This window comes from Ochotona curzoniae, unplaced genomic scaffold (genome assembly GCF_017591425.1).
Source record: "Ochotona curzoniae isolate NIBS_2020 unplaced genomic scaffold, NIBS_Ocur_1.0 contig_2754, whole genome shotgun sequence".
Taxonomy (NCBI): domain Eukaryota; kingdom Metazoa; phylum Chordata; class Mammalia; order Lagomorpha; family Ochotonidae; genus Ochotona; species Ochotona curzoniae.
The window spans coordinates 17,916,237-18,492,952 of NW_024465582.1; the positions used below are offsets into that span (position 1 = coordinate 17,916,237).

Below are 576,716 nucleotides of genomic sequence, written 5' to 3' on the forward strand. Positions count from 1 at the left end.
ATAAGGCCTTTTTATTTCTCTTCAGTTACGATCTCTTTAGGAAGTGAAGTGTAAATAGTCATTTCTTAATTTCTCTTACAATTATGCATCACGCCAACAAGTTCTTTGGATTATTTATTTTTAAAAAACGTTTTCTCTATTTTTTTAACTTAAGTGGAAAAAACAAAAACAAAAATTCCTTCTATTCCTACGGAAGAGTCTGGTGGCTCTAACTCAGAGCTGAGCATCCAACCCCGACCCCGCGCCCCACTGTTCACCTGCTAGCAGCCCAGAATCCCTCCAGGCAGATCCAGAAGGAACCATGATCTTCAATCTTCTAAATTCTGCTATAGAATGGGACCCACAATCATGCTAGCAAAGAATTAACAACTAAAATGGGGTCGAGAACTCCCTGGCCACCCAATGAGTGGGCACTGAAGGCAAATATGAACCAATCAGGACAGTGGCTCTTCTCTGGTTTGTTTAGGCCTGAAGGATCCTAAGGCCTCTTTCCCCTAAGTTTTATTCTTGCCCTTAGGATACCAAAGTGGGTCTTGAATTATCTTTGGTTGCTTGCCACTGTTTTTTAAATTCACATTTATGTATTCTTTCTTATTTAAAAGGCAGAGACAAAGGCCAAGACGGATATATTCCCCCTACTCGTCCATACTCTAAATGTCCACAAAAGCCAGGGCTGGGCCAGGCGAGAGCCAGACCCTGATACTCAAGCCAGGTCTCCCATATGGGTGGCAGGGACCCAAGCCCTTCATTTTCTGCTGCATCTCATGTGTACATTAGCAGGAAGCTGGCTCAGGAGCACAGCTGGGACTTACACTCAGATACAGGATGTGGGTATCCTATGCAGCATCTTGAACACTGTACCCAGCACCCCCTTAGGTAGTTCCTACCTTGAGCTGTCTCTGCATTTCCCCACGCCATCACATGGTGACTCCTGCTTGATGCTGGAAGTAGATCCTGTGCCATGTCTGTGTCTGCATCATTCCTCCTTTGCGAGTTCCTTTGCTATCCCTCTCTTATAGTGGCTGTGCACGGTTCCTTCACTGTGGCAACTGCTGCTGTTTCCCTAAGGCAGGGGGGAGAAGTGAGGACTTCCCTTCCAACAACAAGCTCACAGGCTCTGGGGTGGGCATTTGGTACAATCGTTAGGATTGCTTGGGACACCTGAATTCCCTGTCAGACTGTGTGGATTCTAGCTCCTGATTCCAGCTTCCTGCTAATGTGCACACTGGGAGGCAGCTGATGATCCTATCCACATGGGAGATCCAGATGGAGTTCCAGGCTCCTGGCTCCAGCCCTGGTCCAAACCTGGCTGTTGTGCACATTCGAAAACTAAATCTGCAGGTAGAAGATCTCTCTCGGTCTCTGTCTCTTTCTTCTCTTGTTTCTCTGCCTTTCAAAAACGAAGGTCTCTGACTCTCTCTCCTCCCCACACAAACAGTAAGCTAGACGTCTTTGCAGCTTTCCTTGTTTTTTTCTACAGTCTGAATTACTACCTCCCCCTGGTGTCATCACACAGTGCACTCCTCATTTACTCTGCTGGCCTTCCAGTAGGAGCATCTAGCCCTTCTTCCCTGTAAGTCTTCATTACTGTTTCTTCCAGGAATGCACATGACTCTCAGAAAATAGAAACACACACATCCTGCTCCGAGTCACGACCATTCTACTGTCAGGTGTGTGGAGTAATTCCTCACTTCCATTTATGACTCTTGATCTATACCAGAAATGTTATTATTGTGATGTAGTCCTATCTGCCCAACCTTCCGCTACAATTGTTGCTTGTGTCCTTCCAAACTTCATGTTGGAACTGAATGCCCATTGCAACGGTATTAACAGGGAGGGTCTTTAGAAGGCAGGAGCCTAACACCCTAAGCAAAATCCCTTGTGCAATTCCAGTCCGTGGCTCTATCATCAGTGGGAAGTAGAGAAAGTCTGGCAGTGGGGAATGATTCCCCATTCTCAAGGGCCAGAGACGTTCCAGCTGGCTGCTTGTGAAAGAAACAGAGGGAAGTTAGAAATTCTGGGACTCACAAACGGTGATGCTGCCTGGCAAAAAAGAAAAATGAGTGGGATCAGTAACCATATAAATGCACTGAAGGGAAGTCTCTGGGCCCCTTTTGCCCTTTGTGCCTTGCACTTGGTGAACACACAGTGTTCTAAGTATCACCATGGAAACAGTGATCGGGACCCTCACCAGAACTTAATCTGCCAGCACCTTGACCTTGATTCCTATTGCAAGGAAATGAATGTCTGTCCTTTACAACCAGTCTCAGGTCATTTGTCTTGATGGTATGAGCAGAGTGAGACACTTCCCTTTCTGAACTTGAGCTGCGTCCAGCATGGTCCGTAGCTGAGCTGGTAATGCCAGCTGACATAGCAACTAATGCCTACACTCATCAAGGAGTCACCATGCTGAAGTCCCCACTTCCCCTTTGGGGTCCACAGCAGACCTCTCTTTACAGCTACATGCCCTGCATTAAGACCTTGCTGAAATGCTAGCAACCACAACCCAGCTTTCCTGAGAGTGTCCAACCTGATCCCTGTCTGGTTTTTCCTGACTTGCTGCCACCCAGAGGCCTGGGTACTGACAAATCAGAAAAGAAGCAATGTTCCAAAACACCATGCTAAATACACACACACACACACACACACACACACACACACACCATGCTGTGTGTGACAGCAGCCAGCAGTATCTTTGACTTTTATGAATTGGTGGAAGCTGCCTAATTAGGAACATATAAAAACCAGAAGAGACTCAAGAACAAAAGGAAATAATACCAGTTTCAAATAACACTTAGAGTTTACACAAATCCTCCATACTTCTGAAAACATTTTCTGGGTGCCTTAACATTCACTCTTTGATTGCTTTCAACTTTTATCATGGCCATTAACATCCAACACAGAGAAAGCAGTATGCTGAATCCTTATGACTTTCAAATCCAGCCTCAATGACTGTCAATTCACACTCCATCCTATTTCACCTACAACATAAATATTTCTGTATCACCCTTACTGAATTCTTTTGAAATCCAATGTATCATATACTTTCACCTACTAATATATATAAAAAATAAATAAGAAGAAAAGAAGGTTCTAAAACAAACTTGCATCTAAGAACATTTGAAATAATTCCTTAAAGTCAGGAAGTATCCACATATGGGTTCAAATGTCCCCCACTTGCTTCAGGAAATTGTATAGTTGCTTTGTTGAAATTGGGATCCAAAGATTCCACTCATTGTGTTTTCCTGATGTGTCTCAAGGCTGGTCATACACAGTTTCTTCCATTCTGGTTTTTGCCTTTGCACTTCACTGAAGTCATCCTGCTGTTTATTCTGCAGTTTCCCACTGTCTGGATTTAGCTGGAATTTCATCTTGACGCTGTTGTAGAAGTTGCTCCTCAGTCCTCTTATTTCCTGTAAACTGGAAAGTTTTAATCTAGGGCTATGATCTAATTCAGTTTCCACTTGTTGAGCACACTTTGTAGATGGTGCTGTTTGCTTTCTGCAGCAGTTACACAGTATGGCTATGTCTTCTTTTGTGTTAGCACTCATTCTTTTTAAAGATAAAAATGACATTTATTTATTTTTACTTTATTTGAAATGCACTTTATTTGAAATTCTGGTTCACTCCCAAAATTCTGCAGTGGTCATGGCTGGGCCAGGTTGAAGCCAGGATTCCAAGGTCTCCCACATGGAGAGCAGGGACCCAAAGTACTTGGGCCATCACTTATTGCCTCCCAAGGTGCATATTAGCAGGAAGCTGGCTCCAAAGCAGATGAGCCAGGACTGGGAACAGGCATTGTGATGTGGGACATTGGTGTTTTAAGCAGGAACTTGACTGCTATACCAAGTACCCCTTGTCATTTATTCATAAAAACTACATACACACAGTATATTTTCCTCAGATAGTGTCATAACAAATGTTAAACCTTCATTAAAATATTCATGAAAACATTTTTATTATTATCATCATCCCCTTTTATTACCATTAGTCACATAACATTCAAAATTCCCATCAAGTACGCTAACATGCCATTTCTTCTGCCACTGGCTGGTATCTTGCCCCGATCATTTTTACCTCTTGACCGTCCCGACTTCTCCAACAAACAGAACACGAAGGTCTTAGCAATGCACCATGCATTTCACTGTCTTTGTTTTATGTAATTTTCCTCTGCCTGTCTCATCAGGATTTATTTCCTAGCTGATTAAGCTCACTTTTTCTTTCTCATTTAATTTTTGCCTGAAGAATTTCACAGTTTGTGGGCATGTTTCTTTTCTCAGCTGCAGATCTCCATGGGTCTACAAATAGGACAACTGATTCCACGCCCTGTGGATTTGCTCCCATCTCTCACATGGTTCCTTTCTTGGTCTCCTGCACAGTCACCCTTCCCTCCGCCCATTCCTGTCCAATCACATGACTGCTGCCCAGGGCTTTATCCATGAGCTTCTCCTCTCAGCCAAAGCAGAAGGATCTCATCTCCCTCCTTGGTTTTGAGTAGCAGTACAGTGTGATGACTGTCAGACCTGTCAGCTACGGGAATGCATATTGAACTATGTGCTAGGAATCACTCCCGGGCACGGTCCTTCAACAGATTCAGAACAACAGAATCCGTCACCTCTCATTTCTGGCCTGCCACTCACCCAGCTGCCATTGAGTCCCAGTCTCTGAGCGTTATACCATTATCAATTTCAGTCATCAACTGGGCAGGTTGGCTCCTTCTTCCTCTTTCTTCAGGTCTGGTCAGTTTCCATTGACACTGACCTTCTCCTAGTCAGACTTTCTCATCTTGGTCCCCTTTTCATTTCCATCACCTCGTGATTATCCATCCTGTCTTCTGGCTTCTGAAATTATTCCTCCTCCAGCTGTCCTTCACACTGCTGCCAGAAAGATCTTGGGCTGTCACAGTCCACAATGCCCAGAACTCACAACAACCTCCATCTGTGAATACCAATCTCTAAATCCTTTGCTTTTCCTTTTCTTGCCACAGTGGGCCCTTGGCCTTTCCTTGCCTGGTAGACCCAAGTTCTTCACATTTCTTCCATCAGAACTTGCCTTACTGGCAATGAAACCTCCCACCCTAATCCCAGTTGGAAGTGTCATCATCTTAGCATGTTCAAGATTTCTTTTATCTCATTCCTCCATATCCTTCAATCCTACAGCTATTTGCTCTGTGAGGCCAGTCCTGCCCCACAGGATCAGCTTTCATATCTGGGCCTCTCCCTTCCCACTCCTACCCGAATGCCTCGTTCTGAGATCCTGACTCAATGGAAATCCTTATCCTCTATCCATTCCTGAGCTGTCTTCCCAACAGATAGGAGAATGAGTCCTCTGCTCACAGTCAAATAAATCGCTTTACTCCAGATCAAACCTGGCTCCCCCATCAGGACATACGTGCCATCATTGCCTTTAATTACAGTTGCTTTATTGCACCCATAAAACCATAAAAATGTTTCAGTCCACACACTATGCAAACAGTGGGCTGCAGTCAGCCATAGCTTATAAAGATAAAAAAAAAAAAAAAGAACTGCTTTCAGAGTTATTTGGTGAAGCAGGTTTGGCAAGGTTCACCTGTGCTTTTCTTTTCTTACCTTCTTCCTCAGCATCCCTCTCTTACCTTGGCTTTGCCCAGTTGCTTTCCCATCACGCCTCCTCTTCCGTTTGGATTCTAATGAGGTGTTCTTTCATTTTCTTTAAATCTGCTCCTGCCTCAGGCCTCCTGGTGGGCAGTGGTGTGACTTGTCCCGGGTCTCTTCACTGCAGACTTTGTGGGCTCCATGGGCCATCATGGCATCTGCAAGGGCAGCACAACACGAATGTCTAGTGTGTGGTTCTGGGTGTCTGTGTTGGAACGTTTTTTCCCCTTTCTGGCTTTGCGATTCTGGGCAAGGTCTTTAATATCTCTGACTTCATTTTCTCATGTGTAAAGCATGTATTTCAGCTCATAACGAAAGCTCCTGTTGGTGCTCATGGTTCTCCCTGGGCTTCAGTAGGATTAGGGAGCACAGGTCTTTCCCCCATTCTTGCAAATTGCCAGACTTCTTATTCATCCCCTTCCCTACCACTTCGTAAATAGGTGTGTGTGTGTGTGAGAGAGAGAGAGAGAGAGTGTACATGTATGTACACAGGGATGAGAGGTGTTTCCGACAGTGAAAAATCATAGTAGATTGCTTACCTAGCCTGCCTTACCTTAAACCATGTTAACAATAGTCCCAGAGGCTTGTGAGGTTTGCGGGGGTGGGCTGCATTTTATACTTCTGAAGTTCCCAGGGACATTTTTGGAACTTGTGCCAGTTTAGTAAGATCTCTTGAGATAGCAGGAGGCCACTTTAATTCTCATGAGTTGGAGGATGGGAACAGATGGGGAGCAATCTTCTATAAAATGTCAAAAGACTTCATGGGAGGCCCCAGAGTCTACGGAGGTCTGTGGCCACTGAAGACTGCAGTTCCCTCCAGCTGGCCTGTGGGTTAGAGACAAGACCAAAACTAGGGCTAGCCAGGGGCAGGTCTTAGCCAACTCTGCACAATAACAGCTAAACGCCTACCTTCATGATCCCTGAGAACAGCACCTTGAAGTACAGAACCCTTCATTGCACCCTGGGGCTGAGACAATGCTTGCCTGCCTGGTTACACAGGTGCATGCCCCAGCCCTGGCTGGAAAGGAGCAGAGACTGCCGGCTTTGCTACTTCTCAGTTCAAGTTCTGCCTGATTTACTGACTCTCAAGCATGGAGGAGCCGCTGAATGGGAACATTATCCCCTTTTCAATGAATAAATAAATACAAAGAAAATAAACAGGCCTTGCTGGCTCAGAGGACTCCCTGTGAGATTCCGGAATGCACATTCCCCACCTGCAGTTCACGGTCAGGAGCGCAGGCCTGAGAGAAGTAGAGATGGTTGCTTTATACACCATCTGCTTTGTGTCAAGTTAGCTGGGGTGGCCCGCAGGGTCACCAAGGCTACTAAGAAGCTGTCAGTGACCAGTGGAGGAAAAAATATACCCAAACCCTCACATATATTCAAGGACGAGAATGTGTGAGCTGCATGTGGGATATGTAGACTCAGCATCATTGAATCCCCAAATGTTTTTATAGGGGTTGGAAGCAAAAAAAAAAAAATTACCAAAAACTCCCCACAGGCACAAACAAAGCCACAGTGTGCTCCCACTTAGCGCCAGCCTGCTCCTTTACAGTTAGGCTGCGAGCTGGGCAGTGCAAGGCACTTCCTATAAACAGGCTAGCAGAGATCGCCTTACCTTCCTGCTCCTCTCCTCCCCTCTGCAAAATCAGAGAGCCAGACAATGGCTTAACCTTTTGCGTTAATTAACATTTTGGCTCCCTTTTGCAAGGCAAGAGCCAAAACTGAGTGATAAATACATTTGGGTCATCAGAAGCCCTGAAGAAAATCTTCCAAGCAGGTAACGGGCTGCTCAGACACACCCCCATCTGCAAGCTGAATCTTGGGGGGTGTAAACTGAGGCTGGGGCAGGCCTAGCAAGCCCCAAACCAGAGGGTCACCCTTTTGGACCACAGTGTTGTAAGATGTAAGATGGCCAGAATGCTAATCCAGAGCCGAACCATGGACAGAGGATTGCAAGCAAAACTCTCTCACTCCATCCTTCCTGTTTTTGCGTCTTTTCTGCTAACTCCCAAACTGCAGTTATCCTAAGCCTTCTCCACTTGCTCACCCGACCAAAGGCCCACGGTGTCCCCTCACCTTGCAACTCAAGATGACGCAGCTCTTGCTTGAGATCACCTCGTAGTGTGGTTGGTTGTCTCATTGGTCGTTTACATCTTCCTGTGAAGAAAAAGACGGGCTTGAAATTTCCATTCTTGCCTTCCTGCCAAGGTCCATGAAAGCAACTACTTAATAGGATGTCTCACAGATCTGCCACAGCCTAGAGCAAATCCAGAGACAAACAAATTGAACACCTCTGTACAAGGTTAGCTGTGCACATGCTCTCCCCACCACAAGGACAAGCCTGGATCTCACGGTGCCTCTGGCTTTCCTGCTGCCACCTGCCTGTACCATCTCTCACATTCCTGTGCCCTGGGTCTCTGCATTCCTTGATGCACTGGATTCACAGGCTCTACCAGGTGCCAGGACTCTGAGAGGACTTCGCTAGATCCTCAGCAACTCCACAGCCCTCCGTGGTACTTAACTCTTGCTGACTTCAAAAGAGGTTCTTGATGATCATTGTGTTTGTTGGCTGGGTATGTATATATGTTGTTTGCTTTAGAAAATTCTACGGTGGGGCCCAGCGCGGTGGCCTAGCAGCTAAAGTCCTCACCTTGAACGCGCCGGGATCCCATATGGGGGCCAGTTCTAATCCCGGCGGCCCCACTTCCCATCCAGCTTCCTGCTTGTGGCCTGGGAAAGCAATCGAGGACAGCCCAAGTCTTTGGGACCCTGCACCAGCTTGGGATACCTGGAAGAGGTTCCTGGTTCCCGGCTTTGGATCGGCGCAGCACCAGCCGTTGCGCTCACTTGGGGAGTGAATCAACAGATGGAAGAGCTTCCTCTCTGTCTCTCCTCTTCTGACTTTGTAATAAAAATAAATAAATTAAAAAAAAAAAAAAAGGATAAGAAAATTCTACGGTAAAGGGTCAGGGTCATCATTCCACAGCATGCACGAGGATCAACTGGATGCTATTTAAACACACTCTCCTCAACTCCATGGAAATGTTAAGGGAGTATTCGTCTGGAGTTGGATTGAGGAATCGGGGTTGGAGGCCTGGGCTTTGAGAAAGTCATTCTGGTGCTGTCCCTTGTAGATCCGTCTCAGACTGCCCCTGTGTCTTCCCTGATGACAGGCGGAGCTAAGCTTGGGGAAAGCAGCTACCCTTCCAAGATTTCTCAGTGATGGATTTCATCGATGTACAATGCTAATGTAAGCTGGTCCTCTAGGCCAGCCCAGCTTCTACAACACAGTCAAGCGTCTTCACCTGGGCCCTGAAACATCAAATGACCTCCACAAAGCACACCAGGAAAACCCCTCAAATTCCCAGCTAATTGACAGAGATTCCAGAGACAGGCAGTGAATACTTCGGTCTTCAATGTGGAGAAACAAGCAAGAACAATAGTTGGGCTCTCCGCCCATCCGGCAAATATCAGCTGACCTGGATTCTCTGCAAACTTTTCAGAAAACATGGATCCTAGCAGAGAAGGAAGCAGAAGGACAGCAGGTCTTGAGGCCAATCCTTTTGCCTTTCCAATTACAGGTAATCATGAGAACGAAATTCTTCTAGAATAAAATTCAAAGCCTAAAACAGAACACGTTATGATACTTGGAGATAGACCTCTCAGATGTTTTGAGTTAATTTGACGAGAGTTGAAAGAATTTTCACACTTGGAAAAATATTAAGGTTCATTTTTGGCTCCCAATCAGCTGAAATCCAGCTCTGTTTTCAACCGCTAATGAATCTGGCATGAACACCATTTCTCTGTGATTTTTGGAAGACTAAAATACACAGGGGTAGAAACCAATGTAATAACAGATTTCAGAATCACAGAATGCAGGAATTAAAACAATGCTTGACATTACCTAGACCAGTCCCAACTTGTAAAGCTGAGGAAGCGGAGGCTTTGTCCTATACTTGTACCCAAAACGCAACAATAAAGTCTCCAGCCCTTCAAGGCTACTTCATTCCAGATGTGTGATTTAAGCAAAAATACAAATGCACTAGACATAGGACAATATAATTCAGTGGGGCCAGATGTTCTGTGAATGAAAAGTGTTTACAGAACGTAAGATGCTGCAGAAATAACGTTAGATAAGGAGAGAGATAAGGCACGGGTTCAATGTCCGGTCTTAGCCATGTAGAAACCTCAAGACCTAGAGCGAGCTGTGACTCTGAGCTTTCCCGTCTTCAGCTGCAAACGTCAGAGATGATGACATGGGTTGTTTCAAGAACGAAGTGAAGCAATGTATGTGAAAGTATGTGACGCGTTCCCTCGGTGATAAAGCACGCATGGAGATTGCATCCAGATGGTTTGCCGCAGGGAAATCTTCATAGCCTAATGCTTTGGTTCCTTCTGCCTGACCACCAAAATCCAAATCATGATTCTTTTTGGCCTCTTTGTCTTCTCTGGTTCCAAACTCTCTCAGAAAACATCCCTCAACCAACTGACCCCCATTTCCAATCTGACTTAGAAGGGCAGATGTACGGGATGCTACATCTAGTTCTATCTCCCAGCCCCTACACAGTTCCCACGCCGACCACAGCTCCTTGGATGTTTGTCCAACAGTGCTGAAGGGGACAGAAGAGAATGAACGAAGCTGAGTTGAATCTAGTTCTACAAAAGTGAATTCAGCCCAATCTCTGATCTACTATTGGGGAAGATCAATTGAGAGGATCTCAGCTAATGAGGTATAGATAAGAAATGTGAGTTTGACCTATTGCCAGAGAAAAAGGATTTCCTTCAGAAAGAAAGGAAACAAACGGGCTGTATCCAAGTCTATTGTTTCCTACTTTTCCTAGTAGAAAATGGTACTCTTACATCCGAGAGGACGGGCATGGATCTTCTACATGGGTGCGGGATGCTGACTCACCAGAAAAGAAAAATCACCTCTGCAAATTCTCTACATGGACAGATTACTATTTCTCTCTGGTGGCCAAGTTTTCTTAAGGACCTTGATTAGAAGACTCTTTGCGAAGGAGACAATAACATGGAACAACTGTTTTTTCTGGTTTGCTTTTATGGTCCAGTCTAGAAATTGTGGCGCTTGCCATGTTTCTCTCTGGGAGTCTAGGCCGACTCTCCCACAAGGAGGTTCTTGCTTTCACACCACTGTGACACAAACAGGGCTCAGCAAACCCGTCAGTGGCAAATACAAAACACCAGCTATGTCTGAACCACAGACAGTACAAAAAACATAAACAATGGTTTTTCAGCTCTGAGGCCAGACTGTGTTCACCAGATATCCTAGTGGAGCCTCTTCTGAGTTCTCACATCTTGGCCTGTGGGGTCCATTTCCTCACCTTTTGGAGTACTTGGAATGTTCTGGAATGTCGTGGGATGACCTGCACGCTGGCAACTCTCTTGGCCTCTTTAGGATAAAACCCTTCTCTTTCCTAAAATAGCAATCTCAACACTCTCTCCCAACCTCCCACCTTCACCCACAGAGAGGCAGACTAAACCCTGTTGGAAAACAAATTAGTTCACATTTTTTTATTTTACCCAGAAGACAACCGTGAGTCACCAGCAGATTGGAGAAGAATGACACAGGAAGAAGATGTTTTGGGTGACTGTGGGGCCATATAGCACTTCCCAATAACCATGGATATTTTTACAGAATGTCAAGTTTATAAATTACTTTTCATAGGCACTGTCTTACTGGAATGCAAGTCATTGTGATGCAAGGAGAATGCTCCTCTCATTTTACAGATAGAGAAACTGAGTCTTTCTTAACACAGTCAGATGTACAGAAAGGAGAGACAGAGAGGAAGCTCTTCCATCCAATAATTTATTCCCCAAGTGGCTACAACTGCTAGAGCTGTGCCAATCTGAAGCTAGGAGCCTGGAGCCTCTTCCCAGTATCCCACGCGACTGCAGGGTCCCAAAACTCTGGGCCGTCCTTGACTGTATTCCCAGGCCAGAAGCAGGGAGCTGGATGGGAAGCAGGGTGCCGGGATTAGAACCAGTGCCCATATGGGATCTTGGCGCGTTCAAGGCGAAGACTTTAGCCGCTAGGCTACTGCTCTGGCCCGAAACTGAATCTTGAAGACATATGTTCGGATCCAGTGCTCATCTCCTCTGCCTGGCTCAGCTGTTAGGAAGGTCAGACCCTGAGCCCTTCGAGTGAGGCAGGGATGAGACGTTCCCTGCCTGGCTTCCTCCAGCTCAGACTGCCCGACTGGAGCCCCAGCAAGCACGTTTGTGAGCAGCGTGGCCTTTCTATGTGAGTTACAAGCTCAGCCTGCGCCTTGCTTTTCTCACCTGTGACGACGTGCTCTCCCTAGAGTGCTGAGATTTGCATGAGGAACGCCTTTCAAACGTTACCCTGGGCTAAGTCAGACTTCATTACGCAGAGCCTATTGTTACGGTTATTTCCTCTGATTTTACACATGAGAGAAGAATGCTCATAAAGGTTTGGTGGGAATGTGGCTCAGACTGGATTCTAAGTAGGACTCCAAAGAATTTACTTTGTTGCTACTCTTTACTGCCCCACTCCCTGCTTGTTTTCTTCCCCTTGGACATTTTCTCCTTGGTAGGTGGCCCATGGTCCCTTCACAGTTTCTGATCCTAGGCTATTGGCATAAGAATTTTTCGAAGATCTCTATATGAACTAAATTGTAATTTTTGGAGGTGAAACCAAGGAATGTGCATTTGCACGTGAGTAACCCAAGTGACTGTCTTGTACCCTGACTGAAGTCAAGAGCTGCTGACTCAGTTCAACCATGCTGGCAGCTGTCCCTGTCCTGGCCCGTCCATTCCACTCCACCTCCCCGGTCACCCAGGGAGCATTATCCCACAGCTACCGGCTGCATATTCGCCTTCCTACATGTCCCCATGTTTCCTATTTCATGAGTGGAAACACAGCTGATGCCAGTTCACAGTACAACTCTTCATCATTCCAATGCACTTTGAACAACGGCATATGAAATCTACGGTTTATTTTGTTTCAGAGACAGGCAGGCTTAATCCGATCTGGGAGTGAATAGAGAGTAGAAGGAGAGGCCGGCCATGAGTTGGACAATACTTGTACCATGTAGGAGGCCTAGGGCCCATCAAGCACAAAGATTCAATGATCACATACCTAGTATAATCTGAAATTCTATCAGTATCCAATCTACAAAAATAAGATAACAAGGAGCAGAACAACAGTAAACAGAAGAGTAGAAACAAATTAGCCTGGGGGTTAATATTTTCTCTTTACTCAAATGCACAGCAGGTTCCTTCCTGTGAGAGGGAAGGCAGGTATCATTTACCATTTGTTTTACTTAATCAAGCTCTGCAAATATTCGTCCACGGCCTCTGACACCATGAGTCCACTAAAAACCCTTTGACACATGCCCTTAGAGGCTCTTAAGATCCAATCTCCGTATGTAACCCCAAGGCAAACATTTCTGCTTTTCTTATCATGATTTTTAGTTTGCCCAAATTTCTTCATAAATTGAACTTAATCCCTGATTATGTAAACAGTTAAAGATATCCTAATTCCTGAGAGGATATCAAAAATCTGTTTTGAGTGGGGAAAGGAGCTGAGGAGGTGGAGCAGAAGGGAAGCAAAACAGGTTTTAATTATTAAACAGCCAGAAGATTTTTAAAATCACATACCATTGGGCACTTTCCCTCTCCATGGTGTTTTATCACCATTACAGGAAAGCCAGGAGTCTCACCACGGCAAGCCTGTAGAACTATGTTCTGTCTCTTGGAAAGTAGTAAGAGTTTAAGAACACGCTCCCTATAGATGACCCGGAGAGCAATGTAGTTGCCTTAGCTAGTACATTCACTTAATGCCACTTCTTGTCTTGCAAGCTGGATTTGGAACTGCTGAACGAAAGACAATATTAAATACATGCAAACAAGAAGAAAATGTGCCAAACAGTTCAGAATCCTGGCGATACTTTTATAATTGGACAGAAAAATCACTCTCTGCTTTATTTTGCTTGCTGGAGTTTGATATGCAGAGAAGTTGAGAGACTGCATGGCAATGGAGAGGTAAGGTAACAAAAATAAAGTTGCGGATGACCACACCCTCTGTCTCAGCCTGTTTTTCCATCGTAGTAACAGAATCTCCGAGGCTCGGTGACTGATAAAGAGGTTGATTTAACTCACCGTTGGAGACCAAGAGTCCAAGATCAGGGGCCATACCTGGTGGCCTATGCTGAGGGCAGTGTGGTTGAATTACAACATGGCCGATGGCATCATGCTGAAATCACATCAGAGGAATGAGGAGCATGTGTGGAAAATGAGGGTGGGTGGGTAGGTTCACTCTTTCCTAACAACCTGCTCTTGTGGAAACGAACACAGTCCTGCAAAAAAAATGACAGCAATCCCTTCCAAAGTGGTGCTCCTAATTTAATCAACTCTTAAAGGATCTCTTCAATGCCATTCCAATGGGCACCAAGCTCCCTGCTCATGAACCTGTTAGCTATATGCTCAAATCATATCCAAGCCATAGCATTCTTTAGAAGAGAGTGGGTTTGGTACAGCAATGATATGCCCTTGTCATCATAAAAATTCGGGAGCAGGTTTGAACGGAACATCAGTTTGTTGTCACCTACTGATTGGGAGGAGTTCTGACTTATGGCTTGGAAATTCAGCTGTGGCAACTGTAGGTGCTCTCTTCGTGTCCCTCAAATCCCAGCTGGGCACAGCCCAGGAGAGTCATGTCCCCTCGAGTGCCTATTAGTGCTGAGGACTTTCTAGAGGCCAGAGGCCTCTTGTGCAAATATCATCTAGTCTAACTTTCTCACCTTTCAGAGGAGTAAACGGAGGCCCAGGGCTTTAGAACTATGATGCTACATTAAGCTGGTTTTTAGGCAGAAGAATTTAGGCCCGCTGAGTCTTGTTTCAGGTCTCCTCACATTGTTCCTTTAGTATTCATTAAGGAATATAGAAGATGTCAAGTGCATTTTCTAAAGTCTTTCTAATTTTAAAATGGAGAGCAAGTGGAGAATGGTGCAAAAGGAGGCCACAGCTAATGGGCAAGGGACAACGTGGTTGGCAGTCTGGCTCTGCAATGGGACCTAACTAGGATCAGTAACTTTGTTGTTGGGTGGACTCTGGGAGTTGGCCTGATCCCGTGGAGCCTCAGCCATGGTTTTAAGACAGAGATGATGGAAATGCCTAAAGGAGCTAATGCATAGGTCCTGGCACAAACAGAATACTTAATAAGTGTTGGCTATTATTTTCACTGCAGTGCAGACATCCAAAACCTGGAACAGGCTGCCAAGAAGCCAGCCCTGAGGGGCTTGTCCTCCAGCCAGACTTCCTCCCTGGCAGCTTGCATTTCCCCTGTGCTGCCCAAACACTCCCCCCCCATCCTGCAGATAAGAGGCAATCATGATGGTTTTAATATTCATCGCCCCGCACAGACTCTTCCAGCAGGATGGTGCTGACTAGAAGTGAGGTTGCAAAAGACATGGATCAAAAATAATGGTGAGGAAACGAGAATGGGAAGGCAAGGGAGGCATGTCCTGAGATTCCTTTCATCTGCTCTCACAATGATGGATCATGTGATGAAGGCTTAACAAAGACAGAGAATGTGAAATCCAGTCACCAACACCTCATTCCCCTAGAGAACTCATGCTGGTAGCAAAATAAATGTCCGTCACCCTTGCCTCCCGCGTCACCATAACTTACTAGCCAAATTTAGTTTTCTTTCCCCCTAAACCACCAAGTGGGTGTCCTGTGAATGCTGGTAAAATGGCATTCTCATCACTGACTCTCTGACAATGCAAGCTAATGCTCTTTAAAGAGTACCCCAATTGCACAAGGAAAGCCCAACTTCTGTCAGGATCAATGTCACGGGGGCTATTTGGATCCTGTTCTGAGTCTCAGACAATCAGCTGCACGGTCCTCTGTGCTTCCGAACCAGAACGCCCTCTGCTCCAAGCACGTGGGAAAGCACAACAGGCTCTCTGTTCATTCTACAGCTGCAGTGTTCTTTCACATCTCCACCATTGTCCCTGTGAAATTTGTGCCTAACAGGACCATACTATACAATTTCTCCAGATAACATTTGTTTGGCCGAGTGTTTGTCTGATACTGGACACCACCCAGCAGCTGAAGCCCCGGATGCTGGCGTAGGAGGTTCTGACACAGCATTTGAAACCCCAGAGCACAGCGGATCTGCATCCCTGCTTGCAGAGAATTCATTATCTCCAGGATTCTTTCTTTCCTTCTGGATCACTACAGCTGACCCACCAGAGATAAGAACAAACAGAATGGTCTCTGTCTTTCCCCAGACAGCTGCCTCGGCATACACTTTCCACTTAAAGCTTTTAAGTATTTGACACAGACATCCATGAACACCCTAGTGGACTGTTAGGGTTTGGTTTAATCCCCGAAGAAAACTGGCATTAAAATAACCCTTTTCCCAGCAATAATAATCTCATTTATGATAAATTATTCTATTCTCGGTACCTTTGAGACACATGAGAGCTTTTATGTAATAAAGAAGCCATTTATTCCCGAATATTTTAATGCACGTTTCCATATTTTTCTCATTTTTTTAATGCAGGGGCCATGGACAGGATTGTAAGAGCATGTCTTTTAAAAGCAAATTTACAGCAAATGTTCCAGGGAAATGGATGGCAGCATGCATCACTACGGAGCTACGCCGCTGAGAGGAGCAGCAAGGAGATGTTCTAATTCCCATTTATGAGCATAAAGGAGTAACCTCTACAGAGAAAGGCAATGTTAGCGAGTAAACTGACAAGCTACAGGAGACCTGGCTCCAACGGAGGCCCCATCTTTTGAGTTCTTTGACATTCCTAGTTCTTGCTGTGTCTCTAGGGTCACATAGGAGATACGCGTTGCACAGCACGAGGGAGACACAGGCTGGAGAAGTCCAGTGGGAGACGGGCGGGGAAAACACAGCAATTCTGGGCCTGTTGTGCTAACTGCAAAGAGAGATAACTTTAAAACAACAAAGAAGCAAGGTGTGGATAGAATGGCTCTTGACCAAAGTGTGACTGCTTTGGTTTTTCTAGACTCCTATTTTCAGAGCTGCTTATTTGCAAGGATGCTTTGTATCTAAAAAGCTATCAGAACAACAGCTCTTACTGGGAAGCTGGAAACTGGGCTTGGGAGAGGAGGAAGCTTCAGAATCAAAATCCACTGCCCCTATCCCCAGGAATGCATGTATGCATTTACTCAAAGGTTAAAACAAAATAAATTATCTGTAAGGATGGGAAATAATAGCAAGAGACTATTACAATTTTTCATTGAAACCAGCAACTGATGACCCTGGTGATTATCTTAAACATCAGCCAGCCTTTTCTTCAGCCATTGTCTCCAACTGCCTTCTGGGAAATTACTGGTGAAAAGCACTGCTTTGAGCTCCCTGTCACACTTTGTTAATGGTATAACACGGTTGTGGTTCCTTTTAGAACCCTATTTCAAAATCTGGGAGCACAGCAGCATATCCAACTTATGAGGAACTTCGTAGAATTTTCCCAACTCTCAAGCAACAGCCTGTGTTTCTGCAGAAGTTCTTTACGGAAATCCTGAATGTTCTTTGAATCATTTCTGGTTTGGAAGCACAGAAGACATGCTGCTGATAGTCCAATCAGTGCTTTATATTTCCGTTAGCTGGAGTTAATGAATCCAAGGCTGGAATGAATTGAAAGAGGGCACAGTCCCCTTCCAGAGTGAGACCTCTTAGAACAAGGGCGACTCTTGAGCACCGAGCACATCTGTAGCATCGAGAGCATCTCTTAAGTTATTCAACACAGCCTACCTTACCAACTTTCAGCATAACTATTCCAATACAAATGACCCCAGACTCTAACCTGGAACTCTGATATGGGAAGTGAGTGTCCCACACAGCAGCTAAAACAAAGGCCCTGTCATCTGAAACTTGGCTCCAATCTGAAGACCAAGGCTTAGCTATGCAAAATGAGTGTACTCAACAACTTCTCCATCAATACCTTCAGCAATTATGACTATGGGCTTACAGTGAGCAGTGACAATTTCAAGAGCGGGTACAATGAACTGGTCATTAGACATCTTTTCACTCAAAAGAACATAGGCATCCTGAAATTCAAATTTCTCATCCTTTGAGAGGCAACAGCCTTCATGCCTCCCATAAGTTCTAATTCATTATTCAATGTTTTCTATCCTTTCTTGTGAAGACACTTTTATTAGTGTCTTTTTTTCACAAGAAAATTGGTAAGCTAGAAAATTGGTAGGATATTTGTATAGGTCTATGAGGGGCCGATTTCTCAGGGGAAGTGGTTCACATGGTCATGGTGGTATGGCTGTCTCACCTCAAGTCATCAGTGAAATGGAGACCGTGGACGGAGGTAGCAGCTCAAATCTAAGAACCTGGAGAAGGCGAGGTTGGAACCTCAGAGATGGAAAGCGTGAGTGCTGGCCCACGGGCTGCTGGCTTAAGTCCTGAAGCTCGAAGATCAGTGATTGATGCCCAAGCCAGGAGTCCATAAAGTCGAATCTCCCAGAGCCAGAGACCAATTCCCCTCCTGCACTGAGTCTATCCGCATTCCCGCCAATCCATACTGCCACCGCATCCCCAGCCAATCCATGCTTCCGCCATGTCCCCAGCCAATCCATGCTGCCACCACATCCCCAGCTGATCCATGCTGCCTGCCCACATCAAAGCAGGAACCTCCCACCTAGTTCATCCAGACTCACGTGCTAACCTTAACTGGAAACCCCCTCACAGGCATGCCCACATAATGCTTTTCTAGAGCTCTAGGTCTCTCTCTTAATCCAATCAATCTGACGTCACAGAATTAAGCATCACAACACCCAGTCTTCTAACCACCTTTCTCACTACATCTCAAAGGATGTTGCCCATCTCCTTGTTACCATAGGCAAGTAGCTTAGCAACCTGATTCATTTCTTTGGAGGCCATCCCAGGCATAGACTATTTCTCAAGCTCAGTGATTATAGCTTTAACAGCTAACATCACCTGTGCTGGACCAGCACCTTGGCTGATCTTCTCAAAGCCCTCCTTGGAATTGAGGCTGATAGCCCGGTCCAGTCACAACGGTGGTGCAACCCCAGCTTCTTTAATTGTGCCACTGGCAACATCTTCAACAAATTTAGCCCCAATATTCTCATATTTATCCCTTAATGTCAACGGGCTTTGCAACAGTCACAGCATATTTTGTTATTCTGGAACATCCCCAGCTCTTTTAATAGTCACTGTTCTTACCTTGGATAACATTATAAGAGCCATACCATTGACCAAAAGCGGTACACCTTGAAACATTAAAGCTCAGCAATCTGCCTCAACTTTGATGTCTTGGGCATAAGTTGAGGTGAGTTGTGGGGCCTTGGGCACTGACCTCGTCTGGAGAAGGACTGAGTTGTCACAGCATTTGTCTGGGGTAGAGGCCAAATGTACACACAGGCAGGCAAGTTGTGTCCGCAGTAAGTGAGGGACATTTCTTTGAGTCTGCAACGTTGTATATGTACTAGGCTCTTCATTTTAGGAGGATTTCTCTAGGCAATTCTGATTATACTTCCTGATTAAGAGCCACTGCATGATTATGAAGCTTTATCTCAATCACATATGCTTCCCAGAGATAAGAAGAACGTGTGCTTGACATGAACAGCACTGCTGGGACAAGAATCTATCTCTTCATAGATATCTTACTAACATTCCTTAGATAAAATGCTCTGTGTATTTTATGAACATTATTATTCCCCTTTATAAGAAAGTAAATGTCGGGCCTGGCATGGTAGCTTAGTAGTTAAAGTCACCACCTTGCATCCACCAGGACCCCATATGGGCACTGGATAGTATCCAGTCTGCTCTACTTCCCATTCAGCTCCCTGCTTGTTGCCTGGGAAAGAAGTTGAGGACAGCCCAAAACCCTGGAACCCTGCCCCTACGTGGGAGACACGGAACAAGCTTCTAGCTCCTAGCTTTGGATCAGCTCAGCTCCGGCCAGTGCGGCCATTTGGGGAGTGAACCAGTGGATGGTAGATCTTTCTGTCTCTCCTCTCTGTAACTCTGACTTTCCAATAAAAATAAATAACTCTTTCAAGAAAGAAAGAAAGTAAATGTCAGGATGTCTGGCTACAGTAACACCTTGGGTAAACTTTAAAAGATCTGAGTGAAGATGCTATACAGCAGAGAGCTAGCTTCAGTTCTGGAAAGATAAGCTACTTTGATCTTCAGGATGTTATGTAACTATGACTGGCATCTATGTCTCTTAGGTCCTGACTAGAAACCTGGCAAGGGGAGAGCAAACATAACAAGATGAGATGGTAGGACAAGCCAACATGAGGATGGCCTAGTTAAAAACAAAACTAGAAGCAAAGAGCAACCTCTGATCCTATGCCAGGCATTGTGTTGCATACTAGCTTTGTAAGAACAGCACTTCTTAATAGAGAATGAGATGGGGATGGGGATAAGGAAATGGGGACTTGGAGATAAGTTGGAATCAGAAGGAAAATCATCTGGTACTTTCCAATCCTGTGATTTTAAAAGGAAACAGGAATTTGGTAACCAGTAAAAGCTGATATTCATTTCACCCTTAAGACTGCCCCTTACCAACCATATTGAGTTTTTGATCCATTAGCTCATCTAATCCTATCAAAATGCAATTAGCCAGGCTTTATTATTATATATGGTACAGTTGTACAAAGCAAACTTTGAAAACTGGGTCACTTACCAAGTTTTCACATCTGCAAAGTGATGGAGCTGGAGCTCAAAGCTGAAATGCTGGTGTTCACCCATACAGACCACGTGCTACATTTTCTCTCAGCTCTAAACGCTTGGAGGGCTCCTAGCTATGATCTATGGATCAGTCGGATTTCTTGCAGTCATTATCAAGACCATGTGGGGACCAGAACCACAAAGAAGGCAGATTAAGGAAGGTAGAAGTCAGGAGTTTTTGGGATTCAGCACCTCATATCTGATACATACAGCTACTGAGAGCATGGCTTTCAGAGGCCAACCTTCTGGGTTGAAACTCAATCACTTCCTTACTATGAATTCATGCACACAGAGATACATTAGAAGGTCTTGGTGAGTACACATAGTGAGCCTAGCAATTAATATTGACAGTAGAGGAATTTTAGGATACAATATTAAATTTGATTCCCTACTATCTACCCCTCCTACCCGCCCCCCCAGCCCTGCCTGTCCTCCACACATTGGCTGAGCTGGTGTACTGAGAGACCATGAGATCTAGAAGTACTCAGGAGCATGACAGCTCTAGAGAGGAAAGAAGAGATGCAAAACAAAAATGAAACTTGGATCTTCTTTCATAGGAGGTCAGAGAAGGTTGGGAAATGTGAAGAGGTCTTCTGGTTGAAGACCAAGAGTCTTCCTGAGGCCAGTTTGGCCTCCCTTGACTCATAATAAAGACCAAGAGCTTTTCCAGAGAGCAGGCCTCTGCTTCTCAGGACACAGCACCAACAGACTGGAACAGCAGGCTGGGCCAACAGAGAACCCAGGAGCCCCCTGTCCTTGAGGCCACGTGGACTGGAACAACACAGTACAGGGGGTACAGTGTGGACTGGAGCACCTCTGCTCTTTATGGCCGAGGACTAGCAGGGTCACTGCCAAGGCTCAGAGAGGAGGAAGCTGGGGAACTTCTTGAGGTTCCTTGAGTAGCAACTGCTTCAGTTTGGTATCCAACCGCACTGCCCTGCCTTTGGAAGTAATATGTATAAGCAAGAGAACCTTGAGGGTTTATTTTTTTTTTAGATTTGGTGCATCTCCTAGGAGTGTTCCTCTGAAGAGCAGGGCCAGATGGTCATTGAGCTGCAAGTTCGATCACGGCTAATGGAAGCCAAGGCAACATTACAGAGCAAGGGCATTGGGCTGTTTCCTGGCTTTGAGAAAGAGTTGGGTGGGCTTCATCCCTGATTGGAACTGAAGCCCGCTGGGTCAGATCTGGAGAGGTGATTTCTCCTTTTTTCCTCATTCTCACGTTAGGGAGAAACTGATTCTGAGATTTCAAGCAGAAGATAGCAAGCCTCTGGATATTACTTGCAGGAGTTACAACATCTCACAGAAGAGATTCTGTATCACAACAGGGAGTCCCAAATTAGCCAAAGACTTGGAAAGGCTTCCTGATAAGTGACATGTAATCAATTTGATGACTTATCTTTGGGATCTCATGGTCTTGTTTCTTTCTCTGTGTTTACTTTGGATGCCACATGGGTCAAGTGTGAAGTTGCTGATCTCGCCCCACCAGCCCAGAAGACACGAGTACATCTACAGCCAGGACACAGAACTCAAAAGACCAGATGAACAAAACAGCTAGAGACACACAATCTACTGACCACAATCTTCAGCCACTAGAAAATGATTGTTAAAAGTGACATTCTAGGGCCTGGCACAGTGGCGCAAGTGGTTAAAGTCCTCGCCTTGCATGCCCCAGGATCCCATATGGGCGCCAGTTCTGATCCAGGCAGCCCCGCTTCCCTTCCAGCTCCCTGCCTGTGGCCTTGGAAAAGCAGTCGAGGACGGCCCAAGGCTTTGGGAACCTGCACCCGTGTGGGAGACCCAGAAGAGGCCCCTGGCTTCGGATCGGCATAGCATTGGCCGTTGCGGCTCACTTGGGGAGTGAATCATCGGATGGACGATCTTGCTCTCTGTCTCTCCTCTCTGTATATCCGCCTTTCCAATAAAAATAAAATAAATCTTTAAAAAAAAAAAGAAAAATAAAATAAAAGCGACATTCTAAAGAGCAATACGACAACAACACTCAACGTTAAAGCCATTACAATTCTCACATGTGGATGATGGGGATGTAAGTAAATATGGGAACTTCAGAAAACTAGCTGGTGACCTCTCCAAAGGTGGAAAATGTAATACCTTATGTCCAAGCAGTTCCATGCTGAGTGCATCACACAGAAATCCAAGCACATATATGAGAACATGCATACAAGAATGATCATAACTGTGCTACCGAAAGAAACCTATCTGTGGGCCTCTCTTATGCACAAGTTTAACAGCCCCTGGGCCCGATTTTTGCTGTAGCAACTGCTCTATGCAGACTTTGCTCTCCTGTGATTCAATAATCAACACTATATCTAATTTCCTAAAACGCAGCTTCCCTAACTTGGAATTTTCCAGGAAAATTTACGCACCTGCAACCTAGAAAAGAACAGGAATGTATCATTGGGAAGGCATTTTCTACCCATGGAAGGCAGGGGCCAATGGACAATGGATAAATGCGCCTACTCCGTTTCTCCTAGTGAGCAGATCTGAAAAGCTTCTCTAAGGTCCCTCATAAGACACTGACCAGGATGAAGCACCAGTTGGCTGTGGTGGTGCGCATCAGAATGCTTCTGTATATTGGCTTGCTTGCTTGCTTTCTTCTTTTTCATTTTTTAAAGATTTTTTTTAATTGGAAAGGTTAATATACAGAGAGGGGAAAGAAAATAGCAAGGAAGGGAAGGGAAGCAGAGAGGGAGGGGAGGGGAAAGCAGAGGTGAGGAGAGGACCGTGGAAGGCGAGGGAAGAGGAGTGGGGGGAGAGAGGAGGAAGAACTAGAAGCTCATATTTTTGCCAGGATCTGTAGTGTGAATAATCTCACTATGGCTCATCTCAAGGTCCCAATTGTTTAGCAAGAGGCCCCACAACATGTCTAAACACTTTCTAACTGGCTCTTGTGGGACAATATGAGCTGGGTCCAGCACACCAGCTGCTGCTCTGGCCAATAGCTGCCATGTGTGAAAATGGTTCTAGTGCATTCCAAACTCGGAAATTTTAAAAAGAAGCCAGGAATCTGCATGTGTATGGAAAGACTCCTGATTTTTAAATTATGTCAACTCTTTTTAAAGTTTCTAAAAACACTTGACAAACCAAGGAAGAAAACATGACATCTACAAAGTAGATCTGGCTGATAAAATGCCAATTTTGACCTTTCTTCCCCAGGGGACACCTCTGAAGCAAGCCCTCTCTACAGTGTGATGTCCCCTCAACCCTTCATCCTACCTGTTGGCCTGCTGGGAAAGGCCAGTTCTCACGCTTCACAGCTCAACTTCTTGTTTATTTGAGAGGCATTATTGTTTTTAAATTAGTAACCATTGTACGTGTTTGCGGGCCACAGCGTAACATTTCGACAGGTAGAGGATGTATGCTGATCAAGTTGGGGTAATCCATACTTTCCCTTCTTTGACAGTAGTTGATAAGCACAGTTCCTTTTTTTTCTGTTTGCTCACAAAACGTCCAATGGACATTGTGAACCTTCACCATCCCTCTGTGCAGTCCGGAAACTTACACTGTCCTAACTCTGTCTTGGTACCCATTAATCAAATTCCCTCAGACTCAGAGAGGGGAAAAAAAAAGCTTTCTGGAAAAAAAGTAAAAAAAGTATGGAAGAGCAGAAAGATGTCAGTCGTGGCAATGGTGCATTCTGGGTTTTTTAACCCGGGACAACCCTCTCACTTTGCACACGGGAATTCCTGTCTCCCAGGGACTGTGACAAGTGCTAACAGGGTCTCTGGCACATGGCGTCAGCTAACAGATGATTACTATTATCTTCAGTGTGACTTATCAAGACATCTGTTTAGAGGAGCTTCGCAGCCAGCTGCCAGACGTTTGGTAGAATTTGATCTTCTGTCTCCCTGTATTTAAGTTGGCCCCCTTGCCTGTGTTATTTTAGAGATTGAGCCAGGGTTCATATTTCTGCAAGATCCAGACAGGTCTGGACACGGCGATTCCAATGTGGTCCAACTCTGTGGGCTCAGGAATGCTCCTGGAGAGACGCGGCTCTGTATTTTGCAGGAGCAAACTCACACAGCAAGAACACAAAGATGCAAACTTTGAATATCTGAGTATAGCCTGTGCCATTAATTTACTTGAAAGTAATGTGTGTAAGTTTCTACAGATAGGAATCTGAGACAGAATTGGAGACAGGATCAGAGACAAAAGCAGAGTCTGAGACAAAGGGGGAAAAAATCAGTAATACTGAACTTGTATATATTTAATTGAAAATTTGTTCATCATGCATTAATTCTAATTTTTAAATAATTGGGCATTGAAATCTTATGTATCTCAATCACTCAATCACTTTTCTTCTGTATCCTTTAAGGCGGATGTGAGTGTCCTAAGGAGCAACTGCTTTGTGTAAGATTTCTGGTTTGTTATTGATCATTTCTAGTTGGAATCGATCAAGGATCCAAAGGACTCCTCACATAGGCAAGTTTCCATGGTAGAGACAATCTTAGCTCCAGGGGAAAGTGTCACGCACAGCAGTTAGAACAGCCACTATCAGAGTGCGTGGCTGCTCGGCTCCTGATACAGCTTCCTGCTAACGGACAGGGAGGCACCAGAAGACGGCCCCATGTATTTGGGTCACTGCCGCCCGTGTCAGCGATTCGGTTTGAGTTCCAGGCTCCCAGCTTCAAGCTGACCCAATCCCAGTTGTTTAGGACCTTTGGGATGTGAACAAGCAGACAGAAGACCTCCATCTGTCTTTGTTTCTATGTCTTCCCTTCCATTCCAATAATGTCAAAACAAATAAATAAAAATAAATTTAAAAACCGAATCCTAGTTTCAATCTGGTTATTCTGACTATGCTAGCTCCACACATTATTAGACTTCTGTGAGACTCTATTTCATGGGTTTTAAGTAAGTGTAAGTACATTTTCTACAAGGCTTGAATATGTAAACACTTTCTAAAATGTTGCACTAAAATATTCATTAATTGCTAACTTGTTGGCAGCCCCTATAAATACAAGGACTATTAGTAACAGCTTTTGGCTGCAAACAGAACTCACAGTACAACCCCAACTGTATTCATGGGACTATATGGACTACAACACAGAAAATTTGACCCAATTGGAGAATGTGGCTTCAGGTCTACTCAGCAATCCTATTGCTCCAGGAGAGAATCGGCTGTTGTAGCCCAGCAGGGTCACTGCTGCTGGGCACGTCATGCTTCCCACCCTGCCTCTGCAGACTATCTTTTGTCTCGGGGACTTGCCTGGGAGTCCTTCCATTCAGGACTCCTTCATCTGCCAGGCTATCCTTCCAAAGTCAGGTACAGGCTGAGGCCAGCCCACGTCTGTGTCCAGCTACAACAGAACTTGGGAAAGTGCATTTCTGTCTCCTTCCTGGGGAGGTGGGATTCAGAAACCTAGTAAGTGTCAGGCAGCCAGATGCCACACAGATGTGTTCAACCACAAGTGGCCTTGGCTGCCTTGGGCAGCGTTGGTGGACCTATTCGCAAGCCGTGTGCACTTGAAGCAGCACTCCCCCTCTTCCCTGAAAGTATGCACTTGGAGGCACTCCTTCCCTCCGCCCCTCCTGGGAGAGACGCTGGAAGCAAAAATGTTTGTGAGAACTCGGCCTGGATACTCCTGGTGGCCCCATCGCTCACTTCAGCCCTTCAATTTTCCCCTCCTTCCGGACTGCAATCTGGGGATAACGTGACTGCCCTGCCTCCAGGGAAGCTCTCTGGAAATGCTTGGGAGATGCATCTGCAAACGCCCGCAGCCAGCTCCCATCATTATCAGCCTCTCTCACGGGGCCGGAGGCACTCAAGGTCCAGGCTCTATCCCAACCATCTACTCCCACCTCACCTAGGACTGGCTAGGTGCCCCAGAGAGGAGACAAAAACTCTCTAAGTCAACGTCCTATTGCTTTTTGACTGAGTACCTGGATCCTACGCAGATGCACCAGGAACTGTGCTATGAAATGAAACAATGAAGTGCCCAGCCTGTACTTTCCTCCCTGAATTTGTCTCATGCCAGCTCGTGACATCCAAGCTCGTCTCCTCCAGCTTTGGAGAAGCACGGATTGGCCAGAAAAGCAGAAACTTTTCAAGGCATGGCTGTTTAACCTAACGTACGTGAACTTCTGGCACCTTGTGTGCCATGGAAATGTATATGCCTGCCTCACTTGGGTTTGTGCCAAGTTACCTGACCCCTTCTTTCATGTTATAAATTAATTGATGATGGGGACCAAGACTCACCTTTCTCCCACTAATGGTGCTCCAAAAACTGTGGGGAAGCTGCTATGTAACGCTTTTGAAATAACTTCTATTTTTTGCACTAGTCTTTCTCTCTGTTGCCTGTGTCCCCTGACCCTCTCTGTTAGGTCCAAGTGCCTTTTTTTTTTTTTCTCACACATCTCCAGTGTTCATGAATGTTCTCCTTGGCCTTTTCACCCCACTGCTTCTGTTGTCCACCATTTGACTATGGATCACTAGACTAACCATATCCTTCCTCTCCGTGTAAGCTATCCAGACTGACTTTTCTAAATTTGGGTGTTTTGTGGCGTTATTAAATGCACCCAGTTTTTGTAGGTCTGATGGACAGTTGGGCAAGTTGTACAGAGCACTAGAGTTCCAGCCAAAGAAGCAATTGGGGACAGAAATCTAGCCCATCGCTTTTTTCCAAAGTCCTGTGCCCTGGCCCAAGGCTACATCCACTGAAGAAAAAGGCACCCATTGATGATGTGGTGATTGATCATGGCTCAGTTCTAACAGAAACCCAAAGCACACATAAAAGCTTAATCACACACAAATGGATGCTGCCTGTTTACCACACCACATTACCTCTGGTCATGTAAATTTACATGCTTTTCTAAATGCAGCTGGCCTCAATTGTGCATTTTCCAAAATTGCTTTCTTTGGCAAAATTAGTAGTCTACATTCATACTGCCGCGATTTCATCATCAATCATTTGTAGCTAGCAGTGATTATATCCTAAGGGTAGCCTTGCAACTGTCTATTTAATCAAGCACAGTTGAAAACTTTATTACAGAAGAAATAAGAAAATTCCACTTTTCTATATTACTACCTAAGCAAACACAGAGATGATAATCTTTAAGGAGTAATTGTAGAAAGATTATAAAACTCAAAGGAGGCTAGTGCTCAAAGAAGAAAGTGGAAACATCTTGGTGTGGGAGAGGAATTCTTAGAGAATTCTAATTCCAGTGACTTTCAGAAAAGTACCAGCACTTTGTGTACCAGTTCTTTCAGTTTCAATTAAGCCCCAGGGAGGTTAATTTTCTAGAACCATGTGTAGGTTTCTTAAAACTGGTGTAGCTTTTCTCTTGGCTCACAAAGGGTACCCAGTAAGGAGAAGGAAGAATCCTTTTCTAATAAGGTAAATGGGCCAGAGCTAGAAGAAGGGCAAAACAGGAGAATTCTGAAAGAAAAAGCAGTCACAAAAAGTACAGCAGAAAGCTGTGACCGAGGGAGGGTGACAGGGGTGAAATCAAAAGCGAAACCACGAGAATCAGGATGATGGAATAGGGTAAGGACACACTTAAAGAGAGAAACACTACCCAGGGTGAAGCAAAGAGGGCACAGGAAATAGCAGAGGGCAGACCGAAGGCAGAGGGGCATCTGGAAACTGATGGGCACACGAAAGCAGCAGAGACAGTGGTGTGGGGTTGCAGTGACCAGATACCACAGTGGCATTCAGCAAGCAGTGATCTGAACTCCACCAGCGGCCAGAACTCCACCAGCAACCAGGTGGGAAGGGGAATTCACTGGGAACTCAGCAGATGAACCCAAAGAACCATCCGTCCTGCTGGTTTGTTTGATTCGGCCAGGAGGAGAGACAGAACAGCAGATCCCAAACTGGTGGTGGTGAAACAGGGTGGACTTCACAGCTGAGACCCCCCCCCTCCCCCCCCGTAGAACCGAAGTGCGTGCCATCTTGTTAGGGAGGCAAAAGCTATGGGACAGGACTACACATGCACTAAGCTAGGAACAAATTCATTTTGGCCCAGTGAATTGTGACGACCTGTTTAAAATGTATTTAATGAAATAATATGGGAAAATTTCCCTGATCTAGAGAAAGATTTGGGAAACAAGATCCAGGAGGGGCACAGAACTCCCAACAGGGTTGATCAAAAGTGATCTTTACTACAATGCATGATAATCAAGCTCCCTTCAATCGAACATAAGGAAAAGATCCTTAAATGTGCATGTGGAAAAAATCAACTGACCTGTAGAGGAATGGCAATTAGAACTCACAGCTGACCTCTCACAGGAAACTCTACAGGCCAGAAGAGAATGGAGTGACATATTCCAAATTCTGAAAGCAAAATAAAAACTGTCAGCCCAGAATGATGTACCCAGCGAAGCTTTCCTTTGTCATTGAAAATGAAGCAAAATTCTTCCACAGTAAATAAAGGGTAAAAGAATATATACCTCTTCCGACCTGCCCTAAACAAATGATACTCAAATGACACAGAAAAGGAATAGTGGGTACCCACCAAAACCGAAAGAAAATGCGAACATTCCAGTAAAATAACAACAGAAAACTAAATCAATGAACAACCCATTGCTAAATGACAGGACCAAATTACCACTTTATTTATATTAATCCTGAATGTAAACTGCTTAAACTCATCAATCAAATGTCATAGATTAGTAGATTGGATTAAAACACAAAATTCATCTATTTGTTGCCTAAAGGAGATACATCTCACCAACAAAGCCCAGCAGAAATTACATCTCATGGATTCTGATGTTTTTTAGTTTCATTTCTTCAAAACATTTTTTCTCATTAAATTCTTCAATGACTCATAGATCATACAGTAACATCGTTCTCTTCAAGGAGGTTCTTGATTTTTATTTCTTCAGTGATATATTAGTCATTCAATAGCATGTTATTTAACTTCATGGCATTGTAAAAAACCAATTTTTTCTTCCTGTTGTTGATTTTGCTTTGTGGCTTTTCATTTAAGGGGATGTATAGTAACTGTGCAATGGAGACTGTCATATCTAGCGGCATGTTGTTTAATGTCGTGGATTGTAAATTTGTTTTGCTTCCTGTTGTTGGTTTTGTTGTGGCTTTTCACTTGGGGGGATTTATAGTGACTATGTAGTGGAGACTATCATATCCAGATGTGGCGATATGGTGCAGTGTGCATCTCTATTTCTGGATTGAGGATGGATTCCCTGTGAAACTGTTGGCTGTGTCATAACAATGGGATGCTGGACATTGCCATTGTGCATGCCCGCAATGATGAACTTACAAACTGTTTATGAGGAACTCTGCTGTTGTAATGATATGGGGGAACTTACCGGGAGAGGGGATTTGAGGATGGAGTAAGGGAAATCCCAGGGCCTATAGAACTGTATCATAAAATGACAATAATAGTTTAAAAAATAAAAAAGAGGTCAGTTGGGTGACTCTACAAGTATTGGGTCGCTGAGGAACACAATAGAACCAAGACTAACCCTCGGAAAGCTAGGAATTGATACAGCGAACGTGGCCAGGCCCCAAGTTAGCCACACTTATACTTCTACTTTTCCATTGGCACTGTTAGTTGTCTTCCAAGGCATCTCTGTTTCTCAGAATTCAATGCAGGAGACAGAAACTCTCTGAAGGAGAGTTAAGGCTTTAGGTCTCCAGGCCAAAGAATCAGTAGCATCCAGAGATGAGACTGTTGTTACAACAATCAAGTCAGCAAGAAGCCAGAAGCTGCAGCACTAATGCGATCCATGGAGAGCCCCGTGATCACCACCTGCTCACCTCCCAATGCCTACCTCCTAATACCGTTGCCTTGGGCATTAGGACTTGAATATATGACTCTCAGAGGGACTCAAACAGTCCAATGCACCAATATACAGAAACCCAAGACTCTCATGTGCACATACTCTCTCTCTCTCTCTCACACACACACACACACACACACACAAACACACGGCAATTTCCCTGGTATCATCCCTTCCTACTCGGTGGAAGTACACGATCTTGGGAAAAAAATTTAAAACGGAGGCCCTCTTTCCAAACCATGCAGACAACCATGCTGATTAAATCAGATGTTTACTTTTCCCTGAGTAACCAAAAAGTTACCAGTGTAACCATGATAATATGGGGTAAAAATATGGGGGTGGGAGGGGAAGATATAGAAAGAGAGGTAGAGGAGAGGGAGAAAGGAATCTCTACACCTACAAAATATCATGGAAAATAATAAGAAGAAAAAGAAAAAAAAAAGTTACCAGTCTACCCTGACTCTAGAGAGTAGCTCAGTCAGCTTGTTGAGTAGGATTGGCACCCACATTACCATGGCTTTACTTTGAGTGTAGGTGAATGTTGCTGAAGATTAATGAAGGATTTACTAAGAACAGGCTCCATTTTGTGGCTCCACGCAAGGCTTGGATTTGTGACTGACATTTCTCAGATTAGTTTATGAGTTAGATTTATGAGATTTGTATAAGATTGAATCATGTATGCTGGAAATTGTAGTCCTACTCGTAAGGGTAGGAATACAGCACATACTTTGAAGATGCGTTCTTTTGGCTCACTTCACATGGGGCTGGCCAGGACAGTCTTCTACATGAAGTGGAAAGCTAAGAAGGAGGCCTTCGGGAATGGAGGAAGCTTTGCTGTTGGGTAATTATCCATGATAACAGGTCTGGGTGCTAAGAGCTTTGCACAGTTGCTCTCTTTTTTCAGTCTATATTATTTTCTATAATATGGTTATGTAGGTATAGGGATTCAACTCTCCATTTTCGCCTCCTCCTTCTGATCCACGCCCCTCCCCACCACACACACACTGTTTTGTCCCATATTGTTACAATATCTCTTACAAAGAAAGCAATACAGACTTCTCTTCACTTTCTTTCATCATTCCCAGTGTGGCAGGATGCAACCCTAACACCCTGGCCAGCCAAACTTGGGGGCCAACTCCAAACGGTGGAATTATTTTCTCTCTGGTTAGGGGGGTCTCTGATTTGCTGATGTGCAGTTTAGTTCCAGCTGAAGGTGGGCATCAGCTGGATTTGAGGCCTTCAGAGAATCAACCCCTCTAGAAAAAGTTGAGGCTCTGGGCCAGGGTTGTGTATGTGGAAGGATTTTTCCCCCAGGGAAGATTGGGGGAGGATGCCCCTGAAGGCCCCTACTCAAAACAGGCAGCTTTGTGCTAGGTCCTCTGAGGTCTTCCACCCAGTCCACCAGCTTTTTCTACCACTCTCCTTCTGCTGGGCAATGCCCCTTCAGTTGTCCTTCCCGAAACAATGCGCCAGAGAGAATCTTTCTTCATTCCGATGTCTCCCTGGGTATTGAAATCCCTCCAGGACCTTTCGGAAGTGGGCTTCCGTCCCTCTGCTGAAAAAGAGCACAACTCCTTGTGGGCTAGTGGGATGAAGGCTAGGGACATGAAGGAGGACACAGAATGGAGAGATGTGGAAGAAGCAAAAGGGACTCTCTTCCTGTTACCATTGAACTTGAGCATCTCCCAACTCCAGACTTCTGCTTTGCCAAGCAATACAATCCAGCAGACAAGTCTATTTTATTCATTCCACCTTGAAACTTACCTAAGGGTTTACTCATTGACTTCACAGGGAAGTCAGGTTCTGTTCCTGATTTCAGGCAGTCTTTCTCTTAAAACTTAACTGTCCCTACCAGCTCCCAGATTTTCTTGCTTGCTTCCACACTCCAGTCTTCCGCTAGTATCTGCTCTCTTGCGTAGTCCTTTCAGAGAGAGGCAGTATAGCATGCTAACTGGGAAGCTGGCAGCCTGGGACTCAAGTGCTGGTGCTGCTGCCTACCTACCTACCTACATGGTCTGCACCTGTAGTGGGCTGCCCCCGGTGTGGGGTGGAATTTTGTAACTTCTGACAATCAGAAGCAGAGGAGTCCCTGGCACCATGGCTTACAGCACAGTCTATGATGACAGCAAGTCATATATAGATCAATTTCTACTGAACTCACAAATGTCTATGGGCAATCAGACACAGAATCACAATCCTGAATCTATTTTTCAACTTTTTCTGTCAAGGGCTCCAAGAAGCAGCTGGCATATTAAAGTCACTTCTAGGGAGCTGGGATAATATTCTAGCAGCAGGACCAGCCAGGCAAGATCAACAAGAAACAATTTGGGGAACACAGCTATCTCTAGGGTGTGGATTCCTCATGAATAGACTTCACATGCTAATTACCTCCCCTAAGGGCTAAAGTTATTACATATACAAACAGCACAGGGAAGCTTATGCCAAAACGTTTTAAGGCAAATTACAGCACAAAAAAAATATTAACAGTAAATGACTTGATTCCTCAGTTTTCAGTTATGCCCAGGCCTACCGTGGCAGGGAGTGGCAGCCACCACTCACTGCTAGCCACCGAAGCCACTCAAGGGCACCTGCTGTGGGCCCACTGCTGCCTCTATGTCACAGCTCAGAAGCAGCAAGCCGCAGCAGTGGGGACAATTAGTCATGCAGCTGGGACAAGTCCCGATTCTGCTGGGGCAGTGTCAGCCACCATTAAAGTGTCACAGCTCCATTCACAGCTTCGTCTCTCAGTCTCGGTCTTCACCAAATGAAACAGCAGGACACAACGGCGGTTTATTCAAACTTGAGCCCCAAGGTAGAAAATCACAGGATTCTTACACACTTCAGGGGGATTTCACAGTCACACTTATGATGGGTTAACTATATTTCAGCCAGTCAGAACTGTAACCATCAATCCCTCATTTACATGGAGTCTTATCTCAAGGAGACCTTCTGATTGGTTAGCTATGTCTTGGCCAGTCAGAATTGTAATTATCAATCCCTCATTTACATAATCCTACCTCTTCAGGGAGACCTTGCCTTAAGGTCATCTTGCCTTAAGGTCACTTAGGCTAAGCAGATGGAGTCTCTTAAGTTAATTGGGATTCTAAGGTCTTTCATTGTTTTTCATCATATTCTAAGCAATGGTAATCAAATGGTGAGTTGAAAATACTATGAAGACATTCAAAAGATTTGATCTATCAGCTAACGTACTGGGAATATTTAAACGGAGCATAATGTTGCTATGTTCTTGTTCATTGCTGTCCACCTACAGCATTCTCCCTTTGAATCCACTTACTCTTCCAGTAGTGCGTGCCTGCTGTGCTTCTTCAAAGACTAAACTTCCCTCTTGGAGGGTAGTTCCAGAAGTTCAGGAAAAAATGAAATTAGAAGATAATTATTTTAATACAAAAAATACTAAAATCAAAGTATATAAACAGTAGTTATAATATGCATTTTCCCATGAACTTTTGGAAAACCTCTTGTATGTTTCTGGCCAATTAACTAACTCCATGACAATTTTCCACTTGACTGTTCATGTTTATGAGAATTGCTTATTTCATTTATTAAACATTTGCTAAATTCATGAAAAAGGTATCTTGGGCTAGGTACTAATGATCATTATACATCATACTGATTTTTTTTTTTTTGAGTAAGTGAACTCCACCACTTTTTAAAATTTTCATTGCAAAGGAGGAGAAACAGAGAATAAGAACCAATTACACCGACATTTATATCTATTCCTAAAGTCTCCAAATGGCTACAACAGCTGTGGCTGGGCTCAATCCAGGGATCCCATGTGGATGGCAAAGACCCAAGCATGTGAGCATCCATCACCTTCTGCCATGTAGGATGTGCACCGACAGGAGTATCTGGGATATTACCTGGGATAATATCTGATTTGGGATCAGGAACAGATCTGGAAAACAGATAAGGAATTGGGCATCCCAAGCAGCATCCCTTATACCAAATACATGGCCCAATATATTTTAATTATTTAATTTTAATTATTTTAAAAATGTGTATTTACAGAGAGGCAGAAAGAGAGAATCCCCCATCTATGGGTTCAGTTCCTGAATATCCACACCAGCCATGGCTGCACCAGGCCAAATTTAGGAGCTTGGAATGTCACTGAGGTTCCCATGTGCATAGCAAAGACTCAAGTACCTGAGCCATTACCTACTGCCTCCCTGGGCATGCGCGTTAGCACCAAGCTGAATTCAGGAGCAAACCTGGGACTTGAAAGCAGGCTCACTACAAAGAAATGTGGGCATTCTAGGTGGTATTTAACCTCTGTGCCAAAAGCCTATCCCATATTGTATTTCATGCCATGTGACACTTAAAGTCACATGGTAAAGACGAGGAGGGGGAAAAAAAAGGCACCGCAGTAAATTCCTTGAAAGCTGAGGTCTTATCTCAAAATGTGACTGCGAAGCAGAGTCAGTCACTAACTGGAGGATCTGCTGCCCTCAGCACAGAAAACATCCCCTCTAAGAGTCTTGATGTTCTACAATCAAGGGGAATTGGAGAACCTCAGTTTCCTCAGTTCAAGGAAGTTTTGTATCTGATGTAAAATCCTTGTCATGTGATTCAAAGGAAAGTAAAACAAAACAATTTCCTTGAGCAGATTCTGGAATTTTCCTTGTTAATGTAAAGGCCATGATGAAGAAGCAGGCTCTGCGTGTTTTCCTTTTTTTCAATATGGCCAAATAATTTGTGCATGTGAACATATTCAAATGCTGTAAATGTCTTCCATCAGCACAGAACGTACTAACAGCGAACATTTGATGCTCTATTTTGCGAACAGCCAAAGCTGACACTTTCCACTTTACCGCTCCACACCTGTGTTCCTGACCTTGAGACAGCAGCTAAGCACCCTGTGGCTGAAAGGTCTGATCCCCAAGGCATATTTCCAATAAGTAAAGAAAGAAGCTCCCAAACTTCTGAAGGGTGCTCCATGGAATCGGAAAGGGTGGTTTCAACACTCTCCTAATTATGTGTTAGTTCAGAAAGAGGTAGAACTGAGTAGAGAAACATTTTAGAGGTTTCTGAATACTTCAAGAATACTTTGTTAGCAATCTGTACAAGTGGAATTTTAGGCATATGAATTATAAAATACGTAAGTCTTGAAGTTTCAATTTTAAATGTCAAAATTGAATAACTACTCGGCTTTCAAGTAAAAGTCTGATTAAATTTTACCTAATATTGAAAAAAAAATCTAAGAATTCCTTTCAACATTGCAATACTTACAAGTTTGTGACTGGTTAAAGTCTAAGAGATTATTTAAGCACCTGGAATGAATTTGTTAAATGAGGCAATTTAGTTATCTAAAGGGAGGTAGATGGCATTGTGTTTGAATTTAATGTAAAGCAGCTTAACTAGATTTTTTAAGACTTATTTATTTTTTATTGGATAAGCAGATTTACAGAGAGAAGGAGACACACAGAGAAAAATCTTCTATCCCCTGGTTCTCTTCCCCAAGTGGCCACAACGGCTGTAGCTGAGCTGATCTGAAGCCAGGAGCCCAGATCCTCTTCTGGGTCTCCCATGTGGCTGCAGGGTCCCAAGTCTTTGGGTCTCCTCAACTGCTTTCCCAGGCCATAAGCAGGGAGCTGGAAAGGAAATGGAGCAGCTGGGACAAAAACCAGCGCCCATATGGGGTTACCCACATGCAAGGCAAGGACTTCAGCCACTAGGCTATTGCACCAAGCCTGTTTAACTGTATTTTTAAGGTGTATCACACAAATGTCTTAATTTAACCGCCCTCAACAGGTGTTTTTTTTCTTCATAATTTGACTAGGACGCCCCCAAGTCCCTTTCCATCTCCCCCTTCCCAAACAAACAATTTATTAAGTTTTCTTTCTGAGAAATACGGAAGAGGCACTACAGACAGTCTCTATCCTATCCGTGGACTTCACTCCCCTATTCATCTGCCACCGCCCCAGCGACGGGTCAATCCCCCTCCTCATCAGTGTCCCACCTCTCCCTCCAAGGACACACTCTTCTGCATCTCCCACCAAGGACTATCGCCAATGCAGCTGACCCCCTGCCATCTGTCCTTATCGATTCAACTAGCCATGACGTCAGCGCTACACTCACCGCCCGGCTCCCATCCTTCGATCTACCCTCCGACAATACCCTCCCAACCTTCGCACAACCCAAAATATTGGCACTAGCAACTCCTCGCCAGCCCACTGCGCATCTATATAAACTACATACCAGCTGCCTCCCCCAACCAACCGTGCCAGCCCAAACTGCTCTTTTCTCTCCTCCCTCCCCCCGCAGCCCCTAACATCCTCATTCAATCATGTAACGCACCCCTAACCCCCCTTCTCTCTATACATAACCCAATCCCCACTAATTACCCCCCCTCCCATCATTTTTCTACACTGACCCCCTGATATTCATGCCCTTGACATCACAATACAGTTTTATATCATACAAACCACAACCACAACGATGCTCACCCACCCCATATGCGCAGACCCAACCGAATCCCCCTCCCAGTGATTCCTATGTCCTATGCTCACTAGGATCTTAATCCATACTATTTCTTCCCCAACTCGCCGATTCCTCATATCCCAGACTGTGCACACTCACCCCGTGGCCCTGCGGACTGTTGCAGCCACATCCTTCATTATCTGCTCGTAGCGGTGACCTGGGCCCTTAGCATACGCACGCGTCCTGCATGGGCCTCACCATTATGTCGGCCTCCATGGGCCGTGGGTTTGGGATCGCCTTGCCATGAGGTGCCCCCAGAGGGTCCGCCTCTTCTGTCAGGGCCCTGGACATGCAACTGCTAGGCAGGAACTTCAAATTCAACATAACATACAGCTGCTAAGGTGAGTCTTTACGGTAATTCTGTAATAATCCGTGAAAAGAGTTGGACGTCCTTTCAACCAAACATACTCTGTGACAGACAAAAAAGTTTCTCTGCTCCTACAAGGCTCTGGCATCTGAGGAGGAGGAGGCATGGAGCCTTCGTGAAAGAATATAATCCCACGCAGTTGGTCCAGGTTTCTGTTATGTCTTTCAGTGTCTAGAAGAGCTGCAGGGACAGTCGACCGACAGAGAGACTTGATAACCTGAGCCACTGCAGGTTAAGATCAAAATTAGAGGAGTCTAAGCATTGGCTCACCCGGCTAATCCTCCACCTCTAAACATCAGGATCCCATATGGGCACCAGTTCGTGTCCTGGCTGCCCAGTTTCTTACCCAGCTTCCTGCTTGTGACCTGGGAAGGCAGTGGGGGATGGCCCAAAGCCTTGGGACCGGCACCCATGTAGAGAACCTGGAGCAGACTCCTGGCTTACAGATCAGCTCAGCTTCAGCCAGTGTGGTCATTTTGGGGAGTGAACCAACACGTGGAAGATCTTTCTGTTTCTCCTTCTCTCTGTAAATCTACCTTTCCAATAGAAATAAATCTTTAAAAAACAAAAATCACACTTGGAATCTAAGAGATGAGGTCAGGAATTTCTTGACTCTCTCTCACTTTTCAGTCTCAGATGTGTCTGTTCTTGGTCCATCTGCCTTGTTCGCTGCTCTAGTCTTACCTGCTCGTATCCCACAGTAATTTGCTCCTGATGCATCCAAGCAAACCTACAGTTTTTCAGAGGGGAGTACAGCATTTATCGTTAGTGGCCTCCTTTGCCTTGTTTTGCTGTGTTTTATATCGAAAGATCCTCCTTTCCCCAAGGGTGGTAGACTAGGAGGAAACAGGGTAAGGGATGGATAACCACCTGCCCTATAGCCTTGGGTTGAACTCACTCACAGCATGGCTCTCCCTGCTGTGGCTAAGAACAAAGTGACCTGCACAGTGTGGTGGGGTAGAGTTTTTGCCTGCTTCTCTCAAGTCCCTTAGCAGTCTTGAGCATCTCCCTCCCTCCCTCCTTCCTTCCTTCCTCTCTTTCTTTCTTTTCTTTCTTTCTTTCTTTTTTTCTGCCTGCAAAGCCATCCCCACGGCCTCTCCTGTTCCTCTCACAGGGTAACAGCTGTTGCAGGATGAACTACAGGATGGAGCACAGAGTTAAGGCCAGATCAGTGTAGCTCACTTTGAGTCAGAGCTGTGTAGGATGAAATGTTTGCATTCAGAGTTCATCTGCTTCCTCTGAGCTTGGGAAGCCAGACAATACACCCTGACCACAAGGCAGACAAAGCCCCGAGAAGACCTGGCCCACCTCCGTGACCCAAGGCACAGATGCAGAGTGCTGCCCTGCCTCCCCTGGCCCACCTTCCTGTTGCCTTCCTCATCTACTTCCCTGGGCAGAAGTCCACAAATATGCTGAGTTCTGAAACTTCCTAAAACATTTGGGAAAAAATACATATGCTTCTCATATGTGCTTAAATTAACATAAAATTTGTTTGCAAGTTTACACAATTAAGGATAGAACTCCTGGCATACTGACTTTTAAAACTGTCAAATCACTCAATGCAATTTATTGAATATCCATATTCATCTATTAAAAAAACCATGAACAAGTACTTTTTGAGCAGAAATCTTTTTATCTATTATTTTTTCTCTGCAAATTCAGATTTTTATCTTATAGAGTTTTATCTCACTATGATGCATTTTTATCATCTTTTATTGATCATTGTAATTTTAGCAGTAAATATTAAAAAGTTTTAAAGTCTACATATTTAATAGTGAATATTTATGACTAATATCAATAGAAAGTTGAGGAAGTTACAATTTTCTGTCACCATTAGACACTGGCTGTCGATAACTGTTACCCATCAACAGCATTATCATTTGTATCAATACACAACTAGGTAAGATAAAAACTTTAACATACGATTTTTACAAAATAAACATGAAAAAGCCTCTTACAAAAAGATCAGCTTATGTGCTCACTTCAGCAGCACATACACAAAAACACCAGCTTATGTATATTGGATGACTATTTCATAATGTTAGAAATAGATTTTGTGGAAAGTACCAGAAAAAAATTCATTGAGCCACTATTTTTGCAGAAAAGTTGAAGCAAACAGGTTTGGATCCAAATTTACAAATGAATACAAATTTGCATTCATATTTGATCTTTTGGCAAACACTGAGGGGAAAAAAAAAAACAGTTCCTCCCTGAATCTGAGTAAATGTTTAAGAAAAAAATACCCCTTTGCAAGCTTTGCTTTAATTAAAAAATGATCACCTTAATTTTCCACTTCCTAGTGCGTGAAATCAATGCACTGCCTCTGAAGTACGGGAACCAGTGCTTCCTGGTTTTTCTGAGGTTTGGCCTGCAGGACAGGCAGGATTTCCTTTGGAAAAATGCTAACAGCAGCATCCTAAGAAAGGAGAGATACTGATGGAGCATCTATAACAGGTGATGTGCATAGGAGAGCACAGGTGAAGACTAATTCTGGAATCTGGATTTCTTAAGACTGGCTTTATCTGTGCATCCCGACACGGCTTTGCGCGAGCCCTGGGCATCAGCTGTCTATCGTACTTTCACCCTGTGTTCATCTCCTCGAAGCCAAAGATTTAAAACTTTCACTTTCAGGGTCTGGCACAGTAACTTAGCGGCTGAATTCTCATTTTACATGTGCTATGACCCCATGTGGGTGCTGGTTCCTGTCCCAGCTGCTCCACTTCCTATCCAGCTCCCTGCTCCAAATTCCAAGGCTTTGGCGGCCCAAAGCCTTGGGACCTTGCACTGCTTGGGAGACCCAGAAGAAGCTCCTGGCTTCAGATTGGCTCAGTTCCAGCCATTGTAGGTACTTGAGGAGAGAACCAGTGGATGGGGGATCTTTCTGTCTCGCCTTGTCTCTGTAAATCTGACTTTCCAATAAAAATAAATAAATCCTTAAAAAACCACTTTCACTTTCAACAGGTCAATTTTCTCCAAATTCCAAGTCCTTCTCTTTCTTCTTCCTCTCTCCCCCATGGTCGATGTCCCAGGCGTAACAATCATCCTCAGGGACCCAGGGGTCCATGGCAGCAGGATGTGTGCAACCCACTGACCTGAGTCCACACAGATGCGGCACGTGCAGCGGAGAGGTGCTTTGGCTGCTGTAGGGGAACGAGACAAAGCCGCTCTTCTCCTTGTGCCTCCTATATCTTTTGTGCTTTCTCTCCTGTCTCCAAAAACGCAAATGTCTAAGATACCAACCAGCCATGTCTCCTAAATCTCACTCCTGTTTGTGGGACAGGGTAAGTCTGGCCCGCTAGCTTAGAGGACTCTGTAGACTCCAGTTTGTGTCAGAACAGATGGAGGAAGGGCAATGGCCATCATCAAGACATGGAAGTGGAGTGGATCCTGGGCAAGAGGTGAGCTCCCTAGAGATTAGGGAGATCTGAGCGAAGAAATCTTGCTGGTGCTCACCTCCATCCCCGTTCCGTCCATCCCACTTTGCAAAAAATGCCAAAGAAAAAAAAGAGAACTTTAGAAAGAGGGAAGGGAGAAAGTGGTAGCTCCTCAGCCTACCACTCTATTTCCCCAGCAAAGATAACCACAGCTGATCCTAAGCAACATCTCTGAGCAAAGTCAGGTTTCCCTGGTATCTTTTTTCACATTTTTTTTTTTTGTCCAAACCTCTCCCATCTCATCTCTGCACGCAGCTTTTTCTGTGCCAATGGCTTCAGCTCTCCACAGAGGTGTTTTCAGCCAAGGAGTTCCCTCACAGGCAAATGGAAAGAGGAACCTCAAGCACCTGCATCGCCTAAGGTTACCTTGACGCAGGAATCCAGGGGTTCCTCCTGCTTCAAGCCTCAGCCTGACAAATCAAGAAGTGTCAAGAATGTTCTGGAATTACAGCCAGCGGGTCCGTTTGATCTGGAATGAGTGATGTGTTGAATAATTCTGTAGCTATAAAAGGATGTGTTCATTTATGATTGTATCTTGTAGTTTATAGCCAGCTTAATCAGGCTGTTAGCGCTACCAACACATGTTATTCTTAACACATTTTTAATGACTGCTGTGCACTGGTATTGCAGTTACATCAGTACTAACCCCCTGTGTTATACTTGGACAATCAGTACTTTGCCCAAAGCTTGTCTATGGACTGAGATGTGACACTGGGACAAGGTCAGGGGATGCTGGGAGGTAGCCTGACAGACTGTCCTCAAGAATCACATATGAAGACTTCTCTCCCATTAACGGCGTTTCTTACATTCCGCTAAAAGTTAATGACACTAACTTTACATCTGTGTCTAGAACCTTCTTGAGAACAAAATTATGGCCTGGTCTGATTTCTCTTTGGATTCCCCCTCTTACACATTATCCACATTCTCTGGAGCCTTGAAGGTAGCAAACACGAATGCCGTATTTTATGAAATGGATTACTACATCTTGATTAGCAGGGCTGATTCTCCAAGTTTCCATACATTTAGTATGTTCCTCACAGTTAATTCCAAGTGAAATGCAAAATTTTCTAGGATTATTCTCTTCTAATTCTGAGATTTTTATATAGCATTTCTATGTAAATTTTAAAAATTAATAACTTACTTAGTCTCAAGTGTAATTATACCAACCAGAAGCACACAAAACCTGATTTTGTAAATAAACACTGAATAGTTTCTTAGGTAAAATATATTCACAGAATTTTGAAATGTATTTTATTCATTTATTTGAAATGCAAAGAGACAGAGAGACACAGGCACGGACACTGGCCCTCCCCCTGGCGTGTCCAATGTGTGCAATGGCTAGAGCTGAGCTGAGGTCAAAGCCAGACGTTAGGAACTCAGAGCAGATCTGAGTTGTGGATGGAAGATCTTCTCTGTTTCTGCTCCCCTATATGACTTCGCAATAAAAATAAATAAATCTAAAAAAAAAAAAAAGAAAGAAAGAAAAGCAGAGCAGAAACTTAAACCCAGGCACTTCCATAGAGAACCCAAATGTCCTAAGCAGTGTCTTAACCACTGACACATGCCCGATCTGCATTCCCAACAAACAGGATGTCGGGGACAAGCATGGGTTTACTAAATGGAAACAAGAGAAAGAATATGGGATGTTAGATTGGTAGAGAGTTTTGGTCACTGAAAACTGAGCCATTGTGCTTGTTTTCAGTACATTGGTACTCTTTGGGGGTCAATTAAATGGCAGCTAACAAGATTCATCATGGAGTCTGGATTCAGATGAGTGCTTGGCCCGGTCCTGGCTGCTGGCAAGATGGCAGAAGGAGTGAGGTCTATGACCGAAGGCAGAGGGTTAGGCCACTGACAGAGATCGCAGTCAGGGAGAATCTGACGCACACCGTCCTTTGTGTGGCTCTCCTCTCCCACTGACCTCCTTTGGGGAATCCCTCAGCCTTTTCCCCCTGCTGATCCTTCCTCAGTCCTGGTGGAAGACAAAGATTAACTGTGTACAGCGCGGGCTGCCGGTCAACTTGTTATCTGTGCTCCTTTTCTGAGCAAGTGCTGGCCACTGGGATATAAACAGACATGGTGCGCACCTTCTGGAAAATGTCCTTAAAGGGAAGTGGCTGCTGCCATCCCCACCCATCCCCTCGCTGCTGACTGGAATGCCGATGAGGCGGAGGCTGCTGCTGAGACTGTAACAGAGCTGCAAGATTTACAAAGCCTCAGTCGCTGGCAACGAGCAGTTGGAGGGCAGCTTGATTTAGGTGAGGAAGAAGAAAGCCGCCATTAATTTTCTCAGTCTTTGGAGTTGGTTGTTGCTGCTTCTGTCTTTCCAAGCTAGGCACGACTTAGCACTCTATGCCGGAGACTGACTTCACATAAGAAAAAAATTAGTTTTGAGGTCAGCATGGTGGCACAAGGTGGGTGGGATTAAGTGACCACTTGTGACACTGGCATAACCTAGCAGAGTGCCAAGTAGAGCCCTGGCTACTCCATGCCTCTTTTTTTTTTTTTTTAAGATTTCTTTTTTACTGAAAAATAGATTTACAGAGAGAAAGAGAGACAGAGAGAAAGATCTCCCATCCACTGGTTCACTCCCCAAGTAGCTACAGCCAGAGCTGGGCTGATCTGAAGCCAGAAACCAGGGGCTTCTTCTGGGTTTCCCACATGAGCACATCCCAAGGCTTTGGGCCATCCTCTACTGCTTTCCCAGGCCACAGTCAGGGAGCTGAATGGAAAGTGGAGCAGCTGGGATAGGAACCAGAACCCATATGGGAATCTGGCACTTGCAAGGTGAGGATTTTAGCCACTAGGCTATTGTGTTGGGCCCTACTCCATGCCTCTAAGTTAGCCTGCTGGAACTGTGCCAGGGAAGACAATAGAAGATAGCCAGGTAGTTGGGGGGTGAGGGTGTGGGGCAGTCCTGCTACCCAGGACAGAGGCCATGATGATTGAGTTCCTGGATCCAGCACCCACATGAAATGTTGCCATCACAGGCAGCGGCTTAACCTGCTACATCATGGCACCAACTCCAAGACATTTTCAACAGTTTTCCTGAAATGGGGGTAGGGGGCACATACATGCCCACCGGGATTCCAGACTTACTGTGATCTGCTAACTGACTGGTGCTTGCCTTCCTGAAATTCTCTTTCCAAGTGGAGTATTTACAGTCATTCATTGCCCTGTCCCTGTCTCATCATTGTGTGCAGAACACACACCTTGTTCGTTTAGTGCAGAGTTTCCTGAACCCAGAGGAACCGCAGCCAAAGACCTGCACCCAAGTAGTCCCATCCTCAGTTGGATTTGTCAGCAAACATAGGCCCCTAACTTTGAGTCTGATGCTACTGAAAATGAAATGAAACCTATGGGGGAAGAATCCTGGGGACGGGGGAGAGAAAGCTGTGGTCTACTTACGTAACAGCGGTTCCCAGTCATTTTTCCTCCCAAGGTAGCCCCTGCCACATTTGCCCTGAACTAAATGGAAACAGAGATTTGGAAACTCCATTGCTCATTAAGGCTTGAGTTCTTAGTGCTTCCATAGAGCTCTTCTACCGAGCAGGCAAGTTCAGGCTGACCCACCAGAGGATGAGAGAGCATGTGGAGCCATTCCAGCACGCCAGCTGAGGTTTTCAAGATATGATCTCACTCCACGTAGGTTAGCACAGCCACAATGGAAGTCAGTATAAAGAGTGCTAAGATAACTGAAGATTGATCTGCCATATGACCCCGAATAAAAGGATGGCTCCCAAGGCTGCTGGACTTTCTACCAATGTCTATATCTACAATGTCATGACACACTTAAGTAACAGTTTTTTGGCCCTGTGACTGTTGCTGAAGGACTACACCACTGTGACAATACACGGGAAATCAGTACAGAGGAGGCAGAATGGGGAGGAGGGAAGGGGAAATCCCTGAGCCTATGGAACTGCATCATAAAAACTGAAACCAAAACAAAACAACAACAACAACAAAAGTCTCACTCTAGCCCAACTCACCAAAATTAGAAGAAACACCAGTTACCTCATCCAATCCTTCTGTTATGATAAACCATTCTGTTTTCCAGTGGGTTTTATTTTTAATATAACAAAGATAAGCTGACACAAGAGTTCCAACAGGAGTTAACTTCAACAGATGGAGGTGATGGGAAAGATGGCACTGAGGTACAAAAATCTGTGGAAAGAGTAACCCCAGGTGTGTCAGTAGTTTCCCCAAAACAATCTAAAGTAGCTTGCCCAGTGGGGAGCTAGGAAGAAGGAAATTCTAGAAGTCAAGTCCTATGGGAACAGTGAAGGTGGAAACTGAAACACGAGCAGTCACTTTGGAAGTCTGTGGGATTAAGAAGAGGCAAAGCAGGGGAGGGATGAAGGGGCCAGGACAAGTGATTCAGAAAGGGAACCTGGGATGAGAGGAGGCTGCCTATCCTCCTTTCATGAAGCAGCAAACTAGCATGCTGCACAGCAGAAATGCTGCGTCTGAACCCATAGCTGTGGACTTCGCCTGTCGGTGAGCCCCCTGGGAACCACAGTGGATCATTTCTTTACTGTGCCCAGTCTTACACACAAGGAATATTAGAAAGGGTAGATTTTGTCATATTATCGAAGCTTCTATCAAACCCTCTCCACCGAGGCCACGAGTACTTGATCATATCAAGCACAACCAAGGAAGGGCAATGGTTCTGAAGCTCAGGTGCACATTAGAATCACCAGGAAACAAGCAGAGGAAGGAGAGAGAGTGAGGAGAGGAGGAAAAGGGGAAAGAAAAAGGAGAGGTGGAAGGTAAGAAAAACAGAATGCCTACAGCTACACCTACCACGCAGCAATTACATTTGGGAATAAGGGGGAAGCATTTTCAAAAGCTTTCAAGTGACGGATTCAGGTGACGGAAGATTCTGGAAGAGTCCATCATCAGGTTTCTGAGAAATGAGAAATAGATGCAGAATCTCTTTCTCTCTGGATGGCTTCATTTTTATAGTGTGTGTGATTGATCTAAACTGCTATTAGGGCTCAGTGACTAATAGCTATTTCTGAGTCAAAAATGAAATAGCACTCATTTCATGATGTAATGAAAGTAAAGGGAACATTAACTCAGACCCCATGAATCAGTGAATCTCATCATGTGAACAGACCCTGAAGTTATTATCTATGGGAACAGATATTGCTTATGTTGTCACAGAAGGTTTCCAGATTTGGGTGGAAAACTTGAAAGTACTGAAGAGAGACAGAGACAGAGAGAAGGAAGGAGAGAAAGAAAGGAGGGAGCTGAGGGAGGTAAAGAGGGAGGAAAAACAAAAATGAGGAGGAGAGAAAGAAAAGAAGGGAAAGAAAGGGAAGGGGGAGTCTGAAAAGTAAGTAAAGCCAGCCTGATATCTAAGACAACAAAGGATAAATAAAGCTGTGTAAAAGAAAACGAAAGCAAACTTAGTGCACAAAGTGCTATCTTTTTGGAGTGCTGAGTCCTAACAGAAACTATTACAGAGAAGTAAACTTTCATGTAGAATCACAAGAGATGGAGCCGGGATTTTGAACACAGAAGGACAATTTTACATTTTACATTTAGTTTTTAACTTCTTGTAGCCTCTTATTTTGAAATGATTTCACATAGGGACAGATTTCATGTATAAGCATGTACAAAAATAGCACAAAGACTGGGCTCTTCACCAAAGTCCTCTGCATGTTAGCATATGAAATGACCCCCTCTCCAGTGATCAGAATTAGGAAAATTTTCTCCCGGACAATACTATAATCTATGGGTCTTATTCAAATATCACAAATTGCCTCCTAATGTCCTTTCTGGTATTTTAGAATAATATTTCCCACTTGTTTATTACAACCCCTTAGTTTCCTTTAATCTGGAACAATTTTACTTTTCAATCCTAACTTCAACATTTTCAAAGAGCGTTGGTCAGTTATTTTGCAGGATGCCCTCAATTTGGGTTAGTCTGGGATCTGTTTGTGATTTCAATTCAGGGTTTTATGTTTTTGGAGCAAATACCACAGAGTGAGGCTGCATCCGTCTTAGAGCAGAACCGGAGACAGACGATGACAAGCTGTATCATTAGAGTTCTGAAAACTTTGATCATTAAATTAAGGTTGTGCCTCCCATGTTTCTCTTTAGTAATGTTACTATGCTTCCCTTTGAAATTAATACAAAACCTGTGGTGATCTATTTTGAGATCATGAAAATATTCTGTTTCTCATCATACTTCTGCTCGTCAATTTTAACATTTACTAAAAAATCTTGCCTGACACACTTACTCTGCTGTTCCTGAAGTGGTGATTTTTCTAACTCCATAATTTGTTTCACATCAGTCAGAATTCTATAGTTTTTCTTTCCTATTGTTTACTTTTTAATGATTGCTTGTTTATCTCAACATTATCCATGGATTCTTCTTTTACTGTAACAGGTTATAATCCACTACAGGGATATTTCTTTTGTTGCTCAGATTTCCTTGGATTTGGCTGCTAGGAGCTCTTCCACGGATGGTCCTTTGGTTTTATTTAGCACATATTTATTTTTGGCATCACGAGACATTCCATGGCCATCTTCCATTTTGCCTGCCACAGACCTAGAATAGGCCAATTATCCAAAGAACTTTAGTAATTTGCACTGGAAAATGGTGCTCAAAAACCAACATTTTGGGCAATTATTAGATTCATTGATACTGGGTGTCTTTATTTCTGGGTTCTCTCTGCTGAAAGATCTAGTAAATTACTATGCTAATATCCCCAGATAAATCTGCCTGTTTCTATATATATATATCTACAAATTAAAAGCCAGGTGTTTGTGTTAATAACTCCAACCCAACATCACAAAGTTCATGTTAGCCTCTCCCCTTTCCTGATGCATAACTCCTTTCTCTAATTATGGGAAACTTTGCTCTCATTGTCAATATCCTACCATTTTTGCTTACTCTTATGATACACCTAAAGAGGTTTGTTTGTTTTTAAATAATATTTATTTAGTTATTTATTTAAAAAGCAGAGTGGGGAAGAGAAGGAGGATGGAGAGAGGGAGGGAAGAAGGAAGAGAGAAAGAAAGGGAAGAAAGATCCTTCAACTAATGATTTACTCCCTAAATGCCTGCAACAGCCAGGGTTGAACTAAGCCAAAGTCAAGAAGCTAAGAGCCCTGAGCTCTATCTGAGTCTGCCATGGGCGCGGTGGGGACCCAAATTCTTGAGGCATCAATCACTGCCTTTCCAGGCACACAGCAGGAAGCTGAGTAGGAAGTACAGTAGTTGGGACTCAAACCATCATTCAATACAGGATGCGGCTGTCCCAATCCACAGCTTAGCCCACAGTACTACAACACTTGCCCCACTGAAGTAGTTCTCAACAGTACATTGTTGAATATACTCATCTACCATATATGAGTTTTCAAAAGTGGTCTTACCTACATGAAATATAGTCACTCTATCCCCTAAAATCAACAACCAAAGTATTATTTAGTCACTTAATCTGGTTGCTAACTCAGGCCCTCTGGGAAATATGGACATTTCTTATTACAATCTGAATGCATCTCTTCCTGAGTGGACAAACTATGGTAAAAACCAGTTTGCTGATTACCAACACACTCAATAAAGAACAGAAGATAAAGAACATGGATGGCTGCCATAAAACACTTCAACTGGGGAAAGGAGGACAGGCAAACACACATCGGCCATCAATACACTTAGAAGATAAAATCTCACCAAGATAGATGTGTGAGGGGGTGTGGAGCACAGCTTGAACAGCTCAACCCTAGGTGAATTAAGGGGCTCAGACTTGAACATTCTGATATTACTCGATATGAAGAAGAGGATATTCTTCCTTCCTCTCAATGTCATTTTCCAACAATGCTCTGACAGTAGGGGAGGACCTGAATCAATCAGGGACCCTCGGATCCAATTTTCTTCTCTGGGAGACTCTTCCTTGATCACTGATCTCTATGCTGGTATCTGGAGAAACTGTCATTTCCAGTGACTGCACAATTTCCGCATCCCATTTCTGAGTAACTTGGAAAATTCTAAGATTACCTCAGGGCTTGAGGAGTCATAAACTGTCCCATAGGGGATTGGAATTTCTTTAGCAAGAAAGCTCCAAATTAAGTTATGTCAAGCCATTTTCCAAGTAACTTCCATGAACTAGGGATGGTAGATAAGGAGTCTATCTCTCCCCATTGTATGTAAGTCTTGCAATTTCTACTCTCTTACACACTTCTGTTATCAGACCCCAAGGCTAGAATGATGTAATGGTGGCTATCTTTATCTTGGTTTCTGCTTCTGGAAAGTTCCTAACAATGACCAGGAATATAAAGATTTGTTTGCTGCACTCAGATTCCACCACCTAGCATTAGTTTGCTTTATCAGATTGCTTAGTGGGAAGTATTTGGGAGTGACCTAATTATCCCTATCTTACCTCTGGTTTTTACTTGCAAGAATCTTAAGGGTATCTGGCCTATGCAATACCGCTAACTTCCAGTCATACCATTGTAATCCATATCCAGAGCGGGTCTTCACAAACAAGGTCATATTGTCTTCTTTCTCTGTTTTCAGACAGGCTATTTCATCGTAAGATTTTCTTCATGCTGTAGAACTTTACCATCATCTGAAATGCAGCATTTTCCTCCATAAAATTTTCCCTGCTATACAATATAAGCACATGGCCTGAATCCCAACTGGCCACCACTCATCCAACCCATTTAAATGCAGAGTTCATGCTTGATTGCATCCCATATTTGGAATCAAATTTTGCAAGAAACAGAAGCCCTGATTCACAGGAACTTAAGCAATAAAGACATTCATTCATTTTTATAATTTGGAATTCAGAGATAAAGCAAGTTCCAGAGTCTAAAAACTTCTGAGGACTTCTAAGGATGTGTTCAGCTGCTTCCTACTCTTCATAGCAGCTTCATCTTTCAGCTTCTGCTGTCCTGCTGCCAAAATGGATCTGAAAGTTCCTGTCTTTATAGCTCTCTGACTCCAAGAAAAAACAAAAACAAAAGCAAGAAAACACTTTAATGCCAATGTTGGACAGCAGAGTCCCAAGGTATACTATGAGTGGACTGGTTGGGTTACACAATCACCGTGGCCCAGTGGGAAGCTGGGGGTCTGTGGTTTAATCCAATCAGAGCCCATCCCTTAGGTGGCACATGGGAATGGAAGACCTCTACTCGAAAGCAGAGACCTTCCAGAGAGGGCAAAGTATATTCTGATGGACAACTAGCATTATTAATTATCTATAGTTAACATGCCTTTTAATTATAACCTTCAAAAATATAACATTAATCTGCATATGAAGTTTTCTTATTGATACATCTTTCTCTGAAACAATCACAAGCTTCATAAGAACAGGAAACTTATCTGTCTCAATCCATTCACTTTAGTAAATTTCTGGCATTCAATAAGCAGTTGCTTAATGAATGAATGAGTGCCTCGTGTTCATTGTGAATTCCTAAAACCTTTCAGCACCAGGTCCCAAAACTCCAGGGTACGAAGGCTTCTCCAGAGATGCTTGGACTTAAAGCTTCCCAGCTGCTCAGCACATGGCCAAAACCTGAGCTCGGCCTTGCTGATTTCACATCGCATGCATTTCCCGTTGTTCCAAGCTGTTCTGATGTGTTCAAACGAGTCCTTGGAGTCTTAGCACAGCTGTGTTCAGAATACATGTAAGAAATACATAAAACACCCTGACAGCTAATATCCAAACAGTATTCTGGAAGATTAACAAGAGTTTGAAACTAGCATATTTGCATATTTGCTTTTCTGATTTGGAGCTAGAAACATGTACTAAGTTTAAAATCACATGAAAGAATGAGTTCAATCTATAACCAGTTTGTCATTTTGCAATGGTAACAATATAAGGTTCATTATAATTTTTCTTATTTTATGCTGCTTCTGTTGAAAAGAAACCTTTTTTTATATATATTTGAGGCAAAGACATGATCAATAACGAACTCAACATAGCTGAATATCTACTATGAGTTAGATATTTTATTAATTCACGCCTATAAATGTTTTCATTTGTGTCCATTCATTGACTATTTCTACAGTACCTTTCATGTGACAGCCATCATGCCACAGGCCTGGTTTCCAGCCCTAATTACAGGTTAGGGAGACTTTCTGCATTTTGAATTAAAATGAATTTTGGGTCAGAAAGATCTAAGTCCAAATTCTTGGCTGTAGTCTGTGAGATCCTGTGCATGCAAGGCTGTTTCTGTATCTTTTTTTGTTCACCCCAGAGAATTCCTCTTTATCTGACATTGGTGAGATAAGTAACTGTGGAAGCGACTATGTCTGCTACAGTGCCCAATTCCTAGGAGTTAACAGTGCTTCTATTACCAGATGGTCCCTGTCCTCAAGTTGCTTATGATAAAATACTGCAAATAAACACAAGACTTAGCACTCAATTTTCTCCAAAATGCTGTGAGATAACTGTTGCTGTTCCTATTTTACAAGCAAAGCAATTAAGAATTTTAATAGCTCAGTGAAGGCATGAATTAATGAAAAAATAATTAGCCAGAATTGTAAATTCCAAAATATCTGAGTCTGAAGCCCAGGTTCTCACTAATTATCTGAATGAGAAACTGAGTCAAGGTTTAGATGTTAGACTGTATAAAGGTCTTGGAGAGATTTTTGTCAAGCACCAAATGCTAGGTGGGACTCTGTTCCAATTAACTTAAATCAGAAATATCAGGATATAAGATTTAGAGCACTGGGTATTTTGCAGATATCCTCAGGAGATTCTAATGGGCAGCTGGGATTATGAACCACTGCCTAAGATGCCCAAGGTTCCACCAGCCATAATGATCTGATTCTTCCATAGATGAAAGCAATTTTCCTAGCAGCACTGGCATTAGAAGCAGATACAGTAAGGACTTTATTTTGCCCTTGTACTTCAGGGCAAAGATTAGTGCAGGTAGCAGAAAGTCTCTGCTATGGGCTGCTAGGGCTCACCAAACTAGCCATGTGGCATATCCTGCCCCATGAGAGTGCTGGTGATGGGCTGGAGTGGGACTCTAGTCTTCCTCCTCAATTCTGAATGGAAATATCAACAGCTTCCTTTGCACGAGGAGGAAGGCGCAGCTTGGGACATGTCCCAAACACATGCAGCTGTTACTTGTTTCTGGAGAGGACGCCAATAACATTTTGTTCCTTGGGGTTCCCAAGAATGAAAATGTGTGCATAGCTAGAAAAACAAACAAACCCATCGGGATAATTATATTAACCAATATGTCATAGTGACACTGGGGTTAAGCCCTTTCAAAGGGGACACATATGCTGGTCTATCCTCATATGGACCTCATGCTGAGATATTCAACCGAGGGAGGAAGAAGAGTCTGTCAGCCACTGGACACCCTCCGAGATGCTTTGGTCTTGCAGAGGTCAAAGCTATGGCAGCTTCTTCAATGGGAAGCATTTCAGGACCCCCTCCCAGAGTCTGGTCCTCCATAAATCTACACCACCCACTCTCTGACAAGAGCTCTATGCCATTCATGGTCAGATACCACTAGCCTATTGTACAGAGCTGAACACCGAAATGTTCAGTAAAGTGCCTTCCTCAAGCATGAGAAAATTCAAGGCATACACAGAAGCATACCTGTTTGGATTCAGGTTATTCAATTGAGTCAGGAAAAGATTCTGCTACCTAGCTACACTGCAGGTTAGAAAGCAACCAGCCACCATCCAACCTAATGATACACCATGAATTTAAGTGCTTCACTTCCACTCTGGGATCCAAGAAGATGTACAAAACACTCATCAACAGAACGGTGATTCCAACAGGATCAACTCTCCTCATTGCTTATTGTCCTTACCCCAACATCAGACAGTAAGTAGTGCTCACAATTCCTCCAGCATTTAGCTTGAGAAGGAATAAAAAAAGTGCCACCATGAAAGATGGTTGAGAAAAAGCCATCCCAACTGGGGATGAGGCTGAGCACTGCCTCTGGACCAGCAATGTCCAAAAGAATAAAATGCAAGCCCCACGTACAATTTTAACTTTCCTGAAATCTAGATGACAGAGTTGATATCAACAGGGGAAATTAATTTTAATAGTATATTTCATTCAATCTAAAAATAGAAAAGCTTTTAACATATAATATATGTAAAAGCTACCAACAGACACATACCCTTTTATATACAGAAGTTGCTGAAACTTTCATTATTTGGTGCTTCATTTGGGTTACAGGTTGCTTTCTGATTTAATGTGAAGAATCAGGTTTGAGTTAGTAATAAAGTAGTTTTTGCTGAGGTACTGTTCCTGATGATGCTGTTGGTTCTAGAGGAATGGGGGTGAACAAAAACAATGTGTGAAGTCTTAATGTCCTCTGAGTGGCGCTATCTAATGAAAGGATAACTACCTATCCATCTGAAATTCTAGCAGAATAGTTCTAGTTTTAAGTTGTGGGGATTGCAGGGAGAGATAAGAGAAAATCTAAAGTGAAAAACCAACAAATCCCTGAGCCTCCCTTTTCAGCTCTGTAACTCCTATGTATTGCGGGTGACATGAAAAATACATTAAACGTAATTTTAAGTATCTCTCAGACATATAAAAGAACTGTCTTAGGCTTTGTTTCCCCATTAAAACTAGTAATTTTTGATTTAGGCGTTGGCTTGGGGTCAGTCTTAGAAAACAACGGAGTGGAGAATTTAGATAGCTGGGGGAAGGCAAGCCAAAGTTGCATGCATAAATAAATGGAATATTGTCACAGGCAACTGGAAGAGGATCCCATGAGGAATCCTCTGAGAGACTGTGTGGAACTTACTGCAGAGCTGATTCAATAAAGGACAAGTGAGCTCAGGTATTAATCCTCCACCTTCTACCCCTTATCATTGAGGGTCTCTTCTGGTGTGTTCACTCCCGGCAAATCTTGCCTGTCCTACACTTAAGCCAAGCTCACTCGAGCTGCCAGACAATGCCCTAGAAAGAACAGAGACAGAAAGACATGGATGTGCATGGGAATTATCAGTGGCTGTTCTAGAATAAGACAAGCAAATATGACTTGGGCTCCTCCAGAGTCTATGGTATTTACAAACCCCGAGTCCTTTTCATGGTACTGTTCTCAGCACTGTACATCTATTTAGTGATTTAGTCTGTAAGATAGGTCTCTAAAATAGGTACTAAAAAGAAACTCAAGCTTATGCAATTAGGAGCCACAACGAGTTCAGTGTCTTAATCACTGTATTCCTCGTTATCAAATAGTACAGGTTCTGTCAAAGCTGAATTTGAAGGGGGAGGTTGGCCTAGCAGTTGAAACATTGGTTGGGATAGCTGCATGCCAAATCCCAATATCCAGGCTCAACTCTAGTTGAGCCCAAGTCCAGTTTCTTGCTAATACATCTTTTGGTTCAAGTAGCTGGGCCTCTGGCTGCCCTATGGCTCCTGGCTCTTTGAACCTCAGCTGCTGTAGGGATTTGAGATCTGACCCAGCAAAAGAGAACTAACCCATTCATACTGTCTCTCAATTTTTTTTTTTTTTAAACCTGAGTTTACCTTCCTGAGAAAGTGTTCCTAGTCATATCAGAGTAATTCAAAATGTTTGTGGAAAAGTTCTGGTGGAACAAAGCTCCACGGAGCAGTCTTATCCCTTTTCATGTGACAAGCACTGGGCCCTTCCACCTGGGAGAACCTGAATATTCCTAAGGATTCTCTCTGACCCACGGCAGCCTGGAATTGTCTAGAGTTACACAGTCAAGCGGATTTGCTGCTCATGGGCAAGATGTAGGCTGATTCTCCCTTGCTGGCCAACATACCCCTCCTTCCCTATCTCATCACACTTGATTTGGGAAGGAGGAGGGGAAAGATGCATACATTTAGAGAAATTCCCCTTCAATAACTACTTGCAGTCTTGCTATTGCCCCTCTTATTGTAGGTGAAACTGTGGGTTACTAAAACAATTCAAGCTACTAGCAACCACTACTGATGGCCTGAGCAGGGACCCACCTATGTAAGATCAGGAGACAAAAGTGAAGAGCGAAAGATTCCTCTCAAGGCTGACTCAAGGGCTTTCCTTCTTAGACACAGTGACAGTAAACAAATTACAAGGTCTCCTCCAACACTTTTAATCTGTTATCTTTTCTACCCATTGGCCAATTACTAAGTTGCTTTCAAGTACACAAAATATGTTTCTTTCTTTTAGGCTTATGGGTAAAATAAACAGATGAAGTACAGAAAAGTGAGTCGAGCTCCCTCAGCTCCACCAAGTAGGAGGCATTTAGCAATGAGGACTTCTGAACAAGAGTGGTGGAGATGTGGGTATTTGGAAATAGCTCCGTTCCCTTTATTGGTGCTTAGCCAAAGAATGAAAATGAACTCCTTCAATAAATGATTTCCTCACTCCTGGAGAGGGAGGGGGTGAGAATCTGTCAATGTCTGGTGAGACTTCAAAGTCCCCCCATCTGATCTAAAGGGGGAGGAGGGGGCCATCAGCCCCTCTCCAGTTCTCTCCTTCGGACAGAGAAGCTGTATGAATCATCACCGCCGTAAAACTATATGACTACACATTCATAATCACATGGCTTTTAACCCAAGCAGAACAAGGCCTTCAGTTTCCCGATGCGGCAGCCTTATTCAGCCATAGATTTTTCTGTCACTGTGCAGCCTAGGGCTCTGACCGTGTCTTCGCAGAGGATTTGGGCACAGTGACCGACAGACTGAGGCACAGCTGACTGTAGCCTTCCCAGAACCCTTGCTCAATCTGGGCTTCCTCCTGGAGGAGTAAAGCATCCCCTTTCACAGCTCGACTCACCCCAAAGGGTACCTGGTCCCCCAGAGTCACATCCATTCTGGGCTGGCCTGCTGCCATGGCGCCCACCCATCTAAGGACAAATCTTTCCCTTTCCGCTTTCACATGACATCAGTCGGCGTGAGAAGTGCTAAGGCACAGGGGATTGGTTTAATAGCTGTGATTTAGTCTCTTCCCTCAAAATAAAATTAATGAGCCTTCGAATTACAACATGCCCCTTTAATAACATCTTACGGAGCATTTCTGGGATTGTAGTTCTAATCACAAAACTCACCAATGCAAGGTCTTCTTCCCAAATACTTTCCCAGTCCGTGGCTGCTTGAGGCTAATGCCGAGGAGGGTGACTGCAGATTATTACTTTAGTAATTATTACTTTAGTATTATTATATTCTTGCTCAGAGCCTTGGAAATGTCTTTGTTCTACATGGGATTTGTCTTGGGTCACATAGTCACTTTCAGGGTCAAGATCAAGAGCCAAGTTTCTTCACCCTCAGAAACACCTACTGAGTCTGAAGGAGGAACATTGTGTATCCAGTAAACAAACAAACAAACAAAAAAGAGCAGTTTTGTTCTGATTCCTGAGACAATTTATGTTTATCATAGAAAATTGGATAAGAGGTCCAGCGTGGTGGCCTAGCAGCTAAAGCCCTCATCTTGAGTGTGCCGAGATCCCATGTGGGCACCGGTTCTAATCCAGCTCCCTGCATGTGGCCTGGGAGGGCAGTCGAGGACGGCCCAGACCCTTGGGACCCTGCACCTGCGTGGGAGACCTAGAGGGGGTTCCTGGCTTCTGGCTTTGGATCGGTGCAGCCGTTGCAGTCACTTGGGGAATGAATTAGCGGACGGAAGATGTTTCTTTCTGTCTCTCCTCTCTGCATATCTGACTTTGCAATAAAAATAAATAAATCTTTAAAAATGGATAAACAAAGAAAGCACAAGGAAGAGAAGCAACATTACTCATATTCCTAGACAGACATAGACTTCCGGCCACATTGGGATATGTAGTCTCTCTTATGTACTTGGTTCTTTCAAAATGGCTTCATACAATGCATCCTGGGTTTGTTTTTTGTTTTGTTTTGTTTTGTCAATGACGTTTCATCCCACTCATCAATGTAATACAGGCTTATGTTAGAGAAAACAGCAAACAATGATAAAGAGTATTAAAAATATCCCATAATCTCAGCCACCAAGAGATAACCATTCTGAAGCAACTGTTGAATTTGACATTCAGAAAGCTTATAAGTTACAGCAACAGTAAGAAACCAATACTCTCCCACTATCCTAATTTAGAATATCTCTTTATTTCATATTCCCTGTTCAGAAACACAGGCATGAGATCACGATTATCTTCATATATATTTTTTCAGGACCAATCAAGTGACACTGTTAGGAATGTGCAGTATTGTGAAAGAAACAACCTCCAGGCCATGAACCACACTCATTCAGTATGAGTTCCTCCTTGCCAGATCAGACCACAAGGAATTGGGGCCACATGAAAATAGTAAGAAAGCGGTTTGGCCCGGGGTGCAGTGGAGCTTCATCTAGGCCAGAGGATGAAAGGATGTGACAAAGCAGAGGGGCTGTGGAAGCCCCTGGTTCCCCTGTGCAGACAAAAAAACCCCTAAGCCACATCCTAGGGCAGGTGCTAAAGGCTTGGAGAGAACCAACAAATCTATGTACTAGGACGTCTATATGATTTTTAATCTTTTGTTTTTCCTTTTTTTAATCTTCAATTTTTCTTAAGAATGGGGGTTGAGGTAGGGATGGAGGGTGATTCAATGTTGACTTAAAAACTATCCTATTGCTCTGGTTGCATCTACTGCATAAGCTGAACAGACATCATGCATGGTCAGCCAGACAAACAGCACCCAGCATAGAAAAATTGGCTGTGCTGAGGCTGCAGTCCTGATGTTTCACCTGTAGTGAGACAGGCAAACTTCAGGTCATGTCTACAGATAAGCTGTAGAAGAACACAGGTGTATGCTACCTGGCTAAAACACACATGAACAAGCCAGTCAAAGAGATGAAGACACTGAGTGCATTCCTAGTGTATCCCAACATGGCCTGACTTCAGCTTTCATTGATGCAGACCTCAGAAGCAGCCATTGAGACGTGTATGTGTGTGTGTGTGTGTGTGTGTGTGTGTGTGTGTGTGTGTGTGTGTGTGTGTCTTTCTTTCCTATCTCTCTGCTTCTCAGGTACTTGTAAAAAGAAGCTGGTTCAGGAAGTAGCTTGGAGGCCTGTGTGGCAGGAACTCACTAAACCAGGAAGGAGGTGAGCAGGAGAAGAAGCGGCAGGTCAGGGCCAGATCTCAAGTGCCTCCTGTAGTGCTCTCGATTCCATCAGAGCTCTGTTTGTCTTTCCTTTTCAACTGTGCACTCTTGGAGGCCCAGCTTCGTGTTTACTCTGCTCAGGTCTGATAAGCATGCGGCATAGTGTCTGCACATGGTAGATTCTTAACAAATATTTGAATTCACGAGTGAGTGGAAGAGTTCAGCAGCATAAAGTCTTTGAACTCCTCCTCATCAAGCTCAGATCGCTCACAATGAATTCTCCAAAGGGCAGCACTGGGCAATGTGTCTGGAATTTAGCTGCTTCATACACAAAACTCCCTCCAGTATCCACACCGCCGTTCCTGAACCGAGAGGTAAAGTAACATAATATTTCAGCCCATTTTCAGTCTCTTATGCTCTGCTGACCTTGAATTTGAAATAGTATCTATTAAGAGCTGACTGTTTGCATCTCCCCTAAATTCTTTTTTAAAACCCTACCTCCAAATGGGGATGGTGTTAGAAAGTGGGGGAACTCTGGGATATAATTGGGACTGATGAGGCATGAGTGTGGAAGCTTGTGGAAAGGATCGGTGTCCTTCCAAGGGTCTTTGTGAGGACACAAAGAAAACTTGGCCATCTGCAACTGGCAGAAGGCCCTCCACCATGCTGGTACCCTCACCCCCAGAACAGTGACAAAGAAATCGGTCATCTTCTAAGTCACCTAGTCTGATGCTTTGTTATAGAAGACTGAGAAAATGTCTTTCCAGGGGATCCCTTAGGACACTGGCAGTGTTTGAGTGTGTGTGTATACAGAATTAATCAATCAACCCAGGAACTCACAATTGTTTTGGCTCACAGAATGATTTTTAAAAAACTGTTAAGCATCGTATTTTTAAAAAATCAGAATGTGTGGCCTATCTAAAATATCTCAAGCTATAGCAGTGCTGGGTCTATGGAATATTCCAGAAAAATCCACTTTGCTGAGTGTTAGTTGCTCAGTACCCTCTCCAATCACTGCAGCCTCCAATATTCTCTGATGCTTTTTACCTGGCCCGCTCTACCGGTTTAGGTTACTTCCCTGAAAAAGTGTGGTTCATGGCTCTGTGGCAAGTTCATTCAGTATCCCCAGTGTAGGGATTTTGGAGGTCAAGGCACCTGTGCATTCTATTGTTCTTTCAAGACACTTAAGTGTGTGAATTCCAAATGGAAAGACTATCCAGAATGGTGTAGGAATCAGGGAGCTAAAGTGATGGCCCAAAGAACTGTAGGCAACAGAGGCAGACAAGGCAATGGTAAAAGTTACACCCCTTCCTGCAGGTCAGCTGGGAAGCCCCAGGCTCCTACCCAGGTATGAGCCCCAAGTGGCTGACACGGCACCTGCTTTGGTCCATGCTTCTACATAAACACTCAACTCATCACAGCCTAAATCATTGTTGCACCCAAACTTACTGAGATCATTTTTGCCTATTAAGCAGTGCTAATTTAAGACTAGGTTGGCTTGGGAGAACTCTGGGGAGAGCTGGAAAAAATATTTCTATGTTAAGTTATGTAATATTTTACCACAACTCCTGTCTCACAGCCACTGCAAGAATATATTTTGAAGATGAACGAACTTCCGAACTTCGTACAAGCTACTTCTTCCACCTCATTTGTAAAGCAAGATGACGTTTTTCCCTCCCTGCAGTTCTTTGGGCTTCTGGGTATTTACATGCAAACTAGGGGTCAGTGATAAATACCAGGGGCCCAGCCTTTTCCTGGAGCATGCTCTAAACAGCACAGTTAGGCAGATTTTAATGATGGCAGAGACACCAGGATGACTTCCAATTTTCCCCGTCAGAGCTGTGTTAATCTCATCAGTCACAGCTGTGTTTCTCAGCATCAATGCTGTTAGCTAAGAGCTTGCATTATGCACACGAGAGGACTTTTTCTGCCAACCATGAACTCTGCCTACATTTACTTTCAGGACTCAAGAAACGTGGCTGCAAGGAGTGCGATGGCTGAACACGGGTGCGGCCAGCCTGCACAGGTGAGCCACCAGCAAGAGGGGTTGCCTGGCATTGGGTCCTAAAGGAGTTGGGCCAGACTTCTTGTCCATTTTTTCCCATTATCCCAACTTGGGGCCTAATATCCCTACCATTATTCATACTGTTGCATCAAGGTCTTGATGCTTGCATTAGGGTCCTTAGGTGCTCCTGTCTGCTAAGAAGCATTTTGAATCAAAGCAGGTTAAAGAGTCTTGCAATCAGATATAAGCAATAACCCTAAGTCAAGTATTTTACACATTGCTAGGTGCTTTTCATTTTGTATTGTCCACACAAACACCTGTGGGGGCAGGTAACTGAGAAGTTACACAATCCTAAGTGGAATCAAACCCAAACCTGCTGATTGCAATTTAGACTCTCTACTTTTTCTGAAGGGATCATTTCACACCATAAAGTGTACAAACCTGAATGTGTAGCTCAGTGCATGTCTCTAGACGTCTACCCCTGTGCAACTCCACTTTATTCAAGAGCACCTTTCCATCCCTCCAGGAGACCCCCCTCTGTCCCTACCAGTCTCTCCCCACTAACGGCACAGAACGTTAATGCTTAACCATTGGACTATGTGTAGGGATGAGGTAGCTCAGGCAAGTGGAGAAGAAAGAAAATGGCCCAAGACAGAGAACTGGGAACGTGCAGGATACAGGGAGCTGATGAGAGGAGAGCTCGTCCTCTCACATTCAGCTACCACCCAGGTAGCTGGGCCAGCGCCCAGCGTCTCCCAGGCTGCTGCATCACAATGAGGATCCCAGCATGCAGAGAGTGGTGCAGGAGTGCCGGCCCTGCATAGCAAGCAGCGCTGCTCTCGCCCACTGCCGGAAATCCCAGGCTCTAACAAGAAACAGAATGCTGACAAATGAAAAGGAGATGTGTTTGCTGGCACTGAGTCCACGGAGCGGGAAGACGGCCCAAGCCTGGGATCCCACAGGAAGTTTTGAACCCACTTTCTAATTCTCAGCTTAGCTATGATCAACTCTTCCCAGACCCAAGCTTGTGTTTTTACTTTGCTAAGCTTCAGTGGAGCCTCTTCTTGTGTCTCTTCTGCTGCCCTTGCAGATGACTTTGGAATTTCGTCGCCTTCCCAGGGCTTCTGCAGCACACGGCACTGACTGCACACTCTTGAGAACAGCTCTCTGCGAGCTGTCAAGGAACGCCTGGCAGCTTGCATCTGTCGATCAGTTTTTAATCAGTTCTTTAAATATACCCCACTTCAGCCCCAGGTCTGAGGATCCCCATGGTCACCTCGGGGAAGCCCTGTGACTGGAGTTACAGGACAGTCGCAGACAGAAGAGCAAAGCCACACAAGTTGCTTTCTGATAGTGGAGAAGGAGGAATATACACTAAAGGGATGGGAAACTGAAGAAGGGAAAAGAGAGTGAGGTGGGTGAGGGGAAGAGAGGACAAAGGGAGAAAAAACAAATAGGAAAAAAGCAGCAGCATGAAAGGGAGGGGGTGAAAGAGGATGAGGCAGAGAGGAAAAATAGAACAAATTGAGGAAAGAGGAAGGAGATGCAGCTGAGCTTTTCAGAGGACTGCAGAGGAGCTGATCACATAAGCAAATCCATGCGAGCAGTCACCAAGAACAAGAGAGATGAATTCAGCCAAACATCCACCCCAAGAGCATCTCTGCAAAGCCAGTCAGGAGGACGGCCAGTGTGGCAAATGTTCTATCTTGCACTATCCACAAATACTCCTCTACTTAGGAAACAGTGGATCCTGATTCAGCCTTCTTTTGGGATAGCTGTGCGTATGGGTCCAGAAAGAGGACTGAGTCTTTCAGACCTCTAATGGTTATTATACAGGGAAGAGCTTACAGCCACCAGAGAGAGGACAGGGATGCCCACTGTCTTCTTCACAATCCAGCTGGAGAAATTCTTGAGACTGTCATCAACTATATCCAAAAGGGACACAGCAGTTTCAAGAGATTCCATTGAAGAAGTCAGGGAGAGAGCTGGCGTTGTGGTGTTTAAGATGCCAGCATTCTGATAGAGATGCCAATTCAAGTCTCTGCTGTCCCATTTATGAGCCAGCTTCCTGCTAATGCTCCTGGGAAGGCAGCAGCTGATGAACCCAGTATTTGGGCTTCTATCCCCCATGAGGGAGCCCTGGATGGAGTCCCAGGCTTATAGATTCAATATGGACCAGTCCATCATGAATCAGTAAATGGGAACATCTCTTTTTCTCGCATTCCACATCAAATTAAAGGAAGCAAACAGCACACACTTACAAAGCTACTAAAAATTTTTTTTTCAAAGGTTTATGGGGGTAAGGCCTGAGTTAACACTGAGTTACCCAGAATTGCCTTTCAGGAAGGAGGGAGCCCAAGGCCCCTGAGCATTTGCATTCATCACTCCTTTGCCTCCCATGAAATGGGTTTATCCTTGCAGCAAGTCATCTGTGCCTATTCAACAATCCCAGAAAAGTTGTGGAGAGCACTCTCTTCATGGCAGATTCTGTACCCATCTCTGATGATCTGCAGTGGCAAGGTTCCTTTACCACACCTTAATCTTCCTCACCAAAGGGACTAAACTATAACTTTACTGCTTTGACTGATATGGAGAACTGATATGGGGAAGCACCTGCTTCCTGATCTTTGTCTGTAGCTTTGTCTGCAGAAGAAACTGTGCTGTTGTCTTTCTCACTCTCTCCTCTACAGAGCATTTGCTCAGCCCCTATTCATCGACGGAATGAACCTATCCCGAAGTCAACATGTATATAACACTTAGATCCACTGTCTGATCTAGCCTTCACAGCAACAGTATATGGTAGGTCCTCTTCTCCCAGAGAAATATCACGTAGTGTGACTGGGATTCTAGCACATACTGCATGCCAAAATACACATTGTTGTGCACTACCTCGTACTGCCTATAAACATGTCAATACGTAAGCAAATCAATATACCAATGAATCTAAGCAGGTCATACGTTGTGGGATCTGGGATCAACCACAATGTGAGGATATTGGACTGTAATCTGTGTTTCTAAAGATTTCCATAAAAATCCAATACAGATACTTTCAGCAAATTTAATCACTTTATCATTTATCAGGTGCTCTCTGCTGGATAGCTCATACCTGAGCCCCACATATTCCCTGGTGTGCCCTTGCCTTTCTATTCTTGCCACTTGGAATCGCATTATTCATAAGCCTGTTTGTGCCTTTTATATTTATTGTGACAGCATGAGTTAATTAAACATTAGTTAAATATATAGAGTAGGACTACTACAAGTAGTAGAGCTATTGTTTGTATGAAAACTAAACTGACAATGGAGTCCACATGCAAGGATACATTTCTGGTCTCTATGTTTGAAATATTTTAAAACAAATAGTAATTATCGAATAGTGAAATTAAATGGTTTGGAAATATTTAATTAATGCAAGCCATTAAGAACTGTTTCCAATAGTGTGTGAGCAGCTAAAAAAATTATAAAACATCTTGAAGGACTTCTCTTTTCACTGACTTATGCAGTGGCTTTAGTTTCTCACAATGCCCTTAGGACTATCATGTGCAAGAAAGACAATGAGAAATTCCAATTTATGAATCCATTCCCTTTGACCTGACACCAAAAGATAAGAAAACGAATATACATTTATACGAATGTACATTTACGATAAAATAAAGAAATGCAGGCAGGAATGTATCATTTTCTAGGATTCCTCTACTTAATGTTAGAGATCACATACAGTTTACAAGAATCTTCCAGGATGTGTTACGTTTCAGGCTAATGTTTCACAGACTTTGCACCTTATTATCTGGTAGGCATTAATATTACTGAACAGTTCTAGTTCTTCTTGGAACATTGTAAGATTGCTATTCCCTGTCCCCCTCTTTAAAAAATAGATAAATCTCTAGGACCAATCTCTTGGCCAATGGAACTCATGTGGAAATGACAGACACCACGTCTAGGTAGATGCAATAACATAGAGTTCATGGACTACTTTCGTTCTTCTTTACTACAAAGAGGCAACAGGCAAAGCCCTAGATAAAGGCTGTTCCATCTGGATCCTGGAAGATGAAACAACGTGGGTCTCAACTTCCAGCCAATGTTGAAGGGCAAGTGACATAAAATGCTATTTTTGAGTCACTGAGATTAAAACTTCTTTTGTTACCAAGGCAGAGCCAATCCATGACATTTGTCATTTACATGTAGGTATGTGTCTGTGTGTGCGTATCCTCCCTTAACCAAGCTTTAAGATGCCCTGAGCACTGCAGAAAGACATACCACATTTATTTGGTCACTTTGTGTGCTGTCCACACTTTTTTCCAGATGTGAGAAGCACAGAACAAGATGTTCACTAGATTCCTTCAAATGATCATGCTATATATGAGGACAGAACAGGCATCATGAAGGTTGTGCCTATGTCACTTAACTAAACCAAATAAAATTAAATTAATCTGATTGAAAAGATGCTGTGTATGATTGTAGAGCTATTGATTAGATTGCCATAGAGTGTATTGTATTTGGTTGTTATTGTTCCAGTTGTCTTAATGAGGGAATTAGATTGCTGTTATCCAATTGATTGTTTTGGCATTTGGCCTACCAACTGTTGGCCATTTACCCAGAGCCACAGTTTGACCTCAGGACAAGATACAAAATGAATTCATTTGAGTGCTGAATTCAAGCACTTTTTTTCTGTAAGCTGCTATGTATCAAATACTGTCATACAATGAATAAAACTTATCAGCTGTAAATATTTAAAATTTACAATCTGCTCTGTCTACAAGCCACACCAAGAGGTCTAAATATTTTACAATGCTATAAACTTGGGGTCAAGTTTAAATTTTAAACTGTGCAGATCTCTACTTCCCTGAAGAGCTTCATTCCAACGTTCCCTAAGGAAAACATTTGATAATTCTTGCCATTAGTGACAGGGGATCCTGGTTCCATGATGCAAAATGAAACTGGGCGATGGTGGAAGGGCATGCTCTCGGCTCCAGGAGGACAGTGGGATATTATGAGCAAGAATGTCTATCCCACTTGGTTTTTGAGTGCACTGATACAATGCCTCAACTTGCTCTAAGTATGGATAAACAAATAAATGAACAATGAACTAACGGTTACAAAGCACCAAGATTCCTTATTCCAGCGATTCTCAGAAGCAGCGGTAGTGCTCCTAAGAAGGATGTGAAGCAGGACAGCTTTCTGATGCACACGCTGAGTCTGTGTTCACTTTCTTTTTCTTCTTTTCACAAGCTACAAGTTCTTTCCAAAATAGTCCTGATGATGTTCCCCTTTCCACACACTCTCTCATCATATGAATCAGACACTCCTCCATCACAAGTTAGTCACTTGCCCCGCTCCATTGAATCTGGGAGAACCATATGACTATGTTGAATAACCCACTTCAACAGAAGTGATAATCACAGGCACAGCCCTTACCTGACCTGGCAACTCCCTCCTGCCTCTTAGAAGCCAGCCACCAAGAAAAAGTTGGGATCCTCGGAGACATCTCTGGTTGGATTACTGGATAGATAATGAAAAAGAGAGAAAAAAAAGGATACACGTTGAGGAAAATTCAATGGATTTATTATCAAACATGTTGGATATATTTCTCCTTTGAATACACAACGTTAGTAAGGTTATCTATAAAGGTGTGAAACTCAAAGAACAATATATATTGGAGATGTAGACTTGGGCACCAACAGAGGACAGTAGGCACATGGACACAAGAACACAGGGTGAAAAAGAAAGTGTGCCTGAGGCATAAATGCAAGGAATAGAATCATCCAAAAGGTACCTGTGACAAAAGAACCCCAAGACAGATTGATAAAAGAGAGCCCACAAAGATACGTGGAGATCCAGGAGATTTGTATATTACAGAAGACAGAGAAAGGGGCTTAGTTGTGTCAGATGTCGCTGGGCTGACAAGGGGGTTGAGAGCAGATCTACCGGGAATCGCTAAAAAGCACATCTCTCCATTTTCAGATTTGCTTGCAGTTGAGTTTGGATATGAATGAAGTTTTATCAGTTAAATGTGCTCACTCAGAGGTTTAAACGTGAAATTGAGCAATCTTTCTGGAGTTTTTTTTTGGGGGGGAGGGGAGCATTTCCATGCTTATTGATGATACATTTATGAAAATAACACAGTTCCACTTCCAAGGAGTGCATGAGCCAGGAATGCCTTGATTATTAATGTCAGCAAATGCCAAACAAAGGTATTTAAAACATAAAGTGCAGCATGGACTTAATATTACAACAAATACTGTCTCATTTAACTTTTTGGTCTGGACATGCAAAAAAAAGGTTTAAACACCACAGTAGTATCTACAATCAAATGACAACACCCAGTTAGGTTTATTTGCATGAATGCACCCTCTGTATGAAGAGGTGGAATACAGAGAAGCAAAGGGGCTGGGGATTGTGCTTAAAAGATAGGAATGTAGAAGCCCAGCTCTGCTGCTGTGGGGCTTGGGAATGTAGAGATGCTAAAACAGACCTAGGAGGGAGCCTCATTCAGCTAGACTCAGGTTGGGCCTTGCTGTGCATCAAAGACGTCAGATGAGGGGATCCCAGCTCCACCAGGGGTCTGTGCTTGCTTTTGTGGTGGAGCAGTTACTGCTGACTCACTGGACAAAGAACTTTGGAAACTACAGTTCTGCTCATTTGGTATTGCTTTTCTATAATTTTCTTCTGAGGGAGGCAGGAAAAGGAATTAATTTTCTTTTTTTCGTGGGGTGGGGGTTGGCTAAACTGTGACAAAGTTAAAAAACTGCCTAGAGAGCCCAGTGTGATGACCCAGTGGCTAAATCCTCGCCTTGCACACATCAGAATCCCATATGAGTGCCAGTTTATACCCCATTTCCCTTCTAGCTCTCCGTGGCCTGCAAAGGCAGTAGAGGATGGCCCAAAGCCTTGGAACCCTGCACCCATGTAGGAGAAACAGAAGAAGCTCCTGGCTCCTTGCTTCAGATTAGCTTAGCTCCAGTCATCGTAGCCACTTGGGGAATGAACCAGTAGGTGGAAGATCTTTCTCTGTCTCTTCTCTCTGACAATCCTCTCTAGATACAAACATACTTCAAAAAGCTTTTGGAACAGCAGAGCAAAAAGATAAGTTTATCTCTGAGATCCACTCATAGGGTTTTTTTAAATGCATTTTTTAGGAACTTTATAAAGATTCCTTGTACCTAGTTGTGTGCACTTTTTAAAAAAAAAAAAAACTTATTTCACAACATTATAGGAAAAGAAGGTATCTGTCATCCTCATTTCCACTTGACAAATGTGGATACTGGAACTCTGGAGAGTTTCACTTATCCAGGTCACACCACTAGGAACTACAGAGCAAACCCTCATCTTCCCTGTCTTCTTGTGAATCCAGCAGAGTGACCTCTGGGGGAAGAGGGCCTGGCCTTCCGACGCTGTGGCTTGCACCAGTACTGAGCAACCCATAAACCCTGGAAAGTAACCAAGAAACACATTCTGGAATAGCCTGGGTCTTCAAGAAAGAGAGAAACAGTCAATGTCTTTCTAATTAAGCCGTGAAGGCCTCAGCTAATCCAATATGCTTGAGAAAATGAGAATATGTAAATACGGCATTCTAATGATTAGTGCATCACTGACTATCTCCAAAGCCAACTCAGGCTACCTCCAATGCTTTGGTAGCCTATGTTTCTCCCATCTGATGAGAGGGTGGCCTAGGAGCTAGCTCACAAAGACACACGTTTGTAAGAAAAAGGATGGTGCTCTGCTGTCTTCTCATCAGCAGGCCCACGTTCACCTCCTCTGCAGGGACTGAAATATAACCCAGCTCAGCTAGGAAGTCAGGGTGATCATTTTTCATGTCCTTGCCTTTTGCCTCCAACAAAGACCAGAGTTTTGGCATCTTTATTGTGCCATTAATTTCAGTTATGTTCTGAACATGGAGCAAGGAGGTCCTCGAGGCTATGGGTGACTGACAGTGTTTAGATAAGTCCAAGGAAATTCTTCATGTTTGGGGAATCTCGGGGAGATAAATGAATTCCCGAGACTTTAATTAGGAAAGTCACCATTTGGCGGGGGAGGAGTGGGTGACTCCTACGAAAGCGATGGAGGTTTATGTCTGCAGGATGAGCACAGTGAAGGGATCACACTTCAGGAATGGAGGGGGAAGGGGGCCCATGTCAGAAGTCCCTGTTCCTGTACTTCCTGTCTGTGGTCCCCTTTTCTGGTTTGCTTCCTGGATACAGATGAGAAATGAAGATACAGCCCTTCCTCACATTCTGCAGGGCAGCATGGCGGCTGTCAGTGCACACAAACAAGCTCCCAGGTCCTCCCACTACCCCTGGCACCCAGCTTCTTCTAGATTCCTTTCTTCCTCCAGGCAGCCCTGGCATCCGTGAAAATTCAAGGTCATTTTCCTGGTTCATTTGGAAGCCTCACCTGCAGCAGTAACCATCCCTCCATGACTGGTCCCTCTTCCCAGTCCACATCTGGGAGTGATGTTGACAGATGACATCAAAAGTCCATTAGGCAAATCAAGAGCATGTGGATACAGGCAAACTACTCGAGGCATTATGAAACTGCTGTTAATTATACTTGGTTCATGAAAACTACAGTAGGATATGTAAATTTTTTAAAGAAAAATTCAAAGTAGGTGGAGATGCATCTTAAAGCTTTAAAGGATGTCAGAATGTGCTTTGATTGGCATTTCATCTGGACGGGAAGAAAAGAGCAGGGCTGTAATAGCCAGGGTTCATGAGACAGAAAGCATCTTGTGTCTTGTAGACAGAAGATTTAAGATGAAGGATTACTAACCAGGTTACTGAGAAGCAAACAGAGAAAACAAAGGCATCACAGAAGTAGCTGCTGTAGGAAGTGCTCTGTTAGGGGGAACAGGGAGAAGTGAAATGAGTGGAGCTTAGAGGCTCAAGGGAGAGGAGCCTGATGCCATGGAAACAGTGCCAGGATCTCAGAGCTCAGAGCTGGATCTCCTAAGACTGGGAGACCTCCTGCCCTCTGGGGCTGCCGCCCTGGAGAAGAGCAGTGAGTTCAGTTATGAGTGCTGGAAAAGCTACAAAATGGACGCCATTGCTACTCTAGAAAGAGAATGCCCCTGCCAAGAGAAGGCCTACTACCTAGTCGTGACAACAGGAAGCCAGAAGAAGAAGCAAGCAAAGATTGGCTAGGGAGCTGGCTGGAAAAGCAGACACGAGGTTGGAAGAGCCCAGTCCCTGCTCCAGCATACCAGGGAGCTCACAGCAAGAGTGGGTCTGGAGCTGTTAGAACAGCTTACCAGCGCCATGGAGGGAGGCAGAATGACAAGCCGGGAAATGAAGCTCAACTGTTGAAGATGGGTGAGAATGACTACAAGAGGAGGCATCAGCAAGAAACCAGACTCTGTACCCCTGTGCTCTGGTGTGGAATGCAGGCCTCCTAAGCAATGCCAGTTCCTAAACTTATCTTTCAATTTGATTTTTGGGTAAATTTTCTCAAGTATCCTTGAGTCTATGCCTGGAGTGAACCAAAACAGAGGAGAAAACAGTATCAAGGGAGATGAAAAAGGGAAGAATTGAATTGAAAGCAGGAATTCAAAGCAGAAGGTTCTAAGAAGCCATAATGACAATGGTGGGTTGAGTCTCAGAAGACATGAGAAAAAGCAGATTTAATATAAAAGCAGCTTCCTGAACCCACTGGAGCATGCACAGGAGCAGGCAGATTCTCATGGGGCATGAATGCTTGCAAAAGAAAGGCAGGAAGATGGAAGGTCCCAAGGCCAGTACAGGAGCTCAACAGGCTAATCGTCCACCTGCAAGCACCAGCACCCTACTTGGACACTAATTCGTGTCCCAGCTGCTCCACTTCCTATCCAGCTCCCTACTATGGCTTTGGAAAGCAGTAAAGAAGGGTTCTAGTCCTTGGGTTCCTGCAACTGTGTGGAAGACCTGAAAGAAGTTCCTGGATCCTGGCTCTTGGAGTTGGATCAGCTCAGCTCCAACCACAGCAGCCATTGAGGAGTGACCCAGTGGATGGAAGGTCTTTCTGCGTCTCCTATCTGTAAATTAGCCTTTCCGATAAAAATAAATAAATCTTAAAAAAAAGAACAAGATGGAAGGTCTCTGTTTCTGCAACTTGCAGTGTGAAATTCATGTGAGACTTTAGAACACTAGTGGGAAAACCTGCAGTCTTTCTAGTGGGTAAAATCAAAAAGTAACAGTGGGGAGCTACTACAGAATCATGTAAAAGAAACACAGAAGAGAAAAAAGATGGGAAAACAATCCTAAACTCTTCCCACCCTTACCTCAGCCCAGCTTATGTGAAACAGAACAAAGCCACTTGAGGAACCGAATCAGTTGGCTCAAGACCAGAGCTGCTGCCCAAAGAAACAGAAGTTGTACCTTGAGGCTAGCCAAGAAAATGGCTTGTTAAAGCAAAGGAAACAACACAGGATAGGAAAATAGTGAACAGAAATCAGAATTTTCTTAACTTCACATTCATAATATACAGGACCCAATCCAAAATAATTTGACATATGAAGCTTCAGGAAAATGCAACCCAATCCCAAGAGAACAGTCAACAGCATCTGACCTGGAGATGAACCAGATGTTGAAATAATGGACAAGATTCTTGAAGCAGCTTTTCAGCTATTTTTAATAAAGCAAAATACACTATCAATGAATAGAACTGTAAGCAAACTCAAGAGATACAGTTAATTAATAAAGAGAAGCAAATGGAAATTCTAGAACTAAAAAAACACATAAAATGTTTTTAAGTGTTGAATTGAACTGAGTAATTAGAGGGAAATTTAAAAAAAAAAAAGTAAGTGGACTTGAAAATAAATCAGTGAAATTTCCAAGATGAACGGGGGCGGAGGTGGGGAGGGTAGGATGGAAGGAGAAAATGACCCCAGGACTGCTCAGACAATGTCAGATGGTTTAACACGGAGCCACTTTCAGAGAAGAGCAGGGCAGACAAAAGCATGGCCATAGTAGTCCAAATCTGTTTAAAGACAGAAATTTACAGAGTCGCCTGTCAACAACAATCAGAGTCAACATGAAGATTAACAATGAAACACATTACAATTCAGCTATTGGGCCAGTGATGAAGAGCAAACCTTGGAAGCAGTAAAAGAAAATGACTTCTAATAGACAGAGGGACAGAATCTGATTAAGAACAGAATTCTCATTACAAACCAGGGTGGCCAGAAAAGAGGGGAAGAGAATCTTATAAAATCTTGGGGGAAAAAAAAAAAAAAACCTCTCTAACACAGAACATTTAATCCAGCAAAAATGCTCATCAAAGATGAAGGCAAAATAAAAACAATTCCAGATAAAAGAAAACTAAGAGAACTCCCAGCCAGCAGAGCGGTCCCATAAGAAAGGTTAATGGCACTCTCTCAGGCTGAAGGGAAAAGCTTCCAGATAGACATTTGCATCTTTAGAAAACAAAGAACATCAGAAATTGCAAAAAACAGCTGAGCAAATAAAAGAAAAAGTTCCTTTTTCTCTTGATTTTTTTAAATAAAGGATAAAAAAGTGCAACATTAACATCTATAATATAGACATACCTAACACATAAAATAACCAAAACACAAAGGGTAGGGCAGTAGTTGATATGGCTTTGCATGTCAACTTGACTTTTCCATCTTATACACAAAGTGTTTCCGTGTCCTCATGTTAACTGTGAAAAGACAAGGATACAGACCATAACTATTAGTCAACCACAAGAAGAAAAGGCAGGCCCACCTAGTGAGGCAGCAGTGAAGCCACCAACTGCGAGGCTGGCATCTCCTGTGGGCAGGTCCCTTCTGTTTTACTCCCAATCCAGCTCCCTGCAAATGGCACCAGGAAAAGCAGAAGATGACACATGTCCTTGTCCCCGGCCACCCATGTGAGAGACACAGATGGAGTTCTAGGCTTCTGGCTGCAGCGTGGCCCAGTCATGGGGAACAGAATCAGTAGTTGGAAGATTCTCCTTCTCTCTCTCTCTGTTCCTTCCACTGTATCTGTAAAAACTCTGCATTCCAAATAAATTAACAATAAAAGCAAAAAAAGTATAACCAAAAGTCAGCAAAAAAAAGCTAAATGTAATTTAAAATATTCAAATAATTTTGAAGGCAATAAATGAAGAATGTAGGAAACAAATGAAAAATCAGGTAATGAAATAGCAGGCCCCATTGGGGAACTAAGGGGATGCCCTGGCTGGGCTGGAATATCCATTGGTGAATATGAGTGCCAGAATTGGTGTAATGTCCTGGGCTGAATACACCTGCAATCTCCCTCAGCACAGGCAGGGTCTGGGTCTGGGGAAGGCCAGGCCGGGCTAGACTCCAGAACCCACTGGTACTCATGAGAGTCAGGTTGGGTGTAGAACGGGCTGGGCTAGGTCTCGGTTCCCACTGAACCATGTGAGAACTGTGTCTGCATATGAACTAAGTGTGGATGGACTGTAACACCCAACAGCAAGAACCAGAAAGGGTATGGGCTGATTGGGCAAGGACACCATTCCTGCCAGAACAAGAGGTGGACAAAGTCAACCTGGGCTAGGGACGCACCAGTATGCACAAGATCTGCCACTAGGAGGAGACCAGGTAGAGAAGTTTGGTGAACCACTTTGTCAGGTTGCAGTCTCTGCAGATATGTGCAAGAACCAAGGTAAGGAACAGCCCAAACCAGAACAGGTTATAGTACCTGCCGGCATACATGTGGGTCAGGTCAGGGATGGGCTGGGTCAGGTCGGTTCATAACACTCACTTGCAGATCTGAGAACCAGGATGGGATGTGTGAGGGGATGAGTCTGGCTACATCACCAGCCAGTTCACACTCAAACTGGGACTGGGGGCTGCCTGGGAAAGGCTAGGTTGCAGCACCAACCAGCACAAGCTGGAACTGGGGCAAGCTGGATTGAGGTGGATGCTGAGGAAGATGAGCCATGTCAGTCTGGAGTTAGTGGGTGTCAGGTCCATGAACTGCAGGGGTAGAGGGTCCAGTGGGACCTGGGTCTCATGTCCTGGGACCATGGGTCTGCTTGCAAGGTGGGTGCTGGAACTGTGAGCCCCAGATGTGGGGGGTCCAGTCTGACCCTGGGTCTTCTAGCCCAGGTCCTAGGGCCCACTTACATAGTGGGTGTCAGGCACGTGAGCCCCAGTGCTGCAGAGTCCAGTGTGACCTGGGTCTCCTGGTCCAGGTCACTGAGCATGCCTGCATGGAGGGGGCAAGGTCCATGAGCCCCAGGGTGGTCCTGGGTTGCATGGCCTGAAACCTTGGGCCCATCTATGAGGTGGGTGCTGGAACTGTGAGTCCAGGGGTAAAAGTCTGGCCTGGCCCTGGGAATTCTGATCCAGGTCTTAGGGCCCACTTACATAGTGGGTGTTGGGTCCATGAGTTCTGGAGGTGGGGAGTCCAGTGGGACCTGTCTCCTGGTCCAGGGTCCTTGGGCCCGCCTGTGTGGTGGGTGCTAGATTCGTGTGCCCCAGAGGTGGAGGGCCCAGAGGGGTCTGGGTCTCCTGGTCAAGGTCATCAAACCCATGCATGTGGTATGGGCCTAGTCCATGAGCCCTGGGAGTGGGGGGGGGCCCAACATGGCCCAGGTCACCTGACTCAGGTCCATGAGCCCACCTAGGAGAACTGGTCCTCCACAGTATAGAAGATGGAATGCTGAACGGCAAACCATGGTGGTTTGGTAGCTCATTGGGGCCGGCAGAAGACATCTGGTGCCACAGCAGAGAATGGAGAACAGAATATATGGACAACTATCCCAGCCAAACAATGGCAGTAAATATCTGGACAACTGCAAACTATAAGGTTAATGATGTTAGCCAATGGCCAATGGACTTTGGAAGGGATTCCTCATCTATATATTGGTAAGATCAACAGCATTTTGAAACTATCACCTCCACCTGGGTAGAACCTTCAGAACATACACTATTGTGAGCCTGGGTTGACACTGGATGACCTTTCCCCATCCTCAGGTACTGGGATGGCAGGGAGGCTGGGTATGGCTTATCTTCTTTTCTCTCCCCACGACCCCCAAGAAATGGGAAGAAGAAATAGAAAACATGGAAACAATGATCACACCCATTTCTCCCTAATTCTAGATCCTTCCCATCCTGATTGACTACGTAAACATCACTAAAATAAATTTTTGTAATTTTAAAGGATTTAGCCACTGAGCCATCACACCGGGCCCAGGAGGACAACCCTAGGTATGTATGCAACTAACAGAAGTTGTTCAAAATATACTGGGTAAACACAGACATAATTAAACAGAGAAATTGATAAGTCAGCAGAGATATTTTCATTAATGAATAGGCAAAACATCAGTAAAGACACAGATGATCCAAGGGGGGAAAAAAGGAAACCAGTACCAACCACATGAATACATAAAGAACAGCTGCTACTCTTGGGACATTCCTTTCTGCCTCCTGCAATTTTGTTGATATCCTCAATTACAGTTTTGGTCTTTCTTCTGATATGCAACATATTTACCCTTATCCACCTCAAATTTGTGGTGGCAAATGTTTTCAATTTGCTTTTAAAAAAAAAAAAGATTTTTATTTAGTTTTTATTTGAAAGTCACATTTACAGAAAGAAGGAAAAATAAAAAGATCTCCCATCCACTGATTCACTTCCCACGTGGCCAAAACAGCTGGAGCTGAGTCCATTCGAAGCCAGGAGCCAGGAACTTCTTCCAGGTCTTGCACACCAGCGCAAGATCCCAAGGCTTTGGGCCGTCCTCGAATGTTTTCCTAGGCCACAAGCAGGGAGCGGGAAGGGGAGTAGCCAGGATATAAACTGGCACTTCTATGGAATCCCAGCGCATGCCAAGATAAGGACTTAGTCACTAGGCTACTGTGCTGGGCCCTTTTAATTTTCTTTTTAAAACATCTTTTATCATCTATGTATTGTTTCACTCTTTACTCTTTGTTCTTGACCAATCATGTTTAAGTCCTCTTTTTCTATGTATACTTGCTACAAATATCCCCTTTCTATTTTTTTTCAAAAATCTTACTTTGTCACTTGTAGATTTCTCATGGCCCTACAATAAGAATAGACAAACTCTCCTAGGGATCAGAATTTGGCACGGCACTTAAGATCCTGCTTGGGACTCGCATCCTATGTGACAGTGCCTGGCTTCAAGTTCCACTGCTTCCTTTTTCCAGGTTCCGGCTGATGAGTACTGTGGGAGGCAGCAGATGATGGCTCAAGGAGAGAGGGTCCCAGTTACTGACAGGAGAGTCCTGACCCGACTCCTGGACTCCTGGCTTCAGCCCAGTCCAGTTTAGCTGGGGCAGGGCATTTGTAAGCCAGATGGAAGAGCTTATTCCTATGCCTTTCAAATAAATAAAACAAATTTGAAAAATATGTGATTCTTTGCCCCATTTCCATAACCCTCTGAAATTCTAGTCCTAATCCCATTTTAAACATTAGGTTGCTGAGGCACAGAGAAATTAAATATGGTGGCACCAGATTCTAAGCAGAAATTGGACCACCATGTTTGAGCTATTAATATTGTAACAGCTGTAATATTGTAATATTGTATTGGGCTATGCAGGGTGCTTCCCTAGACCGTTTTTAATTTCTTCTCTATTTAGTTCTTCATTCTCACTTTGTTTTTAAAGATTGATTTATTTTTATTGGAAAGGCAGGTTTACAGAGAGGAGAGACAAAGAAATATCTTCCATCCACTGGTTTAATTCTCAAATGGCCACAACAGCTGCACCTGAACTGCTCTGAAACCAGAAGCCAGGAGCTTCTTCTGGGTCTCCCACATGGGTGCAGGGCCCAAGGTTTGCGTCATCCTCTGCTGCTTTCCCAGGCCATAAGCAGGGAGTTAGATTGGAAGTGAGAGCTAGAGCAAACCAGCACCCATAGGGGATGCTAGCACCTGCAGCAGAGGATGCGCCAGTTGAGCCACCATGTCACACCCCCCTATTCACACGTTTCATTATTTTATCAGCTATATTAATCTTCATCAAATTACCTCCTCCTACCAACTCCTGAAAAAAAAAAGTTATTCCTTCTTAGCTTCATGTAGTAGACTGAAAAATGGGCACCCCAAGAATATCTATGTTCTAATCCCTGTGAGTGTTCATTTATATTGCAAAGTCCTTGCAGGTATGGTTAAGGATCTTGACCTAGGAAGATTATCCTAGCATTTCCAGGTGGTCCCTAAATATTATCACATCCTTAAGAGATAGGAAGACATGACACAGGATGGAAAAGAAAGCAGCAATGCAAAGAGAGCAGAGATTTGGAGGTGTTGGCCTTGAGTGACCTGGCCACAAGCCAAGGATAGTTGGCAGCCAGCAGCAGGTAGAAAGTGCAAAGAAGCGATTCCAACTTGAGTCTCTGGAGACAGCACTGCACTGCTCATGGCACCCAGCAGCGCTGATCTCTACACACTGATACAGGTTTCAGACTCTGGATCTTAAGAACCATGAGAAAATAAATGTTTGATATTATAAGTCCCTACTTTGTGGTCATTTGTGACCGAAAACTAATATACAACACTCCAGCTACACATGAAAATGCTTTTCCTGTGCCCTTCTTTGCACGACGGTGATCACTGCATTCTTTCATTTAAAAACCTTTTGATTGCAAAAGTCATGTTAGCTAGGCTCTAGGGTAACATGCAACTTAGGTAGTATCTTTATACTGAAGAGTTGTGGCCAGGATTAGGAGGTTCTACACAGGGCCATTACAAATAAAACACCACGAAGATGTGTTTTGAGTCCAAGAAGGGCTATGGGACGCAGAGGAGGCGTAGGAAACTGAGAGAACCACGGGTGGCTGTTGGAAGGGATGACAGTTGCACAAGGATGGGCAGCATGGTGTGCCAGACAAAGCGAGCAGCATGCAGAAAGCAGTGGTTCCTTCAGGTCGTAGGTCCTTCGCATCTCCAGATGCCCCTTTTTCAGGCAATCAATTGATAAAGCTCACAAAATATCTTTTCTTTCGTACCATGTAGTACTTTATACACATTTATGAGTAATTCAATGGGTGAAAGGTAATTTTGCTGTAATAAAACCTCCCTGATTTCTCTTCTTATAACATTCTTCAGCAGAAAATCAGCAGCTACTGGTTTGAGATGAGAGCTCTAGTTCTCGTTTCTTACTCAAACTCCATATTCATAAAGAGGCTTCTTCAAAGATCGTGGGTTTCTAGACAGAATATGTGGGACCTGAAAAACACGTCATTCCTGCGAAATTCTGAAGTATGGCCAAGACGGACTTCATTCTTCTCCTCCTCCTTGACCTAGAGGAGACATCCATATCCCACAGGCTGGGTGGAAGTTTTGGCTGCACTCCTAATTCCTGTTGCATGTTAATGGACACACTGGGAGGCAGCAAGTAGGGTTCAAGTTCTTGGGCAAGGAGGACTGGGTTCTAAGCTCCCATTTTGATCTGGCCTTGTCCCAGACATCATGGGGATGAAGGGATTGAACCAGAAGCTGGGGAACTGATCTCTCTCCCTTCCTCCCTCCCTTCCTTCCTCACTCTTTCCCTCCCTCCTGTCTCATCTCACCTTTCCTCCCTCTGTTGCATTCTCTCAAAACCAAATGAAAATCCAAAAGTTAACTTAATCGTCAATGTCCACAAAGACCCAGGAAAGCCATCAAATGATATTTTCTGCCTGCATCTGTTAACCATGTCTAAAACTGGCATGATCTCACCTTCTGCTCCATTGTTAATTAGCTGTGAACAGGAATGGACATTTCATCTTTCTATCATCTGACCTAGCTCTCCAAACAGAAAAAGTGAAGGAAAAATGGGTACCAATAGCTGTGCTTTATTATTTTTTTCCTTGCATTTATCAGGGAACTCATGCTTACGTCTATTCTGCTAAGCTATTAGCTAATAAGGAACTCCATCAACTTCTACTAAGATATCTGAAGACATCTATTCACCGTCCCCATCAACATCATAATGATGTAATTTGTGTGATCATTGAACTTACCAAGGACCTCTGAAGGTTACAGGAAGCCAATGGATACTAAGATATCAAGAATTAAGATGTACATTTAAACTTTCCTTCGGAGTTGAGAGCTGAAGGGCAGGGACAAAGCACTTCAGGAGATGGCTGGCCATATAGTGCAGTTGGCTATACAGAGCCAATCTCCTCTTCTTCCTCCATTTAACAAACTCTTGGTTGGCTGTTATACAGCTCCCAGCGCTGCTTCATAAGGTCTTTGTTTATCTTTGCAAGGACAATTAAGTGGCAGGAATGTGTAATATCGTGAAACCCTGCCAAAACAAACAGTTCTCTTATAGAGAAGTGGCTATTGTTGCCGGTGCTTCTGCAGCAGTCAGAAACCACTTGCTAATAGCTTAATTCCATTTCTCTGCAGACAGGCTGATCCTGTTGCAGAAGAGAGACCATGTGGTCTGCTGGTTAGAGAGAAGTCATGGAAGCCAGAACAGGCCTGTACTTTACCACATAGCTGAACAACTGACTCACTCTGTAACCTAGGGTTACATGGCTTAACCTCGTGGCGCTTGTTGTCCATCCAGCTGGAAAATTTGGTAAGATGTGAGGTCGGGCTCCAACTCCCCCGGGGTGCCTCGGAGTTGTTTTTCCACAGGGAACAGGGTGAGGCTGACAGGCCTAAGTAGGGAAGCCCTGTGTGTTGTGACTGGTGAAGGTAAGCCTCACGGGATGTCGGGAGAGGTCAGGCCACAAGAACATTCCCCAGAGGACAGGGAGTCCTCACGGAGTCCATAAATGTCTATGTCGAGTTTCTGTCCTCCCTTAGGCTTCCTTAGGCAGTCAATAACCCCAGTTCTCTATAGAGAACTTGCTTGCCTCAAGAGCCCCAACTCTCCCTCACACTGCAATGATGCTTAGTGGTACAAGTACTGGGCAGTGTCTGGTGTCTCCCCTGCTACAGGGATCTGCAAGGATGTGAGCAAGACCAGCTCTACTATTCCTAGAATGACTTGAAGGGAAGGAAAGTGAGGGCAAAGTCACTCCCTGAATTCCTAAGTGAAGAGAATGCTCATAATACACATACGCCTAGATATGAGACTAAAAACCCACGTGCTTGGCTGCTACCCACAAGGGAGATCTGGATGAAGTTCCTGGATCCCAGCTTCAGCTGACCCAGCCCCAGGCTGTTGCAGCCATATGTGAAGGGAACCAGCATTCAGATGCACTCTCTCTATATATAATATTCTGTCTTGCAAATAATTAAATAGTTTTTTAATTTACCTATTTGTAAGGATTCATTTTTTATTGGAAAACCAGACTTTACAGAGATGGAGGAACAGAGAGAAAGGTCTTCCATCCACTGGTTCATTCCCCAAATGGCCACAATGGTCAGAGTTGAGCCAATCTGAAATCAGGAACCAGAAGCTTCTTCCGGGTGCCTCATGCAGGTGCCGGGTCCCAAGGCCTTGTGCCATTCTCCATTGCTTTCTCAAGCCACAGGCAGGGAGCTGGATGGGAAGTGGAGCAGCCAGGACATGATCCCATGAATATGGGACCCCAGGGTTTGCAGGTATAGGATTAACCAGTTGAGCCATCACAACAAGCCCTTAAACATCTTTAAAAAAAAAAAAAAAAAACTGGGGACAGAGGGAAATAACTTACTTAAAAGAGACTGGATTAAAAAGAATAGAAAGAAAAGATAGTCCATGGCAGTAAGAATAGTATAATAAGAGACTAGAGGGCCAGGGTTGCAAAGGATGTTCTAGAAGTAAATTCTGTATACAGGAGACTCCATTTAGGGAACAACAGACATTGGATTCATAAGAGGCATGCGTGACAGATTTCCTCCTAACGACAATGGAAATAATGGCTGACACCCCTCAGATGTGCGAGATTCTATACTTGGCTTTTGAGATTAAAAAAAAAAAAAAAACTAGACGTGAAGAAGTACCTGGTTGGCTCATGCCTGATAGAAGAAGGAGAATCACTCCCCAGAATCTCTTAAGAAGATGCCCTTGGAAGTTTCATTCCCATGTGGGCTGTTGGACAAATCCTAAAACAACTCCTCCAGCTGAGCACATTGCTGGCAGAACAAAACTGGGGTCTATTAACACAGGAGAAGGGGCGACCCGCGGTGTGGGCAGCTGTACTGCCAGCCCGACTCCTTCACTGCACTTACATTCCTTTCAAACCTCCATGTAACCTAACCCCAGCACAGCACCTGACACGAGGTGCCGAGTGAGCGACAATGACCAAATGGAACAGTATTTTTTTTAAATGGCAAGCACACGAAGGTAGCAAAGTTTATGGAATCCTGCACATTCTCATCATCTTCTCCCATGGCTGCTGATTTGCAATTCCCCTGACACCAAAGATTAGAAAAGTATGAACTCAGACAGGGGTTCCATGCTTGGGGGAGACGACCTGGCATGAGTAAGATGAAGAGTGGGGAACTGATGGGTAGAAACACAGGCACCAGTTGAGATACTTTGTGTTCTCAAAGAACACAAACTCAAATTGTTTGAACCCAAGCTCCAGTGGCACACAGCAGGAAACACCCTCGAAGGCTCTACCTGCCTCACACTGGAGGAGAGATCACCGCACAATTTGTTGTCATGTCCAAAGGGGAAAAAAATCTACTCTTCCTTTCTCAGGAGCAAGCAAATCATCCACAAAGGTTCCTGGTGGGCATTATTATCTTAAACTTCCTTGAACTGGGTCACAAGGCTTCTTCCTAATCCAGTCACTGGGAAGTGGAATTGCGGGATTAGCATTTCAGGGGAGGAGGCATGCTAGGAAGGACTGCACACTGCTGGCCCACCAGGACTTACTAGCACAGGGACGGCAAAGACGGCCTGGGCTTGTTTCATTTACTGTGGTTAATGTACTCAGGAAAGTAGGACATGATATTTTTTAAAAGAAACAGACATTAATTGAATATGGGGGGTGGGGAACTAGGAAGAGAAAGTAATCAAGGAAGGTTTCGAGATTGAATCTCTCTTCAAATCTAACCTATGGTAATAACAGAAGGATGGGGAACCACTTACTTTCAGACTATTTCCAGAAACTTGGAATCTATTCCCAGACTTAAAGTTCAGTTGTGGTTAAAAACGAACAAACAAACAAAACCCCAAGTAGCTAGCAGAATGCGGAGCTCCGAGTATTTTATTATGTGGTGAGCTAGGAGTAAGGTCAGCTAAGAACAACATGTGCAGTGCATTCTGGTGTTGCTTACAATCCTTCGTCGTCCAGAAGCTTCACAACGCGATAAGCACAACAGTGACTTTGTTCCTAGTTTTGGTCAACTGGGACAGACTGGTTAGTTAATAAAATGACAACTAGCTGAGACGGGCATTTTATTCGGTGGCTAAACTGTCACTTAGGACCCCCCCCAACCCCCTATCAAAAGGGGCTGGGACCACTCAACTTCCTGCTTCCTCTCACCTTGGGAAGGAGCAGGTGATGGAGGGAATATTGCAGTGCCTGCCACCCAGCGGCTCCTGGCTTCAATCTGACCTCACTCTTATGAGCATTTGAAAATTCAACCAGTGGATGAGACTTCTCCCTTTCTCATTCTCATGCTCTCTCCCTTTTAAATAAGATATTTTTAAAAAATAGAAGATTTAGGAGAAAAAAACATTTTTCATAATTTCATTTCCCACATAATTCTTCTTAGAATGCTTAGAGAGGTAATGCAGAAGAGAAAACCACCAAAGAAAAATCTAACATTTTTTCCCCTACCAATCCTGAGCCAGCTACTCTCCTCAAATGCAACCAGCTACTGTTTTCTTGTGATTATATGCTTAAAATCATTCAAGTAAAACTAAATGACAAATAAGATGCCTCCCAAAATTACAGATAAAATAGGATGTGTTGCAATACAATTGAAGGCATACATCTAACTCTTTATCTCGCCCTCTCCCTCTCTCTCTTCCCTGACACTCTTTCTTCAAAAAGATATTTTTTTTAAAAGAGAGAAGCAGACAGTGCTGTGACACAGCAGGAAAAGGCCTCACTTGGTTCAGCCTGCTCAGTGTCCAAATCTGCAAAGGCACCACAGGATGTCCTAAGTGCTTGGGACCTTCCCACCCATGTGGGAGACCCAGATGCAGTACCCAGCTCCGGGCTTTGGCCTGGCCCAACCCTGGCCCTTGCAGCCATTTGAGGAATGAACCAGCAAATGGAAGATGTCTTTCACCCTCTCTCTAATGTTGTACTTCCCAAATAAATAAATAAATAAATAAATAAATTGCTTTTTAAAAAAATGAACAGAATCGGGCCTGGTGCAGTAGCTTAACGGCTAAAGTCCTCGCCTTGCAAGTTCCAGGAACCCATGTGGGTGTTGGTTCTGGTCCCAGCAACCCTGCTTCCCATGCAACTCCCTCCCCGGCCACTGTGGCCGCTTGGGGAGTGAATCATCAGATGGAAGATCTTCCTCTCTGTCTCTCCTCCTCTCTGTATATCTGACTTTGCAATAAAAACAAATAAATCTTTTTTTTTAATGGACAGAATCAAAAGAGCACACATTCTATCCTTTTTTTTCCCGCTGCCCCTGCCCCAGTTTATTTCCCTCTATTCCTTTTTTAAAAAATATATATACATATAGCCACAATATTTTTATATATACATATATATATATATATATGAGGGTCTTTCTGTCTCTCCTTCTCTCTGTAAATCTATCTTGCCAGTTAAAATAAATAAATCTTTAAAAGAAGAAAAGAAAGGAAAAGAATCCTAAGTATCCCCATCAAGTCCTTCTTTTGGGTGGATTTCAAAATCATTCATACAAAGTCTAGGAGTCCCATCAAAATGTAGCCACTGATTCTATCATTTTGAGAGGACGAGACACGCAGCAATCCGAGGTGCGGTGTAAGTTCACAGGTGATGTTTACTAGTCATCCCAAAGGAGAAACCTCAAGGCGACATCACAACGTTCCAACCATATGAACGGTCGGGAGAGAAACTTCCTCTCCCTGGTACCCAAGGGATTCTGGGAGGTAGAATTTGGATAGATACATGAGTGGGTTGCCTAATTTTAGATATTTCTTTAAGAACACGGTGACTAAGGCTGGCACCACAGCTTCAAGTACCACGCTCAGCTGAACCAAGAAGCCATATTTAGCGATATTTTAGTCAATAAAACAAACTTCCATCTTCTAAAGAAAAAAAAAAAGGAACAGAGTGACTAGCTCTTGCACTGTTTTGTCTGGCAGTGTTTAAAAAAAAAATGGCTGAAAACATATCAACAAAGTTGCCAGAAAGTTTCATGCCACAAGGACATGAGAGTTCCCTCAAGTTTACTACTCATCCAAGAATGGCTCAGGGTAAGAACGAAAATGTGCTATCTCCCACGAGCAATCTGCCCACGTTATTCTAAGCCCAGGTGACGATGTCAGCCTAGCCCCCAAAGACTCTTCTTTCCATGCAGACATCACTCTGCCTTAATTGCGTTTTCTAAGAAATCTCCCACTCCAGGCCAAGTTGTCCAAACAGGCATGCACACTTGACTTCACACACAGGCATTTGAGTCCTGCTGGGAACTGTCTTCAGAAAATCAAATCCTTGCCCAGTCACCTTTCTGCTTTGCTCACAGTCACTGGCCTTAGCTTCTGGTATCTGCAGCTCCAAGGGTCTTCACTTTGACCCGGGGTGACGTATGCTGACTCTACATCTGTTCTCTCCACCGATACTTAGTGGTAGGCGAGAGCGGGGATCCTGCAGACAACAACAGGTCCGGAACAAGTGGAAGACGTCGAGAAGAATTTTCTCACCATCATTCTATCATTTGTCTAATTTGGGGTCTGAGGGTTTATACTCCCACACTAAGGAAGACCAAGAGAAGCTGTTTCCCCCAGATAGAACTCAAGTCAGAGCAAAGGTTAGATGGTAGGCAGACCTGTGTGTTCTCTACTGCATCCAGGTATTATGACTGCTGAGTATTTCTCTATCATGGCATGATAAGCAAGGAAGTGCATTCTCCACCCAGGCTTACAATAATAAATACAATCATTCCAAAACAGGAGAAGAAAAAAAAAGAAAGAGAAAAACCAAAGCTGCTTCCCCACAAAGAACTTACAGCTGACAGACCAGTGAAACAGCACAAGACAGAGATGTGATCTGAGACAAGTCCCGGAAGTTCTAAATAGACCGTGGCCGAGCATAGTTGGGTTTCCAGGGGCTTTTTGAGAGCCCAAAGGGAGAAGTGTTTGGATGGTGACCTGGCTGGCATGCTCAACCGGCGGCGGGTTCAGGGTTTAGGCCAGCGTGTACCTTAACCTCCAATGGGCCTCTGCTCCCAGCGCTTTTAGTTTTGGAATCTTTGTTATTAAGTAAGGGTGTGGGCGACTGAAAACCTCCTTTGCCATCCGGCCAAATTGGCTTTCGCTTTAATGACTCCTGCAGCGAGGCACAGATCTTCTTTCAGTTTTCAACTTGCGCATTAATTTCCTGTTGACTCTGAAGGTAACTGAAAACCTCTTGATGAAGCAGAAACAGTTCTAATGCATTGGGCTCTCGGTAATGAGATGGAACCACTTGGGGCCAGCCTGAGGGAGCTTCCTCCCGGCACAGGGGAAGTGGATTTGGGCAGTTGTTCATTTAAAATGCGTCCATTTGTAACATTCATTCTTCTCTCTCTGCTAGTGTCCTGGGTGGGACGGCTTCAGGTTCAATCCTGGAGATTCAACTTAATAAACAGATAGAGAAATAAGCACCACCTGCCCTCCTTCTTCTGGCCAGGCCCCCCTTTTTGACTTTGACATTCTCACCTACAGGTTCCTAAGTTGGGTGCATTTCCCCCAGCTGTAATTACCTACCTAAGAGTTTATGGTAGTCATACACACCTGCCAGTGAATTTAGGTCAGATTATTGTTCCTCGGGGCAGAGAGGTATAAGGGGGAAAGCAGCAGGCTGATCCCGCAGAGACCCCACCCTAAACCTGATTCTTCTCCTGGAAGGCAAGGTCTCCTCGGCCACACACTGGAGCTTTGACGCTCTTTTCACTAATCTGTAGCAACAGAGACTTAACCAGACAATGTTTAAACCGCCTTCCTGCCCTAACACTGCTTTATGAAGAATCAGACAGGCTAATCTAACAGGTAGAGAGGACCTCTGGTCCCTGGTGCAGACCCTTTTAGAAAATACACAATCTTGCCCCTCCTCCTCCTGGCCCCCTCAGTTTCACCTCCTTGGGAACTAGGAGTTGCTCCAGGTTTCTGGTTTTACCAAAATAGGAATTACGCTGCTGGGATTTGAATTCTACCTCCCTGAGTGACAGTTTTACCTGAAATTTTAAAGTGCTCATGCAGTCCCACTGATCTCTAACCAGATCAATGTGTCTTCCATCTCTGAATTTTTATCTTGAGGAAGCAAAAAGGTGCATCCTGAGATTTCGGCTTATTCTGAGAATGGGAGGAGGGGGCAGCCAGTTATTCCCTCTGACAAGGAGTTAGACTACCCATTGAGCGTGAGTTCCCCTCTCTCCCCTCTGACATATGTCCCCACCCCCGAGAAAGTGTCTAATAGACACCACTTCTGTCATTGTCTCGGGTCTACCCTCCCTCGGAGCTCCCCCCAGCCCTATGGCAGGAGACCTCTTTCACTCTCTTAAATAAATCTCGCTACGCACACTAACATTGTCCACATGAAAATTCTTTCATGTGAGGCAAGAAACAAGGTTTGATGCCAAATTCCTTGCAACAACGTCTTATCTCCACGTTACAGGGTACATTTGGGGATGGCGGAAGCCCTCTTGTCTACTCCTATGTACTCAGGTCCCCCAGCCAATCCTGTTTTCTGCCTCCTTCATTAGGATGTTGAGAGGCACTAAGCCAACTTCCTGTGCCCACAAGCCAATGTTCTTAGCTTTTCTCTTGGGAGAAGTCCCTGCCAGCACCAAATGCAAGGCAAGACACACTCTTTATTTTGGACACTTGTCCTAATATGGTTCCAGAACAGTCTGGATACCAAAAATCCATGGATTTTTAAGTTTAAGACCAGTATAAGATGGTGCACTGCTCGCACATAACCTATACACATCCTGCCATATACTCTAAACCTGCTCCATATTACCTTTAATACCTAACACAATGCAAACACTATGTCAATGGTTGAGTTATTTGTGATACTGCTTATAGCATTTCTTTTTTAAGCTTCATTTTTATTTATTTGGTAGGCAGAGTTACAGAGAAGGAAGGGGCAAAAGAGATGCCAGGGGTGGCAGGAGAGGACTGATTTCTCATTTGCTGGTTCACTCCTCAAATGACTGCAAGGTCCAGGGCTGGGCCAAGCTGAGGTCAAGAGCCATGAGCTCCTTCCAGGTTTCCCACATGAGCACAGGGGCCCAAGAGTTGGGCCATCTGCCACTGATTTCCCCAGGTGCCATAACAGGGAGCTGGATTGGAAGGGGAAGAACCAGGACTCAAACCAGCACTCATATGGGATGCCACTGTTGCAGGCAGAGGCTTAACTTGCTATATCACAATTCCAGCCCCCCTAATTTAAATATTTCTATGTGAAGTCAGTTGGGTCTGTAGACACGGAACCTAGTGACCTGGAAAATCAACTGTTCTAAGTTTCCAAAAATCCACTAATACAATGTAATCACAAACAAATGAGTTTCAAACTCACAAATGTAAGAACACATAAGCCTTAAGCCTCAGCCACATTTCTTACTGCAGAGTTTTAGCTCCCTTGGTCCCCAGTGAGTAGCTCCAACACCCCTTTCCCCCTCTTTTTTTTTCCCCCTTTTTTGAACAGATGTTTTTATTTGAAAGAGTGACACAATAGGGCCCGGCAGCATGGTCTAGTGGCTAAAGTCCTCGCCTTGAACACGCCAGGATCCCATATGGGCACCGGTTCTAATCCCGGCAGCTCCACTTCCCATCCAGCTCCCTGCTTGTGGCCTGGGAAAGCAGTCTAGGATGGCCCAAAGCTTTGGGACCCTGCACCCGCTTGGGAAACATGGAAAGAAGTACCTGGTATCCGGCTTCGGATCAGCGCAGCACCAGCTGTTGCGCTCACTTGGGGAGTGAATCATCGGACGAAAGATCTTCCTCTCTGTCTCTCCTCCTCTATGTATATCTGACTTTGTAATAAAAATAAATCTTTAAAAAAAAAAAAGAAGAGTGACACAATATCAGAATCTTTCTGCTACTGGCTTCATCTCCAAATGCTTGCAGTAGCCCTGTGCTGGACCAGTCCAGATACAGGTGTCAGAAACTTCAGTCACCATGTTTCACCTGGGTGAGTCTGAGCCATTACCTCCTGCCTCTCAAGCTGCACATTAGCAAGAGACTGGATTGGACGTAGAATAGTGTCAACATGCACGGCAACATGCAGTTCTTATGCATACATGGCTGTACTCTGTCATTTTAAAACTTGCAAATAAAATTACAGTAGCTGTTATACATCAAATACAGATGAAGCAAGTTGATTGACATGGATATAAACAACACTAAGTAACTTTTCCATGAGTGAGTCTAGGTTACTAGTTGAGGTTGAACATTCACCCTCTGCAGCACTTTTTCAGACATGCAAAAAACTGGATTAACAGGTTTTACCTGTTCTCCCAGAAGAGACAATCCAGCTATTCCAAACAATATATGAAAAGGATCCACCACGTCTCCCGGTCTGTCGGCAAATCACCCGTTTCTTCATCTTGTAATGCTAAGATGAAATTCCTCAATTTCTCTCTAACGATCAATGAAGCCTTTCAATAATCTTTAGAGAAGCCAGCACCCACCATGAGTAACACGCATCTGGTAACTCTCTGGTCTTCCATTAAGTCTGTCTGAAGGTAACTGTCGTTCACAAAAACACCAACCAAGTAAATCAGAATTTACTTGAAATAGCTGACTAGTAACAGCCAGGAATCCTGCCCAGCATGGAATTCAGAACCTGGTCTACAACCAAATCCACCATCAAAGCTCATACAAGATAAAGCAAATTCGACTGCTTTTCCCACATCATTAGCATCAAGCTTCCCCAGTAGAGCCAATGTTGCCACCGCACGAAAAGAGGATCCTGTATCAATTTCTCCCCACTTAATAGATCTTCACTTCCCATGAAGCATCTGGTCTCTCTGGCCTGCACTGTGTTCAGTCCCTTTAAAAAAAAAAAAAAAAGATTTATTTATTTTATTGGAAAGGCAGATGTACAGAGAGGAGGAGAGACAGAGCAGAAGATCCTCGGTCCGATGATTCACTCCCCAAATGACCGCAACAGCCGGTGCTGCGCTGATCCAAAGCCAGGAACCAGGAACCTCTTTCCGGGTCTCCCACGTGGGTGCAGGGTCCCAAGGCTCTGGACCATCCTCAAAGCCTTCCCAGGCCACAAGCAGGGGGATAGATGGGAAATGGAGCTGCCGGGATTAGAGCAAGTGCCCATATGGGATCCTGGTGTGTTCAAGGCGAGGACCTTAACCATTGTGCTATCACACCGGGCCCGTAGTCCGGCCCCTCTGCTCCAGTGCACCTGCATGCTGATATAACCATCACAGTGCATGCTGGAACTTCCAGCAGACTGTTAACTCCACTTAGACCAGCTGCTTCATGGGACCCCAAATGTCTCCAGCACATGAAACATCTTTCTGTCGACTTTGTACGTATTCCACAACCTTATTATTATTTATTTATTAATACCATCATATAGCGTAAGAATCTGGACAGAACTTAGAGTATACAAAAGATGAGGATCATGCCCAATACTTACACCACATTCGTGTTGGCACGACTTTGTGAATGTCAGAATTTCTTCTCTATTCATGCGATTAAGTTGTCCCATGAGATCCATTACTGTCAGACCACAACACATGCCACTCATCCTCAAGTACTCAGACATGCAGTATTCACAATCATTTCTCTTTGAGCCATAGGATACAATATACTCAGCAAGTTTCTCCAGGAACAGTGAGTCGGGAGCATCTGCCTTGATAACAACATCTTTCTGAGGCGTGCCCACGTCTTGGAGCAAAAAGAGCCACACCTCTCGAGACATCAGTGCCCAACCTTGGTGACATGGAGCACTTGGGGCACATTTGTACCTGTGGCCAAAGACACATGTCGTTCTCTGCCTCTGGCACATGCCATGCTTGAAGAAGCCCTGAATTCGAGTTTTCATCAGGACTTAGAATCCTTTCATGAGACACCTGACATCCGAGGCGCTTGGAAACAAGCTCTGTACCTTGCCAGCCCTGCCCAGACGATGAGGCTTATTATGCCGACCTTCGTCTTTTTTAAAGGACTTACAGATTGGGACCTGCATGTTAGCTCAATTGGCTAATCCTCCCCCTGTAAGCATTAACATCCTATATAGGTGCTGGTTCATGTCCCAGATGCTCCATTTACCATACGGCTCCCTGCTAATGGCCAGGGAAAGCAGCAAAGCTTGGCCCAAAGCCTTGAGATCCTACAGCCATGTAGGAGACCCAGACAAAGCTCCTGGCTCCTGGCTTTGAATCTGCCGAGTTCAGGCCACTGCATCCATTTGTGGAATGAACCAGCAAATGAAACATCTTTCTGTCTCTTCTTCTCTATAAAATATACTTTTCCAGGAAAAATAAATAAATCTTTTAAATGGGACCTGGTATAGAAGCCTAGTGACTAAAGTCCTTGCCTTGCACACCCAGGATCCCTTATGAGCGCCAGTTCATGTCCCAGCTGCTCCACTTCCCATCCAGCTCCCCACCTGAGACCTGAGGGAACAGTTGAGAACGGCCCGAGACCTTAAGACCCTGCTAACATGCGGGAGACCAGGGAGAGGCCCCTGGCTCCTGGCTTTGAATCAGCTCAGCTCTGACCATTGTGAGCACTTGGGGAGTGAACCAGCAGATAGATGGAAAATCTGTCTCCTCTCTCTCTCTGTATGTCTGTCTTTCCAATAAACATAAATGCATCTTAAAAAAAATAATAACTTACAGATTAGGAATCAGTACTGTGGCATATGGGTTAAACCGCCACATGTAGCACTGGCATTTCATATGGGCACAGGTTGGAGTCCCGGCTGCTCCACTTCTAATGCAGGGAAGCTTGTGCCACCCATATGTATCGGGGTCTCCCGTCGCATGGAAGAAATCACCCGACACTGGAGAGAGTCTCAGAGGCGCTTTATTCAGACCTTCCGTTGAAACCGTTATGTCCGTTAATTCCGTTATGCTCAAGCCCCTCCCCCGCCAAGCCCCCGGCTTATATGTCAATCCTGTCCAATCAGCACCAAGGCACACCAATCAGGGCAAAGGGCCAATCACAGGGCAGGAAATTATCAGTGCCCCCAACACATATGGGAGGCCCAGATGAAATTCCAGGCTCTTGGCTTCAACCTGGCCCAGCCCTGGCAATTGCATTCATTTGACAGTGTACCAGCAGAAGGAAGTCTTCTCTCTCTGCTTTTCTCTCTGTATCTCTGCCTTTCAGATAAATAAATAAATCTAATATAAACAGCAAAAAATGACATGCATACATCATATACATTAAGGGCTCTCTGGTGTATTGTTGCTATTGTTATCATTAGTACTTGCATACAGAAGCGTAGCCTACTACGCCATGACGCTGGCCCCACATTTTACAACATTTAAAAATAATCAACGTTCTCTGACTTAACCATCAGTCCAAGGTAGGATAGTACCAGTCTCCTCCTGTATTATCTGTTGAGTGCTTGGTGGGGGATGCAGAACTGTTAAATAACAGGACAGGGTGGATGGGATTTGCATGTCACCTTGCACAGAGGCCATGCTAATCTTCTCTGTATTGTTCCAGTTTTAGTACATGTGCTGCCAAAGTGAGCACAAGGGGGCTGGGGAAACTCAAGAACAGCCCAGTCCCTCCCCTTGGACAAGAGTACAATGAAGCTTCCCTTGTATTAGCCCAGGATGGTGGGTGGCTCCCGGTGGGGGTTCAGGTCTCTAAGGTTCAGAGCCACAAGCATGGTGCAGTGACCTTGGCCAAGTCACTCAGTGTCTCTGAGGAGAGTAATTCAACCTGTCTCATCAGGCAGATGGAATAAACGAACTAACGCATTCAAAATACTTGGAACAGTGTCTGGAACATTGTACATGCTCAAACTTAGGATTCAGGGCCCGACAGCCAATTAGGAAACCACAGTACAGGCTTTTCTGCTTCTGGCTCCCTGTGCCTCGCAGCCTTCCATGCTACAAAACAGGTGAGCCCACAAAGACTTGCCATTTAGCTGAGTAAACAAAACAAATACGCCTGGAACAAGCAGAGGACAGCATCAAGGTAGGGTGGAAAGGACACACACAAATGAGTCTCAAGCCTGACCAGATGTTATCACTACCTGGAGAATTTTTCAAACTCCTGATGCCTAGGCACTCCTCCAGGCCAATTAAATCTGATTGTCCAGGGGTGTGGCCCAAATGTCAACACTTACATGTTCCAACTCTGCTCCAGGTTACTTCCATATGCAGCCAAAGAAAGTCACCTGCTAGAACAGGTTGACACCTGATGGATATCCCTGGTTCAAAGAAGTGAGACAATTTACTCCACCAGTACAAATCCTATAGAAAGTCTGAACTTGACCAGATTTGTGACGACTCCCATCCCAATCATAATTTGGTAAAGCTGTCTATCATTCATAATGTGCCAGGTAAATATTTATCAGGCAATACTTCATTGACCTAACACAATAATCCAATTACCCAGTACGTTAAAGGTCCCATTTTACAGATATCCAAAACTAAGGCTTGGAGAGATGCAGTCCATGAGATACACTCAAACACAGACCTTCTGACCTATGGACCAAGAAACAGGATATGAGCTCGGCTTCCTGCCCTACCCTGGGAAATGCCCTTCCTCAGAAATGTTTCTCTCACTTGCCACCCACAGTCTGACCCCAGGACTCTTGCCATCTTCCCAGCAACATCACAACTCCACCTGCTCCAGTGCCACGGGCCAGACCTCAATGCTGGCCATCTCGTAAAAGCCTACTTCCATCTCCACATCATTAACGACAGCAACTGTGCCCCTTCTCTGCCACAGCTCCCTACAGCCTTCTGCTAGCTTAACTCCACTCATTTCCATTCTGGTTGTATGTGTTTTGGGGGGCTTGGATTGTTGAATTTCCAGCTTCCTTTTTAGCCCCCCAGCTATCTTCCATTTTGAAATAACCAGCACAGAGCAGAGCAAAACATGCTCAGTTGCAATGGGTCAGGCTTCCAGGGACAAAGTCTTCATTACAGGAATTCTTAATGTCGTTCCTTTTGTAAGGCCAAGCTCTTTATTGTGGGGGCAACTTAAAATTGGCCAAGAAGCTGGCTGCAGTCCCGGCTTCCACCTCCCAGAGGGACTCAGTGCCCCCATGGCTGGGGTGCTGGTGAGGACAGCTTTCAGCTCCGGCCTCATCAGGATTTTGTGAGATCCAGAAAGTCATCTGGTTCTGACGGTGGAGGGGAGGAAGCACAAAGGATGGTCTTTCCCCGGGATGGGACAACTTGGCCAGAGCCACCCTTGAAGGTGGGAGGTTGCTACTGGGTAACTTGGAAGTTCTCCTGCCTCCAAGGCTATTTCTGCTTCACTGCTTTCACAGATGTTGACACTGAGGGCTTCATCAGGAACGCAATCTTCAAGCAGCAAGGGAGAGCAGGACGACTGTGAGAAGTGGAGAGCAGTGAGGGGAACTAGTGTGGTATGTGAGGGACTTGGCATCGGTCAGGATTCTCCTGAGACACAGAGCCTACAGCTGGAGTGGCATGGTCATGAAGAAGCAGTTATTCTAAGAAAGTGGTGCACCCAGTTGTGGAGGCTGGTGTGAGCTAAATCTGCCATACGTTGGGCGGGTTCAAGACTCGGAGGAGCAGGGAGAGCAGATGGTGCCTTCCAAGCACTAGTGGGGAAACCCTTCTGGCTTGGGGAGCCTGGTCTTTCACACTGTCCCTTTTGTTGTATTCAGGTCTTCGACTTTGATTGGCTGAGGCCCACTCTCATTCTGGAGGACAAATTACCTATCTAAAACGCACCTATTTGTTAGTTTCACCTCAAGCTACCCTCTAACTTGATACACAGAACTATCACTACAGGTAATTGTATAAACTCCAGGCCCAAGCAACTCCCTTGCAGAATGTCCTGTGTAAGTCGCAAGCACACATGTGCGCGCACACACACACACATGTCCAGGTTTGCAAGTTTACCCTTGACAGGGTGCAAGAGCAGGCTGCCTGACTTCCCCATCGCCTCCCAGGCCTATGGTGCATCCTTGTGTTGTGCTCACTTCCAGGTTTTCCTTACAAACTTCAAGAAAGGTGAGCAAAGCTGGGAGCCAGGCACAAAGGAGCAGTTCAGAGGGCCTCCTGCTTTCAGGACAGGATGCACAACAGCTGTTGCTGGGTCATGGGCTATCTACATGCCAACGACAACCAGGCCAGCAAAAGCCTCTCTTCCCCCTTCATTGGGGCAGACAGTAAGAAGCCCTACCCTGCCTGCCTTAATTCATCTTCCCACCTGAGGCCTGGCCTGCTTCTGTTAGGTTTCCCTGCCCACGACTCATCCAGGTTCCATTATCTTTACACCGACTTGTCCTCTGAGAACTCCCTTTTGTCCTACTCAGATCTAAGCTAGTGTCTGTTAGAGTCCACTGTGCCTTTTCTACTAGGATCCTGGTAATACAACCTCAGTGATGTCGGCTGCTCAGTAAAACACCTTCCAGAGGCCAGCACGGTGGTACAGTGTGTTAAGCCCTGGCTGGCAACACTGTCATCTCGCATTGGATTGGCCAGTTTGAGTCCTGGCTACCCCACGTCGGATCCACTTTCCTGCTAATGTATCCCGTGTGGAACAGAAGACAGTTGGAATGCTTGGACTCCTGCCATACATGTGGGAGACCAGGAAGAAGTTCCTGGCCCCTGGCCTCTGCCTGGCACAAACTAGGCTATTGTAGCTATTTGGGGAGTGAACCAGCAAATAAAAGATAAGTCAATCTCCCTCTCCTCCTCTCTTACTCTGCCTTTCAAACCAATGATTTTTTTCAAATGATCCCAAAAGGCTAATGATGTTTTTAACTCTTATGTGGATTCCAAAAAGATCCAGACCAAGACTATCAATACACAGTTTTAAGTAGAAAGAATGTTGATGATACCATAACTTTCATGTCATATATGCTTTTTTTCCTTAAGATTTATTTATTTTTATGGCCTGGTGTGGTAGCCTAGCGGCTAAAGTCCTTGCTTTGCACACACCAGGATCCCATATAGGCGCCAAATCTAATCCCAGTGGCTCCAATTTCCATCGAGCTTCCTGCTTGTGGCCTGGGAGAGCAGTAGAAGATGGTTCAAAGAATTGGGACCCTGCACTCACATGGGAGACCCAGAAGAGGCTCCTGGCTTTGGATTGGCTTGGCACCAACCGTTGCAGCCACTTAGGGAGTGAAGTAGCGGATTGAAGATGTTTGTCTCTCCTTCTCTCTGTATATCTGGCTTTCCAATAAAATAAATAAATCTTAAAATTTTTTTTAACTTTATTTTTGGGCCCAGTGCAGTAGCTAGTAGCTAAAGTCCTCATCTTGCATGCACCGGGATCCCACATGTGCACCAGTTCATATCCCTGCTGCTCCACTTCTCTTTCAACTTCCTGCTTGTGGCCTGGGACAGAAACCGAGGCCCCTGCAGCCATGTGAGAGAGCCAGAGGAAGCCCCTGGCTCCTGGCTTCGGATCGGCTCAGCTCCGGCTGTTGCAGCTATTTGGGGAGTGAATCTGTGGACAGAAGATCTTTCTCTGTTTCTCTTTCTATAAATCTGCTTTTCCAATAGAAAACAATGGATCCAGGCACTTGCAAAGTGAGGACTTTAGCAACTGAGCCATCACACTGGGTGCCATATATATATATTTCTACAAATGATAGTGGGAAATTTGCAAAGCATCAATTACATGTCCTCCATTTCCTTACTAGGATATAGCCAAAACACTTAGAAAGCCTCAGAAGGCAGTAGTGAGCCCAGCAGACACGGCTGTTGACAGATGCAGTGCCCCTGAGGAAGCTGAAACAGCCAGTTAGTTATAGAGCTGGGTTTTGAACCTGGGCCTGGAGTCCTAGCACGCATTTTAAGCATTACTGTCATTTTCATAAAGTTAATCAATGCAAATGGGACTTTCTCGTGTTGGGTTAGCAGGAGGCACTAGGATGCTATCGGAACCGACTTTGCTTCTCCCCACAGGCGTGCTGCAATCCTCAGGACCCTGGGCTCGGGGCAGGGAGGACGGTTCTGCCAATGCCTCTTCCTTCCTCGGTGTGCGCCCAGATCGCCTCAACCTGAAGGGGTGCGCGGTACCTGCCACTCTGTTGGATCATACAATATTCATCCCCTCCTGGCGCCAAGCCCCACTCAAAAGTTCAACAAGGCACATCAAAGCGAGTTCTGTGAAGAAGTTTAGTGCACCCTCTTGAGATAAAGCTATGCTTCTTGCAAACCAGTAAAGAGCCTCCCGGCCCCTCCCATCAGAAAAATTATTAATGCATGAGGATTTTCAGGAATTGCTGGAAGTATGATACCCACTATTTCCAGCTTTCTGGGAAGAATACCAACTTCTTCCTGACAAATAAGTTCATTGAGCATGTAATGAAACGTTGATTTGATTTGACTTCAAGAGCTTCGCAAACATTTGAGATTCATCAAACCATTCACAAGCACAAGTAATCCTATTTTGAGAGCTCGTGTCCTGCTGGTTTGTTTGATAAGTCGAGGAAGAGGAAAAGGCAACAGGAGCACCCCCAGCAGGTCTGCTCTTAGACCCCAAGCTCCGGTCTCCCCAGATCGCAGAGGACAGGAGCACCGCCATCTAAGCTCTGCTAAAACATGCAGGCTTCTTCCCAACAAAGCACATTCCATGCTGTCTTTTGCAGAAAAATGAATCAGATTATTTTGCCCTCTGAAGGTTCCAAGACGAGTTTCAAGTTAAAGTCATGCATTGCCAACTATGTGCATCTGATGATTTTTTTAAAAAATGACTTACTTTATTTTTATTGGAAAGGCAGATATACAGAGAAGAGACAGAGAGAAAGATATTCCGAATGATGATTCATTCCCCAAGCAGCTGCAATGGCCAGAGCTGAGCTGATCCGAAGTCAGGAGCCAGAAGCCAGGAACCTCCTCCAGGTCTCCCACATGGGTGCAGGGTCCCAAGGCTTTGGGCCATCCTCGACTGCTTTCCCAGGCCACAAGCAGGGAGCAGGCTGGGAAGTGGGGCTGCCGGGATTAGAATTGGCAGCCAAATGGGATTCTGGCATGTGCAAGGTGAGGACTTTAACCGCAAGGCAACTGTGCTGGACCCGCATCCCATGATATTCAACACTCAGAAGTTCCATAAAACCACAAGCCCAAGAAGGCAAATGGACTGTGGGGTTCCTAGCAGACCAACAGCCAAGGGCAGCTTCAGTGCTGCCCCTGGCCACTTTCCCTGACCCCAATCTTCACTGCCCATCCCTCTAGCAGCCTTTCCTCGCACTCCTCTCTCCTGTCTGACCCCTCACTCCTCCCCATCCCTGCACCTCCAGTCTGGCTAAAGCTGGGCTGCAGTGTGCAGCGCCTCATTTACCACCTGCCATGTGGCCATTGTCAGTCCCTAGCGCAGGGCCAGGGCTCCGGCCAAGCTTCCCCAGCCAGCATGTTCTCTGTAGCCACCCAGTCCTCCTGTCACCTCCCGCTCATTTCCTGTAAGCTATGACCCTTTCTTTGGAATAGTAATTCAACACGATGATTTCTTATTGGAATTCTAGGAACACGGTATCAGCGTGACTCACATTTCTGAGTGTTTAAAATAGTACTCGCTATATTTGAGTGAGGCAGATGAGTTTTTGTTGGACACTTACTGTACGGATTTATGACCTTCCATAATCATTCTGGGAAAGAAAGAGAACAAGGACGTCTCACTCACTCTTAATGAGCCTCTGCCGTATCACTGAAACTCGGGGTGGAAACATATGGAAAGCAGTATCTTCAGATGATGTCATAAGCTCTTCATTTAGGATTACAACAGAGTTCCTCTATGCTAGCATCAAGAACAAAATTACCATCACCCTCAGAAATTACATTTCTACAACTCACTGCTTGATATGAGGGTGATTTTACAATCTATACAAGCACGAGCTGAGTTAGATAAAGTCCATAAATTTATGTGGACCAGGGTCTAAATTAATTCAGGCCCAAATAAATCAAACTGTAGCTAGGCTGTGATTTAATTAAAAATTGAAAATATGACTCATGGCACTTTGGTTTACTGATGTTTACTGCCAAGAGATGCACCACTACCACGACAGAGACAAATGCGGGGAGGACAGACAGAGGCTTCAAGGTTGAAAGAGACAAATGCATCGGATGGCCGTGGCACCAGAGCAGAGCTTCCACTGCTCAAATAAACGGTTCAGGGCACCTTCAGAAGAAGTAAGTCTGCAATATTGTCACACACAAAATAAGCAGAGCCTCATTATTCTCCTGGCTTTCTTCCTCCTCTTTGTTTTCTGCGTATCCTCATCTTCTTGTGTGCGGACACACACACACACACGTCTTTCACAAATCATTCCACCATTTATTCTCCTTCCTGTTTTGATCGTTTCGTGCATTATTCTTATGTTATCTCCTTTCCACCTACTTTCTGGGACATACGGTGGAAAAGTGGAATTAAAGACAAGTTGATTCTGGTGCAGAAAAATTGGAAATGCATAAATTCATGAACAGCTTTTTCCATTAGCATTTTCCGCAAACACTCTGAAGACCTCACCACATGAGCTGCTTTGCTGTACTAACTGCAATTTCTGTTCACGCCTCACATGTTGTGCAAACTTGTGTACCATGAGGCTTTGCCTTGGCCGTATATGTAGATGATTTTGTACCCTCAGCCCTGGGCCAGCATCAGAGCTGCCCTCAGGCATGAAGTAGATTTCAGAGAAGGACAGATGGGATAGGGATGGGTCCTAACCCAAACCAGGAGCCCTGGGGACACACTGGAGTGTTCACAGAGAAACACAGGGCAGAAACCCTGACTCCCGGGCGTGCCCGGGATCCACTGGCAACCACAGGACTGCAGCCAAGCAGAGCAGGTAGAGGGATCCAGGAGCCAGGAGCCACATAAGGGAGGCTGGCTCCATTCTGGTGTTCCCCCCCACTCCACCCATGACCACGACTGGCTCCCACTCCTCCCCGAGCTTCTCCCGCAACAGTGCCATTCTGCACTGGATCACTGGATCACCCCGTAACTGTGCAGTGAAAATCTTTCCATCACCTTCGTATTTTAACAAGAGCCTTTAATGTCCTGAGGCCAAGAAGCCAGTGTGCTGGGAGCTTCAGGCCTCTGGCAGGGAGGGGAAAGGGGATTCTTTCAGTCAGCAGGTCCCCTGGGATCCCCACCAGACCACCCAGGGCTTCTGGGACTCGTGACACCCACCCTTCCCTCCACCCGGAGCTTCCATTCCTATGCAGGAAGCTGGCTCCGAGAGCTGTGGGGATGGAGAAAGGCAGGCCCAGGCCTGGGCAAGGCTGGGAAACATCTGGAGGCACAGGCAAGCACAGGACTTGGGATTTCCCTACACACTGACCTTGTTCATGGGGAAGGAGAAGGGGATGGTACAATCCTTTGAATTATGGTCCCTTCTTTTCATTCAATATGAGTTTTGGACCTTCCTCTGAAAATTCTTGAGCAATATTTACGAGAGTCAGCAACGCTTAGGGTCAAGTTTAAGATTCACCAGGCACTGGCCTAGTGTTTAAGAAGAGCACATCCTGTGTCCAGACACCTGCATTGTTTGCGTCCTGACTCCAGGTCCCCAAACCAGCTTCCTGATAGTGCAAGACGCTGGGAACCACAGCGTTGGATCGAATAGTTGGCAGCCACGTGGGATTCCTGGATTGAGTCCCTAGTCCTAGGCCCAGCACTGCTGCAGGTGTGACTCATGGTTAGGAGAGCTCTGTTTCTCTTTCTGCCTATCAAATAAGTAAATGCAAGCTTTAAAGGAAAATAGAAAACAGCCCAAACACAGGGCCAGACTCCCTTCACAGCCAGCTGTGAACGACCATGAAAGGCGTTCTGAGGGATACAGGGCAGCTTCTAAAGAGGCCAGGCTCCAGGAAACAGATCTCACCTCCATCACCTCCTCGGCTGATCTGTAGATCCTCACACAGGAAGCCAACTCAGGGAGGTGCAGTCTCCTTCCCTCTCTTCATTCCTGACCTCAGAGACAGGCAGCCGCAGCGGCACATGACCCATGCATTAGCCTACAGCGCCACCTAGCAAAGCCAGAGGGTACTCAGCAAACATGAAGCTTGGGAGGGCTTTCGGTTTGCTTTTGTTTTCCATAACCAGGGAAGGGAGTTTCCATTTCATTCGCCAGAGTTCTGGGAAAGAGAATTTGTATAAAACCTTCCTTGCTCATGATGGAAAACATTTATTCGAATCTAATGAGATAATTTGACCCAAAGGCTATAGTAATCAAAACTTACGGGGACAAGCATTTAGTTCTCTAAACTTTTTTTTCTAGTAATATCTGTGACGAAGCAGTTTTTGCTCCAAGAACTTGATCCTACCTTACATTTAAAATGTTGAAACTAACAAGGAGATACTTTTTCCTCTCTTTTCTCTCCTCTTCTCCAGGACTGAGGTACCTGGGGAAGATGACAGCTTACTGTAAAGACTCCATGATCCTATACACAGAAGTGAGTGCACTGAGTCAACGGACATTCTGCTGATTCTAGAGTGTCTCTCTGTCACTTTCAGCATTGGGGGAGTGAGATGAGGCTCTCCTTGTTCCCACAGATGTATTCCCATTGGATGCATGGGCAGAAATGGCAGTCTGCCCAGGGCCCAGGTAGAGGCTCTGCCCAGAGTGCCCAAAATACCCTTCCCACGGGAAGTGTGCACATCTCAGCAGCAGAGGCTCAGGGATACCTCTTGGCTGATGGGTGGAAGCCATCATCATGTCCACGCAGGGAAGAGACAGACTTCACCAGTGAAGGGGTTTGGAGAATGCAAAGGCTGGGGAGGTGGGCTCTGGAACCAAAGCCTGAGCTGAATACTCAGCTTCCCTGTTACCTGAGCCCCCGGCACCTCAGTGCTTTAGGACAGTGGGGCTGACTCTAGTAGTCAGTGCCTACTGCACAGGGTTTATTGAAGAGGAAATGACAAAAGCCATGTGAGGCCCGGCATAAGACCAGCACTCAGTGTTAGCTGGCACAGCCTTGTGTCACTTCCTGATGGGGAGATGGTCTGAGAACTGTATCATTAGATGCTTCTTCAGCACGCAAACATCAGAGTGAAGGCCTATGACACATCCAGGCTGTCCTGTCTCAATTACGATCATGCCATGCATGGCCATGCTTTATCATGCTACAATGCAAACCTGAGTGTCCTTGTATCCCAACAAGCCAGTCATCCCAAGTTTGGGTTCTACCTGAAGCTGTCTTACTACATCAGTATAACAAGTCATGCCTATGTAGCAGCTCCCAATGGTAATTTCTTTGGGATATCCCAATATTGGCAGCAAGGATGGGGCAAGCATACAGATCTGAAAAAACAAATGCTTTCACCAGGAAGCACAAGAAAAAGCTCACAGACCACTTCTCTGTCTCAAAGGGGTGCTCTCTGATCGCTGGCCCATCAGAGCCAGACAACAGGTTGATAACTTGGGGCGTTTCTCCATTGCCATTTGGATGCTTCTCAACACTCCAGCACCACCCCTGGTTGATTCAGTGACCTTTTCCCAATGCTCTGGTGGCAATAAGGCTTTATTCATTTTTCATTTGTAAATTTAAGAAAAAAAAATGTTTTTTTGAATGCAAAGATCCTGCCTGGCCACCCTATATCCCACAACTAGAAACTGTAATTTTCAAGACCTAGCCAATCTGGAAAGTGCTGCTCTTCCTCTGTCATATTCATGTGACCAAGGCTCAAGGATTACCAGCCTACTGAACTGCTACTACGGTCAGAGGCCAAGAGGCCTTTGGAGCGCACCTCCAGGCTCACCTCCGCCTCTGTGTGTGTGCTCCCAGCCAGACCGTGGCCACCTCCAACCAATGCCTCACAAGCATCAAGTGACAACTCCTGCCTTTTCCCATCACCTGAAGAATTTACCAGAAACCTTTGACAGGGTGAGAGTAGTGCTGGTGAAGCAACAGTTCACCCAGAGGAAACAGCACACGTATCAACTCACAAGACGTGAAGAGCTGACATTCAAGTGCATTGCTTCCTCGAACTTCACTGAGATAAACGAGGCTGGGTTCAAGTCCTGCCGTCACACAGGTGGCCGCACGGGTTTCAGACATCTGACGTCCTCGGACTCCACCAGGCATTTGTAATCAGGCCTAAGCTGAAAAACAAACAAAAAAGAATCTGAGCCAGGAGTAGAATAGTACATACAATACATATGCCTACCCTGCACATAATGTGTATCTGATCACAACTTACTTGAATTGAATCTGGAGTTCCTGGTTTGAAAAATTACAAATTCATTATAGAAAGAAAGACTTGGGTAATTGTCTTCATAGTGAGATGTTTTCAAAAATGTTTGCTTTTCATCTGGAAGGGAAAGACACGCTTCCCAAATGCCTGGCAAATGGACCCTAAATTGTACATCAGGGACAGAAGAGGCAGAGATGACTCCGAAAGAGGAACCACCTGGGAGAACTTGTCACTCATAGATGCTAAAATTATCCCTGGGTCATGACAACTAAAACAGTGTTTTTTTTGTTTTTGTTTTTTTTTTTTTTTAGAAAAACATATAGATGGATCAATGCATCTGAATGCAGAATCCAATATCAGACCTATTCCTGCATGAAAATCTGCCTGTTTTATTTTAGCTTTGTTTTTTGACTCTAGAACCGGCAGTGCAGATACAGAAGGGAAGCTTGAACTTTCTCTATAGGTACTAATGGGGAAATGGATAAACCATATTATTCACTATAAAGGAAATCATTCAGCCTTATCAGGAGCTTATGTTTCTCTCCCCTCCCCCATCCCACCACCCCAAAACAAGAAGGAGAAACAGAAAATTTGGAAACAATGATCATACCCACTTTTCCCTAGCCCTTGATCCATTCCACTTCGATCAACTATGTTAGCATCATCTAAAATAAAAAAAATAATAATAAAAAAGTTTGTTTCTTGGGCCCAGTGTGGTAGCCTAGTGGCTAAAGTCCTTGCTTCGCACATGCCAGGATCCCATATGAGCGCTGGTTCATATCCCGGCTGCTCCATTTCCCATTCATTTCCCTCCCTGCAGGCTGAGAAAGCAGAAGAGGATGACCCAAAACCTTGGGACTTTGTACCTGCATGGGAGACCCAGAAGAAGCTCCTGGCTTTGGATCAGCTCAGCCTGGGCCACTGCAGCTGCTTGGGGAGTGAACCAGTGGACAGATCTTCCTCTCTGTCTCTCCTTCTCTGTGTATATCTGCCTTTCCAATTAAAATAAATACACTTTTTTTTAAGAGTTTATGTTTCTTGATATTGGGTGCCCGTTCGCCATCCCTGGATATTGGGATGGTTGGGAGGCTAGAAATGGCTTCTTCCCTTATCTCTCTCCTTCCACCAGAAACAGCAAAAAAAAAATAGAAATTTCAGAAACAATGACCACACCCACTTTTCCCTGACCCTGAATCCTTACCACTCTGAGCAACTAAGTAAACATCATCAAAAATAAAAATCGAAGAGTTTATGGTTCTCTCCAAAGACACCTAAGAAAAATTTTAAATATGTTAGAAGCTGGGAGAAGATACTCATAATATAGAAGACTGATTTCTAGTACATAAAGCACTCCATAACTCAGGAAAAAATAAACAACGCCACTGTTACAGAGGCAAAAAACATTCATCGTCCATTTCACAAAAGAAAACAACGGGGAAAAATACATGGAAAATGCTCAGTATTATTAAAGTAGAGGGAAAAACCCTGAGTACCATTTACCATTATTTACCATTCACCCGAGGGGTGACTCCTGATGGAAACCAACGCCAGTGAGAATGCACAGCAATTGTTGCAACACTTTGGGAAATCATCCGGCATAATCTAGTACATTCAAAACTCAGCTGAGCTGTGTGACCCAGTCGTTGCACCCCTGGGAGCATTCCCTAGAGATCCCCCTGCCTGTGCACCAGGAGGCATGCAAAAGAATGCTTACAGAGCACTGTTTATAACTGTAGGGGGCCCCCAAACAGACCAAGTGTTGATAAACAACAGCATGCATAAATAAATTGTGGTATCTTCACAATGACTAAATCAAGAAGCCACACACACCACGGACTGAATTCGGGCAGAAAATGTTGCATAAAAAAAGCAAGAAGACTATATGCAGAATGACTTCATTTACATACTAATCTTGAACTTGCAAGACCAAACTTTACATTCTTTGGGAATTGTGAATTTGAGCTAAAAACAACTGAGAAAACAAGACTTGAACACTTTCAGAACGAGGTACTCCAGCGGCCAGCATAAGCACCGGTTCAAATCTCAGCTGTTCTACTTGCAGTCCAGCTCTCTGCTACACGTGTGGGAAAGCAGTGGCAGGTGGCCCTAGCTCCCAGCCATGCCACTTGCAGCCATTCGGGGAGTCAACGGGCCATAGAAGATCCATTTCTTTCACTCTGGTGTAGGTTAAGTTGTCTCCAGGCCTCCCAAATGCATTCTGGTTGGAGTCCCAGCTGTTCCGCATATGATCCAGCTACCTGCTAAGGGCCTAAGAAAGCAGGAGGGGATGGCCCTACTGCTTAGGTCCCCACAACCACACGGGAGATCTGGAAGAGGCTCCCGGCTTCAGCCCGGCCCCTTCCTGGCCGCGGCAGTCATTTGGGGGGTCATTCTGATTTCAAATAAATAAAATTTATTTCTAAAATAAATTATTATCTTCTTACAGCAGGAAACTGATAACAGATATCTGTCACATTCTTTCTCTTAAACCTCCCAAATATTTTTTAAATCAATGGATTTCAAAAAAATAAAAGCATAATGAGTTCCGGAACTTGTGGGCTTCCTTTGGTTTCCACTAGTGATACCAAGAACAGTTTCATGGTCAAACCAGTAAGGATGTCGAACAGGAAAGCAGATCTTACAGAAATTCCACTAGTTCTTCCACGGACAACTTCTGTCCCTGTGCGTAACATTCTAGCCTGATCTTTGACAGGTGCACTTGATGCTACAAAACCGGGCCATCCTTGCCAAGGAAGTTTTCCTTCACCCCTGACCCCTGCTAGTCACGTAGCAGTTTCCAATCACTATAATTCTTACCCCATGCATATGTTTAATTAATTAATTTGAGACAGTCTGCACTCCTTGTCTATTAGTTCACTCCCACAATTCAGCAATGGCCTGGGACCAACTCACGGGTAGGCTCTCAATCCAGTCTTCTATCCGGCTGGAAGGAGCCCAACTGCCTCAGCCATTTGAAACTACAGTTAGGGGTCCAGGCTAAAACCAGATACCTCAATGTGATGCCTTAACCCCTAAGCCTTCCTACCTGCCTGTGGTGCTCACCTATCGTCACCTGGAACCTGAGAGGGAGCGGTATTACACTGTTGTGTAACCACTCCCCTCCCAAGCCCCCATAAAGGCCCATGATGGGGAGGAGGTTCTCTCGGTTGTGTTTCCATCGCTCTGGCACTCTGACTCTCCGCCTCCAGGTACCTGCTTGCCCTCTGGCTTCCCGTGGACAGACCCTGATGACAGGTAGCCTCTGCACATGGCCCCTCTATGTCTGTATTCCTCACCCTCTGTTCACTGCTTAGGTAGGATGGTAAAGATAGCAATGCTAAAATGCTTTGTATTTCTAATTTGTTTACTTTCAAGAGTTCCAGGACAGGTGAGGCCTAGCAGTAATGGAATGTGGACAGAGAAGCCAGGAAAAGGTGAATCTTTGTAGCTTTGTAAGTGTGTCTAGGTTGTCTGCAGCATGTCTCTTAGGATAACTGACATGGCTGGGGAAGCTGGGACATAGGTCTTCAGTTTAACAGATGGACTTGAGGGTAATGACCATCTGCTCCCCTTTGGGTTTTGATTGTCTGGATTGCTATATGGACTGTATGTGAACTTGTGATCTGCTGTTTCTAGGGGGTGCTGTTATCAACAAGCTTGGTTCGTAAAGACTCCTTAATACACCCTAGACTTGTCTGATACGATCTCTCTCGCATCCTGCAACAACCCTCCACCTGATATGGACACCAATCTAGTTCTAGATGATCCACTTCTGATCCAGCTGCCTGCTTGTGGCCCGGGGAAGCAGCAGAAGACAGTCCAAAGCCTTGGGACCCTGCACCCACGAGGGAGACTCGAACAAACTCCTCGCTCGCAGCTCCTGGCTCAGCTCCAGCCACTGTGACCATTCTGGGGAGTCAGCCCACAGACACAAGATCTCTCTCCCTCTCCCTTCTCTCTGCTATCTTCTTCTCTCTCTAACTATGGTTTTCAAATAAAAATAAATCAATCTCTAAAGATTAAATAAAACAGTTAACAATAAACCAAAGAGAAGACAAATTTGTACACTAAAATCACAAAACATTAATGAAAGAATTTGAAAAAGAACACAATTACATCAAGAGATCTTACATTTATGGACTGGAAGCAATTAATATAGTTGGGATGTTTCTTCATGCCCAAATGATTTGCAGATTCATTGCAATGCCCGCCAAATTTCCAAAGGCGTTTTCTTCAGAAATAGAAAAAAAATTTTTGAAAATTTATGTGAATCACGAAAGATCCCAAATATCAAAACAATTTTGAGAAATGAGAATGAAGTTGGAGACATTACACTACTTGATTTCAAATTATATTACAAAGCTATAGTAATCAAAATTATAGAAAGCAGACACAAAGACCACTAGAACAGAACAGAGAACCCAGAAACAAACTTACACATTGATAGTTCATTTTCTACAAAAGTGCTTAGAAAACACAAAGGTGGCAGAAGTTTCTTCCTTGGTCCCAACACGATGGCTCAGTGGCTAAGGTCCTCACTTTACATGCACCAGGATCCCATATGGGTGTCAGTTGGTATCCTGGCTGCTCTACTTCCCATCTAGCTCCCTGCTTATGGCCTGGGAAAGCAGTAGAGGACAGCCCAAAGCCTTGGGACCCTGCACCCACATGGCAGACCCAGAAGCAGCTCCTGGTTCCTGGCTGCGAATCATCTCGGCTCCGGCCATTGAGGGCACTTGGAGAGTGAACCAGTGGACAAATCTTTCTGTCTCTCCTTCTCTCTGTAAATCTGCCTTTCCAATAAAAAAGCAAACAAAAGATTTTTTAAGTCTCTTCCCTAAGCTCAGGGGGTGGGGGGGGGTGCTAGATATTCACTGAAACAGATTGAAACTGGACCCTTATGAAAATCAACCCAAAACGGATTAAAAGCTTAAACACAAGGCCTGATACTCTTAAAACAATTGAGGAAAACAGAAAATGCCACTTACCAAGCATTGCTTTTGTTGCCTGTGCTTTGGGGGTCAGATCAAAAGAGAAACTTTTGCCCAGACAAATAAAAATCTCAAGACCAGAACATTCTTGTGGGTTGCAGATTCTACTTGTGGGACCACATCCCTGTGTTGAAGCTGGACTTATCACATAACAACTGTAATTCACAAAATAAAATAGAAGTCAATGGAGATTGAGCTGGCTTTGGTACAGAAAGAAAATATCAGAGAGGCTGGGCCCATGTCCACATGTGGACAACTGAATAGTCCTTTCAATATAGTTGGAAATCTGCTATTGAGAGTCTTCATTGATCTACCCCTTATCAGTGTTTTCTCTTAGGTCCCCCTCTGGAAAATTCTACTTGATCCAAACCTCAAAACACAAGACCCTATCAGGCAGAAAAAAAAAAAAAAGGAAGAGAGCTCTTGTCTTGTTTGAATACTGACATTACACGACATGGGAAAATAAATTCAGCTCCTTTTGTTCTTTAAAAAGACAAAATCAAAACAAAGGCAGAAATTATTTTTTACCAAGTTTCCAAATTAGTCCCTCACCTGAAATGCAGTTTCACCACGATCTGGGGGAATGTTCTGCCTGAACACACATGTGATTTCGCGTGCTGGAGTGGGGGAGACAGCCTTGCGCGCTGCTGGGTTAGGCTGACACTCACAGAGCCAGCACTCCATGTCACAGTGCTGACTTGAGCTCTGGCTACTCTGCTTTGCATCCAGTTTCCTGCTGGTGAGCCTGGGTAGGACATGGAAAGTGGCCCAACTGCCTGGGCCCCTGTCACTCATGAGGGAGACCCGGATGGAGCTCCTGGCTCTGGCCTGGCTGTTGCTGCCAGAAGCCCCTCTGGCTGTGCGCAGGTTTGGTATCCTAATCATCCCAAGAGATTTTTGGGAAGCATGAATTTTATTCAACCTTTTTGAAATTGCAGTGGTTTAAATCACCTCAACTCTCCCAACAGACCATCTCAGGGATCTTATCTTATTTTTCTTTTTTCAAAAAATTTTTAAAAGGTTTATTTATTTTTATCGGAAAGGCAGATTTACAGAGACAGAAAGATCTTCCATCCGCTATTCATTCCCCAAGCGGTCACAATAGCCAGAGCTGAGATGATCCGAAGCCAGGAGCCAGGAGCTTCTTCTGGGTTTCCCACGTGGGTGCAGGGTCCCATAGCTTTGGGCCATCCTCTACTGCTTTCCCAGGCCACAAGCAGGGGGATGGATGGGAAGTGGAGCAGTCGGGGCATGAACTTAGGAATCCATATGGGATGCTGGCGCTTGCAAGGTAAGAATTTTAGCCACTGAGCCATTACACTGGGCCCTATCTTATTTTTCAAAACCCCCTTTTTTTTAAAAAAAGAAAATTTCAAGCACGTACTAAAGTAATGGAAAACAGTATAAGGAAATCTATGACATCATCACTCAGCTTAAACCATTCTTTGCTATTGCAGATCTTACACATTTTAATGCCTAGTGATTTTTTTTTTCCCCAATCTACTGGATAAACAGAGGGCAAAGCTGGCACAGTTTATACTTTCATCTGTAAACATTTCAGCTTACATCTCTCAATCCTAAAGATTCCTTTTAAAAATTCAGAAGCGCTGCCAGGATCAATATGGTATAGTAAATAAATAGAATGTATAAATCATTATGAAAGAGAGAATTCAGCTGTTTCTTGCTCAGACAAGTAGTTTCTTGTCAAAGTAGTTTCAGATCACCACAAACCATCTTGCATGGCATTACATTCATTCATAAAACCTATCACTGAGCGTGTCGTGTCCACTGCTGACTGTAACTGGGCAAATCTGATCCTATGTATTTTAAATAATTCCTATACAAGATTGTTACATTCTATACAACTGTCAGCTTGTGAAATTTCTACTGGTCTTGAGTACTTTGACAGAGAATTAACATATTTTATAGAATCATGGTTTGTCTCACTATCTTTGTTCAAATGTCACTTGAACCTCAAAGTTTACATTTTCCGCAAACCAATTTTCTGGAAAGTCTGGCTAGTCAGTGATTCCTGAACTTATCTCCCAGTTTCTCGAACTGTGAGAAATACGTGCCATGTGAACCACTTAGTCTGTAGTTGTTGTGGCCAATCCAATGAACAAAGGCAGGGGCTATCTCAAAAATTTAACGGATGTCTCAATTTCTTTCTCCTCCAAAATGGCTTCCTGGCTTGCCGCCTTGCTTCTCGGGTCTTAATGTGAACAGGGAGTTCATTGCATGAAATGGTGTGGATGGAAAGATGTCATGCAGGCTTGTGATGTATCTGTACCATCCGACACTAGTATCCCCCAGAGATCAGCATCAGAGCTGCTTGGGAAAGCACAGACACTGGGTCCATGAATCCTGTTCTAGAAACGTGGCTGACACAGAGAGGAAGGAAGGATGTGGTTACCATCCACAGGGCCTTGTGTAAGATGAGCCATGACTTGGTAAGAGAGCAGGATGTTGCCTGCCATGGATTAACAAGAAGCACTTTTAGCGTCTGTTTTCTGCTTTTCTTTCACTTTTTAAGATGTATTTATCCTTATTGGAAAGGCAGATCAGATTTATGGAGACAAGCAAAGACAAAGACCCTCTATCCTTTAGTTCATTCCCCCAAATGGTCGATGCTTGAAGCTGAGCCAATCTGAAGCCAGGACTCAGAGCTTCTTCCTGGTCTTCCATGCTGGTGCAGGGTCCCAAGGCTTTGGGCCATCCTCTACTGCTTTCCTAGGCCACAGAGAGCTGGATGGAAAGTGAAGCAGCTGGGACACAAACTGGCGCCCATATGGGATCCGCATGCTTGCAAGAGAATTAGTCCATTGAGCCATCATACCGGCTCCCATCCTCTGCCATTTCAACAGGATCCTCCCCTCATCCTCTGAACTCAGGGTTTCCTTCTGGGACCCTCCATGTCTTTCCACAGGCCCCAGGTGGAGCTGTTCCTTGGAGTGCTGTCATTGCCCTTTTTATACTTCACTTCCCTGTTTGCTCTGAGTACCCTAAGCCCCTCACTCTGGTAGGGCCCATCCCTTGCTTACAGTCTTTGCCCTACAATTCACATTTGGTCTTACATCATACTCATCTCTCGGGCCTTGTGGCTTTCTAACTCAAGTCCCTCTTGGCTCTGTGACTGCAACAGATACTGCTCCTATCTACCCAATAGGCAGCCACTCCTCTCCCTCTCAGTAAAAGAACCCCCAGGTGTCACCCAAGGCTGAGTTCTTGGCTCCCTGTGAACGGACCACTCTGACATAAAAGTAATCCGGGACTGAAGATGTGTGAAAAGCAACAGGCATTGGGGGAGTTTTCCGCCCTCCCTTAACCTGCTTAAAACAAGGACTTGCATTTCCTTGCCTGCCCTCTTAATGAGCACCAAAACAAACCTTCAAAGAGCCAAGCCTTATGAAAACAATCCCGACCTTCCACATGAGCTCCAACATGCACATCCCAGCTGCTTCCCCCTGATCCATGACCCCTCAGAATCTGAAAACTTCGCTTTGCTAAAACAACAGATTTAAAACGCCCCAGGAGTTGGATGACTTCTTTGAGCTTCTCTTCTTTCCTGCGATCTCCTAAGCACAGACAGCAGTAAACAATGCAGGCCCCTTCTCCACTGCTCATCAATCATCTGCTAGTTTATTTCACAAGTCCAAACCTTAAACTCAAGACTAGAGGACAAGTCTTTACACTTTGATGGACTGTATCTTTTTTTTAAGATTTATTTTTTATTGGAAAGTCAGATATAGAGAGAAGAGGAAAGACAGAAAGGAAGATCTTCTATCATGGTTCACTGCCCAAGTGGACTCAAGGCCCAGAGCTGAGCTGATCCGAAGCCAAGAACCAGGAGCTTCTTCCAGGTCTCCCACGTGCAGGGTCTCAAGGCTTTGGCCGTCCTCTACTGCTTTCCCAGGCCACAAGCAGGGGGATGGATGGGAAGTGGGGCCACCAGGACTAGAACCAGTGCCCATATGGGATCCTGGAGTGTGCAAGGTGAGGACTTTAGCCACTAGGTTACTGTGCTGGGCTCAATGGACTGTATCTTAAACAGTACGATGAGTATGAGCATACTGGCCTCCTTGGTAACAGCAGTAATGCGGTGCAGCTGCCATGGGCTGACATCTTCACCACCGCAGCCTCTTTGTGGTGTGAGCACCACAGTATGTTCTCTGCCTGTTACCAGCTCATCTGACTAGAACAGCATCCCAACAAGCCTCTCATCTCTGGCCATGACATCTGGAGGCTGCAGTAAGAATGAACAGCATCTGTGGGATGTTCCTAGAAGTGCTGTCTTCTCAGAAATGTGAAAATCCCCCCTCCACCCTGCTCTTCCGGCTTTGGAGGCAGCTGGCTGGCCACTCGTCCAAGCTCTTCCACTAAACACTGATTCTATTGAACGTTGCTGAGTCTAGTCAGCAAATGGGGCTAAGCATTGAACTGATCTTCCAAAGTTGTGGTGACAATAGTTCCAAGTGAAACAAGTATACAAGTTTGTATTATAACGACATAGTCTAACTTTTGCAGCATTTAGGACAAAATATGAATGTGAAAAACCATACTCAGGATGCTCCCCCAGCTCTTGGAGAAAAGTCTATCATGAACTTCACTGTCAGTCACCCTTTGCCTGCCAGACCGGGTCATTAGAGGATGGCCCAACAGAGACATAGTACCACTGGCAGCTTAAGGATCCCCAGTGAAGCAAGGGCCACGCTTCATCTCTTGTTTTATCTCCCAGCTGTGTCTTTGACCCAGCTCTGAGTTTGATGCATTCCGCCAAGCGGACCAACAGAGAAGGCATAGGCGAGAGTAAACCAAACCAAGTCTCCTTCTCTTGCAAGGTGTGTGTCTCAGCATGTAGCGACAGATCCCTGGATCAGCGCCCTTCTGGAAGCACGGTAAGGCCCTTTCTGCGGCCAAGCCCTGCACTCATTTCTGTGCTCAGGTGTTCAAGGTGCCTCATGCTAGTGGGTGGCCCAGCCCAAGAGACTAGTGCTTGCAGCAGACCTGATCCCTGGCACACATTGAGCACTGTGCAAACACAAATGTTACTCTCTGGGCCTCCCATTCTTTCCAACCTTACTTGCTCAGTCTTGCACAATGCACGGCCAATTAAAAAGTCACTCCGTGTGTTTTCAAGGAAGCAATGGGAAATCAAAGCTGCTCCAGGGGAATTGTCTTACAAAGGTGTCTGTTTTATGGGGACTTCCATATGAGGCAACATCTTTCAGACGTTTGCCAGGCTCCTTGGCTAGCCACATTGGTGTAGTGCAGAAGATTCTTAAGCTCTTGAACCTTCTCCTGGCTCCATTTGTGTGCTGCCTTTTACAATCCAGCTTCAGCAAACAACAAACAAAAAGCCAACCCATCTAAAGGGTTCAGCGAAACCCTTTCTATGAATGACATCTAATACGCCTCAAGACCAAACCAGGTTCTTCAAACTCCACCCCTCCCCTTGGCTTGCCTCCCACAAGAGTCCTGTCAGGTCAGGGCAATGCCTATCCCTCGCTCCACATGCTTCCTCTTAGCAACTGCACACCCACTCATCCCCACTGCTCCTCCTCGCCCAGGCTGTGTGCAGAGTTGGTCCCAATGTTGTCCCCGTCACAGAAGCTCATCCACAAGCCCCTGTGGTCTCGAATCAAGTCTGTTTTCCCGAGTGTTCTCAAGTGTCACTGAACAACTTTCTTCAACAACTGCTGGGGAAAGACGTTGGGTTGCACCATCTAGGGTGTGTTCAGAGCTCACCTGCAGCTATGCTAAATTAGAAGGTCGTGAGAACTGTAGCCAATCCTGCTCTTCAAAGGGAAGCCACTAGAGGGCTCTTCAGGATCTCTCTGACTTTCTACTTGATCAGCCACTCTGGCAGGGTCTTTCCCAGGCCAGCAGAAGGGCTTGAGAAGGATGCTCACATCTTAGGTTAGGAAGTGGGCAGCCGGGCAGGCGAGGCCTTGCTCACCTCGCCCTCATGATGCCTACTGGAATGAGCTGCCTTGTGACTCAGGAGCTTCTGAGAACAATTTCTCCACCACAGTGGGTGCCCTGGTGGACTGGCTGTCTTCCACTCCCACCAGCAGCGTTGGAGCATTAGCTGTTGACTCACATCCTCATCAATGTTGGACATAATCAACCGTGTGAATTTTCCCACCACAATGGATTAAAAAGCTATACTGAGATATCCTTGTGTTTTATCAGCTGACTGTATTTCCTGGTCCTACATGGACATTTCAAAAGGTTATATATTTTCATATCCACAACATCTCTGTACAAAAGAATTATGGTTTCTACCTAAGGCTTTCCTACCAGAATACCCAAACACCTGGTCCCAGTCCTCAATTCTTTTCCAACTCAAAATGTGAGGTTTTTATTTATTTATTTTTCTTTTGATGATAGTGTTCATGTGTGGTGCGAATGCTCGAGGTTCCCAATGTTTAGGGTTTGAGCCAGGAGATGTTGGTCCCATCTGCTTTCCATTAAAACCTCCAGAAGGGGCTGATGTGCTTCTTTGCTGTGCTCGGTCAAAGGCAGACTGTTCGATAAATGTTGTTACTGGCCAAGGAGGCCCTGACTTCTCTTTCCCAGAATCAACATAGAATATGATGCTGACTACGGCTGATATGTGACCCAGGGATGCTGGTTAAGACTGACAAAGTCAGAAAAAATGAATAGTACAGCTGAGAGGGACACTCTGCGAATTAAAAAAAAAAATGAGCATAACTTTAGATTTATAGCCTTAGCAATGCATTTCTCCTGCCTATGGAATTTTAAATAGTGGATGACAATGCAAAAACTTGGGTCGCTGCCACCCACACAGGGGGCCTGGATTGAGTCCCCAGCTCCCGGCTTTGACTTGATCCAGCCATAGTTGTAAGCCTTGGGGAATGTCTCTCCTTTCTTCCTGTGTCCCCCTACCCTTCAAATTAAAAAGAAAAACAAGAAGTTTTTGAATTTGGTTTTTGGATGATACTTAACTTTCAAATAAATATATGATCATTTTAAATTTCCTAAATTAAAAATACATTAAAATGACGTCTAACCCTACCATGTAAAGGTGACTGCAAACAGCATAAAATTAGAGTTACATGAACAGGAGTCTCCATCTTGCTGTTTTCATTTATCACTGGCATGTTCCTGTCATTAAATATTCTCCCAAACACCAATTCAAAAAAAAAGACAAAACCATTTATTTTACGTATTTGAAAGGTAGAGTGAGAAAGGCAAGAGACAGAGATCTTTCATATGCTGATTTATTCCTCAAATGGCAGCAACAGCCAGGGCTGGTTCGTGCAAAAGCCAGTAGCCAGGGCCTCCATCCGGCTCTTGCAGGTGGGTGGCAGGGGCAGTCATCTTCTGTTGCTTTCCCAGGTGTGTTAGGGAGCTGAGTCAGAGGCAGACCAACTAATGGGACACAGTGGTATATCAAACTAATGCTCCACCTGCTACTGCTGGCATCCCAAATGGATGCTGGTTTGCATCCTCGCTGTTCCATCTGCAATTCAGCTCTCTACTTATGGCCTAGGAAGGCAGTAGTGGAGGATGGCCCAGGTTCTTGGGCATCTGCATCTGTGTGGGACCAAGAAGAAGCTTTTGGCTGCTAGTTCTAATCAACCATTTGAATAAACCAGTAGGTATAAGATCTCTCTCTCCTCTCTATATAAAATCTGCATTTCAAATAAAAATAATATATACTATATATTATATATATTTATATACTATAATTTCATAGTTATATATTATATAAAACATACTATATTTATATTATGTATTTTTCATTTATATATTTCATATTATACATTATATTAATAAATTTATATTTATATATTAAAATTATACATTATACTATCTATAATAAAGTATATAAATATATTTTTTCATTTTATATGTACATATATGTATATATACACATGTGTGCATATATGGGTGTATACACACACACATTAAAAAATAGAAGCAAAGCAACCGAGACTCAAGTCAGTGCTCCTATATGGAATGTCAGGGTTGTATAACGTGCCGCAACGCTGACAAAATCTGAAAATTTTTTAAAATTTATTTTTATTGGAAAGGCAGATTATAGAGAGGAGGAGAGACAAAGAGAAAGATCTTCAACCTGCTGGCTTACTCTCCAAATGGCCGAACCTAAGCTGATCCAAAGCCAGGAGCCAAGAGCTTCTTGTGGAACTGGCACGTGCCCACACGTTCCCAAGGCTTTGGGCTGTCCTCTACTGCTTTCCCAGGTCACAAGTGGGGAGCCAGAAGGAAGCAGAGCAGCAAGGACACAAACCATCACTCATATGAGATGCCAGCAGATCCAAGGCAAAGATTTTAGCTAGCCACTAGGCTGTCACGCTGGACTCCATGCTCTGAATTGTAATGTCCAAATGATAATTCATTATACAGATAATATTATCATTTCCTACTATCACTTCCTCTGAGGCCAAAAAACGTGCACCACAGTTGCCTACAGCTTCCTCTTAAGCACCCAGGATGTTCTCAGCTCCCAGGTGCCTTGCAGCTCTGCTGGGGTGAAAACAACTGGCCAAGAGCTTTGGGCCATTCTCTGCTGCTTTCCTTGGCCATAAGCAGGACACTGAATGGGAAGTGGAGCAGTCAAGACATAAGCCAGTGCCCATTTGGGATCCTGGCACTTGCAAGACAGACTTAGCACTGAGCCCCCGTGCCACAGCTCCTGCCACCTTCCACCCTCTTGCTGCTGCAAGAGGCTCAGAGACTATGTGCTGCAGATGGCATGGCCACAATATGGAAGTGGCAGAAATACTTAAGGCGCCATTGGCAGAGGAATAGCCAACCAATTGGCATCAACTATGATCTGAATGAGTGTTACTACCATGAGCTCATGGATGCCTTAAGTTGATCTAATATAAAAAACTTAATCTGATTTAATATAAAACCTGAAAGCTGTTGTTCACTCGCCCTTATATGTAAATAAATAGCAACACTTTGGTTATTTCCCATTAGCTTGCTGTAACAGATGTCTGGGGCTTTCCTTCCTCCCCCATATTAGATAACCAATTACTATTTTTTTACTGGAAATTTTTAATAATGTTGTGAAGAGAACTATTTGTTTTGAAGCAGCAACAGCATTAAGAGAGTGTGAGAGATAAGTAGAATTGTTTGTAGTGGGTCCAGCATAGTAGCCTAGTGACTAAAGTCCTCACCTTGCACACTCCAGGAACCCGTAAGGACACCAGTTCACACTGTGGATGCTTCGCTTCCCATCCAGCTCCCTGCTTGTGGCCTGGGAAAGCAGTCAAGGATGGGCCAAGGCCTTGGGACCCTGCACCCGTGTGGGAGACCAGGAAGAAGCTCCTGGCTTCTGACTTCAGATCGGTTCAGCTCTGGCCATGGCAGCCACATGGCAGCAGATGGAAGATCTTCCTCTCTGTCTCTCCTCCTCTCTGTATATCTCACTTTCCAATAAAAATAAAATAAATTAAAAAAAAATGTCTGCAGAATGAGCCCTGTTTCGGCTGTTCTAGCAAAGGACTGCCCTCCAGCCAGGGCCATCCCTTTCCCACGGAGGGCTCCTACCTCAGTCAACTCCCGCAGTACAAAGCCTTTTTCCTGCACCTCCTGTGACTCTCATCTCCACAATCACTTACAGGTACTCAGGGCCAGCATCCCCTGCTACTGGCTGCTGTATGACCGGCATCCTCATCTCAAACAATCCTGGCTCCCAAGGTTTCTGTATTAAATACAGCCCAGCGGCCATGCTCAGCCTACACATGCAACACTCCGCATCTGTGTGTGTATGTTCTTGTGTGTTAATCACCAAGGGCTTATTTTATCTTTCAATTAAGTGGTGTTTATATGAATTAAAACTCAAAAAGATACAAAAGAACTACCTCTCTATACCACTCAGTGAATTTCCTAGTTTCTTAATTCTCTTTCTTATATAGCTTAAGACAAATGCTTTATTCTTTTTTTAGTTTCTTCCCCCGAGAAAGCTTTAGAATGCCAAACTTTGGACTTAGTTCAAAATCATCACGTGATATTCGGCATCTTGTGCTACACTTCCTTCCAATGGACCACCCCGCCCTGCCCTTTCGTCAGAACCAGAGGATGCCTCTCCAACACATTGTGCTTTTTCCATTTTCCAGATCTTTCGATTGCACTGGATTGTCTGACACCCTGGCTCCCTGCTCCTTCCTAAGTGGCTGAATCCCCGTCCCCATCCTCACTCCACCCACCCTTTTAAGGGTTCGTTTGTTAAAAGTAGAAAGAAAGAAAAGCAGAAAGACAGCTCCCACGTTCCACATGCCTGTAACAGCTGCGGCTGACCCAGGGCCAAAGCCAGGAGCCAGAAAACCAATCCAGCTCTCCCACCCAGAGGGCAAGACCTTCACCTGCTCGAACTGTCACCTGCAGTTTGCAGGGGTCTGCATCAGCTGATATCAGGAGCAGCGGGCTGGTATCCAACCCAGGCACTCTGCCAGCAGCTGTGGGCATCTTAACCAGTCAGTTAATGCCTGGGCCCGCAGCCCACCCTCACGCTGAGTCCAGTCTCTTTCTGCCTGCAGGAACAACATGGCCCCTGTCCCTTTCAACTGGAAGCAGCCACCTTCCCGGAGCTCCAACAAGACCATACTGCAGATGGTGGATCTGTCAACATGGCAGCTCGGAGACCAGCGGAGGGGCGCACCATGCCAGCACTTCCTCTGGAGACAGAGCTGAAGAGCTCCAGGGGCTGGTAAAAGGATGCCTCTGACCTACACGGCGTTCCAAGAGGCAGCATTGCTGCTCCCAAGAGAAAGCGCAGGCCCCTTCCAATGCTTCTTCCTGCTGAGTTCGTGAGATTCAGTTGCCACCTCGCTGTCCTAGGGGCTCGGGTTCCATTCCCTAGAGCCAGAAGCTGTCACTGCCTGTGCCTCGTGCTGTGCTGACACTTGCCTTCTGCTGTCACCGCCTACACTTGGATAGTCAGTTCCTCGCAGACTGGGCAGGGCTTAGGACATGAATTTGTGCCCATATGGTATGATGCCACTTGCAAGGTGAGGATTTAGCCATTGAGCCATCATGCCAAGCCCTAAACATCATTCTTCTATGAACATCTACATGCACATATTACTTACAAGTGTGTAAGCCTATGTTTCCAGTCAAACAGAATACTCTTCACCTTATTTTTCTTTTCTAGAAAAGGTAATATTTTGATTAAAAAAACAAAAGAACCCCGCCTTCTTTTTCAAAACATTTATGTCATTATCTGTAGGCATTATGCTCCAACAATCTCTAGGAAGACAATATCTGAAAACAAAGTTTTCTGTGAGAGCTAAAAACACTATCAGTACCCTCAGTACCCCACATACTTCCCTTGGGAGTATGGAAATTACCTAAGTATCATTCCAAAGTGACCAAGTGCCATGTGACAATATTTTCTAATGGATAAAATAGTTGTTGATGTGCTGAAATTGAATAAAAGTACATTTAAGAGGTTGATAAGACTGAATATAAAAATGAGCAGCATTTGGAATTTTTTATTTCAGTCGAGATGGGATCAATTTATGCATAAGCATAAGCATAATCACAAAGATAAAAGTATATAATACCCTAAGGCTCTCAAATATTCCATTATTAACAAAATGCATTAATAAATATAAATTATATAGTTTTGTTGAAAACTTTTTGTTTTGTATTATGGTGTGGTATTTGCAAATCTTCATCCTAGAGACGTTTGGCCATACAAAGCTAAGCAATCCCAGTGGGCCTTCAGCAATGTCCAGATCTAGAGGTTAGCAACATGTAAGCCTATCCCAACCTTCTGAAAAAACCGGATTGCATTCAAAACAGTGTTTTATGGAACAGGAATCTAACTTAGCAGAGAAAAGCACTCGTGGCGTGTCCTCTCAATCACGTATTCCCTCAGCAGCTCCTATTCCAGCTGCGGGAGGTGCCACCTCTGGTCACAGCCAAGCAGCTCCACCACACTCACCCTTCTGCACATCACAATATAAAACAACAAATAATTTAAAATTTTTTTTAAAAAGCAGTATTTCTAAACATGCTTAATGAAATCAATGAAAATATGTCTACAATAGTTGAAAGACTGACTTATCACTACAGAAACTAAAGAACAGACTGAAATGGACAATGTCTATGACACAAAATTTGTCAGACTGATTTATAAAACAGTGTAGTGACAGAGTAATGGCAATAAACTTAAGGATAATTTAGCAGAAATGATCTAATCTAGTAAGAGAAAATATGGAAAACAAAGTTTCATGGAATTTGGGACTGTATCCTGCTGACTAACGCACGTATAACTGGAGTCTCAGACATGAGAAGCATAATGGGGCAGGAAAGACATCTGAAGACATGCTCACTAAAAACATCAAATTTGATAAAAGACATACACTGAAACATTAAAGAGGCTTAGCAAATGCCACACAGCATGAATAACAATCATATTTTTAAATTCCTAAATAGATCATCAATGTATAATTGATAAACAAAGATAAGGAGAAGATACTGAAAGCAATCGAAGAAAAAACTGATTAATTACATATACTGGGGAAAGAAGAGTCAACCAATGGCTAATTTCTTCTCAGAAGTAAAGCAAGCCAGAGAGCCGCGAGACGTCATTACATAATGTTTGAAAGAAAAGGACGTCATCCCAGAATTCTATATCAAGCAAAAATAGCCTTGACAGACGAGGTATTTTCAGATAATAATAAACTAAGACTATGTATCTCTAATTGATCTGCAATTTTAAAATGCTAAAGTTCTTTTACGCTTAGGGAAATAATACTAGATAAAAAGTTAGATCTTTGGCAAAGATTTAAGAATACAGGGGAAAGGTAAACACAGAGGGAAATGTAAAAGACTAGTTTTCCTCTTAATTTTAATTAGCTAAGTATATATATATATATAAAATTGTGAGTTCAATCTTGTCCATAGGTATAATACACTTTATGGTATAAAGGATGGGATGCATGGTTTAAATAGACCTATTACACGGAATGGTGAAACATTATCCCAAAGTAATCAATAAAAATTAAGGACCTACGTTACAATTTATAGAGAAAACAATAAAACATCAAAGTATAATAATTTAAAAATGCAAATTACACTAGAGCTTTAAAAGTTCCAAATAGGAGCTGGTGTTGTAGCAATGCAAGTTAAGCTGCTGTATGCAATTCTAGTATCCCTTATGGGTGCTGGTTGCAACTGCTCCACTTCTGAGCTCTGCTACTGGCCTGGGGAAAGTAGCAGACAACAGCCCAGGTACCTGGTTCCCAACAAGCACCTGGGAGACTCTGATGAGCCTCTTGGCTTCTGGTTTCAGGGTGGCCCAGCTCCAGCCATTGTAGCCAGTTGAGGAGTGAACCATGGGATGGAAGATCTGTCTCTCTGTAACTCACCTTTCCAAGCAACTAAATCTTTCTTTAAAATGAGATATCTATATAACCTCAAAGAAAGATGGAGGAATAAAAAACAATACTAAGAGAACTGAAAATATACAGGAAAATGGTGGACCGAACAAACATATGCATATCAACAACTGCCTTGAGTGTCACTGCACTAAAAATCCCTACCCAATGAAATTGCAGGAATTGTCAGATTTTAAACTCTCAAAAAGACACAGTTTATGAGCAACGTGGTTTAAATGTGAGCATAATTATAGAGGTATGCTGCATTAACCTTAAGCAAACAGTTTGCAAAAGTCCCCAAAATTCCTATCTGCTGCTTCTCAAATTACTTCTCTTATGGTATGAGTGCCCCATCCAGCAGCATTAACGACGCCCTCAACTTTACCAAGTCCCGCTGCCACCGGACTAGTTGAGAAAAGCTACCTAAGCAAAGCACAGTTGACACTCTGTCTAAAACCCATAAGGAGAAAGTTGCAGGTTTTCGGCCACTGCCTGGTTTCTGGTGTTGTCAAGAAGACAGGTGCACACAAATCCCAAAGGTGGACCACACACAAGTCATCAAGTTCCATATAACATCCAGCTCCAGCCAAGAACATTCACCGAATTGCAAAGGATGAAGCTATCCCTCAATTAAACTCCCTTAGATCTCAGAAAGAAAAAAAAAAAAAAAAGGAAAGTTCCACCTGACCTTCTGACATGCAACACCTTGTTAGGTCACTGCCGAGTGGTTTTTTTTTTTTTTTTTTTTTTTGGTTATTTAGATGTGACGTCTCTTAACATCATACACTTCAGATTTTAAAAATTTTTGGAAGACTTACTGGGGTTTTCACCATCCTAGGAAATGTTTACAAAGTAACTCGAATTGCTATTTATTCTTAGATGACAGTGTCATCACCAGTCATAGGCACAGAGACCCACCGAAAGCTCAAGGTGAATCTGTAGGATGTCAAATGAGACAATGTGATCCCATAACGTGGTTTTGTCAAACACTTTGGTAATAAATAATGCCTAATGTGGAATTACAGATTGTTCATCATTGTTGAGCAAATAGAATCAACTATATTTCACAGTTTCTACAGTTGATTTTGTACTATATGAGAGTAATTCAAAAAAGTGTTTAGAAAATAGAATTACATGATAAATCTGAGGGAAAAAAGACTAACTTCTTAGATATTTTTTCATAATATGCATTTTCTCCTTTTTTTTAAAGATTTATTTATTTTGTTTGAAGGCTGGAATTTCAGACAGATAAGGAAAGATGGAGAGAAAAGGTCTTCCTACTGCTGGTTCACTCCTCAGTTGGCCACCACCGCCAGAGCGGAGCTGATCTGAAGCTGGAAGCCAGGAGCTTCCTCTGGGTCTCCCACATGGGTTCAGGGTCCCAAGAACTTGGGCCATCCTCAGCTGCCTTCCCAGGCCATAAGCAGATCTGGGTCAGAAGTAGAGAAGCCAGAACACCAACTGGCACCCATATATGATACCAGTGCCACAGGGAAGAGAATCAGTCTGTTGTGCCATTGTGCCAGCCCCACAATATGCATTTTCAATGAATTTTTGAAGAACCTTCATAAGTCTTTATACTCGATCTATCATTTTGACAGTTACGCTTTTTTCTCCTGGGAATTGGGGTAGTTCAGGGGTATGATTTTCTTACATCTCCACTACAATAGACACATGAGATTCTTTGAAGGAATATGTGGCCAGGTTTGCACCTCCAGTATCCAGAAGATTCTAAAATAAGCTTGGATCTTAACAGAGATTAAAGATAGAACCTCTTGGGCCCAGTGCAATAGCTCAACTTGCTAATCCTTCAGCTCCAAATGCCAGGATCCCATATAGGTGCCGGTTCGTGTCCCAGCTCCTCTATTTCCCTTCCAGCTCCCTGCTTGTAGCCTTGGAAAACAGCAGAGGATGGCCCAAAGACTTGGGACCCTGCACCCACAATGGGTTATCCGGAAGTTCCTGGCTCCTGCCTTCGGATCAGCAGAACTCTGGCAGTTGTGGCCATTTGGGAAGCGAACCAGCGGAAGCAAGATCTGTCTCCTCTCTATAAATCTGTCTTTCCGGTGAAAGATACAAAACGCAAAAAAAGATGAGACCACTCACCCCATATAAGAGAACTGAGTGAGGGAAAGCAGAAACTTGGAGCTTGGGCGTGTTGACTGAACTCTGGAGAACGTGTACGTGGGTCTGAAGCTCACATGACATCATTGCAGTGACAAGCAAGACGTGAGGGCGGCCCGCGCACAGGTGCCAGCTCGAGCCATGGATGTGATCACGCAGGAGGCTGCGTGGATGCTGAGCAGGAAGTCAGGAATGGGACTCTGGGACAAGTGGAGAACAAGCAGCTCCGTAAGACGAGGTGGAGACAGTAAGACATCGAGACGCGTTCAACAGCGCAGGATAAGCATGTGCTTTTGCGACACTCCCTTCTCAACGTTCAGCAAGGGTGAGTATTTGGGCTCTTACTAGAATCAACCAGCAGTATTTTTCATCTTTTTCATTGCAGTCATTTTCAGGGTAATGTTAATAACTAACCTTAGGCACATGGCAAATGCATCCATTTCCCAGGGTTGCCATACCAAACTATTACAAAGTCGGTGCCTTAAAACAGCGGACATCTTTTCTTTTGCTTTTCTGGGGACCCCAAGTCTGAAACCAAGATGCTGTTGAGGGGTGGTGGTCCCTCTGGAGGTTCCCTCCGCTCTGTGTTGGTTGTGCCTCCTAGTGGCGGTGGCCAATCACGGTGTGCCGTCCACCTCTGCCTCAGTAGTCACTGTCACAGACTGACAGGCACGGTGGCCACATGACCCCAGCATAAAGGGGTCCGGGTGATACATCAGGGTGGGGCAAAAACACGCATCTTTTAGGTGGGTACCACATTTTGACACTCGTCTCCTTCAGTTTAACAGGAGCTCAAAGTCAGCTAAGTTCACTTTACAGAAAAGTTATACACTGAAAATCTTTTGTGGGTCCAGCACAATGGCCTAGCGGCTAAAGTCCTCACCTTGAACGCCCCGGGATCCCATATGGGCACCGGTTCTAATCCCGGCAGCTCCACTTCCCATCCAGCTCCCTGCTTGTGGCCTGGGAAAGCAGTCGAGGATGGCCCAAAGCTTTGGGACCTTGCACCCGTGTGGGAGACCTGGAAGAGGCTCCTGGATCCTGGCTTTGGATCAGCATAGCATCGGCCGTTGTGCTCACTTGCGGAGTGAAACATCGGACAGAAGATCTTCCTCTCTGTCCCTCCTCCTCTCTGTATATCTGACTTTCCAATAAATAAATAAATCTTAAAAAAAAAAAAAGAAAATATTTTGTGTAATACATCAGCTGCTATGGGAGACAGCCCTCTCAACTGTATTAAGCAGAATGAACCTGGGATGAGGGTTGGGAGCAATATGAAATCACGAAGTTTCCCCGAAGCTTGGGAGCCTGATTTGACAGTTTCTGTGGCCTTCCAGGCAGATGGCTACTCTAATGGACTTTGTTTCAAACTTTTTAAGTAATGCAAGGTGTGGCAAAGGACTGACTATACATCTATTTGCAAGACAAAAAAGCACCTTTTCCTTCGCTGTCATTAAATATTGACCGTGCACTGTGGCCTTCCTGGCACAACAAGGGATTGAGTGAGCTAAGGCCTTAGAAAGTTCTTCCCCTGGGAGGACAATGGTGAAGAGGGGGGTTAAGTGTGGATGGATACACGGAGGTGATACTAAGCTACGACTTCAGGGTCGCTTTTCCCTTACCACTCTTAGCTTCTTACTCCCTTACGTTTGCGACATTTCCCAGGGTCTCCAAACCGTATTCCAAATCAAGCACCAGGAGCGAGGACCCCGAGAACACGCCTGCGAGGCTGTCTGGCACCCAGACCCACGAAAGGTCCCTGGGTCCCGGCTGCTGGGGAGGCGGCGTCAGACAGTACGAGCTCCAACAGCGCACTGTGCTGCTAAAATCCTATAGCTAGCAAGTGGGATCCAGTATGTTTTTCAAAGTCACACACACACACACACACGCACACACACACCCGCGTGCCCGCACACGCTCCCCAGATGCAATGGGAAGAAAGAAAACCGGGTCGTGCCACTCCAAATCAGATTTGGGGACTGTCCTCGAACTGCGCGTCTCCAGACGGGGCGCGCAATCCCCTCTGAACTCCCTCTGTAGGCCACAGGGAAGTCTGGCTGAAAAGCCAGCTTGGGATAACCGGTGGCTCGAAGGGGGACCGCGCTGGGCGCCGGCTCCCGCCTCGGGCCGCTGAATCGTCCTTGTCGTCGCACCAACCCTTGCCAGGCCTCTCCTACTTCCTTCTCCCACCGGCCCCCGCCGCCCGTCTGCCCAGTACGGGTCCCTGGAACCGCGCCTCCCCGCAAAAGAGCCCCATCCGCCTCCCCACGAGGACCGACAGGATCAGGGAGCAGAATTCCTGTGGGTCCCGGGAGTGCCAAGAGTCCCGGAGCAAGACGGGAAATTGCAACAGCCCTCCCCCCGCGGCCCTCCCCCGCGGCTTTCCCGTAACGCCCGCCCTCGGCGCTCGTCCCGCAGCTGATTCATAGCCCGGGAGGGCGCGGGGGCCCCTGGGCACGTCAGCCCCGCCGTCCATTCCCGCGTCCGCACTTGGCGCCTCACGCGCCGCCGAGGACTCGGCCCGGCGCTCGGAGCCCGTCGCCCGCCCGCTCGCCCGCCCGCGCCGTGAGTACCCCTTTCCCACCGTGGAGCGCCGTGCCGCTGGGCCTTCGGCGCCTCCTTCGGCGACTTCCGACGGGCGCAGTCGTGGCGCGGCGCGGGAACCGAGCGGCCCTCAGCGTCTGGACGCGGCCGCGGGGTCGCGGGCCTCACTCGGTCGCGCGCCCCTCGCCGGCGTGCGCGCCTTGGTTCCGGCGCGGCTCCCCGCCTCCCGCCCGCCCCCAGGTAAGGGTCGCTGCAGCCCGGCGGCCCTCGGCGCTGCCCCCCGCTCCCGGCCTGCCGCCGCCTGCGCCCCCGGTGCCCCTGGGGATGTCTGAATTCCCACCTGAGTTCCTTCCGTAACCCCACCGACTGCAGTTTCCGCGGAAAGGTGTCTGTCTGCACCCTTCCCTGTCAGACACAGAAGAGGGAGGCGCGGGACCCAGGGGAGGGAAATATCCCGGGATTTCCGTGCTAGTGTTTGATGCAGAGGGTAACCCTTTCCCCTTAACCGCGTAGCTTTGAGAACCTAAAAAAACCTAGGTGCAGAGGGGTTCAGCGTCGTGTTCAAGGCCACCTCGTGGACTCTGGGGGTACAGGAACGGGAGCCCCAACTCTCAGGCCAGGACATTTTCCTTAGCACCGCGATTCCCTCCTTGAACAAGGTGGTTGATAGGTCCTTGGTTCTTCTCCCGTGCACACGCATCCGTGCATCCCGCCTTCCGCGCTTGGAAGCACCACGCAGAACGCTTCGGAGAGAGCCGGCTGTCGGCTATTCCTGCAACTCAGAGAGTCTGTGGGCTGCCAGGTCGGGTAGCAGAGGGGACAGAATTGAGCCCGGTGTCTAATTTGAGCTGGAAGAACACTCGTGGAGAAAGAAAGCAGCTTCTGTGTTCATCTTAGGTCTAGCCCACTTTGGGACTTGGGTCACGATACTCACGGCCTCTCGGCCTTGTTTTCTTATTTGCACACTGACATCGCATTGTGCAGAGTGTGCACTGGGCTCACACCTGTCCCCTCGACTAAAGGGGCTAACTTGTCATCCTCGTTTCGTCACCGAGGAAGTCGAGGTCCAAAGAGGTCATCACTTGTTTATTGTTCACACGACGAGCAGGTGGCAGAGCCAGGATCTAACTTTTTTACTCCATCAGGAGCCCAGACCCTCAAGGTCTGGGACTCTTTTCTTTTCTGTCTGGTGCTGGCTCTGACCCGAGCTCTTCAAGATGTACTCAGTGCTGGCTGTTGGACAAGGGGTGAATACGCCTGTCCCTCTGTCTGCCGCTTGTTAGAGTGCCTGCTTTGGTACCCCTCTGAGCTGGTAACTCTGGTTTTTTTCTTTTGCAAATGCGGACCCTGGGAGCAATAGATTGCATCCCCAGTGCCCACATAGGAGGCCTGCCTTGGTTTCCTGGCTCCTGGTTCCGATCCTGTTCTATTCCTAGCCATTACGGGCATTTCAAGAATAAACCAGCCAATGCCAATGTGTGTGCATTCTCGCTCTCTCTGTCTCTCCCCACCCCTCCCTCCCTCCTCCCTTTCAAAATTTAAAGACATTTCACAGCACATTCAGAGACTATGGAGACTGAGGCACCCCAAGTGGGCATAGCAGTCCGGGATTCCCAAACTTAGCTATTTCTGGGAATCACTCCTGAAGTTCTGACCATCACAACTCAACTGTTCATTCTCTTGTCCAATTGGATGTCTGTCCTGCCTCCTCCTCCCTACCAGCCCCCCAGTTTAGTCCAGTAGTACTTCAAAAAAATTAAGCTCATTTTGATGCAGTGAAGTTTGGAAGTGCCTGCACAGTGTTTGGGAGGGCGCGTTCACCCTGAGCCTTGCGCAGTCCTGTAGAGCTGCGAGGTGGCGGCAGGAAACTCGCTCCCCAGCCTGTTGTTGTTGGACAGAGCTGATAGCCAGCTGGAACTGCCTGTCTGCCCACGTCCCTGAGCCCTGTCTCCCTGCTGTGTGACAGAGGCAGCTGTGTGAGAACAGGGCTGGGGTGGCAAGCCGGCGAGGGGTGATCCTTCGTCTGACGCGAGGAAGGAAGGGGTGAGTTTTTTCCTGTGGGAAGCCAGCTGGAGCGCCGGCTGGTTCCCGTCGAAGGAAATCTCAGTGAGTGCCTCACAGGAACAGGAAGCCCCAGCTCTCCTGTCCCCGGGGAGGTGGTCTTTTTTTTTTTTTTAATGATTTATTTGTTTTTATTGGAAAGGCAGATTGACAGATGAGAGGTCGTCCATCCACTGGTTCACTCCCCAGTGGCTGCAATGAGCCGATCTGAAGCCAGAAGCTTCTTCTGGGTCTGCCACTCAGTGCAGTGGGAGTCTCACGGCGCTGGCAAGGTGAGGATTTAGCCACTTGAGCCGTCATGCTGGGCCCAGAAGGTAGTCTTTGTTGAATAAAATGAGATCGTGTGAGAGATTGAAAATCAAAGCAACTAGAATGCAGGAGAAAGGGCCCACCCTCCAAGCCCACGTTCTGCTGTCAAGCAAGGGTCTCTCGGCCGTGGCAGCTGGGTCCTTGGCATCACAGCCATGCTTCTCTCCTCGACGTTCCAGTGGGTCCTTAGCTTCCCTTGACTACAGGCTCTATGGCTGCATTTAATTTATTTTTTTAATTGTTCAGTATGGGGGTGGGTGGGGCCCAGAGGGAAAGTTGCCAGCTGGGCTGCTGGCCTCTCAAATCACCCGGGGTTAACTCCTCCTGATTCTAGCTTCCTACTCATTTGTCACTCTGTGAAGCAGCAAGTTCAAGTTGTTGGGTTCCTGCCACCCACGTGAGAGTGCCAGCTCCTGGAAGCCTGGTTCTGGCTGCTGCAGTCACTTAAGGGGTTAACCAGTTGTGTGTTGGGGGGGCAGGGCGGGGAGGCTTTCTCTGTCTCTCAGGTAAATTAATTAAAAATTCAAAATGTTTAATTTGCTGGGGTGCAACGGGTCAAGCTGTCGCCTGTGAGGCCAGCAACCTGCGTGGACACTGGGTTCAAGTCCTGGGGTTCCCTGCTAATGCACCTGGGAAGGCTGCAGAAGATGGCCAAATTATCTGATCCCTGGCGCCCATGGGAGAAACCCGGGCTCCTGACTTCCCGACCCTGCCCCATCCAGTGTGGCCATTTGGAGAGTGAATCAGTAGATGAAGGAGCTTTCTCTCTCTCTCTCTCTCTCTCTCCCCTTCCCAGTCACTCTGTCACTCTGCTTTGCAAGTAAATAAAGTTCAGTAAGTCACGTTTAAAAAATAAGACTACATCTAATAACTAAATACACATTCATGTAGACAACATAGAAGCCTGTGTTTACCGGTACCAGTCAGAAGTGTAAGTTTGGTACTTGTCATTCCAACTCTTTTTCCTTGACCTTTAAAAAAAATTTTCGTTTCAAAATGTTTGTTACGTAGGTGAGGGGATTGCAGACCCACAGGTCTCTGGGTGGGATGAGAAGGGATGTGGTGGGGAAGGTGTGCGACGGGAAGACCCCACTCTCTCTCCTGTGACCCTCAGTTGGGGGGGAGGCAAATGTCACGTGGCTCCTTGCTGCCCTGTCACAGCAGCGCCAGGGGACAGGGACCCTGACCAGGGAGGAATGTCCTGAGGTGCTACCTGAGTAGTTTCTATTGTACCTTTTCCTTTTCGGTAGATTTACATTATATTACACATGTAAGTTTTTAAATCTGTCTTTTTAAAAAGATTTACATGTTTATATGAAAGACAGTTGCAGAGAACAAGGAAGAGAAAGAGAGAGAGAGAGTGCGTCCATCTGATAGTTCACTCCCCCAATGATTGAGGCTGGTCCAGGTCAAAGCCAGGAGCCTGGAGCTCCAGGTGGGTCTCCCATGGGGGTAACACTTTGGCCATCTTCCACTGCCTTCCCGGGCACATTAACAGGAAGCTGGATTGTAAGTGGGACAGCAGGAACTCAAATAGCGCTCTGATACGGGATCCCAGCATTGTAGACAGAGGCTTAATCTGCCACAAGAAAATTCAAACCCCCAAATCTGTTTTAATTATGTAAATTTTCTATGCTTACTATTGGACACTTTTTTTTTAACCTTTGGAGTCATGGAGGTCTTTCCATGGTGTTATTGATGACCACATGCCATAGCATATACTTGAGCCATCTTTTCCTTTTTAAAAAAATTAGTTATTTTCATTGGGAAAGCAGATTTCTAGATAGAAGGAGAGACAGAGAGAAAGATTTTCCACCTGCTGGTTTACTCCTCAAATCACCACAATGGCAGGAGCTGAGCTGATCCAAAGCCAGGAACCAGGAGCTTCTTCCAGGTGTCCCACTCGAGTGTAGGGTCCCTAGGCTTTGGACCATCCTCAACTGCTTTCCCAGGCTACCAACAGGAAGCTGGATGGGAAGTGGAACAGTCGGGACATGAACTAGCATCCACCCAGGATCCGTGCTAGGAGGTGGAGGAATAGCCAGTTGGGTCCTTGTGCCAGCTCTTCTTTTGAGATTTTTTTACAATTCTGGTAAAATACTAGTAATATATATACACGTAATTTTAATTACATTTTGCTGTTACTACTCCAGTTTGATGCTTCTATGTATATATTAGGCGTTGAGTGAGTTTCCTGCTCTGTCATTGCTCATTGTTCTATGGAGTTGCTATTTCTTACTACTATTTGTTGCAGAAGTAGTGTAGGTATTCTGCCTGTTATAGAGGATGCGAATATTTCTCTTGGCACAGAACACTTTCCCAGTTGTTTCTATGGTGATAAAATACACAGAACGTGATACTTACCCTCTGTATTAGTCAGCTTTTCTTTACCTTCCTAAAATATGTGGGGAACTTTTTAATAAGGGGAGCGCTTATTTAAATTTACGCCATGGAAGTTCACAGTTCAAGATTTGGTGTTCCCTCAGGAGCCCCAAAATCAGCGCAGATAGAGAGACTAATATAGGAGTTTTGAACAGACAGGGAAAAGTCAGCTGGCCTGTAATTTCTCAGCCTGTACCCTACTGGTCAGGCTTCCGCTTTAGCTTTTCCTAGAGCTCACCTGGCAGGCGGTAGAGCTCAGTTATTCCTCACTTGCTAAGTTATTGGGGATTTCTCTGCTCACCTGCCTAAGACTGTTGTACTCTTCAGTTGTTAATATATGGCTTGTTAGAGTTATCACATCGTTTTGATTACCCTAAAATGCATGAAGTTCTGTAAAATTTTGCTTGAATACTATAAACTGTTAGGTTTAGAAAAAGAAGAAGAAAAGATTTGGTGTTCCCATTAGTCTAGTGTCTGGTGGAGTCTGGCCATGGCCAAGTGTGTGTGGAAGAGCAAATCCATGTCCAGCCTGAAAGCCGAGAGGGCGCGGGGACACACCTGCATAGGAGAGAAACCCTGGTGGTGGGGACACTCCAGCCCCACCCCATAACTTCCTAGCAGGCCCACCTAGCAGAGGTCATATTTTTTTAAAAAAAAGATTTATTTATTTTTATTGCAAAGTCAGATATACAGAGAGGAGTAGGGACAGTGAGGAAGATCTTCCGTCTGACAGCTGGAGCTGAACCAATCTGAAGCCAGGAGCCAGGAGCTTCTTCTGGGTCTCCTACGCGGATGCAGGGTTCCAAGGCTTTGGCCCGTCCTTGACTGCTTTCCCAGGCCACAAGCAGGGAGCTGGATGGGAAGTGGGGCTGCTGATATTACAACCAGTGCCCATATGGGATCCCGGCATGTTTAAGGTGAGGATTTTAGCTACTACGCTATCGCACCGGGCCCCAGAGGTCATATTTAAAACATAACCTCTTACCCTTCATCCGTCAGCCATCAGCATAGGACTTTTGGGTTAAAATGTTTGTGTTTGGGGAGCTGAGTGTTGTTTAGGCATTCACACTGTCATACCCATTTGCAAACATGTGTTAGGTACATTCATGCACAGTGCTAGGCAGCCATCACCACCAGCCATCTCCGGAACCCTTTTCTCTAACAAAACCAGACCCTGTAGCCACTGAATACTAACTCTCCACATCCCCTTCCTCGGCTCCTGGCAACCGCCGTCTTACTGCCTGCCTTTTTAAATTTGACTTTTTTTTTTTTTTTTTTTTTTGAAAATCAGATAGAGCAAGAGGAGAGACAGAGAGGCAGATCTTCATTTGCTGGTTCACTCACCAAGCAGCTGCAATGGCCAAAGCTGCACCAGTCCAAAACCAGGAGCCAGGAGCCTCTTCTGGGTCTTCCACACATGGGTGCATACACCCAAGGCTTTGGCTGTTTTTGACTTCTTTCCCAGGCCACAAGCAGGGAGCTAGAGGGGAAGCAGGGCACCGGGATTAGAACCTGTGACCATATGGGATCCCGGTGTGTGCAAAGCGAGGGCTTTAGCTACTAGGCTACCGTAATGGGCCCTAAATTTGACTCTTTTAGGCACCTCATATCAGTAGAATCATATAATATGAGAGTTCATGGAAAAATTGAATTAAAAGAGAAGTGTATTTAAGTGAAGTTTTTGAAATCCGTGCGTAGAAGGGGTCTTCAAACAGCTCCTAGAAGTATGTATTATGAAAAAATGATACTTCTCTCCAAACTTTTCTTTGTGCTAAATTAAACTTTGCCTTTTACTTCTCTTTTTCCATGAAGTTTTGTAAGTATTTTTATACTTAACTTTCTACAGCTGACTTATATCACAGCATATTCTCAGTGTTCATCCCTATTGTAGTAAAAGCCGGAGTTAGAGAGAGGCAGAGATCTTCCTTCCGTCTGTTGGTTTAGTCTCTGATGGCAACAGCCAAGCTGGGCCAGGCTGAAGCCAGGATTCAGGAGCGTCTTCACTGTCTCCCACATGGTTGAGGGGCCCGGGCTCTTGGGTCAGCTTCCACTGTTTCCTCAGGCGCATTGGAGAAGTTAGCTGCACCCATATGGGATCCCAGCATCAAAAGCAGTGGCTTAAGTTGCTGAGCCACAACACTAGCCCTTTGCTTGTGTTTAAGATTGATACTATTCCCTTGCATAGCTTTCACTTTGCTGATCCCTTCATGGTAGTTTTGTCTTTGTCTTTCGCTCTGCAAATTTTCTTGCTTGTTTGTTTGTTGGGTTTAGATTTACAGAGAGGAGATACAGGGAGAAAAAGCTTCTGCCTTCTGGCTCACTCCCCAAATGGTCTCAATGGCCAGCGCTGAGCTAATCTGGAGCCAGGAGCCAGGAGCCAGGAGCTTCTTCCTGGTCTCCCACACGATGCAGGATCCCAAGGCTCTGGGCCATCCTCTTCTGCTTTCTTAGGCCACAAACAGGGTAGTGGGGCAGCTGGGACACAAATCAGCACCCATATGGGATCCTGGCCTTTGCAAGGTGAGGATTTAGCCACTGAGCCATCATGGTGGGCCCTGTACATTTTCTTTTAATACTTTCATTAGTTGGCTTTTATACTTAGCTGTTTGAGACATCAAATCTTGTAAGACCAAAGGTAAAGATATTTCATTTTTATAAGGTTTCAGATGATTGATCTAACACCATTTAGTTAATGGTCCATCCTTTCTCCATCTCCTCTGTTTTATCATAAAATAAATTCCTATTCACACAAGTGCCTGTAAGACTCTATTCTTTTTTTTTTTTTTGCATCTTCTAATACCAATACAACCCTATGTTAACTACTATATGTTTAGTAATATGTTTTTGTATCTATTAATATGTGCTTGCAGTTTTAGTTAAAATTGTTTTAGAGATGGTTTTATGCATTTCTCCTCTCTTATAAACTTTATGACTAGCTTGGCAAGTTTAGCAAAGTGCTGTTGAAATTTTTCTTAGTACTTTTTTTGAGGTTAGAACTCTCAACAGGTTTGTTATTCTTCATTATCCATTTTTGTGTGTGCTGCAAACATTGAGAAAGAAGTGTCAGATAGTGAAGTGTTAGGGTGTGCTGACATGTTCCTTTCAACCTCTTTTTATCCATCATTTTCTCGTTTATGTGGAGATTGAATAGAATCTCTCAGAGCGCTGAAGACTCAGCTAATACCTGCATGTGAGTCACTTGGAAAAGCACCTGGGAGGGAGCCGGCATCCCACGCAGACCAGCTGACATCCTTTTTATATTTCTGTTGCTATACAACTCTGGGATTTGCATGCTGCCTTATTGGAAGTCAGAGCGGCGACTACTGTCCTGTACTTCTACTATACACACACGCACACACACACACACACGCACACACACATACTAATCATTGAGAGTAGCAGTGCTTCTAAATCTTCCATGCGGATCTCGTTGTATGCATATTTTTATTCAGTAGGACTGAGCTGTGGCCTGATCAATTTGCATTTGTAACAGGCTAGCAGGTAACGTCAGTGGTGCTGGTCCTTTGTCCAAGGCAGTGTGTAAGGTTTTGCCCTGTTACCTGAAATTATGTTATTAGTTGATAGTGTTTCTTATGTTTGGTAGACCTTGCAAATTGCTTCCTTTTAACATTATATGCTAAAACAGTTAACTGTAACTGCATCTCTTCCTTTCTCCCTCTCCCTCCCACCCTTCCTCTTTTTTTTTGGGGGGGGGGTGGGTGTGGCGGTTTTTGCAAGATAAAGGGTTAGGAAGAGCGTTAACTCTAACTGTTCGAACTGTGAAATCATGGGAGCCGTTGACTCTGGATTTTTAAAAACCGACGACGTAAGATGAAGACAGTCACGTGTCGTGGTTCTGTCTGAGTAGAAGAGCTACCACCACCAATAGCTTAGCAAATAGAAAAGTGCAAGGCATAAGGAATACTTGGGAAAAGGGAAGTACCGACGAACTCTTGAAAAACACAATGAGCTTCTGCTGATTGAGTGAGTGCCAACTTTTGAGAAGATGTAAGCCTTTCCGTAAGTAAAGCTTCCACACTTCACGGGGCCACTTAGTCTTCCTCGTGAGTAATTTTTAAGAAGTTAGCCAGGGATGGCATGCATACCTCAGTGTGTCCTTCCGTGAGGAGGGGACAGCACTACACTTGCTAGGACATCCTTAACACCTCCTTTGGTCCCCCTCCAGCACCCAAGAAACAGGAGCCTCTCTCAGATCTGTTTAATAGTCATGGATTGGATTAACAAAACAGCATCAGCTGCGTTAGTCCTGGTGTGGTACGCGGCTCACATGTGAAAATACAGGCATGCAGTGGTTTGAAGATGATGAACACCCCACAAATTCCTGCAGGAATGTAAGCCCCAAAGTCTCATGTTGTTGATTAGACGAGGGTGGAAGTCCTGCCGCGGCGCTGCCAGCAACATGACTGTCACATAGGTGAGTCTCAGATTTTGTACCTGCAGAATTGTGAATCAAAATAAATCCCTTTGCTTCCTGAAGTCAGCCTCCCGAGATACTTCGTTAGAATAACAAAACCTGACTAATGTAATGGAACCACCACTGATTTTGTAAGCCTGGACCCAGTATATTTGAAACACGCACAGTGTATTAAAGAATGTTTTATGTTGCTGTAGAATTAAGTAACCAGAGGGAAATTATTTGAGATGCTCCTTAGGCTGCCCGTCTCCCTGCCCCCAGGCCAGCTCTGAATTGTTGTTGTTGGGAGGGTAGAGCCGTCTTTGGCACCAGTTTTGAGCTTTTAAGCACAAGAGAGTAAAACAAACCCCAGAGGTTTACTGGAATATCCTTGTAAGAGACAGAGCCGGGAAAGTAGGTTCCACACATTACAGGGGTCCGGAGTCCAGAGGCCTAGGTGGGCTGTTGCCTGGGGGCAGTTTGGGCCCATGGGGCTGCACCTGGAGGCTGGCTGGCAGCTGTGCTGAGTTGAGCTCCACTTGCTGGTCAGTGAGTTCCTGGGATGTGAGTTCACGGCTCTGTGGTTGTCAGAGAAAGGATCCTTCGGGGCGGTGGGCTTTATTTGCGCTAAGTCTTTCTCCACCACCCATATTCTGGTGATTGTTCCAGTACCAACTGGTGGAGAAAAATAACATCTTCTCAAATGTCCTGAAGTGTCACCATCAGCAGGTAGTAAATTGTTGATTGTTTGAGGGTTCTGAGCATGTCTTGGGTTAAGAATTTCCATTTCTTCCATTGGCTTCACTTGTCGCTTTAACACCTGACTTTAATCTTAGCTGATAATCACAAATTCCAGAGCCCTTTAAGGAAACATTGCTTAAAAAAAAAAGAAAAAAAAAAAACAAACCAAAACCAAACCAAACCTCAGTTGTGCATGAGCTAATTCAGTGCCATAAATCAGGATTTATGTGGAAGCAGCAGCCTTTACCCACTGGACAGGCTTCAAGCGGGGAAATACTGCACGCTGCTGGGAGTGTGCGTTTAAGGGAGACAGGAACCAGACTACAGCCTTGTGGGTAATTAACTCCAGGCTGAGTCAGGCAGGCTTCTAAATGGGGGGCGGCCTGGGAAGGCAGCCGAGGCTCCCGCACCCGCCGTCCATCCGTCGGGGAGGCTCCTGGCTCCGGATCCACTCAGCTCCGGCCACCGTGGCCATTTGGGGAGTGACCTGGTGCAGGGTAAGAATTGTGACCTTTCACAAAATGAGTATAAACAAACGCTTTTTAAAAACCGTTCAGGAAGAAATGAGAACAGCTGAGGCCGAGAATCACGAGCCGTGTCCAGGCAGGAAGGGCGCGCGGTGGTTTCACAAACGCTCACACCCCAGCGCCCCGGCTGCCGCTTTCTGTAAGCCGCGATTTACATAGGACTTGCATCACCGTGTCACCCAGCGAGTTTTGAAGAATTTGGCAACAGGCCCACGTTTTGGGGAAGCCGGTGAGTCTCCTACGCTGCTTCTCACGAGGTTCAGCTTTGGTGGGGAGCCCTCCCAGGAAGAAGTCGGGACGGAATGAGAAGTGCTGGGGAAGAGGGGTGACTCCCTCACCCTGGTAACTTAGGGAGGTCTGGCAGGTGCACCCGGCAGCTCTCTTTTCCTTTCCCTTTCTTTTGTTCTTTTCTTTAGAGAAGGACTGTCAGGGAGCCCATTCATTAGGGACAACTGGCCACAGAGCGGCAGGAAAGGGAAACTGTTTTTATCAAATAAAATAGAAAGTGATACCGAGAGAAAGTTGCTTCACAGGCTTTGATTTTTTTGTATGTGGTTTTGTTGTTGTTTGGTTTTGTTTTTAATTCTTGAGGTTCTTTCCTGGGCTGACCCTAGGGAATAAGAGCCAGACCTGTTCCCTTCTCTGCTGGCTGGAATGCCTGACCTGGCTGGGAATGTGGGGATCAGGAAGCTTGCAGGAGCTGGGGACGCAGGGGAAGGGATTCTGTGGTGCAGGCAGGAAAGGCACCAAAGCTTTTTTTTTTTTTTCTCCTAGTGCATATTTTGCCATCTCTCATTTCCCTGACTTCCTTTGTTTACTGGAGATTAGAAGTGGCCTTGCTTCCAGGGTCATGGAGCACCCTGGAGAGAGAACGCATGCGGGAGGGGTGAAGAGCGTGGAGGTCAGGGGTCGGGGGTCAGCAGTTTGGCTGTGGAAGACACCCAAACAATCCTAGCACACACACCCTGAGCAGACCGAGAACCTAACAGGTGCTGGCAGCCAGAGCCCCAGTCCCCTACGCACAGCCAAGCCCCATTCTTGGGTAGATCTGGGAAGATCTTGGCATAGTCTGGCATTTGTGAAGGCATGGTGCCCCGTAGACTGGCGAGTACCCCCAGAAGGCTGGGCATGGCCCTCCCCTCTTAGCTGACTATAGTCCCTGTCCTGGTAGCCATCTGGTCCTGTGGGTTAAATGCTGCGCAGGTGTGCCAGGGATGCTGGGGATCAAACCTCAGCTGCCTGTGAGGTCCTGATCATGATCTAGCCAGCTGCTTCTAGCATCCCTTGGAGACTAGAGGATAGCAACTCAGCGCAGTGGCCATGCCACACTCGCGGAGTACTTGCTCTGCTTACCCAGGAGTGGGACTTTTGTGCTGTGAGGGGCTCAGACCAAAACTCTACAGCCGTCTATCACGTGACTTCTCTTACCACCTGTATTTGTTAGCCGCATCTTTAGTCTGTCCCAAGAAACGCACTGTTACAGCCTCCGCTGCTGGCTCCTGGCCCAGACCCCCTCATCCTCTCCTGGTCTACTGCTTTAAGCCCACTTCTTGGCCTTCAGTCTTGGCATTTCAGGGTTGTGTTCCCTTCTACTGAAGGCTTCTGGGGCTCCCGACTGTCCAGAGTGGAGACCTGGGCTTTGCCTGCTCACTGTGCTCTGCCTGGCCTGCGGCCCTCTCACCCGGCAGGGCTCCGTTCTGCTCACACACTCTAGCCACATGGCTCCTTGTTCTTGGCATGTGCCCTGTGCTCTCCCGCTTCAGACATGTGCACCACTGCCCACTGCTCTGGGCTTTCCAGTGTGTGAGCTGGGATGTTCCTGGGAAGCAAGTGGCACAGTCCCAAAAGCACACTTGGGGAAGGTTGACCTAGAAGATGTGCAGTCCCTGGGGCTTGAAAGTGGCTGACCCAGAGCTCTTTGTGATTGAGTTTGTTCGTTTGGGAAAGGAGTAAGAAGGAAAAAAAGAGGCAGAGACTAAATATATGTATTTATTTTTGTTGGAAAGGCAGATTAGATTAATGGAAAGAAGGAGAGAAAAGAGAGAAAGATCTGCCAGCCAGTACACTCCCTGAATGGCAACAATGGCCAGAATTGAGCTAATCCAAAGCCAGGAACTGGAAGCCTCTTCCGGGTTTCCCATGTGGTGTAGGGTCCCAAGACTTTAGGCCATTCTCTACTGCTTTCCCAGATCGTGAGCAGAGAGCTGGATGGGAAGTGGAGCTGTTGGAACATGAACCAGCCAGCACCCATATGGGATGCTGGTGCTCACAAGGTGAGGATTTGGCCATTGAGCCATTGTTCCAGGTTCAGTTGAGATCTTTCATCTTGCTGGTTCACACCATACATGCTTACAGTACCTGGGGCTGGACCATGCCCAAAGCAGCAATGTGAAACTCTATCCAGGTCCCCCATGTGGATGGCAGAGACTCAAATATTTGAGTCACCATTGCTCCCTTCTAGCAGGGAGCTAGAAGTTGGAGCTAGAAGTTGGAGCAGAGCTGGGATTTGAACCCGAGCACACTGTGGAACATGCCAGTGCAACGGTACCTGAACCACCAGGCAAAACCCCTGGCCTCTGTTCACACAGTGCTGTCTCTTGAGATGTTCCAGCTGTCGGTTCCCACTTCGCAAGTGTTGGGGATGTTTTGTTGATTTTTAAAAAAGGTACTAATTTATTTTGAAAGTGGGTAACAGAGAGGGAGAGACAAGAAATCTTCCACTCTCTGTTCCATTCCACAGAAGGCCCCGTCAGCCAGTGTTAGGTAGGCCACGTCTCTCGTGTGGGTGGCAGGGGTGTGAGCACTTGGGCCGTGTTGTGCCTCTTTCCCAGGCTATCTGGCAGCAAGCTGGATTGGGAGTAGACCAGCCAGAACTCGGATTGGCTTTACCTGCCCCACCATAAGGCTGTCTCCCATTACTTAACTTTCTGTGGAGGATCAGACATCAGCCAGGACCTTTCATGGTCGTGTTCCCAGGGATGGTCTGGGGCTGAAACCTCAAGGGTGGCAGTTGTCTGGTTACACATGCACGCCTGGAAGTGTAACAGTCACTTCGCTCCTGTGCAGGCAGTGACCCTCCCTCTCCATCCTCCCCCACCCCATGTCACCACGTGGTGCCGAGCGGAACTGATGTCAGGAGGAATAGGAAATCCAAATGGCTGCTGGTAGGGCAGGCACTCCAGACAGGATATCCTGATGATTCTCCAAGATTCTCCCAAAATTCCCAAACCGTGGTGTTTGTAGGGTTTTGTTTGTTTGGGGTAAGCATTTGTATTTTTCCCCCCATTGTATCACATGACAATTTTGTTCTGTGATTTTGGTTACCCTTAAATAGTAGGTGGCTACTAATCTACTGTTCTGTCCCTGCGACTTGTTCAACTTTTACAACATCCAGAATGTTTGTGAAAAAGCCACAGGTGGGGAAACATTTTAGGTAGTTGTTTTACAAAATGTACGTTTGGCCACGTGCATGTCACCCTCTGAGTCCCCTGCTTCCACGCGAATGGGGTGAGTCCCTTGTTGTGGTGGCAGCCTGTGTGCGCTGCTTGGGAGGTGTGAGTGAGGGGCGTGCTGCCCGGTGCCTGTGCACTGCAAGAGAAGGGGTCGCCACGGTGAGAACTGCGAGCTTCACTCGGGGCGCTTTCCCTCACCTCGCCCCTGATTCCGAGCAGACACTGTCTCTGTTTGTCCCGTTTGTCTGTAAAATACTAATTCTATACTACATGTGGGCAGTCAACACCGACGACCTGGGCCACTGTCGTCGTATTGATGAGATCCAGAAGCAAACCTTGGCTTTGGATGAAGCGTGCCTATGCTGAGTCAGAGTTTGGAGTAGAGAAGTGAAATGCGGTTTCCCGTGACCAACACTTGTTAGGAAGAACAGACTTGCTGCACACTCTGCCCTCATCCTGCCCCGAGCTCAGAGCAGCTTGGTGAATCACCGAGGCCCTTTGACCCGTGGTTTCCAGCTCTCTCCCGAGGCACGCGTAGCTGGAGATGACTGCTTTCCACTTTATATTTTCTCAAGTATTTGAGGGACACAGATAGAAGCAGGTAGAGAGGAAAAGCGCCCATCTGCTGGTTCACTTCCCCAATGCCCACGAGCCAGGACTTGATTGGGCCGAAGTCGGGAACCAGGAACTTAATCTGAGTCTGCCATGTGGGTGATAGCAGCACAGTTGCTTCGGCCACTGCTGCTTACCCCGGTCTGCAGTGACCGGAAGCTGGGACCTGGGAGACAGAGGCGGCATCTCAATCAACTTTGTAACTACCAGGCCAAATGCCTGCCTCCAGAAATTACTTTGAATAATGAAAAGTAAATCTAGCGTGGGTAGGTAGACTATGCTAACTGGGTCTGAGTGAAACTTGGGAGGGGAGAATTCGGTCAATGACCTAGGAATTTACAACTAGGTAGGGTAGGTTATGTGGCACCCTAGGGTGACTTCTGCTATTTCCAGCACTGCAGAATTCCCCAATGGCTGTAAGATTTTAAGTGCTCTCTTATCACAAAGAAAGAGGAAATGTTGGAAATGTTGGAGATGCTAACCACTTTGTCTCGATCTTTGCGCAATGGATACTTCTGTTGAAACCTCATGCCTTACTATATTCAAATACTTGCCAATCAAAAGTAAAATCAGAAAGAAAAAATGTTAACGAGGGACATAGAAGACACTTCCCAACCCCATCCCAAGTAACTTAATTTCTTAAAAAATAAACTTATTTTTATTTCAGTTTTGCACAAAACTTTTTGAAGTACCCTCGTATAAGCAATTCCAAACGATTTTTTATTAGCGTATCCATGGATATAGCAACATAGCTGAGGCAGGCTGAGTTTCTTATACTTTCTAGGTGTTGGGACAAGTACAACAGGCATAGAAGTGGTCTGCTTTTTTTGACAAACGAAATAAGGACATGTAGGAGTTGACACTCCTGCACCTGTTACTGTTGTATAGATAAGCACCGTTTATATTACTTCAGGTACTTCAAAGTAGTAAACTGAGAAATTCAGCTTGTCTTTCACCTGATTGATAAACTCAGTTTAAACTCTCAGAGTAGTTTGCTGAGAACATATTATTTCATGTAATAGTTTCTTACAAATATTTGCTTGTGCGTGTATTCATTTAAGTGGCAGAGAGCTTCCCAAGTACTTAATTGAAATACAGTGTACTTGCCAAGCAATGCACAGAAGTATAAAAATCAGGGAGTGTCTTGTCCTCTGATCTCTCTCACGACCATTGCCCAAGTTAAGGCCACGACATTCCTGGGAACCCAAGAGTTCTGACTGTCCTGTCTCCATCTGTTTCTCTTCTTCTTAATGTGAAGAAGAATAATCCTTTGTCATTTACATGGTATGATTTAGTGAAGTCATGTTTAGATAACTGTACCAAATGATATGACGTGTGTATAATTTTTACATACTACTGACTGTGACAAATACTAGAATCCACATGTTTGTTCTGAGAACAGCTTTCTTCACTTAGCATAGTAACCTCCAATTCTATCCGCTTTGTTGCGAATGTCAGGATATTATTTTTATACATACCACAGACTGTTTAATCATAGTTTATGGACGTGTAGGTTGATTTCAAGTCTTAGTGAATGTGCATTGAGCTGCTATGAACATGGGAGTGCAGTATCTCTTTGACATGCTACTTTCATTTCGTGTGGATACATTAAAACCAAAGTGATGTATTACTTCATCCCAGGTAAAATATCATCCAAATATTTTAAAAAATGGTGGGGCACATGTAGAGAAAGAGGTTCCCTACAACGCTGTTGTTCAGAATGCAGATTGGTACAACCATTATGGAAGACAGTATGGAGATTTCTCACAAAACTAAAAGTAGTTTTGCCATTTGACCTGATCATTTAAATTGACCACTGTGCACCAGCACCAGGCCTCAGGGACTGTGACCGTCAAGCATCCGATGCTCTCGGCCTGGCTGGGCTGTGCTGGCCTCGGCTGGAGCTGAGCCTGGTTTGCTTGCTCTTCTCCTTGCTCCCATAGGGTGACCCAGACCTGCCCTAGGACATCCAAGATGGAAACACACAGAGTCCCCGTGGGGCCCTGGCTGTCCCTGGCACCGTCTGCCACACCACAGTTAGCAGTGGAAGACTCACATGGGGCAGGGACCGTAACTTTTCCTGTGCAGGGAGGGACTCCAAAACCAATGACAGGCAGTCCAGGGAGGGGAGAGAAATGGGGGGTGTCAGTGCCATTCTCTGTCCTTGTTGACTCTGGGAAGCCTGCTAGGCGTGTCAGTAAAATGTCCCTTCTCTGTAACTTCTTTTTCAGAAAGCCAGAAGCAATGGCTGTCCTCTCAGCCTGGCAGACAACATTCCTCTTGCTTTCCTTGAGGACGATCCAAAGTGAAGGTAAGTAGTGGGAAGGGGAGTACTGAACGCAGTCATGCAGCGGCCAAAATGAAGTGATTGGTGCCTTGGGGAAAGGAGAAGGGACTCCTCCTGTGAGTGTTGATGAGCAGCCCACGTGGGGACACCTGCCATGACTGTATTGTGGCTTCAGTGATTCAGATGGGTTGTTTTCAAAAACTGCCACTCAACTTCAGTCGTGGCATGATGGACTGATGACTGTTCATGAAGGACCACCCGTGGCAATACTAGAGGAGATCGGTGTGGGTTGAGGGGAGGAGGGACAGGAAATGCCAGAACCCATGGAATTTATGAAACAATAGTAAAAATTGGGCCTGGTGCAGTAGCGTAGTGGCTAAAGTCCTCGCTTTGAATATACCAGGATCCCATACGGGCACAGGTTCTAATCCTGGCTGTTCCACTTCCCATCCAGCTCTCTGCTTGTGGCCTGGGAAAGCAGTTAAGGATGGCTCAAAGCCTTGGGATCCTGCACCCATGTGGGAGACCCAGAAGAGGCTCCTGGTTCCTGGCTTTGGATTGGCTCAGCTCCAGCCATTGCGGCTGTTTGGGGAATGAATCAGTGGACAGATCTTCCTCTCTGTCTCTCCTCTCTCTGTATATCTGACTTTCAATAAAAATAAATAAATCTTTTAAAAATAATGAAAAAACATTTAAAAGGGAAGAAAAACCACCAATTAAAGCTGACTCGTCATCCCAGGCCACTGGTCTTTGTGGCAGCTCTGAGGGGTCTGTTGAACTGCGTGACTGACTGATTTCATCAAGGTCATGGCTAGAGCAGTTCCTTGTGCACCTGCTGAGCAGACACAGGCTACGCCGGAGCAGTGTTGATCACAGCTTAGAACAGGTGCTGATGGGCCTCAGCTGCGCTCACGGAGCTGCGGACACCGCAGGGGTCTGTGAACAGTGAAAGCCACGCCAAGGCTCCTCGCGATCCTGTGCTGAATGCTGTCTAGAGATAAACAGTGGTTTTCATTTACCCATTTCATAAGAGAGGGTGTTTTGAAATAACAGCTTTGTGGCTAAGGCAAGAATTCAATACTGTTAAAGTATTTATGGGTTTGTCGATCACTAGTTTGAACCTATTTGAAGTAGGTTTTTGGACTAGAGCGGGTGGCTTGTAAATTGTCACTTTCATCTAGCTTGTACATGTTTACATTGTCCTATTTTCCCCCTCTGTACTTTGTATCTTTTTTTAAAAAGATTTATCTATTTTTATTGGAAAAGCAGATCTAGAGAGAGGAGAGACAGAGAGGAAGATCTTCCATCTGTTAATTCACTCCCCAAGTGGCCACAGCAGCCTCAGCTGAGCCGATCCGAAGTCAGGAACCAGAAGCCTCTTCCAGGTCTCCCACACAGGTGCAGGGTCTCAAGGCTTGGGTCCGTCCTCGACTGCTTTCCCGGGCCACAGGCAGGGAGCTGGAAGGGAAGTGGGGTACAGGGAAACGAACCAGCACCCAGTTGGGATCCCAGCACACATACAATGTGAGGACTTTAGCCACTAGGCTGCTGTGTTAGGCCTGCTTTGTATTATCTTGGCAACAGAGTACAGATGTAACCCCTCCAGTTTCCTGCCTACGGATTCATTAACATCTTGCAGGGAGTTAGAACATCTCTTGTTTACTCTTAAAATTATATGAAAAAGTATTTGGGAAGAGAGGGAGATTTTGCTCTGCTCATGGCTCAGTTCCGGGATACGTTTGAAGTCTGGGTTTATCTTAGATTTAGGGTTTGTAGAGAGATGCTGCTTGCGGTTTCTTACGTTGCAGCCTGCTTCCAGGTCGAAAGGTGTGACATAGAGTGAATTACATGTTGTCTGTGGGTGTCTCGCAGTCTATCTCACCTGCCAACATCTAAGTGTGATGCCACGGAGCTGAGTGAGTGGGCAGCCAGTACGCTAAGCATGCTTAGGCCAGGCCACACGTCCTGATTTTCGGTCAGACCCAGTGCCCCCAAACCAAGCTTTCCTGGAAGTCCCAAGCAGAACTCCAAGCCTTAGGCACGTTTCCCTAGGGATGTCTCATTGTCTTATCCAACAACTCGTCACTGCGTAGAACTCTTGGTGCTCAGAGCGCGCTCTGCTGCCCACCCAGACTTGTGCTGCCCACCTTTTGTTTCCCTCTGGCGACGTGCGCTTCCCTCCTGGTCTCTTCATCCCTCTTCCTTTGGCCTCCAGCTTTCTCTGCCTCGCACACCTGCCTTGATTGACGGTCCTTTGTCTTCACTCGCACAGTTTGGATTTCTTGTCTCGCTGTCTGTTGCGTCTGCCCAAATATCTACCAAACCTGCATCCAAACACTACTTGGCTTACGACTCAGTCCGACCAGTGGGATTCAGGCCTGGGGATCTATTTGGAATCTCCAGATCTGACTTCCCCTCATTGGTATGACAGAACCAGCACTCTTCATTAACCCTGGGCCCGTGTTTCCATCAAGCAGAGACAAGCTGGTCACATTTTGCTGTTATTTTTCCCACTTTGGATGTGCAGATATCTACAGGTTTAAAAAAAAGATAAGTTATACTCTGTTTTTATCAGGAGGACTGATGTCTTTTTTTTTTGGTTGCTTCATACAACATAGGATGAGTGTTTCCCACTGATAGTACAGGTTCTTCTAGAAATAACATGATATTTAATTGTCCCGTGATCTCCCTTCTGATGACTGGGCCATGATTTCATTCCTCAAGTCATGTCAGGGCAGTCAGGAACAGGGCGGGCAAGGATATGTAGAGCCTGTAATTCAGTCCAGGTCAGTCTTTGGCCTTCTTGGCACACTCCAGCGTTACAAAGATTGCTGGACGGGAATCCAGGAGCAGCGCCCTGGTTCAGTGTGGGTTCAAGGTGTATTGCCTCGCCTTGACAAAATCACTTCCTGATTTTTTTGTTGTTTTGTTTTGTTAAACCTCAACTCCCTCAGCTGAAAATGAATGCAATTGGATTAAGTAAGCTTTGGCGTCCCTTTGCTTTCTTGACTTGGCACGTCTCACTGTTTCCCAAGGAAGTCCTGGATCGCCTTTGACCCAATTATTTCTGACTACTATTACTCAAGTATTTAAATCATTCAGTTATTGTTGATACCATGTGCTGTACCAAGACTTTGCTTTTATTGAAAGCAACATGGGAGAGCTTTCTAGATCTTCCGAAGTGAAATTCAGACCAGTAATGATAACTCATTTGTTTAGCAGCCGATACTTGAAGGTCTGATGTGACTGATGTGTCAGTAGGGTTGGTTTCACTGAGCTGCCCTAGTCATACCTTGTTTAGCTCACCTACTGAAGACAAACCAGAAATGAGACAGGAGTGGGACAGTATTGACATTCTGAAGTTTCATAGAGTTGCCTAGATCTCTTTTGTGTGTATGTGTTTTCTTTTTCTTTCATTTTGTTTTAATTTTATGTTACAATTCCATAGGATCTGGGGCTTCTCCCCCTGTATTCCCACCTCCGACTGACTTTCCCCATATTATTACAGTAGTATAGTCTTTCAAAAGGAGTCATGATTCCATGAGTCTGTTATTTAAGTCTGCCCCAACGTTGCTGGTGCAGGCAGTGTCAGACAGCCCAGCATCCCATTGTCTGGATATGTCCAACAGTTTCACTGGGAGTCCATCTTTAATTTGGAAGCAGGGATGCATATTGCATTGTGTCTTCACATCTGGATATGGTAGTCTCTACTTCACAATCACTATACATTCCCTTAAATGAGAAGCCACAAAACAAAGTCAGCAACACGTACAAGTTAAAACAACCACCACCACAACAGCAAAATTACAGCACCACGGAGTCGGTAAAGTGTGCCACTGAATAAAGCGATGTGTGGGTAACAAAAAGAAAACACAAAAGACTCTTGAGTAATATGATGCCACGGTGCCATCCATGAGCCAGCAATGAATTAAACAAGAGAAAAGAAACCATTTGGAAGAAATGAAAATGGAATAAGAAACATCAAAATGCATGGGATGCAGCAAAAAGCAGTATGGAAAGGGTGTTTGAGCTTACAATTTACACGATGCTTCCTTATATTAGAGAACATATGAGATTTGTCCTTTTGTGATTGACTTATTTCACTGAGCATAATGGTCTGTAGTTGGGATCATCTAGTTGCAAATGGTATGATTTCATTCTTTTTAATGGCTGAGTAATATTCCCTGGAGTAGATGTACCACAGTTTCTTTAGTCACTCCTCTTTGGACAGGCATCTGGATTGTTTCCATGTCTTTGCTGTTGTAGATTGTCCTGCTGTAAATATAGAATTACAGATCCCCTTCTCATATGCAGTTTTCATTTCCCTTGCATATATTCCTAGGAGCAGGATAGCTGGGTCATATGGCAGGTTGATTTGCAATTCTCTAAGCACTCCCCGTACTGATTTCCACAGTGGTTGTACCAGCCTGCACTCCCACCAGCAGTGAAGGAGGGTGCCTTTCTCCCCACATCCACACCAGTAGATATTGTTAGTAGAGTTCTGAACGAAGGCCAGGCTCGCTGGGGTTAGGTGGAACCTCAATGTGCTCTTCATTTGTATCTCCCTGACGACTAGGAAGCCTGAGCATCTTGTCATATGTCTGTCATTTGAATCTGTTCTCTTGACAAATGTCTGTTCATTTCCTTTGCCTGGCCTAGATCTCTTAAAGGTGTATTTCCTTTTCAGATATAACATTTTGTGATTCTAAAGTACATAACATGTTTCGAAAGAATATTTACTTAATACAGAAAAGTATAAAGAAGAAAACTAAAACCTCTCAAGTTGCCACTCAGAAATAATGATTAATATTTCAGTTGTATGTCATTTTATACAACATATACTTAAGTATATTTATAAATATACATGTTATAAAGTATGTATGTAAGTATATTACATATATATTTAATGGAGTACATAATACATTTTTAAGAAGCTGTGAAGAATTTCAAGGGAAAAAATGTGACTTAAATTTAGCACAGGTGTTGATAAGGTTGTAGGGCCCTAATTTCTGTATCTGGATGTTTTTATCACAGTCTTGTATATCTGAACTTGTTTTTCTCTTGAGGGGACAGCCATGTAGCTTTGCCTATAGTGCTCAGCCTCCCAGCGCCTCAGTGTTCATGTACGTTAAAAGCTTGCATCCTGCTGTGGGCAGTGCCCGTGAGATGCCACCAGTGCAGCACTGGCACTGCTCTGGAAGTGCATGCGCTGGTTTGGTACTGCTCACTGTCACCTCTCCGTGGGAGCATGGCACAGGGACCACGGCAGCTTGGAGGGGCAGTTGCTTCTGCTTTTGCTGCAGGAGGAGACGCTCGGTCGCCTGCAGAGCTTCGTGGGCGTGGGCTGCAGATGGCCAGGGCACGTTGCCGTTGGCAGTGGATGCTCACAGGCTGCTGCCTGAGTGCCGGAGGTAGCACATACCAGTTGGCTGGGTGTAAGCTCAGTCCATGTGTAGTTTTCAGCCGTGGAGAGGTTTTGTTTGTTTGTTTTAACTCTGTTATACACTCTGAAAGTCTGATTCCTGTGAGCTTGACATGTCTCTCGAACTACATTCTTTGCTTTAGGACATTGTCACAAGTATCTGTTTTGCACCGAGTGTCTAGCATATTTCTGGTCTCATTCAAAGGGTTAAGTAAATTTATGCTGCGGATTTATTTACTTATTATTGGAAAGTCAGATATACAAAGAGAAGAAACAGAGAGGAAGATCTTCCATCTGCTGATTCACTCCCCAAGTGGCCTCAATGGCCAGAGTTGAGTCAATCCGAAGCCAGGAGCCAGGAGTTTCCACTGGGTCTCCCATGTGGGCACAGGGTCCCAAGGCTTTGAGCTGTCCTCAGCTGCTTTCCCAGGTCACAGGCAGGGAGCTGGATGGGAAGCAGGTCCACCAGGATTAGAACTGGCACCCATATGGGATCCCCGAGTGTGCAAGGTGAGGACTTTAGCCACTAGGCTACTGCACCAGGCCCACTGCAGCTGTTTGAAGTGCAATACAATGAAATAGATGCACATGGCCCTACCCGGATTAAAGGCATGCATATCGCCGTTAATAAGCAGGGAGATAATGACCTTCAAAACTGAAGCTTTGCTTTTTGATTTTTAGGAGTATTAAATTCACAACAGTTTTCTTTGTGTAGGTAGCCTGATGATGAACTTGTACAGCAGCTGGGTTATCCGTTAGAGAACCGTGTTTAGCAATTCCTTGAGTTACTGTCAGAGCGTCTGGCTATGGAAGCGCATCTGCGGACCCCTCCCGGCAAGGCGGTGCAGGTGTCGGCTGAGTGTCTGCGTCTGCTCCGCCCTTCTGCTAACGGCGATTTCACACCTGCTTTGTCCTTCCAGCCGGGGCAGAACATTCATACACTCCCAGATTGCTGACTGTCTCCATCATTCCCAAACATCAGAGTCTGCATTTACAGTGGGATGTGCCCGGCCTCCCTCATGAGGACTTCAGAATGATATTTCACATACAGATCAGTAGATTTGAAACATCCAATGTCATCTGGGAGGTAAGTATTTTATTTTTGGCTCACCATTGAAAAAAAGTTTTTTTGATGCCATAATTTCTTTTGTGAAATGTATAGATTCTCATTATAAAGACATACTTGCAACTTGAAACAACTGCACTTCTGTGTGTTTAGTTAAGAGAGTCAAGAAGAAGGTAAGAAGATGACCTTGGATGTGTAGGAAGGTGGGGATGTATTAAAAAATAGATTGTCTTCTTTAGCTCTGGTCTTCGCTCAAGACGGCTTGTCCACACAATCCACGGGGTTCAAGCCGTTTGGGGCCTTGTTCCCTGTCTTGTCTTTCCACTGGAGATTCAGCTAAGGAAGATGTAATAATTTGGGAACATTTTTACTTATTTTTCTAATGAGGCTTCCTGCTGTATTGGGCCGTAATGTAAACCGTGAAAACTGGAACTTTCTGTTCTAGCCAAAACGCTCTCCAGGTTCCCCTTGTTGGAGAGCCTGTTTTTCTGTCTGCGGCTTCAAATGTGGGTTTTTCTAAAATCAAAAAAATATGTAACTCTACACTTGTTCACTTGCGATTATTTGACATAGGGTTTGACTCGCCTTTGTTCAAATAATTGTGTCTATTTTGCCTGGTGCATCCCTCTCTAGTATTGGGACATATTAGTGGTTTACTTCCATTGCCACCCTGGTCGGGGGGACTCGGGTGTTCTGCATGGACAGTGGTTTGTTTTCTCATTGAAGGGACCTTAGAATGTGCCTGGAGGTCGGGGTGGCAAAGGCAATGCCTGGGACCCCATGCCTGGAGGTCGGGGTGGCACAGGGCGATGCCTGGGAACCCATGCCTGGAGGTCGGGGTGGCACAGGGCGATGCCTGGGACCCCAGTTTGCCTGGTTGAGGGCACTGGAAAGCCTGCACGTGAGAATCCTCCATGTTTGGTCTCTTATTCAAGTCCTAAAGTCCCTAAATTTGAAGTCATCCTGTTACTTTCTAAATTCATCATTGGATTTGAGATCTGAGCAAGGGGCATAAGTTAAATAGAAATCTGACTGTACCCATTTATTTAGAATCCATACCAGCTCCACAGCTCGCTCTCTCAACGATTGCACTTGTTAACGCTTGTGGGCTGATGAGGGCTGATTTGAAGGAATAGGGAGACTCTGCATTCCTCCCATCTTGCTGCCGTTCTACGCCATGCTATCAAGGCAGATTGTCTGTCTGATTTACTTATTTGTGCAGCAGGGGAACAGACAAAGGAACAGACACAGAGAACTCACATCTACTAGTTTATTCCCCAAATATCTGGAACTTCTGGGGCAGAGGCTCAGTTGTGAGTCGGGAACTCAACACTGGTCTACCAGGCGGTGGCGGAAATCCAGCCGTTGGCCTCATTGCTGATTCTCAGGGTTTATGTTCAGAGGAAGCTGGAGTCAGGAACCCAGCCTAGGTACTCTGGGAACGGGGTGTGGGTCTGATGACCACTGGGCTACATGCCCACTCTGGATTTTTCTAGTTTTGATGAAGGATACACAGGTTGGTGATTAAGGCTCAGAAAATCACTGAGCAGGAGTTCAGAACTGTCCAAGAAATTTGAGGGAAGAACTGAAGGAATTGTGCCAAATGAGTACTTAGAACTATTACCAAAAATCATATAAACCAGAAGCCAACATATTTTTTTTTAAGATTTATTTTCTATTGGAAAGGCAGATTTACAGAAAGAAGGAAATACAGAGAGAAAGTTCTCTCGTCTGCTGGTTCACCCCCCGAGTGGCTACAACAGCCAGAGCCAAGCTGATCTGAAACTGAAAGCCAAGAACTTCTTTTGGGTCTCCCACACAGGTGCAGGGTCCCAAGGCTTTGGGCCATCTTCTACTAATTTCCCAGGTCACAAGCAGGGAGCTGGATGGGAAGTGGAGCAACCAGGACACGGACAGGTGCCCGTTGGCCTCTCGGTGATTACAAGGCAAGGATTTTAGCCACTAGGTTATCATGCAGGGCCCCATGGTATTTCTTCTAAAAGCCAGTTCAGATCTGTAATCAGATTAGAGCAAACAATAGGAGCCACAGCCCAAATGGGATCCATTCTTTGTTTTTCTAGAAAGCACTTGACCCTATTGATCTGTCGTCCTGTTTGGTGTGGGGTCCTCTCACGGTGAAGCGGAAGTAGGACTCCCCTTTGTAGGCTTCTTGGGTCTAAGCGCACGTTGCTTTGGCCCTGGTTTCGTCCTCACAGCACCTGGCCCACCCTGAGCAGCCGCGGTGTGCTGCAGTCTGCAGTGCCCCTCCAGGCATCTTCACTCCTGTGCCCAGACAGGGAGAATGGCCATAGGCATCCTGCCCAGGCCAACTGCCTCTGCCCTTCCTTCCCAGCTGCTTGTTCTCAATGCCAGGGGAAGGCAGTCAGTCACAGCTCCAGCTCGGGAGGCCTGGAGTGGCAATCACCTTGGTGATAGAAGTTGTACCTCATGACGGTGACCTCAATGTGATGCCCGAGGGCCAAAGGAAAAGTCAGTGAAGGCAAGGGATTCATCACATCGCCAAGAAACTGGCTGAAGAGATGCAACGAATTCCAGGCGAGCTTTCTCTCATTCGTTAGCAACAGGCTGCCAAGAGCACAGAGCACGCTCTGAGCTCGGACAGAACCCGTACAAACTGTGCCTGGGACAAGAGCAATCAAGTGGCTAATCGCCCAGCAGCTAGTGTGACTGGGAGCCAGGGCAGGCACCAAGCAAGGCGGGAGGGTAGGCTGGTCATGCCAAGCAATGCTGTCAGAAAGAGGAGGTCAGCATGCAAATTCTGCTCAGAGCAGAGTGTGTGTGCAGATGGCTGACAGGCTCCGGGTGTGGCTACCAGTTGCTTCACTCAAGTGGGTTCAGTCAAGGGCTGCTTAATCGAAAATACGAAGGAGATTTGAAGGGATTACGTGTCCTGAGTGTTTTCGGGGCTCGCTGACTCCTCTCTGGCAAACTGCAGAACACTTGCCCTGTTGGTGATCTCTGCCAATTAGGAAATGGTTGGGCAACTCCTGTGCTGCCCACTTGAAAATACGATTTCCAGGCTACCTGATGAGGTGGCTTTACCAGTGGTGGTGGCTTTACCAAGATATGACGAGTTTCTTTTCTCGCTGAGGTGTACAACTCTCGGGGTTGAAATGCTATCCCCTGTTTGCCAGTACTGGCAGCATGTGCAAACATGGGGTCTGCGATGGCGGCCCAGGGAGAATGGCCTCTTGAGGCTTGCCCTGGGACCTGACGCAGGAGTCTGGTGGGCCTGGGCGGCCTCGGTGGCGGGGCGTGGGAAACTTGGAGATCTGAAAGCGGAGTGTAGCGCACATGCACTGCGCATGTGCGGCAGGTGGAGGCACCCGAGAGCACAGCAGGAGGGGCGGAGCTGCTGCACATGCTGAAGCCCAGTGAGCCAGGAGGGGAAAAGCACTGGGGACTCAGGAGAGAGGCAAGCGGGGCTGTACGAAGCCACAGTGGTCTGGCTGGCCAGAGAGGAGGAGAGGGAAGGTGGCTGAAGTTGGGGGAGCTCCCAGGAGGTGAAATCTAGTCTATGGTTTACTGGCAATGCTAGAAGTCACCACCACTTAGTTTCCACCCCGCCCCCCTTGAACTTTCAAGAATATTTAATTTAAAATGTGTGCATTTGGCAGAGGTTCTCTGCGCCAGCCATTGCCTGTGTTTGAAAGTTAAAATACTCTTGGCAGCTTGTTCTCACTGTCTAAACTGTATTAAAAATTGACTGCCTGGTTTTTTTTTTTTTTATTATTAAGACTTAAAAGTTACTAACTGCATTTTTCTTCAGTCTTTTAATTAATTAATTTTTTTAAAGTTAGATTTACAGAGAGAAGGAGAGGCAGAGCAGCCAGATTCTGAAATGTTGCCCATAGGGGATCCTGGCGCATGTAAAGTGGGGGCTTTGCCACTAGGCTACCATGTCGCACCCCCTTTTTAATTTTTTTTTTTTATTGGAAAGGTAGATTTACAGAGAGGAAAGAGAGACAGATCTCTCCATTCATTGATTCACTCCCCAGGTGGCCTCAACAGCCAGAGCCTAGCTGATCTGAAGCCAGGAGCCAGGAGCTTCTTCCAGGTCTTCTAAGTGGGTGCAGGGTCCCAGGGCTTTGGGCCATCTGCTACTTTCTCAGGCCACAAGCAGGGAGCCGAATGGGAAGTGGAGCAGCTGGGACATGAATTGGCACCCATAATGGCATCCCAGAAGATACAAGGCGAGGATTTAACAGCTAAGCTGTCACATAGGGCCCGCCAACATTTTTCCTAAAGCTGTATCAAAACAGAAACCTGTATTCACATCACAGTGTGGTTCTGATATTAGCAGTTTGCCATGTTTACAAGGCTGAATTGGGTATACCAGTTGAATTAAACTTCGCAGTGATGCAAAAGATTTTTTAAAGATTTATTTTTATTTGAAAGACAGAATGGGAAGTTTGCATGCACTGGTTCACTCCGCAAATGGCCACAGCAGTTGCAGCTGGGCCAGTCCAACGCCAGGAGGCTGGACTTGCATCTGGGTCTCTATGTGAGCGCAAGGAATTAAGGACTTGGGCCACCTTCCATTTTCCTATGAATACTAGCAGGGAGCTGAGTCAGAAGTGGAGCAGTCAGGACTCGAACCAATGCCCATACAGGGTAGCAGTGCTGTAAGCAGAGGCTTAACCCACTGCGTTACAGCTCTAGCTCCCAAAACTAACACATAGCAATTGTATGTATTCCTGGGGTGGTATGTGATGTTTCATGCATGTATCTATTATTTATTGTCTAGGTGGGGTAATATTCTCTCTTCTCAAATCTTTAATGTTTTTATATAGTGAAAACATTGGAAGCCATACTCTCTAGGCTGTTTTTATTTATTTATGTCTATTTTTTATTTTTAACATTGTTTACAAAGTTGAGAGGATACACCTATATGAGGGTCTCTAATTAGGGTGGGGAGGGCCAAGGCAGGGAGGAGGGTGGGGGGACAAAGGTTTCCGCTTTCTTTTTCCCTGCTGTGTCCATAGGAAGGGAAGGCGAGGGGTTGCAGAGAGGAGGAGAGACAGAGAAGAAGATCTTCCATCTGGTGGTTCACTCCCCAAGTGGCCACAACAGCTGGAGCTGAGCCAATCCGAAGCCAGGAGCTTCTTCTGGGTCTCCCACATGGGTGCAGGGTCCCAAGGCTTTGGGCCGTCCTCAGTTGCTTTCCCAGGCCACAAGCAGAGAGCTGGATGAGAAGCAGGGCTGCTGGGATTAGAACTGGCACTCATATGGGATCCCCCGGTGCATACAAGGCAAGGACTCTTAGCTGCTAGGCTACTGTGCTGGGCCCAAGGTGGCTACTTCTTACTGTCAAGCTACATCAGCACCCGGGGGTGGGGGAATTCTCATTTGGTGATGCCTCAGAGACCCTGAAGTGGGGAAGAATGTTCTGAGGGTGTTACTTGAATGGTTTTTGACAGTACCGAGAGGTTATTGGCCTCGCTGCACCAGGATTGAAAAATATGCCCCCAGATTTGGTTCTCTGGTGTTCTGGTGGGTGTTACAGCCCAACCTGATGTGCCCACCTCTGCCCTACACTCACAGGGGGGCACTGCGGCCAGCCACACGCCTTCCAGCCCCAACCGAGGCAGTTGCTTACAGCTGGTTCCTTCCTTCCCCCGCTTTTTTTTTTTTTTAAAGGATTTATAGATTTTTGTTGGGAAGGCAGATTTACAGAGAGAAAGATCCTCTGTCCACGTACCCACTCCCCAAGTGGCCACAACGGCTGGAGCTGAGCCAATCCGAAGCCAGGAGCCTCCTTCTGGTCTCCCATGCAGTTGCAGGGTCCCAAAGCCTTGGGCCATCCACTACTGCTTGCCCAGGCCACAAGCACGGAGCTGGATGCGAAGCGGGGCCGCCGGGACATGAACCGGTGCCACATGGAATCCTGGTACATGCAAAGCAAAGACCTTAGCCACTAGGCTACATCATCAGGCCCTCTTTTTTTAAATAGAGGTATCTTCTGCTAAATTGAAAAATATTTAAGCAAAATGTCTCAAGATTGCACATGTTAAAATAGGGAACGTTTTGTGGATCAGAACCTCGAAACTTAAAATACAGGCTTTGAATGTTTTGTGATCCCAAGAGCAGATAATGCTACAATTTAAAATAAAACATAAACATTTAAGAGTCAGCCTGGCTCGGTATAGCGAGTTGAACCATGCTGTGGGACACTGGCATCCGTGTCCGAGTACTGTTTTGAGTTCCAGACGTTCTGTTTCTTTCCAGCTTCCTGCTAGTGTGCCTAGGTGGGCGGCAGGAAGTGGCCAAGTGTTTGCAGTGCTGTCACTCGCTGGCTTTGGCCCAGCCAGACCTGGCTGATGCCACCACTTGGGGAGTGAGCCACTGTGAAGGAGATCTGTTTATCTTTACTTCTCTCTGTCTGTAACTCTGTCTTTCAAATAAGTGAATCTTAAAAAAAAGATTTATCTATTTTTGTTGGAAAGGCAGATTTATAAAGAGAGACCAAGAGAAAGTTCTCCGTCCTCTGGTTCACTCTCCGAATGGCCACAACAGCCGGAGCTGAGCCGATCCGAAGCCAGGAGCCTCTTCTCCCAGGTCTCCTAAATGGGTGCAGGGTCCCAAGGCTTTGGGCCATCCTCGACTGCTTTTCCAGCCACAAGCGGGGAGCTGGATGGGCAGAGGAGCACCGGGTCATGTACTGGCACCTGTATGGGAACCCGGCAGTTGGAAGGTAGATTTAGCCACTGAGCAATTGTGCCAGGCCTCAAATAAATAAATCTTTAAAAAATAAAATCACTTATGCAATGAAATGCTGCCTGAGCATGCCCTCTCCAGGGATGTATTGAGCTCTGCCATGGACAGTGGAGGCTGGCACCCTGGAAGGGGCACAGTGGAGTATGGCCTTCATGGGAAATTCCTTTGCTGTGGCAGCACCGCATCCCATTCACTAACATGGACCCAGAATCCAACCAGTTTCCCCCAGGAAGTACAATGTGTCAGTTGTCTCGGTCTCCCAGTCCTGAGGGCATGAAGCAGGAATGCAGGGGAGGCACCCCAAAGGGAAGAGTCTGGGGCCGTGTGGGACATAAAGAAACTCAGTCACTGCTGAGTCAAAGCCGTGAGGCACCAACAGCTCCCCGCAAGAGTCCGGGACAGCAGCATGGAGGAGCGGATGGCAGCAGCTCAGGGGGAAGAGGGAGGGACCCTGCAGGAAGGAGATGGTGTGCCCAGGGACTCAGGGCCAGAGTAGGGGACACCAAAGCAGGTCACTGTGTGGATCTAACCATAGGGGCGTCAGGCCTGGGACAGACTGCTCGGCTCCGGTAGTGAGCCCCTGTACGAGATTGGTTGGAGCCGCATTGTAGGGGCTGTTGGATCAGAGTAAGATATAAAGGAGCTATCAAGCTGACTGAATTAGAGAAGGCAATGCCAGCATGCTGGATCAAGACAGATGCAGTGTCCAAGAGCTGCCAGCAGGTGCACTTGGACAAATACTTCCTTCACTCGCAGGGGAACTACAGAACCACTGTGAGACAGAACCAGGTTCCTCATTGGCACTGGAAGTCGGAGATACCTTTGGAATGTGCACCGCACTTTGTAAGAACAAAGGCCAAAGTGGACGATGCCAAGTTCCCCACACTGAATCTCTGGAGCAGCTGGAGTCCGTGGGAGAAAGTTGTAGGTAAGAACTCGGGCGGCGACGTTTGAGTGAGCAGCGTTTTGGAGAAAGCGAGCACTGAGATCATGGGAGCAGCGTGGCTTGGGGGCCGTGTCGGCCAGACCCGTCTGAATGTGGCAGTGTCACTGCCTCGCCGTGGGGTCTTCGGGTCAGTCCACGTGTGCTGCTGTAGAGAAGAAAATATGAGCCCGTTGTCCAAACAGCACAGGCCTGCACAGGGCTGGGAGTCACGGGAGAAGAGCCTTTGCCAATGCTGGTGGTTTGGCTCTCTGTGAACAGAAGTTGACAAGAGACTGGAACAGAACCGAGACAAAACGTATCAAGGGTTTAGGCTCCAACACGTGGGAGACAGTGCGGCAGGAAGTCTCTGCCAGCTGGTTCTCTGCGAGCTGCACAGGTGCTTCTGTGTGGGTTAGGCACGGTGGGTGCTCTCGGTACCCACCCCTTGAGTTTGCACCCAGCTCCACGTTGTCAAAGTGCTTTTCATGTTTAGCACATAACGGTAGCGTTGTTTACTCTCACCGCTGCGGGAAGGTTACCCATCAGTTCCACGTGGCTCTTCCGGACATGCGGGCTGCCTGGGGAAGTCACCAGGGCAGCAAATGGTTAGACCCCTCTTTGAGTGCTGCTTGCTCCTGGTTGGTTGGGAGTTTAAGAGGAGTCTGTAGTCGGGTCTAGAGATGGACGTAAGTCAGGTCGGGATGGCGTTGACTTAGTGGGTCCTGTTTATCCTGTCTCACTGCAGTCAGCAGCGGGAACAGAAATGGTGCCGTTGCTGGCAGGAGCAGCAGCTACGTTGGAATTGGTGCAACACTGGGAGCACTGGGGGAAAAGACCATTTTGAATGCACCAAGGCTGTAGGGCCAGTGTAGGATTGTGGGCTGCTTTCCGCGGGAGGTAGAGAAAGCTGAGCACGAGCAGGAAGGCTCTTGGGTTTACATTCTGAGATCTTGACTGAGCTGCCTTTTTTATCTTGTAGCTCAGGATTCTCCAGGACCGAATGAACTGTTGATTTTCCCCAAAGATAAACTGATAGAAGAAAACTCCAATGTCACTGTTTGTTACATTTCTGGGATCAACCTAAAGAACATATCCTGTTATCTGGAAGGCACACGGATTCTTGGACAACAACTAGATGCCAACGTCTTTGCCTTCTCACTAGCGAATTTGCCTTTCATCCGGACAGCGGGGACTCTCTTCTATTGTGGGAAGAACAGGAGATCGCCAGAAGATGGCACGGTTCTCTTCGTCTCAAGTGAGTGCACCCCCCCCCCCGCCGTCCCCCTCACTGCTGCACAAAGCGAGCAGCTGCACGCTCGGCTTGGGCTTGTTTGTGTGTGTTCCAAGCTGCCTAGAGAAGATAATGGAAGTGATATCAGGATTTCCTGTTGTCCTCACTGACCATCTTATTCCTAGAATCCAACAGGGGGAGGAAGTTCAGGTCACGACCTGGGAATGTCCACTGGGAAATGCACTTGGCCGTGGTCTTGGTGGCATTAGCCCAGGCAGACAGAAGGAGCAGAGGGGCTGTGCGTGGGACAGCCACAAAGGCCGCCAGGGATGTGAATACAAGATGTGGGTTTGACTTCCCTGGCTGGCTGAGTCGTCTTGGCAGCTTTGCCTCTCCCAGCCACTTTCCGCTCTCTGTGAAATGGTGCTGTGGATCGATGTTGACAGGGTTCAAGGGCATGTGATTGCCTGAGAAGTTCAGGGAACAGAGGTCCTGACTGCTCTGAACTGTGGATTACTGGCTTCAGTGGCTGTCTTGGTGTCATTAGGAATATTAAGATATCCTACATGGGTCTGAGTTTACGCACATGGGGCTGTCATGTGTCTTGTCTTGCTCTGGACAGTGCAGCAGTATCTGTGGCCTTCGCCTGGCCACCAGACCCTTATGTGTGCTTTGCCATTCCGTGGGACTCCCACCACCTGGCTGTTGACTTTAACTGCTTCACAGAGGCCAACTCTCTGACCTCCCCCCGGCATTCTTGAGGCCATGGGTGCTGAAATGAAACATCTGCAGACCCTGAAGGGGGGTATGGCTTTTGTCAAATGGATACTGCCAACCACACACTGCCTGAACACCTGCCCCGTGTGACCCCTGAGAATGGCCAGGGAAGGGAGGGAGGGGCAAGATGACGAGGCACCTGGCAGGTAACTTCCGGGGTGCGGGGTGGGTGTGCAGGCTTCTACTCCAGGGTCCTTTCAGAGTAGCTCTGGGCTTCAGGTTTCAACAGAGCTTCCCCCTGCACCTGTCTTGCTGCAAAGGACTTAATTGGGCCCTTATTTCTTTGTGTGGACAGAAATACTAGAGGAGCCCAAAAACTTTTCTTGTGAAACCCGGGACTTTAAGACTTTGAATTGTACTTGGGAACCTGGACCAGACACTGCCTTGGATCGGTCTCAACAATGTTGCCAAAACTACACTTTGTTTGAATCGTAAGTTAACTCTGGCTATGTTATCTGCAATCTCTTAAGAGGCAAGTGCCAGCGTAATAAAGGTTGCACAGATGTTTCAAAACAATGTGGGAGGCTATGGGGTAAGGTTTTATAAAACATTTACTTGAAGGAAAGAGTAACAGAGTAGGAGAAAGAGCAAGAGAACTTCCATCTTCTGGTTCACTCTCCAAATGTCTGCAGTGGGCAGGGTTGGCCAGCCCACATCAAGAAGCGTGGTCCATTCCGGTCTCCCATGTAGGTGGCAGGGGCACAAGTATGTGGGTCATCTTCCAGTGTCTCGCAGGTGGACGGGCTTGGCCCGGCATAGAGAGATGGAAAGCTGCTGTTGGAAGGGGCGGCTTAGCCTGCTGCCCCGGGATGTGAATGTTCAAGTGGTCACAGCGAATGCTGCTTCGCCCCAGCGTGTGCGGATTTGTGTTTGTGTTCTAAGGAAGAGAGTTAATGGTGTATGTTGATGTGAAAAGAGCCCCAAGGGACAGGCTGAGTCCAGCTAAAGAATGTTTCACATATAGGAAGGGATGCTGTCGCATACCTAAAAGAGAATGGGAAATTCATTGTTCACATTCCATTGTGTGCGTTAGATTTGTTGAAACAATATTTTCACTATTGGTAGTTGTTGGGGGGTCAATGGCATTATGTCACACACATCAGAACATTGCAGTGGGGCTTGTGGCTAGCAAGTTCAGGTGCAGCCTGCAGTGCTGGCATCCTGCATGGGCACCAGTTTGTGTCCTGGCTGCTGTAATTCCAATCCAGCTCCCTGCTAATGCAACGAGGAAAGCAGCAGAAGATGCCCCCTGCCACCCACAGGAGAAACCTGGATGAAGCTCCTGGCTTTGACATGGCACAGTCCTGGTTGCTGGCAGCCATTTGGTGAATGAACCAGCAGTGCAAGATCTGTCTTTCCGGCTTTCCCCTCCCTTACTGTGTAACTCTGTTTCAAGTAAATCAAGCCCCTGCAGGTGACTGAGATGCAGGACACACTTGTTTTGATACTAACGTAAGCCCTTTACCTGTCCTGTTTTACTTTTTAAGATTTTCCGGGAGACAGAAACATTGTCAACACAAAGACTGGTGTCATTGGCAAATATATGGAGACTCGCAAGAAATGTATAATTTCACACTCTTGGCTGAAAATAAGTTAAGGAATAGAAGTGTCAGTTTGTTTTTCAACTTGTCCCACCGAGGTGAGACTCACACTGCAGTCCTCTGCGGCACCTGACATCTCTCAGTTGACATACTGCGTGCTGGAGTAGATGTGGTGGAGTTTTTTGGCATCATTCAAGTTTGTGTGAAAGTTCTAATTTACCCTCTTGTTCTGGCTGCCCTCCTCTTGGCGTGTCACCCACTAGTGAGTGTACCACTCAGCCTCACAACTAGGACTGTGGGTTACCTTCTGTCCCGTTACAGCCCGCAGCCCCCCGGCTTGTTCCTTCAACCAAGGAACACTTTGAACCGTGTGGGTGGGTGTGCAGTCTCATTTCTTACGCTGTCCTAAAAACATGTTGGTTTGGTTTTAAGAGATGACATCAAGTTCTCAGTCATCTGCTTAAATGTTATGTAATATGAACTTGCTAAGCTTTGCTCATATTGTTGAGTATTGTTGTAGCCCAGAATAGAATCAGTGGGCTTATTTATAAATTCTTCTTATTAAAGGTTAAGAATTTCCCACATATGCTTGTGTTTTTTTGTGTATGCAGCAACTGCTAAAAAAAATCTTCAAGAGTTTAAAATGATTTTAGTATCTTTTCCCCTAGTTTTTCCTTCCTTCTGAAATTTTTAATTTCTCCACATTTAAAATTAGTTGTAGTGCATCTTCGTTACAACACAGACATTGCTGTCCCTCTCTTAGTAACAGTTTCAGTTTTTTAGATGTTTAACGTTGACCACAGGGTTAGTAAAAACATCTTCTCTGTCTTCCTCAGTGGGCCGTGTGGAGTTTATTCCTCGCTGTAGCCTTTAGAAAGTGCTTGTGGGAACAACAGTCCCCTATTTCTGACTGTCCATAAACGTCTGACTGTGTGTGTTTAAAGGTCAGTCTGGGTGGATATAGAAGTCTGCAGTTGCTTTCTCTAAGTTCCGCGGACATCAAGGCTCCGTCTCCTAGCATGAAGCAAGGCTGATGAAGTGTCTACTGTAACGGCACTTTCTAAATTTTCCTCATTGCAACTCACTTTACCTTTTTGCCTAGATGCCCCCCCAATTTTTTTTTTTAATGTAGGAATTTTCATTGTTTGTCTTGGTGTTGATTATTTTGACATTCTTGGTAATGTGCTTTCACTTTTTAAAAAATCCAACCAAGTTTTTAAATAGTTTTCAATATTCTTTTCAGAACCCCCTCATTCATGCAAGGAATCTTCTAATAGTTTAATATTTGTCACTGTGTGTTCGATGTCGTTTCTCTCATTTGACGTTTTTTTTGGATTTATTATTATTTTTTTATTACAAAGTCAGATATACAGAGAGGAGGAGAGATAGAGAGGAAGTGGAGCTGCTGGGATTAGAACTGGAGACCATATGGGATCCCATCGCATTCAAGGCGAGGACCTTAGCCACTAGGCCACACCGCTGGGCCCTTATTTGACTTTCATAATTTGCTTGCTATGCTTAAGGAAGTACATCCACTGTGTTTATTTGACCTTTTGACTTCTTCCAGTTTAGTTTTTGTTTTTGAATTAAGTTTTCTTTTTGTATCTATTTCCCTCTTGAGCTGTTACCCATTACTTTTTTCTAAACTTTACTGATGTTGTATAATATCTTGTATCATTTGTCAGTGTATTTTATTTTGAAAGTTTTTCAAAATTTTACCTGTGATATACCATCTTTTCCATGTCTGATGTGATATGTATATGTGTTTGTGCTCATGAGTTGAACACTTTCTTTAAAAATATTTATTTGAAAGACAGAGTTACAGAGACAGGGGGAGAGGCAGAAATTGGTCTTCCATCTGCTTGTTTATTCCCCAAATGGCTGCCACAGCCAGGGCTCGGCCAGGCCCAAGTCAGGAACCTGGAGCTTCCTCTGAGGCTGCTGCATGGGCACCAGAACCCAAACAGTGGGTCCTCTCAATGCCTTGCAGAAGCCAGGAGCATGGGACTTCTTCCAGATTGCCCATCTGGGTGCAGGGGCCCAAACACTTGGGCTGTCTTCTGCTGCCTTCCCAGACACTTCAGCAGAGACCTGGACCTGATGTGGAGCTGCCAGGTGGAGCCGGACTCTGACTGGAACCTTCTGGAATGCCAACATTGCAGTGGCTCAACCTACTGTGCTACGGCACTGGCCTCTGTGATCCTACTGAGATTTGAGAATCCATGCATTATTTTTTAAATTTTCCAATAGAAGTTTTTGTTATCCACTTCTGATAGAATGAGAATGCATATGTGAGATGGAACACTTACTGAACTGGTTGAGGCTTATTGTATGGTTTCATGCCAACTGTCAATGCATAATTAATACGTGAGTCATAGCGTCTGTCATCATCTGGGTGCTGTGAGGAAGTTCAGATTCTCGGGTATTCGACGGTATATAATGGACTGTGAATGCTCTCTGTTAAGCTTGTTAACTGTGTTTCTTTTATATTTGTCCTTGATTTTGTTGCATAATCTGTCAGTAACAGAGAAAGGAATACTAGAATGGCCTGTTTTGCTGGTAGTATTAACCTTGTGGTTTTTGTTTTATATATTTTGAGGATGTGCTATTGGTTAATAGTTGAGTTACTGTGTCTTCTGACTGTTGCCACCTAGATTTTCCACATCTCTTTCGTGAGGTTTCATTTCGCTTACTTCAGTCCTGGTTCTGCCTGGTCTAATAGCGCTGCCCAATGGCCATTTGCGTCTCTCACGTTTGTGCTAGTCGCCAAGTTGTACATCTGAGCTCCCCTGGTGTTTGGCTGGTGAGCTTGGATTCTCGGAGGACTGACTGTGCAGTGTTGCGGAAAGGCAGTCTCGTTGGCTTCAGGCCTAAAGCAGGTGCACAGCCTAGGAGAGGAGCTGTGGCTTAGAAGCCACAGATCCCAGGAAACTAACTCATCAGTCCTTGATGTACCAAGGTCTCACCGTGAGCCTGGGGCTCCTGGAGAGGCAGCTTCCGGAAACTGGTGTAATCCAGCAGGTGTGTGTGGTCGGGGCAGCAGTGCAGGGAGAACCTTCCCCAGGCAGGTGGTGGCACGTGTTTGCTCAGCTCCCTCTCTGGCAGTGTCCTCGTCTTCTCCAAGCCTTCCTCTTAAGGATTCTTGCTCCAGGAGCCTGAGTTTCCCACTGGGAAGGGGGTGTGGAATATCACTCTGAATCTGGTGTTCTGGTAGTTTTGTTCCTTGGAGAGTGAGTCTCCTTGGCTTCCCACCTCGTGCGTCCTCAATCCAACAATGGTAGGCTGGCGGTTATATCGGCCAGCCAGGACCTGTCATTTATGTGCAACTTGGAGGCTTTCTGCTTCAGTAGAATGACTGCAGGAAGAATTCTGCTCAGAAATAAAAAACTGCCTTTTTTATTCTAACACCCGAACCAGACTAGTTTTAGATGGACACTGCTCTCCTGGTGTTAATGCAATCTTCAGTCACTTCAGCTGCATACAGGTGCCCGCAAGATCGCCCGCCCTTGTGCGGATAGCAATGCTTGCAGTTCAGGGCCAGTAGGGATGCGTGTAGAGCCTGCTTTGGCAACTTGTCAGAACTCTTAGAGTCCAGCGCCCCCCAGTGGCAGCCTTTGGTAGCCAGCGGCTCTAATCAGTAGGTGTGGTTGGCTCTGGACATAGGTGATATTGGGTTCTTGTTTTCTTAAAGTCTTAAACGCACTGTCTGGACCACATGTTGTTAAATGGCTTCCAGGGCCTTGCTGCCACCAAGGGCTGCACCAAAAGTTCGCAGCTTTGTGGGTCACCTTGGTTTCAGTTGGGTGGATACGTGCCATTTCCAGTACCTTCAGAGGCCTCCGAGCAGTTGCACTCCCTTCTGATTCGTGGGTACTGTCTTGACCAACACTTTTTATTTGACTCTTATCTAGAAATTTCCTGACTTCTATTCCAGGTGACCTTGGCATTAAGCTTACAATAGGGCAGTGTTAGTTTTCCTGCCCCCAAGGTCTTTTGAACATTCAAACTGGGCGCTACCTTGTGGTGGGGAGACGTGTAGCATTTTTAGCTGCATTCCATCCTGACAGTGTCCTGTTCTGCACGGAGCTGCGGTGCGTTGCAGTTTGGCATAAATGCATGTGGCATGTTGCTAAGGCTCTGTTCTCAGCCACGTGGGGCACACCCCCTCTGGGGAAGGTGCCATTCTGTGCTACAGCATCCCAAAACCCTGAGGCTCCCCAACAAGGTGGCCAGGAAAGCTGTCACCCCAAAACCCTGAGGCTCCCCAGCAAGGGGGCCAGGAAAACTGTCACCCCAAACCCTGAGGCTCCCCAGCAAGGGGGCCAGGAAAGCTGTCACCCCAAACCCTGAGGCTCCCCAGCAAGTGGGCCAGGAAAGCTGTCACATGGGCCTTAGTGTCCAAGATCCGCAGGAAGGCTAGAACTCTCCCCTTTCTTCCTGTTAACTTGACAGGGCATAGGGCTGTTGGCTTCAGGGGACAGCCCTAGATTTGTGTCCCCGAGTAAGCGATACCAGCTGGGTAGTCTGCAGTGTGGTCTCATGCAGCGAGCTCAGCGGGGGCTGGGGGAGACCTCTCTGGTCCCAGTCTCTAGGACCTTGCCACCATGTATCCCCCAGCTGGGCAGCTCTGGCTGGTTCTCAGATGTCACAGTGCCCTTGCGTTTTGTTCCGTTTCATATCCTTCAGGGTCCATGTGAGGACCTGCTGTCCTGAGCTCTGTGGCCCTGGGAAAAGAAGTCCCAAGAGCCTGGTGGCCAGAGGGTCACGTGACGTTGAGCTCTCCGATTCTAGCCGTGCCATGCTGCAGTTCATCCTTGGGCTGTGTGTGTATCAGCCTTTACTCCCCCTGTGCTTTTCTGTCAACAGGCTGACCTCCACTCCAAGCTGAGTAAGAGTTGGGGAATTGCCTTTCCTATTTCACCAACAAGTATGAAGCTGTCATAGTGGCTCAGTATGATTTTGTTTAGCTTGGACATTCTGAGTGTTGTGTTGGAGGCATTTGTAGGTCTGGACGTCTCGACTTGCCTGCGGGCCCGTGGCAGGTTGGTCCTCAGGGCCTCCGCAGTGCTTTTTGGATTTGCTCCACGTGAGTGCCACCTAGTGGCCGCTCTAGAAGCTGGGCAGTGTCTCTTGGTTGACTTCTCCATGAAATCAGATCTAGGTGTGCGCACAGGGAAGCGAGCCCAGACACTCCTAAATGACCTCATGCAGTCACTTCACCAAGCATCACCTCTTCTAGGATTTACCTGGTACTTTCAGTTCCCTGGATTCCTTCTTTTTCATTCTTTTGCCAGGATTCTGTGACCTTGGGTTAATCTCCTCTGCCGCGCTCACTGTTCCTTCACCAAGCCCAGAGGCTTCCCCTAATGAGGGAGATCCGAGGCAAGAAACCAGCCCGTGGAGCACCCAGTTCCGGTCTGCAGTGCACCTGCCACTGCTTCCCGCCAGGGTTCTCAAGCAGCACTCTGCGTCACAGCTGTTGCACAGTGAAAGAGCCCAATGGAAGGCACTTGCTTCATTTTCCCCTGAACTGAGCTCCCACCGCAAGTCAGTTTTTAGTTCCAGTGTGGCCTGTTTCAGTCCTAAAATTTTCACTTGCTTCATTTCAATCATTCTTAGTTCTCTGCCAAGAAATTTTTTTGTTGTATTCATTGCGGTTGTGTTGATCTGTGCCTCTAACGCCCCTGGAAGTTGGCATCTGTTGATTGACTCTTCCTTGGGGAACTGGTGACATTTCCCTACTATTTATATTGTTGTGTGTCAAGTAATTTTGGATCATATCCTTGGCATTGTTCATATTATTTTAGCTAGACTCTGGGTTCTTACTGTAGTCTTAACCCTCTCCCCCCATGTAAAGTCTGACTTTTCTTCACAATTTGTCTGCTTATGTTTAAATATTCAGATAATTTATTTTTGTATTTTTTTCCCCCAAAGCTTCTAATGTAATCAACAAGAAAGGTTGTAGTTGGGTTACTAGATCTTATTAAGGGCAGAAGTCTGGTTGTGTCATTTTTTCTTTCTTTAGGAGAGATATTTGAAAGGCAGGGTGGTTGGAGGAGAGGGTGAGATCTTCCATCCACTGGGCCACTCCCCGGGTTGCTGCACAGGAGCTCCGTGTGGGTCTCCCATGTGGGTGACGGGCCCAAGCGCCCGAGCCACTTGCTGCTACTTTCACAGATGCCCTGGCAGGGAGCTGGATCACAAGTGGCTGTAGTAAGGAGTCAGACTCCAACACAGGACGTTGACACTTCAGGTAGCTGCTTACCCAGATGTGTTACAGTTCTAGTCCCGTGTCTGCCATTTTCTTGAACAAAAATAAAACTGTTGGATGAATACTTGAAGACACAAACTGCTTTTACATTTGGAATCTGTGCTTGAGTGTTTCACCTGTGTTTTCTGTCTTGGTAGTCCATCCAATGGATCCCCAGAGCATCCAGTTTGAAAACATAAGTGCCAGACAGGCCATCATGACCTGGACAAAGTATTTCATCAGCAATTATCCCACCCTGTTGTGTCAGGTTGAACTCCGAGGCGAAGGAAAAGTGATACAAGTAAGAAAGCCGCTTCATTTTCTAGTTTGAAATAAATTCATGTTGTGACACAGGGCTGAGCCAACCCTGAATGCCATCTTCCCACATGAGTTCAAGGTCTGGTGGGCTCCTCTCTAACCCAGCTCCCTGATACTTCATTTGGGAAAACAGCAAACAATGGGCTCAAGTACACAGGCTTCGGCTACTCGTGGCGCAGACAGGTGGAGCTCCGGACTCCCGGTTTTGGCATGACCGTTTGGGGAATGAACCAACAGACAGATGGAGGCTCTTCTTGTCCAACTCTGCCTTTCAAGTAAATTCTTTATGTCCTGAACAGAGAGCCTGCAGCATACAGTCACTGTAGACCCCTCTGAGTGCAAATGGTGGGAATTTTCTGTTTAAAAAGGGACATGATATTGTCTATACCCGCAGTGTCAGGATACACTTAAATAGCAGAATGATGGACTTATGACTGCTTATAAAGGATTATTATATTATAATATGGAGGAAATCTGCTGGGTAGAGGGAATTTGGGGAGGGGGAAGAGAAATCTCAGAGCCTATGGGATTGTATCATAAAATTAAAACAGAAGGGGCATGAAATTCATAATAGACTTTGGATGCCATTTTTCACCTCAAAGGGAACTGGTTGTACTTGCAAATGAGTTAAGCCACCGTCTGCAACACTGGTTTGAGTCCTGGCTGCTCCTCTTATGACCTGGTGCCCTGATAATGTGCCTGGAAAGGCAGCAGCTAACCCAAGTCCTTGAGCCCCTTTACCCATGTGAGAAATCCAGATAAAGCTCCTGGCTTTGGACCAGCTCAGCTCCCACTGTTAAGGCCATTTGGGGACCAAAGCAGCTGGTAGAAACTGTCTCTCCCTCTCTCTAACTCTGCCTATCATATAAATCATTCTTTAAAAAAAAAAAAGACTGGTGTGAACCCAAATGGATTTCCTGTGTCTTGAATCATTTAAGATTTACTTATTTGAAAGGGAGACTTATGGAGAGTGAGCCTCCATTTGCTGCTTCATTCTCCAAATGACCACAAGAACCAGGGCTAAGCCAGGATGGAGAGAGGATTTGTGAATTCCATCCAGTTCTTCCATGTGGATGGCAGGGACACAAGTGTGTGGGCCATCATTTGTCACCTTCCTAGGCACATTAGCAGGGAGCTGGGTCGGGAGTGGAGCAGCCAGGACTTGAAAACCTGGGGCTCATGGATGTCATCATCTCAGGCTGAGGCTTCACTGGCTGTGCCACCACTCCTAGTCCCTGCTTTGGCTGTAAGGTAGGTTTGCTCACCAATGATTTTTTTGCCCCTTTGTTCTCTTGATCAGCACAATGTGTCTGTCGTGATGAATGGTGAGTATGTCCTAAGCGGACTGGAGCCCGACACAGAATATGCAACCCAAGTACGCTGTGCTAGTGCAGATCACTTCTGGAAGTGGAGCAACTGGGCTCATCAGAACTTCACCACGGCTGAAGCTGGTATGGGCAAGCACCGTGGCACCTCACCCGAGGCTCCAGGCCTCAGGAGACGGGGGTGGGAGGCTGGGTGGGGGAAGAATTCCCTAGTGTTGAAAGAGAATGGTACCATCTTTAAAAAACTGGGCCAAACGCCTAGTGATTAGGGGACTATAGACAAGCATGTGACATCAGTGTGTCTTTTTACTAATATTGCTGTGTCATAGAGGAGTTTATTTGAAAACTTATTGCAATACTGTAATTAAAGTGTTGTACTTACCTTATCTCTTTGAATTAATAAATAATTCCCAAATTCTCTGATACCAAAGTTTTTAGTGTAGTGTCCCACTTAGAGGCTGCAGACCTTTTTCTAAAAGCACCTACTGTGTGCACCTAGTGGGGAGTGAACAGGCAGGTGGTGGCAATGCAAGTGAAGTCACAGTGCGGAAGGGATCAGCAAGCCTCAGGCAGGACAGGTCGTCATCTTGTCCTTGACCTTCTAGACGAGGCCAAGTATGCAAGCATTGTCCAGTACCCATATCCTAACCAAGGGCTTTGGTTAATTTCAGCCCCCTCAGAAGCTCTGGATGTCTGGAGGCATGTGGTATCGGAGGAAGGACATCAGAATTTGACCTTATTCTGGAAGGTACGATGTGCAGACACGGTGTGTGACTTGCTCTGCTGCAGCTTTCGCCGTGAAGCAGTGGCTATCGGTGCAGTCACCCAAGAAGGGTCTTTGTGCAAACTCCGTAGTTTCTTGCCACTGCTGGCCATTTGATCACTAGACCCTTCCCCTCTGAAGCATCTTCTCAGGCCCACCCCTACCACTCATAGTTAAGAGTCATGGGTCAAGTTAAAAAGTAATTCTACACCATGCCCTCCTCTTTTGCCTGATACCCTAGGACGTGACCACTTGCAAGGCCAAGTCTGTATTCAGAACCCTTTAAGTTGTTTAGTAAGACAGATGGGACTGGGAGAGGAGGTCCCGTCCAGAGGCCACCCCACATTTCTGCCCAGCTCTGGGGGTGGGGGGCACAGTCCCGCAGGACTGCTATGTGTATATGTGGGCCACAAGCTGGTCTGTGTGTCTGAGTTCTACTCACGCCCCAAGCTGCCAGCCACTCCTGGCCAGGTCTGAGGTCGCGGGAGGGGCACACACAAGGCACAGACTGTCCAGGAGGAGCAGGTCCAGGAACAGACTGCATGGCAGGAACTGCCCTGCAGCCCACAGCTGCTCATCTCGAGGAGGAACTGCGAGCTCTGGGCAGGAGGAAGGCGCTGGGAGCTGGAGGTGTGGACGCAGACCCCTGCTCCGACTTGTGGTGGTACTGTCTCCCCGTCGGCCTCTCTCAGGACCCCTGAAGCAGTTCTGCAAGGCCAAAGAGTCTCCCATCCTCCTGATTCCTGACTTAATCCCTCTTTTCTGGATACAGTAAATGCTGCCCTTCTCCACTCAACTTTAGCTAGTGGTGTCGAGGTTTCTTTGTTGAACTCTTTGAAAATGCTGTGTCTGTCACACAGCCTGAAAGATGGAAAATGCCATTATACAAACCCCTCCCATTGTAAAGTTCATTTTGAAATGAGTATCAATATTTTTTTTGCAGCCACTATCCAAACGCCAAGCTAATGGGAAGATCCTATTGTACACTATAGTTATAGAAAATTTAGACAAGCCATCATCCAAGTCAGTCACCGTCTCTGCATCAGCCAATCACAAGGAGCTATCTCTTGGCCTGTATTCTTACCAAATCCGTGTCACAGCCTCTAACAGCGTGGGCGCGTCCCCTGCTTCAGTCATTGTCATCTCTGGAGACCTCGGAAACAGTGAGTTGGTTTTTGGTTGGTTTTGGTTTTCATTCTTAAGGGTAATGTTAATGCTGTAACTAAATATGGAGGGCAAACAGCAATGCCAGTAACGGGAAGATAGAATGGTTAGTGGCCACACACCATTATTTTCTTAAGGGCCAGGTGTGCCCGTGTATTTCAGCGGAACTGTCCCCCTCAGAGGGTAAGAAGGAAGATTCAACCATGGCTCAAATATTGACTCCTCGGCACGCCGAGGAAAGGTCTCACACAGCCCATCCCTGGTCATGAGGTATAAGCATTTCAGTCCTTTGGGAAACATGAGTGGCATTTGTGTTGTAAAAGGTTCTGTTAGTCTTTGCCAGCAGCTGTGGGCATTTCCAAAATGCGTAGGAATCGGCGTCACTTTTCAAGAGGCACTTGGCCCATCTGGATAAATGGCTAATCTCTTAGCTTACAAAAGAGCAAATGAGGTGGCAATGACTTCGAAATTGTGCAAAATCAATAGTGATATTAATTTTCTTCTTGGCAGTCAGAGACTGCCAACGTTTCTGACTTTGTAACCCAGCGATACACAAGCTGCTGCACCATCAGGCGGGCACAAAGCCCTGGGCATCCAAGGGCACTCGTGAGCCTTCTGCTCATACCTAGTGAGGTTATGGCAGTTGTCCCACAGCTGTCATTCACACTTAAATCTGGATTGAGTGGGCTGGGTTTCTTGGGTGGTTGTGTTTTTAAAAACTCTCCAGTGTGTATCAGGAAAAGAAATTAGACTATGGAAAACAAGTTGGTATTGTGCCACAGAAGAACAGCTCTGGGAGTTGCTGAGCTTTTGCTCTGTGAAGCACTCTGTTGGGCTCAAGGAAGCTAGCCTTGCACAAGGGCCAGCCCACAGAGCTGCCGCTGCTTGGCAAGCTTCTGTTCTTGGGTTCTTACTAAACTCTATCCTGCCTTCCCATGCCCTGCCTTCATCCCTCACCACACACACACACACACACACACACACACACACACACACACTTTTCCATTGTGAGGCTCTCTAGCCTTTACATGGTTCATATTCCTAAATTATGAATGTGTATAAAGATAAAAAAACCAATAAAGTTGAGTCAATTTGCACTATAGTGCGAATTAAAAAGAACCCAACCTCCTTAGCCTTGAGTTTGCCTCCATCCCTCAAAACTTACTTGTAGTATTAAAGCAGCAGTTTGCCAGGAGTGAAAAGCCTTAAGTTTGGAGTCCAAATGTAGCATGAATAAACGAGGTGGAGAACAGGCTCAGGGTGAGACAGATGTTTTCCTGGCTGGAGGAAGGTAAGGAAGCCACACAGTAACGGCACGCGTGAGGGTGTCCTGGGCCCCACCCTATCCCTGTAGCTACACGGTCCTTTCAGTGTCGCCAACAGCACAGGTTCCCCAGGAAATGTAATAGCACTGTGCGTGCCTCGCCATGCTCAGCTGCAGCTAGTACTGCCACACAACACAGGAGGCCAGTGAAAGCTGCATCGCAGAAAGCCACAGACAAGATCTGGATTGTATATGTTGCAGTGGAGTCTATTTTTCTGTCTCCAGGTTAAGGTGTAGCCCCCATCTCAAGTCCACAGAACTGGGAGTTTCTTGAGGCCAACTATGTCTCAGGTACCAGATGTTAGCACAGTACACACCTGAACTGTTCTGTTCTTGCCCCCGCCTCCATTCTTGCCCCTAACACCACGGGAGCAGTGCTAGCTGAAGCATCACTGTCAGCGTTAACATGCAGCAAGTACCAGTCATAGTGCTACATCAAGGGTAACTTTTTTTTCTGGTAAAGGGACAGATAGAAAATATTTTAGGCTCCGAAGCTTGCAGTCTGTCATATACCCTATACTTTCCTAAATCCTGAGAGGAGGTTTGGAGGTGAGGATCTTTGTGGCTTCAGGTGCCTTGCTGGGCAGCTGGCTGACGCGTGCTCTGGTGGCGGTCAGGAATGACCCGGCTGGGTTGTGGGCAGGAATACAGCCATGAAGACGCTCCCCTGTCACATGCCCTGCGTGTGGATGTATTTCCTTCTGCACTTAGAGTGATGCTTCCAAATTTAATGAATTTACTGTTTCTTTAGGCACAAAAAAGGTTAAAGAAGAAAGGATTACAGGCACAGAGGGTGGGCTCTCTGTGTCTTGGGACCCCGAGCCCGGAGATGTGACTGGCTACGTGGTGGACTGGTGCGAGCAGCCCCTGGCCCCTCTGTGTGACCTCCAGTGGAAGAACGTGGGTCCCAACACCACCAGCACACTCCTGGCCTCAGGTCAGCGGAAGCCCTCGTGTTCCAGTCGCCTGCATGCAGAGCGGCCGGACTAACTCGGGCTATTGCACTAAGTCACTGGTTTTAAAATTACATCCCCTGTGGGTGTCAGGAGTTCCAGTTTTACAAGAATGTGTCACAATTTGTGATGTTTACATCTACCTTGGCAGACACTTTCTGGACCCAGTGTTGGGTTGGTTTTCCACATTTTTCATGAGGTTGACTCATTTGCATGAGTGGTGTACAGTGAATGGCAGAGGGGCATTTTAACTGTCTAGGGGGCTTCTGTGTTACAGAAGTAAACAAAGAGAAGTGTGAGACTTCGGGGATATTTTCAAGTTTGAATTGATGCCAAGCAATCACCTAGTTTGACAGAATGTATGGGACTTGAACACTCAGTTCTTACACTGGGCTTGCCATTTGAAGATGGCCAGCTCAGCCAAATGGAAGAAGCCCAGGTTTATGGCTTGAGTAAAGGGATGAATGGCGCCATCTACTGGCCATTGGAAGTGGGTAGAAACTGTCCTGGTTCCCATGGCTGGGGATGCTGGGTTTAGTGGGGGGTTTGGAGGCACCCTGCAGAGAAGCAGGCTTGAGGGGAAGCTAGGTAGTGAATGGAAGCATTTGATAGCTTTGACTTCAAGGAAGAGGGAGGTGTGGAGCCAGAGGATGTGAAAGGTTTTAGGCGTCTGGTCCAACTCTGTACTCAGTCTCCTGCCTGAGAATGCTGTGAAAGGGAGTTGAGATGGACTTTACTGGGGTGAGACCACTGGGCCAGGTAGGCCTGCAACCTGGAGGGACCCGAAAGCGCAACAGGGAGACAAGGTGGAGATGAGCTGAAGAAACCCCAGGGAAATGACGGAGGGAACACAAATTCATCTTCCAGAAACCCCCTGCCTTTCAGGAGAGAATGTCACCGTTTTACTGAGACCCCGCTGACCAGTTTTTCTCTCTCCAGATGCTTTTAGACCAGGAGTCCGGTACAACTTCAGAGTGTATGGATTGTCTGCGAAAAGAACTAATCTGCTAGCAAAAAAAACAGGATACTCCCAGGAACTGGGTAAGCGCGCGCACCTGCTGTCCCCCTGGGCGAAGGCCCAGAACAGGGCAGACACACCAAGCTTTGGGAAACAAAAGATCCCCAACATATTACCTAATTGTCCGTGTCCCATTTATTCTGGCAACTGTTTTTAAATGACTTGACTTTTTTAAAAAAGTCAAACAAATATAAAGTCCTCTAGGATCATTTCTCAAATATCATATAAAAGAACAGGATGACATCATCAAACAGTTAATACCCAAAGGTGATGTGTTATGTGTAAACCCAGGAACTCCCTTCTCTAGACATAAAACAGAACTGGGATTTTCGTCTGCTGTCTGCACAGTTTTTACTAGTGAGATGGTCAACCACAGCGTTTTGTGATGGCCACGGGTGTCCCTGTGCACGCATGTCACCTCTCTTGCTGGATGTCACCTCTAAGTGATGCGATGCAATCGGAGGCAGGCAGGGACGGTGGATGGTGTGTGCACAGGTAGGTGTGAGGATGACAAACACTCCTCAGTGAGCCTTGCTACAGCCTGAGAGCTGGAGTTCAGATTCCACACAACCCTCACCCTCTCACGTGAATAGTTCTCCCGAGTCAGTTTGCAATTCACGCACAGAATTAAGGGGTATGTACTGGACCTGGTGGGCGCACCTGCCTAGGTGGGCGCTGCGGTCTGAGTCCTGGCTCTAGTCGAGGGTGCGGCTTCCTGCTGCTGTGCCCTCTGCGACACAGCGGGTAGTCAGGTCCCGGCCACCCACAATGGAGGCTGAGTTTTCAGCCCCCACTACTTTGGGCATTTGGAAATGAGCCGCTGGTTGGGAGCTGTGTCTGTCTGGCTCTCAACACGAACATATTTAACTGGAATGAGATTTAAATGACCTTTAGTCTCCTATGTGACCTTTAGAGAGACCTTTATTTTTTCCAAAGAAACAAATGCCTAGAGAAATGGAATGATCAGAGTGCGAAGGAGTCCCCATCACACGGTTCACCCCAAATGCCTGTGGCTGCAGCGGCTGGGAACGCAGACCGGGGCTCCCACGTGTGAGGCAGGACTCCAGCCTCTCGGGCCATCACCGCTGTTTTCCAGGGTGTGCTAATGCCGGAAGCTGGGACAGAGACAGGCCTAGACTGAACCTAAGCGCTCAGCTATGGGACAGTGTATTTGACCCCTAGATTGAAAACTCACTCTGGGGCCCAGCGCGATAGCATAGTGGCTAAAGTCCTCGCCTTGAACGCGCTGGGATCCCATATGGGCGTCACTTCTAATCCTGCTGGCCCTGCTTCCCACCCAGCTCTCTGCTTGTGGCCTGGGAAAGTAGTTGAGGACGGCCCAAAGCCTTGGGACCCTGCACCCATGTGGGAGACCTGGAAGAGGCTCCCACCGTCGTGGCTGCTTGGGGAATGAATCATTGCAGGGAAGATCTGTCTCTCCCCTTCTCTGTATATCTGCCTTTCCAATAAAAATAAATATTTAAAAAAACCTCATTCATCTTGTCATCTGAAAGGCAAAGCTTGAATAAAGTTGCTCCACCCCTTTCCAGACCCACCGGCTGTGCCAGAGCCCAAGTCCCCAGGGACACAGATCAGACATCTTAGCCTGTCTCACCGGAAGCTCCGACGACCCCTGGAGCTGCTTTGGTTCTACTGAGCTTGCCTGGATGCTGCTGTCTGGAGATGATGATTTTTCTTATCCCACATTCCTCTCCTAGCTCCTTCACAGAATCCTCACTTGGACATAAAAAACCTGACGTCCCATTCCTTCACTCTGACCTGGAACAACTATTCCACGGAATCCCAAGCAGGTTTTATACTCGGCTACTACGTTTATCTCAAGTTCAAGGCGAAGCAGTGCCACCCAGGATCTGAAAAGCAAGTTCTTTCAGGTTAGTAAATGAGATCTTCTTCAAAGAATAAATGAGCAACAATTATTTGAAGTACTTAAAGTCATTTGGTGTCTCCAGAACTCAGGGCAAATCACTTCTCGGCCTTTTGGCCAAGCCCTGATGTCTAACTCAAAGGGAACCCGCTGCTCGGGGATGTTGTTGCCCCCTCTGCTTGCTTGCTTCCCTTTGTTTAATGGTATTACAGTCTGTGGCAAGGCTCGTCCACCCCTACTAGCTTGTCGTGCCAGCGGGGCACCTCTGCATCACCAGCCTCCGTTACCGAGCGGGGTTTTGGTTTTTTGCTGAACTGTGCCATTTCCTGAAAATTGTACCAGTGTCCCCACGATGGAATTTTTGCTTTATTAAAAGATACTGATACTCTCAATTGATGAAATCATCTCAAGATTTCTGCCACACAAGTTTATCCTTGACATTTTTTTAAACTATAGATGAGTTAGTGTGTTGCAAATACAAAATTGACAACCCGGAACAGAAGACATTCCTTGTGGAAAACCTCCAGCCGCAGTCGTCCTATGAGTATCGCGTGGCCCCATACACACGTGTCGGAGAAGGCCCCGACGAGCCCTTCAAGAGAGTTGAAACTCCAGATGAACACTGTGAGTCTGTCCCAGCTGGGATGGGCAGTTGGCAGTGACCCGGTAGGAAGGGGGCTAACTACCTCAGATTTTTGAAAGCATTGAGGAGAAGTAAATGAACCAATCACACAGATGCTTTCCTCTTCCTCCTGCAGCTTACCTGCTCATCCGCATCCTTCCACCCATCATCCTGTGCCTCTTGCTCATCCTGCTCCCGTGCTACTGGAAAAGCCAATGGTAAGTGAGGAAGGTTTAGCCAACCACGGGAACAGAGAAAAATCGAGAAAGCCGTTTCGAGTTCTGAAAAGGAAAAGGCTTAGTGAAAACATCAGGTTGCAACACAAGGAAAATAATAATCATTGAAACTAAAGGTGGCAAGAGGTTAAGCAGTGGCTAGTGTTTGTATCTTCTTACAGGCTTGCTACTGCTCTACAATGCTTTACATGGAATAATTCATTCACTCTTTAAAAAAAGATGATTTATTTATTGGAAAGTCAGGTATACAGAGAGGAGGAGAGACAGAGAGGAAGATCTTCCGTTCCAGGATTCACTCCCCAAGCGGCCACAATAGTTGGAGCTAGCTGGAGCTGAGCCGATCTGAAGCCAAGAGCCTCTTCCAGGTCTCCCACGCGGGTGCAGGGTCCCAAGGCTTTGGGCCGTCCTCGACTGCTTTCCCAGGCCACAAGCAGGGAGCTGGATGGGAAGTAGAGCTGCCGGGATTAGAACCGGTGCCCATATGGGATCCCGGGGCGTTCAAGGCGAGGACTTTAGCTGCTAGGCCACGCGCCGGGCTCAATTCATTCACTCAACTACTGTACTAGAACACTGTAGTCAACAGCACTGACCTGATCAGGACATAAAAGCGTGTGAGACTTAATGGGCTTGCTGAGTGTGGGACAGAGCAAGGATTAGAACCCAGGGGTCAGACTCCACCCTAGTCCTCCTTCTGATCTATCCCACTGCAGTGTGACAATGTCTCATTTCCCCCCCCAGGCTGGAGAAGTGTTATCCTGACATTCCAGACCCTTATAAGAGCAGCATTCTGACAATAAAAAAATCCAAGGTAAATGAATGTTGGGCAATTCCTACCAAGGCCTAATCTAGGGCTGGGACTGCTGTTTCCTAGGCCTCCTCAGGAAAATAGAAATGAAAAGCCAGTTTTACTTCCACAGATGCATCACAGCAGTCTGCATTTCTTCTCAGGGAAAATTCACAATTACCTGAAGCACTAAGTGTATTTCACGTACTTAACCCACTTACATACACCTGTATATACATACGTGCACATTTAATGTTTCAATGACACATCCCATTTATACTGACATTGTTTCTTTCCCAGAATCCTCAGTCAACAATAATGAACGTCAAGGACTGCACTCCGGATGCAATTGAGGTGATAAACAAACCCGAAGGGGCCCAGGCCCGGTTCTCGGGCACCAGGAGGTCACCCGCAGGAACGGAAGCGACCGAGCACACCTACCTCTGCATCCTTCCAGCAGGAAAGCGTTCCTCTGACCCCCAAACCTGCATCTGCTTTGAGAACCTTACCTATAATCAAGAAGCTTCGGCAGCAGGTGCTTGTGGCCACGTCCCTGGAATCCCTCCAGATGCACCAAGTCAGCTGGGACTACTGGACTCCTCTGATGATTTAACGAAGGCACTAGAGAAAAACTACATGAATTCTCTGGAAGAGAATGCGGCTGCAGAAACTTTGAACTATGTGGCCCAGGTGGCTTCACCCCTGCCTGGCGACAGGGAGAGCCTCCCAACAAATCCTCCAGTGGCAGCCTTCTGCTCAGAGTATAAAATGCAGATGGCAATGCCCTCCTGCCTGGCGTCCCCTCCCCTCAGCGAGGGCAGCAGTCTCTCCTCCGTCACCCTCTTAGATGCAGGTGAACACCACCATTAACAAACACACTTCCTGTCTTCTTGCTGCTGCTGCTGCAGATCCCACAGAGCCATCGCAGCCAGCCAGCACACCTGCACCTGTCCTGATGGAGGCCCACTCCAGTCTAACTTGCTTGGAGGCCACAGCCATGCAATGTGGCATTCTTTCCTGGAGAGGGCAGCATTACGGGCAGGTGCTTACCCTCCTGTTGTTCGTGATGGCCTGTCCGCCACGTTGGCTAGGCACCGGCCACTCCAGACATCCACTCGATACTGCCCTCCGTGTGTTGTCTTCAGTGAGATAAAACACGTTTCCTATCTTAAGGGTAAAACAAAGTTTTTAATAAAGCACAGAAGTTGTTAGCATGAACCTTTAGGGATCACAGCAGTTTGGACAGTTTGCAGTACACTGGCCCAGCAGAAGCAACGCCTGGGGGAGCACAGACCTGCCTGGTTAGGAACTGGCCCTTGACGAGTAAGATCTCTTGTTCCTCCGGCCTGCCTTACCCGTGCAAGAATGGGACGGACAAGGAACTCCTGACTCACTACTGCTCAGCAGACAACAGTCTTCTATCAGAATTTGATGACCACTGCAGAGTAGAAAGAGGAAAATATATTGTCATTCACATTTTCTAGCTCCTCCTCCCGCTGCCCAGAACTTACAAATGACCTGTTTTCACTTCGCATCCTTTGGTGTCTGCAATGTTGTCCAGGTCAACACAGCACTCACCATCTCATTTATCATTGTTGAATGTAATTTACAGATGACTGAAAAATTTCAGTGACCGGGAAACTGTGTTGGCTTCCAGGACAACTTTACCTTCTTGAAACAAATATGCCAATCACCTGGGATATATGCTAATCCCTTTCTCTTTCCTATGCCCATCAACCCCTAAACGTCTGTCCTGTATCAAAAGGATTAGAGCAGTGTTCCTTTTGCTTTCCTGTCATGTTCAGGCCACTTACCAAATACGCTGCACTGTGCCAGTTAACAATAAACAAATACGCTAAGTCAACATCGCCGTGTGGTTATTCATCTAAACGTACCTGCACAACCCAGGGCAGTTGGCAAACAATAGAAGCTTTCTAACTACAGTGTTGCAGAAAGCAAAACCTGAACCTACCATGAGTCAAACGCTCCAGTGAATGCACGGGAATGGCAGCGGCAGCTCCTGCCATCGCCAGGGCTTTCCGTCTCTCCAGCACCCACTGCAGCATGGTTTATTAGATGTTATCCATATATTACATAGGTAGGCTTATGATGATTCTGAGAGTTATATACTTATTTCTCCCTAAACAAAATAGCCACACAGCATTTGCACTGCACTAAGTTATAATCGAAAGATGATTTAATGTATTTGGGAGGATGGGTGCAGCTGATATGCAAAACATTACATCATTTCCCATAAGGAGCTTCAGCCATCTGTGGATTTTGACATCCAGGTAATATTGTGACCAGCTCCCCATGGACCCTGAGAGACAGTAACTCTTGTTCAAGCTTTTCGATGTTTTCCTTACATATAACCCTGCCATTTGAGGAGAAATGGGTTCTGTGCTGAGAAGGACCTTGTCAGTCTAGCAGCTGCGAGCAAGCGGTCTGTACTCTCATTTATTCTACTTATGCTCCTTTATCACAGTGTTTCATTTCAGACTCACACAGCAACATTAATGTCATTGATTACTGATTTCTAAGTGTCCGGTGTATAAAACAATCCACAAACTTTGAAATTGTTATTGCAACAAGCCATAATTAAAAATTACATACCATTACACTTGATCTTAGTGAAATGAAACCAACCATTAATAAATTACTCTATGGACTGAAAGTAATTTCTGCGTTTCAATGCAAACCTAATAATCAGAAATTCCGATCTTCTGCTGAGTAAGTTGCATTTTCCATCAGTTGCCATACATCAGGAATACACTGAGCTTTGAGTCACCAGGCTGAATCACACAGAGGTTTGCAGCCTAGCATTTCCTGTTAGTGTATCTAATCTCATACTGTGCTACAGTTTGGACTGTAACATTCCTCTATCGTGTTCATAACCAAGTTAAGTTGGTACCTAACATTTTGGTTTTAACCATATGGGAGCATTTCAAGAAGTGTATAGTAAATGGCATTTAAAGTTCATATTGGGTAAAAATTTGGGGAGCCATGCGATTTTTTTACACTATGTATTGTCCCATAACTTTTTGAAGACCCCATGGTACGCCATCTAAACATTGCCTTAAGAAACTCTGAAATTTTTATTTTGTACCAGAAGTATCTGAATTTCAATCTTAAAATGCATTATGCATTACAAATAGACAACAGTTTACCGTACCCTTCCATGAGCATCTGTACCCACAGCTGTTGCAGGCACCCCACCACTCTGCCCTTACCTTGAGGCAAGCCACGATCTCGTCGGAATATCTGAGTTTTTCTGAGGGACTGGTTGTCATTTTAAAACAGCCACAGGATCAGTGAAGAATCACATAGAAAACTAAATCAGTAACAGGCTACTGGGGTGGTTGGGACTGACCGGACTTACCTCTCAAGCTTGCACCAGCCTGCAGAGCTCCAAGTGACCTGCTTGGTTCCTTGCGGGTTCTGACTGGGAGCAGGGACTTGTCACACAACAGCGACAGATCAGCGGAAGATAACCCACGCCAGTTACCATCAGCTTAATCATCGACTAAAAGGTGTATTAAGAAAATTGAATTGCTTCACTTTCTAATATTTCGTAAGAGCTCTGTTGGAAGCTTAGCTAGCTTTCATCTTTCAAAACTCACAAAATCTGTAAAACAGTACATAACATAGAATTTGAAAGTTCCAACAGCAGATATAAAGCCTTCAGAATGGGTACTTAAAATGCGGCCCAGGGCAGGCATCTGGGACAAGGATTAAAATGTTGCATGTGGCACTTTCATCCCACACTGCGGCGCCTGGATTGAGCCCGGGCTCCAGCTCCACTCCGGCGTCCTGCTGACAGACACGCTGGGAAGTGGCAGAGTACGTGGGAGGCTGCTGTCTAGGAGAGAGTGGGTGAAGCTCCTGGCTCTGGCCTGGCCCAGCTCTGGTGTGTCGCCCTTTGGGGTGCGAACCGGCAGATGGAAGACCCCTACCTCTTCCCCTCTGCCTTTCGCATGAATTTTCTCGAATGATGCAGTTTCAGTCCTTTAAGAAAAACAGTGCATTGACTTTTTTTTTTAAATCAATATAGAAGTACACACACCTTGACCTTTTAATTTAGGGTTACGTTTTGATGGGGCTGGGTCCCCGAGGCCAGGAATCGACCTTGCAGCAGGGGCCTGGCGGCGTCCTCTGCCGCTCCCAGGAGTGGGTCAGACAGAGCCAGGACTCCTCCCAGGCCTAACCCATTGTGTACATGGCCGAACCCCTCAGACTTTCTGGATGTGAAAGTTTAAAAAAATGAAACCAGCTTTTTAAAGTTGAGCTAATTTACCACTTTCTTCAGAGACCAGCAGCACAATATCATCATCTCTGCTTTACCTTGTATGAGAACCAATTACATTGTTTAATGACATATGGTAAAGGGGAATGAGGATAATGACAGCAAACTGTGCTTAAAGGAAAAAAAGTCTGAACAAATCTATTTCTAACCATATTTTTCCAACTATAATATACTCCAGGTTTGAAAACATGGAATTTATTTATTTCTTCAGAACTGGCAATTTCCCGTGTTTTCTTTCCTCTTCCCACTAGGTGGCAGCAGCTATCCTCACTCATCAGATCAGTTTATGCCTGGGACAAGTCAATACTGTTGCATCATCACTGTGACTTACCACCTTCAAATTCACAGCTGCTCTAAATACAGATTCACACCTCACTCTATTTATAACAATGAGTTTAGCTTAAAAATGAAATGTAAAAGGTGTTACATTAAAACCTTAGGACTGGCATGGTAGCCTAACAGCTAAAGTCCTCACCCTGAACTCGCCCGGATCCCATATGGGCGCCGGTTCTAATCCCGGCAGCTCCACTTCCCATCCAGCTCCCTGCTTGTGGCCTGGGAAAGCAGTCGAGGACGGCCCAAAGCTTTGGGACCCTGCACCCACGTGAGAGACCTGAACAAGTTCCTGATTCCTGGCCTCCAATAGGTGCAGCTCCAGCTATTGTGGCCACTTGGGAAATGAACCATGGGACAGAAGAACTTCCTCTCAGTCTCTCCTCCCCTCTGCATATTTGACTTTGCAACAAACAAACAAACAAACAAACAAACAAACACCCCGAAGGCTAAGAAAGTGTGAGGAGTTGGAGCAGCCGCCCTGCACAGTACCAGGCAGCTCACAGTCACCTTCCCGGGGAGCCCCACGGGTCACTTCAGCGTGGCATGCTTCAATCAAGGGTCCAGCTAGGTTTTCAAATAAAACACAAGTTAAGAATTTTCCGTACATTTTATTAACAACGTATCCCTTTGATAAGATTATGCTTTAGGAGGCCTTTAATGCCCTTGACATAAACTGTACACATTATACAAATACAACGAAAACCACCACAACAACAACAACAAAAAAAAATCAAAGTGAGCTAAACCATGTGGGGACAAGTCTTATTTAAATTATACACAACTCAATGAAATATTCTTACAGAAAATATAGAAATACTTTGTCTTTCTATGTTACAGTTATACAATATAAATCAGATTTCAATATCTGTTCAGTGACCTACAAATATCAGAACCTCCAAATATGTAGCAGCGTATTACTAAATAAAAAAGAACAAAATCCTGTGGTTAGAGAACACTCAGTCTGAGATCTTGTTCTGCTCCATAATCCCTCACCACTTTTTCAAAGCAATTTACACCAGGTGTTTTACAGTGCAGCCCTGGGTTTGACAGGCCGATAACGGAACACTTCTCAGCTCTTACCTGTGAACGCCTGCTCTCTCTCTACCCCCCACAACTTTGCAGTTTGTGCTAAATCAACCTAGTTATATGGCAAAACTGTTAGGTCGGCTTTTTTTTTTTTTGGCATAAATTACGTTTCTCAAATTAAATATTTTATAAAGAAAGTCAAACAAAATGTGCAACTTGTGCATGCTGTGGCATAGCTGGCCACCTCCATCACAAAATCCTCCAATGGGGGAGGGTGTCTACATTCTGTGAATCAGTATAAACCTACTAGGAACGAAGGTTTCCCCGGGAACCTGGAACTAAAGGAAAAGGAAGAACGTTTCGAGAAAAATTCTCACAGATTTCAATGTTCTCTGATAAAGTACGGCTATTAAATTTCACCAGTAGGCTTCATAACAAAATTCTCACTACAGTGACTCTTGAAAATTAAGATGGTAACAATATATTCTGTGAATATCAAGAAAATGGGAATCTTTCTTTACTTACATTTTGGAAAATGACACGTTTATTCCAAATATTCCTTCTCATAAAAATTCCTCAGTTATCCTGTCTTCTTTCCCCTTCTTTCCTTAACAGATTGTGAATCTGCGGCCAACTGGAAGCACAGGACTAAAGGGGAGAACAGCTCACTTCCAAAAAACACCTCCCAAAGTAGTTAACAGGATTCACCTCACACAAAATTAGCACCTCACTCCTATCATGCAAAAATAGTTGCAGTTATAATTTGAATAACAGACAATTTGGTTTTTATTGCTTAATGATCTGTGCTTTACCATGGGGATAAAAGGCATCCTCTGAATGGAATGAAATAAAATTTTATATAAATAGCAGTAGATAAATGTAAATAAATTGCATTGACATCTTGTTATTGAACACTTCGTGACATGCCCTGTAAGACTCAGCTTTAATGATCTCAAGCTCCAGAAAGAGCTGGAAACTACTAAAGCTGCTGCTTTGAAGGGATCTGCAAGCATCCCTGTGTTATCAGATCTGCGCGCTTCCTACGAGCCTCCTTAATGTCAACGTTTTACAGAAAGTTCTTATTAGAAAACTTACTTTAGGGAGGACAGCTTCCCCCACTCACTCAAATTTACCTAAGAATAAATAGGAAATAAAGCACAATAAATTGTAGACCATATTTAATTACAAATATTAAATTTCTAATTCCATTATTTATATTTACTTCATTTGTGAAGCTGAAATCTGAAAAACAAAATTGAATTAGAAATGACAATTTACAATTAGAAATTCACAGTTTACGGCAAGTGCAACTGCCCAGACTCCTTCAAATTATTAGCAATGTGACAAATTTAAATGGACTAAGATTAATTCTAAAATAGTGAAAACCTATTGATATTATTTTGGTATTCTATAATCTGGCAATATCTATTATTTATAGATTTTCTCAATGATTTCTGTTACCACTGACACCATTCCTAATCATTTTCACTACAATTTAGTATTTTTAAACATCTAAGTTAATCACTTGGCACTGTATATATTTTTCATCATAAAAGTCTACTTTTATACGAACAAGTACTCAAAGGAAACGTATCGGACCTGTCTGTGAAACCATGGATAAACCAAACAGCACTACGAGTGTGGACATCTTTTTCTTACCATCCTAGTAGCGACAAGCTCTGATTATTTCCCCAAGGTAAGTGCTGTACAGGCAGACATGAAAACATGAAGACATAACACATCTTACAAAATAACAGTCCCAAAACTGTTCAGCCTAATGGTAATTAAGCCTTAATTGCAGGATGGATGACCAAGGGGGAAGGGAGGGTACAGAAATGGGCACGGTTGTGCGCGACAACAAAAATCACTGTTAATTTTTAAGGGGTTAAACCCCAGATTTCTTTTTATACTCTATGTTAACTGAGGTAGTGTTTAAAATGAATGTCTAAAATATTAATCTTATTTCTGAATAAGATTACTACATTGCTTCCTTTGGAGTTTGCAACCACTATTTGGTCTAGTATTTCTGACATTTGGTTCTCCGGAAAAGGCAGTTTGATTATCCCAGACCAAAGACCGACAGGACAGGCAGCGTTCTTAGAAGTGCTGCTCACACTCAAACACTTGGGTTCAGTGATAAAGTTAAAAAATTATTTTATCTTCACTGGATTTTATGAGAGAAAATCTGAGAAGCTGCTTGTTAAGCTAAGCAGCAGCCTACAGCCCTTATCTGCGTTGTTTATAATGTAAGTTGCTACAGTGCACAGAACAACAATTGGCCAAAGTGCGGGTCAGAGGTGTGAGGGAGCGAGATGAAATGCATCCTCCCGCGTGGAACTTTCAGTGCCAGCAAATCAAGAAGAAAAAGTATCTCCGATTTTTTTTTTTCCTTTGAAGTTCACAGGGTTCTTTACAGAAATCTCAAAGAGCAAGCCTATTACAAAAAAAGTCCATATGTCATGGGAAAATAGTAAGCAATGCCTGTGTCTGAGCGGATGTGTACTTGTAAAAATGGCATAAACAAATGAATTTTAAAAGGGCCCTAATCAGTCCAGCTGGATCTTTTTCTGCTTATACTTACATATAGATTAGATAGATAGAGAGATAGGTCTCAAAAAGATATTCCTTTCATTTACAAGCATTCTAAAGATGGCCATGCTGTCTTATATACAAATTTGCATATATGTTTAATTCCTGTAATGACTTCCAAATATCTTTATACATATACAAATTAAACAAAATCTTGCTGTTATCAACTTGACAAATGTGATAAAGGCAACTACTGAACTCCAACTCACCTACCACTGCTTCTAGCGTGTGCAAAACAAGAACACGGACAGAAACGTTCAATTACTGCTGCTGTAGAATTTGGTACTTAAGGCTTTTCACTACAATTTTTAATCTTACTGATATTTCACTAATGATTTCTTAAAAGGAAATATGGCTCTTGTTTTCCCACGGAATGTGTACACTGTAAGATAACGTCTCTCTTCCTCAGGAGACCCAAAGTGTTATTTAATGCTTTCTTTAGCTTTAGGTCTGAATGAAACGGCCGCTAGTTCAAGTTCTCGTTTACAATTACAACTTGGGAAGCTGATGGAAACACAAGTCCAGTGAAAACACATGCTTGCTATAAACGGGGAAGATTTTCAATCCAATTACAACATTATGTTCTGATTTCAGTCAGAAACTGTAGTGAAAAACCTCAGTTGGTTCAAATACCCTATAACAACCCACCGCAAACAAACTGAAAAGACAGAAACCAAGTCAAGAATAATTATGCAAGTGTAATAACAAAAAAAAATTAATAATAACTTAAACGTCCCAGGTTGTTGAGGTTCTTCTTTAACTTTGAGGTTGCAAACCTCTGAAGTAGTGTTAGAAACCTTACAGGAGAACGGGGAGGGCCGAAGTTCCCCTGCGTAACCGGCAGTTCCAGCACCCCCCACTGTAGTAAGAGGATGCGGCCTTCAAGACACTGACTGCCGGGTGGCCGACCGAGTCAACAAACTACACATCCTGACAGTCACTCTAAGAAGCAGACTCTGAAACAACTGTGTGAAGGGTGCTTCCGCGTCTCCTATCACTGTTCCACTGCTTTAGTTTTCAGATGGAAAGATAGCAAATCCATGAAGGTGTTCAGTGCTCGGCTCTTGCATACAATGGTAAGTGGAACTCTTCCCACTGGTCAAGGCCTGCAGCCTTCCCAGGGCCCGCAGGGGCCAGAGGGAAGCTGTTTGGTTAGGGATGTCAGCAGTTTCAACTGTTCGTGTACCAGTAACTGCTGGAACAGTGTACAGAAGATGCTCCCGTCAGCTGCCCAGTCAGCATGTCATGAGGCGTATAGGAAATCCACAAGTATGAATCTATACAGTCTGTTTCTATATACATCATAAATATGAGGTCAGGATTCAGCAGATGTATCAACTACAGGTTGCTTTGGTGGGATTGCCAACACAGCCTCTGCTTCTTCATGCATCTGGCAAAGACACGGGCGACAGTGAAAGACTTCATGAAAACGGCAGACACTGCAGACACAACCTCTTTTTTAATTTGAACAAATATTCTCAAAAGTCAAGCTGTAGAAGTATAAATTCTGCTTACCTGTAAAAACTGTACATCTTGAAATAATTCTTGTATGAACCTCCGACATGGAAGTCTAAATGTGCAGTGTGACAGCAAATGGGAAACCTCAGAGTAAAGGCATATGTCATCAAAGGTTTGAGGATATTTCTCCTTAATTCTAAAATGGAAGACAAGACTACGGTGTAACTAAAAACTTTGAACATGATTTGCCTATTCCTCCAAAGCATCACTGTCAAGGCAGTTTTCCCCTGAAATACTGATTAGATAGCATATCTGAGGTGATACCTTAAGAATAAAAAAACTAAACTTCCCTTTACAGTACATTTAAATCACAGGTCCTAAAGCTTGTTCTCTAAGGTGATCAAGACTTGATAATTCCATAAAGTAAAAATTATTCTTTATCACTGTCAGGAGAAAAATATATCAGCTTAGCATGACTTACATATAGTTAAAAGTAAGTTTTAAGATAGAAATGTATTTTAAGGTAACAGTTATTAATATCATTGGTTGGGCTGGTTTTTATCTTCCAGCATTTCAAATACTGACATGCAGAAAAGAAACACCTGAGTCAGCAGAGAGAGTGGAGGGTCAGAGGGTGAAGGAAGGCAGGGGCCTGTCATGGTGGAGCAGGGGTGCTGGAGGGAGGGCATGGGCTGTGTGTGTGCAGGGCAGGGGTGCTGGGGGGTGTGGGCTGAGTCATGTGTGGGGCAGCGGTGCCAGGGAGGGCGTGGGCCTAGTTGTGTGCGGGGCAGGGGCGCCAGGAAGGACGTGGACCGAGTCGTGTGCGAGCTGCACACGTGAGGGCCTGCCTCCTACTGCCATGCTGCAGTCATAGTTCCTGCCGCGTTTCTGAGAAGCCCTAAGGGGGGCTGGGAGGTGCATCTCCTTTGAGAAGAACTATTGTAAATGGTACAAATAAAGATGCTGCATATTCAGCATTATAATTCCAGAGAGGTTTAGAGAAACAATGAATAACCTGGAACTTGTAAGAGAACATGGGGTGGATATTCAAGAAAGTGCCATTGGTTTCATGTAAGCCCACTATCCTCAAACTATCAAGGATTTCCAGAAGCGCGTGTGCGTGTGTGTGTGTGTGTGTGTGTATTAGACCTTCAATCATTACTTTATTAAAAATCAAGAAATTTTCCAAATATTAGCTCACTTTTTAAGAAGCCACTGTGTGTTACCAGATAATATATTTTACATGTCTGCTTTCGCATTCAGTCTGATGCCACAAATCAGTTCAGTTCAAGTTCAGATATAAAGAAAATCTAGCTTCATACAGATACGCAAAGCAATACAGAACTATTAACAGAAGCTACTGAGATGTTTTAAGTATTTTTCAGCCTAAAAAAAAATCAAAACAAGCAAGTAATATTCAGATACTTTGTTTACTCACGTTAGAAGTCCAGTCTCATGGCATTTAGTTGAAACTGAGCTACTCAAATTAACAACTAATCTTAAAACTTCCTTGCGAAGGAGTATACGGCACATTGGTGTATCATCTGGGATTGTTTTAACACCTAAAAAGAACATTACAACGTGACATTAAATATTTTATCTATATCACAATATTTACATATGTATATATACATTTTAAAACTTCACCTAAAGATCCAAAACACACCTACTGCACATGATCCTGTTAATTATTTTAGGAAACAAAACTTTTTAATAACAGCAAGCAGTTAATATGTATTAATGGTCGATACAGGTGCTAAACTGTTCAACTGAAACTGATTTGTCATAGGTCTGATGCAATTTTAAAATATAGTATGGGAGCCACTACCATGGCATAGCAAGTTAATACTCTGCCTACAGCAGTGGCATCCCAAAACTGGGCCCTTGTTGAAGTCCTGGTTGCTCCATTTTCCTATCCAACTTCCAGCTAAAGACCAGGGGAAGCTGCAGAGGACGGCCCAGTCCTTGGGTCCCTTAAACCATGTGGGAGACATGGAAGAGGCTCCAGGCTCTTTGCTTCAGCCCAACCCAGCTGTTGCAGTCATTTGGGGAGTGAATCAGGAAATGGGAGATCCTGTTTGTTTTTGAAACACACACAGTGTATATGAAACAAAGGAAGTAGCGTAGTCTCATTGCTATTCCTTGAACGGGATCTGGACTCACCCAGGAGCAGGTCTGTGCTTCTGGTGCTGCCTGCTGAGCCCTCCTGCGACACGCCATCACTGCAGCCAGAGATGCCTGAGAACTTAGAAGGAGCCGCTTCTAAGGGGTTGTGGATAGGCTGCTCACACCAGTCAGAATACGGGATATCTTGAAGGTCTAAGGAAAGAAATAAGTGCTTCCATTACAGCATCAAAATTCCTTTTGTGGCCCTGTCTACTCTAAAACAGAATAATTCCTGCTGGGTTTTCAACAATTACTCCTGATGAAGATTTTCAAAGTACGTTTAGAACACACAGAAAAACAATGCTAAAGTTGGGAAATTTGTTTAATTCAGAAGATATTTATAAATGAGACTTTATTTTCCCAAGCAACAAAGATACAGGAATAGGCGGTGGTTCTAAATATCCAGTACAGATGTACATAGCAATGCAAGCGAGGGCACTCGGGGTTGCTTTCAGCAGCCCTACCCCTCCCAGCCGTGTCCCTCTCTCCGTATGTCAACACCACCAGAAGTCATTTTAGACACTCTTCCACTTTAAGTCTCCAGGATCAGACTACACATTGCTCTAGGACTCGCTTCTTCCTCCAGCTAATAGTTACTGAGAGCAGAACCCACACCGCGACCTGACGCTCCGGCTGTCCCTCAGGGCCAACTCTCCTAGACACTCGCTGTGCTGCTCTGGAGTACTGACGCCAGTGTCCAGTGTGCTTAATGCCGCTTACTGCTTCGTCCTGGCACATACACTACGTTTCGAATGAATGAAATCAACAAGTCTTGGCTTATCTTTCTAGGAAATAACACTGGGCAATCTATAAAAATCAAATCATCTCAGTGCTTTAAGGAGGTCAAAATAGTTCATGGTGGGATAGAGAGAAAAAAAAAAACCACGTATTTTTTGAAGTTCAGAAATTCAGACAAATGTTAGCACAACTCACCCTATCTTGGTTTTTGCTGTGGTATAGCAAGTTAAGCCACTACCTGCATTGCAGACATCTCACATGGGTGCCAGTCACCTTACACCTTGGCTCCCTACCAGTGTACCTGGCTCCTGTACTCGTGTGGGAGGGCTGGAAGAGGCCCCAGGCTCCTGGCTTTGGCCTGGCCCAGCCCTGGCTGTTTGGGGAGTGAACCGCAGATGGAAGTTTTTCTCTTTGCCTCTGCCTCTCCCTCTATGTATCTCTGGCTTTTAAATAAAATAAGTAATTGTTTCTTGAAAAAAGTTAAGAGAAAGAAATACATAAAACTAGAATATAACAGGAGCTATCATCAATTGAAAACATTTTTTAAAACATCACTTCCTCATCTCACCTCCAAGCACTTCCTAAGATTCCTATTTACATAACGCTAAACAGAAGCCCACTTAATTGGAAAAGTAGATGAATAAAAAACACAGTATTGTTTTAAACTCTGGTGTGTTTAAGAAAATTACATTTCTTCCAAGCACTTAGAAATGCTACTTAAATTACATTTTGATATAGTATAAATTGATCTTTAAAATAAAACTACTGGAAAAGGTATTTGAAAATAAAAGATGTACAGCAGCCTCATCTATGCCTGAACCTGCAGCTAGCATTATATAATACACACACATGGGATTTCTTAAACATATATACCCGGAATAAAGTTTAATTTATAAAGTAGCCACAGGTAAGTTTTATAGCAATAAAAATGCAACTGTCATCACCTGCTATAATAAAATTAGCACTATCATTACTCTTTTGCTTTTTAGTGGTGTTATGAGGTTAAATAAACACTGCAGAACCATGACAGTCACTGCTGAGACAGCTGACTAAGACGTAGGTAGCAAATACAGCTATGGGAAGGGATGATTCAGGTTCCTGCAGGATACAGTGACATTTCACCTAACTACTCAGAAGAGCGCACATTTTAAAACTTACCGCTTGCCTAGTCCTAAAATTGTCCATTTAATATTTGCCAACTGCAGTTAATTTCATATAACAATGAAATCATGGATAAGACACGACATTGTACTCTAAAATGATTAGTCCACATGACTCTATTCAGGAATGCTGAGAAACCAGCCACAAACGAATGAACCATCACGAGGATCATGGGATAATACTTCTACACAGGTGAGAGGTTTACACTGACTTTTTCAGTAGAGTCATTTCTTAAACATGTTACAAACTTTTATTTTAGGAACTCCCCTGGCCAGTGACAACTTAAATTTTTTTTACTTGTTGAAATCACAACTTATTTCTATAAAGATGTATCCAGGGCCCAGCGGTGTGGCCTAGTGGCTAAAGTCCTCGCCTTGAACGCGCCGGGATCCTATATGGGCGCCGGTTCTAATCCCGGCAGCTCCACTTCCCATCCAGCTCCCTGCTTGTGGCCTGGGAAAGCAGTCGAGGACGGCCCAAAGCTTTGGGACCCTGCACCCGCGTGGGAGACCTGGAAGAAGTTCCTGGTTCCCGGCTTCGGATCAGCGCAGCACTGGCCGTTGCGGAGTGAACTTGGGGTGAATCATTGGGCGGAAGATCTTCGTCTCTGTCTCTCCTCCTCTCTGTATATCTGACTTTGTAATACAAATAAATCTTTAAAAACAAGATTTATCCAATTTATTTATTTATTTTTGATTGGAAAGCCAGATTTACAGAGAGGAGAGACAGAGAAAAATAATTCCCATCCACTGGCTCACTCCCCATGTAGCCGCAATGGCCAGAGCTGAGCTGATCCACAGCCAGGAGCTTCTTCCAAATTTCCCATGTGGGTGCAGAGTCCCAAGGCCTTGGGCCGTCTTCTACTGCTTCCTAGGCCACAAGCAGGGAGCTGGATGGGAAGTGCAGCAGCCAGGAAATGAACCTGTGCCCATATGGGATCCTGGCACTTGCAAGGTGAGGATTTAGTCACTGAGCCATTGTGCTGGGCCTCAAATATTTGTTTTCATGTAAAAAAATCATTTCTGGGCCCGGTGCGGTAGCCTAGCACCTGAAGTCCTCACCTTGAACGCGCCGGGATCCCATAGAGGCGCCGGTTCTAATCCCAGTGGCCCCACTTCCTATCCAGCTCCCTGCCTGTGGCCTGGGAAAGCAGTCAAGGATGGCCCAAAGCCTTGGGACCCTGCACCCATGTGAGAGACCCAGAGGAGGCTCCTGGCTCCGGATCAGCGCAGCACTAGCCGTTGTGGTCATTTAGGGAGTGAAACATCAGATGGAAGATCTTCCTCTGTCTCTCCTCCTCTCTGTATATCTGCCTTTTCAATAAAATAAATCTTAAAAAAAAAAATCATTCCTGTAAGTAAGCAATGCTCAGCAGTCATGTTTCTCATCTGGATATATAAAAAGCATCTTCATAAACTGGCAGGATAGGGGTAGGCTCGGTGGGTAAGAGCTTGGGGTATGAACCCTATTTCAGAGTGTCAGGGCATCCTGGCTTTGCTCCTAATCCCCGCTTCCCACTGATGCACATCCCAGAGGAAAGCGGACCAAGCTTTCCAAGGACAGCATTTTGCCTCTCACACTGGAACAAAACGACACATGAACAGTTGTAAAAGTTATCAGGACACATAACAAAATGCATCATTAGATACTTTCGTTTTGTTTTCTTGAGCTTTAACTTCAACTATCACCAGCAACATATTATAAAATTTTACAGAAACAGGAATTAGCTGTGGGTTTAAGTAAGCAGCACCTAAAATGCGAGCAAACCATACGTGCTGCAGTTTGCTTTCTGGTTGCTCTACTTCCAATCCAGCTCCCTGCGTCGGCGCCTGGACAGAAGGACACACATGGGAGACCCAGCTGAAGCTCCTGGATTCAGCCTGGCTCCGCTCGGGCTACTGCAGCCATCTGGGGAGTGAACCAGTGGATCGAAGATCTTTCTGTGTCTCTCCCCCTGACTGTACTTCTTTCAAATAAATATATCTTTAAACAGAAACTACTTTTTAGTTGTCACAGATACTAAGGATGTCTTTTTTAGAAAACACAAAACACTACAGCTACACTACATGAATAACCAGGAGTCTTGCTCATGTCCTGTTCTGCAATTTAAAAACGCGTCTGCTTCTTTATTTTCACCTTACTGATACTGCGGGGGAGAGCTCTACCCACTGATTGGCTCTCCCAGTGCTGAGAGCAGCCAGGAGCCCAGAACTGAACCACGGTCTCCAAATGGGTGGCAGGCACCTAGGAGGCCTTCCCCTGACGCCTCAAAAGGCACAAGTTAGCAGAAGCCGGGTCAGACACAGAGGAGCTGGAGCTTAACTTAGGCACTGACGAGAGATGTGGGCACCCTCTAACTTCTGACCACTGCAAATGCCCCCGTCTCCACATTCTGAACAAACTCCCCAGCTGATACTGCTGGCGCCCTGGCCATACTCGGGGTCAGCCTCCGCCTGTCCTCCTGGCCTCAGCGGCGACTCCTGTCACAGGTACTCTTTCAGTCTCTCTCATCAGCAAGCCTATGCTCAGCCATTTCTTCCAGTCTTAGTTTTTATTCATTCTCTACAGCACAACTCATTAGAAACTTTCTGAAACCTCTTCAACTTGTCTACCTGTCCTGACCCAGCTCAGTGTATTTTATTCAAAAATTTAATGGCACTTGTTACAAATACACTTTGGAGTCTGCATAATGGATTAACCAACTGATCAATACATTTCTTTCTGGCTTTGGACTAAAGCTTAGTGCAGGATCAATCCTTCCAATGTTTTCTTATCCTCCTCACAACTGCTTTCCTTGTATAGACACATGGCTTATGCGAGTGTATAACAATTGTCCTGCTGAGTTCATGACCGTCTGTGAAGGTTCAATAAGCTTCCTTGCCCTCCACTCTCCCATCGTAAGGCAGCACAGGTAAGCTGTTAACAGCTCCAAAAGCTAACAGTTACACCCATTCTGACACTCCTCAGGCCAGCGCTGTGAGGGAATAAAACACTGGGCTGGAGCCACGTGGCACAGCACATTACGCTGCTGTCCATAACACTGGCACCCCTTACAGGTGTGGCTTTTGGCCGCTTTCTTTCAATCCAGCTGGAAGACAGCAAGTCCTGGGGCTCCTGCCACCCACGCGGGAGATACCAAGGAAGCTCCTGGCTCTGCTCCGAGCCACCCCCAGCCACTGCAGCTATTTGGAGAACAAGGCAGGGGATGGAAGATCCCTTTCTCTCCCTCTTTCTTCTTTCAAATAAATACATTTTAAAATAAAACAGAAAACACAAACTGCAGGGCAGGGGCTCAGAGGGCATCCTGCCGGCCATGTCTCTGCACCGAGTCTGCTGCTGCGCTGCATCACTTTCCTGCTGTAGACCACAACTGGATTGGGGAACTGATCAGTCACTAATGACAGATGTAACGAAGTACTGCAGGCTGGGCACCAACAACCAGTAAAGCGCTGTTAACGGCTGAATCATGGGCAATACTGTAAAGGATGAAATGGAAAAGGCAAAACCACAAACAAATACTAACGGTCCAAGAGGAAGGTGCCAAGTGAATCCAGGCACCAGCCGCCACTGCTGGCGGATGACTTGGGACAGGACGGCTTCAAGTCAGGCGGACTCATCTCAAAGGATGCAATTACTCACCTGAATGACTGCAAACTGCACTTAGTTGATGACTGGGCTGAAAGCCGAGAATTTCAATACAGACGCAGTAGAGGCAGTTGTCATCCGTATGCTCTTGCAGGCCGGTGTCCTCCGTACTTTCTAAAATCATAGAAGCATCTGAATGGATTGAATTCATTATTTCCGTAAGACTCATCTGCTGTCGTAGCAAGTGAAAAGAGTTTTTCACAAGACCTCCAGTTCCAGATGCAAGACCTGCATGTAAGAAAACACAAAACACAATCCAGTAAAAATAATGTCAGCGATAGTTTTCTCAAGGTGCCTCAAAAAACTTTAAAGGGGAAAGCACAGAAGAAAACCAAAATTCTATCATTCAAATCTAATAGAAAAGAAAAAGGAATAATTTGCTTTTAGGTTATGTCAAAACTGAAGTTCACAGATACACTAATATTACTTTAGCATGGAGTCTAACAGCACAAACCGGGAGCCAGCATTGTGGCACAGTGGATTAATCCACTACTTCTGACAAGAGTAATCCATGTTGGAATGCTGGCTCTAATTTTGGCTATGTTACTTCCAACTGAGCTCCCTTCTGGGCTTGAAGCTCACAGAGAATGGGCCGAAGCAGCCACACTGACTCTGGGATACAGTTCTGAGCTCCTGGCCTCAGCTTGGAACAACCACAGCTGTTGTGGCCATCTGGAATAAAGTTGCAGATGGACGGTTTCTATCTCTTCCTCTCTCTGCCTATCAAAACAATTTTTTTAAAGGAAAACTAAAACTATATAATTAAGTATTTCAATTATCCTTAATATTTTCTCATAGAAAAGTACTAATACCAAGCTAAGGATGTGCTGGTTAAAAAAAAATTTAAAAATCAAGGTGCTGGCATGGGGTGCAGTGTTAAACCCACAGCCTGTGAGGCTAGCTACTCGTGTGTGTGCCAGCTCATGTCCCATCCACTCCATTCTGATCCAGTTCCCTACTCATGGCCTGGGAAAAGCAACAGAAGTCTGATCAAATATTTGGGACTCTGGTTGCCATGTAGGAGACCCAGAAGGCGCTCCCAGCTTTACCTTGGTCCAGAACTGGCCATTGCAGCTATTCACGGAGTGAACTAGTGGATAGAAGATCTCCTTTTCTTGGCCTCTTTCAAGTAAATAAATCAATCTTTTTTAAAAAAGGCAGAATACATGATCCTAACAATGATTATACTGAACATCCTTTCCTGTGCTTATCTGCCATTTAGCAGGATTCTGAAGCCGTGGAGTGGCTTATGCGCACAGTTCAGTGCAGAGCGCAACAGTGCAGGCCGTACCTCACCCCTCTCCTCGCCCCACACAGCTGCTCCTCGGGCCTCTGGGGACTGCTGGTCTACATTTATTATGAGCTGCTTTTTAATGCTGAAACAACTTGGCTTTCTTTTCTTGAGAGGCTGCATGCTTAGCTCAAAACACACTTTAAGAAATTCTACCCACAAAACAATTGTGGCTTAATTTTAAATTGATCCAAATAATTACACTGCTGTAATTTTTAAGTTGACCCAAGAGTGGGTACACCTTAAGTTTTTAATGTCCTCCTACTATGAAGAACAATTTCTTCTCAATGGCAAGAGGAGTCCGGCAAGGACCGAGAGCACGTTACCTCCAGCGTCATGGGAGAACATTCTTGAGCCTCGTTCATCTTGTGGAGGTAGGTTTTTGGTCTGAAAATAGGGAATATCCTTTACCTAAAATAGATACAAGTCATAGTCAAAGCCTACTATAAAGAGAATTCTATGAATACTGGAAAATCAATGAAATATAATTCAACAAGAATTGTTACAACATATGAACCTACACTTTGAAGGTTACATCTAAAAAAATTCCTAGAAGTTTTTATTGTGTACACTGAATTAAATGGATATTAACAAGACGACCTCAGCGCTTACTTAAAATGCTTTTAGACACTTGAGCAGGTATGTAATTTTCACTTCTACACACTATCTGGAGCTGCAAGGATCTCAGATCCCCATTATCTTATCCTTTTTTGGGTCAGAATCAACTCATAAAATGACATCTCCTGTGTCTGCTCCTCCCTGTGATAAATAAGATCAAAAATAAAAGGAAAAACAAAAAACAAAACAACACTCCCCCACAAAAAAAGTTCAGAATAAGTTCAACATGACGAGTGGGCAGAGTTAGGAATTCACTAAATATCCACAGAGCACACCTTCATAAACACGGTATCTATCAAGCACGGCGCAAGAGGACGATACCATCACTAGAGATAGTCAACAGGAAAACACAAAGTAGAAAAGGTGAAATAATTTTCATCTTAAAATATCTTTAAATAAAACTGCCTTAAAAATTCATCTACCCCATATTAATTGTACACTCTCAATAATAATCTCAAAAGCAGGACATCAGTTCAGAACAATACAATGCATGGCACTACCTGGAATATATCATTGATGTCCACCGGAAGGGCAAGGCCAATGTAGTCATCTGAACCACCGTATGTAGCGCTGGACACCATGGACCTCACCGAGGAGGACCGCTGCAATGTGTTTTGATTAATAGGACTTAATAAATCTTCCTTATCCAATGATGCATAACTTAAAGCTTTCATGAACCTACAACAACATGGAAAAACACACTTGCATTAGTCTCCTGGTTTATAATATTAAACATTTCAAGAAACAATGTGTATTTCCTCTTTCAATAAAACACAAGTGAGCTAGTCAAGTACTAATCAGCAGCATCTTGTTTACTGGAAATACATTAATACTTCATCGGTTGTTAATAGTCAAAGAACACAGTAATGATGATTGCTACCAACAAGAAGCAAAGGTGAAAGAGGCCGCTCAGAATAACTCTCAACGGCAGAAGTAAAAACAGAAAGCAACCTCAGAAGTCAGAGGTATGACCCAAAGATTATTTCTGCCATCATGAAGCTGCTAGATTTATCATTTAAATAAGGGTCTTGCTATTAACTATTTAGCTATGCATATAAAAAATAAGATCAATGACTTATAATTCCTTGTATGATAGCTACCTTAATGCTTTTGCTATCAGTGTGAGATTTAAATGTCAAAGAAAGGCACAATATAATAAAATGGTACCGTTGATAAATCTTACAAGAACCACAAATATTTCCACAAAGTACACCTTACTAGTGAGGCGATAACATACAGCATATATTGATATTTATGTAAAACACAGCTTTTTCAGGTAGATTCTTACTGATGCACAAAGTAAACTAAACATTTACTTGACATCTGCATTATATTTACAAGGCACTATACAAAGTCCCACATTCTGAGCCCAGTATGGTAGCCTAGTGGCTAAAGCCTTCCCCTTGCATGCGTCAGGATCGCATACGTGCGCTGGTTCATGTCCCAGCGACCTGCTTCCCATCCAGCTCCCTGCTTGTGACCTGGGAATACAGTCAAGGACAGCCCAAAGCCTTGGGACCCTGCACCCGCATGGGAGACCAGGAGGCATCTCCTGGCTCCTGGGTTTGCACCGGCTCAGTTCTGGCCATTGCAGCCACTTGAGTGAACCACCAGATGGAAGATTTTCCTCCCTCTCTCTGTGTATCTGATTTTCCAATAGGAGTGAATAAATCTTTAAAAACAGACCCACAATTTTTTGGAAAACAAACTCTTGTAAAATATAACATAGCCTGACATTAAATTTTAAAATAATCTCAAAAACTACAAAGCAAATGTTTTATTAACTATTAAGAGGGTAAAAGTCATTCATAATCTCCACTAATTTGTACCAAAAAACTCATTTTAAAAAAAGATTTGCTTATTTTTATTTGAAAGGCAGACTTTACAGAAAGACAAGGAGATACAGAGAGAAAAGCCTAAGTGTTTGTTCACTCGGCTGGGCTGAGCTGAAGCCAGGAGCCAGGAAGGAGTTTCTTCAGTCTCTAATGCGGCTTTAGGGACCCAAGGACTGGGGCCATCCTCGGCTGCTCTGCCAGGCCACAGGCACAGAGCCAGAGCAGAAGTGGAGCAGTCGGGACACAAACCAGTACCCATGTGGGATGGTGGTGCCACAGGGCAGAGAATCCAAGGCCATTATGCTGGCCCCATATTTTTTCCCTAAAATTCACTTAATTTTAGTTGAAAGGCAGATTTTACAGAGAGAAAGTCTATCAAAAAACTTTTAACTAAGATTTTCTATTTTCATCAAGGAGGTTGTCAAATTGTCCTGCTCTCTCTCTCTCTCTCTCTCTCAGACTCTAATTTTCTTTAAACAACTAATGGAGTAGAGGGAATGAATGACTGGATGATTCGGCTCCCCAACCAGTGTGGTTTCTTTTCTTACATATTCTGCATACTAGATTTTCCACTGATTCTATTTTGTGTAAGCAAATGCCAGGTCTAGCAAGCACAATGCTAGTCCTAGATTACTTATTGATTTAAAAACAACAAAAACCACAAAAAAATAGTAAAACATAAAAACAAAGTAATGTTTTATAGACCCTGGAAAAAAAGAATTTTCAGCAAAGTGCAAAAATTTAAAGCATTCCTTTCTTTAATTTTGTAATTCTTTACTGTGGAATAGTTCAGAAGGTCAGCTCTGTTTTAAGGAACAGAACTGATAACTGAGTGAGGAAATGTAATTTGGATTATAAAATTCTTGCTTTAATAAAAATTCCTTAAACAGTGAAAAAAATAGTTGTTCTGCTTAAAAGCACTCTTTTAAAAACCACTGCTCCACGCACTATGCCTAGATGAGGTAACTGAGTCCTAGGCACTTCAAAATTCCTTTACAGCACAGGTCTGTAGCCAGGAGCTGTAGTCAGGGGTTTCCGGCTTTGCTTTGGGTTACTAACAGTGCCAACGCCAGCAAGCTCCAAGTAGACAGGACATTATCAACGAACTCACTAAATTCTATAACCGAAACTTAACCCATTACTGGCCAACACAAAGCCCTCTACTCACTGTCACTGTGGGAAGATTGTTTAATGTCATTAGCACTCAATGCAGAAGCCAGATGGATTACTTTAACCATGGTGATGGTATCCTAAAGGTTTGAGTCACTAAATGCTTCGTACATGCCAGAGTGCCTTCTATATACTTCACATATAAATAAGCCTTTTAAATTAATAAGTAATGCAAAACTAAGCAAGGCTGTTTAGAAACATTTGCCCGTATAACAGGAAAAAGTTAAAGATTTCTGCAACAAGACTAGGATCTTTGAAAGGTAACATATGCACTGATATCTTTTACCAGGCTGATAACCTAAATGCAGTACGGAAATTCCTGCTAAACCTTGAGAACCAAGCACATTCAGTGATTATTCGGTTCCTATGTAATAAAACACAGGTACTTCTGAGAAACGGAAAATTAATTGACATTTTCTGTCATCCTAAAAGAAAAAAAAACAAGAAGCAGCAGCAGAAGAGGCCAGTTTCTGGCGCCTTGAATCGACCTACCTGAAAAGGTTGTTTGTTATTGTAGGTCTTAAGCTCCTGATTCCCCCGACATGCTTCTTTTTAAAATCGATCCTTGCAGAAGCGAGAAATAAATAAAAAAACAGCTTGTGACTGGTGTGTCTTTCTAAAGCAGACATGGTTTACTTTCAGGACCTAAAGGAGTTTTGTTCCCCCCTCGCAGCTGCAAGAATCCATTTCAAATCATATCGGGTAACAAGGAGCTTATAGCCTACCAGAGTGAACAACTGTAATAGGTCAGTTCTGAGCCTTATTCAGCCTAAAGCCAGGCTAATGCTTTATGCTTCAACTTGCTAAAATGCAAACATTATTGTCCATTTCCAAATATCTCCTTGCTCACCTGCTTGGTGTTAATCTGGACTCAAAACTGTTGGCCTTCATGGTGATGGTGTCGGTGAACAGCACGTCTTTCGCTGGAGATGCCAGAGCTTCCGAATGAGATAATGACGGGTGCATCCTCTGCTGCTGTAACCTTTTCAGTGTAGCATAGCCAAAGGCGTCTCTAGAACTTGTGTAGCTAAAGTTACAATCTGCTAGACTTTTAATTGTAGCAATTGAGGGTGCTTTAAGGGACTGTGCTCTTCTGGGAAGCGTATGACAAGAACCTGGAGGCACCAGGGACACCGAGTTGGACTTGGAGAGAGACAGATGGTTAGTCTGTGGCGTCAGATAGTGGCTCGTCTTAACAGTTTTGGTACTTACCACAGTACTCATACTCCCGCAGTCTGTGTCCACAGTGGTGGCATCTGCACCTACAGTCTCTCGAGAAGGACTAGAGCTCATGGAACTAATGCCACTCGTTGTAGTGTCTGTGTTAAAACTTTGGCTTCGTATCTTCATGTGTGAGCTCGTTGAACTTTCTACAACTAACCTTTCTCGGCTTGTGTTTTCTCTGTGGTTTTCTGTGCCAAAACTCTTGGTAAACTTCAAGTCGTTTTCTCCGATACTTGGTGTACTACCGGTGTCTTCCGCGTGCTTATTCCCAACAAATGAAGTCTCTAATTGTAATGTTTTCTGCACTGTGGACACGGGTGTGAAATCATCACTGTGATTAAAGTCCACACTGGGCTCCGTGAATGTCCTGATGCGTCTGTTGCTTGTCTTGTTCTCAGACGACAGTTTCCCTCCTTTCGGATCACTGCTACTGCGATGTTTCTTATTAGGCAAGGTAAGTGAATTTAAGATACGATTCTTGACAAGCTTACTAGAAGCAAAGAAAGGGAACGAGTTTTTATCCTTTATGGGTCCAGGTCGGTCATAAAATGACGGCTCTGCATCCTCATTGATGTCAAGGAAGAACGTGCTAGTAGAGCTGCTGCCAAACCGCTCATCCTCCAGGACAGACATACCTGCGAGCAAGGGCAGGCGAGAGAAGCACACGGCCTGAGTGCAAAGTCACGGCAACGACTTGCGAAATCACGTTTTAGGAAAATTCTTAAGAAATAATTATCCGTAGAAACAAATTTAAAGACAAAGGATTAGCCACTGTGCCAGATGAAAAGGGTTTCTTAAAACACACAATTTGGATTTAAAGGAAATGTAATATCACATCATTATGAAGAGCTCCTATTATTTTCAAGAAAAATTACAGGACTCACTGTGACACAATTTTTGGGGACTTTAATTCTGTGAATATTTAGGGTGGCATTAAAGAGAAAAAGCAGATTTGACCAACCACAGACTTAAATTTAAAAAAACTGCATCTCTACTGAACAGACTTTTTCTCACCTCTTATCATTACTCCTTAAATAGAATCCTAGATCTATTTATATCTATTTAGATCTATTTATATCAGAGATGATTTAAGTACATACACATAGGAGGATATTCATAAGTTACATACAAACACTATACCATTTTATGAAAGGATGTTTGAGTATCACTGGATTCTGGTGTCCACGGAGCTCACAGAAGCAGGCCACCAATGGATTCTGGTGGACGACTATATTTCAAACAAGTAAGTCATGACCCTTTAAATTCCTGTTTAAGATAATGTCTGGGGTGGGAGTTTAACCTACTAGTTCTGATAGTTACAACCCCCTGCACCACTGCAGAACACCTGCATTCCACATGACCTCTCCCGACTCCAGCAAGCTGCCAACAGACGCTGAGAGAGAGCAAGGATGGTTCAGACAGTCACATCCTGCCATCCTGGGACACCTGGACTCAGCTCCTGGCTGCTAGCTTCAGCGTCCCCCAGGGCACACCACTGTGGGCATCGGGGAGGGGGCCAGCCGATAGGCGCTCTCTGTGCCACTTAAACAAAAGTGTATTATTTGTTTTCCATTTTGCCTGATACTACAAAATTCATCTACATTTAGTGCCTAGCTCTAACAGAACAATGAACCCAGGTGCCTAATGACAGCTATGGGACTTTACTGTTTTGATTTCTTAACTTTTCTGGTGAATAAGTATAAATTACTTCATACATCTTTTAAGAGAACATACATCCTCAACGAACTTGCATAGTTCATTATATTTCTACAAAATTTCAGTTCTAAGATGTACACTTATCAAGTTTGAGTTTTCTAAAATGTAGAACATACTTTGCAATCAGTATTATGATCTAGTTTAACGGGCAACTATTCCTTCTTCTCTGGTGTTACATAAAATATCAGTGTATCTTGTAAGTCATGACATCTTAGATTTGGTGACATACAGCTTCATGAATGCCACATTATCTTCTTGAAAAGAATTGTCTTAAAATACATGTACCTAATAGCACTTACACAGAACTTAAAATCACAAGTTGTTCCATACATATTTATGATAGTCTGTATTTCAGTAATCCTGCTATTTTTTTTTAAAGATTTATTTATTTTTATTGGAAAGGCAGATATATAGAGGACAGACAGAGAGGAAAATCTTCCGTCTGATGGTTCACTCCCCAAGTGGGCTGCAACAGCTGGAGCTGAGCCTATCCGGAGCCAGGAGCCAGGAAGTTCTTCCAGGTCTATCGGGTGCAGGGTCCCAAGGCTTTGGGCCATTCTCCCCTGTTTTCCCAGGACACAAGCAGGGAGCTGGGTGGGAAGTGGGGCTGCCAGGATTAGAACCAACACCCATATGGGACCCCGGCGACACGTGTTAAGGGGAGGACTTTAGCTGATATGCTATCATGCCAGGCCCCAATCCTGCTATTTTATAATTTAGCTTTTACTCTAAAAAAAAATGAAGACGGTAAGTTTTTAAAAATTCAGTCTGGTTCAACAATCTCCACACTTGAAAAATGACTAAAAAAATAAGTAAACAAAAGAGACAAACTATTTGCCAGCCCTGCTTCTTTTCTGAAAACAAAACAAAAACAAAAAAAAGCAGCTGTATCTTGTGGTAGATACATGCATTTCTGTATGTGGGATTTTCCAAAATCTATTTAGAATACCAGTAGAAAAAACAACATAGGCAGATGGCTATACTGGGCATTGTGGAAAGACAGGCAATAGGCAGGAGGCTATCAATACCAAACAAATGTGGTTTTAAAAAGTAAAATCAAGAATGTAGCAAATCTATTTAAAGTTTGAAATTACAGTGTTAATATTGGCTACCTTTATGGGAATGTGTCCCAGTACTCACTTGATGGTGCAGATTCACTTTCACTATTATGTCTAGAGCTGGTTGACTCTGAGTTCAAACTTAAGGTGCTTGGAATCGATGAGAGTTCATTACAGAGCTGATCCACATCATCAGGAACCACTGGCCACAGCTGTCTGCGACTATGCCGCACAGAATCCCAATTGTGACATTTTAGGATATCACAGCCTTGTTTGGTTTTAGCTATGAGCCCAAGTACATATACACACGTCCTGTATGTAAACGGCAGAGTGACAAAAGTTCATAATTCCAAAATAACATTTTCAAAGTGATGACAGAAAAACAATTAACTTGCTATAAATACATTTGAATTTCTTTTATAAGCCATTAAAAAGGAATTTATAGTTTGTGGGGAAAATGTATGAAAACTAGGCTAAGAATAAATTAAAAAAAAATTTCCTAATAAACAAAATGAACAAAACAGAGCACTGTACAGTCTTAACAAAAATGACATACTCACTTTTCTAATTTAGATACAGAAAATCTGAATGATTACATTACTGGAAAATTGGGATACACAGTATGCTTTCCCATGTACTTGCAATATAAACTTCAAGATGCTTCTTAATCCAGTTCAAAGTCTTTGGAACAGTTATGTTACCAAGAATCACAAAATACTTTTCCTTGGTCCACACTGTGTTGAACAATAAGCATTAAGACTATTGAGTTAAATGACATACCCTCTGATGGAAAGAACCTCACAATGCTTTGCAAGTTTAAGTATATCTGGAATCACATTTTCTTCTTGCAGCAAGTTCAGGCCCCAATTTGATGAGCCAATATTTCCCTGAAAGAATAAAAGGACATTTATTTATAGTAAACAGCTAGTTACAAAAGGATTCTTCCAAGAGATTTGAATAGCTACCAAGAAACACAAATTTCACCTCATCTATGATAGAAGGAAAAAAAGTGAAAAAATTCTTAAGGAACATTAAAATTAATATTCTGTTTCTCTTAGTAAGAAAATCAAAGTCATAAAAATAACCACTTTTCTTCAGCATGAAAACAATATTTAAATTAGTGTCAATAACCCTGGTCTTAGAATATTACTCTAAGAACAAGCTCCTCATAAAAGTTTTTATTTATTTAGTATTAATAAAGAAAAATAAAGAGTCTGAAATTTGCAAAGATCTTACAGAAGTGCTTATTACAAACCAAGGCCCAAAGAGATGCTTTCAGTTTTTTAATATCTTCCCATTTATCCAAATCTGGAGTCCGAACATTGTGACATAGTTCTGTAATAATATTCTAAGAAAAAAAGAGAGTAAAAATAGTGCATTGTTTTTAGTATATTTCTTTATTGCAACACAAAGTCTTTAAGGTTGGCTTTCAGTCATTTGTGTATACTTAAGATTTCAAGATAATTTTATGTCAAATTTCTTTAGACAACAGTTAGTGCTTGGGTCCTAAGTACTTTCCAGAGTTATTTATTAGTCATGTGGCCAGTGAGTAAATTACTTAAATTTCCTATGTCTTAATTCCTTAATCTCTAAAACTGGGATAATCGTGGCAGCCTTATTGTACATGTCATGAATTAAGAAATTACTCCAAAAAGTATTTAATGTAGTACCTGGGACTTTCTAATATTACAAAAAGAAATAGGAAATATTTATCTTAAATATAAATTAGGCATAAGATTTTATATTATGTAAGTAATGACACTGAGCAAATAATTTCTAGTGAGTTTCAACAAACATACTTGCTCTAACAGTCTTTACAGAAATACACTACAGTGTACATTTATGCAAAAGCTTGTGCTCATGAGATGAACATGGACGCAAAAAAGAATTAAACTGCTATTGCTCTATTGTTCTTACAACTTTTCTACAAGTATTTATCTCTAAAGTAACAAATTCTATACTTTTAAAAAACATCTGCTTGAAAAAATATGCTCACAGCCATAAATGCAGTGAGTATAGTGCAACAACACGTCTACCCGCCTGCCACAGCCCGGGATGCCTGTGAGGGTACGCAGGCCTCACAAGTGGCAATGTCTGACTTGCTGTTGGCTACTAACAACCAAATCTGTAGCAAGGGGAAGAAAGAAACCCAATTTTTCATTTTTGCTTTTAAGGGGATATTAATTTTTCCAAAAAACCATAAAGCAGAGTTTAGACTTTCCACTGTGTTGTTTACTCTGAAAAAACAAGCCAGTTCTTCAAAGGTCACACCCATGCCTGGGAAACACAGGCAAGCCAATGATATTTCTAAGAATTACAAAAACAGAATGCCTAAGTCAAAGCATAAATGATGCTACTGATTCTAAGGTTTTAACCAATTTTTTTTCAGAGATTTTGGCAATATTAAGATTTATTTTTGCTAGTACAGTAATTTAAAATAAGCAAATTCGTTTTTACCTGTACTTCCAACAAATGGCATCCCGTTTTGTGGTGTACCAGTTGTCCATAAAGGTGTACAGGCAGGTACACATGAGGACGTTGTAACCTAGCAGAACAAAATGACTGATGTAATTACTGGCTCATTTCACTTTGCAATAACTTAAACTAGGTAGTAGGACTAAATACACTTTGCTGGCATCAATGAGGGCATGGGAGGGGTCATGATTCCTGTAATTCATCAGGTCTCACAGTTCTGGTAGGAGAGTTGGGGCTGACAAGGTAGACTGGGGGAAGGGGAGCATGGAACATGTATCAGTAAGAAGAGCTTCAACACACAGTGAAGGCCAACGGAATGTTGGGTAATCAATCAAGGTTGTACACTAAGATTTTTTCCCATTGTCATTGCATGTAACAGAATACACGAATGCTGAGAAAACTTTCTAAAGTGCTGATTTATTAGAAGATGATTTCTAATCTGATACATGGGACGAACAACGCATTAACACACACACCTTTGATTACTCCGACGAACATAGTTATCACCGTCGATGGGCTTCCGATAAGTAGTAAGTGCTTCATTAAGTTGTTCCTCAATCAAGTCAACATACTTTGAATTATATTCCTGGAAGACAAGTTTTAATTCTATGTAACATAATTTCATTCATTATGTTTATAGAATGTTAGGTTCTTAGCATATCTGAGAAGAAATACATAAGAAAAATTTTAAAACACATGTATTATGAATTAAATATTTTATCATATTAAGATGCTTTCAGTTTACATTTTCCCATTTTATATTAACATCCTGGGAGTCCAAATTAGCAAGTAAATATTTGAAATCCCTTCTCATTAAAAAAAATTCACTTATTTCATTCTATTTTTTATTGTAAAAATCTAGCTTAATAATAAACACTGAAAATGGTCACTAGAAATTTTCAAAGGACAAGTACATGACTTCTATTATTTTAGCAACTTCAGTAAAACACCTTTCCTTACCGATTTAAATAAAATCAAATGAAACACTGTCACTTGAAAAACTCCTACTTAAATGCCACTCTACCTCACAGTTTAAGGAGGAACTGGTAGAGCCTCTTTGAATAACAATCCAGCAGTATTTATAAAATAATTAAATCCTCAGACCCAGTGTTGTGGTGTAGTTAGTGACGCCACTGCCTGTGATGCCAGCACCCATATGGGTACCAGTCCAAGTCCTGGCTCCTACACCTCTTTGCTGGCAGTGGCCTGGGAAAGCAGTAGAAGATGGTTCAAGTGTTTGTGCCTTGACCATTCTTGTGGGAAGTATCTAAGTCTACATCAGGCCTGTATTGGATGTGAGAAATGTTAAGTTGACTGAGCAGGATTTTAACATGACATTGACCTCACTGTTTTATTCTCTTGAGCAGGTAATAAACTGTTCATCAACTGATAAAGCATGGAGAAGTAATCACATCCAAGAGCTTATATGGGATAACTGCAACAACTGTTCCTTTTGTGCTCTGGTTTCCAAATCAAACTGCTACAGCCATAACTGGCAAAAGATGAAATGAAACACTATCATAGTAATATTCACAAAGGCTATATCTCCAAAGTTTTGAGACATGAAGTACTGACAGACAGGAACATGTGAAGAATTGGATTTGTACTGGAGCAGGGTTGTAACTGCCAATTCCTGAATTAAATCAATCTCAGATGCAAAGTATATGAATGAAATCATGACACTCTAAAATAACCTTGATTGAATTCAAAATTATGAAACCAAAATAACCTCTAGTGGGTTGAATGTACTAGGAAACAGCTTTCACTGAACTCCAGAAAAGGCAATTCTTCTTAGGTAACCTATTACTGTGGTCACACCACCATCAAAACAAGACTCAACATACAGGCGAAGACAGCAAAATCACTTCAGTTTAGTGTATAAGCAACCTAAAGAAAATTCACACACTTCCTAAAGGATGGCTCTGAATTAGCTGAGATAGAAAGCATAAAGGTTTCTTCTTCCCATCTTCAAGCTAGCTCACATGGTCCCCATACTGGAGTCTCTCTCCAGAGGAGCTCACTTTAAGCCTTCAGACACGCACACAGGGTGGAGGGTTAGTCGGCCATGGCACTGTACCAGCCTCAATCACATTTATCTTAATTGTGATCCATTTTTACTTAAATATTGTGTTAGACACCATATGAGTAAAGTTGGACACCTCATTCACTGCATTGAATCAACACAAATATTTTGTACATTTTATTTAAAAAATGCCCAGAAAAAAATGTGTCCTTGATTGCCACTGAAGTTCAAATTCTCAACAGAGTTGCTCATTAACTTCTTCAAAATCTATCCCTTTGGATCACTTTTATTTTGTACTATTTCAAAGCATTACACTGAAGTTTCTTGTATTATAATTTGCCTAACAAGGTAACAATTTCATTTTTAAATTTCATCTCTTTTTTACATTATTTTATTTATATAGGGGAAACAATTTCATGTATTTCAGAATATAGATTAAGGAGGATGGTGAAACTTCCCCCATCTCTTTCCCCTCCTGCTTGCATGCCCCAGTGACCCTCCTCCTTCCTTATTTTTTTTTTTTTTTTTGTAATTTTTACATTGGCAGACTTTCAGCTCATGTTACAATCACAGGTTTAACACTCCATTTTGTGAAGAATTTAACAAATATAAGGCAACCTTCATGCAAACTATTAATAGTCCCCTTTTTTTGCTGCAACTCATGGGTTTTAACATTTTTGCTTTTATTTTCATTTCCTCAAAACAGTTTCTTTCCTCTTATTAAATTCTTCACTGGATTCATAGATCATACAGTAGCATAATTTTCTCTGAGAAGGTTTTTTTTGTTTTTTCATCCCTTCATCGACACATTGGCTACTTAGTAGCATATTATTTAACTCCAAGGTGTTGTAAATTTTTTTAAACTTTATTCCTATTGTTGATTTTGTTTTATGGCTTTTTATTTAAGTGACTGTATAGTAACTGTGTAATAGAGACAATCATATCCAGATGTGAAGATATAATGTAATATGCATTCCTACTTCCGAATCAAAGATGAACTCCCAAACAATCCTTTAAATATATCTTGACAATAAGAGGGTGAACTGTCATTGTCTGTACTCACAATGTCAGGAAACACTTAAACAGCATAATGATGAACTTATAACTGCTTATAAAGGACTACACTACTATAATAATATGGGGGAAATCAGTTGGGGGAGAGAATTTGGAGAAGGGACAAGCAAAATCCCAAAGCCTATGGACTTGTATCATAAAAAAAGGGGGGAGGGAATCACATCTTGTATCAGTTCTTCAAGTTATCAATATTTAAAGACTTCATGCCTGAAATGGTATGCTTTAAATTTTAGTATATTTAATAAATGAGAATACCTTGGAAAATACAGTTCAATACAGATAATATAAACACTCAAATAAGGAATGATTAAATTAGGACAATTACAGATTGAATGATCTGAAATGATCTAAATTATGGGAAATAAGAAATTTATAATGATTTATGTAATTTTCATCATGTGTTTCCAAGATGTTTTGACATTTATCGTGTTTCAAAGAAAATAGTAAAACTTCCTTGACAACCAACTCCACAAGAGCTGGGAGCTGAAGAGCCTTCCAGGTGCTCTGTTGCTGCTGGGCATCTTCTTACCTATAACAACAAGTGTCTCCTTCAGTTTATGCCTAGCAGTGTCCTAAAATACATTGAACAATTAAATTTGCTTGGGTGAAAAAGTTCCTGACCTTTCACCCAGGAAAATAACTTTTCTTTTGGCTTCAAAGGTTCATGCAAAGTTGTAGCCTTTCAAAAGACACAGAAATAAAAGAACTGATACCAAACAGGGTTGATAAACTATAACAGATTATAAAAATCAATAACTTCTGCATAGACTATTTTAATTTTTGCAATTTAAAACAATTAAAAGGACTGATAAACACTAGTAGGTAATCCTTCATAAGTAATCTTGATTTTCTACAATGTAGAAACATTTAATCACACTAATTTCAAAACATTAATGATATAAAATGTATCCTCCAAACCCACAGATGCTGCTTTCCAAGATAAAAATATTCAATCTTTTTCAGTCCGAAGTTACCTTGTGCCACTTTTCCAACTGTTTGGCTACATAACCCCTTTCATTCAGATAGGAAAATCCTTTTGGAATGGAGAGAAATCTGCAGATATAAAGAAGCAGGAGTTTAATCTTGAGTCTAAAAGAAGTTAGCAATATCTCATTGCTGAAATACAATTATAATTTATTATAACCAATTACAAATTGTCATAATTTTTGCAAAAATGTAACAATCCAATAATAAGTAGCAAATGTCAGGAAGAACATAATTGAGCTTTAAGATATACTCCACATTAAATAAAACAGAAAATACATTCAGTAATGTTCTATGAGAAAATTTTACTTTGCGTGACATTTATTTATATAGAAACAGGATACACTATAAAAAAGAAGGAAAAAAAACTTTACTTGAAACTCACCTCAGGAGGAGAAGTAAACCCTTGTCTCCAAGGTGGGATAGAGCTGGTTTCATCTGAATAAGAGCATGAAGGTTGGCCTGAAAGAGATCAGTGGGCAAATTAGTAACTATACCAAAACAATCGATTCTTTAATTAGAAAATGTGCATAGAAGTAATACTTCAATATAACTATAAACTAAACACAATAATTAGGGCTCCCATCTATGTATTTCCCCCCCCACACACACACTCACACTCACCTTGTCTTCACACGCTTCATCCAGGATATCCAGAGCTTCAGAGGAAATCGTCTTGTTTTTATCATGCAGCTGAGTTACTAACAACTCAATTCCCCAATTATTGAAGAATTCAACATTCGCTCTAAGTAATACCCTTAAATGTTTTGTTGCATACAGCCTGCAAGCCTGTAAAGAGAAATGAAAATATCAAAACCACGCTTCCCGATGAGTAGCCCCACTGACTCCATCTGGGGAAAGGTTCTGCTACGCACAGTACCAAGAGGACTGGAATGACAGTCCTCTGATACAGGGATTTTTAATTTTTATTATTTTATTATGTTTTTAGTGCCAATACCTTTTATCCAGCATTTTCTTTTCCTTGATATAGAAGTATGGGTACAATATAGAACTCCTTCAAGGAAACAGAATTTTCGAGTACAATTTCCATTCCATAATTTTAGAATTTACAATCTATTTTATTTTACTTGGCATAAAACTTGTCAGGTTTGCTAGCCGACTATAACACACCCTGTTGCTGTCTGTGTTGCACTCACATCAGTAGCTGCAGTCAGGATTTTGGAAAGGATAACTCTGGCCAATCCATCTCTGCTATAGTCCAAGCTGGAAACAGTCAGTTTCAGCAAGTGATCTTGGTTTTTCAGGGAGCAAAGATTAAGCAGGCTGACCAAAAAACAAAAAAGAGGAAAACATCAACTATTAAATCAACAAGTGCTTTTTTCTAGCATTGCTACCACTGACAAAAACTGAAAATAGTCCAGAGCACATGATGATATCTCTCTCTCTCTATATATATATACATATAATTCCATTTGAGGAGGAAATTGCAGGTGAAAACAAAATTATTTTAAAATTTCAACGTAAAGAAGCATTTCTGAAAGGAAGTGGTTGATTAGAAAAGCACATTAACAAGGAACAACACGGCTGCAGTGCCCAACAAGCATGGGGGCTGGGAGCACAAGCCCAGTACGAGGGGGTGGGGTGCTGCAGGGGGGCTGCCCTGCTGGGCCACTACTCCCACTGGTGAGCATGAGAGCTGGGCTGGGGCAGACCAGGCCAGGCAGGGCCACAACACCTGCAGGCCTGCATGTAAGCTGGATCAGGGGAAAGCCAGGTTGTGCTGACTGTAACTTCTAGTGCATACATAAGCCAGAGTGGGTGTGGGTGGGTTGGCTGGGCTTTGCCACAGCATTAGCTGGCAAATGTTGGCACGGGGGAACAAATTCTGTCAGGCTAAACAACAGAATCACCTGGAGAGTATAAGATTCAGGAGAAGGAATGGGCCCATTAGAGAATTAGTGGGTACCTCCCTCTTGGGTTGCCACATTCACTGGTGAGCATGAGAACCAGGAATAGGGTGGCATCCACCAGCACCAGTGTGAACTGGGTTGTGGGATTGGTTGTGATGAACTATGTAGGCTTCAATGCCCACTGACATGTACAAGAGCTGGGACCAGTCAGCTTTACATACTGGCAAGCACGGGAACCAGGGCAGGGGTGGGTCTGGTGAGGGTTATTGGGGTCTCTCCGACTAGGCTGCAAAACCCACTGGTTTGGGTAGAAGACAGGGCAGGAGACAGAACTGACCCAGCAGTTACAACTAACAGTGTGTGCATAGGCTCTAACTTTTTCTCAAAAATAAAACTTAAGTAAAATAAAAAAAGCTTGACAATCATGTTCATAGCCAAAAAGAGATGAACACAACTACATTAAAACTAAAGTTTAAGAATATACTACAACAGAATCCAGGCATGCTTACCACTGAAAAACACTGCATTTTTCCAACATCTTGACTCCATGAGGGTGGCAAGAAAGTGTCCCAATAAATAAAAAGTAGTGTTGACTAAGAGTAGTTAATAAACCATTGCTCTGAAGACTTCGTTCAGGCTTCATTCCAGAAGCAGCATTCAGCCACTGGACAATATCCTTAACCAGGTCTTCTAAGTATCCTTGCCCATCCTGAAAGCAAACACATTGTAATGTTGTTGGGAAAGCTCTTAATATCTGTAATTAGAAAAATCACCCTTAACACTTAAGAATGAAGAAGTAACTAGTACCCAGCTAGCAACCACTAAGTCTGTTTTCTTTTTAACTCCATTCAACACAAGGCTGTACAAGATGGCCCTAGCTTAAAAGGGGAGATAACTTGCCCAAAGTCTCAAAACTAGTTACTAAGTCAGGATTTCAATCTAAACCTAGGCTCATTTCTTAGGTTTCTAAATATATCTGATGAGTGTTCAGAAATAAAAAACACACAATGGGAACAGAAGGAGCGAAAGAAGGGAGAATAAAAAACATTTGTTCTGGAAAATATTCAGAGTCCTTACCTCTTCAGACTCAAGAAGAAATTCTGTAAACTGGCAACCCACAACTGTGAGCTGTTTGGACTTGGCAAAATCCAAATCCAGGTTGGCATATAATTTACTACTGGGTTTGTAAAAATAAAGTAGTCTTCGTACAAACCTAGGAACAAAACAAAATTAGTGGCAAAGTAAGAAAACGCACAATTATCTAGAGCTTTAACTGAAGCTGAAGCTACAGTAAGAAGGCTTTGACTCTGCAGGTTGAATCACTGGGGTAAATGGCAACACACTTTTTTGGTATATTTCTCAATCACACAGACACACCATCTTCACTTGTACTTCACAAGTTCTATCTTTGTAGAATGGAAATTTTATGGTGAGATGCTTACAAAAATAGAGAACCAAGATGCAAGCAGGAAGGGTAAAGATGAGGAATTCACCTGGACACACCCGTTTTTCCTCTGCAGCCTATGAAGAAACTCACACCACAACTATACATAATCGTCTACTGGATGGTTGTGAACTACCACACTGATTTTGTTGACAATCAGGCAAAAGGCTAAGCACAAAAACTCCAGGTAAAATTTAGGCAAACAGATTGATGGGCATATTTATTACATTTCAATGTATCTTCTCAATATTATATTCTAAGGTTTCACTTTATTTAGTTAAATATCATATATGAAAACCCAATACAATACAGTGAGAAGATGCAGGAGTTGGGAAAACAACGTTGAATAAGACAGCTTTATCTTCAACTTATTATATACTAATAATTTAACTTTCATGTTTCTTTTTAAATTTATTTTTATATGAAAGTAGATCTACATAGAAAAAGGGAGATTAGGAGAGAAAAATCTTCCATCCACTGGTTCATTCTCCAAAAGGCCTCAATGGCTGGAGCTGAGACGATCCAGAGCCAGGAGCCAGGAGCCTCCTTGGAGTCTCCCACCTGAGTGCAGGGTCCCAAGGACCTTGGCTATCCTCTCCTTTCCAGGCCACAAGCTGAGAGCTGGATTGGAAGTGGAGCAGCTGGGACTATAACTGGGGCCCATATGGGATGTCAGCCCCTATGTTTTGTATATTTCTAAAAATGATTCAATATAAAGTTACATATTCTGAGTAGATGAATAACAATCAAATAATCCATTAATAACATGAGCTTTGTGAATATAAAGTAGGGTCCACCTATCCAACAAGAGCAGTTCTGATGGGAAGTCTAACTCAAGGAGGAGCTGGTGCTGGGCTTACAAGGCAAAGCTGCAGCCCGGGGTGCCCACAGATCACTTGGGCACCAGTGTGAATCCAAGCTGCTCCACTTCTAATCCAGCTCCCTGTTAATGTGCCTGAGAAGGCAATGCAAGACGGCCCTAGTGCCTGGGCCCCGATACCTACGTGGGGGATCTGGAAAAGGCTCTTGGCTACTGACTTCAGACTAGTCCAGCTCCGGCCACTGCAGTCATTTGGGAAGTAAACCAGGAGATCGAAGATCACTATCACATCCCATCTCTCCATAACTCTTTCAAATAAATAAAAATCTTTTCTTTTGAAAAATAAAAATTAAAAAAGAACATCTATTTATTAAAAAAAAAACTAAGAAAGAATAAAACTGCATGAATGCAGTATCTTGAAATATTTTATATACTGTGAGAACCGGCAGGTTTTATAAAAGGTATGACCCAAGGAAGTGAAAAAGGGAGTAATAGATAACGCAGATATAAATGGAAATAGAAGCTGTATATTAAAATGTTTGAGTTATCATATAATACCCCTGCAGATACATTAGGGCTAAAGCCATTCCATAACTGATTGCATCCCAATGTGAGAAACCTTCATCTCAATGACTCCATCTGCTCCAAAGGTAGAATACAATATGATTCACCAGGAAAAAAATTTGTTTTGGTTAGAAAACTACACATAAAAAAGGTATGCACCTATCTACTGAACAATTATTTAAATGTTTATGTCTTCAAATACCAACTATTGTTTCTAGTAGACATATGAGTCATAATACAAAAATCTAAGTTCCGTAAATTTAAATGAAAAGTAGATGTTACATACCTGTGTAATTGCTCATCTTTATAGTTTCTTAGATTGACATTTGGCCACTAGAAAAAAATTTTAAAAATGTTTTATATGGATCAATTCCCAAATATATTAACTAAGAATCATTACGATTAATAATCAAATCAAGCAATCACCAAGAACTATTTTGTTATACCTTAAGAATGGTCCCTATGAGATTCCAGTTCCACTCAAGATTCTCCTTATGCTGAAGGACTTGGCTATCTCTGAGGTTTGTTAGAAGAGCTTCTTCTGTGTCCTACAATGATCAGAAACACAGACAACTAAGACAAAATGTTCTCAGCTCAGAAAACCACTCCGGCACCCTGCCATGGCAGTCCCGAGGACACAGTGGTGGCTGCTCACAGGACAGGATCCCCGCCCTCACTCAGGTAAGGCACCTGGACTGAGTTCCTGGGCTCCTGGTCTCAGCTGCTGCAGACATCAGGGTGCTAACTGCTCTCACATGCTCTTTCTCTGTGTCTCTCAAATAATAATAGTAAAAAAGGAAAAAAGAAAAGCTGTGGTTTTACAGCAGTACCTTAAGAACAAATATATCTTTCTGAACTCGAAGATACTCCCGCTTCTGGTGTGTTGCAATTGCTTTTTGAATAATGTGATCTAAATGAAGGCTATAAGGCTTGGGTCCTCGCTTCTTCATTTCATGGAAACGTTTTAGACAGTTTAATGCCGCACTGGCTCGCCTAATGAGAAAAAAAAAAAAAAGCCTTCAATTAATACTGTAGCGACAGAGGCATAATCTTAAGGAGATCATACCGGTAAATTACTAAAGGTTGTATATATTCAAAGGCAAAGGTCATTACTAAACAGTGAACCAGGGAACTATTAAGTAACCATGGGGCACAATTTTTTTTTTACAGATTTAATTTTTATTTGACAGATCTAGTGCTTGCTTCAGCAACACATATACGAAAATTGAAAAACATCTACAGAGAAGGAGAGAGAAAGAGAGACAATTTTCTCAAGCTTCCCCCTGCTGGTTCAATTCCCAAATGACCATTAACAGCCAGATCTGGTTCAAAGGCTTTGGGCCATCCTCTGCTCCTTCCCTAGGTCACGTGTGCTGGATGGAAAGCAGAGCAGCTGGGATACAAACTGGCACCATATAGGATCCCAGTGCTTGCAAGTAGAGGATTAACTAATTGAGCCATCACATTGGGCCCTGAACTGAGATTTGTAGCCAAATTCTAATCAAGAGCTTAAATGTATTTTCTTGGGAAATGCATTTCTCATCATAAAACGGCCAATATAAAAACAAAGCTGGGACTGGAGTGGTAGTAGAGCAAGCTAACCTTCAGCCTGTGGTGACGACGTACTGTATGGGTACTGGTTTGATTTCCAGCTACTTACTTCTAATCCAAGTCCCTGGGAAAGGGACTGGATGGGAAAGCAGAGGATGGACCAATGCCTTAGACTCCTGTACCCGTGTGAGGGATCTGGAAGAAGCTCCTGACTCCCTGCTCTGGCCACTGCAGCCATTTGGGAAATGAGCAAGAGGAAGGAAGATCTCTCACTGACATTCAAATAGAGTAAGTCTCTAGAATTTAAATAAATAAATACATAAAAATAAGCCTGAAAGCTACCATCACAAAAATAAAATGGCCCCTAATACTTTCAGTTTATAATACAACTTAAGTTGTTTTTTATAGTTGCCAGACTTAATATACAGATTTTTAAAAGTGAAGTGTATGGGCATACTTTTTTTTTATCAAACCTAACAAAATTTTTGAAGAATGTATTGTAACTGGTAACAAAAATCCACAAATCTGATTAGCTAGTAAACTCCATATCACTAACAGCATCAAGATGGATGGATGGATGGATGGATGGATGGATGGATGGATGGATGGATGGATGGATAGATGGATGGATGGATGGATGGATGGATGGATGGATGGAAGGAAGGAAGGAAGGAAGGAAGGAAGGAAGGAAGGAAGGAAGGAAGGAAGGAAGGAAGGAAGGAAGGAAAAAGAAGAGAAAGAAAAAAGAAAGGAAAAAAGAGAAAGAGAAAAAAGCAAGGAAGGCAGGAAGGGAGGGAGGGAGAAAAAGAGACGCAGAGGGGAGGAAGGAAGAAACGGGGACTAAAGTTACAGCACAGTGGATTAAGCTACCAGTTCCCTCACAGGCATCGCACTGCGGAGTGCTGGTTCAAGTCTTAGTTACACGGCTTCTGATCCAGCTTCCTGCTAATGTGTCTGAGCAGGCAGCATAAAAAGCTCAAAGTGCTTAGGACGCCTGCTACTCCTGTGGGAGATGTGCATGCAGCTCAGGCTCCAGAATCAGGCCTGGCAGGAGACATATGGAGAGAGAAACGGCAAATGGACAATTCTGTCTCTTCCATGTCACTCAGCTTTTTAAACAGATACAATCAATCTACAAAACAAAGAGGGGTGAACCTCAAGAACCTTGTATATAAGGTTTTTGTGATCATAATCGCGAAAGAAAGAGAGAGAGAGGATAAAAAGTTAGGCACCAGATGAACGGACAAGACAGACATTCCCAGACCTTTAGCTCTAAATTGAGTGTTTACCACATTGAACAACAAATCCTGACTCGTGTCACCTAACTGAGCTCCTGCAGCTTTACCTGCCATGGATCATATGCATTGGTATCACTGCAAGTCTAGCATAGCTAGAGCTGCAGGGCCACAGCTTTATTTGCAAATCCTGTATTTGCAACGAGTCCTTCAAAATTAAGAGTTCAGCTTACCATTATACATGTAGTACCGGTTACTAAATTTTAACACTTTTAATCACGCATGCATGCATTTAACCACATGTTATTTTAACCACAGAATACACCGACACTTTTGCACTGCTGGTTTGAAATAAATCAGGCATACAAAAGGAGCCTCTATCACTGCTTAAAACATAAAATAGCCCAAAGAATCTCTCCACCACCATTTTGTAGCAAAGTGGTGGAAATTCTGTTTTCAACCACAAACATGCCAGAAAAATGTGATTTTATCATACTATTACTTGTGGCCTTAAACACACTCTCAACATTCTGAGAACAATTTTTCCTCTTATCAGTGAGACTTTTCTAAAAGAATTTTTGCACAGCCTGCTTACTGTATATACCATCAGTGCATACTAACTACACTGAGCGTCAGTTTTGCTTGAGGTGATACTTACAGTCTCTTTTCCTTGGGTATATCAAAGGATGCAGCCATATTCATTAGGGTTGGCAAGCAGTGCAAATGATGGCTGTGTGAATGAGGAAGAATCGTGTTTGCCTGGAAAACAATTTAAAAGTAGTTACAAGCAGAAAAACTTGATGTTACAGATCATGCACAAAAATAACACTATTCCAGATCATTAAACATTCGAGATTTTTTTGATGAAATTAATTGATTCCAGAACTTCCTCGGTTCATGCTTATAAAAATACACAACTTTTACTATAATACTAACTTAGGACTTAGGTAGCAACCAAGTAAATTCAATTCTTAAATGATATGGCAGGATTACACAGCAAAACATCAAAAGACTGGATCTATGTTAACAACATATAACACGCTAGGTGCAATGACCAACTTTAAGCAATAACAAGTTTTCAAAACCATTTTCTCAGATAACAATAATCTTTAAAATGCGAAATTTATTAATCTTTTCTTTCCAAACTAAACCACATTATCCAACCTACTTTATACCAGTGAGGACAATTAAATGTGGAAGATAGAAAAGGTAAGAACAATGAAATAATATTACTACATTTGACAAGATAATTGCAAAATTCTGGGACACAGAGAAAGAAAAGATACTTACAAGGAGAACCTTTTATATGAAAACAATTTTGGATACTGTTATTCTTAATGAAAATACCCCAAGAACCTAAATATAAATAATCAGATAGAGCCTGCAACACTCTGTTTCGTAGGTGGGCAGAGAGCAAACTCAATGAGTAGCTGATCACTGATGAAAGACACAGTTAACATTGGCTGAGGAATGGGAGTTTGGAAGGGAGAGCAAAAGTGGGGGGGGGGGTAAAAAAAAGACAAAAACAGCAAAAACTACCCTGTCAATAACAGCAGGTCATGACATTATTTAAAAAGATTTGCTATTAAAAAAAAATGATTTGCTATAGCGACAGGCACAATGGCCCAACTGGTTAATCTTCCACCTGCAAGTGCCAGCATCACATATGGGCATCACTTCAAATCCCAGTTGCTCTATTTCCCAACCCACTCCCTGCGTGCAGCCTGGAAAAGCAGTGGAGGATGGCACCAGCCTTGGGCCCCTGCACCTGCGTGGAGACTCGGAAGAAGCTCTTAGCTCCTCAGCCGTTGTGGCCATGTGGGGAGTAAACCAGTGGATGGAAGATCTTTCTCTCTGTAAATCTGCTTTTCCAATAAAAAGAATTTTTTTTTACAAAATAAAGCTTTGCTACTGAGTCACTTTTTCAAATTAATGAGTTGAAAATGTTTCTATTTACTAACTCGTAAAAAGGGTTAAATGCAAATTTCTGTTGTGCAAACTATTACAGTTCCCTCTTGCTCGATTCTGTAAGAGCAGAAAGGAGCACATCACTGCAGTAACTCCTAGTTTCCCACTTACTGACATCGCAAACGCATAGTGACGAAAGTAAAAGCAACTACAAGTTTACAAAGAAGACTACAATGTCCAAACAACACAATTACATTCAGAATTTTTGTAGAAAGCCTTCTGAATTTCAGGCACTGCGTACCATGCATGAATCACACTCCCAGGTGACTGAGGTAGTATCTACCATCTTATAATTTCTTGTTTTTTATGTCATGGGAAGTGTTTCCAAGTATAATTAGGATTTCTAGAATTTAAAATATTCATAATTAAAGTGAGTGTAAAATCAACATTCAGTATTTTGTATTTTCTATATTTGCTTCATTTATAAATTTCTGATCCAGATACACAACTGTACTTTGAAAAAAACTGATGAGAAAAAAAATTAAGTTTATTGTGGTGCAAAAAGTTTAACTTTATGCTTATAAGTTAGCTTCAAGTACATGAAAAATACAGATTGCCAAAATATTTAAGTACAGAATAAACTTTTGTGTACCAATAAACATGTTTTAATTGAATTTTTCATGAATCCTATTTTTTTAAGATTTTGATTTGAAAGTCAAAGTTACAGAGAAAAAGAGAGAGATCTTCCCGAGGATGCTTTACGCCCTAGATGGCTGCAGCAGCCAGGGCCGGGCCAGGCTAGAGCTAGGAGCCATCTTCCATACTTATCCCAGGCCCTAGCAGGGCGCTGGAGCAGGGTGGGACACCTGAGACTTTATCTGCTCTGCCACAACACTAATCCCGTGAATTCTTTCATGTACCCTCATCTATATACACATATCAGGATAAAACTTTACAATGCAATAACAAGCAATAAAAATAAGTAGCATTATTAAAGTTGCTTGCTATATAAAATAAAACATTAGCAGCAAGGAACATCATCAGAAGGTACTGAACGTACCATATGCAAAAGCTCTCCTAGAAGGATGGTAGCTCGAACTGAGATGTGGTCATCACTGTTGGTTATCACTTCAACCAAACCCTGGGAAAATAAACAAGTCACTGTAGCAAAATGACATATAAGAATGTTTTGATGAATTAGCTGTTTTTATGCTCTGAAAAAAAATCTGCTGGAAAAACTAAAAATAGATTAAAATAAGGTTTATAAGGTTTTACCTCTAAAAGTCCATTACGAATAAATGCAGATAGTATCAGTGCCAAATAATTATCCATGAGATCCGGCCTAGAAAAGGACACAGCCAGAAACGACCTCAGTAACACTTCATCCATTATACAGTTTAACACAAAAATTATCAGTGTCATAAACTTGAATGCTTTTTGTACTTCAGTTCTACCTGGATCTGGCACGATGAGGAAGAATAGTTTTTGCTTCAGCTGCTACAAAGCCATCCGAAAGCCGCCAGCTGTCCTGGAACCTTCCTGGATCTAAACCGGTATAAAAATTAGGTAATGGAAAGAGGGGGAGTTACTCTGAAACACTTCAGGTAACCACGGAGTCACAGCCAGAACACCGAAAACTAAGAACCCACAAACAACTGCAAACACACTGAGAGCCTCACACGCTACGTAAATGCATACAGCTTCTTTAAGAGTCTCTCAGATGAAAAAGACAAGACAAATGTAAGAATTGCATAGGTTTCTAACTACTTCCTCTCTGCTTTGGTGGTTCACCTTTTTATCGCTTTTACTACTCATTTACAAGAGACAGGGTGACAAAAAGCTCTTAGTATCATATACTGATTCTATCAGATACTAAGAAAATGATGTTCAATATACAATTTTTCATTGTTCAGGGATTTTGCTTCCAATTAAACAAATCACTGTATAATCACAACATATGAATAGATTCAACGCACTTGAACGCTTACCTACACTGAGCAGTGCTTCTATGAACTCCTCAGTGACCACAGGCAAAGGGAGACGGAATATGTCATAAAGCACTTCAAGCAAACCTCGCTGCAACAGTAAACGATACATTTATTTCATTTATTAAAATATCTTCCTCAGAAAACAAATGCTGCAGACAGAAATATTGTGCCAGGTCTACATAGGAAGACAGAACTTGACTGCCTGCTCCAACATCATTTAATCTCTTTGATAAATTTTCCATCATTCCTGTGGTGCAAAATATATGGATTTAAAAGTTCATTTCTCCAGGGAAGAGTCAAATTCTTGTCAGACTCGAAGACCATGGTTAGCTGTCTCCTCATCTCAGATGATGAAGCCAACAAACTACCCCAAGCTTCTGTTTTCTGCTTACAGATCTTGGAATTACCAATTCTATCTTTGCATTTCGATTCTTTAAAAAAAACTGCTTCAAAGTCATAAGTACAGAAAGAGAGAGAGAGTGATCTTTCCTCCTCCGGGTCACTGCCTGAATGGTCAGAAGGCTCAGAACCGGGCTGGTCTGAAGCAGCCAGCGAGGAGCTGCTTGGGGTCCCCCCTGCGCATGCGGCAGCTGAAGGCGTTGAGCCCCCTCGGCCGCTCTCGCAGGCCGCAACAGGGAGCTGCCTTGGCAGTGGGGTGGCCAGGACACAAACCAGCATCCACATGGGATGCTGGCACTGCAGGCTATACCACCGAGTGACCCCCCAATTTCTATACTTTTTTGGTTCACATTTTAAACAATGTACATCTGGCCAATATTTTCTAGTAATACTTTTCAATTTCAGATTTGATTCTTAGAAAAAAGAAATAGTAAATCAGTTTTTAAAAAAACGAACAGAATGAAGAAAAAACATTAAGGAAAAAAGAATTACTTGAAGAGTAAAGGTTTTTTTTTTTGGCTCCAAATTCATTTTAATTTAGATATTACAAATTCCCTACTCACTAATTTAGGAGTACATATAACAAGTAAACATAAACAAGCCAATTTTAGTGAAAACCACTATAATAAAAATTCTTATTAAAATACAAAATTAGAAGGTATAGATATAAAAATATTATATCTGCTTTTTATTAATTATATTTCTAGTCCTTGAACCTTTGATAGTGAAAGCTTTTCTGTAATGTCTGCATGTTTTAATGAACAAAGTAAGCATAATAGCTTCATCTTTTTGATTCAATTTTTTTAACAATGATTATTCCTAACAGTAGTATTTTATGAGTCATAGCATATTTAAGGCTTATTTAAGTAGTAAATATTTATTCAAGCATTTAAAAACATCCTAACATACATATTAGCAACCAAGAAAAAAACCATCATTTGAAATTATCCTTTGAATTTATTTATTTTGACGTATTTGAAACAGCGGAAGAGCACGACTGTCCGGCTGCTGGTTCACTCCCACAAATGCCTGCACGCATCAGCGTCGGTTGGGACCAACGCCAGGACCTGGGACTCCATCACAGTCACCGGCCGAGTCACAGGAACCAAGTTCTGGAGTTATCCCCAACTGCCCCCTGCAGGGCACATGCATAAGCAGCTGAATCCGAAGCAGCAAGGCATCTGAATCCACACACTCCAACCTAATATGTGGGCATCTAAATGGTGTCTTAGAACACTCACCTCCTTAAGATAATTATGTTTTAACAGCTAACCTCCTCTGTTAATGGTTCAGTAATGAAACATTTGCAGTAAATTTAACCTACCCGTATTTCCATATTTGGTATGCAAAGTACTCCAATTAGAGACTGGATTCCAGAGTTTCCAGGTTTACATAAATTAATAATACCTAAAGAAGATGAAGCAAAAAACAACCACTAACTTGAAGTTCAAACAAATTTCTCTAACAGCATATTTTAAAACCTGATATTTTTGAAGCTATATAATACTACTTGGTTATCATCTATAATAGCATACAAGCAAAATACATTTCAAACAGTCCATATTTTCCTAAGGATTAGCAATTACTAATAATTTCATCATCAATATTTTTCAATTTCTGCTTCATTTCAAAAAAGCTCATCAGTCTGACTCCATGACATCACCTTGTTGGCATGCGAACCTTTCCCTATTTAGTGTTCCTCAGTATAATATGAAACATCCTGTTTGGTATTTGTCTTTCAGAACTTTAGTTTCAAGATTTATCACATGTGCACTAAGTAAAAGCAACAGATTTGAAATAAAATATAGGAATCAAAATGTTTAAGTTACAAAGCTGAGCCAAACAATTGTGGACATTTAAATTACACATCACAAAAGAAGCATGTGTCTACCCAATAAACATGCAAACTGCTTGATACACACGAGAAAGTGATGTGGCATGAGGTGTAAAGCTGGCACCTATAGTGCCACATGGGTGGTAGCTTGAGTCCCACCCACGGGAGTGACCTGGGAGAACACGGCAGGCTCAGCTCTGGCCATGGCAGCCATCTGGGGAGTGAAGCATTGCACGGAAGATGACTTTCATTCTCTCTCTCTCTGTAACCCTACCTTTCAAATAAAAAAGCAAATGTTTTTTTAAAAAAATCTTGAAATACTATTATACATACCTACCAGGATAGCTAAAACTAAAGACTCACTATGGTAAACAGTGTCTAGAACCAACACACATTGCTAATGAAAGGATGAAGTATTATACACTGAATTCTAGCTAATAAAGTACATGCTCAAGTGATGGGCACGGATGTCATCAAGTGACTTCAAGGCACATTAAAATTGCAGGAAGCCCCCAACGGGTCAGGCGCTTTCGCCTAGGGAGTGGGTGCGTCCCCTCCAGTTAGCCAAAAGAAAAAAAATAAAATAAAATTTAAAAATTCTTAAAAATGTCTTACACATCTGACACTAGTTTAAGGAGATCACAGGCTAAGGTAGTTGTACAGGTTGTACTCTAAGTACACAGAATCATTGGGGTAAACCTTGTGCTTACTGCCACATTCCGTTCATGCTACCCTTCCAGGTATCACACAAATCAGGCAAGAAGGTAATCATCAATACGAAAGCAATATAGTTAGTTTGCATTAAGAAAAATATTGCTTCTTATTCAGTTCAAAACATAAGATAGGTGTAACTCCTATTAACTTTGGGACTACCAGTGGCTGCTACTCCTTTTTCATAACTCATGACATTACTACACTACTTTCTGGTTTGCATTTTCCTTCCTGTTTTTCTATTTTTATTTTTGCTATTTGCATTTTATTTGACATGTAGAAAGAGAAACAAGGTCTTCATCCATTGGTTCATTTCCCAAATGCCCACATCAGCTCAAGTTGGGTCAGATGAAAATCAAGAAATCCTGGCATCCTGGAGCAGAAGTGCAAGTTAACTGAATGATAATCTGCAGCCACCCCAGGGTGTTCATTAGTAGAAAACTGCATAGGAGGCACACGCAGGACTGAACGAGGCACTCTGACACAGGACGCAGGCTCCCCAAGCAGTCTTATTCCCTGCATCAAACAACAGACGAGCACGCTGCTTTCAAAAGACAAACCTTACTAAAATGTGCAGCTAATGCTCAAGCTTGTTCTCATTTTCTTCACAGATCATTTTCATGCAATTATTAGCACAGACACTTGGAAATAATCCAATATGTTTAAACTGAAGACACAACTAGCTGCTTTCTACTAGTATAAACGTTCTCACTGTATTTTCATAATTTTGTACAAGTTCCATTTGCCCTAATTAGACATCAAGAGTAGATAAACAAAAAACCTTGACGCTGAAATAATAATTTTAACAATCGAAAAAACGGTCATGTTTTTCTTCTTCTTGGATGTTACAAAGCCACATCAATGAACCTACCTGCCCAGGACCTGAATGTTGCTATGATTCCCATTTTACTGGCCAGGAACCGTGCTTCTCTGTCTTCCCTTATAGGGAGCGAGAGGATAAGAAACAAGGTATTAATTTCAGCAGCTTTCTTTTGGTTACCATGTAAGAAAAGAGCCATCATTAGTTAGTGCTTAAATATTTGCATATGAAATTAAGATATTAAGAAAACAAAGTTAAGATCTACTTCAAAGAAATTACTCAAGTATAAATTGACCTCCAACTTAAAATTCACAATACGGTTTAAAAATAAGACACAAATTGTACTTTTCAACATTCAGTTGTTTCCTGTTCTTTCTGGAAGCTATTCCTGGATGAGCTTTAATTAGACATTCGAGAGAATACCAGTCTGTCTAATAAGTTTCTGTGTCTCAAAGCAGATCCACAGCAAAGAAAACTACCATATAAACCACTTTTTCCCATTTGCATTCTCTTTGCTTCAAAAGCTTTGTCCCAAATTTATTAAAAATTTCCAGTGAGGAAGCTCAATAATTTATTTAGTCCTTGGAATGTTATTAAACAACTATTATCAATATTTCCAGCTACTTTCCTTCATAACTACATATCCAACTATCTCACTTTTATCAACAATTGTGTTAAGCAACACAACACTTGTTAAACATTTCCCAAGACTGGCTTGTGACCTGTTTCAATACTTAATAGATATCGTGTAACTTTATCCATCCAACCATCATGTGCACTCTACGAGTACATTATTTTTTTACATGTAGTTTCTTTTTTCCTTTCCTAGTTAAATAGTTACTAGCTGTGAATATACAGAGAACTGAGGAGTAGAGCGAGGGGAGCAAAGTTAAATGGCAAAAAATCAGGATTGGATAATGAACAATCAGTCTACAGAATAAAAAGTTTACAAAACAGGTAAAAAATTAAAAACAACTGAAGCTTCACAGAACCAGAATATAACAGAATATATATTACATTACATATATGATATACGATATATATATCATATATATATATATATATATAACATATATATGAGACTAAAACAGAAACACAATGGTGTGAAGTGGAAGAAAGGATACCAAGCACCTGTATGATTCTGTTTTCAGCATGCCTTGTCTTAGGTGACATTCTTACACTGATTGCCTGGTAACTCTTTCCTATCATATAAATTTGCAATGTTTCTGTATCAGTCATTTCCCAGTTCCTGGTAATAATATATCCTGATTTGGCCAGCCATTTATCTGCTTACATCCCTGAAGCTTAATGGAAAAGAGTGTCAAATAAGCAAGGATTTGAGTATCTTTCCCACACCCCCCAATTTAAAGCACACTTAGGTTCATCTCCTCTTCGCTGTACCGAGAACAGCTCTGAAAGTGGTCTTCCATGGGATTCCATGACCTGATCACTGAATCCGGTGACTGTCATGAGACATCATGGCATGAGTGTGGTTACATTTATGCTAAATAGCCCAGGAGAACGTAAGAGAAGGTGATAATCTAGCAGTCGATCGAATTGGAGAGCTTTCTCTAGCAGGTCCCCTGAGAGGGAGTCAGGGAGATTGGAAATGCCAGGACAGCAGGTACTGTCCCTTCCTTTGAAGATAAAGGAAATGTGGGTGGTTTCTAAAGAGTGAAATTTGCCCACAAGAATTGAATTCTGTTTAAAGTCCAAATGACCTTGGAAATGGATTCTTCACCACAGCTTCCAGACAAGAGCTGGCATAGACTTCTGACCTACAAACTGGTAGCAGATAAACTAATTTGTGCTGTACTTTATTGTGCAACAGGAAACTCATATTTTCCATCAATCAGATAATCTTGAAATTTCCCAAGAGGTCCAATGGTTTAGGATTTCCAATTCATACCTAAAATTGGCAGTAAAAAGCCTCGGTAACTTAGTTGACACCTGTTGTGACTTAATTCATCGCGGTGCATTATAGAGTGGTGAAAAGTCCACAAGAATGGATGTATTTTGAAGATAGGGAAACAGGATTTTAGTTCAGGAGAAAAGCAACATCAAAAACATCCTACTACTAGATAATTTTCTAATACTTAGTAATCTGAAGATATACCATCTTTCGAAATATGAGAAAATGTCTGCAGTTCCAAAGCCCTACAAGAGAAAAGGCTCCTCTATTTAATGGAATTGCTCATTTGCAAAATCTCCGGGTAACCTAGTACCTGACCCCTAAATCATTTTAATTATGACATTACCTTTGAACATTCGCTGTATATGCACCTTTCCGTACATCTATGGAAAATCATAGTGCATTTCTGGTAAATAACGCGTACTGCACCCCCACTGCCTGCCGATGGATTTACTATCGAAACTCTGAGTGTCATGCTCTTCTGTTGACTCAGAAGGAAGCGACCCTCACCCTGCACCTTGCCTGCCCTGTTATCTCACCGCTTCAGTGCTGTGTCAGCCTTTTTCAATATGATTAACGTAACTAAAAAAGTTTCCTGAAGCCCATCTAATGTGTTTCAGAAATAAAAAACTTATCCTTAATTTTTTTTCAAATCACAATTATGGAAGAAATACAGTATTATTCCATGAAGTAGGAAACTTACTTCAACTCACATTTTTCTGGCACTACACGCCATCAGGTAAATGTAAAAGATTTAATAGTAACAAACCGCCTGATAAATCATTAGCAGTCAAGGGTACTTACTTTAGCTGTCCTTCAGCTGTATCTGGACTATGTCTGTAGTGAAAATCAGTATAGGGTGCTAAAATGCGCTAGTTTAAAAATAAAAAGAAAGAAAGCTTTCATTATAAAATGCATGTTTCCTGTAACAGACTAAAATTAATTCCATTTTTCTGTAGACCTGAGTTTATTGTTTGGGTACTTAATTCCTCGAATTCATTAAGGAGCATGCTCAGTTGGGTAATTTACTTTAATACTGAAACTCAAAAAGTTTTTTTAGCTTGAGGTATAACAGATGTCTTTAAACCTGCACAAATCATGAATACACAATTCAGTGAATACTTAAACACAACACATTCTTCTACAGCATCAGAAAAGTAAAACATTACGAGTCCCCAGGACCCTGTCATTACCTTAGTAGTCAGTCACCAACTAACCCCAACATAAGAATCACCCTGATCCTCAACTTTATACGTTAATCATAGCTTTTGTGAAAATTGGGTAAATGGCTTCTATTTTGTGAATTACATTCTTCTTTTGTATCTCAAATTTTAAAAAATACAAGTACTGTTTGTGTGTTGCCCTAATGACAAGCAATCTTGTTACAATGCACCTATTACTTTAGAACTATTGTTCCCCAGGTACCAACCCTACCCCCTAACTATAATACTCCTTTGGTCGTGAGTTGTAACCCTAAATAAGTTTTATAATTTAGAAGACACACTAATACTCGGTTGTAACGGTTAGGACTGACATGTAGTCATGCAGTTTTCCAGTTCTCCTTGTTACTTTCTACATTTTCTGTCTACCAAGCCTGCTCCCTGCTGATGGCCTGGGAAAGCAGTAAAGGCTGGTCCAAGTCCTTGAGTTCCTGTTCCCATGTGGGAGACTGAGAAGAAGCTCCTGGCTCCCAGTTTCGGATCAACCTGATTCTGATCCTTACAGCCATTTGGGCAGTGAGCCAGCAGATGCAAGACCTCTATTCCTCTTCTCCCTGTAAAATGTGCCTTTTATTTTTTTTTTTTAAAGATTTATTTTTATTATTTTTTCATTGGAAAGGCGGATATACAGAGAGGAGAGACAGAGAGGAAGATCTTCCGTCCGATGATTCACTCCCCAAGTGAGCGCAACGGGCCGATGCTATGCCGATCCGAAGCCAGGAGCCTCTTCCGGGTCTCCCACACGGGTGCAGGTTCCCAAAGCTTTGGGCTGTCCTCGACTGCTTTCCCAGGCCACAAGCAGGGAGCTGGAAGGGAAGCGGGGCTGCCGGGATTAGAACCGGCGCCCATATGGGATCCCGGGCGTGCAAGGCGAGGACCTTTAACCACTTGCGCCACCGCGCCGGGCCCAAAAATGTGCCTTTTAAATAAAGATAAATACTTAAAGAAAAACAAAGGGCTGCAAATAATGGTATCTTTTGTAGAAGGTGGTTCGTCCTCCTTGCTAGACAGGCAGAAATACAGGCGATGAGCACTTTCTCCCCATGACCAGTTAACTGAGACTACACTGCAAATGTGCCGACACTAAGTTAAGCTCCTAGCAGACGCCTAGCCAGTGCTTCCAGTCGAGAGCTCATCAGGCACTTGTCTCCTTAGGAGTGAGACTCTCTCCACATGCGTCCCATGTTTTCAGCTTGGATCTTTACCTGCCCAGATTCAGAGCTGGGAGGCTGCCAAGGTGCAATCAGCTATGAAATACCCACTTTTTCCACTCTTGCTGCCACAAAACTGCCAAAAGCTGTTCTGATCCCAGTGAAGAATACACCTAAATTCACAGCTTTTAACTACCCCTAGTTAGGAAAAAAAAAAAAAAACACCCAAGAGAGAAAACCAGTGCAAAGAATCAGTGCAAGTTCGTTACTTCCGGAGTCCTTTCCATTGTAGCCCAGGACTCCTCCTTTGGGTAAGCCTGTTTGGGAGAACAGAATAGAAGATCTACCCACTATGCCTTTCAAAGGTTTCAACACTGTAGCCTCTGCCCTGAGGTAACTTCTGTTTCAGTAAATATCTGGAGGGTGTAGCAGGCTTGTCCTAGGCACTTTCACATCTCCAGGGTCGCTGCATTAACACAGGATTGCCAGTGCTCCAGCCTTCTACCCACACCTACCTAACACTCAGCCCTAATCTCATACTTCAAATCTAAGCGCCAGTTCCTTCAAGGAAATCTGCAGAGCTTTGGTTCAGGCTTCAGAGAACTGTTCATTTCTAATTTCATTCCCTCTGGTCCTTATTGCTTTCACAATCCTATGCTTTAGATAAGATTTTTCTAATGATTGAGCTTTCAAGATTTCCACAGCAGATGCTCACTGTAGATTACCCAGATTTTGTTCAAAAATGTTCATTTAAAATTTAGAAATTAGGGCCCAGCATAGCAGCCTAGCTAAAGTGCTCATCTTGCATGCACCGGGATCCCATAAGTTCATGTCCTGGATGCCATGCTTTCCATCCAGCTCTCTGCTTGTGGTCTGGGAAAGCAGTCGAGGACAGCCTTTGGACCCTGTACCTGGTGGGACACCTGGAAGAAGCTTCTGGCTTTGGACTGGCTCAGCTCTAGCTGCTGTGTCCGCTTGGGGAGTGAACGAGCAGACAGATCTTTCTCTGTCTCATTGTCTTGTTTATTTCAATAAAAATAAATAAATCTTAAACAGATAATAATGAAATAAAATAAAAATTAAAAATTACAACTTAGGAAATTGGTAGTTTGTCTTCTAAAAGCATTTTATTAAATTTTTTTTCCTGTGTGGTCAAAAATATCACACCAATAAAAGCCAGAAACAGGATAAACTAGAAAAGGGATTGCATTATTAAAAATTGGATTAATTAGGTTACCCATTTGTAACAAAGGAAAGATTTATTTCTGACCACATAGACATAGTAGCACTGAAGACTGTTCATTTGCATGTACAAAATCAAAGTATCTGAAATCACAAACAGATAAAATACAGCAAGAATAATAGTCTTCTAACAGTAGACTCAAAGCTGAAGATAGTGTAGATGACAAAGAATGAAATTTCGTTGCATATTTATGATATGCCAGATAGTATGTAAAGCATTTCACACAAACTACTACATGTGAGTATCTGGAATACTGTCCTATTCTCCACACTTCATGACGCCCCAGTATGCTACATGAATGATAGCTGCTGCCGTTACTAATACCATTCTTATTAACACTGATAATTCATACGAGGGCTGATTCGAGTCCTGGCTGTTCCACTTCAGATCCAGAAGAGGGGCAGGCAGCAGAACCTGGCCCGAGGACCCGGCTCCTGGCTACCCATGTAGAAGACCTGAAGAAGCTGCTGCTTCCTGACTTGGCTGTGCCCTCACCCTGGCCCCTGAGGCCATCAGAGGAATCAACCAGTGGACAGGAGATCTCTCCTTCACTGCCCCTCTCCTAATTCTGCCTTTCAAATAAATACAAGAATCTTAAAAATACACACACACACATACATATTGCTTCTAAATCTGTATTGTGCAAAATACAAAATCTAATTTAAAATAAACTGAAAAAACATACCAAAAAAATTTAAAACAAATAGATATGCAGAATGTGGTAATTCTGTTCCAACATCCACTACGTTTTCACAAAAAAGAATATGCAGTAATCTTTTTACACTAACCATAACAAATGGTATCTGAATTAATTAAAATAAAATAAATGAATAAATTCACATATGTGGAAGAGTGGGGAATGCACACACGCCCCAGGGGCCGGAGCAGTAAGAGCAGGAGCTCTCACCCACGGGCTTCTTTCCCCAGCGCCTGCAAGCACCGGGCCTGGGCTGAAGCCCATGTGAGAACATGCCAGGGCTCCCCCATGACATGGTGACAGCCATCCAACCACATGAGCCATCACCACTGCCTTCCAGGAAGTGTGAGTCTGGAGTTAGATCCGGGAACTGAACTCAGGTGCTCTTGATGTGAGATGTGGGCATCCTAACCACTAAGCTAAACAATTGCCAAGTATTTGGGGCTTTTCTTTTTAGACAAAGATTGGCAAGAGGCTGACGTGGCAGCAGAGCACACTGATCCCCTGCTTGCCACGCCAGCATCCCCCAGTACAGGCACTGGTTCATGTTCTGGCTGCTTGGCTCCGACTCAGCTCCCTGCTTACGGCTGGGATGGCAGCAGCTGAGGATGGCTCGAGTCTCTGAGCTCCTACACACAGGAGGGAGATTTGGAAGAGGCTCCTGGCTTTGGATTAATTAGTTCAGCTCTAGCCACTGAGGCCATTTGGAAAGTAAAAGAGCAGGTGGAAGATTCTGTCGCTCCTCTGTGTATATCTGCCTTTCAAAGTAAATCTGTTAAAAAGATCGGTATGCACTTTATTCAAGTATTTATTGTAGTTGTTAACAAGTACTTCAGTACTTCCAAGTTTAGGTGATTTTCATGACAATTAGTGAACAGCGTACAATTAGCAGGAGCTATCCCAATAACACTAATGTAATAAAGTTATTATAAACCAGTCTTCACGTAAGCTCACTTTTTTGACTGCCCTAGCAAACTTTCCACAAATAACATAAAACAAGCTTCATTCTGTATGCTGACAAACTATTCCTGGGAATTATTTCCAAGTCAGTCCAAACTGAAGCAAGCTGGGAATAAGGCAGGCTTGTTAACTTAGCATTTGACAGTTGATATTGCACTGTATCTGTTAAATTTAAAATTTCAAAGTAAGAGTATATACTTAAAGTCATATTTTATCACTAGAAAAAAATAGGAGAGCTCCTACCTCTAATTCTACATCAGCTCGCACATACTGTCGGGTCTTCGGGTGATTAAGGAGATGTAAAATCGTAGTAATGAGGGCCTCATTGATTCGACTCAACTGGCAGTCAATCACATTTTTCAAGATGGTGTTAAGTCCACCTCGAAGGGCCACCACTTCTGGATTCTGAAGTGCTAAAATAAAAACAGAAAAACTTAACAGATTATATTGGGGATAATTATAAAACTATTAAGAAATATGGATTTTTTACTTTCAAACTTAGTCTCCTTTCTGAATTCAGAAGCTTTATAATTAACATTGAAACACATGGTTCAAAGGTGTCTAAGAAGATAGCCTGTATGTTCCTGAACGTCTCCCAAACCTGGTTTCTAGGTGTTCCAACAGTGTCTTCACGTGTTTCATCCATAGTTTACTGGAAAGATTCTCCTTCTCCATCATTTGCAGGGAGATACTGAGATGGTGAGGACATTATTGTTTTCGTTTTAAACCTTTGTTTCATTTCTAACTTTGCAATTTACTTAAAACTTATTTTATCACCTCTATTTTTACTTTAAAATTTTTTAAATTATTTTCCAACTTGAATTTCAAAAAACATGCTTATTTTTTTAAGATTTATCTATTTATTTTATTTATTCATTTTTTTATTTCAAGTTTTAATTTATTTATTTTTTTTATAAAATTTATTTTGACATTCTTTACATAGTTAATTAGGGTAAGAAGGTTCAAGGGCTACAGGAAAGTGGATAATACTAGTATGTTTTCCATATTGTTACCTTTGTGTTTAAAGGGGGGTATTAAGGGAGGAGGCCCACCCAATTTCCCACCCTCCCCAGGTCCTGGATGTAGGGCATGCTCTGAGGTTCTTGCTCAAGTGGTTTTGATATTGCAACAGTTATGAATTGCTGTCAGTCTTGCCACTCCAAGCACTATGAGGTCTTTGAAAAATCCACTGATGGACATAGTCCATCATAGCTGAGATGGTTGGTTGACCTGTTCTGTCCTCTCTCTTTTCTTCGTTAGGGTTCTGAGTCCAGCATTTAAAATTTAAAATTTTAAAAATTTAATCTCAGAAACTGTTCTTCCAAAATGAGAGTGTAATTTAAGTGAACTTCTCCATTTATATTTCAGTTTTCAAATTGTCAGAAACTTGAGCTTATTAAATTTGTCAGAAGGTTATACTTCATAATCTCTAAAGCTTTCTGTATACCAGAGTCTGCAACGACTGATTATTTTATACTTTTTAAATAATCTGTTAATTATACAAAAAGAGAAAATCTTTTCTTTCTCTTTCGTTTGTTCTTTTTCAAAACTATAACTGATTTGTCCACTAGTTTCTATTCTTCCATGTAGAATTTAGAATGAAGTTTCTTCTATATTTTTAAACACGAGATATAACTAACTACAGTAAAAATACAGCTTCTGATGATACAGCTTAATCAATTTTGGAAATCTACAGCTTATAACCAACACTGCACTCATGCAGAACTTCCATCGTACTCTCTAGCTCCCGCGTGTCACTGCACAGCCAGTCCTCCCCCACTGCGCAGGCACCCACTGTTCCCCCACAGGATGCTCTGATGGAACTTCTTGAGAATCACCTGGACAAATTCAAACGCTGAAAGTACTGCCCCAAACACACACACAAGTCATACACATTTCTTACTATATTTATTATAACCAGTTTTCTTTTGAAAAAGTAAATTTTTTTCTATGACTGTACCAACACAAAACAAGACTACTATTTTTTATACTCCACTGTACTAAAATTAAGTTGTGCCTCTCACTTGATTCAGAATTTTCTAGATATGTGATTATTCACAAAATAACATGATTCATTTCCCAATATTTAGGGAGGAAAGGGGAGAGACAGAAAAAGGCCAATTTCCTATTCACTTGTTTGCTGCCCCAAACGCCCAGGAAGGCTGAGGCTGGGCCACCCAAAGGCTGGCAACAAGGAACCCAACGCATGCCTCGCACAGGGGCGGCAGGGACCTGTCTGAGCCTCCAACACTACGGCACAGGGGCACATAGTATGAAGCTGGAACCAGGAGCAGAGCAGTGACTTGAACCTAGTCCTGCTTATGGGAGGTGGGAGTTCCCAGAGCATCTTAACCTCTACAATGTCTGCTCTTCTCTTTATAAAGATCCATTTAGCTTTATTTGAAAGGCAGGTTCACAGAAACAGAAAAAAGCACATTGTGCATCCACGGATTCACTCTCCAAATGGCCTCAACGGCCAGAGCTTGGTGGGTCTGAAGCCAGGAGCTCGCTCTGGGTCTCTCACAGGATCTAAGGCTCAGATCAGGTTTCGCAGCTTTCCCAGGCACATCAGCAGGGAGCTGGACTGGAAGTGGAGCAGCCAGGACTTGAACCAAAGCTCTTATGGGATACTCACGCCAAAAAGAAGCACTTAAGCTACCATGTCATGGTATCAGCCCCAGCTTTTTCTCTTGCATGAGTCACAGTGATTCACTCATTCACTTTTTGATTAATTACAAATGTGCTTATGAAAATTAACTATGAGAATAACTGTCTAGGCATCCCATACACTGACATGTAGTTGAATTTTTATTTTCTAAATTTCCTTTATCACATTCATGTCTCTAAATCCATTGGTTCTGAAAATGGTATTTTAAAATCATTGGTATTAAAGTTTGTCCTTTCGCTCCTTTAAATTTTACTATGAATTTACTTACTAATTTATGCATTAAAGGCATTAAGAAATGTGACATTCTTCCTAAAATTTTTGTTACTTAAAGAAAATTCTGACCTAGTTCACAGATAATAGCAATGCATGCTCGAACCATTCTGTCTCGTTCTTGAAGTCCATCATTCCCAACTGCTATTAATGAGTTGGCCACGGAACTAGGAAACAGGGAGGCATTCACAGTGATCATCTGCAACAGAAAGCAATCAGAAAAAGAAGTTACCAACATCACGATACACTTTAAACCTAGAATGTTTAAACCAAAATATTTTACTATAGAATAAAAAAGGCACAGACCTTTACGCTTCTTATGGTTAATTCAAAAGATTCATGTAAGAACTGATTTAACAAATGTTAGTAAGAGTTACTATAAAAAACGTAACTTGCTAAAATAGTCCATGCTATTAGATGACCAAATTAGCCAATTAGATTTAGTGTTTTGAAATTCTAAGTTACTCTATTACTAATCACAAAGAAAGAAAAAGAGATCTGAATAATACACATTCGCAAAAGGCCCTCACTCCAGACCACGAGGTGAATTCAAAGGGAAAGGGGAAAAGAGCTAAAAAGTTCAACTCTCAGGATAAGTTTAGCCCTGTTAACATTAGGAAACACACACTGTGGGATTCTCATCGAGTTCTCTCTATTCATTAGATCATCATATTACACAACAAAAAGAGCCTTCCTTCATAGAATGTTCTCGTAAGAAGCATCATGAATTACACGTAATATCTCACATGGGTTTAAATTGTGACCTTTTATCCTACACAACAGCTTACACTGTTTGTTAAACCGGATCACACGTAAACTCATCTTTAAAGCATCCTTACAGTTGGGTAATTTGCATTGGTTTAGCAGTATTAACTACACCCATATAACTAAGAGAACATCAGGATGAAGAGTACGTAATTCCTTCTGCAACAGCTTATCAAAGCAGTCATTACAGTTACATGTCTCCTGAAGGAAGGCCCATTCTTCCTTGTGAACATCTTTTAAAACTGTCAACGCTATCCTCAATCACAACATGCTATTCCAAGGTTTCAAAGATCTATTTAACTCATAAATAAGTTTTTAACAAAAATGTTTAATGAAAATGATATTAATAGAAAGATTTAAAAAACAGCCAAATCTAATATTATAAATATTTAACACAAAATCCGCGCCGCACACGTGCCTTCTATTCTCAGCCAGCTTACCTTTCTGACCAGTCGGAGTGCTTGTGTCCGCTCCACCTCGTTGCTCTGCTGAATGTCAATGCACCTAAATAATACACAAAACGGTAATTACTGATAAGATCCTACTAAACAGCACTTTGTCATGTCCTCAGATCAGAACCGTCTTGCCATGTCAATATTTTATATTAAATTACATACTTTTAGTACCGTTACTTAGGTAACATACCTTCAATCGTCAACAATTATTCTATTTTTAAAATTTATTGTCTATAATTAAAAAACACTTCATTTAAAACTTCAGGAAAAAACAATGTAACCATTCACAGGATTACATTAAACTACAAAGGAAGAAGCATAAATGTACTTACAGAGTAAAGCATTAGACGTCTACTGAGAAATATTCAACTATCTCTCAAGAGATTAGGTTTATGAGAATTGCACAGTGAAATGTCAAGTGCATTATAGCCTGTGACTTTAGCTGGGCCTAAATTTTAAGTGTCACTAAGTTAACTGTCTTTTATAATACTCAAAAGATTTTACTTTACCTAAGTATAATTCAAATTCTGAATTCACCTCAAAAACTAGTGTTGGATCAAGTGTCATTTAACTGATGCTAGTTCATAAAATGCATCTGGAAGTTCAATCTTCACTTATTTTTGCATGTGGAGGCACTTCACTATTAAATTAATACTTGAAAAAATAATTTACACTCCAGAAAGTGTTTCTTCTATCTAAATACAATTATTCCAAGACAATTCTACTAAAGAGTAAATGGATACAGAATCCCATTTCTTGTCATTACAGAGCGCTGTGGAGCAGATCAACTCTCTTTACAAATATAAACATAAGGAGCCCAACGCAATAGTGTAGTGGTTAAGGTCCTCGCCTTGGACGCGTCAGGATCCCATATGGGCGCTGGTTCTAATCCCAGCAGCTCCACTTCCCATCCAGCTCCCTGCTTGTGGCCCGGGAAAGCAGTCGAGGACGGCCCAAATCCTTGGGACCCTGCACCCATGTGGGAGACCTGGAGGAAGTTCCTGGCTCTTGGCTTTGGATTGGTTCAGGGTCCAGCTCTGGCTGTTGCAGTTACTTGGGGAGTGAATCATCGGACGGATAGAATATCTTCCTCTCTGTCTCTTCTCTCTGTATATCTGACTTTGTAACAAAAATAAATAAATCTTTAAGAAAAAAAAACATAAAAGTTGAAAAATACTTTATGCAGCAACTGCAGGAAGGACAACAGGGAACAGTCCCTGCTGGAGGAACGAGCTCTGCGCTAACCAGCCTTCTCCTGAAGGGCAGCTGCCAATCCCCAGGCTCCGAATGTGGAGTTCTCACAGAAAGCAAACACATGGCTGGACCAGAAAGGTAGAAATGTAATGTTAGACCAGCCCAGATAGAAAGGACTTGAAGGACAAAGTCCCTGAAAGAGGAAAACACTAGGAGATGGGCGAAAATGTGCATATTCTCCAACCAAATGCCAACCAGTAAGCTGTGCAAAAGCAGGCTTAGTCCCCAACAACACAAGCAACAGATACTCTGCAAAGACGAGCGGTACTCCTCCACCAGAGGGGCTGGAGTGCGAGGCGAGCCAAGCAAAAGAGGGTCTGCCAAATAATTACAAAGAGCCACTTGCAAGGAACAAGGGCAAAACCCAAACACGGTGTAGTAAGAAAACATTCCAGAGCAAAACTCAACTCTCTTAAAAGGAAAACAAGACTTAGAGCCAGCAACACTGATGGCCAATGTCCACATTAACTGGATAGGAAGAGACAGAAACCAAGCAAATGACATCAGAAATGGAATGCACGCCACCGATCTCATCATCCAGCTGGAAGGAACTTCAACGTAATTATGTTTACTATTGCTCAGAGAGAAACTGAAGGAAAATGAAGAACTGAAACAGAGACAATGAATTCGTAAATAAGAGCAAATAATGAACAGGCTGCTGAGTCAGCAGTCAGGACCTCCAGAACCCACAGAAGAATGCCTGGGAAAGCCTGACTTCGCGCCCAGCTCTGAGCCGATTCCAGCTCACTGCTGACAGGGATCCTGGGATACAGCGTGAGGGCTCAATGGGTTGATTCCTACCAATCCCGAAGGAAGTATCCCGTCTTCAGCTAAGTCCCCCGCCCCCAGCACTGTGAGTTCTGTAGCAGCACTCCAGCACATTCAACTCTAGTGCTTGCTTTCTCTCTGATTCTTTGCCTTTCAAGTGTAAAATTTTTTTAAAAAATCAAGAGCTTAGAGCTTCAAGCAAGAATGATTGAAACAATGGCTGAAAATACAGTAAAAGCACGAGACACGCCAAGCTCCAACATATGTGTAGATGAAATAACAGAAGATAGAAGAATATTTCATGGGGCAGTGCAGTGGCTCAATAGGCTCAAGTGGCATCCCAGATGGATGCCGGTCCTAGTCCAGGCTGCTCCACTTCCCATCCAGCTCCCTGCTTGTGGCCTGGGAAAGCAGCAGAAGGCCCAAATCCTTTCCTCTGCAACTACATGGGAGACCTGGAAGAAGCTCCTGGCTTCAGACTGGCTCAGCTCTTGCCACTGCATCAACCTGAGGAATGGACCAACAGATAGAGGATCTTTCTCTCTGTATCTCCCTCTCTCTGCATACATGCCTTTTTCAATAAAAATAAAAATTTTCTTTAAAAAATTTGCATTTATATACAAAGATTTAGAATCTATGTATATGAGAGGCCTTCAAAAAGTTCAAGGAGAGGCCGTTGCTGTGGAATAGTAGGATAGGCTTCTGTGCTGCTGGCATTCCATACAGGCACCAGTTCATGTCCTGAATGCTCTACTTCTTTCCCCTCGAGTTCCCTGCTTGTGGCCTGCGAGAGTGGCAGAGGGTGGCTGAGGTCCTCGGGCCCCTATATTTATGGGGAGACCCAAAGGAAGCTCCTGGCTACTGATCAGTCCAGCTCTGGCCACTGGGCCATTTGGGGAGTGAACCAGCAGATGGAAGAGCTTTCTCTCCTCTTCTCTCTGTAAATCTGCCTTTCAAATAAAAATAAATAAATCATTTTTTGGAAAAAGTATTTCAGGAAAAAATATTTCAAAGGAATTAGAAGAAAAAAACTTATCATTGACAAAGCACCACCAAAAAGAAAGAGTATCTATTAACACTAAAAAAGAAAACAGCAAGCAAAAATGCGAGCAATGGCAACTTACTGAATGTACTGAAAAACAGCAACTGATGGCAAAAACGGTCCTTACACAGGCAAGACAGAGGTAATAACAAATAAAAGATGAAAAAATTCATATCTGGTGTATTTGTACTATAAAAAAAATGATATAGGAAATGTGTCAAGCAGAAACAAAGCTGTTCAAGAGGAAAATGTGGACATGTGAAAAAGGGAGACTCCCAGGAGAGCTAACAACACAGCAAACACACAGTTCCAATTTAAACCAAGAAGGGGATGGTTCTAAGGTGTTCAACACACACACAGAAGTCAACTACCACAGACAAAATGCAGGGAAGAGGACGTGTCTGCAGCATCGTTCTGACCATAATAAAAGTGGCACACATTAACATATCAAGGAAATACATTTTAATCTCTCAGCTACCAAAAGGAAACATGTCAACTGAAAACCCTAACAGAAAAGAGAAAACAAATTCTCGATTATCCAGAAACAGCAAAACAGAAACATGACAGAATACAACTAAATTACTAAAAATGCACCTGACGGGGTGGTGTTGTGGCACCCTGTGTGGGTGCTGCTGAGCCCGGCTGCATAGCCTCAGAGTCTGCCCCTGCCAAAGGCCAGGGAAAGCAGCAGAGAGCTGAAGAGCTTGGCCTCTGCACCCACTGGGAGAGAAAGCTCCTGGCTCCAGCACGGCCCAATTTTGTCACTGTGGTCATCTGTGAAATGAACTGGCAGAAGGAAGATCTCTCTCTCTCTCTCCCTTCCTCCTCCCTCCCTCTCTCCATCACCCCCTTTCTCTGTAGCTCTGCCTCTCAAGTAAACAAAACTGTAAAACAAACAACAACAAAAAAAGCTTGTCTAAATATTCCATTAGAAGATAGTCACTCTGGATATGAGAGAGACCAAAAGGACTTTGGATTTCATTAACTGAGAAGTTTAGATCATCAAAATTCTACCGCGCCGTGAAAAGGGAAGGCGATCTTGGAAAAGATGCTCTATGCATTTGCCTGAAAGGAGTCACCGCCGGGAGACATCCAGTACTCCCACAGAACAAGACAGGCAACCCTCCAATCCACACAGGAGCAAGATGGCGAAGACAGCCAAGTTCCAACAAGTCAACAAAAAGTACTTAACCCCAATCACCAGGAACTGTAAAGTGAGAACCTGCAAGGAAAGCCACACCAAAAAGTTTGTAATTAAAGATGGAAAATGCCAAGTGCTTCTGTGGAGAAACAAGACTCGGGCTCATGACTGACAGCAGTGAAGGAGCCCAAGCACTTGGACAACCGTCCGGATCTGGGAAGGCTCCTGTGCACTCATCCCTCGGGAGCTGAACCCCCGGGGCCACGTGCACCCAAAGGAGAGGGACACGTGTGAGTACTAACGGAACCTGCACAAGGACAGCGTCACTCCGAACAGCCACTGAGCATAGGCAGAAAATAAACAAATGAAACGTGACATAAATTTTAAAAATGACATAGATCTTAGAAATGAAAAATACCAATACATGCTCTTCAAAAATAAGACAAACTAGTCTGTAACTAGAACAGTGAGAATAACGGTTACTGTTGATGCAAAGGGTAAAGGAGATCTACCTAGATTCTTACATGTTCTAAAGTTGCTTCAACTTGTTTGTGTGCACTCAAAAATTCTCAAGCTTCTATGGTAAAAATCTACATATTTAACACTAGGTATGCTAAAACTCAAAACAAAATTCTAAAACATAAAACTATTCGAGGAAACTTACCTAGCTATTAAATAGTCCACTTTCAGTCTTAGCACCTTCTGCAGAATACTGGAGTCTTGGATGAGATACCGAAGTGCCCGGAGCCCTGCTGCTCGGACTTCTTTTGCTTCATTTAGTAAAGCTAAGCGCAAACTACAGAAAAACAAAAAGCTATAGGTTCACGGCATGCGCTCAAACACACACCAGATTATATTACAGACTGAGTAATTCTTACCTGGAATGCTTGTCGGGTAACAGGCTTTGCATGCTTGGAAGATATGCATAGACTTGAACCATCCCTAATCTGAAAACTCAAATCCAGAAATGAAAACCTGAAATTTTCTGAGCACCAAACATGATGCTCTAACAACTTCCAGATTTCAAAACATTTTGAATTTTCAGATTAGGAATACCCAAATTTTATCAAACTCTCCCTAAAACTTTTGTTTATGGTCATTTTATATGTCATTCACTCCAAGCCATGGATTTTGATTTGGTGGTGGGGATCTAATCTTTGCATTATTACCAAGAAAGAGAAAGACTGAGAGGCTGGCACAGAGCATACTAGGCCACGCTGTAACCTGGAAGGCCAGCATCCCATGGGGGTGCCGGTTCACGTCCTAGCTGCTCCACTTCAATCCAGCTCCCTGCTAATGTGCCTGGCAAAGCAGCAAAGATGGCCCAAGTGCTTAGTTTGTGCCACCCACATGGGAGACAGGGCAGACATCCCCGGCCCCTGGTTTCAGTGTGGCCCAGACCTGCTGTGGCTATCTGGGGAGTCAATCAGCAGATGGAAGATCTCTCTGTCTCTCTCTGCAATTTTGCCTTTCACATAAACAAATACATCTTTAAATGGGAAAAAAAAAAGTAGGACTGAGTTTTGTTCTATCTTCCATAGCTCATTTACCTCACAATATGAAATTAAATACAGCTTTTCCAAACTAGCATATTCGCGTACTCCTCTCTGCTTTTCAATGATAGCAAGCACAGACCATTTATTTCAATTTTAGTTCCCAAGGGTTGCTACAGAATAGTTCATGAAAGTACATTTAAGCCTCATACCATGCCTCTATTAAACATACTGGGCTGATCAAGTTTGTCCACCTAGTTTTAAGTTTCCTTTTTTCTTAGGAAACATATGAGAAATTCAGCCTGCCACTTTTAGACTTCATTTCAAAGTTGAAATTATAGAACTTGAGGAGGCATTTCTGAATATGAACTTTGATTCTTTATATTCAACCCTTAGGAAATACGGCTAGCAAGCACAGAACTACAAAATATAAAAGATCATGAATTTTTCAACTATCCAAGGCATTGTTAGTACAAAATCAATACAAAGGGCTATACTATTTTAGTCCTACTTTAAAATTCATAAAATTAAAGTTACTAAAACATGGACGGGATAGAGGAAGGGACTTAACCGCACTTACCAAATTATGATATCTTCATAGTTGAAGCCCAGTTTCTCTTCACTGTGGCCAATATCACAGAGCAGCTGTCAGAAAAACAAAGCAAGGATGAGCTGCAGATGCCCAGATACTCAGACACGTTTTTAGGCTGGAAAAATTGTTTTCCTCTTTCCTTCAATCAGCAGCTGTAACACACCAACCAAAGGGCCCTGCACAATTGTGTACGCTGGAAGGCAACAGTGAAGGCTCAAATCCTGGGGTCCTGGCCCCCTAAGGGGCAGACCCAGAGTGAGGTCCAGGCTCCCAGCTGGGGCTCACCCTTTGCCTTCGCCACCTGCAGTCATTTGAGCCAGCAGATGGCAGACCTCTCTGTCTTCCTCCCTCATTCAAAAATGAACACAAAAATTAAAATGAAATATTACAAACAAATGACAGGCCAAAAAAGTTAATACAGGCACAGAACATTTATTTCAATTTCAAGTGTCTGAAAGAAACATTGTTTAAAGCTTATACAAAAAAATTGTAACATTAAAACAAGTTAACTCAAGGAAAGCAGAATCTTAATTTCCTCTACAGTTTTCTGTAATTCATTTATTGTGAACATGTATTATATATTCCAGATGCATGCACAGACAATGCATGGTACTGACAAATAGTATTCTATGAATATATTATTTATAACAGAAATAATGTCAATTGATAAGTAATCATTTCAACACTAGCAAGCAATATTAAGGGATCAGTGTGGAGGCACAGCACATTAAACAACTCTACCTACACACCAGCACCATCACAAAGACAATTTAAATTCTGGCAGCACTTTTTCAATTCAGCTCCCTGCTGAAGCCCCTGGGAAGATAGCAGATTATAGCTCAAATGCTCAGGCCCCTACCACTGACACCCATGTGGGAGACTGGGACAGACTCCCTGGGTCCAGTCTGGCCCAGCCATGGCTGTTGTGGTCACTTGGAGAGTGACTGGGAAAGCAGCAGAGGATGGTCCAACACCTCAGGACTCTGCATTCACGTGGAGACCCATTAGACGCTCCTGGTTCCTAGCTTTAGACTGGCTCAGTTCCAGCCACTGCGGCCATTTGGGAAGTGAACCAGTGGTTGAGAGATATTTCTCATTGTATCGCTCCTCTCTACAAGTCTGTTTTTCCAGTAAAAATAAAATAAATATTAAAGCAAAAAATAAACCCTAACTATAGCTACCCCTTTCTAAGAAATTTGTAAAAATGATGTCCTTTGGTCAAATGAAAAGGGTTAATCTGAAAAAGAAGTCAAAGAAAAAGAACTGAGAAATGGGGGCGAATAACTAACACATTGTAACCTGCTCTGCTGCCATTATGTAAAGAAATAATTTCATTTGTTTTAATTCAGGTGAACTACATTTGCTGAATCCAAAAATTTGTTGAATTTGTCATTTGGAAACCGAGAAAAATATTGACTATCATCAGACGTCCACTACTATTTTTATGAGTCTACTATAGCAAATTCAGTTTCTCTAAAAGTAAAACAAAGACTACTGTATAAATCTCATTTTTAAAATGGTGCAAAGGTTTGATAATACAGCATTGGCTTATTTTGCTCTGGAAGGTTCCTGTACACTAGTGTTGTGACACAGCCAGTTAATCTACCGCCTGTGTCTCACCTGAGCTGTTCCACTTCCCATCCAGCTACCAGTTACACCTAGCAAAGCAGCGGCAGATGGTCCAAGTGCTTGTGCTGCTGCCACCCATGTGGGAGAACCAGATAGAGTTTCCAGTTCCTGACTCCCACCTGGCCCAACCTTTACAAACGAATGTTTATAAGGAGTGAATCAGTAGTAGCAAGTTCAGTGTCTCTTTTGTCTGTAATTACACCTTTCAAATAAAAAACACATAAATCTTAGAAAACAAAAAAACCTAATTTTTATCATTAGTGCAACAATGTTATTATAAACTATACAATTTTCTTAAATATGGAAATATTAATCACTTAAATTTTCTGTATTAATTTTTTTTTTAGCGATACTATTATAGTCTCACAACGTTTAAATAGACTTGTAGGGCCCAGTACGGCAGCCTAGTGGCTAAAGTCCTTGCCTTGCATGCATCAGGATTCCATGTGGGCGCCTGTTCTAATCCTGGCTGCTCCTGTGGCCTGGGAAAGCAGTCAAAGACAGCCCAAAGTCTTGGGACCCTGTATCCGAGCGGGAGACCCAGAAGAGGCTCCAGGCTCCGGGCTTCAGATGGGCTCAGCTCCAACTGTTGTGGCCGCTTGGGGAGTGAACCAGCGGAGGGAAGATCTTTCTCCCTGTATATACTTTGTATCTCATTTTCTCTGTACATCTGCCTTCCCAATAAAAATGAATATTTAAAAAATAGAACTGTAAATCATCTTTAGGTAACAAAAACTTTTTCTATGAGGCTTATAAAAATCATCTTATAAAAAACATAAAGATTAGTTTAAAATGGACGGCAGCAGCTATGGTCCCCATCTTACTCATACTGCTCCGAAGGCTAACTCATTCTAAATAAGCAAAAATCACCCCTACTAGAATCCCATGGCATAGTATTTGAGAGAGCAATTTAGGAGCACACACGTACACACAGCTATTTAAAAAATCAAATCACATTGTTGGGCTACCATTACTGCTCAGCATGTTACTGCTCAGTGACCCTATGGCCGCTGGTTAGAGTCCTGCCTGCTCCAGTTCCCATGAGGGTCCCTGCTGGTGGACTGGGTAAACTGGTGAAAGTATCCCAAGTGTCTGGCACCCAACACTCAGATGGGAGGCCAGGAGGAAGCTAGAGCTCCTGGCTCGAGCCTGGGCCAGCTCTGGCCACTAGGGCTCCCTGGGCAGCGAACAAGGAGACAGGAGAGTCCTGTTTCTCTAGTAAGTACAAATTAGAAAAAAGTACACTGTACAAACGTGCGGAAAAGGAAATTACTCCGATATACTGGCACATGGAACAGAGCAAGCTGCCAGTCATACATACATACAGCATACACACACACACACATTCACACACAATGGTAACGAGTCCTAAAGACTTCATTCTAGTTCTCACATTTAGTTGTTACAATCCAATGAAACACATGAACACACATTTATAATTACACCAGAAAAGAAGCAACTTTGAGAGATTACCTCGAGAGTAATGGCAGAATGGGAAGGCGGGCAGCCAAGATACACGAGACAGGACTTTTACTGTATACCATACGCTCTTCTATACCACTTAAACTTGTTGTATTAATTTTTTAATAGAATAAAATATTCCTTTGGGTTTAAATGTAAGATTAAAGAAGGAGAATTTAAGAATGTTACACAGGCTTAAAATTTTTCATGATTAAAAAGGTATTTAGATTATAAGCATGTTGTCAGTTTTAAAATTAGACTACTAAGATTATATTCCTCAGCAGTCTCATGATGCACATGACTAGCTGGTGAAATGATGTCAGAAGCCGAGCACGGGTGCATGACATGCGCATGCTTACAGGATCACACCAGGAATCCCTCGCTCACACCCTGCAAGGGGTTGAATTTTCACCCACACAGCATTTTGGCATCATTCATCTACAAAGGTAATTTAACACAGACAGTCTAACTCTGTATAACAAAACTAATTTCATATTCTAGATGAAGAACCTTCCCAATCTAACACAATAGCATTAAATAAACAATTATTATGTGTCAGACTTTGGGTAGAAATTAATATCAGAGTTGAAAAATAATGCCATTTTGTGGAAAACTATTCACTGACAGTACCCTATAACAAATAAAAAAAATTAAAGTTTCATACACATATACAGCCTAATGGAACACTGACCAGAATGATCAACTAACTGCTTTCACCACCTGCCCCACAAGATTATCATTTTATTATTTTATTATTATCTCATAGAACTCTTTTAGATTTCTAAAAGTTTCTAAATTTTAATAAGAGAACGAACTTACAGATTTAACAGGAATATTGAAAAAACTCAGTATTTATACAGTCAGCTTTCTTACTAAGAAACAATTTAAAACTTGTGTTTTAAGGATTGTTTAACTTGAAAGAATTACAGAGAGAGTGAGAGAGATTCTCCACCTAACGGTTCACTCCCCAAACGGCTGCAGTGACCAAGGCTAGGTCAGACTTGAGCCAGAGCAGCTTCTCCAATTGTCACACGTGGGTGCAGGATCTGAGGACTTGGTGCATTGCCCACTGTCCTCCCCAGCATGTTAGCAGGGAGCTGGACTGAAAGTGAAGTAGCCAGAACCCAAATTGGCGCTCACAAGGAATTCTGGAACCGCAGGCAGAGGCATTACCTGATATGCCAACAGCATCAGCCCCAGTCATCATTTCGTACAACAAAATCTATATGGTTTGATGCCATGGAATAGTAGCTTAAGCATCTGTCTATGGAGCTAGCATCCCAGATAAGCACCAGTTCAAGTTCTGGTTGCTCCATTTCTGATCCAGCACCTGCTACTCTGTCCAAGTCCTTGGGTCTCTGTACCCACGTGGAAGACCTTCAACAGGCCTCTGGCTCTGAATTCAGACTGGCTCTATTCCAGCCATTGTGGTTATTTCGGGAGTGAACCAAGATCTGTCTTTCCTTCTCTCTCAAAAAAATCTTTCGAAGAAAAATAAATCCTTTCTAAAAATCCACACTCATTTACAGCAGTGGGTTCCATCTGGAGGTAATTCAGTGCCCCGGGGCCAGTGAACACTTGGTATGCCCACGGCCATTTTTGTCTTCCACAGTCAGTGGTGGCAGTGTGGTGCACAAAGGTCTCAAAACAACCTCCTCTTGGTGGGGCCACAGTGCCCACACTGTACTCTCGCCTGCAAACAAGACTAATACGCATCTTCACCTTCTTGAAGTCAGCTGAGTCGCCCAAAGAGTGGTAAAAAGTGCTCATCCACAACCCAAGGTGCACGGTTCCACCTGTCACAGAGCACCTACTAAGTGCCAGATGGTATATCGAGAACCTGCTGTTCAATGCAGCAGCAGGCTTACAAAGGATCTTCGCAAGATTGTCCTGTACTTAGTGCAGAGCTGCAAGGCACCAGCTGTTTGATCTGAAGCTCAGGCTTTTCCATCACCCCAATAACCAGCTGGAACAGATGCTATCAAGTCCAAAGCTGATGAGCTTTGTTCATGGGTCAGAGCCTTAGACTCCAACTCTGGGCTCTGCCCCTCTAACTGGAGACAATGGCTAATGACAAATAAAAGGACTTCTACAGGATGGCACCAAGGCTAGAGGGCGACTGTATTTTTAAAAGGGGATATTGTAAAACAAAACAAAAACAAGCACATGTGAGCAGCACAAGAGGCTAGCGCCCCGATTCAGATATCACTGCACATTCTCCAGTGGTACAATGGAAGAAGGAAGGAGAAAGGCACAGCTCAAGGAAGAGAAGGATAAAAGGGACAGCAGGAAAGGGCGGGCAGGAGGGGGAGGAGAGGAACAAGAGAAGAGAAGAGAGCAGAGCACAGATAAAGCAGCAGAGACCACGGGCTAATTGCTGCGGAACAGCACGCTAAGCTGCCACCTGGAACACCTACACCTCTCCCCACTGACGAGCCTGGGAGACGGCAGATAACAACCAAAATATTCTGGATCCTGACATCCACGCAAGAGACCCAGAGAGTTTGTTGCTCCTGACTTCAGCATGGCCCAGGCCCAGCTGTTGCAAGTGCTTGGGGACTGAATTAGCAACTCTGCCACTTTCAAATAAATAATTTATATCTCTAAAGGTTTATTTTTATTGTAAAGTCAGTTATACAGAGAGGAGGAGAGGAGGAGAGGAAGCTCTTCTGTCCGTTGATTCACTCCCCAAGTGGCCGCGACGGCCAGAGCTGCGCCAATCCGAAAGTCAGGAACTTCCTCTGGGTCTCCCACATGGGTAAATGGTCCCAAGGCTTTGGGCCGTCCTCGACTGCTTTCCCAGGCCACAAGCAGGGAGCTGGATGGGAAGTGGGGCTGCCAGAATTAGAACCAGCGCCCATGTAGAATCCCAGCATGTAAAAGGTGAGGACTTTGGCCGCTAGGCTGCCTCGCTGGGCCCAATATATTTTTTTGAAGGACAATGGTAGCCGTGGGGACAGTAGCTACAGCTGCCATCAAGTGAAGAAGTTACTGAAATACTACAGGAGAAAATCAGGCAAAGACAGAAACAAACAGAAAAAGAGATAGAGAAACTGACCCTAACCCCCCCAACAATCCACGCCCCCCTGGCAAAAAAAAAAAAAAAGACAGAAATGAAGGAAAGTTAGAGAAGGGGAAGGAGAACTGTCCAATACATTCTTAGAAGTGAAGATTTCGGAACATGAGCTCTTAAGCTGTTGCTTGAGAGTCCATATCCCATTGAGGGCTGCTTCGGATCACCTCGGCCCGACTGGCATGCTCCAAACAGTAACGGACAATGGCTGAAGTACCTGAATGCCTGGCGACAGGCAGGGGATCTTGCGGCAGACCTGGAAGCAATTCTGGACTCCTGGCTCTGGTCTGTCTGACCCAGCCCTGACCACTGCGGCATTGTGTGGAGCGAAACAGCAAATCAAAGATCGATCGATCTCTCTCCTCCTTCCGATCCCCCCTCACCCATCTTTCAAATGAAGACAAACTGGGAGTCAGGGGCACTTATTTCAGGGCTGCCACTGTGGAACACACCAAGTTAAACTGCCACTGGTGACAGTGGAATCCCGTATGAGCCCCCATTTGAGTCCTGGCTGCCTGCTGATGTGCCTGGGGCAGTGTTTCGTGCCACCCGTGTGGGAGACCCAGCAGGAATTCCAGGCTCCTGGCTTCAGCATGGCCCCCTCTCCATCGTTATAGCCATTTGGAGACTGAACCAGTATATGGAAAATCTTTGCCTCCTTTTCTTTCTGTAACTCTATATTTTAAATAAACCTTCCGGAAAAAAACACTTAATGAAAGGAACACTTAAATCACTCCATGCTTTTCTTAAAGATTTATTTATTTCTGTTGGAAAATCAGATTTACAGAGAGCAGAAGAGAAAGAAAGATCTTCCATCTGGGCCTGGCACCGTAGCCTAGCAGCTAAAGTCCTTGCCTTGCACATGCCATGATCCCATATGGGCACCAGTTCAAATCCCACTGGCCCTGCTTCCCTTCCAGCTCCCCAGGTATCTCACAGCGGTGCAAACAACCAAGGACCTGGGGCATCCTCTGCTGCTCTCCCAAGTCATAAGCAGGGAGCTGGACGGGAAGTGGAGCAGCTGGGACACGAACCAGCATCCTTATGGGATGCCAGCATCACAGGCAGAGGACTGGCCTACCATAAAAGCCCCAATCTGAACACTTGCATACATAATACTGCAATGCTCCCAAGCTTCAAACTAAAGAAACATACACACACCCCTAACGCTGAACAGAGCAAGCTAGCTATATTCCTGGCACATTACTATGCTGAAATCATTTTGCAACATAGTGACTGTCTACTCAACTCCTTGTAGTTCTAGAAGATAAAATCAAATCCAAGCCACAAGTCATTTACTAACCAAAGAATCAAATGGAAGGATTAAAACAGCGCTGTTCAAGCTTGAATTACACTTAGATTTACCTCAGAATCATTACTAAGCTGAATTCTGACTCAACATGAGACCTAAAATACTGCACTTTCAAACAAGCTCCAAGGTGACCAACAGTGCTAGGTTACGCACTGCACAAAAACATACAATTATTCCCAAATTTACATTCAGGATGCTAACAAGAAACAGGGGAGACCTCCATCCCAGGGCTGGGCATTTGGCCCGAATCCTCTGTAGCTTTCTACTGGGGCATAGCCCTGGAGGCAGCGCTGATGGCTTACACGGCGGGGCCTCCTACCACAGAACTGGGACTGAGGGCCCAGCACCTGGACTGTCAGAACAACCCACCCAGCCACTGTGGGCACTTGGAGAATACAGCATTGAAAGGAACAGAAATCACTCTTTCTCCACCTTTCCAATAAGAATGACTCAAAAATGATCCCACACAATCTATTTTGTTTTGCCTTTAGGGTATCACTCAAAATATCTCCTACGCCATCGACATTTTAACATTCACAAGCTATATCAACTGAAAAAAAAAATTAGCCTTCTGGGGCCCAGTGCGGTAGCCTCATGGCTAAAGTCCTCACCTTGCATGTGCTGGGATACCATACGGGTATCAGTTTGGGCACGAGATGCTCAACTTCCCTTCCAGCTCCCTGCTTGTGGCCTGGGGAAGCAGAAGAGGATGGCCCAAGGCCTTGGGACCCCGTACCTGGGTGGGAGACCCAGAGGAAGCTGTTGGTTCCTGGCTTCAGATGGGTTCAACTCCAGCTGTTGCAGCCATGTGGGGTGTGAACCAGTGGATGAAAGATCCTCCTCTCTGTCTCTCCTTCTCTCTGTAAATCTGACTTTCCAATAAAAATAAATAAACCTACCAAAAAAAATGATCTTCTAGAGAGATTCCCTCAATTTTCAGTCCCACTTCCAGTTTCTTTGGATCAGCCACATCCTGTGATTTCATGGGCCACATGTTCCCCTCCCCGACCTGGAATTACTTACAGACAAGACAGACAGACACACACACACACACACACACACACACACACACACACACAGATATGTTGCTGCTTCTCTAAGTTGGCTACTTGGCATTACAGGACTTAAAAACGTACCAATTCACATAGAATACTAAGAATTTTTAACTTACTACACATATTTGCCTCTCCCCCAATTTTTCTTGGGCACTAATCTAGATCTGGATTATATAATGGGAATACTGAAGCAAGAAATGTGAAAAAAAATCAATTCTCTGAGAACTGTCATTGCATCTATATAATCCAACACACATAGGTGCTTAGGTACAAATTGTGACTTCTACAATAACAAGTAAAATGCGCGGCGGGCGGAGGGAGCACAGCACCACGGGCAAGAACTGTCAGTGATTCTTTCTTTTCAGAACCCATCAAATTTTCCGCATCTATATAATATTTCCATTATTCATATGCTTTTTAGAAATAAATCTATGAGATACAGACAAAAGCACTACTACCAATGAGTGAAAAAATATGAATTCTGGGGAGGGTGGGGGGGAAATCCCAGTGCATAGAACACTGTCACATAATGCAATACAATTAATAAAAAAAAAAAAAGAAAAAGTATGAATTCCCTTTTAGTGACAATCAAGAAACATCTATTAAATATGGTAAAGAACAAAAATCATTGCAGGAAACATTCATGAAGACTGTTACTTACCTTAGTAAAGTTATTTAGATGACCTAGCTTTCTCATATTTGATACTCCTTGTAATTTGGACACATTTTGGAGAATCTCTCTTAAGTTATCAGAAGGTTCTAAAAGGAAAAACAAGAGAATTTAACCTAATTTTTAAGAGTATTTTCCAAATCAAACACACAAAATGCACAAACACAACTTCACGATGCTGGCTTTTGGTTTATAGTCGTAACTTTTAGTGCACCCAGTCCTTGCAACTGAGCTGACTGCAGAGTCTGTGGATAGGCGGAGCTGGAGGAGGCAAGCCTAAGACACCCATGCCCCAAGTTACAGTGCTGGGGTTCAGAGCCAAGCCGCCCTCCCGCCGGCAGCACCCCACTCGTGTGGACCCTGTGAGGCGGCAGAACGTTCCAGGGACTGCACTCCTGCCACCCACAAGGCAGGCCTGGCCCGATCCAGCTCCAGGTCGCGTCATGTGGGAACCTGAAGAGCACATCCACGTGCTCACTCTCTAGCTCTTGGCCTTTCAAATTAAATCACATTTTGGCCTAGCAGTTAGGATGCCTCTGTGCCTGCCAGGTTCCAGGTTCAGCTACTGGTTCTGGCTCCTCACTGCAGCTCCCTGCTGCCAGTGGAGACCTTGGTAGGCCACATCAGCAGTGACTCAAGGAGCTGGGTTCCTGCCACCCATGTCAACGTCCTGGATTGAGTTCCCTTTTTATCTGGTAAATGATCCAGAACATGGAAGCCCAGTAGATAATCCATCTGCTCTCAAATAACAGAAGTTCACGTGGATGACTCATCCAAACACCTTCACATCTCTGCCAATACCAATGAAACAACTCTGTATCAACATTACACATGTCACATTGTTTACTGGAGGTAAGTCCCAAAAACACCTGGGAACAGAACTGCTTAACATCATCGGCAGGCCTGGCACCATAGCAGAGTGGCTAAAGTCCTCGCCTTGCATGCACTGGGATCCCATATAGGTGTTGGTTCTAATCCCAGCGGCCCCACTTCCCATCCAGCTCCCTGCTTGTGGCCTAGGAAAGCAGAGAAGGATGGCCCAAAGCCTTGGGACCATTTACTGGCGTGGGAGACCCAGAAGAGACCCCTGGCTCCTGGCTTCAGATGGGCTCAGTTGTGGCTGTTGTGGCCACTTGGAGAGTGGATCTTCATGTCTCTCCTCCTCTTTATCTCTGACTTTCTCATAATAATAATTAAAAACAAGATAATCCAACACACATAGGTACTTAGGTACAAAGCACAAACTTCACAAAATTTTATGAAAATAATAAGCCAATGAATCCTGAAAGTTTAACTAATGCACAATCACCAAGCACAAGAAACAAGGAAAACTGGAACATGGCCCATTAAAAGCAACTTGCTCAAAATCATTGAGAACAATTTAAAATCACCCAGAATTTTTTTAAAAGACAAATTATATAAAGAAGACAATGGAGATCTTGTCAGCTAGAAGGTAAAAGAAGACAGAGTAAGCGGTAGCATCTTCAAAGGAGTGCAAGGAAAATACAGCTAAAAACACTGGAAACCACGCTTAGTTCACTTGCTTCAGAAAAACAGGCGCTCGGCCAGAGGTGCCCTTGCAGGCAGCAGTGCGCTGAGCTCTGCAACTGAACAGTGTCAACTTCCTTAAACTGCAACAAGCTATTCTTCTATTATATTCCCTGTATCCTATTTGCTTTAGATAAAACAATAACACAACCTTAAAAAAGAAAACTCATCATGTTGCTGATATTTTTAAGAGCCATTAACGACTTCCTCAGGAATGTTTCCCTTAACCCAAACTCAAGGAGCTGTGTTCAATTAGCGCTTTCCTAAGCGAACGACCCTTACACTGCGCTGGCTCCTTACACCTAGTTCCCATCTCACCACGAAGGATACTAGTTAGCACAGCTGCTTCCAATCATTCATCTGATTTTACAGCAAATCTTATTAGATAATAAGTATTTTCAATGCAAATTAATTTCAACTTTAAGTGGCTTGGAATATGACTTTGTAACTAGTGAATGCGTGGCGCTATCACAAGAGTGGAATTAAAACAGCCCGTTAGGGAACAAGATCAGATTCCACACAGGAAAGTATGGGGGTAGGTGTCGTTGCACCGCGAGTTAGGCCAGAAGCCTGTGTCCCTGTCACCGAGTCCAGGCCTTCACTGTCAATCCAGCTTCTTGCTAATGTGCCGGAAAGCAGCAGAGGACAGCCTGGTACTTCCTGCCTCTCTCCTGGAAGACCCACACGGAATTCTCGTCCCTCAGCCTCCACCTGGGCCCACCTGGCTGTCGCAGGCATTTGGGGAGTCAAACAGTGGAGGAAATATTTCTCTCTTGCTCATTTGTTGTCACTCTGCCTCTCAGATATACAAACTTTTTTTTTTAAAGAAGATATTTTAGGACCTAGAATAATTTCCAAAGTCAAGGTAAAGAATCAAATACAGTGTGATATTTACTTAATAAAAATGTAGCATTTAACTTTTTCCATCGATTAATCAGCATAATCAAGTACGAAAAAAAAAAGCCTTACTAAAGTGAAAATATGGCTATTATTATCTAAAGACAGCAGACTAACAATTATGATTAATTTGAAAGGATATTTTCCTCACAGAGGCTTGCAGATTTTAAATTACTACTGATTTCTAAATACAAAGTGACTATAGAGGTTTTAGAAAATCAGAATCTTGTTTTAAAATGTACCAGCTCATTTACTCAAGCATCACTGAAAGCCTACTGTCATCATCGAACGCTGCAGTTCTTAGAACACAGCACTGGGTAAGGCATCTCCCTCTCCTCAGTACCTCACGTGGGAAGAAAAATCAAGACAGCAAACCCATGCGAAAAAATCACTTAAACTGACAGATACTGGTGACCAAAACTGAGTCCAACATTTACCTAATGAAGATGTTGTCAACCCAAATCAAAATGCACCTCCTTTCTTCCCCGTTTCACACCTTAGTTTTTCTTATATAATACAGAGGACCCCAAAATATGCAAGTATTTCAAAATTTCTTCATACTAGAGTTGCAGAAAAACAAACAAACAAAAAATCACAAATATTGTTACTGCCCAGATGAATTTAAAACAGAACTAGGACCATTTCAGAAAGTGAAATGCGGTCTAACGTTCGTATGCTACAAGGCTGCTACAGGGAACTTGGAACTTGAAATCCCACAGTGAGAAATGCCTAGTTCCTTAGGTGCTAGACCAGGAAAGTCGGCAAACTTTCTGTAAAGGAACAGATAAAAACATGCCTAGGACTTTGCAAGCTGTGAAGGTCTCTGTTATAACTACTCAACTGTTGTTATACAAGCAGGCAATTACTAAACACATAAATGAAATACTTCAATGTGGCTGTAAGTTTTAGCTTGGGCTACTAAAGTAAAGTGTCACAGGCTGAGTAATTAACACACAGCAAACACTTACTGCTCATGGTTCTTAAACCTACATGTCCAAAGTCAGGGGATGTGTTTGGGTTACAGACTGTCAACTCCTTTTGGCATCCTCAGGAAAGCTCCCTGAAACCCGTCGGAAAGGGCGCACCTTCCCCTCAGGATGGGGAGAAGTCTCACTCTCATGTCGCTATTATCTCCCAAAGTCCCTGTCCCCTAACATCAATATATTGGGAGTCACAGTTCCCACAAATGTATTGTGTAATGACACCCTCATCCACTGCACTACTGCAATGAAACAAGTCTTGGCTTGTTTGTCAATCCCCACACTAAGAAGTCAGAACTTAGTGGGGAGGAAGCCACCATCAATGAAGACTTTAGATGAGGGCAGGGGCTTGCTGAGTGAGGAAGGCTGCAGGAAGCCGGCTGTGGTGGCCAACAATGTAACAGAAAGCAAGCACTGGCCCAGGACGACAGCACAGTGGCTAAATCCTCGCCTTGCAAGCTCCAGGATCCCATATGGGCAATGGATTGTATTCCAGCTGCTCCACTTTGATCCCATCCAGCTCCCTGCTTGTGGACTGGGAAAGCAGTCGAGGATGGCCCAAAGCCTTGGGACCCTGCACCCACGTGGGAGACCCAGAGGAGACTCCAGGCTCCAGATCAGTCCAGCTCTGGCCATTGTGGCCACTTGGGGAGTGAAGCAGCAGACAAAAGATCTTTCTCTCCTTCTCTCTCTAAATCTGCCTTTCCAATAAAAATAAAAATAAATATTACAAAAACAAAAGGAAGCACAATACAAAAGAATTACAGTAGCTCTTTTCCTCTTATTGTGCAGCTCATAAATCCTATGTGTCCCTGTTGCGTCTCTAGGGAAGTAATGAAAAAAAGTTAGCTCCCACCACCCAGCACTTCGGTGTCTGGGGTCACAGAGCTGAGTGCACTTGATATAACCATCTTTAGGGGGCTCTGTCCTTCCATTCGGAAGCTGCCTACTGTGTGACAGTGCTCTTTATTGTTGGTTTTGCTTTAATGGATAGGGTTAATTTAAAAGATTTATTTATTTTTATTGCAAAGTCAGATATATATAGAGAGGAGGAGAGACAGAGAGGAAGATCTTCCATCTGTTGATTCACTCCCCAAGTGGCCACAACAGCTGGAGCTGAGCTGATCTGAAGTGAAGTGCCAGGAGCAGGAGCCAGCAGCCAGGAGCCTCTTCCCAAAGCTTTGGGCTGTCCTCAACTGCTTTCCCAGGCCACAAACAAGGAGCTGGATGGGAAGCAGGGCCACTGGGACACGAACCGGTGCCCGTATAGTATCCTGGCACATTCAAGGCAAGGAATTTAGCCACAAGGGTATGGCACCAGGCCTTATTGTTGTTTTTCAACAGAAGAGTTAAAAAAGATAATGTATTATTCTTACATACTAACTATTGTTATCAGGAAACTATGATTAAGAAAAACAAAACACAGATTTAGAAGAAAACCCAGAATGTCAAGAAACATGCGTGTTTTTTTTCCCATTATGCTAACACTGCGGCCTCCCAGGATCTGCACCATAAGGAAACTGGAGCGGAAACAGAAGGCGGACACTGTGCTGTGAGCCTGGGAGCAGGTGTCCTAACCACCGCACAACAAGCCCTGCACTGTGACAAGCTGACATACATCTTTCCACCAGAGGAATTACAACAGCACCCAGGATGTTTGGAATCAGGGAGCAATTCAGACTTGGGAGCTTTACATTAGCACTTCTCAATCTATGCCAGCAACTCTAAATATATACTTATTCATTCTTTTTAGTAATATAACTTTACACAGAGAGGTACAGCACGTTGCACTTCCACACGTGATGGCCACATCCCCTTTCAGAGTGCCGGGGATGTGCCCACCCAATCCAGCCTTCTCCTGCTGCACCTGTGAGGCAGCAGGTGCTCAGTAGCTGACCTACACAGAATCTCAGGCTGCTGGCTTCAGTCTGGACCAGCCCCAGCTGCTGGGGGCATTTGAAGAGCAAACCAAATGGATAAAACATCTCACTTTTTCTTCCTCTTTCTTACACACACACACACACACACACACACACACACACACACACACACACACACTCACAGTTACTTCAAAGAGTTCATGGAAAATGGAGTCAAATAACTTGGATGCAAAAATATTTCTGAACTCATGCAATTTTCCTATACATATTTTCTATGCATTTTCTGAAGACACTTCATTTGTAAACATGTGAAAATACTGAACTTTAAAATGGTTTCTATATATTGCTTTGTAGCAATACAATTAACTGTACCAGTAATTTCCTGACTTCTTCTTTCATTACTTTGAGTGTCATACAAACCGTATTGTACTATCTGTGTATACTCAGTTAAGCCCTACAATGTCCCCTGCTTTCACTCCAAAATAAGACAATACAAACTAGGTAATAACTGGACATGAACAGAAATTCTATTAAGGCTTTTAAGCTCCATGAATTCAGGCAAAGATAACACAGTTCTCACAACTCTATCCGAGGGTCTATTACCTTCTCTGCCACATAAATTTGCAAGAATTCTTCTTCCATGCTTAAAAGTAAACATTCAGGTGACCAGAGTTTTTTCGTTGAGACAGTATTTTTAATATACACTACAGTCAAAGGATTAATGGTGCAACTAAATAGTTCAACAAAGCAAAAAATAAAAAGGCCTTAGTTCAGCAAGAAAATAGGCTAGCACTACAGATAATTAAATGGAACGATGTTCAACTTCACTTATATAAATTCTAAAATAGAGTGTTCAGGAGTTGAGTGATGCTAACAATACCCAGAAGGAAAGGAGTTAGTGACCTAGCATTGTGGTATAGTCGGTGAAGCCACTGAAAACAGTGCCAGCATCCTATATGGGCACTGGTTCAAGCCCTACCTGCTCCACTTCCAATCCAGTTCCCTGATAATGTGCCTGGAAAGCAGCAGAAGATGGGCTAAGAGCTTGGTTCCCTGCATCCAAGTAGAAGACCCAAAAAAGCTTCTGGCTTTGGACTGGCCCAGGTCTGGCCATTGCAATTACCTGAGAAGTAAACTAGTGGATGTAACATCTGTCTCCCTTCTTTTTCTCTGTAAATTCTGACTAACAAACAAACAAACAAACAAAACCCCACGGGGCCAGCACTGTGGTACAGTTGGCTAAGCCTCTGCCTACAGCATGCATCTCCCCAATGGGTGATGGTTCCTGTCCCACCTGCTCCCTGCTTATGTCCTGGGAAAACAGCAGAGTATGGCTCAAGTCCTTGAGCCCCTGATCTCACATAGGAGACACAGAAGAGGCTCCAGTCTCCTGGCTTTGAACAGGCCTCGCTCCGGCCAATTGGGGAGCAAACTAGTGAAGGGAAGATCTATCTGTCTCTCCTCTCTGGGTAACTGCCTTGCAAGTAAAAATAAAACAAATATCTTTTAAAATACCATTAATTATTTTTAAAAAGTAAAAACCATAAACCTTAAAAAAGGAAAGGCATTCAACAAATGCTTTCTAAGCATCAACCATCTACCTAGTGATGTACTAATTCAAGTAAACACTACTTCTTAAGCAAAGCAGCAATAAAACAGAAAAAAGGGAGAGGAAAGAACTGTAAGAGTACAGTGAGAGACAAGGTAACAGAACAGGCATCACGGACCTACGGAATTATAGTTCCTCACATTATTGCTATTTCTCAATGCTCCACTAACAACAACAACAACAAAGTTTTATATGCCTGTAAGTTCTGATTAAAATAATCTGCAAGACGCTTTGTTGAAGAGCTGGATTCAAAGAAAACCCTAAAGTAAACGTTTCTACATCTCCACTCATCTTCTCCACACACAGCAACAGTTATTACGGTTAACTTGATAACAGCCTTGAAGAGTCCAGGAAAAGCAAAGGCATTTGGGCAACGTCTGAATCATTACTGATCTTTTAAATCCTTTTCCAACTTACGGGAAAATTTCTCCTCAAAAATTATCCTTGGCTGTTTTTCTCTCCCTGATCTCCTGCCTTCAATGAGTCAACAAGTTGAGTTACTTTGTCTTTTCAAATATTCCCAACACGTATTCCTTCTTTTTATTTCACCAACCTTCACCACATTTCAACTGCTCTGAAGGATTCATTCCTTGGCCTGGAGTATCTCCCCTTCGTTCCTGTAATCCCTCCGAATTGCAAGATTAACCGTAAATCATAACTTGTCATCTTACCTGACTCCAAAAATTTCAAAGATGAATTTGGGAATGGCAGCATCGCTGCACAACTTGTACTGCAATTTACTTGTGGATACATAACCGGAAATGCTAAGGAAGAAATGGTGAATACACACAAGAAATACTTTAAAAAATTAAACAGCATTAATTTGACATGTAACTAATTACATATTGAATGCTATCTGTGGATATTTTAAGAAGGCATAAATGCTGCCAGCATATGGAAATGTCTGTAACTGATACTACATTTGCAAAGGCCAGAAGCAAAACCATCTCCCCTTGCAGCAAAGACAGTAGGAATACACCTCTCTCCCTTATCCAGGGGTCCAGAAGGAGAGGAAAGACTGTTGCAAACAATCTAATGTTTTCTGAAATTCTAACAGTTATTAATTTCAGAAAGTTATAAAATTTAGAAGCAAAAAAATCTATACAAAAGATAGCTAGTACTCCTGGGCCCCTTCAAGATCCTGAAAAGATACTTGCAATGTAGGTAAACTCAAACTTGCCAGGAGAGCCAGCTCTGTGTTAGCCACAGTAGAACAACTGTCTTACACCACTGCCAAAATCTAACCCTTGACTACTGTTATCTATTTGTGCTGGCAAAATGATCTAGGCTGGAGAGTAAGTATTCTTTCCCTCAAACACTGAGGACAATCATGTTTCCTCTCAAGCAACTGGAGCAGGTAGAATCTTTAAAAAAAAAAAAAATCTACTATTTGAAAGGCAGAGTGACAGAAAGGGAAAGACAAAAGAGTTCCACCATCTACTAGTTCCCCTAAGAATGACCACACGGCCGGGCTGGGCCAGGCCAGAATCAGCAGCCTGGTAATGCACACGGGTCTCCTCCCACCTAAGTGGCAAGGGCCCAGGTCATTGTACCATCTTCTGCTGCTTTCATGAGGCACGTAAGCAGGGAGTTAGTGCCCATAAGGGAAGCCAGTGCCACAGGCAGAGGGTTAACTTGCAGAACCACCATGTTAGTCCCCCATGTTCCTGTTTTCATAAATGAGGCTCAGGGACACTGCTGTCTAAAGTCATACAAGTATCAGCAGTAGTAATGACACTGGAAGCTCAGCAGCAGGACTCCCAGTGCACCCTTCATTCTTTCCTATGCAGAACATTACAGTCTACAACACGTTCTGCCTATCCTAACAGTGTGTGCCTTCCCCAGCCCTAGCAGTCTATAACTGCACATTATCTGGTTGATTATTTGATGTTTATCCCATCGCATTCACCATTTCTCATGGATCTTCGGTCTTTCATTAGTTGTCTCTTTCATATCTTAAAAATAATGCTTTGGGGCCCGGCGCGGTGGCGCAAGTGGTTAAAGGTCCTCGCCTTGCACGCCCGGGATCCCATATGGGCGCCGGGTTCTAATCCCGGCAGCCCCGCTTCCCTTCCAGCTCCCTGCCTGTGGCCTGGGAAAGCAGCAGAGGACAGCCCAAAGCATTGGGAACCCTGCACCCGCGTGGGAGACCCGGAAGAGGCTCCTGGCTTCGGATCGGCATAGTATCGGCCCGTTGCGCTCACTTGGGGAGTGAATCATCGGAAGGAAGATCTTCCTCTCTGTCTCTCCTCTCTGTATATCCGCCTTTCCAATGAAAAAATAATAATAATAATAATAATAATAAATCTTTAAAAAAAAATAATGCTTTGGCCTGCTTCTTATTCTGAGACATTATTTCTTTCCTTCACCCAACATCTACTGAATTTCATTTATTTTTCTGTGTTTATTCTTTTAAAATGTGGTTATTTGAAAGAGAGCAAGACAGAAAAATAGAGCCTCCCTGTGCACTCCCCTAACACCCGTCATGGTCAGGAAGGGGCCAGGCCAAAGACAGAAACAAGAACTCAGGTTCAGGCCTCCCGGACGGGTGGCAGGAATCCAATCAGTGAGTGCAAATTAAAAGCCTGCTTTGTAAGTTGGACAAAGTTAAGCAAACCATATTACTCCAAAATAGTCAGCTATCAAAGAACTTAACCATAACAAAGAATTTTTCTACCACTTCAGAATAAAAATCTTTGGTGTTTAGGATAAAAAATACAAATGGAAAGAAAAGACACTAAACTCTCAAAAAAAACTACCTGGTCCCTAAAGGTGTTCCTCCGGACAACCAACATGGGAAGTGCCTAGGAGCATGTAAGAAATAAAGAATATTCAACTCACCCCCACATAAATCTGTTTAATATGACTCATTAAAACAAGGTCCCCATGTGGTTCATTTGCACACTTGGGCAGAAAAAGAAAACATAGCCACCTGACCTAATTACTTATCCTTAAAAAAGGTTAATTTGCAGGGGCCAGTGCAGTGGCTTAACACGCTAATCCTCCCACTGTGGCACCAACAGCCCCCATGCGTGCCAGTACATGTCCCAGCCGCTCCACTTCCTGCTCCAGCTCCCCGCTAGTGGCCTGGAAAAGCAATGGAGGAAAAGTCCTTGGGTCACTGCACCCACAAGGGAGATGTGGAGGAGGTTCCCGAATTCAGGTTCGGACCAGCCCAGCTCTGACCATGGACGCCATCTAAAGAGTGAACCAGCAGCTAGAAGAACTGCCTCTCCCTCTCTCTCTCTGACTTTCCCAGTTAAACCAATAAATCAAACAAAACAAAAGGCAAGTCTACCTGCGAACTGACCCTTGATTGGCATATGGGAACTTGACTCTTGGGAGAGTTCTATTCATACAAAGCACATGCTTTACACTGACTGCTTGCCTCCTTTCTGTGAGCTGAGGACGCCATCACCTGCCTGGTAGATGGCCTGCTTGACAAACCCTCCCTGAAAACCTCATGGCTGAACCTCCAAGCTCACTCCCTGGCAGACAGCACTTCACGTGCTTTCACAGTCCAATGCTTGAGGGAAGCAGGCATGTCCTGTGTTCTCCAAAGAACAAAGACCCCAGAATTTTGCACTTGGTTTCCCCCAGATTTTGCTCGCCATGCATCTTTTCCTTATGCTGATTTCCCTTCATAGTCTTCTGCCATGAGTAATCATGGTGACGGGGGAGGGGGGGGGATTATGATAATGTGTTCTTTGGGACCTCAAACACAACACTGCTGTTTCAGAAACTCTGCTTTGGAAATCCCACTTTTAGAGCTTAGAATCATTACATGAGGAGTTTGGTCTAACCTGACCCAGAGCCAGAAAGGAGTCCATTACATGCTAAGTCAGGATCTTAGCAAAGATGACATCCTAAGAGAAAAGGTGAATTAGAACACTCATCCAACAGAGGCAGACCGATTCAGCAATGGGTAAAGCTGGGGCTCTGAAATAAAAACGGGGCTGTGGAACACATACCCTTTTGTGTGCTTCAAAAAAACATCAACATGAGAATTTAGTCTATACTTCTCCCAGGCAGTAAACAGACAAATTCAACCAGCAGTGTCTCCCACCGCACCTCTCACCAGCCCCAGTATCCACACACCCAACTAGGGAAGCACCATAGCTCGAGTCACCTAGTAAACACCAGTAATCAACCAAAACCCACAAACTCAGAAGGATACAGCAAAATGAGCCATGACAAACAAACACTAAATATCTAAAAGGACCTTAAGTATCAGGACCATCCAATAATGAAAACAATGAAATAATTAGCAAACTTGTTGCATAAAAGGCAACACCATGGCACTAAAGACCTTGAAAGCCACACAGTCCACTTCAGCTACTTAAAGGCAGCACCAAAGCAGTCATACATACACGAACTTAACCACTGACCAATCAAATCCTAGTTACAATGTAACAGGAAGTCAGAGTTACAAGCCACAACTTAGAGGGAAGAGGGCCAAAAATACAAGCATCAAGAGGACAATTTAAAAAAATGTTTTTTTCAAGATTCAATGAGGGGGCCAGCACTGTGGCTTAGTGTGTAAAGCTACCACCTGAGGCATCATGTGCCCATTGAAGCCCCAACCTCTCCATTTCCAATCTCTCACTAATAATGGCCTGGGAAAAGCAGCAGCAGATGGCCCAACTGCAGGGGCCCCTGCTCTCAAATTGGGGACCCCAAAGAAGCCTCAGTCACTGCAGCTATTGGGGACAAAACCTGTGTGTTTCCCCACTGAGGTCACTGGGATAGTGTGTGCATGTGTGCGTGTGTGTGTGTGTGTGTGTGTGCGTCTGCTTTTCAAACAAATCTTTTTATTATTATTTAAACTTAGCAGTTTATATTATTCAAGCAAGATATTACAAAACTTTGTCCATTTTAGGATAATCAGTGTGTGTGTGTGTGTGTGTGTGTGTGTGTGTGTAAGACTCTGCTTTTCAAGAAAATAAAATAAATCTTAAAAAAAAAAAAAAAGTTCCAGAAGAATTTCAAAAGCAATACTGCAGGGTTGGGCATAATGGATCAGTGGCTAAATCCTCCCCTTGCACATGCCAGGATCCCATAAAGGCACTTGTTTGTATCCCAACTGCTCCACTTCCTTTCCAGCTCCCTGCTGTGGCCTGGGAAAGCAGTCCAGGAGGGCCCAAAGCCTTGGGCCCCTGCACCTGTGGGAGATCCAGAGGAAGTCCCTGACTCCTGACTTTGGATCAACTCAGCTCTGACTGTTGCAGCCACTTGGAGAGTGAAGTAGTAGATGGAGATCTTTTTCTGTCTCTCCTTCTCTCTGTAAATCTGCCTTTTCCAATAAAAACAAACAAATCTTAAAAAAAAAAAAAGAAAGAAAGAAAGAAAGAAAGAAAAAGAAATACTGTAGTTGAAACAATTCAGTAGGAGGGATAAAAACCTAGCCAAAGAATCAATGCGGTAAATGATACATTTGAAGGTTAAGTTATACAGAACTGAGCCCCTCGGGAAAAGAGACGCTGTACACCCAGGTATTTAAAAAGAAACATAATGAGTGTCCACCACACATCTAATAACTTCCTCAAGGAGATAACAACAGAAGAGAGGAGAGATGTAATATTCAAAAATATAAGAATGGAGGATTATTTTGGAATTATTCAAAGATGCCAAGTACTTAAAACCAGAATGTTCAAAAAATTCACATATTATGCAAACTATTTAGACAAAACAGAAATTGTTAGTATAGACAGAAAACAAATTATCTATAAATAAAAGCATTTTAACGGAGCTTTTTTCGCCTCATATTAAAAAAATAAAAACAGTGTTATTCTGCTTAATGTAGATAATCAGGAGAATGTGAACCTTAACTACTAGCTAATGTCAAGAATTTGCTATAGGGGCCAGCATCATAGCCTAATGGGTGCGTCAAGCTGCCTGCCTGCACACTGAGCTCCTGGCTTCCCACCAGACCAGCTGTTGTGGCCATCTGAGGAGTAAATCAGCGGATGGAAGATCTGTGTAAACTCAAATAAAGAAACTCTTTAGAAACAAAAGTGGGGAGGGGGCAGGAGGAGGAGGGAATGGTTTACTGTTTGTTTAGTGTATGAATGGCCTGTGGCTGCAGATTTAAGCAATCCTTTTCCTTTCAAAATACATATGAATGAATTTGCAAATGGAAAGAACATAACCTGGGACCTGCCTTCTACTTATCCCTAAAAACATGAAAGGATCCACCAATGAAGTAAGACTGCCCCATCTTTTTGCAAAGCTTGCTGTACACTAAGGGATATGTGAGGGTTAACTATACCTTTTTCTCGAATTTGCTCTATTTGCTTGTTGACACTTGAGATGAAGATTTTCAAAGACCACCGGTAGTCCTTACACACTGCTACCGTGAAGGAAAGACGCACAGACGGGCAGACACTCTCTGGCTATGCTAACCCCACGCTTACTCACCCAGCGATGGGACACAGAGAAACTCACACATAAACGCCAGGATTCGTCTCCAAGACTGCGCGTAAAACCAGTGTTTACAATGGCAAGAAACCACAAAAAATCACAATGTCTGTGATCAAAAGAAAGATGAGTAACTATCATTTATAGACTCACACTTTCCTGAACGCTCACCTAAGCATTTCCCCAACATTGCACTGGGGTCTTGGAACAAATTTTCTCGTTTAACATTTACATTAATCTTAACATACACATTTTTTAGCCCTTCCCATAAATAAAACTTGGACTCGGAAAGTTAAGCAGCATGTCTAATACTTGCTTTCAAAATATGGAATAAGAATTTGAAACCAGATATGACTTACAGGAATAAAGGTGTAAACTGCTAATTTCTAAAGCAAAATAGGATTTTGCTTAAAAACCAAAATTGACTTAAGAACATATTGTCTCAGTATATGAAAGCAAACTAAAGCTAAACCAGACCTGTGCAAATTAAACGGGTAAGGTCTGAAAAACTAAGATTTTTTTTTTCATAATTTGCAGTTCTTATTTGTGTATGCCAAGCACAATAAAGTCAGTTGGAAGAAAACAACTAGCTTATCTCAAGTTGTTCTCTGAACGCCATCAAAATGCCAAAGCTGATCTAACTTCCTTTTTTTAAAAAAAAATTATTTATTTTTATTGGAAAGGCAGATATACAGAGAGAGAGGGAAAGACAGAAAAATCTTCTGTCCCTTGGTTCAATCCCAAATCCCCAATTAGCCCCAATGGCCAGAGCTGAGCTGATCTGAAGCCTGGAGCCAGGAGCTGCTTCTTGGTCTCCCGCATGGGTGCAGGGTTCCAAGCTTTGGGTCGTCCTTGACTGCTTTCCCAGGCCACAAGCAGAGAGCTGGAGAGGAAATGGAACAGTTGGGACCGGCACCCATATGGGATTCCCAGCAGTTTCAAGGTGGGGACTTTAGCCACTAGGCTACTGCGCAGGTCTCAGCTGGTCTAACTCTTACAGAGATCTCTTCTGTAGAACACCTTCTCACACTGAGTGCTCTGGAAAGTTACTGCTAACTCTGGCTCAGCTTGAGCAGTCAGACTCCACACCACCGACCATCCACCACAATGCTGTACAACCAACCCATAATGCCATTTTCTGGTGCAAGCCTTAATACCACAGAGGTCGGGCCAAGGGATAAATGTTAAGTACCAGCATCAGTTAAGAAATGCAGCCACGCTACCTCCAGGCATTAAACTCACACACAGACAACAGGATTCAACTGCTTAGATCACACTCCAGCATTTGCATCTAACAAATATTTCTTGTTAAAGTCAAATCATTAGTCAAATTTTCCCTAAACTTTTTCAAATTTATGTCAGGCTCTTTTAACGCCCCTGATGAGGGGATGCCCCTCGCCAGTAACGCTTTCTCTGAGAAATACTAACAGTTAAAAAGAACTAGTTAAATCATCTTTATTTATTGGTTAAAAGTGCAAAACATCCCTTCATTAAGAAAACAACACGCAGACATTCAATAATACTTCCTGTAATTGATTAACCATAAATACTTGTTAGTTTTGGCAAACAAGCTGAAACTCCAGCATAAGCTTCTGCCACAGCAGCAACCAAGTATTGGCCATTGTCGATTTTTTTATTTTACTTTCCCAAATTTGTAACTGTATTTATGCCATAATCTCTTTTTAAAAAATCAGGACATTGCTTGGCACATAAAATTAAGCAATACTTATTAAATGAATAAACGTTCATCCACAGAAAAGTAAGAATAACTTTTGTAGTCGCAATAATTGGGCTGAAAATCAAAATGCTGAGAACAGACTACAGAGATACATTCACTTTTAAAATGGAGAACACAAAAAGTACGTAAAGATGAGAAATGAAAGAATTTCCCCAAAATTTGCATATAAGCCATTCATTGTGTTTAAGTTTCAAGAAAGAAAAATCAATTCTAAAACACTCCAAGCCCACGTATCTTGGTGTTAGGCAGAAGAGCAGTGGTATAAAGGGAAAGATTCTCATGAGAAAATGGTAAAAGTTTGTCGATTTTCACTTAGATTTTCTCTTTTGTCTACACCTACAATGCCATGATGCATTTAATTAGCAAAATGTTACACTTGCAAGGGTTACTAAAGGTCTCCCCTGCTGTAATAATAGGGGGGAAACAGTGGGAGGGGAAGTTGGGGGAAATTGACTAGGGAGAAAGTGGGATATTCCTATATACCTACAAAAGTCTATCATGGAAAAAAATAAATTTAGAAAAATAATTTTTACTCAGAATAAAGAATTAAGAAAGCATTACAAACCAATGTAACAATAACTTGACCCATTCTTACACTGTCTGTATTTCTCATACTCCAAGGATAGATTTAACATCTAAATGGAAACATCAGAGCATCTGGAGCAGAAACTAAGACTCCACATGGGGGAATGCAGCTTAACCGCTGCCTGAGAGCTACTGCTGCCAGTCCCGCTGTTTCACTTCCAATCTAGCTCCCTATTCATCGTTCTCTCTCCCTTTCTTTCCCTTTCAAATAAGTAAAATAATACTTAAAATTTATTTTATTTACTTAGAAGTGTAAGAGAGACAAAAGAGACAGAGACCTTCCATTGGCTGATTGACTCCCCAAATGGCCATAGTGCCAGAGCTGGGCCAGCTGGAAGCCAGGAGTTTCTGCCGGGTCTCCCATGTGGGTGCAAGGGTCCAAGCACTTGGGCCCCCTCTTTTGCTTTCCCAGGTGCATTAGTAGAGAACTGGATCAGAAGTGCACCAGGCAGGAAGCAGTGCCCATACAGGATGCCAGTGTAAGTATTTCAGAGATAAAATCATTACTGTCAGGCTACAAACTTGACCTGTAGAATAAGGACAAGCAAAGAGGTTAGAACGTCTCTTGAGTATCCTATTTGGCCCAATTAAAGTAGTATTCTGAACCCAGAAGGGAAATAATGAAAGCTTCTTAGATTAATTTAGTACGTTTAAAGTAGTAACTCCGATGTACCTAAGCTCTATGGTGAAGATGCTGAATAAGAATTGAAAATTTGAAAACTTAATTAAAACACAATTTTAACTCATTTTTACAATCAACAAATATTTATCCAGCACATACAATGTATTGGGGGTCCCAGGCACCAAGAATGGTATGGTGAATACAACACTTAACATGCTAATGAGTCAATAAGCACACACTATTACATTAGTAGTGACAAGCACTGGGAAAGAAAAAGCCAATTCAGAAGAATGGGAAATGAGGGTGATTACAGCGAGTAGGATGGCCGGAGATGGCCTCACTGATGGAGATATTTGACAGAGTTAAATAAAGTCAGGGATTCAGTCACACAAATATTATAGGGAATATAATCCAGACAGAATACAGTAGGCTACAGAGTCCCTGCACATAAAGCAGGATTAAAAATGACCAACAAGAAGTCATTTCACCAAATATGGTGAGTAAGGAAATGAAAATTATCATGGAGACAGCCAGGGACTAAATGATACTTGCAACCAAATAGCACACAGGAGTAGTCTGCTGAAAGCAACATTTTTAAAAAAGATTTATTTATTGATTGATTTTTATTGCAAAGTCAAATATACAAAGAGGAGGAGAGACAGGAAGATCTGCCGTCCAATGATTCACTCCCCAAGTGAGCACAATGGCCAATGCTATGCTGATCCGAAGCCAGGATCCAGGAACTTCTTCCGGGTATCCCACACAGATGCAGGGTCCCAAGGCTTTGGGCTGCCCTTGACTGCTTTCCCAGGCCACAAGCAGGGAGCTGGATGGGAAGTGGAGCTGCTGGGATTAAACCGGCACCCATATGGGATCCTGGCACGTGCAAGGCAAGGACTTTAGCCACTAGGCCACCATACCAGGCCCGAAAGCAACATTCTGTCATGCATACACAACATTTAGCATTGAATAGAGTGCCAAGAATAGAGCAGGTGCTCATGTATTCTTTCTAGTGAATATTCTAATGGATTGATTTCCCTGATTAAAAAACATTTTTTGAGTATATGTTTTTGAAAGACAGATGGGTAGAATTTACACCTATTGTTTTACTCCCCAAAGCCCACTCAAATCCAATCAGGATTTGGGTGAAGCCCAAGCCAACAGCCAGAACTCAATTCAGTACCATCATGGGCAGCAAGGACCAAAGTACCTGAGCCCTCACCCAGTCCTTTCCAGGTGTGCATTAGTGCATTAGCAGGAAGCAGAAGTGACGTTAGAATCAGGGATGCCAGGTGCCTCACGTAGAATCTTAACAGCTGTGCCAAACACTCAACCTACAAGTCCCCCAATCTGATGCCAATGTGGAGGTGATTATTTCTCAAGCTCCAATTCTAAAGACAAGCCAAACAGTTCTTTTTGTATTTTATGCAATACTAACAAAAGTCCAGTTACATTTCCATTTCACAGTACAAAAAAAAAAAAAAAAACCTATGAAATTTGGGAATAATCACTGCAATCTGGAGGCCGGGACAGCAATCCCCTAGTCACCAGGTCTGTTTATTCCCAGAGGGCTGGGCTGTCAGAGGCAGCGCTGCTTAGTAATCCCACAAAGACTAGCTCAGTGGGTAGGTTCCTGTTCTCAACACACAACACTTGAACTCGGGCATTTGGAGAACGAACCAGCAGGTGGAAGGTATGTTACTCCATCTCTCTATTCGAATAAAATGAAAATAAATTTATTTTTTAAAAAATACTTGCAATCTAAAGTGACAGCTGAAAGAAATGAAACAAGAATTAAAACAGGACCAATGTGTTGGCTCAATTGGCTCATCTTCCATCTCCAACCATCAGCATCCAATATAAGAACAGCTTCATGTCCTAGCAGCCCCACTTCCCTTCCAGCTCCCTGCTGTGGCCTGGGAAAGCAGTCAAGGACGGCCCAAAGCCATGGGACCCTGCACCCGTGTGGGAGACCCAAAAGAAGCTCTCGGCTGCTGGCTTTGGATCAGCTCAGCTCCAGCCATTGCAACCTTTTGGGGAGTAAAGCTGTGGATGAAAGATCTTTGTCTCTCCTCTCTGTAAATCTGCCTTTCCAATAAAACAGATAAACCTTTAAAAAATTTTAAGAGAACAGCACATGTTACATAGGGTCATAAAACATTGTCTTCCCTTACTCCAAGAAAAAAACTCAATACTCATAATGTAGATGCTAGTCATACAGACAAAATTATACTGGAAAAGCAATACAAATTAGCCCAAGTACTGGGGCCCCTGCTACCTAAGCAGGAGACCTGGATGGAGTTCCAGGCTCCTGGACTCAACCTGGAGCAGTCATGGCTATTTGAGGAGTGACCAGCAGTGACCTGCCTCTTAATTTAAAAAACTTCAGCAAGCCTGGCATTGTGGTGCAGCAAATAAAGCCATTGCCTTCAATGCCAGCATCCCACATGAGCACCAGTTCGAGGCCTGGCTACTCCACTTTAGACCCAGCTCTCTGCTGTGCAGCTAGGCAAGCAGAAGAAAACAATCCCAGTGCTTGGGACCCCGCACCCACACAGGAGAGTCAGAAGACACAGCTGGCTCCGGGATTTGGTCCGACCCAGTCCCAGCCATTTGGGAAGTGAACCAGATGATAGATGATCTTCCTTCCCAACACCCACAACTTGCCTTCAAAGAAATAAATCTTTTTTAAAAAAAGTTAAACTTTTCTAAAAAGGAAATAACAGTTCTAAAAATTAATTTACCAAAAAGTTTAAAATGTACATTTTAGGGGGCCAGCACTGTGGCACAGTGGGTAAAGTTGCTGCCTGAGCCTGCAACTCTAGTGGGCATGAGCTTGTGAATTCTGACTGCCCGCTTCCAATTCAACTCCTTGCCAGTAGTGAGGGACAAGCAGGGGAAGACGGCCCAAACGTTTGGGTCCCTTGTATACCCACATGAGAGCCTGAGAAGCAGCTCCCACCGGTCACCTCACCTGGCCCAGGACTGACCACTGCAGGCACCTGGGGAATAAACTAGCAGACTAAAGCTCCGTCACTCCCTTTCTCTTTGCAACCTTCAATTAAACAAAAAATTTTTTTTCAATTTACATTTCTGATCTCAGTTAATAACTTCCTTACTGACGGTTCTGAATCAATACTCTAACACAGAACACTCATTTAGTCACAGTATCATTTATCTTCTCTGTTCAACACTGTTTTGGAAAGATTATAAAAAGTGCACAGAAATCAGCAGCATTTCAGAACTATCCACGCCACTTGGACAGACCCCTCGGAATATGTGCACACTGAGACTCTGCATTGATGTGAGGTGGCGGTTCCTCATCCCTCGGTACTGGGACGTGTGGGAAGTCGTGAGTGGTTTCCCCCTTCGTCTCTCCTCTTCCCCCAGGAACAACAATAAATAGCAATTTTGGAAGCAGTGAGTCCAACCAATTTTCCCTAAATCTCAATCCTTCCCACCCTGATCAACCATGTAATCATTATTACAAAATAAAATTTTTAAAAAAATGCCCATATCCGAGTCCCTGGGTTCGGTTCCTGGTCCTGGCTCCCTAGGCCAACTTTCTGTCAAGGCACATCATAGGAGGCAACAGGTGATGGTTAAAGGAGATGAGTGCCAGCAGCTTTGTGGGGTACCTAGATTCCCAACTCCCAGCTCCACTCCTGGGCCCAGCCCTGGCCAATGTGGGGCATCCTGGAAGTGACCAGCGGACGGGAGCTTCGGTCCACCTCTCTGCCCCACGTACAGGTGACGGCATCAATACAGGAGGAAAGGCTAAGACTCACCCATAACACACAGCAGGATGAGAGTGATCACATTTACTACAGCTGTAAACATCAGTAAACAATGAGACTCATCTTAAGAGAACCAGCACCAACTAGAGACACTTTTACTACATTTTCTGCTAACCTACCAGTTAACACAGCTGCTCTATAAAGTAATCACTCTAAATGACCTAGTCGTGGCAATCATCTGGTACTGAACATTCCTGTGTAGAACGGGAGGGCAAAGAAAAAAGTAGCTTTCCCCAGTACGTTTTAAAATGAACATGATGTCTAGAAACACATAATCTCCTCAAATCCATGCATATTCAGATACCCTTAAGTTGAATATTTAGTGACAACAGATTTCTTCTCAATCACACATTTTCTCCTGTGGACTTTTACTCAATACAATTACTGATGTATATGTAACTTCCAGACAGGATCAAATTCAGCTCCCTGCTAATGTGCCTAGGCAAGCTGCAGAAGGTGGCCTACATGGTTGGATCTAGACATCCACATGGGAGACGCCAATGAGGCTCCTGACGCCCAGCTTCAGCACCTGGCCCAGCACCAGTCGTCACAGCCATCTGGGAAGTAAACCAGCAGATGGAATAGATCTCTTTCCCTACCCCTGTAACTCTCCCTTTGAAATAAATAAACCTTTAAAAAAAAAAGTTATATAATGAAAAGCAACTTCCATACTTCAAAATATTAAAAAAAATTTTTTTTCCAGGTTTTATTGTCAAGAGAAAGTCTAGCAGACCCTTCCCTCATGGAAGCTGGCCCTGGACCACTTCCACATGGGAGGGGACTACATGAGGAAAATACCCTAAAATTTCTAAATCATATTTCCCCCCCCTTTTAAGAACAAATAATTTGCAAATAACTTCTCTTTATAAAGGAAAACACCAATGTATTACTCAAAGCAAAGTTGAAACATGGACACGAAGCATTAACATCTTCCACAAGAAAGGAGAAAAGTTTTGAACATTCTTTTTAAAACCTAAGGTGATTTTATATTCAAGCCATTCTAACTGAAAAAGTTAACTCATTCAACAGTGTCATTTAAATAAATGATATACAGAAACTAATGACATAAGAATCTTGCATCAAATTTTGTCACTAAAGTAATAATTTTATAAAAATATGGCCCTAATCATATGGCCATAAGTCATATTAAATAAGCAAAACAGGAAGCGGCTATTGATGTCCAAGCATCCTATTATGATTGTATACTAAAATCACATGTGACAGATACGGTTAAAGTCTAAAATGCAAATGAAGAGTTCCATAATATTTCACTTGCCACCCAGCATTCCCTCCCCACGCAGCTCCACGGTTGCAGCTCATCAGCCAGGGCATGCACTTCCAGCCCCTGAAACACTCCTCCCTTCATTATTTGTTTGCTTGTTTGTTTTCCTTGATAAGAGGAGGTGGTGATGGTAATAGAGCAAATGTTAGAGAATACATCATAGAACTGATGGAAAGATCAGGGCAATTAAAAGTTCCAGCGCGTGAGGAAGGACCAATATTTACAGAAATTACGAATACTTTCTTTGATTTACTTATTTATGTATTTGAAAGTCAGACTTACAGGGGGAAATGGAGAAGCATAGACAAGATTAATTCTTCAAATCTAGGTTCACTCCCCGAGAAGGCCACAACAGCCTGGGCTGGGCCAGGCTGAAAGCAGGGGCTGCAAGAGCTATTCAGGTCTCCCTTTTGGGCGGAACATCTTCTGCTGTTTTTCCCAGGCCATTTTAGCAGTGAGCTGGATTGGAAGTAGAGCAGCTGGGACTGAACCAGTGTCCATACAGGATGCTAATGTCACAGTCATGGGCTGTATCTGCCAGGCCACATGCCAGTCCCAACAATACTATTTAAAGATGTGACTTACAGCACTGGCGTCCTGCGACAGCTGGTTAAGCCATTGCCCGAGATGCCAACATTCCTTGTGAGTACTCACTCAAGTCTCTACTGTTCTGCCTAATTCCAGCTCCCTAAGGCACCTGGGACGCAGAGGAAGATGGCCCAAGTCCTTGGGCCCCTGCCACCCACTGGATGAGGAGCCTGGGATGGAGTTCTGGGCTCCTGCCTTCCGACTGCTCCCACTCCTCCAACCAGTGCAAGCATCTGAGGAGTTGTCAGTGATGGAAGATCTCAGTCTCTCCTTTCCTGTAACTCTGCCCTTCCAATAATGTAAAACTACTGGACCAAAATAAGTATGTGCACATATCTAAAATAGTTACACTTTATCTGGCAAGCAATTTTGTTTTTCAGTAACTACTCATAAATCAACAATCGTCTGTTTATAATTTCTGTGTTTCTTCACTTTCTAGTCATTGTAAGAAACACATAAAGTTACAATGGATACAAAGGAAAGGTTATTAAAATCAACGCAAATTCCAACTCAAGTTTTGTTTCCCTGCTCTAATATAGCAATAACGTTCTCCCTTAAACACTATTTATCCTCTACCCAAGACACTAGAGGGTTGCGCTGGGATGTCTGGGTTCATTACTGAAACATTCTATGTATTTTAGGTTCATCTTAATTTCAAATATCCTGCCCCACTGTTAGGCTACATGTTTAACAAAGATATCACACATTCCACATGCAGTCAGTCTGTATTTCCAGACTACATACAGAAATGAATTTGATAAATTACCCTCCATTAACAATATTAATGAGCTGCACAGTCACGTACCTCAGAGCAAGGAAGAAAAAAATCATTTGTCCAGGGGTTTAGAATGCCGGCATTTACATGTTTACAGTCACAAGGGCACAACCGTTCCACATCTTGTCTCAGTTCTCTCAATCCAATTCAGCATTGCCAAGTGTCAGAAGGACGCAAGAGTGAAATATAATTGGTCTTCGCTAGTTAAGACATTTACAGAGGAAAAACTTCCTATCAGCTTTTTATAAACATCCTAACACTCTAACTTACCAGGAATACAGTTTCAAAATTACGATTTTTAGGATGCTGGTCTGGAGTTCTCAAGCCATGAAAACGTTACCCTTTCGTGAAGGTCTTAGCAGGGGTCACCACTTCCATGACTCTTCCTTCCAGTTCATGCCTTATCTGTGAGGAATGACTGGAACATGCCATCTTGGACCCGGCGCCATTTCCTGCTTTCCCCACAGATCCTGAAACTGGCGCCATTCCGCTTATGCACCAATCAGATGTACCCCGGCTCCTCACCTGAGAATCCCACCCCCCAGTCTCCACCACCTACCTGTGGCTCAGATCATCTCAGTGCCCAGTCCCTGGGGCCAGCACAGTGCCCACACAGCCCCTTCCTTCAGCTTCCCCCTCTCTTCCCTTCCCTTCTTACCTGGCTCTTCTCCATCCCCCTCCATCTTATCCCTTCCCCTGCCCTGGGAGTCCCCATCCTGCCATGGCAGACCTGTCCCTTCCAGTTTCCTCCCCCTCCACCCCTGATCCCGTTCCTACCCTGCTGGAATAAAAGACCTACTAAGCACCTTGCTGCGTCTGGGATTTTGGCTTGTGGTAAACATCGTGAATAGAGGACTTGGCTGCAGGAATGAGCTGCATGTAACAACGGAAAAATTTTAGGAACTTTAAGTGCATTTAGAACCTAACATTATCTATCACCTTTTTTTCTTCTGAATTCCTCCAGCTATTTTTATCATCTTCATAACAGTAGGTACTTCAAATCTTAATTGTCTTATACCAGGCACGGAAAGAAGTTACAAATTCTTTAACTCTAGGTAATTAAGGGGTTTTTGTTTGTTTGCTTACTTTTTAAGATTTATTTATTTTTACTGGAAAGTCAGATTTGCAGAAAGGAGAGATACAAATCTTCTATCCACTGGTTCACTCCCCAATTGGCCAGAATAGCTGGAGTCCAACCAACCCAAAAGCTAGGAGCCAGGAGCCTCCTCTGGGTCCCATGTAGGTGCAGGGACCCAAGGCTTTGGGCCATCCACTACTGCTTTCCCAGGCCACAAGCAGGGAGCTGGATGGGAAGTGGAACAGCCAGGAAAGAAACTAGGGCCCATATGGTATTCTGGTGATACAAGGTATGGATTTAGCCACTAGGTGCTGGGCCCTGGGCAATTAAGGTTTTAAAAACTTTTATATTTCCTATTAAATTCAACTGACTCCTTAAATAAGATATGTTTGAAGCGCTGGCATCTCCTCACCTTTATTCTGTATGAATTTCATCCTTCCCAGATACACTGCTTGGGATCTGTCATCTACCTGGATGGAAGACTAACAGGAAATGAAAACTGTACCTATGCTTAGTTTTTCTTTCTACTTTTTTTTTTTAAGCTAGATGATTGTTATATTTTGCTAGTATTAATTTTCAGCTTATTTTGGCATCTGCAGAGTTTTATCAATTATATTTATATTAGAGAAAGAACTCTTAAGGCGTTATTCAAAAAAACAAAATACAAAACAGAAGACGGATGCAAAACACATCAACTCTCAATGATTCTCACATGTCACCTAATAAACATCTCAACCTGTGTGCTTTCTCCCACCACTCCAGCAATACCTGCTTAGGAAATAAAAAGTAATGCTAACACTTGACGTATGAAGGAAAATCATACAAAATGAAGCCTTCTCCTACAGGGTGAGGGCAGGGAGACTCTGCGATCTTCCCAAATCGCACATAAACAAGCACTAGGAGCTTACATTCAGCACCGCTTCCCCATTACTCACTTTCATGTACACGTAACTGAAAGTGGAATGTGTTTGCTTGGTGATCATCAGAGGAACAGACACTCAGGCATGCAAGCCATTCCCTCAGCCCGCTGTGCTTGTCACAGCCCTGCTTTCAGCAGCCCGAGACCCGGGAGGAGGCGGCAAGTCACAGCAGATGGATCACTTAAAAGGAAATTGAGAGTTGACTGTAATTTACATTTAAAGTGCTATGAAATACCACCACTCCTACATGTATTCATTATTGTTTATGGGAATACTTCTTACAGAGCTTTAACAAGGCTATAAAGGCTTTCTTTTTAACCTTTTAATATCCTGTAGTGACATCTGAGAATCACAAAGACCAAAGGTGAAAGTGCAACAGTTTTTAGGCATTACGCATTTTACAGGTGAGGAAATGAAAGCCCAGAGAGGTTAAAAGGCAAGCCGTGTCACCTGCAGCCTAGGCAGCGTTGTCCCCAGCTCCTGCACTTCAGCGGGCACAGCCCTCTCCCTCACCGGCTTCCTGCTTTCCTCTCCGCATGGCCCCATCTTCTCAGCCAGTACTACACCGAGACACACACCTTGATCATCTTCTCATCAAACATTCAAATCCTTAACTCCTTCTCCATTTACATTCTTTCTCAACACTATGCAGAGAACAATCAGACCATAAGTTTAAAACTACCACTGTTAAGCGTCCCTTCTACCTCACATATCTCTGGCAACACTACAACCCAAAATTCAAGGTGTGCATTCGATGTCATTACCATTCCTCCTTGAAGAATGGCTTGTCCACTTCAGGGCATCAATGTCCCAGGCCTTCAGAGCTGCCAAGTGCATTTGCTGCTATTGGCCTTAATGCTATACCACCCCTCTTCCCACTCTCTCTCCACTCTTCAATGAACTCATCTGCCTAGTTTCAGGGTGTGTGTTGGGAGGTAAGGGGACTATGGTCATGGGTAAGGAAGGATCCTGCCCTCCAGAAGCTGGAGCTCGAGTGAAGGGGATAGACATGGACAGACAGTAGAACAATACAATGGTTTCTGAGAAGAAATCTTTTAAAAAGATTTAGAAAAGTATAGCAGCAAGCAATACATCCCCACTGGGAAGATAAAGAATTCTTAGAGGTGGCAAGTGACCTTAACCTTAAAGAATTACGATTTCTATGACAGAGTGCTCCAAAACGAATTCTAGACAGAGAAAACAACTATGCAAGGTCAGGGGAGCAGAAACTGGCATGCCATTGTCAAGGAAGAACAAAAAGTCTTTAAGCAAAGTGGAGTTTGGTGCTTTAGATGGACACTGCGTGCAGGAAGAAGGGAGACCTGCAGGAAAAAGCACATTACACGGGAGAGCTATGCAGACAGATCATTCCGGACGATGTGCTTAGGATCATGGTACACAAGAAATACAGGAGTAAGTTATAATGCCAAGTCAGTAAACCTATTTAAGAAGTTCAGACTTTGTAAACAAAATGAGTCTATAAAGCAGAAGTGTAAATGTTTTTGTTTTTAATTTATTTGAAATGCAGATTCGCAGAGAGAGGACAGACAGATTTTCCATCAGCTGAGTTACTCCAGAAATGGCGGCAATGGCCGCAACTGAGCCGATCAGAAGTCAGGAGCCATGAGTTGCTTCTAGGACTCCCACGTGGGAGGCAGGACCCCCAGCGCTGGAGCCATCTTACACTGCTCTCCCAGGCCACGTTCAGGGAGCTGGATGGGAAGTGAAGTGGTTGGAACAGAACCTGAGTCCATAAGAGATGCCAGCACTGTAGGCTTAGCCCACTATGCCACAGCTCGGGCCCTACGTTTTGTTAAGGAAAGAACAGGTTCAGTTTTAGATTTCATGGAAATAATCCTGACAACCACACAGCACAGGGAATGAGAGAGAAAACAGATGATTTTCCTGTCACTCAAATGAGATAATGAGCATGTGAACCCGATGACAATGGGAATAGGAGAGACTGAATGCAGATACAACAGATATTTTAGAGGCAAATGGGAACAAATTTCTCAAAAGAATTAAGAGGGTAAGCATGTGGCTTCCAGCTTTAACATGGGGCAATGGAGGAGAAAAGCAGGGTCACTTTGGGATACAAGGGGACAAATGCTATTATACGATTGCCAAACACTTATCACTCACTCACTAGCCTTATCACTCACCTTCAAACCCCACATTCTCCGCTGCACAACAGGGTTAAGACAGCCCTGCTGAACATTAAGTGTATAGCATAAAACAATTAAAACAGTAACAGCTGTAACAGTAGAGTAAGAATCTGATATCTGCCAATGATTTTTACAAGAGGTTCCTAGCAAACACTTAAAGACGACATATTTTAAAAATATTTTCAGCACTGGGAAAGTGTTATGTTATACTATAGTGGCTAAAAAAAGAAAACCATGGCATAACAGGTCAAGTCAGCACTTGTGCTGAACTGACATCCCAGTCTAGTCACAGCCACTGTTTCTGTCCGACGTCCTACTGGCGTACGGAGCAGGGTGGCCCTGGCCTCTGGCTTCCATCGGGCCCACACTACCACTTGCAGACTTTCAGAGAATAAGCCAGCGGGCGGGGAGGATTCCCCCTCTTTCCCACCGCCTCCTCCCCACCCCCACCTTTTATATCAATAAATCTTTTTAAAAAGTAAAATAGAAGTCATGGAGTTAGGACAAGCAATTCCCCCTGCTGACCCTATAGAAACCCAACCGTTTCAAGTCCCACCTTTACCATTCCGTATCTCCCACCCTCAACCCAGCACCTGGTCTGCAGGAAGGATTAAACAAACGCCTGGTGAGCACGAGAAAACCCAAGCTGAGGGGAAGGAACAAACCAAGATTTTAATTTTATAAGAAACAGTATTAGGAGCACAACATTCCTTTCTAAATTCCCCTAGGAAAGGAATAGAGAAGCTTTATTTTCTGACTCAAGGCAACAGAAGTACGAGAGAGATTAGAGATTCCGTGTCGAACAGCCTCTACCTTCTCAATAAAGAATTAAAGGCTCCCCACACAGAACAGGGGCATAACAAAGTCAGCTGGCAATCTGAGGGAAACAAAGGAATTAGTTCAATTCTAACACCTAGTTGGCTTCATTCTACAGCCAATGCCCTGGTCCTGCACCTGGTCCTGGTCAACTCCTCTACCTTCCGCCTCGCCCCTCTCCAAGGTGTGCCATACTCCCTGGAGAACCCCGTATTTCCTTCTGCCGTGTCCACTCTTAGGACAGTACAGCCCTGAGACCTCTCCAATCCTCCACAAACCAGCTGATCATTCTTCCCCCACATGAACTGACCCAACTGCAAGCACATCTTCATGTCTGTTACAACAACCTGCTCAACAGGGTGCAACACCTTTCTCACTTGTATTTCTTTAGCAACTCAAATAGGTACATATTTAACATTTTCACCTACTGAAATGAGGGCTTAACTAGAATAAGAAAAAAAACTAATATTGAAATCTACCGCATTTCAGAAGACATTCTACTATTTTAGTTGTTACACTAAGAAAGTCAACTTTATTCCTATCAGAAATAACAAGATATTATAAAACTTAATAGTACTTTTAACAAATATTTTAATAACTATTTGAACCCAGGTGTCCATGTTTAAGCATTCACTTCATACAATAGTCATAAATTATACTAGCAGGACACATAAAATAAAGAACATTGTGTCCTTTCAAGCTATTCAGTACCAGGAAGAGACACACTACTGAACTGTGTGTGTGTATTTTTAATTGGATAATTTTTAAAAAAGATTTACTTATTTTTGTTGGAAAGTCAGATATACAGAGAGAAGAAAAGACAGGGGAAGACCTTCTGTCCATTGATTCACTCCCCACGTGACTGCAATGGCCAGAGCTGATCCGGTCTGAACCCAGCAGCCAGGAGCTTCCTCCAGGTCTCCCACGCAGGTGCAGGGTCCCAAGTCCGTGGGCCGTCCTCGACTGCTTTCCCAGGCCACCCTTTTAAGCATGGTGTTAGATGGGAAGCGGGGCCGCCGGGATTAGAACCGGCGTCCATGCAGGATCCTGGTGCTTTCAAGGCAAGGACCTCAGACACTAGGCTACCGCACAGGGCCTTTACAGGATAATTTTTGCAGCTGAAGTTGCTAAGGGAGGCAGCTGGGTTTCAAAGTACATTTTGGCAGGCAACACAGAGACAGCATTTAATGATATCAATAGCAAATACCAGGAACTTCCACAAATTAAACAGAAGTAGCTATGTGAACAAAACTGAAAGCAAAAAATTATCAACAGGTTGTCTGTGAAACCTAATATAACAAAATTCTGGTCCTAGGTCAGAATTACCATCAACATTGTTATCTGAGGAACTCCCAGTGGAAACACAGCACTAGCACAGCACCAGAATCAAAGCACCTTGGAACAGCAGGGGGCCTCACCCGGCCTGTCAGGCTAGCTTAGGCACCTCCACTAAAAAATGCTGAGATTACAGAAACATTCCAAGCTTCCATAAGATGAAATCCTACATTTTACCGCAAACACATAACAGGCGCTCTGTTTTAGAGGCCTCTCGTTATAGTTATTATACTCAGGAACTCAACGAATTACAGTCCTATCAAATTACAGTACTATGTCTCAACGAAATGAAGCTGGAATAGCAACAGTCCTTATTGGTTATTAGCAGGTTGGTACTATTCAGAACAGTTCTGATATAGTTCTAATGGAATCCTGATCTCAAAAGGCAGGAAGGCAGGAGAAGCGTTACATTACAAAGTATCTGATCCTGTAACTGAGGACTTTCAACTGGGAATTACCTGATGTGTTTCTCCGATTTCTAATAACCCTTTGAAGTTTCCTTTGGGAGATGAAAATGGAACGATTTAGACAAAGTCAAATAACCTGCCCCAAATCACCCACTTATTAACAACTCCAGCTGAGGTTCCAGCCCTTGACTTCACGGCTAGCCCGTCCGATGGCTAACTATGGCAAACACTGACATTCCCTAAAGGATTACAGTCACTCCAACTGTAGTGGATAATGACTGTTACCTACCTACAGGATAAGCTTCTCAGAGACAACATGATAACAATCATAGTAAGAACAAATAGTGCCTTAACAAACAATTTCGGCTGCCCGAACCTTATCTTGTTACATGTTGTAATTCAATCCACAAACAGCTGCCCCTCGGAGAACGCAGACTGCCCACAGTTCTCAAATTATTTCTACGGTTTAATTCCTCACGGACTTTCTTCGCACTAGACGCACAAGCTTTCCTCCGACAATGAAATGTCAGAACAGTAGCTTCTCTCAACAACAGCATCACTATATAACGGATCTAGCTCAGATTTTTTTTTATTCTGCACTTATGATTTAGGAATGGAGTTCTCATATAACCTCCCATATCTAGTTGTGAATCACTTTTGAAATCCGTTCCAAACTAACCATGTACATTTTATTCCAAACTGAAATATATTTTGCCAGTGCAAGCAGAAACAGCATTCTCCGTACTTTTCATGTAATCCTGGACACGCCTATGAACATGAAGTATTTTTAAATTCTTAGGGAATATAGCATTTCAAATAGCAAATATGCAGAGCTGCATGTGTACGTCATTAAAACTGGAGTAAACCAAAGGCACCCAACTTGCACACAAGCTCTCATACAACCCAAAACTTTGACATGAACCAGATCCAAGTCGGTTTTTAATGCACAAACTGACCTCCCTGCACTTTCCAACTCCATCTAAAGCACGCATGCTTGTGTGTGTGTGTGTGTGTGTGTGTGTGTGTATAAAATCACTAATAAGCCCCGTCTGTTACTAATTTGGAATGTTAAATTATGTCAGGTCTGTAAGAATTAGCCCTATTTTTGTTTACAAGTTTATGTAGAATGTTTTTCCTTTTAAGTGTGTCACATATGATAAAGTTTCCAAATAGTCGCACAAAAGCCAAGAGCTTTACATGTTCTGACACTGATTCACCACATCTAGCTGCTGAAAACCTGTTCCAAATTAGCGCACGGGTGATCTTAATTAGTGACGTTTTCAGTTCTCAAACCCTGCTCTCCTGTACTTCTCCAACTCTCGTGCCTTCACAAACACTGGTCTAACCCAAAGCCAAGTTCCTTAAGTTTCAGAATAAAATGCTGTTACAAAAAAAAAAAAAAAGCATTCTTGTAGCTACATGAACTGGCCTTTCAGTTTATAAAGCTATCTGACATTACTATACACAACATAAAACAAATGAGAGAATGCATTATGCCTTCAATTCAGTGGTACGTCCCAACAGTGAGCCCGTGGTTAACTAAGGGGTTAACAATGATCGTGACACGTCGAATACAACATAGGGTTAAATAATAAATCGATCGTATATCGAATGTCGACCACGACTTAAAACTTCCTACAAGTGTTTCAACCGATCTCAACGAGCGCAGCTGAACCAGGTTACAATGCAAGCTAGCTACAGCTGCTACGAGATACGACTTGGTCAGAAACCAGACGACCAAATCCTGTTTATACCGTGGAGGACAAAAAAAAAAAAAAAAGACTCTCCCAATGAGTACGTAACTACGAAGCCTTCAACTTCAGACCCTGTCGGATGAAACCCCAATAAGGTCCCCGTTATCAAAAGATACTGGCTGGTGGCCGTATCGGGTCCTTAAAAACACAAGCCTGGTGTATACCCAGTTCCGAAGATGTAAACAAACACGTCTCCGCTGCAGAAGGTAAACAATGAACCTGCAGCAGGGCGAGGGGGCGGTCTTTGGCTAAGTACGGTCCCAGCCGCCCGGGAAACAGAAACAGACGGAAAATACAGCGTAAACCAGACACGCAGTAGTAATGACCGAGTTCCCGATGCCGGAGGTTCCCCCCGCACGACCCCTGGGCGGTGCAGAAAGAAAAAGCGAAGCACGCTTTCAGCCCCAAGCGAGCCAGCCAGCCAGGTCCGGCTTTGGCTCCGGGAGACGGGGAGGGCAGGATGTGGTCTCTCTTCCCTCAAACATCCTCCTGCCACCTAAATAACAACCTCCGCCTCCCTCGGGCCGGCCCCAGGGGTCGGCTGCAGGGGCTCCAGGATTTAGGATAAACCGCTGCCTGACGCCCACCCCCTCCCACCCCCCCACCCTTCTGCATTCCCAACCAGGGGGCCACCAGTCCCAGCCAGGGGGTGGCCGGCTCCGCCAACGCCTCCCGGGGCTCCCCCGCGCCCGCCAGCACTCTCGAGGCCCGGAGAAGGACTTGGGGCGAAAGAAGCGAGCCCCGGGAAGGGGGATGGGTCCAGCGAGGCGGGCCCGGCCGGGCTCCCGGGCTGTGCCCCTCACTCCACCGCCGGTCCCGCGCGGCGGGGCCCGCCCCTGCCTCGGCTTCCCCGGTTCTCTCCCCCGTGTCCTCCGGCCCCGAGTCCAGCTCCTCCCCAGCAGCGCGCCCTCGCCGCGCACTGGGCGCCCCGCGTTACCTCGGGTCAGATCCAGCGGAACGTTCTCCTCGCCGCTGTCATTCCGCCCTGCGCCAAACAGACACACAAACCCCAATTAACATTGGCTCGCAGGCCAGCGGGGGACTCCCCCGGCTCGGGCCAGCGCCCGGGCTCGTCCCCTCCACTCCGCACACACACGCGCGCGCGCAAACACACACACACAGGGCCAGGGAAAGGCAAGGGCCAGGGGTGGCGGGAGCCCAGAGAGCTGAGGAGTGAGGGCTGCAGCGGGCTCACCTCGTATTCGGAGGTTCTTGAGAGAGCGGCCGCGGCCGATCGCCGCCATATTGACGGGTTTCAGTCACAACACCGGAAACCTCGCCCAATCGCGCGAGAACCCCTTCCCCTCCCCGCGCGCCGCGCCCGCCCTCTCGGCGGCGGGTGGTGCCGGCTGCGCTCGGGGCGCCGAGGGAGCGCCGCGTCCACCCGGGCTCGGGGAGGAGCTCGTGGCGCCCGCCCTGGGCGGAGGAAGGCGCGGCGGCGACGGGCCTGGCCGCGCGAGGGCACGGCCTCCGGGAGGGGACGTTTCCCACGAGGGGAATCCCATTGATGGAGTGTGCGGCGTGGAGGATGCTTCCCCTCCGTCTGCCGCGGAAACCAGCGTCCTCCGGCCGAGGCGAGCCGGGGGCGGCGGCGGAGGAGGAGGAGGAGGAGGCCGGGCTGAGGCCACCTGCTCGGAGCGGCTTCTCCCGTGGGCTCTCTCTAAGCCCTGGCAGCCACGGCCGCGCTTCCTGATTGACTCAGGGAGACGATCTTTAGAACAGGCACCTTGCATGGTGTAGTCTCCCGTAAATCCCGAGCTGGGTGGAGACAACCAAGTTAACACGGCACGAAGTTTTGTCTTCCACCCTCGCTCGGACCACGGCGCTCAGCAGCCTCGCCCTTAATCTCCAACGCCACGCTCCGCCTGGGGAGGTCCTCCAGGTGGAAGCAGTTAGGGGGAAGTTGCCCCGTGCGCCCCGCGCCAGGAGACCCCGCGACGCGGTTACTTCTCAGGGAAACGAGCAGAGGTGGCCAAAGTCTTAGTCCTGGCTCTGGTCTGTGGACAGTTATGAGTTCGTACTTTGTCTAGCCGTTGTGAACTTGTAGGTGTTCGTTGATACATAATATACACACCTGCCCCCTGACCTAGCAGCCTGGTCTGGAACCAGATGTTCTCTGCAAGAAGGTGGGCATTTTGGTGCTCCTTCTTCCTCCATGCGTCTTACAATTCTGTGAGACTGAAAGTGGAGATCCACCCTTAACCACTTCTCTTTACCAGGAAAGGCAACTGCCAGTAAATGCAACGCCCACCCCAATTGAGTATGAGTAAATAGTTATTGGATGAGTTCATGCCCTGGATTCTTTGTTCCAATGCTCTTCTTGCTGGAAAAAAATAATAATAAGTGCTAGAGGTTTTTTTTTTTTTTTTTTTTTGCAGCTGCTAATAATAGTGAACAAGCAAAAATACTTAGATAACCAAAGGTATAAAAATTACATAAACTACAATGGCCATTTCAAAAGACGATGTAAAACTAAACTGATACGAAATCATGTTTATCGTATTCAATCAAGCAAGAGATCACACAATTTTTTGTAAGCATTTAAAACAAATTAAAATTATACATTATAAAATTATTTTGTACACAGAAAAGGTTTGAGAAGATATATTTCAAAATGTTCATTAGTTTTTCTTCCTCAGTTGTGGAATTGCCTATGTATTTCTTATGCTTGTTTACAGAGCTTGTTTTAAACGTTCAAAGTTAATGTGTGTGTGTGTGTGTGTGTGTGTGTGTGTGTGTACATATGTCATTTGTAAACCAAAAGTTTGGAAAGAAAAAATAAAGGTGCATCTAAGAAAAAGTATCAGCAGGGTTTGCTTACATGCTAGCTTCTGTTTATGTATTTTAGGTTCTTTCTTACCAGATTGGTGTTCAGACTCCTGCTGCTGCGAACACTACACTTCCATTTGAAAATGACCTTACTTTTGTTATGACAAGAACAGTTTGAAGAACAGTAATAAAAGCTTGCCTTAAAGTCTTGGTGCAAATTGTTCTAGTGACTGCATAAAACAGAAATCACAAAACTTGAAGTCTCACCAGCATATTTAAGATTTTTCTATCTCATCCCCAGTGTTTGACCACAGTTCACTCTTACAGAAAAGTAGCAGTGAAACCATGGACATTCTATCAGTTTCTTACCACTGTTCCCACTCTTATTCACTATTTTTTTTATCCCTGTCAATTCTATACTAACTCCTTCCTAATGCAATTCAGCTTCAGTTTTTTCTGTTAGTCTTTGTGAAAGTTGAATGTAGCTGATTCATTTTTCAATCACGGAGGCACATAAAGAGCCTGAATCCAGTTATCTTCATAATTGTGCATGCCTATTTAAAAACCATTGTTCAATGACTCCATCTCTTCTAGAAGAAAAAAAGTAGTCATCTTTTCTGTGAAGTGGAATTGCATTCCTGGTAAAAGAAGAAAAACAAAAAAGAACAAGTTCTTAGTGTCTGCAAATGGCACTCCACTTTTAGCTAAGCTTTAGTAAGGACCCTATTTCACAATGTTACATTTGCTGTTGAAATTCCAGCACTCCATGCTTGATTCCAGGCAGCTTGTTACTTGTTGACAACTCTGCTATCTCTGGGACACTTGCCAATTACTGGCCCTTCTTTCAGCCCACTCATGGTGTTGACTCCTCGTTACTTCTCCAATTTTATTTTGGTCCTAATCTGGTCCTGGAGAACGTAACTTCCTCTTCTTAGTTTTCATTTCCCAGCTTGCTTTCGTTTGCTGTGTCAATGAACATTTTTTCTAGTACTGTTAGTCATTGATAAAAACAATGTTCCATGATATTGGGTGCAAGAACACCTCTCAGAAAGACAGCTCCTTGATTTGGAAAACAATGCTTTCCTTGCTAGTCCCGCTCTGGTTTCTCTTCTCTATTGTGTTGTATGGAATTAATAATAGTAGTTCTAGGTTATTAACCAGCTTTTATCAGCTTGGAATATGATTAAAATGTTCTACAGAAATAATAAGCTGTTAGCAGCGTAGTTCCCTTTGCTCTGCCTGCTTTGTTGCCTGTGTCACAGGAAGATGAAGCCAAGTCGAAACCCACACAGTTTGGTCAGGCTATTTCTCGGTAACTTGCCTCCCTAGCTAAACCACACATGTACTGTCTAGAAAAAGGCCATTAAAATGACAAGCAGTGGACTGAGTTGAACAACTGGTATAACCCCACCCAGGATTAATGATCAGGATTCGTTCTTGATCACAGCAGAAGGTTGTTTTCTTAATGTTGTTCTGTTCGATTTTAACTCCATCCCAAAAATCTCACCTAAGTTTCATTTTAAACAATTTGCAATTGTATATAAAAGCCCCCCATGAAAACAATTTTAAGTAAGGAATAGACCCGTTTGTGAAAGAGGTAGACTTAGAGACTGATAAACTCTAGGCACATAGGGACTAGAATGTCAAAATTGTCTCTGGTGATAGAATTCTGAGGATTTTTCTATGCTTCCTTTCCTCACTGTACTTGTTCTAAAGCAAATTTTGACCTGTGCAATTTTTTAAAGTAAGCTATCTTAAAAATTTTTGGTTCGTCATTCTAAAGCAGTTGTAAAGATTTGATTATAATAATTTATGAAGCAATGGATCTATCAAAATTATCCGCCCCTCTTCATAAAGAACATTTGCACATGTACTCTGAATACATCTATGTATCTTTTAAAAATAAAAGATTAAACAAAAGTGGTTCATTTTCGCTATTTGCAAATGACACAAATAAAAGCAATAGGCTGTCTGTTTCATTGTGTTTAAATTTCTTATTAGAGAACGTGTGATCCAGCTAGCTAGTAGTCTCATTGCAGGAAGTTTGGATATCGGGATTTAGTGGTCGGTAACTCACAGTGCTGAGTGAGACATGCAAGATCTCCATCCGCTGCAGCTTCTCAACCTTGCCACAATCCCATCCATCGATTGCATAGAAGTTCTTTTAGAACATAATCTAATAAAAGTCCATATTGCCTACCATCAGGTAGTTTCCCCACACACAAGTTTTTGAAAGGCACAATGTTCAGCCAACTCTCAAAGTCACTTCAACACCAAGTATCTGAGAGCAGCAGCTTATCAAACGCTGCCACCGTCACTTTTCAGTGGTCACATAGGCAAGTTTACACAGCAGCTATTCGCAGTTGGCATTGTTTTCAGGAGCAAAATTGTGAAATTTTTTTTTAATATTTAGTTTCTAACTTTTTATTAGGACTTTATGATTATTTTCGTTCAGGTAATTTTTCTAAACCTTCAAGATATTTTTCCCCCTGAAGTTAAACGAGAATAGACAATCCAGAAGTTCAGGACTGCCTCACTCTGCCGCTCTGCTCTCCCCCTGGATTTAGAATCCTTCTCTCCCTGGTCAGCCGTCCTCCTGGGTCTGCTGTCAACCTCAGCACATTGGAACTTCAGCATGATCTTCTGGGAATACAAGGAAATCTTGCCCCACCAGTTTTTTGGGGGAAGCAATAGCTTTCCTAATTATTATGATCACACTTACCTTAAGGGAAAAGAGTTTAGATTGAATCTTTTTTACGTATCTGATTGTTACCAGGCTAATGGGAAGCCACATCCTGCGAACCTCTGCAAGAAATATCAATGACTTTTTCATAGTCGGTCAAAGTATTTTAATGTCTTGCTGATGTAAAAGGATTACATGTGGCAACATCTGCGTGCTTCTGATTAAATCCTTTCAAAATTTCATTTCCAGGAACAACATTGATTTTCATACGACGTCGGCTTTTAATAGGGAAGATGTTTACGGATAAGGATGTTTGTTCTTTGATACTTTTTTGGCTGCGGTGGTACAGAAAAGAGTAGTTCCTTCTGTAGATCAACACTGAATAATACTTAACAAACACCAGAGGCTGAATTCATGCTAGAAACATCTGTCTAGCCACCTAGCTGGACATAATTCCCACGTCTTCAAGGTTTTTTTTCCTACAAACCTGAGTTTTAGTATTATCCTCCCGCCTTGAGTTTAACTTATAGCAGGAAATACCACTGTATTCCCACTGATGTGCCTTTTTGTCTGTTGCTGAAAAGCCATTCCTTTTGCCAGGGAATGGATTCAATACTACGTGAATTCTAGCATCACAGAAAAAAAAAATATAGAAAATTATTTTCCCCTTGTGACTGCTTATTTTTAAAGTATTTTTACTAATCTAACAGCTTTGTATTATTAGCTAACGTTTCAGAGAAGATTATAGACCTAGATCATAGTAAAGGATAAGCAGTGAAAAGGGACTTAGCATTGTGGCTGGACGTGGGTTTCCGTGGGAAATGAAGAGCTAACTTACGCTTGCGTTCCTATTATCACCCCCCAGTTGTCTTGCCAGAGTTGTTCTAAGCCACGTGTACGTTACGCTCTTTAAGTCCACTTAACTGGACATAGGATATAGCCGTGTGCATAGAGGAGACATCCTGGGGGGTGCGGGAGACACTGCCAGCCTGTAGCCATCACCCTCTTCCGTGAGAACACCTCCACAGCTCCTGCCGGTAAAACCTACCTGACTGAAACACACGGCCAGCGCTCATCTGGTGAATAGACATCAAGATCTTTTTTTCTTTTCGACTCTGCTTTGGGAAATTTTATAAAATCCCCAAAACTCTTCATCATCATCTTCATCATCATCATCAAAAAAAAAATTAGAAACAAATTAGGATACCGAAATCACTACTCACTTACTGTGAAGAACTCTGAGTTAGTAAACAAGTGGAAAAAATGAGGCTATCTGGGGGCGAATGCTAATAGCATGAAGTCACCACTGCACAAGGTACAAAGGCAGAAGTGGATTCCCGCACAAAACAGGGATCCTAGAGACAAGCCAACGTGGAGCCGGGTTGGTAGTGCCCCCTGGCTTCCATCAATGGCAATTACAAATTCTCCAGAAACAAAGCCCTCCATCAGCTCCAAGGAGCTGCTCCAATTCAAGCAGATTCAGAAACTCACCTGGAAAGGTCTTGGTGAAGAAGAATCAGTAGAAATAAAAACGATTATCCCCCAATAATTTTAGATGTTAACGATCAGACAAATAAAGTGGCTATTAGATATGGACTAGTTTTTTTCAAGTGAGGGTTTTTTTTTTTTTTTTTTTTAAGATTTACTTGTTTGAAAGGCAGAGTGTCAGAGACACAGAGGGACTGGCGTGGTAGCACAGCAAGCTCCTCCGCCCTGTGGTGCCGCTCTGCAAGCAGGTCCATGTCCTGGTTGTTCCACTTCCGATCCAGCTTTCTGATTGTGGCTTGGGAAAGCAAAGAGGATTGTCTAAGTCCTTGGGCTGTGCACCCATGTGGGAAACTTGGAAAAAGCCCCTGGCATCCAGCTTCAGGTTAGCTCAGCTCTGGCCATCATGGTCATTTGGGGAATTAACCAACAGACGGAAGATCCCTCTGTTACTTCTGCTTACTCTGTAACATCTGCCTTTCAAATACAAATAAGCTAATCTTTTACACACACACACACACACACACACACACACACACACACACACACGAGATCTTCCATCTGATGGTTAACTCCCCAAATACCAAATGCCCATAACAGTTGGTGTTAGCCACCAGCTAGGAACCCCATTAAGTCTCTGTTTTGGGTGTCAGGGGTCTAGGTGCTTGGCCCACTGTCTGCCGTCTTCCCAGCTACATCAGCAGGAAGCTAGATTGGAGGTGGATGGGAGTGGGTTCAATACGAGATGCTGGTCCTCCCAAGCCGCGATTTAACCTGCTGTGCAACAATCCCAGTCACCAAGTGAAGAATTTGTGATTCTATCAATTATGCAGAAATGATTATCGAACAGATCCCAGAGATGAGGGACTCACCCACAGTAATGGGCATACGGAGGCTCTGGAAGTGGGCACATGGATGCCCTTGCTTAAGGGGCTGGAGTTTAAGCTGGACTAGCGTTGGGGGAAGCTGTGAGACTTGGCAGAGAGTGGCATGTGGGGGCTTTGATCTGAATGGAAATTCTAGAGGTATAGATTTTAACCAGGATATGGAGGCTTCGGTGAGTATGCTGGCATTCACCTGCAAAACTTGAGAAGGTCATACTTTAAGGGTTATCATTGAGGCATCAAAAGGGCTGTAAACGGGGGCAAAGGATCACTGGTCCTGCACTAGGAGCTCCCGCAAGCATACTTAACAAACCCTAAAACCAACAAATACGGGAAGCTAAACTCATTTAAAAAAAGACAGTATCCAATTCTAGAATAATTATCTATGATGTCTAGTATATACCAAGATAAATTAAAGAAAATTAGGAAAGCCTGACTTATGTGAGAAAAAAATAAAAACCCAGAGAAAACACATTGAAATAACCAGAACAGCATATATTTTATTTGTTTGGAAGCCAGTTACTGAGAAAGAGACAGTGAGCGATCTCTCAGCCACTGAGTTACTTCCTATATGGTCACAATGCCATGAATGGGCCAACTCAAAGCCATGAACCTGAAACTCCATCTGGCTCTCCCGCATGGGTGGCAGTGGCCCTGATGCTTAGGCCACCCTCTGCTGTTTTCCCTGGTGGGTTACTAGGGAGCATGATTGGGAGTAGAGCAGCTGTGACTCAAACCAGCACACTAACATGGGATGCCAGTTGAAAGCTGGCGGCTTAATCCACTATGCCATAATGCTATCCCCATAAACATATTTCTGACAGTTGGAAAACTTTGGAAAGTGAACAAGCAGTAGGAAGCTATAGAGGAATTGCTAAATGTAAATGAACCCCTCAAGGATGAGAAGTACTTGTTGACCATCTATTACTTTGCCAACTTTGCAGATAAAGCTGAAGACTGCACCTGAGCCCCACATCGCTTTCGTAGAAGGCACATACTATAGCTTATTGTTTTCCACAAAGAAGCAGAATGAAAACTGTCACTGAATTAGAAAACAGATGCCTGTATTATGAAAACCAGAACTTTCTACCTGTAATGAAGTTGTAAAGAATATCAGACACAAATAAAAAAATAAAAAAAGATGGACCCCTTGTAACCTAAAACTCAGACATAGGAATGGACCTAACTAGTTTATATATGCTATTGTTATAAATTATTTTATGGTTTTGGTTGTATTTATTAGTATGGGTTTCTTTATTACTTTCAAATATCAGCAGGAAAATAACTGGGACTCACAGGAAGTTCAGCATCATTGAAATAATGTACATCTCAACAGGATTCCCCTGAGTGGACATGGTCAGGATGTATAATAAATGACTGAGAAAGGAGATAACGACGGTCAGCCTGCCTCAGACTCTGCATAAAAGGCTCATGGACTAAAGCACATGCTTCAATTCATTTGTACAGTGAGCCTATACAGTAGATACATGCTTATTTTGTCAATGAAGATATTGAGTTTTAGGAAAGTTGAGAATGTTGCTTAAGATTACATAATCTCAAATAGAAGGCAGAAAATAAATCCTTACCTATTTTACTTGATTCTCACAAAATAGATGATATCAGTAGGGATTTAAAGATTAGTCATAACAATAATAGCAGGTAGCAGTGGAATCCTTCTCGTATGTCCAGAATAAATGGTTAGCATTTCACATGTATTAATAGAAAATAAGTTGCTAAGGAAAAATTTTTAAAAAATTTTTAAGTCTGTTTCTTTCCAAAGCTTTTATTAAGAAACATTTCTTGATTATATTTTATCCTGTATACATTTTTAAAGTCTTCTTCTTAAAATAAAGCCTTTTTTTTAAAAATTGGAAAATCAGATATATAGAGAGAAGAAGAGACAAAGATCTTCTGTCTGATGATTTACTACCCAAGTGGCTGCAACAGCTGGAGCTGAGCCATCCGAAGCCAGGAACCAGGAGCTTCTTCTGGGTCTCCCATGTGGGTGCAGGGTCCCAAGTTTTGGGTCGTCCTTGGCTGCTTTCCCAGGCCACAAGCAGGGTGCTGGATGGGAAGTGGGGGCCAAAAGGACTAGAATCAGTATCCATATGGGATCCTGTTACATGCAAGGCGAGGACTTTAGCCACTGGGCTACCATGCTGAGCCCTATTGTATAAATTTTTAAAGCTTTGTTTGAAAAGTGAAGTGATAGAGAGAGGAATGGGAACAGAGAGAAAGGGATGGCTCTTCCATCTGCTGGTCCACCCCTTCCCAAATACTTACAGAAGCCAGGACTGGGTCAGGATAAAGCCAAGAGCAGAAATTGCATCCTGCTCTTCCTTTTCAGTGGTAGAAACCCAAGTATGTGAACCATCGTTGGCTGCCCCCAAGGCATATCTGCTGAAACCCGGATGAAAGGAGAGGGGCTGGGCTCCGGCTGGCACTTTATTTAACCGAATTTGCCACAATGTCTGCTCCTTTCTTGTAACTTGTATTTTCCCTTTTAACTGGTTTCTTTCCATCAGCTTTAGAATAGACTCAAGTTTTTTCAATTTCCATTATAACAGGACCTTTCTTTATCATTTGTCTTATATTCTTCACTATAACGGTAAGATTTTTGGACAGAGGGGTCACAATTGTGTGTTCCAACACCCCAACGTCTCATTCACCTCTCAATCTGCGTGTAGGGATGGAAGCAGGTGTAGCTGCGGGGGCAGGGTTGTCTTCAGCCCCCAGGTGTCTGTTCCCTCCAGGCCCGCTCAAGGTGCAGAGTCAACTTGTCCAAAGGCACATCCTTCCCTTCCCGGGAGTGCCCATCCAGGGCGGGAGCAGTGTGAAGAGACTTGTCGTTTGGTCTGAAAGAAACATTCAACGGGCGCTGGTGCCTTCATGGCCCTTCATCTGCGGAATCTTCTTTCCCTTTCACCGATGTGGAGCCTGAGCTAGTACACATCTGGTACTTCAAGCTTTCAACATCTGTTTCCAGAAGTCTCACCTGGTGACACTATCCCAACAAGCTTGGTTTTGTTTCAGTGATTCTGAGCTCACCAAGACCTACATGCTAATACATCAAACATGCATTTCTCACCTATCAAGTCACATAGCCTCCTCCCATGGCGTGGGAAACAAGAAACAAGGAGCTGCATCATTTTTTAAATTCAGTTGTATGATGCAGGGCTTCAAATGTCACACAAAATAGAGAAATCTAAAAACAAGCCCGAGTCCTTGTTTTCTGGGTACTCTGTTTAAGGAGGTTTCATTGAATGTGGAGAATGGAAGAACAGAATCAGGTACTTCTGAGTTTTGAGTTTGAGCAAATGGAGGCTGAATGTCATAGAGGTGGAATCCGCAGTTCAAATTAATGGTTTAAGGGGAAAAGAGGAAGAGTTCATTGTGAAGTCTTTTTTTTTTTATTTTTCAAAGATTTATTTTTATTGGAACAGCAGATCTACAGAGAGAAGGAGCGAAAAAGATCTTCCATCTGCTGGGTCAGTCCCCAGGTGGCCGCAACAGCTGGAAGTAAACCAATCTAAAGCCAGTTGCCAGGAGCTTCTTCTGGGTCTCCCTCCGACCCGGGTGCAGGGTCCCAAAGCTTTGGGCCGTCCTTGACTGCTTTCCCAGGCCACAGGCAGGGAGCTGGAAGGGAAGTGGAGCATCTAGGACATAACCCCATAAGGGATACCAATGCATGAAAGGCAGGGTTTTGGCCACTGTGCCATCATGCCAGGCGCATGAATTCTTTTGAGTTAAAGGTACTTGTAATATATTGCAGAGAGGCTTCCATAATAATTGTAACAGAGACAAACTGCAAGAAGATAGAACAGAATTTGAGAACATGGCAAAGGATGAGCAGGGGTGAGATATTAACCAAACCTAGCTGAGCCCCCATCTTGCATTTATAGATCTCTAAAAATGAATCTGTAAGTGTCCTCCCCCAGAGGTTCTGATTCAAAATTGACTTAAGAGAAAGATAGGCAGCTTCACAAACTCCCCAGCTCACTGGGGACTTATACTCTAGTTTGTATTCGCTAACTTGGAAACACCAGGACTTGTGGTATCTTTCTGGAACAGTCTATCTTAGTGTGCACTACACTGGATTGAGCAGTGTGGGGGAATCCTGGCACAAACATGATGCTGGGTTTCAGAGCACAGCAGCTGGTCCTTCAGTCAGTTCCATTCTTCAACCTTGGAGGTCTTTGAGATCCATTCCCACATGCATTTGTCTTCTGGAACCCTACCTCTTTAAGAAAACAGTGTGAGAAAAGGAAGAGGGAAATGATTTGTATTTGGAGAGGTGTTTTGGGTTTAAGGCATGGTTTCCGGTGGGAAAGGTTTTGATGCTTAGCAAGCCCACAGGAGGAATCTGTAGGGTGGGAGAATTTAGGAAGACACATGCTAGCTAATCCAATCATGAAGTAGAAAGATTTACTTCCTGAGTGAAGTAAATCTTTGATGTTAGTATTTTCTAATCTGGGGGACCTGGACTCCCAGAAAGTGAGCAGTAGAAGTTGATGGCTGAGTTTCAAATTTCAGAGTTCCTAAATATAAAAAGTCCCATTTTATTGCTAGGAAGGCTCCAGTAGCTTGACAATTTTTTGAAATTCTTTCAGTTCAGTAGAAACTCCAATAGGTCCTTGAAGTACTAAAACATGTAATACATCAACTCTTAATCAAGAAATGAAAAAAAATTAGACATAAACCTTCCAAACATGGATCTGAGGTAGGAGAATTATAATAGCCTGAACTAGCAGGTAACAGAGAATTGGGGAGCATAATTTACAGGTGAGGACACTGAAAGGATATATGATTTATCAAATCGTGGATCATTAGTAGAACTATATTTGGATTTGTTCATTTCCTACGTTAGAGGTTACAAAAGAGTTATTTTTTAAAAATGTATTTTTTATTTGAACAGCAGATTTATAGAGACAGAGAGAGATCTTTCATCCATTGGTTCACCTCTCAAATGGCTGCAATGGCCAGAGCTGAGCCAGTCTTCACGTTGGGAGCCAGGAGCTTTCTCTGAGTCGCCCGTGTGCATGCAGGGGCCCAAGGGCCTGAGCCGATCTCTGCTGATTTCCCAGGTCTTAAGTAGAGAGCTAGATCAGAAGTGGAGCAGCCAGGACACTAACTGAGCCCATCTGGATACTGACACTGCAGGCAGAGGGTTTGCTTGTTACACCACCGTGCCAGACCCAGAAAAAAGTTTGTTAACATGTTAGTTTATTGGGTGCTGGGGATTTCCATTTTGTATTGTGGCATTTAGTGTTCTTCATATTTGAAACCCAAATGCTTCACATTTACGGTGACAGGGATCGCTTTGCAGATGAGTATGCATAAGCAGAAAGCACTCTAGTCCAGACACTACCTTTCTTAAAAGTGTAGGTAGAAAAAATCCTGTAGAGGTCACTGGAAAAAGATCTTCAAAAGAATTTTAATATGACAGAGGTGTCATAAAAGATTAGTTAGTTTCAAGGTCCATTCTTTCGTTCTTCATAATTTCAGGGCAGTTTTCATTTATAACTATGCTAGTTACCATTGTTCTCTAAACAGAGTATGGAATTAAACTGTTAACAATTAGTGAATGTACCAAAAGAATATTTATTTTAAATTCTTCTATAGCTTGCTGTTAGATGTACATACTGAATGCATAATATTCAGATGGTTATCACATATTCACAATTGCCAAATACAAATACACTTTGCATAAAAAATTTCACTACTGCTACTATAATTTTCAAAAAATATTTAAAGCTCTTCCTTTTATAAAGATAGGTGGTTTGCGCAGAAAATACAATATGTAATCATAATTAAAAGTATAAACAGTAGTCTTCCTTCTTGTGGTTAAGTTTTAAAGTTTTCTTCTTTGTAGTCTTTGTTTTTCTTCCTAAGGATTTTATAGACAATATAGTCATTTTTTTCTGTAATGATTTTTTTTCTTTCTTTCTTTTTTTTTTTGGAGCAGAGGAGGGGCACTGTCCATTGGTAGCCTAAAAGTAATGTCTTCGTATTGTGGCCAAAGCAGACATGGTATATTTTATAATTTTTACACGTCACTAATGCTGTCTTTTGAGATACTAGGCAGAAAGATCATTTTCTAAGATAAAAAATTTCAAAACTTTCTAAGGATAACCAGAAATTCACAAGAAATGGTAATAAGTAATTTGGTGACTCCATTTTCTATTATACCCTATGAAGACTTGACCTTCATCTTGGCAACTAAGGAAAGCAACAGGCAGACGGAAGCTGCGACTACTCATTGTCATAGATGCAACCTGAAGAAAGAAAACACAAATGTAAATATTGTTGTAGAACACATACTGTCTAGGTGTTCCAAGCTTGGGAAGTCAAGTGAAAAAAAATGCCGACTTCTACGAAAAGGAAGAAGAAAAAAAGAAAAAAACAAACAGAAAACTAGTTAAATGAAAGCGTGAATGTTTAATCTCACTCAACATACAATTTTAATCACATTTCTGGACAGATTTTTTTTTTCTACCAACATGAGACCCACTCTTGCCCTTTCAGGATTGCTTTAATGGAAATCTTTGGTATTCATTTTGAAGTTAAGAGTATCCTGCATGAATCAGAACTGCATGTTTCACAAGACGAACAACAGGATCTACACTGACCTTCACCTGACTTGAGAATAACTTCTGAGGTAAAAGTTTAAACATAGATGATACTTCCACTAGAATTCTTACTATTTACTGACCACTATGCCTATGCATTTTGATGAAAGAAATTGTATGAAGACTCATAGTCTAATGGGAAATTCACCAACATTTTTAACTTCTCTTTCCAAAGTATTCCCCCCTCCCTGCCCAGGCTTATGTGAATAAAGGATGTTTTTCTCCCCATCTTACCAGGGCATTTACCTTCCTTAACATTTTTAAGCAATTCAGATCCTGATCATATTGGAAGGATTGAATTAATCTAACAAGCTAGCTTTGTGATTTGTATAGAGTCAGTATACAGTAGCTGTTCCATACCGTGAGTGCCATCAAAGACTTACCGTCAGCAATATCGTCATAAATCTCTCCGTCACTGTGAAAGTAGAAAAGAATGCTTTTGAGAGAAAGATGTCTGATTCCCTTGAGAACAACATGCAGAGCAAGAATACAATTTTATATAATACAATTAGAGGTTTGTAAGGGTAAGAAGTTACATGTTCTATGCTTGCAAGTGGAAAGAAATTTCATGTGCGTCTTTCTTTTTTCATTGACCTAAGTCTTATGTTGTGCTCTGCGAACAGAATGACTAAAACATGCTTCAAGAGAACACACTGTGCCTTGCTCAGCTTTGAACCCTACTGTGGTCTAGTCCACAGCTGTGCTCTCCAAGAAATGCTCGTTGAACTGAACAGACAACCATGCACAACATTCCATTGAGGGTCCGTATCCACAATTGTGAAGAATTTTTGTATCTATTAACATCACTTATTCATACTTTCGCTTGAATTCCAAATGTGAAATGAATTACAATAATAGTTGGCATGCACAAGAAATGGCTGCATACTTTTTATATTTTCTAATTATGATTTATAAATATTCATCATCAAGGACATACACACTATTTATAGAGTAATTAGCCATCATAGAGTTGTTGTGGAGATTTATATGCAACTGTAAACACTGTGATTATATAAAGATAAGCATCCATAATAGTGATTTTGGCTACTTTTACACATATTAGGTGTTGTCTGGTCCTGAATCTTTGTGAAATACTTTTCTCAATAAGCATTTGAGTCCCTCTGGTCTCCCAGGAGACACATACATGAATAAGACACACACTTTGATTTTAAGCAGTTTATATTCTAAAGGGAGAGTGAGTGAGTGATAGATAAGTAATAAATTTTAAAAAATGTTACAAATATGAACATAGTCTTGAAATGCAGGCGGCAGTTATAAAGTTCAGAGAGTAAAGTGGCCTTGTCACTCAGACACAGTCTCTCTGGGGTCCGGGCTTCTCTCTGTGCCTTGTTGTGTGGGCAGCAGCAGGCCTGGCAAAGTTCTGCCAGCTGTGGTAGATGTTGTGAGCTCCCTGTGTCTGCTCTGAGATGGAGGGAGGGCTTGGCTAATAGAACTCTGATGCAAACGCAAAGAGGACAGATTTCCCTGTCATTCAGTCAATAAACATTTATTAAGTATTCACTGCAAGCATTGTGTGTGGTGAAAGGATAATGACAGAGTATACTTTCTTAATTTACTCTTAAAGATTTAAGAAGATCGCCTGATGAAGATTACTGTCCTATTCATTTTCATCAGTTTTGCACCTTTCATGGATGAAAACCATTGAAAAAGTCACATGTCTTGCCACCATAATTATTGCTCTAATCATTGCTTTGAAAACAAAGGTATTATGATAATTTCTTCTTTTCACTTCCTGCTTGTTGGCTGTCAATGTCCTTCGCTGTGTTCCCTCTTTCTGATTGATGATGTCACATTGTTTAAAAATGAGCACTTTGTGACTCTTCCTTGATTTTTTATTATACTGAATTCCATAAATGTTTGTTTTAGCACATGGCCTACTTCAATAATGGAACTCTTTTTTCTACCCTGGAACAGGACAGAACTTGGGACAGAATCTTGCAGTGTTTAGGGGGACTCCAATGGTATACTGGTACCAGACTGCGATACAGTGTGACAACGTCTTATTCATAAGAATAGAGAAATCATTGAGTACAATCTTTCTTCCTGGTATGCATCCAAAAAAGGCAATATAATACTCTACTATGCCTCATCCTAATGAAAAATCCTCAACAAGGACCTAAGCTAGAAGCTTACATGGTATGAATAGATAATAGATGATAGATGATAGAAAATAGATGACATTAGCACCTACTGTGTAGACATGAATTGGCTTTTAATTAACACAGCTAAACCAAATGCGTTAATCACCAAGTGAAATACAGAATATTAATGCATGAAAAGTTAGGACCTTTATCCTGTCTTGGGTGTTTGCTGGAGTTCAATGAATATCGAAAACTCTGAATTGTATAGTCATGAGCTGGAAGGACTTATAGCTGTTTAAGAGATGTGCACTTGAGGAAAGTCTTTATTATGGATTCTAATATTGGCATCAGTATAGAATGCTTTTTACTTTAATCTAAAAATGTTAATGTATTGAAAGATGGGGAGAGGCGAAGAAACTCATTGTCTCACACTCCTCCAATGCCCGCAGCAGCTGGGGCTGGGCAGGCTACAGGCAGGAGCCTGGGACCTGGTCTGTCTCTCATACAGCTGATGGGGGCTCAAGGGCTTGAACCATCATTTGCTGCTCCTTAGGGTGCACATTTACAGAAGTGGAATCAGAAACAGAGTTTGGACACAACATAAGTGTTCTGACATGGACCCAGGCATCCTAAGTGGCAATACTGTGCCAAGCACACAGCCCACATGTTATTTTTATATTTATTTATAATAGTTTAGTAGATCATACTACTTAGTGATATTAGGAATCTATACTTCTGATCCAGCTTCCTGTTAATGAGCACCTAGGGAGATAATGACTCAGGTTATTGAGTCCCTGCTGCCCAGATACGAGTCCTGGCTTGCACCTAGACCAACCTGGTGATTGCAGGTACATGGGGAGTGAATCAGCAGATAGAAAGGTCTATTTTCCGTCTCTCTGATGCTCTGCCTTCCAAACACATACACTTTTTTTCTTTAATAAAAATGAGAAGCACAATTTTTTTTACAAGTATAATAGTAGAAGGAAATGGGCTTACTTGTCAATCAGGTAACTCCGGAGGACATAACCATCTATAAAAGAAAAATGAAATTCACTTTATTCACACATATTTGAAAATATGTAACATTTTTTAAGAAGCTAAAAAGTAGTTGTAATGCATCCATCTTCAAGGATGATTGTTTTTTCTGTTTTTGTCTACTTTTCTTTTCCTTAACTTCTTTCTGACATGTCTTTTTCCCATCATTTGAAAACTTTCCTTTTCTCCCATTTAAACAAAATAACAACAAAAATAATAACAACTTTAGTTGTTTTCTCTCAGCTACTGCAAGTTGAAGCTTAGGATTCCTTCTGATTTTAGTCTTATTTCCTCAATATGTTACGCGCAGGACGCTGTTTAGAAAGAACTTAGTAAACATGGATTGGAAAAGTAGTTTACAAATAAGTATTTTGAATACAGTTAGATGTACGACTTACCTTTTAAATTTTATTATTAAGTAGTTACAACTGGATTCAACTCTCCTTCCAGACTCACGATGAAAGAACTTCCCCTACAGCTTTTTTTCCCCTCCATTATATAAAATGTCAAAGTTTACATTGTATCATTTATGAAACAAACATACTGTTACTAAAATTGAGCATTACTAGAAGACCAAAAGCCCCGATACCAGGGATCTAAGTGATGATCTGGTTACACAGAAAAAGATCATGTTTTATGCCAGAAAATTAAGCTTCTAAAAACCTGCTTGTTTTTGTTCAGTTCTGGATGGAGAAGAGGGACAGAATTTTCCTTCACTGGTTCACTTTCCAAATGGCAGTAACAGAGCAGCTGGGGTATGCCAAAGCTGTAGCCACGCCTACTGTGCAGGTGCAAAGAACTCAAATATTTGAGCTTTATTTCCTGCCTCCCAGGGGCATCAGCAAAGAGCTGGATCAGAATTAGAATTGGATTCTGATGTGGATGTGGTAGTTTAACCAACTGTACCACCACTCCTGCCGGCCCCAGCTTTACGTTTTAGGGAATACTCTGTTATTTTGCTGTTGTTTGCTGTGTGGAACACAGAGGCATTAATGATTTGAATATTTTATGTTTTCTTAAAAACTGTATCAAGTAGATGGAGAGCAGTGTAGTACTGTGCTGCTATATCTTACTTCCCTGAAATGATGTGATAATTTGGGGCTCATTAGCTATTAAATTACTATTATAGAACATTCTTACAAGATTAATGGCTTTTAATATGGCATAGATTTTTTGCTGTCTGATATCTTAAAGACTCTCTACTAAAACTTTGTTCTATTAAAAGCATGATTCATGACAATGTCAAAACACTTACCCTGAATCTTTGTCTAATCTCTCCAGTATGGTTTCTTAATAATGATTTTTTTTTTTGGTGGTGGTGGAAACATATTCTCTTTAGTCATGACACATGTATGAGGAGACTTGAAAAAGTTAGTGGAAAATGGATTAAAGAATGATGTGCATTTTCCTGCCAAATTTTTGAAGATCATTGGTACATTCATCATAGGGAACAATAACGAAAAGTACTAACAAAACAGGGAAGATGAAAAAGGCTTTTCATGCTCTGCGGTGGACACTGGTGTTTGGTACACACTCTGACTCTGCGGGTGCCAGTGCATCGGGAATCCTCACAGATCACATGGAATTATTTGGAAACCTCGCATTCACAGAGCAGAACAGAGTGGCTTGAACCAAATGTTTTGAAATTCATGTGGGGTAGAGCTGGTTAGAAAAGCAACACCCACTCCCGATATGTGCTCATTAATTTCTTCCTAAAACACTTGCTTGCAATGGTGCAGATGTGTCTCAGGACAAATGACTCACCTTTAAAAATAAAAATTTAAAATTACCAAGGAAATTAAAAAAGAAAAGATCTTTGGAGGACAGAAGCCATCCTAATATTTTCAAAAACTTTTTTACTTAGTAAAAATGCCAGTATAGTATTTAATCATTTCTTTTTGTGTGTGTGAGAAAATCCAGACATAAATACACTCATTATGGTTTCATTTCATTCATAAACAATAAAATGATTTTGTATAGATTTGTCTAGGCAAGTTGAACCACATTCAACTTCAAGGGAAAAATGCCTTGAGCCATTTTCATCATATAATAGAATGAAGAAAAAAGTAGTGTATATTGCAAGCATAACTAATTTTCCTACTTTCCTAAAAATGTTTGTCTTGCCTGTCTAAATTGTTATTTCTGAAGCTTCACATAAGACTCACTTAAAAAGTTTCTGATTTTTAAAAATACTTCTATGTTCATGGGTGTTTTGAAATTTAATAACATTTTGGATTTGAGTAGATCTAAAGCATCTTTAAAGTCTCCTTTCTTTGATGCCCAAAAGAAATGGGGGAACATTTTGCCACAAATAACTTAGTTCCTGCTTCATTCCACACTTTTTTTTTTTGGTAGAAAATCTTTCTCTGATGACAGGAGGTGGGAAAACTCACAGCTTCTGAGACACTGAGCTACGGTATCTGCACAAATATTACTGAGAGATTCTAAACACTTGGGAACACGCCAGAAATATATACTTGAGAGCTCAAAACCTCCAGAGTTTGCATCTGTAGGAGTTAGTGGGCCAGACCTGATCAAATGTAGTAGTATCTGAAAGCAGCTTATATTCCACTTCACAATGGCAAGGGAAGTGGGTCCTGCATTAGCCTCTCACTTCCATCATTACCAAGCTATGCTTTCTTTCCTTTGATGAGGGAAAGAGGAACAGTGAGCCAAATTCCCAAAGTGCTGGGCTGTCAATGTCTTTGGGACTAATCAGAAGATGCAGAGATAAGGAACTGCCAGATACAGTCTCTGAGGGCACCCAAGAAGCAACTCAGGGCACTAAGGCTAGGGCAGAGCATCAGCTAAACTATTCAATAGACTTCTTCCTGAGGGTGTCCATATGTCCAACTTTCGCCTGAGTACCTGGTTCTGTTCCACAGGGAAAATCCCATACATGGTGCTAGGCACTACACAAGCTGGCCATTGTGGGAACATTTGCTTGCTATTGTATTAAGCTCAGAGTCTTCCGAGGGTGACTAACTGCCAAAAAGGATCATGACAATTACAGCAGGATGGTGGACTTGGGAGAGATGGTACAGAGGTGGCTGGAGTGACGAGTGGAGCACATCTAATCTTAGATTGAGAATGGAGCTGTTCTGAATAGTTAAGAGCATTCCATGTCAAGAAAAATAACCAGGTAGGAAGAAGCAGCATCATTTACTTGAAGAATGACAAGGAAGTAGTTCGTATTTGTGGAGTACTAGTTGCAGATGCAAACCAGCAATCTGTTGGTTTTTCTGTTAGATCACAGGGTTTTCTGGCTAGGCCACAGACTTGGTGCCTTTGCAATAATAGAAGCACTACAGGTGTGTATGTGTGTGGCAGGGAGGGGGTGCGGGGGGGGGGCGGGGAGCAGGGATTGGGCAAGAGTAAGGATCAAGGCGGACTTACCATTTGAAAGTCCATTGCAATGGTCTATGTAAGGTGGGGCTAACCCCATACAATAAATAGACCCAAACCTATAGATGTGTGTGAAATATGAATTTGATGTTAAGGCAATTAAGAATATCAACTGTTGGGACCAGTGCAGTGGCTTAGCAAACTAACTCTCTGCCTGTGGCATGTGCATCCCATAATGCTACCTGTTTGAGTCCCAGCTGCTCTACTTCCAATCCATCTCCCTGCCTATTGCCTAAGAAAGCAGTGGAAGATGGCTCAAGTCCATGGCCTCTGCACTCATGTGGGAGACCTGGAGGAAGCTCCTGGCTCCTGGATTCAGATTGGCTCAGCTCTGGCATTGTAACCATTTGGGAGAGTGGACAAGTGGAAGGGAGATGTCTCTGCTCTGTCTTTCCTCTCTAACTCTATTCTTTGATAAAAATAAATAGATCTTTAAAAAAAAAAAGAATATCTAGGGTCCTGTTTAGTAGAGGGCTAAATATGACACTTGTAAAAATTAAGCAGAAGCTTTAAAAAATTACAGTGGGGCCCGACACAATAGCTCAGTGTCTAAATCTTCACCTTGCATGTGCTAGGATCCCATATAGGCACTGGTTCATGTTCCGGCTGGTCCATTCCCACCCAGCTCCCTGCTTGTGGCCTGAACAAGCAATTGGGGACAGCTCAAAGCCTTAGGACCCTGCACCATGTGAGAGACCCAGAAGAAGTTTCTGGCTCCTGGTTTTGGATCAGCTTAGCTCTGGCTGTTGTCGCCATTTGGGGAGTGAATCAGCGGTTAGAAGGCCTTTCTGTCCATATTTCCATCTCCTTCTCTCTGTATATCTGCCTTTTCGATAAAAATTTAAAAATAGGGCCTGGTGTGATAGCATAGTGTTTAAAGTCCTCGCCTTGAACATTCCAGGATCCCATATGGGTGCTGGTTCTAATCCGGGCGGCCCTGCTCTCTGCTTGTGGCCTGGGAAAGCAGTTAAAAACGACCCAAAGCTTTAGGAGATCCAGAAAAGGCTCCTGGCTCCTGGCTTCAGATTGGTTCAGCTCCAACCATTGCGACCGCTTGGGGAGTGAACCATTGGATGGAAGATCTTCCCCTCTCTCTGTCTCTCCTCCTTTCTGTATATCTGTCCTTCCAATAAAAACAAACGAAATCTTTTTAAAAATTAGAAAATAAATAAAAATAAAGAAATCTGTAAAACATTAAAAAGTTAAATTAAGCAGGTGTGATAATAGCACCTTGAAATAATGCTTAACCAAATGGCAGTTACATACATTCCTAGGTCTCTCCCTTACATCCTTGTTCTCGTCATTTGAACATGTACTAGTCCACCATGTTCAACCGACAGCACTGCGGTTAAAGTAGTTTTTTACTGATAGTTTTTATTTGGCTTCCTGCGCTGTCCTGGTAACCCTGCTCAGCATCCATCCTGACTCCCTGAACTTGCCCAGGAATAGCCTCCCACTCCTGAGGACCAGAGATGGCGCATAGATGCCGGAATTTATTTTCTACTGGGAGGGACAATGACATCTAGATAGCCCAGCAGTGTTCATCTCCAATTATCTAAGGGATCATTTTTCTGATATGTTCACTTGGCCACTTGCCTAGTGACATTTTGTGGAATTACTTTTCAAAGGGGAGAGCTAAGTTACCACAAAGTCCAGTCCTCCCGTGTGAGCAGCAGGGGCTCACGTCCCCGCTGCCTCATCCCGTGTGTACTGGCAGGAGACCAGTTTGGAGCCAGAGTGGGGGCATGAGCCCAGCTTCTTTAGTATGGGATGAGGGTACCCCAAGTTGTGATTTAATTGCTGTACCAAACACCTGACCCATATACAATTTGCAAAAATTTCTTAACATGACTATAAACCCTGCAACTTATTTCTCTGATTCTTATCTAATGAGATGTCACATTCTTTTCATCATCATTTCCTAAAATAGTCAATGAGTTATTCATAACACATAAATTTAAAGTTTTGGAAATCTGGGTGTCCCTTATGGGTGTAGGGGCCTAAGCACTTTGGCCATCCTCTACTGATTTTCCCAGGCTATTAGCAAGGAGCCGTATTCTAAGTGGAGCATCTGGGACACGAACTGGCATACCTATGGGATTCTGGCACCATAGGCTACAGCTTCAGCTACTGCATCATGACACAAGCCCCTGCAGGCCATTTCTTACCAAAGATCCCTACAAGTGTTGGCTTGCAAGGGGATTTTCTTTATCTCATAAAGTTCTGTCAACAATATCTCCAGTGAGCTGCAAATCTTAATTTTATACCATCTCTTTCCTTTATCTTTTGCAGCCACATTCTATATTTTCCTTGGAAAAACCAACTATACCTCTTCCCTGATAACTTTAGATCCATTTCCCCCTTCCTGGAATTACTGTGTTGTTTTTGGGAAACTCCACGTATTCCTGTCTCTATTTCATCCTTCCCCCATTAAAATCAAATTCAGAGTCTGCACTGCACACACAACGATCATGTGCATGCGCGGTGGCCATGTTGGCTCTCTGATTTCAAAGGTAGGACAGCATAGCTTTAAATTATGTTTCCTTGCACATTACATAAGCTTTATTTTTAATGTGAACAAAAATAAAAGTGGACTTTTTGTGCTGCATCCCACAGTCAGGTTCAATTTGGGGCTCCTGGCTGCAGCCTAGCCCGGCACAGCTGCTGCAGGTATTCGAGACTGAACCAGCAGATGGGAGATTTGAAAACAAGTTGATTTACAAGGTAAGAAAACTGGGAATTCTAGATGCAAGATTCTGTGTAGCATGAGAATCAAGCCAAGAAGTACTCACTGCTTCAGCACTTTAGCTTTCACTTTAGTACACAAAGGCGTGAACAAGCTAAGCAAGAGGACTCAGATTCCATTGGTTTCCAGCACCAGTGAGTCAAGGATGGGTTCGTGCAATTTTATCCAACACAAGTATTTTCTGTTTAGTTCATTGTTTTACACACACACACACACACACACACACACACACACACACACACACACACACACACACAATTTATTTGGGGAGGAGAGAAACAGAGAGCTCCCATCTGCCAGTTCACTCCCCAAATTTTCCTGACAACCACAGCTGGGTCAGATTTACATGGAACCCAGAAACTTCATTCAGGTTTCCTGGAGGAGACCTGAAATCATTACCCGAGCCATCCTCTACTGCTTCCCAGGGTGTGCGTTTCCAGGAAACTTGAACTAGGAGTGGAGCTCGTTCCTGAACCCAGGTCTTCCAGTTTAGAATGTGGGGGTCCCAAATAGCGGGATAACCAGTAGGTCAGATGCCCACCCCTACAAGGATTTTACGATGCTGGTGTTTAGCAGGTCACCTTTTGAGAACTAAGTTGGCAATTACCTTGGATGTCCTAGTTTACACCTAGTAGATGGTAAATGAAAAGAGGTTAAAATAAAACACACTGATGGCAGCAGAGTAAAATCTTGAGTTTCTTCATATTTTCCATAGCTACCCTCAAAGCCTAAGGCCAGGAGAGTTCCTAAAGGCAGAGTCATCACCAGAGCACTGGCTGTCAGATCCTGGAGTATGGTGCCCAGGTATAATAAGTACTTACATTTGCCTTCTTCATTCCTGCAGAGAACTTTGGTGTCATCTGTGTTTTGCAGAACTTCAAGAGATTCACCAGGTTTTACCTGTAGATCCCTGGTCCCCCACTTTTTAGAAGTTAAGGAGTGTACAACCGTTGTAGAATATAAGACTCTAATTTCACCATCATACTAAAACAACAAAAAAAGAAAAACATTAAAACGATTTATTGGTGCATATCGTGAATCTGTTTCTTGATAGACTTATGAGGAACTTGTTTGCTAAATAGTTTTCAAAAAGTATTATAAAATATTCAAGAAAATTTTGAGGGACCAAAGTTGTTCATAAGCTCACTAATGCATTATAGCAACTCTTCAAACTGTGTTTATATCTAAGTACAAACATATTCTTACAGATTACATATTTGTAAGATTGAAAATGCATGCTAGCTCACTTTGTTATAAAGATGAAATTAAGTCTAAAACATTTGTGGAAAATAAAGGCACTGTGATGGATAACTACAATATTGAGAATTATACTCTAAAACAGGTATTTTAGTACTTAAAAGTCACTGAATTTTTTTCACTAGTGCTTTCATCTTGGCATGTATGATATTGAAATATGACATACTTTAAATTTTTTCCTGAAGTCTTTTTCTTCCTTTTCCTGCTTTTTTAACTTCTTAGGGTCTTTTTCTTCTGTCTTGGTTTTTCCAATAGTCACTCCTTGGCTAGAGTAACAGAATGCACATAAAACAAGCCATTGTTTGAAAAACATAAAAATATATGTAGAGATTTAAATTTAGAACATTAAATTGTTAGTGAACTTGGTTCTTAATTATTTTTCTTAGAAAACCAGTACCATGCATTATGGTAAATGAGAACATTGTAGAACAGAGTATAATCCTTCAAGAGACTACAGATTATGAGTTTAAAAAGAAGTGAAAGATTGTCAATTTTATTGAACCAAATAAAGTTACCGAGTTATAGTTGAAATACGACTATATACCAGTGGCTTCCTATACCTTTTCTTGAACCCTCTAAATTTTTAAATCTTTCCTGGGCAGGTTAGTGATTGGCAAAAGTCTTAGACAAAGCTCTTAGAAGTATGTATTTTTGAAAAATGGATGCAGCGAAGGCGTTTGGTGTAGTAATTAAAACCTTACTCAGGGTGCCCACATCCCATCTGAGTCCAAGAGTTTGAGTCCCAACTCCACTCCCTGTTCCAACCTCCTCTGTGTACACCCTGGGAACTGGCAGGTGATGGCTCTACTATCCGGGTCCCTGATATTCATGTGAGAGATGTAGATGGAGTTCTGCCTGGCTTCAGCCTGCCCGGACCCAAGCTGTCAGAGGCATTTGGGGAATGAACCAGTAGACAAAGTACTCTTTTTCATTCCCTTTCTGTCTCATAAACTTTTTTTAAACTGGTTTTTGTAAATGATAATACATAGGATTTAACTCCTATTTATTTAAATTAATTTTAAATTTTAACTTAATCTGAACAGAATCGAGGTACTAACACACCTATTTAAACAGCTCCTCTTGCGACAGTTTTTTGTAACCCAAGTTGAGAGCCATTTGGCAGTTAATATGAATGTCAGGGAAGAGTATAAATTGCTAAAAAGAAGGAAATTGTAAGAAAGAATGTTTGTGAACAAAGAAACCCTTTGAACACTGATATTAATTTTTGAGTAGCTAAGATAAAGTTTCATGTGTAATTGATTTAAACATTTAACTCTTGATTTGTGAGTGCTAGTACTAAGTTGGTCTATTGCGAAAAGCATTGTTACAGAAGTCAGTTTCAGCGGCTGCATCTGCCTCCATCAACATCTGCCTTAATCGTAGCCGAGGCATTCATGGAATTACTGACCCAGATTAGCAATCTGGGTCCATCTTGATGCAAGAGCAGATGGATGCTAAAAATGCCCCAAGGCTGCCTTTGAATTTATTTAAAGCTAGAATACAATGTTAGAACACAATAAGATACTGGAGACTATGCAAGGCACATGCTTGCATTGAAAGAAACAAGACTAGATTTGAACTGTAATACTGCAATAAGGTGGAGCAATCCACCATGGGGGGAGGGTAAGGGGAGGAGCAGGGGGAACATCAGAGCCTATGAAACGTTGTTATACAATTAAATGCAATAAAAAATACATGTAGAAAAAAAAAGAAACTATAAATAAGCAAACAAGTAGTCATGGTCCCTATCTAATGAAGTTGAATCAGCTGGGGTTTATTTTGCTTGCAGGCAGGAGCCAGCATGTGACCGACTTCCTAGAGAGCCAGGAGATGGCCTGTGGTGGCATTTCTACAGTAACACGAAGCAGAGAAGCAGCTGGAGGAAGGTGCTCCCCAGGCCGAGGAATGTGCCACCTTGGCTGTGTGCCTGGGGATGAGATGAGCCCTCCGTGTAGAGCTGACCAAGCAGCCCTTGTCTCCTTTCATCTTTGTTTGTTTTGCCTGGAGAACTTGATCTTCATACATGACTGGGGCATATTTTCCTTCAGGTTCTTTGATCCTGATTACTGACTTTAGTTCAGTAAAATTGGCTTAACAATGCTGGTAAAAGAACAAATGCTCAGAAATCAATCTTGCATTTTGACCAGTTCACCTCATTTTTTGAATTCTGTTTATGCTACTTTCATCCTTTTACCGTTTTTTTTTTTTTTAATTCATCCTTCTATTGTCTCAGAAGAGAGGGCCGCTCTAGCTTTTATTCAGAGAATGCATTAGGTCACTTCACATATGTATCTCGGGATGAAAAAGTATCTTTCCATGTTATTTTCTGCTGCAAATGATTGTCAAAAGGCATTCCTTTTGTACTGACTTTCACAGCTTTTTACATACTTTTAGCCTACAATGAAACTGAAACCTTCGGTACATTGAAGAATGATGACTTTGTTGGGTGTAACTGGTCAAAGATTTATGTATTTGAAAGCCAAGATGACAGAGAAATGGATGGACAGACAGACAGACAGACAGACAGACACACACACACACACACACACACACACACACACACACATCTTTCATTCCTCACTTTATCCTCCAAATGCCCACAGCAGCCAGGGCTGGACCAGGACAAGGCCAGGAGCCTGACAGTTAGCACAGATCTCCCATATGTGGGTGACAGGAATACAGGGATGCGGGCCGTCATAGTACACATTAGCAGGAACTGGAGTAACCAAGACTTGACTCAGGGACTCTGGCATGGATGTGGGTATACTGAGCAGTAGCTTAACCTACTATGGCACAATGCCTTCTCCAACTTTTTTTTTTAAAAACAGAACTTTGGATTTTTTTGTGTGTGTATGTGTGAAAAAGAAAGGTACTTGATTTTTTTTCAAAAATCATTTTCCCCCCATAAAAATCCAATTATGTAAAGGACAGAAGGGGCTTGAACAAGAAGAGTGAAGCCTGAGGAGTGAACCTAAAAATATATTCAAGGTGAGATTGGCTTGAGACAAGTCAATGTGGAGAGAGGAAGAGAATCCAACATTTTCTGTGATCAGGATCTCAAATACATTTTCCCAATGAATGACGACATTGCTGTGTCACAGGGTGGCAGTGAATCAGCGACAAGGAGTAGGAACGAAAATCAGGAGGTGGGAGTGTGGTTGGAGTGGAGGGTTGTGGGAAGGACATAGAAGGCTTAGCAGAGAATTTAAAACTAGATCCGAATAGAATAGAGCTGTAAGGAGGAGGCCAGAGCAAACACCCTTATGCGCTGTAGGCATACACCTGAACAGGTTTCAAAACTTGTTTGTTGGTTTATTTATTTTCATTTTTTAATTTGAGAGACATGGAGAGAGATTTTCTATCTGCTGGTTCATTCTCCAAATGCCTGCAATAGCCGGGGCTGAGTTAGGAGTCCACAACTCATTGAGGTTTCCTAAATAGGTGGCAGGGACCCACACTCTTGAGACTCATCATCTCTTCCTTCCCAGAACGCTTATTATCAGGAAGATGAGTCAGAAGCAGAGGAAGCGTGCACTGCAACAGGTGCTCGCCCTCATGCCTCCCATCTCCCACTGAGCTTTCATTCCAGAGAATGATCTCAAGCAGTGTCATTGTAACAAAGACATTTTAATTACCTCAACTCCAGGGGTGGTGCTGGGAAATCGGAAGCATCCACATCGTCATAAACTTCATCTCCAACGTCTAACAGAAGAGAGAACAAGATTGGAAAGTGTTTTCAATTATGATAGGAAACTTGCCACGGTAATTTAAGGATTGCATCAAGGGAATTAGAGGGAGTTTTCTGGTGTCTGTGTATGTTTTTCCGGAGGTATTGTTACAAAAGATGGGAAATCCTTATCCACCAAGAGGTCTGCACATCACATGGCCATGATTGCAACTGTTATTATCTGGGGGGAAAACCTGAAACAGTGATTATGATTATTTGAAGATTCACAAGTATGAGTAGCAAACTTCTTACAAGTAAATTAGTTGTACTGGCTACCAGTAGTAAAAGGTAGAGGTCTGAGTTAGGATTCTTACAGTTGTGACAGTATATTTTATTATGTTTCTATCTATGCTCTTGTCTCTCACGTCTTTTCTCTCTCCCTCCCTTGACCTTCTCGCCCTTTCTCCCTCATTGTTTTCTTCCTTTCTACTTTACTGACTGGTCTGTTCTTGTGTGGCACTGTTCAAATGAAAGGGATATTTATGTTAATGAGGTACTTCTGCTAATAGCAGGTATTGAGAAGCTGTATGTTGCTAGGACTTTGATTGGTTCCATGACTTTTTCAACCTGAAGATGTTTTTCTTCCTTCTAAGATTTTGTGTTAATGAAAGCAGGAGAAATGCTTCCTCTTTGCTTCTGTTAGATTATGCCATGGCATATGCAGACTAAGTGGTAAGTATTGCAAACGTTGTAAGGAATTACTGCCATAGCAATTTGAAGTGGTCTCTGATAGTGGCAGGGAAGTGATTGCCCTTAAAAATGCTACTTTCATTTCCAGTTCCATCTCTCTCCCTCCCTCCCTTTCTATTCAATTAGTTAAGTCATAGGACAAAATTTTCACAACGATGTGAAAAAAATCCAAAATAAATGCTTGTAAGCTATGGTAGATCATTGCTTTCCAGAAGGATGAAAATTATTATTTCATACACATGCACTGTTGAAAACATAATAAAACTAAAAATATTCTTAAATGACTGGATTACATTTATTCCATTTTAAACCTAGGTGTTATAAATACCTTTATGAATACTAAGGATTAGGTCACAAATGTGTCAACACACTAAAATGAATTAAGGTAAATAAGCTTTTAGGAAGTTCCTAAGTATTCTAATGAGATAACATTTTATTTTGTTCAATGTAAATTTTAGCAAATATTTTAAAGATCTGTCTCATTGCATATTTAAAAAATAATCTGACTTGGGTGGGTCTCAGGACGGGGCGTCTCATGCCTGGATCCCGGACGGCCGCCATGGGCACGTGGTGAGCCGTTCTCCCCGGGCCTGCTGGGTTTCGGGGGCCGCTTCCTTCGGGGTGAGTAGACCGAGGGGGGGAGGCCTCCGGGACTGGGCAGGTCCGGGGCCCACCCGCCGCCTTCATGGGGCGGTGAATGGGATTTGGGAGGGGCGCGACCTTGGGCCTGGGTTATTTAAACCTCCAGCAGCCTCCTGGCAGCTGGTGGGTCTCAGGACGGGGTGTCTCATGCCTGGATCCCGGACGGCCGCCATGGGCACATGGTGAGCCGTTCTCCCCGGGCGGCCAGTGCGCCATTGGTGCCAGGCTCCGCCTGCTGGCCGCCCGGCCCAGGAGCTCGGGGGATTTGGTTCTTTGAGTTGCTGCTTAATTAGCTCCAGGTTGAACCCATTGTTCTTCTTGGACCTGAAACAGGCAGTAACTCTTCCTTGGCAAAACTTGTAATCACTAATAATGCTGAGCACCAAATACCAGTCATGCAGAAGCTATGGCTTGGGGCTTGTCCTGCACAAGTAGCTCCAACAGCTGGCCAAAGTGTCAACTGGTAATGGAACAGAGTAGATTAGGCACAACTGAGCAAACCTTAGCCCACAAGTAAAACTAGAAACCAGGAGGGAGCAGAGGTCTTGCCGAGCTAGGCTCTTGTACCTGCTGGTCTGTGGGAGCCTGGGACGCTAAGCCACAGTGTCTAAGGCAGAGTTCGGGACAGGGGAGGGGCTGTGTCAAGCTGAGTCAGAGCATCCATTGGCAGGCATGTGATCTATGGCTGGGAACAGACCCAGTTGGGGAGCAAAGGGGACAACCCTAGCTGGGTTGAGGTTCCCACCAAGAGGCGCGTGGCCTGGAAGGGGGCTGCGTTCTGATCTGGAAACAGTTGTAGTCTCCCTTGGCACAAGTGTGGACTGGGATTGAATGCACCGAACTGGGCCGGACCCCGACTCCCCCTGGTGTTCTGGAGGACCAGGGCAGATGTGGGATGGACTAGGCAGGGTCTCAAACCCCTACTGAGCCATGTGTGAGCCATACGTGGGTATGGGCAAACCATGGCTGGGCTGGAACATCCAACAGCAAGAACCAGATTGGGTTGAAGGCCAGTCAGGAAAAGCCACAGTTCCTGCTATGACAGGAGGTGGACTGAGTAGGGTTGGCTCATGGACCCACTGGTAAGCGTGAAACCTGGCATTGGGAGAGGTTCTGATGGAGGAGCCTGGGCAACTCCTCTGGCAGGGCACAGACCCAGCAGGTAAACGCAAGAAACATGATAGGAAACAGCCCAGAAAAAGCCATGGAAAACTACCCACTGGCATACAATTGGCAGACGTGGGGGCAAGACCAGGCTGAATCTGTCCACGTCATCCACTGGCAAATCCAGGTACCAGTGTGGGTCGACCCAGGTTCGGTCGCAACAAAGACTAGTGCACATTATGGAATGCCGAGGTGAGGTTGCCTGTACCGGAAGGGACCGCAGCGCCCAACCAGCCTGAGAACAAGAAAGGAAGTGGGCAGAGCTGGCAGGGGAATAAGGGAGGGTTCCTTTGCTGGACAGCTACTTCCACAGGAGAGCATGGGCTGGGATGGGGGCAGACCAGACTAGGCAGAGCTACCACACCTGTGCGCCTCAGGTGGACTAGATCAGGGAAAGGCCAGGCTGGGCGGATTATTCCTACTGGTGCAAACAAAATTAAAGTGGGCGAGGTTTGTTTGGGCAGCATCAACTGGAATCTGGGAGTGGGAGAGGCCTGGGAGGGAAATAGTGGGCTCATCCCTCTTGGGTTACCACTTCCATGGGAGGACATAAAACTAAGACAGCGGCTGGGGTGGAATGGGATGTGGGACAGACTGGATTACTGCTACACTTACTGGCAAACCAGGGTAGGGGGTGGGCCTGGTTGGGGTTATTGTGGGTTGCTCCAACCTAGGCTACAGCTCCTGCTGGTTTATGTGAGGGCCAAGTATGTGCTGGGCAGAACCAGGCTGGACTGCAACACCCATTGGTTCCAGTGGAAGTCGGGAGTGAAAACAGAACCAACCCAGGAATTGCAACCACCAGCTGATTGGAGCGATGGACGGTGCCAGGCCCTGTACTTGTTAGCACATACAAGAAGTTTCTTTGGAGATCTTCCTAATCTAAATGCTGGACTCAGAACCCTAACGAAGAAAAGAGAGAAGACAGAACAGGTCAACCAACCATCTCAGCTATGATGGACTATGTCAATCAGTGGATTTTTCAAAGATCTCATAGTGCTTGGAGTGGCAAGATTGACAGTGATTCATAACTGTGGCAATATCAAGACCACTTGAGCAAGAACCTCAGAGCATGCCCTATATCCGGGACCTGGGGAGGGTGGGAAATTGGGTGGGCTTCTCCCTTAAATACCCCCCTTTGAATATGAAGCTAACAATATGGAAAACATACTAGTATTATCCACTTTCCTGTAGCCCTTGAACCTTCTTACCCTAATTAACTATGTAAAGAATGTCAAAATAAAATTTATTAATAAGAAAAAAAAAAGAATTGTATCAGGAACTTGTAAAAAAAAATAATAATCTGACTTTACACAAAGAAGAAATAATGTTACATTGAAAATTTCTAAATATGATATTTTGGTCTTAAAAAAATAAGCAAGCAATACTCAGAAGATAAAATTATATTTAGGAAATATATTTAGACTATATGATAGCATATAGCCTGGTTTATAATTAGATACTTTTATGAAGATATCCAGTACATTAAGCTTGGGCTGAGCCAAAGAGAGGAGGTGTAAGGCGTGTTAGTGTCTAACGCTCCAGGCTACTCCCAACACTATAGCAGCTCCTGAAAGAACAACTTAAAATTCATCAACATTTTTATTTTACTCATACTCCTATTTTATTTTTGAGTAACTATATTCATCTAAGTTAAAGTTTCTTGCAGAGGCTACATAATTTTATCTATCTATTATTTTTCATGATATAGTTCTATAGGCTCAGAAATTTCCCTTTTACCCTCCCCACTGATCCTACTGATTTCCCCCTATTGTTACAACAGTATAGCTCTTCAGCAACAGTTATAAGTCCATCATTCTGCTATTTAAGAAAGCTACACAATTTATTACTTAACAAAGACACTGTGATTACATTTAATGCATTGCGCTATTCCATTGGCAAAAAAATAATCGTATACACTAACCTTAAGTTTTTGTTACTTACCCAGTTGTGTAGGAGGAGAAGGGAAACTGAAAGAGAAATGAGAAAACAATTAGACTGATATGAATGTGGCAATGGATTCTTATGTAGAGGAGAGGTATATGATAGCCAATCATTTCTTTCTTATCCTCCAATTCTCCAAGAAGTCCCATTTTTCATCTATCCAAAATATAATTTAGTAAGCTTTTTTTTTTGAAGTCTCAAGCCAAATAAAAGTGAAAATGCTAATTGGTTTACTTTACCCACAATCATTGGATAAGTGTTTTCAGATTTGTTCTATGAAATTTGCACATAGTAATATACCAGAATAAATGAAATATATTCAATATTTTGGTATGACATGGAATACCGTGGAATGGATTTGGACCAAAATTGTTTGAAATAAAGAGGACAAAAATAGCATCAGCATCAACAGAGGACACAGACGTATGACCATGCTTCCACAACAGGTGCATATATATACACCTGTTCTCCACAGGAGAATGGTGAATAAGAGAGAAATACCCACTTAAACTAGAATGAGTGCTCATTAATAGATGTGATCTGAAACTGGGATTAGGTAGCATTTAGTTGTAAGAGAAAAAGGCCTTTTTCTTTACCACTTTCTGAAGTATGCCTGTTCTGTGCATGGGCACAGGCACGCGCACGCACACACACACACACACACACACACACACACACACACGAAAGAATGGTGCACGGCACAGGAATGACTGGTTAAGTCACAGGGTTATGAATTAATTAATGATCCAAGATCAGAATTGATACAGGTTTCATTGAAGCAAGAGAAAAGTCCTTTATTTCTATGTAAGGTTTATATTTGAGTAACGCTGCTCCAGATATTTCTATTTATGCTTTGTTGAAATTTCAAGCTTATTAACGTGTTTTGGTGTTTTCCAAAAGGATTTCAAGCAGAAAGGAATTAACATCTTATGAAGACTTCAGTTAAATGTGGTGAATATATTAGGTATTTATAAAAACAAAAGGCTTTCCTATATCAGGGAACATGATTCAGACACTTTCAATTCACTAAATGTATGGAATTTATATGAAGGGGTTATTTTGGTGACCTAAAGAGAAAATGCTTGATTTAGTTTTTACTTAAAGAAGATATTTAGAATGATTTTAGTCTAGAAGAAATATATTTCAAATACAATTAATATATCACCATTCTTTGACTGAGTTACTAAGACTTTAAAATGCTGTATTTAGAAAAATAAAATTCCTAACTATGGAGTGAGTATCATGGCACAGTAGGTTAAGCCCCCTCTTGCAACTTTGGTATCTCATAAAGGATTGCTTGTTCAAGTTCTGGGTACTCCACTTCCCAGTCATCTTCATGTGAATGTGCCAGAAAGAAAAGTAGATGTTGGCTCAAGTACTTGGATCCTTGCCCTGCATGCGGGAGACCCAGGTAGAGTCCCATGCTTCTGGCTCCTGCCAGGGAACCCCAGGCCTATCCCTAGCCACTAGGACTATTTGGAGAGCAAACCAGTGGGTGTAAAATCTCTACCTCTGCCTTGCCTCCATCAAAAGATACTTTTTTTAAAAGGCCATATTGTGTCCTTTATTTCTAGAAAATTAATGTTAAGAAGAGTGTATATTTTGAAGGGTAGTCAATGGTAGTTATAGTTAACTATAACTATATATAACTACACACATATAATATATGTGACTATAAAATATATATATACACACATATGTGTGTGTTAAAAATTTACTTTTATTGGAAAGGCAAATTTACAGAGAGGAAAGACAGAAAGATCTTTATATGCTGGTTCACTTTTCACATGGCCACAATGGCCAGAGCTGAGTTGATCCAAAGCCAGGACCCGGGAGCTTTTTCTGAGTCTTCCATGTGGGTGCCAGGGCCCAAGGCTTTGGCCATCTTCTACTGTTTTCCCAGCCATACTTAGGGAGTTAAATGGGAAGTGGAACAGCTGGGGCATAGACTGGTACCCATTTGTGTTGCTGGCACTGCAAGGAGGAGGATTAGCCAGTTAAGGCATTGCACTACCCCTGTAAGTTTCCATATGCTAAATGCAGCACTGGAATTGAAAACTTTAGATGTGATATTATAGTTTTAGAACGCCCAACTAAATGGAGTGCCCACGTGTTTTGTATATGAGTGAGTATGTGTATATTAATGTATGTGTGTTGTAGAAGAAATTAAAGTATATCTCTTTGAATATGTGAGTTTTTATTATCTGATGTTTGGGTTTTGGAAGGATACCCTCCATGAGGCTAACATGATTAAAAGAAGAAAATAAGATGGTTTACGACTGTTAGGGCTGGATTATCATTACAGAACATTAGTAGCGTTTGGTTAACATATTAGTGTAGTTATCGTGTGCTGGAGTCGGTGGGTTGACTCTTACGATGAACCTTCATTATTTTCTGACTCAGAGACTCTGCGTTTCTCTTGTACACTTTTCTTTTTGTCATCTTTTCCCTTTAACAGCTTCAAAATCCCCCAGGACCACGTGTTACTCTTCTCTTCAACCTGTAGCATAGAGCTTTAGAGCATGTAGGCATTGATGTGAAGACATTAGGTGGACATTCAGGATTTTTAAAAGTAATTATTGCTACTTAGGATCATTGAGCATACAGGCAACAAAGAAACTCATGCTCTATCAAGACAGTACGGCTAAGCTTATACATCATGGAATTTGGATGCTGTTCCTACTAGATAAATCATATTTTTCTTCTCTTAGATGTCTCTCAATTCTTAAAATATAAAACCAAACCAAGGCTAAATTTTAAACATCAATTTAGCTACACTTATGATTAAATAATTGCTGATCTTAAATATTTAAAGGTGCTATTTCAAAATGGAATTTTATTATTAATCTCAAATACAGTTTTGTAAATTGTTATATAATAACAAAATTCTTTATTCTGAAACTACAGGGTCAAGCGTGCAATAGTAGTTCAGGCACAAAGGACACATGGTGTCAATTTATTTGGGTTGTCTACAATTATGTAATTACACACAGGGTAGAGTGTGACTGATGAACTCTTCAGATGTTGAAAGCCAATTATTAATTGATATATGAAAGAATGGAAAGGGCTTGAGAGATACCTACCTCACCAACAATTGATCACATTTTTTAATTTCACTTCTACCACTTAGAGGTTTTTCTAAACAAGCTACCATGTCATTTGAAGTGTGGTACAATTATACCTCTTGATTTGTTATTGCTGCCAATTAAGCATTCTAATAATTTTTGATAACTGAGAATGCTATTTCCTATTTTATATCCTGATTAAAACACAAAATACATTTTTAGTATAGGTAACATTTTCCAAAAAGACAATTCACTGATTATTCTTACCTGCTACCAGCATCTTCTTCTTCTATCCCATCGTAAATGTCATCGTCTGGAGGTGGTGGAAACATCCCTTCATTTAGATTAGGAAGAAGATATCTTGTTAATTTTATAATGTGGCACATAAAAGTCACTCCGATTTTGATAACAAATCCTTCTGATTTAGCTATAACATATTCCTCTTGCCTATCAACCATTGAAGTTCAAAAACTTATTTTCCTATAGATAACAAATAACAAATGTATATATTTACATAGACAGTAAATTAGTTGCTTTATCATTTTAGAAAGAATTCTTAGGGCTGAAATGAGAAATGAGGAATGATAAGAGGTATTGTGAATTTGAGGTGAAAGGAGTGAGGAAAATAAATATGGAAAGAATAAAACTGTATAGGAGACGTAGACTTGTGTGGGAAAAAGGAGATGTGAGGGAGTGACAAGAAAAATTCATCCAACAGTAAGAGATATCCAGAAAATGATACTGATCAAGACATAACTAATAAAGGCAAGTTGGAATGGAAAGCAAACACATGAGCAATGATGGTAACTGAAACAAACACATCAAAGGCCATATTTTATCAAAAGATTTATTTTTTAATTTCAAAGGCAAAGATATTACACAGAGAGAGAGGGAGAGAAGGGGAGAGACAGAAAGAGGTATCTTCCATCCATGGGTTCAATTCCTAAATGACTGCAATGGCCTGAACTGTACCAGACTGAAGCCAGGAACCTGGAGCTTTACCCAGGTCTCCCACATGGGTGGGCCATCTTCTGTGCCTTCCTAGCAGGCAGGGAAGTGGTGCAGCCAGGCTCCATCTGGCACTCATCTAGGATGCCCCATTTCCAGAGATGGCTTATTTCACTCTGCCACAACACCAGCCTCCCAAAGTGGCATTGTGAATAAGTATTTTTAAGTTTAAACCCTTTCTTATATCATTGATTATGTTAATTCTTCAGGAAATTTGCTATTTAACAACTGTTTAATGAGAATTTCCTCTTCGAGGGAATACACATATTCATTATAAGCTTGAAATTTGAATGAGGACTTTGGCATCGAAAGGTGGTAGTATTTCAAATCATTTGTTTCGTTGCTGGGAAATCTATAGGTCTTTAAGTGACATAGCCGAGGTGTGTAAACAGGAATACTTAACCAAACAGGAGAGTGAAAGTGGGGCTGCGTTTAGTTATGCCAGAACATTGGCCAAGATTGCCCCCGTGCACACTCCAAGTGGGACCACCTTACAATCCCCGTCAAGCTAGGCAAGAATAAGCGAGCGGCTCAGTTGGCTGGAGGCCAAGACTAAAATCTAGAAAATTGATGATCAGGCTGTGGATTTTTCCAACACATTAAGACCCCCTTTGTTACTGGCAAACGATTTTGTCTCTGATATAATTAGTATTAGCATTATAACACATAAATGTTGAAGACTTACAGAGAAGCTATTGATTAAAGTGTGTGGCTTACCTCCACTTCCACTCTGACTTTGGCTAGGAAAAATCCAGAAAGATTCAATTAAAACATGAATTATTTAGTTTTCAGGAAGAGAAATATATCCATTGCATGGTTTTATAAAAGATAATAACATTTCAGCTAAACTTTATCAGGTAGTTAGATGTGAAAAGGAAGAAAACGCTTCTTACAATAGATGAATAATAACAATAAATCAGAAAACAAGAATCAAGTGAGTTACTAGGAATGGTAGTCAAAACAAAGGCACTACTTGCTTTTAACATTTTCCCATGAGAATTTTTTTCAGATTATACATTATTACATCAATCAACAGATGGACTATTTAAAACCACCAATGTTATTGTAGGAGTTAAATAGAGCAATTACATTCAATTACATTGTATTAAATTCAATTATCTTTCACTATCTTATTACTATGTAAGCTTTCTCTTAATCCAAAAGCATTAAACTCTTCTTTTCAAGGGAGAACTTTTTAAAAATTGAATTCCTGTTCACAGGACTTTTGTAAGGCATGGCCCTTACCTGTATAAATCTTGATAGCCTGTGTTTTTTCCTTGCTATCATTACCAGTCTGTGTGTTCCCTATGTTAGCATTCATGTGATGGCCATCTTTTTTTATCTATATCTCCTACTAAAACATGAGTTCTGTTAGAGGGAAGGAAACGCACATTTTGAAAACTAAAGAAACCTCAGAAGTGATTCAATTCCCTCATTAAAAATATTTTTAAATTTATCTGAAAGGCTGAGTTATAGAAACAGAGCCAGAGTAAGATCACCCTCATGAAAGATAGCTTCCATTCACTGGTTAATTCCCCGAAAGCCACAACACCTGAAACTGGGCCATTCTGAAGCCAGGAACCAGGAGCTTGTGTCTCCCACATGAGTGCAGGGGCCCAAGCACTTGTGTCATCCTCTGCTGCCCTGTCAGGAGCATCAGCAGGGAGGTTGGATTGAAAGTGGAGCAGGCGAGACTTGAACTGGAACCCTAAGGACACGCTAGTGTTGGAGGCAGAGGCTTATAATGCTGGTCCCCAATTCCTTCATTTTTGTTAGAGAGGAAGCTGAGCCTCAGAAATAACTTGAGCAAAACCATGTACATTTAGTTTTCTTGAGTATGTGTTTCAATATAAATATGTAGTTATTAACATAAATGCAGTTCTTTAAATTCTCCAAAAGTAAAATGTTTTTCAAAAAAACCAGATAAACATGCAATATGTGCACATTGATAATCTTGACACACTCATGTTCAGAAAATTCTAAATTCCGTAAATTGCCTGCTATGACCATTGAGAACTTCATCCAACCTCAAGGTTGACATTTACTGAGTCTCAAGGTAGATTTCTTCTTATGAAAGCCAATTTGTGATTGTCAAACTCTAGTGCATGCATTCCATATTTTTGTTATGCTGGATAATTTTTTATCCTATCTGGTATGAAGTAAAGCAGGCTGTAATTTATTTTAGAAAGACCAAGCTGAGGTGGGCTAGCATGTGTGGCACTGCATGCCAAACCTCTACCTATGGTGCCTACATCCCATATGGCTGGCAACATTAAATGTTATTTTCTTTTAAGTTTCAGTTTTGAAACATGTAGACCATCCCCCACTGTAGTTGCCAGGTAAAGAACCAGCAGGGCTTTTGGTTTTGTGATCTCAGTAGATGTTTTCCAGTTTTATATGGTGGGTCTAGAGAAATGCAAATTTTAAGTAGATAAGATTCTTCCTTTCCTTGCCCTTCAACTTGAGGGAACTGTAGCTGTCACGGGAAAGATGGGTATGGCCAGAAAGAACAGTGAGAGAAGCAGAATGTAAAGGTACAATAAATAAAAGACAAAGGAAGATGAGTGGCAGAATGAGTGGTAGAAGAGGGAGCAGAAGGAAGGGGTCTTGAAAAGAAGCCAGGGACAGAGCAAGGGAGGAAGGCAAGATGAAGTGACTGGGAGGGACAGCCGGTCTCCCCTCTGTCCTCCAGAAGAAATGCCTGCTGCCCCCTTGGCCCTGGAAAGGCACACCCCAAATTCTTGGAGGTAAAGTCATCCTAATCTAGTGAGGCATGGAAAGTTGGACCCTTGATACTCAGAAGAAAGGGATTGTTTACAAATGATGTATTTACTTGAAAGTAAGAGTTACAAAGAGAGAAGGAGAATCAGAGAGAAAGATCTTCCAGCTGCTGGTTAATTTTCCAAGTGGCTGCAAATACTCTAAGCCAGGTCAAAGTCAGGAGCTTCAGCTTGGTCTTCCCACCAGGTGGCAGAGACCTAAGCAGTTTGGCCACCTCCCACTGTTTTTCCCAGGCTGTTGGCAGGGAGCTGGTTTGGAAGTGAAGCATGTGGGACACGAACCAGTGCACATATGGGATTCTAGAATGGCAGGCAGAGGCTCTACCTACGATGCCACAATGCTAGCCTCAGATTTATTACAGAAAGGCTAATTGGAGTTGTGATAACATTTAGTCTTTTTTTTCTGTTATATTTTGAAGTAATGACACCAAAATACTGAGATATTACAGAGCAAAGGAGGTGATACATTTTATTAACTTCATATTTTATCTGATAAATATACTTAAGAAAAATCCTGCAGATCCAATCATGTTGAATATACTATGGAAAAGAATGTTTTGAAACGACAACACTGTTGAGAAGCTCTGACAAACTGCTACATTTTAAATAGTAGTTTACACCTATAATGAAATTAAGTTAAAAGACAAGTTTATTTGAGTAGTGCCCCTGGAGCATACCCCACACTGAGGACCCCTGGGATGGTTGGGAGGGTGGGTGTGGCTTCTCTCTTTGTCTCTCTCTTCCCCCAGGTACAGGAAGGAAAAAAGAGAATGTGGAAATGGTGGTCTTATCCACTAGCCCATGACCCACTGAGCCCTAATCAACTATGTAAAGATCATTAAAAAAAGAAGCCAGTTTATTTTGCTATAAAAATTATGAAATTCATGTATGAGGGAACCTCAAGAATGCACAGAAATATATACTATTGAAAATGGCATAGATTTTAATGTTTTTCTACCAAAAACAGATTTATCTTTGAAAATTATTTATTTACTTATTTGTTTTTATTTACCTGAACGGTGGAGAAACAGATGAACATCTTGGAACTACTGGTTCACTCCCCAAATGCCTGTAAGAGCTGCGACTGGGACACAGTGAAGCCAGGATCCCAGAATTCAATTTAGATCTCCCCTTTGGATGGTAGGGACCAACCACTGGGGCCATCATTGCTGCTTTCCAGACACACAGCTAGGAGGCAAATGTCGCAAACAGCATCACACCTGCTGTGCTAAAGGTCTGCCCAAATGTATCTTCTCATTTCACTTGTCCATGAACTTTTTGGCCTATCTCCATTTAATCAATTGATTAGAAAAACAAATTACTGACTTTTAGATAACCTATCACCTATACTGAGCTTAAAATAAGTGATAAGTTAGGTTAGTGATAAAAGTCTTGAGAGATGAGAAACACGCTTCTAGATTCTTAAAACATACAATGTAAACAAGGAGATGACGCATTTCTGTTTTACAATCTGGATTTGCAGGGCATGCATCTAGCCCAGCATTCAGATGCCTGTGGTCTACTATGGAGTTCTCTGGGTTACAGTCTCAGCTCTGAATCCCAACTCCAGTTTGCTGCCAGTGTAGACCCTGAGAGGTCTTGTCACCCATGTGGGAGACATGGATTGTGTTCCTGTCTCCTGACTTTGGCCTTGCTCCATTCGTGGTCTCTATGGACCCTTGGGGAATGAACCAGAGAATGAGAGCTTTCTCTGTCAGTTTCATTCTCTCTCTCTCAAACAACAAAAATTAAAAAAAAAAGTATTTGCACACACCTGCTAATGTCATCCTGCTCTGCAACATCATCGTACACTTCTTGGTCGTCTTCAATAGGTCTTGATGAAAGAGCACCAAGAGAGGATTTTTTACGTTTCAAAGAGTCGTAATCGATCTCGACAGCAGTTGTTTTAATATAGCCATCTGCCAAACAGGAAGAGACTCAGGTTCAGTTAATTAGAATTCACATATTTTTCAGGTTGTGAACGAAATATCAATTGTATTTTTGTTCCTTAAAACTTCATTTGTTTGCACTTCTGATTTAACGATTGTCCATGTAGATTCATTCTTTACTCTGTCCAAGACTCCTCATTAAAACTTATGGTAAAGATCCCAAAGTGATGAACATAAAATGCTTTGTTTTCCTTTCAGCTTCATTGTAGAGCAAATGCCCTTTGTTCCTTCCTGAGATAACAGAAACTTTTATACATTGTTACTGATTAAAAAGATAACACAGATGCAGTGAAGATGAAATTAAATCTGCCATTGAAATCGTCCCTATCTTAATCCATCTGGTCACATACACCTAACCTGATGGTTATGGCTGTGGAAGCATGTGTTGTATGGGCTCACAAAGAAAGTCAGGGAAATCTCGACTCACAGGAGCCCCTGGACGTTCTGCCCAACCATTTTCCTTCAGGGTTGTCTGTGATGCGGATGATTTCAATCTCTTCTCCTTGCTTGAAGCTCAGTTCGTTTTTCCCTCCTTTGACGTCACAGCAAGCCTTTGCTCGATGGATGACTTGAATGGGACCTGTCAGCTACAAAGAGTGGAAAAACAATCATTGTCAAGTTTCTTCATTGTCCAGAAAGCCTTTAAAGAATCTTGTTTTGAAAGATATCGTGTTCATAACCTGCTAAGCTGGCTGCATTCCATTCGTATGTTTGAAATAGGAATTGGTGGTGAATGTTGCTTCTGGTAAATGTTCTTACAGGTGGATGTGGGGAAGCATTACAAAGATGAAGCAAGACACACACAGCACAGGTGAATCTGACCTTAGAGTCCTGGGGAGGGTGGCAGGTATCTGCTGATCCCTGGAACTATAAGGGGTGCCTCAATCAACATCACATGCAATGCACACGGAGTGCCTTGTGCATTATTTTATTGTGTGTGAGTATGTGTATATGTGTTTATTAACAGCAAAGAGAGTTTCAGGCGGGGGCTAGAGGGAGAGGTAATAGTTGTGGGAAAAGTATTTTCTTTCTCCCCTTTTGAATTTGTTATCATCAATATGCTTGGATTAGACATTACCTGGTACAAAAAAAAATAACATTTTAGAGATAACTTTGCAAATAAAAACTGGCAGACAAATGTTATGCAATGGTTTACAGTTAATATGCTGAGAAGAATGGTGTTTTGACAGCAAGGAAATAATCTGGCTTAGAGCATCATTCATTTCCTCACCTGAAATTTGTGACTTCAACAGAATTTTTTCTTGAGTCTTCTGATATGCAAATATGCACTGTGGATTTTGAAGGAGCTCTACCTTATGTTACTGAATTTGTGAAGCTATTAACTCTAAGACATATCGCTAATTATTTACTAAGAAGAAAAAAAACATCCCTAATGAAATGTTGACGGGGCTAAGCCTATAAGGTTTATTTAATTTCTTTTACTTAACATTTACTGGCATCTTACAGAAGGAATATAGCTTGTGAAGTCTTAATATTAAAAAACTTTGGGGTTCATATTCAGTGGTACGAGTTCTATATCCTATTTTTCTTATAAAATATATCATCTCATTGTGTGAGTAAATGATGTAAAACTGTTTCTCCAAAAGAACCAGCCTTACATATTTCCTTTAAAACTCTAAATGATGTTATATTTAAAAATATGTGCAGATTTTTAACAAGAAGAATTGTTCAGTTAAAAATCGGTTGGGGGGCCCGGCGTGATGGCGCAGTGGTTAAGGTCCTCACCTTGCACGCCCGGGATCCCATATGGGTGCCGGTTCTAATCCCGGCAGCCCCGCTTCCCTTCCAGCTCCCTGCTTGTGGCCTGGGAAAGCAGTCAAGGACGGCCCAAAGCTTTGGGACCCTGCACCTGCGTGGGAGACCCGGAAGAGGCTCCTGGCTTTGGATTGGCATAGCATCGGTCGTTGCGCTCACTTGGGAAGTGAATCATTGGACGGAAGATCTTCCTCTCTGTCTCTCCTCTCTGTATATCTGCCTTTCCAATAAAAAAATAAGAGAAAATAAATCTTTAAAAAAAATTGAAATCCAGCTCAGAGGGAATCTCAGTCAACTCAGCTGGTGTGGCCTGAAGGTGGCCAAGGTGCCAGGACATGGGCACGAGAACAAACAGATCCCCAGGTTCACTCTGAGCCCCAGCAAGAGAGGCTGGTAAGGCTCCCAGGGCTTGGGAAATGAGCTGATCCTCCTCCCTGCCCTGTTTTTGTTCCCTGGGTGAATGAGGAGCAGCAGCGGTTGCCCCTTCCAGCTGTCAGTAGTATGTGTGTATGTGTGTAGCACACAAGCTGGGTGGGTGTTCATGGCAGGACCTCATGGTGCCTAGGATGAGATGAAGATGAGGAGGTTTTTCCTTATTGTATAAATGAATATTTGTATGATTAAATTAACACACACACACACACACACACACACACACAAAATCGGTTGGGGCTAGTAGTGGGAGAGCTGGTTAGGCTGCCAGGTGCAGTACTAGTATCCCATTAGGATGTGGGTTCGATTTCTGGCTGTTCCACTTCTGATCCAACTCTTTATTAAGGTGCCTGGGAGAGCAAAGGAAGATGGTCTACATAGAAGACGTGGATAATGTCCTTGACTTCTAGCTTTGGCCTGGTACAGCCCTGGCTGTTGCAGCTGTTTGGGAAGCAAGCCAGTGGATGGAAGATCTCTTTCTCTCTCACTCTTTTTCTCTTCCTTTCTCTCTGTAACTCTAGCCTCCAAATACATCTTAAAAAGTAAATAGATTAGGAAATTATTCATTTGAAAAATAAAACTATCGATAGTCCTACATTCTGTGTAAGATGTTTTAATACTTATACTGTAATCATAATTTTACTTGTATATAGTGAACTTTTCAAAATTTAGTGAGAAACTATAATAGATACAGTGACCTTTGTACATAATTTATTTACCTGCATAATAGGCTTTCCAAGGTGATAATCATTTATTCTTACTTTAAAGAAAAGAGTAAGAATCTAAGGCTGTGAAAAGTTGAATAAACCCAGGATCACGTAACTCATAGGTACATTGGAATTCAAATCTCCTACTGTCCACTCGACTTCAAACTGGTTCCCCTGCTCCATAACACTGAATCTTCACATTAACACAGTAAATTGCTGGGAAGTTATAAGTAAACAAAACTTTAATAATTCAAACCATACATTAAATACCCAAGAGGAATAAATATTCAAAGGAATCACAGTGTGGATCCTTTTCAAAATGAGGAATAATTTTCCAATTCACTTAATTCCCCTGTATGTATCTAATATTCTAGACCCATAGCAGAGGGTCTGTCATCAAAGATGGTGTAACCAAGAATAAAGCTGGTGAGTATGATGTTGAATAGTGGTTACAGAAGTCATCCAATCACCACAGTTCAGACAGGACAGATGGTAAAAATCTGGGTAGACAGAGCAATGAAGAATAGCATGTATTTGAAATCAGTGTAAACACAGGCTTAAAATAATGACAACAACATTGGTTGGTTCCAGATATTAGCAATCAGAATAAATCATAGAGATCTTATTCTGAGACAGGTGTGATCCAGCTGGGAGGTGTGTGTCTGTCCCTTTCCCAGGTATTATACAAGCCACTGCGAGATCTGTGTGGATAGTCCTAAACTCTTGGATAAGCAGTTTAAAATAAAGTAGGCAATAGGGGAAGTGACGATAGATTTGAGGAACCTAAAGTTGATTGAACTCACGCAATCAACATAAGATATCCTGGGTGCTCACTGACTACAAACAAATGTATGCTATTTAGATGACCATGTTTTATGTATGTATGTGTGTGCATGTAAGACTCTTGAGGGAGCACATTGGGAAAGGAAAACAGTTATGAAGACAGACACTCTGGAAAACAACAATCCCCAGCGATGCAAAGTCCTGTTTGTGGGATGGTATAAAAAACAGCTACTATTTAATCCATTGGCAAGCAAGCTCTTACTTTAAATTTCTTCTTTATCTCCTGTTCTTTCTTTTCCTTCTCTTTCTGTTCCTTCTTCTCCAGCTCTAATCTCTTCTTTTCTTCCTTTTCTCTCTTCTTCTCGCGTTCCTTGGATGCCTCTCTGTGAACACAAATAGTCTGTTTCTGCACCTGCAGGGTGTTTTCTGCAGGCCACAGAATTTGTATCTGAAGCAAAGAGAAAGGTGCAAAGCCAAGGTTGTTAAGGTCTTGGAAATGTTTGTCTTTAAATCCAGTGAGAGGCACTTGACTGAGGATACCTTCCTTAGGCTCTGCTTCCCTGCACAACTTGTGCCAGCAGACACAAGGCACTGCTCATAAAGGTCCGTTCTTGCTGCATGTCAGCATGAACAAAACGACTTTCAAGTGCATGCGTGCACACGTCAACCTTGGCACAGAAAAGTTAGCGAGCATTGGTTGAACAAGATCTTAGGTAGAGAAAATTAAGGTATATGGAGATCAACCTGTGATATGACAACTTATTCATGTCAATTTCCACCCATTTGTTAAGGAAATTTTTTTTATCTTAGGCAACCTAGAAACCCATTTCTCAAAGCACCTGCATGGTGAATGTGTAAATGAGGTGAAAAGGCAAAACACAAAATGTGGCACAAATCAATCAATTTGCCTAAGGACATCCTGATGGTATTATTTCTATATTCCCGTCTCTGATTCCTTCTTGCGCTTTATCTGGCAGGTTGCTCCTTCTAGTATAGCTTTTGAACAGAGTCCTCTGTAGAATCCTTAGAAAATTAACAAACATTTAGTTTTCTGCATTTAAGCAAAGGTTACTACTTTAAGCCAACCTTCTGAAAAAGTAACTTTTTCATCTTACTGTTGAATATAAATTCATGTCATCTAAAATATTACATTCATGTTAAAAATGGTAAAAAGTATAATTCATACATGTCTTCATATGTGTCTCCATCACTCTCTTGTTCCTGTTAAAAAATTGATAACTTTGATTATTCAAAAAGAAAAAAATACATATCAATCAAGTACTTTTCAAAATGAATGTATACAAATTAATTCCACTTCAGTTTATCCAAGTTTGGATTACTTAAAATACTTTTTTTTCTTTAGACTTAGAAAGTAAGCAGAAAAAGATTTTATTTTCTGTCTTGCCTTATAGTTCAGATGTGTATCCAGACTTAAATTTATGCATACTACAACATTACTATGAGTCAGTGTGAAGATTGGTATTTAAATGTACCAAGCATCTAGAATAAGTTAAATAGAAAATATTTCCATTACTCATGAGAATTTGTATTTGTCTGAAAGTGAGTCATGATGTAGTAATTGTTAAATACACTGGTTACAGTACTATAATGAAAATAAAAAGAAACAGATCTGACCTCATCTAGATTCCCAGGACCTAAAGGATAAAAAAAAGAATAGAATAAAATACACTATAATTATGAAACATTTTGGGATTTTTGGACTAGATATGATAACTATACAACAGTTTATAATCTACCAGAACTCATGTTTTATAATATGAAAAGATAGAATAAAGTATATGGTTTGTATGTTTATTATTCATAAACTAATGTAAAGTCAAAAATAACAAAGACATTACATTCTTTACTCCTTTTATGAAATGAATACGCATTTGGTTGTATGAACTTATATGGAACATGTATGATGAAAAAAAATCAGAAGGTCATAATTCTTAACTCATTTGTTCCTAAGGATCTTTCATCAAATAAATTAATTAGATTTTAAAATACTGCCTAAGATTTTAGTACACTATAAAATGACGATCAGATATTAGATATAATAAGAGCAGTAATAGATGGAGAATAACTATAGTGTGGTAATAGTATAATAGACAAGTAGGCTAATGGAATAAAATAAAAGACATGTTTACATAGACACACAGGCACAAATGCACCTATAGAGTTGTTATAGTATATTGTTGGCACTGTGAATTAATGGGACATGGATGCATGCTTAAAGGCTAATGATGAAAAAACTGACTTCATGCATGAGGTAAAAAAATACGATTTCTACTAAGTTCTCAAAATGTACTGCAAAGAGAACAAAGATAGAGTGTTGGATAGGATGTGGAGCAGCTGGGACACAAACCAGCACCCATATGGAACCCCAGTGCTTGCAGGCAGTGAATAAGCCAACTGAAGTATTTGCTGTCCCAGGCTGGCTATGTATCTTATAGAAAGTCTCACAAATGTTCACAAGTGATAGATAAAAGAAGATGTACTATAGTACCAGTGGATTGTAGGCCAGTAAAATATGGGGCCGTACCATGGTGTGTGGATACCATGGAGTACTGGATTTGTGGCAACATGTTAAATATTTTGTAAATGTTTACAGAGTAACATGGATGGCCCTGAACACAGATTTTACTGAGTGTGTAGAAAATGGCAAGCCATACCTAAACTGCCTATGTAACTAAATCTATACATACATGTTGCAATATGTAAATAATATGCACTAACAGATACCTATACACTGAGTACAAAAGAATATTTGTTTATGATGAGGAAGAAAAAGAAAGGGAATAGGTTATAGGGATAGAGGGAAATAAATAAAAAAGTGTGGGAACTTGCAGGGACCAATGCATACATTGAGCCATGAATTTTGGGGGTTGGAAGGTGATTAATTCCAACTCTTTCCCTGAGATGATAAATAATATTTTTTTCCTCTTACCATCAGTATTCATAGGACCATCATGATTGTCTTCATTTACAGTACTTCTGAAAAGGAAAAAGGAGAAAACATGAAAATAGAATGAAAAAAAAAAGGATATCTTTTCTAAATTATTCTTTTGTTTTTATTTGTTTTGACTTCAAATGTATAAGAATAGTTTTGTAGCCTTATATTTATGCCGTTATTGTTGGAGCTGTAGGGAACTTGAGCACTGTACTATCCATTTTCAGTGGTCACATACAATTAATTCACTGCCTTTCCATGCAAGGCATTGCCATTGACAAGGGCTTCTTGGCAAAAACTCTAGAGGTAGATAAAGGCAAAGATGCATGGGTTTACATCAAGCTAAGAAGTTTCTGTGGTGCAAAGGAAACACTCCACAAAGTGAAGAGGCAAATGACACAATGGGAAAAATGTGTACAAACCATGCAACTGATAAAGGATTAATATCCAGAATATATAAGGAGCTCAAGAAATCCAGCAACATCGAAACATTCTAAGAAATGGGTAAAGAAAATAAACAAGCATTTTTCAATGGATGAAATTCAAATGGCCAACAGTCACATGAAAAAATGATTAGGTTCACTAGTAATCAGGGAAATGAAACTGAAAACCAAAGGTGTGTGCTTATCTGTTTATGCAAAATATTTATTATTTGTATTAGTTTGCCTGCAATAATGCCACAATGCCAACATTATGGCATATAAATCATAGTGCTCTTTTCCATAGGTCTGAATTCATAATAGGGGTAACTTGAGAATATTCAATACTTGTAGTATGGTGGTCTCCATAGCAATGCCAGTGACGAATGAAAGGGGAAAAGAGGTGTAAATGTCAGAAATAAACCCAGATCAAACTGTAAACAATTGCTCAACGTGTTCCAGGCCCAGAGAAAAGCTCCTCAGAGGGATTAGGAGAAAAACAAAGGTCCCAGTCACAACCAGAGACAGGGAAAACTGGGCCGAAGGGGGAAGGCCCTACAGAGAAGAAAAAGCAGCTTATCAGCTGTGAGAATAAGGCCATTCAGCAAGGCTTTCCCCATAGTTCTTTGTTTGTATGCGATGGTACACAAAATTACATAGGAGGGCTCAGAAAACCAGTAGAGCGCCATATCCTAATGTTTAAAGATGGAAAGCTGTTGACCTTTATTTCTTATTTGCTATTCATGATTTTAATTTTCCAAGTTTTTTTTTTTAAAGTAGAAAAAGGAGGAATTTTAAGTGACACCATAGCATCTCTTTATTTGGTGAAGGGAATCTTTGGCCTTCTGTCTTTACACCTGACCCCTGAGGAATGTTAGGACTGATTTGCTCAAGTCAACAGTTTCCATGGAGAGTCAGATAAAGCTATCAACTGACAGGGGACAGCTAATGACAGCTTAGCTTCCAGAACGACTTTCAGCATTGCCAACTAATAAAAAGCTTATAATGGTAAATTCTTACTTCTTTTCCAAAATTAAAAAAAATAAAGATTTATTTCCTTCATTTAAAAAGTCACAGTTATGGACACATACAGAGAGAGAGAGAGAGAGACTCCATCTGCTGGTTCACTCTCCAGATGGCCACAATAGCCAGTGCTGGGCCAGGCTAAAGCTTGGGCCACTTCTGCTCCTTTCCCAGGTGCATTGGCAGGGAGTTGGATTGGAAGTGGTAGAGCTGGGACTCAAACTAGCATCAATATGGAAGGCTTTGCTGACTTTGCTCCAACACCAGTCCCTTCTCAAATTTTACTGCTGAGAAACAAACAACAATCCAGGGGCTGTCACCATGGCATTAAGCCTTCACCTGTGGAGTGGGCATTCTATAGAAGAATTGGTTTGGTTGAGTCCTGGTTGCTCCACTCCCTATCCAGCTCCCTGCTAATATGCCTGGGAAGGCAGTAGAAGATGGCTCAAATCCTTGGGCTCCTGCACTTGAGTGGGAGACACAGAAGAAGCTCCAGGCTCCTGGTTTCAGTCTGGTACAGCTCTGGTTGTTGTGGCAGATTGGAAAGTGAACCAGTGATGGAAGATCTCTTTGTCTCTCCTTCTCTCTTCATAAATATGCCTTTTAAATAAAAAGAACTAAATCTTAAAAATCTCCACCCAATATCCAAAATCCTGTAAGTTTTAAAGAAACCTGGACAACCTTAAGATAATAATTGTTTAACTTATTCTTTCTGACCTTAGTCTTTTCCCACTACTTATTATTTCTCATGACTTCAAATTTCCCGTCTCACTGTATTAACAACGATGTGGCAATTTGTTTTTTCTCCTGAAGTATCCAAACAGTTGTTCCGTTTTTGCATGTAGAATTAATTATGCTGTTGAAATTCATTTTCCGAAATGGTGATAGGAAATGTTACACTACAAGACACTGATTTGAATATTAATATTGATAAATATGCTCACTCTTGTGACTCCAGTCAAGCCTTAAAATGTCTGAATAAAACAGCAGAAAATGTAATGAACTGGTTTCTGACTACCAGGTGGGGAAACCCTACAGTTCAAAATATTCCCTAACTACGGCCTCAGTGAGTTTATTTTGAAAGTTATTCATGAGCTCTGATTCTCACTTGCCCCCAATCCCTTGCACCTGCAGGGCATCTTGACCCGAATGGTATGTCCCACTGGGGAGCAGCACAATGGACTGCAGCTGACAAGGACCCTTTGGAATTCCTCCTTCTCTGAATCCAGTTCCAGATTCCTTTCTCACAGTAGGGAAGATATCAGCTTTACCACCCAGAGCTTCAGGAAGCCAGTCCTTCACAGGATTGCAGACTCTAGTTTTAGGAATCCTCTCCTCTCCACCGCCTCCTTCTCTCCTGATCTCCACATTCTCATTCACTTGGACCCTGGCACAGCATCCCCAGTGGCTTCCCGCCACCTCTCTGGGTGCTTTCAGGACACCTGCCTTATGAGATGCTCCTTCTTATTCTCTGATCCTTCTTTCTCAGGATCAAGGAGCCAGGGTGCCTCAGGGCTCAATTCTTCTGTTTTCCTTTGACATTCCCTTTCTGGGTCATGTTTACTTTAAGCATGGACCATGTTCCAGTGTCTTTCAAATCTGTTTTTAATCTGAACTCTCCTCCTACTCCTGAACTTCTCACTCTCGTCTGCCACTCAACATCTCCTCTTGGATGTGCAAGGAACACTTGGTGGTGACCTCTCCTATCTCCTCCCAGGGTTGGCTTGCTGCCAGCCATGCCCTTTCAACTGAGGAAGCCTCATCCTTGCAGTTGCCCAGGCAGAAACACTTGAAGCCATTTTTGACTCTCGCTTTGTTTTCTACTCCAAATCCAAATTCTACTGTCACTATTTCCAAAACAGCTCCAGATCCACCTCTCACCACCTCCTCTGTGCCTGTTCTGGTTAGAGCTCCTGCCTGTATTTCTGCATTAACAGGCTACTGGCTTCCCTGCTCCCACTGTCCCCCACCTACTGGCTCTTAGCAGACTTAACTCACACAACATCCCTGCTCTTCCCAAACTCTTTTGGTGGGGTGGGATGTGCCAGTTTCACTTAGGGAAAGAGATGCCAGCTCTATTATGATCTATGAGGGCATACATGAGCTGACTCTTTGCCATTATTCCTCCCTTTGGCCCTTCTCATGCAGCTCCAGTGACCACTGCCTTCTTGCCCCGTCCCCACAGTCCTTAAATATCTCGGGTCTCTCTTTTACCTGCGTTTGCTGCCTGGAACACTCCCACTCCAGATATCTGCATATGTCATTCCTTTACTTCCTTTGGCTGTTTGCTCAATATCACTTTCCAGACAAGAAACTACTCTCACCTTTCAGGTGAAAGTTAGGTTCCACGCTCCCCAACCCCACCCTCATGCTCTATTCCCTAACCTTGCTCTAGTTTCTCCTACAGCACTTGCTACTGCCTGATATCCTCTATAGCCTTTACCTGATTTTTTTTTTAAATTTCCCTGACTGAAGAATAGTTTTTCTCTAACAGGGAGGATCATTTTCTGGCCGGCAGAGGGAGCCCTTGGAAAACAGCCACGGAGGAAATTTGTGTGGGTAGGGTGATGGCAGGGCACAAAAACGTCTCCATCTTTCATCTGCCTAAAAAATCACCTCATTACTTGATCTCCATGCAAATCATAAGCTCTTGAACCTGAGCATGAAGTGTATTTTGATTTCATTTTTTTTTCCTGTGCATTCTATGTAGCTTATCACCCACTGGGGGAAATTCCATCATCTTGAAATTTACTCATTCTTTCTGCAGAGAGCTTCAATGTCTTTCTGTGAGCACCACACTCTCCCTTTAGAGAATTGCGTTTATGTTTCCTTGGCTTTCCAGCTTCTCCACTCACTGACAATCAACTTTCAGTCCAGGTAATTCAGCACCCAGCACTCTTGCTTTCCTCCATCTTTCTTTTCACAGGAGACTCTGTGGAGGTGACAACTCTCAGAAAAACCAGTCCTTAGTCAGATGGAAAGAGGGGTCATGTCATGTTTCCTTCTATCGGTGGCTCCAACACGCCAACCATCTAATACTGGTGAAAGCAAAATGACAGGTGAGGTTTGCACCAGGCTGGTGGTAGGTTCTTGTTAGCTTTGCCCTTTTTTTGTGATGTCTGTTGGGAACCAGGGAAAGTGACCAGCATCCCTGTGAAGTAAGAACTCAGTATTCCATGTGATGGAGTGTTTTTTTTAAATCCTGTCTTCTTCCTAATACTTTCTCCTATCTTATCATGGTGGACACCAGGAGATTAACAGAAAAGAGTTGACATAGCTGATCTGGAGTTGCTATATCAGTATTATTTTATCTATATATTTGAAAGTGACAGTTACAGAGAGAGGGAAAGAGAGACAGAGATCTTCTGCCACAAAGGGCCACAGTTGGAGCCTTGCCAGGCTAAAGGGAGGGGCCCAGAGCTGCTTCTAGGTCTCTCACATGGGTGAAGGAACCCAAAGACTTGGGATATCTTCTGCTGCTTTCCTAGGCACACTAACAGGGGACTGCATTGGAAGTGAAGCAGTCAAGGCTTGACATGACACATGGTGTGTCGGTGGTGGCTTTACCTGCTATGCCACAGCATCAGCTCCTGACACCACTATTAAAAAAATATATTTTTTTCCCAAGGTTGATCCATAGGTTGCAGATGGGGACTCAGCTTCCACAAAATTAGATACTGCTATGAAAAGCTGCTTAACTGATAAGAGTATTTTGTTGTTCCTTGGCTCTACACACAGTATGACTTATGGTGAAGATCTGTGTCTTTTCTAAAGCCATCTTTTGTTGGTTGCTCTGCACAAATTACACCAATAAAAGACCTTGGGCCCTGTGCCTAAATACAGCATTACTCAGGCATGGTGTTGTCATGGCTGCAGGAAAGGGCTCGCTCGGTGTGCCCTCCGCAGCTTGCAGGGAGAGATCATCAGCCGGGGCCTGGACTTCTCCACACGCTGCCTGACCTAGCTTGCTGGCTTGCTCTGAGGATCTCAGCCGTGACTATGCTGATCATGTGGATCCCTTCAGTGATTCATCAGACATCTTGGTGGTCGTAGGGACTCCAAAGATGCCAGTGCCCGACGGCCCTCTTCCCCACAGCTGCTCCACGCAATCACCGGCCTCCTGCCTTAAGAACCTTCATGGATTCATAGTCATGTTACCTATTACAGTTTCCCATTAGCACTGCAAGGAACCCAGATGCCTCACAGGAAGCAGTAGCTGGAACAGGATCATATCATAAAAGCCAGAAGTCACGAGATCAAACTCTCTGGGGTTAAAGTGAGCAGAGAAAGAAAGGAAAACACGAGAGAAAAGGGACAGAATTTAATGACAGGAAAATGAGCTACACAGAAATCACTTGTAAATAAGATCATGGATTAGCGATTTTGATGGAATTAATATTTACTTAGCTGTCATTTGCTAGTAGGGTGATGTTTTTTATTTGGGAGCTGAATATCACAGGCTATTAGAATCTCTAAATGAGCATTTAGCAGTGAAAATGTCTGGGAGGGGGCTGTGCAGTGAGTGTCAGTACACGAAGCAGGCCATGCATAACATAATAGCACCTTAGGGACTGTCTTTAATCTCTGAGACTGTACATTAGCGGCTGGCACTGTGGGGAAGCAGGATCAGCCACTTCCAGTAATAAAACTGGCACCTCTGAGGGCCCTTTCAATTTCTCAACTGTTCTGGTTCTGATCCAGCTCTCTGCTAACGTGACTGGGGAAGCAGCAGAAGGAGTGTGGGCCTCTGCCACTCACATGGGGGACCTGAATGAAACCCCTTGCCCTGGCGATGTAGCCCTTTGGCTTATGAATCAATGGATGGGAGATCCACTCTCAGTCTCTTTTAATTTCTGTAACTTTGTCTTTCAAATTAATCAATGAACGAATCACAAAAATACAAAAGCATAATGAAATGCAAAGTAATGGTAGTCACCTATGACAAATATGTTCAATTCCCTCTCTAAAAAACAATCAGTTAAGGAAATTTATATCAATTCAACATTGTTTTTGGTTCTTACTCTATATGAAAATTAATTACTTTAGTTGTAGAGAAAAGTCTAGAGTAGATGAATTGAAGTAAGGAGAAACCAAATTATATTCAAGATGTTGGGATATTCCTTTCTTGTGGTAAGAGAAACAAGAAGACGTTTTTTGAGAAGATAAAGTAGATAAACCTTTAGCTAGACTGACAAAGAAAAAAAAGAGAAAAATTCAAATAAATCAAGTTAGAGATGAAAAGGAGGTTATTTCAAATGATAGCAATACCACAGAAATACAAAGGGGCTAAAGAAACTACTGTGAAAAACTATATATAACAGATTGGAACAGCTCAAATAAATAAATAAATTTCTCAGTACATATGAGCAACCAAGATTAATTCAAGAAGATCTGGAAAGCCGACCTATAATGAGCAACAAGACTAGAATAAAAACTAAGCCATCCATCAAAGAAAAATCCAACACTTGATGGTTTCACCATGGAATTATACATCATGTTTAAAGAGGAACTAACAAATACTTTTCATACTATTCAAAAATACTGAACATGATGGAATTCTGTCAAACTCTTGATGAGGTCAAATTAATACCAAAAGCGAACAAAGAAACAACACAGAAAGAAAGGCACAGACCAATAACCCTAATGAACAGCAATGTAAAAATTCTGCATGAAATACCAGCACACTGAATCCAGCACTGCATCAACACGAACACACATAATTAAGGGGCCTTTATCTCAGAGATGCGCAGGTGGCTCCACACTCACCATACATCACATCAACAGAATGAGAAGAAGAAAAAGAAGAAAAAAAACCCACACAGAAAAACACTGATCATCTCAGTACATGCCAACCTGTTTTCTGAATACAAAAAGTCCTCCATAAATTAGATAGAGAAGGAACATATCTCAAGTTTATAAAGACTATACTGTGATAAAATAATAGTCAATGTCATACAGAACAGGGAAAAGCTAAAACTGTTTCCCCTCAGATCTGGAACAAGACAATATTCATGTCTGTAGGTGATATCATGGTGTACATGAAAAACCTAAACACTCCACCACAAAAGCTGTTAGAACTGACAAACCAATACAGAGAAGGTACAAGTTACAGAACTAACATATAAAAACAACAGCAATTCTATCACTTCTCGACCTTTTGGCTAAGATCAAGTGTAAAAACAACAGCAATTTTATACACCAATAATAAATTTGTTGAAAGAGCAATCAAGAAAGAAATTTCATTCACAATGGCCACAAAAATTAAATATTTAGGAATAATTTAGCTAAAGAAGAGAAATATTTCTACAAAAAATTATAATACATGGATAAAAGTAATCATCAGAGACACTACACACACACACACACACACACACACACACACACACACACACACACACAACCGAAAAAGTAGAAAGATTCCTTTCTCATGGATTGACAGAATATCATTAAAAAGTCTATGCTAACTAAAGTAATAGATGAGTTTAATACAATCCCCATCAAAGTACCAATGGTATTCTTTTTTTTTAAGGATTATTTTTATTGGAAAGGCAGATCAGATTTTATGATGAGAAGGAGAGACAGAGAGTAAGATATTTTATCTGTTGGTTTATTCCCTGGGCAGCCTCAATGGCCTGAGCTGAGCTGATCTGATGCCAGGAGCTTCTTACCAATTTCACACTTGAGTGCAGGACCCCAAAGCTTTAGGACATCCTCTACTTCTTTTCTAAGCTGAAGGCAGAGAGATGGATGGGAAGTAGAGCAGCCGGGGCACAAACTGGTGCCTGTATGGAATCCTGGCACTTGCAAAATGAGGATTTTAGTCAATGGAGCCGTTACTCCAGGCCAATGACATTCTTTACTGAATTTGAAAAGTCAGTCTAAAATGTATTGGAATCACAGGAGACCCAGAATAGCCAAAGCTATCCCTCTCCCCCCAAAAAAGTTGACCTGAAGGTATCATAATACCTGATTTCAAAGCATAATACAAAGATGCTGTGAAAGTGTGGTTCTGGCACAGTGCTGTTCCATAGGTGAACAGAACAGAGAGCTCAGAAGTTAAGTCATGTACAAAGAACCAACTCATTTTTGACATAAGTGCCAGAACATAGGGTGGATGAAGGGATAAGCTCTTCAAGGTGCAGGCAACAAAAGCAAAACTCCACAAATGGGATTCTAACAAATGCAGAAGATTCTGCATTGCAAAGGAAACAACGGAGTAAGAGACACTCAACAGAATGGGAGAAAATTTATCCAGCAGAGGGAGAAGATTCAGAATATACCAGCAACTCAAAAAATGTAATTATAAAAAGCAAACGATCCAGTTTAGAAGTTGGTAAAGGACCTGAGGAGATAGTTCTTAGAAGAAGGAATACAAATGGCCAAGAAATATGTGGAAAATGCTAAAAAATCATTGCCTTTACAGAAATATAAATCCAAATTGTAATGAGACATCACCCAGTCCTTATCAGAATGGCTATTATCCCAAAGACAGCAACAAGTGACTGGAGAGGGTGTGGCCAAAAGGGAATTCTTGTAAATGAGTTACATTAGCATAGGCTCCATGGAAGAGTATGGAGATTTCTTAAAACAACAACAGAAACATATTTGCCATATAATTCAGCAATCTCACTACTAAATATAGACCCAAAACACATGGGTTGACATTATGAAACAGACAGCTGCTCCAACATGTTAACAGCAGCTCTTTTACGATTGCCAGAATGTGGAATCAATTGAGATGTCTCAGATTAATGGATAAAGAAAAGATGCACTCACACACTGGAATATAAAAAGGAACAAAATTCTATCACCTGCAACAAATTGATTGGACCTGGAGGGCACCATCATTGAATAAGTCAGACACAGAAAGACAAATATTTGTCCAGTATATAGAAGCCAAAATCAATAAAAAAGATCTAAAGGAACTATCATTTTGCTGCAAAAATAATGCTCTGGCAAACTTCAATTTGCTAAACAAATTGATAGTAATTACATACTATCGTAATTTAAAGATTATGACTTTTTAAAATGTAAGTAAAGTTGAATACCTTTTCAATTGAATATTTATGGTAATACTAGTAAGCCTTTGAGTAGAAGGTAAATTAAAAACTTATCTCAAAAAATAAAATATTAAGTTGAAAACATTTTCTAGCAGAGGAAATGGAAGATCTAGTGCATCTTTTTTTGTTTTTGTTAATCTAGTGTGTTTCATAAGACGATCTGTGCTTGTCATTTTCCTAATATTTTTTTATATGACTTTTCATTCTACATTCTATTTTAATATTTTACTTGCTTTTCCTCCTACCAGTTATTCTAACAATCCATGGATTAAAAAATTAGAATGTCAAAAATTCATGTATTGTAACCCATACAGTCCTGATATTTCTAAAAAGTATAATAAAATAAAAAAATGAAAACAAGGATAAGCTTGAATGAGAGTTCCCCATGTGGGCCTGGCATGGCTAAAGTCCTTGCCTTGCAGACACTGGGATACCATATGGGCACTTGTTCTCATCCCGATGGCTCTGCTTCCCATCTAGCTCCCTGCTTTTGACCTGGGAAAGCAGTCGAGGACTGCCCAAAGCCTTGGGACCCTGCACCCACATGGGAGACCTAGAAGAAGCTCCTGGTTCCTGGCTTCAGATTTACTCAGCTCTGGCCATTGAGGCTACTTGGGGAATGAATCTTTGGACAGAAGATCTTCCTGTCTGTCTCTCCACCCTCCCCTCCATATACATTTGACCTTTCAATAAAAAGAAATCTCTTTTTTAAAAAGTTCTCTAGGTATTTACTTGATAACACTGAAGGATGAAAGACAACCTACAATTTTTACTTAGTGGGTACAATTTTGCCTAATAGTTTAAATCACATATTTATTTTGGATTCAGACTGGCATAGGTTCAAATTTCTGCTCTTAACTGTTGGTTTCTGTAAAGTTATTTGTTTTCTATAGAGTTCTCCTTCCTCTTTTGTGAAATGATGATAATATTACCCACTCCATTGATACATGGAATGCATAGATACTAGTGCCTCTTGGGCAGTCAGTGAACTATGATCATGATGGTGGTGGTAGTGACAGTGGGGGATGTGGTGATATAGGTCCTCAAGTGCAGTGCTTTAAAACAGGCACTGAGAATTCCCTTTAAATGAATTCTTAAGGGGAATGCCAGCGTCAAACATAAACAAGAGAATGAGAACTACCTTGCTCAGCCAGCCCTTCTTCCTACCAGTTGCCTTCCTTAGTAATCCCAGAAGCTTACCAGGAGCTCTCAGCACTGAGCCAAGTACAGTTTGCATATCTATGGCAGGAAATTGGCAAAGAAATGGCAAGATCATCTTTTCTTACTTTAGGTCCAATGGAGGTTTAATGTTTCTGGGAGGTAGGCTTGGGACTGGTGGTTGTGTTGGGTGAGCTGCTGGCAGTGGTGGCTGGCTGGTTGGATGGGATGGTGGAGGTGGTGGCGGGGAAGTTGCTGAGTAAGATGTCTGGCCTTTGTTGGTACCTGAGAAAGAAAGCAAACAACAACACAAGCTAAGAAAAATTTTAAAATGTAACAAGCAGCTGTACCAAATGCAGATTTTTGACTCCAAAAAATGTAAGAGATGCATCTCAAACTCAGTGAATACTTGAATTTAATTTTCTGGAGTGAATAGTGGTGTTGTATAATGGTTTAGGATTTGCAATGGCTTGCAATGCCTATATCTCAAATCATAGTGCCTGGGTTTGAGTGCTAATTGTGGTCCTGTTTTCAGCTACCTGCCAATTCACATCCTGAAAGGTGACAGGTGATGGCTGAAGCACTTGGTCCCTGCCATCCAGGTGGGAGACCAGCGTTGAGTTCCCAGTCCCTTGTTTTTGGTCCAGCTATTTCAGACATTCGAAGTGTAATCCAGTGCATGGGAGACTTCTTTTAAATAAAATGACTACATAAATGATGTCCAAAATTTAAGAATATGGCATTACAAATATTATGGGGCATTGCATCAAAAATGTTTTGTTCCTTTATTTGTGAGAAAGAGAAGAGCTCCCACGTGTCTGCAAAAACCATGGCTGATACAAAGCTAAAGCTGGGAGGAGGAAATTCTTTCAGCTTTTCCATGTGAGTAGCAGAAATCCTGCTAACTTGAGTCACTCCCACTGACCTCCCACTGACACTGTCACTCCCACTGACACGCGCATTAGCAGAAAGCTAGGGTCGGGAGGAGAGGTGAGGATGTCTACACCAACTGCCTGTCCCTGGATGTTGCATTTGTGTGCTGCATTTCTTGCAATAGGTACATTCTTTAATTTTAATTCCTATTGTTAAAAATAATTTTTCTTACCGTAGTTTTTGTAGGCCTAAGTTTTAATATCCGAATTTTGTGAACAAATCTTTATCTACTTTTGTACCTATATCAACTTTATCTTCTTACAAATACAATTCTTATCCCTTTGAACCTTTATTTTAGACCAAAGAGGTATAGTTATCACATTACTCCCATAGGTTACACAGTTAATTGCTTTCAATGATGCCTGTGACTGTTTAATGCGAATTAGGCTTTCTCTGAGATGTGACTTTTAAATATCAAAACAATGTCCCAAGTATATTAGATTCATTGTAGAAGATAATATGAGGATGAGCAAAGCAAAAGATCACTGAATCATAACCCATTATTCAGCTCAAACTATTGAGTTGTATTTATTTCAGAGCAATTTGTGTAAACATATGCTTTTATAGGAGGGAGCAAAATGCAAACATTTTGCTATTTCACTATGATTTTTTTTGATTGTTTTGTTTTCCCCAATATCAATAAGTAGTGTGATTTTTTTTAGTAATTTTTCTTTCCCAGCAGGCATTTGGGTCAACAGGTAAGTCACTGCCTAGGATCCCTCTGTTCTACATAGGAGTGCCTAATTTGAGTTCCCTCTACTTTACTTCCAATCCAGCTTCCTGTTGATAATCACATACCCTAAGATAGCTCACATACTTGGATCCCAGCCTCCTGCATGGAAGACCCGGACTCCTGGCTAATTCAGCTTGGCCCAGCCCTGTTGTAGGCATTTGATCAAAAACATGGCAAATGAGAGACCCCTCTAGTTCCTCTTCTGTTTCTCTGTCTTCCAGATGAAATAGAAGTAACTGCTCTTTCTTTCTTTCTATTTTTTAAAGGAATTTATTTATTTGGAAAAGAGTGAGCGTGTGCTTGATGTTCATCTGTTGGCTTACTCCCCAAATGACTGAAACACTGGAACTGGGCTGGTTTGAATCCAGGAGACATGACCTTTTTCTTTTGCAAATACTTCTGCATTGCTCTTACTGCATGTGCACCTCTAAGTGTTTGATCCATGGCTTCCCTAACAATATTGACTTTATGAGTTTGACATATATTTGTGCTTTCTTCTACTTCCAGTATAGTGAGAATATTTATGATGAAATATGCATCCATTGCTCTCGTTATGATTACGTAAGCATTGTTCTTTGTTGAGTCAAACACTGTAGTATGCTTACATTCCCTTTTTCATTCAAGTTACTGTTTGCTGGCCATTACTAGTAGCCTTGCTTTAGGATTTGCAGAGAATTTTGCATAGCAGTTGGACAGTGCTTAGAATGCCCACATCCTACACCGGAGTGCTTGGGGTGGGTGGGGGTATGAGCAAACCATTATCCAAAGGGAAGGAAGAAATGCTAGACACTTGTGACTTATTTTCTTGGAAAAGATTTTGGCAAGCAGGAGGCCTTGCTGTGTGAGTGCTTAAGGCCCGGAGATAGGAAGTCATGTAGACCCAGCTCAGTGAGATGGATGAGGTCTGTCCCCTGGGAACACTGGCAGCTTCCTTGCACCTTCTGCCTTCTCCTCGGCTGACGGGATTTTTCTGATGAGGCATTTGTGTGGGACCCATACCTGTTCAGCTCACCTGGCCATTCAGACTCCTTTCCTCAGTCATGTAGCCTGAGAAAGCCCTTTAAGGGGCATGCTTGCTTTCCCTGCTGCCTTAGAAATGGAGTGGTCCTCCTCAGGTGGTTGACAGCCATGTTGCCCTGTCAAGGGCCAGGCCTCACCCAAGGGTGCTGCAAAGCCACAGGAGGGCAGAGCCCAGAGACAGAAAGGACTTCTAGGATCTAGTGAAAATCATCTCTGGAAAGTTGTCACATCTAATTTAAAGAACTTCAGGGGGGCCAACATTGTTTCAGTGTTGTGTTTCTGAACAAGATAGGGAAATGTCTGCGAACATCTCCCAGGGTCATAGGAGCAGTTAATGATAAAACATTTTGCTTTGCAAAATTTATGGCTGCTTTCAAATATTAAAAGGAACACATTTGCATGACCACAAAATAATTTAGAGGGAAAGCATCTTGTTTTATTTTTTGGAAATTAAGTAGATTATCTTAGTATAATTTGATCAACTCTGCACTGTCAAATGCTGACAGTTAAGCAAAAGCATTTCTCTTCTCTCTCTTTTTTTTTTTTTTTGGTCTGGCGCAGAAATAGGATGAGTAAACAGAGTAAAGAAGAAACAGAAACCCAAATCTACAGGAGATTTTGGGTAATAATAACATTAAGTAGCATGAATTAATCACCCAATTTCTGTGTGGGACTATGCCAGGCAATTTCCATAGTAATCTTGTTTATCTGCTATAACAACTCTCTGGGGTAAATGTTATCTACTGGTTTCCACTTGGTGGTTAAGAAAATTCCCTAAATTCACACAGTTGGTAAGCAATTAAGATGAAGTCAAGGGCCTGGCGCCATGGACTGGTGGCTAAAGTCCTTGCCTTGAATGCACCAGGATTCCATATGGATGCCGGTTCTAATCGCAGCCACACCGCTTCCCATCCAGCTCCCTGCTTGTGGCGTGGGAAAGCAGTCCAATAAAAATAAATAAACCTTTTTTGTTTTTAAAGATGGGAGTCAAACTCAGCCCCAATTTTCTTTCTTTCTTCTTTTTTTTTTTTTAAATTTTTCTTTTCTTCTTTTTAAATTTAAATTTTAAAATAATGATTACATGGTTAATCAGGGTGGGAAGGATTGAGGTTTAGGGAAAATTGAGTGAACTCATTATTTCCAAATTTGTTATATTTTCATGTTTCTAGCAGAAGGGGAAAGGCAAAGGGAGAAGCCACACACGACTTTTCAAATGTCCCAGTACTCATGGATGAGGAACTGCCACCTCATATCAACGCAGGGTCATAATATGTACATATTTTGAGGGTTCTGCACAAGTGATTTGAATAGTTCTGTAATGGTGTTGATTTCACTGATCCAAGGATGATGCAGCTCTCCCAATGTCCATTGGCTGACATAGTAAGGCTCAAGTCTCCATTCATTGAGATTTTTTGCTCTTTGTTTGACTGGGGTAGTTGCCCAGTTTTTTCTGTTCTTCTGCTATGGCACCAAATGAGCTGTCATATTCTCCTTTTATGTCAGGGTCTGTGTCCACTGCTCTGCTTTTTTCACCAAGTAGGACATGTTTTCGCAGGACCAGGGCCAGGCGTCCCAAGCCTTGCTAGATCACCCGCCTGAGGGGCTCACAAACCTGGTACCCACCTCACAGGCAGGCCCCAAGATCCAGGTCAGGTAACTTCGGTCCCTCCAGAACCCCCAATCCCTGGGGCTCACAAACCCAGCATCCATCTAAAAGTTGGGTCCCAGGCCCCAGGCCAAGAGATCTGATTCCTGCTGGGTCCCCTACTCTTGGGGCTCACGAACTGGCACCCACCTCGCAGGTGGGCCAAGAACTGGACCTGGCGACCCAAACCTCACCGGATCCCCCAACCTTGAGGCTCACAAACCTAGCACCCCCTTTCAGCCCCAATTTTGATCTCAGTCAGTATCTTCTGATGTCTAGGTGACTTTGGCTATGTTCTGCTATTTCTGAAGGCAATGATGTGGAAAGTATTGGTAAGTTCAAATAGATGCATTAATAAAATTTCCAGGGCTGACATTATGGCATAGGAGGGAGAGCTGCTGGTAGGTCATAAGAACACTGGTTCCCATCTTGGCTGGTTGACTTTGATCCAGCCCTCTTTCAGCTTAGAAAGAACTGCACGAGATGGCCTAAGTGTGGGATTTTGCCACTTATGTGAGAAACCTGGATGAAGTTCCCAGCTCTTGGCATCAGCCTGGCCCGGCCGTTGATTTGGGCATCTGGGGAATGAACTGGGGATGAAAGAGCTCTCTATCTCTGCCTGCTTTGTACCCACCTCCCTGTCTCCAATCAAGTAACTCTGACTTTCAAATAAACAAACACGTCTTACTAAATACATAAATAAATTTCCCTAAGATTTGAGCATAACTCCAGTTGTATTTTTCATTCATACTCTTCCTTTTTGTAATTTTTGTAAGAATTCTTGCTTAATGTGGGGCAGAACCAGCTCAAGAGGCATAATATTCACATGTATGATATTTTAGATGCTAAGTTTATGATACTTTAAAATTTGATTTTGGAAAGCAGGGAGCAGGATTGTAGACATTCAGGAGCTTAATGGGAAGTAGGCTAAGATTAGACCTTAGTTGGCATAAAGAATTAAGGGTGCAAATTTTGAAAAATGATACTTAAAGTTCTGTTCTTCTGTGGATATTATATGCCAACGAGTCCTATGGTTGGAAAGTATTAGAATGGAAGAGGGCACCTGGAATTCCCTCTTCAAAGAAGGACAGGACTGTAGGACTGTGCAGGGATATGGAGCCAGAGAAGGGGGCCGAGGTGGTCTGTTGGACATAAGGACAGCTCACCACCTGTGGGCTTATCATAAGAATTTGTATCCCAGGATGTATAAGGAGCATGTTCCAGGCATTTTGATAGGTGCTCAGAGCTTCCAGAAGACACAGGCATTTTTCTAACAAACCAAGTGGAAGTTTGAGCAACTAATGTCAAAAGTAAAAGAGGAGTGACATTACTCGTATTGGGGAAGAGCTTACAATTGTGACAGATAAAAATGGAAGTTGGGAGTCAAAGGAAGAGAAACTGGAAAGCCTCTCGGAACATAAAAATAACTTCCTATTCAAAGTTTTAATTTCAGAAATTCAGAAGAGAACTTTCACCTGCTCGGGCACATCAAGATGGGTGGAAATTCCAGGGTCATTTCACAAGGAGGAAATGCCTAGAAGAGAGGACTTCCATAAGTCACAGGGCCCTTTCCTGAAGGTGGCCCCAAGCTCATTGAAACACAGGCTACTCAAAGTGATGAGATTTCATCAAGATCTACAACTCCATAAATAGAAAAACAGAGTTGAGAGATAGAGAAGGGGCGAAGATGAAGAGAGAGATGCTACAATGTGAGCTGGTGGCAGCACAGCTACAGGAAATGGAAATTGTATTATTGTACAAACTGCATTTTAGATCTCTCTGCCAGCCTAAATACTGATTCTAGATATTATCAACACACTCCTTCAATAAAAATATATGAAGATTCAGGGGTTCTACCCCAAAGATTCTGGTATTTGTGGTATTCCATTTAGAAGGCTGCTTCATGTTCAAGGCACCTAGGGAATATCTGGTTTTCAGTTTCCTTTGAAAACTATGAAATTCTTTACCAGAATGAAAGACATTATCTCGAGTATCTACTAATTCCCCACCAAAAATTGATTACAGTTCAGTCATTTTGAATACTGATTTTGTTTGGCTATATGAGAGTGGACATTTGGGCTAGAGTACATGGGTCCAACTCTGAGCTCCAGCTTTTTGCTAATATTGTCCTGAGAGCTAACAGGTGATGGTGCAAGTATATGGGATTCTGCAATTCCCATGGGAGCTCTGGACTGAATTCCTGCTTCCTTGCTTGGGCATTTGGGAGTAAACCAGTGCACAGGAGCTCTTCTTACTGCCTCTCTAATAAATGACTTTCTAAAGGAATTGGGTTCGGAGTGAGATGTTGATTTTTGCTGCCAGCACTATCTTCACACAGTCTAACAGTTATCCTCCACGTAATTTAGTTTGTCTGTCAAACAGGAGGAGTATAAACTCATTCCTTTACAGAGGGTTATAAAGGACACAAGTTACTATGAATGAAAACATCTTAATAACATCCAAAGCACCATTTAAGGTAAAAGTGATCAGACAGAGTGAGGATTGTCACAAATAAAAGTACTTCTAAGTTACCCCAACTTGAGATAAGTCTACTTATATATAAGCCCATCCTTGATTTATTTGCCAATTCTCACACATCTGGTCTAGAACTTAATCAATCAGCTGGCAACTCAACCAGGGTAGGTACAAAACAGTTGCTATCCAAACAGGAAGAAAACAAATAATGTTATGACCTTTCCAGAATATGACGGATACACTTGGTGCTGTTTGTCAAATAGTCTAGGTAAAAGCTCAATGGAACCTCTTATGGCACAAATTATTGGATAAGTACATTGATCTAAAAATTTTAACCTCATGATAGTGATACACTCACATTTGTGAAACCAATCATTATAATCTAATTTTAGAATATATGAATTGTTCCCACGACACACCTGTCCTCACTCCTTCTCCTTCCTGATGTAGGCAATCAGTAGTGTGCTTTTGGCTTCCACAGCTTCATCAGCAAGGAGCTGGATGGGAAATGGAGCAGCTGGGACACAAACTGGCACTGATATGAGATGCTGGTACTTGACACTGGAGGGTGAGCCTGCTGAGCCAAGGTCCTGGCCTTGGCTGCTCTACTTTTGATTCAGTTTCCTGCTTATGGCTTGGCAAGGCAGCAGAGGATGGCTCAAGTTCTTGGGCCCCTACATGCACTTGGGACATCTGGGAAACCCCCCCATTACTGGCTTTGGATGGGTGCAGTTCTGGCTATCGCAACCATTTGGGGAGTGAACTCCATGGATGAAAGATTAATTCTCATTCTCTTATCTCTCTCCATCTCTCTCTTTTCCTTTCTTCAACTTTGTCTTTTGAATACTTGTTCTACGAGAAATTGGTAAATAACGGCATTCAGAGATTTTTATATGTTCATGTATCCCTTAGCACAGGAGAGCATTCATTTCCCCATATCCTAACATTGTGTATTATCAACTTCTTGGTCATCATAGTTCTGATAGGTGAAAAATATTTCTGATGGATAAAAACATGATAGACAGGGTTGAACATTTAGCTTAGTAGGTCACATACTATCTAAGATGCTTATGCCCTATACTGAGGTGACTGAATCTGATGTCCAGTTCCGGCTTCTGACTCTGGCTTCCTTCTAATGCATTCCTTGGAGACAGTGGGAGACAGTTAAGTGCCTGGGTGTCTGCCACCCATATGGGACCCAGACTGATACTGACTTCAGTGTGGCACAGCCCCAGCTGTTGCAGGTATTTGGTGACTGAATCAACAGATGAAAGATCTTTGTTCCTTCCCATCTTTTCTAGAAATAAAATCAGTAAAAATTAAAGCACCAAAAATGTCTCTGAAGCTCTTCCACAATCTTCAAGGGTAAGAACTTGAAACCCCATGGTCAGATACTCAGAAAATTTAGTCTTAGGTATTTTTTTTTCCTTGCCCTAATTCAAGCTTGTTTGCTCTTATCTTTAAAAAAAATTTGTGAACTAAGGCGGATGGAAAATTTAGAAACCCAGTTCAGTTGAAAACAAAGCACTGTGCCCATATCTGTAAGATAGCTTTTGCTTTGAAAGTAAGCCACCAAGACATGTTAGCCAGCCCAGAACAGTCCATCAAGATGGGGGGGTGGGAGGAATCAAGTAAAACTGACACATCAGCGTTTGCACAGATAATCAGGGCAGAAATTGGGATGTAGGTGAAGAGGCAGAGATCAAAACAAACTTAAAGATCAATGGGAAGAAACCAAGTAAGGAAGAGCTTTGATCACTGTATTTAAATTTCCCCATCTCTATCCTATCTGCAACATTCAGTATCTGAATATTATTTTTAATTCTCAAAAACTCCCTTCAAAACTTTGTTGGCCATTCAATTATATATAATAATGAAATGCAAAGTGTTTTCATTATTAATTTTATGCACTTTCAAGTCATAAAATGGCATGACATTCAAATGAAGTAATAACTTCACAGATTTCTGACTTTTTTGAGTAAATTTATAAGGTAGTTTTTTTTTTGTCAGGTACTCAGAGTTCAGAGTATTTCTGGCTCTAAGAGATTATGTTTGGATATATGAAAACAACTAAATTTCTTTTCTTAATAGTGCAAAAAGTTAAATATATACAAATAATTCATACAAGAAGAGCTGGCATCATGGCATAACAGGTTAAGCCTCCACCTGTGGCACTGGTATGCCATATGGGCACAGGTTCAAGCCATGCCTGCTCCATTTCTGAACTGGCTTCTTGATAGTGATATGGGAAAGCAGTAAACAATGGCCTGACTTCTTGGATGCCTATACCCACATATGGGACCCAGAAGACACTCTTGGTTCCTCCTGTCTTTTGTGGCCATTTTGGGAATCGATCAGAGGATGGAAAGTTTCTCTGTCTCTCATTCTCTCTGTAACTCAGTCTTTCAAGTAAGAAAAAAAAAATTAAGAGAATAGTTTATACAAGAGCAAGAAAAGCACTAGAACTCGAAGTTTTAGCCATGTCCTCAGGGCCGGCCATTTGGCGCAGCAGTTACAGTACCCGTTGGGATCCTTATATGCCACCTTCAAGTGCCTTGGTACAAGTGCCAGCTCTGTCGCAAGTTCCATGTCATAGCTAATGCTCACCTTGGGAGACAATCCAGGGGGACTCGAATAGGTGCGTCACTGGTACTCATGTGAGAAGCCTGTTTTGAGGTCCTGGGCATTTGGGACTGCATGGAGGACCTCTCTGTTTCCCTCTAACTGTACCTTTCACATAAACAAAATAAATCTTTAAACGAAAACATGTTTGACCTATATTAGTGTGTGACACCTTATTTTAAAAAATAACAACTTGGTAATAACATAATGATTATGCATATTTATGGGGGACAATGTGGTACCATACTACATGTGTTAGTATAATGATCAAGTTTGGATATTTATGGTGTCTAGAGTCTTATTTATCAATTCTTTGTGATGAAAGCATTCCAAAGGCTGTGTTTCAGCTACGTTCATTGGTTTAGAACAATATTGCTAACTATAATCACAGTTCTCTATCATAGTAACCAGAACTTTTCTGCCTTTGTATCCATGAATCCACTTCTCATCATTTCCCCTCATCCCTGTTCTCCCCCACCTCTGGCAAGCACTATTCCTCTCTTTATTAAGTTCAGCCTTGACACTTTTTTGTAAGTAAGGAAAGAGAGAGCACCATGAAAGCACGTTTCTGAAGGGGCTGCCTCTAGGAGCCAGTTTTTCTTACTAAAATTGTGAAGTTTTGAAGGGGATTAATTACACCAGGTAGAGTGTCATAAGGCATTGTGAAAAGGATCAGAACTGCTGACCAAAAAGGGCAGTGCTTGCCTGCTGCACCTGCCAGCGCAAGTGTGCAGCTCTGTGTAATTCTAAAGGGAGGGAGTTAAAACAACCACAGCTCAGCCTCCTCATAGCAGGCTCACCACGTAGACAGACAAGGGTCTAGAAAAGACATTCAAGTACAGTCTTGTTACTTCACTGTGACAATAACTATTGCTGTCATTACCCTTCTGAGAAGGTCAGCAGTGTAGAAGAAAAGAGTGGCTCTGAGTCGAAAGAAAGTGTAACCATGTAAGAAAGTGGTGGATCAAAACCTAGAGATGACACAAAAGAGCAATTTACATCTCCCTCCTCATCACACACATTTCTGTGAACTTTAGAACACTTTTCACATGTGTTTCAAAAAAATGTTAACACCAAAATACACTTATCTTGTATTTTGATTTTCTAAGATCTTATTTAAGTAGCTTCATATACAAACCATAGGGAAACAGTGTGGAAAGAACAAGAATTTTGAAATCAGATAATCACGGGACCAACCTTCCGAAAGCGGTGTGATCTGGGACAAATCTCACTTCCACATTTTTTTTCCTTAAAAATAAGCATTTAAAAATTTTACATAAATAATATGACTCACTCTTGGGAAATTTTCCGACACTATGTCATAAAGTAGAATTCTCCAGAATCTCTCCTATCCCTTACCTTCCTTCTGCCAGAGGCAATCCTTATTTACTTTTGTAGATTTTTTTTCTGTGCATTTACTCATCTATGTACATATGTCCAAAAATATCAGATTAACAATCTAGACAGTTCTGTATCTTGAATATTGTGTGACATAGATTGGCCATATTTCCTCTTTGTGCCTGTGAATGTTTTCCAATAGGGATTTTCCTTGGTTTATTCAGCCTTTTCTCCATTAACTACAAACAGTGTTATGCCAAGCATCATTTACATGCCTCTCTGCTTGTAGCTTTCTAGAATAACTAAGATAAGGATCACATAGATTTCTCACTTTGCTATTGCCAAATTACTCTCCAGTAAGGCTTCAGCAAGACAGGCTTGTTGGAATCTGACTCCTCATTTACTCTCCATCAGCTGGAATGTTTTCAATGATTTTTCAGTTTTGTCAACACAATCACTTAATCTTGCTGGGGATCATTATAATCTGTAAAATGATAAAAGTCTTGCTTTACAACGATGTTTGATAATCACAATTGTTAATTAACAGCTATTTCTACCCCAGTTCAGAATGGATACTCTAGCAACATTAATTTCCTTCCTTATTACAGATTTCTTGGTGAAGGGAAATTTAGTGAAAGCAGATGTATATTTGTATCATTTTCTTTTAAAACTTTTTGACAGGTACACACACACACACCCACACACCCACACACACACCATCTCCCATCTGCTGGTTCACTCTCTAAATATCAATAATAGTTGGGGCTAGAAATGTGCTCCAGGTCTTCCAGGTGAGACCAAGTTACTTGAGCTATCATTGCTGTTTCCTACGGTATGCATTATTGTGAAGTTGTAGTTGGGAGTTTTAACCAGCTATGCAACTTAGACACTCCCACTGCTGCATGGCCTGTTGGGGACATGACGCACGGGTATATGGCACAGCAGTTAAATCACCACTTGGGATGCTCGCATCCAATACTGGAGTCTTTGGGTCAAGCTGTGTCTTCTGTTTCCTGTGAAGCTTCCTGCTAAGGAGCACAGGTGTAAGCACATGATGTTCCAAGCTCTTGAATACCTGACATCTCAATGGGAGACCCGGAACAGGTTCCAGGATCATGGCTTTGGCTAGCTGCCACCACAACCTACTTACACTGGTCACTTGGGGAATGAGTCAGCAGATATAATATGGCTCTTTTCATGCCTTTCAAATAAAATGAATATAAACAAATAAAAAATTCAGGGATGAGTATTGTGGTGTAATGGTTTCAGTCCTTATGGGCTCCAGCTTGAATCCCTCCAGCAGAAACAGCTGCTCTGTTTCTGACCCAGCTTCCTACTGATGGCCTGGGAAAACAGTGAGGGACAGAGGATCGAGTCAAGCTTTTGGGCCCCTGCACTCACGTGAGAGACCCTGGAAAAAGCTGATGGCTCTTGGTTTTGGTCTAGTCCAGCTCCAACTGCTGAGACCATTTGGGGAGTGAATCTAGATGGAAGACCTCTTGTTCTCTCTGTCTCTTCTCTCTCTATAACTCTATCTTCAAATATACAGAGCAAATCTTAAAAAATAACTTTTTAAAATTCGTACAAATTTAGAAATAATTCATATTAATTCTGTAATTCTTCTTACTTCCTGTGTACAATACATAAGAAATTACTATCAATGTTAACCTCTGAAGTACATTCCAAACCAGTCATTACCCCTTTTCATGTCTCATCATCTCTGACTTGGACTCTTTTTTTTTTTTTGATTTATTTATTTGTATTACAAAGTCAGATATACAGAGAGGAGAAGAGACAGAGAGGAAGATCTTTCGTTCCATGATTTCACTCCCCAAGTGAGCGCAACGGCCGGTGCTGCACTGATCCAAAGCCGGAAACCAGGAACCTCTTTCAGGCCTCCCACGCGGGTGCAGCGTCCCAAAGCTTTGGGCCATCCTCAACTGCTTTCCTAGGCCACAAGCAAGGAGTGGATGGCAAGTGGAGCTGCCGGGATTAGACCTGGTGCCCATATGGGATCCCGGTGTGTTGAAGGCGACGACTTTTGCTGCTAGGCCACGGCGCCGGGCCCTTGGACTCTTTTTTAAGAAACATATTTATTTGAAGGACAGAGTTAGGAAGGGAGGAAGGAAGGGGGAGGGAAAGGAGAGGAGAAGGAAGAAGAGGAGGAGAAGGAGGGGGAGGGGAGAGGGAGGGAGGTAAGAAAGGAGGGACAGAGAGGGACAGGGAGGGAGGAAGGGGGAGAGGCACAGGGGGAGAGAGAGAGGGAGAGAGAGAGAGAGAGAGGAAAGAGAAGTCAGAAGCTTCTTCTAGGTCTCTCATGTGAATTCAGGGATCGAAACGCTTTACTCATGTTCCGCTGCTTTCCCGGTGTGTTAGCAGGGAGCTGGATCAGAAGTGGAGCAGCTGGGGTTTGAAGCAGTGCTAATATAGAATGTCAACATCTCAGATGGTAGCTTTACGTGCTATACCATAACTCTGGCCATAGCAGTGTGTGTTTTAATGAGTCCTCTAGGTGATTGTGAAACACAATTTGAGACCCACTACTGTAGAATAAATGGTGGAAACACACCATCCTAACATTCACAGAAGAATCTGGAAGGCTGAGACAAGATGAGAAACTTCAAAAATTCATTGTACTACTGATGTGTGCAACTTGTTGCTGGGCATACTAATATCCTACCTTTCTTTCTTTGGCTCTTAAAGAACAGCCTGTTCATTTTTGACCCTCAATATCAGGGTATCAGCTGCTAGCTGACACAGTATTAGTGCTCTGTTCTCTGGAGGTGCCTATCATTTGCTCTTTCTGCAAGAGCCAATGTGCCTAGGAGCCAATAACAGCTGAAGCAAGAAAATCAGGGACTTGGAAACTGGGAAAAGCTCTTTTGGGAATTAGATAGGTGAGGAAGTGACAAGTAGGGATGGAAGGTAATGAACAGATTGTGAAAAAACAAAAAACAACTCCAGGAAATAATGAATTGAAAGCACTAGAAAAGAAGGTGCCTGGTCAGAAGTATGTTTAACTTACTCTGTGTGTAATACGAACCACTGGCTTCTTACAGAAGAAGGAAACAGATGAGGCAGAGCCAGTTCTTCCAGGGCACAGAATCTCTTTGTGACACCTGCCGTGTACCACCGGGGAACATGTGTCCAGGGATCGGAGTCCCTGTTCCTAGAGACAGAGTTGTTAAGCTATCACCTGATGAACTTCCTGGTGTAGTGCTTTAAAGAAACCCACTGAATGATAAACCACCTTCCTGCTCCTGTGTAGGACTTTGAAACATGGAATGAGTCACCTCGGGAGAACACAGCAGAGGAGAACCTTGAAAACATCCTCTATTCTTATCAAGAAGAGGAATCCAAGGTCCAGATGAGTTTAATAATTCACTGAAGTTCATGCAATCCAGAACTAAGATCCTGTTTACTTCCTTCAAGTCTGCAGTTCCTTCTACCCTACCGTGAAGGAATTTTTTTTCTCTCTCTCTCTGGTTGTTTTCAAAATATCGAAAAGATAAAAGTGAAAGATTTTTTTTTTGTTAAGTTTCAATGGTGAAATAACTGGAAAAGTAGACCATGTTTGCACAGCTGAAGAAATAGCTAAGAAGCAACCAGGCAAAACGGAAGATCCACAGCTAACAGATAGTCAGGGCAAGGGCAAGATGCTATGGAAATAGGCTCCTCAGCTTTTTGGGTGTGTGAAAATGAGTAAATTAAGAGTTCCAAAAAATGAAGGCTTTATGTATTTTTGAGTTCATACGTGTGTATGTGTGCGCGTGCACGTGTGGGTGTCTACATGAGCTCTGAGGTCATTCTGCAGGCCAATAAAATAATTAACTTCCTAGTTGGAATGGGGGGGTGGAGTGTGTTGATAGTCAGTTCTCTGAGCTGGGCGTAAGAAGAGGGGATGTGGGAGGGAAAAAGAGGAAGGCCCATTCACCCAGGTAGTTATTGCATCAAGGTTCAGCCTTCATTATGGAAGATTCAAGGAAATGGTAAATAGAGACCCACTCAGTGGGGACAGACGGTAAGACAAGCAGCGGCTAGGTCAGACTTCTATCGGACCAGGCTGGGAGCAAACTGCTATTGGTTGATGGTGCTGATATAAACCGTGAGCAGGGTTGGACTGAGTAGAAAGTCATGTGGGTTGGAGTATGTGGGTGTCTAATAGTTACAACTAGTTGAGGGCTTTTTTGAACCTCATTGGGAAAATACCCTGCCCCCCTCCCTTTTTTCTTTCCTGGGGATTATAAGAGAAGAATGATAAAAGTGGGGCTGTGAAAGTCTGTGGAATTGCTGCGCTGCAATTTCACAATGATTCAACTGGTAAATGCCTTTGACGGGTAGGCTTCCTGCAGTGTGGGATGTTTCTAGGTAGTTTTCAACTGCAGGCTCCTAACTCCCCAGTGTTCTTTTGACCATTTCTCAAAGAGTACTGGCTAGAAAAGAGTCTCTGAATTCATCTGCTGCTGGTTCCTAGCAAGCACAGGGCAGCGACTGCCTGCCAGGAAGTGTCTGGAACACAGGGTGAGGGTGGAGGGCTTGTTTCTGACTGTCCCTTTAAGCAGTGGACATTCCTGGCTCGATAGTGGCTGTGGGTGGGAGGATTTGTAGTTCCTGAAATAGACAGAGGAAGGCTTTTCGCTTGTTTTCAGTATTTCTGCTGCCTTACCATTAAAAAAAAATGTTTAAAAGACTACTACTTCTGGTTAAAGTGCTATGTTGTATTACGCTACGTTTCCACCTGTGGTGGTGCTGGCCTCCTGTATGGGCACTGGTTCCTATCTCAGTGACTCCACTTCCCATCCAGCTCTCTGCTTGTGGCCTGGGAGAGCAGCAGGGGATGGCCCAGGACCTGGGGTCCTCACTCCTATGCCATGGGAGAAGCTCCTGCTCCTGGCTTTGGATTGGTCCAGCTCTGACCGTGGTGGATATCATTAAGGTGAACCAACAGATGGAAGGAAGACCTCTCTGTTTATCCTTCTCTCCATAACTTCACTTTTCAAATAAAAATAAAATATACCTTTGGAAAAAACCCCTCAAGCTCCTCTGTGCTGGTTTCTCATTAAATATGTAATAAGTTACACAAGGGGAGGGGGGAATCCCAGAGCCTATGAAACTGTGTCATAAAATGAAATGAAATAAAAAAAAAGTTACATAAGGACACTACAGTCACATTACTGTGCTGTATGTAGAACACCGAAACTTACCCATCCTGTGTGTTAGTTCCTATTAACTATCTTCTTGCTAAACTCCTTCCTCCCACCCTTCAGGGTCTCTAGAAACTCCTATTCTATTTTAACATTGGTTTTCAGCTTCCATACTAAATGATACGCAGTATTTGTCCTCTGGTGTCTGACTTATTTCGCTTCACAGAATGGGCTGCATTGCATCCATTTTGCTGTGAATGACAGGACCTACCGTTTTTAATGGCTGAATCATATCCCATTGTGCATATATTCTAACTTATCCCCATTCATTCATTCATCAAGGGTCACTCAGGTTGATCTTGTGTCTTAGTTACTGTGAATAGCACTGCAATGCACAGGGGAGTGCAGCATCTCTTGATGTACTGATTCCACTTCCTTTGGGCATATGAGCATATCTGGAAGTGGGATAACTGGAACATTTTTAGTTTTTTAAAGTGGCCTCTATGCTGTTCTCCATAATGAGTACACCAGCTTGCACATCTATCAACAACAGAGTTCTGAGTCATGGGAAACAGTGTGTCTTTGTCACTCTGACTTTAAAGATATATAAGGCGAACAAAGAATGAAATCTCATCTTTTACAACAAAAGGGATGAAATTGGAAACCAGTCCTTAGAAGACAAATATCATGTGTCCTCTGCTCTGTAACAGCTAACACACAGAACATACACAAAGCTTAGTCCACAGAGGTGAGAACAACGCTTTGAGATCAACTGCTGAGCACAGCCTCTCTCTATACTCTTGAGGAAAAGTGGTTTTTTTCTCTATGTTCTAGTTGTTGCATTATTTACCCAATGGACTGAAAAGTTAACAGAAAGTGTGCCACGGTCAGAACTTAGGAGGGGTGTGGGAAGGAAGAAGGAAGGAGCAGGTGGGTGGGGTGCAAGGGCAGGAGGGAGGCTCGGGTAGCGGGGGAAGCATCACTCTTCTCAAAATTGTATTGTGAAACACATGAGATTTGTTCACTTTATATGAATAAAATGAGAGAGAGGGAGAACTTGCCTGGCGCAAAAGTAGACAAATTATAAAAATAATTTTTTGCCCTGGCAACAGTGGAAGATAGTTTTCAGATGACTGTGATCATTTCCAAATGTTCCTGGTTTGCAGACCCTGCTTCAGTGTCTACCTGCAGTTGGTAATGTTGCAGAGCAGCCTTGCAGGCTGGAGGCAAGCCAGCTAGCAGCTTCCTTTGGGCTGTGGCTAACCTCTGCTGTATTGTTTTGGCTGCTGCCTTTTTACTACACTCCTCTGGCTACCCAGAAAAGCCTCTTTTCTCCCTTGGGGAATGAAGAAACCAAACAGATTTGCAATCGGTTGGTTCTTTTAAACAAATGGCTTCTGGAAGCTAGGAGGCACCCTAGAGGTGGTCCAAAAAAAAAAAAAATCACTTGTCCAGGATCTCACAGAGCTGAGGGAATTAGATGCAGAACCGAATCTCTTGTTACAAAGCCAACGGGGCTGCTGGATTTCACCATCGCAGGTGAATTGGATTCTCTGTGACTTACAGCGAGTGAGTGCTCATGCCGCTGCTTGTCATAGAGTCAGGGAGTCATTCAGAATGCAAAACTAGTTTTACAGACCTTGCAACTGTTTTACTTTGAATATGGAGCTTCAAATATTATTTACGAAAGGGCTCTGTCAGAATGTGCAGTACTTGCAAAAGTGCCTGTCAGGCCCCTGAGGATGCCTGTGCATACATGAACTTGGTGAGATAATGGGGCTTGTGGCTCTGTTTCCGAATACCTAAGCTGCTGAAGCTGTTAGAAAGCTGCACCAATAGCCACTTCCTACTTCACTGATGACATATTTTTACAAAGCTATTCTTGCTCAGCTTCCCCATCTGAAGCACAGTAACCAATTTAGAACAATGAATTCAAGTTTCTGTTTATGCTTTATACAGCAAAACAACTTTCCCAGCAAAGAATAATTAATTTTCACTCGCGACTGAATTGTAAGCGTGATCTCTTACTGCACATTTATATCATGCAACATTTTCCTTAAATTCACATCCTGCAAACATTGAACCCTTTGCCACATTTTTAAGAGAGGGAAAAAAAGAGTTCTGCATGCAAAAGATTTGGAAATTGCTGCAAATTGTTTTTCCCTTTTGTATTTATTGTGTGTTAAAGAGCCCTATTAAAAAATTAATGTAAGTTTGCATAACCCAGGAATCTTCCAATATATTGGAACTACTTTTCCCTAGTAACATTTATGAACTTTCAGTGGAACTTTTGCTAGATGGGCAATGTTGAGGATTTACTAACATTTACCAAACACGCAACGCATGCCTTCCTGTGTCCTGAGCCCTTGGGGCATTGAGACTTATCTAAGGGTCAAGCACCACAGCACAAATTCAAATGTTACAGTCAACTGGCCCCAGATTCAATTCCAGGCATTCTTCTTACTGCATGGATAACTTTTCAGTAAATTTTTTTGACACCTAAGCCTTAGTATCTTTGGTAGCAAAATAAGGAGAATACGATTAGATATGATACAATGCAAAAAGAAAAGAAGAAGTGGTAGAATCACCAAATAGAGTAGAATGTAAAAGCAATGCTTTTAACTACATCAAGAATCAAAACATAGAGTACTCTTGTTACTGTGCTTCTGGAAACAACTGAATCTAATTTTTAAAGATTTAAAAGCAGTTTCATTGGAAAAATTGTCACTGTGTGAACCACGACAGCTTTTTGTCCATATCTATTAACATGCCGTAATGGTTTTCTGCCAGCTGCCTGATAATTTTCTTATAATGCAGGCGATCCTTTATTTCATGGAGCGTATTATAGGACACATAGACACACTGATACATTTTGGCATTTCTTAGCCCCAGTTCTCAGGGGTTTGTGCACATAGAACTTTGTATGTGGATACCCTGTGAATGGAGGATAAATGTCACTGCAATCCTATGCTGGCTAACCAGAGTCCATAATAATGACAGACAACCTTGGCAGAGTGCTGTCTGTGTGCCAGGCGCTATCCTATGAATCCTGCTTGTGGAAATCCCTAAGCTCCCCCAACACAACTTAGAAAGTAGGCAGCATTACTCATCTTCCAGGTAGGAAACAGACGTAAATTATTAACTTGCTCCAAGACTGACACTTCCCAACAGCAGAGCAGGGAGGCAAACCTGGACAGTCAGGCTCCAGTCCTGCACACTCACCCACTGGGGTCAGTAAACTGCTGACTTAGTCTGAATTCCAGGGTGGGAATAAGAAACACAGAAGAAAGTAAGAAGAGGGCCCGGCGTGGTGTCGCAGTGGTTAAGGTCCTCGCCTTGCACACCCGGGATCCCATATGGGTGCCGGTTCTATCCCAGCAGCCCCGCTTCCCTTCCAGCTCCCTGCCTGTGGCCTGGGAAAGCAGTCGAGGACAGCCCAAAGCTTTGGGACCCTGCACCCGCGTGGGAGATCCGGAAGAGGCTCCTGGTTTCAGATGGGCATAGCATGGGCCCATTGCGCTCACTTGGGGAGTGAATCATCGGACGAAAGATCTTCCTCTCTGTCTCTCCTCTCTGTATATCCGCCTTTCCAATAAAAAAGTAACAAAAATAAATCTTAAAAGAAAAGAAAGTAAGAAGAAAAGAAAAAAAATGAGATCATTTCCATTTCTGCAAGTCAGTGAACAGCTAAGTGGGATCTGTCCTTTTAGCAACATTCCATTTCCCAGGCCTTACTCCTTCTCCCACCAATGCTCTGAGTTACAGAAATATCCACTTTATTGCTCTGCAAACTCTTCCATCTCCTTAGGCACCTTCAAATACGGGTCTATGCCCAGCCCCCACACCACTGGCCTCCAGCTGCGCTCCTCTTGCTCCCATCTCTTCTCTAGTAAACCCCGAGAGCCTAGTGCAGTACCCAGCACCGAGGGCCTCATTTCCTAATGGTTTGCCATTGCTCACCCACAGTTTCCTTCCTTGTGCAAAAATTGGCCATTCATGCCAAATTCTACAAGTTGCTGGAGAAATGAGAGGAAGGGTGTTTCTCCCCAAGTTCTACCACCCTTGCCCTATTCAGATCTCACATGCCTGCCATTCCTCCGATGCCCTTCACGGACACTCCCTTCCCCTGTGTTCCTTTTATCCTGCTGGGTGGGTAGGAGTGAATCCCTTGAAGCACCACTGAGACAAGTACATGCACTGATCAAAACAGTCCCTGTACTGAATGAGCAGATCCAAGAAAGTGATGTGGACACAAGGCATTGTCATATGACTACCAGGTTGATGATCTTGGCTCTTTAGAGGCAGAGTGTACCTGATACAGAATAGGGATGTGACGGCAACAGACGGAATTGCTGCTGCTGACTCTGTGAAGTAGTAGGTGGTAGTGTTCCCACTGAATGCTGGCCTAGCCGGAACCAAAGGCAGTAGGGGCAGGGCACTTGAGAACATACCAGCTACTGCTTACAAGTCCTGCTTCTGCTGTTTACGATCTTGTGAGCAATAACCCCTTTGACTGAAGCTGGCTTATACCTGCTTATGTCTAAGCTATTCAATTCTATCAACTATTTTGTCACTATCAGATGACTTCAGTGATTTCATTTTCACCTGTTTCTGGAGAGGTTTAGATAGAAGCTCACTCAGCCAGGAACTCATTCATTCAGTCACAATCAAACCCATAATCAATGGGCATTTTGCTGGGGTCAAGGAGAAGCCTGAAGGAAATGGTCCTTGCTTTCATGGAACCTACAATACATGAAGGTTTTGTTACCAAAATAGTTTACACTGTTCAGAAGAATGTCATATGTATGACATCATGGTAAATGTTAATTGTGTTTCAGAGATGCAGGGGCTGAGGTAGCAGTAGGTCAGTAGATCAGTGCTCTCCAAAGGAAGGGTCTGAAATGATGGGAATGCCCAGTATTTACAGCATCTTACACTACAGTCCCAGCCACATGAGGACACTGAATATGCTCAGTGTAACTGAGAAATTGAACTTAAGATTTTGTTTAATACAACTGAAATAGCTACTGTGGCTATTGAGTATGGCACTAGACAATATGGATCCAGATGATAGTCTATCAGACAAGGGTAAATGTTAGATTCCTGTCCCCAGAAGCACTGGGTAAGATGGAGTGCTAACAATGTAGGGAAAGAACTGGAACTCTTGGGATGTCCAGACCTGGTACCACCTGCCTATTTGCATCTCAAAGGAGTCTCAACAATTCCTCACATTGAACAAGACCAGTCCTTCCCTGAATCATGGTCATTGTCTCAAAGCCTATGACCTTCTAATTGCATGCACCAAAATCCTGGGACCCAAACTTGATATCTACTCATCTCACCCACACAGATGCTCCATGTTCAGTTGATGATTTTGTCAAATCCATTCTCTTTCCACATCTTAATTGCCTCTTCTTTAGCCTAAGCTCCTGATTGGATTATTACATTGTCTTTTTTCTTTTTCTAATCATCAGATATAAATTTTGTTTACTTACTTATTTTTATTTCGAAAGATTGACTTTTATAAAGGCAGATTTACAGAAGGAAGGAAAGACAGAGAAAGATCTTCCATTTGTTGGCTCATTCCTCAAGTGGCTGCAATGGCCAGAGTTGAGCTGATCTGAAGCCAGCAGCTAGTAGCTTCTTCACATGTCCCACACAGGTGTAAGTTTCCAAGAATTTGGGCCATCCTCCACTGCTTTCCCAGGCCATAAGCAGGGAGCTGGATTGGAAATGAATCAGCTGGGACACAAACTGGTGCATAAATGGGATGCTGGCACTTGAAGGCAGAGGATTAGCTAGTTGAACCATTGTAATGGCCTGATATTTACCTACTTATTTTCATAAGGCAGAGAGACAGATACAGAGTAAGATGGGGATGTTTCATGTGCTGTTTCACTCCCTCAGAGTATTCAACTACCAGGACTGGTCCTGGTAGCCTGAAACTCAATCCAAGTTTCCCATATGCGTGATAGGAACTCCCGAGTCCTTGAGCCATGACCTGCCATATTCCAGAGTGCATATTTGCACAAACCTGAAACTGAGAGAGGAGGCAGTACTCACATTAAGCACTCTTATATGGAATGTGGGCATACCAGGCAGGATTACAACTGCTGTGCCAAATTCCTGGCCCTAGACTCTGTGTGTGTGTGTGTGTGTGTGTGTGTGTGTGTGTGTGTGTGAGACAAGAACATTCAATGTAAGATCTACAAAATTTTAAGAACACTGTACTATTAACTACAGATCAAGCGACCACAGATCCCCAGAACTTACTCCTCAAGTATGACTGCAATCACATTCTATTTATAGTGCTTTTAGGAAAATATCCCTCAAACCAGGTTATCCTCATCCTCTGGCCAAAGTCCAAGCTTTAATTTATCAAAGTTTTGTCTCAACTATGTCTTCAATACCATTCTTTACTGCTTTAATTCTTTTTACTTGATGCCGGTTGCAAACACCATCTGAGCATTCTTCAAATGATGCTGATACGGGTCTGATACAATGTCTCAGTGATTAAATCCTTGCCTTGCAAGTGCTGGGATCCTATATGGGTGCCGCATGCATGTCCTAGATGCTCCACTTCCCAGGTATCTCCCTGCTTGTGGCTTGGAGTGGTGGTAGAACATGGCCCAAAGCCTTGAGACCCTGCAACTGCTTGGGAGATTGAGAAGAAGTTCCTGGTTCCTGGTTTCAGTTTGGGTCATCTCTGGCCATTGCAACCACCTGGTGAGTGAACCACTAGATGCAAGATCTTCGTCTATATCCTTCTCTCTGTAAATATGTCTTTTTAATAAAAATAAAACAAATCTTAAAAAAAAATGCTGCTGTGAATGGAGTACAGCTGTGTGTGTGTGTGTGCACGTGTGTATGCAAAAGCATTGGTGTTTGGTGATGACAAAGCATGCTACCGAAACGCCGAGCCAATGTTTTCTAAAAGTAAAAATAAATGCTTTAAATTAGGCCTGAGGTCTGTATCTGCCTGAGTAAAGACTTTCAGAACAGACTCAGGTCATGTGCCTAACCATAACTGTAACTATGCAGTTACAGTACAGGAAAGCAGGGCTTATTTTAGCATCATCATGTTCTTCACTTGCTAGCCCATAACAGACCTAATCAGGGTGGAAACAGGGAGCTATAACGTAAGGTTTTAGAAGGGAGATGTCAAGTATGTGGTGATGTGCATGGTTCGGGGCAGACGAACAGCTGAGGCAATTGGCCCTCCATCACTGTGACACTGCTTCCTTTCCTACTGAATGTTGCATTGTTTTCAGATGTTTAAGGAAAAAGTCATTATTTTCAAAAGTTGTTCAGGGCAGAATCATCCTCTTAAAAAAAGGAAGCTAGTTGCAGGTAGGGCTGGAGGTGAGCAAAACTAAGTTAACTGTGTAAATCTATCCAAGACTCCACATCTCCTATTGGTGGCTCGTTTCCCTTTTCATGCAGGAAGCTGGTGCAGGAGTAGCTGCATGGAAGGTGTCTGATCACAGCAAGAACAAGAGCAACAGAGGCACTGAGCCTGTTGGTCCTATCCTGCCAGCACCGAGCCTGCTGGTCCTTTCTTGTAGGTGCTTGTCTCTTACAGGGGGACTGATGGATACCCAGCAACAAGGAGAGAATGAATGCTGTCTGGGCGCTCTTCCTGCTGTGACACGAGTCAGCTGCCTGCCACTGGCTCCAGCGTGATGATTTGAGACCCTGAAGATTCACTTCATCTAGTGGCAAACCCCATCCTTTACCAACATAGAAGAAAAAGAAATTTATTATTTTTAGAAAGAACAATAAATTACAAATTGACTTATTCAATTTTGTTACTATCAGAAAACATGATATTTTTCACAAAATAGCATATAGCTACTTTTGAGGTGAATTACAATTTAGCTAATTAATAAATGAAGTCTAAAATATTTTGCAATGCTATACAGGGCGTAGAAGAAAAAAAGTTTCAATAAACGATTAAAAAAGTTTGGCAAACTTTCTTATAACAGGAGATATCCTTTTTTAAAATAATAATGCTATTTGTTTAATAACCAATAATGCTATCTGTTTAAATCATTCAAAATTGCTACAATGTGAAAATTTAAAACAAAACTCAAATGGATTATTTATCTTGACAGTTTACTCCAGCTTATTGGGTAATATAGACTATAAAAAGATCAATTTTCTTGACAAGAAAATTTCCTAAGCACTTTATCATTGGATAACTTATCCATTTAAAGTTAAGACTAACTTCATATTCACAAAATATGGGATTAGATAAGTTCCTGCTTCTGAAAATTTTAATAAACTTTTATGGCTTTTATTTTAATATACTTTGTATATATTTATTGATAACTCATTCTTGCCAAAATTTATTTTAGTGATGCAATAGACACCAGTTTGATATATGCTTTAAAACTAGGACCCTTTTGAAAGCAAGAGATACATGGAAAGCTATGACCTAGTTGTACAATTTTATATAAATCATATATATCTCTATCAAAGATTAATTAATCTCTATCACTTGTACATCTTTCTTTAAATATTCATTTTCTCCTTAAATGTAACTTACTATTGGTAGAAATAATTCTGAGCCAGTTTTATTTAAATTGTTACTTATTATTTGCTGTTAGTATTTATACCTTAAGTCTGGAATCTTTAAGGCCTTTTTTGAAGAATACATAAGTTCTAACATTCTAGACACTGAACATGACCAATACATGTTTGGAAACTCTTTCATTAAGTCCTTGTGGATAAAGAAGAGTGATAGTATAAACAAACCCTGTTTTCCCTGAATCATGGCTCAAGAAGTGAAAAACAAATGAAACAAAACCCCAGATAAATAACTAGCTTCTTTAGAATGGTTGTTACTTTGTAAAAGATTTATTTTATTTTTGTTTGAAAGTCAGGGTTATATATAGAGACAGACAGTGAGAAAAATCCTGCACCCACTGGTTTTACAATCCAAACAGCCTCAACAACTGGAGCTGGGCTTATCCAAAGCCAGGACCGGCAGCATCTTCCAGGACTCTTGCATAGATGCAGGGGCCCAGACACTTGACACCCTCTACTGCTTTCCTATCCAAGTTATCAGGGAGCTGGTTTACAATTGGAGTAACCAGAACTCAAGCTGCATCCAGGTGGATGTTGCAGACAGTAGCTTTACCTGCTACACCACAGCACTGGACCTCACTAAAAAAAAAAAAAAAAAACAATAAATTTATTTATCTGAACTACAGTGCTAGAGAACAAGAGTGCACGGGAGAATCATTCTATCTGTAGATTCACTCTATGATGGCTACAACAGCCAGAGCTGTGACAGGTTGAAGATAGGAACCAGGAACTTCTTCCAGATCTCCCATGTGTGTGTAACAGGGGTCCAAGCACTTGGACCATCCTCTGCTGGGTTTCCCTGGCCATCAGCAGGAAGCTAGATTGGAAGAGGAGTAGCCTGGATGCAAAGCGATGCCTATATGTTATGTCAGCATTGCAGGCAGTGGCTTTACCTGCTAGGGTACAATCTGGCCACAGATGGATTTCTTTTTTATTGTTTTATTGTCACCAAGTACAAACTTAACATGCTACTTTGTACAAACCAGGATGGCTGCATTTTTTTTTCACTCCCGTGAGCACTGTGCAAACCCAAATCTTGGAGGATTCTTTTGAGATTACTCTTCAAATAAACGTGCTCATGTTGCCGCTTCACAACAGTGAAGAGCTCTATCAACGTTCCCACCCCCATAACCCTGACGCATGATCAAAAGCTTCCTGTCTGGTGGATAGGCTGACCTCTGCTCACCTCAATTCTCTGGAGAGGTTTAAAAAAGATAACATTCAAAGAATAATAATGCAGGGAAGTAAGAAAGCAAACTCACTGTGGGCCCGAAACCACAAAGATTCCTTAAAATCTGATGAGCGATCCAAGAGGAAGGGCAAGCCCAGAAAGCATGGAGAGGGTCTACAGCGAGGGAGAAAAATGGGCCTGGAAGGAAGCAACCAAGTCAGTGCCAAGGGAGCGCAGCTGGACTTGCACACAGCGGAAATACCGAGGATGGTGACAGGAGCCCCTGAGTGGGAGAATTGGAGGGAAGCTGCGGTGGCCATATACAGCTAGCTGGAAAGGAGCATCAGCCCCAAAGGTTGCCCCGCCCCCACTGCACATTCAGCCGCTGCCTCATCAGCTGCTGCCTCCAGTCACCAAATCCTGACTCTACCAGCCACAGCCCAGACAGAGCTCACACACAACTGAATCTCCACCACAAGCAGGCACACACGATCCAGAATCTCTAAACAAAAGGACGGGTCTGGCGCGGTAGCACAGTGACTAAATCCTCACCTTGCATGTGCCAAAATCCCATTTGGGTGCTGGTTCGTATCCTGGCTAAACCACGTCCCTTCCAGCTCCCTGCTTGTGGCCTGGGAAAGCAGTAGAGGATAGTCCAAAGTCGTGGAACCCTGTACCCACATGGGAGACCCAGAGAAAGCTCCTGGCTCCTGGATCGGCTCAGTCCCAGCCGTGGCAGCCAGATGGGGAGTGAACCAGCAGATGGAGGATTTTTCTTTCCCCCTCTCCTTCTCTCTGTAAATCTGACTTTCCAATAAAATTAATCTTAAAACAATTTAAAAAGACAACACGTAGGGGCAAGCATTTGGGCTAGGAGTTGAGATGATCACAGCACACACTGTTCCTCGCTGGTGCAGATTTTGGGAGACTATGGTGTTGGGTCAAGAGCGCAGATTCCTGTTATCCCTATAGAATGTCAGGATTGAATTCTCAGTTCCTGGGCGACCTCAGCCATTTCAAAAGTCAATGATGGGACTCTCTTGAATACATGTATAAATAGATGAATTTGTTTTTATTTTTTACAAGACAAATACCAAGAAATGAGAACGGTGAGATCAACAAATAGCGGAACTGATATGTCAAGTCACAGAGTTAATACACAAGTATTTCAGATAGTTCTTGGAAAAAATGGAATAATTTAAGAAATCATTTGTTTTGACACACAAAGATTTAGAAATTCATTCATAGTTTTGATTAAGTTGTGTTTTCCATGAACTTTTTGAAGACCCCATGTATGGTGATAGATACAAGATCACGCCTCCAAATGAGGGTCAACCTGACGTGATACCAAAGAACATATCTTTTTTTGTTTAAAAAAGCAAAATGTGATTTAACATCTACAACAATGGGGTGATATTCTTAGCTAATCACTGGTATTGATTAATACCGGAGGTCGTTGCTGGTGGCCATAGTTACTGGCCCACTTTCCTATGGATCTCTTTGAACTTTATCTCGTTCTTTCATTTAGAAGTACAGTCAAGTTGCTGTTAATGATTTTGGTCTTTATGATGCAATAGGAGCAATGCCCAGTGCTTTTTCATTTCCTTCCAATCCTCACAGTAACTCTGTGGCATGGTAGACATTACGTCCACTAACAGATGAAAAACGGAGGCTTCAAGAAGTGAGAACTTTCCTAGGGACCTCACAGAAAGCAACAGAGCTCATCCTGGAACAAAAGTTGCTCCAGCCACATAGCGTGTGACTTTAACTTTTGCTGTTGAGAAATAACTGCAAGACCTCCTGAAGGTTTTCCAAGTTAAAGAGATGGTCCTATCTTAACAGCACAGCTCACTTCTCTCTTAAAACATTGTGTGTTCACTGCACTTTCTACAAGCTTTCCTTTCAACTTCACAGCAAGCTTGAAAAACATGTCCAGGTTACAAAAGTAGAGTGACAAATGTGCAAAAAACCCTTCTATCTCTGCCACCTCCTTCCTCTCTTTTATCATCGGATTACAAACAAGCATCCTGCCTGTAGCATGAAAACTTGAGAACTTTTCTTCAAACTTGCCTCTCTTTGAAGAACCAATTATAAAGCATTATTTTAAAATTGATACCCTTTAGGACACCACCTGACACTCCTTCTCAATGGTCTCTTTTCTTGTATAAATATATATACATATATATATTTATTTGAATAAATATATATATTTATTTGAAAGGTGGAGCTAGAGAGAGAAAGAGAGAGAGAGAGATCTTTCATCTGCTGATCACTCCCAAATGACTGTAAATGCCAGCGCTGGGCCAGGTGGACTCCAGGAGTCTGAAATTATGTGTGGGTCTTCCACCTGGACAGCAGAGGCCCACACACGCTTGAGTCATTTTCTGCTGCTTGCCCAGATGTGTTAGCATGGAGCTGAGTAGGAAATGGAGCCACTGGGACTTGAAACTATATTCCTATGAGATGCTGCGTTGCAGGTGGAAGGTTAATCCTCTGTGCCACATCACTGGGCCTGATCTAATTTCATTTAAGAATTCTATGAATGGAGGCCTATTTTGAAGATTAGCTACTTAACACAGTAAAATGATTGAGGAATAAGAACATTGCGACCAAATGATGAGTTGTTTCCACAGCACAGTAATAAGGCAGTGCAGTTGTACTTGGGTACTGGGCAGCTTCAAAGCTTAACCACAACAAGCACTTCTACTTCCTCTCATGTCCTACCCTTTCTGGTCAGTGCGAGGGGTGCAAAAGGCTGTCACTAGGCATGGGGACCTCCAGGAGGAACAAGTGTGGTCACCTTGGGCAGCACTGTGAGTGGACTCCATTCTCCATTGTCAAGGTCTCTATCCATACATGTGGTCGTGCCTCTTACCATGATGCACAGCTTACTCAGATCATCAAAATCCATTTATATTTGATGTCTTCCCCTTTACCTTGAGTACTACCCATGGTGCCACATGATTTTCTTAATGGGATGAATAGTAAATTATATGTGCCGGATCAGAAGTACTTTGCATAGGAAATCTTTAGGTCACTGTAGTACAGAAATGAGGGAAAAGAAATGAAAATGAAAGGCAACAGAGAACAGAAAAAAAAAAAAAGACAAAACAGAGTGGGGAAGGGGAATGACAAAAGCCCTTCATTACAGGCACTGTCGTAGGATACTAGGCTGCTTTTTAGGATGTTCTCAGTTCAACTGCTGATGGTTTAAGTCATGCGATGGATGGAACCTTTAAAGGCTCCTGATGCCCCTCAGGGGTCCCTCACTTATTTGTGAACCAGCAATGAAAAGTAAAATACGTGTTGGAACAAAGGACTGGTGCTCAGCCACTTTGGAGATGTCAAGGTGATGTCATCGCAGCTGTCGGATATTTGAATAGCGCCCTTCCACTTTCCCTGGTGAAACAAACGTTGAAGACCAATCACAGTGTGGACTGTTTAACACATCACCCACACTTTCGCATGCTTTAATGGAATCAGTAACTTGCAACTTGTATTCTGTCTGCTGTTTTATCATTTTTGTTTCTTTTTGAGACAATGATATAAGTTAGAAATTTTTAACTGCATCTCCTCCTCACTGTACCTTCCCTGTGTCCTCTGCAGTAACAATTTTTACAAATGTAGTAGGAATGTTTGTGAATATGATGGAGTTAAGCCTGCATTTAGGTCACCCAGGACTGCCTGGTGACTACCCAGTTCCTGGGTTCCTCTATCTTAGACATTACCATACAACTCAAAGCCTGAGAGCTTTTGAAAGACTGATTCCACAGTGTTGATGTTTCCTTGTTCCTTTTGTGTGTATATATATATGGGACGCTGTCATCACAGGTTATGGCTTAACCTGCTGTGCTGCAATGCTGACTCATAAGTTTCTATCTTTGATGCAATGTAAAATCCCTTTAGCTCCTCAAAACTTCAGTGAAGTCTGTCCTGCAGGCAGCAGCCTTCAAGGGGTGGTTTGCAACGAGTTAAGGAAAATCGCTCTGAGTGACTGTAACACAGCTTCACCGAGGTGACTTCTGAGGCCACTGAAAGGAGAAGCAGGAAGTGGAGACCAGCGATGACCTGGGGAAATGGAGTCACCTGCACATTCACTGATTTGGTCTCCCACAGAGAACGTGAGACTTTTTTGCTAGAACTTGGGATGGTGTTTAGAATGTTGTCTTGTTTCCCAGAAGAACAGTAACCCAGTGTGTATGCTTCCTACTTTAGCTATGCTATCTCAAAATCAAGCTACCACTTCCAATTTTTTTTAAAGCAGTTCAGCATTCCACAACCCCATTGGCTCTTATACCTCCAAAAAAATTCTGGTATTTTCTGTGGGGTTCACTGACCCCAAAGAGAGGCTGTGTGTGGTAATACTAGATGTGCTAGAAAAAGAATAGTTTTTTTTAAAAAAAAAAACAAATTACAACTTAGAAAAGAAGAAATCCGACATGCAGGAGGAGACACGACGGTGGTGATGCTGGGAGTCACTTAGTAGGTTTAGTGGCGTGGCCCTTGTTGCTGCCCCTGTAATGTCCCTCTCAGAGAACAGGGGCACTGGGCTATCACTCTGGGCTAGGGAGAAAGTGTGAGTCTATGACTGGCAGGTGGAGCTCTAACGGGAGATCTGAAAACCTTCTCTGATTTTGCTCTGGCAGTTGGTCTGCTTGGGAGGACTAAGAACTCAGGCTTCAGCTCCTGTCCACAAGGGAGTAAGATTTCTTGCTTGTTCAGTCACTTCAATCCAGACCAGAAAATTCTCGTTAATTTAGAGAGACACAGACAATGGGCAGGACCTCTGTAGGCTTGCTGTACCTTCTTTCTGCGTACAACTGCTTTTAGGTAAATGGCTGAGGGATAAGTCATAGGTGTGAGTGTGTGTGTGTGTGTGTGTGTGTGTGTGTGTGTGTGTGTGTGTTGTCCTCCCCAACCATTCCGCAGGCTAAGGGGTAGAGAGCAGCGGGAAGCCATTGTCTGGGTTCTTCAAAGCTGACGGCATGCAGGCACCTCCTCTTGCTTAAGGTGTTACCTGGAGTCGAGGTTACCATGCCACCTGTGACTATAGCATCCCATATCAGAATGCTAGTTGCAAGTCCAAGTTCTGTAGCTCATTGTGTCTATCCTGGCAAGCAGCAGGGAGTGGCTCGAGTAGCAGGGTCCTTGCCACCCAAGGGAGAAACTCACAATGGATTCCCCAACTCCTGATTTTGGCCTAAACTCAGACTTTCTGGCATTTAAAATATATATATATATATATATATATATATATATATATATTATTTTTGTTTCAATGGCAGAATTACAAAGAGAGACAGAGAAAGAGACATTTCCCATTCACTGGTTCACTCCCCACAAAACCGTAATGGCTGGAACCGAGCCAGGACCTTCGTCTGGATCTCCCACGTGGGTGCAAAGACTTGAGCTCTGCTGCTTTACCAGGCCACAGACTGGAATGGGAAGTGGAGCAGCCAGGACACAAACAGGCACCGCAGGCAGAGGCTTAGCCTACTATACCATGGTGCTAGTCCTATTGTGGGCAACTGGGGAGTAAAGCAGCAGATGGAAAATCTCGTGTTCAAATAAACATAAATAAAAAAGCAAATGATAGTTGAACACATCTCATTCCAGAACAAAGTGAGCAAACAAGCCTGTGGATGTTACACATATAACTTCCCACTTCTGGGGGACACACAGTTCTGTGGCCACACAGGCTGCTTTTAGAAGACCACATCTGGGTCTTACTGGTTTCAGAGTTTTTCTTTTCCTTTTTTTTTTTTTTAAAGATTTATTATTTATTTTAATTGGACAGGCAGATTTACAGAGAGAAAGAAAGACAGAAAGATGTTCCAACTGCTGTTCACTCCCTAAGTGACCACAGTGGCTGGAACAGAGCTATTCCGAAGCCAGGAGCTTTCTCCAGGTATCTCATGAGGGTGGATGGTCCTAAGACTTTGGGCCATCCTCCACTGCCCTCTCACGCCACACTCAAGGACCTAGAAAGGACATGGAGCACCTGGGACTTAAAACTGGGGGCCATATGGAATTCTGGCATATGCAGAGCGACAATTTTATCCACTAGGCTATTGCACAGGGTCCATTGGTCTTGGAGTTTTAAGAAAAGCATGAAAAGGCCAGGCAGTTGTGTTAGGTACACTGCTGTCCCCTTTACAGACCTCTGCTGCCCCTGGAGCATCACAGCCACTGGGCGGGGGCCGGATGAGCCTTCGAGCTGAGCTGTCTGGATGCCCATCTGCGAGAATGAGAACCACTGTCAAATGCACACATGGTGGATTCTACAGCGCAGTGTCTTTCTTCCGGGAAAGGAAAACCTCACAAGGTTTTGGGTTCAAAGCTTTTGCTCTACCAGATGTCTCATCTTCAGTTACACTTTTATGATAGCATCTATCACTATTGGGCGTTTCAGTTGTAGGCTTTTTTCTTCTTTTCTTTCCACTGTTGATCTGTCAGGTAGAATGAAATATAACCTTCCCTTCAGCCCCCCTCCTCACCCCTCCTTTGGTGGTAATATAAATAGAAAAGGGTTTCTATCCACCTAGTTACTAGTAGCTCAGAGAAGAGTGAGATGTCCCCCACTTACGAGCCGCTTTTCTCCCTTCTTGCCTATACAGATTCAGCCTGGCCCCTGGGCTGTGTGTGCGCGCTTTATCTGTCACAGGAGTGGCTCTCTTCAACTGGCTCATCTTTCTGTCGAAACCAGCAGCTAGCTGGCTTTTGGCTCCCAAGGTATAATTTTTACTCTTAATGTAGCTGGAGTTATGTTTTTTTTATTATTATTATTAGAGAAGTCAGTTTTATTTGGTTTTGAAAAGAAAACGTATATTCACTAAGACATGCCACTAGCATACAAACCCTACCTACTCGCAGTAGTTTTAATCAAAGCCAAAGAAAAAAGAAGTTGCGTTGAAAGTCAAATGCATACTCTGGGCATGTAGTCCTTTAATAAAGGGCTTTATTTGAGTTGGCTTGGAAGTTATTTAACAGATTGTGTTTGGCAAGGCATCCCCTGCCCGGGGAGTGGAATGAATCATAATATGTACGTTTATCCAATATCCCAACTTCGCTTCTTATCTGACACATGGAAGTACAACTGAAAAGAAACTAGGAAGAGATTTCACAGCATGTATTAGATTTATATGTATTTCTCTCTTATTATTAAATGTTCCTTTCAACCTTATTCCTTCCTCAAATAAACTGTAATTTCCTTTTAATGCTTCTCATAGTTTAGGAGGTACATGATTTTGATCAAATTTGGAGCATACTAAATGATGTCATAATATGTTACCTTAAATCATGGCAAGTTGCTCTAATCTGTTGTATGGAAACTTCTCTTCCCATCATAAGAAAAGGAATGGCTCCTCTTCTGGGTAGAACGTCATTCTAAGGGGATTCTTCTCTGTGGATAGGATGATAAGGTGTGCCGCCATTGAGCACACACTGATGTTCTTACTATATGAATAGCTGGTGCTGCAGCAGAATGAGATTTTGAAGGTCCATTTGGGTAACAAGCAAGGAACCAAGAACCTGGATATGCTGCGGGATGGGGGTAGGGTGGGGTGGGGAAGGGAATTCCAGGGGCAAAACGACACAGCCTGGGAAGAGAAAGAATTTTGTCCTTGTCCCCCAGGCTGGCCCCAACAGCCTTTATCTTCTTGGCTCACTCCCTACGCAGCACGCTGCTTGTTTCTGACTCTGAGCGTACACTCTCTGACTGATACACTGCAGCTATGCTTGCTCTCAGGGCCTCTTCAGGTTAGGAGGCAGCTAGACTCTGTCACTACCCCGGGGGTCAGGTCCCTATCACATGGTTAGGTCTTTCTACTATTCTGTCATCAGAGCAGGAGACCTGGGAGGGACTCGGGATAGCGTCCTAGTGTGCTTGAGCAGGGACTGTAGTCCAAAGGGCATGGAGGGAGTGTGGCGGCAGAGGCAGTCTGTATGGTTTTGTTCCTGCCTCTTACTTCTGTCCTGTGAGGGGAAAATGCATGGTGTCTTGGAAATGTTACTGCTTTCTCAATTATTTAGGGGCTTACACCATGACATACAAGCAAAATAAGGCAAGAGACACTTTACTCAAAACTCACTAGCTGCCACCTGACAAGTATGAGCAAATGACTTCATAAACACAATTTTAGTAAGTGTTCAGTAAGGAATGAGATGGAAGGTTCTGATGTGAGGGGAGGAGACAAGTTAAGGTCTCTTCCTGCTCTCCAAGTCCAGAAGCAACACCTAGGGGAAGACAGCAATCCTAGGAAAACCCACGCACACTCTGTTATGCCTTCCAGCTTGACGAAGCAGACTCAAGGATGAGTGAACAAGAAAGAGCCTCAAAGGTAAAAAGACCCAAATGCCACAGCAGGGTATAGGACAGATAGAAGGCAGATGAGCTGCCAGGGTCAGTCATGCTGGCACAGAGAAGGAGTGGTGTCTTAGTGGCACAGAATGCAGGGCCCCTGGTCAGGATTGCCCTGGATACCAGTATGTACAACTGTACTGCAAGGACACTCAGAACTCAAGTTGTCATCGTGCGGGCTGCGGAGCAGGGTGGAGAGAAACTGGCATACGCAGTGCACATGTGGTACATCAGCCAGATCAGAACTGACGTGGCTCCTGTGCAGACAGAACGGAAAGCAGCTCAGGGCCTGAGTGCAAAGGGCAACAACAACAACTCTCCTGGGACATTGATGAGACAGTGATGGACCTGGACGTGTCCTTGCTCAAGTCACTAAACCTTGAGGACAAAACTCTGAGAACCCAGATAAAAAAGCAAACTGTTTTCAGAAACAAACAAAAAGGAAAACGAAATGGCAGAAGTTTAAAATAACACCATATAAATAAGTTACAACAATTGATAAAGAACTTGTAGTTAAAAAGCCGAAGGGGGCAGGAATCGGGTGCTGTGGTTTAGGGCTGCTCTTGTGATGCCTCTACATACTGAATCCAAGTGCCTGGGTTTGATTCCCAGCACTGCTTCTGATTCCAGCTCCATGCTTTCGTGTAGTCTAGGAAGAAGTAGGTGACAGCTCAAGTAACTGGGTGCTTGCTATTGCATGTAGGAGATCAGGTTTGTGATCCTGGCTCTGGGAACAGGCTTGGACTAGCTCTGGTTGTTGTAGGAATTTGGGGAGTGAACCAGTGAAAAGAAGAGTCGTTCTCCTTCTCTCTCTCTCTCTCTCTTTCTCTCTTTCTCTCTCTCTCTGTCGGAGGAGGAGGAGGAGGAGGAGGAGGAAAGGGGAGACCGGAGCAGGGACCGGCATGGCTAACAGAGAGCAGTGTTTCTGAGGCAACCCTGCAATGAGGTTCAACTCATGTGAACTGCCCAATGAACTGTCAACAGTCCCTTAGAAGTTCCAAGAGGAAGAGCAGGAGAATCTAGAGGTCTTCTAGGAAATTATACTACCAGAGACCCAGGAAAGCCAGTGTAGTGAAGCAGACAGGACTTAACCTGGAGCCCAAAATATGGGTTGTTACTAGCTACAAAGTGGGCTACCAGACACCTAGAGAGTGAGGCTGATGGCACTGTGGGCCTTGTTGGCATTTATAACTGAACCATTCTGCGAGTACAAGACAGCTCTGTTTCCATTTCTGCAATGTCCAAAAACACCCAATGTTTGAGATGTTCCAGAAAAAAAGTGTCCCAGGACCTGCTCTTTCTGTGTGTTTATTCCTAGATCCCCAGCACAAAGTGGCATATTAATGCTTAGAGAAATAATCTGCAAAGAAAACTTCTACATTTACAAAACGTGTCTTTGCACGGAATCCCTATCAAATTCATTGGCAACAATTTGGAAAATACCGCCTTACGTTGACATAAACTAGTTTTTAACATACTATAAAAATATCTAATGGGACATTGTAAGCGAGTATATGACCAAGGAGAATGAAGGGAATGAGAAAGGCTATGCCGTTCTCTGAAGGAAGGTTTCCCCACGCCTGCAAAGCAGTTAGTCGGTGGTGAAAGTCGCCCAAGCGCCCTCTGCCTTCAATTGCAGTAGGTTGATTAAACCGACATAGGCATGAATAAAGACGGTGTGCATGGCATCATTACTTCTTTGCTAATGGGCTCTGTGACCTTGGCTTTCCCCTGCAGCTGTCTAGGTATACAGCTGGTAATTTTTATAGTTAGCCTACAGAAAAAGTGTCTCAGTTTCTCTCCAGCAAGAAAAGTAAGTCTAGAAAACGGGTTACAGTGAACACTTCCCAGCAGGCTTTCCTAAGCCCTATATACAAACTTTAAGAATCATGTCAGAGTTCTGAAGAATCCAAACTCTGCCAGTGAGGCATTTCCACTATACTTTCATTACTGGTCTACGAGCCAAGACGAATCAAAGGATAGGTTAGTTTGCAGAACATTCTGATATTTTGGATTCATCTTTAAGTTTAGGCTTTTGTAACCTCAATTGATTCTTTAGAAAAAAAAATAGCTCCACATCTAGGAAAACAACTGTGATAGTCAAATGTGGAGTTTACAAGTGAGCTAAACAGATCTATACGATAGGCGTTTTGGTTAGCATTCGTTTTGTATCAAAGCTCCATTCACTTAAGTGTTATTTAGTTAATAGAGGTTATTTGATGTGCTAAAGGAATTGGCAAATCTAAAAGCGTTAGAATCTAATGTTGAAAAAGTTGGGAGCAACTGAATTCTGGTTAAATAGACCTCCTTGGGAGCACAAAGCTCAGAAGATAACAATTTATTTCTATGCGCCAAATGAAAATGTAAAAGGCACACCGATCTGTCTTCACAGAACTTACAATGGTATTCATCATCTCTGCCATCATCATGTCACGTTTTAACTCAAAGACGTGAAAGGGAGAGTAACGAGACTTTTGAAGGGTTGGATTTATGCTTGTTGTTAAAAGATTAATTTGTTTGAAAGGCAGAGAGAATTGGTTCAGATTTGAATCAGGAGCTAGGAACTCCAGTTGGACCGCTCATGGAGGAGGCAGGGGCTTAAATACTTGAGCCACGTCTACTGCTACTTAGGTGCAATGGCAGGGAGTTAGGACAGAGCAAAGAAGTCAGGACTTGAAGCAACACTGACATGGGATGTGGGAATCCCAAGCACAGGCTTTACTCCCACAGCACCTGCCCCAATTTATTTAATGATAACCTGTTTCAAGAGAGGCAGTCCAGTGTGACAGGTGAGGGTAAGGGTCACCGTCTACGGCATCAGAGAATGAGGCTGTGGCAAGTGCCTGACTGTGTAAGCATCACCTTCCTCACGTCATCCCTGTTTCATGTCTGGAAAGAATAAATAGGGTGATATAGATCTGATATATAAAAATTTTAAAATAAATGATAAATACTTTAATGGTGTAGATATCAGACCGATGATAAAAGGATGTGAAGCACGTCTGAGGAAGAGGCTTCAGAATTGAATGTGACCTTGGAAAGAAAAGGATGATACAGAAGCTGACAAAATGATCTTGCAGTTTCTGAAACCTTGTATTTGCCAGATGAGGCATTAGTTAATTTGAATACTAGTAGAATTATTTTCATAAGTAATAAAAATAGTCTTAGATAAAATCTCTATGTTTACTTAGTTCTTATTGGTATTTACTAAATTTTAGTGAGTAAATGTTTTATAATAGAATATTATTTTTTTTCTAAAGCATAGAATCTCTTCTTCCTCCATATTATTACAAGCAAATGGGTATATTTTCTAATTATACTATGGAGCAGATAATTTATTGTTAAGCTCTGCTGCATGGGAATTTATACATAGTTAAGTGTGTTTAGGACATGCATATATCAGAGTTGGAGTAGAAACTCCAATTGCAGAAAATTTCAGGGTCTTGCAGCAGCTTATTGGGAAGCGTTGTTCCTGGAAACCAGCAACCTGCACAGCTCTGGCAGGTCCTAATCCACACCGGGGAGATTTAGCTGACGGGTAATGGGGAAGGCAAATGCACTCTGCAAACAATCACCTTGGAAAACTACCCTTGCTGATTCCAGTTTCTTGGGGAAAACAGTATTTGGTTCTGGCTTAGTGGTCTTTCTCCATCTCTTGCTGTCTCAAAGACCTTTCTTTGAACTCAGCAGGAGGCAGCAAAATTTGGTGGCAGCTGTGATCCTAACCTGGAGACTACACCTGCTGTTCTCTCCCCACTTTCTCTTGGGAAGGGGCTTTGGAGGGGGAACTCTGAAGGACTTCTGCACAGAAACCTCTCCCTGGCAATCCCTGCCCAAGTTTTTGACATGATCTTACATGAATCAGTAACAAATCTACATATTACTAACTGAAGTATCTAAAATACAATTTATATCATGGAATAATAGAAGATGTTGAAAACATGATGAGGGTTGGTAATAGATTTCAATGCTAATAAAGATCATGAAATTCTGTAGTGCTATTACTATATGGCAAATACAGTGTTAAGGAGCACTTTGAACATAATCTCTTTTATTCCTTATAACAGCTTATAAAATAGGGGTAGTCTCTTCATGTCTTTCAAATACAGAATGTTACCAAGTCCAACAACAAGCAAGGAGACCATCACCCAGACCTGGAAGAAGGGTGGAACCATAGAGGATAAAGAAAAAAGAGTTCATGGATTTCTAGTTAATATTGGCCATTTCCTTGGCATGAGTCCCAGTTGTACAACGGAGGTTGGTTTTTTGTTTCTGTTTTAGCAATACTGACTTCCTGAGAAGCAGTAGGTGATGGCGCAAGCAGCTGAATTCCTGCCATTACTGTGGGAATTGTGAATTGAATTCTTGGCTCTTGGATTTGTTCTGGCTCAGCCCTGGCTGTTGTAGGCATTCGGGGAGTGACCAAGCAGATAGAAGAGCTCTCTTATATGTCTCTAGTTTTCAAACAAAATAATAAAATGAACAAAAATCTCACAGTGATCATCACGATATCAATTACTATTCTTATCTCATGAGATTTTAAATGTTAATTAATGTAGTTATCTAAGAAGCAGAGTGAGTGGTATTTTCTACCTGTTGATTCTCCAGTGCCTCCAACAGCTGGGTCTGGCCTAGGCCTAAGTTAAGAACTCAATCCGGGTTTTTCATGAGGGTGGCAAAGACCCAACACTCGGCCCATCATCTTCGCCTCCCAGGATGCATGTCGGCAGGAAGCTGTAACTGAGAGCAGAGCTAGACCTTGAACATAGGCACTCGGAGATGGGATGCAGGCATCCTGAATGGCATCTCAAAGGCCCACCTCTAAATGAAGGTTTTGGTTGTTAACTTTCAAAATCTATTACAGAAGAAAGAAGAAAGAGGGGGAAAAACTGTCTAGAAGGTCACAAAAAACCAGCACTGAATTGTGAACCAGCATTGAAACAGCATGACAGGTAGGCAGACACCATGTGTAACAGGTTTCTAGAAGAAAATGCTCATTCCAGGCTTGCTTTCGTGTGACCAGATGAACTGCGGACTTGATCCCTAATTACTTTGTCAGCACAGAGAATGCCGAGCTCAGGAAGATGTCATATGGCAAGAAGCTTCTATGATAACAAAAACAAAAATTAAAAACAACTACCTTTGGAGCCCAAGCTGCTTTAATTTTATCCTACTTTTGAAACCAGCAAAAATCTGAGTAGCAGTGTACAGTCACTTGGAACAGTGGCACATCATCTGCCTAAATGATTAATCATATCAGGCATGAGTGAGCTTCACTCATCATCGTGCATCTTTACCAAGTGGCTCAGTATCCAAATGCATCATGTACCACAGTGTTGTAGTAACATCACTGGGTCAAAACTAAAGTGTTTACCTAGAAGGAGAAGAATAGGCCATTTGTCTAGCTTATGTCCCCAACTGGATACTATCGTGAATCAGAAAAAGTCACAAAGTTCTATACTGAGAAATCGGAAATAGCGACCATGCAAAACACAAAGTCCCATGTCTTAAGAGTCCTGTCCTTCTCATACATGAATATCAGACCTTGGAAACATGATAGATTGCATAGAAATTTGAAACCATTTGCAGGAAGGCTCCTCAACCTTTGCCTTGTTGACATTTGTGGCTGGATAATTTTCATGGCAGTGGGGAGCTGCTCTGTGCACTTTAGTTGCTTTCCAGCCTCGCTGGCTTCTCCCTGTGGTTCACAAGTAGCATCCTCTAGGTGTGAGCATCAGAAAATACCTCCAGATGTTGAAAATGCTACCCAAATTGTCCCTTCCGCCTTTTGAGAACCACTGATATAGAGATGAACTCACTTTTCTAAATCCTGTGTGGGGAAAATAAAGACATACTTCATTCTCCTTCAATAGGAGTGAAATTCAACTAATGATGTAAATGCAAAGTTTTTATGAAACAAAACCACTTATCAATTAAATGGAAGTATCTCCTTTCCTGCCCCTTGAAACATTCAGCTCGCTAGGGCCCTTGCTCCCAGCACGCTTTCCTACACCCACAACTTCTTCCTTCCCACACAAAAGAAAAAGAGGCCAAAGAAAATTCATCCAATGCATGCATGACTACCAGTTACAGAACAATTCTCCTTACCAAATTCTGCCCTTGCAGTTAATACCCTCTCTGTTATGGCTCAAACCACAATGAATGGCAAATGAGACAAGAACTCACTGTTTCCTGAAGCAGCTTTTCGGAACTTCATCAGGTCAACGTTTGGTGGTCTGTTGGGTTTTTGTGGAGGTGGACCCAAGGTGAACAACGGTGGCAGTGGCTTCCGCTTTGGTGTGGTTGGATTCTTCTCTCCCTTGTCCTTCTCTTGACTTTGGGCCCATGGTCCCCCCGTTGTCAGCTTGGAAGGCGCCTTGGGGAACTTGGCAGGAGGAGCCCCCAAGGCTGCCTCCTCCTGGTTCGTTTTGCTCAGGAAGATGTTCTTAGCAGCATCGATCTTCCTGTCTTCTTTTTTGTCATCCCCAGATTTGGAGAGGACCGGGGTTCCTCTGTTTGCAGCTGGCTTCAGAACCACTCCAGGGAAAGGCGAACTGGTTGCATTGTTGCTGTCATCTTTATTTTCTGGGTCTTCCCTGGCTGGTTTTAAGGGGATGCTCTTGGACTTGGTCCCAAGAGGAGCTGGAGGTCCTTTCTGGGAGGATACGTGCCTGCTAGGACTCTCATCTTCACGGGCGTCTTCGGCACTCAGGGCAGGCTTCTGGCCAAAGGTGGGTTTGGGGAAGATGGGCTTGGAGTCTTGGTCTTGGGAGGCAGACACAAACTTGCCTTTGACACCAGCCAATTTGGGGAACACTTGCTTCTGTTCACTGTCCAGGGCTGAAGGAGGAGGATGACGAGGCCCCGGCTTGGGGCCTGATGGCTTCAAGTCCTGGTCTTGGTTTAAAGTGTGAAGGGATGGCTTATTCCCTGGAGACCCGAGAAACACAGGCTTGGGGTCATCCTTGGGCACGGTGGGTGGCTTGGGACCCACAGGTTTCAGAAAACCCGCCTTGCCCTCAGCATCTCTGGCAGCCACATTTGCTGGTGTTCCAAATCTCTGGCCCACTGTAGTTGATTTTAACAATGGGGGCTTGGGCTCTTTGTTCATCTTTTCCTCAGAAGGTTTCGTCCCCAGAGGTGGCTTTGGGGACCCAAATTTAGGAACACTGCCGTGTGCTGGGGGAGGACTGCCATTTCCTGGGTTGCTGAATAAGCTCTTCTTCGCTTGTATCCCTGATGCTGAGTTCTGTCCGGTGACTTTGAAGGGTCGGCCATGACCAGAGACCTCTTCTGTCAGATTGTCCCCCGTGTTGAATTTCGCCATGAGAGACTTCACATCTGCTTTTCCATCCTGTAAGTTAGGGAACAAAAACTAGCTGAGAGCCAGAAGTTTCACTTGCACGGTTTAAAATATTCTGCCTGCAAGGGCTTCCTGGTTTGAGGGTCACAGAGCCACTGATTGGTTAGCGAGCTGTTGTAACATTTGTCTTCCTCTATGCCAAAATAAGTGGTGAGAGGTTTTTGAAGGGGAAGGGCCATGGTTGTACAAGCACTTTTTCTTTTGATCATCTCAGATTCATTTGCTTATTTTTGGCTTAAGTAACCGCTTGACCTTTTCTTCTCACTCTTTCCCCAGCTTTCTTGTGGGATTTCCTCTGACATCTTTACTCTTTCTATTTTAAGAAAATATGGAACTGACTAACCAATGATATCTTCCATGATTTGTGTTTCATTTAATAGACAATGGTTTAATTAAGTAGAAATCATCCTTAAGAAAGGCACATAGGCTGTTCTGTACATTTCACCTGCATACCTCATACATCACAGCCATGCTTCAGATCTATGTGGTTTGCAAGAAGTCTTCTCATACCTACCCACATTTAAGGCAAAAGTAACAACACATGTTTTTCTTATTATTTATACATGTTTAGTGCCAATGATTTAATAGCACATGAGTTCGGAGGCCAAGCACACTCTCCAGAGAACTGGCTCTGGGCAGAGGGCACAGTGTGGATGCCTATGGAGAGGGCACTACTGAAGCAATAGGGACTGGCTGGCAAGTCTCATTCCCAGAGCTTCCTTCCCAGAGGTCTTGGCCATCTCTGTAATCACACCTGTTGCTTTTGCAGCACTCCTGCTTAGAGTCACTGCCCACCTTATCTAGAACTGGAGTCTCGGTCAGCATGTCCCCATCTCTGTTTCATTTAGGAGAATTAATAGCGTGCTCCTTCTCTCTGAAGCAAGGAGTGCAGATGTTCTAGTTCTTCTAGAAATATCTGAAAATTTGAGGTCTTAGAAGGAAGCACTGAGGTTACACCTGTGACTTGACCATTTCCATTTTCCTGTTTTACATTCCACTTAGGAAAGATGTTTTTTCTATTTCTTAACTCCGCTCCTCTATCATACTCCACACCCAAACACATTTCAGATTCTCAAGTTCCACTCAAAAACACAAAAACCTGGATCTTGTCTAGGTGGAAAGATTTTCTCTGTTCTTAGATGGTGTAATCCTGCAGGCACTATGTAATGAGCTCTCCTAGTAACAAGAACCACCCTATAGTGTGTAAAAAGTGTCCTGTATCATTCATCTAGCACTTATGAGAGAATGGCATTATGTAACTCTGTCACCCTGGAAAGGAAAGTGAGGCTAGAAATGCAGGAGGATGACTTGGAAAGAACCTGGGACTTGATTTAAGTCCTAGTTCGTTGGCTGGGCCTCGGTGGCATCATGTATAAAACAGGATAACAAAGCACATCTACTAGACTCGGCATGTACAGTGGAGGTGGAATTTGCAAAATGCCTGCCCTGACCACAGCACCAGCTCAGTATATGGACATTGTTGTTATTATTGCCACTATTCAATAGCTTGTTCAGCAACTCACAGCCAGGAACTATGAGTGTAAGAAGGCAACCTCACGTTTCTAGGGTTCCAAAGTCCAGAAACTGCTTCATTCCCTTTTGTATCCATGCGACACCTAGAGTTGGAGACTGGGCCACTCAGGATCCTGGCGTATGTCTGAGGAATGAATATTGGCACTGAGCTGTATTCGCTGTGTGGTGATTTTACAAGAACTGGGGCACTGGGTAGAAGTTTCTCCTCATGCCCAAAGCCATGGATGGGTGGGATGGTGGGGGAGGTGGTGGCAGCGAGGGACTTGGCTAGGTGGAGCACACCTACCAGAAGCAACAACTTCCAGCTTGAGTTTGGTGTCTTGTTTACTGCCCCACACCTCAGCTTCTGAGAACATCTGGTTTTGGTCCTTGCTCCCTTAATTGCTTTCCTGATTGCAGGGCTTTCAAAATCCTTGCACAATCACTGAGAGCAACAGGCTGAACACGGCAGAACTAGGTAAGGTTTGGGTATGTAGGGAGGGATTAGCGAGGCTGGGGTCTTTCCACAGGCTCCTGGGAGATCCTAATTGGAATGGCCTCTGATCTTAGCACAGGAACAGAAACAAGTGCCAAATGCAAAAATCTGCCCCTCCCTGGGAGGAAATCTGACTTTTGGCAAGGCTTCATTTTTCTCAACTAATTCCATATTCTATAATTTACATGCTACATTTATAATTTACTCTCACATCAGGACAAGGACCTGCATGGCTGAGCAGTCAGGAATACCGATGTAGGAGCCAGATGGTCTGGGATTGACTCTAATGAACTATTTAACATTGTGCAAGAGACTTAAATTCTTTGTTCACCCCTATAATGGGAAAAGTTAACAATGCCTAGCCATGGGAATTTTTGAGGGAGTCAAATGAATTCATATTTGTCTTGGTTGTAGGTGGCTTTCCTATTTTTATAAAGTGAATGAAGTCTTCAAAATCTTCTAATCTCTTTCTTTCATTGTATTAATGAGGAAATGAAAACCAAAGGGTCTGAGTGGCATCCTATTTAGTTATAGCAACTTTATGCCTTAGATTTCATAGGGGAAACCAAAGCAATAGTATAAGCCATTGTTGAATTCCACATTCTTTTAGAGAATACAGAAGTGGTAGATTTAGAATTGAAGCTTACATCTCTGGGCTACCAATCCAGAACCAGGAGGCCACAGGGTCAAGGTTAATAGCGTCAGCTAGAACTTTTTTGATTTGTTTGAAATTTGACTTTGTCACTTACCACCCATGTGATCTAACCAATAACCTCTCTGAAGCTCAGTTTTCTTCATCTCTCAAATGAGGATGAAAACAGAATGTCCCTAAGTTATAAGTGTCATCTCCCAATTTTACATCAACATGCCTGAAGCAAACAGGATTCGCTAACATATCAGAGTTGTGATATTTAGGCTAAATTTGCGCATACTTTAAAACTTTTCAGTGCATTTTGGGAGAGAGATACAGGACAAGCAACACGTTCCTGGGGGGAACACATTAAAACCAGTAAAGAGTCCATGAACAAATAAATATGCCTGATAAATCAAGAGCCTGGTTTAATCACCAAAATTGACATAGCTTTAGATATTATTTAATCATCATTACTACTTTTAATAATAACTAGATTATTTTTATTGATAGTGAAAGAAAGGCAAAATAAGACATTCTACCAGTACAGCTGGATGTGTGATCAGTCGATAACCATTCTGTTTGGGATCTGTGCAAACCCAGTTGTTATTTTTCAATATTAACTTTTTGTTTTACTTTGCCAGTCGGCACATACGTTCATGTATATTACTTTCAGGGCTTTTAAAAAAAAATATTTGAGCGGCAGATGTATACACATAGAGGCAGAGCAAGAGAGAGAGCATACATTCCCGTAAGTGGGTCAGTGTCTCCAAATGTTGCAAATGACCACCCTGGGCTAGGCAGCAAGATGAATCCAGGAGCTGGGAACTCAATCTAGGTTTCACAAACGTGTGACAGAGACTTGACCACCTGAACCATCACTGCTGCCATAGAGGGTTTCTATTGGCAGAAAACTAAGACTCAGGAGCTGGAGCTGACACTCAAACCTGGGCATGCTGATGTGGGTTGTAGACATGTCAAGCAGCAAGTACCTAACGCATGCCCAGTACCAATGCTACAGCTACAGCTCCAGCTCGACTATTGCAGTAATCCCGAGGGCCTCGCCTGGGCCACTTTCCTCCGCTAGGGGTGCTTGGCAATGCTGGAGAGATTTTAGGTAAAAATGACCAATTGAGAGGAGGGGGAAGGCCAAGGGTGGTGTGTTACTGATATTGTGTGGGCAGAAGCTAGGAACACAGTCAAACACATTGTTCTTTAATGCACAGGATGGACTCCCACAGGAACACATAGTGCCCAGGTTGAGAAGTTCTGTACTTGTTCTATTGCTTTTGAATTGTCCAAATTGTCTTACCTTAAAGTCTGACTCTGTTTTATTTTTTAAACAATAGAGTACACTCTAAATCCTACAGGTAACTAGTATATAACAAGGCTATCGCTAGAGATGTTTTAGAGTTCTATGCCTTTGAAAAACATCTCGTGTCCAGAGTTATTTTTTAAAAACACTCATGAATTGTGGTTGACTAATGACAACAACAAATAGCTCTGGAGGCAGACTTCATCTCTGAGATATGCTGGCATCCTGGGATGGGATGTGGGTGCTCTAAGTAGAGGTTCATCGTATGTCCATCTCTGTCATTTCTCTTTCAGAGAGACACTTTGGAAACAGAACTGAATAAAGATGGACTATTGTTATAACATGGAGGAAAACATTGAGGGGAGAGGGAGTGTGGAAGGGGAAACTCTTGAGTCTAAGGAATTATATTATGAAAAAGAAAACAGTCTTAAAGTTCTTTATTTTTAAAAATTATACAATCCAACCACTATAATAGCTTTCAGTGGTTAAGTGAAGTTAAGGGAAGACAGAGTATTGTACCAAAGCCTTTATATAAACAGTAGATAACAAGTTCCACTGTCCACACACTCAAATACTTAGCAAACTGAGACTTATGGACATAATGTGGATGCTCTGCTGTGATCTGAATGCAGGAACTTGGTTTTATTTCCCACCCTTCTCTGCAACACCACCTTCCCCTCCCACCTCCAAACACACACACACACGTGCGCGCCCTCCCCCCCACATCTGTAAAAGCCAGGTGCATTTCTTTCCATAATATACACTAAACATAAGGGTTGGTAGTCTGTATTTGGCTCTCACGATGATGAATGGCATAATGGCAGGTGGAGTAATGATTTCCTTAGCTTCCTTGCTGACCCCCAAATTACAAATTCATTCCTAAGAGCTTCCTGATAAAGTCTATTTCTCAGGCCCCATAAGCCCTGATGGGTTCCAGCCAGCTGAGTCTTGGAGCTTGGAGAGAACATGCAGCCCCTTTGTGACAGGATGTGGGAACTTATCTCACCACAAATTTAGTTCTTGGGGCAGGGGCAGGCTGCTGTAATGCTGGGTGAGGGCTCGGGTGGGAGGAGCTGCCAGCGGAAGAAACAGCAGTAGAGTCTTGATTGTAATGATCCCTTTGTGCTTTTTTCCCCTATGCCCTTGAAGGTGGAGCGGCAGTTGCAGCAGCTCCAGCAGCCAGCAGTCTTGGTGCAGGTAGCCCGAGTTGTGAGGTATTATACAGTCAGATGGGAACCCCTGACATACGATGACCTATGTTCTCAGCCTTTTCACTTTGGGAAGCAGGTGTCAAGGCACATCTTCCTTGACTCTTACTTCTTCCTTGTTTCTAGTGTGCAGAGTGAGTTGAAGTGGCAGAAGCAAGAAGAGTTAGCAAACGATACAACTTAGATGGTGATGACCACCTCCCCGAAGTAGGTTGGTCATTTGCACTTTTGCGAACCTTCTGTCTTTAAGGACCAGGAGCTTGAAAATAACCACCATTCTACAAATTAAATCTTGATACCTATGCTTCCTCATTATTCAGTCAAAAAGTTTCCATACAAATGCAGTTTGGTCTCCAGTGGCTTAAACACAAATGGGTGAGAAGTCAATATGAGTTTCTGGGAGTGGGTGTTGTGGCACAGTGGGCAAGCCATGACTCAGGTGCCTACATCCCAGATCACAGTGTCAGTTCAGGCCGATGCTCTTTTGCTTCCATTCCGTCTCTCTGCTAAAATGCCTGGGAGGGCAGATGATGATCCAACATTTGGGTCTCTGCTACCCGTATTAGGGATTCGGATGGACTTCCTGACTTGACTTCAGCCAGATACCCCCTAGCTGCTGAAGACATTTGGGTGGTCAATCAGTGGATAGATCTCTCTATCTAATAAATGAATTCACAAACGAATAGATATAAATTATTAAGCAATGTAACTTTCATTGTTTCTAAAGTCTGTTCTGTTCTGAATTCTTGACTTTTCATGGGGACGCAATGGTGAAAGGATTCTAGAACACAGAGAAGGATGTAAAGTAGAGCAACAAACTGTCCTAAAATGACTTGTTCTTTTTATTCCAGTATATTCCCCCTCCTTTTTTTTTGGTGTGTGGATTTAGTTTACGTTTGCTTCAGATTGAGTCTTCCTGGAACATTTCTATGTCGATTCGTGAACTTGAAGCAGGACAATGTTTCCCCAGGGATCTTGTTAGATCATAGGATCTTGAGATCTTATTGGATCTTGGGATAAAGTTTAAGTACAGCCCACAATACAGTATGTCCTTTTTCTTGCATTTAAGAAAAACTAGCTCCAACTGTCTTCCCCCAAGAAATCTGAATTTTAAGTACCATTTCTTATGCTTGTTGTTTTTTTTTCATACATTTATGTAAATAGTATAAACCAACAAAGGAAAATTCATTTGTTGAAAACATATGTGGTTTAGAATTTAAAAAAAGGGTTGGGGCCCGGCGCGGTGGCACAGTGGTTAAGGTCCTCGCCTTGCACGCCCAGGATCCCATATGCGCGCCGGTTCTATCCCGGCAGCCCCGCTTCCCTTCCAGCAGCCCCGCTTCCCTGCCTGTGGCCTGGGAAAGCAGTCGAGGACAGCCCAAAGCTTTGGAACCCTGCACCCGCGTGGGAGACCCGGAAGAGGCTCCTGGCTTCGGATCGGCATAGCATTGGCCCATTGCGCTCACTTGGGGAGTGAAACATCGGACGGAAGATCTTCCTCTCTGTCTCTCTTCTCTGTATATCCGCCTTTCCAATAAAAAATAATAAAAATAAATCTTAAAAAAAAAGGGTTGATGATCAAGGAAGATGCTTATGACCCAGAAAAAAGTCAACGAGAGAAATGTGCCTCCTTTTTCTTCTTCAGCCTTCCTCCCATTCCCAGCAGACAGGCACACGTTCCTGGGCATTGAACGGTGTTTTCTCTTCAGACGAAGAATCAGAAACCAAAACTATGGGAGATCTACATGGAGTGGGGGTGGAGTGGAGGGGTGAGGCCGGGTGTGTGGTTTCTGGAGGCTTCCCTGTGAGTGTGGGAAACCTGGGGTATAGAGGGAACTGCCAAAAAGAGGAAGGATGTTGACCAGCTGGCCAAGATGGTGGCGGGTGCTGGCCAGTGAGGAACCCAAAACTCAAGTGGAGAATAAGAAGCAGAGCTTAGAAAGGGAGAGCACATAAGATTCCAGAAACAGCAATGGATACTCTTCTGAATCTCTACTCTCCAGCTCATGACAATGGGGGCATCCTCTCCCTCACCTCCTGCCTTCCCCTTCAGCCCCAGTCCTTCGGTTGGATGTTCAGGAAAAGGTAGCATGTTTAGTAATCAGGGTTACAACCTGCCCACGTTACACCTACCACCTCACTTGTTATTTCTTTTAGAAGTGTGCAGTAACAGCACTGCCAGGCAATAAGCAACTGCTTATGTGTTCATCATCCTTGGGCTTTTCACGTTTCTCATTACAATTGCGCCATTCCCAATGGCCAGTTTCCCACAGCATTCATTCTGTTTTCACACTTTGCCACTCCCTTTTCGTAGGCCCCTTCTTCCTTCCAAAGCACTGCGTGGCTTCAGTTGCTCTGAACCCCCACTTACCCACCCATTCCTGCTTTCATCCACCACCTGATACTTCCTGATGCTCCTTGCTTGTGTGCTAAATGTAATATATGACACATTGTCACTGACTAATGTCAGTGTTTTATTAAAGTCGCTTATTGTACCTTATCACACACCCCCAATCAAACTCCACATGCATTCACAGTTTGACCAAAAAAAAAAAAAAACAAAAACAAAAACTACAGTTCTTACACAAATTACTAATTCCACCATCAGAACTAAGAATCACATTTGAAAGCAAAACTTTACAGCTGGTATCCCATGTGGCCATCCCAAAGCAATTATAATGGTCATAGAAGGGAAAATAGTCACCAGAACTCTCCTAATGGTAGAGAAGGAATCAAACCCAGACTTCGAGTCCCAGTCCTCTGATTTCTGCAGTTTACTGCAGGAATGACTTCCATTGTCTGACTTGCGTAGTTGTATTTTGAGTTTAGACTCTGAGCTCACACACACTATTCTTCGGCAGTTTCTTATTCTGATTCTGAACTTTTCTACCTGACCCCAGACATTGATTTTCTGTTCGAAAGGTCTTGCCTGGCTTCTGCAAGGGAGGTGAGAATGTTTTCCTGCTTGCAGCTGCGGTCATGGCAGCTTTGAGATCATCACGGAGACTGAGAAAGCCATCGGGGAAGTGGGGCTCAAGGCTAAAACTCTGCCTGGGCTACTCCATGGGTCTCCCGTGAAAGCGAAACAGTGAAGAGGATACAAACAATTCCACTTGCTTTTTCATATTGTCCTGTGTGTTTGTTGGTGCAGGGATCAGGCACAGGGCAGGTGTTTAGGCAGATGATGTTAGTTCTATTTTAGCTTCAATTGGCTCTGAACAGTTGCCCTCAGTTGGTGACATGAGCCATCCAGTTGGCAGATCAGGGCCCTGGGACATCACTCTGCTTTAGCTATTTCCTGCCTGGGATTGCCCATGGTCTGCAGCCTAAAACATGTCACCAGGGAGGATATGAATAGACGGGACAGGAGGAAAAGATTCCCCTTTGGGAAGTACTGTGGCACAAGTCAGAGAACGACTACGTATTCCTAAGTAAATGCTGTCAAAATGAACATTAATACAGAACTTGAACTCAAAGAAGATGAAAAAAAAAAAAAAAAAGAAACACCAAATTCCTTCCTTTGAGTTGAAGACCAAGGAAGAGAGGAGAAGCACCCCGGGGGATTTTTTTTTTTCTGCCTGCACGTGCTGTATTTCCCAATCTGCTCTGCGGTGTTCCATCTCTTTGGGGTTCCTCTTTTTTAAATGCCATTTTAAATGTTCATTATTTATTTCTAAAGTTACTGAGAGGAAGAGGGAGGGAGAAAAGGAGAGCGAGAGACATTTTTCCATCTGTTGGTTCACTCCTCATATGGCCACGATGGCCTGTACTGGGCCAGGCAGAAGCCAGGAGTCAGGCACTGGCCCTTCCAAGTGGGTGGCAAGGACCCAAGGACTTGGTCTTTTTTTTTTTTTTCTGCATTTCCAGCCACACTAGTAGAGTCAGAAGTGGGACAACTGGACTTGTACTGGTGACTATATGGGTTGCTGGCACTGCAGGCAGTGGCTTTACTCATCATGCCACAATGTCAGGCCTTTTCTGGGATTCCTTTTGATAATTATCCACTGAAACAGGCAGGGCTATTAAGTGGGACTACAACATGTCCTGTGGAAAATACGAAAGTGATTAAAACCCACTGGGGTTTAGATCCATGTTGCTCTTACTCTCACATCATTTTGAACTCAATCAAGGCCTGAACCCTAGGAAAAGGTTATAAATTTGTTTCATGAGCATCTTTTCTGGGTCACCATTTTTTGCTCTTCTACAGATAGCTTCCCAGCTGGGATCATTCCTTGTTCAGAGTGATGGAGTGGGCGTTATTTGCAGGCACCAGGCAAACTCTGATGGTGCTGAATCTGCTGTCAGCAGTGGGGTCAGCTCCCGAGGAACGGGCCCCAGCCACGTGAATGAGGTGTGGACTGAAGGTATACAGCTCACTCGCTTTCCTCATTTCCTGTCTGTCTAGAAGTTGGTTAGCAGAAGTAGAAAAATAGAACTAACCTTGAGCTCTCCAGATTTACAAGAGAAGCTCTAGTCAGTTTTGGATAGGGCACCGTCCCCCGGGTCTGTGCTGGGCTGGCTGGCCTTGAGGCCACAGCACCTATCATTTCACATAGGACATGGAGCTGGGGTAAAATTGACAAGGCAGCTGCACCGATGCGTGTCTTGGCCGGTGAAGACCTCGCTTGACCCTGCAACGGGTGGCATACACAAGAGCCAAGTCTAAGGTCACCTTAGGCAAAGCCCAGGCAAGCTCACGGCACGTTCCTAGGAAGGGACAGAGATGCTCGCCCACGTTCCCGTCAGTTAGCAGGTTTGTAATCAGCACGTGCACCCTGCCTGGCCCTGGATTTTGGTTTAAGCAAAAAGGAGATCCAAAATGGTCCTTAAGGATGAGACAATTTTAATTGGAAGGCTTTCCCCACTGAATCTCAGTGTTGGGAAAAGGAAAATGACTGTCAGCATCAGTGAATTTAAGGCCTCTTGGCAGACACCAAGCTGGAGCCAGAACCTGGCTGTTTATGCCTCTGACTCCAGCTTCCTGAGTGCTCCTCACCGACACAATGAGGACAGATGACAATGTTGTCTTTAGGCCATATGCCCCAACATGAGCTTTTAAACTATTGCCTCATAACAGAAACGTTGTGGTCATCTCCATTTTCCAGGTAGAGAAATGGAGGTGAAACAAGTGCAGTAATTCACCCATGGCTGTTGCATGCATGAACCAACATTCAAATTCAGACAGTGGTTCTGGAGTCAAGGCCATAGCCACCATCTCAGAACCCATCGTCTACACCTGCCTGAAGCCTCAGGTTGCTCTGTGTTCGCACAGAGGCCACCCTTGGTAACATCTTCAAAACTGGGTTGTGGGCCCAGTGCGATGGCTTAGCAGCTTGAGTCCTCACCTTGAACGTGCTGGGATCCCATATGGGCACTGGTTCTAATCCCGGTGGCTCCACTTCCCATCCAGGTCCCTGCTTGGCCCAGGAAAGCAGTCGAGGGCGGCCCAAAGTCTTGGGACCCTGCACTTGTGTGGGAGATCTGGAAGAGGTTCCTGGCTGCTGGCTTCGGACTGGCGCAGCACTGGCCATTGCGCTCACTTGGGGAGTGAATCATCGATGGAGAACCTTCCTCTCTGTCTCTCCTCCTCTCTGTATATCTGACTTTGCAAGAAAAATAAATAAATCTTAAAAAAAAAAAACTGGGTCTCTTCTACAACCCTGACCCCTTTTACTTTTCCACTTGTGTTGTTAAGGGTGAGAAAGATGATTCTTCTAATTGTTATAATTATTTTCTATTATGCAGTTTTGTAGGTACAGGGTTTTCTCCTTTTCCTTCCTTCTCTCCTTCCTCATCCCCAGCTCCTTTCCCCCTGTATTATAAATAATATAACCCTTTAGCTGCAGTCGTGATTCCAACACTCTGCTATGTATATGTATCATGACATCGTAAAGGGGTAGGTAATGGAAAGAAATCTAGAATCAAATTGCTAGACATATTTACCGGTTTCCCAAGGGGTCCCTCTTCCATTGGGGAGTAGAGATGCATACTGCAGTACTTCCTCTCTTCTGGCCCTCTATTTGATTCATAAAGCGAAGCAAGACCCGGCAAAGCCACCGCCTGCTCTGTGTCCTCGGACCACCAGATGTCAGTGTGACCACTCTGCAAGGCAGCCTTCGGTTTCCAGGGCAAAGCATTTCCCGGAAATCTACTTTTAGGAACTGCCCAGAGAAGAGCCCGGGATCACAGGAAGAGCTGGTGAGATGCAGAAGCTCACTAGAGGGAAACAAATGGAAATGGCCAGCAGGAAGCACAGATCTAAACTTTTAAAATGTTTTTTGGGCCACGTGCCGGGATCCCATATGGGTGTCGGTTTTAACTCTGGCTACTCTGCTTCCCATCCAGCTCCCTGTTTGTGGCCTGGGAGGGCAGTGGAGGATGGCACAAAGCCTTGGGACCCTGCACCCACACGGGTGACCCAGAATAGGCTCCAGGCTCCTGGCTTTGGATTGGCTCATCTCCGGCTGTTATGGCCACTTGGAGAGTTGAACCAGCAGATGAAAGATCTTTCTCTCTGTCTCTCCTCCTCTCTGTATATCTGAGTTTCCAATTGAAAAAGATTAAATCTTTAAAATGCTTTTCAGCATTTCCCTTGTGAAATGGAAAGCCAACTTCCCCAGCATGCCCCTTGAATATACTCCCACCCCTTTGATATTCAGGATCTGCTTCAAGAGTATACTTTTAAAAATGAGGTTTTATTCAAAACAAAACCAATTTTTCCTCCTTCTTCATATTAATCACTAACTTCATGGGGTAACACGTGAGGCATGAGCCTGTTTGAAGCTTGTGTCTCACCTTCTGTGTGCCCACATTTTGACTTACATCAAACCTCTTCCAACAATCTGGTAGCATTTCCAGAAAAACACAGCCTTGCATTTGCCCTCAGGGTGAGAAAGCCATCCAGTTTTCTACTTGAAATAGTCTGTGTGGGGCAGTGTGATCTAGCACCTGCAGGATCTAACAGCAGCAAGCAGAGAGAACATGCCTGGGCCTGCAGAAGAAAGTTGACCCTGGAGCAGACTGCGCAGCTAGAGTCACCCGATACCAACACAGAATCTTGCAGGTGAGATTGGAGCCAGAGCCGAGGGAAGGGTTCCAGCAGGTCTCTGCATACAGAAGCACTCCTCTTCTCTCCGTTCCCTCACAAAACTCTGGGATTGGTGTGGAAAAGATGCCGTTTTGAAGGGGGTTTGGAACAGTCAGGAGAAACCACCATATTAAACTCAGCAAAGGTCATAGAGGTTGTGGGGGCTGTAGTGAGTGCCTGCCTCCACACGGGCTCCCAGGATTAGGTAATTCTGTGAAACTGGGTAAATGAGTGTTCCTCACGGACTTTGAATCTAGGCTGGTGACCTGGCAGGGGGCTGTGAATGCATTTGGGATGCTGAGGCGCACGCTCTCCCCCCATTCTACAGGTTCTGAGTTGCAAGCTCCCAAGCCAGATCCCTCACAGGTTCCAGGTGCTTGAAACACTTGTTCTCTCTGCACTTGTGGCAGGCTCATGGGACAGAGTGGATCCTCCACGCCCTGTGACTGTGGGAGTCTGTGCACAAAGGTTGAGATTTTATGACTGTGTGAGAGTGTATGGTTGTGCAGTCAGGTCTCTGAACACACAGAGAACTGCATAGCTCTTTTGTGTGGTGTGTAAGCTGGTGGGGTAGGGATTGTAGCTGCCATGGGCTAACCCTGGGTGCTGATCACCTTGAAAGAGAGGAGGTGGGGCTGTGATTATGCTAACAGATATGATCATTGCATCCCCTGCCCCGTGAAGACAAAAGGGGGGAATCCACCCTGCGGAACTTGAGTGTGACCCCACACTGAACGCTAACTTGAGCAGCCGGCCACACACAGCCCACACCTCCGGATCTCCTCAGAGGAGATCAGACACCTCAGCAAGCCACGAGGCACAATTCAAAGATCAAAACCACTAGAGCAGAAAACTAACAGCTTTGTCCAGAAATGTCACTAACAAATGCAGAAATAAAAACCATCAGAAACAAGGAAGACGTTCTGACTTCTCTAAAGGACCGCAATACTTCGATATCAGAATGTGAAGATGCAGAAATGGATGGAGTGCCTAAAAATGGATGGGAAAAGGTGATCACAGTCTTATTCAAAAGCACATAAGGAATTATTGAGATTAGGAAATTCATACATGATATGGCTGAAAATTTGTGTTGAGAGGTTGAGATAAGAGAAATAAAACAGAATTATTAAAATGAAGAATTCGATACATCAAACAAAATGTACAATGGGAAACCTCAACAACAGGCTTGGTGAGGCAGAAGAAAGAATATCCAATCTAGAAAACAAATCCTTGCAAATATTTTTGTCTGAACAAAACAAGAACAAAAAAATCAGAGAAACTTGAAACCATGTTTTAGATTTAGAGGCCACTATTAAGTGGCTAAACATACCTATTTTAGGAGTTCCAGAAGGTGTGGAAAGACAGTACGGATTAAAAGGCCTATCTATTCAGGGCCTGGCAGCATGGCCTAGCGGCTAAAATCCTTGCCTTGAACGCCCCAAGATCCCATATGGGCGCTGGTTCTAATCCTGGCAGCTCTACCTCCCATCCAGTTCCCTGCTTGTGGCCTGGGAAAGCAGTCAAGGACGGTCTAAAGCCTTGGGACCCTATACCTGCATAGGAGACCCAGAAGAAGCTTCTGGCTTCTGGCTTCAGATTGATACAGCTCCAGCTGTTGCAGTCATTTGAAGAATGAACCACCATATGGGAAATCTTTCTCTCTGTCTTTCCTTCTCTCTGTAAATCTGACTTTTCAATAAAAAGCAACAAAATCTTTTAAAAAGAGAAAGAAGATAAATCTAGTTAAAAAGGAAAGAAAAAAAAAGGCATTGTGCACTATCAACACAACAAAGCAGAAATACGCCAAGAAGATTAAAGATGCCAATGTGGACTTATTGGACTCTGAGAAATCTCCTTGGCTGATTTGCAGCTATTTGCTGGTGATCTGCAGGTGTTTGCTCTCTTATCCTGTTTCCCAGGACTCTGGCAGAGTTATGGTAGCAGCGCCCCTGTCCTTATTGTCCCCACCCCTCCCAGAGCTGAGGTTATGGGGAAAGGAGGAACTCCAGTTAGCAGGAGCCGGGACAAAGCAGAGCATCGATACCCAGCTCTGTGGGCCAGAGGGCCACGCTTCTGGTTTTGTTCAAGGATGACATTTAACATCAGTGGCTCCCACGGCTCAGCAGGAAGGCACGAGGGGCCCTAGGAACACGTGACAGAGACATTTCCCGAGCACATTATTCTTTATCTTCCTGTCACCCTTCTGGTTCTCTCCAAACAGAACTGTAGGATCTGATGTCTGACGCCTTCTCTAACCATGTACGCATTTATGTGAAAGAAGAAATGTGGGCAAAGCTGATACCTGATTCCTGCAGGAGAAGGGAAGTAGGTGTTCTCATTTCGTGGAACCATGGTCTGTGTCCCCCCATTTTGGATGATTGTGTGTGCAGAATCCTAGGACAGTGACATATTCAGAAGCCTGGCAGGGCTCAGAGTAGAAGGACGAAGTGAGACATCTTGCCCTCCCCCATCGGTCTTACTTAGATAAGAAAAGTTCTATGTTACCCTCAGGATATTGTGTAATTGAGTTAGGAGGAGAAAGAAGGGAACTAAGAAAGAAATGCTCATTTAGTACAATTTTGCTGACATTCCCACCAACCATGTGATATTTAAATGGGAATATGGAAGTAAGATTTGCAGTGCTTGACCTGTGATTGGGCTTCAAGGACAACTTGTAATGCCTTTGGTCTCCTACTCTGCCCACAGATGTAGGGTTGTCACCTGCAGTTGGGGGTCAAGGTTAAGAAGGGGTGATCTTCATGGTTTACTCTAACCCGTGGACTGCATCTACAGTCAAGAGGTGAAGGGAGGGGTTTAGCAAAGCGATTGGAAGCCCAGCAGAGTCACTTCTTTCTGTTCCCTATTAGAATTTTCTGCAAACTCTGGAGAAAATGGAGTACTCAGATGATCGTCTAAGTTATAAGACTTCCGCGTGACTAGCTGGGATTTTAGCAAATTATAGCTGTTGAACGAACCTTCCCTAACCTTGTTTCTACTCGTGTATTCTTTCAGAAACATTAAAAACCTGCTGTATGGGATGAGCAATATGATAAATGAGAAAGGTGAATGAAACAAAGCGCTTCCTCTCAGTGTCTTATAATGTTGAAGAAGTTAGCCCTGAACCAGTCGCTTTTCTGATGGTCCTCTCTTCTCACACACGCTGAGAAACTGTGATCTGTTATGTGCGGCCCTCAGCTAAAGGCAAGACTTTTCCATTAAATTATGCATATATAATATGTATGTTATATAAATAAATGTAAATATATATAACTCATATACAGTATACATAAATATATAATAATATATAACATACATAATTTGAATGGTACAGAGACAGCAAGAGAGAGAGAGACAGAGATAGACGTTTCATCCTCTGGCTCTCTCTCTAAATGCTTACAACATTTGGCTCCAGGCAGGATGAAGCGAGGACTCAGAACTCTATTAGGATCTCCCACATGAGCAGGAAGTACTTAAGTTCTGCTACCACCTCCCAGAGTATTCACTAACAGGAAGCTAGACTTGGACTTGAACTCAGGCATCTTGCACAACTCTGGATTTTACATTTTAAAGGTTACAAACCACCAGAAGGACAAGAATAAAGAGCAAAAAGGAAGAAGAGTAAGGAGAAGCAGTGGTAGTACTGTGACAAAGTCTTGCAACTACTGTAGAGCTAGACACTGCATAAGCAACCATAGTATACTAAGCTCAAGAGATGAATAACGGAGTAGACGCTTATACGGGAAGACAGAATTACTACCACACAGAGGCAGAGAAGGGGCTAGAACTACTGGGCAGTGGGTTATACCACTGTCTGCAGGATTGGCACCACTTATTGAACACTGGTTCGGTCCTGGCTCTTCCACTTCTGATCTAACTTGATGCTAGTCACCTGGGTAAACAGAAGAAAATGGGCCAAGTGCTTGGGCCTCTGTACCCACATGGAAGACCCAGATGGAGTTTCAAACTCCTAGCTTTGATCTGATTCAGCTCCGGACATTGCAGACATTTGGGAAGTTAATCAGTGGGTGGAAAATTCTCTAACTTTGCCTTTCACATAAGTAAATAAAAAAGTGATGATGATAATTCCATTTGATGTCTCCTTTATTTCTCCGTGTTGTGTGGCTTATAGTCAATAAGAGCAAAATCATTGCTTTCACGATTAAATGATTTTGCCCTTGGCTTTGGGTACATGCAACCAAACTTCTCTTCCAGCAAATGAGTATAAGACGTGTAAGAAACCATGTAACACTAATATTTTTCCCTTTAAGCAATATAATAAAAGAGAAGCATATTTTCCTTTATATGTAATCCTCCCTGAGATAGTGCTAACAGAGGTGAAGTTGGAAAGAATTATTTGCGTTATGCTTCTGAAAGGAGCCAATAGTAGGCTATTATTTGAATATGAGGCTTTTATTATTTGAAGTTTTCACAAATTACAGGGAAACCTGAGCAATAAAATAAAGACAAATCACTGAAAGGTTTCTTAAACAAAACCCTAGGCCTTACATTGGCTACAGAGCCCCAGCTCACAGCTCAGTGCTGCCGGATGTTCTAGTACAGGTTGAGGGCTGACCTCCTGCACAGAGCAGTAGGTCTAAGCAAGAGATGCATGTCTGAATGGGTGTCTCATTCTCGTGGGCATGAACACTACGTGTTTTCTGCCCCATGCTGTACAGCTCTAGTGTGTGATACAAGGAAATAAAACACGACCACGGGGGAGGGGGGAGAGGGGAAATTTCCACCTTCAAATCCAAGATCTACAGATATGGTACTTTACATGGAAAGGGGAATTTTCAGAAAAGTGATGAAGTTAGTGCTCTGAAAGTGGGGAACCCATCCTACTGGATCTAGGCGGTTCCTAAGTAACCGTAAGTGCCTCTGCGTGTACTAGTGGGAGCTGCAACGAGGCAGAGATGCCCTCAGCAGCATCATGCAGCTCTTGTTGGCTGCCAGGGCTTTCTGTACATCACAGAGACGTGTTTTTGTTTGTTTTTGTTCTCCCAGCTTCACTGGGATAAAGTTGGCAAAAATCGCATAGTATGTTATTTTGAAATACATTGTGATTTTATAACTAATCTAATTAACATATCCATGTCTTCACATAATTTCTCTTTATACTGAGGCCACTTATGACCAGCAACTTTCAAGTCTACCATGTATTACTATTGCTATTACTGCCATGCCATACATTGGAAATCTAGAACTTACTCATCTTCTAATTGAAAATCTGTACCTGTATGGCAAAAAAAAAAAATTGTAAATAGTTTTCTGGCTTCTGTTACTGCATTTAGAAAAAAGGGAAATCTATATTTTCTTTGCATAGGATCATACAATACTATTTAATAGAAAATTTTCCATAAATTTCCAAATGGGCCAGTATCTGTCTGTGAGTCTTTAACCTTCAGAACACTCATCCCTCCTATCAAGATCAGCCCTTGTGGACAGGATGATGCCGGGCTTTCTGCCCCCACTGCAGGGTTCACTGTCAACCAAGACTTCCAGTAGACCGGAGTTAAGTTCTTCAAGGCTCTCTTTACTTGCCAGAGCCATTAGTCTCTATTAGCTGAAGTATTTGTTCTTAAAAGGTGGCCTTCCTCCCTGTTATGCCCTTTTCCTTATGCTGTAATTGGTGTAGTTTTATGTTAGACCATCTGCTTAACGGGCTATTGTTTGAATGTCCCCTCCAAAACCCACAGTGTTACACAGTGTTACCTTTAAGAGACCCTGTCCTTGTGAGTGACTAATGTCATCATTGCAGGAGTGGGTTAGTTATCATGGGGTTTTATTCCTGATGCAAGGATGAGGTTTATCTACTTTTTGCTTAGTTGTCCTAACACTATGTGATAACAAAGCAAGAAGACCTTGGACTCTTAACACCTTGAAACAATTTCACAGACTCTTGAACCATGAGAAATAAATTTCTTTTATTTATGAATCAGTCTGTGGTGTCGTCATAGCAGCAGAAAATAAACCAAGTCAGCTGTCTATCCAACTATCTACTTACCTACCTGTTCATCCATTTTCATATCTGGAAAACACACATACAAATCTCTGAAAGGTATGGAGCGGATTTCCACCTCTGTGTCACCAACCATGAAAGCAAGCACAAAGAAATTACTAACCGAAGCAGGATTTAATTCCAGCCTTCTAATCTCTAAATGTAATGTTCTTCCTTTCTGCATGTTGCTCTGGAGTTACTACAATCCCAGCCATGTGTGCCAGGGCTTAGATAGTGTCATAATTGACCGATGGAGTTTTTCAGTGCATGTAGAATTCTAGAGTGTTCTTCAACCCACAGATTGGCACCGTGAGTTTGCTCTCTGCAGCTGCATTGTCAGCTCTGGCACAGTCCTGCCTGCATTGGTGTTTGGAGTCTCTGAACCCCAAAGTGTGGAATAGATGGTCAGAGATTAGACTATGATTAGACTATGACTTAGACTCTTCTTTGTTCAGAAGATTGCCTAGAGCAGCAGGGCACCCAAGGTCTAAGACTAAACTACAGTGAATTTCAAAACTTTTAAAAGCTTTGGAAGGTTTTTTTTCTAAATAAAAACCTGTTAGAAACATATAAATTAGAATCATTCTAGTGAGACCTGGGATGAATACAATGAATTTCTTATTTCTCCAATTCTCACTCCTATCGTACCTCCACGGAATGCAGTGAGTATTAGGGATCAGGGCTAACCCTAAATAAAATGGAGCATAATCTAGGAGAAATAGCTTTGTGTTTTAAAAGAAAAATGTATTCAGGCATCCCACTATGCTATTAATTTCTAGGGATTACAACAAGGACAGAAGTAAAAAATACAGGAGGAATAGCTATAAATCCAGAAATATCTCTTGGGGAGACAATGTGATAAAGTTGAGAAAAGTACTTACTCAGAGCTAAATAACTCAAGCTGCCAGCCCCAGATATTGTTACTCTGGACTTCTGCATTACTGTGCATAAGCCACTTTGCCATTTTGAGCCTGAAGGTCATGAATTAAATTAGATCATAGCATAATCAGGCAATACATTCGGTGGCACCTGGCACAGCACCTTATAACCCGACATGGCAAGGATGGAATCGATGGATGGTCTTCTTCTGCATTTCACTGTTAAGCACCATCTGGGTTGTAAAGATTTCTGGGTGTTCTGGTCAAAAATGAGTAAGACAAAAATACCTATTTTCAAAACATTTGTAAAAACAAATATATTCTTGAAAAATTCATCGTGCAGTCTCTTACAGGGAGATGCTTCTAGCATCCAATAAGCAATGTAGTTGTGAGAACTGTTATCCTCTGGAGTGATCCTGAAATACTACTTAAAGAAAGCGTAGGGTGTGGTAAGATGAGAAATGAGACCAGGAGAATGGGGGAGGGAGCAAATAGAGAGGAAAAGAATGTTAATGAGGGGGTACTCAAACAATAAATACTTCTCAGAATTCTTCTGACATGGCCAAGAGGTAAATTGTGGAAAAAGAAGTGCCTGTCTTTCCCAGAGGGGAGAACTGAAGTGGGGAATTCTCACATTCCTAATCAAGTCAGCAGGCCTCAGCTGCACCCTGTCCAGTTAGGTTTCCATCATGACACCACATTTCCAGCAGCCCTGCATGTGCTGCCTTTGAAGGAGTGTTAGGTAAAGTTGGGTCAGTGATGTGATTTTTTTTTATATAGATGACAAGACACAAAATGTGAGCAAAGCAACAGAGAAGGTATAGAGACACAGATTAACATATCATCAAGCTACCTGCTGGGTTTTGAAATGCTGAGTAATGGATCAGTGTAGAGCCATGAACAATGGTAAGCTTGCTTTGATCAGTAATAAGAGTGGTTACAGGAGGGAAGAAAAACAGAATCTGCTCAGGGGAATGCACATATATGGACATGCAAGCACATATTCTTATTTTCTTCAGCAGCCAACTAAGTGTCATGTTTTGTTTTTTTAAGCATCCATCTAACGTAAATGTTGCTGGTATCATTTTCCCAGACATGCAGCAACTTGCAGATGAAGTGTGGCAGGTCTCAGAAACAGTGTTCATGTGCTTTTAGCTTACATCCAACTCAGTGCAGGCTGCAAAAACTCACAATCGTCTTCTCAAATTAAAATGAAATCTTCCTTTAAAACCATTGCAGGCATGGCATATTAAAATGCACAATGACTGAAATAAAGGAATTTGCATGCCACTGGAAAGAACTAGCAAATATTGGACTGAGAAAATGCACTCCATTATGGGTTGGGGCAAGAGGAGCTTTTAAGACATAGACGTGTTCTCCAAAAGGTTGTGGGTGATGGGCTGATTGGATGGAGTACCAAGGCAAGCATCCTTAGCAAAGTCTCCAGCTGGTTTGGAGACAGAGATCTCCTTGCCTCTGTCCTCTAGTTAATCATTGTGCAACAGCCCAATAATCTTACATTTGCATTCAGCATATTCAAGAAAACTAGTTTCAAAACCACTTTCAATGCTAAACAATTATTGGAGGATTCAAAAGAGCTACTGTGTGTCATAACTGAGAAAATTATCTATTCGTTTACAAAAAATAAAAAACAACTGCTATATAGTAACAAGAATGATATTTTCATGAGAAATACACTTTCCCAAACAAAACTTTAGGAAGAGCTATGACACTGGTTTCTACTTTTGTGAATGTCTTTCCCTTCTGGAATGATAGAAAACAGCTGTATCCTCATGTTTGTTCTGCATTTAGTCTGTTATGACATACTGTTTTGGTTGAAGTGTATGAAGATATGGCCTCACACAGATACGTGGTTGGAAAAAGGGACAATATCATAATAGTATGTTGAGATCTTTATATAGTCTCTGGAAAATTCTAGCAAATTCTCACCAGAATTTCAGAATGAAAAAGGCAGTTATAACATCTTATTGTCATGGACTGGTTTTGACCTTGTGGATTGCTCAAGAGGGACTTGGCAATTTTGAGGGCCCTTGGCACTACATTGTGAGAAGTGCTACTCTGGTCTTCAGCTTATATGGACCAGATGTATTTCCATCAAATAAAAGATCTCTTGGTGCTCTTAGCTGATTCTAAATAAACTATGAACTCCAAATCTATAGTATTCAGGCTTGGTTCTCGGTCCTTCAATAGTGTATTCTGCTTAGTTCCATAGTTGCTGCTTCTCACTGCAGCACACATATGTGAGCGAGTCTGCAAAGCGAGCATGGAACTCGGAGGGTCTAAGAGAGTCATTTACCAAAGTTGCTGTGTTTTGTATTTGTTTCCTTGTTAAAATATTTTTGATACTTTAAAGACTTAGCTCCTACCAGGCAGACAGATCTTTGAATCCTAGTTAATTTCTTTATGCAAAAATATTGACTGCTGCTCTCCAATGGGGCCCTGTGTTAGGGGCTGGGATTGTAAAACTGATTCAAGCAGCCTGAGGTGCCAGGGAGAGCAGAGTCCTTAAAACATGAAGAAGCAATTACAAAATCACACAGCTCGTAAACACAGCCCCATGCTCAGTTTACATTGCCTGAAATACAAGGAGCCAACGTGGCTTGCAGGGCAGTGAAATTGCTTTCCTGTTCATATTACAGCCAGCACAGAGGCAATAAATGATGAGTGTCAGGTAGTCTGAGATGAAGAGGGGATTTCTGGGAACGCCCCATGGAACAGCTTTTCCTTTCACAGTCATTGCAGGATCTTAAAAATATTTTTCTTGAGAAATGAACAAAGGTGACATTTTTCTTCCCTTGGGCTTAGAAAGGGGTCAGTGCACATTTCAACAACAACCGACTCTCTGCTGATTTGATGCAGATGTCATCCGCAGCTATACAAGCAGGGGTGGGGAGGGCATCCACCAGCAGCCACAGATGGACATTCTGCATCTTGGCAGAATTCATGCAATGTTTCTCTTTTAGTCGCATACTTTTTTTTTTTCATTTTATGATGCTAGATAATAGAGTAGCTATACAGAACTGCTACTTTTATTGTACATATACTTGTTAAATATTTTTGGGTAGATGAATGATATATAAAACCCTAAGACATAGTAATCATTGAACACGTAGGGCTAAGTTGTAGCTAAAACATCCTCAGCTGACATAAGTGACATCAAATATGCATATCTCAACAGAGCTACTGATAAGCTTCTAGAATAGTGGTGTTCAATAGTTTCCATAATGATAGAAGTCCTCTATGTCTGTGTGGTCCAACGTGGTGGCTACTGAGCACATTCCATTCTTGGGCACCTCAAATGTGCAATGGAGGAACTGAACTTTTAATTATATTTAATTTTAAATAATTACAATTTGAATCTCCCCACAGGGGTACTGGCAGCCGTACCAGACAGGAGAGGTCTAGAATTCCACAGTCATGTAATATCCTTGTATAAATCTCTCAGACTCTAGATAAACTCTAAGTGTGCAGAAGTTTCTAAAAGATCCTTTTATGCTTACAGTATTCATGAAGTTGCTAAGGCTCAAGCCTGGCTTCATGAGATTAACATGCTACTTCCTTTGCTCTAATGGGAGGAATAGGTTTGAAAACAACCAATAGAAGAATTATGGGGCAGAATCTCTAAACACAGGGCTCGAAAACCGGATGTCTTAGAAAACCTGTTGGATATGCTGGGTCTTCGTGGACCAAAGAAAGCATTGGATGTACTTTATACTACCCTAGGAATTGAAAAAAAGTAAGCTATTGAATAATGCTGACAATAATTCTATAGGTAAACATGCATATGCATATATTTTTCTGTTTAATAGAGGCTACCATACCAAGAAGAGAAGTCACATTGCAATATGCATCTCTACTTCTGAATAAAAGAACAACTCCTAATGAAACTGTTAAACAGAGGCCCAGCACTATAGCTTAGTAGTTAAAGTCCTCGCCTTGAACACACCAGGATCCCATATGGGTGCTGGTTCTAATCCCGGTGGCCCCGCTTCCCATCTCGCTCCCTGCCTGTGGCCCGGGAAGGCAGTCAAGGACGGCCCTGCCGGAAGAGCTCCTGGCTCCTGGTTTCCGATTGGCTTAGCTCCAGCCGTTGCGGCCATTTGGGGAGTGAACCATCAGATGGAAGATCTTTCTCTCTGTCTCTCCTCCTCTGAGTATCCGCCTTTCCAATAAAAATAAATTTAAAAAAAAAAACCTGCTAAATATACCTTGATAGTAGGATGCTGGACTTTCTACCATTATCTATACCTACAATGTCATGATACACTTAAACAGAATGATGGACTTGTGACTGTTGAAGGACTATCTTACTGTAATAGCACAGGGAGAACCAGTGGAGGGAGGCAGGGGGATGGGAACGGGAGAAGGGAAAATCCCTGAGCATGGAAATTATATTATGAAAAATAAAAATAATAAAATTAATAGCTGACAAGAGCTTAAGCACAAGGATAGGATATAAAAACCATTTGTTTGCCAGGGACAGTATGCTATCCATAGGTCAGAGGAATTACAATGCTCTGGCAAAAATTCAGAAACTGAGATGTCACATCCACAGAGACAAAGTATCAAAAATTTGAAGAGAGTACGATTGTTGGTCAAGTTTGACAGAGGAAGACAAAAATGCAGACAGCTACCTCAGCTACACAACAATGAAAAAATTTGATGTTATAAAGAACAAAAGACTCTCACATGATAGCCAATCAACAATTGTCAAGTGGGGAGATAGAAAAGTCAGGTGAGTTCAGAGGAAGCTAAGCTCACGTTGAACAAGGAGGTGCTTGGGGTCAGATTGAGATTTGAAGTCTTAGCTTTCTGCTAACTTAGTCATTTTTTTCTCATTCACTGAGTCATTTAAGCTGAGCTTCCAGTCTCTGTACAAAATGAGGATAAATATTAGTTAGTGGAAGGTTGCTGGGAAGATTGGCACAGAGGCCTAGCATACAATAGAGACTCCGAGGTTATGGTTACAACTGCTATGATCCCCATCAGCATCTTTTGGAAGCAAAGAAGATATAAGAAATACAATGTTGGTGACAGACAATGAATAAGTGAGCTTAACCTGAGCAGATATTGTTGGAAGAAATCTTAGGAAATCATTTTAGATAACATGGATCCACTTAATCTCATTATCTTAAAATCCTGACTAAAGGATTTGGATTTGGCTGCCATAGGTCCTTGAAAACAGTCCTAAACTCATACCCCAAACTGTCATTAAGTAGATTCAGTCAGAGGCACCATAAACAATTCAATTAGGGAAAGGCAAAGACAGCAAGTAGCAAGCTGCTGAAATAATCTAAGTATGAGATCATGACCTTCAAATGATATTACCTGCAGAAAAGAAAATAAAAGGGCAAATAGAAGAGACATTTGGAAATAAGAATAGATTCAATTTGGCCTTCCCAATTTATATACCCTGGTGTTGTAGGGGAATTGTAATACTGATTCTCCTTGACCTTGCAGGGGGAAAGGCTATCCCCCCAGCAAGCAACTCCTTCCAGACAGAGGAGTCTTTTTTAATCGAATCTGTAAAAGAGGAATCGTCATTTCCTGTGTGTGTAGGAGGTGATAGAATGTTCTGAATCATTGAGCCAAAGTGTTTAGTGCCAGAATGGATGTGAGGAAAGAAGGAAGAAAGTTAAAATAATTGCTATATTTTATAATTCAAAGCAAGATAAAGGGCTCTGCTAATGCTATAGGTATGAAGCAGAATTGGAGAATTTTGTTTTCAGTGTTTCAGTGGCTATGACTATGAAATTCAGGAATAAATGATGGGAAAAGCAAGCCTGCAGTGGAGAAGGAACCAAGAGGGGGACACCTGCTTTGGTCATGGAAGACACTTAATGATGTCCATTAATGGATTGTGTCCCTGTCTCCTTTATTTTTAGGCCATGCTAATAGTCTGTTAATTTCATGCTCATTTTAGATAATATTGTCGGAGAGCCGAACTAGGGAGAGTGATAAATTGACAGCATCAAGTTCCCATTGCTCTGGGCCAGTTTAGTCTATAAGCCCATGTAAGCAACTGGGGGCCTAGCTATGTGCAGCTGCTTGTGGGTGGACGTGTGCACATGCACAGGTATGTGGATGTGCAACTGTTTCTGTGTACGTACGACCGCTGCCACAGACATGACATGACAAGTATTTCCTGTGGCCGCGCCGCTGTCGGGGGCAGGCGGTTGTTTCTGGTTTCTCACTACCACTGTAAAAGAGATACAAATCCACAGTGGCTCCAAGTTGTTCTCTTACCTGTGGCAATCTGAATCTGCTTGTCTTGGGTTCTATGATCTTAACAGACAATATAGAGTTATGCTATTTATAAATCATATAAATATGTGAATAGCTAATTGCATTAATTGATATCAAGATTGAGAACAATTTGATTGTAAAGAAAAATCAACATAAATGTGTGATTATACTCAATGTCAATCAACCATACTCTTAAAAATGGTTAAGATAGTATCAGATCATGTGTAGTTTTATGATTCAGATAGCCACACTGGGTGAACCATGGTGTAGCTCAGTAGCCTCTTGGGCCACCCATCTTCCATATAAGAGTCTCTGGGCTCATGTATTGATTCTGCTTCTGATTCAGCTTCCTGTTAGGGTTCACTTTTTGAGCAACAGATGATGGCTCAAGTGGTGGAGTTCTTGCCAACCTTGTGCAACACCTGGATTGAGTTCCAGGCTTTAGGTTTTGCTTGGATTAACCCTGGCATCTGCAGGCACTCGGGGAATGAATCAGCATAGAGATGATCTTTTTCTCTTTCATGTAAAAAGTAAAAATGAAAAAAAAAAACCCACAAGATTTTAAAGATCAGTAAACACCACAATTTGTTGTGAATTTCAACATCTGATGGGATTTCAAAAGGCTTGGGAAAATGGAATTAAATGATTATGTTAGGATAAAAATGTTATGAATCCATGGAACGGATTTTTTTTCACAGTGTGCATTTCTACAGCTCTCTGAATAGTCTTGGGTTATACATGTATTTATGTTTGCATATCCATTAATATACAAGTTATATATACACATGTGTTTGTGTGTGTAAAATCACAGTGGGGTTAGTTTTAAGGAAGCCTTGTAAAAACAAAAATAGATGTATTAGACTTTGTTAGGTGAATTTTTAATTTTTCCTTGTGATTCTCACAAAGAATTTAGGAAAAAACTTCCCAGGTTGTAACTTGGTGAAGATTAAGATATCTGAAAAGTAATTTGTTTTGCTGTACACAGAGAATGCTGGAGGAGGATGGTGGAGTCTGTGAGATCAAACCTAAAACTGTGATTAGAGTGCAGGCAGAGAAACAAGGAATCCTGAAAGTGGATGTTTGGCACTCTAATTTTTTAAATAAAGCTTTATTAATTTTAATTGAAAGGCAGAATTGTAGAAGAGGCAGAGATGGACTTCCACCTGTTGGTTCACTTCCCAAATGTCTGTAATGGCTGCATCTGGGCCCAGATAAAGCCAAGGGGCAGGGGAGATTCTTCTGGGTCTCCTTATGTGGGGGTAGCAGGGGGTCTGAAGAATCAGGCCATCTTCTGCAGCTTGTTCCAAGTGCATTATCAGGGAGCTGTATTGGAAACGGAACAGTTGGGAGTTGAGTAGGTGTCCGTGTGGAATGCTGGGCTTACAGGTGGCAGTTTAATTTAATGCACCACAATGCCAACTCCTTGCCATCACACTTAATCAACGGCATGACTTAAAGTTTCAGCTTCCTGACACCATGTACGGCAGCAGATAACTGCTCGAGTACTCGAGTCCCTACCACCCACATAGGAGATGTGGTTTGAGCTCTAAGCTCTTGTTTTTGCCATAACTGGCTTTGGCTTTTGTGGAATGAACCAATGGGTTAAAGATCTCACTCCGTTCTTCTCTTTGCTCTCTTCCTCTCTGCTTTTCAAATAAATTAAACATAAACACATTTTAAAAGGAATTTTTGAAAAGGAACCCCTGGAGTATGGATATGTCAGGTCAGCAGAAATTCTTAGAATTTATCCAAGACAATGACAAGCTAAAACCAAAATCGTTTGGAAAGTTTTATTAAGCCTTTGGAAAAGCTGAGAGGGTGTCAAGGTAGAGTTTACATTTTGTTTACTTGTCTCTGACAGTTCAGCTTTCAACCACTTCCCCTTTGAACACATGACCAGCGGGTGTGTGAGCATGTGCTGAGTGCTCCTGCAGGGGCCTGGGCGCCCTGTTGTCACCACAGCTTGTCTGCTGAGACTTGGGCCCAAGTGGATCACGCTAAGGCAGGTGTCATCACCACAGGATTTCTAAGACTTTTAAACAGAGAATGGGCAGAATAGAACACATAAACTCTCTGGTCTACTCCATGGCTCCGAAGTTACGCAGCAGCTCTTCGAAAATGTTTGTAGAAAAGTACAAATACACCTATATATTTATTTTGGTGAAAAAAAAATCAAAATCCTTGCATTATTTTAAAATAATACCCATTTTCTACAAACTTTTTTTTAAAGGTCTTTGCTTTTTTCATTTTTTAAAATCTCTATTTTTGTGTATGTGTGTGTGTGAGAGATACTGTTCTAAAGACTCAGGGATTTCCTTGTATACCCTCGGTCAGTTCATTCCCACCCTTCCCATTTAACCCCATCTCCATCTCTCCCATTTCCTTTTTTTCTCTGTCATGTTGAGTGAAACAATGGTAGTAAAGAGGGGGAAAAGGCCAGACGCAGGAAGGGAAAAAAAGAATGGTCTTACCCACTTTCCTGTAGCCCTTGACCCTTTGTGCACTAATCAACTATGTAAAGATCATCATTATAATAGGTGGAGAATGGGGTCAGTGTAGTGGCTGAGCAAGCAAATCTGCCTGCAGCACAGGCATCCCATGTGGGCACTGGTTTGCATCCTGGCTGCTCCACTACCCATCCAGCTCTCTGCTAATGTCCTGGAAAAGTAGAAGATGCCCCAAAGCCTTAGGACCCTGTACCCACACGAGAGACCTGGAAGAAGGTTTTCTGGCTCCTGGCTTTGAATCAGCTTAGCTCTGGCCATTGCAGCCCTTTGGGAGTGAATCAGTGGATGGAAGATCTTCATGTCTGTAGCTCTGACTTTCAAGTAAGACAAATCTTAAAGTGGGGAGGGATAAGTGGGGAGAGAATTTGAGAATAGGGTGTGGTTCTACCCTGCTTACTTATTCCTGTCCATCTCTAAGAGTGGTGCTGGTCAGGCAAGCCATTGGGGATAGTTGAGGTGTTTGTGTCTTGCACAACCCCAGGGGGCTGCCATTCATAATGTCGCACAAGATTTAGACCATTCCTGCAAGAAATCTACCTTACTTGAAAAACAGGTGCATTGGGAAGGAACCTTATGGTATTGACTCATCTGAATTCCTATTTAAGGGGATTATTACTTTCGGGGGGGCCCCCACTGGGTGGGCAGGAAAGTGGGCGGGAAGGCAGGTGAGGGGGAAGGAGAGAGCGGGAAGGCAGGCGAGAAGGCAGGTGGAAGAACTCTGGGACTCAGTGATTCACACGCACTGACTATATGTAGTATGTCTCCCAAAGCTTTAAAGCAATCTCAGACATTTCTACATATAGTTAGAAAAGTCATATATATATATACATATAAATATACACACACACATATATAGACATATATATATACAGACACACACATATACATTAAAAATATATATATATTAAATAACAAGTTTGATGCCCTTTAAATCATTTTTGAGGGCATTTTGACTTTGAGGTTAGGTTTTGAAAAGCTTTTGCAGTGAAGTTTGAAATAACACAAATAGTAAACAATCCATAACGTGGGCATAGCATGCTTTCCCGTCATTGACTCCTTTGATACGCACTTCAAGACCAAGATTATCACCTCATTTGATAGAAGAGGAAATCGGGGCATTGAGAACGAGGCAGCTTACTCAAAGTGAAACAGAGAGCAGGAGGTTGAACCTGAGTTTTCACAGACTTTCTGGCTTAGGAGACTATCCACACGCCCTGGGCAAATCCACCGGGCAGGTGGTTTCCAAAAGTGGTCTAGGAGTGTTGCTGACTACTTGGTACCAAAATGAAAGAGAGGTGGATGTGATAAACAGAGCCCCCAGCAATATTTTCTCCTTTCTCTACATTCATTGGTTCTACAGAAATAAGGTTTTAGAGTATAAAGAATATATTGAAGCATTAAAACCCATTTGGGATGGATTATAGAAAGCTGATTTTGAACCATAAAAATTTAAGAAAGTTAATACAGAGAAAATACAAAACATTTGGAAGCAACACACACTTAATTATGTAGTCAAACATCCACAATCGCTCAAGGTTTACATTGGGACTTGCGTATGGAAGATTTGCTGCAATACAACAGATGCTGTGGATGGGTGCCATTTTAGATTCTTGATTGACTTTGAGATCCATCTGATTGGGCTATATTTCCATACAGTCTCAGAGCTGATATGAAAAATTTTTGCTTCCTTCTTTTAAGGGACATTCTGTTTCTCAGGGTTGTTTGTTGTCATGGTCACACGGCCAGTCCCCCCTGTGGAGCTGTCTGTCCTAAGTCTACATGAGATTAAAAGTTATCTGTTCTTCGTCTTTCCTTTTCTCTGTAGATCTGCTTTTCCAATAAAAAATGAAAAAAAAATCTTAAAAAGAAGAGGAACTGGCTAAAGCCTCGCCTTGCAACTGCCAGGATCCCATATGGTGGTGGTTCGTGTCCTGGCTGCCCACTTCCCATCCAGCTCCTTGTTTGTGGCCATTGAGGCCACCTGGAGAGTGAACCAATGTATAAAAGATCTTTTTCTCTGTCTCATCTTCTCTGTAGATCTGCCTTTCCAATAAAAAAATGAATCAATCTTTACAAAAAAGTTATCTGCAGCTAAATGCAAAGCAACTTGGCTTACATACAACACTAGCAAATAGCATGATTTCTAAAAGGCAGAATTAATAGATTTTGTAAGATCAAATTGGCACGTAGGCAGGACAGTTATGGGTTCATTATTATTTTCAGAGGTATGTGGCATTTTTATTACATCTCTTAAAGATGCTATTGGAAAAATCAAGCTTTATAATCTGTGAACAAATTCAAGTTACCTGGAGGATTATGACCAGTTGTTTTGCAAGACAGAAAAAGTCAACATCCAATGGGACGAGTGGGGTAGGGATGTTACCATGATGGCTGTTTGAGTGCCTGTGTGAGCGATCCTTCACCTACCAAAGAATTATCAATAAAGGGAAGGAATACTCTGGTTGGAAAAAAGTTTGAAGGTGACATTATAAATCCACAGGGCAAGTAAACATTAATTAAGCATCTGATACAAGCCAGGCTCTGGAGAAGGGGTTTTCAAACCAGATACACATCAAGCAAGGAACTGCTTTCAGGGTTTGCCTGAGAAGACAGATCAGGGTGACAAAAGGGTTTTCCTAATAATACCAGCATACAAGTTGGGGGTGTAAAGAACTCAAGGTTCGAGGGAAAGGTGTGGGAGTTAGTTAGTGACCTTGGAGTCAGTCTTGTGGTAGAGTAGGATAAACCATTGCTTGCAATGTCAATATCCTATATAGGAATGCTGGTTCAAGACCTGGCCACTCCGCTTCCAATCTAGCTTCCTGCTTATATACCTGGGAAAACAGCAGAAGATACCCCAATTATTTAGACCCCTGTCAGCCATGTGGGAGGCCAGATGTAGTTCCTAACTTTTGGATTCGGTTTGGTTCAGCTCACCCATTGGAGTCATTTGGAGGAGTAAACCAGAGGATGGAAAATCTTGCTGTGTGGCATCTTGCCTTTCAAATATGAATGAATGAATAAACCTTTTTTTCCAAAAAAAAAATCTTTTAGTTCACTACTGAAATATGAGGTTTCCTAGAGAGACAGGTTATCCTAAATATTTTAAATATTCACCATAGAATGAACAGAAATGCTGCTGGTGATACACTGCAGCATAACACAAACGGCAATCATTAGTAACATATGGTGATTGAATGAAATAAAAATTCAGCACTTTGGTTGCTCTAGGCACATTTCATATGCAAATACTCATTCAGTTACTACTTATACATATTTGATTATATTTCCACTAAGGTCCTATAGATTTTTATTTGTTACACCTCTTATTCAGTGAAGTATTACGCCTTTTGCTATAAAATCTAAAACATACTGTCTCAAAAGATAGGAAAGAAAGGGAGAAGGAAAGAGGACGTGAGGGAAAGAGGGAGGGATGGAAAAATAATTATGTTCTTAAAATTGTCTATAAATCACATTGAATTTGTTAAAAAAAACTAATTAAAAGTTAAAATAAAAAATAGAAGTCACATATGAGTGGTGGTGGGCACCAGACAGAATGGATCGACAACATTTTCAGCTGCCATTGTGCAGTTCTGAGGTGCCACTAGTGGTCACGTGCCACAGAGCAAAGGTTTTAAGGAGATGTGTGCAAGAGCAGGCCTGGGGATAGAAGTGGTGGCCTTACATGTCCTACAATGGAAGTCAAGCTGTATCCACCAGGTCAGGTGTCAGCAGAATGCTTCTGTAAAGGCCTGGAGGGTAACAGCCGTGGATAACGAACACAGCATGCTCCCCAAACCACTTCCCTTGTAAAAATTCACAGTGAGCTGGGTTTAGCCTATAGGCTAACCTCTACATTGGGGTTTTCAAAGACTTCGAAGTGTTGAATCCAGGAAATATCATCATTAGATGCAAGCTAGAAAAAGCATCCTACTAGCAGAATAGGGATGGAGTTTGAAGGTATGGGCTACAATTCTATAATGGCCTAGTCACACAGAATAAGAGCCTGAATTTATAACAAAGCCTGTTGAATATGGTTGGAAAAGAGGCCATATTATGTGCTAATAACTTGGATTTCACAATGCTGGTGGCCATGGAAAACTATCAAATGGCATAGAAGATGGTAGTCATTTTCCTCAAGTTATAAAGATGATGGCAATTGAGGTTCTGGACACACAAGTCAGCAGTACAGAGCTGGTAACTGAGGCCGAGAGAGAGTTGAGAGGGTCTAGGGAAGACAGCTGAGCACCTGGGAGGTGAGGATGAATCCCTGGGTATGTCTAGAACACAAGGAGTGCCTTTCCTGGGGATGGAAAATGAATCAGCAGCAGGGTAGGGAGGAGAGCTGGGGAAGAATGGAAGTGTAGAAACCCAGGGAAGACTTTCACATGCTGTTGTAAAAACTCAAGAAAAACCAAACCAAAAACAAAACAAACAAACAACCCAAAACAACACTCATCAAGTATGGCCATTAGGAAACATATTTGGAACATTACTTAGAATATATTTTATAAGAAAATAAAGTAAAAAGATTACAACCGCCACAGTGCCTGGAATCTCATTACTTAAAAATAATATCAAGTGGACCTACAATGGTTTTTCATGGTCTTATTTCTATCTTTTGGGCTAAGCCTTAGGCTTACTTGTCAGCAGAGAGATTTTGGGGAATCTTTGAATCTCACCGTGTAAAGCACATGGACCAGCAATCATTCTTTTGGGGGAAATAGGGTAGGTGAGGTCATGTCTAGTCATCTTTAGTGTGACCTTTTTGAAACTTCTTGGGGGAGCTTCATGCTTGGAATGCTGTGAAGTGGCTTGATACCTTCTTAGAAGTGATTTCAGAAAAGTAAAAATCAAAATGGTGGATTTCTTAAGACAGGGGACCCTGGAAGTGCTTTCATAACCACTCTTGATATGTCAATGTTTTATCTGGACATTAAATAAAGGTACTAACAGTTTCAGATAGAATCGTGTGATCTGTGAGTGCTCCATTTCATAAGCTAATGGCCGAAGGACTAGTCACTGCATCAATGGAAGCATTTAAGGTACTGATTTATAGCCATCTTTGAAGAGGTTGACATTAGGAAAATATTCTACATGCCTCGTGGATGAATACATCTCACTCAAACTTTGAATGACTTGCTTAAGATTTTGTTTTGAAAACATGGAAAAATTGACAACAGGTGCCTGGTTTGTGCGACTGTTTCTTTTGGAGAGAGTGAGTGTTGGTGTTAGATCCTGAAGGAATTAGTTAATTTGGAGCATACAAATTGCATGGACATATATTTCTGGACACTTCGATTTCATCTCTGTAAATCAAATTAAGGGAAAACCAGATTGAGTGGCAATAGCAATAGCAATAATAACATGAACAGTAAATAAACAAATTTCTTCATTCCCAGTATCAGATGACTTCACCACGTGGGAGGTTTTAACTGGAATTCATTTTACCATGTGATGTCTTGACTTTCTGTGTGCACCGGTCCCTCCTTTCTGGCAAAAATATTCCCTGACCCTAAAAATCAACCTGAGAACATGTAGGAGGGACAATCTCAAAAGGGCCCAGTGTCAAAAGTGACCATTATGCTCACCATTATGCAAGCCAATTCCAAAAGGACAACTATCATGTGTTCTTTCTGATAGAAGACAAAATTCAAGCAAAATACAAATTGAATAGACACTGAGGTAAACATGTATATACACATATTCTCGTAGCTGAAAGATATAATGAAGACTAGCATACTGGGAAGTGAAGGTACATTGCACTATGTATATTCCTAATAAAAAGAAGACCGCCAATGAGACTGCTAAATACACTTTGATAGAATGATACTAGATTTTCTATCATTGTCTATACCACAATGTCATGATACACTTAAATAGCAGAATGTTGGACTTGTGACTGTTGCTGAAGGACTGTACTATTTTAATGTGGGGGATAATAGCAGGGGGACTAGAGAACGGGAAGGGAGAAATGGGAGATGGAGACAGGAAACCATATCATGGAAAATAATATCCAAAAATACAAAAAAAAAAGGAGAAGAAAATAATATTAATCTACTAGAACTGAGTGCTAAATTCAACAGTCATTAAATGAAGTGGATTTAAAATGGCTGTTTAGTATTATTTAATTTATTATATAATCAATTCAGAAAAATATTAAGCATCTCCTTCTGTCAGGACATATATCTGTAAAGTAATAAAAATCTGTTTTTGATCATTCCTAATCATTTTATTAGAATGAAAGCATACAAAGTAAGAAAATAATTATTAAGCACAAGTGTAAAACTGTTTGATTCTCCTAATAGGAAAGATCCTGGCAGCGACAAAAATAGTTAAGTAAACTCTGATATCTTGGCTTTGTGGAGTGTGTTGAAATCATATCAGTATTATGAGTAGTGTTAGGGAAAGTATCCGTGCAAAGCATGCCAACTTGGTATTTTGATTACTTCAAGCTGACATCACTTGAGGAACTCTAACTTCTGAAGGGGTTAGTGGTCTTTTTCTACAAGCAGCAAGCCCTAAAGACTTATGAGAGGAGTGTCTGTCATGTCCCAAGGTTGGAGAACGGCCTCAAACATCCAAGACTGGCAAGTGGTGATGCTATGGACCTGAACACAGTGGGATACACCCTTACTGACTTCTGCATCCCTCTCCCCCCAAATAGGTCTCAGTAATCCTAAACTCAAGCACTCTGGTTTATATCTCCATTCATCCTGTCATTCCTTCACATAACTACTGTTCTTAAAAACATAAAAGCATCATTCTTGTATCATTTCTTCAGACTGCCATCTCTTAAGATCCTCATGAACATGTGAAATGATGAAAGCCATTGCTTCTCTCTTGCAAATCACTCTGGTTAACAATGAAAGTGATTTCTGGATCCAGCCAAAGGACCCATGGAAGAGCTGAGAGGTAGGAGGGGTTGTCATAAAAGAATGTCCACAAATTGTTAGCATCAAGAGAAAAACTGCTCTGATGATTATATAAAATGCATCTCTGTGTGGATGAAGACTAAGTGGCCACCTGCTGTCAGGGAAACAGCTATGGGTGTGGACTGCTTATTTTCAGGATTTCTTTAATATATTCTGGATGATAGATACCAAAAGAAAAATATCTATCGTGCAAAAGAGAACAAGAAAGGAAGTAGAAATCTGTCATTGTAAATCCATACCATTTTGTTTGGGCAAAAGCTCTCAACACATGTTTTTAAGAGCAGGGCACCTAGAATCAGTTTAGTGCTGTTTAACAATAACTGGTACTAAGCCAGTAATACCTACTCAAAGGTTTATGGGGCGACTAGCTAACATTTCAACTGTCCACATTTTATTGTGAAGAATTTTGAGAAAAATTAAAACCGAAGTTGAAAATGAACAACAATATTCTCCCACTAAGATTCCACACTTGGTAGCTTTGTGCTCTATCTGCTTTTTACCTTATCACATGTATTCTATTACTCATTCACTGGTTTTGGATGCATTTCAAACTAAGTTGTAGACATCAATAATCTAATCGTAGCAAATATTAACCATGTCTGCATTGCCCCTGTACACACAGTCAACACCCTTTCAGAAACTCCCCTGAGGCTGTGAAACAATTATGTTACATCTCATTTCCCATGACAATGTATGTCAAACAGATCCAACATTGGCTGCCTACCTGCAGACAAGATTTACCCTATCTTACTCTGATGCTTTCCATTCATATCCACAATTGTATACTTTGTTCAACTGACAGAACATAAAAGCCAGAAAACAAAACAGTCTGGCAGTGGGCAGCTGTCTCGCTGTTGGATAGCCACATGGTGCATTAGGTATCTGAGTGTGACTCCCGGCTCCACTTACAGCAGTGCAACAGTGGGAGCAGCAGTGATGCCTTGGGTAATTGGGTTTCCGTAGTCATATGAGAGACCGGGATTTTGTTTCCAGTTCCTGCCTTTGCTGTGGCTCACACCCAGTCATTTGTAGGTAGCTGGAGAATGAAGCAGTGATGAACAGTGCATGCTTTTTCTCTCTCCCTCTCAAACAAATAAATAAAAGTGCAGGGTGTGTATATATATATAATTGAAAGAGCATATATATATATATATATGAGAGCAGAAAGAAGAAAAAGGAACCATCTTCTTTGGGACCACCAGTTCCAAAGTTTTCAGGAACTAAGCTGATAACATAAAAAATGGGCTTGTGTAAGATAATTGGGCAAGTCTGGTAGAGGAAACTGACCCAGGTTCATCGTAATGTGACAAGAAGGAGTAACAGAGCTACATAGAAAGCCCGAGAAAGTTGAGCATTTACTACTGAGACATGGCTTCTACACTCATCCCGCCTGGGTCTAGGGCACTTAAAGGAACACATCCACTAGAAAAACCAACACTGTGCAATGTCAAACAGAATCTTTCTTTAGTTACAACCATTTATGAATGCAGCATTTGGAAGCCATTCAGTTAATTATACAACAATGGAAACTGACACAGAAATTACAAAAGCAAAGATATGTTATGGTTCTAGTTTTTGCAGCTTCTTCAACAAAGATTGAGCCCCTCCCCTTCTGGATCGATTACATGTCTGCAAAGCCGAGAGAAACCAGTTTTCTTACTGAACAGAGGCTAGGTCTAGCATCATTTCTTAGGAATGTGCTGGCTGCCTCGTTTTGGGTGTGTGCGGTTTACAAATTAAATAGAAGGACTTACCATGTGGAAGGGTAGATGAGAAAAATGGGGATGGAGAAGAGTCGCGATATGTGGAATAGTAATAATTTTTTTCATGCCTAATTAATTAGCCAGTTAACATTCTGATTGTTTCCAGGACCTCCTCCTTTCTCTCCTTGCCTGGATTATCCAGCATACAGTTTGGCTAACTTTTACATCAGAGAATTGAAACTCTCTGCAGTAGGCATGCTGTCTAGCTACAGGTGGACTTTGCTTAGAAATCAGAAGTTACAGCAATTCCACCCTCACGGTCTTTGTTTGCTTGGTGATGAACAGTTTGGAAATTCCCCACCTCCCCTTTTCCCACCTCCCGGTGACTAATTTGAACAGCATACTCATATCTCATCCCTATTGTGTTGGGTAGATATGTTCTGATGTTTTTTAAAAGAAAAAAAAAAAACTTCCATCCAGTCCTGAAATGCAGTCTCATGCAGTTGTGGGCATGTGTAATAAAATTAGCTTCTCTTGGATGCATGTCCTCTTGTGATAAACTCAGTTCCTTTTCCTTGAAAGTTGTGATGACTAACATTGCTAGTAGTCCTTCTGGACTATGCCCATACTTTGACAAAGCAAAATATGTATGTGTTAAGTTGAACTTATCAAATGTCTATTAAAATGATTTTTTAGACCAGATTTCACTCATTTTCATCAAAATGTCTGTCATAAATCAAACTTAGCAGATGTTTCTTTCATGTCCACTTCTTTTCCTCTCTCCTGGAGTTCCCTAAAGTGTTGGATTTACTGCTGATTTACCAGTTTTTGTAGCTCAAAATCTTAGTACAAAAGCTCTACTTAATTCTAAGCTCTGATTCTAACAATTATGGCTGTTTTTAAAAAGGCACATAGTAAAATTCTGAGAATTTTTATGAAAGAAGGCCATTTAAAAAATTTTTTTAAAAGAACATATATCTTTGAGTGGGAGGGGAATATATTTTATGAAACAGAAGAGCACAATTTGCAAAAATAAAAGGAAACACTCTTTAAATACATTCTTTATATTTTCCTTCCCGAAACAATGATTTCGAGTTAGATTATTTCATAGGATTTATTTATTTATTAAACAAATATTTAGGGAGCAGGCCCGATAGTTTAACTGGCTAATCCTCTGCCCACAAGCGTCAGCATCCCATATGGGCACTGGTTCATGTCCTGGCTGCTGTACTTCTCATCCAGATTCCTGCTTCAGCCTGGGAAATGTGAAAATGGCTCAAAGCTTCGGGACTCTGTATCAGTGTGGGAGGCTTCTGGCTTTGGATCAGCTCTGCTCTGGTTGTTGTGGTCGTTTGGGGAATGAATCAACTGATGGAAGGTTTTTTTCTCTCTCTTCCTCTCTGTAAATTTGCCTTTCCTATAAAAATAAATTTATACAAAAAAACCCCCCAAATATTTAAGAATAGTGCTGTATAAAATTTGCTGTGTGCTAGGTATTATTCCGAAAACATTTTTATATAAACCCATATGATTCTTCCACCAGCCTTATTAGGTAAGAATTGCCATCTTGCCTTTATACACAAAACGAAAGGGAGGCACAGAGATCATACATTGTTCATACTGATAATGAGCAAATCTGAGGTTCAAATCCAGGAAATCTAGCCCAAAATAGCTTATTTTCAACTTTGTTCCCTAAAAGTTAACCATTTTCCTCTAACAATTCCAGAAACATTGGCATGCGTGAGGATCAAAAACACTAAGTAGTCAATGGATAACTAAAGCAAACTTTGGATTTTTGCATCATTTCCAGAGTCAAGGAAAAAAAAAAAAAGAAAGTAACCCAAAGTTCCTCTGAAAATCTAAACCAAACCAAACCAAACCAATCAAGCAACCAACCAACACACACAAAAAATACCCTGAAACATAGCTGAGCCACCAAGCCAGCTGAATCAGAATCTTGGGACTTAAACAGCTGTTTCTTTTTAAAATCTAACAGGTATTTTAAATGTGTGGCCAGGCTGAGTCACAGATCCAAAGACTTTTTTGCTAAGTTTTAGCTAAAGATAGGAATAGGAGAAAGGAAAGAGGAGAGAGGAAACTTCATCATGGATCAGAATCAAGTTGGAGGGCTTGTAAACAGGTGGCTGACCCTACCCAGCATAATTTTTTATCTAACAGGTATGGGGTATAAGCCAAGAAACGAATAAAGGTCCCAAATGCTGTTGATGCTGCTGGTTTAGGGAGTACACTTTGAAAGCCACTGACTCAACAGATTTGGCTTCAGTGAAGCGTGGTGATGTAGACCAGGAAGGAACTTGATTAATTCTGCCAATATCTCACCAACTCCCATGTTGGAATGTTTCCCCTACCTCACTGATTTATTTAATTGCATTGTACAAGGATGAAAAGAGGAGAGAGAGAGGAAATATGTGAAACCAAAAGGAAGTGAGGGAAGAGAGGTAAAGAGGAGGGATCAATTCCTCCTGGCTCTATGAAAGCTTTGTGGCTTTCTCACGAGCTCAACTGCACACTGATGATAGATTTAATGGAAAATGAGAAGAATATAGTTACATTGCAAAAAATCCTTTCATACCAGGAAGCAAACAAAAATGCAAGCCAATGAGAAATATTGGATGATGGGAGAGATGGCCATTGGAAAATTTGTCAGTTGTATTCTTACAGCCTAACCTGGAAACCTGAGCTAGGATCACTCTTTGAAATCAAGAGCAGGGGAAGATACATATTTTCCCTCCTGCACGCCCTTCAAGTGGATTAAACGATCTGCTGCCATGGCTACCCTGGGATATATAAATGGTCCTCAGTGTGTGTATGTGGAGGCACCTGTCTTCCTCTCATACCACTGATATTTAGTTTTCATTTTGTAGTTGAAAGTGTTTACAGTTGTCACAGTGAGAGGTGGGAGAGGTGTCACTGTCATATTTGTTAGAGTACAACTGCTTAATGTACTATAATACACAACAGTGAGAATGTTGGACATGACTAGATTAGACTCAACCTGAGCCAGGACTTAGGCCAAGATGCCACTGGACCTGGTAATGAATATTGCAACTTTCTAGTACTATGATTATAAACCACTCAGCTCTCATTACAGACCTCAGGCCAAGCTGGAAGCCACAACAGGTAGTAGAGATAAACACAGAACCCAAGAGAGGGGAGTGAAGGCAGGCAGAGAACACTAATCAAGCCATCAATAGAACCTTCTCGAAGGTTGTCTGTAACCTAATCCTAAAGTCCATTTCCCAGCTGCAACTTCCTACCAGTGCAGCTCCTGGAAGGCGGAGGTGAGGGTTTAGTAACTGGGCTCCCACCACCCACAAGGAAGACCCGTGCTGAGCTCCTAGCTCTTGGCTCTGGTCCCTTGGTCACTGTGGGCATTTGGGGAATGAACCAGCAGATGGGAGTCCTGTCTGTTGTTTCTCTGCCTTTATGATAAATATAAACTTTTTTTATGTATTGAAAGATCAATCAAAACCATGGAGGAAGGAATGGGACTCTTATTAAGCAGGAACTCTAGACAAAGTAGGTAGGAGGGCATGATAATCATTTTTGAAGATACAATATCTGAAATATATCTGAAATATTAAGAATTAAAGAATGTTAACAGCAAATCTGGCCTGTGGGGTGTGGGGGGCAAATGTGCTCTGCTCCCCGTTTTCTTGAAGCGCAGTCACACTATTCATTCATGTTCTCCCTAGAGCTGTTATGCTACAGTGGTGTTGTGTAATCACAACAGCATAGCACCAGCACAGCCTAGGACTTCTAGAATATTCACCATCTGGATCTTTAGAGAGAATGTTTGAAGATCCTTGCTCTACATAGATACTTCGAGTAGTAAGCAGGGAAAAATAAATAAATAAAAATAAATTCACATGCCTAGGAAGTATAGCCAAGTTGTAGAATACAAAGAAGCATCTTGAGGAGAAAGGCAGAATTTCACTCACAAGCAGTGATAATTAGACTTGAAGAGTCTCTTACATTAGTACAGTAAAGGGTAGGACCCAATGGAGTAAGTCCATAAAGGTCTAAGGAAAAGCAAACTATTGATTTGGAATATTTCTGTTCAACTAAATGACCATTTAAGGGTCAAAGTTTTTAGTCCTCTAATGGCAACTCTCACACATAGCAGGTGGAAGGTACATAGCTGCAATGACTTTAAAGAACAATTTGCTAATAATCAATATCCTTGAAATTTCCTTGTACTCTATGTAAAGCATAATCTATTTTCTTAAAAATATTTTAATTTTTTGTTGGAAAGGCAAATATACAGAGAGGAGGAGAGACAGAGAGGAAGATCTATCCAATGATTCACTCCCTACGTAGCTGCCACAGCTGGAACTGCGCTGATCCGAAGCCAGGAGCCTTTTCCAGGTCTCCCACATAGGCTTAGAGTGCCAAGGCTTTGGGCCGTCCTCGACTGCTTTCCCAGGTTACATGCAGGGAGCTGGATGGGAAGTGGGGCTTCTGGGATTGGAACTGGCACCCAGATGGTATCCCGGCACATGCAAGGCGAGGACTTTACTGGGCTGGTCCCCATCAGTTAATTCCATTAATGAAGCAGTCTTGAAGTTTTCTGGTATGTTGTCCTGTGGACACACACACACGAAAGAAAAGTATATACACATGGCTGGGGAAATTGAATAATATTTTCAAAACAAGTTTCTCTCCTGTGGAAAGGAGGGGCATGGAACTGGAAAGGGGCAAAAAGAAGGCTTTAATGATTTCCTGATTCCTTTTATTTATTTATTTTTTTGAAATACAGATGACAAAACAATAGCATGAATCCAGTATGGGTGGTAGATGTGTGAGCATTTATCCTAACGACTCGTGAAATATTTTAAAATGAAAAAAAAAAAAAACAACTGAACATGAGAGGTAAGAGGTGGCAACTGTCTGTCCCCAAATTAGGAAGGGATAATGAAGTTAGCAAGCCAAGACCTGGAGCTCCACACCCACTCACTTCAACAAGACTGTCACACACTGAGTGGATCCCAGCCGATTCTAGGAAGCATCTTGCGTATTCTGCTGTATGCATTGCCACGCTCAACGCCTTTATTATTCAGAATTTGAACTTACACTTGGCTTACAAGTGACCTATTCTAGCAAAGTATTAAAAAATTTTAAGACCTTTATTTTTATTGGAAAGTCAGATATATAACAGAAAAGGAGAGACCGAGAGAAAGATCTCCCCTCCATTGACTCACTCCCACGTGGCCGTAATGGCCAGAGCTGAGTTTGTCAAAAGCCAGGAGCCTCTTTTGGGTCCCATGGTGGTGCAGGATCCCAAGGCTTCGGGCCGTCCTCAACTGCTTTCCAAGGCTACAAGCAGGGAGCTGGATGGGAAGCAGGGCCGCCGGGATTATAACTGGCGTCCAAATGGGATCCCAGTGTGTGCAAGTTAAGGACTTCAGCCACTAGGCTACTGTGCCGGACCCTAACACAGTATTTCTAATGAGTCAGATCCTGCTGAAAACAGAGGGAACTCCTTTTGCAGAAGGGGTGGATGTACGTCAGCCCCCGGTGACAGAGGAGGAAGAGCCTTGCTAGTAACTGAACGGATTACTTTTTTTCCCCCTTGGGTGCTGGGGTTAGGTGCACTTTGGGAAGGTTTATGATTATATCATGAAGGTCTGATTGACAACATCAATGACAAAGTGGAAGGAAAAAGTCCCCTCTCCATCAAGCTACTAGCCTGCAGGCCTCTATAAACCTCTACCATCGTGACATGTTGAAAACAACTTTAAAAATTTAGGATCTGGTGGGCTTGGTGCAATAGCCTAGTGGCTAAATCCTTTCCTTGCATGTGCTGGCATCTCCTATGGGTGTCAGTTTGTGTCCCAGCTGCTGCGCTTCCCATCCAGCTCCCTGCTTGTGGCCTGGGAAAGCAGTAGAGGATGGCCCAAAGCCTTGGGACCCTGCACCTCTGTGGGAGACCCAGAAGGCTTCAGATCGGCTCAGCTCTGGCTGTTGCAGCCACTTGGCGAACCAGCCAAGGAAGATCTTTCTTTCTGTTTCTCCTCTCTGTAAATGTGACTCTCCAATAAAAATAAATTAATCTTTAAAAAAAGGAAAACCTTAGGAACTTGTGTATTTGTCTTCATGAAGCACCTCTGGGCTTCATTTGTGCATATTCCATTGGTCCTCTTACCCTAAAGTTACAGGGACAAGGCAGTAAGGGGTGCATTTGCTGGTAACTGCCTGGGTCCTGCTTTGGTGCTACTCATGGGTCCAATTGGTGGAGGCAGGAGCACGGCACAGGAGCTTGAGGAGGTGAAGTGTTGAATTGTTTGATCCCTTTTCTTGACGTGAAGAGCCATGAAGCCAGACACCCTCGGGGATCCCACCTGCTCAGGAGTTTGATGAAGTGAATGCTATCAAAACTGGAAACCTGTAGCAGCTCCATTGAGGCAGTCACCACAGCTGGTTCTCAGCTTCCAGGGCTGGGCACCTGCCTGAAGAATGTCCCCTAGTACTGCTCAAGACCAGTCCTGGGGTGGAATGGGGTGTGGGACAGACTGGACTACTGCTACACTTACTGGCAAACCAGGGTAGGGGGGCGGGCCTGGTGGGGTTTATTGCGGGTCGCTCCAACTAGGCTACAGCTCCTGCTGGTTTATGCGTGGGCTGAGTATGTGCTGGGCAGAACCAGGCTGGACTGCAACACCCATTGGTTCCAGTGGAAGTCGGGAGTGAAAACAGAACCAACCCAGCAATTGCAACCACCAGCTGATCAGGGCGATGGACTGTGCCGGGCCCTGTATTTGCTAGATCTCCCCAATCAAAATGCTGAACTCAGAACCCTAACCAAGAAGAGAGAGAAGACAGAACAGGTCAACCAACCATTTCAGCTATATGTGGGCAGCGAAATCCAGGAAAAACAGAGACTCTATGATGGACTATGTCAACCAGTGGATTCTTCAAAGACTTCATAGTGCTTGGAGTGGCAAGACTGGCAGCGATTCATAACTGTTGAAATATCCAAACCACCTGAGCAAGAACCTCAGCGCACACCATACATCCGGGACCTGGGGAGGGTGGGAAATGGGGTGGGCCTTCTCCCTTAATACCCCCTTTAAACATGAAGGAAATAATATGGAAAAAATAATAGTCTTACCCACTTTCCTGTAGCCCTTGAACCTTTTTACCCTAATTAACTATGTAAAGATTGTAAAAAAAAAAAAACAAAAACCCCAAAAAAACCAGTCCTGGGATTGTCTTCCACCCCCATTCCTGTGGATCTACTTTTTTTTTTTTAATGGATGGGGCATAATATAGAAAAGATCAGGTTCTGAGCAGACAAAATTGTGCTGCCATTCTATTCCCAATCTTTTGTAGCTATATGATTGTAGCACGTTACTTAAGCCTAAGACTTAATTCACTTAACTTGGAAATGGGATAGTAACAACTAATTGTGGGGATTGTTATGGGGATTTAATAAATTCCTGTATGTTGGGATTCCCAATGGTAACTGCCAGTATCACACTCCTCCTATGTTCATTGCTGTTTCTATGCCTCCTTAGGAACGGTTTAGGGTTAGGAGGAAAGAGGCCAGCATTCACCTGGGGTCTGGTGTGTGCCTGCGCTGATGTGGGCCCTTTGCAATCGGCGCTTTACTGCCTACAGCAACCCAGGTGCTATGGTGCTCGCCATTATTAGCATCATCGCCAGGTGAAGGAACAAACTCGGAGTTTAAGTACCTGTGGATAAAAGTATAACCAGTGCCAGCATCCCAATGGGTGCCAGTTCATCTTCTCTCTGCTCCACTTCCAATCCAGCTCCTTGCCAATGGCCTGGGAATGCAGCAGAGGATGGCTCAAATCCTCGGGTGCCTGCACCTACTTAGCAGAGTGAAGGAACTCCTTACTCCTGGCTTTGAGTTGGTTCACCTCCAGCTGTTGTGGCAGTTTGGGGAGTGAGGCAGAGGGTGGAAGATCTTTGTCTCTCTTCATCTAACTCTGCTTATCAAATAAAATTTAATAAATCTTTAGAAAAGATGCAATTAAAAAGGCTAGCTAATGCCTAAGAAACCAGAGACATGGCCTTTTGACTATACTGCACTGTGTTTTGTAATTTTGTTTCTTTAGTATCTTTCTGCAACCTCTTTCAGAATGTAGGAGGCACTGCTGAGGACAATGAAATTGTGGGAAAAAATGCTTTCTTTGAAAGTTAAATCTTGACAACATGAAACTATAGGCAGGCATATACAAAGATAAACATGCAGGAGAGTATTAAAAAAAATCTCCATTGACAACTAGGATTAAAAGATAAACTTATCTTGGTGTAAAACAACTTTGAAATCTGTACATCATTTTTTCATAATATGCATTCTCCATGAGCTTTTCAAAACTCCCTTTTGTATATCATAATACATGAAGAAATTCACTTAGGGGGACAGCATGAATAAGCAAATTTAAAAATATGTTGTATTAAAAACTTTAAGCATGTGACTCTTTTCATGTAGCTGTTTTTAATATTTGTATAGATGTAAAATTTGAATATTTAAACATAGATAAAATTTAAATAAGTCATAGAAATGGGATGTGTACATTTGCATATACACATACATACATGTCTCTCTATACATACATGTAAATCCCTGAGTCTTGTCTGTATTACCAGAATGACAAAAAAAAACCCCCAAAAATGAAAATGTCCAACTCTTACCACACAGAAAAGAAAAAAAACAAAGTGGCCCACCATGAAAATGACCGTCCCTTAGGTAATATAATTATATAAAAGATTTATTATTTTATTTATGCATATCTATATCTGTAAGAAACTTTTTGAATAACATATTAAGAAAACCGTGATCTTTCAGAAACCCACTATTTCCAAAACTATGCTGGTGTTCGGATTCAGTTCAAGCCAGGTAAATAAATATGATTTAATTTTGTTAGTAGCAACGAGTTTTGACACCAACATGTTAAACGTTTCATTAATTCAATGTGTTTTTGCTTTGAAGATGAAGTGACAACACCTGATAGAATAGCAAAGTACCAGGACCTCCAGATGCGTATCATCCTGTTAAGCTTTTTCTTTGCTATTACCATTTCTTTTCCCCTAAGAAAATCTAGGCACCTTGGCTGTCTTCTAGTGGTTGGCTAGTAGAGGGTGCAGATGGCGTGGGAGGGCACACTGGCTCTCTTCTAGGCTCTGGAAGTGGAGGAATTCCACTTGTTTTATTTAGGAGCCATTTAAAAAAATAGGATTATGGGAAAGGAGGACGCTGACAGCTAGTGCTCTAGTTTAGCTGCCCTCGACCAACCAAGCTCTTAGGGCACAGCTGCAAACCACTTAAGCATGCTTCAACTGACTTTTAATTAACTTAAAGAATACAACCTGTCCTACGGTTGGAACCATTTGCCTTTGATTTGGTTCTGGTAATTAAAAGAACAAAATGCGTATTTTCCAATAACAAAACTACTATTGCAACATCTACTGTGCTAGCAAAATTATACCCATCATCAGCAGTGTCGCCCCATTAAGTCATCCCTGGAATCATCTTTGGGGAGCCCAACTGCCCATAGAAAATGTTACTACCTGAGTGCCCTTCCACAAGCTTGTGGCCAGTGAAACTAAAGGATGAGTTTTCTTCTGCTGTTCAGAAACCTCGGAATCCACGCACGGCTTTTTCATAAGAGTCATTTTCCCTGAATTTTATGAAGACCTACTGTGAACCTGGATTTCGAAAAAATTTTACACCACACAAGCTCATCTGTCAATTTCATTTTCCACAAGCTTTTGAAAAGTTTGCTGGTCCACAGCTCAGCTCTCTCAAAAGGCAAATGCAAAGAGTGCAACTCTGCTTTCCGCAAGACCTGACTCTTCCTCTATTTCAAAGGCTTGAGCACAAAAGGGAACTCCCAGAGCTGTTTTCTTGCAGTAGAATAAAGATTCAACAACTTCCTGAGCACCCGGAACAACGAGACAGGGACAGGCAAACATTCCAAAGACTTGGAGGACCTGACTGCCAGGCACCCCAACGCCTCTCTTCTCCACACAGAGAAAATGGGCACGTTGGCCTGGTGACCAAGGAAGAGTCATAAAATCCATTACTCACCATTCTCACGAACAAACTGATCTGCCTGGCAGCCGGCAGTGCTGTGACTCGGACAGTGAACGTGCAAGTTGGCTCTGCTGGGTGGACTTCCTTCTCTCTGCTGTGTGGTTTATCCAGCCTTCACACGCCGAGAGGTGCGGTGGCATTTGCATGTTATCTCAGCCCTCAGAGCATTTGGATCATCCGCCAGGTTTGTCTTGTTATGATACTTAGAATCAAGCGAAAGCAACTACACCTGAAGCTTGGAAGGTTGACGCGTCGACCCACAATTTTTAAAGTGATTGGGTATTGATATTTTTATGCATTAACCTGTTTTATATACAATCTGCATTTAGAGATGCATTTGTGTGTCCGCCTCTCTCTCTCTCTCATTGTGCCTCTCATCCTCTCTGAAGGATTCATACTGCAATGTTAATAGCATTGACTTGGATGGAAGCATTATCACAGATACTCTTAGTTTATACTTGATTGATTTTTGTGTTTTGAATTTGTAGCACTTGTATAAAAACCTGGCTCTAGGGGCCAGCACTGTGGTGTAGTATATCAAGCCTCCATTTATAGTGTCAGCACCATTTCAAGTCCTAGTTGCTCCACTTCTCATCCAGCTCCCTGATAATGCATTTGGGAAAGTAGTGGAAGATGGCCCAAGTGCTTGGGCTCCTGCAACGACACGAGAGACCTGGAAGAAGCTCCTGGCTCCTGGATTTGTATTGGCTCGGCTCCAACCATTGCAGCCATTTGAGGAGCAAAGCACCAAGTAGGAGATTTTCTCTTTCTCTCTCTGTGTTTCTCCTTCTCCTTATTTCAAAGAAAAAACAAAAACTGCTTCAATCTTAAAAACAAAAGGATCATGAGATTTGATCAAAAACTTCAAATTGTCGTTAAAGACATTACCAATGTTGCGATGATAGAAATTTTACCAGGTTGTGTCACTCATTTCACTCAGAAGATAAAATGTATGTTAATCTAAGTTCATGGGTCAATGTGGGGCTTTGTTTTTAGCAGCAGCTGCCTCAGTGTCTTATCCAGGTGAACTGGATGAGCTTGAGGTGAAGGAGGCATGTTTGCCCTTGGAGAGCCAGGCTTGACAGCCACCCCACAGTACCTCTCAGAACATTTTCTGATGGATGCACTGGGCTCCTTGAGTCTACAATAGGCACAAAAATAAGTTCAAAAGCAGGTCATTTTTGTTTCTTATTACAAAGAAAAGGCAACAGAAAATTCAGTTTGGGTGTGTATCTTGTCCTAAGCAGTATATTTAGTTTATCATCTATGTTTTTTTTTTTTAAACCTAGAATTGAGTGAATGCCAACTACTACCATGTCCACACAAAATCTGTTTCAAAACAGATGTTTCCCTTCTGGCTGGGGATATGGGGAGTGTATAAAGTCACTATCTCTAATACCCTAAGGGCACAGGTTCATGTCCTGCTCTACTTCTGACCCAGTTCCCTGCTACTGGGCTGGGAGAAGTGGTGGAAGTTGGCCTGAGCACTGGGGCCTAGGCCTCCCAGGGAGGTGACCTGGATGAAGATCCCAGCTCCTGACTTCAACATGGCCCAACACTGGCCTGTGGCCACCTGGGATGTGAAACAGTAATTTGAATATCTCATTCGCTGTCTCTCCATCTCTCTATATTAATTTTGATATCCTTAAAGAAAAAAGATGTTCCTTGTTACGTTTTATTTAAAATAAAAAAAAAAGGGTTTTCAAAAATCAAGGTGTGATTAGAAATGTAGATAGAGCGTCATTGCCTAAACAAGACAGATAGGGTTAATTTCTGAGGTGGAAAGCAACCTAGAGGAAGTATATGGTGCAGATTAGCTTTGAGTCATACACAGAATCCCCGAAGTCAGGAATCTGAAGTTGGATCTCTAGAACATAATAAATGCTCAGTGCACAGAGGAGGAAGATCTAAGCAAGAGAAAAGGATTGAAATGAGGCACGCCTTTGACGTGACCCATTTTTCAGAAGACCTTTGAATGGAAAATTCTTTGTGTTATCTGTTATCTGTTAAAGCAGAGACTATCACAGTACAGGTGCAGTTTAGAGTCAAACATACCTATTCCAGCTCCCAGCTTCATACCACACTGTTGAATCAATCTCTAGGGTTAAGAGCCAGACATCAGTGCTTTTTAAAGCTGCCAGGTGGTTCGAAGGCAAAAACACACTGGGAAATTCAAACCTTACAAGGGCAGCAACTGATTCATACCAGTGTTGTGTGACGAGATCACTAGGCCAACCTGGTAAGCAGAAATGATCTTGACACTATAACACTAGTCACTGTTAAATTTATCAGTATGTTTGCATCAGTCCTACATAATAATTTTTCGTTCTTAATTATGTTTTGATTTTTCTCTCTGTTACAATAGAAAGAAAGTTACATGATAAATAAATCTAGCAATTGTTTAGTTAACAATAGAACTGATGGGACAAATCTCTGGTTATGAGATCTTTAATTCATTCATATGATGTTTATTTCAGTTTGTGCTTAATTACTGGTGCAGATTAGTTTTGGGGTTGTTATGCAAATAAATTCCACAGTCTCTCCTGTGTGAATGAACAACATTTGGGGTAGGAAAAGAATGATAAGGGCTGAAGCTCCCAACTTTAACTGATAAGCCACCAATAGGTTTCTGTTTTAGTTTTTGGAGATAACTGCTTTGCTTTTAAGTACATATGTGAAATTTCACATATGAATATATTTCCTGTAATGTCAATTAGGTTGACAAGTCACTGAACAGGAAGAGGGGACAGGAAATGCGACAGCGATGTCGGCCAACACAGTGGTGGCATTGTGCCACGGTGCCTTGCAGGTATTTCTGTCAGCAGCTCAGAGGATGCAAAAGCGGTTGTAACTCTTCAACTAACCCAGCCCACCTTCTCTTTTCAAAAGTTTTCGTTCTGGAACACTGTATTTCTTCATGCAATAGTGAAGTGAGTATAACTCCCTGGCAGGCATCTGGGTGGAGACTGTGAAGACTGTGGGTTCTGGATGCTTCGAGAAAATCAATCTTGTTAAATGTACAGGTAAATAACAAGAGAGCACTAATCAAATGCAAGCATCCTACTGACCCATCTTTGAAAGGATATCTCATATTATAAACAAGATGTCATCTGTTTAACTCAAATGGCTAACTTTTTAGAGAAGAAGTGAGTGATCCTCTATGTGACCAATCCTGATACAATGGGCTTCAAAAAGACCGTATCCCATGTTGAGAGGGTCCGGGAGTAAGTTCTCCCTCCGCCACTGATCCGGCTTCCTATGAAAGCACAGGAGACAGCAGATGAATACCCCAGTGCTTGGTTTCTAGCCCTCATCTCCTGCCTTTGGCCTGGCCCAGCTCTAGCTATGGCATGCACGGGGGGAGTAGCGCAAAGGGAAGGTCTCTTTCACCCCGCCCCTCTACTCTGTCATTCTACTGTTCAAATGGACAAATAAAACCTAAAAATATTAGAAGTTTATGGAAAATGGGATTATAAGATGCTCATTTTGGTGTATTTTTTGAAATCAATATTTTTTAAATAACGCATTTTTCCATGAATTTTTTGCACCCTCCCCTCATAAGTATGGATTTCAGTTCTTTTGTACCCAAATGTGTTGATCTTATAATTCTATTTTCACAAACTTTCAAAAACAAAATTTCACTATTTGAATGTCAGGGAGACTGCGAAGCAGCGGAGAAACAGACACAGTGATCTTTCATCCACTGGGTCACTCCCCAAATGACTGCAATGGTCACCACTGGGCGGGGCCAAAATGAGAGCCTGAAGCTCTTTCTGCGTTTCCCCCATGAGTGACAGGAGCTTCCACAGCTCAGGTCAGTAACAGTCAGTTGGGTTGGAAGTGAAGGCAGGCTTCTGTCCCATGCACTGATAGGGAGCTGAGGTGTCCCAAGTGTCACTGCATGTCTTCCGCACCAACTGTCTGCAGTTCCTTTTGTGCTGGGTAAGGATCCATCAGAGCACAGGGGTGAAGAGACCCACCTCCTCTGAGAAGGCTTCTCTGTGTCATGCTCACTTCCACTTTGCTGGCCTCAGAGGAAGCACTTTTAATGTTTGCCTTTTATGGCTCTCTAAAATAGATCAGGTACCTTCTATTGGCTCCCCCATTGCATCTGCAACTTTTTAAACAAGAACCATCTTTCATGTATTTCTCTTGCCCCTCCAAAAACTTATATAACAAACCTGTTTGGGCTCATGAATTCACTTTATAATCTGATGAATGCAATATGTGCTTTATATTCTAAGACTGCACTTGTCCAGCTTCCCTTAAAGGCATTCAATGATGGGTAAGAGAATCCATAACTAACGTCATGCCAAGCACCATGAGCCACGCACTACACTGCTGCGCTTTGATCCACGGACTCAAAGCACAGACGTGCTAGATGACTCAAGTTTCCAGACGAGACACCAGTCAGTTAAAACCGCAGTGTTTTGTTAACGTGTCTCTTTTTATCAAAAAGCATTTGAGCAATTCAGACTCACAAAGTTAATAAAAATTCAAGCCAAAGGTGGTCCTGTTTGGCTACGTGTGGACCAGGGGAAGAGAGCCCAGGAGGAGCATGCTTGGGGAAGGAAGAAAACCTTGCAAGAAGGAAATGGGATCTTGATTTGGGTCATTTCTCTTGCACTTTTTTGTTTTGTTTTAAACATAAATTGAACTGTTTTGTATATGGACTTTATATTTTTGGATAAAAACTGGTCTTCATTTTTTTTTTCAGAACATCAATGACCTGAAAAGGATAACTTTAGCAGAAAATTAATGCACTTTTCAGTTGCAGAGCACCCATTCTATTTTTCTAGGATAACTGAATTGTATTTACACTGGAGTAAGGCAGGGGGCGATTTTTTTTTTTTGACAACTTACAACCAATTCCAGAAAGAGAAGAGTTCTATAAAAGAACTACTGAACTTGGACAGTGGGAAAATAATCTGGACTTTCTTTCAGGAGTCTTTTATTAAGCCAATTGAATTGGACAGCAAAGAGGAAATGTCAAAGCTTATGGAAGAATCCTATGTTATATAGTTTTGTATTTCTTTGCAGTTGGGGCCATATTTTGTATCCTACCTCTCCTTGGTTCTCTGGGAACTCACGAAGTTCTGTGGGTCTATTCAGTCCTGCTATTTTCTTCTCGTGGTTTTCACTATTTTCTTTTTAGTTTCTCACCTTTGGATAGTTGCATATTCTTTGCAGAAGCAGGATCTGATTGGAAACCCTTTCAGTTGACTGGCTCTCCAAGCCAAGGTGATTTAATTGACACACAGCTTCATGGGGATGGTTATGCTTTCGTGAATTTACTAACAACACTTTCTCCTTCAATGAGTATATGGAACATCCCATATGAAGCAAGGGCCTATCTTTACTCTCCCATTTTTCTTCCCTCCTTCCTTCCCTCCCTTCCTCCCTTCCTTCCTTCTTCCTTCCTTCCTCCCTCCCTCCCTCCCTTCCTTCCTTCCTTCCTTCCTTCCTTCCTTCCTTCCTTCCTTCCTTCCTTCCTTCCTTCCTTCCTCCCTTCCTCCCTTCCTCCCTTCCTCCCTTCCTCCCTTCCTTCCTCCATTCTCTCTTTCATTCCCAGTTTCATGGCCAACAGGAAGATGAGTCCATACATGTTGAAAACAAAGGGGATTTTTACAGACCCAGAGAACATGACAAAGGGGAAACTGATCACTTACCCATTTCTTGAATTCTTTCCCCTTTCATGTCCAATTAATAGCAGGTGCAAATGGGCTCACTGTCCTAGTCTACCTTTTCATTTAATTTACTTTAAAAAAATTTGTTATTTTAACATTATCTGAAAGACAGAGTCAGAGATAAAGAGAGGTGGACACAGAGATTCTCCATATGCTGGTTCATTCTGTAAGTGCCTGTAACAATTAGGACAGTGCCAAGCTGAAGCAAGGAGACCAGAACTCAATGAGTGTCCTGTGTGGAAGGCAGAGATCCAAGCACTTTAGTCTCACCATGGTCAACCAGGGTGCACACCAGCACGAAGCTGAATTGGAGACAGAGTAGCTGGAGGGCATGATATGAGCTACCAGTGTTCCCAGGGGCAGCTCAAGTGCTGCGCCAAATGCCTGCCTCCAACTTTTTAATTTAAAAGTAGAATAAACATTTCCATTACAGCATAGTTGGGAAAGCCTTATATATATATAATATATATATAATATATATATATTTTATTGAAGAATATGATTTCAAAGTTATTTAAGACAGCCCATTTTAAAACAACTCTTGATTTCAATTTTTCTCCTTGATTTTTCTTTCTCTTCCCTTAGAATGACATTTTCTTTCCATTTAAAAAATTATTCATGCTTACTCTTCATTTTTGACCCTATCGTTCACTTTAAGGTTTTTAGACAGAAAACTCTCCTCAATACAAAATCACCTGAAATGTATCCATACCATAATGCTACTATTAAATACTACTACTAGCTAATGATATTACTGGAAGAACTAAGAACTGATTTATTAGAATGTAATTTGTCTAATGAGTCTATTCAATGTTACTACCCTCTTTTCACTTGTCCCTACTGGCTGATTAAAGAGCAGAGACTAGCCTACGGCTTAAAAAAATTATTCATCATTGCAAATGATGCTGGAAAAACTGAATAGCCACATGCAAAAAAAGAATTTGAAACCTGCCTGTACACTGTAAAGATACAAAGACCTAAAGAGAAGAGCTAATAGAAGCTATAAAACATTTAGTAGAAAACCTTGGAGAAAAGTCTCCTGTACTGACATTTAGATCCAATGAGTTCTTCAAGATGATACTGATTACATAACAAATTGCGCAAATTGAACTTAATTAATATTAAAAAGTTTATGCAAATCATAAAATACTATCAAAGGGTAGGTAGTTGGCCCAGCGATTAAGAAATGGCTTGGGGGGCCCCGGCGCGGTGGCGCAAGTGGTTAAAGGTCCTCGCCTTGCACGCCCGGGATCCCATATGGGCACCGGTTCTAATCCCGGCAGCCCTGCTTCCCTTCCAGCTCCCTGCCTGTGGCCTGGGAAAGCAGTCGAGGACGGCCCAAAGCTTTGGGACCCTGCACCCACGTGGGAGACCCAGAAGAGGCTCCTGGCTTCGGATCGGCATAGTATCGACCCGTTGCGGCTCACTTGGGGAGTGAATCATCGGACGGAAGATCTTCCTCTCTGTCTCTCCTCTCTGTATATCTGCCTTTCCAATGAAAAAATAATAAAAATAAATCTTAAAAAAAAAAAAAAGAAATGGCTTGGGATGCCTGCACCCCATATCTGAGTACCCAGGTTTGAATCCCAGCTCTGTTTTGGATGCTAATTTCCAGCTGATGTGCATGCTGGGAGGCAGGAAGTAATGGCTCAAATTGTTGGATAAACAAAACCACATGGAGGCCTGGACTGAGTTCTAGACTCCTGGCTTTGGCTTGAAGCTATGGGCATTTGAGGAGTGGATGGGAAATTTGTCTTTCTGTTTCTTTGTATTAAAAACAAATATCTAAACCTTTTCCTTTTTAAAAAGGAAGTGAAAAGGTAATACTCAGATTGAGAGAGAATATTTTCAATGCAAGTATCTAATAAGAGACTAACATCCAGAAGATCTTCTATAACCCAACAGCAATACAACCTGGCTAAAAAATGCACAAACTCATAATTCCTTATGAAGGACTACACCATTGTAACAAAATGGGAAAAATCTGATGGGGGTGGGAGTTTGGGGGGGATTCCAGCCTATACAAAATTGTACCAAATAATTCAAAATTCAAAATAAAAGTACATTAAAAATTGCACAAACTCTTAAACATGTTTCTCCAAAGTAGATATATAAATGATTATGAAGCACATGAAAAGACATAATTGTTGATCATCAGAGAAATGAAAATTAACACCACAGTGGTAACCACTTCACACTCATTAGAACGCTTATTATTAAAACAGAAAAAGTCAAAGAGAAGAAAAAGAGGAAGTGAAGGAGGAGGAGCAGGCGTCCCATGTGTGGAAACACTGGAACCCTTCTACATGGCAGACAGAGACGTGAAAGAATACAATCACTGTGGGAAGCAGTATGGCATTTGATCAACTTTTGATCCTGTGATTCCAGCTCTGCTTATACGCCCGTCAGCATCAACGGCAGAGACTGGGAGATATTTGTATACTTGTGTTAATAGACAAAATGTGGACGCAATCCAAGTGTTCATAGATGGATGACTAGGTAACCAATATATAGTAAATACACATCATGGAATATTATTCAGTCTTTAAAAGCAATTCAATTCAGAAACATCATACAACATTCATAGATGAATTTTGATGATATTATGCTATTTGAAATAAGTCAGATATAGAAAGACAAATGCCCTATGATCGCATTCCTATGAGATATCTAAAATTCTCAAATTCACTGAGACAGAAAGATCAGTAGTTCCTGGGGCTGATACACAAGGTTTCAGTGGGTGATGTAAAAATTCTGAAGATGTTCAGGCAAAATTGTCAAAGTAATTAGTATCATTGAACTGCATGCTAACATGGTTAAAACTGTTAATTTCATAGTGTGTGTGTGTGTTTAACCACAATAAAAAAATACATCCTTGCTGTGACTCGAATGTTTGTATTTTCCCATGTATTGAGACCTGAACCTGAACGTGATGGTTTAAGGAGGTGAAGTCTTTGGCGGGTGGTTATGCTGTGAGGATGGAGCCCTCCTGGATGTGGTTTGTGTCCTTTTAAAGGATGCCTGAGGGAGCTTGTTTATTCCTTCCAACATGTGAGATACAGCAAGGCAGCCCCATCTGTAGGAATCAGAGGTCATGTCCCCAACAGACATGCACTCTGCTGGCATCTTAATCTTATAGTCAAAGCCTTTGGACCTGAAAAAATAAATTTCTGAGGTTAAACTGAACCTGTATTAGAGGAGGGCACTGCCTTGCCATGTACCAGCTCCTCCTCAATGCTTCAATTTCCTTTTCTTGGCTGTCTAGCATCCAAGTTAACATTTGGAAGGATTTAGGCCAGTAGGCGTTTAGACTACTAACACCTACTATTTATTGTTTTTTTTTTAAATAAAGTATGAAGATCTTATACAAATGATGCTAGTAATTCAAGATAGCACACCGTTCTCTTCTCTTGTGCCATCTTCCTGTTCTTAACTTGGTGGTAGCTAATGGACTTAAAATAGGGGTGAAAGGGTAGACTGGGGAAAACAAAGTGATAGATGTTTCCCTGTCCTGTGAATCATGTATATATGTTAAAAATTGCTTCATTAAAAAAAAAATTAGCTGTGGGGCAGGAGAAACTGCTACCTGTAATGTCATCATTCCACGTGGATGCTGGTTTGAATCCCGGCTGCTCCTGTTCCAATCCAGCTTCCAGCTACTTGCCTGGGAAAGCAGCTGAAGATGGTCCAAGTACTTAGGCCCCTGAATCCTTTATGGTAGGACCAGAAGAAGCTCTTGACTTTTGGTTTCGACACAGCCTAGTCATGGCTGTTGTGTCCATTTGGAGAATAAACCAGTGGCTAAAATCTCTCTTCCTCTCCCTTCTTCCCTTTCTGTAACTGCCTTTCAGTTAAATACATAAACCTTAAAAAAAAAAAAAGAAAGAAAAAGAGATGAACTGAGATTACTCTGATCTAACAATTAGGTGGTTTTTCCTAAAAACCTACTGGGAGACTGACTGACTCAGGAGCTGCTAGAGTTGGGTCACATGATGAAAAGGGCTTCAGGAGGAAGACAGTGGTCTAAAGTCAGAGTGAGGACATTGACCTTTGACTAGAACCCTGATTAGTTGAGCAGCACGTGTCAACTCTGTCATCAGCAGAATGAAAAGAACAATCTTTTTGATAAGAAAAGGTACAACTCTGAAGCTACCTTTGCTGATCTTACCAATTTTACCCACCTAGCTTCTCCAGCTCTTTTCGAAAATGGCTTCTGTTGATAGTTCAGTGTGATAATCTGAAGCCTCCGAGGAGCATTGTTCCCCAAGTGTTCCTTTCTTTGAAACTCCAATTGCACACTGCACTTTGCTTTAGCTACATCCGCTTTCTGCAAACAACACTCAGAGCTGATCCCTTAGTACCTGCTGCCAGGAGGTCCCTATCCCTTCTAAGGGATAGTGAATTCTCCCAGGGTGTCTAAGCTTAGAGACTGCTCTGGGCAGGTTACTGGAGGGAAGTTTGTGGTGTCTCAATGGTGCACCCTGGTGGATATGCTCAGCTAGAATTCCCTCTTTGGAAGACTGAGGCCCTTGCGGTATGTACCTGGACTGGTCATGCCATCACCAGGAGAGAGGATTCTGATCAGCCACATTTTACTGCCCCAGGGCTTAGGTCTTCCCCTGTTGGATGTTTATAGTTCACAGAGGGTGGAGGGTCAGGTGTCTCTGCAATTGTCCTAATACTACCTCCTTGTTCCAGGTATTCCATATCAAATGCCCTCCATACTGGATTAAGAGCAGAGGTCAGCCCTTAACGTGCATTTAGCAAACAGTAATTTTTCTGTGATTCATTCCATGTTTTGCAGGGCAGGGCATCAAACTTATGGTGAGCTCTAAGACTCCAAAGGACTTGAGCACTTTGGTCTTTAAAAGACAATCTCCATATCATTTATAACATATTAAAAGGCATACTTTTGAAATTATTGGCCTATAAATATCTTGTTATTTTTCTGGTCATGTGCAATCTTGAGAATTTGTGATGGGGGAAAGCTAGCAATATTTATACATGAACAAAATGTTCATTAGAAAAGCAAATGGAATTATTATAACACATATCGAGAATTAAACATATATATACACATTGATTTTGCATTTTGTTTTTTTCTCCTTTTTCCCCCCCTGGTTTTGAAAAGTTCTCAGACTTTCCCAAACACTCAGGACCTAAGTTCCTGTGAATGAACTTGTGGGGTTTGTTTGCATTGAGAGACAGATGATCTCTTCCATTTTCTGGTTCACTCCTCACGTGTCCTTGGTTGGGGCTGGGCCAGGTCCAGAAGTCAGGGACTTAGTCTAGGTTGTCCACCTGGGTGGCAGGGCCCTAACTTCTTGAGCCACTGCTGCTGCCCCGCAAGATCTGTGGCCACAGAAAACTGGAGCCAAGAGCCAGAGGGAGGACTTGAATCCTCTCCTGCTGACATGGGATGCTGGTGTCCAAACTGGAAGTTAATTTGCTTTCCCAAATGCCTCCTTTCATACTTGTAGTCAATTTCTTCTTTTTTTCTTAAAGATTTACTTATTTTTATTGGAAAGTCAGATTACAGAGAGCGGGAGAAACAGAGAAAAAGATTTTCTGTCTGCTGACTTGTTCCCAAGTGGCCAAAACAGCTAGAGAGGAGATAATCGGAAGCCAGTTGCCAGGAGCCTCTTCTAGGTCACCCATGTGGGTGGAGGGTCCCAAGGCTTCGGGCCATCTTCTACTGCTTTCCTAGACACAAGCAGAGAGCTGGGTGGGAAGTGAAGTAGCTGGGATATGAACCAGTGTCCATACGCAATTCCAACAAATGCAAGGCGAGGACTTTTGCCACTAGGCTTCTGCGCCAGATCCTATAGTTAGCTTCTTATGTGTATAGTCTTAGCTGGCTTATTTAACTCATTAGGCTTGTTAAATTGAACCATATGAGATTGCTTTCTTTTCTGGTAAAAACATGATTAGAGGAAATTTCACATGATTTAACCTAACGGTTTTGGCTCACAAATACAACACACATTTCTCCTTGAACACAAAAGTCAAATTGGAGCAGCACTAGTATGAACAGAGTTGTTCATGTGATAGGTGCCCAGTGGAAATATTTGCTGAACAAATATGTGCACATATACATGAGTAACCAAACAAAACAACACTCACATAAATAAGAGTCAAATTGCACAGTCCCAAATTGTGGTCACTGAACTTGTGGAATATATTAACCATACAAAGCAGCTTGGCAGTTACTTTAAAGTCTTTTAAACCAACATTCTGTTTTAAATTTAGTTTTGTTTTATTAGCAAAGGACTGGCAGTGGCTGGTGGGAGAAAACAGTGCTGGCACAGCTCACTGCTATCTCTTCATTAGGGAGCAGAAAGTGGAAACATTACAGGAGCGGGAGGAGCAACACAAGCATTCCAGACCCAAGGAGCCTTTAGTGGCTGCTCAGGTTTTCAGGAAGCATGTTTCATTTCACAAGGCAGCGAGCACTTTCTCCAGGGAAAGAGCTTACTTTGGAAGGTCCTGGATCTTTTTCTTCTGTATAATTCCAGGGAAACTCAACAGCTCCAATTCTGGGGATTTGGGGAATGACAATCCTACAGAAAACAAAAGATGTTCAAGTCTTAATACTTCATAGGTCTTCAATTTTGGGTCTGTCCGTGTAGTCACCCCTTCTCCCCGTTGCACCATGACATAGCACACTGTGCTGGGACTAGAATGCGGTTTAAGACATTAGGTTTATTTCTGTACTAGAGTAACATTCACCTTGTGCAGGGAGAGTTTAGGTGACTGGTGCTGGAAAAGAACAGGGAAAAGTACTAAGGGAGCACAGACAGAGAACTGATCCCTGGGGAAACTAGCAAGGGCTCATCAGGGATGCTGAGCTTAGAATAGATGCTATTTAGCTGTAGTTCTACATTAGAATAACCATGGATTGTAAAAAGTGGGAGAAAAAAAATCGTGCTCTGGTAGGATCCACCAGAAGTTCTGTTTACATTAGCCTGAGATAGACATCTATTTGTTCTATTTTATATTAGTTTTAATGCTTTTGCCCTCATCTCTGCTTTTAGGGGAAAAAAAAGCTGAACAGGTAAATCTAATAAGAAATCAGGTTGAGAGATGCTGGCAAAGAAGGAATGGGAACACAGCAGGTGAATGAAGCCAAGTGATGGGTTGGTTGTGGGAAGGGAGAGTTGGAAACCCACCAGGCTAAGGAAAAGGTTTGGAAAAAAGAAGATGATGTGTTAGGACTGTCAACTTCATGATAAGGGTAGGGTCTGTTTAGGTGAGAAGGTGGAACTGAACACGCCACAGTAAAAGGAATGCCTGGAAGACATCTTGATGAGATTCAGGCATGAAGATTTTACCAGTGAAGAAATGATGGACCATCCCAGCTCAGTTAGCAAAGGGACACCTGCAGAGTTTTGGCTACAGAGTAAAATGTTATATAGGCTGTGGGTAGAAATTTGACATTAAAAAAAATTTACAAAACACAAAATGTGTGACCTGAGCCAAAAAATGGAGATGGGGGGCTCCCAGCTCCAGCCTTGCCCAATCCAGCCATTTCAGGCATTTGGAGGGAGTGAGCCAGTGGATGAGGAGAAGGAGAAGGAGGGGAAGAGAGAAGGGCGAGAGAGAGAGTGAGAAGGGCGGGGGAGAGACCTTTCATCTGCTGGTTCACTTTCCAAAGGGCAACAATGAGCCACCCCTGTCCAAAGCTGGGAGCCAAAAGCTTCTTCCAGGTCCCTCATGTGGGAGTAGGGGCTTAAGTACCTGGGCAGTCCTCCACTAGCAAGAGGCTGGATCAGAGGTGGAGCAGCCAGAACTGGAACCCGCTTTCTCTGCTATGCTAGTTTATAATTAAAAGTAATATAAGTACAATTTACTCTGTGATTATAATTTTATCTAAACAAAGAAGACATTAAAATGATGCATAAAAGTGTATTTTTCCATTTTCCCCGTTCACTCAAGTTTTAATCTTCTGCTTTCATAAGTAAGTGCAAAATAATGCAAAAACTAGTTTTCAAATGAAACAACTCTTATTGCATTTTTTTTTCCTCATTAACCCTGAAGAAGTTGTTCTCACCTTAACCCTTTTTTTGCTTCTTGCTTTCACAGGCAATCCCGTTGAACATAACTGGGCAGGAACACACACACTCTCCGTCGATCAGAATCACAGTCCCTCCATTGTGGCAGGGCAAGCACTTTCTGGTGCTGTATTCATTGATATAATCTTCAATTGCTCTTTCTAGATTTTGTTTCTTTAGGTGTGCATCTTTTTCTTTCACTGGAATCAGATTATAAATGGGGGAGAGCTGCAAGAAAGCAAGGCATTTAATGTTAGGTCTTTGTCACCTGGCAAGACTTGTAAAATGCTGTTTACTGAATCATTAATTTCATTCATTTATTAATTCAGTGCCAGATGACTGAATGCTTTATTTTGGAAGATATGATATCTCGTAAGAGTATGCTGGTGATCTGAGTTAGTCATGGTGTCTACTCTCATGAGATCACGATTATTGAGGGAAGGGAACTGGTGTTAATGAAGCCATCACACAGATAACTTTAAGGCAGAAGCTGTGAGGCATGTGATAAATGATAGGTATGTATGTTTTAAAATGAGTAACCTGAGGATATAAATTTAGCAGATAATTGATGGACATATTATTTCTTGATTCTTATGCACAAACTTATTGCAGGCATGGAAAGCACTGGACTTCTAGTGATCATGTGACCTTCAACAGTAAGTGACCTTCATCAGGAGTGATGACGATGGACTCACAACTGACATACAGGTTATTCCTTTATCCTGAACATGTGGAGCAGGATTCCTGTACAGTCTTAGAAACAGGGAAGGACTGAACTCCATCCAACAAATGGATGAAGGATGAGTTTTGCTGCAGTACAGAAGGACAAGATCTAAAGCCAAATCTAATTAGACTAAAAGAAATGGAAGTAAATGATTTATCTTGCAAATTCAAATACCTTGGGTAAATGATATAGTTGTTACAGTACAATCAAGAAAGTTTGGAATCACTTTCCTTATGAGCTATGATGTGAAGGTCTTGAGAGAGACCTATTCTAGTCCCATTCTGTAGAATGTACTAGTTTCTCTATGAAGGTGGGAATGGGGAGATACTGATTAGAGGATATAGAGCAGTTAGGGGAAGGCAAACGTTCAGGAGATCTATTGCACAACGCAATGACTACCTACAGAAACACAAAGTTCTTGTAGTTGAGGAATTATAACATGTCTAGAAGAACTCGTATTATAATTATTTGTCATTTAATGAAGAGGATACATTCTGATACATGTGTTCTTAGGTGGCTTCACTGTGCAAGCTTCATACATTGCTCTTACACAAGCTTGGCTGGCATAGTCTCTCATACATCTAGGCTACGTGATGAACATGCTGTGTTCCCAGGCCATCAAGCTCAACAAAACAGTCATGTATGCAATTCTTAGGAACTGCAACATAACAATAATATTTGTGTATCTGAGCAGAATGAAATTCCTGGTCCATGGCCTCAGCCTGGCCCAGTTCTGGTTGCTGTAGCCATCTGGGCCATGCACCCGTGGAAGGAACATCCTTCTAGACTCTCTTTCTCTCCCTCTCTCTCCATGTGTGACAATTTTAAAGTTTATGTATGTGAAATTGAACATATATTTATTTGATTATTATTTAAAGCCCCTTATTTTACTCCTGCTGGACTATGGTCTTTACAAAAAAGATCTGTTTGATTTTATTGGAAAGTCAGATTTACAGAGAGGAGAGACAGAAAGAAAGATCTTTCATCAGGTAATTTATTCCCCAAGTGGTCACATCAGCTGGAACTGAACTGATCAGAAGCTAGGAGCCAAGAACCTTTTCCAGGTCACCCACTCAGGTGCAGGGTCCCACGGCTTTGGGCCATCCTCCACTGCTTTCCCAGCCAGAAGCAGGAAGCTGGAAGGGAAGTGGAGCAGCCGGGACATGAACTGGCACCTATGTGGGATCCTGGCACGTGCAAGGCAAGGATTTAGCCACTGAGCCATTGCACCAGGCCCTAAACTGTGGTCTTTTGCTTTTAATATGCTTAGTGGAACATTAAACATTTGACTCTACTGTAAATTAGAAATATTATATTGAAAATTAAAAATGCCTCTTGGGATGCCCACATCTTACATGAAGTGCCTGGTTCTTGTTGCTAATTTCAGCTTCTCATTAGTGCATCCCCTGCCCCTGAGCCCAGAAAAGAGCAGGTTGTGCTGGCCCAATTACTTGGGTTTCTGCCATCCAGGTGGATGGGCTGGAATGACTTCACTTCTGCCCAGCTCATGCCATTGTGGGTATTTGGAGGGAGCAAACTAGTTGATGGGAACGCTTTCTATCTCTCTCTGACTCTCAATAATTAACTAACTAACTAACTAACTAGCTAATTTTTTGTAATCCCTGTAAGTTCTTTCATAATGTGCATTTTCATGAACTTTTGAAAGATTTCTCATCTGCCTGGATTTCAGTCTTTGTAACAAAATATCTTTAAATTCCATTTTCCCCCCCCACATCTTCTGAGATGATCACATATTGTCCTTGGGGAAAATAAAATCATCCCAGGCCTCTAGCTAGCTCATATAGAAATTGTTTTAAGTATAATATTCTGTCCATAACAAAAATCACTAGGTATACCAAGAATGTGATGACATAAGATGAGCAGAAATAACACAAAACAGATATAGCCTTGAGGGATGCCAGTAATTGAGTTATTAGACTTTCAGCAGACTTTTAAATGCCTAGTTATTCATAAGCAGTGCATTATGACTTAAAATAGAAATTAGGGAATTAATACAACTTTAAAAATAGAAATGATTTTAACTTGCAAAAATAAATGGATGGTTTAAATAGCGGCTGTGAAGCAACTGAAGAGAATTCACGTAGAATCCTGTGTGTGAGGATAGACTGTGCTAAATAAAAGATGGATAATATGACATACAATCTAAATGTATATGCACCTAATAACATAACTTCAAAATATATGTTAGCACTGAGAGAATTGAATAGAGAAATAACAACAGATTTAGATATTACAACAGTTCCCTCTTTATAGTTGAAAGAGCAAAAACAAAGAAAGTAAGAATAAAGATATCCTGGTACTCAACCAATTGTCCTGATTGATATTTTTGGAACATGTCATCAAACCTGAACAGAACACATAGCCTTTTCAACTACATGCAGAGCACATCTAGGATGTTAGATAAACCTTAATAAGCTGGAAGCAATGGATATGATATAAAGTATGTTCATAGACCCCCCAAAAAAATCAGTAACAGAAAGCCACTTGGAAAATTCTCAGATGTGTGGAAATTAGTGGATGGGATTTTAAATAACACATATCAAAGAGGAAGTCAAAAAGGAAATTTGAAAATATTTTAAGTTGAATGATAATGAAAACACAGCATATCAAAACTTAGGGAACACTGTTAGCAAAGAGCTTGATAAACTTATGACACTAAATTTCTATATTAGACAAGAATCCAGTTTAACAAATTAGAAAAAAGAAAAAAATGAAACCCAAGGCAGAAGGGAGGAAATAAGAGAGATAAGAACAGAAGTCGGTGAAATTAAAAAGAGGGAATAAAAGACCAAAGTCAATAAAGTAGAAAGTTGCCTCAATGACATGATCAATCAAATTGCTGAACCAGCAGCTGGCCACAAAACAAGAAAATCCACAGCACCATGTAAGCAATCAAAGAGCAACCTCCTACAAAATTTGCAGGCGGAAATCGAGGCATGCAATGAAATGGACAAATTTCTTGAACGACAGAAATTGCAAAAACTCAAATAAGCAAGACTGCTTACTCTGATTTGTCCTGTATCTGTTTAAAGCCATGAATTTATACTTGAAATCTTTAACAAAGAAAGCTCAAATGGCTTCATGGAAGAGTCAGACTCAATATTTCAGAAAGAAATAATACAATTTTAAAAAATCACTCCAACAACACAGAGGGGGAAACGATCATGTCTGAACTTACTTTATATTGCTTCTTGGCCTTGTGGTTAAGATCAAGTGTTGAACTCACTTTATGAGGTCAGCAGTATTTGAATAGCAAAAATAGACATTTCAGAAAAGCAAACTAGAAACCAATATTACTCAAGAATAGAATTAAAAATATCTCCTTTGTCAAAATTCAGAACCTATTAATGATAAAAATTCTGAAAAAACTAGGTAATGAAGGGTATTTCCACAATCTGACAGAAGATCTCTATGAAAGTCACATCTGACCTCGGAGTGAATAGGGAAAGGTGAGACACTTTCGTGTTCTGCGTGAGAACTTGGTGGAGATATCTGCTCTCACCACTCCCATTCAACTTCATGCTGGAGATCCTGAGCAATGAGATAAAAGTGAAAGAAAGAGTACAAAACACAGACGTAAGAAGTAAACAAAGCTATTTCAGATGACAGAATGATTTAAGGAACTACAACTCAAGAACCTCGGTAGCCTAGCAGCTAAAGTCCTCGCCTTGAATGCATCAAGATCCCATATGGACGTTGGTTCTAATCCCAGTAGCCTCGCTTCCCATCCAGCTCCCTGCCTGTGACCTGGGAAAGCAGTTGAGGATGGCTCAAAGCTTTGAGATCCTGCACCTGCATGGAAAACCTGGAAGAAAGCTCCTGACTCCTGGCTTTGGATCAGCTCAGCTCCCGCCATTGCGGCCGCTCATGGAGTGATCCATCGGATGGAAGATCTTCCTCTCTGTATATCCACCTTTCCATAAAAAATAAATAAATCTTTTTTCTAAAAAAAAAAAGAATATTGGAAAAACAATTTTGCTATTTCCTACATAACTTTGCATGCACCCACAGCCTATATGATCAAGTCTTCATTCTTTTGGAGAAGTGAAAGAGATGTTCCTATAAACTCCCACACTTCAATGCTTACAATGATATTGTTCACAATCACCAAAGAATCAGGAAAGAAATCAGTTGCTCATCAGCAATGAGATTAATGAACTGTTGCATCTATTCCATGGAATCCACACTGTATTCAGCAACAGAAAAGGAATGGACTGTTAATCCATGCAACAATGTAGGGGGATCACAAATGAATAAAGTTAAACAAAATTATCCAAATTCTAAAGATTATGTGATCACAGTTGTGTGACATTTCTGCAAAGGCAAAAAACCAAACCAAACCAACAACAACAACAAAAAACAAAACAGAACAACCTTACAGGGATAGGAAACAGATTAATAATAGAATGGAAAAGGTATTTGGAAAGTGCTACTGACTGAAAGTGGACTTGAGGACACTGTGTGGCAGCGATGTTTTGCATATTGATTTTGGCAGTAATTTCATACCTGTGTGTGTTTGCCAAATCCAGCACCCTTTGCACTAAAGCAAGGTAAATTTTACCATGTGGAAATTATAATTAATTTAAAGTACCTACTCACATTAAAACCTGTCAATATAGCGCTGATTCTAAAGAACATTATTAGATTCTCTATTTCCCAAATACTAAATTGGTAAATACCCTGGTGCCAGAAAAGGTATTTACTAAAAATATTATAGATGTAGATATAAAATACATACATTAAAATTTCTGGATGTTATATAGTAAGGGGTTCTCAAGTAGAAAAAAAATCTTTAAACGGTATAAAAATCACCGGTGATAATGATCTGACAGATACACTGCCCTACTTTGAAATAAAAAGCCATCAAGGTCAAAACTTATACACGATGCACTGAGAAACACCTCACAACACTTCTGTGGGACCACTGTTGAATGGATAACCTCATTCCACTTGAAACCTAAGGTGGGAGACATCTGACAAAACACCGACCAGTCCTCATTCATATTGTGGCAAGACAATATGTCATATGAAAGACAAGCAATGTCTGAGGGCCTGCGACAGATTGGAGCAGGGGAATGGCACACGAAGGTTAAACACAGCACACAACCTTGGGCTAAATCCTGGAACAGACACACGGACAGTAAGAGGGAATTTGTGAAATTTAAACCATGCCTATTGTTTAGCTAAGCAATCAGTGTTTTTATGATTTTGATAATTTCATTATCATAAGTTGTTAACATTAGGGATTCTTGGGCAAAGCATACATATAAATTCACTACTATTGTTGCAATAATACTGTCCATACTAGTTATACAATTTTACTGTAAGACTAAAATTATTTCAAAATAAGAGGTATGAAAGATGACATCTGTTATGAAAATGTCATTAAAAGACTAAAAATCCTTAAAAAGGAGAACATATTTGTGACATTTTTAGTTAAGAAATAGGTTCTTCAGCAGAATATATAATAAACTTCTACAACTTCAACTTAATTGTCTAGTGGTATAGTCTTTCATGAATTAATATTACAGGATCTAGATTTCAACTATGTCATATTTATCTGAAAGAAAGAAACCTCTTACCAATGCTGCCATGTTGGCACACACAACATAAACATGGGGTACAGTTATTTTGATTTTTTAAGATAAGGAATCTGTCTTGTTTTACCCTTCAAAGAAAAGTCAAGGCCAGATAATCTAAGATACAGGACCACAAAGACTTGGAGGAATTGCAGTCGGGGTGAAATGGGCATTGTTTACAGAATTACACATGAAGGACATGAGTTGGCAGCAGTTTCAGAGGAGTGAAAAATACACAAAAAGTTTCCTAAAGAACCACATCTTTCTCTTTGCATATGCCAACTGCTTTAATTTTTCTCCCACATCAGTTAACTTCTTAACCTTTCTGTCACTGGTAGTTAGATTTTTAGTAGATATAATGTATCATGGAGCTTTCTAAAACACAAATGAATGGACAAACTTGCTTAATATTAATTACATTTCTTTTTCACACATCCAACAAAAACCATAAAATACAACAAATACAGTTTGTTGATACAATGAGTATTACTTTAATCTCAATACGAGAGAATTGGGAATACTTCTTACTGTATCATTACAGCTGTAACAATTATACCATAGACTGCTGGTGAAGCTATTTACAATGTTGGTGCTTTTAAATATTATTAGCCCAAACTGCTCCATAAAGAGTTAATGTAGCTTAATACACTGACAGTTAAGGATAATTGGTGAATGGGTTAACGACTGAAAAAGGAAAAGGCAAAATGGGCAAAAACATCACAAACAAAATTCATGTCAGAAACATCCACCCAGGTACACAGAATGGGTCATAAATTTGGCTATAATTTTGAGAAAAAAAAGTGTAAGGCACATAGAATTGAATGATTTCATGCAAGGAAGAAAACTCACCTGATTTCCAAAAGCAACAAAATGAATGAAGTTAAAGAGTAATATTTCCTATGAGACCTTATAAAGAGGATATTGTATTAGGCAACATCCTTTCAGGAAATAAAGCAATTGGTTACATAACTTTGTTTCTTATAATGCCAAAACAGAACTTTACAGGAAGCCAGCGGGCTATAATGCAGCTATATCGATCTTGCTGCTATCTTTCTAGAGGAACTCATAAACTTTCCATCTCCCAGGCCATCTTTAACAGATGAAATTTCTCCCTGGTGACATTTTTATAGCTACTTTGTAACTGCACATATGAGAAGAAATGAAAGTGCAGCTATTCTGTTGAGATAAAATGCAGAACCATTTGTGTTGGTATTCAGGCAAGCTGGTGGCAAGATAGTTTCATGAAAACCAAAGACCAGGACAAGGGTAAACGCTGTGAAAGGCAGCCAGTATTTGTCATTTGCTCTTTGTCCTTTGCATGGAGAAAGGCCAAGGGGGGGATAAACATACCTCACCAAGTGGTTTGGGGTCTGCTGAAGCACACAGAGAGGAGACTCAAAGTCACAAGTTCTTACTAGCACAGGACCATATTCGGCCTCTTTTGGAGTATATAACTGTCCAAGCAGTTTACTCAGACAATCTCATTAATACATGCATATAGCCTGTAAATTAGGATAATACAACTTCCTGGTCTTTCCTTCAAGATAAAGTTATTTGTAGCACAGAATATCTAAATAACTGATTTAATTTGCTGCAGAGGATAAAATATACAACAGTTTGGAGTTAGGGGTGGGTGAGAAAAGGTTCTAGCAAAATTCCTTAAAATTTAACAGAGCAGCCAATTATTTTAACAGTATGACTATCTCTAGTGTTGGAACATGCCATCTAGAAAACAGAAGGCTTCCTCTTCAACAAAGAGTGAATTAGATCTTATAGGCTATGTAATTGTTATCTGGAAATGACCCCCAATTATAATCAAAGGGTCATTAGTATCAGATTTATGAGAGCAAAATGACTCGAACTCTGTTTCAAGATAAAACCTAATTGTAGGTCATGTCTTCTCAGGGATTTGAAAGCTATACAAAGTCAATAAAATGCATAAGAGTTTACTCTTTTCTAAACTTTCTCTACAAGAAGGCAATTTAAAATGCAGTACATGGGTACTATCTTTTTATCACCATTTCCCTAGGTGGAATATTGACATTAAAGATCAAGCTTCCAATTCCAGAAAAAGAAATGTGCACAGATTTTTAGATGGAATTCCTGCTAATCTATAAACCTCGGGTTGCAAACAGATAAACAGGTGTCCCCTAAAAATTGGATATATTCTATTTCTCATCATTGCTTCTCAGCCTTTTGGCTAAGATCAAGTGTATTCTATTTTATTTTTCATGTAGCCAGCAGGATTGCGCCAAACATTTAGGAAGACTTTTGAATACTGTAGTAAATCTATTATTAGTAAATCTTTAGCAAAGTGTAATTTACTTGAGATTTTAAAAATTAGTACTGGGACTACATTAGACTTTGTTAGAGAGCCATCTTGTGTTTATGTAAGGATTGTTGAACTGTTTGATAGAGATATTAAGCCACTTTAAATGTTCATCGGTATATATACAACCTCTCAACTTACCAGTGCTTTACTTAAAATATTCCAACAGATTTATTTTATTGAACTTGAGACAGTACATTTAAATAGGTTTAAATCTAATAAACTAAAAGGGAATTCTTGTGTTTAATTTCCTATCTGGTCATGCTAACTTAACTAAATATTTGCAATCATATAAATAATCTACCTATCTATGAATGCACGTATTTCTATAATCTAGTGAATAGATAATATTTTTTAGTTTCCGACTTATCTCAGACACAAAATGGGATATTTTTGGTGGCTTAACTCTTCCTTGAAAGACAATAAAATAAAATTAATAATGCTCTCCAGTAAATAGTACTATGAAAAAGACTTGAATCTGATTGAAGTCAGGAACGATCTAGTAGAAAAGTGATGGGAGAGAAGAAAAGTGTGAAACATACCAGGGAAAACTGTAAGCTAAATAAGCAAGCACAAAAACTCCACTTTTGAACAACATCAGGAACAAATGAAGAAAAGCACACTTTTCAGCTGTTTTGGGGCAAGAAAGGTGAGGATAAATAACACTGAGTTTTAGACCTTTAGATACTGGATCTTTAGCGTTATGGCATGACTTTTCCCCTTAGAACAAGCACTCTGCTGTGAACTCCCACCTGTGTATAAGCTGAAGATGTTAGAATTATTCTTGGACGTATTTTCGTGGAGAGACTAAGAACATTCCTTTTGTAAAAGTCCTTGGTAAATCAGACTTTCCGGCTTTAGAAGTGGCTATGGCACCGCCTTAAGGCCTGGGACCAGTAAGGGAAGACTGAAGCTGGCTCGCTACTCGTAGGCACTTGCTGGTGTCAGCTTGTGTTATCCAAGCAATCTAAGACTTCAGGCTCAACATTGAGATCCGAAGAATTCCGAAGTGTAGCATCAGAATATATCACAACTAGTGAGGAACAAAGAGGGGTGGCCTGGTACCATCCTGAGACTTCTTTCCATGTCCTTTTTCTGTTCAGGGATGAGATGGGAGCATGTTTGGAAAGCTCACATCTCAGTTAGTTGAATGATGGTCACTGCTCATTTGAATCAACTATGACACTTAATAAGGAAATGATAGTATCTTTCATGTCCAAACATTTATTGTAGTGGCATCTGCTTATGAGGGTTTTAAGGATGCTAGCAGAAAAGGAATGGGAAACATCAACAGAGAATCTTTCTCCACCATGACACTGTGTCTGCTCATTTCTGCTATCTTGAAGGATAAATGGATGACATTTTGAAGAGTAACTTGTTAGACATCCACTTTAGAGTCTTTTCTTTTTCTGATTTACTTAAACAAACCCTTAAAGGATAACCATTTTTTCTTCAGTTACTCATATAAAAAAAGGCTGAATTGCTACATTTGGCCTGATGGCCCAATTGGCTAATCCTCCCTCTCCAAGTGCTAGGATCCCATATGGGCACCAGTTTGTGTCCTGTCTCTTGGTTTTGGATCAACCCACCTCTGGCCATGTGGTTACTTGGGGAATGACCAGCAGACAGAAGATCTTTCTCTCTGTCTCCCCTTCTCTCTGTAATCCAACTTTTCAATAAAAACAAATAAACCTTTAAAAAAAGAAAGACTTCATTGCTGTAAGTTAAATCCCTAGGAGGCTCAATTCTTTAGGAATGGATCAAACAGCTTGCATAATCTTTTAGGCAATTTAGACTAATGAGCTGATGCTGGGAAACAAACCTGAGTCTTAGTTTTTATCTAATGAAAAAAAATATTCCTTACTTTTTGACTGATGAGCACTGGAGCATCACTTAAGGAAGAGGCCCAGTTGGCAAAGTCAGTCACATCAACCATCTTGTCTCTTGTGAGCAATTTTTCTTTCAGTTCCAAGGCGTGTTTTTGAGTTCCTCCTTTTACGAGTGAAATCACATCGTCTATGAGGTTAGCTCTGGTGATGTTTACTGAGAAGAAAAGAGAATTTAAAGAGAACCCCTTGTAACCCTGTGTTCAGGCACCAATAATGACGTTCTGAAAATCTGTGAAGCCCTTTCAGGAAGATCTAGTGTACTGACTGAATTTTAATTGTAACTAGGACTTACATAACATTTCTGCTCCAAATTTGTAGTAACAATTTTACTAGTAATTACAGACTTTAGTAATCTCCTTAGAAATTTAAAATTGTACAGAAGATTTAAATACATTGCTAATTCATAGTCCACATATGCATGGAAACTAAGTATGATTTTGGACAAACTAGATATTTTGTTGCAGAGTTATAGTTATAATTAAATTTTGTATTGATTTGACTGCCCATTTATCAAAAAACTCAATGTCCCACAAAGAATAATGTGTAGAGTAAAATTTCCTTTTGTCCAATGTCTTTTCCCAGACTAAATCATTTCTAACAAACCTGTGTGAATTTATAGAACTGCAATGGAATTTCAAGATGATTTTTGTTTCCTTCCTTATTTTTAAGGAAGAGGAGCCCATAATTTAGAAAGTGGAGTGTCTAACCCAAGATTATGCAGATACTTTAAGAGTGAAATAAATTATAATGTATGTTCTCATATTCATTTTTCTTTAATTTCATCAGTGGCTTCCAATCCTGGCTGCACACTGGAGACTGCTATGCTTTTAAAATTATCGGGCTCTCCTTGGTTAATCCTTATGAGACAATTCTCAAACATTTGTATTTAAAAACGCTCTGAGATATTTGTGATTAGAGTAAAAACTGAGAATTTCAGCACTACCTTAGGCTTATAGATCTGCAACAGATAAACAGTGAAAAAAGAACATGAGATTATTTTTTTAAAAATTCATTGAAAATGAAATTTAAAATATTTTTATAACAAAATTTTAAACCAATGCACCTGAGGAGTCTTATGACAGTTCATGAAAAATGTGTATTATGAAAAGTACTATGTATGGATTTCAATTTTTTTACACCAAAATACACTTTTTAAGTTCTACTTTCCATGAACTTTATTTAGGTTAAAAGCATTCATAGTTATGAAAAGGCACCACACTGATTAAACATCAAAGATAGATAAGTAACTTCAAGTTGGAAGGAATGTGGAGCTGAAGGATTGGACCTTCCCTTGGTCACCAAATCACGTCCACGCCCATCAGCCCCTTCCAAATGTGGGTTAAAATTAGTCAAGGAAAGGAAGTTTTTTCTCCAGATGCACTTCTGCCCTTGGCCTTTTATCACTGGCCTGATGAATACAGAAATCTACATTGGCTGTGGTATGAATGGCACACCCTGGCACTGTGCCTGGCACAATTTGCACACGGTAAGGCTGATAAGTGCATGTCCATGGCTCTTTGTGTCTATATTGAATTGTAAGTTGAAGTAGTTTTAAAGTCCTCTTGAGTTTTTCCAAATAAAGCAGATAGACCTTTAGGAGGATTCATTGAGAGGCAGTTGTCTTCTCTGACATTTGCAACCTAAATGTCTGTACTTACCAACTTTCCCACCATTTCTCTTCAAGCAATTGTTTTTATTAATTTGTCCTGTGAGTGAAATCCCATTAGATTTTCCATGGATATTGAGGGATAAATCCAAACCAAATCCAAGGCATCTCTTTACATCATTTAGTTCAATACCTGTTTGATACATTTATTTGCATATTGTTAGAAGATGTCTATCAATATTACAGATAAATTTTAATATGGCTATTTTATCAGAAACTCAGACTGACTTCAACTGATTGGTTGATGTACCTTTCTTTGTCCCTGCATGAGAGTGCAGTGGACTTTTTTTACTTTGCTTGTTAACTTCATGGTGGAGGACATGTTTATTACAATATTTATTTGAAAGGCAGAGAGAAGGGGAGGAATTTTATCTGATAGTTCACCCACCAAAAAGCCACAATGATTGGGCTGGGAGCTCCATCTGGTCTCCCATATGACTGGCAGGGACTCAAGTATTTGAACTTTCATTTCCCAAGTGCATGATTAGGAAGCTGGATCAAAAACGGAAGAGCCAGGATTCCAACCAGCGTTCTCATGGGGGCCAAGGCAAGTTTAATCCACAGAGCCACAAAGTCTACACCAACATTAACTAACGTCCTTAGGAGCTAAGTACTGTCATTAAAATACTTGTATAGATGAGGATTTGGAAAGGCTAAGTGTGTAAGCATCACGTTAACAGCTAATTGCCCAGGCAAGAAGGAGGGAAGCTAGAATTTTAGCCCAGAGCTGTCTGTTAAGCATTTCCGATGAATATGTCAATTTCATAATTGCATCACAGCGTATCGGCATCTCCTGATCCGCTTTGGAAGATAAAAAACAAAGAAAGATGGCCCTGGTCCTTAGGTCCCTGACACTTTGACATTCTAGCCTGCAAGAGCCAAGAAAGTGGTTTTACCCCTGCAGGAGACTGAGTGGTGATACGCTGGTTCTGATCCCCTTCTTAAAAAATATTGAGGGCCTGGTGTGGTAGCCTAGCAGCTAAAGTCCTTGCCTTGCATGTGCCGGGATCCCATATGGATACCGGTTTGCATGCTGGCTGCCCTTCTTCCCATCCAGCTCCCTGCTTTTGGCCTGGGAAAGCAGAGGATGGCCCAAACCTTGGGATCCTGCAATCCTGTGGCAGACCCTGAAGAGGTTCCTGGCTTCTGGCTTCAGATCGGCTCAGCTCCGGACTTTGTGGCTGCTTGGGGAGTAAATCAACGATGGAAGATCTTCCTCTCTGTCCCTTCTCCTCTCTGTATATCTGACTTTCCAATAAAAATAATAAAACTTTTTGAAAAAAAAAACTGAAAATTGGACATGATCATTCATGAAATAAGTGATTAAAAATTATTTTTAAAAAATCACCTTGTGCTCATTTTATTTTGCAAACTTAGATGAGCAGTATAGGCCGGGATGGTGAGTGTAGCTCACAGGTGTTTGCTATCTATAGCAGTTACTGGTGAGTAATCCCAGGCCTCTGCCATGGCCCACTGCTATAATGCAATCGGAATTGTCATATGATGTAGAAATAATTTTCTGCCCTTGCTTTAAGATGCTAGATATAATATTGCTTACAATGTCCCTCGCAGGAGAAAACACAACACATGCTCATTTCAACACTGATGAGTACCGAACACTCAGTTAGTAGAGAATTTACCAAAGCAGAAATGCTGGAGGGGGAGAGAGTGGGGAACTGCTCTCTCTTCAAATTAACCTTCATTCTTTAAAAGTTACTGTACATGTGATTTTTTTTCCCTGCTCATACATTTTAATGCCCATTGTACTCTTGGCACATTTCAACAAAAATTGTTTGAAAAATAAAAAATGACAACAGAAAACATCCTTTTAAAATAATGTTTAGTATAGACAGCTACTGAGGTCACATCACTGTTTGTATGCATACCATTTTGACTCATAGAAGCTTTATCCAGAACATATATTAGCTCATAGCGTCCTCCCAGAGACCCAGAGCTGCTGTAGTGGGTTCCATAGGTTTCCAAAAATGCAAAATATTCTCCCTTTTCATAGGTAGCTGGCAGAGCTTTTATGTCATTCAAGAAGGTGGTTGTCAGCACAACATCACGATTTCTCATCATAAACCTTCCCAGTTGAACTACTGCTTTCACATGCAGAAAGATTTTCTCCTTTTTAATAGATCAGATGAAGAAGAAAACTATGAGTTGTGTCCTCATTATTTCAAATTAAAACAATTACAGCATCTGGAATTTCACAGGGAATATATATATTTTTTGTAGCAATGATCATGAAATCCCACTTGAGTCCACTGAAGGGACTAAATTTAAAATGCTTCCAAGACTGGCAGCTGATGAGGTGTGCAGCAAACCAAAACTTTCACACATCACTAGTGGGAGAATAAAATAGTACAGTCACTTTGGAGAATTGCCCAGTAGTTTCTGTTAAATATATGTCTGCTCTATGATCAATAATTTCACTCCTACATATTTCCATATTTCCCCAAGATTAATGAAAATACTGTCCACGCAGTCACGTGTCATAGTTCCATAGCAGTGTTAGAATAGACAGCTTGGTATTAGAAAAGGTTCAAACACCCATCAACAGGGGCTTGATATAGACATGTTCGTGGAAAATGCTTAGAACAGAACTATGCACGAATTCACTCATCTCCAAGTGAATGTTCAATCGACAGCTCAAAGCTGGCTTATTTGCAACGTAAGTACTACTCCTCTTCTTCTCTAGATCTTTCCTACTCAAAATTTCTTCTATCAGGAACCCAATCATTCTAGTTGCTTAGGTTGAAAATCATGCTGTCATATTTGACTTTATACATGTCACGTCTGAGCTAGCACCATCTATAACCTGGATCATTGCAAAGGCTTTCTAAGATATATCCTTGCTTTTATTCTTGACATTCGTAATCTCTTCTTGATGGTGCCTAGAGGCCTGGTGTTACAGCAAAATCTGGCATTGTCTCTTTCAATGCCAGATCCCATTTTGAGTGTTGGTTTAAGTCACAGCTGTTCTGATCCAGGTCCCCACTAATATCCTGGTAAAGCAAATAATGGCAGCACAGGCGCTTAGGATTTAACACCCACATGGGAGACCCAGATGAAGCTCCTGGCTCCTCATTTGGCTTGGCCCATGTTCATCCATCTGACAAATGAATCAGAGGATGGAAGATTTTTCTCTTTCTGTTTCTTCCTCTCTGTAACTCTTCCAAATCAGTAAAAAAGAAAAGAAAGTATATTTTATATTTACCTCAAGGGTGATGAAATAAGCTTCAAATTTGGTTTGATTTTCTTAGAAAAACTCACATTGTTTAAGCCTCAGAGGTATACTACCAAGTAAGCAAACCAATTTCTGCAGTTCATACAATTTCAAGGTAACAGTACTTAGAGACAGACTTCGGAATGCAAAGAGTGCTCCTTCTAGTGCCCTGAAATGAGCTACCAGGATCCCTTTGTCTATTTCGCTGGGACGGTGGTGACTGTACAAATTGGAATTTCCTGCAGTTTCAGTCAAAAAGTATTCTCTGAATCCCTAATCCACATCCTCTGCTTAATATCACCCCACATCAAAGTTACTGTTACCCAAGATCCCATCAGATTGTTTTATTGTCAGCATTCTTCTTCCTGATAATTTAGCTAAATATTTGAGGATTTGATTGTGTTACTTCCTTCCACTCCTCTTATGAGGTCGGTCTTCTCAAAACACTTAAGCTCCAAAGAGGGCACTTGGGTAGCTGAAAACCAATCTCATTATACTCTCCACAGTGAATGTCTGGTCTTACCGTCTGTGAAGAATATGACAAAAATAGTTGGTAGATTTTATTTTTAGAATATGAAAATTGCAAGTCAGCCCAGGAACCTTTATGACTTGAGGAGTTTGTTTCCTGGGAAGCTTTTTCAGGCTTCATTGCCTTTGCTTCAGTTGGTGCAAATTTTAGAGCGAATTTTGTATTAATATTTGATGTCTCTTCTTCAATGACATGCTGGAATGCTTGAACCTGTTCTTCATAATCTTCAGTTCTGAAATTTCTTTCAATTTTGGTCTAAAAGAGAATAACCAAGTATTACTAAAAACAAGATATAAAGCAAAATAATAATAATTTTAAAAGAATAGGAACAATGAAAAAACAGGCAATTATTTGAAAAGCTGTAGAGTAAAAGAATTGATGAAAATGCTGGAATCAGATGGGTAAAGTTCAAATACGGGTTCTGCGACTGAAGGACATTGTATGGTAACCTCTCTGCGGTTTGTCTGATTTATAATCTGGATACCCAGCCTAGAGTTTGCCACAGGATTCAGTGAGATTAATACAGCAGATAGGTTTAGGAATATAATAAGCTTTAGGGGCAAGCATGTTGTAACAGACAAGGTGCCACTTGACATGTCCACATCTTACATTAATGTCTTGTACTGCTTCCGATACAGTTCCAGGCTAATGAGCACCTTGGCGGCAGCAGGTATAGGTTAAATAGCTGGGTCCCTGCTACATCCACCAGAAACTCTTACTGAGTTCCTGGATCCTGATTTGGGTCTGGCTTCCTTGCAATGATTGTAAGCATTTGGGAGGTGAAACAGTGAATGAGAGATATCCACCCATCTTTCTCTGTGCTAGTCATAATAAAGTAAACAGATAATGTGGAGATGGGAGTTTGGCATAGTGGCTAAGATGCTACTGAGATTCCCACATCCCGTATCTGAGCACTTGGTTTTGAGTGTTGGCTCCACTCCTTTTTCAGCTCCTGTTAAAATATATCCTAGGAGACAACAGAGAATGGTCACACTACTTGGCTCCCTGGCATTCCAAGTGGGAGATCTAGACTGAGTTTTGGGCTCCTGACTTTGACCTAGCTGAGCCCTAAATGTTTCAGATATTTGGGGCATGGGCCAATAGATGGATGATCTCTCTCTCTCCCCTTCAAACAAGATAAAAAAATTAAAACAATTAAACAATAATTTGAAGAAAAATGATAGCAAGCTCTCAAATGATAACATTAAAAACTAATTTTCAGAACAGATGCATACATATTCCCATTTGTGTAAAGAAAGGCAAAAAGAAAAAAGTAAACCTTCATTAAAAATTTATGGGCCAAACATTGTTTAAGATATTTTACATACGTTAACAAACTTAAATGAAATGGCCAGCTTGAATTCAACTCTCTGATGAAAAAAAAATTGTATTCCCAAACTTTACACCTGTGAGAGAAAGAAAACCTTTCTATGCATAAAAAAAATTACTAGATAAATAAGCTTAATGCCTCTCAATGTTTACTTTTAAAAGGAGAAACATGAAATGGAAGTTTGAGAAAATGAGTAGGCTTCCTTTTCTTGCATGATCTCTTTGCTGTTTGAACTTTTAAGTCATGTACATTTTACATGAAGAAAAATCAATTTAAAAGTGAACTACTTAAAAATGAAAACTTTCAACGACAACATCCTTTGCCGATGCAGCTAATTGTCAGATAGCTAATGTGCTCTGGTGCAGGTAAGGTTTACGTACGTCCTCTAAGGTATCATGTGTTGACATTTATTTCTCAGTGTAAAGTATTAAGAGAGTAGAAGTTTAATCCAGCTGTTTGTTTAAGGTGGTTCCCAGTACTAGGGTTAGATAAAGGCATGAGGGTGGAGGTTTTATAAGAAGAGGAAGGGCTATCACAGCCCTCACACTTGAACACATTCTCTTCTCTCTCCCTTCCTCATTCTCTCCCTCTTCTCCCTTCTTCCCTTACCTCCTGGCTTTAGCTCTGGGTTGCCTTGGAGCATTTGCTGGTAAGGTCACCTTCACCAAATAGAACCTCAATCTTGCATCTCTAGAACCATGAGCCAAAATAAAGCTTTATTTCTAACGCACGCTGTCTGTGGGATTGTGTTATTGGCAACAGAAAAATGGCAGGGCTGTTAACAGCAGCAGCTCAGCTTCCTTGTCAGCAAGCTTTTGGAAGGGATGCCATCCTTTTCTCTTCAAGCAATGCCAGGGACAGATGCAGTGGGGGCAGATGGGGGGTCTGTTCTGTGCAGAAACATAAAGCTAACCCTGTCTCAATGAAGTACTCAAATGTCTTGGGTCTGGTTTTTTTTTCCCCATGGTATTTATACTTAAAAAGTTGAAGAAACTTTTTATCCAAAAGCTGAGCCATGAAGAGACTTACTTCATAGGCCAATGACTGCACATTCCAGGGTCTTCGATAGTACGTCAATGTATTTCCATCCCGAACCCGGAAACACAATCCATTGTAGAACTCATTGTCGAAAGGCGTGGTTAGGGGGTCCATCCCTAAGATGTTGATCCTGAGAATGAACAGAATAGCATCAGGTATGCTGCAGTAGCACATCCGGCTCAGGCTAGGCAGCCCCAAGAAGCCGCAGAAACAGCTTGGGTTCCTGTCACCATCACCCAGCAGGAGGGTAACCTAATCAGGAACAGAAACAGGAGCCTGTTCAGCCTGGTTCAGCGTCTCTGGCAGACAGCATCCGCTAGAAGGGCCTTATAAACTCTTTCAGGTAACCAGGGCACTGCTTAGTGTGCAATGAAAAAAAATAAATAGGGCACATGGGACCATCTGGCTCCTGGAGTCTTAACACCACTTCTGTAATTCTTACCGCTTTTAGTAATCCAAGAGTCCATGCTGTAACATCAACTATTTAAATTATTTGAGAACAGAGCATCCCACGGGGGTAGTATTACACGTGCGTGTAATTTTTCATATATGAATCAACATTGGGGCTCTTTTCCCTCTTTCCTGTTCTCTTTAAAGTCAAGCTTTTTTCCTCCAGTTGTCTCTACTTGTCGACAGTTCCATTCCCCTCAGGCTTATATTATTCCTCCTACACTTTTCAAGAGGAACACAAAAATTTCAGCGTCCTAGGAAGAGATTTTCAAAAATGCTGTTGACTCCCCTACTAGCAAAATGTTTTTATGTGGCAAGTCTTCATTCATAAGTGAGAATCTTGCTTACCTTTAAAAAGCATAAGCCTGATTCATGGGCTTGAACACAATGTTTGAACAAGGCATAATTAAGCCTTTGTGGGATAGCGTATTATTGAAGGTACACAATTGTTAACTGTCTAAGATAGCTGAATTCTGGGTTCTCTAGCAAGGCAGGCAAGAATGGAGATCCTCAAATCTGTGACTTCTCTGACATAAAAGCATAAACTCAGCTGTTGTTCTAGATCACTTTTCTAACCCCAATGAACTGGACTGCAAATCTGGATGCCGGTTGCAAGAGCCATTTGTCTTGAGGGTGGTTGACTTACTGCAACCTGATCGCTAATGTAAGCCAAAGAATCGGATGTACATCCTATTGCTAATGGGACAGTTAACTGCAGCATCTTTATATGAAGAACACAGTCTCAATAAACTTTCCATCTACAAATACAATTAATATGAGTCAACCTTAATGGAAAACAAGGAATTGGCATATGGATTATTTTCTCAGGGTTGATGTAGAGATAAAAGAAACTGTCTCCTGCTACCTTTTCCATTAAAAATAACTCCCAGGAGGAGCTATAGCCCTGAAGTTCTCAAGTAAGGCCAATATCTATTCAGCTGAGTCAGACAAAACCAAACAAACAAAAACTAAAACAAGAAACACCATTAAATAGCTGTTTACTTTAAATCTTGTATGTGTGTGTGGATCCATATGTCTATTCATATCTGTATATAGACATATCTTTATCTTCAGTGAATAATGAAATAAATCTGGTTTGGAATGATGAACTGTTAGGTGACTACTATATTTAGTATGGAATAGTAACAATGGGGGAATAAGATTAAGCTAGGTAATAGAGCATTTACTTTCACAAGATTTACCCCTAAGTTAGGGAGTAGGTCATATAATTACAGATTCTGACAAAATGGCCAAAGGGAGAATAAATTTATGCCAAGGTAGTGCTATAGAATCCAAATCTTCTAAGAGGAAGTCAGTTCCATGGAATAGCCATAAAATGAGGTTCAGGACAAGTGAGATTTGATCTGGGCTTGTGAAGGGTGCTAAAAGAGGAGGAAAGGTGCGGGCAACAGATAGAAATGTGAATGGTGTGTTTGGGAGCAGTGGGGTTCAGACTTTACTTACATCTCTCATGTAGAAATTTGGACAAGTTGTACCTTATTGTACCTCTTAAGTATGACATGTAATATTTTTATTATAAGATTAAATAATTGTGAAGGATATAATTTACCAGCAACTGATTTTCCCCAATACTATCACTGCTAAATTTTAAATTCAGAATTTTTAAAATAAATTATAAATAGAAAAAATTTATATTTAATTATTATTATAATACATAACATATGATGTAAACATATTAAATAATATATCTAATATAAAACATTTTGTATTCTAAATTCTAAGTTTTACATTTAGAAGTTTTAATTTCATAAAGTTGCATAAAATATGTAGAAATTGCTATGTACTTCATATTTTCATATTTTTGAATCTATATTTCCATTTCTCTTCTCATAGAAATTTAATAATATGTGTAGTTAATGCTTGTGAAGTTTTACTGTCCTATTATCACACTTCAATATATCAAAAAATGTTGAGATTTTAAAATGCTAAATATCTTTCTACCAGTGTCTGAGTGTAAAAAAAATTTTCATTACTAATAGGAATGTTTATTAACAAATTTAAATTATTGCTAAACCTAAGTAAAATTATATAAGAAATCTGTCTCAATGAAATGAATGAAATAGCTTTTTAAAGGAATAGATTAGCTCCTTTTCCCTGGGTAACTATTACTTAGAGCCATGAAGAGACAAATGCCAGCATTAATTTCATCCTATTTTCCATCTTTACAGATGTAACTGCTAGGAGATAGCAATTACATGTAAGAATAGATGGAATTTTGTTTCCGCAATAGCATTCAATTCCCCTATCTTCTGAGTTACATACTGAAGATTACATACTAGTCTTCATCAAAAATTATTTTTATAGCCCATTATCTGACATCGTTCAATGTTGTTGATAAAAAGAAATTGCATATTTTCCACAGCATTAGAGCATGAAGATCTGGAGTTATTTCCTGGTTTTCATACTCAAAATGTGGGAGAACTGAGGGATATACTCGGCTTTTGCAAAGTGGGAGGTAAATGATTGTAAAACATAAAGTCAAGGACAGGGCTTGGGGAGGGTGTAGTGGTGCAGAGTTTTAAGCTTTTAGTGGTGAAACTGGCATCCCAGATTTTACAGTATCACCTCCAGTGCCTGTTGTTCTGTTTCCCATGCACTATTTCACTGATGCACCGAGGAAGGGAGCTGACGATGGCTCACGTGCTAGGGCTCCTGGAAGCCATGCTGGGAGACCACGGCAGAGTGTATGACACCTGGTTTTGTCCTTGCCTAGCCCTAACCACTGAGAGCGTTTGAGCTGTGAGCTGGCAGAAGTAAAATCTCCCTCTCTCATTCTGCCTTCCAAATAAATGAACAAGTAAATATTGCAGAGAAGAAAGGAGAGGGTTTAATAACTTGGAGTTAGCTGAGACATATGTCATGGATTGTATGAAAAAAAAACTGTACAAATGGAAGTGGCGGATTTATGAATTAGATAATAATTACTAAGAATGGAAAATTTTAAACATAGCTGTCTCTCCTTTGGAAAGTTTTTGTGCACCCCATGTCTAGCGTGTCTACTCTAAAGTTTCAAGGTTAGTGTTTCTCAGAGCAGCAAATTAGTCTGTTTGCTGGATTCGTCTGGAAAGCGCCAGCAAAGCTGATACAAGGTCTAAATGGCACAGCTAAGAAAGAAAGTTTTCAAAAGTTTTTGATTTGGTTCCACTGCTACAGAGACAGCTAGTCTAGTCTAGAATGAGCCAATTCTTTTTTCTGCCAAGAAACATGAAAATTTTTCATGGATGGAAAGTAATCACCTAGGATATTATAAAAACAAAACAAAACAAAGTATTCTTTGGCAACAGTTAGGTTGTTTGTTTTCACACCTGCATCTTAGAACCAAAGGCAGTTCCATGCTTACCAGGTGAACCAAGGAGAAAGTTCCTGTCACAGAAGTGATGCTATGCTGAGATCACAAAGAAAGCATAAGCCTTGTATATTGCAAATCATTTACAGCTGGTTTGGATTTATTTATTTTCAATGAACGCAAGAGGAGTTGGAAGGCTTCCTTATACATTTCTGGAGACTCTCAAATTCTTACAAAGCAAGATGCTGCACCGAAAGAGTCTGATTTCTCTGGGTATGAGGGTTTAAATGAGAGTTCTTCGAATGCAAATGCGTGCAAATTAGGGACCACAAGACCTTGTGACTTTCTTACTTAAAACAATCTGTGTGTTGGTTGAGAGGATTTGAGGTTTCCCAGACCACTTGTGTAAAGGCAGGTTATGAGCATTGGCTCTGCTTGGCTTGTTAGCACTTACTGCCTTGATTTCACACATAGTCCAAACTCCATGCAATAGTGCAGATTTACAGGAAATAAATATTTCATTTAAATGACACTGAAGACTATCATAAACCAATCTTGTGTGCTGTTTTGAAATTTTGATTACATACCACTCTTCTACAGTCTCAATTCAAATATTTGACTATAAAATATCTGCTTAAGGAGTTCCACTTTTAAGATAAATTTTGCTTTGCTGTTAAGAGGCTGGCTTCCAGATGTTGTATGATGTGGGAGAGGTGTAGGTGATGCTGAGGGTGTGGGAGAAGGCCAGGGTCAGGTGGCATGATGGAAAAAATAGTTGTATACGAGTCAGAAAAACTTGGGTTTGAGATTGGCTAAAAAATGCTTTGCCACATGACCTTAATTATTTCAGTCAGGTTTCCTCTGCAAAATTAATATAATACCTTTCCCTAATAATCTCAGAGGATTATTATAAAGATCTATGATGGAATGTACAAAAAAAGTTTTTGCAATGTTCAAAGTATTCTATGAATGAAAGCTGTCATAGAACAATAGATTTTATGAAGGCCACATTTTCTGTAGTTTAACACTCATGTCATGGAGAATTTAATAAACAATGTTGATGGACTGACTGCATCAGGGCACCTCGTTTCCCACTCTGGCCCCAGCCTCTTCATGAGCCTGTAAGGGTCAGCCTGTGATGTTTCCCAACTCCAACCTATACTATGGTGAAAAAGGAACCACTTAAAGTTATCTAGTCATCTTGCTGCAAAGGCTCTTCATGAAACTCCCTGACAAATGCTGTCTGGCAGATTTTTCTTTGCCCTGAACAAAGGAAACCAATAGAATTGAGTAACTGTTTTTCAACTACGAGGGCTAAAATTTCTGTGTTCCTTTGCTATTAAGACACGCTTTAACTTGGCCTGATGTGAGAACAAATAACATATGTAATTCCCTGCTTCCAACTCTTTTGTTTAAGAAGAAAACGTTCTTGGATCTCAAACAAAGCAAAACAGAGCAGTAACGGGCTTTCACCATGGATATACAATGTCTCCCAGAGGAAAGCAGCAAAACCGGTGTTGATCCATTCATAAATACAGTGATCTGGTTGTCAGGTTTTGGACAAACACATATCCACTGTTTGCCACTTCCTAAGAGGGCCTGGCTGAGTTTGGGGTCCAAGATCAGACAATTGATTCAAGATTCCCATCTTTAAGCTAAGAGCCAAAGGCACTGTGGGTAATATTGGGATGCTGCTTAGACAAGACTTTATGAAGTAAGAAAAGAAAACATGAAATGCTTTGTCTGGTAAGATCCCGGCAAAGAATGGCTAAGAGCAGTTGATGGAGAGTTTGTGACAGTAACCCTGGGTTGCTTTTATGGAACAGAAAAGATCAGAATTTTAGGTTTATGTAATTTTCCCAATATCTGGAGCCCAGGTCTCTGCATATTAGAAGTAGAGTTATCTTCTTAGAACCATATCTTCGAAATACATGGAGTCTGTTCCCTTTATATTAAATCAAACAACAACAACAACAAAAAAAACAACCCTACTCTGAGTTCTATACTACAAGATTTCCCTTCTCTTTGAGACTTAGAGCCACCTGTAAGGGTCCCTGTGTTTGACATGGAAAATGAGAGACATATCAGAACCTCAAACCCAGGTTGCTGTCTCGGATTCCATTCTTCCTGGACCAATGCCAGGACGCTGAGATCATGTCCTCAAATGTAGACCTAGACGTTCCAGTGGAATTGAACTGCCAGACCTATGATCGGTGACTCATTTCCAAATGCCACTGTGTTGTGTCAGCAGGCTGCATTTTTCAGAGGCTCAGAAATGAGATGTGTCACTTCCTCATGAACTGAAAGGGAATCCGCTACTATCCTGATACTGCAGCCCTTCTGCAGATCCCTCTGGGAGACAGGCAGTCATCCAAACGGTCCTGAGATATTGAGTCCACGCTTCATTCAGGCTCAGGCTTAATACAAGGTCAGGCAGAAGGAGATCATTTCCCTCCCAACTTATCTGGACGAGTCCAGGTGAAATACAAACCCATAGCCTGCTGTCCGTGCCAGCTCTGACTCTTCGACCTCGCGATCACGGCAGGGGGGGCGGGGATCCTTCTCACAGTCCTCCTCATCTGAAAAGTCTTCACAGTCATTGTCACCGTTACACAGGAGTCGCCTCGGTATGCACCTGCCTGCAACAAGTCAAAATCAGAAAAAAAAATGAAAAAAAAAAACGAACAACTCTATGTCTAATGACAAACGTTCCCTCCTGCAGAAATCACCAACTGCACATAAATGCCACAGGTGAGGTACCAGACAATCCCCTTGGAGTTCTTGATAGAAAATTCCAAAAGGGAGGTGAGCCCTCTCGTACTTGCAAATACGAGCATGTGGAAGCATGCCCCCTCACCCCCCGCCCCCCAAAAGGTGAATGCAACGAGCACAAAGTAAAGATTACCTGTGCCACACTGAAACTCATTTCCACAGTCCACTTCGGCGTCCTCACATACCTCCGTGGGCACGCACGATTGCCTGTCTCCCAGAGAGTCCGTGCAGCTTTTCCCTTTATATTGTCCAAAAACCTCAATGCTTCTTGAACGAAACTGTACAAAACGAGCTAGAGAGGTTAGAATTTCTAATGTCCCCTACCCCCAAAGAGAGAGAGAGAGAGAGAGAGAGAGAGATGGAAAGAGAGAGAGAGAGAAGCATTATGGTCCAAAGGTGTATCCATACCAGTACAGCACTCCAAATCCAAGTGAGGCAACAGACACAAGCGATTGAATTAGTCACTGGTGTTACTTAACTTGCACTTCACTTTCTAGGTTTACTCCCAGGGGTGGGGAATTTTTTTTTCTGTCATGGGCCATGTGTATGCTTTCAACTCATTTGTGGGCCATACAAAATTATTGACTTAAAAAGGAGTCTACAAGTTTTATTAAATTTTGAGTTCCATCAATATTTCCTGGCAAGGCTAGCCACCTCCATTTAGAGGTTTCCTTCTTGTATCTGGGTTTGAAACTGCGTTGTGGGAATCCCATGGTCTCACAGATTCCTCTGGAGATGCCAGTGAGAGCTTCTGTAGGGGATGTTAGACGGAGTAGAGCACACTTACCATCTGCTTGAGACAAGGATCACATTGTGACCATGAACTCCAGGGGCTCATTCTGCAGTCTCTGGGCATCAGAGAGTCACTCCTTTGTGCTGGTGCCTGACCATAGCTAAGGTAGCAGAACACATGGATTTAGAATAACCATTGACTTCTGGTTAATTTTAAGGCAGTGACACTCTCCAATTCGTAGTAACCCTTGGCTCCAGGTCACAGCCATTGTAATAGAACACAGCAATCTACAATGACCATGGTGGGCGCCTGCTTTCACGAAGCCTTCACAAACTACTTTAACTTTTCTCTTTTCCAAGTCAAGCCACTTGTTCTTTTCCTATCCCTCTCATCTGACTCTTGACCACATGCTGTTTTCGCAGTTTCAATTAGTCTTTTCATTTAGATTTTGTACTACATTGTAGCATAGCTTTCAAGTGAACAATAACAGTAATAAGGAAAACTTGCAAGAAATCCTGCCAGGTAAATTAGGATAGCTCAGCTTATATTTCCTACAATATTATCAACTCATCAAAACACATGGCAGATGCAGAAGTTGTTCCAGGCTCCTGGCTTAAGCCTGTCCCAACCCTAGCCCTTGTTGCCACTGGGGAATGAACTAGCAGATGGAAGATATCTTTGTCTTCCCTCTATGTGTCTATACCTATGCCTTTTAAATAAGTAAAAATAAACCTGAAAAAAGACCCTCCAGGATAAAACCCTTGTTTAGGTACATTGAATGATTTTATTTTAATTTGCATATCTTTAAAATACATACAGTCATTTAAAATAAATACACTCATTTTAACAGGCACTGAAGGACCCCAACATGTGAATTTTGTGGGAACATTTAGCATGTAACAGTCAAAAAATGCTTTTTGATTAAGCAATATCTAGTATGTTTTGTCTATCACCTTTCCAAAGAATTTCCAAAGCTCTTTTTCTCATCATCAAAATGTGGTAGATATCATTAGTTCAGTTTCACAGGGGTGAATTACACTACTCACCCCAGTCAAAGATGAGCATTTTTGGAGTTCATGTCTCTGCTTCTGATTCCATGCCATTTTGCACTGTCCCTTCTCTTTCCCACCTTAACACACGCAAGCATATTTGAAATAAACTCAGGGGACATAACTTACACCATCATTTCTGAATAATCTACTAAGTTTTACACATTGGAAAATAGCAGGGATGCAACTGATGTTTATAAACAGTAGCCTCACGCAAAGCCAACCCGCTAGAAAACCTGGTTTTTTCCTGGGTTTATGTTAAGTGTATGCCTCAATGATATCAAATGAGACAAATTTAAACTGAAAATTGTGATCATTCCAGGATGTTTTGCCTTCGCTATTCCAGGTGCCTGGGACTCCTCAGACACAATAAGGGCAGAATGCATGAGACTTATTAGGAGGGAATGACAGGTTATACAAAAAGAGCATGCTATGAAAATGAGTATGTAACATCAGTATCAAGAGCGATCATTAATCTTGAGCAGCACTCTCCCTCCTCAGCCCCTCTGACACACTCAGCCCTTGTTCTTTCCTGGCTCGCGGATGTGTGCAAGGCTCACCACCCACTCATCATCGTGCTGAGCCATGAGGCTGAAGGGAGAAGTGGTCCTAAAGCACTTTCTGGATTCTTAGATGAAATGTGTTTGTCAAGAGAAACATGTCCTCAAGGGGTTCCAAGTCAGCTTGAAAGTCACTTCCAAGGTCAAAGTGAGGAGCATCACCACAGCAGGAGGTCTAACTCTGAGCCAGACATGCCTTCAGCGAAGGACCACGGATATATGTCTGGTCCCATCTGCTTGTCACAAAGAGGAGTTTCTAGCTTTAGAACAAGAAAAACCTAAGCAGTAACTCACACTTCAGGACACGTGGTAGTAGGCACAGATGGGAAAACACCTGTGGTTCAAAATGATTTGATACGAGGGAACACTGGGGCAGGAGAGAAAGTGCAGAATTGAAGGCATAAAGGCCTGTGTGTACCAGAGCAGATGAGCTGGTATACAAGTGGGCTGGTTAGCTCTCATAGGAACCTGTCTTCCTCAACACCACTGTCTACGCTCAGAGAACTTGGCTGAATTTCAATTGTCATACTTCTCACTAAGATTGTAAACTCTGTGAGATCAGAATGAGCACAAAATTATCCTGTACTCCCCTACACTATATCTGGCTTACATGGCCAACTCAATAAATACTTTCTGTATTGCATGGAAAAATGAATAGATATTTTTGAGGAATAGCAGTTGATAAGTAAACAGGTGCTATGCTGTATTGAGTATGGAAATGAAAAACACACGTATATGAGAAGTCTTCAAGAAGTCCACGAAAACGTATGAAAAAACTACGCATGTGTTTCCAACTTTTAATTTCATGTTCTGTTTGTATCTTTTTGATACATTCTTGTACAGACAAAATTGGTGGGGGGGGGGAACTGGCATTTTCAGTATCTTCAGTTTTTTTGGCTCAGCTGCTTCAGTATTTTTTCAGGATTATTGAGACGAATGCCACTAAATATATTTGAGCAATAGTTGTTGACATTTACAAATTTTAATTGTAGAACTTTTCCTCCAAATCTTTATATTCATTATTCTACTTAGTCCTATGAACCACCTACTGCTGCTACTACTATACTTTGAAGAGAGGAAATGGAGGGGCAGAGTGATGACTGGTTTCCCTCGGCTTATCACAGCGACATAGTGGCAGAGTTGGAATTCAAACCCAGTCAATTTCTCTCCAGAGCTCCCATCCCCACCCATTCATTGGCCTTCTCTCTTCCAGTCTAATACTTCTTGATAAGCTATTTGAAAACTGGAAAAAGAGAACATATGAAAATTATACTCCCACTAAAACATGCCAGAAAAAAAATTAAAAATGAATGAAAAGTTAGGGAAAACATTTATAATTCATGTCAGAAACAAAACTATAAAATAATCATGGAAATCCAAAAACCAAAACAAGAGACTCAATGAAAATTGGGCAAGAGAAATTGACCATACACACACATATGAAATCCAACCCTGAACACATGGCTTGTAAATATTGGTAAAAGTACACAACCTGACTCAATAAGACAAATTAAAGTCCTGCCAAGATGCAACTTATTTTTACATCCATGGGATTGACAAATAAAAAGTTGGCCTGCAGCTCCAGCTGGCAAGACCCCAGGGAAACAATACGTTCCTGCCCTACTGGGTCAAAGTACAAAACAGCACAAAATCCTGGGGCCAAAGCGCAGTGTCAGCAACCCTTGAAGGTGATGTCACTTCTGGGAATTAGTTTAGCTACACATGTCCACTTACAATAAATGATATGTCCCTACAGATACGCAGTAGAGCCTTGCTTCTAGTAGAAACTGAGACAATCCAATGTCCATCAATAAGAGAAGGGCTACCACAGCTATTTGTCCACAGCGTGGAAAATCACAGGGCTCTTGCTAAGTGCTGATAGCATGGTAGAAAACATGACACACGATCCTAAAACCTGCGGGAGTCTCTCTAAGAAGTGTGGCGAGCAGAACCCCCCAGAGGGACGCAGTGCAAGCAGGGTGGACTGCCCGCCTGGGGAAGTGGCTTTGATGGGAGGCATAATGGGATGGCAGAGAAACTATGGATTTTCCAGAAACAAGTTAATGCTACAAAGAATATTGTGTGAGGCTAAGGTGGATGGAGCTCAACTGCAGATGCAGAAGCATGTTGGCTATTCAAAGATGCATGCATTTCTAACTGGGTGGAGATCAGAAGAGAAAGGGCCAAGCAAAACAGTTCAAGGCTCCGCCTGGTGCACAAGATGGTGAAATCTTGAGGCTGCTGTTCACCTCACTTGGTCTTTGCAGAGGGAATAAACTAGATCCATCAATGAAATTCCCCTTATGGGGGAAATTTTAAGTTAAAATAAAACCAGGGCAGCATTGTGGAAAAGGAGGTTGAACTGTGTTGCCTGTGAAGCTAGAATCCTATATGCTGCCGGTTCCAGTCCATGCTGCTTGCTCCACTTCTGATCCAGTTTGCTGTTAATGGTCTAGGAAAAGCGGTAGAGGATGGCATAAGCACTTTGGCTTCTGCATCCATCTGAGAGATCTAGAAGACGTTCCTGGGTCTTGGCTTCAGCCTGACCGAGCCCTGGCTGTTGAAGCCATTTAAAGACTGAATCAGGGCGTGGATGATCTCGCCCTCTATCTAACTCTTCCTTTCAAATAAAATAAATCTTTAAAAATTAAAAATCAAACATTAAAAGAAGAAAATCAATGTGCTGTGAAACAAAAATAAGGGCATTTCCTCACAGCAAAGCAGAAAAGTTTGCAGAGTATATTATAAGGAGGAAAAAAGCACTAAGTCCAGGCTAGGCTGTATAATACCTGTTACACAAGAGACGGGAGCAACAAAGACTGTACATAACCCTGTGCTTCAACCTACAGAAGAAATACTGCAAGGATGCAAAAGAAACAAATGTGCATCTTTACCTACAGGGCAGATTGAGGCAGCAGAGGACAGTGTCCTAAAGAGCTCACGTGTCATAACACGGATCGCACGGAAACTCCTGTGTAAGGAAAGCTGGAATCCACAGGGTGTTCCCTGCTTGCGTGAGCATTCCTATCTACAAGTTACCAAGAGCAAAAGGTAGTTGCATTTCTAAAAGCACATGAGGCCTGCCTGTGACCCAGATAAAGGTTGGACAGTTGTTATCTCAGCCACCCCTCCCAGCAAACCGCATGATGATTCCTATTTTCGAGGCAAGACGCAGGTTTCAAGAAGCTAAGGAATTTGCCCAGGGCATTTAGCTATTCAACTGTGGCTCCTGGAATCACACGCAGGCCACCTGACTCCACAAGCTATGCTGTGAGCTGTATTCTGTTCTCAGTACAGCTTTAACCATTGCTATTTTCCCTTGAGAAACATAAAGAGATGATGTCCTCTTCATGACCTAGTCTTACAAGCACATTCATTTTCGCTTAAAAAAATGGGTCTGGCACAATAGCTGAGTGGCTAAAGTCCTATGGGTGCCAGTTTATGTTCTGGCTGCTCCACTTCCCATCCAGCTCTCTGCTTGTGGCCTGGGAAAGCAGTCGAGGATGGCCCAAAGCCTTGAGACCTGCACCTATGTGGGAGACATGGAAGAGGGTCCAGGCTCTTGGTATTGGATCAGCGCAGCTCTGGTCGTTGTTGCCACTTGGGGAGTGAATGGTCAAACAGATCTTCCTCTCTGTCTCTCCTCCTCTCTGTATATCTGACTTTGCAATAAAATAAATGAATCCTAACAAAACAAAACAAAACAGAAAAACAATGGAGTTCCAGACAAGTGGCTTCTGCCTGGCCCTGCCCTGACCACTGTGGCCATTTGGTAAGTAAACCAGTAGATGGGAGTTTGCTTGCTCACTTGCTCTCTCTCCCCCACCCCTTCCTCTTCTCCTCTTTCCCTCCCTCCCTTTGTCTCTGACTTTGAAATAAATAATAGACATTCTGTAAAAACATATCCTTACTTGGAAATGGACTCTTTATAGAAGTAATCGAGTTAAAACTAAAAACTTTAGGATGGGTCCTAATCCAACATGACTGTTGCCCTCATAAAATAGTGACATTCTCACAATAATACACACAGTGGAACGAAGTGAAGATAGCCACGTGACAAGAGGCAGGCACAGGCTCGATGCACCTGCAAACCCAGAAATGCCAAAGCTGCCAGCCATCTCCAGAGTTGAGGAGGGATTCTCTTTTGAGCCCCCAGAGGGAGCCTGCCTTGCCTACAACTTTTTCTAGCCTTCTGGCTTCCAAAATGATGAGACCACATATTTCTGTTGTTTGAAATCAGCTGGTCTATGCTAAAAGCTGGCCTCAGGGAGATGAATGCAACTAACATCTTGTGGATGAAGACTGAGGTTTCAGTGAGGCTGAAATTGCTCAAATAGGTCTGGTTGAAAAGGAATGAAGCCTTGACCTGACATGGGAAATCTATCTCCAAAAGAAGGCTCCACTGTGATCTCATTAGTCTATTTAGACATCATTTGTAAATTCTAGCTCCTCAGCTCTTACTCAAGCAAATCATTTGTCTTACTTCCTCACTGAAGTCTCGGGTCTACTGTTTTGACCTCAACCATCTGCCCAAGGGCAGAGCATAGAGTGTTCAGAGTGGGGCAACCTTGACACACTGGGAGCGCTTGGTACACAAGGCCAAGCCAGTTGAGCAGAAGAGCCGCACGGCATTGGGGGTCAGCTGGGGAACCTCCTGGTCCCCTCTGGAACAACTGCGTGTGGTTAGCAGCCAGGAGGTCATGGACTTCAAAGTAGTGGAAGCCTTCTCTCATTTTTCATCAGCAGGGATCACAATCCAGGAATGTGGATTGTTTGAATAATTTTTCTCATGTAAGAAAAGGTCAGGGTAAGTACAAGAGGGTTAAAGTAGCTGTCAGAAACCACCTTGGCAAACATTTCTCAGTGTGTAGTGCTTCTTAGCTCCTACGGGATGAAGACATGATGGGAACAAGGCAAATGTGGCTGAGCACTTGACCTAGGGCCTGTGTTGCTCTGCATCATTCCACCGAACAGTGGTCTTTATTGCAGGTGCCAGGCGAGGGAAGATGGGCTGGAAATGGTCCTCCAGGTTCAAAACTGAAGAGTCAGATGACCAAAGGGGAATCAAACACAGATGACAGCTATGTTTAGGCACAGGGACACATTCCCCTGGCAGCATGGCTGTAGTTGGGGAACATTTTCATGCCTTCACTGGATCAGATCCTGCTGTACTGACCTGAGCAGGTAGATGACCTTTCCTCCTGACAGATGTGTCACGGGGTCCTCCACACTAGGACTTCTAGATGGAACACTGAGATTTAGTGAGCACTTACTGTCCAGTGAATTCATGTCCTGCATGGGGCCGGTACGGGCTTCATGATTGTGATTAGGATCAGAGAAAAAGGAGATCAATATATTTGTTGGGAGAATGGCCGTGACAGGTCTGCGTCATGGCTATTCTTGAAAGGAAGGGATTTGACCATAAGGCGTCTAACAAAATGTGTTCTTCTGACTCACAAGGAAGAGAATCAAAGTGAGTAAACTTGCCTCCTACAGAAGGAAAAAATAGTGAGGCTTAGGGTTGGATAATGAGGCATAGTGAAAGATTAACTTCTCCAATTTTCAACTTCTCTGACATTAGACACTGACAGGCACAGCATTTTCACACACTGCTGTACACCAGCTTTGTTTCTGTGAACTAGATGGTTAGATCAGCCCTACTGTTTGAATGCTTTGTTTCAAAAGAAACTGCAGAAACAGCTACAGGTTTTCGCCAACTATTGACAAAGACTCATCCTATGCATTTTCTTAATTCTTTTCAAAGACTCAGTGCTCCAGCTTCAGGAAATCTCTCTGTGGATTCATACTTTCATCTACTGTGCTATGAAGAGGGAGATATCAAAAGCCCAAACATCACCATGAAGTTGCCGAAACAAACAGAAAAGGGGCAGACTCACCTGGGAGTGGGTCCTCCTGCCAGGGCACTGATTTCTAAAATGCAGACCACAAAGATGAGGCTGTGCCTGGTGGCCATGCTGCTCTTGCTGGGCAGCTCCCAGTGGGATGCCTGGGCAGGTGGAGCATTTATTTGCGAAGTGGCCAGAGGCCAGGGGCAATCACTGTGCCGGGAATTTTTGTCAATTCCGGCTGGTGAGGAGTTGAAGTTCAACTATGGGAAAAGATGTTTTGTAACTCTTGGGTGTCCTGGTTTCTCCTATGGATAAGGTCGTTTGGGGAACGGATACCATGAATGCTAAAGTGGTTGTGACTGACAGAAGAGCTATAGAAAACAAAGGATCCCTCATACAGTTTAGAAATTCTTTTCTTTGGATCCAACAAGGGAGGATTGCAGGATAGCAGGTCGGTGACATTTGGAAAAGAGGCTGAGGATGCTGCTCACAAACTCTAAATCGGCAGAACAATGATAATGGGAATGGGAATGCAAGCTCAAGGTGCCAGTTTTATATATCTCAATCTGAAAACGAAAAAAAAAAAAAAAACCACAGAGACATAAGATTCCTTTCCAACTAAGTCAGATATACGGTGGACATGAAGAGCAAGGAAGAGCTCAAAGCAGTCTTGGGGTGCAGTGGTTGGCACTGTCGGGGGTACTTGTATCCCATCCCCAACTGATTGAGCCTAGGATCCAGTCCCAGCTCCACTCCTGATTCCAGCTTCCTGATGATGTCAACCTGGGAGGCAGAAGCTCAAGTTCTTGTGTCCCTGTCACCCATGTGGGAGGCCAGAACTGATTTCCGGGCTCCTGAGTATGGACCTTTGGGGATTAAACCAGTAGATGTGAGTTTCAATCTGTGTGTGTGTGTGTGTGTGTGTGTGTGTGTGTGTGTGTGCACGCATATCTCCAATGTGTAAAATGTAAGTCATACTCTCTACATTACTAATGCACATAATTAACATATTATGAAATAAACTATGTCCAAGACAAAGAGTAAGATCTATTTCTAAGACTGTCTTTTTGTACAGCATAGTGACCATTTTGAAGAATAAGAAGCACTCTTCTCAGGGTATTCATGATATCTTCCAAAAGAACATGGTCTCCTTATTTTAAACCATGTGTCAGAAAGATGGAAAATTTGCTCTCATCTGTGAAAAGTAATATTTCCCTAGCATTTTCATATTTATCAAAACTTGTGCAAAGAACAAGGTGTTTGGGATTCACCAGCAGATGCAGCTATCATGGCTACTCTTAAATAGTTATGGGGCTGGCTTTTTGGCATCACCTGTGGCATCAACATCCCCTATGGGTGCCAGTTCATGTTTCAGCTGCTCTACTTGAGATTCAGCACTATGCAAATGGCCTGGGAAAAATGGTGGAAGATGGCCCACGTGCTTGGGATCCTGCCGCCCATGTGGGAGACCCAGAGGAAGGTCTTGGCCTTGGCTTAGCTTAACCTTGGTCACTGTGCCCATCAAGGGAGTGAACTAGTGATTGAAAAAAAAGTTTATGTCTCTCCTTACCTCTCTATAACTCTGACATTCTCAGGTAAATAAATAAGTCATTAAAACAAACCAAAAGGGCCCGGCGCGGTGGCGCAAGTGGTTAAAGGTCCTCGCCTTGCACGCCCGGGATTCCATATGGGTGCCGGTTCTAATCCCGGCAGCCCCACTTCCCTTCCAGCTCCCTGCCTGTGGCCTGGGAAAGCAGTCTAGGACGGCCCAAAGCTTTGGGAACCTGCACCCGCGTGGGAGACCCAGAAGAGGCTCCTGGCTTCGGATCGGCATAGTATCGGCCCGTTGCGGCTCACTTGGGGAGTGAATCATCGGACGGAAGCTCTTCCTCTCTGTCTCTCCTCTCTGTATATCCGCCTTTCCAATAAAAAAAAATAATAATAATAAAAATAAAACAAACCAAAAAACTCTGGTTATAAGGAATGACCTGTGGACCTTTGAAAATAGTTTGATGCCTGCTCCCTCCTCAATTCAAACTTAATTGATCTGAGCATGCTGTCCACTGCACAGGCATCAGCAACTGAGTGGGCTCAATACCAATACATGTACTCCAAAGTCAGATCACATATCTTGTGATTTTTCACTGTGGCTGGGATTTGAGTCCAGCCATCTAGCTGGGGAGTCCCCCAAGAAATCTTGTCTAGTGTGACCACAGACTTTGTGAGCACCAGCCATTGTACGGTCATGTTTGGTCTGTCACTTGCACCAGCCAACACACCTACAGGTAGATGTAAGCTGCCTGGTCAGTTCTGCCCTAAGCCCATCTCTCATTCGATCTGACAGGTATTGTGGCTTAGCTTAGCCCAGCCCAGCCCACCACACCACAGGCCCTGTCTCCATTCATATCAGTGGGCGCTGTGGCCTAATCAGGGTGACTCTTAGTAACTCCCTACCAGGCTTGCCCTGAGACCTGATTTTTGTGCGTGCCAGCATGTGCTATAGCTTAGCCTGGTCAATCCCACATCCAATTTGACTCATATATACACTCATGGATGCTGCAGCTTAGTGTGGTCTGACCCACCCCCAGACCTGCTCTACATGCATGCTGACAGGTGCTGCCACATTGACCACCCTGGTCTGACCCATGTCCTGGCTCCCATGCTCACTGGAGGGAGCTGCAGCCCACAGTTCCCCTACCAAGCCTACTCCCAGACCTGGATCTTGTATCTGCCAAGCGGTACTGTATTCCAGCCTGGTCTGATTTGCACTCAGTCCTGTACTTGCCAATGGGTGCTGTGACCTAACCCAGCTGGCCTGTACCCATTCTGGCTCTTTCTGATGCCACCAGGTGTGGCAGCCTAGCCCAGCCTTACATGTCCCTACACCCAACAGAAATGTTGGCTGTAGCCATGCCCAGACTGGCATGTCCTATCCCAGCTCTTATGTTCACCAGTTGATGCAGTGACCCAGCTTTCTTCCCAGCAGGCCTGCTTCCAACATTGGGCCAAGTGCTACAGCCCAATTTGAGATGGCCTGTTTCCAGTCTCAGCATTCACCAGCAGGTGCTGCAACTTGTCTTAGCCCAGCCAGCCCCAGTCCCAACTTTCGCAGGTGACTATAGCAGCCTAGCCTAGCCTGGCCCACTCCTAGTTCTTACGTTAACTGGAGGGTGTTGTGGTTACTACCTGTCTTGGCCTGTACTCCATCCTGGCTCTCACTCATGCCAGTATATGCTGTGGACTGGCCTGGCCCAGCCCAGCCCAGCCCAGCCCAGCCCAGCCCAGCCCAGCCCAGCCCAGCCCTGAGCCAGGTGTATGGAAGATCTCTTTATCACTACCACACTCTATCACTCTGGCTTTCAAATAAAAAAAAAATCTCACAAAAAAGGCAGAGAGGGATGAGGGAAGTGTGGGGAAAGAGGAAGAGAGGGAGGGAGGGAGGGAGAAACGGGAGGAGAGGGCAAGGAAGAGGGGGGAGAGAGAAAGAGAGGGGGAGAGAGGGAGGGAATGAGGGAGAGAGAGGGAGGGCGGGCGGGCCACTACCCACCCTCTTTGGTTTCCAAACCTGGAAGCTATCCTTGCTTTTTATTGAATTACTGTTTCCACAATACACAAAGTGCTAAATATGTCCATAAAAGTTACTCTTTTATTAAAATTATTCCATAGTGGTTCATTGGTTCCACTGAATGAAGGCATATAAAAGTACTTTAAAAAGTACATGAAGAAAAACAACTAAAAAGCATATTTATTTTGATGGGAAAGATTGAAATCCAAGAATAATTTTTCATGATATGCATTCTCCATAAACTTTAATATAGTTACCATGAGAGGTATTTCTATTTTAAATCTTTAAAATTTATTTTTGTTCGAAAGCTAGAATTACAGAAAGAAGGAGAGACAGCGATTATCCCCTGGTTCACTCTGCATGTGGACACAATAAGCAAAGCTGGGTTCTTTAGTAGCCAGGAACTTCCTCCGGGTCTCCTTCCTGAGGACGGGGGTCCTAGGACCTCAGCCACCCTCTGCCACTCTCACAGGCCACAAGCAAGGAACTGGAGGGGAAGGAGGTAGAGTACTCAGGACATGAACTGCTGCCTGTGTGGGATGCCCACACCGCAGAAGGCTAGCCTACCACCTCACGTACTGGCCTGTATTCCACATACTTTCAGAAGGCCTCTCACATACATAGATCCCCAAAATTTTTAAAAGATTTATTTTACTTTTATTGGAAAGTCAGCTATACAGAGAGGAAGAGAGAGAGGAAGATCTTCCATCTATTGATTCACTTCCCCAAGCAGCTGCCATGGCCAGACTGAGCCGATCCAAACGCAGGAGCCTAGAGCCTCTTCTGGGTCTCCTACACAGGTGCAGGGTCCCAAGGCTTTGGGCCATCCTTGACTGCTCTCCCAGGTCACAAGCAGAGAGCCGGATGGGAAGCGGGGCGGCCGGGATTAGAACCGGTGCCCATATGGGATCCCGGGCATGCATGCAAGGCGAGAACTTTTGCTGCTAGACTATTGTGCGGGCCAATCCCAAAATTTTTTTACACAAAATCATATTTGCCTTTTAATTCACATTTTCAATGAACTTTTCTCAAATTTGACCTTCTGAAACTTGACACTTTGGCAAAAACAAATATGTGAATATCAAACTACATTAGAATTTACGGAGCAGTTAACAACATGTAAACCATGATTTGCCAGTGTAACATTGCATCTAATTTTCCCTTTTGTAACATTTCTATTGACACTTTGACACCTCAAGATCAAGTCATAATAAGATTTACTGGCCAGGGAAGGAGCTAGTGGAATGAAAGAGAGGCTGAGAGGCTGAGAATCTGCGGCAACTCCAATTATGATTCAGTAGAAGCGAGAAGGCTGTCCCTCTGCCTCGGACAAGTTGTGAGGGGGTGCACTGGAGAGGGAGAGGCTGGGAGAGGTGAGCTCTGATGAACACTTTCGGGTCAAACTCCAGAATGGGACCAGCATGTTAGCAGGGTGAGGACAAGGGCCTGCTTCTCCCCTTGCCAACTGGGTCTCTGGGGGACCCACTTCCAGACTGTCTCAATGTGCTGAAAGCCAAATGAGAATAAAAGTGACTGTGCCACGCAACTGGGCAAAGAGGCACTGGGTTTTATTTCCCATGCTTCTTTGGCCATCAGGCCCTGTGTGGAAGATGTCAACACGCTTCCCTCCCCCCTGGGAGGAGCGAGGCAGGGTACCTGGCAGGCCCACTGGGAAATTTGCTCGAGCAAGGTCCATGTGGCCTCAAGGTTGAAAGGTCAGGTTGGAAAAGCACTCACCATTAGACCTCAGAGTCCGCAGTGTTAGTAAGCGTCAAGGTGGGGGACCGAAGCAGGAGGAGAACTGTCAGACCTCCTCCAGGGTCTCGGACGATGTGGAGCGTGGTGTACGCTGAAAGTCCTAAGAGCTTTCGCCAGAAAACAACAGAGTGACCAGGTGCGGAAGGTAAACGCTGAAGATGCAGGAAGGCACAAGACCCATTCCGGGGTCCCAGTTCCTCACCAGCAACCCTTCCCACACGCCTTGTAAAAGTGGCCATCACCCTAGAGAGGTGCTGGAAGATGAGAAAGACCCTAGGGACCGAAGTCACTGTGTTGAGGTCACAGGTTTGGACGGAAGAAGTTGACATTTGCTCTCAGCAGAATGCAGGCTTATTAAGTCAATTAAGGACACCTGGGATGGGCGGGGGGAAGGAGGCCAATGTCTCACCTCACTTCACCTGAGCTGATTTTTCACCCTGTTTCAGAAGTACATTTGTTTTCTCCAGATATTGCTACTAAACCTTTTCTCTTCCCCCATTGGGCTAGGCAGTAATTCCAGATTGGAGCAGGTGCTGTGGTTCAGCTGTTAAGCCTCCGGTTGGGACAGCAGATTTCTTGTAATGTAGGAGAAATTGGTGCAATATTACTTATAACTTAACTTTCATCATGAACTGCCAGCCTGACATTGAACACATATGCTGATGGGAAATATCTGAATTAACATAGGGAAGTATTAGGTTAAATTGATGTGTCTGTCACATTCACAAAAACTGGGAAACTTGAATTTTGAATTAATATTTAATTCTTTCTAAAAATGAGCTCTGGAAGGGCCAAAGTGCCAGCAACTTGATCATCGAAGGCAGCTGATGATGTAGGCATACATCTAGCTTTGCTATCGACTCCAGCTTCTGCTAATGTGCACCTGGGAGGCAGCGGCGATGGTTTAAGCACTTGCAGACCTGACACTCCTAAGCAAGCTCTAGACTGAGGCCTGGGCTCCACACCTGGGTAAATGAGCAGCTCAGGAGTTTCACAGTCCTCCTGTAGCTGCACAGCAAGGGAAACAGCTCCTGTTCTTCAGTTCAAACTAGGTCGGGTTCACATTACCCTCTGCTTTCTCCCCGTTCCCCTCTGCCATGCAATGGCTTGGTTTCCTGGACTCCACGGAACTTTGGTTATTTCTGGTAATCCTCCCGGCACAGGTGCCTTGCTGTGGATTGTGCTGACCATGGCTCTCCGTGAGTATGCTTACCTTGTTCCTCAGGGAGCTACGGATCCAAGGACTGCTGTGGTTTGCAGTTGAGGGTGGTCCAAGAGTGATTTAAATGGTTACTCAGTCGTGTGGGAAACTTCCTGGCTCACATCACCTATTTCCAAACTCTCTGACCAGGGCTGCCTTCATGGGTCCTGGATGATAGCATAGAACTTGCCACTCAGTAGAATTGCACACTCAGTTTATCGCTATGCTGAAAATCTTATATATATATATTTAAACATATAAAGATTTTTATTAAGGACCCAGTGCAGTAGCCTAGTAGCTAAAGTCCTCATTTTACATGAGCCAGGATCCCATATGGGTACTGATTCGTGTCCTAGCAGCCCCACTTTCCGTCTAGCTCCCTGTTTGTGGCCTGGGAAAGCAGTTGATGGCCTAAAACCGTGGGATCCTGCACCCTCATGGGAGACCTGGAAGAAGTTCCTGCCTTTGGATCGGTTCAGCTCTGGCTGTTGCAGCTGCTTGGGGAGTTTATCAATGGATGGAAGATCTTCCTCTCTGTCTTTTCTCCTCTCTGTATATCTGACTTTCCAATAAAAATAAATACTAAAAAAGCATTTTATTACTTTGTAAGAGTTACAGAGAAGGAGGGAGAGTGAAACTGAGAGAAGGAGAACCAGCTGGTTCACTCGCAATTGGCTGTAGCAGCCAGGGCTGGGCTAGACTGAAGCCAGGAGCCAAGAACTTCTTCTGGATCTCCAAAGGAGTTTACATGGTGCAGGGATCCAAAGACTTCAGCCATCTTCTGTTGCTCTCCCAGGCATATTAATAGGGAGCTGGATGGAAAGTGGAGAAGCTGGGACTCAAGCCAGAACCCATGTGGAATGCCAGTATCACTGGTAGCAGTTTTATCGGGTATTCTGTAATGCTGGCTCCTTGAAATTCATAATAATTCTATTGTTAAGCTTTTGGAAGCCCAGTCTGTTGGAAAAATGGGCCATGCCCACGAGCAGAGAAAATACGTGCAATGAACGTCCTCTTGCGGGCCATCCTTTATTTGTATTGCTCCCTGAGTATAGTGTCCAGGTTGGACCCCTTATGTGTGGGAGTTGAAGTGACTCAAAGTGAAAGTGAGTATGAGTGTCTTATGTTTATGACTGAGTAGGTGGGTGCTGTGCGAATGGGTGTGTGCCCGCGTGTGTAGATCAGTGGGACTGGATGTGGACACCAACAGCTCTGAAAAGCACTTTCGGTTTGAGCCAGAACTTGCTTCCAACACAGAGAGAAACACAAATGGCCAGGAAACACTGTCATCTTTCTCTCACTGGCATTACTCCTCTGCATTAGCCAGCCGCTACACTGGGAATGACCTAGAAGAAAAAGGTGAAGAAACCCAGAGTTACTTTAAGTCTTTACTTACCATTAAGTCAAGGTAGAAAGTATTGGTAGAATGTGTCAAGAGGTGAAATCAAAGCAGTAGGTAAGTGCAGCATTTTTACTATGCTGTTATGAAATGCATGAGCAAAAACTTGAATGCTTATATAGTTTGAGATAAAAATTATGCAATTTAGGGCCCGGCGCGGTGGCGCAAGTGCTTAAGTCCTTGCCTTGCACACCCGGGATCCCATATGGGCGCCGGTTCTAATCCCGGCAGCCCCACTTCCCTTCCAGCTCCCTGCCTGTGGCCTGGGAAAGCAGTCGAGGATGGCCCAAAGCTTTGGGACCCTGCACCCACGTGGGAGTCCCAGAAGAGGCTCCTGGCTTCGGATCGGCATAGTATTGGCCGTTGCGGCTCACTTGGGGAGTGAATCATCTGACGGAAGATCTTCCTCTCTGTCTCTCCTCTCTGTATATCCGCCTTTCCAATAAAAAATAATAAAAATAAATCTTTAAAAAAAATTATGCAATTTAAATGAACCAGGAAGATAGCCTTTACTCAACACCAGATCTGTAGGTGCCACTTTCTTGGTTTGCAATGATTTTACATGTGAGTAAAAGCTTAGTGCTGTAATTCATCATACTTCAAAACTTTATTACTTAGAACACTTTTCCATTATAATGAAGATACACCACTACCAGGGAGGTGGCATATGCTTTCTTCCTGCTGAAAGTAAAAATGTTTTGTGTTTTAGCATCTTCTACGACACCTTAAGAAAAAACTTTAAGAAGTCTCATTTGAAAGGCAGAATTATACAGAAAGCCAGAAAGAGAGAGAGACAGAGAGACTCTTCCAGCTTCAGGTTCGTTCTTCCCCTAGCCCACAGCTGTTCGTGGTGGACTTGGCCGAAGCCAAGACACAGAAGGTAAGAATGCAATCCATGTGTCTCAAGTAGGCGTCCAAGTCCTTGAGCCGCAGTCTGTGCCTCCCGCGCGGCACACGAGCTGGAAGCTGGGTCAGAGGCAGAAGCGGCACTTGATGTAAGCATTCCGACATGGAATGAGGCTATTCCAAGTGACAGCTTACCTTGCTGCAACACAGTGTTTGTTTTCTGCTTTTTCAACAAAAAAATTCATCTTAATTTTGCTCTAGGCCCCCGCCAAATTGTGCAACCAGTTTAATTATGTTCACTGTAGAATCTGGTAAAGCCAAAAGCTTGATATCCAGCCTCTCTAGCATCTAGTGTAGGCCATGTGACCCTGTCATGGTCAGTGAGGTAGAGCTGAACTCTAGTGGGAATTCCAGGGGGAGAAATGCAGTTTTTGGTACAAGGGGAAGACAATGATTGTATTACCTTTCCCTTTTTGTCCACCTAACATTACTGGAGCTCTGCAGCCATTTTGTGATCATGAGGCAATAAACATGAAGCTAGAGAGCAAAAGGCTTCAAGTTGCAGTGAAAAGGTGAGGAAGTTTGTGTCCTTGAGGGCCATGCTGAGCCAACATCAGCACCCACTCATTCAGATTTTTGTTGTGAGAAACATGGATCCACAGTTAGACTATATCTTTGTTTCTCCTCTGAATTTATACATCAACAACCCTAACCCCAATGGGATGATATGGGAGGTGGGTTATTGGGAAGTAATTTGGGATAGGTGAATGAGGCCCTGAGAGTGGAATCAGGGCAGGATTAGTGTCTGTGTTAGAGGAGAAAGTTTTCTCTTGTCACTGCAAAGAATGTACAAGTGTAGCTATGCATAAACTAGAAGGACGGCCTTTCCCAAATGCCAGATCTTGGATTTCTCAACCTCCAGAAAAATATGAGAAGTGGCTATTGTTTAAGTCCCCAGCCTATGGCATTCTTATTATAGCATGCCTGAATGAAGACATCTATCAGTTTAGCAACTACGTCCGTTCATGCCTTCTTGATACTTGAGTTGTGAACTGCCCATTTACGCCTGGGCCTTTCATCAAAACAAACAAAACACAACACAACCAAAAACCAACCAAGAAAACAAACTCAGTCATCAAGGGTCCTTAACCGGTCCGTAGAAAGTGGGGGTCAATGTCCTCTCCACCTTTCTGTTCTCCCTTTCTCTGCTTCAGCTCCTGGATCTAAACTCTCATCGCAGCTGCTCCCAAAGTCCTCTCCGGTGATCTGGCCGTTTCTACATGGTAGCATTTTCAGTTACACGTGTCAAACATCCACAGCTCACAGCAACAAGTCAGACCTGCTGCTAACCCTTTACAATAAGAACTCTTCTCTTACAAGTAAGATGGAATAATAATCCAAGTGAACCAAGTGAAAAAAAGACCTGGCAGAAAATTCTCACAACTGACGAGCATAAGGGAAACTTCGCCAATGATGACTTTGAGTTTGCCTCTCCCACTTTCCTCTCTCTCTCTCTCTTTTTTCATTTGTAACAAGCTCATTTTTGTCACCGCAGAAGGTCAGTCGCTTTGTCCCTGTGGTCTCCCTAGAGATCAGTACTCATAGGATTTCATTAAATGGTAGAGGATTAGTAATTAAGTACATAATGCCAATAAGCAAGGACAAATGTGCAGCTTGGTCACTCATTAGATGAGATGAAAAATGGTTGGCCTGCATCCATCAGCATTGCTGTAATTGGGACAGGAAAGCAGAGCCACAGCTTGGGCACAGCCTCATACACCGGCAGGCTTGCACATCAGTTTGCAATGTGAATTTTCATTATTTGTAATAGGAGATTATTTAAAACCATGCCATTTTTAAAGAAGCTGTTTTATTATTTAGCAATCTCCTGAAATGGCACTAGTTTAACATATTTACCAGAGAGGTTTGGCCAGTGCCTGTCTTCTAGTAGCTGATTTTTGCTGAAATCAAGAGATTTCAGGCATACGCAGAGTCCTCACTCATCAGGTTGTCCCAGGTCAACTGGACTCTGGAGCTAGCTGCCTCCTCCATCCGTTCCCCTCCTTGCTTCTCACATGGGAAAGACACAAGATCACCTTCTGTTTCACTCTTGAGCCACCAGGATTAATATTTTGATGGGGGAGTCTGAAATCGCTGGCTGGAAGAAACCGCCCTACCATCACACAGTTTTACAACCAAGTATTCAGTGAACGCACCGGAGCAGGTTACAGCTTTTCTACAGCGCAGATGTCAATAGCAGGAACATCTCCTTCCTAGTGGGACTCCAGTGTCGATGAGTCAAGCTATTTTGTACAAACAACAACATGCTGTACAGATAAAAGGCTATCTTGAGAAAACCAGTAACCCTTTTATATCACTTCTCTGTGAGAAATATGGGGACATGCAGGCTGCTAAACTTCATTTTTTTTTTTTTTAGCTCAGATAAATTTGAAACATGAACAAAACCCTTTTCCAAGAATGACAGGGTATCATAAAAGCCGAATTTCCAAGACATAACTTCTAGCGCACGAGCAACATGGCTACCAAGGAGACTACAAGAGCAGAAATATGTTTCCCTTCTCTGGGGTACTCGAGTGAGCACTTCGCTCTCACCAACAGAGCCCCACGTGTGTTCAAATGGATGTCTCACGAGCAAGGGTTAGTCTCTGGCAAGAACTTTCAGATGAAGCCACAGGGGATGGCACTCAGGACACACTGCCCAGCCCCCAGATCAGCCAGTCGTTTACACAGCACATCTTTATCAGTGGCCTTCTCCAGTTCATCCATGGCTTCCTGTCGGCTCCCCTGGCAGCTGCTTCTGTCAACGATCTCTGTTTTCCCGTGGTCCACCTCACTGTTGTTGGGAAGAAATTGAGTATTTCTGTTCAGAGAAGAGGGAAGGCAGGGAGGGATACAGAATATTTGTAAATGGTGGGTGCCCAGGAATGATCCCTCTGCCGAAAGATTGTCTTGTTCCTTAGAAAAGTTAGGTGTAATATCCGGATTGCCATATGCAATCAAGGCCTGCTTTGGAATCCTCTTCCTTGTAGTTCCATTTCCGGAAAGGAATTAGAGTCCTGAAATTTTACATGAGAATATCTAACAGCATCTAAATACTAAAAATTGTCTGATCATTGGCCTACCCACCCCCAAGTACCTTTTATGAGTGGCCTGGGCCAGCCCAGCTTGTGCTCCACAGTCACAGCTTAATGGGGTCACTCACAACTGAACTAAGAAAGAGGAGAGGCAAGGGAGCAAAAAAGAATGAACCAAGAGAACACTAATGAACAACTTTAGCACTGGATGTCAGCTGAGATTTTTTTTTTTTTTGGTGTAGCTTTCACACACTGGACTTCATTAAACTTCCAGAAAGAGAGTATAATATGTATATTCTTCTTGATAGATAGGTAGATAAGATAGATCGGAGAGAATAAAATACTGAGAAAATAAATAATAATTTATTCATGTCCCCATATCACGTATTGGCACTTTGCCTTCATCGTTGTGGCGATCCAGTCATAAATAACATTTGTCTACCTTAGACTGGTATGTCTTATTCTTTGATCTTAATGTCAACCCACAACAGGGATCAAGTATTAGAATAATCTCATAAGAACACATAAGATCATGTCATTCCAGTTTATTGAAATGAGTACATTTATAGCTTTATTTGCATACAGAAAAGTGCACAAGAAAATAGGTATTTACAAAACAGTGGTGTGGCTGATCATCACTTTGAAATAATTCAACTACCTAGTAATAGTTACCTCCAGTTTTGCACATTTGGATATTTGGAAATTTGATGCACTATTTCCTTTTTTTAATGTACTATTTCAAGTCTGTGCTTGTAATAACTGAAGAGGAAGTCCAATGAAAAAGTATGCCATCTATGATTAACTATTAAACATAAAAACACAGGTCTTATGTTGGACTACTTGGGATTAAGCAACACAGGCTCAGGAGGCTGCCATCTTTGTTTGGACCCTGAGCAGTCATCTGTTCTCCTCTAAAGGTAACATTGTACATGATTAATACCCCCAAGAAACCTGAGCAGTAAGGGTCACGAGATGACACTAAAAAAAAGAAAAACACAAAAACAAAACCAAAAAAAAGAAACAAAAACCATAAACAAAACAAAACTCAACTTGGCAAGAACAAACCCTTCAGAGCTGTGCTAACAACAGAACTAAAAATGAACTGGGAAGATTCCAAGGTTATAAGGGAAAAAAAAATATTGCAGTCATTAGATTTCTCAAAGATAACCCCAAATATTTGTTCTTCAACTTGGCCTCCACTCTCATTTATCTTCCTGTTAGCCATGAGATTATGGCTCCAGGAACATTTTCCAGTTACTTGATTAAGGCCTTCCCGCCCCCCAAAAAGCACCTGTTGTGTTTTGCACAGTAGCATTCAGCTGCGAGACAGTTGGCTCTTCAGTTTATCATTTCAGAGTTGAGTTAAATTTTCTCCAACATGAACTGCTCTTCTAGAACTTGAACTTAGAAAAAGGATGATGTGTTTCACAGGAAGGATGCAGGCTGTGGTCCGTTTGCAGTTCTAGATTTTGGGACTAGCAGTAAACACACATGAAGAGACGCTCCGGATGTGTGAATTCTTAGACATTTGTCATGGGAGTCTTTTTTGCTTATGGGAAGGGTTCATGTGTTACATGAGCGCAGGAGCAAAACTGACTGAACAGAGAGAGGGAAAGGGAGAATAATGAATAATGCTTTTCCCTCCTTTGTCTTAGCTAGAGGGCCGTGGGGAGAAATGATCTTCAGTCAGAGGAGAAGCAGCAGCACCTTTAGTTGCATTAGATTCCAAAGTGTCTCAGAAGTTGGACTTGCTTCATTTCTACCTTGGCATTTCCTGTGATGGTCTGAAGCAATATTTCTTTCGAAAAGGTGCTGTGTTTGACAAAAGTCTGTAGGTTTTATGCTCTAAACTAGAACCCCAAAGCACCTTTGAACAGTAGGGACTTGAAAATTTACTCAAAACAGTAATGGTATAAGGGGTTGTGGCGGCTGTATCTTCCATTTAGAAGACAGAATGTTCTAGAAGGTTCTAGGGACATAGGCAGCAAGAAGATTCAGTAGGGAAGCTACTTCATTTACTTTTAAGCTAGAGCACTTTTAGGATCTTAATTTATTTAAAGCCATACATTGTTTATCGTTAACATAGACAAAAGGTGAAAGGCGTTTTACAAGTAGAAGAGGCAACAAGAAATAAGGCAACAGATAATATGCCAAAGCTGAAACAATGACAGACAGGACATGTTTGGCTACTAACTTTGTCCTTGACTATTAAGGCCAACCCTTTTGTTCCTCTGGACTTTCAGCATATCAATTTCCTGGAAGAGTATGGAAAAGAAAAAACCTGAGGTTAGAACTTTCAGATCGAACATCAAGTCATTATTTAAAATGTCAGTAATAGTATTCCCTAGGATCACTGTGAGGATTGAATCAGCAATAAAGGTGGAACATGGAATAGAGCAATTAAAACAAGTGCTCAATAATGTTAGCAATTTTCTCCCATGATCATTCTTCTCATTCAATCTATTAGTTTAACAGGCTGACCTCAACTATACCCTCTTCTAGACTCACAAAAGAAAGGGCTTCCAAAGAAATCCAGTTAATTTAGTGTAAGCCATCCTTCATGACTCTGAATGTAGTTCATTCTTCCCTGTTCAAATAAGAAAGAGCCTTTGCTAAAACTTCTAGTTGTTCAGTATCTACTATATTGCCTTGCTAGCATTAGAATCACCTAGATTCTCACTAAGTAGGCCTTTCCTCAGCTACAGAAGGGAATTTGCATTTTCAAGGGTGTTATCCAATTCTCTGAAACAAAATTCATGCAGAAGACAATTGCAGAAAATATTGTAACTGCAGAATAGAAGTGAAGGACAATAATGCAAGTGACTGTACATTGTACGCTATGCTGAGTTGCAAGATGCAATCTCAAATGCCTTAGTGGGCTACAGTCTCAACTCAGGGCGTGTGTCCCCTCTCCGTCCAGCACATCTACACTGCATGGGCTGCCTTCATGATCATTACTTCAAAGACAACCTAGTCATCAGGTCAACTAGGGTAGATGTGGGTTCAAGTGACCCTTCTTTTACTTAATAGTGGCCCCAATATGCAAATATAGCAACACTGGCAATTCAGACTATGCCAAAAAGAAGTTAGGAAGTGCTTCCTGGGCCCAGTGGCATGGTCTAGTGGCTAAAGTCCTCTCCTTGAATGCGCCGGGATGCCATATGGACGCCGGTTCTAATCCCGGCGGTCCGCTTCCCATCCAGCTCCCTGCTTGTGGCCTGGGAAGGCAGTCGAGGATGGCCCAAAGTCTTTGGGACCCTGCACCTGTGTGGGAGGCCTGGAAGAAGTTCCTGGATCCTGGCTTCGGATCGGCATAGCATCGGCTGTTGCGCTCACTTGGGGAGTGAATCATCGGATGGAAGATCTTCCTCTCTCTGTCTCTCCTCCTCTCTGTATATCTGACTTTCCAATAAATAAATAAATCTTTTTTAAAAAAAGTGCTTCCTTTAAAGGGAAAAAAGATGCTCAAAATGAATTCCATGCCAGTTTATGAGCTATGGTAAGAGCAAATCTTCCCATCGATGAAATTTTGAAGGACAAAGAGATTCCTGTTAATCTAGCTGTTAGATCTGAAACCATAGAAGCTTTAACTGCAATGTGGGAGGAATGGTCAGTTATGATGGAGAAGGCATTAACTTTGTGGGTGGAAGTTAAGAGCAGACTTGTTCTGATTGATATCAACAGGTTGCTTCAGAGAACACTGAGTTTATACCAAGAATTCAGCAAGGAATGTCCCCAAATCAGTAATTGATTTGGACTGGAAAACATAAAATTGCTGCCAAAGGCTACTTTCCAATGTCAATTTTGATGAAAGAAAGCTCTTCTGGCAAAAGATACCCATTCACTAGACTCTACATTGCTAAAAGTCAAAGGGAGCATTAGAACATAAACTATGAGCGAGTAGATTCACTATGGTGCCGTGTGGCAGTGGTGCAGGCACAGAGAACAGAGTGAAGAAACCACACGTTCTCAGAAACAAAAATGATGTGCCTATGCTTGGGCATTTTTTACCAGAAACGGTGGGTAGCAGCCAGTATGGAAAGATTTCATTGATGCTTCATCCCAGAAGTGAAAATACTTGGGATAAAAAGGGTTGAAATGTAAAGATGAGGAGGGCCTGTTAGTAGCAGACAAAAGGCGTGTACTGCATCTTCACTATGTTCTCACCCCGCTTCACTTTGTAATGTAGGAACTGCATCTCATAACGTGAAGAATGAGACCACGCTCACGTGAATTTTATGACAGTATATCCTACTTTACGACTGGCTGTCATTTATCTCTTACTTACCTAATTTACACACTCAAATTTATCATATGTATATATGCATTAGAAAAAACATAGGATACAGAGGGCTAACCATTGCCTGCATTTGACATGTCTACTGGGGCCTTAGAATGCATTCCACACAGACAAGGATGAGCTACTGTAAGTCCAGTTTTATCACTGATGTCATATTTCATATATTTATCTATCTGAAACTAAACCACAGACAGGTGAAGACCTAGGTTAATCGTCCTGATTGAATGTGCGAAGACTAGAAAAACTGGGTTTGAGTTCTTTCCATTCTTTCTATTGCTTTACTGGTACCAACTGTGCCCCCACTTTCCCTGACTTGGAGATAAGCCCTGTCATCTAGCTTCTACCTTTAAAGATCAGAGTCACTGCCACTTACTGATGAGGAAGAACAGGTGACACTGAGCCCTTACAGTCATCTAGGACAAAGTCCATGAAAGGACCAACATCTTCAGGAGCATTTTGAGCTTCCACAGCTTATGAAGACAATGCACCGCTCAGAGATTGACACGTCGTATTATGCCATGCTAACTTTCATAGCCAGTGTCCACAGAGACATAAAGGCAATGACCAATGACGATGACTTGTCTGGTTGACTTGTTTGGTACCTTCTGAAGGTTTTTGGAATTTGAACCTTTTGTAGGAATTTAAGTTATTGCTAGGATGATTTGTAATAACTATGAAGGTAAAAATGCTAGAAAACAGTCAAATACTGCATTAAGTTTCATTCCCCCCCAAAAATGTAGGATAAGACAGATACCCATATCCCCATGGATATCTTAGTTAGGTATAGATTTTCCCCTCTGTGACAACTAATTTCTAAAATTTGAATTTCACCTTTTATTCCTTGAGCCACCCTGTCTCACCAGATCACCCAAAGCAGCTCTAATGGGATCTTCTACTTACCAACGTTAGGCAAAAGGATTCCCAAAGGCATCCCTATTTTTATCAGATGTAGGTTGAGAAGAAACCATCTAAGGGGATAAAACCATCTAGTTAACAAACATAACCGCCGCCGTAAGAGAACATTGTTTATAATGAAGACGTCTCAGTTCCATTAAGACACATTTAGTTCCCACACCGGCAGAGTGTTGATTTGTGATCACCTATTAGTAAACTGTGATGTGTACATCCACATCAAAATCAAGGTACAGGTAAATGACATGTGCCTCCCTCACAGCGAAAAAAATGTTACTTCTATTTTTATAAAACTTTTAAGGTAACATTTCAGCTCAGTTTTCCCCTAAAATAGTTTCTTTCATGATCCCAGTTAAATCCCACTTTATATGTGATATTATTTCTTAAATTCAGAAGACTGTGATTCCTGTAAAAATCATCTTTCCCAGTTCGAGTGAAGGTTTGCTTTATGAATCTTAGTCCAACATATTTCCTTATCCAAAAATTACTATAAAAGTAAGGCTATAAATGGGGCTGGTTTGTTGGTTCAACTGGCTAATCTCTGCCTCCAACCACTGGTATCCCGTATGAGTGGCAGTCCATCTTCTAGATGCTCCACTTCTGGTCCAGCTCTCTGCTCATAGACTGGGAAAGCAGAGGAGGATGGCCTTGGGACCCTGCACCCACATGGGAGACCTGGAAGAAACTCCTAGCTCCTGGCTTCAGATTGGTTCAGCTGCAGCCATTGGGGGAGTGAACCGCCAGGTGAAGGATCTTTCTCTCTGTAAAATCTGTATTTCCTATGAAAATAAATAAATCTTTTTTTTTCTTAAGCAAAGTTAACTCGTGTGGAAGGAGCAGCTGCTTTAGTTGATACTTACAGAGGGCTGTGATGAGCTGAACGGATCTTTAGAGAAAGGGTTCTCAAACGCATTGTCAATAGATTTGGTAGCTGGCAAGGTACCTTGTCTCGAAGCTGGCTTTGGTGGTTCTAGAATGTGAAAAACCCAGGCAGTTAGTAGACGACCTTTCCCCCTGTGCAGACAGAGGTCTCCCAAATAAGATACTCATCTCTGAAATAGATTTCATATGCAACTACAGTTGCATACTTCCCCAATTTCCCTCAGTGAAACAAAAATCAAAACCAAATGCTAGGACAGAGCCATCCCTTCCTGCAATAAAAATCGTCATGTGTATTTCTCTGAAGTGGATGAGACTCAGAATTCACTCATTCAGAGCCATAGAATAGAGGTGCGGTTTTACCACGCAACCTTCCACAGTTCTTGGCAGCCCTTCTAAGAATGATCACTAGAGGGCAGCATTGGGTCAGCAGTCTCCATAACCCCGGAGTCAGAGGAAGACCTCTGATGAATGCGAGAGGTTTCCTGCCACTGACTCTGTAAATATCCGTGGATTCTGTAGGCAGAGAGAGCTCACCATTGATCTTATTCAACAGCTGATTAGCATCAAAATCATCGTGGTCTGCACTCTCCTGAGGAATGCCAACTTTGCTATTGAAGTAACTGGAAAAGGCACTTGAAGTCCCAGAAGCAGGCTGTTCTGCCTTCCTCGCAGGCACAGCAGGTGGCTGCCGCAGTTGGAAATCCTTAAACATTTCTTTCACTTCCTTGACTTCTGTATCCCCAAGGGGGTCTAAGGCAGTAAAGGCATCACTGGGGATATCCTTGGCAGGGCCAGTTCTGGGAGGGGGCTGAGGAGGAGTGGTCAGGAGAGAGGACAGCCCAGAAGGGTTCTGGGTAGACATAGTAGGAGTTGGAAAAATGTTACTCTGGAAAGGATTTCCTAAAGAGCTTGTGGAGGACCATGTGTTGGGGGCCACAGAGGCAGAAGGGCCCCAGATGGCAGGGGCCGGAGGGGAAGGAGACGCTGCGAAAGACACGGGTTGGTTCCAGCTTGGCATTGCTGGGCTTGGACCAAAAACCATCGGCTGAGCAAAACCTGAAGGTTGAGCACTCAGGATGGCGCCGGGGACGATGGGAGGCGGCTGATTGAAGACCACGCACGCTGGGTTCCAGGGTCCTGCCTGGGGCGGTGCAACTGGCACCCCACCTGAGGAAGAGAACACCTTCATCAGGAGACAAGCATGAGCAGGCTCCTGCCCTCCATCCATAAGACAAGCGCCCTCCTTAACCCTGGCAGCTGACCGAGAGAGGCCGAATCACTCTAAAGGCGAACTACCAAATGCAGAATAGACAACAGGCGAAGGCTCAGGGCGTTTCGATGCTCCTCCCCTTCGTACTTTTTCACTTTACTTATGAGATGATAACCCAACTCCATGGAGTTGCCTGGAGCTGGCACAATGCCTCAATTAGCTAATCCTCCACCTGCAAGCAGTGACATCCCATATGGGTGCTGGTTCTAGTTCAAGTATTTCCACTTCCCATCCAGCTCCCTGCTGATGGCCTGGGAAAGCAGTGAGGATGGCCCAAGTGCTTGGGGCCTTGCACTCATGTAGGAAAACAGAAAGAAGCTTCAGGTTCTTGGCTTTGGATCAGCTCAGCTTTGGTCATTGCGGACGGGAGATATTTTTTTTCTGTCTGTCTCTGCTAGCTGTAAATCTGTCTTTCCAATAAAAATAAATACATCTTTAAAAGAAATTATGAGCCTATATGTGTATATATATGTGCATATATACATATATATGAAGATTTATTTATTTGAAACTGGGAGATTTTTTTTTAATCTACTGGTTCACTTTCCAAAATGATCACAATAGCCAGGGCCAGCCATGCTGAAGCCAATCCAGAATTCCATCCGGGTCTCCCACATGGAACATCTTTACTGCTTCAATAGCCACTTTAGCGAGAAGCTGAGTTGGAACAGAGCAATGGGGCTCCAAGTATTTGACTCCAAAGTGGGAATGCCAGCATGACAGATGGCGCCACCACTCTCTGCCACGCTGATAATGAAGCAGCTAACTAAGGTGCTCCATCGGACCCTCTGAATTGTTGATTTGCTCTTTGCCCTTGACAGTTGGCTCAGGACTGGAGACTATCTCGAGTTTGTATAAGGACCCAGCACACTTGCATCCTTAAGAAATCATTTCCAATTCTTCCTTTTTGGTGCTGCCAAGGTGGACATAGCTACATAAAGGGAAGATTAAAATTTGGCTGATGCCAATCTAGTTTTAGAGTTTTCTATATAAAAGAGGAGGGAAGCCTGTTGTCCTGGGAGATCTATTTCAAATTACTCTTGCTAAGTATCACTCACTAAACCTTGTCTGAAGTTGAACAAAAGATTTAAAAGAAGGATGAAGAGAAGACAACAGGAAGCAAAAGTCTTCCAAGGCAACTGATGGCCTTGTATTGGCATCTGATCTTTGGGGGTGGATGGCTCCCCTTGTCCATCTTGCCGTATTTATCAGGAATCAGTTAAAGTGTGAAAATCCAGGACTCTGCAGTAACTGGCCTTGCCCCTTGCCACCTTTCTTGAAAAACTTCTTCCAGCTTTTTCTTTTTAAAAGTATTTAAACTTTTTTTTTTTAATTGGGAAGGCAGATTTACACAGAAAAGCAAAGAAGGAAAAATGTCTTTCATCCATTTGTTCACTCCCCAAATGGCTGCAATGGCTAGAGCTGAGCTGATCTGAAGTGTGGGGCCTGGAGCTTCTTCTGAGTCTCCCATTTAAGTGCAGGGTCCCAAGGCTTTGGACCATCCTTCACTGCTTTCCCAGGTCACAAGCAGGGAGCTGGATAGGAAAGTAGCCGGGTCATGAACTGATATCTATAAGGTATGCCAGTGCTTGCAGAAGATGGATCAGCCTGTTGAACCATCGTGTTGTCCTTCCAGTATCTTTTCCTAATACACAGGGTAGAGTCTGTTCTACCTCTTCCCAAATCTACAAACGATTCAGTTATAGTGTCACCACCAACAATCAACCTAAATCCAGGTTCATGGTTATTCAAGTATGATGCTCTGGTCTCAAATCTTACTTACTTTCAGTCTTAGGGGGCAGAATTTTTTAATGATTCATTTTTCTAATGTAATTCAGAAAAGGTCACCAGAGGCCAGTGTTTGATATAGGTGTCACTCTGCCTGTGACACCAGCATCCCACTGAGTTCTATGTCCCCCAAGTTCTGTGTTGTATACCCCAAGGCCTCAACAGGGACATCTCGCCAACAAGCTTTACTTCATCTGCATACATGAGCAGTTACGGGGTCCAGTTGTATTTTTAGGCTGACTTGTCAATATTGGCTGTAAAAATTCAGGCAGTAGGTACTAGTCTACAACATTCTGTGATGTGGTCTAGTCATGATACTGCGAGCAAGCTCTCCATCCTTCTGCACTGACCGGTTCCACTTGGTGGAGGGGTGGAGGAAGGGTATGTGTGCAAGGGACATGGTGGTATCGGTGTATGCAGAGGCCTGGAACATGTTGGCCTCTCACAACCACATGTACTTAAGGCCCATTCTCCTCTCCCTCCTCCTGCCTCGCTACTCTACTACTACTACTAGTCTCCCTACTATTGTTGTTAAATGGATTTATTATAACAGAACCAAAATATTTTCCTTTGCAAGGAAATAGCAGAGAAAGAGACAAAGAGAGAGAGAGATCTTGATGACTAACTCTTCAGGAGGCCAAGAGACTTAGGATTCCAGACTAAGTTTTACCGAAGTGGGTAAGACAGTCCTTCTTCTTCTGTAGTTCCCCCACCTCCAAGGCTCAATCTATTTGGGGCTTTTACAGGTGCCAAGAAGCAGAAAAACAAAGTCCTCAGTAGGACACCAAAGACTATTGCTGTGGTCTCTGAAAACTGTTCCATGGAAACCAAAAGAATGAGAAGCTCTGGGCAAGCAAGAGCAGGCAGACTTCCCTCAGGTGTCATGGTCCAGCAGTAGGAGGTCCAGACTTGCATTCCTGGGTCTCTGACAAAAATCCCATGTCTTCTCCCATCTCAGTGTACCCCTTAGCTTCAGCTGCAAAGTGCCTATCATCTAACTCTATTGAGACCCTCAGCTAGCCAAAATATTGGCAAAGACATTTTCAGGTGTTCAGAGACCGACCATGTGCCTGAGCCACTGTCACCAATGACTAGGAACATCACTGAGCCCAGAACCCAAGACTTCCATTCTGTATTTCCATTGGCTTCTCAGGCTTCACTGAGAGCCTTCTTGAAGTGTATTTCCCTTTCCAGAGGGATATATGAATTGATAAGGGCTAGGCCTTCAATCTAGTTAGAACAAATGGCATAGAAGCTATGCCTGGCGCCATTTTTCCCAACATAGATGACAGCCAAGGTTTTCACAGACCAACCCCTTTTCACCACTGAAGCTTTGGTATCCCTCACTCCTCTCTTCTGGGAATCCCTCACCAGGCAGGCCTGGAGCGTACAACGTTGAAAATAGATTTTTTTGTGTTGCATGCTAAGTCAAGGAGCCGAATTCAAGCTACAAGTTTAGAACTGAATGGGGGAAGGGTCCCACAGAAGTACACGTGGACAAAGGGTGCTTAGGATGTTCAGGTTTATGAAAAGGGAGGGTCTGGCTGCAATGCACCATTGTTTTACCAGCCCAAGTAACACAGCTGTTCCTAACCTTGTCTCCAGGCACCTACCTAGACCTGCAAGGGCCCCCACTGGGGCAGAAGCACTTGATTTGAAGAGATCCAGAGGGTTGGTCTGTAGGCTTGCAGACTGTCCTGTGGGTGACGTCTGGCTGGGAGGTTCTGAGATGGGAGGAGTGAAGATGTCGGACGCGAGCAGGTCATTTGTTGAAGACTGGCAAGGCAGGGAAGGAGGGAGAGGAGTCACTCAGCAATAGTGAAACGCAATGTCAATTCTGTGTCCTGTTCTTCCCCCTGCATCTGGGAGCCACAGAAAGGACTTCCCTATTATTGGTCAACAATCCTTAAAAACTATAATAAATATAAAAGACAAAGCCAAAAGGCAAAACTAAGAAAAAGACACAGATTTGTGCTATGAACAGACCATTGGGTCTTAGTGACTGATACAAACTAGGACTCGCGCAGCAACATTTCTTTGGCTCATTCACACATTTGAATCCATCTCGTCTCCTTATTGGTTAAAAGCTAAAAGCTTGAAGCTGAGAAAGGACAACTATAAGGATGCTGAAATTCCTGATCATCCCGCTGCATTTAAATTAGTCTCCATTGAGTCCATACAACCTTTTAATTGTTAAGCAAGCCTGCATACAGTCCTCTGAAAGCTTTTAAAAAGATGCCTTTAGAAAATGCATTTTAAGTTGCTTTGGAATAAAGCTGATAGTATGCGAGTTTCCTTGAAGGGAATGGGTTAATGAAGTTAGCACTCATAAAAGGAGACAAGCTGGAGAATTTTCCACTGGGGACATTAATGCAAGAGGATGGTTGTGCAGGGCACGTGTTAGTGTGGGGCAGGTACAAAGGAGTCACAAGAACTCTGGCCCTCCCCTCCCAGAACATGACAATTAGACTTACCCGAGAGGCACAGAGCATAGCAGCATTAAAAATGGAAAAACTTGTGTTTAGTATAATCAGTGATAGGGCATGCAAACAGAAGGCAGGGGGTGACAAACACAGCGAAGGTGTTTTCAAAGGGAGGAAACTCCTCCTGGGAAGATGATGTGCCTCACCCCACCTTCAACCTCACAGCCACACAGGAAGCTAGGAGAGCAGCGGGTAAGAGCGCGCACGTCACACCACCCTCTGATACCGCACATGCACTCTAACTGGGATGTGCAGAAGATAATTCACCTTAGCAGTCCTTCTGCCTCTTCCTGGTTTGGTACTTTGTGGAGGTGGGATAATGGCTATGGAGTCATGTAGTGAGGACTGGACAGGGCTTTCCGCGTCCTGTCTGACGCCATTCGGTACAGAGAGTCCTGGGGGAGGGCTTCCCACAAAGGGGTTCGGGGAGGATTGCGTATGGAAGCTGTTCTGTTCACTTTCAGAGACCCCATTGTGAGTTCTCACTGCCGGCTGGGTTTGCGTACTCGGAAAGGGCCACGGGCCTGCCTGAGATTCCTGCTTGCCAGTCCGGTTAGAGATCTGGTCAAACTGCTGACCAAAGCAATCAGCATCGCCATTCAGGGGCCCGTTACTCAGGGGAGCAGACAAACTACTCAAATTCTCTTTCTTCTGCTCTGGCGATTTGAGGGAATCAAACGAAGAGGGTGTCGATTGGTCGGACTGTGCAAAAGGATCATCACGGAAAGGATCAGGATTAGGGGTGGGAAAGAAGTTGAGATTGGCAGAAAAGGCATTTTCAGGCAAGAAGGACGCCTGAGGCTTTGGTCGAGGAAGAGAGCAGGAGGTGATGCCATTTGTTAGGAATGGATTTTCTCTTAAAGGTTTTTGATTGGTGTCGATTTCAGAGTTTAGATCCACTAACAGGATATCTTTGCTCTCCTATCACATTTGGAAAGAAAAAAAAAAATAAAAAGAAAGTGTTAGTGCATGTTACAATTTCAAACAAGAAAATGACTTAAGATAACCAGGATATTGAAATCCCCAGATTTTGGTTGTGACCAACTGGTTGACCACTACCATCAATATCCTGAGTGCATTCATTGCTGTAGATTGGGTCTTGCCCCACCTGCTTTCCTTGATGAAGTCTTACTTTGATTAGGTCTCAGCTTTGTTACCCTCTTAGTACGTGAAATCTCACTGTTTAAGGTGTCTGCTACTCTGATCCCCTACACAGCCTGGTTCAGTTTGTTATCAACATTGTTTCAATTCATGCCTTTCAATCTGAAAGGGAGTAGATTATGACTGGGAAACTTGAAAGTAAGAAGTCACCTGAGCTGCCTGGCCTACCTTCCCATCTGATGTCCCCAGAATCCATTGTAATATCCTCTTACTGAGTGAGAGAATTCATTGAAAAAGATATTCATATATCATACTTCTTTATTGAGTCATCTAGTTTAAGGTCAAATACATTTCCCTGGCCTAGCTTTCCACCTGATGTACACATGATCCTCAGAATCTATGGCAACATCCCCTCGCTGAGTGAGAACATTTACCAGCTAAGCTATTCATATTCCTTTACTGTATGATGAAGCTTAAGGTCAAATACACTTCCTTATTATTTCCATTTGTCTCTCTAAGGAGGAAAAAAATGTTTTTGTTTTATGTCTACAGATATCTCTTCAAAGATTTGACTCCTGCAGAATGTGCTAGACAAGCAGTATCTCTCATTCAGACCACCAGAGTGCCTCTCTCCTCTTTTTGTACACATCCTTCTATCAACCTGACATACTAATACCAACCTGATTTACTACACATCAGTCTCTCCCCCGTGCATACCCTTTTCCTAACAGGCTTCCTCAGCTTTTAGGGAAAATGATTCTTGTTTGGAAAGCGTAGGAACCACTCTGCGATCCATAGAAGAGACAGCGGAACCAGACCTCACTGACATTTCATTTTGGGGCTCCTTTTACTGTGAGGAATAAAAAGACATTTCTAAAAGCCAGCTTTTCTCTTTGTAACAAGAATTTGTCACCAGAAAGAGCTTATAATTAATGTTTTAATCAAAGAAATGGACTGGAAGCATATATCTTTTACGATCAAGAGGTAGGATAAGATCTACTAGAAAAGCTTTTGATTTCAATATGTCATCACTCGTTATGAGCCACCTCTGGGTTAGAACCGTTGGGTGTTCACTGCTGACGGAGTTCTCCTTTTCAAATACTTGAGAAGTTCTTAGGACACCAAACAGGAGGCACAATGTTAGACTTCTGAATAGTCATCCTATAAGTAAAATGTATAAGGCTCTCCTCAGGTTGGGTTTGTTGGCAATTCAAGATGAACAGTCTAATTCACAGTCTACGCCTAAAAGAAGAGGGGCTCCACTTCTTTCCCCTTGGCCGGTCCTTCTTCAGTTCCTTGTTGGACTGTGAACATTTGCATCTTTGTGACCACCACTGAACGCATGAGAGATAGAGACTGGAAACTGGAAAGTGAATGATTCCTCACTCTTAGGGCTGGAGGCAGCATAAATGTCACACTGACTCATCAGTCTCTCCAACCATCCAAGCCTGTGAAATTCGATCTTCCCTTCTTGGTGGCTTTCTGCTTCTCCTTATATTAAAACAAGCTTCCTTAGGCCAACTTCCAAAATGATTTCTCATTGGAACACAAGTTATTCTAGACTACTTACTGCCTCATTTCCTCATTCTTCAATGACCTGGCTGAAAATTAGATTCTTGACACAATCTTTTCCACTAATCTTTAAACTTAACCTGTACTCAGTCCAAGCCATCTTACGGGGTATACGAAATGTATATTCTAGAGTGCCCATAACATTTGAACTCTGTGCCCTGATCCCATCCCTTGTACCAGATCTAACCCTCTTGGAGGAAGCTTGTGCCTTAAACTGTCTTCTTATAACCACTCTGCTTTTAAATCATAGTTTTTACAGTTAGAGGTATCATTCTCCTTTCCTTCCTGTTTCTTTATACCATCCCCTCCTCCTTCTTCCCTTCATCTTTTTTTCTTTCGTTCTTTTTTGATGACACTGTGGAAGGATAACATCCTAAGGTTTTTCAATAAAAATTTTGTTCTAAGGAATGTCATGTCTGCAACATGAGCATTACTTCAAAGGCATAGAACTTCTCTGTATGAATTTGAAGAGAAAGCTATCTGGAACCACCAATAGCACTCAGTTCCTTTAGATTTCCTTCTCTTCTCACATTACAGAGTAATTTTGCATTCTTTAACATGCTGGATTTTACTAAGAAGAGAAATATCAACTTTGTGACCTGCGAATATGGAGTCAGCACATAGGACGTATTGTCAAAGCCTTAACAGCTCATAATTAGCCTTGTTAACTTTCTCTTCTTTATTAGGTAGTATCTATTTTGATAGTATTTACTATTTTAATTGTGTTAAGCTAAAACTTGAATTTCTATAAATCAATGTCATAGACGTGTGAAGTGTAACAAAAAATAAAGCTTGACATTAGTCACTTTATCATATCCTTTTCCAGAATTTTCTAAAGTGTACAAAAGTAGATTCAACATTTTCCACACCATTCCCATGGAGTCCCACTTTCAATCTTGAGTGCTTTGCTCTCTTGCAATGCACTTGCTTACATGGCAGATACACAAATAGGTTGCTCAGACATCAACTTTCTCTGGTGACGAGTTTGCTAATGGAGGGGAAGGCAAAGTTGTCTAGAAATAAAAAGGATTTTACTGCAGGATGATCCTCTTGGAGTCATCTAATGCAGTACTAGAAACTTTATTCTTTCTTAAGAGGTAATAAACATTATGAAGAATGAATGAGTTAGGAAACAGGCTTCTCTGCTGCAATCTCCGTCAGGGTCTTGAAGATGCCTCTGGGCCCCTGGATTTGTCTACAGTTAGGGATAGGGACCAGTTCATCCAAAACTCTTCTCTGTCGTTTGGAGCTGGAGGTGTGCTATCCAGGGAGGTATTAACTAGCCTGGTCATCTCTCGGGAAGTGAAAATCTTCCTGTTTCTGATCTGCTGTTTGAGTTCTTATGACCTTCTACGTCCTGTAGTCTTGCTTCATAATTTCTTAGCTAGACATTTCTCTCATTATTGTAAATTTTTTCATCTAGTTAAACTGCATTTTTATTGTTCAAGTCTAGGAAGTCTTGACCTCAGAAATATCCTTTAACTTGAAAAACACCCTGTAATTAATGATAATTGATAGCTTTCAAGATTAATTTTAATGTTGGTTTGTGTTCTAGGCAATGGACAGTCTAGTGGTGTTGTACATTTTATGCTGTGCTTTGCCAACAGGAAAGCTTAAATGAATAATAGAAGCTATAAGAAAGCATTACAAATTACACAGATGTTTTCATTTGAAGCCTGTTTTGGAAAGATGAAGACTTGGGTATTAGCCTTAGATATGGATCTTTTTCCTGGATCTATAAAGGCTTTTCTCTGAACTACCAACTTTTTATATGCCAAGAAAAATATTGCTCCATTCTCACAGGGTTGCTGTACAACAATCAATATTAAGAACATTCAATATACTAGAGTATTCTATATAGAATAAAGAATTTTTTCCAAAAGGGGCAGGCTTTATTTAAAGATAGCCGACCATTCTATTTCTTTAAAATGATATCTCACAGCAATCTAGTACACTGCCACAGAAAGAGAGGCCAAAAAAAAAAAAGAAACCAGGAATCTTTAATTCACAAAAACTTTCATCAGGTGCATACATTTATACAAAAAAAAAAAAAAGTAATTCAGTTCCTTTTTCTGAATCTAAGTAATACCAAGAAAAATTACAATGCCTGACCTTTTGCTCAGATTAAACTTCTACGCAATCTCATTTATCATAATAATTGCCGATAGGATCCAAGGCAGACATCAAATTCAAATTTACATTAGCCACCATTGATCCTTCCTGTCGTCACACAAGTTTCAATGAGATGCTCGAGATTTCTAGCTGACTGTATTTTGTTGTACAGATGTCATATCTATTACATTGCAAATTTAAAAACAAACACTTACTGTTGGACTATTTAGGTCAGGAGGTGTAGACATGTCCCCAAACAAATCCATCTGGTGAACACCCTTAAAAAAGTATTTTGATTAGATTCAGATGGTCTACTAAAAGATTACTTTCTTGTAACTGTTTGTTTTCTAAATTAGAGAAAAACAGTTATCGTAATTGGATTTTCATTTGTAACTAACACAGACTTAATATTAGGCTATTTAGGTTGGGAAGTGTAGACATGTCCCCAGACAAATTCATCTAGATCACACTATTTAAAAAAAAAAAAGTATTTGGGGCCCAGCGCAGTGGCCTAGTAGCTGAAGTCCTCACCTTGAACACGCCAGGATCCCATATGGGCACTGGTTCTAATCCTGGCAGCCCAGCTTCCTATCCCGCTTCCTGCTTGTGGCCTGGAAAAGCAGTCAAGGATGGCCCAAAGCCTTGGCACCCTGCACCTGTGTGGGAGCCCTGAAAGAGCTCCCAGCTCCTGGCTTTGGATTGGTGCAGCTCCTACTGCTGTGGTCACTTGGGGAGTGAATCATTGGACAGAGGATCTTCCTCTCTGTCTCTCCTCCTCTCTCTATACATATATCTGACTTTGTAATAAAAATACATAAGCCTTTTAGAAAAAGTTTTTGACTTTGATTTCATTGTGTCTACTCAAAAGATTACTTGGTATACTGACATTTACACTAATATTTAGGATAACAGCTATCATGACAAAATTTTTACATAAATTTGATATTCATAATTACAGGAAGTAGACCATGTTTCAGTAAGGAAGAATCATAACATCGCATACATACCAATCTCAGTTTGTTAGTTTGTTCATCAAAGTTCAGTAGGGCCTCACTGCCATTCTGAAAAAATGGGAAATATTGAAGGAATTAGCCCACGCTTGTTCCCTACAGAATTTGTTTTCCCATTCTTTTGGCTCATTAAACAGAGATGACTTTGGCATGCATATTTAACTATAAATCTTCTATGGCAAGAGAGGTTATAACACATAGTAACAAGTGAGATGTGAAGAGGGCTTAGGCTGGTGGTGGGCAAGAACCAAGACACATCTCCCACACAGTTCCCGAGTCAAGGTGCGTGCTTACCTCTTCTGCTTTGTTGGCCTCTTCCGTCTGAAAAGAAAGCACAGATTGGGTGATCTTGTATCTGGAGTTAAAGGGTGTTCAAAAAGAACAGGTACACTAATTGCTCTGTATTCATCTCTCCTTTCCATATCAGCACTAGATTAAACAAAGATACTGAATTTAAACTTGATTGTCCTATAAAGTTCCCAGAATCAATATGAAACTTGCAGGGAGAAAAGATTTAGGGATTGGAAATCAGAAGGGTCGAATTGTAACATCCATCCCTTGCATTGCGGAGAGGAACAGGCAGTACATTTCTGTATTTTTTCATACTTTGAGGAGTCATATAGAAGCCAACTTCATGTATATATATATATTTATATATATATAAATAAAATTATTAAACATTGTCATGATTCAACAGTTCCTATATCAGGTTGTACTTGCCTTTTTCTTCTCTTCTTCCTTTTTCTTTACATTATAGATAACTTGGAAAAGGTCTTTAAGATCAACAACTAATGGCTCAGCCTGAAGTGAGAGAAAACACCATTGTCAGAATTTTAAGCTTAGTTTCTTTTCTCTGTCTTCCCCAATCCCATCAAAACATCTTAATTGTCTCCCCTGTTTTGTAGGGAATCTTCACTTCCCCCCCACCCCACCATCTTGGGTCTCCAGAAACATAAGGACAGCAGAGTTAAAAAGAATCTACCTTTGAAGTCCCATTAAGGTTTCTGCAGATAATTCACTATTGTTCTAAATTCAGCTAAGAGAGTCTATCTCACAATCTTCTTGCCACACACACTCCATGATTACTACTGACATTCGGAAAAGATTCCTTAGACCAGTGATGAGAATTACTCCATGAGCTATTTAACCCTCCTACATCCAATTGTTTCCAGTCCATTTTCTACATTGAGTTAGACACTTGAATGTTTGGAGGACAAGATGGCAGATACACCATGAGGCTTAGCGCTTACCTGTTGCCCTGTTTTTATGGCAAAAAATTGATGCTGGCCTTCTCCTCCACATACATAACCAAACGCCCGGTTGTCTGTGACATCACGGGCAATGAAAGAAATCTTGTTTACTGGATGTTCATGCTCTATCACCTAAAAAAGCAACACAATGAATGATTGAGAAAACCAGAACCAACTTTAGATTATTTCTAGTAATCACTGGGAATATGTCTGCAGATGTAAAAGCATATGAGTGGAGATTTCTGTAGTCTTTGAAAGCATAGTGACATTACCTCTTGAGAAAGAGCTCCAAAGTGAAGGAAGAATCGACAACAAAGAAGGATCCCATTAAAATGTTGCCATTTAATTCTCCTTAATCCAATGGTCTGATGTCACATAAGCAAGAAGATGGAGATTAGCAGGCCACGGATTTCTAAAGAAAGAAATCCAAGCTGCTCCAGGTAGGTCTGTTTTCCTGACTCAAAGACAAACCTCAATGGACAGTGAGTAAGTTTGAGGATCCTTGGGTGGTGGCTCATAGTGAGTGAGGAAACATCTTCTGTATCCCTGGAGCAGGTGTTCTAGTACACTCTGGAGGTTACCAAACCTTGTCAACATTTGTCAACATGGCCTAGATGGCTGCTACATGAACTCATGCAAATGGTTGAATCCCCAAGTTGATGACACCAAGAGAGTGGAACTTTATTCACTCACAATCTCTAAGCAGGCCTTGCGGAAGGTCCTTAGGTTATTAGGGGTGTGTTCTTAGAAGGCCCTCAGGGGAGAGTTGGTGAAAAAGGCTCGAGTTAAGCCCTAGCTTACCACATGATCTTTTCCTTGCCTCTGTGTCCCCTCTTGCTATGTGATTCAATGCTACTTGAATCCGTGGCAGTAAGATGCCAGCATCAGATTTCAAACCAATGGAGCTGCCCAACTTTTACACTGAGCCTTCAGAATTGTTGATAGAAACAAATCACTTTCCTTTAGCTTGTCTTAGGTATTTCATTACAGTAATGAAAAAAATGATTAATATAATCATCTATGTCACTAATTAGGAGTTATAAGTGGCAGAGAGCTTACTAACTTAGTAGTGCCTCCCTTCATATTTTTCTCCCTTTCTATTGATTCTTTCAAGTAGGTAACAAAGTTAAACTTTTTAAAAGAAGTATGTTTTACAAGACTGAGTGAGAGAGTAAATGTATATTATGTGTATGTGTGCGCTTCTACTTGCTTGCTCACTCACTAAATGCCTGTAACAGTTGGGGCTTAGGCAGACTGAAGCCAGGGGTACAGCAGAACTCAATCTGGGACTCCAAGTGGATGGCTGAGACTTAATCTATCCCATGTTGCCTTGCAGCAGGTTGGGCATTAGCAGGGAAGCAGATGAAGTAGAGCTTAGACTCAAACACTGTCACTCCAAGATGGAACAAGTGACTTCTTTAACTGCTGTGCCACATGCCCACCCAGGGTTCAGCTCTTCAAGGATCTCTCTAAGTGACAGAACTTGCCTTGGGCTTTGGGTTTCCAATGCTGAAAGCAGCTACAAAGCTTATATTGCCTATCTTTAAAAGGTTTTCAGAGAAACAAAATGCTAGAGAAACCTGACACCTTTCCCTGGTAGGTTCAGGCAAAGCAAAGCTGGCAGACTAGAAGGAAATATAAAGCCAATGGTGTCTGTGGCCTTGAGAACCAGCTGGCTTGGCAAGCATGCACTGAGGTACCTGCATCCTAGGGTTCTGATGTTAGATAATGGGTATTTATAAGAAAGGATGGGTAGTGCCTAGGGGTCTCCCCCAGCGCTTTCACATGATAGCAGTGTTTCAGAGCAATGAAAATGAGCTAAAGTCAACATTCCGTGGAAAAACCTTATGATTATCTATTGGGGAGATAAAAAAAAGACCATGAGACTCTGATTGATAACTTTTGGATAAGACTCAAAAACAATAAAGCATAGTTGTTCATATGTAACAGAAAATAGAAACTGTAAAAATAGAATAGGGGAAAAATAGAATAGGGTTATATCTGTGGGATGAGGAGGCAGGGAAAAGAAGGAAAAAAGTTAGATGTAATGAGTAATGTTTTCTGTAGGTAAGCTGGTAAATTCACATAATTAACATATTAAAATAAAATCATGCCCGGTGTGGTGGCCTAGTGGCTAAAGTCCTTGCCTTGCATGCACCAGGACCCCATATGGGCACCAGTCCTAATCCCGGCGGCCTTGCTTCCCATCTAGCTCCTGCTTTTGGCCTGGGAAAGCAGTCCAGGACGGCCCAAGACCTTGGGACCCTGTGCCTGCGTCAGAAACCCGGAGGAGGCTCCAGGCTCATGTCTTTGGATGGCTCAGCTCCAGCCTTCGTGGTCACTTGGGGAGTGAATCATTGGATGGAAGATCTTCCTCTCTGTCTCTCCTCCTCTCTGTATATCTGATTTTGAAAAAAAAAAAAGTAATAAATAAATCTGTAAATCTTTAAATAAATTAAAACCTGCAACATCAAAAACAAGGAGTAGGGACTAAATCTAATTTTATATAACCAAATGTCCAATAAACAAATGCCCATTTAAAAGCAATAGTATACCTGTATTTATAGGTGCAGAGTCACATCTACTATAGGAAATGATTTTCAAAACAAAATACCATTGACTCCTTGCCTTCTATTATGTCTGCTAATTTGGAAAAGTAATTTTTGTAAGTGCTATTTTTGTTTTGTTTTTGCACAGAACTCTGAGAAAAAGGGAAGGTGAAATTGGAGTAGCAAATTGTTGGTCAGACTCAGCCGGTCAGGTATGTGTCAGTGGGTGTGAATTCTTACCCCAGTTTTCTCGTCAATTATTTTTATCCCAGAGAGGGAAATGTTGACCCAGATCCTTTGCTTGTGTTGTCCCTGAGACCGGCCAGCGGCTGCCATCCCCTGATAGGTTGAAGAGATGGGAAAAAAATATTTAATTAGAAAAAGGACCTAACCTGTTTCTAAGACTAAAGCATTCAGAGACAGTTAGCTTTGCTTTCAGCTTGGATTGGCATTTACAGAAAAATTAGACATCTTTCATAAAACACAATAAATAGGATGAATTAAACACACTGGCCCTTGGACATGTCTTAGTTACATGAATTACAATGAGCTGGACAAGTCACTCTAATCATCCTGACCTCAGAATAGGCACAGAAGGAAGCAAGGGCCTGACGTGAAGGTCCAGGACTTGATGTTCTTCTAAGCCTTACGTTACTTAACAATCATTATCTATTTCATTAGCTTCCCAAACTAACAATATTATTGAAAATTTTAAATTAAAAAAGGAAACGGAAGGTCTCACACATTTAACATGTTTTCAGGTGGAGTTATGAGTTTTACTTGAACATTACCCAGTTCTAAAACAGGGTAAAAGTGGGATGAAAAAAATGCACGTTTGTGCACAGCTTTTATAATAATTCAGTGATGGAATGGGGAAACATAGACTTGGTTCATTCAAATATCAAATCTCCCAGACTGAAAAGGCTCCTAAACCCCTGATGTGCTTGATTAAGTTAGGTCTCTAGAACAAGCAGGCAACCAGTTCATGAGTTTGACTGGACCAATCTACAAGCACACACATTTTTCTTTTTTTCAAATAACAGATGCAGGTAAATATGTTCTCATAAGACAATGCTATTTGACATTGGATTAAGCCACAAATGGAGCATTCTTCTCCCTTTTACCTTTAGTTTCATCATAGAATCTTGGCTCATCTTATCCCCTCTTGCGTCTGGCACATCATCAATGCCAATTAGCTTGGCCTTATATTTTACACCATCACCTTTGAATCTGGCCAAGAGATACTCATCTGTCTTTTCAGAGCCTGAGAATAGAAACAGAGCAAAAACTGTAAGATCAGATCTAGGCTTGACAAAATACACGTATGGATCCACAGTTGAGCAGTATAAATTTTGGCTATACTATAATCATCAGATACACAATACCCTACCCTGTTTTATTCTGACCTCATTTGGCACAATCAAACTCCATAAATGCAGATGGGATTGCGGTAAAGAGAAACAAAACTCTTAGAAGTAAAAAATTGACTAAATCATGGAAAGTTATGGGATTTAGAAGTGGAAGTTGGGGATATTTCTCATCATAACCTTTTAAGGTTTTGAGAAAATGTCAAAAGGATAAGCTCTATTTTCTTAATGAAAGAAAAACAAGCAGCCACACAATTTCCTTCCAATAAAGCAGGGGGAGTTCCAGTAAGCAAACTCCCTTGAAAATCACTAAGACAGATAATTCATCTTCATAACTTCTTACAAGTATAATAGTAAAAGGGAAGAAAATCACAGCATATCCTCAAACTATGAATGACAAAAGACTATTTCCAGCTTCTTGTGGAGCCTCAGAGGACAGTCTAATGAGATAGAATCTTAAGTTTTGTAAGTCAATGGTATAAAGCAAAGCAGTAAGTGGACTACCAGAAGACAACCCTGTAGCAATTGGTGATTCCATTACTAAGTGAACAAGAAGCTGCAAATGTTTTCCAGTAGTGCCCATTTTGTACAATCACTATTGCAGAGATAAATTCTCTCACTGTGGAATGGAGCAGCCTCTTCTGAGAAGGTACCACTCCTCTGTTCAGGAAAACTCCAGAGTAAACCGAGGTGGGAGCAAGAAGGAACCTTCAACCCCCACCTCACAGTTCTCCTGACATAACCACTCCTTGCTCCCTCCACGGACCGAGAGGATCCCTCCATACCTTTCTTCTTCTCTTTCTTTGATGGTGCTTTCGGAGCTGCCTGTGGATCAGGCTGACCATTGCTTGTGCTTGCTTCTACTTCGTTAGACATGGCAGGAGGGTAGGCAGGAAACCCCAGCACCAGAAGAAACTTAGTGCCAACAGACGGTCCTCAATGGAGATGGCTCCAATGAACATAAGCTGGAACAGACACCTGTAGGCAGAGTTTAGAGGTATAACAAAAACAGAGCATAGTAAACCCATACTTTGCGTCCTGATAACCTACAACCAGTGATTTCCTTTTTGTAGTTCTTTGAAATCATTTTGTTTCTTCTCTGTTGGACTTGTCTCTGAAACCACGGAGTAGGTAGGATTATTTCCTTTGTAATTTCCAAAATGTAAAGAGTATGCTAAGTAGGTTTTTCTTTAAGCACTTAATGTCTGGTAACGTATAATGACTAGCTGGCTAAGCAGTTTATACAGCAACTTAAGCATAAAAATCATATATTCAAGATTGAATGCTAAGCACGAAAAGGTTGCAACTGGCCACTGAAATTGTGCATTGCGAATTTCAGTTCCTTATGATAATATTTATCTATTTGAAAGAGTTACAGAGAAAGGGGGAGAAATAGAGGATGAGATCTTCTGTCGGCTGGTTCACTCCCTAGTTGCCACAATGGTCAGGGCTGAGTTAGGCTGAAGCCAGGAGCCAACTTTCTCCTGGGTTTTCAATGTGAGCAATGGGGGCTCAAACACTTGGGTCCTCTTCCACTGCTTTCCCAGGCCATTAGAAGGAGCCCGATTAGGATTGGAGCAGTTGGGACATGAAAGGTTGTCCATCAGGATGCCGGCCTCCGATGGCAGCTTTACCTGCTTTGTCACAACACTAGCCCAAAGTTTCAAATTTTTACTAAGCCAGCTAAAATTATGCTTGACTTGCTTCATAACTATCAACATGCTTTGCAGAGGTCAGTCCTGATTCTCACCTACTATGAAGTTTTAAATGGTTTTAGCAATAAACTTTTTATAGTCTTAGCAGCCTTTAAATACAGATATATATGTATAATCTGTGTATGATTAATGTTGCATGAATTGTTGTGCTTGGAGAGTTACCAGTAAATTTCAAAGACACCTGACTGTGGACAGCTGGGGGGACAGTATATTTACAAAAAACAAAAAACCTTACACAGTGGAAGACTCTAAGCCATCATGAACTCAGGACTTACCTGAGTTACTTACTCTTGTACTTGTTTCACTCTGAAAGAGTCTTAGTGGCCCTGTGAGTACTATGATACAGTATGTTTCATTTTCCAGAGAAAAAGCCAAGGCACAGGTTTTACTGCTTCTAAGCTGCAGGACCAGGTTTCTAACCCAGACTGTCTGGCTCGAAGCCAGAGCAACTCAACGGCTCCTTAATCAGTCTCACCTTAGAAACCACATTCTAGCTACAAAGACGCTTTATTACACATCTGTAGTGACACCTCCCATCCCAATAGGCCCAAATCCTAATCCCTCGAACTTTTGAACATAACCTCTTGTGGGCAATGGGTCTTTTTGGTTATCATCAAACTAAGGATCTTGAGACAAGATCATCACCAATTTAGGGACAGATGACAGGTGCCCTTTAAAAGAAAGGCAAATGAGATTAGAAACAGAGATACACCGAGGGGAAGGCTATGCGAAGACAAAGGCAGAATAGACTGGACTGATGCACCTGTAAGCCAGAGAAAGACAACACCTGCAAGAGAGGAATTATACATGCTTCCAGAAGGAACCAAGCCTTGGGTTTCCTACTTTATAACGGTGACAGAGTAAATTCCTCTTGCTTTAAACCACCATGTTTGGGATAATTTGTTACATTAACCCTAGGAAATGAATATGCTTCCTGTATTTTGTATGCCACGACTGGTTTCGCTGTTCCAAAATCTAGTTCCTTGCATTATGACACATAAATCTACTAGTTGTTACCAGATTCATTTCTAATTTCAGTTCCAGAATTACTTTATTAATTATGGATACTTCATTTCAAATCAAATGTGCATTTACCCACATTAACATTGGGATGCGAGATTAAACTCTGACCTAAGGAGACACATATGTTTCCCCACCACCCCTTTCTCAGTGGAGCTCTTTCTTTTATAAGCTTCTCATAGGGACCAGAAACTTCTACAGTGCTTAAGACACCCATATCTGATACTGGAGTGCTTAGCTCCTAGACCCTAGTTCATTTTCCAATGCTAGCTTCCTACTGATGTGTACCCTGGAAGGAATCTGTGATGGCTCAAGTACTTGTTCCTGTCACCCATATGGGAGGCCAGGTGTGACTTCCTGTCCCTTGGCTTTCACCTGACCCCAAGTCTGGCTGTTGTGGGTATTTGGAAAAATCTCTCACTGCCTTCAATTTATAAGGAAGGAAGCAAGGAAGGAAGGAAGGAAGGAAGGAAGGAAGGAAGGAAGGAAGTCAGTCCGATCTTACCTAGATCTGTGATCCAGGAGCACTCTGACCATCCTCTCATGGACCTTTGAGTTAAACATTTTCAGGCTGATGGCCTCCTGCTTCTGCCTTTTCATGTTCTCTGTCCTGCAAGAGACTATCCCCCTCAACTGTGCTCTTGGCCTCCTGCCCCCCCCCCACCCCAGCTGCATTGCTTTTTATCCTGTTAGGGCTGTCCTACTGCATGAATCAGACATCTGCAACTTTCTGAACTTTCTTCTGGTCCTACCCCAATCTCACTTTTGTTTGTAACTTAAAAAAAAATGGGGGGGGGGGGTGGGTAGCTCTTATGGCAAGCTTGAATCTTTACTGCATAGATTCTGTTTGCAGAATTGGCCTGATCATGTTTTTTTTTTTAAATAAAGATTTTCTAAGTATTAGAATACAATTAGAGGCTCTCTGTTGAATGCTGAGTGGGCTCCACTTGAGTATTTAGGATACAAATTTAGATTTCTGTATTCAGTATGTGAGGTTCTTAACTATTTTGTTCCTGTCTTCAGCCTCATTTCCTTTCTCTCCTACATTCAATTTAAAAACGGATTCTATACATGCTCAACTTTTCTGAGCTTTCCCAACATCCTCTATAGCCCAGTTACCTATTTGTTCCTAAAGTAATACCTCTTTCTAAAGCTTTTCCTTCCATCCCTCATAACATAACATTTCTGTATTTTGCTGCACATGAGGTCTGCCGATAGGCGGTGCCAAAAGGAGACTGCCCAATTGCACAAGCGACTTGCATGGTTCCACTTGCTTCACATACAAGTCCATATGAGTGTAACTCGCCAGAGCTTCCTCGCCCCAGCGGTGAGAGTTCCTTCCTCCAAGAACAGCTAAGTCCCGATGTGATGCGCTTTCTGCACTCACAGGATCTATTGTGTTCCCCTTGGAGATGCCAGCATGAACTCTGCTGTTTCCTTTCAGTTCCTCGGCCACAGAACAGGGCCACAGGCATTAGCACCAGAGCAGCATCCCTTTCTCACAGGTCTGAGTAGCAGCCCATGTCTCCTGATTGGCTCCTTTTATTCTCCTAGTTTTCAAGCTAACAAATTTATATTGGGTTAAATAAGTACTAAGCACCTTAAAAATAACAAATGTAAACTGAACTCCAACCAATACAATGGTAACACATTTTTTCAGTTTAAAGAACTGTTCCTTAGTGTTCCCTCATGGGTTGCATTTAAACCCCAATCCTCATATTTTCAGAACTCTATATCTGGGTTGGGCATTTGGCACAGTGAAGATGCTGTGTGAGATGACTGAATCTGATAACTGAGTGCCTGAGTTCTTATTCTGTCTGTGTCCTAAATTCTAGTATCCTGCTCCTGTGCACCTGAGAGGCAGCAGGTGGGGCCCCTGCCACACATACGCGCATGCGCGCGCGCGCACACACACACACACACACACACACACACAAACCAGATTGAGTTTCCTGCTCTTAGCTTCTGCCTAGTGATCCCTAGCTTCAAAGGGCACTGGGGTCCTGTACCAGCAATTGGTTTATCTCTGTCTCTGTTTCTCTGTCTTTCAAATTAATTCATTAAGACCTTACTGTTTTGGCTTTCAAAACTGAATGCATGTACTTTGATATATTCATGTGTGATTTCTTCCTCTAAGAGCAGTAAGAATGTATCCCAAAACTAAAACACTTTCTATGGAGGTTATAGTTTGTGTGTGTATAGCTATGCCTTCAGTCAATATTAAATCAATATTAGATGCAGATAAAAAATGCTTCTGGGGGCTGGAACTGGTATGTTGTTTGGCCACCACCTGTGGCACTGGCATCCCATATTGAGGCTGGGGGTGTGACACAAGCTTGAGGCCCAGCTGCTCCATTTCTTGATCCAGCTCCCTGCTAATGGTCTCACTCACATGGGGGAGACCTAGAAGAAGCTCCATTCTCCTGGCTTTACAATGGCCTATCTCCAGCCACTGTGGTCATTTGTTGAATGATAAATCTCTAAGAAAGCAATGCGTAGGTAGACAGCTTCAGCAAAATAGTGCAGAACAGATGTGGGCTCATTGATTAAAAAATTAACCCAAGTAGAAGAGTTCATTGCCCATCTTTTTAAAAAAGTATTTGTAATTTCATCTATTTGAAAGGCAGAGGAGGAACATGAGGCAGAGTAAGAAAGAGATCTTCCATCAGTTGGTTTATTCTCTAAATGTCCGCCATAGCTAGGATTGGGATGGGCCAAAAGCAGGGGCCCAAGGACACAGTCCAATCTCGCAGGTGGTTGGCAGGAGCTCAGATAGTCTGGGCATCACTTGTTACCTCCCAGAGTGCAGGAGCAGGAAGCTGGACTGGATATGGAGTAGTCAAGACCTAAACCAACATTCCGATACGGGATGTGGATATGACAAGTTGCAGCCCGATTCACTGTGCTCCAACACATTCCCCTCATTATTTATCCTGAAGCCTGATAACTTGCTTTATTGCAATTTTTTATTATAATGTGAGACTATGTTAAAGAGATGTGAGAAGTGCTACAAAGCATTTTGAGGGACTTGGGAGAAGTGAACAGTGTCACATGTATCTCACCATATAAAACAGACCCTAACATTCAAGGCTAAGACCAGGTGTCCAATCTGATGTTGGCAAATGGAGCCGAACGGAAGGGTTCTAAGGTGAGCGGTGTTACCAAGGTATAAGGTTTTACAAAATCAAATTCCTCTTTCCAGACACCTAATAAGAACTTTTCACAGCACTAGAATTGCTCTAAAGGTATTTAGTTTCTTCGACTATATCGTTTTACTATCCGGAATGAGCAGTTACAAGGAACAGGGGCAAGCAAAGAAGAAAAATTTCCTTTACCATAAATTCCATGAGGAAAATGGATACATACTGATTTACAGAATTCAAGTGTGGGTCTCCATTATAGCCCTTATAACTGAAAATACATCCATGGAATATGTGATTCCCAAAAATGACCCAAATGTAGTCTCGGGCTAGCATTGTGTTATAACAGATAAAGCAACCTCCTGCATTGCAGCATCCCACAGGGGTGCTGGTTCAAGACCAGCATGCTCCACATCTGAACAAGCTGCTTGCTGATATGTCTGGGAAATCAACAGAAAATGGCCCAAGTGATTGGGCCTCTTCACCTCTGTGGGACATCTGTAAGAAGTCCTAGGCTTCTGGCTTTAGGCTGACCCACCTCAGGCCATTGTGGCTATCTGGTGCGTAAACCAGACAATAGAAAATATCTACATATTTATCTCTCCCTTTCTCTTTCTCTAAAACTCTTTCAGATACTTTTTTAAAATGTAGAATCTGTCCATAGATGCCAAGACGCAAATGAAAAATTCATCACAAAAGAAGTTGTCAAGACTTATTGAAAGATTTTAACAAATGTATATATCAAGTTAAGAATATATCCAAGGGCCCAGCGCGATAGCTTAGCAGTTAAAGTCCTCATCTTGGAGACGCCAGGATCCCATATGGGCGCCAGTTCTTATTCCAGTGGCACCGCTTCCCATCCAGCTCCCTGTTTGTGGCCTGGGAATGCAGTTGAAGAGGGCCCAAAGCTTTGGGCCACTGCACTCATGTGGGAGACCCGGAAGAAGCTCCTGGCTCCTGGCTTCGGATTGGCTCAGCTCCAGCTGTTGCGGTCGCTTGGGGAATGAGCCATCGGATGAAGAGCCCCCTCTCTGTCTCTCCTCCTCTCTGTATATCTGCCTTTCCAATAAATAACATCTTTTTTAAAAGATAACATAACATCTTTTTTAAAAATAACATCTTTTTTAAAAAGAGAATATATCCGAGTGGCAAGCATTCACCTATCTCCCCAGGTTCAAAGAGCAAATCCCTTACCACAGCCTTTCAAACGCTCAAGTTATCATGCAAGATAGATGGTGGATCGAAGGCTTTCCTCCAGGCTTAGTCTCCTGTAGAGATCAATATAAATCCCACAGTCAACAGCCAAATCCACTTCATCCTACCAGCAATGTTACACAATTGTTCTTTGTACTCATAAAACTCAGAAAGATCTCACAAAACATTGACTTTTTGGGAGGGATTAGGCCTGGAAATGTGACCCAAGGACCCCCAATGCTCTAATATCTTTGATTTCCTTCCCAACTGGGGCACTGGAGAAGAGAGTGTCTGCAGAGTGCATGAAGCCATGGAATCGCCTTTTAAGCACTACGGTTGTAAGTTTCTTACAAGGGGAACTCGTGCTTGGAAGAACAGGAGGAAGAATCGAATTTTGCCTTTGTCGGGTTTAGTCCTGGGGCCCTTCTGACCTTGGAGCACAAAAGCTTATGAGGAAGCAGAAGAGCTGTGTGTCCCTGTGAAGTGAGGATTACAAAATAAAGCCTCCAAATATAAACTGTAAGCTGCTCAAAGAGTTTCTCACCTAGTCATATCTACTTTGCTATTTTGTCTCTCCAGAACCAGAGAAGAGGTGCCAGCAGTTAGGCTGCCACCTGCAACACCAGCATCCCATTAAACCAAGTACCAGTTTGAGCATTGGTTGGTTCACTTCTGATCTGGCTCCCTGCTAACAATGCACCTGGGCAGGCAGTGGCAGATGGCCCAGGTACTTGAGCTCCTTTGGCTCACCTGGGAGACCTGGGTGGATTTCCAGGCTTCCGGCTTTAGCTTAGACTACCATCCCTGGTCTTTGTGGCTATTTGAGGAATGAACCAGAGAAGGGAAGATTCCTTTTTCTCTGCATATCTCTCCCTCTCTGTCATTCTGCCTTTCAAATCAGCAAAATTAATCTTTTAAAAATAAAAGAAAACTGAAAAGGCAAATAAAATACAGTATCTGGAAGTGAAGAAAAATCTCGAGTTTCTCATAGTCTTCATTTTTTTCTCACTCCTGTAGGGCAGCAGATTGTCAAGGAAACTGCTAAATCAAGAAAAATCAGCTTCCCTGGGAGCAAAGATAACTGGTAATCTGGACTTTGGACAAATAAAAAACTTCTCTGAAAGAATGCGGGGGCTTCCCCATCCCACAGTAATGGAATCACACGACTAGGAGAGATTTTTTGGAGCTTGCAACATCTTTCTTGGTTTCTGAGAAGGGTCTGGGGGAGGACTCACATACAGGAAGACTGCATGAGTCACTCCAGGATGACTAGGCCCTCAGCACTAATAAAGGCGGCTAGAGCTTGTTTAATTCTTCAAGTGATTCATGCAAGCTATCTAGTATGTTGAACCCATGGAGTAACCAGTGTGGTGGACAATGAATAGTTTTGGATCTGTTGTAAAAATACTGACTGCTACCTTCCTATACCTGTTGGTGCTTTCCATTGATAGGAAAGAATTCCAGGGTTCTGAAGCAATGCCATGACCAGCTTTCCAGCCATCCTCTTACTCCCAATACCTTCTTTCCTAAATATACAGTAGGTCAACACTGGCCAAAGGGATATTTGAATCAAGGACTTACTGGCATCATCATTCCAAAAATGGCAGAGACTCTCCTTTTAGTGTTAAGGAGGAGAGGACAAACAGACAAATAATATATTTGGTCCTCTATATCCAAGGAATCTGCAACCATACTTTCAACCAACCACGCACAGGAAACAAGAGAAAGATGTTATATCTATACTGAATATGTACAGACTGGTTTTGTTTCACTATTGTATAGAATATATTGAGAGCCCCTGGAGCAAGAATTTGTAAAAGGAAATCAAGGGACAGAAATAAAAAAGAAGGGAGGTGGAATTTAGAAATATTTATATAGCATTCACATTGAACTGGACATTTGAAGTGATTTATACATGATTCACAGAAAAATATGTGAAAATTTTGTGCAAAAAATATGCCATTTTATATATGGAACTTGAGCATCAAATTACAGAGAGAGAGAGAGAGAGAGAGAGAAGGATTGATCTTCCATATTTTGTTCACCTACCCCCCCACCCCAGATGGCCACAACAGGTGGAGCTGGGCCAAGCTGAAGCCAGGAGATTCATTAGGGTCCCCAGTGTGGCCGCAGGAGTCCAAGGACTTGGGCCTTCCACTGCTTTCCCAGGTGTAATAGCAGAATCACAGGCAGAGCAGCCAGACACTAGACCTGTGCCCATATGAGATGTCGATGTTGCAGGCTGTGGCTTAGGTCACAATGCTGGCCCAAGAATTTGTTTTTTCTCAGGGGGTCTCCCAAACCAATCCTCTGTGCATACTTATGGACAACTGTTTACCCTGGAAACCCTACAGAAAATAGAATGTGTTGATCTGGTGAGTGAAATGGACTCAGCAACCTAAGTACAATTGGAGTCTGTCTTCCCATTTTCAGTGAACGTTGTTCTTGTCTTTTTTCTTGGGTTAAACCTCACAGACTTAACCCTGTGTTTAAGAAAGCTGCTTTCAGTAAAGCCAATTTCATTGACTTAGTCATATCAGTTAATTTTTCAGAAACAAAGTCAGGTAAAATAGACAAAGGGAAGAGAGTTAAGGAGCTTCCAGGACAAAGCAATGCAAACATCTTTGCTTAGCGGATCCAGGACTTTGTACTGGACAGAAATGTGCTTCCTTGTCCTTTGGGATTTTATGCCCACCTCAGCTCAAGAGCTAAATTAGGACACGTGAAATATTAACCTTCAAGACAAATCTCAGGTCCAAGAGGGCAGAAAATGGCCTTCATCACCATTTTCAAAGTAGTCTTGTAAGCATGAAGGACATGGTAAGACATGTTATATAGGTGATTCAGGCTGTTTCTGATAATATATGCACAGTCTTTGTCCCTCAAGGCCTTGCATTCCTACACTGTCGGGAAGGCTGTCCTGTCTGCAAAGGTCAAACAGAAGACAGCAAGATCTGTGCCACCTGTCTAGCCAGGGACTGGGAGATGGGAAATGTGCCCTGAAAGAGTCGTTAGATCATTTTCTTATAACTGCTGACACTACTGGAGAAACAGAACATATTCAGGTCAATCTCTATACAAGTTAGGCATTACTGTAAGCACATACCATGGCTTTTAACTCTTGGATTAGATGTTGCAGAACCAAGAGGGCAAATCAAAGCCTGGACTGAAGATCTTCACCCCTATTGGTGGAACCAAGTTAGATCAATGTTAAGAGTTCCCCAGAGAATTACTAGTGGTCAGAGGGTACAGAGTACAGCAGCTCACAGCAGTCCCAGGAGCCTGAGACTCAGCATCTTACAACTCTAAGGCTTGAGGGAACTTGGAGCCAATGCTCATTTGTCCAGCTATAAAATGCAGCTAGAGTTTAATGACATTTCAGGGGAAAAAAAATCAAGAACTTAGCTAGAGACTTCTATGCTTAGGATAGAAAGGACTTAGCAAATGTTAGCTGTGGTTATAGCAAACCTAGGTTTCACAGAAGCTTCAAGAGGTATTCAAAACATTCAGGAAATTGGTATTATATAAATGTCAAAATATTTTGTGCAAAATAAAGTTAGCTTTCAATTCCTGTGAACTTTTTGAATGACTCTGCTAAGTGGCATCTAAGTCTGAGACGCAACTCACAGAAAAAGAATTTAAATTAATTTCAGTACATTCTCTACTACTCAGTGGTTAGCCTTTGTCTTTCTTTTAAAACATGATATGGCGGCCCGGCGCGGTGGCACAAGTGGTTAAAGGTCCTCACCTTGCACGCCCGGGATCCCATATGGGCGCCGGTTCTAATCCCGGCAGCCCCGCTTCCCTTCCAGCTCCCTGCTTGTGGCCTGGGAAAGCAGTCGAGGACGGCCCAAAGCTTTGGGACCCTGCACCCGCGTGGGAGACCCGGAAGAGGCTCCTGGCTTCGGATCGGCATAGTATCGACCCGTTGCGCTCACTTGGGGAGTGAATCATCGGATGGAAGATCTTCCTCTCTGTCTCTCCTCTCTGTACATCTGCCTTTCCAATAAAAAATAATAAAAATAAATCTTAAAAAAAAAAAAAAACATGGGGCCTGGTAGCGTGGCCTAGTGGCTAAAGTCCTTGCCTTGAATGAGCCGGGATCCCATTTGGGCTCTGGTTCTAGTTCCAGCAGCTCTGCTTCCCATCCAGCTCCCTGCTTGTGGCCTAGGAAGGCAGTTGAGGACGGCCCAAAGCCTTGGGACCCTGCACCCGCGTGGGAGACCTGGAGGAAGTTCCTGACTTCGGATCGGCATTGTTGCGCTCACTTGGGGAGTGAATCATCAGACAGAAGATCTTCCTCTCTGTCTCTCCTCCTCTCTGTATATCTGACTTTGCAATAAAAATAAATAAATAAATAAGTCTTTAAAAAAAAAATAAAACATGATATGCAGTCTGAGTGCTTAGGTTAGAAATTGTCACTATTCTAAATTCATTATGACCTCTTTAGTTTCATACCCAGTCCCATCCATTTCGTTCCTAAAATAACTTTTTAAACTAGGACTATCTCCTATTACCGTTTCAGAAACAGTCATCATCTTGGAGTGTTACGGAGATTTTTATAAAGGGCCTTTTTCTCTAGACTGGGCAGTATTACCCAATTCATTGCAAGTGTCACAAGCTGAGCTGTAATACTGTTTTTGATGAGTTTTGAGATCATTTCTTTACTCAATTGTTTCAGTGCAATGGCTATTAGCTTCAACACGTGATTCCACTAGAGTTGGAAAAAATAGCATGACCTTCAAAAGTGTACACTATCTTCTTGACAAAACCAAGTAAATGTTAATATACGTGTAGGAACAAAGGCACACGTGAAGGATTGATTCTAGATCCCTTACTTCCACTAACACAGAAGTAGGGTAGTGACAGGACATCTCGACAGCCTTTTGGTGACATGAAATTTCTGTGAATATGGACACACAATATTTAGCTTTCACAGCCAATCACTGTAGGATAAGAAACTGACATTCCCCTCATTGTTGAGTAGCGAACAGAAAAAGGAAAACCAGAAACCAACAATCTCTCCTAATCATTTTACCAAGAGAATGAAATAACATTGAATCTTGGATTTATGAGAACAAGTTCGAAAATCACATTTCTGTCATGGCTTTATATTGAATAATATCTGGAATATTCTCTGCCTTGGTTTCACCAGGCTATGAAGGAAGTACTTAAAAGTGAGCTGTGGCAATGTGACAGGCACGAGATGACATGGAAAAGAATGTTTCAACACATCTTTGACAGAGCTCTGCATTTAGGGGCTAGTGGGCACTGGTACCTCCCCTGCCTCCAACACTGGCATTTACTTCCTTATTGGCTGCTGTCTCTTGTGCTTGACCCTTAGAAGCCATGTCAGGAGGACAGACTGACTGCATTCTTGAGAACAAGGTCATAATTAAGTGGATGCTGAACCTCCATGTCAATTGCTTATTATACTGAGACTATTTTCTATTGCTCACTTATGCAAGGAGTCATGGGTGATTACCATTAATTTTGGGGAAAGGCTATTAGAATTCATTGTGTTAAGGGAAAGTATAACTTAGCTGTTTAGGGGGCTAGTACATTGGGAGAGACTTGAAGTCTGCCCTTCCTTTCATATTGCAGGTTCCAAGGTGGCTGGAAACCTAGTGGGCAAGTTTGTACCGTAAGCCAGATCCTGGAATATGGGTAAGGGACTGAAGTATCTGATGTGGAAGTGGGAACCAAGGGAAAAGTCCTCGTGGGCAGAAGGTGGGCTGTTTGTATTGGACATCAAGCAAGCTCTGTTGTCTGGGTCCTCATTGAACCCAGCCAAGAAGAGCACTTGTCCCTATCTCCTGGTACACAGCTGCAGGACCGGCCAGAGCAGCACCTGCCTTGATCATCTGAGCACTCCCCAGTATGTGAAGGTCACCAGGTCTTAGTGGCCACAGTCATCTGCACTAGCAGCCATGATAAAGCAGGAACCACCATGCCACAGTGACTTTCAGAACGGGTCCTCCCAGAATCTAGTAATTCTAGCGTTGAAATTGATAGTAACCAGAAATCACAACATAAAAGCACATGGAAGGAAGACTGGATTTAAAAAAAAAATGGAAATGTCCATCAATAGCTCGAATTTGTTCAATTAGATAGCATGAAAGCAACAATACACTCTGTAGAAATTGAACTTTAACCAAGCTAGCCACAGGCAGCATGGCTCGCAGCATTAGTAGTAGCAGCAAGTCACACCTCCCAATTTGCCAATCTGAGTGGAAACAACAACAACAAAAAACTCCACAATGTACTGTGTTGCTAAGCTATGAGATTTGGGAGGTTAGGCAACCACAATTATTTCAAAAACTATATGCAAAAATATAATTAAGAGACTTTTTTAAAAAAATTCTTTTATTTTTATTGGAAAGTCAGATATACAGAGAGGAGAGACAGAGTGGAAGATGTGTGCATGCAAGGTGAGGACTTTAGTCACTAGGCTACTGTGCTGGACTCAAGTGTTTTATTGTATGCAAAATAATTTTGAAATTCATGCAGTGTCTTCCTAATACTGTGATAGACTTTTTGAAGACTGCTTGTGTTAAATGCATTTCAGATTTGTGATTTTTAATTTACTAATTTATTATACAGGATATATTCCCAATGTTAAGTTGAAGAAGATTTGCACTTTTTAATTTTTCTCTCATTCTTAATTCTAGGGAGGAAAGTATTCCAATGAAAGAGCAATTAGTTTTTAATATTTAAAACTTTAAAAATATTTTTAGTGACACAGAAGCCTTTAGAATTTTTTGAGTGCATAGCCTTTGGAGCACTTCTTGGAGAAGCACTGTAGCACTGATACAAAAACACAGCAAACATACGAGTTTGACTTTTCCTCTAAACGTACAGTAGATATTATTTTTGTTCATTGAACAAAAAGATCACCAAATGCAAATGAGCAATGAGAAAGATTCAGTTATTTTACCATTTAATTCGCAGCCACTACACAGCCTTCTTCATACACTTACTCAAACTGACTAGCAAGTATTTTATTACTTTTACGTCTAGCCTTCCCAGGTTAGATTGGTTATCTCCATCAAAAGCAACTGCTTTTCCTAATTCTGAGCTAGTATTTATGTGAGGTCACATAAATAAATCGTACCTGTTTGTTTCCTAAAATACACATCCAGTTGTGCTTTTTTGTAACTATAAGAAGTTATACTGCATTGAGTCAACATGGATGACACCCGTCTGAGTCCCTCTGCGACTTTACTTGTGATGTCAAGTCCCCTAAATCCCGTTAGAGGCTTCCCCCCTTTCTATTTGAGTACCATTATAGCAGTTATTGCACAAATATACAAGATCTTAGAAGAATTAAAGAAAGCACATTACTAGAAGCATGTGCAGTTTCAACATCTGCCAGAATTGAAGAGCAACATATGCTAGGAGAATTCTTTTATGACAACACATCAGGTGGGTTTAAAAACAGTCAGGTAACCTTAAACTCTTCCTTCTCCCAAAGCCAGTGCAAGAAATATTGCCTGATATTCGGTTTCTTCTTTAATAGCCTGGCTGAATTATATAAAATCCCAGTGTGGCTTGGCTTCTCAGGCAGAGCCCCACATTCATATAATCCTCAAAGTCACTGTTTGAATGTTGCTGTACCTCTCCGTGACTCATATTTCAGAAATACGATGTGTTTCCAAGAATTTAAAGGAGGAAGAATCCAACTGCCTTGTAACATCAGCACTGGGAAGTCAGGGTGGGTTGTGTGCAGTAAGTATATTATAGACAGGTGGAACTTATTTCTTATTTTATGCCTGTATATAGGCCCAAACCACACAAACATTACGAACACAGACTCAGTACAAGAACAAGTGACGTTACCTGATTTAAATATGCTACATCCTATGTCTGAGGTGCCCTTTTAGGTAGAATGCACCTTTTGTTTTGGTGTTCAGTTTAAGGTTGACATTAGCCTTCCAGGAGAGAATTGCCATTGGTTCACACAGTGCCGTGCCTGATATGATCCATTCCAGTTAGGTAAGACAGCTATAGCCAAGAGGACATTGAGGCTTCATCTCCAAGAATGCTGGTGACCCCACTGGCCCCAATAGTTTAAAATGATTTATTATTCTAAAAATTGCTTGCTGTTTCCTGTTGTCTTCCATGCACAATATAGCAATTATCAGTCAGAGATGATTCTTCATGATTTAGCTGCCTTTTCCTTAGCAGACTAAGTTACTTTCAAATAATGTGGAGGAAAAGTAGTCATCTAAAAAATATCAAGGGCTATTCTATGCATTTGCTGAAGTTACATTTACAAAAAGCTAGCAACCCTTTAACCAGGCTCCTCTTTCCAACACAGTGTCCCAGAGTATTGAAAGTTAGGCAGTTTCCAGAATGCTATCTAAAAAGCTAGGACAGCCCTTCCAGACAAAATATTGTAAAGGTCATTTGCTTACTTTGGTCTTGGGCCAAATTAGATAGATTGATATGTTTAAAAAATCCCTAGTGAGAGTAAGAGAAACTTCAGATACACAAGAGAAATAGCTGAATCTGCTAACTTGTATTGCTTTTCAAGGCAGTTTAGTAATCCTGCCACAAATATGAACATTTCTGAAAAATCTTAAAAAATCCTAAAACAGCTAGCCTACTTTTTTCAAATTCTATTTAAAATTATAAAAAAAAAATAAAAATCTCTTAAAAAGTTGCTGCTGCGTAAGTACAAGATGAACAAAGTTGGCAGACAGGGGCCTGACTCGATAGTGGCCCAATCCTTGCCTTGCACATAAGGATTCCACATGGGTGCTAGTTCGTGTCCTGGCTGCTCCACTTCCCTTCCAGCTCCCAGTTTATGGCCTGGGAAAGCAGTGGAGGATGGTCCAAAACCATGGGTCCCTGCAGCCTCATGGGAGACCTGGAAGAAGCTCCTGGCTCCTGGCTTCAGATTGGCTCAACTCCAGCCATTGCAGGCAGTTGGGGAGTGAATCGGCAGACACAAGACCCTTCTCTCTGTAAATCTGTCTTTCCAATAAAAAGAAACAAAACAAACAAAACAAAAAACAGTTGGCATACAGGCACTATTAAGTCTGGAAGAATAATTCAAAGAATCTTGCATTCCGGAAAAACCGCCCCTATGTGACCCCCAAACACTAAACATTGGTCCTAATATAAAGAAGTTTACAGGAAGTCAGTTTCTATAACATCTTTAAAAAAAGATTTATGTTTAAATTTTTATTGAGAAGTCAGATATACAGAGAGGAGGAGAGATAGAGAGGAAGATCTTCCGTCCGATGATTCACTCCCCAAGCGGCTACAATGGCTAGAGTTGCGCTGACCTGAAGCCAGGAGCTCAGAGCCTCTTCCAGATCTCCCATGAGGGAGCAGGGTCCCAAGGCTCTGGGCCATCCTCAACTGCTTTCCCAGACCACAAGCAGGGAGTTGAATGGGAAGTGGGGCCACTGGGATTAGAACCGGCATCCATATGGGATCCTAGCACATGCAAGGTGAGGACTTTAGCTGCTAGGCTACCGCATCGGGCCCTGGCCTGCAGTTTTAAGGCTAGCTGGGGCACTCACATCAGATATTGAAGATGCCAGATTTGATCCCTGACCTTGCTCCTTGATTTTACTTCCTGCTAAGGCACACTCTGGGAGGCAGTAGATAGTTCAAGAATCAACAAGGAAGACTTGGATTGAACAACAGGCATTGAGGGAGGGAAACAGGAGGTGAGATCTCACCCCCTACTGCTCTCACCCCTCTCTCTGCCTCTCAGATAAACAAGAGCTTCAAAAACAAGTTGTGACGTTATCTTCCAGCTCTCAGGATACTACCTAGACGTTATGATGAGGAGTACACCTTTTCTTCATTTATTATGTGCAAACCTGAGCTCCCTGGCACTCCAAAGTTAACACAAATCACTGAAACTGTCAAGGGCTGATTCCACAGCAGGAGTCTGTGCTAACTGCAAGGCTCCTCCAGAGTAAGCAGAGGAGAGGGGATGAGGGTCCCTCCTCGCCCAGGCCTGAGGGGTGCTCAGCATTCTCCTTACTTTCCATTACCTTGGTAAGATGACTGATGAGAGGGACGGCACTCTGGCATTTGTAAGGTTCTCCCATGAGAGTAAAATCTCATAGGAATGGAGCCATAGGGTATACTACTTCGCTTGGTTTCAATTGAGATTTCAGACCCTTTATAAGATCTATATCTCTAATCAAGATACATACATATATATATAATCTCCAACCACAAAAGGCTTCTGGTTGGACTACACAAGAATGCCAACACCAGTTACTCCCTATAAAGAAAACTTCCTTGATTCAAAAAAATGTAATCTTTGAGCAATTTGTTTTCAATAGATTTTATGTTCTTTTCGTGCAGTCTCATCTGTTCTCTGAACCACTAATCACCTGTTGCAAAACCTGCCTTCGCTCAGCCACAGACGCCCTAATGCCTCGGAACAACAGGGAAGTACGTGAGAGATTAGACAGGGGCTCTGTGCTGCCCGCCTTTATGGTGTCTGCTGCAGCCACGGAGCAAAGATAGTTTGAATTTGTTCCTGAAGCTTTAGAAGAATTCACTCCCTGGTGGCTCTGCTCTTTTCCAGCGATTTTTACCATTAGAAAATGCAATTAGATCATTTGTTTCCTTAACTGAACTGCGCAGCTCTATGCACAGACAAGTCTTCTTTGAAAGCCACTATTAAGTTCCTAATCCTATCTTTATTAAAAAGACTCAATATTGCAGACAAGAAAGTTAAGACAAATCCTCAAAAAATAGTGTTCAAGCTCTTCCACACCCCACAGAGGCATTATGCTACAGTGAAAGTTGAAATCAGGAAAATGTCTACTGTTGCAATGGTATTTTTTTTTAAATAGAGCCATATTTTCCTTAACCAATATACAATAGAAGTATTTAAATAATTAGTTCCACCAAGAAAAGCAAAGAGGAAAATAATAAATTTGTTTATTCCCTCTAAAACAATCAAAGCTTATTTTTAAGGCTAATTATTAAATGTGGGATGTAGATAACATTTTCTTCTCATTCTCTCCAGCATTGAGGTCGCTTACCATAACTTTCATTCATTCCCCCCCCCACCTCTTATATTTATTATATTTGTTTGAAAGGCAGAAAGAGGGACAGAGGGAGAGAATCAGAGATAGATTGAAATTTCCAACTGCTGATTCACTCTTTAAGTGCCTGCAACAGCTGAGGCTAACCCAGGCCAAAGTTAGGAGCCAGAAACTCAATCCAGGTCTCCCAAGTGGGTGGCCTGCTCAAGTACTTGAGCCTTCACCTGCTGCTGCTTCCCAGAGAGCTTGTGAGGGAAAGCCGGAATGGGAGGCAGAATCAGGACTCAAACCCAGGCACTGCGACATGAGATGAAGATACCCCACGCAGTGTCTTTAAGTATTGTACCAAACACCTGCTCTCCACCCACCTTCCCCTCCCTATTTCCATTCTATATCTGCATCACCATCTTAGACATTCTCTTCAAGGGGAAAAATAAATACCATACTTGTTGACGCATAATATCTAATTTTACACAGTGCCTCGCCAGTATGACTCTATAAATGGTAAGTCACTAGCTGGCTACTCTAAATTTCTCTTCCAAGGCCTTGAACATTAGAACACCGAGAAAGGCCTTGAGCTACTGACAGTCTTGTGGTTCAGGGCACATGGGGTCTTGTGGTTGTTTCCTGCTCCAAGCCACTTCACACCTTAAAAGTAGAAAATAAATTTTCATCCTTGACAAGCAAATTAATTCATGCAATAAATCTAGATTCCTACCATACACATGTCATCCTTCTAGAGACTGGGGCGCATCACTGATACAAATGGAGATCTGTTTCCTTACAGGGCTTATATTCTTGCAGGGGGAAAAACATAAATGGAGCACAGTCTTTGAGAAGATGAGCACTCTTAGGAAGAGGTGAGAGCAGAGTCAGGCAGACAGGGAAATGCACAGTTGAGCAGACTCCTTAAAAAGTGTCCTTAGAAAGTAGGAGCCCAGCGCGATAGCTAGTGGTTAAGGTCCGTCCTCACCTTGAACACGCCAGGATCCCATGTGGGCACTGATTCTAATCCCAGTGGCCCAGCTTCCCATCCAGCTCCCTTCTTGTGGCCTGGGAAAGCAGTCGAGGACAGACCAAAGCCTTGGGACCCTGCACCTGCATGGGAGACCCAGAAACGAAGAAGTTCCTGGCTCCTGGCTTCGGATTCCCTCAGCTCCGGCCATTGCGACCGCTTGGGGAGTGAAACATTGGACAGAAGCTCTTCCTGTCTCTCCTCCTCTGTATAACTGTGTTCCCAATAAAAATAAATAAATCTTTAAAAAAAAGAAGAAGAAAATAATCTTTAGAGGGAATATTGTATTTGTAAAAGGTAAATTTACTAAACACTTACTCTACCAGGCATGATGCTAAGATTCTCCTTTTTAATTCTCCAGGAAGGGCTAAACCATGCCTAGTGAGCAAGTTGAAACTAAGCAACCTTCCGCATCTCAGACACATCTGAGGTTCACGTTTGACATTCTCTGCTTTAGAACAATACAGACAAAACAGACAATGAAGCTAGTTTCCAAACTATGGGTAGGATGTGCAGTAGCCAGAAAATACATCTGGGAAAGAAGAAACAACAGCACTGCATGGAAGATATTCACGTCAGCTTTGCTAGAATGCAGAGGCTGTGCCAGGGCAAACCCAGCAAAATGCCGAAAGGTAGATCAAGCCGCAGTAGGGTGCATTTACAGGACTCAATCTTGTCTAGTACTGAGAAGACTGAGTTTAAGGTTTTAAGCAGTGATGGAGGTTGGGAGTGGGGGTAGCAAGCCTGAGCACAGCGATGTGGCATCAGAGTCACATAGCTTTGTTAGCATGGCAGATACAGGGGTCTGCCACTTGAGTGACTGATTCAACACAGTTGGTTTCTTTCATTTAAATACTTGGCTAATCTTCTGAAAACAGCCTTTTCATTGAAAGGTTAAGGTCTAGCGATCTCAAATGTTAGATCCAAGGTTACCCCATTTGCTGAGCTAGGATGCTCAGTGACCCTCAAACATCAAATAAACAAAGTGTCTTACATATATTTTTTTTAAATCAAAGGCCCTTCTAGTTTAGAAATTTCATTCTAAGGTCTACTTCATCCTAAAAGAGACTTCCCTAATGTCACTTCAAAAAAGTTTACATAAATAAAATGATATTTAAAATATAAGCAATAGCAAAATTATAAAAATAGCCAAAATCATCTTACCTTTTTTTTTTTTTAAGATTCATCCATTTTTTATTGGAAAGGTAGATCCACAAAGAGGAGAAAGATCCTCTGTCTGCTGGTCTACTTCCTAAGTGGTCACAGTGGCTGGAGCTAAGTTGATCCAGAACCAGGAGCCTGGAGTCTCCTCTGGGTCTCTCACATGGGCACAGGGCCCCAAGGCCTCGGGCCATCCCCCACAGGGAGCTGCATAGGAAGTGGAGCAGCCAGGACATGAATTGGTGCCCATAAGGCATCCTGGTGGCCACAAGGTGAGGATTTATTTAGCCACTAGACCATTGCCCTGGGCCCAGCCAAAATCTTTTGCAAAAGTTAACTTTGTTGATGTAAATACTGTTTTTATGGTTTTTTGCTTGAAGCAGGATATACAGCATGTTCCTATTTTATACATTTCTTCACATAATTAGAATCTACAAAGATCAATGCCAAGAAAATGGTGGCTAAGCAGAGTGGAAGTAGAATGACAGAACAATTACTACTTCTTATACATTTTTGAATAACTTATCCATAGAACACATGCTTTGTTTTATTCTAAAAGCCGTCAGATTGTTTTATGTGGACACCGTGGTGCAGCTCATCAAGCCCCAGCTCGACATGCCTTAGTTTCTGATCCAGCTTCCTGCTACCGCACTCTAGGAGGCAGCAGGGGATGGGCCAAGTGCTTGATTTCTTGCAACCCACACGGAGGACATACACGATCCCCTGTTGCCTAGCATCATCTTTATCCAGGCCTGGGACATTTGGGGAGTGAACCAGCAGGTGCGACATCATTAACTGCCTATCAAATGCTATTGAAAGAAGCTTTTGCTATACTAAAAATGTAATAATACATTTTAAAACAAATAATAAGTAAGACTAGAGAAAATCTGCTTTCTGTTACTCTTTGAACATCTTCCAGCCTGGGGGTCATTACCATGTGGGGGTTTGTACACACAATAATGAATTGATATCCTAACCTCAGTATTATAAAGAGTGCAAAGGATATCATATCTTTTCTTTAAAAAAAAAAAAGATTTATTTATTTGAAAGAGTTAGAGAGAGAAAGAGGGAGGGGTGGAAGGAGAAAGAGAGAAGAGAGCGAATCTTCTGCCTGATGATTGATTCCTTAAATGGTTGCAGTGGATAAGGTTGGGCTGGGTGGAAGCCAGAGATTCATCTGGGTCTCCCATGTTGGTATAGGGATCTAGCCTATTTGGGCCAACCTCCGCTGACTTCCCAAGCACATTAGCAGGAAGTGGGATTGAAGCAGAGCAGCTGGGATTCAAACTGGTGCCCACAGAGAATATCAGCACTGCAGGTGCTAGTTTAATCTGCTGAGCCACAATGCTGGTCCTGCATAGCACATCTAATCTACAGCTTCATAGGCAAATCTAACAAGCAGGTTTCTTGAATCTGTGCATAATGTGTGTTAAGTCCAAAAGATTTGGTTATCCTTTCTTGAGTCAAAAGATCTCCTCTATTTTCCTCAAATTTTCTTATTTAAGGCACAGTGTTGTGCATATTTTTAAAAGGAAAAACCAAGGAAAAGCAAGGAATTCTCCTTGGGTGAAATACTAGCCAGAAAATAATGCTGAAATATTTGGTTGAAAAAAATTACAGTTGATTACAGCCTCCAGATCAGATAGATGTAGATAGGCACAACAGCTTCTCCAGTGGTAGAAGTAAAGCCAGAGAGTTAGGTAGACCATACCATCTGGTGAATTTCAGTAACAGCTTGTCTACCATTCTCTGGCCCTGAGCAGATATAAACTAGCAGAACATATGGTTATTGCTCATTATACAGAACGTTACAGTTGAAGAGGTGGGGCAGGAGGGGCAGACTCAGAAATGTAATACAGCAACAGATGATAAAGCAAGGTGAAGTTTTCCACTGATTTCTCCATAATTAATTGCAACTAACATTGCAAATGAGGGTGACTTGTGTCACTCATTCCCCCAGTCACGGTGTTACTGTTGACTGACTGCCTACTGCGTACCACACTCTGGATTACTCTCTGAATAACGTGATGGGAGTTACGGTCTGCACCCTCACGGGAGTTACAGTCTAGGTAGAGGAAAAAGAAAAAGCAGGTGACACAACCATTACAAAACATTTTGAAGGAAAAGCTTCATTGTCATTAATAGTATTGATTTAGTAAGAGAAAGCATACTGAGTAGGATTGTTTTAAGGAAATTCTATACAAATTGTTTTTGGTACCAACCTCAGAAAGATGCCAATTTTGTTGTTAAGGGATAATTAACTTCTTAGACAGTTTTAAATACAAGTGAGATGAGGGATGTTTAATGCTTCCAAGTCTCTTGTAACCATTTTACAATTTAAGAGAGCATTTGCGTGACAGTTGCAGAGGGACGGGAAGAATTGTGTAACGCATGAAGTCATTGAAGAGGATCCGTGATGTTTCCTGCAAAGTTATCTTAAAATCCAAAGTTCTGAATCAACACTTTCTTCATAAACACCAGCAGGAAACACTGTGTGCATGTGGCCCCTTTTGCCTCTGCAGCGGAGTCAGGAATTCCAAGGAGACGTGAATGTCTATATCCTGGACCCAAACAAGGTCTGGTGCACTCCAAATGACCAGCTTTTATAAGAATACAATAAGATCGCTTTCTGATCAGGCCAAACTACTGTATCTCACATTTCATGAAACAATCCTATGAAAATGTAAGCAGGGGCCCCCACAGCTGGCTTTGGTTAAAGAGCACTACCTCACAGCAGAGTATTACCCGGGGAATACCAGGTAGCGCTTGGTTAATGTCAACCCCCATCAAGAAAATGGTCTTGATCAGCATCCCAGATAGTTTCGGCCCTCCACAACAGTTTGCTGCAGGAAGCATGAGCTCAGATCCTATAATAACATGGTTGTGCCCATCATTTCCATGAAAGAGTTCTTGTGTAGAAAGCTAGCCATTTGCTCACTAGATGCTAACTGGGAAAAGAATCATAGAATTCATTTTGTAATGCATATGCCTAAAAGCCACTACGGTGTTGTCTGCAGCTTAGCTTGAAGCTAAGATTTTCTCTTAAACTTTTTTTCATTACGTTTTTAAAGAAAGATTTATTCATTTTTATTTGAAAGTCAGATACACATAGAGAAGGAGAGACGGGAAGATCTTTCATCTGCCGATTCACTCCCCAAGTGGCCTCAACAGCTGGAGCTGAGCTGATCCAAAGCCAGAAGCCAAGAGCTTCTTCTGGGTCTCCCACGTAGGTGCAGGGCCGTTCTTGACTGCTTTCCCAGACCACAAGCAGGGAGCTGGATGGGCAGCGGGGCTCCCAGGATGAGAACCAGTGCCCATATGGGATCCTGGTACATGCAAGGCGAGGACTTTAGCAACTAAGCTACTGTGCTGGGCCCAGGTTTTCTCTTACATTATTCACAAGTCTACTGAATTAGGCAAATATCTGTTCCTCTATTTTTCCTTAACTATGCTTTAACTTCATACCCCTTCTCCCTTCCCACCATATCCTGAGTTTCAGCATTTCTCCCAGCCTTGCCTCATTGCCACTCTACACCCCTCCTCCTCACCACTTTATATATAAATTGTTCCTGACAAGTTGGCCACTCATAGTTGTTTCTTTTTCCATCTTGTCTACGCATATGTTAATATATTTATTTAAAATACTGGAGCTGGTATTGTTGCCTGACCCACTCTACCCGTGTCTACAGCACTGGCATTTGTTGTGTCTGTTCAAGCTCCTACTTACTCCACTTCCAATCCAGCTCCCTGCTAATGGCTTGATAAAGCAGAAGACTTCAGGGCTTGGGTCCCTGCACCCACATGGGAGCCCTGGAAGAAGCTACTTGCTCCGATCTGGCCCAGCCCTGGCAGTGTAACCATCTGGGGAATGAATGAGCTGATGAAACATATTTCTGTCTCCACTTTCCACACCTCCCACTCCCCCGCCGAAAAACAAAATGAAGCAACAACAACAACAACAACAAAAAAAAGCCAGACAAAACAAAACAAGTAAGGAAAATTCTTTGTTGGGAGCTAGCTACCATTATGGCTCAGTGGGTCAAGTCACTGTTTGCCACGCTAACATGCTATACAAGAGCCTTGGCTATTCTGCTTCTTTTCCAAATTCCTACCTGGAAAGGCAGGACAAGATACCAAGTATTTGAAGTATTAAGGCTTTGCTACTCATGCAGAAGATCAAGTTGGAACTTCAGGCTCCTGGCTTCAGCCTAGCTCTGCTGTGGATACTGCGCTATTTGGAAAGTGAACCAGCAGATGGAATATATTCTTTCTTTTTCTCTCTGTATTCTTCCTTCTCTCTCTCTGCCTCCCCGCCTCCTATTACTTTCTCATTAAATAAACCCAAACTGCAAAACAAACAAACAAAAAGCTTTGCAGGGAAAAATTCTTCTTCCCGTCTTCTTTAAATGGTGCAATGGAAATATTTTTGAGGCATTGCACTGTAACTGACTTCTCTTTACAGGCAAGTTTTTGTAGAATTTCCCTAATGGCCTCCTAGCATTCTGAATTTTGTATAAAATCATGCATCAGTGTCCAATTCCCACATCTGCACTCAAGTGCATACTCAAACTCCTCCCTAGCCAGACTGCAGACTCTAGAGTCATATGCCTACCACGTGCTGTGCAGGGATGTTCGCCAGATACACCGACATGCTGTGTCTTCGGGCATTGGCATCCTAGCCTGTAGTACCTACTGCCATCTCCTACTCACGCTCGTACCAATTCAGTACACTCAGCAGGTGTACTCCTAAGGGAGTCTCCGTGAGCCTCACACAGAAGTTGGACCTTTTCCTCACTTTTGCCACTAAACATTGTTGCATTCTGATTCATGCAGAACCATGGCTCAACTTAAGGAAACTTTTGAGGCCAGAAAATTTTGCCCCATTTCTCAAGGTACTATATTATTTGGTGAAAGAAAGAAAAAAGTATTGTACTTAAAACAGGGATTTTCCCTTCTGCTTCTTAATATTAGGTAAGGAAAATACTAGTCTCTCTACTGATTTTTTTTCATCATTATTTTTATTTGTCAAGAAAATGCGAGTGGGAGTGAAAAAGTACGCTACCACCCATTTGATTCACTCATCAAATGCTGGTAATGCCCAGAGCTGACCTGGGTTAGAGCTATGTGCCAACAGGACCATCCTTGTCTTCCATCTGGGTTCTAGCAACCCAACTATTCGAGCGATCACTGCTGTTTCCCATGGTCTGCATTGGCAGAAAGCTGGAGTTAGGAACTAGGTGGAAATCAAACCCAGGCATTCTCGTGGAATGTGGGTATCTTAATCACTAGATGAGTCACTCATTTCTACTTTGGTAATTTTTTTAAGGAAGCACAGGTTCCTCTTAAACTGTTGTGCAATTTCTAGTCAAATCTTTCTTGCCAGTATAACCTGGTTCATTCACCTGAGTGGGCATTTTTACTTGTTATAGTGCTTTAAAGAAGAGATCTACTTAGCAAGTACACATTTAATTTTTTTTGATTTGATATCCATCTCTCTTTTCTCAATAATCATCTCTTACTTAGCTCTATACCATCTGAATTCCTTTTTTGGAAAAACTGGCCATTTGGTATTCTTGGGAAGGTTTTTCACTCAGCACCTGATTTACTTACATGCTTCTGCTTAGAATGCATTTTGCTTTCCATTTTTGCTTTTCTGACTTCTGTTGTTCCTTTAAAGATCAACTCCATTATTGTACTAATAGCTTTTTCTTTCTGTGGCACCACTGATTATAATAAAATGCTGAATCAGTTGAATAGCTGTCCTTTGCTCTATCCCCTAGCAGATGTTAGGTAAGTATATTTGTTTCCAACTTTCAATTATAACTTTTACTCCTTGGAAACTGTAGATGGCTAGATAAGTTAGAAACCTTAAAGAACAAGTTTTCAGGCAGTTAAACAAGAATCTTTGCCTTGGGCCTGGTGCCGTGGCCTAGTGGCTAAAGTCCTCGCCTTGAACACACTGGGATGCCATATGGGCACTGGTTCTGAACCCAACTCCCTGCTTCTCATCCAGCTCCCTTCTTGTGGCCTGGGAAAGCAGTTGAGGACGGCCCAAAGCCTTGGGACCCTGTACCTGTGTGGGAGACCTGGAGGAAGTTCCTGGCTCCTGGCTTCAGACTGGCGCAGCACCGGCCATTGTGGTCACTTGGGGAGTGAATCATCGGGTGGAAGATCTTCCTGTCTCTCCTCCTTTCTGTATATCTGACTTTGTAATAAAAACAAATCTTAAAAAAGAAAAAGAATCTTTGCTTCAAAGTAGCCTTCTGAAGACAACTGGAACATGAGTTACCTGTCGTTGCTTTCAAAGAGCCTTAGCTATAGTTGAACCTTGTAGACAGAAATCAATATTGAACCTGCTTAATATCAACTAACTATTGATGAAAGAGCCTTTTCCATCAGTTACATGTTTGTTTCCCATGTTTAAAGTGGGATTGTATTTCAAGTGTTTAATTTTGAAGGTAAGAAAAATGGTGACAACCCAAACCAAGTAACAACATAACCCAATGCTGGTGAAACTAAAAAACAGCTTAGAATTTCCCACAAAGAACAGGCATTTGAGCATTTTCAGATCTAATGACTGTGATTCTGATCCTCAAACAGAGAACAATTTTTCATGGGAAATTCAACAAGTTCATGGAAAATGAAATGGAGTGCTGTCAATCCCATAGAAGCACCAATTTGAGCCTTGGCTGCATGATTTCCTGCTTAGCTCCTTGCAGATGCGCCTTGGGGAGATGGTAGCTGATAGCCCAGGTGCTTTGGTGCCTGGCATCTACACAGAAAGCCCAGATGGAGCTACTGCTTTTGGTCTGGTCCAGCCCCCGCTGTCATAGCCATTTGAGGAGTGAACCAGCAGATGGACGATCTCTCTGCCAATTTTCCCTTCAAATCAATACATCTTAAACACAAAGTTAGCATTTGTGTCTCTCTACTGTCATGTTTTTCTGTGTGACACCCACATTAAATAATTTCAAGGTCTATAGGAATGTCAATCTAATTTCAGTGTGACCATGTTCACTTCTATAGTTTTAACACGCCTAAATCTCAGTGAGAGCATGATCCTTTTGTAAATAGCTTAGTTGCTGCACTGAGAATTAGTCCCAGAACAGGTACATGCTGAAATAGACGCTGCACTGATAAATAAATAAATATTTTCTTTTAATTTTAGCTTTGAAGCAAGTCATTTTAATGAAGTGGGAAATGAGGCTCAGATGTTACACACATCTTCTCTTAGATGATAAAGTGTGTTGTTACAGTCATTTGTAGTTGAGTATAAACTCTTGACTACTACCCTATGTTGTCTTCTCCTGCATCAAATCCCTGCAATTTTCAATGTGATGTGACTTCTGGAGATGACGTTCCATATTGGAGGGTCCTTTGGAGTCCTAGCTGCCCTGCCCTGCCTGGGATCTAGCTTCCTGCTAATGTGCCGTGCAAGGCAGCAACATATGACCCACATGATTGGGCCCTTGCCCCCTACATAAAGACCCAGATGGAGTTCCTGGCTTCGCATGATCCAGCCATAGCTGTTCTGGGGGTGATCCAACATCTGGCTGTGTTTCTCTGTTTCTCCCTCTCTTTCTGCCTCTTGACTTTTGAAGTAAATAAATACTTTTTTGTTTTTAAAGATAGGATCTCTGCGACACACTGGCCATTCCTAAGATTGTTTTGCCGAGTGGTGTGGCAACTAAGGATGAGAGACATTGAATAACATGCCTGAGATATGGCAGAGTCACCTTTCCAACACAGGTCAGTTGAAGCCTACATTCTTAAGTTCTTGCCTCACATGATGTGAACTTTTGAATAGATTTGAACTTACTGAGTGTTTTTTTCCATTGGCCATTTAGCACCATTCTTTACATTTAGGCACTTAGTACACATTCAGATAAACATCAGGATCAAATCATAAAGCCTCATGCATGAATCTCGCTCTACCACTTTATGACCTTGAGCAAGCTGATGACTACTGATCTTATTAGAAGTAGTAAATGGATATCTTTTCTATCACAAGTCAATTAACATGAAAGTCAAATGGGAGCATAGAACAGTGTTCCATAAGACATAAAGCTCAATAAAAGCTAAATGCAATAGATTAATTTACAGAAAGGCCTTCATCTGTACTTTTGAACACAACATGAAAAACAAAATTAAAAAGCTTTATAGGTTAGAGGGAACCATCTGGCTCAGTAATGATCAGTTTTTACTAGAATCTTTGTTTTTAAAGTAACTAGGATTGTCTCCTAATAAATGGAGATTACTTATACTCTGTAAAACCCCAGTAGGGGGAAACGGATTTAGAAGAGAGATGATAAGACACAAGGACAGAGTACACTGCTTTTTCCTGGGATCAAGAAAGCAATACTCAGGCCTGGTGTGCTGACCTAGAGGCTAAAGTCCTTGCCTTAAACACACTGGAATCCCATATGGGCACCAGTTCTAATCCTTGTAGCCCACTTCCCATCCAGCTCCCTGCTTGTGGCCTGGGAAAGCAGTCGAGGACTGCCCAAGGCCTTGGGACCCTGTACCTGTGTGGGAGACTTGGAGGAAGTTCCTGGCTCCTGGCTTTGGATCTGCACAGCACCAGCTGTTGCGCTCACTTGGGGAGTGAATCATCAGATGGAAGATCTTCCTGTCTGTTTCTCCTCTTTGTTTATCTGACTTTGCAGTAAAAATAAATAAATCTTCAAAAAGAAGTACACAAAATACAGGGAAGATGTCCTAGGTCTATGCATCTGTCACTGAAATGCCTTTCAATACTTTTGCCTTATGGTTATCATGATTACAAGAATTAAAATACCTGATTAGCAAGCAGACACGGAGGCACAGGAAGCTAAACTTCCACCCGTGGTGCTGGCATCCCACACGGGCCCCATTCATGTCCTAGCCACTCCACTTCCTATCCAGCTCCCAGCCTATGGACTGGGAAAACAGCAGAGAATGGGTCAAGTCCACGGGACCATGACTGCACTCAGGTGAAAGACCCAGAAGAAGCTTCTGGATCCTGCTTTCGGATATGCTCAGCTCTGACCATTTTGGCCATCTAGGGAGTGAACCAGCAGATAGAAGACCTCTGTGTCTCTCCTTTCAGCAACTCAAATAGAAACAAATTAAATGTTAATTTAAAAAATACTTGATTATGCTTTCCATTGAACAACTGAGTCAAAAAACAGCTGAACTGCAAAAGCTTCTCATGGGTCATGTGAAGGGCGTGTTGAAATGCAGATGTATAGGCCCTCCTGCTCAAGTTGGGTACAAGACCTGGGATAGGGTGGGGAGGAAGACAGCACAAGTGATACCATGTGCTGCTCTTTTGGACAGCACTTTGAGAACCATTGTCCGCCTTGATTTCTTGCCAGCTGTGAAAGACACAGCAAATTAGCCAGTGCCCAGTTTTGAAAGGCTGAATTGGTCCAATGCAAACCTGTATGAAGCAGACACCTGTCACACAGAACCATAACTCTGTTTCTTAGTAACAGTCTGCATCAGAGTGCTAGGAAGAAACAAGGCATTATTGCCAAGAGAAAGTATTAACCCTACATAGTATCCATCACCAATTTTTTTTTTTTTTCAAATTGAACAGAGTTTCAAAACTCACTGTTGTGGGATTGTCACCTTCTATTTCACCTCTTCCCTGGGTTCTGTATTTCCGTAAAAATGGAAGTGCACAGCCCTCATGCATTCAGCTCCTTGCTAAGTTCCCTCCAGCTCCAAACTCAGTGAGCCTTGTTTGCTCGGACTTGTCAGCAGCTGAAAGCAGTCAGAGGTCACTTGTCCCTAGTCAGCTTGGAGAAGCTGTGACTGCAGGTGAAAACCGCCAGGTTTCTTACATTCCTGAAATTGCGTGGTCATTTTGGTATTCAGATGATGTGAAGATCATCAAGGACTAGAAAACTGAGTATCACGATTAAAACATGTTGGGAGAATATGAAAAGGGCAATGCGAGTAGAGAAGAGGTTCTATTTGGTTACTACAATTTTTGGACCAGGAAGCAATTTGTTCAGATCCTGCCTGTTCTGGTGAAGCAGACTTCCTTCGAAAGTACGAGAAGGATGCGGGAAGGGCACTAGGCATGGCCACCTGCCCAGCTTTGCGGGTAATGAGAGTGTGGGGCCCCACATGCGTTTTTGAAGAGTTTTTATTTCCAGCCACATGGCTCAGGGCAGTCAGGGTGGTCCCTCCCTTCCCACTTCCTCCTGCTAGAATGCTGACTTCAGGGAGAACTGGGGCTGCTTCTCTGTCGGGAGTCTCAGAGAGTGTGGGGAAGGTTTCGGGAGACCGGTGGAGGTCATTCTGACCAAGCCAAACAGCGGACTGGGAACAGACAGTAGCTGCCTGTCCATTCTAGCATGAAGACAGGCAGACATGCCGCCTTTGTTATTACTGAAGTGCTTGAATGATTAGCATTTTTCAGGTAGGATGAAGAAACTCTCCTCTTGCCTTGAGTTTTCACAAAAAAACACAAGACTCAGACAAGCCAAAGCTCCCAAATCAGATAAAGGTTTCTAAATGTATTAGATTAACTGTCTTCACAACAATCTTGGGCTGGGTCCTCTGACTCCCCCAGATAAGAAAGCTGCAGCGCACAATAAATATGCAATGCTGTCCAAGGTCACAGAACCAGCTGCTCAGGTGATGGGATCTGAACCCACTCAATGGGACTTCAGATCCCACCCCGCTTCACTGCTATCCCACTGTGTTGGGTGAAAGGCAGCAAGAGGCCTGGGGCTGTGGCCACCTCTGGCATGGTTTGTCTCTCACCAGAACCTTGCCTGTTGACAGTCTCCAGCAGGAGACTTGGAAGCCTCACAGGATTGATCCTGTCAGGCTACACTGCCATGAGTTGGGCTTCTCTCAATATACAGAGCTGATGTTAAAGATATTTTACCTCCGTGTGATTTCGGTACATTTCAGCTGGACAACTTCAACTTCAGAATTAACATAGAAGCACAGATAGGACTTTAAAGGGCCACATCCTGTTACCCAGGTGTTTCATATTGCCAGAATCAGGCTTAGGAAGAAAGTGGTCAAGAATCTGGAAGAAGCGGCCTGTCCCAGAAATGCATGTTAGAAAGACCACGGAAAGCTCTTCGGTGCTGCGTCTTAGAGACTTCCCACTCGCCACCCTCCATGGGGTGCGGGAAATGTGACACGATATATTTCCACATACCCAACATTTCAGCAAAGAGAAAAAAAAATCCTCAGATAAAGAGCTCATGACCTCCAGCACTGGAGAATACTCCAGGCAATCTGCCTTCCTTACAATTCTTACTGAGACCCAGTTCCCTTAATTGAGGGGAGTGATGGTGGCTCTGAGAAGGGCAGCCTGACGAAGGATCAGGCTGCTGGTATGAGAGGCCAGCCGAGCGGCAAGTCACTCTGTAGCTCTAATGGTTTCCCCTGCGCTGCTAGTTCCTGCTCTCCCTCCAGCCAGCAGATGCGGCTGTGTGGGGAGCCAAGTTCAGTTGTAAAAAGGATCAATTAGGCGTCTCATCTAAGCCATTGCAGGAACCTTATCAGGCACCTCCAAGGCTTTTCTGTAGTCGCTTCCTCCCCGGTGGAATTATGTCTCAGCACCTTCTCACCCACACCCCTCTTTTGCCTGATTAGAGCCAGAAGTATTTTTATGAAGTCATTCTATGGGTCATTAGCAACATTGACTATTCATGAAGTCGCCTTTGGGTTTTTAAGTCTTTCCACGTGTCTGTAAGCTTGTCTCTGTTCTCTGGGTTGACAGAGTTGCCTCTCTTTCAAACACAAAACTCCAAAGAAAGAGCAGTGGCTGAGGGGGTGGATGTGGCGGAGATACCGCCTCCAGATTCTCTAAGTGTTTCTAATCCAGTTATATTTCCTTTTAGACGCCAACAGCTCCCTGCTGAAATCAACAACCGACCTGAATTCCAGGCTAGGAATGAAGTCAAAAAGCAACGTCTCCAGAGACAAGCCACAGAGTCAGCACTATGCCATGAAAACCCGCTGTGTTGACCCGGGCTCCCTGCTTAACCCACTCACGTTCCCTCCCTCTCCAAGTATTTTGACTCCTTTTCCAGCCACCTCACTGCGGGCAGGCAGCTGCTATTTACACTCCGCTCCCGGCTTTGGGGATTGAAAACAAGTTTAAGTTCCTTGGGCAGACACCTTCTGAGGAATGCCGGTGTAGTCCCAAGTGCGCATTTCCATGCCATATGTTGTCAGTCACCAGCAAGAGTGTGCTGGCTCTTGGGCACCAACCGAGTCCTAGGCTTTGTCACACGGCAAAAATAAACACCCTTCGAGGAGTTAATTTGGCGGTCGGCAGCCACAACAGCCTTTCCACCACGGCTGCCCGCGGGTTCTTAAAGCAGCGACACACGCGCATACACACACACACACACACACACGCACAAAAGGAGGCGATTATTCAATGTCACAAGCTGGGCGTCTGGAATCAGACCCCCCCCCCAAAGTAAATGCATGCCAAGGAAGCATTCTACCGATGGCAGGCCACCCAAACGCGCCTCTCCCCAAGCACCCTGTGTCATTTCTTAAGAGTCTCCGCAATCCAAGATCTGCGCCCCAAAGGAGAAGGGGGTGGGGGTCTTGTGGGGTGGAAAAGAAGAGTGGCAGGAGTGGAATGGAGGGGAGCAAAGGAGGGAAGGGGGGTGGTAAAAATGGAGCCAAAGGGAAAGCGGCTCAAGAAGCTACTCACAGGTTAGGAGCTAGCGCCTCCACGAAGTGAGCATGACTTGTCCGTGGCCAGAGCCCTCAGCGGCAGCGCAGCTGACTCGGCGGGCCCGGCTTAAATAGCCGCGGGCCGGGAGAGCCTCGGAGCCGCTCGGCCACTCCCGGCCAGAGATGTGGTTCTAATCAGATGCTGGCAGCCGAGGACTCCCCAGGAATGTGCCGGGATGTTTTTGCTGCCTGGGCTTGGTAACTCCCCCTCAACGTGTCTGCTGAGTCTTCCAAACTTAACTGTTTATTAACTCACAAGCCGCGCAGGGGACCGGGGCTCCCTGGGCTCAGCGCGCCCCGCCAGCTGGGGGCGATCACAGGGAGCCAGGTGGCGCCAAGGGGGACACGAGCGCGGGGGCGAAGGCCAAGCCCTGGGCGGCGACGGGAGGGGGCCCGGTGACGAGGGGTGGGCGGCGGGAAGGGTGCACATCAGGACAGGAAAGGGAAACGCTGCAGGAAAGGGGTGGGACCCACCGAGTCTCATTCCCCAGACCCGTTCCTTGGACTGCCACTTGGGGTGATGTGGCACCCGGGGACTTAACAAAGGGCTGCCTTCACAGCAGGCTGCACTGACCCAGACTGTGGGTCTGAGCGCCTGGCTGCTGTGGAGTGAGGTGGATGGGATACAGTCCCAAGGGAAGGAAACAAGCCCCCCTCGGCACACATGCGAATGCGCTTAATCCGGTGTGAGATCTGTACCTTTGTAAAACACGGCGTATTTATGTATGCAATGCCACCCTGCACAGAGGGATGGAACAGCAGCAACTCTGTGCAACGAATCTATACAAAGCATAAGCCATCTCCCTGAGCTCTATTTCTGATGGAAGCAAAGATCGCATGCCATTCCTTTACAGTACATAAACAATCATCTGTTTAATAGGCCTTTGCGCTAATTTCCATAGTGCTTCCCATCTCTCAATGCGAAACGTGGGCTAGGAGAAATGAGGCATTTAGAAATATTCCCATACATGGTTCTACATCAGTTCAGTGACCAATCACGAACTTAAGTTTTCTTTATGTTTTCAAAACTGATTGGAAAACATCCACCCAAAATCTGCTTTTTTTTTTAACCAATGATGAAGTGATTTTGATGAAAGGTGCACTTCTTCCTTTATTTTGTGTCCCATGCAATGTGAACATGCCAACTGGTGCCTCGCATGGTAAGGGAGTTACTGATTTCACTAGGGAAGCAGCAGAACGGATTTGCGCTTTCCAATCAGGCTTAGGGGACTCAGAGGCTGTGTTTTGCGGTCCATGCCTGGCCCCTGCTGCAATGCCACTGTGTAATTTGGGGTACCTTCAACTAGGTCAGGCTTTGGAACAGGCCCTGTGCAGGGGGTGCACCAAGCCCTGGAGCTGGCCAAGGACACCACCTCTCCCAGCTTGTAGAGTTTCTGTCAGGTTTGTCCGCCCACACCCAGGGGCGATGGTGGCTTTTAATATTGCCCTGGGGTAATCTATTATTTTTTTAAAAAGAGAGATTTCATGAGAGTGACAAGAGGCATAAAAAAAAAGCTAGTGTTGGAGTGGTCTTTGGGCAGAGAAGTTGAATTCTGGTGCCTCTGAGGGTGATGGTCTTGGCTTCTAAAATCTGGAGGTCCAGCAGGGACAGTGTCACCCCTAAAAAATGTTCAGCAAGTGGAACAAGAATAACTGATCTGAGGCGACTCGACAGAAATGTGTCTTTTGGTACCTGGCTCTGTGGTATCTTGTCAACTTAGGAGGGCCCATTCAAGCTGGTGCTGTTACTCTGGAAGATTCTATACGATGTTTCCCTGACACTCAGACTTGCCCAGCACATGGGAGGGATTTGTTCCAGAAGCCAGGGCGGGCAGCTGATTCTGTCTGCCATGAGCTGTAGTTGCAAGAATGGTCCTTGGTGCAAGCAGTTCATTCGTGAGCGCTGCGCTCCCTCTTAAAGGTTTAAAACAGGCACCTCTCCAGAGAGTTGACAGAAGAGAATTCTGGTTGGAAGTGTATTTTTACACCTTTGGGGTGCTGATATTGCTTCTGGCAGTAATTCAATGTCCTGCTCACATTAAAGGAAAAAAAAAAAACAGGACTGAAAATGAATTTAACTCTTTCATCCCATGAAATAGTTGTCCTGTCAAGGCTGAACTCTTTGCTCTTCTGTAGGTCTACAAGAAACAGCCTTGTATCCTACTGAAGAATCACACCCATCTATCCAGATTTTCACCTTGGCCTAGATCACGACCTTTTTCTTTCTTTCTTTCTTTCTTTTTTTTTTAAATCACCACTAAAATGTATGTTTGGCAAATCTGAAGTATGGGAAATTCAATGCGATATTTGAAAAATTATGGACCCTTTATGACAACTGTCCCTTGCATAAACCTGCCTATGAGGGTGAAGCAAAGAAATACGTCAAAGGAACGCCTGTGCTCCCGGCCTAGGAAAGGGGTAGTTAATCCCGTGATGGCTTGCTAAAGAATGCATGGTTTATTATTCAAGTAATCTCTTAAGATTTTCCTGGAATGTGCTTCCACAGCAACTCTGCCTGGGCCAACCATCCTATGAGTGTCTTTTCTTCCATAATTAAACTGCTTTTTCTTCTTTCATTTACAGATCTTGCCCAGCTCTTGTGTCCTCTACTCTTCTTGTATTCCTTGAACTTTCTGTACTGAAACTGGCCATATTCCAACAACTACAAATGACACTTTGAGCTGGTCACAAGGAAACTATATCTTGTTGGGTTGATGAGCCTTTGGGAGATGTGCGCATTAAGGAAGGGTTGGTTCAAGGGATGACACGAGCAAGCTCCTATCTCATTTGCCCCTCCTCTGCATCATTATTTAAAAATGAAGGGAATGGCTATTGTTTCCAGAGTACATTCTTTGACCTTAACTGGTCTTGCATGTTTAACATCACAAGAAAACTGAAGGTATCAGATTTGGCTCCTGGCAAGATGAAGACTGGAGGGTTTTTTTGTTTTGTTTTGTTCATTTATTTGTGTTTTGCTTTGGTTTGTTTTTCTGTATCTATCTACCTACCTATTAAATGCGAAATATTTAGTGGCACTCGCACTGAAGACAGTCTCTTCTTGTTTTGTTGGGTGTTTTCCTCCATTTCCTTGCTTATGCTCTGTTGGCACCTCACAGTGCAACATTTATTTGCTTGTGATGTGTGATATTAGTCAAACTTAGATGGTGCAGAGCTATATTCTTGAACAGATTGGCATGTTGTGAAGTAAAGGACATTTCACAGTCAATATGAATTTATGTATCTAATTACACTTTCCTACAACTATACATTTTTAGAATGACAATGAGTTGTAAGGAGAAAAGCTTCCATATATAAATTAGTGTCAAAATAAATATTGTCTCATTTGGACAAGCAAGCAACAGTTATTAAAAATGAAAATACATACAACCCTATAAATGTACTAGCATTGTGTGTTTTTACAGCAAACAACTATGCACTTCTCTCTCCTAGGAATAAAATCTATCCACTAGAAATAAAGCACAAAAGATGACATGCAAGGGTGTTAACTATCACGCTGTTCACAGCAGCAGAAATCTAGAAGCACAGCATGTCCATTAGTGGAAAATAATGAAATAAGTTATGATCAGGACACTGCAAAAGTCAAATGCAACCATTTACAAGTATAAACCAGAACTGAATCTCATTAATATGAAGTATTTTGTTAGATTTTGTTGAGTGAGGAAAGCAAGACATGAAAAAGAAGGCATGATTCTATTTTAAGAATAGAGAAACACTGGTTACTCATGCTCATGTACGGAGGTATGTGTGTTCATGATTATAAAGGAGACTAAAGACTCAGCTGTGTATGGATGAATAGGGGCCTGATGGAGATGAAAACAGGCAAGAAGAGAGAAAGCACGTGACAGCTATGCAAAGCTGAAAAGTCTCTTGGTAGACAGATAACGTTTATGCATCCAGATCAAATGCTATATGTCAGGTTGGTATAATTTCCTAAAAAATACCACACAAAGGGAATTCAAAATGAATATTATGAGAAAGAAAATATGCAATGATCTCAATGTTTGGTTTGATTTTTTTCCATAATTTTTTCACGTACTTGTGGGGGCTAATGCTAAGCTCCTAGGGACCACACTTTAAGAGACACCGCCTTTGACTTGGGGTCAAGAGGAGACTCTGTTGTGATGTGTGCGCCAGGACCCGAGTGGAGGACAGGGACTCAACAGGAGGAGCACACTGCGGAGCGGCAGGTCTCACCTGCGGTCAGCCACTGGCCTCTCTTCCCGTTCACCTCTCTGAGGCTGAGAGTCTTTATCTGGTGTGGACTTCTCCCTGTCAATAAATAAAATATTTTTTTTAACGTACCTCGACTTTTAAACTAAGTGTGGAACTTGCCTTGTAGCACAAGTCTCAAGTGTTTGGCTACCAACCTAGTTCCCTGCTAAGCCAGCTGAAGATGGCCCAATTACTTGGATTCCTGCCACTTATGTGGGAAACTTGGATGGAGTACCAGGCTCCTGGCTGTGGCCTGAGCCAGTCATTGAGGTCATTTGGGCAGTGAACTAATGGTAGGAAGCTAGCATTCTCTTCTCTTTTTCTCTCTTCTACTCTTCCTTCTCTCCTTTCCTCCTTCCCTCCCTTTTTCTCTCTGCTTCCCTCTGTATATCCCTCTCTCCCACTTTCTTTCCCTCAACCTCCTGTTCCTGCTACATTGCCTTTCAAATATTTACAATAGATAAACAAATTCTTTTTGAAAAAAGTTCATTATACAGCACTCAGCTGTGGCAACAGCAGCCTCATTCATGCGGTACTGACCCTGGTCTCTCTCTCTCTCTTTTAAATATCTATTTCATTCGCTGGAAGGCAGAGCAATACAGCAAGTATTAGAGAAAGAGAGAGAAATCTTCAATCCACTGGTTCACCACCCAAAAGGGTTGGGCCAAGCTGAAGTTTGGAGCCAGAACTCCATGTGAATGTCCACATGGGCCCACTTTCAGAGACACATCGGCATGGAGCTAGATCAGACACAGAGCAGCAGAACTTGAACCTGCACTCTGTTACAGGACAGCAGCATCCCAGGAGAACCCATTGTGCCACAACACCAGCCTCACCATTGTTTCCCCATCACATCATTTTTTGTTTTACTTCGAGTTTGAGTCATTTTGCTCAGGTTGATAGGAGGTATAGGCTGGACCACGCTGTCCAGGGATGCAGGAGATGCTACTACTGTCTGGGTTGTGTAAGCTCACTCTGTAATGACCCCACAACAATGAAGTCACCTCCTGGTGCATTTCTCGGAATGATCCTCACTGAGTGACAGAAGTTAATATGAAGGGTCTGCAAAAAATTTTGTAAAATTCACATATTATGAAAAATCATGCATGGATTTCAAAACTTTTCTCACATCAAAATGAGTATCTTTCATTTTTATCTTTTGCATGAGCTTTTCAAAAGCTCATCATGTTTGCATTTTTCATCCTGTCCCCTTAGCATGAAATGAAAGGGATTGCCCATGCTTGAAGAGTTTTCAGCCATCTCTATAAGAGTAGAGACAGGTGTTTCCCCCTACTTAAAAAAAAGTTATTTAGCTTTATTTGAAAGGCAGATTTACAGAGAAATGGAGAGACAGGGAGTAAGAAAACACTTCCATTTGCTGGTTAACTCCCCAAATGGTCTCAATGGCCAGAGCTGAGCAACCTTGAAGCCAAGAGCCTGGAGCCCTCGCTGGGTTTCCCGCATGAGAGCAGGGTCCCAAGGACTTGGGCCATTTTCTGATGCTTTTCCAGACCACAAGCCGGGAGCTGGAGCAGGAGCTGGTACCCATATGGGCTGCTGGTGCTTTAGGCACAAGATTAGCCTGATATGAAACTGCACAGGCTCATTTCCCCTACTTTTGAGCAGGAGAGAATTGTCAGTTCTATTCTGCACCCACCTTAGAGTCATCCAGAAGAAAATGGGATAAGGGAATCCAATTCTTAGGATGACCCTATACTATCCTTGAACACACATTACTTCTTGGCTTCACAGTGTCATTCTGAGAGTTGAAACTACATGGTATTGTACTGGTGTTGTGGTGCAGTGGCTTCAGCCACCACCTGTGACACTAGCTAGCATCCTCTGTCAGAGACCAAGTTCAAGTTCCAACTGATCTGCTTCTTATCCAGCTCCCTGCTAATGAACCTGGGAAAATCAGAGGACTTGGATCAAGCACTGGCACCTCTGCTACCCGTGTGGGAGACCTAGATGAAATTTCAGGCTTTTCCAGTCCTGGCTCTTGTGGGCATTTGGGGAATGAACCAGGGGACTCAAGATCTCCACCTCTCCCTCTTTCTGTGTGTTACTGTGCCTTTCAAATAAATAAATCATCAAAATAAAAAGAAATAGCCTTTATGACAGGTAAATGAAAGTGGGATTTAGGTTAAGAAGTGGATGAAAATCCTTTCTCCATAGCTTACTAACTGCAACACTTAGGGCAACATACTTAACTTCTCAAGGACTAAATTTCTTTATCTATACTCAGCCACTCCCATATCTTCCCTTCCCATTTTGGCTTCTGGTGGCAAGCAAAGAAAACTACATTCTTGAAATGATTATGGAAAGTTCATGAAAACTCAGTAAATTAAAGTGAGAAGTACAAAAATAATTATTATTGGGAAGATATTCTTGTCCTGAATTATTTCAGGAGTCATTTCTTCAAGGAGCTGTGTATCTATGTTGGATACTCTTGGGGGAAAACCTTGAGTACCTATTCTACTGTACTTTGCATTTTATGCAAGTTTGGATATGAAACTTTACTCCAACACTAATTTCTTGTGTGATCCAAGGAAAATTCCTGAATTTCTTTAGACCAAAGAAATAATAAAACTTCTTTCATAGCATTATCACAATTAAATTAGTTACTACATCTTAAGTATTAAAAATAGTAATTATTATGTAGTGCAGTTCTGGTAATAATGTAAACTTTCTAAGCATCTTTAATGAATGATTCTAAAACAATATTCTGGAGATTAACCTGTTCTAAAACTCACAGGCATCTACAACAGACTAGTAGAATTGCCATTCATTAGTCAGATTCCTTAGAGTGGCAAAAAGTAGAAGCACCGTAAACGTCCACTAGCAGATTAGACAAGTAAACCTGCAGTGCACACATCACTCAGAAATACTCTGGCAGTGATGCCAACAGCGTGGACAGAGGGCCCAGAATGGATTGTATCAAGACAGATGCACTAAATATGCTGAACAAGGAACAGAAGAATATGCAAAGCTTGGGAACTCCAAGCATGGAGGTGATGATTTCCCTTGATTCTGAGCATGTGGGTGTGTATGGTACTATGTTTACCTCTTTTCATGTGCATATTTCTCTAAGCACCTTGCAGATACTAACTGGTTTACACAGCAACCCTATTAGTGATACCTATTATCTTAACTTCAGAGATGTGGAAACTGAGGAAACCAGTAAATAGTAGGGTCAATCTTCCAACCAGGTAATCTGGTCCCTGGAACCTGTGGTTTTAAAAATTGTTCTAATGTTGATTGTGTACTACTTTATCTATCTATCTATCTATCTATCTATCTATCTATCTATCTATCTATCTATCTATTTTGAAAGACACAGAGGAGAGATCTTTCCCACTCCCGGTCTTACTCCCTAAAGGCCAAGAACAGCCAAGCCTGGGCCAGGCTACAGCCAGGAGTCAGAAATTTAATCTGGGCTACCCACGCGGGTTGCGGGGACCCAGTTACTTAAGGCATCATGTACTGCCTCACGAGGTGAGCATTCAAGAGAAGCAGGAGGCAGACTGGAACCCAGGCATTCTGATATTGGATGCTGACATTCTAAGCAGAATCTTAACTGCTGTGCCTCCCCCTGAGCTGTGCTAACTTGTTACAACTGTACAGCAGGAAAGGCTGCAGCGCACAGCTTCCGCCTCTGTGGCCTCCTGCTCTTTCTCTGTGTTCCCATAGTTAATCGGACCTCTCAGCTTTTGGATCCTTGTCCTCTGTTCCTCTCGCCTTGACTTGCAGCTCCTGCTATGCTTCCCTTTTCCCTGCACCAATGGCTTTATTTGGATCCATTTTGTCTGGTTTTGAAGCTGACCCTAGCACCCTTGTCCAGCCAGATCTAACTTGTGGACTTTACAAGAAAACAAGTTTTCTGTTAATTTAGATCTGGCTCTAATGGGACCAATGGTTGGCGCAAGATGGAAGGAAAAAATGGATATGTAACACATTACCACCAGGCATGGCTACTGAGACAGAAGTGTTAACCTGAGTGAGAATGCGTTTGAGCACTTTGGCAGAAGTGAAGATGGTAGCAGACACGTTGTGTGTGTTTGGGTTAGTTCAAGAGATAAGCTTCAGCTGTGGAAAAATACTGGTAGAAGATATTAGTTGTGAGGGTAATCCAAAATAACTCACGGCCCTCATGCGGTTTCTGCCTAGCTTTCAGCTATAACATCATGTGCAGGGAGCCACTCCGACTCCTGAGGGCCAGACTTAACTATGCTGGAGGTTTAGATGGATTCTCTCTTCTGTCTCTCTTGGGCAAAGGGCATCGTTCCAGGCCAGTTCAGGAAATGAGGCCTCACCACTTGTGCTTCCATTGCATTGCTCTTCCTCGGCCTTCTATGGCAAGACTTGAGCTCCCCAAGTTTGTGTCTGCTGAGAAATCACCTGGGAAGGTGTGCAAGGTGAGGTTTGGGTTGGAGGGGCTAGAAATCAGAATTGTCTTAGTAGCTGCCCAAAATGCTCAAGTGTTGGGTTTGTTTTATTGAGAATCCAGAAATGTATTAAGCCACCTTTCAGATGTCTTGAACTGACAAGGAGACCTGCTGTGTTACTATGGCTTCAACAAACATCCGGCAGCTTTAGAAACTCGTGTTAGACATGAAGCACCCTCATAAAGACATTTATCTCCTCCTTTTCTCTGCCTGTCTCTCCCCATTGACCCTTGTCTCTCTACTTTCTCCAAAGTCTTCATTCTTTGTTGTGATTAATTTTGAGTTGTAGGCAATAACAGTCTGGTCAACTAGATCTTTAAAAATAAAAAAAAAAATAAAAGCAACAAAACCTTCATTTGCTGTGTTGGCTGATTTCTGTGTGACAAAATCTTCCACTGTGGTTTATTTCAAGCTATCATATGATAGTACTCTGCATTGCTGTCTTCCACACGGATTACTGAAATAGCTTCTACTTGCTTTTGCTTTTCTCCTTCCCACCGTCTGTTGTCAAGAGAATGGAGAGTGATACTCAAGAAGGTTTCTAATAACATCACACTTGCGTTAAGTTTCCTCATCAATGACCCATCTCCATCAGAGTCAAAATCTAAGTCACAAACCAGGGCCTTCAAGACCCCTTGCCCCCAACCCTTTTGGGTTCTAAAATTTATCTTTTTATTTGAACATCAGAATAGGAGTAGCACAGAGGGAGCAGTGAGGAGAGATTATCAGGGCAAGCCACAGAGCCAATGGTTCTTTTTTAAATTTTTATTGCAAAGTCAGATATACAGAGAGGAAGAGAGAAAGATCTTCTGTTTGATGATTCCCCAACTGACAGTAATGGCTGGAGCTGAGCCCATCCAAAGCCAGGAGCCAGGAGCCTCTTCTGGGTCTCCACACAGGTGCAAGGTCCCAAGGCATTGGGCTGTCCTCAACTGCTTTTCCAGGCCACAAGCAAGGAGCCGGATGGGAAGCAGGACTGCTGCCGGGATTAGAACCAGTGCCCATGTGGGATCCCAGCACATTCAAGGTGAGGAGTTTAGCTGCTAGGCCACTGCACCAGGCCCATCCAATCACTCTTATTTAAGTAAAGGAAAATCTGGACACAGACAAATAAGAAAGAAGGAAATACAATGGAGGTCGAGATTGGAGTGATGCAGCTGTGACTCAAAGAACACCAACAACTGCTGGAAGTCACCAGGCATGAGGAGAGAATCACAGAACAGATGCTGCCCTAGGCCCTTTGGAGGGAATGACTCTATCTTGATTTTGAGCATCTTATCTCTAGAGCTGTGGGCTTAAATTTGTTGTAAAGCTCTCACTTTTTTTTTTTTCATTTATTATGGCAGCCTAAGAAGCTAGCATAACCATTCTATATAACTTGTTACCTAATAAGTTCATTCTTCTTCTCTAATTTGCATTTTCTCCATTGTATCTATCACCAACAGAGGGAGGATCCCTAAGAGTTACTGGTTGTGATTGTTAGCAAATCATTGCAGTTCTCAAACATAATTTAGCTTTCCTTTTTCACTTACTCTTCCAACTCAAAACATTTAGCCACATCTGAGTGACATTCCTCCTCTGATAAGGGAAATATCAACTATACATGCCCAGCTTCTAATGCTTCTCTTCTCCTTGGTCTAACAGTGGTATGTGGTCTGTGATTGTACTGATACAGATTCAGTAAACAACCCCATCCCTCTGCACCAAAGGGTATATGTTATTTAATTTCAAGACCTGATTTCTGGTTGGTCTAGAGTATAGACATGTTATCTTCCCTCTTGGCATATACATAGGACAAATTTAATCCCGACACCTGACACTTTCTAAAAAAGTTTTTGTCTATATATTTATTTGAAAGAGATTCAGTGTGGTCTAGTGGCTAAAGTCCTCACCTTGGATGCGCCAGGATCCCATATGGGTGCTGGTTCTAATCCCAGCAGCTCCACTTCCCATCCAGCTCCCTGCTTGTGGTCTGAGAAAGCAGTTGAGGACGGCCCAAAGCCTTGGGACCCTGCACCTGCATGGGAGACCTGGAGGAAGTTCCAGGCTCCTGGCTTTGCACCAGCACAGCACCAGCTGTTGCTGTCACTTGGGGAGTGAATCACCGGATGGAAGATCTTCCTCTCTATCTCTCTTCCTCTATATATATCTGACTTTGCAATAAAATCAATCAATCAATCAATCAATCAATCTATCTATCTATCTAGATCACTTCCATGGGTTGCAGTAGAAAGCACACAGAAAACAATGAGGTCAATTTGAAGTGTGTTACAGTTGACAAAACTCCTAGATGAACCTTCCAGTTTAGAGAAAATATACAGGTAAGGATCAAATTAAATCACACTAACAAGAAAGTCTACAAATTTAGACTGGAGACTATTTTATAACACAAATGACCTGTTTTCAATAATTTAATGGTCTTAATAAAACACAGTGGGAATTGTAGGAGAAGTTATGATAGTCACTTAGGAGACAACTAAAGTGCTGGAACCAGCACACTGTCATAGCAACGTAATTATCCACGTGTGGTGCTAGAATCCCATATGGGCACTGGTTTAAGTCCCTGCTGTTCCACTTCTGATCCAGCTCTCTGCTTATGGTCTGGCAAAACAGTAAAGAATGGCCCAGGAATTTAGGATTCTGCAGCAACGTGGGAGACCCCAAAGAGGTTCCTGGCTCCTGGCTTGGATCAGCTCAACCCCAGCCACTGAGGCTACTTGGGGAGTGAATAAGCAGATGGAAGATTTGCCTTCTTCTTTCTGTAAGTCTACATTTCAAGTAAAAAGGTAAAAATAGAGCAATCTGTAAAAAACAGAGACAAAACTGCATTTTTATGCATCTGGAGGATATAAAATCTAACAAATCAATTAAGAGTTTTTCTTGTGATGGGGAATTAGAGTTTTTTAAGACATTAAGGAATTAATTTTTTTTTAGTTTGACAAGTACGTGGATCCATTATTTTTACGTGTTAGAGAAGTATCAGGAAGTTCTTAAGGCTAAATTATATGATGTCTTGGACTTTTCTATTTTTTTCCTTCAAACAACTATTCGTAACAACTTTAGCTGTAAGAGTCCCAAACTGGAGATATGCAAATGATCTTTGCTAAATGAATAGACAAACTCTAGCTTGCATTTATCACATAAAACTATTTGTCATAAAAGGAAGCAAACTATTGGTACATGCACCAAGTTGAATGGATCACAAGAACATTTGGAGTCATTTCTTGTATGATTTCACTCATGTGACAAAACCATAGAGATGACATTGTGGCCAGGGGTTAGGGGATTTGGACAGGATGGGTGCCATGGTAGGTCAGGAATAACGACAAAAAGACAGCAGGAGGGAGAGCTCTGTGCTGATGAAGTAGCCAACATTGTGGCTCAGTGCGTTCATGCATTACCTGTGACACCAGCATCTCACCAGGGTGCTGGTTTTGATTCTGGCCAATACACTTCCTAGCCAGCTCCCTATGAATGTGTCTGGAAGAGCAGCAGCAGATGGCCCAAATGCCTCGACATGTGCCACTCACATCGAAGACTCAGATGAAGTTCTAGGTTCCTGGCTTCAGTTTGGCTCAATCTCAGCCATTGTGGCCTTTTGAGGAGTGTAAACCAGCAGTTGGAAGATCTCTCTCCCTCTCTATCTTCCAAAGAAATACTTTAAAAAATAGTTGTAATTATTGATTTCAAGAGAATCTACATGATTCTGTACATGCAGTAAAATGACAGAACACACACAGTACCATGTGTTAAAGACACTCCATACTGATTTTGTACTCTAATATTCAGGGTTGATACTGCAGTATAATTATGCAGGATGCGACCACTAGGGGAAACTGGTACACAGGACCGCCTTAGACTCCCTTTGTGTCTTTTAAATATATTACTATTGATAAGCAAAGGATTAAAATAATAATCATGGGATAATAAATAATAAAATTTTAAATTAATCTTTAAGGGAGAAAACTCACCTATTAGATACATGTAACTTAAAGAAAGTTAGTTTTCTGTGCAATTTCCCTTTCTTCATTGAGGAAAGGAAACAGGTTTTGAAAATATCCAACTGGGTCAAGTACAGTGGCTCAATTAGCTGATCATCTTTCTTCAAGTGCCAGAATCCGATATAGTTGACAATCAATGCTCTGGCTGCTCTGCTTCCCATCCAGCTTCCCATCCAGCTCTGCTTGTGTCCTGGGAAAGCAGAGGAGGATGGCCCAAAGCCTTGGGACCCTGTTCCCATGTTCCTGGCTTTGGATCAGCTCCAGCTTTGGTCTTTGCAGCCACTTGGGGGAGTGAACCAGCATATGGAAGATTTGTCTGTATTTCCTTTGCTCTATTAAAAAACTTGCCTTTCCAATAAGAATAAATAAATGTAAAAGAGAGAGAGATAAAATATCCAGTTGGTGCTTACACTTTTCTATCATGCCTATTGGCACAATATTATAAGAAGATTATGTTACTTTGAGAAAGAATTAAAAAGTTATTAGTATTTAAAGTGCATCTAGATTTGACCCAATTCCATTTTTCTTCAGAGATTAAGTTAATCCCATAGTTAACTACAGTTAAATCCAAATACATAAGCTTAGTTCTGCAAAGCATATGTCTTTAAGCTTCTTTATAGTAACATTTAACTTCTATTATATAAAATGCAATAGCAGCAATGAAAAAGTAAAATCAAAGGATCAGAATTGTAATGTCACTAGCAGAGCTGTCACCCGCCACACCAGCATCTCCCATGGTCACTGGTGTGACTTCCAGCTGACCTACTTCTTATCCAGCTCGCTGCTTGTGGCCTGGAAAAGCTGTCAAAGATATCTGGGCCTCTTCTCCCACACGGGAGGCCTGGATGAAGCTCCTGGCTCCTGGTTTCAGCCTAGTGCACTACTGGACCTTATAACAATCCTGGGAGTGAACCGCTGAAGGGAAGTCTCCTTTCCTTTCTCTCACACTTTCCTCTGTCTCTCCTTCCCTTGCAATTTTGATCTTCACAATAACTTTAAAAAGCTGAAATAAGAGTAAAATGAACTAGATGTCACCTCAAAGGAGTAAAATTTTAGAAAATCAAATAAGCTAGTGCAGTGTCTTTACTTAGATAGTTCAAGGATAGCCCAGTCTTTCCTCATTACCCCACGTTTTCATAATACACCATCTCAATGGAGTAATGAGAAGCACCTCTGTGAGCCATGGCCAGCGAAAGTCACCCATGCTATTTGAAGAACCTGTTTCTAACCTCTGTTCTTCTTTAGATTGGCAGCAGCCAGACCACAGTCCTAGTTAATGACTGCACATGGATTCTTACAAGCAAGTGCCCTGGACTCATGCTGATCGATGGGTAAACAGTAATCAGTTGAGACGAGGCAGCAAGTCGCCAGGCCAGAGGGGGGTGAGGCTTAGGAGATTTAGGAAGCTGCAAGGAGCTTTCTGCATTATTTGCGTCCTGCTGTCCCTCAGGGAGCAGCCACCTTGGCTTCCAAGATCCTCTCCCCATTACAAACAAGCTCACCTCTGCAGGGACCGTGAAAAGGACCTGGCCCCTCTCACGCTTCTAGTCCCTGAGAACCTGGTCAGGATGCTGCCAGGCTAACCCGTTGTATCCCTAAACTAGATGGGAAATAGACACAACATTAGGCAAGCGGAGTGATAGATATATTTGGGTTACATAGATAATCCTGCTTTTGTGTGTACTTGAGGATTTCTGTAGTAAATCATTGAAGATCACTGCTACTGTAAAATGTTCTCAGGAGTTCATTCATTCACTTGTTAACATTGTCCATGTGCCTTATTACTCTGGGTACTGGAAAGGAGTCCAAGGTTTACTATGTTGGATTTCTCTCTTTCGTCACAGACAACTTTGCACATTAATTTTTTTTAAATAGAAAACCCCAATATTAGCATCACATTTCTAAACTCAATTCAGATAGTAGGTATTACAGTATCCTATGACTGAGACCCTCCCTGACTGGCTTTATTTCCCCAATTTCCCTTGAAAGGTGAACCCAAACATCTGTGTGTGCTGCATTAATGATCTGCTGAACACTAGGCCTTATCAAACTGCCCAGGCCAGGGCTCCTGCTCTGATGCCTCCAGGCAGCACAGGTACGTGTTTCTCGTGGGTTACTGAGTCCAGACTGGGAGTCAGATGATCTGTAGAATGCCCGGTCATCTTTCCTGTCTGCTTCACACCCCAGGAGCCAGGAGAGCAAATAGGTCCAAAGTCTTTCTGCCTCCAGAGCCCTCCACAGAGGCTTGTATTACCGTCATGTGCTTGTCTAATGAGATGGTCCAGAGCCTATTTTTACTTTTTCGTGGCTTCAGATAGTCAGGAAACCAACCTACAGAGCTCTGAGTAGGTTTCCTTTCAGAGCCGTTTTAGTAGTCAGAGCAGAGCTCCCAATGCACTTGCGTCTTGGAGAAGGCCCTGCGTGTAGTTGAAGGAAGAGTCTTCCCTGTCTTTTGGTGTTAGTAGCTCCTTCACCATGGAGCAGAATCAGAAAGGGGATAGATCTTGGAAACAACTTGGATCTTGATGAGATCATGCTGATTTTATATTATTTGCATGCCCTATTACTTTAAAATTATTTTTTACTTATTTACTTTTTATTTATTTGAGACACACACATAGGGTTTTTTACATGCTGGTCCACTTCCCTAATACCCACAAAAGTTGGAGCAGGGCTAGACCAAAGCAAGCAGCCAGGACATCAAGTCAGGTCTTGCCTGTGAGTGGCAGGCATCCAGCGGGCTGAGCCCTCGCCCTCTGCCCCCCAGGGTGTGCCTGAGCAGGAAGCTGGTATCTGAGTGGATCTAGGACATAAACCTGGGCCCTCTGAGATGGGATGCCACTGTTCCCAGTAACTTCTCAAAAGCTATGATAAATGTCTGCTTCATTTCATAGATTCATAAAAGTACGACTTACAAAACACTCCGTATCTACCCTGATATCTGTGCCTTAACTTAGCTCATTCTAATTGTTTCCATTTTAAACATAATAAACTGCATTCCTTGGAAGCTGGAGAACTCCTTCAAGTAAATGTAGGATTTCTGGTGAAAGTACCAAGAATAAACCAATTCTCTTAATTTTATTACTCCAACAACTTTCCAACTATTCTGTGCAGCACCATCTCTGAAACATTTGGTAAAAGGAAAAAAGATACAGAATTAAAGTTTCAAAAGCATCAATGTAGTCTCAGCATAGGTGCTTTCAAATGCATCTTATTTTTTTCTCTAGACATATCGATATTTTAAAAATATGTATGTAGTTTTGAGGCTGACAATGTAAAATCATGATGCTTTCTATTTCTAGAGCCAGAAGTTACCTAGTACCCTAGGAAGCACATATGACAATTAGTCCCTTGTCCTCATCTTTTGCCTTGAGACAAGTAGATTTCGGAAAACATAAAGGTAGGACACCCCTAACTTATGCCTGCCAGCAAGACAGGACAACTGCCCTTTGTTCTCTGCATTTGTGCAAAGCCTCAGAGCAGCACTAATCCAGTACACTTGTGCCCTGTACGGAGGATCACCCAGAAGAGATGCAAATGGGCTGTTCATGGCTCTTCATAAGCATCTGGTTCTTCTTAGCTGAGGAATGCCCACCAATTACAGTGGTTCTGAGCAAACCTCACCGAAAGAGATTCAGCCTTGTATCTAACCTCAGGGAGAAAAAAGAAATGTGAGTGAATCGAGCAGGACTGATAAGGAATGCTGCCCACAGAAAGGTTAAAACCTGATATTTATCTAGTGGTAAAACTTATCCTTTGGATTGGAAGACACTGTAGGATGATATACTGTGGAGAATTTGTACTATTTGTTTTGATTAGTCTCTACGCTGAACTTCCATGCAAGCCTGAACTCAACATAAATTCAAGGATTTGGGGAGGTGAATGTTTGGCACAGAAGTTAAGACACTAGTTGGGATGCCAGTATCTTATACCATGGCTGCTGTGAGTCCTGCATTCTCAGCTTGAGCTTCCTGCTCAAGTGTCTACTGGGAAGCAGCACATGATGGCCCAAAGACTTGAGTTGTCGCATCCCATGAGGGAGACCTGGATTCAGGTTTAGGCTCTTGTCTGGGGCCTGGTCCAGGTCCAGCCTGTTGAGGGAATGTGGGGGAGTGAACCAGTGGATGGATGATATCTTTCTGTATCTCCCTCTTTCCCTGTGTCTTTGTTTTACAAATAAGTAAACACAAGATTTAAAAAAGAATCTTGGAATGATAGACAAGATATTCATCTTTTATTTAAATGGATCTTTTAAATTTATTTTAAAAAAGATTTATTTATTTTTATTGCAAAGGCAGATATACAGAGAGGAGGAGAGACAGAGAGGAAGATCTTCCATCCAATGATTCACTCCCTAAGTGACAGCAATGGCTGATGCTGCACAGATCCGAAGCCGGGAGCCAGTAATCTCCTCCAGGTCTCCCACACGGGTGCAGGGTCCCAAGGCTTTGGGCCGTCCTCGACTGCTTTCCCAGGCCACAAGCAGGGAGTTGGATGGGAAGTGGAGCTGCTGGGATTAGAACCAGCGCCCACATGGGATCCTGGCGCATGTTCAAGGCGAGGACTTTGGCCACTAGGCCACCATGCCAGGCCCTTAAATTTACTTTTAAAAAGTTAATTCTTTTATTTATTTGGAAGTCAGAGTTACAGAGAGAAAGGGGACGAGAAAGAGAGACCTTAAATCCTTTGGTTCATTCCCCAAACAGCTGCCATGGCTGGGGTTGAGCCAGACTGAAGCTTTATCCAGGTCTCCAGCATGGCTGTAGGGCACAAGCACCCGGGCCATCTTGCATGGTTTTCTGGGTGTATTAACAGGGAGCTGGATTGGTAGCAGAGCAGCTGCAACATGAACCAGCATCCACACTGGATGCCAACTTGCAGGCAGTAGCTATTAATTTGCTATACCACAATGCTAGCCCCTTAAATGGATCTTAACAGGAGATACTTATTCTGAGTAACATAAATGCTAACGAGACAGTGCAATCATAATGAAGCAGGCTTAAGTTTAGTGGAAAAAGTAGACGGTGTATTCTAGCTTTTAAATGTTGAATTTTATGATATGTTAGACAAGTGTGTGCAATATTTTTCATTTAAAAATATCTGACCTGTGTATTATTATAAAATGACAGAGCTCTTATAGAAAACATGCCTGTTTGAAAGAGTTCTCATTATACTTTTGTTATAAAATGGGCATGTGCTCTCAATTGATCATGTAAATCATAAATCCCTTTAGGATGATCATGATTTGATAATGCTCTGCTTACAGAGCTTATTTTTCATTTAAGTTATAGAAATGGAACAAACGTCCCCCCTACCCAAGCAACTGACATTGAAAATAGATTAGATGATTCCTTTAGGTCTACAAACCACTAAATGAAATGGATAGGAAAGAAAGTATTCCACATCTGACTTTAATAAACAGTAATTATTATAATGACATACATTCAGATGTCATTTGGGATGCCTGTACCCCATACTGGAAAATCTGAGTCTGAGTTCTGATTTCTCTCCAGAATCCCTGCTTCCTAATCAGTGTGTCCCCTGGGAGGTAGCAGGTGCTAGCTCAAGAATTTGGGTTCCTTCCACCATAGGGGAGACCCGGATCGAATTTCTGACTCCTGTCTTTAGGCTGTCTCAGCTATTGTGGGAATTTGGGGAAGTGAACCAGTGGATCGGAGGAGATCTCTTTCTGTCTTATTTCTCTTATCTTTCCTTGTTTGAGAAATAAATTATAAATATTTTTAAAACACTGACTTATTGTGAAAATAAAACCCATTCTGCTTCTAGAAGAATACTTTTGGAAACTTCGAAATGCTATCAGTGTTTCAGGAAATTTTTTTTTATCTGAATACCAGGATTTACTTTCAGCTTTATTATTTTGGGAGGAGGGTTAGATAGGGAAAGATGATCACTACAAAATTAACTAAAGCAGTGCAGCTTGCTATTAAAGCTGTAAGCATTAATTATGACTCGGAAGGCGACAAGACTAGCAACAGTGTTCAACACTGAACTCTGGGTAAAAGCCAAGGGGTTTGGGCTTCCAGACAATGCTGCCTCTACTAAAAAGGAAGAGTAAAATGAAACAGAAATCATATCAACTTGTATTTCCCTCCCTTCAAACAAAACCTATCGGGACACATTCTAGGAAACATTGACTCGTGTGTGTGCGTGTGCGCGTGCGCGCGTGTGCACGCACGGATATGTGTATGCTAATTTCAGTGAGAGCATTATTTTCTCTATCTCCATAGTTTCTACACCAGCTTGAAACTAAGTAATATTTAATCACTTCCATAAAAATGCCTGAATAGCAAAAATCATGCATGAAAAGGGTGGCAATAAGAAGCAAGCATGCTCTACATGTTCTATTTGACTACAGCCGTCATTCACAAAACAAGTAAATGACCTAAACATGAATTAGTTCCCAAATGCTTTTTTTGGGAGAAGTCCACTCCCATACGGGAGAGCTTCAAAATAGAAGAGGAAAATGACAGGTTAGTGTGGACCCTTCTTACTGATTTCTCCCTAAAATAAAGACTGCAGACTGAGTGGAAATGCACATGCCTAAGGCTGTGCATGAGAAAGCATCACAAATATCACCAAGAAATTAGCAGGCAGACCGCTTTCACAGAGGAAAAAAAAGATGACTCCCTACTGACAAGACTCCACGCTCCAGCTTGGACCCCACCCCCGCTGGTGTGGGAAGTTTTTCAGATTTTCATTCTGTTCATTTTTCTTTCTGGTGTTTTTTTTTTTTTTTTTTAAAGAAGGACAGAGTTTATCCAACAGGAAATACTGGAATAGATTTTGCAAGACTTCCATTTCCCCATCACTGGCCTGAGCAGAAATAAGGACTTCCATGTGCTGTTGCCGAGGCGTTCCACACTAAGTCAGCTTCATTTTAGTTGCATTGGCAGAAAATTGAAATGGTCTGGGTATGCAGAACTCCTAGACGCGTGTCCTCTCTGGGTCTTAGGGGGTGGCTTCCCAAACAGCCCTTAAGCTGCTTTATGAGTACTTCTCCCAACCCCTAAAGATGATTCCACTTACCCTGGAAGTACTGCCTAGAGGGGATGTCCTGAGGCTCCTCTGGTGTGCTCACACAGGCCTAGTACCTTTTCTGTTTGGTCCTTATTCAAAGCAGACAGACGATAGAATTCAGCCTTCTTCAGCCAGCTACAGGTTTGGTTTGCCTTTTCTAAGGCTCGGGTACAGTGCATAAAATAACCCAGACGTCAGCTCAAGTACTCGCAGCACAGAGTGGGAACCTTGAGTTCCTTCCTGTCTAAGGGTTTTCAAGGACAGGTGATTTATGGCTTCCTTGGCCACTATTTGCTTGGAGATTTTGCTTGTTTTTTTTTTTTTCTGTTTTGTTTTGTTTCATTTTGTTTTCAGCTTACGGTTTGCTTCCTTGCTGGCCATCTCTGTTTTACAGCTCCTCCCTTAGTTCACCCTGCCCACATGTGAAATCCACTGAAATCATGATCTTCATGGCCGGAGCAGCCTTGTGTATGTGGACATGAATGGGATTTATGTTGACATACATACATATGTATCATCTAGACGTGCATAAGTATTTATTGCATGTCAATTATCCATTAAATTAGACATGCTTATTTAATTATTTTTAAAGAGAGAGATAAGCTTGCTTTTGTTGGTTCTTTGCCCAGATGACCACGACAGAAAGCCTGGGCCAGGCCGAAGCCAGGATCCAGGAACTCCATGCTGGTCTCCCACATCTGTGGCAGGGGTCAACTTCTGCTGCTTTCCCAGAAGGATCAACAGGATCAGAAGTGGAGAGACTTGAACTAGTACACCAATAAGGCTTGCTGGCCTTGTGAGCTGCAGCTAAATCTGCTAAGCTGTATCAACACCAGAAAAGCATATATTTATTTTGACATATGTTTGCACATTAGACATTCCTATAATTATAATCATGTGCTGTGTGATAACGGGCTCCATAAAGTAAAAACAGAACTGAAACTTTCCTTTCTGTGCAGAGACACTGTATCTGTCGTGTGTCCTGGTGCAATGCATTGCTCATATGTTTGTGGAGATGCTGGTGTAAGTAAGCCTACTGCACTCACAATTTATGTAAAGATGTAGCAACCAGAATTACATCTGATTCACGTAGTACCTGCTACTGTTACTAAGTGCCTAGGCGGCTGATCTAGGTATTTGTCAAACTTGAATCATTATTTTAGAGTGTACTCCTTCTACTTCTAAGAGAAATATGGTTGCTGTAAAACATCTGCATTGTTATGTCCGTGGTGGCCTCAGACACACGCATCTTGCATTTGCCACCTCTTCCGAATGCATCATTTCTTCTGTCCTTGATTTAATTTTGTTTCGTTCAGTGTGGCTCCAGGAGCTGCAGGCTGCACCACATAGCTTAGGGGTGTAGCAGCTTTTGCATTTAGGTTTGTACATGTGCACTTTCTAATAGTATGACAACCTCTTTTTTTTTTCAGAATATATAGCTGTCATTGAGCAACATATGATTGTAAACATCTTTTGCTTCCTCAAGCAGGAACACTCTTTTCCTATCTGATTCCTATTCTTTTCATATGTCAAGTAATCTAGAAGTCTCTTTTTCTCTCCTCTCCCTGTGCTGGCCAGTTGTTAGGTCCTTGTGGGTGACCTGCTCAAGCCTCTTGCCTTTATATGCCCTCACGTTCCTACTATCCAACCCCAAAGGTTTAGCAACAGATTTAAAATAAATCCTGTGTCTTCTTTGGGGAGGACACATATCATGTATATAAACATTTTTGGCGCTTGCTAGTCTTTCCAGGTTGTCCCATTTAGAACTCATCTGTTTGCAAAGGTTTAAAATGAAAAGGAAGAATTCAAGCAATTGAAGAAAGAACAGTGAGCACTGGGTTGACATTGAGCTGATCACAAAGTGAAAATTTTGTGCAATGATAAATATGTACACAACAAAAAGAAACATCCCTCTGTACTAAGAGTGAAGATGTCACCTTTATTTAGACTAAAACTTTCTCCGAATCTGCAATTGTATAGAGAAATCTCTTAAACTTGATGCAAGTCCTTTGGGGAGAACAAGGAAGGAAGCTGGGATCAGGAGGGAGAGTTGCACAGGTTCAAATTCTCTGTCATTTTACTATTCTACGCCAGCCTAGGACTTCAGGAAAACTTAAGCTCACAAATATAAAAATAATAGAAAGCAGACAACAGTTGTTGTGTAGGAACTATGGCCACGTACTCCTGATTTCTCAGGAAGATTCTGACTTCAAATGTTCTCTATAAAGAATCTTTCATGCTGTTAGTATTATGCTCATTAATTTATGGTTCAGACAAAATGTTTATTTCATACATGAGCCAAAGGAATTACTGGAGCTAAAAGACTGCAAATCTAAATTGCAAAATAGTGTTCAGTTACAGAGGACAGATGGAACTCACATGTTTACCCCTTTTTCCTACTACACCCCAAAACTGCCACTAAGTGAGTACTCAGAACAAAGAGAACACAGGAGGGACTTCGAGAGGAAAGTGATTTGAAGCGATTTGAATAAATTATTGAGTGATGGAACGTGGATGCGGGTGCAGACCCTGGTTTGCGAGGGCAGAGGAGTTGCTGCTCATGCCTGTGCAGGGAGTGGAATAGCTGTAGTGGAGACAATCTTCTCCACAGAACCACAGTAACAGCTGCTTTGGTGGATGAAATAGGTTTGAATTGGTGCTGGACTAGAGAGTGAAGGGCAAGGTCATACGAGCTGATTTTTCTCTCCAAGGACAGACCCGCTGCTCACGAGGCACTTCCAACTCCCCAAAACCCCAGCCCCCATGAACAGAATGCTGAAGTCTGTAACACTCCCCTCTCTCCCTATCAATATCATAAGGGGCCTGAGTTTCATTTATTCATAGAAAAATGGAATGAGCATGGCTGTTGATTTTAAAAACACTCTGTGTACTTCACAGGGAAGGTGACTTGGAGTGCAACATGAAGAAACCAATAGAAACTGGCTTTTATTACAAATTGCTAGAATGGTTTACTGCTCCCAGTTCCTGCTGTCATCCCAGGCACAGAATACCATAACCAGGAAGCTACCCACACTACAGCAGATGAGAACACAATTTACCTAGTAAAAAACAGAATCACCCAGAGGAAAGACCCTTATACACTTGTAGTTGGGAGCCCCTGATTTACTCAAGACTGCTCAACCTGGCCATGTGCTCTGAGTTTCAAACCAGTTTCCAAAGTACCATGCTTGAATACAAATGAGTGACTTTGGCTATTTAGAAAGCTAAGGGACATCCCCTACCATGGAAGACAGAGACCAGAGTAGACCAGGTGAAAGCAAGGACTGAGAAGAAACTTGAGACGAATCATGGATCACGAAAACTAATGACCTGGGGAGACTGAAAAAACAATTATATCCACCATTATTTATAGATGGTAGTGACAAAACAGATTTATTAACAATTATAAACAGGATAATCTGATTTCTGTCTTAAAATAATAAGTACAGTTGGATCATAAATTCTAGGAATGTCCCTGGAAGTGGAACTATAATCAGGGGTGAATGCAAATTTGAATGTCACAAATCTTACAGGGTCAGTCTAGGAAGCCCAATGTTTGGTTACAGCAAGTTTCAGAAACAGATGCAGAGAGAGAAAATCATAGAGTACTCAAGAAAATTTACCCAAATTGATGGGCAGGCTTCCAGATGGAAAAGACAAAACAGAGGATATAGTACAACGAATGAAAAAGACTCACACTAAAGCTCTTTGTGCTACAACTTCAAAAACCATGATCATGGGGAAGATCCAATACATTTACAAAGAGAAAGAGATTAACACTCGAAGAATAAAATTTAAAAATGAAATCACACTTCTGAACATTAAGACCAGATGTTAGAAAAAGAGGAAAAACTTCCAATATTGTGGAAGAAAATTATTTCAAGCTAGATTTCTGTAACCAAGCCAACTTGAGACTTATTTGGCCAAACTCAGACACACAGAGACTGAAGTAACTAGAATAAGGAAAATTTCAGGAAATTTATGTCTGTTAATTTAGGAAGGTCTTAAAAAAATACACTTCAGAAAAAGAAGGAGGTGAATATCCAAGCAGGATTGTTTTCAACCTGGGAGAGTCACAAGGACAAATGTCAGGTGTAAGGCCTGGAGATCCACTGACACGTGGCTGGGAACAAAAGCGAAGGAGTCCCTGAGGCATTCGGGACATAAGGGAAGAGTGATACACGGTAGTTACTTCTTTCACAAGGAATATGCATGTGTTGGAGAGGCAGAAATCCAATTACTAGAGCCACCACTGCCACCACCCAGAGTCTTCATTTGTAGGAAGATGGAACCAGGACTGGAACTCAGGGACTCTCAAGTGGGACATACTTCTCAACTGCTAAGCTAAATGTTCACTCCCATTTATTTCTGGTGTGGTAACTGGCCAGAGGCGGCAAACAAATGGTGTATCTGGGCCCAGCAATGTGGCCTAGCACCTAAAGTCCTTGCCTTGAACATGCCAGGATCCCATGTGGGCGCCGGTTCTAATCCCGGCAGCTCCACTTCCCATCCAAATCTCTGCTTGTGGCCTGGGAAAGCAGTCGAGGACGGCCCAAAGCCTTGGGACCCTGCACCCACGTGGAAGACCTTGGAAGAGGTTCCTGGTTCCTGGCTTCAGATCGGCGCAGCACCAGCCATTGCTGTCACTTAAGGAGTGAATCATCGGATGGAAGATCTTCCTCTGTCTCTCCTCCTCTGTATATCTAACTTTGCAATAAAAAATAAATGAATGCTAAAAAAAAAAAAGGGTATATCTGATGTAACGTTTCAATGCAGTAGAAAACATTACTGATGTAGCCAATGGTAGTGTTTTCATTGTCCTAAGAGAACCAATGGGGAGAAGTGATGTGATATAAACATTAAAACCTGTAAGAAGAAAATCTTAAAAAAATTATTGGATAATATTTCAAATTATAAATTAAAAAGCAGCAACATGACTCAATTCTATCATTAGAAATTATGATGATAGTATTAATGGTAAATAGAATGAAAAGCATAATAGTGAAATTCCAAGTTCTCTGTGTGATTTATTTTGCTTTCCTTTTGAAGGTATAGTTTGTTATCATTGGCTCCATTGTCCTGATACTACTAAAATTTGTGCATCTTTGGGCCCGGCGCGGTGGCACAGTGGTTAAAGGTCCTCGCCTTGCATGCCTGGGATCCCATATGGGCGCCGGTTCTAATCCCGGCAGCCCCGCTTCCCTTCCAGCTCCCTGCCTGTGGCCTGGGAAAGCAGTCGAGGACGGCCCAAAGCTTTGGGAACCTGCACCCGCGTGGGAGACCCAGAAGAGGCTCCTGGCTTCGGACTGGCATAGTATCGGCCCGTTGCGGCTCACTTGGGGAGTGAATCATCGGATGGAAGATCTTCCTCTCTGTCTCTCCTCTCTGTATATCCGCCTTTCCAATGAAAAAATAATAAAAATAAATCTTTAAAAAAAAAATTTGTGCATCTTTGAATTCTGATCATAAATGATTCAAAGGAGAAGTTGAAAGATTTTGAGATGTCAAAAAGAATCACAGTATTGTTTAAAAATCAATAAGGAGAGGACTTCGAGAAAAATTGTGAAAATTAATGACAATCTCTTATCAGGGTTAGAGATTAGAAAGGAAGTGTTCTGAGTAGGAAAATGCTTTCACAAAAGGCCTTTTCTTACAATTCAAATTTTTAATGTACATAATAAATTTGATTATAACACATAAAGGCATATCAAATGAAAAGCAAGAGCTGCACTGGTCTTGTGAGTTTGTACTTAAGACTCTTCCGGTTTAGGAGCTGGTGAGGTGGCTCCACAGACTAATTCTCCACTGGCAAGTGCTGGTATCCATCCCATACAGGTGCCAGCTTGTGTCCCAGCTCCTTCACTTCTCATCTAGCTCTCTGGTTGTGGCCTGGAAAAGCTGTGGATGATGGCCCAAAACCCTGGGACTTTGTACCTGCAAGGGAAATCCTGCAAGGGCTCCTGGCTTCAGATTAGCTCAGCTCCAGCTGTTATAGCCATTTGGATGGAAGATCCTTCTCTCTTTCTCTCCTCTCTGTAAATCTTCTTTTCCAATAAAAAGCAATACTCCACACCTCCTGTTTCACCAGTGTCTGCAGAATCAATTTTGTATGCCTAAGAACCAGTTCAAGGTCACTTCATGCCTTCCTGTCCTACAACATGTCAGGTGTCTGCATTTGCCAGAAAACAGTGCTAAAATTTTGTTGCTATTTCCTGCTTCCTTCACATTGTCTTTCAATCCCTCCTTTCCTCATCTGCCCAGTACCTGTGTGTGGTTAATTCTTCCCACTCGTCTTTGAGGTCTTGATCGACATGATAGATGTGGTCTTTGGGGCAGCTCTCCACACCTCCTGCAAGGCTGGGCTGGGCCTTACTGTCATGTGTTCTTATGCAGTTCTGTTCTGCCTCACACACTGGTAGTCTTGTCATTATAATTCTCTAGTCAGTTATTTAACCACTCCCAAAATGAAAGCACAGGCCATCTCTTACCTATTGTGTAGCCCCAGCATGTATGAGATCTGTGTATTGTGGGCATCGTTTTGTTTTGTTTTGTTTTTCCTAATGAAAAAGTTAAGTGAAGGAAGAGTTGGGGATGTAGATAAACTATATATCAAAATTGGAAATAGGACAAGCATTTGGGTTAGCAGGCAAGCTGCTGGTCAGGAGGCTCCATTCCATATCAGAGTGTCTGAGTTTGGGTCCTTGATTCTGGCTCCTGACTCCAGCTTCCTGCCAATGAGGTCCTTGGTGGGCAGCGGTGATGATTCAAGCAGTTGGATCTCTACTACCTTTTGGGGAGACCTGGATTGCATTCCCAGCCTCTGGCTCCACCCACCACAGTGAGTTGGGAATTAAGTCTGTTGAATGAAAGGAAAAGGAGGAAGCTGTACCATGTAGGACTAAGAGCAGGGTAGGAAAGTCATGGTTTCTTTTCTAAATTACACAGAGACTGAGAGCAGACTGACAAAGTTTCTTACTACAATACATTTACTGAACATTATGGCAAAGTAAGTTGTAAAGGCAAAGGTTAATTTGACTCATTATTTGGTAGTGTCAAAATAATATGTTTTAGCTCTATCTCACAGGCCACTCTGCCAGAAAGAGGAAAAAAATTATTGAAAAGAAAAATATGGATTCTTGTTTCAGGATGCGTCACCAGTCAGTTAAGAAAACTTGGAAAGTGGAACCCTTCGATGTTCTTCTAGGCCACGGCGCCAAAACCCAAACCCAAATGAACCATTGTTGGGTAAAACCCCTGATTTTGCAAAACCCAATCCCAAACCAACTCTTGTTGGTCCAATCAAGGGAGGGACAGTATTTAGAAAGTAGTTTTTAGAAGAATAGCAGAGTGTTTGATCCAAGGAGAAGAAAACGTTTCTCTTGGACCACTAGTGAAAATTAGGGAGAGTAGGGGTTACAGTCAGAGGAGAGATTTGACAGTCCTGACATATATTGTTTTGACAATTTATGAGCAGGTTAATGGGAAATATTTCCAGGTAGGTGCACCTCCATGAATGGCCTCCTGAGATACACTAAGAGGGACACACGGATAAGCAAAAGGCTCAGCCCAGAACACAACTTAATTGATATTCTGATTATATATGTGCAGAGACTTCCTTACTGAAAAGGTGCTAAAAGATAAGTTTATTTATTTTTTATAAGTTTGATGCAAAAATACTTAAAATCTATGGGTAGTATTTTCAGAATACATACTTTCTATAAACATTTTCATTCTGAAAAACTTTCTGCATCAAAATGAAGAGTTTAACATTTTTTTCTACAAACTGTTTTGAAGTATATTCACACTTTCTACATCCATCATTTTTTAAGTAAAAATTTTCTTCATTTATCATTTTCTTTGGATTTTGTTAAGTCCTAACATGGACAACCAGGGGGAACTTTACAAAAATCATCCTAGAGGCAGAAAAGTAATCAACAAACCATTTTAAAAACATAAATTATAGAAAAGACCAAGTAATAATATGTCTCGCCAATGTTGAGTAAACTAATCTTTGGCAATAACACCACTCATCGCCAGGAACTGGTTCAAGTGTTTCCTGGTGAGAAAATCCCATCTAAGTGTGCCAGAAGCTCACGACTTAGTATGCTCCGTCCTGAGCAATATATCATTAGTGTGCCCACAAACTGTCTGATCATTCATTTTTATCACGAGTCAGTCATGGAGACTGTTGTAAAGATAGATTTGTATATTTTACATGATCGTTTTTGCCCTTTCTGTGAACTATTTCTGTGCCTTAACCATGGCAGGAGACTGTCTCAAACTCAACAGGTAATCAGGGAACATTCTTCTTTACAACCCGCAAGAAGGAAATGAGAGAAACGTGGACCTTCTCTTTTCTGATTCCTCTCACTACACAGTTGGGTGGCTAATTACCATCTGGATACTGAAGTCAGTTTGTCCTATTAGAACATGCTTAATAGCACATTTGGTTTCATTGACTGCTGCTAATGGGCCAAGTACCTTGTGATCACATTTTCTGCCACGTTTTTGTGAGATCTGGAGATGTTTGTATTCCCCAAAAGACAGAATCATCATTATGTTTGCCCAGGTATAAAGAGTTTTGTGTGAATTATGCTGCAAAAAAGCAGCATGTACCTAGAAATCAAGCGTTTCTTAGACAAAGATGGCCACTGTAGCTTGATGCAAGCAAATTTGTTTGATTTAGGTGAAGGGAGTGTTTTGTGAAGGAATGATGGGTTGTCACATATTAATGAATGCTTCTCACACTGTATGCAAAATCTGGCAGAGAAACTGTGAATGGAACAACTTGTCACAATTTTGTGGAGTCCTTTCATATGCCAAATCCATGTTCATGCTCTCTAGAACACGCGAGTGTTCTGAAAGATTTTTGGGGGGCAAAATTCCCATAAAATTTCCCCTGTTACTTGAAAGACCTTGAGTTCCTTATTATATAAATGAACTGTCTCCTTTTCAAAAAAATTTACCCAGGAGAACATGTATGTTGTGATATTCTAGAAAAAGAAGACTTGAACATTCAAAGAAAAGTAGAATTAGGTTTACATTGAGTGTTATAATTTTTTATAGAAGATCTTTTAATTTTTTTTTGAAAGGCAGAGTTAGGCAAGGAGAGGAAGAAAGAGAGAGAGAGAATGAATCTCCCATCCTTTGGATTACTCTCAAATAGCCACAATGTCCGGGGCTGGATCAAGCTGAGGCCAGCAGCCTGGAGCTGCACCTGGGTCCCTCACGTGGGTGCAGGGGCAGAAGAACTCAGGCTATCTCCTGTTGCTTTCCAAAGAGCATTAGTAGGGAGCTGGATCAGAAATGAAGCAGCTGAAATTAAAAATGATGCCCAAAACAGATGTCATGGTTTGACATACAGCAGCTCAACTTGCTGCACAACAAGTTGGCCCCAAATGAATACTAATTAATAATGAGCATTCTCTTGTTACAAACATATTTTCAAAAATCAATATTGATGTGATTGTGTACCCTTTTTTCTTTTTCTAGATTGCTGATCATATTTGATTGACAATTGCACCAGTGTTATACTCATTTTAGCTTCTGCTGGCCTCAGTACATTTTTCCTTGTCTAGTTACTGCTCCTACAATTTCGAGCTTTTGATATTTACTAGTTTATCCCACCACTCATGAAAGACACAGAGCCTGAAGGTATTCCTATATGGTTTTACTGTTCTAAAATATTTATTTGAAATTCATAGTTAGAGATGGAAGGAAAGAGAGAGATCTTCCATTTGCTGGTTCACTCCCCAGATGGCTGCAACAGCCAATGCTAAGCCATCTGCATCTCGGAGCCAGGAGCTTCTAGGTCTCCCACATGAGTACAGGAGTCCAAGGACCTAAGCTATCCTCCACTGCTTTCCCAGGCCATTAGCAAGGAACTGGATCAAAAGTGGAACAACTTGAACATGAACTGGTACCCATATTGGATGCTAGCATTTTAAGTGGAGGCTTAGCTTACTACACAACAGTGTCAGCCCTGCCCCAAATGTTTGTCATTGTAAAATTTTTTAAAATACATATGTATAAATAATATTCAAGAATTTGGGGACTAACACTGTGGCGTAACTGTTAAAGCAACCCTTTGCTGCACTCGTGTCCCATATTGGGTGTATGTTCAAGTCCCGGCTGCTCCCAGCTAATGTAACTAGAAAACAGCAGAAGATGGCCTATCTCTTGGGTCCCTGCACCCACATGGGAGACCTGGCAGAAACTAGGGGCTCCTAGCTTGGGACCAGCCCAGCTCCAGCTATTGCAGTTATTTAAGGAGTAAACCAGCAGATAGAATCTCTCTCTCTAACTCTTCCTCTCCATTTAACTCTAATCTTCACATAAACTCTGTGCATATTAAAGTGCGTATTTGTATAAATGGATGTTTCTTTTTTTGCACCAAAGTAAATTTAGCTTTTGCTTCTACTTTTTCATGAATATCATGCTTGTTTTTGTTTTACACACACACACGTGTGTGCGCATACACACGCACGCACAGAACCGTTATGTCTATTTGCATATGTAAGTTTCAGGTGATTGACGACAGATAAATTGGTGAAAGTTTCGGGGAGACCCAGTTTAGCTCAATGTCTGCTTTCCAAACATCAGGGCTACTCTGCTATGAAAAGGACTGCTTCAGTGAACTATTGAGTTTTCACTTTTAGAGGTATTCAGAGACAAGCCTAAGAGTGGAGACACCTTTACATGCTGAAGGAATATACTAAAAATGGTCTCTTTGGGTCCTTTCAAATAAAGGGCCCTCCATGGAATAAAAATAGCATTTGAGGGAACGTGGGTTTTAACTTCACATTGTTTGAACCAAAAGGAAGTCCTCCGAGATGAGGAGAGAAACATGGTTAAAATTAACTGAATGCCAAATGTTGAAATTTGGACAGTTTATATAGCATGCATTTGTTCTCTAAATGTTTATATTCCAAGGGATCAAGACCATAAATAACATTGAATCATGCCTTGATTACTTAACTCATAGTCTATTAACTAATTTTTAGGTTTTTCTCCAAGACTAGAGTAGCTGTATCCTTTAGTTATGAGGTAGACTGTGGACCCTACATCTAGCTCCTTCAAAAGGGTGTATCTTTAAGCCCCTAAGAATGTGACTACATTTGAAACTGGTTTTGCAGATATAATGAACTAAGAGGAGGTTATACTGCAGCATGTTAGGCTCCTAATTCATTAGGACTACTGCCTTTACTGTGAGATATGAAGAATGTGACACAAAGATGGAAGTAAGTTGAGCTCTTGGCTCTGGGCTTTAGCCTAACTCAACTGCAGCCTTGACCGGCACTTGGAGAGTGAACCAGTGGAAGGGAATACACACCCTGTTTTCCTCCCTCCCTCTCCTCCTCCTGCCCTCTTTGATTCTCAAATGGAAAAAGATCAACAATAACAACAACAAAAAGAAAAGATACAAAACCTACTTCTCACTTCAGATTTTAGAATTCAGCTTATCAATCTTATTCTATTTGTCAGTCTAAATAATTTCAGTAGCCATTTTGATGGGAATTTTGAATGTATATAATAATGTTTGTATGCATAGTAAATTCTTCCACACACTACTGAATCTATCTTGTGACTTTAATATACTTAGCTCCTCTTTAAGTATGTCTACTATTTAACTGCAAAGCCTTCCCCAGTACTTAGCATTTTTAAAAACCTTAAAGAATTAAAGTACATCAGCATGGTGATGTTTTTACTCTTATTTTACATACCAGAGCTTGTGTAAACATTGCTCTTTAAATCACAACCCCATGACATTTATTTTCATTATGAATTTTTAAATTGGAATGACATGGAACATCCTCATTTTAATTTTCCCAATTCTCAAACACTATTAATGGTTTTCTAATGACCAAATATGGGTGTATCACTTAACCATAAACATTCATATAGTTATTATAATTCTCTTAACTGACCCTACACTATATTCTAATTTTTACCCGGGTTGAAGAATGCTAAGCTACTAAAGAAATCATGTCATCTAACATCATTTTTGGGGTTGCTTGCTCAGCTTACTTGAGGATCTTTAATAACTGAATGTTTAGGTTAGGGAATTCACTGCATTCTGATAGATTGCATCAATCCCACTCGAGAGTTTGGAACAGGCATTTCAAGATTTGCAGGCTAGTGTGTTGGCCCCTTATCTCAACTAGAACAAAGAGCTGCTGCTGGGTCCTGAGTCCCTCATTCAGGCCAGTTACCTGAAAAGTTGAATTTCTCCTTAAAGACAGAATTCTCATTTAAATTGATTTCGATTAGATATTGAAGTAATATTATTACTAATAATATTAATTATTATTAGTAATAAAATTACTAATTAAAGCAATTAGAGCTAATTAAAGCAAAACTAAACAAAACAAGCGACATCAAATGACTCGAACGCAAGCATTTTTCACAACAGCCAATATTTGGAATCAAAAATGATGTCCATCATCAGATGAATAGATAAAGAAAAGGTGGGATATGTGCACAGTAGAATATCATTCTGCTATAAAAAGGGTTAAAATCCTGCCATTTGCAGCAGAATGGACTCAACTGGAGGACATCCTATTGAGTGATATAAGGCGGATCCAGAAAGACAAAATACTGCATGTTCTGCTTTACATGTGAGAGCTGAGATTTAAAAACTAACAAAAAGTAAGAAAAAAGAAATGTCTGTGTTTTGCTATAGCTGAAAACGTAGCTTTGTAAAACTTTGCTTTATACCTTTGCCAAACCAGTTAAACTACTAGGGGCCCGCACAAGCTTCAATCGGCTAATTCTCCCTACAAGCACCAGGATACCATATAGTGCAGGTTTGTGCCCTGGCTGCTCCACTTCTGGTCCAGTCCCCTGGTTATGGCTGGAGAAAGCAAAGGTGGCTGGAGTCGATTTGAAGATCTGTCCACTATAACATAGTTCCCGAGACACCTTCATAAGGTGAAGCCACTGATGCAGGTTCCAGGCATGGCTTCCGCTGTTAGAAACTCATAAGACACAAGAAGGAATACATTTCTCTTCTTTCTTTCAAGATTTATTTATGTTAATTTGCAAGTCAGAATTTACAGAGAGAAAGAGGAGAGACAGAGAGGTCTTTCGCCTGCTGATTCACTCCCCAGAGGCCCACAAAGCCAGAACTGTGTGGATCTGAAGTTAGGCAGAGATCCACATGGATCCACATGGCAGAGGGGCCTAAGAACTTGAGCAGAGGATTGCTGTTTTTCCAGACCATAACCAGGGAGCATGAATGGCAGTGGATCATCCAGGACATAGATCAGCACCCATATGGGATGCTGGTGCAGAGGGTTAGCATGCTATGCGAAGGTGCCAGACTCAATATTTATCTATTATAATACTACTTTATATTTCAGGACATGACATGTTAGAGTTCAAAGAATTCTTGGGCATGATATGTAAGGGTTGAGATCTCATATGGGCACTGATTTGTATCCCAGCTGCTCTGCTTCCCATCCAGTTCCCTGCTTATTGCCTAGGAAAACAGTAGGGATTAGGCCAAAGCCCTGGGAGACCTTGTACCCACATGAAAAACTTGCAAGAAATTCCTGGCTCCTGATTCGAATCAGCTCAGCTCCAGCCATTGTGGTTATTTGGGAAGTGAACCAGCAGATGGAAGACCTTTCTTTGTCTCTTCTTCTCTGAGTAAGTCTGATCTATCTTTCCAATAAAAATAATAAATAAGTCTTTATATGACAAAAAGATTCCTGAAGTTAATTGTGGAATTTCCTTCTAACAAAAATAATCTAGAATCAGGAAGGATGAATGTCATGTGCTAGTTTTCAGTTTGTTTAGTTTTGGTTACCGCTTTCCAGGTCATGTCCTATATGGCACCTGCTCAACAACTGATTAGCAAATGAATATAAGATGTAAGAAATTTACTCTGTGAAGGTCACAGCAGGGGAGAGGCATAAAGCATTCCTTTAGCTACTTTCCAAGTTTGCACACTTCCAATTGGAAAGAACACAGGTTATTCACAAAGTAAGTAGTAGACAAATATCTTTTATAGATTCTCTATCTTATATAGAAGCCAGTATCATGAGGATTGGAGCGAGAGGACATTTATATTGTTACGTTATTTTTCTGAAAAGATGACTGTAAAACTTGCAAAATAAAGACTTGCTGGTTGAAATAGTATAGCATGCATAAATTTCTAAAATAATTTAGATCATAGGTAAATATTTCCAAGATCAAAAAATTTTAAGGGTGTTTAAATATCTAAAAGTTTTAATTAAGCATTTTTTCAATGAATTTGGTTAAAATTAGATTTCAGAGTTTCTCCTTCACTTTCTTTTTTTAAAGGTGTTTTCTTTTTTTTTATTTTTTCTTTATTATATTTTTGACAATCTTTACATAGTTACTTAGGGTAAAGAGGTTCAAGGGCTATAGGAAAGTGGGTAAGATTATTATTTCCATATTGTTGAAGTCAAGACTCAATGGTTATGCAGTATTCTTTCATGCTTTGGAGTGCATTCACAGGACACACAGAAAATACAAACAACAGTGGTATGGTCTGGAATCTTAGAAACTACTTTGAATGAAGAAATTTAATTAACCAGTGAG

General features: G+C 42.8%; 5 protein-coding genes, 1 long non-coding RNA gene, 1 other non-coding gene and 1 pseudogene across 12 annotated transcripts; 1 reads left to right on the plus strand and 7 right to left on the minus strand.

Moving 5' to 3' along the window:
- Positions 1 to 86,453: 86,453 nt before the first annotated feature.
- Positions 86,454 to 98,420, minus strand: LOC121154644. Its single transcript, XR_005883572.1, has 3 exons — positions 98,409 to 98,420; positions 94,418 to 94,424; positions 86,454 to 86,536 (listed from the first exon to the last, which is right to left on the minus strand). It is a non-coding gene; the product is annotated as an uncharacterized LOC121154644 (long non-coding RNA).
- On the minus strand, positions 86,777 to 88,151 carry LOC121154643 (annotated as a pseudogene).
- On the minus strand, positions 89,973 to 90,079 carry LOC121154701. The gene has a single exon (XR_005883588.1). It is a non-coding gene; the product is annotated as a U6 spliceosomal RNA (small nuclear RNA).
- A 27,570-nt stretch (positions 98,421 to 125,990) lies between the features above and the next one.
- Positions 125,991 to 175,908, plus strand: OSMR (oncostatin M receptor). The gene is made up of 19 exons (XM_040977479.1): positions 125,991 to 126,058; positions 140,455 to 140,534; positions 146,853 to 147,019; positions 154,493 to 154,664; positions 155,641 to 155,916; positions 156,965 to 157,100; positions 158,157 to 158,308; positions 164,619 to 164,761; positions 166,079 to 166,229; positions 166,775 to 166,851; positions 167,810 to 168,029; positions 169,891 to 169,895; positions 170,117 to 170,291; positions 171,247 to 171,348; positions 173,044 to 173,217; positions 173,667 to 173,834; positions 173,969 to 174,050; positions 174,807 to 174,876; positions 175,153 to 175,908. The coding sequence occupies exons 2-19, from the start codon at positions 140,468 to 140,470 to the stop codon at positions 175,720 to 175,722; spliced, it is 2,907 nt and encodes a 968-aa protein (XP_040833413.1). The 5' UTR covers positions 125,991 to 126,058; positions 140,455 to 140,467; the 3' UTR covers positions 175,723 to 175,908.
- A 4,175-nt stretch (positions 175,909 to 180,083) lies between these two features.
- RICTOR (RPTOR independent companion of MTOR complex 2) lies at positions 180,084 to 282,193 on the minus strand. Of its 2 annotated transcripts, XM_040977480.1 has the most exons (39): positions 282,107 to 282,193; positions 281,849 to 281,896; positions 249,710 to 249,807; positions 240,507 to 240,571; positions 239,098 to 239,229; positions 234,214 to 234,277; positions 233,081 to 233,207; positions 230,314 to 230,483; positions 225,604 to 225,671; positions 222,939 to 223,006; positions 220,847 to 220,929; positions 219,124 to 219,211; positions 218,590 to 218,680; positions 218,411 to 218,477; positions 218,196 to 218,276; positions 215,886 to 215,986; positions 213,272 to 213,434; positions 212,888 to 212,989; positions 212,728 to 212,774; positions 210,691 to 210,826; positions 210,123 to 210,322; positions 208,900 to 209,026; positions 208,367 to 208,531; positions 208,128 to 208,204; positions 207,733 to 207,811; positions 204,138 to 204,247; positions 203,644 to 203,731; positions 202,442 to 202,534; positions 201,967 to 202,073; positions 201,269 to 201,498; positions 198,039 to 199,047; positions 197,681 to 197,752; positions 194,684 to 194,861; positions 193,892 to 193,976; positions 192,269 to 192,502; positions 186,728 to 186,883; positions 186,003 to 186,126; positions 184,622 to 184,760; positions 180,084 to 184,496 (listed from the first exon to the last, which is right to left on the minus strand). In XM_040977480.1, exons 1-39 carry the CDS (start codon positions 282,153 to 282,155, stop codon positions 184,422 to 184,424), a joined length of 5,196 nt encoding a protein of 1,731 aa, XP_040833414.1. In that variant the 5' UTR covers positions 282,156 to 282,193; the 3' UTR covers positions 180,084 to 184,421. The 2 variants fall into 2 exon arrangements, with proteins under 2 accessions (XP_040833414.1, XP_040833415.1); XM_040977481.1 differs by lacking the exon at positions 197,681 to 197,752 and having other exon boundaries at positions 282,107 to 282,185.
- An 11,741-nt stretch (positions 282,194 to 293,934) lies between these two features.
- Positions 293,935 to 428,274, minus strand: FYB1 (FYN binding protein 1). Of its 5 annotated transcripts, none has more exons than XM_040977484.1 (19): positions 428,194 to 428,274; positions 380,402 to 381,569; positions 340,315 to 340,471; positions 329,524 to 329,570; positions 328,209 to 328,228; positions 327,760 to 327,794; positions 326,836 to 326,956; positions 323,303 to 323,462; positions 322,701 to 322,845; positions 318,864 to 318,886; positions 317,406 to 317,472; positions 316,449 to 316,586; positions 314,074 to 314,099; positions 309,542 to 309,608; positions 306,073 to 306,172; positions 305,471 to 305,633; positions 298,460 to 298,493; positions 295,745 to 295,776; positions 293,935 to 295,007 (listed from the first exon to the last, which is right to left on the minus strand). In XM_040977484.1, the coding sequence occupies exons 1-19, from the start codon at positions 428,194 to 428,196 to the stop codon at positions 294,985 to 294,987; spliced, it is 2,529 nt and encodes an 842-aa protein (XP_040833418.1). In that variant the 5' UTR covers positions 428,197 to 428,274; the 3' UTR covers positions 293,935 to 294,984. The 5 variants fall into 5 exon arrangements, 4 of the variants coding, with proteins under 4 accessions (XP_040833418.1, XP_040833416.1, XP_040833417.1 ...); XR_005883532.1 differs by having other exon boundaries at positions 294,867 to 295,007; positions 316,456 to 316,586; XM_040977482.1 differs by having other exon boundaries at positions 294,951 to 295,776.
- Positions 428,275 to 440,121: 11,847 nt separating this feature from the next.
- Positions 440,122 to 475,136, minus strand: C9 (complement C9). The gene is made up of 11 exons (XM_040977486.1): positions 475,040 to 475,136; positions 467,588 to 467,693; positions 466,934 to 467,078; positions 466,520 to 466,667; positions 460,263 to 460,401; positions 457,898 to 458,158; positions 456,032 to 456,272; positions 454,138 to 454,278; positions 452,455 to 452,633; positions 441,937 to 442,165; positions 440,122 to 440,446 (listed from the first exon to the last, which is right to left on the minus strand). The coding sequence occupies exons 1-10, from the start codon at positions 475,114 to 475,116 to the stop codon at positions 441,938 to 441,940; spliced, it is 1,665 nt and encodes a 554-aa protein (XP_040833420.1). The 5' UTR covers positions 475,117 to 475,136; the 3' UTR covers positions 440,122 to 440,446; position 441,937.
- A 12,256-nt stretch (positions 475,137 to 487,392) lies between these two features.
- DAB2 (DAB adaptor protein 2) lies at positions 487,393 to 542,639 on the minus strand. The gene is made up of 15 exons (XM_040977487.1): positions 542,409 to 542,639; positions 510,237 to 510,429; positions 509,209 to 509,348; positions 508,325 to 508,423; positions 505,536 to 505,667; positions 505,006 to 505,086; positions 504,580 to 504,606; positions 504,283 to 504,336; positions 503,491 to 503,553; positions 498,758 to 499,411; positions 497,621 to 497,783; positions 493,484 to 494,116; positions 492,928 to 493,037; positions 492,056 to 492,123; positions 487,393 to 489,110 (listed from the first exon to the last, which is right to left on the minus strand). The coding sequence occupies exons 2-14, from the start codon at positions 510,325 to 510,327 to the stop codon at positions 492,061 to 492,063; spliced, it is 2,310 nt and encodes a 769-aa protein (XP_040833421.1). The 5' UTR covers positions 510,328 to 510,429; positions 542,409 to 542,639; the 3' UTR covers positions 487,393 to 489,110; positions 492,056 to 492,060.
- Between the last annotated feature and the right edge of the window lie 34,077 nt (positions 542,640 to 576,716).

What these genes read in the sequence shown, in the direction of transcription:
- DAB2 (XM_040977487.1), bottom strand. Translation starts at nt 510,327, where the DNA reads ATGTCTAACGAAGTAGAAGCAAGCACAAGCAATGGTCAGCCTGATCCA. An exon ending in TAATTGACGAGAAAACTGGG is followed by an intron (nt 505,668 to 508,324) that starts GTAAGAATTCAC and finishes TTGCTTTTTTAG; the next exon opens with GTGATAGAGCATGAACATCC. An exon ending in GGGGGCCCTTGCAGGTCTAG is followed by an intron (nt 494,117 to 497,620) that starts GTAGGTGCCTGG and finishes TCTCTTCCTCAG; the next exon opens with GTGGGGTGCCAGTTGCACCG.
- FYB1 (XM_040977482.1), bottom strand. An exon ending in GGAGACACATATGAAGACAT is followed by an intron (nt 326,957 to 327,759) that starts GTATGAATTATA and finishes TTGTGTTCACAG; the next exon opens with AGAGGCATCCAAGGAACGCG. An exon ending in GAGCAGGATGACATTAGCAG is followed by an intron (nt 318,887 to 322,700) that starts GTGTGTGCAAAT and finishes GATTTTTCCTAG; the next exon opens with CCAAAGTCAGAGTGGAAGTG.
- C9 (XM_040977486.1), bottom strand. Translation starts at nt 475,116, where the DNA reads ATGGCCACCAGGCACAGCCTCATCTTTGTGGTCTGCATTTTAGAAATC. An exon ending in TGAGTTTCAGTGTGGCACAG is followed by an intron (nt 466,668 to 466,933) that starts GTAATCTTTACT and finishes GACTTGTTGCAG; the next exon opens with GCAGGTGCATACCGAGGCGA. An exon ending in TGCAGTCATTGGCCTATGAA is followed by an intron (nt 458,159 to 460,262) that starts GTAAGTCTCTTC and finishes ATTCTCTTTTAG; the next exon opens with ACCAAAATTGAAAGAAATTT.
- OSMR (XM_040977479.1), top strand. Translation starts at nt 140,468, where the DNA reads ATGGCTGTCCTCTCAGCCTGGCAGACAACATTCCTCTTGCTTTCCTTG. An exon ending in AACTACACTTTGTTTGAATC is followed by an intron (nt 157,101 to 158,156) that starts GTAAGTTAACTC and finishes TTACTTTTTAAG; the next exon opens with ATTTTCCGGGAGACAGAAAC. An exon ending in GCGAAGGAAAAGTGATACAA is followed by an intron (nt 164,762 to 166,078) that starts GTAAGAAAGCCG and finishes TCTCTTGATCAG; the next exon opens with CACAATGTGTCTGTCGTGAT.
- RICTOR (XM_040977480.1), bottom strand. Translation starts at nt 282,155, where the DNA reads ATGGCGGCGATCGGCCGCGGCCGCTCTCTCAAGAACCTCCGAATACGA. An exon ending in GTGGACTATTTAATAGCTAG is followed by an intron (nt 234,278 to 239,097) that starts GTAAGTTTCCTC and finishes TGTATTATTTAG; the next exon opens with GTGCATTGACATTCAGCAGA. An exon ending in GTTCGTCGGAGTAATCAAAG is followed by an intron (nt 203,732 to 204,137) that starts GTGTGTGTGTTA and finishes TTGTTCTGCTAG; the next exon opens with GTTACAACGTCCTCATGTGT.